Source organism: Lissotriton helveticus, chromosome 7 (genome assembly GCF_964261635.1).
Source record: "Lissotriton helveticus chromosome 7, aLisHel1.1, whole genome shotgun sequence".
Taxonomy (NCBI): Eukaryota; Metazoa; Chordata; class Amphibia; order Caudata; family Salamandridae; genus Lissotriton; species Lissotriton helveticus.
The window spans coordinates 405,589,027-406,165,742 of record NC_136068.1 but is presented as its reverse complement, the minus strand read 5'-3'; the positions used below and the strand labels follow the sequence as shown (position 1 = coordinate 406,165,742).

Here is a 576,716-nt window from a genome sequence, read left to right as displayed (position 1 = left end):
GCGAGCATTGAGGCAGGGACTCCAGCGTCCAGGAGTCCCTGCGCGCCCAACCAGTCACACCTGGGCTGCTCTCCCCGCTGGCCACGCCCCCCGCCTACGGAGTCAAAAGCGGAACCATCACTTGACTTCCTGGGACCCTTTACGGATTTGTTGAAGCCCCTTTGCGGACCCTGAAACTCGGAGGGAGGACCGTGCACTCCTGCACCTGAGGACACCGACACCGTTAGCACCTCGCCGGACCCGCTTCGCGGGTCCCGCAGCGCTGCTGAGATTGACTCTGGGAGCTGTTTGTGGGAGTTGAGAGGAGCGCGGGGCAGGTGAGCGAGCTAGCGGGGCTGCGAGCATTGAGGCAGGGACTCCAGCGTCCAGGAGTCCCTGCGCGCCCAACCAGTCACACCTGGGCTGCTCTCCCCGCTGGCCACGCCCCCCGCCTACGGAGTCAAAAGCGGAACCATCACTTGACTTCCTGGGACCCTTTACGGATTTGTTGAAGCCCCTTTGCGGACCCTGAAACTCGGAGGGAGGACCGTGCACTCCTGCACCTGAGGACACCGACACCGTTAGCACCTCGCCGGACCCGCTTCGCGGGTCCCGCAGCGCTGCTGACATTGACTCTGGGAGCTGTTTGTGGGAGTTGAGAGGAGCGCGGGGCAGGTGAGCGAGCTAGCGGGGCTGCGAGCATTGAGGCAGGGACTCCAGCGTCCAGGAGTCCCTGCGCGCCCAACCAGTCACACCTGGGCTGCTCTCCCCGCTGGCCACGCCCCCCGCCTACGGAGTCAAAAGCGGAACCATCACTTGACTTCCTGGGACCCTTTACGGATTTGTTGAAGCCCCTTTGCGGACCCTGAAACTCGGAGGGAGGACCGTGCACTCCTGCACCTGAGGACACCGACACCGTTAGCACCTCGCCGGACCCGCTTCGCGGGTCCCGCAGCGCTGCTGACATTGACTCTGGGAGCTGTTTGTGGGAGTTGAGAGGAGCGCGGGGCAGGTGAGCGAGCTAGCGGGGCTGCGAGCATTGAGGCAGGGACTCCAGCGTCCAGGAGTCCCTGCGCGCCCAACCAGTCACACCTGGGCTGCTCTCCCCGCTGGCCACGCCCCCCGCCTACGGAGTCAAAAGCGGAACCATCACTTGACTTCCTGGGACCCTTTACGGATTTGTTGAAGCCCCTTTGCGGACCCTGAAACTCGGAGGGAGGACCGTGCACTCCTGCACCTGAGGACACCGACACCGTTAGCACCTTGACTCTGGGAGCTGTTTGTGGGAGTTGAGAGGAGCGCGGGGCAGGTGAGCGAGCTAGCGGGGCTGCGAGCATTGAGGCAGGGACTCCAGCGTCCAGGAGTCCCTGCGCGCCCAACCAGTCACACCTGGGCTGCTCTCCCCGCTGGCCACACCCCCCTGTCCGCCGACCAATCACGAACAGTAACAGGGCATAAGGCAGAGCACTATTCCCGCTCCGCGGGAGCGAGCGGGAGCGCGCCGGGAGAAGCCCGGGACAAGGGCGGGACCGTTTGAGGCCGTTCGAGGCCTAAGAGGACTGGCCTGGCCCACCCCCCTTGGTTTGCACTTTTTGACTTCGGCCCTGCCTTCTGATATCAGTGAGTACGCCACCAGATTTACATCTGCCATAGATCATGTGTACCAGGGGGAGCCGTAGTAAGACCGCACTGGGCCTGACCAAGCCAAATGGCACCCTGGATGACTTTCTAGTAAAGACAAATTTGGCAATAGACGCCGAAATTACCAAAATACAGAATAGGGTTTCTATTGAGCTGGACGCTGCGCGCAGGCTCTCCCAAACATTTGCTAACTCTAAAAAATCATCTTTGGGACACATTGCGTCCGCTGCATCCCCCAAACAGGCTGCACACCCCCTCCCTTTGCTAGTACATGCCGACATTCATCATTCCTATCCTTCTTCCTCTTCACCCCCATTAGATTCCTCTTTTATTTTTACACCCATGTCCCCTAAACCCACTGAGAATAATTTTTCTACTGCACAGGAAAAGCCTATCATTATGCGGGATATCCCTGCCCCCTCATTTTCGGTAGCAAAAAGTAAACACCTACATCGTCAAACCACGAAAAGGAAGACCTTAGCTAAACTTGCCTATAACCGCAAGAAAGCAAAAATTGCTAGGCATCAGTTCTTCAATTCTAGAAGAACTCTGCCCAAATTAGGGGACCTTAAACAAACCTCACTTGCAGTTTTCCAGCAAATAGGGGGGGAGAGTGATCCTACCTATCTTAACACCACTTCTGTTCCGGTTGTAGAGAATTATGCTGTCTCTGGTGACAACTTAACATCGGGAGGCCAGAACGATCCGGGGAGGGATATGGGCAAGGCGGGTGAGGATGAACATTTTCTCAAAACAGTCTGGGTTACTCTGAAACAACTTCTGTCACCTTTTGAATTAAGACTGTCACGTATTGAGACTCACCTGCTTGAAATGGATAAAACTTTAGTTTCCTTGGCCACGCTTAGCCTAAAACAGCTGGAAGCTACATACCCCCAGATTACCGAGGGTCTCCCACAGGCGAGAAAAGATGGCTCCCAACCCGTATCAGCCTCAAATGCTGGCATTCAATCGGTACTAGTGCCTAACGGGGCACTCCCAGCTCCCAAAATTCTCCCCTCTCCTTTGCCCTCCCTACCACTCAAACCTATTCCAATTCCTAAACCCCGGAAAATCCCAAACGTCCTTGTTTCTTTGCCATCAAGTTCAGCAAATCCTGATACAAAATCACCCCTAATAAAAGTGCAGCCCAAAAATTCTTCTAGAAACGATCAAAATGTCACCAAGCCTATTATTCCCCTTTTACAGCGTACACTTGACCAACATCCAAATAAACAAAATTTTCGTGGGGGCTACATTGACCTCCCTCCCGATGCTGGGCCCTATGTTGCCATTTTGGCTGGGGTACCCACACTTGCCCCTGACACCGTGGAAACCCAGTGGTCCTTAAAGAACAAAGTGATCCACTGGCTAAATGCCAACAGGCAGCATCCACATACCACCACAAGCAGGGTCTTAATGGTTAGGCGAGTTCCATGGGTGGGACGCACTAATAAAACCATATCAGGAGACTGTATTGTGGTGTCATTTGCAGACCCCCATACAGCCCACCTTATTACCACATGGGATACACATGCGATGCACCATTCGATTGTGACTAAACCCCTTACCTTTTTCTACCCTCCTAAACAGATAGTGGAGCGTTCTGGTGGCTGGTCCATAGCCCACAATCACAGAGGGAAGGGGATCGGGCAGGGATGGCAAACCAATAATAATTGGTGGGAAGGCGCACCCACTATGAACAGGTTTGAATGCCTAGATCAGGTGGATTGACTGGAAATGCTTGAGCTTTCACCCCGGTCGAGCACTTTAAATCTTTCAACCAAGACCAGCAACACTGACAATTACCCAACTGTAAATAAAAATAAAAATCATAATTCCCGGGGTGCAGAAGAACTATGCCCAGTCCACCGTCCCCTTGCTGTGTGCGCCACACAACATCTAGAGACGGTACACTCCGTAGCCTCGACTGACGCAAAGGGAAATCTTGACCAACCACTGCAGAAAAACAGCGACTCAAACCATTCACTGCTATCTTGGAATGTAGCAGGCCTGGGTAATAAGATCACCCATAAACCCTGGTTGGAGATTATACAGAAGCATGGCGTTTTATGCCTGCAAGAAACTTGGCTTGTTGTGGAAAGTCATATTCTGGGGTATCGAACATTTCATTCACCCGCTGTTCCCTCTCCCCAGGGCCGAAACAAAGGGGGCCTGTGCATATATATATCGAACGTGGGAGACATAAAGGTATATGACTTCCATTCCCACCAATACTTTCAAATTCTTTCATTTAAATGGGGCACCACACAAAAGGTGATATTGGTAAATTTTTATAATAATATGCCAGTAAATGAAATGGAACAGACCTTGAATAAAATGTCACACCACATTCATAAAGTGAGAGATCAAAACATGGGGGACCACTTAGTGTTATGGGTGGGAGACTTTAACTGTGCCATCTGCCCATTTTCCGAGTCAGGTTTGTGCGGCCTTACGGATCGTGAGGAGGATGGCCCTTTCCATTTCTCACACACTAAGTTGGGGTCCCTCCTCAACAGCATTATCTTCTCTTTTGATCTCACTTTTATTAATCAGGCTTGTTCCCCCCCAGTTCCCTTTGCCCCAACATATAATGGCAGAGGCTGTGAAACCATAATTGATTTTGCACTAGCATCCCCCATCAATCCCAATTTTATAACTTTCTGGGAGATTGGGGACGATCCAATGAGCGATCATTATCCAATTTCTTTTGGGGTAATGATCACAGAGGAGAAAGCAAAGGAATCTAGTGGGCCGCTGTATCCACTGGAGGTCACTTTAACACAAATAAACGGCTATGTGATAAAGTGGGAGAAAATGAATCCTTTAACCTTCTTCCATAGCCTCATATCATCTTGCTTTACAGACATACTTGTCTGTTTAGAAGAGGATATGGATCCAAAGGCGATTATGGCAGCTTTCGCTAACATTCAGCGTTACATCAAAGACACGCTAACGAGGAGCCATAAAAAGAACGAGAAACACACACGTGGGTGGTTCGATTCTAGCTGCACAGCTGCCCTGAAGAAATTGAAGAAAGTTCTAAAGGCGACTCCAAAAGACAGGGTGCACATCTCCAAGGCCAGACGAGAGTATAAAAGGGAAATTAATCACCGCAAGGCCACAATGAAAAGGGAGGCCTGGGAAGCTCTGGGGGAAGCCGCAAGTAATAAGGATGCTAACCTCTTTTGGAAAGTTATAAGATCGGTATATAACACAAAAGCGAGCGAAAACTCCATAGATGTAGCAATCACGGCAGACCTCTGGGTAGAACATTATGGCAAACTTTATTCCAATAGCCAGGGGGTTACTCAGATCCAACAAAATGAACCCTTATCCTTGAATAACACATTTTATGATCACCAGTCAATTGACCCCCTAGTATCCCCCTATCCATTTGACTTGGTTTTTACTGCACTAGAAGTGGAAAATGCCATCAGGGAAAGCCCATCAGGGAAAGCTCCTGGCCCTGACTTCACCCCTGTGGATGTTTACAAAACAAACCTCGATTTTTGGGCCCCCCTCTTAACTAATGTTTTAAATATGGGAAACAAATGTGGCTTAATTAACACCTGGTCAGATGCAATTGTAGTGCCCATTTTTAAAAAGGGGAATAGGGACGATCCTGCTTGCTACCGTCCCATATCTTTATTGGACGGTCTTATGAAAATCGCAGGAAGGATCGTCCTTAAGAGAATTCAATACTGGGAGACAGAGAAAAAGGTTATTTCCGAAACCCAATATGGGTTCCGTAAGGGAATGGGTACCCAGGAACAATGCCTTAACCTGTCCCTATTGATCTCCAAATATACCGAGGCCAAAAAAGGGGACCTGTTTGTTACTTTTGTTGACCTCAGTACAGCATTCGATTGCGTGGACCATCTTCAGCTCTGGTCAACATTGGAACTTATCGGGGTGGATCCCACTATTATCATATTTATAAAAGAACTATATAGAGATGCCGGAGCTAGAGTGAGGTTCGGGTCCCAGGGTCAATGCACACAGAAATTTCCCATAAATAGAGGGGTTAGGCAAGGTTGCATACTTGCGCCACTCTTATTCTGTTTCTATATAAACTCTATTGCAGAGCACTTAATAAATATTCCGAGTGACTATCCAGCAATTAATGGTAGGCCTGTACCCATTCTTTTATATGCCGATGACGCGGCAATCATGTCTAGAACGAAGGTAGGGTTGCAGAGAGCAGTAACTGAATTCTCTTTCTATATGGGGAAGCGAAATTTGAAAATGAACATTTCTAAAACCTTCACCATGGCATGCACCCAAAAATATAAAAGGCCACAATGTTCGATATATTTGGACGAGCAAAGAATTGAGTGCACAGACACCTTTTGCTACCTAGGTGTCGTCTTTGATAGAAAAGGAGGTTGGAAACATGCAGTATCTGCCAGGAAACTTGCCTTTAGTCGCGCCATTGGGGCCCTGCGAACTTTCGCAGTAAAAATTGGGGGAAAACCAACTGCTGAGATGTTACAGATCTATCAAGCTAAGTGTATAGCGACAGTCACCTATGGAGCAGGCCTATGGGGCTTTGAAAACGTGTCCTCACTACAAACCTGTGAAAATCTTTTTATCCGTTATTTATTAGGTGTGAGCAAATCCACTTCGACTTTTTCCACCCACATTGAGACTGGCATCAAATACCTTAGCGACACTATAAAGTTATCACTGTGTTTGCTATGGCACAAAATCTGGACCACTATGGAATGCCAACTTAATAGAGAACTCATTATGGACTGTAAAAACTTGGATGGTGCACCCAAAATCAAGTGGTTACGACATGTCCAGCTGATGTTCTCTGAAATTGGTCACCCTGAATATTATGACACTCCAGAGTCCTTAGAAAACTTGTCCAGGCCAGCTCTTAAAAAACTTTTAATTATACAACTGGAAAGTGCCAGATGGAATATCGAGAAACATAAGAGTTCTACCCTCCTGTATCAAAAAATAACCCCTATTGAAGGTTTACAAAAGTATCTCAGGACCGAAACTACACCGTATCCACGTATGCTTCTTACAAGGCTGCGTTTAGGTACCTTCTTCCGAATGGTCACCCTTCCAAAATACAACGATTGGACTTTGGCGAATTTACTTTGCCCATGTGATGACCATTCTTCGCAAAGTAACATTCATATAATGTTCTTTTGTAAATTTTACTCTGCCCCGAGGAAATTAATCCTCTTACCCCTTCTTAAATCATGGGGCATAAGAACATGTAAATCTGCCTATTTGAAGTTACTAATGCTAGATGAGGTACATGTAATCTTTGTTGTTTCTCGCTTTTTAATGTCAGTGATAAAATACAGGAATTCGATGGTGTAAGTCTAACATGTTTAGATTCGCTAGAACTTCTTTAAACTTGAGACTTTTCGAGTACATGTTCATTGCTGACCTCTTATACATGGAAAATGTTTTACAGATTCTTTATAAATTTTTCCAAATTTTTTTTTAAAGTGGAAACCGTTTTAAAAATGTATGATATTAACTGTCTTGTATGCTTTTATGATTTCTTATGTAAATCGAATAAAGCTAAATTTGATTTGATTTGATTTGAAGTAAGGTATTTTATTGTCTGATTAATACAGTGCTTAATTTGTAACAAACTAAGTGCCGGGACCCTTGTCGGAAGGAAACTGCAGCCTGTACCACCCATACCCTGCTAGAGCTTTCAATGACAGTACCAACATAACACCTAACCATCGCACCTCTGCAAGTGTGACACTTCAGACTATTTCAGGCCACACAAAGCTATAATAATGTCATCAGAGTTTAGTCTTAATCATTTTCAGTAAGAAACATGTTTGCTATGCTCATCTCGAAATTAAAAGGACAACACCACCATGTTGTTGACTGTCAATAGAGCAGGTGCTGACAAGTAAGTGCTGGTGCTGAGCACCGGAAACCATGGGCACAAATTAAGCACTGGATTAATACAAATAATTACAACAGTGTGCACTTTCAATACATGTCATTCAGTAAAACTTTTGGTAAAAACAAATATAGTCCAGAATGTGCAACGGAACCTGTCCCATTATTATTTTTTTTAAAAGACAAAAATTGGCACATAATATATCCATTTTACATGGTTGTTACTACTACATTAACTTAAAAAAACAGCATTAAAATCCCAAAATATAATTTGTACTGTACATAATTGCTATTCTGACATGAACCATAAAGCACTATGAAAACATACTAGAATCCAATTAAAAAACAATATGCATTAGAATTAATCAAATATTAAAGAAGAGTCAATGTTATCCTAAGCTACAAATAAAAAACGGATTGCATCAAAGTGCCTAGTGCTTGTATAAAATGTGTGACACATTATTATCAAAACAAGCATCCTCATAGACTGCCAAAGAAATACAATAATCAAAGAACCTCAGTACCGAAGGACTGTATATTTCAACAGACATAGGAGGCTTTGCAACCTATTCAAACAGAGTAAAAAGCATTATGTAAAAGTGGCAGGTGCATTTAAATAAAAATGTATCAAAGTGCCAAGAGATTGCATAGAATGGGTTTCCATTGGTGTTAGAACAAGCACCTTCATAGACTTCCAACACTATACAATTACCAAAAGCTGTAGGACTAAAGGATTGTATATGTCAGCATACATAGGGTGGTTTGCAACCTGCTGAAACAGGGCCAATAGTATGATGTAAGAGTGCCAAGTGCATTATGATAAAAATGTAGATTGTAGGGGTGGGTTTCACTCTACTCAAACGAGGGCGGGGAAATAGTGTAGAAAAAGGTATTGTGCTTGTTGTATGGATATAAACGTTCTTTCAACTGTAATCAGAGACTTTCAAAATTAACAATCAATAGAATTAAAGCTCCTGATATAATACCATGAGACCCTGCCCACATTGAGGGAGAAGAATAATTTTCAATCCACTCAAGCAAGACAGGAAAATGGTATCAAAGTATCAAGTGTTTATGGCAAAGATGTAAACATATATATATAAGTACTGATCGGGAACCAAAACCCTTTTGCATTGGTCAATGCTTGATTTCCTTGATTTGATCAATTTTGCCACACTGACATCCATCATGCGAAAGCAGACCACACGTTAGCAATTGCGGATTTCCTTTGCAGTAGGTTGCTAAGAGAAAAGATGAATTTTCAGCGTCTATGCATTTTATACACTATTGAATTACACATCAGATTCAAAGAGCAGCTAATGCAGATCATCTTATCGACCAATGATCTTTCAAGAGCATGAAACGTGGAGGAAGATCCCTGGGTGTATAATGCCATAGACATTGGCAGGGGCGTACCTAGAGCTTGTGGCACCCGGGGCTTGCCCTCAGATTGCCGCCCCTTGGGGGGGGAGGGTGCTGGGGAAAAATGCCGGTGAGCACTTGAAAGATGTCTGAGTCTCCGAGGAGAGACACGTAGTATTGCTGCTAACAGCTACCTCGATCATGCAACTTACATGCACATACATGACACGGTCAAAGGCTAGACAGGTGAATACACCGGTGACTGGCAGTACAAAAGAGAACACACAGACTGCATGATCTATCTGGGGACTAAGAAAAACCACATGTGACATCCATCAGAGAGCTGTATGAACAATTACCCCTCAGCACAAAGCAAACTGCACATACATGACACTGTTAAGGGATCCATCATCTACAGCTGACATTAAATGACCATACATCATAGTCCCCCCATTAAAGCAGTGGGGACCTGCACAAACGTGATGTGCTCTGAGGACCTAAAACCAACTTAACAGTGTCGAAGCCTGTGTTTCTTTATCTTTCAAAAACAGCAAATTAATTATTATCACAGGGACTGACTCACTGTGTGCCCTTAGAACTAAACACAGCACAAAGGGGTTAGCCAGCTCCACCTTGCCAACACAGACTGGATACACAGCCCACTCTGGTGGCCCAAAGGCAACAACCAGGGGTCGCGCCCTGTCATTACTTATAAGCAGCAGCAACCAACTCCCTGGGAATGAAAAGACGTGTGTTCTTGGGACACAAAACCAGCTTGTAATAAAGCATCTCTCCTTCAGGGCAGACTCAGCACAAAGAACACATAAGGTTAATATGACTTTATTCTTAGGTCTTGTAATAATATAAAAAATATTGTTTTAATTTGCAGCCTCTCTTAATGCACATCAAAATTACAACAAAAATTCAAAATGATGTATAGGAAAGTAAATGAAAACACCATGTTGAATTTTCAAGTAAAACTTAAATCCAAAATTCTAAACTGTTATTTTTATTGCTTTTCTATTAGCAAAATCATCAATGACATCATCAAAGTCTAGTTCATCACTCAGTTGCTGTTCTGTAGATAGTATGGCAAGATTTCTTAAACGTAAGGCACTCATTGTAGATCTTAGATAATTCTTAATCAATTTCAATTTAGAAAAACTCCTTTCACAACTAGCAACACTTACAGCAATTGTAAGGAAAATTTGCAGTGGTATTACAATATTTGGAACGGAGTTCTCAAGACTGTATGTTAGCATAAACTGCAAAAGTTCAAGGGGACTGTCCTTCCATGTCTCTGTTTTGTGTTGCATGGCAGCAACAGAAATAAAACTCTGAAGTCTTTTTCTCTCGACCAGGAACTCTTCCTTGTTAATGTCATCATGATAATGATTTAGTTGACATTCGTATTTATCATCCAAAAGATTTGATGGAGTAAGGAAAGCATATTTTTCAGCAAGAACATGAAGTTGTTGAAATCTTGTGGTGATTTTTTGGATCACTCTGTCCAGTGAAGAAAACATTTCTCTCCTCAACTCAGTTTCGAATGACAATTCAGCACCTCATGATTCTTCACCTGGCATTAGTTTCTTCTTTCTACACCGACGATCCATGACTATCCCAAGATCATCACAAATTTCTTTGGCGTAAGTTACTGATTTGTTAACTAATTCACACCTATTTTCAGTTAGAAATGATTTTAAAGCATTGAGCTTTATGTCACATTGTTGTATATTCAATCCTTTGGTTTGGAGGTAGACCTGAATGTCGTTAATTTCTACAAGGACAGCTTCCCACAGTCCAAGAATGCACAGGAAGGAAAAAGATTGTAAAGCAACAAGCAGCACACCAGCATCTGACCTGGTAACTCTATTTTCTTCTACACCAGTTAAACGTTCTACAGCACTTAAGATTTTTGAGTAATTCTTTTTTACAACACTCACAGCATCTCCACGTGCACTCCACCGAGTTTCTATTACACGCTTGACACTCTGACCAGTGACTGAAGTCAGAATATCCTAGCAATGGGTCGAGGAAGAAAAAAACGTGAACAAACGCTCCACAGTTCCAAAAAAGGTAACAGAATTCACAGAACAAAAGTTGCATGTAAACCAGCCAAATTCAGTGAGTGATTTGTACATACAACAAATTCTGCTTTTCCATTAATTTCTCTGATGCGTCTTTGAACGCCAGTATGTTGACCAGCCATCACAGCAGCATTATCACATGCCTGTCCTCTACAATTTTGAATATCAATTCCGTTGCTTTCTAATTTCTGCAAAATCATAGTTGAAATATTCTCAGCGGTTTCACCTTTAGTTTCAATGAAATCGACAAATGATTCCACAACCATCACTTTATTTCCATTGATCATAACGTAGCGTAAAACTTGGCTCATCTGATCCTTATGAGAAATATCAGGGGTGCTGTCGAACATCATAGAAAAATACTTTGCTTCTTTCACTTGCTCGATAACTTTGCTTCTTACTTTTTCTCCCAATATTTCTATAAACTCATTCTAAATAGTAGTAGACATATTTGATTTAGCATACTTTTTTCCCAGCTTAATTCTTACAGTATGCTCACGTAGCACTGGATCGTATTTTGCCAACAAATGAACTAATTCTCGAAAATGTCCTCTATTTCCTGTTGATTCAGGTTCATCATCAGTCTTGCAATGAATTCCTTCTCGGGGACCCCGTAAAGCCAAATTTTGTTTAGCTAGGAATCTAATGATATCCAACAATCTTGAAAGTATCTCCCTCCACTTCTTTACTTCGTTTTCAACTTGTTCTTGTGCCTTTTTATCAATTGTAGCTCCACATCAGATTCTAATTTTCAACTCCTTCCATTGTGTGAAACATCGAACATGGGCAACACTAGATTCATGATCGAAGATTCTGGGATTCAGTTTCCACAACGTGTTGAATCCATCTGCAGAATCAAAATTCGAATGACTTCTGTCAGCAAATAGTCTACAACAAAAGCAGGAAAGACCTTTCTTGGAAGGAGAGTACACCAACCATGACCTCAACATTTTTTCATTATTTGGCAGAGTTTGAAAAAACTACTCGCGTGTAAGTTTTCTGGTTCGTCCTTTGATCAAAGCACCCTCGCGAATGACTTCACCAAAATCAGAATCTAGATGTTGAACCACAGACGCCCTTTGTTGTACCAGCAAGATATGTGTGTCATCTTTAATCTTACTTGGCCAAAGACCAACATCTTTTAAGTCAACAGCTGGAATTTGTTGTCCATCAGACCCCTTATCACTTGTTGAAGTTGAAGGATCACTTGACTTTGATAATGGATTTACTTCAAAATCAGAAACTGCTTGAGTAACAGTAGTAGTGCTAGTAGTTTCTGCTTCAGTAACAGTAGTACTAGTACTTTCTGTTTCACCAAATCAGAATATAGATGTTGAACCACAGACGACCCTTGTTGTACCAGCAAGATACGTGTGTCATCTTTAATCTTCTTACTTGGCCGAAGACCAACATCTTTTAAGTCAACAGCTGGAATTTGTTGTCCATCAGACCCCTTATCACTTGTTGAAGTTGAAGGATCACTTGACTTTGATGATGGATTGATTTCAAAATCAGAAACTGCTTCAGTAACAGTAGTAGTACTAGTAGTTTCTGCTTCAGTAACAGTAATAGTAGTAGTACTAGTATTTCTGTTTCGTGACTAAGGTATTTCAGTAGTGAACCATCATACTTTTTTAATTCTTCCTCTCTAGACTTTTTCTTTTTTCTAAAGGCTGCACCACTTTCTTTTATTTGCTTCATCTTTAAGCTTGAAAGAATAAGAAAAAGATATTCATAATAAAAAGAATAACGGATAAATACATCCAATTTCAAAATGTTAGCTTGTAGTCTCCTCCATTTCAATTGCAATAAAATAAAGTGAGACAAGAAGGGCATGCGACTCCTAAACCTTGTAACTCTCACTGTCTTGTTATCTGACACAGCCTGTACATTGAGTACCATACAGAGGGGGGCGTCACATCACGTACCAGCTCTCAGAGTGCGGCTCAGTTAAGGGGCCATTAGGCCTCCTTTTGATTGAGTGGCCTGGAACATCACACTTAAATGGAAATACAATGGAGACAAAAGCATACAGCTGGTTATCTCTTCACAGGTACTTAAGAGGCATGCTTTTGACTTTGTTAGGCCCCTTTATGTAAGTGCATGTACTGAAAGTATCTCAGATGTGTTGGTCTGTCCCAGTATTTTCACACAATTTAAATAGTACTATTTTACTTTCTTTTATAACGCTACACATCCCAATGCAGAGTGTCAGAGCAATTTTAATAACACATACAGATGATTAAAAATAAATCATGCAAGCGTGTAAATCAGTGAACAAGATGTGTTGTTGCATGGGTCAGTGAGGGTTAAAAGTAGTAACAGTCACGTATCCTACATAGCTCACTGTGCTATATTAAAAGGCTTACGATTTATAAACTGCAAGTAACAAAAGGATCTGACTGTGTTAAAAACAGTAACCTTACCTAGCTACATTAAAACAAAATATGTCACCTGCATATTACATGATGTGCTTTGCAGACACATTAACCTTCTATACTACTTCGAGTCAGATCTGAGACTACACAAAACAGAAATTTCTCCAAGAAATACTTTAACCTCCAGGGTTATCTCACCAATTGTTATTCCCTGATAGTTACTGGGCACCTCTGAAGCAGATGCCTTGGCCCTATACAAATATTAGGAAATGCAGGCTTTGTAACCAATTAAGCATAAAAGATCTACTAACATGCTTCTCCTTGTTGCCACTTTCTTTGTGGCAGGGTTTTAAAAAAAATTTAAAATTAGTTGAGGCCTAGAAGTTGCATTGGGATTGCGCCACACCCCAAAGCAAAATCCAGTTTGTTAAATCTCATAATGGGCTTACATGCACTCATGATATACCTAATAAAAACAATGTGTGTGTAATTACACCCATTTGAGCAGTCAGCAATGTTCTTGGAAATTCATATGTCCTGAGGTCATGTGTCAGTGGCTCAGCCACGGATATTTAACATCCATACCGGGCATCAGAGCAAATGGACAAAAGAGCCAAGGGCGATAGCGATGACACATGAACCCCTCAAAAAAATTGACAAGGCACCTCCCTACACAGCGCTTCTGGAAATCTTCACTCATACAGAATCGGCCACAAGCTATAGAGAATAATCAGGCACCTATGCAACATTATGGATGTTATCTCAGCTCCTGATGTCTTTCAGGGCCTCTTTAACCCCTTCCATGCTCATGACAAGGTCAGCTCGTCATGCAGTACACTGGAGCTGTGCTAATGACGAGCTGACCTTGTCATGAATAATGGGAAAATAAAATATCCAGCACAGGAGAAAAATCTCCATAGCATTGAAGGTGTTAAGGTCTGGAGTCAGGCACATCTAGCTTGAATCCAAGTTAGGAGCCTTGCAGTCATCCTAAGAGGCCCTCCATCATTCTTGCCTTACATTGGCTAAGATGAGCAGACTGCTGCATTCCTTAAACTCACACTGTTATGTTGCTCGATAGCTGCAATTGGTGGGAGTGTGGTAGTGCAAGCCGCAGCAAACGCATACAGGCACAGCACAATTGAGGCCACACGACTGCATACAGAAATGCATACAAGACCATTTTGCAAGTAATAACACAAAAATGCACAACCAGAACTGTACACCGTTGCAGGTATCCACAATTTGGGCATAAGAATGCACTCTTTCTCCTTCAAATACATTCTGGGTAAAGCCACTAATGAATGAATGCAAGTGAATTTTTAAAAATAATCCCTAAAGGATTTTATTAATGCAGTAGTTGATGTAGAGCTTTTAAATCCAGATGGCGGCTTTTAGAAAATATGTATGTGTGCAAAAGCAAAATGTGTTAGGATAGAAGAACTCTGCCACCTATGCTAACTCAATGCAGATCGAAAAGGGAGCATGTCGAGTTAGGCCTTTGACTTAGATATGGGTGAATTGCATATATGCTTGGACCCTGCTCCATAAAAATCACTGAGAACACGTGAGCATCTTATATTTTCACAAATGCATGGGCACCACAGGTTTCATATATTATAGATGTGAGTTACATAAGTGCAAAGATGTTAATATGTGTAATCTTAAAGCGTACTACTCCCTTAATTCTTTGTGTACTTGACGTCCTATAGTTGGCACTAAGAATAATATGTTTATGAGGGATATTTCAGTTTCAGCTTTTGCTTCCAGGCTAGAAAAGAAACCGCTGCAGGCTGTGATTAAGTCAGATCTATCAAGCTAAATGTATCTCTGCAGTCACATATGGAAGTGATATATGTGGGGATATATCGATAGTTCTGTGTTGCAGAGAGTAGAAAAAATTATGTCAAATGTTGTCTTTTGAGTGTTCTTCAATGTACTCCTGGGTATACTGTACATCAAGAAGTACCACTTAACTATTTGACACACTAGCGCTCCAACCCCTTTTAGGGTAGATTTGGTTAAGGCTCGAGACACAATTATATCAGGAGATTCTACAGAACTGTTTATCACTTAATGCGCAGTAAATACTTTGTCTAAATGCCCCAAAAAGTATTTTTCCCGGGCGTGGCAGGTGCCTTGTGCGAGTTCCTGGACGGCGCCTTATAACTTCCACCATCATAGCCCCACCACCCTGGTATGTCTGCCCCCATCTGGACTCGACTCTGACCAACTCTCTCTCACCTTATATTATTTTATAGTCGCGCAGCGAGCCGCCAGCCCGCAGCCACAGACAGTAAAGCAACAGAGCCAGGCAAGAAGAATGGTGGTCTCCATACTCCTCGACACGACGGGAGGGGCGGTGAGCGCGCAGCGCGTAATGCGTCACACTGGCTGGCTGGCTATGGTGTGGCGGCGAGAGGGCTGGCCCAAAATGTTACAGGGCCATCATTGGTTGCGGCTGTGCGCACCGCGCACGCTACCACTGATTGACGGCCCTGTGAGAGAGGCTGGGAGGTGGGGGCCCCCCAACAACGGTCGGGTTTACTACTGAGTTGATGATTGATTCGATTTCGAACCGACATTTATTCAATTGCACGGCATGCATCGAGGTATTAAGATATCAAGATATGCCCTGCATGCAACCCCCATTGTCTGTGTGTGCTTAGTGCTAAATAAAAATTCAGATGGGAGATGGCTGTGAGTGTAACCGACGGGTTTATCAAAGTGTCAGTGTGGTGATGATAACATGATGTGTTTTATGACTGTGTGTGTAAAGCGCCACCGCCCTACAGTCACAGGCCGCCGCGGCCGCAACGGGCCTGGACCGGGCCTCGGCCTCCAGTCAGTCAGTGCCAGCCGGCACGCGCGGCCGCGGCCGCCTCAGCCGCCTCAAAAAAGGTGCCGCCTGGGGCCGCCCCCCGCTCCCCCCTAGCTACGCAACCATCCTCGGCTCTAACTTGAGGTCTGAACAGAGCCACAAGCGAATCGAGAAACCTTTGAATATGGAGCTATTTTGAGTCACTTTCGATTGAGCTCCGTTCATGACAGGGGTCAGGACTGAGGATTATTGGGCACAGATACTCACCCACCTATCTCGTTTGTTACCTTCCACATTCTGCCCCTGTCGGTGTATTTTTGTCTGCACTCTGAGTGCTCTGAAGTAATCAAAAGGAAAAATGTATAGCTGTACCACTAATTAAATAAGTAAAGGTTATTAATAGCAATAGTTTGGCCAACAAAGGCTTTGCGTTTGCAATAAAGTTTGGATCCTACACGAAACGATGCCACTAAAAGACAGAATGCAGGTTGCCCAACTGCACAAAGTCTTGACAGCCGGAAACAGTCAGACACCAGACCCAAACCTAATCCATACAATCAGTCAGGTTTAGATCTCGGCATATGGTTTGTTAAAAAGGTGGTTCTATTTCAAGGAGAATGCGAGAAGACAAATCCACAAAAGTCATTTTCCCTGCAACCCAGTGAAGCACCTTGCTCAGTTTGTTAGACTTGTTGTCACTCACAAGCCCCCAGGGGCCGCAGCAATTACGAAACCCCATGACTGAGCAGCTCCCAGAGACCCTGTTCCAGCATGGCGTCAGAGAGCGGAACCCGGGAGATTACAGCTGGGGGATGGCGTGCACCAGGGGGGACCCAGGGGGAGCTGGCGCAAGCTGGTCTCCCCCTGAGTTGATTTGTGCAAGGAGCAGGCCACTAGGTGCGGGGATTAGGTCCGGGCTAGAGAGGCACGCGGGGCGAGAAAGTATATATAGGGCCCTGACAGGGCGGTAAAGACTCTGTGTCATTGGGAGGCTGGAGGTGGAGGATTTCAATTTTGTCTTCAAATATTAGCGCACACTTACTGGGTCCCTGGCCGTCGGCATGGCGGAGTCTGCGGAAGTGAGGAAGGCCATCCGGGGGCTCCGAGCCATGGGTAGAGAAGACCTTCTGCAGCTCAGAGTCCACGAAGAAGCGCGGGCAGGGCTCGGGCACTCCTCTCGGAAGGCCGCTCGAGGAGTGGCGAAGGCGGTAGCTGCCTGCTTGTCTCCCCGGCCCGAGGACGACTAGGAATGCTCCGCTGCTATGCCGAGGGGCGCGGAACACGGTGAGGCGGCGCCGGCAGTGGAGCATTTTGAGCCCCCGCTGCGGCCCCCAGTACCGAGCACGTATGTGATGCTGCTCGCATGGTGGCTGGGAGGCATGTGGCACTGGGTGGGAGACAAGGGCGGTCTTTGGGGTGGGGTCTTAAGTCGCGAGGCAGAGTTATGGCCTGGGCAGCCCTGCGAGACAAACTTGGCATGCGAGGGAGGCGGGGGAGGAGCGCTGACGTGCCGGCAGCTTCCCCAGACAGGCTGCAAGTACTCAATGGCGAGAATTTAGTACAGCAGAATGAAGTTCAGTGGCCAGGGGGAACCCAATTAATTACTGTGCAAGGGCAGCCTTTTATCCTGAGCCCAGCTCCTTCGTTGCACTGCGTCTTTCATGCAGATGTGAACCTGGAGGTCCCAGTGGTTGGGTCAGCGGGTAGGTTGGTGCAGAGTGGTGGGACTATGTCCCCAGCTGTGGTTGCGGTGAGGCAGGCACCTAACAGTGCAGAGTTGGTGGTGCAGACTGGTGTTAGGGGACCGGGGGATGTTCTGCGGTTGCCATTAAGGTCACAGCAATTAAAAGAGCGAGATGCGGCATACCAGGCGGCACGGCAGTCAGTCGGTCCAGCTTTGGTGATGGGTTCCCAAGGAGTGCTTTCTGGTGACACCCCCCAGATAGGCCATTGGGTGTGTGTGGGTGAAGGTGGAGAGGCCGTGACAGCGGCGGGCGACACAGTGGGGGTTTCGCTGGGTTTTTGGATGCAAAGAAGGCAGGTCTGAGCAGCTTGAGGGGCAAGGTCCCTGTTTTGTCTCTAAAGAAGGCGTCTGGCAAGAGGAAGCTGCGGGCTGAGCACGCTGCAGCTCAGTCAGGGGGGCTGTTGCAAATACAGAGATCTGGAGCGGATTTCCTTTCCGCATGAGGCAAAACACCAGCGCAAAAGGATTTGCAATGGCAATTTTATGATGGTGGGTGCGGTTGGGGAAGGGGAAATGCCAGGGGGAAGTGGGGATTATGTTGGTTGTGGGGACGCACTGATTTTTGAAGCAGACAGCGATGAGCTGGAGGAGGGTAAAGTGAGAGAGGGGGATTGTGGGGATGGTGGAGCATCTGTTTTGGCTCCGGTTGTGGAGAAGAGGGGTGTTCCGGGGAAAACCAGTGTGTTTAGTATTTTGCAGATGTCAAGTGCGGACCGAGCAATTGCAAAGGACTCCTCAGCTGTCACTGGACATCATGATGACCCCCTGGATTTTCACAAGAGAGCTTCACAGTTGCCTGGAGGTAAGGCTGGATGGTGGTCTGTGTGGCAACAAGGGGGTCCTTCGCAAACCTCTACCAGGTCTATTGGCATTGGGGGGGATACGTTTTCGGATCAGGATGGTCAAGGGCCTTTACAGGAGGAGGTTCGGGGGGGTGGTATCGCGGAACAAGTTGGGCAGAGTCATAAGGAATGGGAACCGGAAAAAAAGGAGACAGTGGAAGAGGATAAAAATATACACATGCCATTAGGTTCCCATTTGACGGACAAAACCAGGAGCAGAATTTGGCGGCATGAATTTGTTGATGTTTTTAAATTGTTACATCGTGACATTCAGGCCAAAGAAGGGTCTAAAGAGGAGGAGTTGGAGTTAGCCAGACGACCTAGAGTCCCTAAAACAATTGAGAACTGGACATCTGCTTTTCTTATATACGCTAGTATATACCATGAAAAAACACCAGGATATAGCGGTTGCCATGTTTAAGTATATATGGACATTATCAGAAAGGCTCAGAGCTACTTTGGGGGTTTTGCTTGGTTCTCATATGACGAGGAATTTCGAGCTCGTATGAGTGCTTTTAATGATAGGCCTTGGGGTGATGAGGACTCGGAGTTATGACTGCAATGCATGGCGTCATCTCAGCCGCCTGCTACTACTCACACGGCAAGTGGGTTGCCAGTATCTTACCGGCCCTTTCAATATCGTGCCGCCCAGCCTGGGGCGGGGTTTGGCGGCAGGGGACAGACAGCAGTTTTTGGGGCCTGTTGGAATTTCAACAGAGGTTTTTGCAGTAGGCAGTTCTGTAGATACAGGCACGAATGCTCTCGTTGTGGAGGCAGACATCCTCTCACACAATATTTTCCAGGCCAGAAATTCGGTGATCAGGGACGGGGACAGAGGGGGAGAGGCCAGCCCCTCCTGTTTGTTCCAAAGGGCTCATACACCTATTGGGTTGGAGGTCTTGGAGCAGTGGTTGGCAGCGTATCCAGATACTGAAGCTGCAAATAGACTGTTTTGGGGTTTCAAAGATGGATTTAAGATCGGTTACCGAGGTCCCCGTCAGAGACGGTGGTCGGACAACTTAGAGTCCGCTAAAGAACTCCCTCAGATTGTTCAACAGAAGTTATGGGCTGAAGTCAAAGCAGGCAGGGTGGCTGGTCTTTTTGTTAGTTGGTCAATGCCAGACTTGATTGTGTCGCCTCTGGGGGTGGTACCAAAAAAGAAGGTTGGGGAGTTCAGCTTGATACACCACCTGTCTTGGTCCGAAGGCTCCTCTATTAATGACTTAATTGCATCTGAAGATTCTAGTGTTTCTTACGCATCGGTGGATGATGCATGGAGGTTGGTAAGATCAGCGAGTAGAGCAGCTCAATTGGCAAACAGCGATATGCAGTCTGCGTTTAGGCTTTTGCCCATCCATCCTTCTGATTTTGATCTGTTGGGTATGCGCTTCCAGGGAGCTTTTTATGTGAATAAAGTTTTGCCCATGGGGTGTTCGGTGTCCTTTGCGCTCTTTGAAACATTCAGCACCTTCCTACAGTGGCATTTTACATACATTAGTGTTCACGAGCTCATCTGTCACTTTTTGGACGATTTCTTGTTTATTCGTGTTCAGAATTCAGGGCAGTGTCAAAAAGCGCTTCACATTTTCCAAAACATGACTCGGGAGCTTGGTGTGCCTTTGGCACATGACAAAACTGAAGGTCCTAGTACCACATTGACCTTTTTGGGGATAGAGATAGACACTTTGGAAATGGTGGCGAGATTGCCAGCGGACAAGGTTCAGGACATTTCCGCCTTTTTGTCCTCAGTGTTGGAGGAGCGTAAACTGGAGCTCCGGAAGGTGCAGAAACTTTAGGGATACCTGAATTTTGCCTGTAGAGTGGTCAGAGCTGGGAGAACATTCTGTAGGAGGCTTGGAATGTCATCGTCTGGGGCCTCTCTCCCACACCATAGAGTGCACATTTCAACAGCAATCAGGGCGGATCTGTTCATTTGGCTTTCCTTTCTCAAGGACTTTAATGGAGTATCTTTGTTTTTTGCAGACGAAGATATGATTTGGCAAGTGCAGGTATACACTGATGCTACTGGTGCGAAAGGCTTTGGTATTTTCTGGGAGGGGCGGTGGTGCGCAGAGACTTGGCCATTGCATTGGCGGAGGCAGGGTCGCAGCATCGCCTTTCAAGAGCTGTTTCCGCTCCTGGTTGTATTGTATGTTTGGGGCAAGGAATTCCAGAACAGTTCTGTTTCATGTTGACAACCTGGCGGTGGTAGAGTTGATTAACAAGCAAAAGTCCAGGGAATTGCAAGTGTTGGGATTGTTACGTGCTTTCATGCTCAAGTGTCTACAGTTGAACATTATTTTTAAAGCAAGGCATATTCCTGGTGTAAATAATTGTATAGCAGATGCTCTGTCTTGTTTTCAGTGGGAGGAATTCCGCAGGCTGGCTCCTGGGGCAGAGCACAACAAGACTCAGATCCCACAGTGCGTCTGGGCATGGGGGAATGAGAATTGTGAATTTGGTAGAGCAATCAGTGGCAGAATCCACCAGAAGAAGCTATCAAGAAGCCTGGAACAGGTTCTTGAGTTATGGTAACAGGTTTCTTACACATGGGAGGGTGATTGAAGAGGAGCAGTTTTTGTTGAATTTCGTTAAGCACCTGATAGATAAAGGTCTTTCGCACACTACTATATCTGGCAAATTGGCTGGCATTTCTTTTTATGGGCAGTTACAGTGGGGTAGGGATCCGGTGGGAGGCGTCTTAGTGAGGAGGGTCCTTAAGGGGTTGGGTAGAGAACAGGCTGATTCCAAGCAGTTGCGAAAGCCCGTGTCTTTTGAGTTGCTGCAAAGGATGCTGTTGCAGCTTCCCTCTTGCTGCTATGATGAGTTTGAGTGTGGAAAGTTTAGGTTATGTTTTTGTGCCTGTTTTTTGGGGCGTTTAGGGCCTCTGAGCTACTAGATTTAAGGAATGGGGTAGGATTACACAGTAATTAAGTTTTTGTTGAAGGCCACGGGCTATGACTTTGGTTGAGGGCTTCTAAGACTGACCAATTAGGCAGGGGGAAATGGGTTTTCTTGAATAAGAGTGATATGGAACTTTGTTGTCCTGTCAGGGGGTTCTTCTTTTTTCACACCTGGGTACATATTTTGTCATGCACAGGGGAGACCGATTTTAGTTGCTCAGTTGTTGGCAGTGTTGAGGAAGGTGAGAATCCATTGCATTTTGGAACGCACTTCTTTCGCATTGGAGCGGCTACGGAAGCTGCAAGATTGGGATGGTCTTGGTCAGCCATACGCAGGATTGGGAGGTGGAAGTCCGGATGTTGTGAAAAGTATGTGAGGAAATGATCTCAGCACTTCTGTTTCCCTTGCTAATATTTGTTTCTTTATCTAGGTTCGATTGACAGGCTTACACACTTTAAGAGGACAACTTGGATAGTAGGACATTCCTTCGTTAAATGGGCTGCTGTTTATTATGCTGAGCAACACATTTGTGGGAGATCGCTTGGACTCACCAGTGTTAACCATGAGGTGATATGGAATGGAAAAGGGGTAATGGGTTGTGGGGGTTTGTTCCCAGTTTTGTCTATGATGTGTTCTAGGGGGGGCCCTCTGGATTTGCTGATCATTTACCTTGGAGAGAACGATCTAGTTGATTTATCTGGCCTGACTCTGATCAAACTAATGAAATTGTATCTGTATGTCATCAAAGACAAGTGGGTGAGCACCACGGTGGTTTGGACAGAATTCATCCCGCGGCTGCATTGGAGAGGAGCACGAAGCCATGCAGCTTTGGAAAAGGCGAGAAGAAAACTTAATAGAGCTATGCGTCTCTTCTGTGGGGGTATGGGGGTCATTGTTTTATCTCACCCTAATATACAGAGTACTCAGGGGCATCTTTTTCGTACGGATGGGTTCCACCTGTCTCAAATGGGGCAAGCATTTTATTTACTGGAATTGCGGGATTTGATCGCACAGATTTGGGAAGAAAATGTATGGTGCTCTAACACGAGGAATTGAAGGTTCTCCTTTGGTCGGACAGGAAAATTCTGTTAGGTTTTACTGGTTGGCGGAATTTCTGGAGGGTGAGCAGCCTGGAGCGGGTTTGCCCATCCTCAAAGGGGGGGAGGTGGGGTACACAGCGAAAGGAAATGAGGGGGATCTCAACAGGAGTCAGTTCCTTTCTGGGTTTGGTTGGGTTAACTTTGTTGGCGTTTAGGTTTTGTAGGCAGGCAAAATTGGGTTTGGGATTTGCTTTATCTGACAAATGGCAAGATGTTTTTGGAAAGAATATTTACTTTGCACCTGTCTTAATAAAGTGGTCTTTCTTGCTAATAAAAAATGTGTGGACAGTGAGTTATTGCGCGAGGGGCGCGCTCGAGGGACTTCAAAGTCTGTGAATGGATCAAAAGCATATGGGGCGGCCCCTGGCCCGGGCTCTGCTGCCTACCTTTCTGTCTACCTTCAGGCACATTGTTCTGCGAGGCCGGCAGCGGCCCATTCGCTCACGATAAGAGATCTGATCGTACTTGAGGGAGCACAAAGGTAGCAGATGGGGACCACGTACCCTACAGTTATTGTAGAGTAGAAAGCACAATTTCAAACTTTAAAAAAAGACTTCTGCATCCACACAGTTAAACAGTGATGCAGTTTTTAATCGCTATTGTGCCATCAGAAACAGTGGTAAGAATAGTTTATTTCGTGTGCGTGTTTTTTTTTGCATTTTTATATAGCTCAAACTCAACGCAAAGGTTTTGGAGTGCTTTACATCAGCTTCAGTTAGGTGCCTGGAGAATTTGTGACGTCACTGTATACATACAGTAAACTTTCATTTATGTGGCTAACATTAGTACATTGCAGCTAATCTCACACATATCTATATTTGCTTTAACTTCCTTTAGATTAGTAATTAATTGAGTTGATGCCTTTAAAATGCAGCAAGCCTGCTCAGTACCCGTCTGGTAAGTGTTGTATCCAGACCCAGTAAAACAACCAGCTATGTTTACAAGTGATAACACATATTTTTGTTAAGGGTTCCTGGTCATCCAAGGAGGGCCCCCATTGTTCATTTCATGGATTCGTTCATAGTAGTTTTGTATCTGAAGTGATGTGTCTGTGGTGGGGAAAGGGAGAGGCAGGCGTAGAATTCCTCCTAGAACCTGTGAACGGTCTTGGTGGGTGAGGTTTAGGATAAGTTATTCTCACCATATGCTTAAGAGGGGAGTGTATATGTTATATGAAATTAACAAATAAGTTAAGACCCGCCACCAGCTCTCATCATCTTCCCAGCACAAATGCTGAATTAAAAACTCATTGCCAAATTCTCAAAACATGCAGGAGGGGAAAACGTTCATGACGTGCATGAACCCAAATGGGTAAAGTTGCATTAAATGCATGAACCCAAGTGGGGAAAGCGCACTGCACGTTTGAGCCCAAATTAAAATTACACATATTCAAAATGGGCTGTGGGTGTGCAACCCACAAATGCCAAGGGTCAAAATGTGCAATTGGGGGTGATGCAAAAAAAAGTGAATAAGATGAATATCTTGCTACATTCCTTATTATAAGGGGTGAAGCAAAAATGTGGGCCTGGGCACAACTCATTACCTTGCACAATTCCTGCTGAGTGCAGGGCAGTGCCTACTCGGTGGTGGGGGAAGAAAAGGCACACCCTGGAATCCACTGCACATGGCTTATACGTGCAGTGGAAGACTGTAGTATACATACTGACCTCTAAATATGTGGGTAGATATATAGTGAAGTCAAGAAATGCTTCATTCTATTATAAAATGTAACCATAAAAGTTGAAAAACAAAAATAATTTAAGTACAAGTTATACAAAAAGAAATGTGTCACTTTATGCTGCATAATTTATTTCCTTGTCACATAATTTTGTCATCCTGCCACATAATTTGGTGCTCCCCTGCCGCATAATGCCAATGGCCTGGCCCTGGGTATACGTCAAAGGTTAAACCAAATTGCATTAACTATAGAGAGGAAAACACACGGAAGGAGCCACAGTGCGTTCTACGCACACAGATGCTAAACGAACATAGAGCAATGTTTCTGAAAAGTTTAAGAAAAGATAACACTGTTTCATTTCCTGTTTGTTTTGCAAATTTGGTCACGATCTACAAATCCTCTATAAAACGTGTCTTCTCTTCACTCGTGCTCAGCCTCCATACTTACTGCGCAATAATCGGGCATGTATAGGCGCTGAGTTCTCTACCTCTGATGGTTTATTACTCTATAGCACCGCCTGCTGCCCAACAATGTGAAATTCGGGGATGTAATTCCAGCAAAAGGCTAAAATGCATATTACTTGGCCTGCTTTCTTCGGCTTACTAGGTGGGTCACATGTTAAACGAGCATTGGCCGTGCGGCAGTGCAAGTGGCAGCAGGGTGAGGAGGCATGAGCGATTCCCTTTCGGGAGCGTGCGACCATATGGCGCCACCATATGGCGCCGCCCGCTCCCGAAAGGAAATCGCCAAGATGTGCACACATTGCAATGCAACGCGTGCACGTTTTTGCCCCCAAAGCTATGGCGATGGCTACGGGTCTCTGTCCTATGCAACGCATGTGCGTTGCGTAGGTCGAGACCTTAAAAGGGTTCAGTTCTTGTAGGTGAGGTAGTGGCGTGAGGCTTGAGCTACCGCCTTTCGAGCCTGAAAAACAGGTTCAAACCTAATGCCAGCTCAACATCTTGTGATTCAAAAAATTACTATTTACTTGTGAAATGTTAAAGGTGCTCATGTAAAGCGCTTCAAGTTTGCGCTATATAAAACTGAAAAACAAGTCACTTTAACATCCAGTGATTCAAAAACTGACTATGTACTTGTGTAATGTAACTGGGGCTCATGTAAAGCACTCCAAGTTTGCGCTATATAAAACTGAAACACAAGTCACTTCAACATCCTGTGATGCAAAAACAGACTATGTGCTGGTGTAATATAACTGGTGCTCATGTAAATCGATTCAAGTTTGCGCTATATAGAAACTAAAAAATTAGTCACTTTGAAGTTACATCAAAAGCAGTGATGGGTGCTATAAGTAGAGTTACGTTTTTTTCCCCCCACCCCATGGGTAAAAATGGAGAGCCGGATAGGGACCCATTTCGACACCTGTTTTTAAAAAGTGCCGGTGATGAGCACTGGCAAGACCCGGCCCACTTAAAGCCCTGCAGACCTCTGACAATCACCATCATATAGTCACATGTTATGAAGCGCTAGGGAATATCTGGTGGCAAATCAGCATAGAGCTATTCTCTGCCATCACAGCTACACCATTTTCATCCTCCCGCTTCCCTTCATCAAATTCTGTGTATAGGAATCACATTTCACCTCCACCAATTATTCAAAATCTAACACTTTAACCTTCAAGAAAGCTGTTACGGTCATAAGTGAACAAAAAACACAAGTCACTGCAACATTCACTATATGCTGATTTAAAGTTGTAATAGGGTGCAAAGAGAGAAATTTTACAACACATGGATTTTACTTTTCACAGCATAGGTCTGGGGCAGAGGCGTAGCTTCGGGGAGAGGGGTATTTGGGGTGTTACACAGTACTAATGTATTTATTGTTGCTGCAGCCGGTTTATTGTTTCTAAATTTTCTTTGTTTTACCAACCCTAAGAATCCCTCATCCATTGGATCTTTTTGTCTGCTGAGAAGTGTAAAGGGGAGAAACACCTTGCCAATCACAATTTTATTAATGACCAAATCTATTTAATTCTAAAGAACTACTGACCACTAGAGTAAAGTTTTGAAAGTTTATTACAAAGCCAAAAACAACTGAATGTACAAGCACCTCAGCAAGAGGTTAAGAAAATAAACTGGCACTAATACAAACATAATCCTACGTTGAAATCTCATCCGACTCAAAATAATAATGAGGGTTATTTCTAAAAGCATCAGGCAAACAATAACAGTCCCTACTTGAAGAGTTGACTGCATCGGATCAAAGAAAGAAAAGTTATTAGTCTATTCCTACACTAACACTAAAGTGATATCCCTACTTAACAGCATTCCCAGGCAAGAGAAAAGGTGTCAGCAGTGAAGACTTCCAAAGAAGTACACTCACTTCAAATAGGTAAGTAGCCAAAGCTACAGAGCTCATTCTAAAATGCTCCTTCTCGCTTCCCTCCTGTCTCCCCTCTGCTATTCTACCTCCCTTCCCTCGGGGCACTGTCCTTAATACAAAATCCCAAAACAGCAGGGCATGCCCTTCGCACACCCCTTCAGACAGGTCTTCTCCCAGTATTTTTCCACCGAAACTCTGACTTTATCCACAGACCGTTAGGATGACCTTGGGACCCAGGCACCTTCTCTGCTTAAAGTATCTTCTCCACATTCCAAAGTACTCCACTGGCACCTTCCCCTACCATCCTAGCTCCAAAAACAAAAGGGTTATTCTGCCTAACAAGACATGTGTCCGTGCACCAGAAACCCTGTGAGAAAATCGACCTTGCACGCACACAAATTCTACAGTCAGCATTTGACTAAGAAAAAGAGCCTTTCCAAGAAAAATACATTTTCGGTCTACAGTATTCAGCTAACATAAAAAATCAAAAATAGGCCTTCTCCTGAATGTATATGTGATCAGACCTTTACACATTTAAATAGGCAGTTCTAAGGTTACCTTATGAACATCACATTTCATAGTCATTTAAAGCATTACATTTCATTAATAAGCAAAACTACACATGCAGACTTTAATATGGTGCACATTTAATCCTAATGCATCGTTTTATACGTAAACTAATACTATCTACAGCATCTAAAACAAACTTTTCATTAAACTCTACTTTGGTCTACATAAACTACATGGTTATATTTCTAATCCCTCTCTTATATGAGGTTTTAGTACTACACTTCTAATGATCACACGTTAATACAGTCCTCTAAATATGCGGGTGCTGACTATCAGTGATTATGATGCACCACTACAAATTCAGAATGACATGGCGCTCTATCATTTTCTCGTAAATTGTTAGTACAGGTGCTTTCAGTTGAATATAGTGAGGTATCTTTTGGATATCACCAGGAATTTATACACAAACACTGACATAAAAAAACGTATACACTCTTTGCTTTGAAAGTCTTAAAAATGTAAGTTATTTTTCTAAATATTTTCTTTTCCCCCACTTAGCACCCATACCAATCCACATTTGTCTTCCTTTCCACCCACTTCCCCATAAGCCCCTCTCATGCACCCTGCTTGTCGTATAATGTAGCTTAGCATTTTATACCAGCCTGATTGTTGGGAAATGTTATGCTCACACATCCCCAATCTTACTGACTAATCTACGCTCCTAGTCTAGGGATGGAAACGTCTGTTACCCTTTTGCATCTTTGCCAGAGGAGCAAGGGGGGCACAGCCTCTCCAGTTTACAGCCAGCTAGATTGGGGCTCGACGGCCCAGCATTCTAAGTGCCACTAGTTAGGAAGCCAAGAAGGCGAGGGCACTTGGCTGCTGTGGTTTCAGAAACAGGTTCAGGAAGGGGCTTCCGGCTTTTCCATCAACAAAAGTTGGTGCAGATGCTGTCATCTTCAGGCATGGTCCTAGCCAGCAGCCACCTTCACACAGATGAGGCCCTTACCTCCTCCAGATGTCAGAGATGGTCTTTTTAGAGCGAACCCCCACATGCATCAAGCATTTTTGTAGTCGCAAACGGTGCGATTCCTTAAAATCGGCCGTTTGCGAATGCAAAAGTGCTTTTTGGGATGCATGAAGCAATTTTAGAATTCGTAACATGTTTGCGAGTTCTAAAATTGCGGGTGCTTTTAAGAAGTCGCAGATGTGCGATTTCTTAAAAGCAATGCATCATTAAATTTAAAACTGTAAATTCGCAATTAGGGTGCCAAATTTACCGAGTGGTTGAACCACTCGGTAAATTTGGAAAAAGTGTTTAAAAAGCTGAAAATGGTTTTTTTTCAACATTCAAGTTTCACACACACATGTCCTTAGGACATGTGTGTGTGAAACATGATGCACAAAATACATTTCAGGGGTGCATGGGGGGGTCCTTTGGACCCCCCCCTGCACCCATGAAATTTTCTAAGTGCCACTCGCAATTTGCATTGACTCCTATGGGCCTTTTGGCCCATAGGAATCAATGGGAATTGTGAAAATTACCTTAAGAATTCGGTATTTATTTGGGATTCGGTAAAAATTGCGATTTTTACCGAATCACAAATGAATACCGAAAATAATGATGCATAGCATTTTGCACTTCTTAATTTGCGATTCATTATTTTTCGCAAATTAAGAAGTGCAAAATGTCACAATGATGCATGTGGGGGTTAGTGTATTGGAAATAAAACTGATCTACTCTGTTCAGGACTGAATCACCGTCCCTCACCTGCGGAAGAAAGTGTTAATACACCGCCATTCATTCATTTTATTTTTTAACTTTTATACCACACAAAGCAGGCCCAAAGGGCATCACAGCATTGCATAAGAAGCAGGAAAAGTACAGTAAGAAACAAGAAAAGCACAACAGGCATTCTGTAAGGTCGCTCCGATGAGAGGAAATCCAGGTTTTTGAGGTACTGAGAAGGACTTGTAGGCACTGTCACTCAGTTTTAATATATATGGGGATTACCAGACATAGCTTCCTTCTGGTTTGCAGGTTTTGTGGAGGCTCCATACAGGGTGAAATATGATGAAATAATTGGAAGAAGACGAGGTGTAGCATATGAAGGATGCTTTATTAATCAGATGATAGGTATCAAGGGAGGACCCCACCAGGAGCAGCTCACTTGCTGCTCAGCCCGTCTCCAACTGATCCTCACACTCACATTTAGGCATTCCAACTCTACATTCTCACACACACCAACATTCTACTAACATTCTAGCAGCATGACCCACAAGATCTACAACTAGTCCACTACATCACCTTCCCCCTTTTAAACAGAAACAAAAGAATTCTGAAAGTGCAGTAACAAAATGAATCAACATAGGGGTAAAATTGCTAACACAGAATGTGAAGGAAAAGAAACATGCAATAATTTGTAAAAGAAAATACACTGCATTAAGCAAAAGACATAGTATGCAATTCATAAGCATATAACAAAGACTGAGTGAGAAAAACTATATATTAAGAAGGGTGTAAACTGCACCCTGTAGAACTATAAAATAAGTTCAACGTGACAAGGCAAGGTGTGGAATCATGTACCTGAACCAAAGGAATAAAACCACGCACTGTCACATAATTACATAAGCCATAGAATCTACACACAGCGGATAGATAAATCCAGTAAATTAAAAAAATAAGTAGAGACACAGCAGGTAATTTCTGCATGTTCAAGTGAATATCACAAAGTGACCTATCCACGTGGAAGTGGATATTTAAATAACGTACATTAATAATTTATGTGACATTTCTAGTATAAGAGAAATGATATAGGCAATGAATGCGTACCATGAAAATTCTGTTACTGACTGAATTTAGAAGGCTATTCGGGGAGAGGTGTGGCGCCGCGGCCAGGGCGACTGACTCCGGAATCTGGGGACCATGGTTCGATCCCCGGCTCCGGCGGCAGGTTAGCCCAGCACTATGTGACTCTGGGCAATAGCTTGCTTAATCTTCCCGACGGCCCCCAGCGCCTAGAGACCCTTACGGGTGATTGTGCGCTTTACAAATGTGGACTTTACTTTACTTTATTTATACATACACCTAAACTAATGAAAATTCCCATTAGGAAATTTGTACAGATTAACTAGCTAAGAGAAGAAAATACACTTTATGAACCAGTGTATACATCAATAATCACACTGCAGGCAACAATCTATACTTACATTAGGCACAAAACTGTGTAGGGAGAAATCAGTGTAAAAACGTGTGCGCATCACCGAGACTGAAGCATAAAAACAAGTGAATAGAGCCCAGCTCTAATACACAACTACCCTAAAATAACAGTCTAAACTTAGAGCATTGATAACATCTAGATTGGCCAAATCAATAATATAAAGCTCTCTTTAAATGCATTCTCCGTGAGCAAAACACTCAATTAATGTATGAGTAAAAGATAGTATAGAACACAGTGTATATAACAAAGAACGCATGATTTAAAATAAAGACTGTAGTACACTTCCTATTAAATACCAATTCTCAAACACATTACATTTCTAGATAAATACTAGCATAAATCATCACAAGCATATTAAATGATTATTCTTAAAACAGTTAAAAGTGACAATGTATGTGAAGAAAGAATGACGAAGCTTCAAAGCTTGGTGTTGTTGTAAGTGCAACATAGCAGAATGTATATTTTTTTTTAAATAAGGAACCTACAAAGCTTGGTGTTGCTGTAAGCGCAACACAGGCAAATGCATTTTTTTTTCTTTTTTTAATAAGGAAGCTACAAAGCTTGGTGTTGCTGTAAGCGCAACACAGGCAAATTAATTTTTTTGTTTTAAAAACCACACGTTATAATAACAAGAATTACCACCCTTTCTCTTTCTTTTTAAAAAAAAACTATGACACAGCAAAGAAAACAGAATAACCGCCGGTGAGCGAACCTTCTCACCCGAGATCTTTGACAATGAAGAAGATCCATGCAAAGGATTACGAAAGTTCTGTGGACAAATCTTCCCTGCAGGTACTTTTAGCAGCTCTCGCAATGTGTAGCCTGCTGAGACTGCTAAGTTCTTTCGTTGTGCCAGAGAGGCAATGAGTTTTAAATAAGATGTGAGTTCCATCTGGACCCGTACAATTCTCACAAATAAAGTGGACTCCACTATTGGGGTTTCCTTTCAAAATGCCCAAAGGTAATTAGGTGACATTCGATATTTACCAAATGGCGGTACGGAAATAATCGACAGGGTCGTGTGGCTCACGGCCGGAGCGTGCACTTGCAGACTCCCACAACGTCATAGGAGTGGTGAACCTCCAGAGGTGGATTGCGCAGAGACTCTTTTGACGTAGGCAGATCATGCGACGGAGACTCGAGGTAAGACTGTACCTCGAGGACAATTCAAATGTCGCATGATTTACGCCTGTACCTGCTAAATATTCCCACAGCGCTGAGAATGAGCCCATCTTTAATATTAAAAACCCAAGTATGAATTGAAGCACAGTCTGACCTGTATTAGACGGCAGTGACTTCCCAAACCGCTTGTCACCGAGCTTGTAATCCGGGGCTCCGCAATAACACCTCACCATGGACAGGTCACGAAAATGAAGAAAAATGACGAATAAACCTTTGTATAGAGCAAAGCGAAGTACTTGGTGCTCACGCTGACAAACGGAGTAATTCCCAATTGAAATCTGACAAAACGTGGAAATTATTTTCATACCTGGCCGTCCTCTATGACAGTTGAACACTCCTTAGAGCACCGGATATCCTTATCTGATGGATTCTCTCACGCACCGATCGATACTCGAGTCCTGACACACTTCAGCGGGCGACAGATGATGGTCACTGGTGGGGTCCCTGGTGTCAGGTTCTTAATTACGTAGGTTACTATTTCAAGATAGATGCTTTACCTTAGTTAACTTCAGTTTATTGTTCAGTTTTCTGCTCAGCATAGGCAGGTTCCTCCGGATCGTCGCCAAATGAAATATGATGAAATAATTGGAAGAAGACGAGGTGTAGCATATGAAGGATGATTTATTAATCAGATGATAGGTATCAAGGGGGGACCCCACCAGGAGCAGCTCACTTGCTGCTCAGCCCGTCTCCAACTGATCCTCACACTCACACTCAGGCATTCCAACTCTACATTCTCACGCGCACCAACATTCTACTAACATTCTACTTATGGCTGAGCAGCAAGACCTACAACTAGTCCACTACACAGGGACAATCTATTTTTGTTGACAAGGTGGCAGGCTGCGCTATGGTGGACTGCTGTATAGATCAGACGGGACGTTTCGGAAACAAACTGTCTGGCAGCTAGCACGGGGTGAGAGAAGCTGGGGAGAACGTTATGAAAATTAGTCAAGCAGCTGCATGTTGCACTACTTTAGCGGGCCTGTGAGAAGAGTGGGGCATTGGACAAACTGGATAGAACCAAAGCCTGAACAGCTGTGCACAGGCACTGCACTGGAATCACATGTTTTTATTAGTAACAGGAGTTTGTAGCGGACAGTAAACCACAACATGGTTTTATTGTTGAGGTCACACCTGCTGTGCAGATTAAATGCTAGAGATTTAACGTTCGAGGCACCTGCTGGAGCAAGTACTTTGGCCAAAAAAGCATTTACCCAGGTTTAGTTGTAAGAACAAGAGCAGGACAAGAAGAGTAGGAAATTGCTTTTTCTTTGGTTGAGCCTCAGCTAGTCCAGTTATGAATATGTATGAGGTAGTCATGTAGATGATGGGTTCCTTTTTCCATAGTCCATTTTAGATACAGTTACGTGTAATCTTAATATTGGTCAATAGCAATATTGAAGCTTCTCAACAACTCTTCCAGAGGATACATGTGTGTGTGAAAAACAACTACAGGGCGAGGCAAGAAACCTGTGGCACCCATGTCCTCAAGATTAAGAACTGGTAATAATCAGAGTTTGCTTAAATTCTTGCTTTCAAAGGTTCCAGCTAATTTGGTAGGGATTTAATAGCATTTTGGATTCCATAGCAACAGACTTACCTCTTGGGCGTTGGACCTTGCAGATGAGCAATTCGGGCACAGTTGAAGATTTTTCTTAATATCATATTAGTTTCAAATACTTATTGTGGTAATGCTCAAACTAAACAAATACATGGAATGCTGCATGTCCCTTTTAATGCAGAGATTGTTCAGTCTGAGTTGTTAATCTTTTCTGCATTGGCTATAAAATCAACATTTGTAAACCTATCCCAAAGCATACATTCATTTGCAGAGAGGACAGCAGAACACTTCTTGTTTGTCAACTCTTATGTTAAGTTGGCATAAAACCTTTAAGTATCCTGGGACACGTGGCTTGTATGTACGGATTCTGTTTGCATGTAATTATGCAGCAAAGGATTGAAAAACAATACCAATAATTCCACATCTTTAACAGTGTGTTTTTTTAAAGCTTTACCCTGAAAACATGAAAGAAAGCTTCCACAGGAGAAGATCCATGCATAGGTGCATTCTGTTTACAGGTATATACATTGTGTTGTGTGTTACAAATTTACATCCTACAGCCTTTCACACTCCGTATCCCAGAAAGACTGTCACATATTTGACCTCACTTTTCCTTTCGCAGAATGAAAAAAGGTTGTAAACTCCAATCCCCATTTTAAAAAAACACACAAGGAGCAATTTGTCAGAAGACATAGCTTAACATCTGACCTCTTTCACTAAAGCCCGGCAAATCTGACAAGATAAATACAGAATTGAAAGGCATGACCCATAAAAATATGTTGGGTCGGGACCAACATTTTTGGGAAACACTGCTGTAGGTCAAAGGGGAAAAAAGGAAATGTGGGCTCTGGCACTCACCTACCATTATTCAAGACACATTTGATCTCTGAAGGATATCGGCAGGAATGGGTGGTACGAAGGTACCTGGCTACATACACTTAACTGCCTAATAGAAGTTGCCAGAGTATCCATAAACTCTGTTGCTGCAGTAATATAGATTATATTGCATTGGGTCTAAACTATGAAGATGCAATATTGTACAAAGGCATGTTCAGCTACTTTCAGCCTGGTGCAAAACAGAGCATCCAGAGTGCAGCAGAATATTTACTCTGCCTTCGTCAGCTCACAGAAGGAGCTGATGTTCCTGCGGATCACCAAAGGGAGACGACCTACTAAGGACCTTGCCTTCTGCAGCTGAACCAATTTCTCTGAAACACTCACTACTTCATTTCAATGTATAAGTCAACTACATCAGTGATGTTCAGAAGACAAGTCTGTTTTAGATTTACCAAAAAAGAGATGTGAGTGCTAACCCAGAATACTGGACATTTCTTTGGTTTCAATAACAGGCCGTTCTCAAAGATCTACATGCCCATTAAAAAAAGGGTTATGAAGGGCAACAATTTCACTCTGGTCAGCTCCTGTCTTGAACGTTTCAGGATGATTCGTTGAACAGGCCGAGAAAAAAGGGGGGCCCAAAATGCATTTTCTCCTTGTTAATTTTCATAGGAAAGTTTAGACAAAGCTACAGCCCGAACTTCTAAACGGAATTACACCAAATTTGGTAAAAAGGTAGGCCTGGTTTCAGAAAGCATTCTTTTTGTAAAATGGTGTAAATCCATTTAGTAGTTCCTGAGGAATTAAAAAAATATTGATACTTGGTGACCAAGGAGGATTTGCGAACTCTCCCGAGCACGAGATTAATTTTGTTTGCTTTCAACACTCCAAACCAAGACGTGTCGGTTTTACCGAGAAAAAAAAGAGATTAAAATGGTTATAAAAAAAGGGGGCAGAGTAGAAACACCCTGACCCCCTAGGCCAGGTCAGGGGATCCACAGGGACCCACAGAGCCTTATAAAAAAGCATTTTTATTTTAGAAAGCAGCAGGATTTGCACTGGGTGAGTGAATCCCGCCACCTCCTCGGGGCTTTGTTGATAATGCATGGGGGGACGCGCCCCCAACCACCCGGGGGGCGCCACCTCCCTGGGGCTTGATGAAAAAAAGGGTGAGTGGGCTCCTCCACCTCTTGCTGCCCCGGGGCCGGCCCCCTCCCTGAGGCTCTAATTTAAATAGGGTGGGAGTGCCTTGTGGGCCACCCGCAGCCCTGGGGACTGCCACCTCTCGGGGACTTGTTGAAAAAATGCTTGTGGGGCTCCTCCCCCCATGCTTTCCCAGGGACTACCACCTCCCCGGGGCATCAGTTTACTTATGTGTGGAGGCCTTGTGGCCCCCCAAGCCTCGGGGCTCAAACAAAAATAAAGAAGTGGGGGAGCTTCTGCTCCCCCCCACAATGCCCTGGGAGCCACTCCTCCCCGGGCCTTTCAGTAAATTAAACACAGGTGTCCGTAGCGGCCACCCTCGTGGGGCCCTCAATGGCCCTTGGGACCACCACCCCCCAGGGCCAGCTCCAGCAATGTCCCGGGGTGCCTACCCCCGGGGACATTGCAGTTTGCAATGACAGGACAGGAGCAATACTCCTGTCCTGTCGTTGCACACTCAGCTTTGCTTCATGGAAGCAAGAGCAGGAAACCTTCTCTCACTTCCACAAAGCAAAGCAGAATTGCTTTGGACAAGGGGATCTGCATATCAACAGCACCCCTTGTCCAAAAGCAATGCCCGATCCCACAGGAGGTGTGGAGCCGGCTGGGACCACGTGGGCATTGGGGCTCTCCCGCGGTCCCCAACCTAAGGCCAGGTACACTGCTGGTGGGACGATGAGGTCCTCTTGTGTCCTGAGGACCTCAGGACTGAAGTAGACTTCCTCCCCTGAGCAGCAGTGGGCCAAGAGGCATGTTTGCATCATGGTGTAAAAAGGGGGTGTGGCCTCAGATCGCTCTCAGCAATTCAGTTGTAAGGAGCTTACTATTGATAACAGGAGGGCTTGTTGGCCCCCAGGAACCCTCAGGAGGCAAGGGGACTTCGTCCCCCAACCAAGAGCGTGCCAGGAGGTGCGTTTGTGGAGTGCTTGTGCAAGGGGGTGTAGCCTGTGTCCATCTCTCAGCAATTCCACTATCTGCGGATTATTTGAGGTGTCAGGTAGGCTAGTTGGCCCCTAAGGACACCTAGCATCGCAGGGGATTTCATCCCCCAACCAAGAGCACACCAGGGAGCGTGTTTGCAGAGGTGCGGAAAGGGGGCATGGCCTGCTATGACAAATTAGCAATCCTGCTTTGTGGGACTTACTGGAGGTAATAGGAGGGGTAGTTGGCCCCCAAGGTTGTTCTTGGGGGCTAACTACCTCTCCTGTTACCTCCACTAAGTACCACACAGTGGGATTGCTAAGAGGTGTTCGGAAGCCATGCTCACCTTTCTCTACCACCCTGCGAACATGCCTCCTTGGGCAGTACTGGTTGGAGGATGAAGTCCACTTCACTCCTGAGGGACTTTGGGGGCCAAGAAGCCCTCCTAGTACCTCCTGTTAGTTATACGGAGTGGAATTCCTAAGTGCTGATCGGTGGCCCAGCCCCCTTTCTCCACCACTCTGCAAACACGACTACTGGTTAAAAAAGCATTTGCAATTTAATAGGTTTCACATTTGCTAGAGTTAGAGCTATAGGTGTTGTAAATGTAAAAGAGTTTTACTACTGTTTCTTGGAGTGGAGTGGATGTAGGTTGTGTGAAGTGGAATTATGTGGTATGATGTGCAGTGAAATTAAGTGGATAGAGTTTGACTTTGATGTGGATAGAAGGTATGTGGTATTTAGTGTATAGGAATTATGTAGCGCAGTGGACTAATGCATCCACTGTAGGGTCCTGTGTTCAACCTCATGGTCACAGGCTCTAATCTCGGCAGGTCCCCTCAGCCTTTCATCCATCTGAGGTCGATAAAATGAGTACCATTGAGTTGGCTAACAATATACATCTGTTTTTCAGCGCCTTGAGACCTTCCGGTGATACGTGCGTTTTACAAATGTACATGTTATGTTATGTTAGAGTGGGATTATGTGCTATGGAGTGTAATTATGTGGTATGGTAGTCTGTGTTGTGGAGTGGTAACATAAACTCAATGAGATAAAAAAAGAAGGAACCAATGAGGATCACTCCTGGACCTAGTCAGAGGTATGAGTAGGGCCGCTCGAATTATGCAAGTGTTTGGCTGCACTGATTTTCATACAGTTATACATTTTCCGTATTCGCCACATAATACATCATCTGCTGCTTAATCTGCAGATTTGAACAAAAAACACTCTTGCTTCTTTCTGCACCAATCTTGCCTCTTTCTGCATTTCTGTTGCTTCTTTCTGCACCTTTCTTTTTTTCTGTACTTCTTTTGCCTCTTTCTGCTCATTTGTTCCACTTTCTGCACCTCTCGTGCCTCTTTCTGTACCTCACTTGCTTCTTCCTGTATCCATCTTGCCTCTTTCTGAACCCTTCTTCCCTCTTTCCGTACTTCTCCTGCTTCATTCTGCACCCCTGTTCCCTCTTTCTGTACATCTCCTGCCTGTTCCTGCACCTTTCTTGCATCTTTCTACACTTCTGTAGCCTCTTTGTGGACCTATGTTCTTTCTTTTTGCACCCCTTGTGCCTCTTTCTGCACCACTCTTCCCTCTTTCTGCACCTCTGTTGCTTCTTTCTGCACTTCTCTTGCTTCCTTCTGCACCTCTGTTGCTTCTTTCTGTACCCCTCTTGCCTCTTTATGCACCCCTCTTTCCTCTTTCCACATCTCTCTTGCCTCAGTCTGCCCACCTGTTCCTTCTTTCTGAAACCCATTTGCCTGTTTCTGCAACTCTCTTGCCTCTTTCTGCAGTTCTCTTGCATCCTTCTACACCTCCCTTGCCTCTTTCTCCACTTCCTTTGCCTGTTTTTACATCTCTCTTGCCTCTTTCTGCACCTCTCTTGCCTCTTTCTGCACCCCTCTTTCCTCTTTCTGCACTCCTCTCCCCTATTTCTGCACCATTATTTCCTCTTTCTGTAGTTCTGTTGCTTGTTGTATGACTTTATTCGATATAAAATATCATAAAAGTATGTACAATCCAATTCCATCACTTTAAGAACAAACCCAATTTTAAAAATCAGTACCAAAATTCCCATACAACCAATATAGGTAAAAATCACATCTTAAAAATATCACTATACATAAATAGTATATAAAAACAATAAAATGCAGGCAAGTTTGACCCCATTGCTGTCCCCATCGTTTACAAAGGGGGCCTAGCTCATATTAGTGGATGACATTATTGTTATCCCTCAGCAACTTGCTTCTGGTTAGCCACGCACAATCCAATTATTTAGCTACCCCACAGATTACACTAAGGGAGGATGTGTCCGTTTTTAAGATGCGCAACTCCTCCCTATAGTTTCTGGCTCCCAAATTAGAAAAAAACGGTTTCAGCCATTTCCTTCTCGCATATCTGTACGCATGACAGGCAAAGAGAAAGTGGGGAATGGATTCTGAGGGAGCTGGACAGCCAGGGCACAAAGGAAATTTCGCTGTGTGCTGTTTCCACCCTGCTATGAATTAGTTAAGAGGGAGAGTTCCAAATCTCAGCCTCAGATAAAGTGACCTTTCTCTTGGGGATTGAATTAGATAGGTTTATGGTCTGAAAACTGATCTGACAAAGTGCCCCCTTCGCTTGGACCCACGCCCAATAAGCTTCCTTAACTAATTGTTTTGACGGCAGGGTCTGGCTTTCCCATGCCTCAGCAAGTCCGATGTCAAAAACAAGCTGTTTAAGCCTGTAGATCCAGCTGATCTTTTTATCTTTGTCTAGCTTAATAAGCTCACAAAGGGCAGTGGCATAGCTTATCAATTCTGAGGTCCTTCTCAGGCGCACCCAGAATAGTAAAGGTCCGAGCCTTGCAATATCTTTGATTGAATGCTTCCCATAGTCTTGGCGGAGCGGTATCAATGGGGTGGAAGGAGGAAGGGAGACCAGACCTCGATGGAATTTATTCTCTGATCTCACTAGGTCCATGGTGTTCTCGAATCCTCATAGTTCCGCCCCGTATAGGGCCGACGGTAGGGCTTTGCCCTCATACACCACAAGGGCCGGGGCTACTGGTCTGCAGGAAGAAAGTTGCTGGTATCTTAGAATTGCCCCCGAAACCTTTTTGTGGTTAAGCAGCATTTTTATCAAGTGTGAATTCCACTTCATCGAGCTGTTGACCCGAATGCCCAGTTCTAATGGGGTACCATTCAACTTGATGCAATGCCTGAACCGTTTAGATGGTGACGATGCCATTAGCTTAGTTTTAGATGTATTAATGCATAAGCCCCATGAGTCACAGAACTGGCTAAACCGATCTAGGAGTTTTTGCAGGCCCATCTGGCTTTTAGAAATCAGGAGGGTGTCGTCGGTGAAGAGCAGGGTGAGGGATTTCTCGCCTGCCAGGGTTGGGGCATCGGCTGGGTCCTCCCTCAAATGGTCTACCACCCCATTAACGAAGAGGGAGAGCAAAGTTGGGGCCAATACTCAACCCTGGCGTACCCCCCCTTTCCACCGCCTCCCTTTCTGTCAACTGGCCCTGACTGCCCCACCTAATTCTGGCATAGTTCCCCTCATGGAAGCATTTAATGAAGCCCAGGATCAGGGGGGATACCCAGATCCAGTAGGACCTGCCAGAGCTTGGCACGAGGGACCAGGTCAAAGGCAGTCTTTAGATAAATAAATATCAAATAAAGACTGCCTTTCCCAATGATTACAGATTTCCTATAAATCATATAGAATCTGAAAACCTGGTCCATCGTGCCATCCCCCTGTCTGAACCCTGCCTGAAAATGTGACAGGACATTTTCGTCGTCCATCCAGGACCTCATCCTCATAAGGAGAACCCTGATAACCACATTCTGTACTACATCGATTAAGCTAATCGGTCTGTAGTTGGCAGGATCCTCCCTATTCCCCTTCTTGTAGATGGTCACAACCTTGGCACCCTTCCAGGAGTCGGGAACAGCATGTCCTCTACCAATGAGGTTCATCACGAGCAGAATAAATTGTGCCCAGAGCTTTGGATAATACAACAGTAAATCGCCAGGGAGGCCATCGGGACCCGCCTCCTTTCCTGGCGCTATGCTTGCTATGGCCAGTGTACTTCATTAATCCCAAATGTTTCAGCTGGTACAAGTGCCCTATCGGTGGGTGATGGCAACCCAGACCCAGGATGCAGATTCTCTTTGTCCCCACAATAGAGACCAAAGAAGTGGTCATACCACTGGAGCCCTGTAATATGGTTTGTTAGCGGGTCCATTCCCCTCCGAGAGCTTTTATTAATTAGCTCCCAGAACACAGTTGAGTCATTCAGCTGTGCGGCAGATTTAAGATCTTGCCAGTGGGATCCTCCCAGGTGCGCTTAGCTAGCTCTATTGTTCTAGCTTAGTCCTTCCTAGCTAATCTTTTTTTTACGGGATCTTTTGCCCGGAGAGCTATAGATAGTAACTCTCTCGTTCCTCGGCATGTAGTTGAATACCACGGATTAGATGGTGGCGGGGTTAGGCCTTCTGTTCTCTGTAGTCTTTGATGGTAAAAAACTCTCCTAGCCTTGCTATTGTATTTTGGTAAATCCTTGCAAACTCGGAATCCTGCATGTCCAGACAGGTGGTGTTGAGTAGGTCATATTCGATGATCTTTTGCTCAATAAGGTTTCTTATGGTAGATAGTTTTTCCTCCTGATTAGAAACCTTGTGCCACTTAAGGCGTCAGTTGCAATTGGACGGTACTACCTTCTTTGTTGACAGCGCTGAAGCGTTAACTGTCACAATGGATGTAGTATCCCACTTGCGAATGATCGCATGGACAAGGGGTTGTGGTCACTGTCCAAAGTGGATTTAACCTCCATACCAAGAAGGTCTGCCCATAACTGTGTGTCCAACAGGATGTAATCAATCCGTGAGGGGGAGCTAATCCTATTGAATGTGTTCGCCTTGCTGGGATCAGAGCGCGTCCTGTCATTTGCAGCTCTTAGATTGTACTCTAGGGTCAGGGCGTTAATTTGTATAGCCTGGGGGGTCCACTTCTTTATTGGCGCTATGTTTAATATTGGAATAGCCCATTTATTGTCTTCTTCTCCAATACCCAAAATATCTTCTCCACTCAATGGTTCAAAAGTGCAGTTAAAATCTTCTGCTACAATGATACTAGAGGTGGGGGGTATAGGACAGTTCAAGCTTTAAAGCGGTTATGATTGATGATGATTGGGCCCCTGGAGACCCCCTCACATATACATTAAAAACCCCCATAGGGGCAGCATTTTTCCCCCTCTTATTGTCAAATACAGAATATCCTGAGATGGGGAATTATGTTTAGTGATGGACCAGTTTAGTGCAATATTGATCCAGATGTGGAGACCCCCCTTGCCTGAACTAATCGCCGGGACACAATATGTGGAATATCCTGACTTATGCAGGGGCTCCAAGCTCCATGTCTTCTGGAATAGGCACATGTCATATTTGCCAATAAACTCATTCCACTCCGGAAGAGCCCGTTTTTTTTTTAACCCTGCTATGTTCCAGGAGAGGAAGTGAATCACCCCTGTATTTGATACAATTGGCCGGATATCACTGACCCCCACAGGCGCAATCAAGTCAGTATTGCCTATTTTATTGTCCCTTGCATCTCCTACTTCTGTTGCTTCTTTCTGCACTTCTCTTCCCTCGTTATGCATCCCTCTTGTCTCCTTCTGCACCTCTGTTGGTTCTTTCTGCACTGCTCTTGCTTCTTTCTGCACCTCTCTTGCAAATTTCTGCACCCTTATTGCCTCTTTCTGCACCCCTCTTCCCTCTTTTTGTACCTCTCTTGCCTCAATCTACACCCCTCTTCCCTCTTTCTGTATCTCTTTTGGCTGTTTGTGCAACTCTCTTGCTTCTTTCTGAACTTCTCTCGCCTCTTTCTGTACTCTAATGGGAAGTGCAAGCTGTCAAGTTTAAATTTCTGTGTGCTCTCGTGACTGAGGTATATGTCTACTTGTATATGTATTCTTACATGTATTATGCATCTGCAGATGGTAGCTTAAAAAGCGGGTAACTTCTCCTATAGGTGATCAAATCTTCTCAGTTCTGCTCTGTCATTCGGTTGGACAGGAATACATGTCTTATGTATATATGTGTTAAAGAGCCCCTCAAATATACTATTGAATATCCATGTGCCCTGTATTGTAAGCAGAAAGTAATGCATACACAAACTGTTTGTATTTTTAATTTCATTTAACATGTCACTAGGTAAAAGCATAGCCACGCATGCATACCTTCATGAACTTGGTCAGACATACAACAGTGATATGCTTAGGATTGCTTTTTTATATTTCATAGGCCTAACATTCTGAGCAGTCGATTAATAGTGAATCTTCAAGAGAAAAGTGAGGTTTAAGATATCTTCAGAGAAGGATTTGTGCTTAGGGTACTTTGTTTGAGTCGGTTGTAAGGTACAGTCAAAGTAGGCTTCTTTCTGCACCTCTGTTGGTTATTCCTGCACATTTCTTGCTTCTGTCTGCACCTTTCTCCCTCTTGCTGGACTTCTGTTGCCTCTTTCTGCATTTCTCTTGATTCTTTCTGCACATTTCTTCTTCTTTCTGTACCTCTCTTGCCTCTTTCTACACTTCTCTTGCTCCTGTCTGTGCACTTCTTCCTCTTTCTGCACAAGTCCTACCTATGTAGGCATAGTTAGACATTAGCATTTAAAAACCTTAGAAATTCATTGAAAAAAATAGAGGTTTCCGGGACGTTATAGTTGGGGATTAGCATTTAAAAACGTAGAAATTCACTGAAAAAAGCACAGGTTTCAGGAACATTATAGTTAGACATTTCACTCTTACAAAACTACAGAAACTTGGCTGTAATAGTTAGTTGGGCTAACTATAATTCGTGCCCCCCAATGCACTGCTGATGACATCACATATTACATCACTCATGACATGATCATTGACATCACTGATGACATCTCAAATGACATCACTGATGATGGTGCAGGGACATCATATCAACTCAAAGATATCGACTTACACAAATATCGTGGCAAAAATATTGTGGGTCAAGTATATCGACAGACAAAATATTGTAGTCAAAAATATCGACATTGGGTAAGTACTATCGATGTAAAAAATATTGAAGTGTTTAATATCATTTGCAAAAATATAGATGTCAAAAATATTGATGTTTTTAATTAATGTTATGTGTTCTAGTATATTTTATATGTGTGTGATGCATGTGTTTTTTGTATAAGAATTGTTTATATTTTTATTATGTGTTTAAATTTTAGCAGTTATTACATTTTTTATGTTTTAATTTTGTGTTTTTAGTTCTGCAGCGGGTTGTGGGTTTATAGGGGAATAAGATAGGAAGTAATTTAAGTATATGATATTTATTGATTATTTTTAATACTTATTATTATTTTTTATTTCAATTTTGCGTTTTTAGTACCGTAGCGGGTTTTGGGTTTATAGGGGATTAGGGTGGGAAGTAGTTTACTCATAGTAAATGTATAGAATATATGTATTTATTAATAATTGTTGAATTGAGATGTTATAGTGTTAAATGAGTAAATTATGTTTTAATTAATTATGTAATAATTACTTGTTAATTAATTTGTATCAATCAATGGGCAATTAATTATGTTAATTGTGTAATTATTTTAGGTGTGTTGTGGTATTTATAGGTAAACATTTTGGAAAGGGTGGGAAAGGAAATTATTTTTAATTGGTGACTTAATAATTAGTTAGTTATTTTAAATGAATTAATCATTAATTAATGATGGTAATTGGATAATTAATTTTAGGTGTGTATTATGGTGTTTACAGGTGTAAATGGTGGTAAGGGTAGGAACCAATTTATTTTTAATCAATGAATTAATAATTAGTTGTTAATTATTTTAAATGAATGAATTAATAATTAATTATGGTAATTGGGTAATTAGTTTCAGGTGTATGTTGTGGTGTTTACGGGTATAAATGGTGGGAAGGGTGGAAAGTAATCTATTTTTAGTTGATGAATTAATAATTAGTTGTCATTATTAAAAATTAATTAATTAGTAATTAAATATGGTAATTGTGAAAGTCATTTTTGGTGTGTGTAGGTCATATTATAGTGCTAAAGAATGTGTATTAAATTAATGTTTATTAGTTATTTGTATTAATAATAATGTTTAAAATCATTATTAATTATGTTATTTATAGAAATCAATTCAAATAAAAATGTTGGAGTTTTTATTATTGGTGTGGTGTTAGAGGGTAGGAAAAAAAATACATTTATGTTCTTCAGAAAAATGTTGTTTGTTAATATTTTTTTCTTTTAAATAAATATTGTTTATAAATGTATTTATTAATTTATTTTAGATAATAGTTGTACCATTTTGTCATATGTAATTAATATATTTGATGTTAATGTTTAATATGTGTTCTGATCTGTTTTAAATGTTGTTTATTTATTTTTAAGATTTTTTTTTCAAATGTTTAAATGATAATATTAATTTTTGTATCTCTGCTATCCAACACTATCCTTACTGTTGCACTCACTGGAGTGGGAATACTAATTTTTACCCCTCTGCCACCCAGCACTTTCCCTACAGTTGCACTTATTGGTGTGGGAATAGTATTTTTTTCTCCTCTGCCATACAGCACTTTCCCTACTATTGCACTTATTGGACTGGGAATAACCATTTTTACCCCTTCGCTACCCAGCACTTTCCCTTCTGTTGCACTCACTGGAGTTGGAATAGCAAACTTTACTCCTCTGCTATCCAGGACCTTCCCCACTGTTGCACTCACTAGAGTAGGAATAGTAAGTTTTACCCCTCCACCATCCAGCACTTTCCCTACTATTGCACTCACTGGAGTGGGAATAGTAATTTTTACCCTTCCGCCATCCAGCACTTTCCCTACTGTTGCCCTCACAGGAGTGGGAATAGTAATGTTTACTTCTCCACTATCCAACACTTTTCCTACTGTTGCACTCACTGGAGTAGGAATATTCATTTTTCCCCTCTGCTATCCAATACTTTCCTTACTGTTGCACTCACAGGAGTTGCAATAATATTTCTTATCCCTCTGCTATCCAGCACTTTCCCTACTGTTGAACTCACCGAGTGGGAACAGTAATTTTTATCCCTCCGCTAACCAACACTTTCCCTACTATTGCACTAATTGGAGTGGTAATATTAATTTTTACCCCTCCGCAATCCATCACTTTCCCTACTGTTGCACTCACTGGAGTGGGTATAGTAATTTTTACCCTTCCACCATCCAGCACTTTCCCTACTGATGCCTTCACTGGAGTGGGAATAGTAATTTTTACTTCTCCACTATCAAACACTTTCCCTACTGTTGCACTCACTGGAGTAGGAATATTCATTTTTATCCCTCCGCTATCCAATACTTTCCTTACTGTTGCACTCACTGGAGTCGGAATAGTATTTCTTATCCCTCTGCTATCCAGCACTTTCCCTACTGTTGAACTGACCAGAGTGGGAATAATAATTTTTACCCCTCCGCTATCCAATACTTTCTCTACTGTTGCACTCAACCGAGTGGGAATAATATTTTTTATTCCCCTGCTATCTAACAATTTCTCTACAATTGTATTTATTGTATTGCAAAATGTACGTTTTGATTTTTTTAATAGTCAAATGTTTGAATTAATTTTTTATTTTAGATTATTGATATATGTATATATTTAATTTTTATACAATTTAAAAGTTTCAAAATTAAATAAAGATAATAATTAATAAAGACATTTAAGTAAATATATGTATATGTGTAAGTTATTATGTTTGTATAGTTATATTATTTTTAATTAAGTTTATTTGTTATATTTAGTTAAAATGTATATTAAATGTTATTTATCTTGTTAAAAATTATTATAATATTTAATACATTTAATATATTTTATGTTATATATATCTTTTAGTCAATATTTTGTACATCTATATTTTTTACGCGGATGTTTTTGAGTTGATAATTTTGTACCTACCTGTTTAATCGATATTTTGTCAGTAATCCACTGATTACATCATCCTCGTAATATCTAATGCACCTCCTCACACCATAATATAACCTTTCATACACCCACTCTAAAATACAAATTACCATTCTCAAAACCATAGACACATCAATACCAGTTATTACATACCCACTCAATGATTCATAGGTCTACACACATCCACTCACTCACAGACACAGTCACTACACAAAGTCATTCAACAATACAGTCTCTGATATTTGCATTCATATACCTATACATATACCCATACAGACACTCACATACTGCCACTCATCCACAGAGATACTCACACACCTACAGCCCCATTAGTATGGCGGGCGGAAACGGGACCACCCGCTGAGGGTGCGGCAGTCCCGCACTCTGGATTAGGATGCGCCCGCCACAGTGGCGGGCGCATTTGCAACATTGCAGCGGGCGGTGCAGAGAGCACCACTCGCTGTAATGCCACAAAGGCAGGTTGTGCATTTCAGACACGTTTAATCTCTCACTTAAACAGTCACGCACCCACAAAATCATCCATTCAGACACTCATACCACCACTCATTCTTCAATACACCTTTGAGTATCTATATTTAACATTCTTAAACTTTTTAAAAAACACCCAATCTGAGGATGATGTCATCAGTGATATCATTTGAGATGTCATCAGTGATGTCATGAGTGATGTCACCGACCATGTCATTAGTGATGTAATATGTGACATCATCAGCAGTGCACTGCGGGGGCTTGAGTTATAGTTATAACTATAACGTCCCTGAAACCAGTGTTTTTTTCAGTGAATTTCTAGGGTTTTTTACATGCTAATTTCTAACAATGTATATATATATATATATATATATATATATATATGTGTATATATATATATATATATATATATATATGTATATATATATATATATATATATATGTATATATATATATATATATATGTATATATATATATATATTCACTGAAAAAACCATAGGTTATACACCATATATAGTTAGGAATTAGCATTTAAAAAACCTTATTTTACTCACACAAAACCATTGAAATTCCATATATAGTTAGTTGTACTAACTATATATCGCGCACCCGCAATCCACTGCTGATGATGTCACATATTACATCATTCATGACATGGTCAGTGACATCACTGATGACATCACTGATGACATCTCAAATGACATCACTGATGACATCACTGATGACATCTCAAATTACATCACTGATGACATCACTGATGGCATCTCAAATGACATCACTGATGACATCACTGATGACATCTCAAATGACATCACTGATGACATCACTTATGACGTCATCCAGTGACTGTATAATTCTGTAAAGTTAAAATATGTCTTACATATTTAAGAATTAGTGGATGTATAAATGTCTGGATGAAGGATTTATTAGGTGCATGACTGACTGTATGAGTGAGTGGTTAAATGTGTCTCACTGAGTGCATGGGTTAGTGACTAAACTGTCTCAATTTGTGCATCATTATGTTTGTTGTTCTATAAACTGCTGCATGTGTTGATCATTAGCTATATGATTAACTATATGCGTTATTGATTGGTTGCCTACGTATTTGTATGGGAGACTGAGAGTGTGTATGGGTGGCTGGGAGGTGTATGACTCTGTGCATAGATGTGTGAGCAGTTGATTCACTAGATGTATGGGTTCAAAAGTGCATGTGGAAACAGCTGTATGGGCGGTTGACTGTGTGCATGAGTGTATGGGTGAGTGAATGGATATCTCAGTGCTACATGTAAAAGTAAGTACATATGTAAAACACAGTACATGTGAGAGTTGACATATATAAATAACTGTGCATAAGAGCCAGTGAATGTGTGAGTGGCTGTATGGATCATTGTGAACTTGTATCAGGGATTGTATAAGAGAGTAAATATGTGTTAGTATATCTTTGAATAAGTAAGGTGTGTATAACTGTATAGTTGAGAAAATGGATGTGTGATTGATTCTTTGCATGACTGACTAGGTGTGTGTGTAACTCTATGGATGAGTGACAGTCTGTGAGTGTCTGTTTACACTTACTGTATCTAAGGTTATATTAGAGTCTGAAGAGCTTCATCGTATTATCACATGAATGATGTCATCAGTGATGTCATCAGTAATGTCAAATGAGATGTCATCAGTGATGTCATCAGTGATGTCATTTGAGATGTCATCAGTGATGTCATCAGTGATGTCATTTGAGATGTCATCAGTGATGTCATCAGTGATGTCATTTGAGATGTCATCAGTGATGTCATCAGTGATGTCATTTGAGATGTCATCAGTGATGTCATCAGTGATGTCACTGACCATGTCATGAATGATGTAATATGTGACATCATCAGCAGTGGATTGCGGGTGCGCGATATATAGTTAGTACAACTAACTATATATGGAATTTCAATGGTTTTGTGTGAGTAAAATAAGGTTTTTCAAATGCTAATTCCTAACTATATATGGTGTATAACCTATGGTTTTTTCAGTGAATTTTCAAGGTTTTGTAAATGCTAATTCCTAACTATATATGGTCTATAACCTATGGTTTTTTCAGTGAATTTCATTGGTTTTTTAAAAGCTAATATCTACAGAAGTAAAATGTATTCTTCTTTAAATCCAAAAATATATTTTATATGTTTATTAATAATTTTTTTTTTATATTTTTTTTGTTTCGCTCCCGGTCCGCTAACCGGGAAGCTTCCCGTTAGCTCAATTCGATTCCGCGATCCGGTCCGCGAACCGGTAACAAATCAACATAGTGACGGTATTGCGTTGCCGCGTAATGCGTCTTATGACGTACTGCGTTAGCGCACCCGGAAGTGCCCCGGGGCGCGGACCGAGGCGCGAAACGCAACTCCCCGGAAGCGATCCGCGGCGCGAAAGCGCGACGTATCGCGTTGCCGCGAAATGCGTCTTGTGACGTATCGCGTTAGCGCACCCGGAAGTGTCCCGGGGCGCGGACCGAGGCGCGAAGCGCAGCGAACCGGAAGCTAACCGGGGAGCGTTCCGCAGCGCGTAACATGAAAGTTAGAGGTCATGTGACTTGTTAATAAAGCTTTTCATTGGTTCATTTCACTTTTAGTTTCATAATTATGGAAGGCTAGGTCAGGTGACCTAAAAATAACACTTTTCATTGGTTGAGAAGTATTGTTTTTTCCAAATGATGAAAACCACTCCTTCTTTCCTCACTCTGACTTTCATTATTGTGAGAGGAAGACCTATTTTGCTTCTTGGAAGACCTATTTTGATTGTATGAAAATGGCTTCACTGATTGCTTCAGCTGGTGCACCCCCACCACCACCTCCACCTCCTCATGGGAAGAGAGGACCACCTCCCCAGGTGGTTACCAACACTGAGGAGGAAGATGAAGAGATGGATGAGGAGGGAGAACAACCACAATTTCTTGAAGAGTTGCCCCGGGTTTCAAGAAAGAAACCCAGTTTCATCTGGCAGTTTTTTTCCATCCCTCGTGGCCAAAAAAAGGTCAATGCCAGGTACGCAACATGCCTCATATGCAAGGAACAATTGTCCAGAGGGACGGACAAAAAATACAGCTACGGTAATCATACCATGCATAGGCACATGACGAGGAAACATCCCTTAAATTACAGCCGGGCGGAATTAAGGGATATGATGGACAATCCTCGACCAACTCCTGTGACGAGACCAGCAACATCGGTTTCTTTATCACCAGAGGAGGCACGGGAAACTGTGCCAAATATCCAACCCAATTTTGGGAACATGATACACTTATGTATGCGCTGTCGTGCATTATTAGCTTGTGGCAACATGAGCATCAATGCACTGAACCTGGCGTATGAACACCATGATTGCCCTAACCGCCCCCAGTAATTTTTTTTTGCTCCTGTTGAGCCCTTTTCAACGCCTGTTTTTTGTTGTTTCCCCCCCCCAAAAAAACCAAAAAAAATATAAAATCGTTCAAAAAATACAAAAAAAACAAAAAATGTTCAAAAAATACAAAAAAAATATAAAACAACAAAAATATTAAAAAAAAAGTTCTTTTCAGAACTACCTTCCCTTTCCAAAAAAATTGCTACAATGTTTAGCACTCTGGCAAGCTCTCTTTCTTTTGGTTCGCTCCCGGGTTAGCTTCCCGGTACGCGGACCGGGAGCTAACCAAAAAAAATTTTTTTTTTTTTAAAAAGAGTAAGTATAAGGAAAGTAAACAGAGAGTGATGTTTCAAGAAAGACAGCTATAGGGAGTAAAGAAGAGATACTGTTTAATAGATCTATTTACCAAAGAACAGACAGAAGAGGGTATAATTGTGAAAAACAAAACAGATAACGAAGTGAAAGAAAAACAAGCATTGGCATAGCCAATAGGTATCGACTTTGGGACCTTCTAAGTATTTAGTTATGCAGCATAATATCCTTGGTGCAGCAACATCAACTGTTGCATGGCTAAACACGTATAAGGTCCCAAAGGCGAGACCTATTGTCTATGCCAATGCTTGTTTCTTAAGTAGAATTGCAATACGTATGGCTCTTCCATGTAAAAAAATCTTATCTTGTGCTCTAAAGATTGCTAAAGTCTCGACAGAGAACAGGCTAGATTGTAAGTAGGGTAAATTGCGCTTGGTGATCTGTTTGAGGGAGCGTCTGCTTTGCCTGGTGTCTTTGGAGAGCAATTTTGATTGTTATACTGGACAATATAGCCCTAATATAAATAACATAGGGGCATATTATCAACATAGGCAATAAAAGTTTTGCAGCTTTTATCGGCAGAAATGTGTCGCTAAAGCTGCTTTTGCGGCAGAAAACTGCCGCTAAAGCCGCTTTTGCACCAGTTTTCTGCCAATAAAAAGAGCAATAATTTTATTGGCTGCATTCATAATATGCCCCTTAGTGTGCTTCAACTACACAGAGAAAGCATTATGAACAAATAGTGATACAGTGATCAGTCAAAGACACTAAGAGTAATAGAGACGGAGTGAGTGAACAAGAGTGAGGAACTATGAGAAGAGAGGGACTGAGAAAAAGAGTGGAAGGAGTTGAGTAAGTAGGTAATAGAGAAAGGAATGAGGGAAGTAGCAAAGGCAGGAAACTGAGGATTAAAGAAATGAAGCAGTGGAACTAATAGTAGTTCAATGTGATAGAAATGTAACGAAAAGAGTACAAAATACTTACCTTATAATTGTCGTTAAATTCCTCACTTTTTATTTTTATACTTTCAATCTGTGAAAGAGAGAACAAACATTTGAAAAATATAAAAACATGTATTAAAAAATTACAAAAGACAAGGGCAAAGATTGAAGGACAAACAGTTTTTCAATAACTTTGACACTTACAGAAGCTACACAGTCCTAAAGATATACATTTTAAACTAACACTATCTTGATGCAGATGAAGTGAGGCCTATCTTAAAACATGGTGCATCTTTTGCATTGCTGTTGTCTCAGAAAAGTGTCGCAAGACACTAAAATTTAAAATAATTGCTTCAGGATGCCAATAAGATGTCTACTATCCAGAGTTTTGTTTCAGGTGAGGCCTACTCAGGGTTGCAGATGAAATTTCGAGTTGTTGAAGAGAATAGAGGACATAATACATGTGAAGGTCTACCAATGAAGTGAGTCATGTCCACTGCAATCTTCAACAAAGTCCAAACCTCCTATGTTTCCCTGGACAGACCTAAACTTGATCTGCACAATGTGATTCGTAATGATAGGAAACACACATGATGTAATTGAAATACATGCAATTTATTTTGCTCATTTCACAATCACATCACTTGTGTTTCCTTTGCTTAGGTATCTCATTGTGCAGATGTAGTCTAGCATATCAAAGAATACGCAGAAGTGCAGCACTGCATGCAACAACTTTGACACTTACAGAAGCCTCACCTTCTCCATGCCTCCTACACAGTTCTACATATACATCATAAATGCAAACAGTACAGAATTAATTATACATGTTAAATGGTTTATTTTTGCTGTTCTCAGAATGTATCAAAATTCACTAAAAACAGTGACTTGAAGGTATTCATCATGTAACAGCGGGGAAAAAAAAACACAATCAAAATGATTGTGTTTAAAAAACCCATACAACATCAGAAATCAAAAATCAGAACTCCTTAAAGTTAACTTACTTTCCATGACGTCCAAGGATGTCCTATGAATAGCTTACACTCTTTTGTGCTGTTATTACTTTCAGCCCGCCACTTTCTGAAAGAAAATCTCCATCGTTTTTAAAAACATGTTACATACAATAAATGACTTCTTGCTCTCTACCACAAGATTCCACAAGGCCAAATCTTGTCAGAGCCATGTATAACTCTTGGATTTCTTGTTAGCCAATCCCATCATTTGGCATTCCCGCAACTTTCAGAATTAAAATGTTGAAGATCATTTTCACAATCCTGGAATAGTAATATCTTCCCCTTCTTGCTCAGTCATGTTCTACATTTCCTATGACACTGATACTGCTTAATATGAAGCAGACTTACATTACCTCTATGACTACAACAATTATTTAATTCTCTACATCACTTTTAATCACAAAGCAATGTAAAACAGTAGACAGCATTGCAGACTTACATTCCCTCTACTCCATGTTTTGATTGGCTGCTTCAATTAGCTTATAAAAAGAAACAGTTTTTCTGAACTCATTCAAAGTGCACATATATCTCCATGATGTCCAGTCCTATGATTAGAAGTTGTGTCTCTGAACTACACTTATCCTCAAGGCCAAATTGTGTAGGAGCCATTAGAACTTCTTGAAATTCCACAGAGCACATCCCGAGATTATTTCCCTAAAATTTTGGTTTTAAAAACACCAGGTAAGAGTTTTTAAGGTCATACGGCAATTTTTTTTTGAAAATTAAAACAGAATCATTGCAGAATGACCAGCCATTTCTAGACTTTAAATAAGCTGTGTAATGTCCTGATGATATTGAAGGGCCGTCATGATATATAATTGCTGTAGTTACAAAAGTCCTTCCTGATATTGACAACTGCGAAGCTACAAATTTTTTTATTAAAGTTGTCAATTTTGTTCCATCAGGCCTACATCGTTGGAACATTAAAATGACGTACTGGCCATATGTTCGTATAAATAATGTGGACATCATTTCAGATTTACATTGGCTACACTCCATGTTGTGATTAGCAGCTTTTACTAGCTTATTAAAGGAGACTGATTTACTGTCTGGCAAAGTTAAATATATAAATCTTTCTGAGTCTACACTAGTAGTACTTGATATCATACAGTTCTCGCAGTCATGCTGCCATTGATAAGAAAGCCCAAACAGCTGATCTACATCTACACCTTCAGCATGTAATACATCAAGCATATACATTAAAAACTCCTGACAATCTTGCTGAATATTTTGAGAGAATTGTGTTTGGCCTGAACATCTGTCTAACAGATTTCGAATTTCAGACACACTTTCTATGTTTCTTCTATCAGTGGTACATTTCTCTAACACAGAATTTAACAAACCGCAAAATCTTTGATCAGAATTGACCACAATCTCTTCTTTTACATTTTTTAGAGAAAACAAAACATTAATTACTACATTAGCATAGCAGTTGACACCAGAACTGTTTTCAAACTGAAAACCAACAACATCTTCAACAGAATCCTTTTTGTTTCTGCTTGTAATTTTAGGTTCATTCACTTTTTGTCTTTTTGCTATAACCTCCCCAGTATTGTTCTCATTTCTTCGTTTCCGGCCTACCAGACGTTTCTCAAACAAAGGAAACTGAGGCAAATGTGGCGCATACTCTCTTCTTAACCTATTGTATTCCTTAACACAATCTAGATCTGCACAAATGTTTGTGACATCACACTCAATCAAGTACAATCCCGATAAAGTTCTAACTCGTGACAATGCCACATATGCCATACCCTCCTTGAACACAGAACTGCCAATATTCACCAATGCACTGTCTACACTTAAACCTTGCGATTTATGGATTGTCACCGCATATGCCAAGCAAACTGGAAACTGCTTACGGCGAACATATAAGTCTTTTACAAGCAAAAATCTAGCAGAACAACGAGCAATTAGCTGTACTTCCTCAATGCCATCAAATTTAATTTTTAAAAATTCAATTCCATCTCTATTTCTGTATTTCACAAAATCAACAACATTACCCATTGATCCATTTACCAGACCTCTTTCAACATGTAAATTCCTTCTTAAAATTATACGGCAGTTCAAGCACACATTCAGAGTCTTTTCAAAACCTGCAGTTTTAGATATACTCTTCTCTAATGAATCCAATTTTGTTTTCAGATTCTCAGACAAAATAATTGTTGATCCCATATGCTCTACTCTATCAATAGCTTCCAGTTTCACAATCTCTTCCTTTTCTAAATGCAACATTTTGTTGTTAAATTTGGCACATTCTGCAAGAGTTGGCATCAAACATATTCCAGATTTCTTTTCAGTAATTTTCTGAAAAATATTCTCAGGCACAACATCTTGTTCTGGATATAAATTTGACAGTAATCGTGCATGTAAAGCTTCTTTCCCATGCTCGGTCACTTTTCCAATTCTAACATCTTGTAGAATAGTCTTGTAAACTTCATCCTTCGCCTGACGCATATTTTCATGCAGTTCAGCATAATTGAAGTTTAACCATATATTGACGTTGCCAATGCTGCCTAGGCACTTCCTGGTATCTTCATGCGTGAGCATTTTGAACACAGGTTGCCCTTTCACTGGTGTCAGCTGCAAAAGATCTCCGAAAACAATGATGTGTTTGCCACCAAATAACACATCATACTCTGTTTTGAGAACTTCTTGCATCCTCAAATGCACAAAGGCAAGCATGACATTGGAAACCATGCTTACTTCGTCAATGATAAGAAGTTTCATTTTCCTCAAGATTCTTGAAACTTCAAAACAAGCATCTCCAGATAGCTTGTGATATTCTAATTTGTTGTCATGCTCCACTGGCAGCATCAGTAAACGATGTAAAGTAATCCCTTTAATATTATGTGCTGCCAGTCCAGTTGGAGCAGTGACAACACAAGACAGCGATGACTCTGTCTTTTCCTGCAAATAGCATGAAATTGCTTTAATGAGGAAACTTTTTCCAGTTCCCGCTTCTCCACTCACGTACAGTCGGACAGGCTTCAACGACGTACATGAGCACTCTTTCTTATCATGACTTAATCCATGATCAATTTGCATGGTAACTTCGTCATATATTTTCCTCTGCTCAACGTTGAGTTGCCTTTCCAACTCTTCTAAGTTAACCGCATCCTCTTGAGCATGTGCCATGGCTCTTTCCACTTCATTCATAGCAGTGGCAGCTTCATTTTCGATAAGAGGTCCTCCTAGTGGATCCTGACTCAATGAAGCAGAACTCTGACTGTCCTGAGAACTGTCTCTGGCAATCTCGGCTGCAATTGTTGCTTCCTGCTCAATTTCCGCATTCAACATTTCTACATATTTGGGAAAAGCAGGACATTCTATGGTCTCCTTGGCGGCATTGAAAGAGTCTTCGTAACAGAGGAAATCTCCAAGCAGTTCCTCTTCTGCACGCCAAGGCTTGAAAAGTTGCAAAAGTGCTAAATAGAAAAACTCCTTTTTTTCAGGAGATTCGCCACTCAATTTTCGATGGTTTATCAAGTGGCATTTTCTTTGCTTGACCAGACATCCCTCACTTCCTATTACAGCATACACTCCTTTCTCAGTATCTTCTTTGATGTTCCTCTTGAATATGTAATTTTGCAGAACCTCATACAGACAAACATTCTCGAGGTGACTGCTTCGATTTGGATAATATGTATCCAACATGTTTGTCTTCAAAATGTCGGTACTGTTTGGCTCCTTTTCCGCCAAATACTCAATTTCCCGCACAGGTTTGAGAACTCGATTACGCGTTGCAGCAAGACCAAGACTCGCCCAAACGATACTCCTGGACTTGGCATAGAGACTTGCTGAAGACAACCGGTCAGAACATTCGTACGCTCCGATTTCTCGATGCGACAACATCTTCAGACTGAAACTGTACAACTTCTTGCTGAGGCTCTTTTCATGGGAAATGTCCTCCCACATATCCTTCAATTCTGTCTTCTCTTTTTTGGTGATGTAAGACGTCACATACCGAGCCACAGCCATACAGTTATCAGCCACAAACTGTATATCCATGTTAGCATTCCACATGGACAAAATCACCGGGTTGTAGTCGTTGATGTACTTGGACTCTTCGTTCCTCTTCAAATTGTATGTGTTTTTAGGTGATTTCTTCATCACATTGTGTCGCAGCGAAGACATCAAACTGTTTACTCTTCCTTTAGAAATCACCGGTCGTGGAAAGCCGAAACGACATTTGGTGTAGAACTTGTCTTTGTTTCGGAATTTACGTCGGCAGTACTTTCCACATCGATGGCTTTGGAAACGCAGAACTTTTTCTCTTAGGCTTTTCTTCTCCTTTGCGTTTGGAACAGCACACGTAGAATACTGTTGGATGAAACTCATCACTGAGTCTTCTGGATCCGTTCCAAATTTAGGTGCATCCTTGATCCACAGCAACATATGTATATGAGGAGCACCTCTTGCTTGGTACTCCTTTCTCCAGAAGAAATCCAACACCTCTCCAAGAGGTGGATTCTTCTTATTCATGATGAAAGACATCATAGCTTCAAATCTATGATTGAAGTACCTACATACATTGACTGGATCCAAAGAGCACAGTTCTCCGGGTGTCTTGAATTCGATGTTATCTACGTTAGCATTTGCCTCTCGTAGAAATTCAAGTAAGTCTTCCCAGCCATACTCGGCACAGCTCAGAGTGAGGAACCATGTGGGAGTACCTAAGTTCCTCAGCATACATTTTAAATCACCATGACGACGGTACCAGTACTCATTAGTACCACGCTGACACGCCATGAGATTAATCAGGTGAGAATCCAAAATACTATCTTGGACATTGACTTTATCCATAAAGTCACTTGCCGAGATGTTTTGCATGTGTATACCACTTTTCAAGATGTGGTTCACTGCATATGACAGTCCAGACAGATCGCTTTCAAACAGGAGATGAAACAAATAGGGAATGCATTGTCGAAACCTAGCATCTCCTGCATACAATCGCAAAGTCCGGTATTCAGAAGCAGGAATTTGATGAGGTCGCTCATCATATCTTCCTCCCTGACCTGTTGGAAAAAGCTGTGGGAAACACCGAGCTTCCAAACTTTCCTCCCAAACACTAATGGGACTCCCTTTGGCTTGTTTCATTTGAAACAACTCAATAGCATTCCCCATGACTTCCTTGGAATGCAAAGGATGAACACTATAATGTTCATATATTTCTTCACTAGTAGAGGTTTCTACTTTCTCAATTTGACCAGCACACAAATCGCTATCCTCTTCCTCACTTACTTCCTCTTCTGCAACATATACATTCTTATAGTATTTATTATTTTTTTTCAAATACAATGTTGCCTTTTTAACTTTCCTAACATCTACTAAATCTTGCCATATTTTCTTATTCTTTGTCGGAACCCCATTAACTAAGATAACCAGAGGTTCCTCTTCCACTTTTTCTACTCCAATTGTGTTAATGTTTTTCTTGAAATCTAGAGGCAAATAAACAACTCTTCCCTTTAATCCTCTCTGTAAATCTGATGGAGGCAATTTCCCTGTCTTTGGCTCCATTCTTACAATAGCCTGAAAGGGATGGATACTTTGAATCAAAATAGATTCATAAGTATTTAAGTCCTTCAATTCAGAAGGAATCTCAACCAATTCCAGATTATTATGAACTGCTCTAGCAGGCATCTGGTTTTGTTTTAATTTGTTACAACAATAAGTACACACACGTTGATCCAATCCCAAATCAAAACAATTTTCTACCATCAAGTATGTTGCAAAATCCTTCCATTCACTATTATTTTCCCTTTCACTTTTTGCATATAAATCCACTAACTTAGTCTGATTCTTATAATAAGTGCGTCGACAACACACACAAGTGAAATTAGGCCTCTCACTTGATTTCACCTCAAACGTCGCAATTTCCCTCTGGAAATTATCTGTACTGGAAACCTGTACACTATCTTCCACATGACCCTCTACTTCTTGCTCAATTTCAACATTCTCCTCTTTACTTCCAAAGTAACAAAACTCAATTTCTTCACACATATTCTTCACATCTATTTCAGAACCATGCAAAAGAGCAGCGCATAATTGTTTCAGCATAATTGCTGGACTCTTAGCATAATACAACATTCTAACTAATTTCCTCACTTTGTTATGATGCACTGCTAGCATCCTGAAATGATGAAAAACACTCTGGCATACTCTCCTGGAAAGACAAGCCAGTGAATGACCATGCAAACCTGTCACTTCTCTTACTCTGCAAGGATCTAATTCTTGCAACAACATCATTTTCTGCTTCAAACTTTTTTTGTTAAATGACCGTACAAAATCACAAAGCAAATTGATGGAATCCTGTCGCACACTGCAAATACTACTACACTTCCAGGTGTACACAGGACCCTTAGCACGTCTTCCTAAAACCTCATTACCTAACACCTCTTCTGCCTCTGTTGTCACAAGTTTTTCTTTTTCAACTGGACAACCATCTTTCACTTCATAAGCACGACCACTGGTGTCAACTGCATGCACCAAATCATTATCCTGGAAATAACTCTCCTCATTAAAAAATGCCTCAGAGCTTGAACTATGCATCCATTCTCCAGAAAAAACTTCACAAAAATTACTACGATTAACTATTCTCTTCCATCTACTATTTCTTTTGAAATCAAAAATTGCCTTGTTTAGCTTCCTAATTCTATTGATTGTCAAAATAAATAACTTACGTTTAATTTCAAATGCCTGATCAATAACTTTCTCAACTATTTTTTTTCTCTTATAAAAAACTAGTTTCTGTTGACCTTTCTTAATATTTTTTAACAAATTGCCAATTATCCTGTTGCGGAACATTCGTTTACGAATCTCCCTAAACTGTTGTTTCCTTCTACTATCATGCACAGATTTATCTCTTGCTCTAGCAGTAACATTTTTCATTGTCCTTTTCTTTCCATTTGATTTCCTTCTCGTGTTATGGACTGAAACATTTTCTGTAGTAATATTTTTTTTATTACAAATATTTCTTATGAAATATTTAGAGCTCTTACCCGGTGCTTTCTTCGTGGCTTGAGAAATCTTTTTGTTAGAGGACTGCTGGGTTTTTGTTTTCACCTGCTGTCTTTGACGTTTTGCAGCCTTAATCTGTCTTTGTATTGTAGGCATGGTAAAATCTTGAAATGATCTGCAGTTGAATCTGAGGAAAAATATAATAAAAAATGTTAATAAACATTATTACCAAACAGTAAATCAGTAACAGTGATCAAAAACTTAACACACTACTTGACATTTTAATTTGAAGATTTTTTAGTCATTGGCAATCTTACAATACAAAAATACCAGAAAAGAATCTATGCTATTTTATATGTGAATCTGATCTAATTTTATGAACATATTTTAATATTTTATTGAAGACACTACACATAACCTGTTTTTGAAGGTGTCTTTATTTTTAAATTAAACGGTTTACCTTTTTACTTTTTATTAATTATAAATTTTAAAAATAAATGTTTATATTTCCAAAGGCTCAAGCAGGTCAGCTTCCCATCCTATATCATATAGTTCGGACAAATCTGCATCCTCATCACGCTCTTCTTCATCCTCAGGATTTAAATCATCCAAAGGATCAACATCCACTGATGTTTCAATTACAAGTTCAATGATGAGGTCAAAATCAACTGATTGCAGATTGTCGCTCATGTTGAGGTTGTCTTTATCTTTAAAGAAAGATAACAACAATGAGATGTTGCAGAGTAAGAGACAAATCTCAGAGATTATATTAGTAAAATTGTTTAACAAGATTAACATTTAGCAGCTATTATTTAGCCATGTCCAGCAATGCTGAGCAGGTGAAGCCTATGTCTAATTATTCACTGAACAGGACTCATCTCTTCTTAACCTTGGATAAGCCTCACCGACTCTGTGTCCCCTGCACATACTTAAATGTAAAGGGGCAGATTTATATTAAATGGCACATCCCCAGGCATGCACCAGTTAACGTGCACCACTGCTCTGCCACCCATGGTGTGCCGCATTTGCAATCAGATAGGAGAAAGCTGCGTCAAAACCCTGCGCCTGCTTGAAGCTGGCATAGGTCTTGACGCAGCATTGTGGAGATGCGGCACCCCTGAGCCTTGCTGGAGCTGCATCGCACTTGCAATACAACTCCAGCAATGCGCCACCTTTACGGCACATATGCGTCACGCATCTGTGCCATTTTTGCCCCATGCTGCGCCGCATTGTAAATGCAGCACACCATGGGTGGCGGAACAGCGGCGCAGGATGACTGTCACATCCCTGGTGATGCGCCAGTCATCATAAATGTATCCCTAAGCTTCTTATCTTGTTAGAGATGAACTGCCATATGTATCATCAAAATATTTTACATTTCCTAAATAGCGAATTTTAAGGAATAAATAGCGATTCTTTACCATTCTTAATTTGCGATGAGCAAATTGCTAATTGCAAGTTACCCATTCATTTCCATGGGCTAGGAGGCTCATAGGAATGAAGGTTTAATTTGCGATTACCATTTTGCTCATCACAAATTAGGAATTTTTCCAAGGGTGAAGGGGTGTCTCAAGAACACCCTGCTGCACCCCTGAAAAAGAAAATTGGGGGCATATGGCACACATACATGCCCTAAGGGCATGTGTTGGCGTCATATAGCACCTTTTGTTTTTTTGAAAAAAAGCTTTTTGAAAAGAATTCACAAATTACCACCAATTTACCACAATAGTTTCCAAATCCTTAATGTCATTTTTTACATATTTTTTGTTTGATACATTGCATTTAAGGAATCACAAAATTTGCAAATCCTTCAGTGCAATTGCAAAATAAGGAATAGCAAATTTTGCTACTCCTTATTTTGCATCAAACTTGTTTGATACATACCATTTGTCTAATTAACATTAACAAAGGCTGAAATTCGTAGAATTTTGATCTTTGCAAATGCTAATTACCTTCATACATATGGCCCCAAGTGAGGCCTGTCTTGCGGCATGGTGCATCTTTTGCATCACTGCTGCTTGGGTTTTATGTGGTACGTTTTTTTTACACCATGACATATCTGCCTAAATGCATCAATTTGTAATGTTGTCGCCTCATAGCAAATCTTTTGCACCACCGCTGCATCATAAAAGTGACGCACAGTGGCACAAAAGAGGCATACACCTATCATAAATCTGTCCCTACCATTTTAAATGATTAATCCAGGATGACAATAAAGTGTGTCCTATCCAGAGGTTTGTTTAAGGTGAGGCCTACTCAGGATTGCAGATTAAAGTTACGCTTGATGAAGAATACAGAGGAGATAATACATGTAAAGGCCTACCAATGAAGTAAGTAATGTGCACTTTATTGCGCTAGTCATCATAAATGTATCCCTAAGCTTCTTATCTTGTTACAGATGAACCACCATATGTACCATCAAACTATTTTGCATTTCCTAAATAGCAAATTTTAAGGAATAAATAGCAATTCTTTACTATTCCTAATTTGCAATGAGCAAATTGCTAATTGCAAATTAACCATTCATTTCCATGGGCTAGGAGGCTCATAGGAATGAAGGTTGCAATTTGTGATTAGCAATTAGCTCATCACAAAATAGGATTTTTTTCAAGCGTGCAGGGGTATCTCAAGAACACCCTGCTGCACCCCTGAAAAAGAAATTTGGGGTCATATGGCGCACATAAATTTTAACAACATTCCTTTACCTCAACAACGATTTTCAAATCATAACTTCAAAACACTACACATGGGAAAATTACTTAAATTGTCCTTAAGACACATAAAAGCGTTTTTTGATTGGCTTTCCTGCATGGTAGGGTCACTTTTAACATGGCTATGTAACACAAACATTCAAAATCTAAATTTTCCATGCACATGTGGGAGCATATTTACAAGCAATTTGCGCCACAGAGAAAGGTCTTACACTAAAATGAGAAAAATAACATCAGGGACAGTCAATTGCCTTATAAAGAAGCATACACCATTATGTCCTTGTCATGATTTTAAAAACAATTCCTTTTCCCCAAAAACGTTTTTCAAATCATAATTTCTAAACACTGCACATGGGAAAATGACTTAAAATGTCATTAAAGCACATGAAAGCGTTTTTTGATTGCCTTTCGAGCATGGTTGGGTCACTTTTAACATGGCTATGTAACACAAAAATTCAAAATCAAAATTTTCCATGCACACGTGGAAGCATATTTACAAGCAATTTGCGCCACAGAGAAAGGTCTTACACTAAAATGAGAAAAATAACATCAGGGACAGTCAATTGCCTTATAAAGAAGCATACACCATTATGTCCTTGTCATGATTTTAAAAACAATTCCTTTTCCCCAAAAACGATTTTCAAATCATAATTTCTAAAAACTGCACATGGGAAAATGACTTAAAATGTCCTTAAGACACATAAATGCGTTTTTTGATTGGCTTCCCTGCATGGTAGGGTCACTTTTAACATGGCTATGTAACACAAACATTCAAACTCTAAATTTTCCATGCACATGTGGGAGCATATTTACAAGCAATTTGCGCCACAGAGAAAGGTCTTACACTAAAATGAGAAAAATAACATCAAGGACAGTCAATAGCCTTATAAAGAAGTATACACCATTATCTCCTTGTCATGATTTTAAAAACAATTCCTTTTCCCCAAAAACGATTTTCAAATCATAATTTCTAAACACTGCACATGGGAAAATGACTTAAAATGTCAATAAAACACATGAAAGCAATTTTTGATTGCCTTTCCAGCATGGTTGGGTCACTTTTAACATGGCTATGTAACACAAACATTCAAAATCAAAATTTTCCATACACGTGAGAGCATATTTACAAGCAATTTGCGCCACATAAATCATAATTTTCTCCTTAAAACACACTATTCTCTATCTAAAGTAAAGAAATATTTTCTCACCTTAGCAAATACTTTGAGTTTGAAAACAGTCTCAGAAACACACCAATTTGTCTGCAGCAGAGCAAAAGGTATGCACTCCAGAGTCTGTAGCTATGAAAAGCACAGAAATGCTGTAATTCTTCACACATATCTCTCATGTCACCCAATCAAAAGTCTTCCCTCACTTTTTTCAAATGAAAACCCATCCCCCCTCTGCCCTTTCTGCTTTATCTGCATGGCAACCACCTCCTGGAAGAACTCTGTTGTTTGCAAGTTCACACAACAATGTTGCAATTGAACTCTGAACTCTCAGTGCACCTGCATATCCAGTGCATTCTTTCATTTAATGACTTTTTATTGACCACTCAAAATACATCTTTCAAAGAACACATCCGTGCACCCTAACTTTTTGTTTTCAGCAATCAAAATCCACCAATCACTGTTACTGCTTCATGAACACAGAAACTCCACAGTTTTTTTCATTTCAAACTCTCATTTTTTCAACTGCCATTTCATTGCCACACTTCATCTGACTGCAGGAGAACCTTCTCTCACCATGTTTTCTGTCTGGATTGTTGGTCATAGTTATATTCACTGGGCTCAAAGGTACGTTGAAAGCAGGAATTTACCTAACCTCAATTTACAAGATGTGGAAATTAAGTGGTTTGGCCACAGAGGATTAAAATGTCACCAATTGATACCATTGGTGAAAACCTTTATGCATTTGCCCAAACCTGACCTGTTAATTGTGCACTGTGGAGGTAATGACTTGGGCACTTTGACTGGGGTAGGTCTGGAAATGCTTTTAAAGGACACCTTTGAGCAATTGATGGCACTTTTTCCTCAGACTGCCTTGGTATATTCAAATATATGCCAAAGACAGAAATGGAGGTGGTCAAACCAATTTTGTCCACAAATTGAGAAATCGAGGAAGCATGTAAACAAATCTGTTTCAGCTTACATGAGAGACCATGGAATGGGCTCCCTGTACAACAATAACTTGCGTTACTACATGCAAGATATCTACAGAGGAGATGGAGTTCACTTCTCAGATGAGGGCAACAGAATTTTCACTCTGAATTTAAGAATGTGCATTGGTACCTACTTATAAGTACCTAAATGTACCATAAACCCAAAAGCTCTTCTCAGAGCTACCCTACATCTGATCACTCACAATTATTATTTAACTCTAACATTTTTCACTAATTTTCAACAAAATACGCTACCGGGGCCGCTACCCGGTACGCGAACCGGGAGCTAACCTCGCGAAATTTTTTTTGAAAATGTTTTTTTTTCGCACATATAAGCCTCCTCAGCCACCCTCAGAAAACCTAGGGGGTCAAGATAACTCTACCGTGCCCCCTTCTACCCATTCTGAACATTATTTGCCCTCCATCTTGTATCTTAATTCGACCGAAACACAAAATGGTGGACTCCTGGAACGCTTAAGGTCCGCGAACCGGGGCGCTCAACGGTTCGCGTACCGGGTCGCTCCCTGGGAAGCGCACCATCAAAAAAGGTGGGAAAGTAGTTCACACAAAAGCCACTTGAGACAATTTCACCAAATATAGATTAGCTCATACTACATACCAATCCCTACCATTTTCACAAATTTGATTGGAATTCCATTTAGCCATTTAGCCTGTAGACCTCTCTAAATTCCGTGAGGTAAATTACTTCACAAAACACATCTGAAGTGTTGGAATTGACAACCAATTAAAATGTTACTTTCATTTTCTACTTTTTTTACCTGACATTTGATTGGTTATGTACCCGAATATATATAAAGGAAGAGAAGGAAACACAGCCATTTTGACTACTACTTCCTGGTGTACATTTCAATAGGATTTTCATTAATAACTTCAACTTCTTTTTAAAGGTAAGTTGTTATTTTTAAAACTGAAGTATATTGTGCACTTTAAGTTAATATGGCAAACTTTTTCTGTTAGTTATATACTATCCCTCTGTAGTACTTATAAATTTAGATACAATTTTTTATATTCCTACTTCCACTCTGATACTATACACTGCCCAAAGATAAATTCACTGTTAAAAACTGCCTATCTAAAATTAATCCCAACAGTGCCCTACCTCTACTAATATATATTTTTTTTATGCAAATTTCAGGGAAAATGGAAAGCGAACAAAAAATTTCATTTGAAATTGTCCTTCCAGAGTCCAACACAGAAATCATTGATCCAAATGAGATTGAATTTATGGATGAAACTTGGGACCAAGAACTACTGCAATGTGTACAAGCAGTAGATAACCTCCTTGCAAATGAGGACATTTTACAACCTCAGAGACTACAATGTATATTCCATGATAATTTTGAAATTTCTGACAATGAAATGTTAGAAAGTTTAATAAATTATGAAACACAATAAAAAATGCTTAAAAAATAAAAAAAAATAAAAAATAATCAACAAAACCAACAATCAATTAACATACAGCATTTGAAAAGTCTATCATTCATTTTTCATTGCAGTACGCTGCACAGAACGCTTCCCGGTTCGCGTACCGGGCGCTACCCACGCAAAAAAACAAAAATTTTTTTTTATTTTTTTTTGCCCCGCGGGGCCCTTTTAAAGCCTCCACATTAAACCTAAGGGGTCAGGAAGGATCTACTATGCCCCCTTATGGTTATTTCCCCCTTTGTTTTGGCCTCCTCTTGTCTCTCAATCCTACCGAGAGACAAGATGGCGGCCGCTCCGGACTGTTTGGAATGTTTACAGACGCCGGATAACCAATCAGCTTCGCTACGCGAAGTTTTGGTACGCGCCCCGGTCCGCGAACCGGGAGCTGCCCAGTCCGCTGTTACAGATATATATCTTTTTTTAAATGTTAATTTCTCAAAATCCACTGGAGCACATATATTGAGACCTACAAAAGGCACATCGGGCTACCAGTCTCTACAATTTTGCCAAGTTTCGTGCAAATCCATTCAGCCGTTCGGGCTAAAAGTGCGACAGACCGCCCTATGGAAAACTCAATGTTAAAAACACGTTTTGGGACCCCCCTTTTTTCTCGGCCCCCCCTGGACGAACCCCCCCCAAATTTCCAGGGGCTGCTCAGAAACAAAATGTTCCATTTTCCTGAAAATTTCAGCCAATTCCGTCCACAAACGCCAAAGTTATTAGACATAGAATTTTCAAAAAACCCATAGGGAAAAAATCCTAACTATATATACCTACTGGCGACCGCCAGTAGGTAATATATATATCAATGCAGTTTCTCCCACCTTGGAAAAAGCAGAGGCCACACCGGAGACACTGTTGGAAGCGCTTTATTTGAAAAACCGGCAAGATGCATTTCGGCCAAGTGTGGCCTTCCTCAGTTGCCATTGAATGTTGAACTGGAGAACACAGTCACGCGTTTAAAATCACCCTGCCACCTTCCCATTGGTGATTGGTCGCCACACCCCCTTGTAGAGTTACAACACGGCTTGTAGTTCATGCACACTACAGACCCCAGGATGCATTTCCAGGTAAGTGTTGAATGCGGTGTGTCCATGTGGATTTCACGAAATTGTGGCAGGTTCACGGCATGACAGGCAGTCAATGTCCAGTAATAGAAATCATTAAGTGCTTCCTCCGGTCTCCGAACGTTCCAGCCCCTCAAAGCACTTTTCAGACGGGCGTGGGTAGAAATGACATGCAGATTTCCACCATCGTGAAGTCACGATCCACATTTGCGGCAGCCCTGTAATCCAAATGTGAAGAGGGGCGAGCACCGGGCTGTTGCAATACCTTGCAGTAATGAGAAAACCGCCGAAGCAGGAACCAGTTGACTCCCGGGCCACTTTGTAGAACGGAACCTCTGCAGCGCGTTACTGGAAACCGCGCAATAATATCAATGCAGTTTCTCCCACCTTGGAAAAAGCAGAGGCCACACCAGAGACACTGTTGGAAGCGCTTTATTTGAAAAACCGGCAAGATGCATTTCGGCCAAGTGTGGCCTTCCTCAGTTGCCATTGAATGTTGAACTGGAGAACACAGTCACGCGTTTAAAATCACCCTGCCACCTTCCCATTGGTGATGGGTCACCACACCCCCTTGTAGAGTTACAACACGGCTTGTAGTTCATGCACACTACAGACCCCAGGATGCATTTCCAGGTAAGTGTGTATATATATATATATATATATATATATATATATATATAAAGGTTAGGCTCATATTTCACTCATACAAAACCAGTGAATTTCAGCAGTTATAGTTTGCTGAGCGAACTATAACTTGATCCCTCACAATGAAATGGTTATGACCTCACATACTACATCACTCATGACATGGTCAGTGACATCACTGATGACATCTCAAATGACATCACTGATTACATCATCCAGTAACTGTGAGTGTCTTCAAAAAGCTTTTTAGTGTTTTATTACCTACTGGCGGTCGCCTGTAGGTAGTTATAGTTAGGACCTACTTTCCATAGGTAATCCACAACATTCTATTTGGAATAACTTTGGCGCTGGTGGACGAATCTTCATGAATTTCTCCCCAAAAAAATGGCCTGCTTGGCTCCGCTCCTTCCCTGAAAGTTTGGGGGTGATTTGTCAAGTAGGGGCAGAGAAAAAAGGGGCGTCCCAAAATTTGTTTTTTCCAATGCAATTTTCCATAGGGACCCTTAGCCAGGGCTACAGCCTGAACGACTCAACGGAATTACACCAAATTTGACAGAGAGGTAGAGTTCGGTTCGCAGATTGTGTTTTTTGTTAAATGGTGTAAATCCGTTCAGTAGTTCCTGAGAAAATCAAAAGTAAAATCATAGTGATATCTAGAGACGAAGTACTGTACGCGTACAGAAATCGTACAATTATGAGCACAAGCTGAATGCTGATTGGTTGTCAACTGTCTGTCAACACTCCAAACCAGGAAGTGTTGGCAGCCATATTGTGCCTCCGAGGCACAAGAAAACAGAAAAAGAAACACGAAAAACACGAAAAGGGGGCAGGGTAGAAACACCCTGACCCCCTAGGCCTGCTTAGGGGGTCCCACAAGGACCTCCAAGGCCCCAAAAAAATATGTTTTTTTTAAAAAGAATCACGGGGTACCCTGCCGATCCCCCCAAAAAAATTAAGGCACCACTCTGCAAACGCGCCCCCTGGCGCCTTTGCAGAGGGGGAATAATTCCCCTTGAATACTGGGGGTCCCTGGGGGCCAAGTAGCCCACCAGGTACCTCCAGTATGCGTCAGGGGGTGCCTTGCAGAGACGTGTAAAGAGGCCACGCCCTTTCTTACATCTCTCTGCAACGCAGCCCCCTAGCGCATACTGGAGGTTCCTGGTGGGCTAGTTGGCCCCCAGGGACCCCCAGTATTGAAGGGGAATTAGTTCCCCCTCTGCAAGAGACGTGTAAAGAGGCCACGTCCCTTTTTATACCTCTCTGCAAGACAGCCCCCTGGTGCATACTAAAGGTTCCTGACCCCCTAGGCCTGCTCAGGGGGTCCCACAAGGACCCCCAAGGCCCCCAAAAAAAATGTTGTTTTTAAAAAAAAACAAATTAAGAAACAACGGAGTTTGGTCCTGGGTCTAAAGGGCAGCTGGACCTAACATAACTAGTAAACAAAGAAATGGCTGGCCCTTACAATACTTTTTCTCTCAAATTGGTGAGAAAACAAACAATGAAAAATCTTCTGTTTGTTGGGCTTACTTTATTTAAACCCATTTTAGATTTTGAATCATTTTTATCTATTTTTTCATGAGCAAGAAAAACACTTTACACAAAAACATTTACAATATTTACAACTATCATACAACTCACATATATACAAATATTCAAATAAATCCACATTTATATACAAACTTCGTTTACATGAAAACAATGGCAATTGTATAACCACAAATAATTATTCTTTGTGAAAAAACTCAAACCACTGTAATGCCCAAAAAGGTCAAAGAACAAGCAAGGCAACACAAAATTAGATTATACTCTTTTCAATTAGTTTAAAATGATCATTAATCAACTCAAGGAGTAATGAATTGTGGTGCCTATTTGCCGTCTGCCGACGCGTTTCGAATCTGGAAAAAATTCACAGATTCTCCTCAGGGCTCTGTCAATGTAGTAATCTATGAAAAATAAAGGAAGTTCGTTTTAATGGCTAAAAATTACACTTTAGGATCCCCTGTATTAGCTAGAAGTCACTATTTAGATTACCTTCACAGTCGTGTGGCAAGGTCCCGCCCTTCGATAAGTTCAGGTAAAGGTGGGGGCCATGGGCTTTTGATTTTTGCAGAAATTTCTGTGTGTAGGAAAAATGCTTGATGGTTACTAGACCATCGACTAAAGTACAGTTCAAGTGTCTCTAGAACCAAGGCTTAACTTGTCATACCTTTAAACGTTGTAGCAACAACGCTACCGGTGTTTGCACCCTGCAGTTATCCTGCTCGCGGAGCGATGCCGATAGATCTGTAACGCACAAATATACATTGTGCTTACTACTCATTGGATACAGGTTTTACGTTAGGCTTTTTAACATTTGAATTATAAATTCTACCGTGGAACGGGGCATACCTGTGGGGCGAGCGAAGTTTTATTCACTGGTCACATTCTCGTTAGTTAGAATCCCAACGCTGCCGTGGTCTTTACTGTGCGGGGAGCAAGCTGTAGGCTCTTCAGCGGCGTTTAGAGGGGCGTATTACAGTCGCGCTGAATTAAAAAGATGAAATTAAGAGGAGTGATTAAATTACGGGAAATCATTTAAGGCGGCATATTGTTTGCCATTAGCTCGAGCCTTCGTTGAGGAACTTACTACGGCGATCAGGGACAGCCAGGTGGTTCTCGATTCTAAGGCTTTGTTAGAGAAAATAGACAAGGAGATACAGTCTTTTAAAGACAATACTATTAACAACAAGACAGCCCAGTACGAAAGGGACTCAAAATCCTTCACAAGGATGATGTCATCAGTGATGTCATTTGAGATGTCATCAGTGATGTCATGAGTGATGTCACTGACCATGTCATGAGTGATGTAATATGTGACGTCATCAGCAGTGCATTGCGGTCGCTCAAGTTATAGTTAGCTGAACTAACTATAACGGGGGAATTTAAATGGTTTTGTATGAGTGAAATGCCCAGCTAACTATAACATGTGTGAAACCTATGTTTTTTTCAATGAATTTCTAAGGTTTTTTAAATCCTAATTCCTAACTATAACGTGGGTGAAACCTATGGTTTTTCAGTGAATTTCTAAGGTTTTTTTAAATGCTAATTCCTAACTATAACGTGGCTGAAACCTATGGTCTTTTCAGTAAATTTCAAAGGTTTTGTAAATGATAATTTTTAAATGTATAAATTGTTATATTTTTTAATACTAATTTACTACATTGTTTTAAAGCATTTATTTTTAGATATTTTATTTTTTAAATTACATTACATATTTTAATATAAATTGGAAAAAAATTTTTTTAAAAATATTGAAATTGTATTTTTTTTTTATTTTATATTTTTTCAATTTATATAAATTTTAGATAGCAGGCAATGTTAGCCTATGGAAGGATATTCAAGTTACTAAGTATTGTTAGAATTACTTTTCAGGATCAGTAGTGGTCTTAAAGATGCAGCACTGAGTTCTTTCCTGATAAAAGGTAAGTGAATCTGAATTCGTAGTTCGGCTGATTTTAGAGGAATTTTTTAATTTCCAAAACTCCACACTTAAAAAAACTTCCAAGTGAAACCAGTTAATGTAAGCCTATGAAAGTAAATTCAAGTTACTGTAACTACGATTAGAATTACTTTTCAGGATCAGTATTGGGCTGAAAGATGCAGCACTGAGGTCTCTCCTAATAACAGGTGAGTAAATCAGAATTCGTAGTTCGGCTGATTTTACAGGAATATTTGTACATTTCAAAAATAGACACTTAGAAACTTTTCTGGTGAAAACCACACAATAGATTCCTATGGAAGGAAATACAAGTTACTGGTAAGTACGCTGAGATTTACCTTTCAGGGTATGTACTGGGCTCAAAGATGCAGCACTGACGTCTCTCGTGATAACAGGTGAGTAAATCGGAATTCGTAGTTCCGCTAATTTTAGAGGAATATTGTGCTCAATAATGAAGGAAGGGGGCGGGGCCTGAGGTGACATGTGTGCAAACACGCCCAGTGGCGCATTTTAGGTTGGGGAATTAATTCCTCTTCAATCCTGAGGTCCCCTGTGAGAAAACTAGCCTACCAGGTACCTCCAGTATGCGCCAGGAGGTACTCGCTAATACATGTATTCACTAAGATACACTTAATAAGTCAGTTATACAATGAAATTTACAAAGAAAACATCCATTTAGACACTTATTTACCTATTTATTCTTCCATCGACCTTTAGATATACATGTATAAAAATATTTATTTTTCAGAAAGACACACATTCAGTGGATGATGTCATTTGAGATGTTATCAGTGATGTCATGAGTGATGTCACTGACCATGTCATGGGTGATGTTATATGTGACGTCATCAGCAGTACATTGTGGGCGCGCAAGTTATAGTTAGCTGAGCTAACTATAACGGAGGAGACGGAGGAATTTCAAAGGTTTTGTATGAGAGAAATGTTCAGCTAACTATAACGTGTGAAAACTAGGGTTTTTTCAATGAATTTGCATGTTTTTTTAAATGCTAATTCCTAACTATAACGTGTGTGAAACCTATGGTTTTTTTTCAATGAATTTGCAAGGTTTTTTAAATGCTAATTCCTAACTATAACGTGTGTGAAACCTAGGGTTTATTCAGTGAATTTCAAAGGTTTTGTAAATGATAAGTTATAAATGTATTAATTATTATGTCTTTCTTTTTACACTAATTCCTTATATTTGTAATATAAATATTTATATGTATTTAATTTTGTAGATTATATTTTATATTCTTATTGTAAAATAATAACAAAACTAAATTGCAAAGAAATTTTTTGATTAATTATTACTTGACTTCGGTTGCAAATATAACACAACTCCAGCAATGCTCTGCTATGCTCACAAAGCTGTATCAATCCTTACACCTGCTTCAAGCATGTGCAAAGTTTTGACGCAGCATATGCTCAAAAGTGACTGAATGAAATATTATACATTTCACTCAGTCAATTCAATTCAATTCATATAGCTTTATTCGGTGCATAAAAAATGACCATAAAAGCACATAAACAATACATAGGATAACACATTTTGCAGAATTTAACAGGAAATTCTAACATAAAGTGTAAAACAACATACTTTTCCTGGATTTAATTGATTGATTTAAAAAGGTAGCAGTAAAAAAACATATATCTGGAGATTGAATGTTAAAAATTAATTACATTGCATCATTGATGGTACGTAGGCCATATTTGGAAAACCCTTATACAGTTTACATATCAATAAAAAGTGCAAGGTGCTCCGCTTTGATAGACCATCACATGGACAAGGTCCGGTGGGAAAGTTTTTAAGGTGGGGCCATGCCACCAAATGGTGCACCAACCCGAACCTAAGTCTAATGAGTACAAATCTGTGGGATGGTCATGGGCAATATGGCTATTATAAAACAGAGTGGAAGACAGAACCCCGGTCTTTGTTAACCGCCTCCTCACTCTATGTGCTAAGAAAGTAAACTTCAGCTCACTTTTGGGTATTGCAGTAGCAGCACGTGGATTGGCCATGATATTTATATCAAAGATTTCCAAGAAACAGTAAACAATGTATTTTAACCAGGGAATTTTTTAATAATTGTCTAAGGCGAAACAGTCCTCTATAACAGATCTGTTGAAAGCTGTCTCTTCCTTTGGCCAGATGGAACTGTGATGTATTCCTATAGGTTCTGTATCGATCCCCCTATTCCTGACCCTATTCTGGTTAACAAACTAACAAGTTAACTAGCAGCCATCCCATGAGGCAGAAAACCCCCATGATGCAGCAACCGTTATCTGATAAAGCCACACTACGGCACAGGAACATGTTATCTGATTAGGTCATAACGCTTGCCATCTAATTAGACAAGCGATATTCCTCCAGCCCCTGATAAGGCATACGGAGTTCTCAAAACAAATCAAACCTATGACAGACCTGGGAAAAACCCTGCGGCCATTGTTTTGATTTCACCGAGAACTTCAGCAAAAGAATGTGCTAACGACCTGGTCGTATGACATCTTTATTGACGTATCTATGTCCATCCTTACGTCAATCTCGGCACCTTAAAGGTATAAATATTACCAATATTGCCCTATGCAAAGACACGCGGTGGTGACGAGAACGGAGCAGCCAGACTTGCCGAAGCCCAGAGCAGAGCAGACCCCGCTGGCGCAGCCCCGCCTTCCTGACGCGCTGAGAACGAGAAGCCGTTTTTCTCCTGCCGAGAAATCCAGCACCGGCGCTTCCGGGTAGCCCTCGCAGGCAGCCTGGAATATCGAGACCAGAGACGAGAGATACCATCCCTCATCCATCCTAGATTCCAGGTACAGAACTGAATAACCCCTCGCAGAGAATTCTTTAGTCAGTCACTTGGCAAAACAAACTTAACTTAAACTGTAACTTTCTATTCCCGCCCACGTATTAGGCTTAGGTCAGGTACACGGGGTAGGCATAGTTAGAAACACCAGTTGAGTACGATTAGTCAAATGTATACGTGTATGTAATTCATTTTATTCATTTTAAACCATCTTATGGCTTAGAAACCATATCAATGTTTTTACAGTATTATTTTATACTTCTGCTTTTAATGTATGCACTTTACTTAACCATAAGTATTGCAATAATATCGATCCATTTCTCTTGTATGAGAAAAGAGACTGATCAATAAATAACTTCTTTTATTGAACACGCCCGTCTCTTCCTTTTCTCTACAATCTGATGAGACTAAGAATGCACGTACTGACTGAGTAAAATAAATTGCCTTTTGTTCACACGACTCTCGAGATACACTCTTGATTAGGGGAGAGCAAAGTTGTCATGTTCTATGGTTGTCAGAAACTAAATCCCTTCTTGTCTATCCAGGGAGGTTCAACTCCTCCTTGCCTATTCGAGAAAGTTTCTAGTGAACTCTGAGCTAGCTGGCAAACCCAAAACTTTAAGTCTAATATCGACAGTAGTAGACCTAGTTAACGTCTGGTCTAGGCCTATACTATTGAAGGTATTATTCCAATGCACAGAGCCTATTGGGATAATAGGAACTACACTACATGGCGCCCAACGCGTTTGGAAGGGCGATAAACCAAACCATAAGAGGCCTCAGGGATAACAAATCTATCAGGTAGTTAATCCTCAGTTCTCAATGAATCAGCTCAGTTGGTGCGAAGGTAGGTAAACAGACGAGCATTTTCAAAAAAAGGTTTTCCTCCTCTGCAAACTATAATCACAGCAGTATCCCTAAACTCCCGCCCCATACAGTGCAATTGACACACACCTGGCTTAATAAATCTGGAGCATATCCCTGGTACGTCTGTCTCCGATCTTAGCCACGAATCTAAAAACCCCATGAGCATTTTTAGCCATTTTGTTATGAACGTTGGTAAATTCGTTAAACCAATTTCTATCTTTTGAGAAGGTTATTCCCAAATAACAAAATTTGTCAACATGTTGCACTTTTTTGCCGTCAATAAAAAAAGGCATTAGACAGCTTTCTTTGGGCCCCACAGGTCATGGTATGCATTTTTCCTTTGTTGATGACAAGTTTCCTGTCCTTAATAAAAACAGAGAATTTGTCCATCAAACGTTGTAAACCAAGAAAACAGAGGGCGGAGCCAGGTCGGCGACCAAGATGGTCGACCTGGCTCCCGGCTCCGTCGACCTTCTCCCCCTGCTGTGGGTTCCAGTCGTCGAAGCGGCGCTGTCGACACTTTCTTGGATGGCGGAAGGGGACCCGACCCGCTTTGAGTGACTTTGGTGGCTCTCCGAGCTCCGGAGACGGAGATATGCCCCCCCGGCCGGGGTGGCCTGCGCGAGTCCCGTAGCCTGGTCCTCGCGTGCTATTGTTGCTGGAGCGAGAGGAATGATGACGGCCGGAGGGACCCAGAGCATGCCGGTCACCCGCCGAGGCGTTTTACCCCGCTCTGGATGCGCCCCTAACTTTCGCTGCTGCGAGTTGTTTCCCACTGCCGAATGGAGGGCCCCCCCCACGCCCCCCTTTGATAGCTGCCCTGCGGAATAAGAACATGCGATGCCGCCCTTTGTCCCCCTGATGTGGCTCGAGTGACTCGCGTACAACTGTCTGTCCCTATATTCCTGGGGATCGGAGCAGGTTGATGTGTGCTGGTTTGGCATTGCCTGTGGGCACTGGGGGACAAGGAGGAGACCAGCGGTGGGGGAATGGAGGTGGCTGCCACATCGTGTGCGACCGGGGAGACGCTCGGACAACACCTAAGATGGCGGCTTGATGTGAGCCCCGGCGGCACTTCTGACATGGACCCGCTTGGAATCATCATCCCCGGGGAGCAGTACCAACCCGTAAAGATTGCGACGCACACCTCAACCAGAGCGCGCGGATCGGATGCCCCCCCCTGTGTACTGGTAACGTACAGTATGGATTGGGTTTCTATGGTGATCAGACCCTGGCACGCGTGGAAGTATGGGAGAGCCTGCTCCCGACGCTTTTTCATGTGACTTTGGTTTGGTGACTCTCTCTGCGCACTTCTGGTAAAACCTGAATGGGTGTCTCTACACGACCCTACCTGTTTTAGACAAGTGGAAAATGTACGTGGGATTCTTTGGTCGTTTCGAAGTGACTCGTCGCCGTGGTGCCTGGCCCATGGATTCGAGGGGAGGTCGGAGACTCCGTCGGGAGTGATGTTGTGGCGTCTCAACTGTTGCACCCCCCTTTTTCCGATGGCTGATGTCGTCATGTAACTTAGCCGAGTGACCTGCTGACACTTTCTGAACTGGACTTAATTTTGCTGCTCGGGGAATGGTCGTGGGTTGTGGATAGTTTTGGAGTGTGTTGTTCCTGGTATGGTCTGCTGATCACTGCCTTCCCCCGGACAAACCTGTCTTTTGCACTGTTGACACTCTGATTGTTTGACTTTACATTCGTACTGACTGTGCCGCGCCTCAGGTTACGGCTGGGTGGGTCTGGATCCTGAAAATGGTGGTCGTTCTCTTTGCTTTCTGACGGGGGGGGCCTTTATAGAGGGTGGGTGACTGGGTGAACTGATGTGGTAATCGCTGTCCTGTCTCGGTTGGTGCCCTGGAAATTTTGTAACGGCGCCGCTATAATTGCAAGCTGAGCACTTGGGGGGGGGACCTAGACTGGAGACCCCTCATTATATTCTTTTCCTTTCTGCCTTCTCTCTCTTCTATATTTCGGGTTCTTCATGGGGCGACAGGCACACTGCTAAGGGGGAGGCCGTAGCCGTAGGCAGGGGTGCGGGGATAGGGGAGGGGTATTCTTGTTTTTCACCTTTTTCTGTTTCTAGGGCCTCTTTTTTTCTTTTGTCTTTCTCGGCTTTCCTTTATTTTCTTCTTCTTTTTCTGGGAATCGAGTAATAGGTTGCTCTATGTATGTTCTCTAGGCTCAAATTACAAGGGTAGATGTCTTTCTGGAGCTTTACGCTACGGCGGGCTCATACTGTGTTGGTGGGCGAATTGTTTGCTTATCGTTTATCCTGATTGCTGCGCGTTAGCGCCCACGTCCTGCCTACAGCTGTCCTGCTTGTAAATATCCTGTTTATGTTAACCATCTGCCTTAATATTGCTCGATTGTGTGACACCAGATCCTTTTCTTTTTTATAATTATAAAAGAAACCTCTTTAATCCTGGTATTATCCTGCTACACGCAAAGTCCTGTACCGCATTGGGGCGTTTTGGGGGTGCAGATTGTTGCGTTCCTATGGCATGATTGATTGCTTTCTACGTTGTTTTACATAATGGCCGGCCGTGAGGGTTGTAGGCCCACGAATGTAACTGCTTTAAGTACCAATAAAGGTTTTGAAAAAAAAAAAAACGTTGTAAACCAATGGGGGTTCGTGATAGTAGCACGGCATCGTCCGCATATAACAACACCGGCACTATAACCCCATTAACCTTGGGGGCATCAGCATTAATGGTTTTTAAAACTGCATCAATTTAATTAATAAATAGCGTTAAAAGCAGGGGGGCAAGGACACAACCTTGTCTGATGCCTCTATTAACACTAAATTTGGAGGTACATTCTCCTTTGACTCCATAGCGCACGCTTGTTTGCAATTTTTCATATAACCTTGCCAGAAAAAAGATTAAGCCCTCCGGTGCCCCAAGCTGTAACAGGGTTGGCCATAGGATGGAATGATCCACCAGATCAAAAGCACTGGTTAAATCTGCAAAGCAGCGATAAAGTGAACCATGTTTGGCCTGGGTATACTTCCCGATCAGTAGTTCTAAATTAATACACTGATCGAGTGTACCCCGCCCTTTCCGCAATCCATACTGGCTATCGGCCAAAATCCCCTCACTCTCCACCCACTCTTCCAATCTAACCAAAATTACTCTACTCATGATCTTAACTGAGGAGTCTAAAAGAGAGATGGGGCGACAGTTTTTAACGTCGGACCTGTTGCCCTTCTTATGTATCTGGATTATAATTGACTCACCCCAGGTCAAGGGGGCCTCGGTACGAACAGCTGCGTTAAAAACAATAGCTAAAATAGGGCTCCACAGCTCCGGGGCTGCTTTGTAGACGTCAATGGGTACCCCATCTGGCCCCAGGGCCTTCCCCCCCTTGCTTGCAAAGATACCTAGTTCAACCTCAGGGACAGTACTGTCCAAAGGCACAATCGGCCAGTTGCTAGGGTTGGCTTCATAGTGATTATCAGATTAACAAAATCATTGAAAAGTGGGAAACCCACCCCTCGCTAGAGACATTTGAGGTAAGCTGCGGGATAGATTCCTCTTTGAGGAAAGGGGAGTTGACTGTAGCCCAGAAAAGGGCACAATTAGACAGTTCAGCGGCTAGATTTAAAGTTTCCCATGCCTGCTGCTGCAGCTCTCCTTTCCTACGTTTCAAAGCAGATTTATAATCTGATCTCAATTTAATGATTAATTTTGCATCCCTAGGTCTTAACGTCAATGCAAGCTTTAATTCCGTTAAGAATGAGGTACAGGTGTGATCGAACCAACCCGGTCCGTGTTTAGATTGTGGCCTATCAGGTCTAGTAAATCTGGCATCTATGCATTTGTTAATACCATTAAAAGCATCTAAAACCCGGTCTGGCTCATTAATAATATTTAGGATAAGGGTAATATCTACAAGACACTCTTTCACAATAGAGCTCAATATTTCATCAGATTTTTCCCCTTTCCATCTCAGTCTTACTTCATTAGGTCTATGAGGTTCGATATTCGTCACTGATCTCCCTGGACAGACAGGCCTACCTCCCCAAATTATAATTTCTAGAATGATACAATCATGATCGCTCAGGGAGGAGACTTCTATCCTAGGGGCCAAACAGTAAGGGACAATATTGGAAGAAACTATTACATGGTCTATGATTGAACTAGTGTACCGGTTCTTAAATGTAGGGACAATCTGGCCATTTTCATCTTTTGAATAATTTAGGATTTCAAGGTCATGATCACCCATGAATTTGTTAAGTGTTTCTCCGTAACTGTTATGGCAAAAATGCAGATCATCCAGACCCGCGTTATTTAAAACCCCACAGACGTTTTGGGTTGATATTTCACAGATCGGGATGTTAAAATCACCTACCCAGATAAAATAAATAAAAACATTTGATTCTGCAATCAGATTATCAATAGCAACAGCCAGGTCCTTCACAACTTGCATCCTAGTATTGCCAAAAATATTGTTATAGAATTTAAGAAGGATAACATTACGGCCATGTATCTCATGCAACCAAAGGATCTGTACATGAGCACCCACAGTCAAATACCTTTTAACAATTATAGGCTGATTGATAGAAACCAAGATTAAAAGTCCACCTTTGGCCCTACCTGACATAGAACCCTGTGCTGGTAAGTTATATGAAACATATCCCTCATAGTTAACAAAGTCTATACACCACGTTTCCTGAAAAAACAGACAATGTCATAGAGGTTAATCAAATTCATCCAGCCAAGGACATCGCCCTTAGAGTTTAACCCGGCGATATTCCAGCTTACGATAGTTAAGCCATTTTTCCCCCCAATCCCAATACTATCTGAGGTGGGCATTTCATGTTGAACATCCCCTGCATTTTAATCATCATTTAGCATTTCCCTATCGGCTACTTCTACACTCGGGTAAACCTTAGGTAGTGGCCTGGGGTCCACAGATTGTTCTCCTACTTCATCACCCTTGCAGGCTGTAATCACCTCAGGGTTGGAACAACAAACTTGGGTAGGTCAATCGTTAGCATCTAGAGTGCTTAAGGCTTGGTAACGATTTAACACTGGTACCTCAAATGCGGGACGTAAATTGGTATGTTTATTATGGGTGGATAGGCCTCCTCTTTCTATGTTAGCGGGTCTATTAATGATGTGACTATAGAAAAAACCAAGTGGGCGAGGACAAATACCCTTCTCAGAATATGGCAATGAAGCCGCTCTTAACAAGGTAGTTGCAGCATGTTGGGGATGTTTTAAATTAATTAACACAATCACCACCGCTGCTCTTTCGAGAGTTGCCAATGCAATTAACCCTCCTAGTTGTAAGAATCTGGTCAGAATAATTCATAGGGAACCCACATTGGTTATTGAGCCAGAAAACTGTTTTATTTTTAAGGGAATCATGTGATTCCTGCTGATTCTGGTTAAAATGTTGTTCACACGGTGGCACATTTGTTAAAACGACCACATATGGCTCTTGAAAGTGTTTCCGGCCTCCGCTAGAAGCTGACGGGGAAAGATGGCGGCCGGCTGCGGAGACCGGTCGGGAGCTCCGTGCCTGAGCTAACGGAATGAATTTGCACGAGGAGGGCGCTTCTGCTGCTGAGAAGTTGTTGAAGGCTGAAGGATAAGAGTCGAAATGACTCGCTAGCCAATTCACGACAAAAAAGCCCCGAGTTTTTTTTTTATATATCATGGTTCTGGGATATGCATAAATTTCTCATGCACGTTAACTGAAAAAAAATCTCTGACTCTCTTAGAGGAGCTGCGCACGCTACTCACAACTCACCTTTTTTACACGGTGTAAGTTGTTTTTGAGTGGCGAGTTTTCCTGTTACTCTACTCCTTCAGTTTTCAGTCCCCGGTCCTCTGTCTACCCATGGTGATTCCCCTCGGCGTCCAAGCCCCCGCCCTCGCTGCTGATGCAGAGGCAGACGCGGAGGCACTGAGCTCTCGTACTTCGAGGGCGTTTAACTGCATCGATGAATCGGTGCTCTACACAGGAGCAGACGCCAGTATGTGGGAGGCAGCAGTACACGCTCGGCAAAACTGCAGGAGAGCGGTAAGCCAATTCTCAATCTTTGTTAGAGGTAAGGCGAGGGAGGTTGAACTGCTCAGAAGTCAGGCTCGACTTCTTGGGGACTACGACAGCTTTGAAGTCCGGGGGAATAAGAGGCTCAAGGCGCATTTGCCCTGCTCAGAGTCCTTAACTAAACTGTATTGGTCCCAGCTGAATAATATATTACATCAGGCTGACACTCTTAATCTGAGAATCCTGAGCAGACTAAGTAGTCCTGATCAACTTATTTTGGTGGATTACCCGGCAGGTCTCCTGGAAGACAAAACATCATTAGCACACCCCTTCTATTTTCAGGGCCAATATACTATCAAAGGGAGGCTTGTTGGACTAAAAGTGGAGAGGGAGGAAGAAAGCTCAGATAACGTTTCATCACCCTCTGAATCTTTAGTGCAGACCTGGGCCTCGCCTAGTTCCCATAGTTCCCATAGAACAGGTAAAATTGATACCAAAGGGGGCAAAGCACTTACACCGGACCCTGAACCTGAACCTGTACCTGAACTGCAGGAACAATCCTCTTATTGTCTAAGGAACAGGCAATTTCTTAAGAAAACAACTCTTTCAGTCCTTAAACCGCCTGTAATCCCACGTGTTACAAAGAGAGTTTCGCGGAAGGCACTGAAAATACAAAAAGGGAAACCACTAAATAAAAAGGGTCCGATAGAAGGGAAGCTGGAACTAGGCGATAAAAACTCCAAAATAAAAATTACACCCTCTCTGAGGTCCTATTTCAAAGTACAGGAGAAGGCACAATCTAAACTCGCGATGGAAAGCTCTCCCCTATCAGTATTAACTGATGTCTTATTGAATGACCCGAATGACCCGAATGACGCTAGCAACTCCCTGGCAGAGGTCCCTAGGAGAGAGCAAGAAAATCAGGAGCATGAAGGCACTTTGAACCCAGCCTTAGCTCAGGACCTAACTCCGAGACTATCCCTCGGCCAGAGCTTGAGTCCAACACTAAATACATCTTTGGACTCTTCTGAATCCGTATCTGTGCCTGCTCTTAGTAGTCCAGCCTTGTTCTCCTCTTCAATTTCAGAAAACACCGTAACTATCTCTGTTCCTATTTCTGAACCTAATACCTACTCTAAATCTGTAAACTCCCAGACCGAATCTAAAAACAGTATGGAGGTCTTAATGGAAAGGATGTTTGAGGAGATGACATCCAGATTTAAAATATCAGAGGAAAATCAAATCAAATTACATGATAGATTTGAATCCTTGGACTCAAAACTTCTAGAGTTAAATGAGAGAGTCTCCACAGTGGAGGCAGAGGCTGTGGGCCTGACTAAGAGAGTTGAAGTAACAGAACGGAGTATTACAGACTTGAAGGCAAAGGACAAAAACATAGAGGAAAAACTTGAGTCACTAGAAAACCAGTCCAGAAGGTCCAATTTGAGATTTCTTAATGTCCCGGAAGGACGGTAAGGGCCAGATATAAAGAAATGTATATTATCGCTAATAGAAGAACACTTCCCATGGAGTAAAACCCTAGACCTGGAAAACGATATTCAGCGGGTACATCGTGATCCTTTCGGGAAACCTAAAGAAAGAAAGAACCCAAGAAAGATTCTGGTGAATTTCAGGTCATACAATATTAAAGAGAGGATTCTGAGCGAAGCTTTAAAAAGTGGGGCATATACCAGAGATGACTGGTTTTTTAGGATTAGATCTGACATTGCGAAAGTGACCAAAGATAGGCAATGGGAACTAGGCCAAAAAATGCCCGAACTAAAATCTCTCGGGGCAACAGTACAAATGAAATTCCCAGCCTCACTCAGGATTATGTGGAGGAATAAGATGTACAATATCAAAGATCCTCTAGAAGTTGACTCTCTTTTAGTGCTGATACGTGATCAAATTCAAATACAATCCCATTCCTAGTTTGAAAACACCTACACACACTTTAAACTCTCAAAAATTATGCAGCAGAACTTTGTAACAGTGATAGCAGTAGGAACCTCAAAATAGCTCTTTTTATGAACCAGGCACGGGGTTCAAAGTGGGCTATAAATAAGGCCCAAAGGAAAGGGAGGCTTTATCAGGGAGGGAGCGTGTCTCCCCGTGCCTTCTTCTTTCTTTTTTTTTTGTTTATTGTATATAACCACAACCACAACCACAATTGGTTCTTTGTTTTCTTAAGAAGGGAGGGGGGGAGCACACGGGGGATGGGAGCAAAGTAGGGAAAAATATTTTAAAAAGTCCTCATCTTAAAAGAAAGGAGATAATCAGGACCCAGTGGGTTAAAAATGGAATCCACCCACTTAACAGACAGAGATGGGAAGGAACCTAAAGAATATAAAAATAACTTCTTGGAATGTTAATGGGTTAAGAACTAAGAGCAGGAGACGGAAAATCTTTGAATATCTAAAATCTATTGATAGCGAAATTTTAATCTTACAAGAGACACACTTACTTAAAAAAGAATGGAAGGAGATAATTAAAACGCTTCACTGGGTCGATGATTATGTATGTACTGACCAACAGTGCATTATAAAAGGGGTGGTCATCCTCATGAAAAAATCTTTGAAAGCGAGAATCTTAACATCTGAGACAGACTCTAAGGGGAGATGGGCCCAAGCTAGGATTAGTATACTTAACAACACTTTTATTTTAGCAGGGTACTACGGACCTAATACAGACGATCCTACCCCACTACAATCTTTATACACCCAACTGATCTCGGTAAATTTTCCTGTGATTTTGGGCAGTGATTTTAACATCATTCTAGATCCCAAAACAGATCAAAACCCTAGAGGAAAACAGGATAGCCTGCCAAAAATGAGAGAGTGGTTGGGAGCATATAAAAGAGACTTAAGCCTTACTGACGTATGGAAAGAGAAGGGCATCAAACAGGACAGGTACACCTTTAATAATAAAAAGCTTGGTGTACAATCGAGAATTGATTATTTCTTAATAGATCAGGGGCTAGTAGAAAAAATTGATAATGTGATTCACCTTCCCGCGCACCTCTCAGACCATTCGGCTGTCCAAGTGACACTAAAAATAACTAGCGATATAACGATTCCGAGATGGACACTGGATCGCTCAGCCCTCCTAGATCCTGTAGTAATTGAACAACTTATACAGGAGACTGACCTATATTTCCAGGTCAATAATGGGAGTGCCTTACCCCAAACAGTCTGGGAGGCATATAAGGGGCAAGATATGTAGCCTAACTATATATAAATCAAGGGAGGCAAAAAAAGAGATTCAGAGAATAGAAGAGAATATAAAAACACTGGATCGACAGATCGTGATAGATACATCATCCCCGAGATGCCAAGACATAATTAAGGAAAGGCTTAAACTGAAGGAAAATTCATCGACAGTACTAGAAGGTAAAATCAAGGAAAGATGGGAAAGTAGTAACCTTGACAATTATGAACATGGAGAGGGTTGTGGAAAAATGCTAGTGTGGAAGCTTAAAACAGATCAAGCTAGAAATAAAATAAACAGTATAAATCCAACAGACAGTTCTCAAAATGGGTCTGTAGAAAAAGTAATAAAGGAAGAATTTTCTGTCTTCTTTTCCAACCTCTATACGGAGGACTGTAATCCTAAAATTGAGGAAATACCCACCAAATTTCTAGACGCACAGAACATCCCAGTTCTAACCCCTGAAGAAAAAGAAATTTTAAACAGCGAAATAAAAATAGAGGAGGTAGATCAAGCTATAAAGAAACTAAAAAGAGGTAAAGCAGCAGGTCCTGATGCCCTTCCAAATGAATTTTACATAAGGCTAAAAGACATCCTGGCTCCCCAATTAACAGTGCTATTTAATAAGATTTTTATAAATAACAATAAAATCCCTGAGTCATGGATTGATGCAACCATCTCTGTCATTTTGAAATCAGGTAAAAACCCGAAAAGATATGAATCTTACCGCCCAATATCCATCTTAAATTGTGATTATAAGATCTTCACCCAAATTTTGGCAAAAAGACTAGGGAAAATCGCGATGTCTCTAATAAATTCTAACCAGAAGGGCTTCGTGGCAGGAAGACACCTTCAAGACCTCACACAAGAGTTGATCGGGGCAATTGACATCGCCATCGTAGAGAAAATCCCATTATCAATAATCACGATTGACGTTGCCAAAGCGTTTGACAGAGTTAATTGGTGTTACTTAAGTGAGGTATTAAAGAAGTTTAAGTTGGGGGATAACATTGTGAAAGCTGTAAAAACATCTACAACTCTCCTAGAGCTAAAATCCTAATCAATGGCAACCTAACAAACAATATCTTAATAGGTAGAGGAACACGCCAAGGGTGTCCCCTCTCCCCTTTGCTTTTCAACTTCTATATTGAGCCGATTGCAGAATGTCTTAGGAATCTCCCCTCAATCTCCCCATTTTGTTATCAAGGGTGGCATAAGAAAGTAGCGCTCTATGCAGACGATCTCATGATCTTTACTTCAGATCTAGAAGAGGCTCTTAAAACAACAGAAGAGACCCTAACATATTTTGGGAGGATATCTGGATACCAGATAAATCAAACTAAAACTGAAATTATAAGCTGGAATGAAAATGTTGTCTCCCTTTTTTGTAAAGAAAAAATAAGGTACTTGGGTATCGACTTAGTAAAAGATATTGACAGAATAACCCAAATAAACTTCCACAGGGTAGAGCTTGAAGTAAAAAAGCTCTTGAAAGTATGGGGGGGTTTGCCTTTAACATTCTTGGGTAAATCTAACATCATAAAAATGGCAATTTTGCCAAAATTCACCTTTATATTTAACGCTATCCTGCTCGAATTCAATAGAGAAAAGATAACAAAGATGCAGGGTGATTTATCCAGTTTTATATGGTCTTCAAAGAAACCAAGAATTGCTTGGCACAAACTAAGGAGAAATAAAGAGCAGGGAGGTATAGCTAGTCCAGACCTCCTAGAATACTGCAGAGCCTTCCAATTTAAAAGTTGTAGAGTGTTGTTGGGCCCTTACGAAAATTATCCACTATTCCTACAAAATCTAACGAACAACACCAGCCACTTTTTGTATAAATTCGGCCACCCGAAGTTCTTCAAAAAAATTAAATTGAAGGTCCTGAAATCAGCTGCTAGATTGTGGTATTGCGTGAGATCTACAGTAGATATCCCCTTCTATAGCGATAAGGCCCCGATTTGGGATTCCCAGACGACACCAGACAGCCTTAAGGAGAGTTTAGCGATCCCTTTAATATCTGCCGGAATAACAGAATGGGGACAGCTCCTGTTTCAAAATAAACTTCTTGAATGGGAAATATTATCTCAATGTACAAACTCTACTCTTTCGAAATGCAAATATTACCAGCTATTGAGTTGGAGCAAGACCCTCAAAGAAACTAGGAAAGGTAACATCTCCCTGGAAATAAAGATGCAGGCGAGAAATCCATTTTTGAAAGAAACATCCTTTTGGTACTGGGCCTCTATTTCGGCTGGGGAGGATGATTTCCGAATTCCAGAAAGGACCTGGGGAACAGACCTGCCGACGCTGGATACAAGCAACTTATGGCAAGTATCTATGAACAAATGCTGGTCGATTGTAACGTCTGCTGCTCTCAAAAGAAATAATTTGCTCACTATACACAGAGCCTACTGGACTCCGAAAAGGTTATCCAAAATGAACGGAGCCTCAGTGAAGAGCTGTCCAAAATGCGCCTTACAGATGGCTGATGACCTGCATATGTTTTGGCGATGTCCCAGTCTGGATAATTTCTGGAAAGATGTGGGTAATACCTTAGAAGGGGTATTGGGAAGACAACTTTCTGTAAGTATGAACTTAGTTATTTTTGGGGTAACCAATATAAATGTAATAAGCCCCTTGTCTAGAGCTCAAGAGAATTTAATTTTCATTCTGATTCTTTTGGCAAGGAGAGAGATCTGTGTAAAATGGATAAATCCAGCTCCATCGACCCATAACGAATGGCTGGCGTCAATCTTGAAAGTGTATAACCTTGATAAAAATAAGAAGCTTAGCTCTAAAAAATATAAATTCTGGGACATTTGGGAAGAGTTTCATAAAGGGTGATTTAAAATTTTAAATTGTGATGTGTATATATAGGGTATACTATATTGTGGATGTAATATATCTGGATTCTTCATTATACTTCGCTGTAATGTCCAATGATTACGCTACCGCAACAATATCAAGGAAGGCTTGTAAGAGAAGCCATAATGGCTAGCTCATCCCAAATCCGATACAAGGATCCTTCTTCTTACAAGTATATGGAGTTATGAGGTTCCCTCTCTCAGAGTTGCCCGAAGTTGAGAAGGGTCCCTGAAACTTTCCTTACTTTAAACTGTTGCGTAATGAGGACAAAAAAAAAAAAGAAACGACCACATATGGGACACAATCCGGGGGTAGGTTAATGCTATGGCTTCTCTTGACTTCTTTCAACGTCGCCCCACTCTCAGGTTCCACTACTACCCGTTTCTTCTGAGATCCAGTCGATTGGAGATTAGGCTGGCCTGATTCTATCACATTCTTCTCCCCACTACAATCGACGGCTGGGTTCGATATACCAGGAGCAACATTACTGGCCCTGTGTCCTTCACCCTCATCCCTAGGTCTCTTCGCCCATTCAATATGGGCAGATAATCGATCCCCTAACCTAGAGACCTCATTGGAGATTAAATCTAGTTTTTCAGTTAGGGGTTTAATTAAATTTTCTATTTTGGCACCCATAATAGTTACTAACCGTTCAAACTGGTCAGAATTTATTTTAACTGTACTTGGATTTACCATTGACTCATCTCCACCTAATATACTTTTTGGGGGTGATTTAACTCCTTTTTATTATAATTTCCTCCACGCTTAGGGGCCTATTAGGATGGCGTACGGACCTGCGTCCGTCCGCCCCCCCCGAGTTGGAGGGACCGTCCGCAGGGGCAGCGGCGGTCCCTCCAGTGCAATTAGGATGTGACCGCCACCCTGGCGGTCACATCCTGTATCTTTAAAAAAGGTTAAAAAAGCTCATGCACACGCGGGCGCGCGGTGCCTGCCTCTTTGTGCATGTAAATGCTGGGGGGTACTATAGGTATCCCCCCCATGTGCACCCCTCACCCCCCGACACCCTGGGGGCCCGCAACGGGCCCCCAAACGCCAAAGACCACATGCTTTTCCAAGGCGGAAAACCCGCCATAGAAAAGCATGTTTCCCCATTCATCGTAATATGGCTGGCGGTGTCTGATAGACACCGCCACCATATTAGAGCTTTTCCGCCGCGGGACCGCGGCGGAAAAGCGGCGGTCGGTCTCCCCGTCCGCAGATGACCCCCCTGCCATCCTAATCTGGCGGGGGGTCTTTTCTCTCACCGCAGCGGTGAATCCGCATCCTCCAGGCCGGCGGTGGCTTCCGCCGGCCCGGAGGATGCGGATTCTCCGCAATCCTAAACGGGCCCTTAGTTTGGGTTTTTCTACAGCCCCTTCTTGTTCTTGGGACTGGGGACCTCTGTGTAGGACTATTAGAAATATCAACCAATGTGGCAGATGTTACTGGCAATTGGATTTGTGCCTCAGGAGTGGTACCAACTAAGTTGATTGATTCCCTACTATTATCTAAGGGTGGTACTACCAGAGGAGTCGAGGGCATAGTTGACAGATTGCCCAGACCCAGCGATAATCGGCACTCTGTTTTATCAATTTCAGTGTTTATTTTATTCACTGCCTTTACCAAATAATTGTCGAGCGTGGCACTAGCCAGCTCAAGAGTGGTTTTATTTCCTTTCCGTTTAGACATATTTACAGTGGGCGGCTAACTATAAAATATCTTAGATGTACAGATGCTAAATATGAGTGAAAGAAGGATAAAACTAAAAATATAAACCAGGGTTCCTCATTGACAAAACAGCAATACAATGATAATAAATAAAAAGGGGAAAACACAAAGTTATATCATCCCCTCCAAACAAACATTTATGGCATTTGCGAGTCTCACTTCAAGATTGTTAGGGGTCCTAGAGTTCGTAAGCCAAAGGGTCCGGCCCAGCCCAGCCACATCCAGCCCCGGACGGCCACAGACGGCCCGCCCTTTGCCCGGGCTTAGCTCGGCGCGGCCCGCGCACGGTCCCGCGACGCGGGGGTTCTGCTTGATTTTTAGCGCCTCCGGGCGCAGGATGGGCGGTGACAACTTCCGCCGTGTGTGCTCCCGGGACCTGTAGTCCCCCCTCCTCCCTGCGTCCGTGCTGGTGACAGGAAGCTGCGGTGGCGGGAGAGAGACCGGCAAAAGGAGACCGGCAGCGAGTTAAAGGCGTCTGGCGTGCAGGTATGAAAGCAATGCCCCCTTCAAGGTCCGTGAAGCACTCAGTCACTTTTAGGAGGCATTGCTGCACCCCCTTCTGCACAGGAAAGCCTCTTGTGGCGCAGGGCTTTACAATGTAATGCACCCTCCAGATGCGTCACATTGTTAATAGCACACACAATGGCACATCTTTTGCACCACCACTGTGTCACAAAAGTGACGCAACAGCTGTGTAAAAGAGGCACAAGAGGATTGTAAATTCGCCCCTAACACATACAAATTCACCCAGGCAGTTTCACCAGCAGCGCAAATTGAAGCATAGACTTCTAACATATTTATGTACATATGTTACATTCAAGTGCTTCGCACATACTACAGTATACTATAGGTAAACACTTTATAGATTTATGCTGTAGCACTTCCTTATAGCTCTGCACTTTCACATTCTTCATACACTAGTAATATATTCATTCATTCATTTATGAACTATACATTCATTCTGACAAACTTTTACACACTAACATAGAAATATAGTTCTTTCTTTGACCAGTGAAGGTAGTTCTAAAAAGAACTGTTTTTTCTGTTTTGTATTTTTTTTGTGTTTTCTCAACAAATTCCAAGCGGAACAAAAGAATGAAAAAAAGAACAACTAATGTCGAGGACAGCAATGATCCTGTATCCTGCGTTTTATCAGGTCGATAGACTGTTCCCCATAACACAAAAGTTTATTGCAATAAATGCAAAGAAATTTAACTTTAGCAAAGTCAGAATCAATATGTGGGTGTGGACTGCTTGCTGAAAATACTGCCTCAGATGATGTGCTAGGTGTAGCAGCAGGTGGGTTCTCATGCAACCTCCGTCTTTCAGCTTGAGCAAAGTTCTTGGGGTGCAAGTTCTTCACGTGTCGCACCATATTTGCTGTGCCAAAGGAGTATTTTTTACATGGATCACCCCTTGAAAGAGTTGTTTGGCAAATTTTACAGGTTACTTTTGCAGCATTAACCTTTTTTTGACATTCTGGAAAAGTGAAAAACTTCCAAATTAGAGCTTCTTTCCTCTTCTTTGGAGCTTCTTCAGGAATTAAATCTCCCTCTGAAGAACTGCTGGAAGATGACTCAGTTGCTCTTATTATGGTGACCTTCCTTCTATTTCAGAAGATTCTCACAACAAATGCTTCTTCTTAGAAAGTCAAATTCGAATAATTATAATAGGACGGAACTTTCAACACTCGCAATAGGAAAAGTTACGAACCAATCAAATCTCTACTTTTAAAGTCACATGACTTTGCCTACGCTTATGGTGCGCTTGCGCAGCTCTTTCAATACGAGTACGCATGATCTTCTACCACGATTTGTGTAATTCTTTTTAAAACTAATATAGGATTATTAAAAGTATTAAAAAAATATCATAGTTATCCCAATTGTCTGCCCTTAGTATCTACATTAAATACATACATGTTTTAAACCAAGTAGAAACATTGCCCCCTTTCGCTTACAGAACGCCGTACATGACGTCACACCGAAGCTTTAATGCGACGCGTAACGTCAAAGCATATTCGTACATTATGCGCGGGTACACGCTGAGTATGATAAGCAGTGCAAACTATGGTGCGATCACCCTCTCAGTGACAAATCAGAGCTCAGGGCACGCTAAGAAGAATGATTAGAAGTGCTGACTCATTGCAGATCCGATTCTGGGCCTGCCTCTGCGTACATTATAACACCGCCCCATCTCTCTCTGTTGTTAATTGTTGGTGCACACACTCATACTTGCACATGCGCGGTGCACACCAGCCCACACTACCCACATGCCACATCACATGCTTGGAAACCAATACATTAGCCAATGTGATGTCCCCCAGGGCCATCATTCTTATAGACTGCAAAAACTCTACCAATGACGGCCCTGGGCTTGGTTTGGTCAGCTCCCGCGGTTCCATTATATAATGCGGGCACTGACGTGAGCACGCTCTCTTTTGCCTGCCTCTGCTGCGATGACGGACAGACTGTCGAAAACACCCCAGACTCAGCAAAACCGCAGTCTTTCAAGACACAACAAAAGACGACAGAAACAAAGGTAAGAGAAGACGTCACAACATCAGCCTCCACTGTAAATTGTATATGCATAATACTATTTTATTATCCTTCATATGGCTTTCCTACTCCTCAATGGTTTTAAATTGTATGCACATAATTGAAATATTTCTTTATAAGTCAGGAGGTCCTATACACCTCTAATCTTAAAAATTGTGCGTGCATAAATCTTGGTGTCGTATTTCTGTACTACCATTCCTGTCGGGAATGGCGTCCTCAGTTGCACACTGCACAATAAATTTCCTTTATACTTCGTACTTTCAAGTGAAGCGTTTATTAAATCATTCAATTATTTCTTTCCATCATTTTTTTCGAAATTTCATTTGTTCAAATATCCAAATTATAATTGGCCCAATGCATTTATTATTCTAAGAATCTAATATACGCTTTTTCAGGTCGAATTTGAGTTCCTGTTCAAAAGGACAGTATAAAGTGCTCTAAAAGTGGACAGTGTTGGAAGGTATGATCTTTTGCTTAATTAATGATGAAATACGATGCATTCTACGAACGAAGAAACAATTGTGTACATTATCAATTTGTTTTTCGATTTCATAAAATGTCGTTAATGATTTAGTATATTCACGTGCCATAAAGCCTCATGTAACACAAATTCAAAGTGTTTGTGAAAATATGGACACATAAAGTTTTTTGCAATAATATCTCAGTTTGAAAGCTAACGAAATGCATCAATGAATATATGACAGTTGTGCTTATTTTCTTTGACAGTGAATTAACGCCTCTGACGAAGGGCATAATGCCCGAAATGCATTGGGCCAATTATAATTTGGACATTTGAACAAATGAAATTTCGAAAAAAATGATGGAAAGAAATAATTGAATGATTTAATAAACGCTTCACTTGAAAGTACGAAGTATAAAGGAAATTTATTGTGCAGTGTGCAACTGAGGACGCCATTCCCGACAGGAATGGCGCTACCATATGTACAGTAAGCCTCCAAGGTTCAGAAGGAGGAACTCATTTAGCACCTAACTACATTGAAAGTTAACATTTCACCACAAAAACAAGCACGAGTGCGACGGTTCACTGTTCTATTCTGTTTGTATTTCTGTACTACGCCACGTGCTTAGGCCTCTATTATTATTAATTGTGCGTCCATGATAGTATTTTTTTTCTGCGTCACGAGGCCATCCCAGGCCTTTAGTAACTTATTGATCTTCCTTTATTTGCTGGAGATGCAACAGTCTTAACTACGGAATATTAAGAACCCAAATTAAAATTCACTTTTTATAGTAGTTACGCAACTCAGTTTACGATGACTAATCAAAACGTTCTTTTGTTTCCTTCAGCAAACATCCTTCAGAAGCAACCACGGCCTATCGAGCAACAGCAATGGAATTCTCTGCAACTTATTGAATATACTTTGACGTATAGAGGCAGAGTTTAAGTCGAATGGTGAACTCCGGTGGCCGCACTCTTTATACACGGTAAGCACAGCAGCCTAGATCTACAAAGCCTTCATAGCAATGCATTAGAAATAAGTCGCCATGACGGGAGTCAGTAACGCAGTAGGTACTTCCATATAGACACCACTTGAACGAGGCAATATAACAAGTAAAATGTACCAGGTACACTGCACTCATAAAACTGTAGTGCAACTTTTATTTATGAAAGGAGAGAGGGCCATATTATCAAACCTTGACAACAGAATTATCGCCACTTTATCAGCAGGAAAGTGGCGATAATGGGTTTGATAATATACTCTATGGAATTCCAATCGAAGCTCAGGTTAGATGTGAAGGACATCTGACATAAGCTTTGAATGAAATTCCATAGAGCATATTATCAAACCCATTATCGCCACTTTAGCGACACTTTCCTGCCGATAAAGTGGCAATTATTTTTGTCGTCCAAGCTTGATATTATGGCCCAGAGTGCGTAGTGTACAGCAGCTTCTCTGTAAAATGTATAATCACCTCCAAGCAGTGACAACAGATAGGTTACAACATTCTGACAAACAGATCATCAACCTTATTACGCCACTTTTGAGTCACTTTTAACATGGGTAAAGTGATGCAAGGAGCTAGTAAATCTACCTCTGGTACAACAAAAAATCTCAACTCCAGACTCTGCGACACAGTTTTAATGTTTTCTCTCTCACTCACTCTCTGTGACATCATTTCTCTATCTCTCTTAAACTTAGACACTGCTGTCTACTTGGACATGTAGAAGATCAGCCCACCTGAAGTTGTCCATCCCAGTGGCTGCAGTGTTTGGCCGCAAGCTTTATACAACGGTAAGCACAGAGGCTTAGATCTACAATTCCTTCATAGGAATGCATTAGAAATAAGTTGCCATAACAGGCGTCAGTAACGCAGTAGGTACTTCCATATAGACACCACTTGAACGCGGCAATTTAACAAGTAAAATGTACCAGGTACACTGCACTCGTAAAACTGTAGTGTAACTTTCATTTATGAAAGGAGAGAGGGCCATATTATAAAACCCTGGCAACAGAATTATCGCCACTTTATCGGCAGGAAAGTGTCGATAATGGGTTTGATAATATACTCCATGGAATTCCAATCAAAGCTCATGTTAGATGTGAAGGACATCTGACATGAGCTTCGATTGGAATTCCATAGAGCATATTATCAAACCCATTAGCTCCACTTTAGTGACATTTTCCTGCCGATAAAGTGGCAATTATTTTTGTCGTCCAAGCTTGATATTATGGCCCAGAGTGCGTAGTGTACAGCAGCTTCTCTGTAAAATGTATAATTACCTCCGAGCAGTGACAACAGATAGGTTACAACAGTCTGACAAACAGATCATCAACCTTATTACGCCACTTTTGAGTCACTTTTAACATGGGTAAAGTGATGCAAGGAGCTAGTAAATCTACCTCTGGTTCAAAAAAAATCTCAACGCCAGACTCTCCGACACAGTTTTAATGTTTTCTCTCTCACTCACTCTCTCTGACATCATTTCTCTAGCTCTCTTAAACTTACACACTGCTGTCTACTTGGACATGTAGAAGATCAGCCCACCTGAAGTTGTCCATCCCAGTGGCTGCAGTGTTTGGCTGCAAGCTTTATACAACGGTAAGCACAGAGGCCTAGATCTACAAATCCTTCATAGGAATGCATTAGAAATAAGTTGCCATAACAGGCGTCAGTAACGCAGTAGGTACTTCCATATAGACACCACTTGAACGCGGCAATTTAACAAGTAAAATTTACCAGGTACACTGCATTCGTAAAACTGTAGTGTAACTTTTATTTATGAAAGGAGAGAGGGCCATAATATAAAACCTTGGCAACAGTATTATCGCCACTTTATCGCCAGGTAAGTGGCGATAATGGGTTTGATAATACACTCTATGGAATTCCAATCGAAGCTCATGTTAGATGTGAAGGACATCTGACATTAGCTTCGATTGGAATTCCATAGAGCATATTATCAAACCCATTATCGCCACTTTAGCGGCACTTTCCTGCCGATAAAGTGGCAATAATTTTTGTCGCCAAAGGCTTTATATTATGGCCCAGAGTGCGTAGTGTACAGCAGCTTCTCTGTAAAATGTATAATTACCTTCGAGCAGTGACAACAGATAGGTTACAACAATCTGACAAACAGATCAACAACCTTATTACGCCACTTTTGAGTCACTTTTAACATGGGTAAAATGATGCAAGGAGCTAGTAAATCTACCTCTGGTTCAACAAAAAATCTCAACTCTAGACTCTGCGACACAGTTTTAATGTTTTCTCTCTCACTCACGCTCTGTGACATCATTTATCTATCTCTCTTAAACTTAGACACTGCTGTCTACTTGGACGTGTAGAAGATCAGCCCACCTGAAGTTGTCCATCCCAGTGGCTGCAGTGTTTGGCCGCAAGCTTTAAACAACGGTAAGCACAGAGGCCTAGATCTACAAATCCTTCATAAGAATGCATTAGAAATAAGTCGCCATAACGGGCGTCAGTAACGCAGTAGGTACTTCCATATAGACACCACTTGAACGCGGCACTATAACAGAACAGGAATATAGGAGTCACACTGCACACGTAAAACTGTAGAGTTACCACAACTTGTAATGCTTCAGCTCATTTACTCACATCTACATAATTCTAAACTCTCATTTTCTTTTTTCTTTTGCAGATTACCAATCGGACACCTTTTGGAATCCATTTCACAATTTCTTTATAACATTGTTTAACTTATTTTGCCAGTTCTAATATAGTTAAAATTGAGTTTCGTTTATATTTATTGTTTAATAAAAGTTATTTGAGTTTCGTTTATATTTATTGTTTAATAAAAGTTTTTTGAAAAAACGACATACTTCTTTTATTTTGTGGGGGAGGGGTATGACGATCCACAATAAAAATAATGTTGAAATACTATAGTAAGATATTCAAGACTAGGATTGAAAACTACTGAGTTCTAACTAACTGATATAATAAATACAACGGTTAGAAACTACTAAAATGGCGGTGGACGGAGTACGTAATCAACGTTTGGCGCCTCAGCACTACCTTTCAAATAAATATATAAAAAATATGACTATTAATACTGTACAAAAGTACAGCACCGGATGAATCGCACGAACCGGGAAAAGAAAGCGACAGATTTACTAACTGATATAAAGAAAGGTTTGCTTGTTGAACTTGAAGAAAAAAACGTGAACTTAGAAACAACGCTGAGCATGCGAAGAGAGTACAACTGCTACACCAAAAAAAAGGAAAGCTTTACATACAAAAGGTGATACATTATCGCTGCTTTTATCGACAGGAAACTGCCGATAAAGCAGCGATAATGTGCTTGATAATAGACCCATTGCTCTTTTTTTTGACCAGTAAACTTAGATGCATATTATCAAGGACCGGTGTTAAAATTATCGCAGTTTTATTGGCAAGAAACTGCTGATAAAACGGCGATAATGAGCTTCATAATACGGCCTTGTTATTTCCCATAGAACTCCATGTTAGCACCAGAACATAGGCTTCTATGGGAATTAACAAGGACGTACTATCAAGCCCACCCTCCCAACATTAATAAAAAACTCCAGACAATGCAGATACCCGGAGCTGGAAGGTAATTTTACATATCACTGCCCCAGAAAGGTGGCGTTCCCTGCGACGTGTACGGGGAGAGTGAGAGAGAGCTCAAAACATATATATTTTTTTAAAACCAGAGGGGTGCCGCTCCCTGAGACTGCGGGGAGGAGGTCCGTAAACCCCCCCCTCCCACATACTTCAAAATAAAACCTGAGGAGTGCCATTCCCCAGTGCTCGGGGCCCCTTACAAGCCCCCATTATGCATACTAACATTCTACTTTGACTTACATTAGAATGCTACACAGTGCAAATGACTTTACAGCACGGGTACTCAAAGTACAGCCCGTGGGCCGCCAGCGCCCTGCAAGCCTGCCTTGGTGGCCCGCGGACCTTAGAGACATCGTACTGGTTCTTTTTTTAAAGGTCAACAAACAAGCACCGCCGGTTGCAGAAGTGCGGAATCCGAGAGAATGCTCTGTGGGGGCAGGGCGATTCCAGCCAAAGTCAGAGTATTATTCTGAGTTTTGTATAGCGCCTGGTTACCTATTAGGCATCCCAGCGCTTACCAGAACATAACACTACTTAAAGAATGAAGGGATTAAACAGAAAACAGAAAGGTTTTTAAAAGTTTTCGAAACCGAAGCAGGCTAGCTTCCGAGCGCAGTTGTAGGGGCAACGAGTGGAGCTGCAGGGGCCTAAGAAGAGGTGAACAAAGCCTCATTAACATTTAAATGGTCTTTTAAAGACCTGCGAAGTACTGGGGTGAGGCTGTGTGTGTGCCCAGGAGGCTGTGTCAGCCCGAGCAGACACACACAGGGGGGGGTGGGGGAGGACAGCAGGGACTGAGAGCCCGGTGAGGTGGGAGGGCAGAGCAGGGAGTGAGAGCCCGGGTGAGGTGGGAGGGCAGAGCAGGGAGTGAGAGCCCGGGTGAGGTGTGAGGGCAGCAGGGAGTGAGAGCCCGGTGAGGTGGGAGGGCAGCAGGGAGTGAGAGCCCGGTGAGGTGGGAGGGCAAAGCAGGGAGTGAGAGTCCAGGTGAGGTGGGAGGGCAGCAGGGAGTGAGAGCCCAGTGAGGTGGGAGGGCAGCAGGGAGTGAGCGCCCAGAGGATGTGAGATGGCAGCAGGGAGTGAGAGCCCGGGTGAGGTGGGAGCGCAGCTGGGAGTGAGAGCCCGGGAGAGGTGGGAGGGCAGCAGGGAGTGAGAGCCCGGGTGAGGTGGGAGGGCAGCAGGGAGTGAGAGCCCAGGTGAGTTGGGAGGGCAGCAGGGAGTGAGAGCCCAGGTGAGGTGGGAGGGCAGAGCAGGGAGTGAGAGTCCAGGTGAGGTGGGAGGGCAGCAGGGAGTGAGCGCCCAGAGGAGGTGGGATGGCAGCAGGGAGTGAGAGCCCGGGTGAGGTGGGAGGGCAGCTGGGAGTGAGAGCCCGGGAGAGGTGGGAGGGCAGCTGGGAGTGAGAGCCCGGGAGAGGTGGGATGGCAGCAGGGAGTGAGAGCCCGGGTGAGGTGGGAGGGCAGCAGGGAGTGAGAGCTCGGGTGAGGTGGGAGGGCAGCAGGGAGTGAGAGCTGGATTAGGTGATGGAGGGCAGCAGGGAGTGAGAGCCCGGTGAGGTGGGAGGACAGCAGGGAGTGAGAGCCCAGTGAGGTGGGAGGGCATCAGGGAGTGAGAGCCCGGTGAGGTGGGAGGGCAGCAGGGAGTGAGAGCCCAGATGAGGGCAGGACGGAGTGAGTGCTCGAATGAGGGCAACAGGGAGTGAGAGCCCGGGTGAGGTGGAAGGGCAGCAGGGAGTGAGAGCCTGGTGAGGTGGGAGGGCAGCAGGGAGTGAGAGCCCAGGTGAAGTGGGAGGGCAGCAGGGAGTGAGAGCCGGGTGAGTTGACGGAGGGCAGCAAGTAGTGAGAGCCGGTTGAGGTGACGGAGGTCAGCAGGTAGTGAGAGCCGGGGGAGGTGACGGAGGGCAGCATGGAGTGAGAGCCGGGTGAGGTGACAGAGGGTAGCAGGGAGTGAGAGCCGGGTGAGGAGAGACAGATAGAGATAGAGACAGATAAAGACATATAGAGACAGAGACAGATAGAGGCAGAGATAGATAGAGACAGAGGCAGACTGAGCTTGATAGGGTCAGAGACAGGGACAGACAGAGACAGATAGAGGCAGAGACAGACATTGGTAGAGACAGACAGCGATAGACAGACAGAGAGAGAGACAGACAGAGAGAGAGAGACAGAGAGAGAGAAACAGAGAGCGAAAAACAGAGAGAGAGCCAGAGATAGAGACAGAGATAGCGGCAGGGACAGATTGAGACAGAGACAGATAGAGGCAGAGACAGCCAGAGATAGAGACAAAGAGAGATATAGGTAGAGACAGAGACAGGGACAGAAAGAGACAGATAGAGGCAGAGACAGGCAGAGACAGAGAGACGGAGAGGGAGACAGAGGGAGGGAGACAGAGACAGGGACAGACAGAGACAAATAGAGGCAGGGACCGGAACAGTAAGATAGAGGCAGAGTGACAGAGAGACTGAGAGGGAGACAGAGGGAGACAGGGAGGGAGGGGGAGGGAGACAGAGGGAGAGAGAGAGAGGGAGACAGAGGGAGGGAGAGAGAGAGAGGGACACAGAGTGAGAGAGAGAGTGAGACCAAGAGAGAGAGAGAGAGAGAGGGATACAGAGAGAGGGAGACTGAAGGTGACAGACAGAGGGAGACAGAGGGTGACAGACAGAGGGAGACAGACAGAGGGAGGGAGACAGAAGGAGGGAGACAGAGTGCGGGAGACAGACAGAGGGAGGGAGACAGACAGAGGGATGGAGACAGACAGAGGGAGGGAGACAGACAGAGGGAGGGAGACAGACAGAGGGAGGGAGACAGAGGGAGGGAGAGAGACAGGCGAGGGAGGGAGAGAGTCAGAGGGAGGGAGACAGAGGGAGGGAGGGAGACAGACGGAGGGAGGGAGGGAGGGAGACAGACGGTGGGAGGGAGACAGAGGGAGGGAGGGAGACAGAGGGAGTTAGGGAGATAGAGAGAGGGAGACAGATAGAGGGAGGGAGACAGAGGGAGATGGAGAGGGAGACAGAGGAAGGGAGACAGAGGGAGACGAAGAGAGGGAAACAGAGGTTAACATAGGGTAACAGACAGAGGGTGACAGACAGAGGGGGACAGAGGGAGGGAGGGAGATAAAGGGAGAGGGAGACAGAGAGAGAGGGAGCCAGAGAGAAGGAGACAGAGAGCGGGAGACAGAGATAGGGAGACAGAGTGAGGGAGACAGAGATAGGGAGACAGAGCGAGGGAGACAGAGAGAGGGAAACAGAGAGAGGGAAACAGAGGGTGACAGACAGAGGGAGACAGAGGGTGACAGAGGGAGGGAGATAGACAGAGGGAGGGAGACAGACAGAGGGAGGGAGATAGACGGAGGGAGACAGACAGACGGAGGGAGACAGACAGCGGGAGGGAGACAGACAGAGAGAGGGAGCCAGATGGAGGGAAGGAGACAGAGGGAGGGAGGGAGGGAGTCAGTCAGAGGAAGGGAGGGAGACAGAGGGAGGGAGGGAGACAGAGAGAAGGAGACACAGGGAAGGAGACAGAGGGAGAGAGGGAGGGAGACAGAGGGGGGAGAGGGAGGGAGATAGAGGCAGGGAGACAGAGGAAAGGAGACAGAGGGAAGGAAACAGAGGGAGAGAGGGAGGGAAACAGAGGGAGAGAGGGAGGGAGACGGAGGGATGGAGGGAGACAGAGGGAGGCAGACAGAGGGAGACAGAGGGAGGCAGACAGAGGGAGACAGACAGAGGTGGACAGAGGGAGACAGACAGAGGGAGGGAGGGAGACAGACAGAAGGAGACAGACAGAGGGAGACAGAGAGAGGGAGGGATGGAGACAGAGAGAGACAGAGGGAGACAGAGTGAGTGAGACAGAGACAAGGAGGGAGCGAGAGAGAGAGACAGAGGGAGGGAGACAGAGACAGAGAGAGAGAGAGAGAGAGAGGGAGCGAGAGAGAGAGACAGAGGGAGGGAGACAGAGACAGAGAGAGAGAGAGAGAGAGAGAGAGAGAGAGAGGGAGAGAGAGAGAGAGAGAAAGAGAGAGAGAGAGAGAGAGAGAGAGAGAGATGTGTGTGTATGCCGGGTCTGTTGGCTCAGTGGATGAAGGCGTCCGCTGCAAGGGCCTGTGTTCAACTTCATGGTCACAGTTTCTTTGTCTAGCCACCCCCCCCACTGACCCTGCCTCCACCAGTGCTTCCCCCGGCCAGAAACCACACTGTAAATTTGGCCCCCGAGAGAAAGTTTGTGAGTACCCATGCTTTACAGCAATGAGCTCAGGGTTTCATCCACTAGTCTTGAGATCGGTAGGGGTAAGTATTTTGCTTCTCACTCCCTATCTTGAATAAACGCAAACTAACACTACTTCCACAGGTATACTACAGCGCCCAGAGCACATCAATTTACAACAATGAGCTCACAATTTAGGCTCACGGTTTAATCCCCGAGTCTTCACACCAGTAGGGGTGAGTAGTTCGCTTTCCACTCCCTATATACTATAAATGCATACTAACACTACTTACACACTTATACTACAGCGGCTAGTATCCTACAGCACCCAGAGCCCATCACTTTACAGCAATCAGCTCGGTTTGATCCCTGAGCCTTCACACCGGTAGGCATGAGTACTTTGCTTCCCACTTTCGTATAGTATAAACGCACGGTGCCGGTCAGTAGTTCTCTTCCCACTTCCTGTATGGTATAAACACCTACTAACACTACTTGCACACTTATTCTACAGATCCCAGAGCCCATACTTTTACAGCAATCACCTTAGTTTCATCCCCAAGTCTTCACACCGATAGGCGTAACTACTTCGCTTCCCGCTTCCGGTATACTATCAACACACCGTAGAGGTCAGTAGTTCGCTTCCCACTCCCTGTCTGGTATAAACGCCCACTAACACTACTTGCACATGTGCACTACAAAGACCAGACCACATTACTTTACCACAATGACCTCACGGTTTAGGCTCTCAGTTTCATACCCGAGGGTAGCACCATATCGTATCAGCACCATGTCACTCTGAGCAACACCGCACTTTCAGACCGGTAACAGTGACTACTTTGCTTCCCAGTCCCCCACAAAGCTTACAGTGCTCCTAACCTCCTTTCCTACTTTCTTTGCCTTTTTTTTCCGTACTCACTTCAACAGAATCACAAAATGGTGGCCAACACTTCCTAGTTGTAACACCATCACAGCCAATAAGCAGCAAGCTCCTGCTCATAACGCCTCAGCCAATCAGTTGGCAGAATTCCCAAATATCGATATCTGTAAATTTTGATATTTCTCAAAAACTACCAAATGGATTTACACAAAATAAACAAAAGTTTGCTTTCTACACCAAGACCCTTCTCCCTGCCAAATCTGGGGTAATTCCGTTCACCCGTTCGACCTGCAGCCTTGTCTAAACTTTCCTACGGAAATTAACATGGAGAAAACACGTTTTGGGACCCCCCTTTTATCTCGGCCCACCCTTGACGAATCACCCCAAACTTTCAACATAGGAGCTGATATGAATAAAGAATCAGTTTTCTAAATTTCATGAAGATGCATCAAATGACGCCATAGTTATAAGCAATACAAAAAAAATTCTTCCTATGGAAACTCGGTCCTGACTCTATAACTACCTACTGGCAACCACCAGTAGGTAATAAAGAGCAAATTAGAATAGTTCCTTGATTCTTTTAGCTTTCAAAACTTTTCTCTATTACTGTCTTTCTAATTTTCCATATAAACAATGTTTTCAATATTCAGGTACACATACAAGTGAGAAATGCAACATATTCTATCAACACACTTTCTAGAACATTCTACAGCACGTGGAGGTTTAAAGTTCATCAATTTTTTTAAACCTAATGATATTTGTTTGCAACATTTTCGCGAATATTTAATGGCACGTGCAGGTTAAAAGTTCATGATTGTTTTAAGTAGAACACTGCATTCCAAATGCAAGTAGCAGGTGTGGTTGAGTTGATAAAATTATATCCTATATTATGTACTCCACGTTCAAACTGCTTTTTCTTAACCAATCACAAAGATGCTTATCCACAAAATGAATGTGCACCCTACTTTTAAAAAACAATGCTTTTCATCTCCCAATCAGGTACCGTTTTGTATGCGAAAAGAAACTAGTTCCTCATCTTTAAACATATCTCTTATTCTATGAAGGAAATGCATGAGCTACACACATCTCTCCATACCTTCTAGCCATACCTTCAAAATGCTAGTGTGGATCGTAGGACATAGCTATGTTTTCTGCTGCAAGAGGTATGCAGAACAGAGACGTATTGACTTAGACCTAGGTTTACAAAATGCGGACATTAAATGGTTTGGACAGAGAGGATTGAAGTGGCACCAATTTTTGCCTTTGGTTAAAACCTGTTTGCATCTCCAACACCCTGACCTCATGATTGTGCACTGTGGTGGAAACGACCTAGGGACATTGACTGGGGTAGATTTGGATATGCTTATGAAGGACACCTTTGGACAATTGATGTTACTTTTGCCTCAAACTGTCTTTGTATATTCCAATATATGCCAAAGACAGAAGTGAAAATGGTGCAAACAATTTTGTCCTCACATCAAAAAATCTCAGAAGAAAGTCAACAAAGCTGTGTCTGCATACCTCAGAGACCATGAAATGGGCTCCATCTACAACAGCAACAAAAGTTTTGATATGGCGGATATATGCAGAAGTGATGGAGTACACTTCACAGATCAGGGAAACCGAGTTTTCCTGAATAACTTGAAGCTGTGCATCCGCACTTATATGTAGCTCCAACTAATGAACACAAGGGATCTTTTCAGAGCCACCCTATAACTTACAACTTAGGCCTGCTATTTTAGGGCCAGATAATGGCAACTCCTGGACCCTTGCCAAAATGTATTCTCCACACAGCTGTGGCGCAGCGGGCACACCATCTCACTTTGCAGCACAGACCTCTTGCATTGATCCCCGGTTCTACTAACCCATAAGGGTGAGTAGTTGGCACTTTACAAATACTGCATTGATTAACCTTCACACTCCCTATACAATATCACCTAAGCACCATATACAAGTTGAACATGTGTGGCACAGCAGCGCCTAGAGCACATGAATCCACAGCATAGCACACACAGTTTAGGCTCACGCTTTCATCCCGAGTCCGGCAGCAGCTCAATTTAAACGCCTGACACTCTACGCAATACCTCACAAATGTTACGTACCCCAGGACTTTCAGGCCGGAACGGATCAGTTGTTCATCCTAGTAGGTATAAACACATGCTGACACTACTTCCACAGGTGTAGTGCAGTGGCCATGGCACATGACTTCACATCATAAGACACACAATTTGAGCTCACGCTTTAATCCCCGAGTCCCGCACCAGCTCACCTTAGCAGCAACGGACACTAGGCAATACCTCACTTAATTTCCGTAACCCACTACTTTCACACCAGTAGGGGTGAATACTTCGCTTCGCACCCCCTCTATAGCACACCCTAAACACCCCACAGAGGTTACAGTGCTCCTACCCTCCTATTTCCCACTTTTTTAGTCCTTTTTTCCCCTTACTCGCTTCAACGGAATCACAAAATGGCGGCCAAAACTTCGTAGTTGCAACCGCTTGCACCGCTCGCAGCCAATAAGCAACAAGCTCGTGCTCGTAACACCTCAGCCAATCAGATGGCAGAATTCCCAAATATTGATATCTGTAAATTTCGATATTTCTCAAAAACTACTGAACGGATTTATACCAAATAAACAAAAGCGTGCTTTCTTGACCAAGACCCTTCTCCCTGCCAAATTTGAGATAATTCCGTTCACCCATTCGACCTGTAGCCTTGTCTAAAGTTTCCTATAGAAAATAACATTGTCGAAAACACGTTTTGGGACCCCCCCTTTTTCTCAGCCCCCCCTTGACGAATCACCCCCAAACCTTTAACATAGGAGCTGATATCAACAAAGAATTAGTTCTGAAAAGTTTGCGAAGATTCGTTAATCAGTGCCAAAGTTATTGGGAATAGAATATTGCGATTTTCCTATGGTAACTAGGCCCTAACTATAACTAACTCCTGGCGATTGCCAGTAGGTTATATATTTATATATTAAAAAACATATATATATATATATATTTTCACGAGCGATCCTGTCGCAGAGGCAGATACACAGATACTAACAGAAATGGAAATGGCAACCAACAAACAATTAATAAATCAAAATTCTGCCCCATCTTAAATCCTGGGAACAAAATTGACACCTTCTATGACCTTGTGTTGGCAGATCTAGAGGAAATGACACAAACCGAAAACAACAAGAAAGAAAATTTATCTAAAGCAGAACGTGTGGCATTGAAAACTCTTAAAGACAACAATTCCATTGAGATCAAACCAGCCGACAAGGGTGGTAACATCGTGATCATGCAAAGAGAGGATTATGTGGAAGAGGCTATGCGACAACTAGGTGAAAACAAAAACTACACTTGCATAACCAATGACCCAACGTTGGAACTTAAAACAGAATTGGCAACAAAATTACAGAATTGGAAACGGATGGGACTAATAACAGAGGAGGAAAGAAGATTTCTAATGGTGGAACATCCCATCACACCAACCATATATTTTCTTCCCAAGGTCCACAAAACCCTCAATAAGCCGCCAGGAAGACCGATCATTTCAAGTTGTGGCAGTCTATATGAACACATATCAGAATACGTTGATCATTTCCTTGCCCCGATAGTACCAACTCTCAGTTCCTACATCAAGGACACCGGGGACTTTCTGCGTATCTTACAGGACACCCAATGGCAACCTACGTACATGCTCGTGACCATCGATGTCATTTCATTGTACACATCGATAGAACACGAAACAGGTATCAAAGCAGTACAATACTTTGTGATGCAACAACCAATCACAGAAAGAGAACATTCCAAGATGCTTATAGACATGATCAGAACGTGTCTATATAACAATGTTTTCCTTTTTAATAGGAAAGTATACAGGCAAAAGTGCGGTACCGCAATGGGAGTTTCCTTCTCTCCAAGCTATGCGAACCTCATGATGGGGTGGTGGGAGAGGAGCATAGCTTGGAGAGAAGAAAACGACCACCACATGGGCAATGTAGCGTTATGGCTACGCTACATTGACGATCTCTTTCTGCTATGGAAAGGAACGAAATCTGAATTCTTGATCTTCTTTGATGAACTGAACAACAACGAGGTCGGCTTAAAATTCACCTATAATATAAGCAGCAAGGAAGTGGAATTCCTGGATACGAGAGTATATGTTCAAGACAACCAAATACATACTACAACCTTCAGGAAGAAGACAGCCACAAATAGTATCCTGCACGGACAAAGTTTCCACCCTGAAACCCTAAAGAAAAGCATTCCATATGGTGAATTACTAAGAATGCGGAGAAATTGTTCAGAAGAAAAAGAAATGGAGAAAAACTTCAAAGACACCAAGAAGAGATTCGAACAACGCGGTTATAAACACCGAGACATTCACCAGGGAGAAATTAAAGCCAGGACAAAAACCAGAGCAGAAACACTGTTACCCAAACCATCAAGTACCACCCTGGGCAAAGAACTAACTAAGGCCGAGCCCCCAAGAATGATCGTCACTTACAGCAAGGAATGTTACAAAATCCGCAAAATACTAAACAAGTACTGGCATCTAATACAGAAAGACCCTGATATAGGTAAAAACATTGGAGATAGACCTTCAATAACCTACAGAAGACCTCCAAACCTAGCCAACCATTTGGTGCACAGCCATTATGAAGAGAGGAAACAGATCGACTGGCTCACCGAGAAAAAGAAAGGCTTCACCAGATGCAGTACCTGCAAAGCATGTAAGATAGGAAAAAACATGAAAATAATCAATGATCCTAAAGGCAAGACTTTTACCATAAGAGAACACATTACATGCGAAACAAGTTTTGTGGTGTACATGCTACAATGTTACTGTGGAAAACAATACATCGGCAGTACCACGTGCACCCTAAAGAAAAGAATGTTGGAGCACATTCGCGCAATTCAGAACAAAGATTCCACGTATGCCATGGCCAAACATCTAACGACCCATACAAACAAAACGTGGAAAGATACTCATTTCTTCGGTTTGACCACAGTAAAACAACATGAACGTGGTGGCAACAGGAAGCAAAACCTAAGAAGATTGGAATCAAGATTAATAATGCGCTTCAAAACGAGACAGCCGATGGGATTGAACGAAAATGAGGAACTTTATTTCCACCTTTGAAAAATGTAAAATGAAAAAAGAAAAAATGCTGTTCTTTGTAAATTGCTAAAAAGGATATCTCAAAAACTAACAAACTCACTAGCCATTGGTAAATAACCACTGGAAAGAATCTCCTGCTTTCTCAAACTAATGCATATGCACATGAAAGTGTCTGAAGATATGGCAGTGTGAAGGGCACTCAGCCCGAGTAAACAGGACATGACTGCACAGCCGGATGGATGACCTCATGGCTTCAACAAGAAGGACAATTCAATCATATGTGCAGTCCACCACACTGCCAAGACACTCTGTCCTCGTGCCAAAAGGTTGAATGAAGGGCACTTAGCCCACAATCCAAACGCATAATAACGCAAATAATGCAAAAAATGTAAAAAGTGTAAATAACAATGCATAAAGAATGCCAAACTGCGTGTCCCATAATGCACCAGGATTAGCATTACAAGCTATATAATTGGAAGTGAAGTAGGACAACTGTTAACACTGCCGTGAAAAGGAACCATCTGGTTCGAAACGCGTAGGCTTGCACAGTGTCTAAATAAAACCTTTATTCCAAAGTGCAGGAGTGCTGGTCTTCTTTTCGTAAAAAATATATATATATATATATAGCCAGGTCTCTGCTTAAATCGGTTTTGACCACAGGAATCACGGACCACCACGCAGCATTACCAGTGTCACAGGTAAGTTTATTATCCTTTTTACAGGTTTTCTTTGGCACTTTCTTTGGCACGACGCGTTTCGGGCAGGAGCTGCCCTTGATCACATAGCGAACATGCAGTGATGGTCACCTTTAAATAGCAGAACACTCTTTTCTCATTCGTGGAATCACCACGTGACCCAATCATAAATAGTGAAGAAATACTATGGAAAAATGTGCTCTATGTCGACTGGGTTAAAGCACTATTTATCTGTGACTGAGACGCAAATTCAGGCACATCAAGGCATATCAAAAAATTATTATATATGCCAGTAACTATTTACATTATTTCCGCATGAATGCGTGGAATTGTGCAAATAAGCAAGCAGCAATAAATTACATCATAATAAAGCACTTTCTGCACACATAATTTGACATAAATAACATATTAACTTACACAAATATGTTAAAATCACTGTAATAAAACCCAGTATAAAAATCTCCATATATAAAAAAATGTCTATATGATAATAAATAAACATTTCTATGTTACATGTACAAAAATATACGTCGGTTTGTGTGCAAATATTGCTGTTTAATTGTGCAAAGGGATTAGCCTGCATGAATGCAGAACCCATAGTGCAAATGATGCTGCCTCCCTGAGGTCTATTCTAGATGTTACTGTGGTATTGTATGTGCAGCTGCTATCATCCCAAAAATAAAGTGCTAGTGCTAGGATAATTTGTGGGTTTCGGATCAGCCCTGCTCTCGGGATTAACCAACTTCTCTTCAATTATCCATATGTCGCAACAACCCTAGTCTAAAAAGTGCTGAGTGTTTAATAGTGCAAAAAATAGTGCTAGACAGGTGATGTTAAAAACATGTGAGTGAATGCAGTAAAATAGCAGCATATATTATAAACCTTCATTTTAAACTGATGTTCATAATTCATAGGTTTATCACTGTAATTTACTGTAATGCCCATGCACAGACAGAGTTGCGTAATTATGTTGAAAAATGGAATATTTTACAGAAAGGTGTGTATATCCTCTCTGTCGTTAAGGCCATTCGGAGACTTGCTGTTCAGATTTAGAATGTATCTTGTTTCTAATTGTCTCAATGCTTTATCTCTATCCCCGCCTCTTTTCTGTACCGGTGCCATGTCAATAACAAAGTAGGATAAACAGTTAACATCTCTGTTATGACTGGTCTTAAAGTGTCTGGCTACCGGGTAGGCGGGGTCGCAGTTGATGATGGCACGGATGTGTTGTAGTATCCGCATGTATACTGGGTTCTTGGTGCTACCTACGTATCTGAGCCCGCAGGTACAAGTAATATATATAACGGCTCCAATCATTCCTCTCTTCAGAAAACGATAACGCACTCGCGGGGGTTATGTTTACAGCAATTCTTTATTCGGCTTCAGACAAGAAAGAAAACAGACGCGTTTCAGACCTAAAGTCCTTCGTCAGTGTTTGCATTCACCGTGCATCCCAACACATTATATACAATTCACTTCCTGTTAAATGAAAAGGAATGATGGACAATTCATTTCATATCCTAACGGGCAGCCATTACTAAGTGGGTTATATTCTTCACACAATAACATATTCGTAATGTGTTATTACCCCTATGTTATACTACTGCCGGTTTCACTAGATTTAAGTAAGTTTAATCTCGCTGTGTATAAGCATATCATCGGCATCTCTGTTGCCCTATTTACAGATATTTACAATATATTACATTACAAAAGATTCGAACACCATGTTAGACAGTGCGATCATCGCCTAGTTGCACAGGGAGTTTAATGATTCCTGTCATTATTTGTCAACACATGAATTATCCCAAGTCGGTGAAAATTGATGTGATCTCGCCGTGTATCGGCACATCACCGACTAGTGCAACTTTGGCAAGATCGCAGTCTAAAAGAGCCAACACCTTGTGACATAATTTATCATAATTAACACGTTCAACTCTCATGATTCTTCCAATAACCTATACTAAATTATACTCTCATAATTTAGCCATGAATCGGCTCTTGTAAATTCATAATTATCCCCAGTTCCACATTTGAATCAATCTCAGTGTATCAACACCTGAACCTGATTATATCCAATACTCCGATAATCATAAACCCAACAGTCTAAGATTTTAGGTCATGTGGATGGGTATGAAATAAGAGAGAAATATAAGCAAACCTTATATACATATCTAGATAAAAGGAGATTCATGTAACAAGAGGAGAAAAAAGAGAGAACAGAAGAATATAGGGGAGACAGAAAAAGAGGAGGTAAGGATAGAGTGCAACGAAGAAGAGAATAAGTCAGTTATCAGGACAGTATATCTGCAAGGAATATAGTTCTTATTTCATAAAATCCTACTTGCAGACATCAATTCAAATAGCCTCCACCTACAGTCTAGTTATCTTCCCAAGTGTACACCAAGTTCCTCTCCAATGTTAAGCCCACCCGGTTGTTTGGTCTGCATGTCAATTATATGACGCGACTCTAATCTGCGTAGGCGTATTAATCTGTCCCCCCCCTCTGGGATTTGATGGTACGTGGTCCAATCCAAAGTATTGGAGTAACTCTCGGTTACTATGGTGCGCTTGGGCAAAATGCCTGGCCACAGGATAAGACACATCCTTGTTCATTATGGCCCGTTGGTGTTCCAACACTCGCATCTTCACACCATTGATCGTACTCCCTATATACTTAAGGCCACAGGGACATATAAGACAATACACCACATAGGATGTTGTGCAGGTGATAAAGTGCTTAATCTTTTTGGGTTGGACTAGGCCTGGAATTGAATAGGAAAGCACCCTCCGGCTGTTTTCACATGCACGGCATTTACCACAAGGGAAAAACCCCGCCATGTCCCTCAATGTGCCCTGTCCAGTTGTTTTAGTTTGTGCAAGGTGACTATGTACTACCATATCTTTTATAGATCTTGATTTTCGAAAGGTGATAAGCGGTCTATTAGGGACATCACATCCGATCACTGGATCCGTGCGTAGTATGTGCCAACTTTTTGAGAGCATACCTCTCAGGGCATTAGCCCCATCTGAAAATGTTGTGATCATCCTAAATTTGTTCACATTTTCAGAATCTTCTGTTCTTTTTTGGTTACATACAAGGAGTTGTTGTCTGGGAATCCTTATCACTTTTTTAAGGGTTCGATCTAGCATGTCTTGATCATATCCTCTCATGCGGAACCTCTGCACGCTCTCATTTGCTGCTGTCATGAAATCAATATCACGGGAGCAGTTCCTTTTAAGCCTCAGTAATTCACCATATGGTATACTTTTCACTAGGCTGGGTGGATGGCTACTTTCAGCATGAAGTATGCTGTTCCCTGCCGTTGGTTTTCTATAAAGGGCAGTCTGTAATTTGTCCTCACTCACAAAAACTCTTAAATCCAAGTAGTGTACTTCTTTGCTGCTGATATCAGCAGTAAATTTCAAATGTAGATCGTTTCTATTTAGGTCCACAATGAAATCATTGGCTTCTGTGGAGGAGCCCCTCCACACCACGAACAAGTCGTCAATGTAACGACGCCACATCACAATATTCTCTGCCCATTTACTGTTTTCTCCGGCAAAGGCCACCTGCTCCTCCCACCAGCCCACGAAAAGATTTGCGCAGCTGGGGGCGAAGCAGGTTCCCATCGCCGTCCCTGAGGTTTGTTTAAAGAATGTGCTTTGGAACAAAAAGATGTTATTTTGTAAACAGAACTCTAGCATCTCAATCAACATTGTACCATGCTCTCGATATTTGCCTGGTCTCGTATCAAGAAAATATTTAACAGCCTCAAACCCATTATCGTGCTGTATGCAAGTGTACAGGCTAGTAATGTCTAGAGTAATGAGCAAAAAGGAGTTGTCCCATGTGATGTGTTCGATCTGTTCAATGAAATGTTTCGTGTCTCTGACATACGATTTTAAATCCACTACAAATTGCCAGGAAAGAGTCAATATAAATCGATAGGTTCTCCGTCAATCCACCCTTGGATGACACAATAGGTCGTCCCGGACGATTTACCAAGTCTTTGTGAACTTTAGGCAGTTGGTAGAAAGTAGGAGTTATGGGCTCAGGGTTGCGTAAAAACAGGAATTCGTTCATGTCCAGCATGGATTTGTTCCGCCATTTAGTCAGAAGATCATGATATAATTTTCTGCTGCGCTCATATTCTTCTTCATTGGTGACAAGATAATTGTCCAGGTCTTCCAATTGTCGAAGGGATTCTTGGCAATATTGGTCTCTGGATAGCAGAACAATGTTCCCCCCTTTATCAGAGGGCTTTAAAACGATCTTTTCGTTCTTCTGAATGTTGTCTAAGGCGGACACTTGTTCCTTAGTCAGGTTATTTTTACTTTTCCAGTTCCTTCTTTTATTGGCATTAGTCCTAAATTTGACTAAATCCTGTATTACGGCCTCTGAGAAAGTGTCTATAGCGTCGTATGGCATTTGAGGGTTAAACTGTGAAGGAGCTCGAAAGTTCGTTGGGGTTGATTGTTGTTCAATACTAGTTTGAATCCCCATTGTTTGGGTTTGTTCTTCCCTAAGTTCTTCCAATACTTGAACTGAATTTAAGTCTTTCACAGTTAACACATCAGTAATTTGTACAGTTGCTCTTTTCTGCAATTTCCGAGAATCCACGACACTAGGTTTGGTTTTGTGAAATTTGTGCAGTTTCATTTTCCTAACTAGTTTAAACAGGTCAATCCTGGTTTGTGTGAATTCCAGTTGGTCACTCGGGCAGAAGGTGAGGCCCAATTGCAAGGTGGTTTTCTCAACCTCCGTTAGATTCTGGCTAGTTAGATTAATGATAGTCAAATTTTCACTGGAATCTACCACCTGTTGCCCTTCTTGCGGGTATTGTAATTCACCACCTTGCCTCTTCCTCTTCCTCTGCCAGCCGCCCCTCCGGGTTTGTCGTCGTCTTCTGGGGGTTTGGTCTTTCCCCCTCTCAGCCATGTCTTTTGGATGAGGTTGAACTCCAAGTGAAAAGGGTTCTTCCGTATTTGACTTGTGGTTCCTAATTCCTCATCTCCAGAAGGTTCCTCATCTGTGACACTTGATTCAGAGGTTGCTGCTTCGACTACTGGCTCTGTGACCTGTTTTTTGTTTTTGTTTTTCATGGCCGCTCTTACGCCATCATACTTCTTAGAGAATGTTAGTATTCTTCCCTGAGCGTAATCACGCTCATCCCACTCATTTCTCCTGTTTCCTCGATCTTATTTTCAGCTCGTACTTCATCAGCCTCTTTTTCATATCCTCTCTCAGTTGTTGTACCTTAATTTGATCCTCTTCCTTCGAAAGCTCTCTCTCCAGGGAGGCAATTTCTTCAAGGGCTTTCGTTCGGTCACTCCAGGCAAATTTTACGAGGAGGTCCAGCATTGCTTTACAAGATGCTGCTGTCAACTCTGCCCATTGCTCCAGTAACATGGGATCCGGGTTTTCATAAGCCGGAACAGTGTATATTCTGAGCCCTCTAGGGACTCTATCAACATCCATGTAATTCTGTAGCGAGGTGGCCTCCCACCATTTTCTAATCTCTTTTTCGCTACATCGCTCCAATTTGTTGAGTAACGTTACGAGGGTGTTATGAGACTTCGTCCCTTCACCCCCCTGATCAGGTGTAACCCGTACAGTGGGTGTTCTCTTCTTAAAAATGTCCAATGCCACCTCACGGCGGTCCGTTTCATCACACATCTTGTCAGTTACTTTGTGCCGACGCGGGAAACCTCACCGCGCTTTGGTTAACATAACCCCCTCGCCCTGCTTGGCTGTCAGTCAGTTTGCAAATGCTGATAGACTGTCTTTTCACAGTTATTAAATGTCTCAGGACCAATAATATTGGCCGGCGACTTTAATATAGTGTTGGATCCTGTTCTGGACAAGTCTTCCAATAATAGATCTCTGGTCCTGTCTAAGACTAGATCCTTTTTACTGGATGCTATGAGGCAATATGGTTTTATTGATATCTGGCGACAAAGGTCGGGCCAACAACAAGGGGTTTCTTTTCGAAATCTCAAATATCATCACAAGTCAAGGATAGACTTTATTTTAATAACTCAACGACTGGCTGATTCGGTCAATACAATAGACTATCTTCCGTCCCATCTCTCTGACCATTCGGCGATTAAATTGGAATTAAGTCTTCGCTCTAAGAAATCATCGAATACATGGTCTTTTGATCGTTCCTTCCTCACCAATGACGAAGATATTTTATATCTCAAATTGGAGACACAGAATTTTTTCCTTTCAAATAATGGCTCAGCTTCACACAGAACTATCTGGGACTCTTATAAGGCCACCTTAAGAGGGCTTATAACTGCTAAAGTTGCCTATCGTAGGAAAAGTTACAATGGAAAAATGTCCTCGATTGAAGCAGAAATGGCTCGTGTCCAACACGATATTGATATCAACAGCATAGCCTCAGGGTCCACTTTAGATTCTCTTTTAAATCAACTCCTGATTCTAAGAGGAGACCTTGCATCAACCTTAAACCTGAGAGTTCAACAAAGATGGGAAGCCAGTAAGCTGGCCCATTTTGAATATAGCGAAGGGGCGGGTAGATTACTGGCTTGGAAAACCAAAGTAGATCAGGTCCGGAACAATATAGTATCCATAAAAGTAGGAGATAACATCTTCTCCACAGATGATGAAATTAGGACAGCTTTTAGGGAATTCTTCCAAGAGATATATCAGGAAGATAAGGTTATTCCATCTGAGGACATTAAGAGCTGGTTGAATAACATCACTTTACCCTCTTTTTCTCTGGAGCAATCACAATATTTGGATAAGCCCATCACAGAAGAAGAGGTGAGATCAGCCATTAGGAAGGGTAAGAAAGGGAATTATATAAAATCTTGGAATCGGAAATTGTTCCCTTCCTCACGATTTTGTTCAATCAAATTCTTGTAGAAGGCGTATCCCCTCCATCATCATGGGATAATGCCTCAATTACCCTCATTTTAAAACCTGGTAAACCTAAAGAGGCTTGTGGCTCTTACAGGCCAATTTCCATTTTGAATGTGGATTATAAAATCTTTACCACAGTTTTATCAACTAGACTGGCCTCTATCGCCCCTTTGGTTCTTCATACGGATCAAAAGGGTTTTTTGAAAGGGAGACAACTTTACGAACTAACTTATGACCTGATTGGAGCCATAGATATCGCAACAACAACAAATAACCTACCATTGGCCGCCCTTACGCTGGACGCGACCAAGGCTTTCGACAGGGTTAATTGGGGATACCTGTCGGAGGCCTTGGCTAAGTTTGGTGTGGGGGAGAGGTTCCGTACGGCAATAGGTCTCGTCTATGGTAATCCATCTGCCTGTCTCCTCATTAATGGTGACCTGTCGAGCCCTTTTTCTATCTCTAGGGGCACCCGGCAGGGGTGCCCGCTCTCTCCCTTGCTCTTTGATTTCTACATTGAGCCCTTTGCTCAACATCTAAGGGAGGAGATTGCCATTAAACCATTTTGCTATCAAGGCTGGATGAGAAAGGTAGCTTTATATGCCGATGACGTGCTTATATTAACATCCGAGGTCTCCACTGCTCTTCCGGCAATTTTGAAACTAGCTAACACATTCGGACAAATCTCGGGCTATGAGATTAATGCCGCGAAGACGGAAATGCTTATATGGAACGATGAGAATGCTGTAACCGAGTTGCAAGTAGGCAATTCATTGCGATATCTAGGCTTGACGATAGTCAAGGATATCAATAAACTTGTCCATGTAAATCTATCTTCAGTTCTTAAAGAGTGCCGTAAGCTTCTACAATCATGGTCACATTTGCCCCTTTCATTACTTGGCAGAGTTAATCTCATAAAAATGTCCATCCTTCCTAAAATTTCTTTTTTATTTAACACTATTCCTTTATATTTTGATCATGCTATCTTAACTAAATTCCAATCCAACATTTCATCCTTTATTTGGAATAACCATCTTCCACGTATCGCCTGGAAAAAATTAAGACGGCGACGTGACAAGGGTGGATTAGCGGCACCAGATCTAAAAATGTATGCATGGGCCTTTCAATTGTCCCATTCACGAATGTTGCTGAAGGTCCCTTTGGGTTCTGGGGTAGGCCATATGTATGCGGCTATGCTGGATGGGGAAAAAATCAATCGTTCTGGTTTTCTTTTTAAGTTTGGTAACCCTAAGTTTTTTAAAAAGATTAAACTGAAGATTCTACAAGGTCTGGCTAAAACTTGGGCTGAAGTCACGAAAGTTATAAATCTAAATTATTTTTGTGAAAAAACACCGTTGTGGGGGCTGCCTGAAAATCCTACCTGGCTCGACGATACCTTAGCCATCCCCCTCAGACGGGCAGGTCTTGAAGTCTGGGGAGACCTCTTCTTCGAGGGGAATTTACTTTCATGGGAACATTTGCAAGCTAAGGTCGGCCCTAATCTTTCAAGATTTAAATACCTACAGATTTATAGTTGGACCGTGGCCTATAAAATCTCCACCGCCAACAAGAACAAAGCTAAACTTGGAGGGCACAGTCAACTTGTTTCTGATCTGGTAGTCTGCGAGCCAGCAAAAAAAGAAGTATCTAAATGGTATAATCTTATTTTGGTGGAGTCGGATGGGGACTTTATTCTACCGGAGTCAACATGGGGCTCAGTTTTGATGAACTACAACCTACAAAATCTTTGGATAACTTCTTTTGAACTTCTGTGGAAGATTGTTAAACCATCTTGGCTTCGCAGAAACCACATCTTTACCCTCTATAGGGCATATTACTCCCCTCTCAGGTTATCTAAGTTTGTAGGAGGAGAGCTAGTGTCCTGTGCTAGATGTGGATTGACTGCTGCATCAGACACACATATGTTTTTTGAATGCCCACTATTAACTACATACTGGGAGGACATCAGAAACTATCTTACAGAATCACTGGGTAGCCCGGTTACCATAGATCTGCCTTTAGTGATATTTGGGGTATCTGAAGGTCTACAAAACCCAGCTAAGTGTCTAGTATTCTATGCTATGCTGCTCGCAAGAAGGGAGATATGCAGAAAATGGAAAGACTCTTCACCCCCTACATTTAGGGATTGGCAACTCTCAGTCTTGCAGACCTCCCGTATGGATTTGGCTAGATCTGGCAATCATAGCAAAAGGGCGTTTTGGTATCTGCTTTCTTGGCTCCATTGATCCATCCGGGTTTTTATTTTTATTTTTTTTATTTTTTTTTTTTTCCCGGGTCCTATGATTGATCTCCTATGGTACTTAAATATTTTGTGCCTATGGAACAGCCGCTAACCGGTTCATGCCCGGCCCCATTTGGCTGCTAAATTACCCCAAGGTTTGCCACAAAATGGTAAATCACTGACCTCGTGCCTACTGGGAATACAGATGACAGCTGAGGGAAAATGGCCCCTAGAAGACTCGTTTCCCTTCCAGTTTACAAGATAAACTGAGACAGCTGTTTTTGGAAATTCCTTTTGGCACTTAGTCTATATGGTGGTTATGAGGACAAAAAAAAAAAAAAAAAAAAAAAAAAGCAAATGCTGATAGAAGGTAAAGGAGACTCACGTTTTATCAGTCGCTCTCGTCGCGACCCGTGTTGCGTATCTCCTCTCTGGTTGTGCTTTGCGATGCCCCGGTACACGGTAATTTCCAGCTCCTGAGTGTACCAAAACTCCTGAGGCACTCACGGGCGGGTGTCGTTGCGCGTCGGTACCAACGCGTTAAATATAATGGCTCCAATCGTTCCTCTCTTCAGAAAACGATAACGCACTCGCGGGGGTTATGTTTACAGCAATTCTTTATTCGGCTTCAGACAAGAAAGAAAACAGACGCGTTTCAGACCTAAAGTCCTTCGTCAGTGTTTGCATTCACCGTGCTTCCCAACACATTATATACAATTCACTTCCTGTTAAATGAAAAGGAATGATGGACAATTCATTTCATATCCTAACGGGCAGCCATTACTAAGTGGGTTATATTCTTCACACAATAACATATTGGTAATGTGTTATTACCCCTATGTTATACTACTGCCGGTTTCACTAGATTTAAGTAAGTTTAATCTCGCTGTGTATCAGCATATCATCTGCATCTCTGTTGCCCTATTTACAGATATTTACAATATATTACATTACAAAAGATTCGAACACCATGTTAGACAGTGCGATCATCGCCTAGTTGCACAGGGAGTTTAATGATTCCTGTCATTATTTGTCAACACATGAATTAGTCCCAAGTCGGTGAATATAAATATATATATATTCACTGAAAAAACCATGTCATCAGTGATGTCATGAGTGATGTCACTGACCATGTCATGAGTGATGTAATATGTGACGTCATCAGCAGTGCATTGCGGTCGCGCGAGTTATAGTTAGCTGAACTAACTATAACGGGGGAATTTCAAAGGTTTTGTATGAGTGAAATGTCCAGCTAACTATAACATGGGTGAAACCTATGTTTTTTTCAGTGAATTTGCAAGGTTTTTTAAATGCTAAATCCTAACTATAACGTGGCTGAAACCGATGGTTTTTAAGTGAATTTGCAAGGTTTTTTAAATGCTAATTCCTAACTATGACGTGGCTGAAACCTATGTTTTTTTCAGTGAATTTGCAAGGTTTTTTAAATGCTAATTCCTAACTATAACGTGTGTGAAAACCTATGGTTTTTTATGTGAATATAAATTTATATAAATGTAATATATATACATAGTCAATTAACACAACGACTCTTTTTAGAGCCCACCAACATCTAAAAACTCACACTTGTAATTAAACTGTATTTTTTTTTCTATTTTTTTCTGACGTGCGCGCACCTTGCAGGTTTTTTTTTAAATACATTTTTTTTTTGCCCTTGTCGCTCCTTTAGGGACTCCCTGAGAAAGTCTAGGGGGTCAGGTAGTCTCGACCCTGCCCCCTTTTCACGTTATGCACTTTTGTTTTTGGCTCTGTTTTGCTTCAGAAACACAAAATGGCGGCTAAGGGATGTGAGCACCGTGCGCGCACCTCGCAAATTAAAAAAAAAAAAAAAAAAAAAATTGGGCCTTTGGGGTTCTTTAGGGACCCCCTCAGAAGGCCTAGGGGGTCAGGGAGTCTCTACCTTGCCCCCTTTTCACATTATTCACTTTTGTTTTTGGCCCTGTTTTGCTTCAGAAACACAAAATGGTGCACCGTGCGCGCACCTCGCGATTTTTTTTGAAAAAAAAAAAATTTGGGGCTGTCGGGGTCTTTAAGAGACCCCCTGACAAAACCTAGGGGGTCAGGGAGTCTGTTCCTTGCCTCCTTTTTACGTTTTGAAACTTTCATAAAAATCGAGTAAAACGTCATTTTGGAACGCCGTGCGCGCTCCATGCGTGCACGTCACGTCATGTGACTCTAAACAACACTTTTCATTGGTTAATAGTAGTTTTTATTCTATAATCTTTAAAAACCCCACCCACTTCCCTCACTATTTGTTTTATTTTGGTGGGAGAAGGAGCCTTTTGCAGGTGTTATCAGAAACATCACCAGGATGGCAGAGAGAGAAGATTCATCTTCATCTGATTCCCACCAGGAATATCGCCTACCAGCAAAGAAGGGGAAATCTTCATTCATTTGGAAGTTTTTCAAATTTCTAGAAGGGCAAAAAAAGTGAATGCCCCAACGGTGAAATGTACTCTTTGTGGCACTATCCTCTCGAGGGGAAACCCTCTTAAAAAATATTCTTTTTCCATCCACACTATGATTAGGCACGTTAAAAATGTGCACCCTGTACAGTATGCCCGAGCTGCAACAAGAGATTTGGCCTCACAGATTCTACCACCTGTGGCCAGCACTTCATCAGCTCCACCAGCATCACCACCTACTGCAGAAATGGACATAAGACCATATTTGGGATCCATGTACATGCGCTGCAACAAGTGCTTTGAAATCAATGTGGTTGGAGAGCAGAGCCTCAGTCTCATTGAGAGGAGGAGGATTCAGGACCATCAATGCTCTGAAAGGAGATAATTTTAATTTTATTTCTTATTTCTTTTGTTTCTGTTGAACAGTTTCCATGTTCCAGTTCCCGAATCTTGTTTGACAAAAAAAGAAAAAAAATATAAAACTTTCAAAAAAGAAAAAAAATATATAAAACAACACTCACTTCTCCAAAAAGAGCTGTATTTCTAACACAACGTGTCATTATTATTTTGAATGAAAGTGTAGTGTATAAATGAATGACTGAAATGACTGAGTGAAGGGGAGGAAGGGACTGAGGGAATGAGTGAGGAAAGGGGAGTATGGTGAGTAAGGAAAGATGAGTCAAAGAGTGAGTAAGAGAAAACAACTAAGGGTAGGGGAGTGAAAAAGTAAGTGAAGAGCACCAAGGAAAAGAGAGTAAGGAAGGGAGAGAGACAAAAGGAGAGCGGGGGCGGAGACAGGGAAGGAGTGTAAGGGACAGAGAGAGGAAAATACAGTAGGGTAAGGGGAGTGAAGGTAACAGAAGTGGAGTGATGGTGAGGGAAGAGGTATCAGGATAATAAAAGAGATGTAAGTGAAAGTGAGAAGTGGGAGGTGAGTAAAAGAAAAATTGAGTGAGGGAATGGAGGGACTTAGGAAAGCGTAGAGAGGAAAGGGGACTGATGATTTAAATGAGTGAAGGAGAGTTATGGAGAGTAAGGGAAACAGTGGAAAAGACAAGAGAGGTAAGATACAGACAGGAGGAAAGGCGAGTGAGACACAGCGAAAGAGGGACACAAAAATGTAGAGAAGATGAGTGAGAGAGTAAAGGAATGGGAGTTAGCAAAAGGAAATGAGGAAAGGGAAATAAGGGAAGGGGATTGACGGATGGAGTAAGCAAAAGAGATTGAGGGGGACTGAGGGAATGGGAGCAGGACAAAAGGAAATGGTAGTGATGCCCAGAGAGGACAATATGAACTGGGAGAAGAGGAGTGACATTGAGTGAAGAGCAGTGACAGTGAGGAAAGGGATATAAGAGTAAGGAGAGAAAGGTGATAAAAAGAACCATATTAAGAGAAAGGAAACAGAAGTATGTGAGAGGCAAGTATTTATAGAAAGACAAAAAACAAAAGGTAAAATAGTGAAGAGAGACAGAGACGGTGAAGAAGACAAACAGAAGGAGACTGAGGGAGTGTGAAGGAGTAAAACACTTACAGTTACTAAAACAGAAGAAGAGACTTAGACACAGAGTAGGGAAAGGGGAGTGAAGGAGGGAATAAAGGAAGGAAAGTGAGTAAAAGGGAGTGAATGAGTGACACAAGTGGAGTGACTTAAGGTCAGTGAGGAATGATGTAATACAAAGAGAGTAAAGGGGGAGTGAGAAAAGATTCAACGATACAGGAACACAATGTAGTGATTGAGGAAAATAGGAAAGAGAATTGAAAGACAGACTTTAGCATCTAACTCAGATATGGAGGTTTTTGAGGAGCAGCCACATACTAAAAACACCAAGGTGTCCTTTATCTGGAAGTCTTCCACCTTTCTAGAGGGGCACCAGAAAGTAAATGCACCAAAGTTCACCTGCAAAATCTGAGGTAGTGTCCTATCTAGAGCACACCAAAAGAAACACTACACTTTTACCATACTCCGATTGATTACACACGTAAAAAATGTAAACATGTACATTCTAACGATTATGCAAGGGCATCTACCCAAACCCTTGCAGTAAACCCTCCAGTTGCTGTTCCCAGTACTTCATCTACAGTAGCATCCCCTTCTTCGACTGCTGTGAATATGTGACCACTTTTCGCCAATGTCCACCTCCAATGCAACTTGTGCGATGATATTCTTTGTTATCTGTAAAGTAAGAAGCAGTAAAGCAGTTACAGTGAGTAAGACAGAGGTAGACAGAGAGAAAAAAAGAATTAAAAAAGTGAGTGAGACACTAAATGAAACTGAGTAAGTGAGATGGAGTAAGGGTGTAATGAAAGAGGAATAAAGGAAGGAAAGTGAGGGGGAAAAAAGGGGGAAAGAATAAGTGAAGTAGAGTAAGTGACATGGAGTGAGGGAGTGAGAAAAAGGGAGTGAGGCAAGGTGACTAAGGGAGAACTACTAAGTGAATGAAAGGCAGTAACGCTGAAGAAAGGGGTATGAGGGTGACGAAAGACAAAGAGAAAGAAGGAACAAGATTAAGAGAGAAGAAAGAGGACTGAGGGATAAAGTAGGAGTGAAAGAAACAGAAACAGAAAGACAGGAAGGGTGAGGGAGAGAAAGAGAGAGAGAGAGTAACAGAGAAAGATACGGAGAGCAAGTGTCTGAGAGGGAGTAAGGCGGTTAGACTGAGTGAGATAGAGGGAGAGAGGAAAAATAGAAAATAGAAAATAGAAAAGGAGTAAACAGTAGTGAAAAGAGAGGAAAACAGTAAATGACACAAACAAAAGAATAATGACGGGGTGTGAAGGAGTAAATCAGTTACAGTAACTAAGACAGAAAAACACATTTAGAAACAGATGGAGGAAAGGTAAGTGAGGGAAAGAATAAAAGAAGAGAATTGAGCAAAAGGGAGTGAGGGAGTAAAAGAAATGGAGTAAGTGTAGGTCAGTGCGGGTTAATGTTCTGGATAGAGGGTAAGGGGGGAGTGAGAATAGACTAAATGACACTGTAATACAAAGGTAGTGATGTAGGAACATAGGAAAGAGAAATGAGAGACAGACAGGGTAAACAGGGAGTTGGACAAGGTGAGTAACAGAAAAGAGAGAGTACTGATAGTCACAGAAAGATTATAAAAGTGACTGAAGGGCAATAATTAGAATAAGAAAAGAAGAGTAAGATGACTAGAGAAAGAAGAGTAAGAGAGAGATTAATGAAGAGGAAAGACAGAAACACAAGTAACAGAGTGAAGAAAAACAGTTTTCTGTTTGTCATACTTTCCTTATAAATAATGACAACTTAATAAAATTATTTTGCATAAATATAGTATCTGTGGAAGACAAGAAAAAAATAAGTTACAATATATTATTCATAATACAAAACAAAGTACAAGTAAAAAAACAGAAAGGGAAAGAAAGGAAGGGTGAGGGACAAACACAGAGGAAGAAAGGAACTAAGTAATGTACTAAAAGGAGTGAGAAACTAAAGGAATGAGAGTTACCAAAAGGGATTGAGGAAACAAGGTTAAGGGAAGGGAATTGACGGATGGAGTACGTGAAAGAGTGTGAGGAAGAGTAAGGGAATAGGTGCAGGAGAAATGGAATGAGAGTGATGCAGAGAGAAGAGAACATGAAGTGGAGGAACAAGACTCAGATTGAATGAAGGGCAAGGATAGTGAGGGAAGGGATATCACAGTGAGGGAAGGGGAGTGATGGAAAAAGAAGCATATTAAGAGAAAGGAAAAAGAAATAAGTGAGAGAGAAGAATGTATGGAAAGAGAGAGAAAACAAAAGGAAGACTGGAGGACAAAGAGAGAGACAGTAAACGAGAGAAACAGAGGGAGAGTGACGGACTGTGAAGTAGTAAATCAGTTATACTGACTGACACAGAGGAACAGACTTAGACACGAATGGAGAAAAGGGCAGTGAGCGAAAGGGAGTGAGGAAGCGAAAGAAGTGGAGTGAGTGAAGGTCACTCAGTGATCATATGAAGGAAAGAGAGTAAGGGGACAGTGACAAGAAACTGATCGATACAGCAAGACAAGGGTAGTGAAAGAGAAAAATAGGAAAGAGAAGTGAGGAACAGACAGAGGAAAGAGGGAGATGGACAAAATGAGTGAGGGTGAAAGAAGAGTACTGATGGTGAGACAAGAACAGTAAACATGAATGAAGGGGAGTAAGTAGAATGAGGGAACAAGAGTAACATGAGGAAAGGTAAAGAAGTAAGAGAGTCAGTGAAGAAAGGATAGAGAGAAATAGAAGTAAGAAAGTAATGAAAAAATATTTTTTATTTGTTGTACTTACCTAAATATAATATCTGTGGAAGAGAAGAAACAATTGAGTTATAATATATTTTCACAATACAAAATACAAAATAATTTGTACAATATGTTATATATTTTATTTTGCTGTTCTCAGAATATATTGAATTTCACTCAAAACATTGAGTTCAATACAACTCATCATATGACGGTGGGCAAAAATAAACGCAATCAAAAAGATTGTGTTTAAAAAACCCATTCAACATTTTCATTCACAATATAACAATTAGAAAAAACATATCTTAAATGTCTTTTTCAAACCGCAATTTCTTACCTAAGTAAACAATCTCAACAACAATAACAAAGTAACAAAACATTACTACTTCTTTCTTATACACTCTAAATAAACTAATATCCAAAAATATGCTAACAAAATGTACCCGAAATAGTCATTTGTTTGTGATACTATTCCTCATGGCCAAATAGTATCTGCGAAATCCTTAGTTTGGTACTTACTTAATAGTACTCTTAAGCATCCATCTCCCGACCTTCTGAAACAAAAGCACCCACATCTTTTGGTCCATCTAACAATGGTTATACCTCCACCCAATAGTATTTATCATAAACATAGAACCTTAAACAAATAGCATGCTATCAAAACCTCAACATCATCTGGTATGCTGATCACACTCTGCTCATCCTTTATTTCACCAAGGAGCTGTATACCTTTAAAAGAAATCACCCTGACTTACAAAGTAATTCTCAGCAGTAGATTAACCTTTTTTTACAGCACTAATCTTCCTAGGCCAATTGTTTTCCCTAAAATTTGGGTTCCAAAAACACTAGGTAAGAATTTTGTAAGTCAAAAGGCAAACGTTGTTTAAAAGTCAATTGAGTGCCATTACAATGAGTCCAGCCTTTTGCACATTTTAAGTAAGCTGTATAATGTCCAGATGTTGTAGAAGAACCATCCTGGAAAATAATAGCTACAGTTACAAAAGTTCTTCCTGAAATTGATATTTGAGAAGTGACACATTTTTTAATTAAAGTTGTCAATTTTGTTCCATCAGGTCTGCATCGCTGTAGCATTAAAATTACATACTGTCCATATCTTTGTATAAATAATGTTGATAACATTTCTGAGTTGCATTGGGTACAGACCATGTTTTGATTTGCTTCTCTAACCAGATTATTAAAAGTCACTGATTTGCATTCTGGTAATGTCAAATATATAAATCTTTCTGTGTCTATTTGAGTACTACTTGAAAATGAACAATTATCACAATCATGTTGCCATTTATAAGATACACTGAAAATATTTTCAATATCTAAACCTTCATCTTGCAATACAACAAGCATATACATAAGAAATTCCTGACAATCTTGCTGAATATTCTGCGAAAATTGATTTACTCCAGAACATATGTCTAAAACATTTTGAATATCAGAAACACTTTCTATTTTTGTTTTATCACTCCTACATTTCTCAAAGACAGAATTCAACAAACAACAAAATCTTTGATCCCGATTATCAACAATCTGTTGCTGTAAACTTTGAAGAAAAAAAACAACATTAACCACTACATTAGCATAGCAGTTGACACCAGAACGGTTTTCAAACAACAACCTCTTCAATACTATCCTTTTTCTTTTTCTTTGCAATTACTGGTTCATCTACTTTTTTTCTTTTCTCTACAACCTCACAACAATTTTTCTCCAATCTTCTTTTTTGACCTACCACAACCTTTTCAAATAAAGGATATTGAGGTAAATTTGGAGCATATTCTCTTCCTAACCTATTATTCTCTTTCACACAATTTAGATCTGCACTAATCTTTGTTTAATCAAAATCAATCAAATATAATCCAGATAAAGTTCTGACTCGAGATAAAGCAACATATGCCATACCTTCCTTGAACACAGTACTTTCAATATTCACCAAAGCACTATCTACACTTAAACCTTGAGATTTGTGAATAGTCCCTGCATATGCCAAACAAACAGGAAACTGTTTTCGGCGTACATATAAATCTTTTACAAGCAAAAATCGAGTAGAACAATGGCACAATTGTTGAACTTCTTCAATTTCATCAAATTTGATTTTCATAATTTCAATCTTATCTCTATTTGGGTAATTCACAAAATCAACAACATGACCCATTGCTGGGGGAAGATGGCGGCCGACTGAAACGCTCGGTCGCGAGCTCCGACAAGGCTCCAGGTGAATCGGACAGAAAATGCTTTTCTCGGATGTAAAACTAGCTGAAAACATGATGTTTTGAATGCCGTAATGGAGTAACGGAGTAACTAGCAAGAGACTCAACACGCTCACAGAAATAACACTGCAGAAAAAAAAAGAGAAGCCCTTTCCTGTAGACATCGAGATAGAGCCCTGCTACCTGATCGGCGTGGTCGCGGACTTGAGAGCGGCAGTAGAATAGACTCGGCAGCAGCAGCGGTAGTGTACCTCAGGTCCGCGCTGTTTGTGCCTTTCATGTCGGCGTTTGCGGGACTGTCTCAAGGCTTAACGAGAAGAAGCACCTGAGTGCTGCATGACGGGGTCGGTCGCGGTTGTGGAGCGGCGGAATCCGGTTCCGGCGGTCGATTCCTCAGGCAGCGACGGACTGTGGGAGAGAGCGCGGGAGGCTGCCCAGAGCTACAGGAGGAAACTCTGCAAGGTTGGATTCCTCTTCCGGGGTAAGAGCGGCAGAGAGCGCAATACTGCTGTGTGCGACTGTGTAGACAGGGTAGGAAGTACGAAAGAATTGGTAAGAGCCCCACAAAATAATAATCACAGGGTCCCCAGCACGGAGGATCTGGAAAGCTAGAGGAGTTCAATTTTTTTCAATCACAGTTCCTCTTTAGGAGATAAATGTAAAATGACACCTTGTGAGAGTGCCATAAACATAAACATAAAACCGTCGCTAACTCCCTGCTGGATGAGTGAAAGGAGAGGCGAAAATCTCCTCTGTAAGGAAGTATTGGAAGAAGAGGGACAGACACACAATGAGCAACAGAGAGGAAAAGAGGCAGAAGTAGAAAAAGACTTACCACAAAATTCAGGAGAAACCGATAACAATTACTTTACTTTATTGTTGGAAAAAGATAAAAGTGTCAAAAACAAAAAAGAAAAAACCCACCACACTTCAACTATTCCACAGGATCCAAAACGAGGAAGGTACAAGGAGCAGGAGAGGCTTTTTTCTCTGTGCTAGAGAAATCAGAAGAGGGAGGAGTAAGGTCAGCATACTGCCTCAGGAATCAAAACTTAAGCAAACAGAGCCTTCTCTAGCCTACAAAAAAAAGTGTATGACCCCAAGAAGCACAAAGAAAAGCGGGAAAAACCCCCCACGTCTAGAGGAATTAACGGAGAATATAAAAAGCAGAGGGTCTAGGAAAAATAAAGATCAGAAAATTAAGATCACACCATCACTAAGATCATACTTTAAGGTGCAACAAGTGGTACAAGCAAGGGGAAGCGGTTACTGTCTAGCAAATAACATGACTGACGCAACAAACATAACAAACATAGCAAACACAGCTTCCATGCAATTTCCGGCATCAATATCAGAAAATCAGTGCACCAGTCTAATTTCCGAGGAAGAAGTGGAAGAGTTTGTAGACAAGGAAATATCGGCAAGAGCGGATATGCAGTCACCTCCTACCCTAGCCCCAAACACAAATGTGACCTCCCCATTGAAACAATCTACATTACTAAACCAGTTACCGCTACCAGTACACTCACCACAAGCAAGTTTAATGACCACACCGCCACTCGAAAGTAATCAAGAAATTGATCAAGAGATTCAAGAGGATGAGCCAGAACAAGAACATATGGAGCAGATAGATAAAAATAAGATAGAAAATATTCTGGAAGTGTGTCTGGATAAAATGATGGAAAAAATAATGGGAGAAATGAGAGAAAAATGTTCAATCTCAGAAGGAAACCAGAACAAAATACAAGAAGTCGTCGAAAATCTAGATCAGAAACTAAATGATCTAGGGGTCAGAGTCACAGTGGTCGAAAATTAGCTTGGCTCTTTAAGCAGAAAAGTAGATACAAATCAAAGAGAGATAAGACATCTAAAAGATAACGAGAAAATCATCAAGGAGAAACTAGAATCTTTGGAAAACCAAGGGAGAAGAAATAACATTCGTGTACTGAATGTCCCTGAAAACTCAGAGGGATCTGATATTAAGTCTTATGTAATATCTCTTCTAGAAGAATTTCTCCCCTGGACGAAAGACTGTGACTTGGCAGCAGACATCCAACGAGTTCATAGAGATCCATTCAGAAAGAGTAAAGAGAGAAAAACTCCGAGAAAAATCCTGGTAAACTTCAGAACATATTCTCTAAAAGAAAAAATACTGAATGAGGGTCTAAAAATTGGAAATTTGAATAAAATCAATTGGTCATTTCGTATACGATCAGACATTTGTAAAACTACACAAGACAGGCAATGGGAGCTGGGGCAGTATATGCAGGAGCTGAAAGATTTGGGAGCAAATGTACAAATGAAATTCCCCGCCTCCTTAAGAATAATGTGGCGAAATAAAATGCATAACCTAAAGGAGTCAAAAGAGGTGGAAAACCTTATCCAACTAATAAAAGATCAAATCGAGATAGACAAACGAAATAAGGAATAATACAGCAATGAAGGAGTAGAAGGAACCAACTCCTTGTACTAAAATGGCAAGAAGGAACTAGGAAAATTTGAGAGACAAAGATACATACATATATATGTATAAACTTAAAAAGAGACAGAACATTAATAGTAGGGCAAATCACCGAGAAGCACTTACGTAATAAAAAACAAAAGAATGAAACACCTGGAGAGTCGGAGCAGAAAAAAGCGTGAACTAACACCTGAAAGAAGGAAAAAGGGAGGCTTCCCCAGGGGGGGAATCACAAGTGACACTTAAACGCAAAATGCAACTTTGTAAATACACACGGGTGGGGAGCAAGGTAGGGGAAAAAGAAAAAAAAAATCCTCAAAGTTGGAAGACAAAAGGATTAGTAAGGGAGTTAATGGCTGCCTTAATCGAAAACAACAACTTAAGATGACCAAAGAGAAATCAATAAAAATTCTAACATGGAATGTTAATGGGCTCAGAACCCCGTCAAGAAGAAGAAGGATTGGGGAATACCTGAAAGAAACAGAAAGTGAAATAATTATTCTTCAAGAAACACATCTAATAACTGCAGAGTGGTCTCAACTGGTAAAAAACCTGAATTGGATTGGATCAAGTATACATACAACACAAGAGTGTAACATAAAGGGAGTAGCTATCATCATAAAAAAATCCCTTAATGCTAAAATAGAATCTAATGAAGTAGATAGTAATGGCAGATGGGCAATTGCTAAAGTCAGAATTGAAGACCGCATCCTCACAATTGTGGGATATTATGGTTCAAACAGGGACGACCCTGCGCCCCTTAAAAAACTATATTCTGAACTTCTAACATACCCAACCCCGATTGTTATGGGAGGTGATTTCAATATTATAGAGGACCCTAAAATAGATAGAAAGCCTCCAACAAAACAATGGAATCTACCGAAAATGAGGGAATGGCTAGGGATCTACAAAAAAGACTTATCTCTGGAAGACATGTGGAAGTTAAAAGGTGTAAAAAACTACCTGTACACCTACCATAACAAAAAATTAAGACACAAATCCAGAATAGATTTCTTTTTAATGAGCAAATCTCTGCGAGATAATGTTAAAAGCATTGAACACTTACCTGCACACTTATCAGACCACTCAGCGGTTCAGCTAAATATAACACTTCCACACCCGCATCTGGCAAACAGGTGGACAGTTGACCGTTCAATCCTCAGAGACGAACAATGTGTGGAGCAACTCATAACAACCTCCCGACAGTATTTTGAAGATAACGATGTTGGTACATCAAAAAGAGTAATGTGGGATGCATATAAAGCGGTAATAAGAGGTAAACTGCTCAGCCAGGGAGCGTGCAAACATAAAATAAAAAAATTGGATATTAAGAAGTTGGAACTAGAAATTAAAGAAGCAGAACTACAGCTAGAGTGTGATATAACTCAAGAACTAAGGGAAAACCTAGAAGAGAAGCATCACACTTTAAAAGAGAATCTGACAAATTACTTGGAGAATATAGTTAAAGAAAAATGGGAGAACAGCAAATTAGCAAATCATGAATATGGAGAAGGTTGCGGGAAAATGCTAGCGTGGAATATGAAAACGGATCGGACTAGAAATAATATACTAAGCATCTACACCCAAGACCAATCAACTATTTGCTCAGATGATGTTTCAATAAGGGAAGAATTTTCCAAATTTTTCACCTCTATATACAAAGAAGATACAAATCCATCAGATGAAGACATCGAGAATTATCTAGAAAGTATTCCCCTCCAAAGCCTGACAGAGGAAGAAATGAATTTCTTGAACACCGAAATAACACCAGAAGAAGTAAGAAACGCCATATGTAACCTAAAGAGAGGAAAAGCAGCGGGGCCAGATGCGCTACCTAATGAATTTTATATTGCCTTGAAAGAAACACTAATTGAACACCTAACAGAAATAATGAATAAGACTTACCAGGGACACGAAATGATACCAGATTCATGGAATGATGCGACGATTAGCGTCCTATTAAAACCAGGAAAAAATCCAAAGAATTGCACATCGTACAGGCCAATATCACTCCTCAATTGTGACTATAAGCTGTTTATGAATGTAATAGCCAAAAGATTATCAAAGGTTATGGCTAAATTAATCGACCCGGACCAAAAGGGTTTCATAAAGGGCAGGCAAATTCAGGAACTTATGCACGAATTAGTGTCAACAATCGATGTGGCAGTATGTGAAAAGTTACCTTTAACGATTGTCACATACGATGCTGCCAAAGCTTTTGACCGTGTTAATTGGGCCTTTCTAAATAAAATCATAGAAAAAACTAAATTAGGGACCAATTTTAGCCACATGGTAAAAGAAATATACACTAAACCAAGAGCGAAGATAGCGGTTAATGGGAACCTAACGGATAATATCGAGATTCAGAGAGGCACAAGACAAGGTTGCCCCCTGTCGCCGCTACTTTTTAATTTATATATTGAACCCTTGGCCTGCTCTATTAGAAATCAACCACTCATAACACCTTTTAGATACCAAAATTGGACAAAGAAAGTGGCGCTCTACGCTGATGATCTGATGGTATTGACTGATAACTATATTTCCTCTAAATTAGTGATTGAGGATGTAATGATTAAATTTGGTAAGGTTTCAGGCTATTTGATAAATGATGATAAAACAGAGATAATGAGCTGGAACACTAACTTAAATCCATCTCTTTTAAAGGATAAAATGAAATATTTGGGCATCACGATAACGCAAGATCTTGGAAAATTATCGGAAACAAACTTAAATATAGTGGTGAAAGAAATGAAAAGACTCCTTAAAATCTGGTCGGGTCTTCCACTAAGCTTCTTAGGCAAATCCAACATAATAAAAATGTCAATTTTATTTATTCATTTCTTGTATTTGTAGAGCGCAACACTCATCCCGTGGGATATCACGGCGCTGTAAGAAAAAGGAGACTGCTGAGACAGTGCTGGGAAGTTAGTTTTCGGGAAAGAGTTGGGTTTTTAATTTTTTGCGGAATTGGAGGAGGTCTGTGGTGTGTCTGAGGTCCGCCGGTAACTCATTCCATCTTTTAGCCGCTAAATATGAGAAGGCGCGTCCACCTGTCCTTGCCTTGTAAATGCGCTTGGGTTTCGCCAGGGCTGAGTTGTTGGATCTTAGATTCCTGTTAGGGATGTAAAATTCGATTTTCCCTTGAAGGATGGTAGGGCCCGTTTTGTGGAGGGCTCTGTGCGCGTGACAGAGTAGTTTGAAGGTGGCCCTCTGACGCATTGGTAGCCAGTGAAGTTTTTTAAGGCATGCGGAAGCCGAGTCTCGCTAGCCTTTGTTACAGACCAGTTTAGCCGCCTGGTTTTGTAGGACCTGTAGACGGGAGAACAGTTGCTCGTTCATCCCTTCGAACAGGGCATTACCGTAATCCAGGCGGCTGACCAGGAGGGCCTGGGTAATTGTGCGTCGACAATCCAGAGGTATCCAGGAGAAAATTTTTGCTAGGAGTTTGAGAATTGCGAAACCTTTGCCCCAGAGTATGCGTATGTGGTCCTTCATGGACAGAGCGTCATCCATCATGATACCAAGGTTTCTGGCGTACTGTTTCGGGATGGGGGCTGATCCCAGAGACAGTGGCCACCACGTGTCATTCCATGAGAGTTTGGCTCCTCCGAACAGTAGTATCTCCGATTTCCCGGCATTTAGTTTTAGGCAATGGTTACGCATCCATTCTGCCATTTCGGAGAGGCAACTGTGAAGTTTTTTCTTCGTTGTTTCCGACCCTTCCTCCATTGTCACCATCAGCTGTGTGTCATCGGCATAAGAACATATGCCGATGCCCCACTTTCTTCCAATGTCGGCCAGAGATGAAACATTGACATTAAAGAGAGTGGGGCTTAGTGAGGCCCCTTGTGGGACCCCACAGCTGATGGGACAGGGTTTAGAATGGAATTGATCCATGTGCACTGCTTGGGTGCGATTGCTAAGGAATGATTTAATCCATCTTAGCGCAGAGGATTGCACTCCTTTGCTCAGGAGGATGTTTAGTAGGCAGTCGTGTGATACCGTGTCAAACGCTGCTGACAGGTCTAGCAGTATCAAAGCCACAGATCCCCCTTGATCTGTGATGCATCTGACACTGTCCGACACTGCCAGCAACGTTGCTTCGGTGCTATTGTTGGCTCTAAAGCCGGTCTGGGTGGGGTCCAGAAGTGAGTTGTCTTCCAGGTATCTGGATAGTTGTAAATTAACCATTTTCTCCAAAGCCTTGGAGAGGTAAGGGAGCTTGGAAATTGGCCTGTAGTTCTCCGGGTTAAGGATGTCGGATCCGGCTTTTTTCAGGAGGGGGGTTACAGATGCGTGTTTCCAAATTTCTGGGAAGGACGCGGTGGTGAGGGACTGGTTAAAAAGTTTGGTGATGAAAGGACAAAGTGTCGGTGCAATTTCGGAGAACACAAAATGGGGACATGGGTCTGCGGGAGAGCCGGATTTGATTGTCTTTAAAACTGATAATACCTCGTTTTCAGAAAATGGTTGAAAGTTAGTTAGACGTGGGGAGTTGCCTGCATCTGAATGGACATTGTCTTTGTCTGATGTTGGCAAATTTTCATCGGGGTTGCCGGGCAGGGAAGGGGAAAGTGAGGGAGTGAAGGTAGAGTAGATTTTGTTAATCTTCTCGGAAAAGAAGGTGCTAATACGTTCACAGGCCTCAGTTGAGGGGGTGAGGGTTTGTGAGGTACTGGATGGATTACTAAGCTCCTTTACAATTTTGAATAATTCTTTTGTGGAGTTGTGGTTTTCATGGATTCGTTTCGTGAAGAATGCTTTTTTCGCATCTCGAATGGCAAGAATGTATTCTTTCCGCTTGGTGACATAATTTGCTCTAGTTTCTGAGTTTTTAGTTTGTCTCCATCGATGTTCAGATTTTTGGCATTCCTTTTTAAGGCTTTTGAGGAGAGGGGTATACCATTTTTCTCTAGTAGTTGTTTTTTTCCTTAATTCCCGCAGGGGTGCTAGTTTGTTTAGCGTTTGGCGAATTCCGGTTTCTAGCAGAGTGACGTTATTACAGATGGGGGAGTCATCCTGCAAAGTGACGTCTATCTCCAGAAAGTGATTTTGAAAGTTGGAGTCATTGATTAGTCTCCAAGCTCTGTTGGTGGTGGGGAGGGTGGGTCTGGATTTCGCGGGTTTACCGAGAAGTTTAAGAGAGAAAGATAGCATGGAGTGGTCAGACCAGGACAGGGGGAGGATTTCCTTCATGGTAATCAACTCCATATTAGTAAAGAGGAGATCCAAGGTGTGTCCTGCTGAGTGCGTGGGGCCCTCGACCAGCTGCTTGAGTTGCAAGATTTCCATGTCATACTTTAGCTGTGACGATCCAGGGGCATGAGTATTTTCATAGTGAACATTGAAGTCACCAATGACCATGTAATTTTTATGTTTCAGGCAGGATGGAAGCAGTTGGTTCAGTAGTTTAGTGCCGATGCTAGCTTGTTGTCCTGGTAGATTATAGACAACAGCACCGGCTAATATGATAAGGTTCTCTACGAGAATTTTAAATGGTAGTATCTCATGTTCGGGGTAGGCGGTTATCGTCTCCGTGAGGCATGTTAGGTGGTCTCTGAAAATCACCGCGACTCCGCCTCCTTTCTTTTTACTTTGTCTGTTTTGTGTGATTATTTTGTATTCAGGTGGGAGTGCGTTGGCCAGGTCTGGAGCACTGGCGTCGGATAACCATGTTTCGGTAATAAAAATCAAGTCAGGGTCAATCCTTCCCAAATTCACTTATCTATTTAACAACATTCCGTTAGAATTCAAAACAAAAGCCTTAAAAAAAATACAAGGAGAAATATCTAGCTTTATTTGGTCAGCAAAAAGCACAAGAATCTCATGGAACAAACTTAGGAGAAAAAAGGAACAGGGAGGAATAGCAAGCCCTGACATATATGAATACTACAGATCCTTCCAATTTAAAAATTTTAGAACCCTGTTACAGGCTCATCAAGCCTATCCAAGTTACCTACAACATCTAACAAAAGGTGATGATCATTTCCTCTACAAATTTGGTCACCCAAAATGTTTCAAAAAGGTAAAACTAAAGGTTTTGAATAATGCCGTTAAGATTTGGAACCAGATAAGAATTGCCACAAAGATCCCGTATTACAGTAGTATGGCTCCAATATGGAATTCGCCAGGCACCCCAGAATGTTTAAAGGACTCACTATCAAGCCCACTCAAACAATCTGGAATTGAAAAATGGGGACAACTCCTAATTGAAAATGCTTTAATATCATGGGAACATTTGCAAGTAATAACAGACCGAAAAATCTCAAAGTTCAAATATTATCAACTGAATAGTTGGGCAAATACCATCCCGAAAGGAGCAACAGATCCGAAAAACTTAGAAATAGAAATGACGAATGAAACGGTATAAAAAAAGAAGTATCAAAATGGTATTGGTCTCTAATTGAATCCGGCGAAGAAGATTTTACTATCCCTGAAAAAATATGGAGGAAAGATCTATCAAACGAAGCTTTGGATCTAAGTCAAATCTGGAAAAAATCAGCAGAGAAAGTTTGGCTGTGTGTACAGTCTGCAGCCTTAAAAAGGAACCATCTCTTCTCTATACATAGAGCGTATTGGACACCCAAAAAATTATCAAAATTTAAAGGCGCGGCAGTAAAATCATGCAGTAAATGTGGCGAAGAAAAAGTGGATGATATTCACATGTTTGGCGGCTGCTCAGCGCTTACGCAATACTGGCAAGAGATTGGTAAGACATTAACTGCAATACTGGCAACACCGATAACTGTGAGTATTCTTTTAATTATTTTTGGGATACACTACAATATTGAATCAAATCAGATTAAGCTAAACAAACACCAAGAAAATGTATTGTTCGTTATGATCCTATTAGCACGTAGAGAGATTTGTATTAACTGGATAAAACCGGCACCACCAACTCACGAGAATTGGTTAAATGCAGTAATAAGAACTGGCAATCTGGATAGAAAAGGGAAACAACTCAAAAGAATGAAATATTGGGAGATTTTGGAAAAATATATCACCTCCAGATAACAAACCAATACTCTCCTAGTCTGAGGTTTTCTTTGGCTTCCTTTACTTTTTCTTTTTTCTTTTTTCCTTTCTTTTTGATTCCAATGATTAAGTGGAACAATATTCCTGGCATGACTTGAAGTCTGTCGAACACTCCAAGGGTCAGATGTCTCCAGAAACAAGGAATTATTGAGCAAGATAAAGGTGTATGGAAGGAAATTGACTGATAGAAACTAAGATAATGAGAAAATTCCCCTTGTATTCATCGATAGACGATCAGGGGCAGTTTGGAGATATAATTGGCGAGACACTGTCAGTCTCCCAGACACCTTTCCTTTTGCATAAACCGCAATATGAGGATTTAAAAATTTAAAAAAAAAAAAAAAAAACATGACCCATTGCTCCGTTTACTAAACCTCTTTCCACATCTAAATTACGTCGTGAAATGATCCGACCATTTAAACATACATTTAGATTCTTTCTAAACCAGCTGTTTTAGATACTGACTTTTCTAAAGAATCTAATTTTGACTTCATCTTTTCTGACAAAATAATGGTAGATCCCTCATGCTCTATTTTATCAATAGCTTCCAATTTTATAATTTCTTGATTTTCTAATGTCAACATTTTTTCATTGAAGATTCCACATTCTTGCAGAGTTGGCATCACGCATATTACTGATTGTTTTTCTGCAATTTTTCTATATATATTCTCTGCACCAACAGTTTCCTTTGGAAACAAATTAGAAAATAATCATGCCTGTAGAGCTTCTTTGCCATGTTGACTTACTTTTCCAATCCTTATATCTTCAAGAATACTTTTATAAACAGCATCCTTTGCCTGTCGCATATTTTGAGTCAGTTCTGTGTATTATAAATATAACCATATATTAACATTTCCAATGCTTCCCAGGCACTTTCTGGTATCTTCATGTGTAACAGTTTTAAACACTGGTTGTCCTTTCACAGGTGTTAGCGGTAGTAGATCTCCAAAAAAGATGATGTGTTTTCCTCCAAATAACACATCACACTCTGTTTTAAGAATGTGTTGCATTCTTAAATGCACAAAGGCAAGCATTAAATTTGATACCATGCTTACCTCATCAATAATAAGAAGTTTCATTTTTTTTAGAACTCTGGACACTTCACAACAACCTTCTCCAGATAGCTTGTGGTATTCTAATTTATTTTCATGCTCTACTGGCAGCATCAACAAACAATGTAATGTAATCCCTTTAATGTTATGCGCTGCCAACCCAGTTGGAGCGGTAACAACACAAGAGAGTGATGCTTCTGTTCTTTTTTGAAGATAAGATGCAATTCCTTTAATTAGAAAACTTTTTCCAGTTCCTGCTTGTCCACTCACATACAGTCGGACAGGTTGAAATGACGTACATGAGCACTCTTTTTTCTCATGAAGTAAACCATGCTCAATCTGCTCAGTCACTTCATCATATATTTGTTTCTGTTGAACATTTAGTTGTTTTTCCAATTCTTCTAAGTATATTACATCCTCCTGAGCTTGTTGCATTGCTCTTTCCACCTCATCCATGGCAGTGGCTGCCTCATTTTGGATAATTGGTCCTCCTAGTGGATCCTAACTCAACGAAGCAGAACTTTGAATGTCTTGAGAACGGTCTCTACCAATCTCTGCTGCAATTGTAGCTTCTTGCTGTATTTCCTCGTTCAACATTTCTAGATAATTAATGAAAACAGGGCATTCTATTGTATTTTTGGTTGCGTTGAACGAATCTTCATAACTGAGAAAATCTCCAAGTAGTTCCTCTTCTGTATGCCATGGTTTAAAGAGTTGCAAAAGAGCTAAATAGTAATATTCCCTTTTGTCAAGAGTTTCGCAACTCAGTTTTCGATGATTAATCAAATGTCCTTTTCTTTGTTTCACCAGACATCCTTCAGATCCAATTACAGCATATACTCCTTTATTAATATCTTCTGAAATATTCCTCTTAAATATATAGCTTTGCAGTACTTCATAGAGACAAACGTTCTCAAGATAATTACTTCTACTTGGATAGTATGTATCCAACATATTTGTTTTCAAAATATCTGTACTGTTTGGCTCTTTCTCTGCTAAATACTCAATTTCTTGTGCAGATTTCAAAACTCGGTTTCGTGTTCTTGCAAGTCCTAAACTCACCCAAATAATTGTTCTAGATTTAGCATATAGACTTGCAGATGATAAGCGATCTGAACATTGATATGCTCCAATTTCTATATGAGACAACATCTTCAAACTGTAGCTGTACAATTTCTTACTTCGGCTCTTTTCATGAGAAATTTCCTCCCACATTTCCTTTAGTTCTGTCTTCTCAGATTTTTTAATGTAAGATGTCACATATCGAGCCACAGCAATAGAGTTGTCTGCAACATACTGGATATCCATGTTAGCATTCCACATTGACAATATGACTGGGTTATAGTCATTTATGTATTTTGACTCTTCATTTCTCCTTAAGTTGTAGATATTTTTCAGTGATTTTCTTGTCACAGTATGTCGTAAAGATGACATAAAATTGTTCACTCTTCCTTTCGATGTTACTGGACGTGGAAATGCAAAACGACATTTTGTGTAGAACTTATCCTTAGATTTGTATTTTCGACGACAGTATTTTCCACAACGATGGGTTTGAAATCGTAACACTTGTTGTCTTAAATTCTTTTCTTCTGTACTTTTTTGTACAGCACATGTAGCATATTGTTCAATAAAACTCATCACTGTCTCATCTGAATCTGTTCCGAATTTGGGGGCATCTTTGATCCATAGCAGCATATGTATGTGAGGAGCACTTCTTGCTTGATACTCCATTCTCCAAAAGAAATCCAGAACCTCTCCCAAAGGCGGATTTTTTTTTGTTTGTTATAAAAGACATCATAGCTTCAAATCTATGATTGAAATACCTGCATACATTAACTGGATCCAAAGAGCACAATTCTCCAGGTGTCTTGTATTCTATATTTTCTATGTTTGCATTTGCCTCTCAAAGAAATTGAAGTAAATCTTCCCAAGCATACTCAGCACAGCTTAGAGTAAGGAACCATGTAGGAGTTCCTAAGTTTCTTAACATACATTTCAATTCCCCATGACGACGGTACCAATACTCGTTAGTACCACGCTGACATGCCATCAGATTAATTAGCTGAGATTCCAAAACAGTGTCATTCTGTTGGACTTTATTCATAAAGTCCCTTGCCGAAACATTCTGCTGATGTACTCCACTTTTTAGTATGTGGTTCACTGCATAAGAAAGTCCAGACAAATCACTCTCAAACAGAAGGTGAAACAAATATGGAATACATTGACAAAACCTTGGACCTTCTGCATATAATCTTGATGTCCGGTATTCAGATGCTGGTATCTGCACAGGTCGGTCATCATATCGTCCACCTTGTCCTGTTGGAAATAACTGAGGAAAACAACGAGCTTCCGAGCTTTCTTCCCATACACTAATGGGACTTCCTTTTGCTTCTTTCATTTGGAATAACTCAATAGCATTCCCCATTACTTCTTTGGAATGCAGTGGATGAACACTGTAATGTTCGTAGATTTGTTCACTTCTGGACACATTTTCAATTTGTCCAGCTGACAAATCACTGTACTCCTCTACAGTTGTTTCCTCTTCTTCTACATATACATTTTTGTAGTATTGATTGTTTTTTACCAAATACAACGTTGCCTTTTTGACTTTCCTAACATCCACTAATTCTTGCCAGATTTTCTTACTCTTTGTAGGAACGCCATTAACTAGAATAACTACATGTTCCTCTTCCACATTTTCTACACCAATTGTTTCAGTATTTTTCTTTATATTTAGAGGTAAATATACAACTCTTCCCTTTAAACCTCTCAATAAATCTGAAGAAGGCAATTTCCCTGTCTTAGTCTCCATACGAACAATAGCCTGAAATGGATGCACACATTGAATCAGAATAGACTCATAAGTATTTAAATCCATCAGTTCACAAGGAATATTTACCAACTCAAGATTATTATGTACAGCTCTAGCTGGCATTTTGTTTTCATTTAATTTTTTATAACAATATTTACAAATACGTTGATCAGAACCCAAATCAAAACAATTCTCTACCAACAAATAAGTTGCAAATTCCTTCCACTCATTATTATTCTCCTTTTCACTTTTTAAATATAGATCAACTAACCTGGTCTGATTTTTATAATGAATTCTTCTACAACAAATGCAAGAAAAATTGGGCCTTTCTCCTGAAGTGACCTTAAACCTTGTAATTTCTTGGTCAAAATTCTCTATACCAAAATTTTGAACATTTTCATCCACATTTCCTTCTATTACTGTATCAGTTTCTGCACTGCCCTCTTTTTTTAGAAAAATAACTAACCTCAATTTCTTCACAAATGTTCTTTACATCTAATACAGATACATGTAAAAGAGCACTGTTTAACTGTTTCAGCTTAAGTGCTGGACTTTTTGCATAATACAACCTTCTCACTAATTTCCTCACTTCAGTATGATGCACTGCTAACATTCTGAAATGGTGAAAAACACTCTGACATACTTTTTTAGAAAGACAAGACAGTGAATGACCTTGCAAACCTGTTTTTTCTCTCACTAGGCAGGAGTCTAATTCTTGCAACATCTTAAACTTCTGTTTAATACTTTTCTTACTATTCTTACGTAAGAAATTACGGAAAAAATCAATTGAATCCTGCCGTACACTACAAATACTACTACAATTCCAAGTGTACACTGTAGCCTTAGGACGTCTCCCTAAAACTTCATCAGCTAACACCTCTTCTGCATTTCTTGGTACAATTTTCTCTTTTTCAATCGGACAACCGTCCTTCACCTCATATGCTCGACCACTGGTGTCAACTCCATGCAACAAAATATTAATCTGAAAATAACTCTCTTCGTTAAAAAATGGCTCAGAACTTGAACTATGCTTCCATTCTCCAGAAAAACATTACAAAATTAGTTCTATTAAGTAGTCTTTTCCACGTAATTTTCACTTTCAAAACATTAATTGCCTTGACTAGTGTACGAAGTCTATTGATTACTAAAATATATAATTTCTTTTTTAACTCTAACGCCTCATCCACAATACCTTCGATGAATTTTTTTTGCTTATAAAAAGCAGTTTTCCTTTTACAAATTTTTCCACTTTTAAATAAATTTAAGATAATTCTATTATAAATCATTCTCTTCCTTATTTCAACAAATTGACTCCTTCGTCCATTACAAAAGATGTTCTCATTGCCACACACCTTTCCACCTTCTTTTCTCTCTAATACTTTTCTTTTCGTTGTTTTTGAAGATATATTCATCTTTGCCACATTATCCGCATTTTTTGTCCTTACAGTAAATTTCCTTAGAAAATCATTGGTTGTCTTACCAGGAGCATTCTTCTTTTTCTCTGTACAATGTTGTCTGGATGCATCTTGTGTGGTCTTGGAAAAGTAAGCCTTTTAATACTTTCTTCTCTTCACCTCTTTACTAGGCATCTTGATTTTCTTTAGTCTTTTCTTTAAATCTATTGTGAAGTAAAAGAAACATGTTATAGACCACTACTAACATACTACATAGCAATTACAACAACTACATGATGTAAACAATGATTCACTTCATAATAAAGTTGAAGGTACAGCAACAGTGTCTGCGCAAAGTAGCAAATCATATAGTCTCTGCCTGCAGCCCTGCACCATCTATCCTGCGTGTGTACCAGGTCTATGTGTGCTTGCACTATCTGTGTCTCTGCATGAACCATCTCACCCTCTCTCTACAACATCTTTTCTGTGACTACAACATCTGTTCCTCTACCTGCAGCCCTGCACCATCTATCCTCTGTGTGTACCATCTCTGTGTCTGCTTCCACAATCTGTGTCTTGGCCTGTACCATTTATCCTCTGTGTGTACCATCTCTGTGTCTGCTTCCACTATCTGTGTCTCTGCCTGCACCATCTCTCTTCCGTGTGTACCATCTCTGTGTCTGCTCCTACTATCTGTATCTCTGCCTGCACCATCTATTCTCTGTGTGTACCATCTCTATGTCTGCTTCCACTATCTGTGTCTCTGCCTGCACCATCTATTCTCTGTGTGTACCATCTCTGTGTCTGCTTCCACTATCTCTCCCTCTGCCTGCACCATCTATCCTCTGTGTGTACCATCTCTGTGTCTGCTTCCACTATCTGTGTCTGTGCCTGCACCATCTGTTCTCTGTGTGTACCATCTCTGTGTATGCTTCCACTATCTGTGTTTCTGCCTGCACCATCTATCCTCTGTGTGTACCATCTCTGTGTCTGCTTCCACTATCAGTGTCTCTTCCTGCACCATCTATTCTCTGTGTGTACCATCTATGTGTCTGCGCCCATTATCTGTGTCTCTGCCTGCACCATCTATTCTCTGTGTGTACCATCTCTGTGTCTGCTTCCACTGTCTGTGCCTCTGCCTGCACCATCTATTCTCTGTATATACCATCTCTGTGTCTGCTTCCACTATCAGTGTCTCTGCCTGCACCATCTCTCTTCTGTGTGTACCATCTCTGTGTCTGCTCCCACTATCTGGGTCTCTGCCTGCACCATCTATCCTCTATCTGTTCCATCTCTCTGTCTGCTTCCACTAGCTGTCCCTCTGCCTGAAACCCTATACCATCTATTCTCTGTGTGTACCATGTCTGTGTCTGCTTCCACTATCTCTCTCTCTGCCTGCAGCCCTATACCATCTATTCTCTGTGTGTACCATCTCTGTGTCTGCTTCCACTATCTGTCCCTCTGCCTGCAGTCCTATACCATCTATTCTCTGTGTGTACCATCTCTGTATCTGCTTCCAATATCTGTGTCTCTGCCTGCACCATCTCTCTTCTGTGTGTACCATCTCTGTGTCTGCTCCTACTATCTGTATCTCTGCCTGCACCATCTATCCTCTGTGTATAACATCTCTGTGTCTGCTTCCACTATCTGTGTCTCTACCTGAACCATCTATCCTCTCTGTGTACCATCTCTGTGTCTGCTTCCACTATCTGTGTCTGTGTCTGCACCATCTATTCTCTGTGTGTACCATCTCTGTGTCTGCTTCCACTATCTGTGTCTCTGCCTGCACCATCTATCCTCTGTGTGTACCATCTCTGTGTCTGCTTCCACTATCTGTGTCTCTGCCTGCACCATCTATTCTCTGTGTGTACCATCTCTGTGTCTGCTTCCACGATCTGTGTCTCTGCCTGCTCCATCTATTCTCTGTGTGTACCATCTCTGTGTCTGCTTCCACTATATGTGCCTCTGCCTGCACCATCTATTCTCTGTATATACCATCTCTGTGTCTGCTTCCACTATCTGTGCCTCTGCCTGTACCATCTATCCTCTGTGTGTACCATCTCAGTATCTTGTTCCACTATCTGTGTCTCTGCCTGCCCCATCTCTCTTCTGTGTGTACCATCTCTATGTCTGCTTCCACTATCTCTCCCTCTGCCTGCACCATCTATCCTCTGTGTGTACCATCTCTGTGTCTGCTTCCACTATCTGTGTCTCTGCCTGCACCATCTCTCTTCTGTGTGTACCATCTCTGTGTCTGCTCCCACTATCTGTGTCTCTGCCTGCACCATCTATCCTCTATCTGTACCATCTCTGTGTCTGCTTTCACTAGCTGTCCCTCTGCCTGCAGCCTATACCATCTATTATCTTTGTCTACCATCTCTGTGTATGCTTCCACTATCTGTCCCTCTGCCTACAGTCCTATACCATCTATTCTCTGTGTGTACCATCTCTGTGTCTGCTTCCACTATCTGTGTCTCTGCCTGCACCATCTCTCTTCCGTGTGTACCATCTCTGTGTCTACTCCCACTATCTGTGTCTCTGCCTGCACCATCTATCATCTTTGTGTAACATCTCTGTGTCTGCTTCCACTATCTATGTCTCTGCCTGCAGCCTATACCATCTATTATCTTTGTCTACCATCTCTGTGTATGCTTCCACTATCTGTCCCTCTGCCTACAGTCCTATACCATCTATTCTCTGTGTGTACCATCTCTGTGTCTGCTTCCACTATCTGTGTCTCTGCCTGCACCATCTCTCTTCCGTGTGTACCATCTCTGTGTCTGCTCCTACTATCTGTATCTCTACATGCACCATCTCTCTTTTGTATGTACCATCTCTGTGTCTACTCCCACTATCTGTGTCTCTGCCTGCACCATCTATCATCTTTGTGTAACATCTCTGTGTCTGCTTCCACTATCTATGTCTCTGCCTGCACCATCTATCCTCTGTGTGTACCATCTCTGTGTCTGCTTCCACTATCTGTGTCTGTGCCTGCACCATCTATTCTCTGTGTGTACCATCTCTGTGTCTGCTTCCACTATCTGTGTCTCTGCCTGCACATTCTATCCTCTGTGTGTACCATCTCTGTATCTGCTTCCACTATCTGTGTCTCTGCCTGCACCATCTATTCTCTGTGTATACCATCTCTGTGTCTGCTTTCACTATCCGTGTCTCTGCCTGCACCATCTTTTCTCTGTGTGTACCATCTCTGTGTCTGCTTCCACTGTCTGTGCCTCTGCCTGCACCATCTATTCTCTGTATATACCATCTCTATGTCTGCTTCCACTATCTGTGTCTCTGCCTGCACCATCTCTCTTTTGTATGTACCATCTCCGTTTCTGCTCCCACTATCTGTGTCTCTGCCTGCACAATATATCCTCTATGTGTAACATCTCTGTGTCTGCTTCCACTATCTATGTCTCTGCCTGCACCATCTATCCTCTGTGTGTACCATCTCTGTGTCTGCTTCCACTATCTGTGTCTGTGCCTGCACCATCTGTTCTCTGTGTGTACCATCTCTGTGTATGCTTCTACTATCTGTGTTTCTGCCTGCACCATCTATCCTCTGTGTGTACCATCTCTGTGTCTGCTTCCACTATCAGTGTCTCTTCCTGCACCATCTATTCTCTGTGTGTACCATCTATGTGTCTGTGTCCATTATCTGTGTCTCTGCCTGCACCATCTATTCTCTGTGTGTACCATCTCTGTGTCTGCTTCCACTGTCTGTGCCTCTGCCTGCACCATCTATTCTCTGTATATACCATCTCTGTGTCTGCTTCCACTATCTGTGCCTCTGCCTGCATCATCTATCCTCTGTGTGTACCATCTCTGTGTCTGCTTCCACTATCTGTGTCTCTGCCTGCACCATCTATTCTCTGTGTGTACCATCTCTGTGTCTGCTTCCACTATCTGTGTCTCTGCCTGCACCATCTATTCTCTGAGTGTACTATCTCTATGTCTGCTTCCACTATCTCTCCCTCTGCCTGCACCATCTATCCTCTGTGTGTACCATCTCTGTGTCTGCTTCCACTATCTGTGTCTCTGCCTGCACCACCTCTCTTCTGTGTGTACCATCTCTGTCTGCTCCCACTATCTTTGTCTCTGCCTGCACCATCTATCCTCTGTGTGTACCATCTCTGTGTCTGGTTCCATTATCTGTGTCTCTGCCTGCAACATCTATTCTCTGTGTGAACCATCTCTATGTCTGCTTCCACTATCTGTGTCTCTGCCTGCACCATCTCTCTTTTGTGTGTACCATCTCTGTGTCTGCTCGAACTATCTGTGTCTTTGCCTGTACCATCTATCCTCTGTGTGTAACATCTCTGTGTCTGTTTCCGCTATCTATGTCTCTGCCTGCACCATCTCTCTTCTGTGTGTACCATCTCTGTGTCTGCTCCCACTATCTATGTCTCTGCCAGCACCATCTATCCTCTGTGTGTACCATCTCTGGGTCTGGTTCCACTATCTGTGTCTCTGCCTGCACATCTCTCTTCTGTGTGTACCATCTCTGTGTCTGCTCCCACTATCTATGTCTCTGCCTGCACATCTATTCTCTGTGTGAACCATCTCTATGTCTGCTTCCACTATCTGTGTCTCTGTCTGCACCATCTCTCTTTTGTATGTACCATCTATGTGTCTGCTCCCACTATCTGTGTCTCTGCCTGCACCATCTATCCTCTGTGTGTAACATCTCTGTGTCTGCTTCCACTATCTATGTCTCTGCCTGCACCATCTATCCTCTGTGTGTACCATCTCTGTGTCCACTTCCACTATCTGTGTCTCTGCCTGCACCATCTAGTCTCTGTGTGTACCATCTCTGTGTCTGCTAAACCTAACTCATTTCATAAATACATTTCAAATATGAACCATTAGTTTTTTGCAAGCATTTCATCCAAACATGAGACCCAATACAGGAACAAAAAGTCCCAACATGCTTGTAAATCTGCCCATAGTGAATACAACATTCTATAATTTACACAGACACTCTGTGTGATCCTGGACAAAACGTTTAAAACCAAACTGTTTACCAAAACACATTTACCAGACGAAAATGTTTAGGAGACAGAACACAGCCTATCTATTTCAGCAGTACAATACGGTGCAGAAACTTGAGTCATTTTGAAAATACATTTCCAATTTGCAGCATTACTTTTTGCCAGCATTACATCCAAACAAAAGACAAAATATTTTCATGAAATAAAACAGTATAACCAGAGAGAGGTAGACTGTGAGAAGAGACAGGGGAGATTATAGTAAAAGGTGCAAATATAATTCTTTAATTTACACAAACACTCTGTGTGATCCTGGACAAAAAGTTTAAAACCAAACTTTTTACAAAACACATTTACCACACTAAAACGATTAAGAGACAGAACACATCCTATCTATTTCAGCGCTACAATACAGTGCAGAAACCTGAGTAATTTTCAAAATACATTTCCAATTTGCAGCATTACTTTTTTGCCAGCATTACATCCAAACATGAGACTCACACTGTGACCTTAGACACATAACAGAAATCCTTGCAATTCAGTCAAATAATTACTACAGTGAAAGTGGGGGGGAAGAGGATCTTCCTAGTAGTGTTCTATAACGAGAGCAAAGGTGAAGAAGACAAAAAGTGAGAGACAATGAGAGCGAAAAAATAAACAAAAGAAATTAAATCATATGGTCAGAGAGAATTACAAAAACAGGAGTAAAGGAAAGGGATAATGACAGTGAAGAAAAAAAAGGGTAAGGAAAGGAGAGTGAGAGAAAAAAACATATTAGGAAAAAGGCAAAAAGTGGGGGGCGTGGCTAAGCGCGCGATGGCGACAGTCGCTCTAGAGTAGAGCTCCGGGCCGAGCTCCCCTTCCCCGGGCTGCTTCTCCGCCATTTCTCCGTAAAGCCGAATGAAACTGCGAGTGGAGCATTGTCCAGCTGCCGCGCACCCACTGACCAATTTTTGAACGGAGGGTCCAACCCAGTGAGCACCGGCCTCTCCTGGAGACGTCCGGCGGGGCTCCCTGCCAGCTGCCTGGCGGAGACGACAACGCGAGGCCGTGGTCTGCTCTGCTGAGCAGGCCCACACATGCGGCCTACTCGCTGCTAGATTGCCACCTGCGGGGCCGGCGGATTCGTCATCAGCTGCCCAGAGATGACATCACCGGGAAGCAGCGGGTGAGTGTGCACCATCACTGCTGTGAGCGCCCGGCGTGGAGGCAGATGGTACGAGCTGCGGAGCCACCACTTGGGCACGGGCCACCGAGACCGGTGTCGGTGGGGCCCCCCAGAAACATCACCAGGGACGTGCAGATACATCCGCGACACTGGGGGAGCGGGGCGTACCCCGCCCGGAATCGCCCAACAGCTGAATACACGTGGCGAATACCCACAGTCCCCGCAACAGAGACCGTTACACCAGGGGCCCCGCTGGTAACCTGAGACGAGCGTGAATGCCCACATTGAGAAGCCGCCTGAAAGAGCGCCACTACGAGGGAGAGGCGTGATAATTGCTGACAACGAAGCCGCCTGGGGCCGGTCACCACGAGCCCCCCCTCCGGGCATGTTCTAGCCAACAATAGGAGGTGTTAACAAGTATGAGCGCCCACTGAGAGACTGTGACTGCTGAGAGCATACGGGGTGCTGGTAGGAGGCATTGGAACTGGTAGGGCACGAAACACCAAGCACCAAGCCATTCCTGAAACAGCTAGGAGCCCGACCCCCCCTCACCCCTGAAGAGCCCTAGGGAGACACTGCTGGGGGCAAGGCTGGGGATCTCGCTGACACTCGACGGTTTGCTGCCATACGGCCGGTTACCTGCCATAAACACGTGCACTCTCAGAGTTGTTACTTGGCGCCTACTGCGTAATACTGCCGCGCCAGCCTGCTTTGCGACACGACACAGACGACATGTGGGACTTCGGCTGCCAAGCCGCGCTGGGGCCGGCGTGAGCAACACTATGCCGCTGAACTCGGACACCACCAACACCGCGACCCAGAAGTCACCTTTCCCTCCTGAGAACCGGGCTGGACAGATAGCCTGGTAACCCTGCACATGTCCGGTGGGGTAAGGACTCGCACTGGTACTGGAGGGGCACCGCCGAAAGGGAAGACTGACAAATCGCTAAAGAGATGGCTACCGACCAGGTAACCGCGAGACTGGATAGCGTGCTCGCCGCCATGGAACGCCTGGAGCAGTCGCTCCAATTGACCAGAACATCCCTGGAATCCAAAATAGACAGCGTCGCCATAGATCTCACCCACCTGAGAGACGACCACAAGAAGCTGGCTGATCGAACCAAGACTCTAGAGGGAACTGTGACTGAACTCAAGCCCAGAGTCACCCAAACGGATAAACAAGTACAGGACCTCCTGAACCGAGTAGAGTTCCTGGAAGACCGCGCTGAGGATGCGGAAGGGCGGGCAAGGCGCAACAACACCAGGCTTATGGGGGTCCCGGATAAATGGGAGGGCAATAATCCTGCCCAACGTGTGGAAGACTGGCTCAGAGACATGCTACCAGAAGGCACGCTCTCGCCCTATTTCGTGGTGGAACGGGCACACAGGGTACCCACGAGACCACTCACCACGGGCTCTAACCCAAGGCCGCTGCTTTTCAAGATACTGAACTACCGTGACAGGGACACAATCCTGAGAGAAACTAGACGCCTCGGGGAGATACGTATAGATAATGCTACCGTGATGTTCTCCCCGGACTACACTATCCAGGTGCAACGTCAAAGGCACTCTTTCTTGGAGGTGAAGCGGAGACTCCGCACGGCAGGCCTCAAATATTCCTTCCTCTTTCCCGCGAAGCTGAGAGTGGTGGCATGGGACAAGACCTACTTCTTTAATAATCCTGAAGAAGTGAGCGAATGGCTTGACAGCGGTTCCGTACACGGCACCCAGGCAGACACAGAGCTACGAGGCGAGACCACGGACACGTGGACCGAGGCGTCGTCGCAGGAACGGAGATCAACAGAACCGCCGTCCAGAGGAAGCGTCACGCCACTCCCCGCCAGCAGACCAAATCCTACAGGAACAGCAGGATGCACTCCGGAGGGTCTCCCAGCTGAGCAACTCACCAACATCGGACGACATACAAGCCGCCAGCCCGCGGATAGTTCCAAGTGATGATGAAGCTATTTACGGAATACCAGACTCCCAGTTATCCGTAGACCTACCGGATTTCACACCACAGACAGCTGACCAGATTCATTGAAGCCACGCAAGTGGCTCTACCGAACCCTTCTGTGACGACGGGGGCGGAGTTGGGGACCGGATAGACACTGAGACATTGTGAGCGCTGGACATCGCCTGAGGTGTCTCCTGCCACTCCGGAGTTCGACCGAGTGAACTTGGCGCAGTGAGTACTCCCTCAGTCACATAGATACTGAGAAGGTAAGGTGATGGTGGGAACGTGCTGCTGTCCTTCCCCCTCTCTCCCCCCTGCCCGCTGTCCCAAACACACAGGGACCTTACTATGACAGCGACTTGGGTAATGAAATCTGCTTTACTTTCCCCTTCCGTGAATGGCCGGCCTGAGGCCCCGAAACAGGAAGCGGCGCTATACCCCCGCGCACTGACTCTGGCTGCATAATATACGTGCCATATGGCCCGGGGGAAGACCAAAGACTTCCTTCCTCACTTGCATTTGTAAGCCGACGAGACTGCGGCTAGCACACGTTACCCCCTAGACTTGAATATTGTTTCTTTGCCTCTTTGGTGTGTTTGGACGGCAACATGTTGCGACGCCGACCTTTTGGTATTTGTTACTGTTTTGTATTGTTTGGATTTTATGACTCTTATCCCGCCCTCACCCTCGGGGAATTGCCTAGAATGTTCCTCCATGTGCCAAGGCCTGTGTCTGATCTGGGTTGGGGGAAGGGGCCGGGGGTCCTGTGGAGGGTCTCGCCTGGGGGGCGGGGGATGGGTGGAGGGGGTGCTTCTTGCCAAAGTGTTAAATATGGCTGAAATCAAGATATGTACGTGGAATGTCAGAGGCATGCACACACTGTTGAGGCGCTACCAAATCTACTCTTATCTGAAACGACACAAATTTCACATAGCACTGTTGCAAGAGACACACCAAAACAGGGCAGAAGTACACACACTGCGCCGCAGATGGCGCGGACAGCTTTACGCCACGGAGTACTCTTCCTTTGCTCACGGGACACTCATGTGGAGAAGTGTGGCTCAGGGGTTAGAGGCGGCAGACCCGGAAGCTGAGATCGGTCCTGGACCAGGGTTCAATTCCCCGCCTCGGCGGGTCTTGGGCTAAAATTCCACGGACTCGATAATTCTCGCCCTGGTGCCTCCTCGACTCACGGGTTCACACTCTGCGACTCTGGGCAATAGCTTGCTTAATCTCCACAACGGCCCCTCGCGGCGGGATGCCTGACTTTCACCTTGTGGATACCCTGCTATCTCACAGGGGAATATCAGGAAGGGTTCCCTAAGCAAGCACTGGGAAACCCACTGCGGGTAGCTGTGCGCTATATAAGCTCAACTACATTTACACATTTACATTTACATGTGGATCCGCCCGGGCACCCCATGGGCGGTCATAGATACACAGATAGACACAGAGGGTAGATACGTGATGGCTAGAGGCCGACTTGATGGATACCCTGTTGTACTTGCCTCTTTGTACTCCCCCAACACTGATCAGGGCAAATTTTTTGATGGCCTCTCAATGAAGCTGGCGTCCTGGCATGGAATCCCGTGGATTCTTGGGGGCGACTACAACTGTGTCCTGGATGTAGATCTGGACAGATCTACCGCGCCTCCGCCAATGCACCGACGCACACCACCACGAAAACCCTCCTCAACTGGGCCAGGCAATGGGATCTTCATGATGCGTGGAGAGCCCGCAACCCTACCACACGAACATATTCCTACTGGTCAGGTGCACATGCCCTACATGTGCGCTTAGACCGATACATGATCACCACAGATCTTCTCCCGCTGGTCAAGGACACGCAGTATATGGGCCGCACACATTCAGATCATAACCCCCCACACACTGGCGATTGCTTGGGAACATCCCCACCCACCTATTCCCACCTGGCGCCTCCAGCCAGACCTCCTACTAGATGCGACCTTCCGTGACTCCCTACTCACACAGATGGCACAATACTTTGAGCGCAATGCCGGCACGGCATCCTCCCCCAGACTGAATGGGACGCATTTAAGGTAGTGATCCGGGGACTCTGTCTAGGCACACAGGGGAGCATGCGGCGACAACTTGAATGCGACCTGACCCGACTGGAGACTGACCTGCTAGAAATGTGGAGGGAGATGCAGGTGATCGCGTAACGGTGGCCACAGCAGAACATGGTCGCCTCCTGGAACGCTTACGCAATATCAACTTCGCGGCACACTCTGCCCGCACGCACCGGCAGGGTGATAGACCTGGCAAGCTGTTGACCTGGCTGATTGCACGGGAGGACCGCTCAACCCCCATTTCAGCAATACAGACAGAGGGAGGTAGATTGCTTCACACCCAGCGTCAAATACATGAGGCGTTTACTGGTCACTACTCGAGGTTATATCGCTCCCGACTGGGTATCCCGCTGCCTGACATAGCCGAGTATCTCTCACCCCTGCAGTTGCCCACTCTAACGGCTGCACAACAAGACGACCTCGGAGCACCGCTGGACCCCGAGGAACTCCGCGACACCATATTCAATCTCTCAAATGGCAAGTCTCCGGGACCGGATGGCTTGCCAGCCGAATTCTACAAGGCCGCCTCGGACATTCTTATTCCCCACCTGGTGAAAATGTACACTGCAGCCACAGACGACTTTTCTCTGCCCCCGACGCTTAATGAGACTACCCTCATATCTCTGCTCAAACCTGACAGAGATAGCGAGCGGATGGGATCCTACCGCCCCATAGCCCTCCTCAACACAGACTATAAAATCCTCGCCTCTACACTTGCCCGAAGTCTAGCCCCCATAGTACCCACCCTAATACATCACAACCAGAACGGGTTCGTCCCAACACGCCACACGTCCCATAACATCCGCCGTCTATTCCGCATACAGGAGTACGCCACACGTTATTGGCCGCGCGCCGGGTGCCTTGTGCTGGACTTGGAGAAAGCATTTGACTCGGTGGAGTGGCCGTACCTGCGGGCAGTCAGGGACAAATTTGAGCTGGGGGACGACTACGAGACTATGGTTGGCCTCTTGTACCGCAGACCCACAGTCCGCATCCGAACTGGGACACTGCTTTCTGACCCGGTTTGTGTACAGAGGGGCACCAGGCAGGGCTGCCCTCTGTCGCCCTTGCTGTTTTCTTTAGCTGTAGAACCCCTAGCCGCGATACTCAGGTCACGAGGAGCGGAGTGGGGTATACCGATGGCGATGGCCTTCATGCAGTGTCATTATATGCAGACGATCTCCTCCTTTATGTCAAAGACCTGAGTGATGTTCCGGCGTCCATCACTGACATTTTCTGCACCTTTGAGGTAATGTCGGATTTGAAAGTCAATTGGGCCAAATCAGGGGCCTATTCCTTTGACCCAGATACACCCGAGAGTGAGATACGAATCGGCGGCGAAAGACTACAGTGGTATCCCACGACATTCAGATACCTGGGAATTCACATTTACCGTAACCCTGTAGATATATTGGAGGGGAACCTGATGAGAGCGATCGCTTCCATTCGATCGCAAGTTGGATTCTGGAAAACTCTACTGCTGAACGATCCCAGCCGAGTAGCCCTGACGAAAATGATAGTTCTGCCGAGACTGCAGTACTACTTTGCCAATATTCCATCCTATGTCCCCAACCGGGTGTTGCGAGACCTTGAAGTCCTACTACGCGATCTGATCTGGAATAAAGGTCGACCGCGCATTGCGCTGACGAAGCTATATATGCCTACCGAAGCGGGGGGACTAGCTGTTCCCAACATGGAGCTGTATTATCTGGCGGCGCAAATGCAGTGGGTGTCAGGATGGCTGGGTGGCAAGAACATGGGAGACACCGCCACGGACACCGCTGTCTGGTCCCAGTTGCAGATCCAAGTGCTGTTTCACCCACTGACCCGGACTCCCCGCCCCTCGCAGCTATATCTTGCGGTAGCGCGCAGATGTTTCCTGCGCTGCCTGCGCCTCACCCGGATAACAGTGCCATATGCCCCGATACTCCCCCTACTGGGCACCCCGACTGCGACGGGGTTGCTGACGGTTGCGAAGCTTGACAGCTGGACCACTGCGGGAGTGGAAACGCTGGGGGACCTGTACTCCGATGGCGCCCTCCTCCCCTTTGCCAGACTCGTGCAGGATACATCTCTCCCAGCTGGACAGTTCCTATTGCACGCGTCCCTCATCCACACGCTGACTGCCGCCTGGGGTGACATGTCTGAAGAATTGCCCATACATCATTTTATACAATACCTCCACGTTATGAGCAATGGCACACACATAATTCACTGGCTAGCACAAGCTCTCCTCCTTCACATTCATCCTGCCACCGTGCAGCTGAGAGCAAAATGGGCGACAGACAGGGGGAGGGATTGGACAGATAAGGAGTGGGCGATGGTCCTGGTTGGTCCAGTTAACGTCCCACGCAACCCTCGCTTCAAAATTATACAACTCTACATACTACACCGCGCATACCTCACTCCGGACAAAATAAACAGATATTTTTCGGTCACGGACACCGCCTGCAGCCGCTGCTCCTTGGTGGGAGCTGACCGCCTCCATATGCTCTGGCTCTGCCCACCCTTCAACACTACTGGGATGGGGTGACTGCGCTGCTTACGCATAGCACTAAAGAACACGTGCTGAGGACCTGGGAGGCCTGCATACTGGGACTGTATAAACGCACAAAGCTGAACAAAGTCCAGGCCCGATACTGGGATCTTGGACTGATCACGGCCAAACAACTGCTCACCAAGCGGTGGAAGGCCGATACACCTCCACACATGAGACACTGGAGCCTATCCCTCACAAATTGGGCGCGAGCTGAGAGCAAAGTCCTGCGGCGAGAAGAAACGGCAGGCCTCAGGAAATTCCCAATCGCACAACAATGGGATGATATCCTCCAATCCTTTCAACAGAAATGTGTAGACCAAGGGATCACGTGAAGAGATATATGCTTTTCCCCCGTACCCCTCCCTATGGTGGACAACATGAGAAACGTCTACACCCAACAGTCTTCCCGACTCATATGACTTTCCTTTTCCCCCCTCCCCAGCGCCCACGCGCCATTACATCCCTACATGCGCCACGCTGATCGCTGCCTGCACGATTCCCACGTCCCGATGAACTCATGCTGCATGCCTAGCTGTCCCACAATGCTGTGTACATCGCCCCCCCAGGCATATGTCCCCGCACATCCAACTATTATCGGGAGTCCTGCCAAGGGCTGCCACACGAGCTGTACTTAAACACCACACTTGGCACGCCCTTGTGGAGGTGATCCCTCCTGGTATACTTAGCCTGCAGGCGGACCACACATTATGATCTCCGGCCTACCCGCACACTCGACCGCTACTGACACAATGGCATTACACTTCCCTCCCTGGACACATGGCTATATCTACCCGCACTCCCCCTCCCTTTAAAGTGTACTTCCCATGTTATTGTTTTGAAGGTTACTGGCGCATTGGTCCTGCGTCCCGCTTTTTACCAGGTTCTTTGAAGTTAGTTACTGTACACACTGCACCATGGGGCCTTTGAGAGTAGCAGCCATAGCTGAGGTGATCCTGGCTGAAATCCAATACAGACATTCACCGCTCCCATTAGGAAGGATAAGCTGTGTAGGAACTCGCTCACAGGCACACCTAGGATGCTGCGCAGCCTCATCTTCTACTACCAATGCCCCGCGCCCTTTTGGAGGGCAGACCTAGCTGACACTTTTCCACGAGACGCGCATGTGTAAGAACGGGTCACTATCCATCTGACGAAGTTGATGAGTGCTATAATAACTCTGTACTTACAGGTTCACATGAAAAAGAGAAAAACTCACAGACCTATACCTCAACATAATTAAATGTTTGGATGATTATGCAGTGCTAAAATGGACCTATTCACGCCGCCGAACCTCAGGTTTGTCGGCCTTAAGGCTGTGTTCCTCTACTCATCACTCTACAGTTACAGATATACGAGGCTGGCCCTGGTGGGTTGTAAGCCAAATGCTGTGTATAATGCATGTTGAATAATAAAGGTCTTTAAGTAGAAAAAAAAAAAAAAGAAAAAGGCAAAAGGTGTAAGTAAAACAGAAGGATTTATAGAGAAACAGGAGAAGGAAAAAGAACACTGTTGGACAGAAAGGAAGACAGTGAGAGACAGTGAAAGAGCGGGAGAGTGAGTAACTTCCACATTGCAACTCATTTTTATTATTAACTTAAAATACACAACATATATTCCCTCACAAATTAATAACTCACCTTTAAAAATGCTTTTGAAGATTGAGAACAGTGCCAAAAACACACCAGATCTTCTTCAGCAAATCTCTGAAATGTACCCCAGACACTGCAACCACAAATTGCCCTGATACCCAATGAAATTTCTTCCCACACAAATTCAAAACCAAACTAACATTTTAATTGGTTGTACATTTCAACACTTTCAAAGTCACATAATGTTCAACCTTCCCCTACTGCTCTCTCTGCCTCTTACCATGGCAACTCTCCATAGAACACCTATCTGAACTCAAAAGGTTAAACGTTCATCTCTCAATGTTGCAAACCAAACAGGCAAGTGTGTTTGACTTCTCAATATTCCAGCTTATCCTGTGCAATGTTCTTTTCAGTAACTTTTTCTAAACCAATAGTATTATTACTTTAAAGAAACAGTAGGATGCACCCTAGTTTTCAATCTTAAATTATCAGAAACCACCAATCATTTCTTCTTTTTTAAGTGCACTGAATCTCAACCACATTTTTTTCTAAACTCCTACTTTCAAACTGCCATTTCATTTCCACAACCCATCTGAGTACAACCACATCTGCCTTCAAGATGCTGAACGTCTGGATAGTAGGACATAGCTATGTTTTCTGGAGTGAAAGGTATGTAGCAAATAGATCCTTTCACAACCTTGATTTACCAAATGTGGATATTATGTGGATTGGCCAGAGAGGATTGAGATGTAACCAATTGATGCCATTGGTAAAATCCTTTATGCATCTACCACACCCTGACCTCATAATTGTGCACTGTGGTGGCAATGACCTGGGCACTTTGACTGGGGTAGGTCTGGAAATGCTTCTAAAGGACACCTTTGGGCAATTGATGTCACTTTTTCCAAAAACTGCCTTGGTATATTCTAATATATGCCAAAGGCAAAAATGGAACTGGTCCAAACAATTTTGTCCACAGATTGAGAAAGCAAGAAAACATGTGAATAAGTCTGTTTCTGCTTTCCTCAGAGACTATGGTATGGGTTCTATATACCACAACAACTTGCGTTACAACATGCAAGGCATCTATAGGAGAGATGGTGTACATTTTACAGATGAGGGGAATAGAGACTTCATTTTAAACTTTAGACTCTGCATCGGTACATACCTGTAGGTACAAAAAAACACCCAATGAACACAACACCTCTTTTTAGAGCCATCCAACATCTAAACACTCAAACTTAATATTTAACTGTATTTTTTTTCAGTTTTCTTTCTGGCGTGTGCGCACGTTGCGCGCACCTCGCGATTTTTTTTAAAAAGAAAAATTTTTTTTTGTCCTTCGGGGTCATTCAGGGACCACCTCAGTAGGCCTAGGGGGTCAGGAACACTCTACCCTGCCCCCTTTTCATGTTCTCCACTTTTATTTGTCACTCTGTTTTAAAACTACACAAAATGGCGGCTATGGGGTGCGAGCACCGTGCGCGCACCTCGCGTTTTTTTTTTTAAATAATGTTTTTTTTGCCCTTTGAAGGCCTTCAGGGAGTCTCTTCCCTGCTTCCTTTTCATGTTTTACGAAAATCGGGTAAAATGTCATTCATTTGCGATGCGTGCGCGCACGTCAAGACATGTGACTTGAAAACAGTCATGTGACTCTAAAACAAAACTTTTGATTGGTTATTAGTAGTTTCTTTTCCAGAATCTTCAAAAAACCCACCCACTTTCCTCACTATTTCTTTCACTTTCTTGGAAGAAACACCTTTACTGCTGTGTTCCTCCTTTGGACTTTGTTTTTTGTTTCTGAATTGAAAAGATGGCAGACAGACAACAGCATTCCTCCTCCTCTGACTCAGATGTGCAGCAACACCAGCCACCTGCCAAGAAGTCAAAGGACTCTGCTCCTAATATCCGGCCACTTTTCAAGGAAGTGCATCTCCGTTGTAACAAATGCTATGAAGTACTTTGCTACGGAGAGCAAAGTCTGAATTTAATGGAGCTGAAAATTCGCAACCACCAATGCTCCCGGCAATAATTTTCTTCATTTAATTTTTTTTTGTTCCTTTTGAGCACTTTATGGTTAACTTTTTTTTTGTTAAAAAAACAAAAAAAATATAAAATTGATAAATAACTCCCAAAAAACTACAAAACGAAAAAAGACAATAAACTGTTCTTTTCAGAACTCACTTCACTTCTCCATGAAGAGCTATATCTTTTATACACTGTGTCATACTTTTTTTGAATTAATGAGTAGAGTATAAATGAATGACTGCCATGACTGAGTGTAGGGGAGGAAGGGACTAATAGAATGAGTGTGGAAAGGGTAGTATGGTGAGTGAGGAAAGGGGAATCAAAGAGTGACTGAAAAAAGGGACTACGGGTAGGGAATAAAGGTAAGGAGATTGTAAGAGTAAGGGAATGGCAGTAAGGAAAAGAGAGTGAGGGAGGGGGTGAGAGAGAAGGGGAGCAGGGGACGGAGACAGGAAAGGGGAGTTAGATTGAGAGGAAGAAGTAGAGCAGGGTAAAGGGGGTTGAAGTAAGAGAACTGCAGTGATGGTGAGAGAAGAGGTATGAGGATAAGAAAAGAAGGGTAAGGTAAAGTGAGAGATGGGGAGTGAGGGAGAGATAAGTGGAGTGAAGGGATGAAGGGAATTAGGAAACTGGAGTGAAAGAAGGGGGGTAAGGATTTCAATTAGGGAAGGAGAGTGAGGGACAGTGAGTGAAAGAATGCGAAAAAAAGAAAGGCTGTGACATAAAGACAGGAAGAAGTGTAGTGGGGAAAGGGGAGTGACTATAAGTAAAGGATAATAACAGTTAGGGAAGGGGTATAAAGATGAGGGAAGGAGAATGACAGAAAAGGTTAAAAATGAACACAGAGGAGAAAGTGAGTGTTGGAGAGAGAAGGAGTGGTAGAAACAGAGACGTTAAGGAAATCAAGGGTAAAGGACACAGAGGGAAAGAGATAGAGAGCAAGGAACACTGTGATCTTAGACACATGAAAGTATGCCTTGCAATTCAGAAAAATAATTATTGCAGTGAAAGAGAGCCTTGCTGGGAGTACTGTTTTCGGTTTTAGGACAGAGCAGTGGTGTTAAGGGAGTTTTGGGGCTCAAGGTGGAGATGAGAATGTATAAATGAGAATTCACTCACATCATTACTACATGCTACAGAGACACTTGGTAAGCAATTTCTTCAGCTCTCCCAGGCCTGACTCAAACCATGACTACATGCTTTGCATTAATTGTAAACACATAAACTAAACAAATTATTCTACCACCATTTTGTGAAATAAAGTCTGATTCACACTGTGATCTTAGACTGAACTGGGGTGGCAGAGTGGACTAAAGAACGGTGATGGATCAAACCCAGATCTTTTGACTGGGTGTGAGTGTTTGATTGGTTCAGATGCTTCGTCCATTACCACCCCCTTTTGTACCACTTAGTTGAATAAAAACAGAAAAATGTTGCACTCTATAGTGTAAGACTCAATTTTTACCGCAGTCACTTGGCTACTAGCTCAACGATTACAATTAAAGAAGAACAGTTTCTCAAATAATTTTTAATTTTTAAATATAAATTTATTTTTCAGAATTTTCAAAATCTAATAGCACTTCCAACATTATTTGGTCTGGAATTTCTTTGTCCAAAATCTCCAGACATGATTCCTCGAATTCATACATGTCCAACACTTCAAAAAATTCATGGTCCATTGACTCGTCAAAAACATCACTTATAGTATGTCCTCCAACGATTTCCTCTTCTTCAATGTTGCTGTCAGTAAAAGGATTATTCAAATCTTCAAGGAGACTCTCTGAAATTTCAAACGTTACTTCCAATGTTTTCTCAATTTGCTCCATTTCCTTTTTTTTAAAAATGTGTTGTAATAGCTTGCAAAAAAAACTTTAATTTCTCGTTTTTCGTAATAGATAATATAAAACTAGCTTTTTCACCAATTTTATTCTTTCAAATTATTATACAGAAACTTTTCTCAAGTACTTTATATGATTATATCACTTAAATTTGTTTATAAGAATTTATACTTATAAAATGACCTGACTGACTTTGTGAGTACATGTATTCCATATTTTCAAACACATCAACCAAGCAAATTATTCTGTCAGAATTTTCCTGAAATTATTACTAAATGCTAGTGAAAGAGTTTCTATGGCACTTATAGTGAATTGAGGGAAGAGATATGAAGGTGAGGAAAGGAGAGTGAGAAAAAAAAGCATATTAAGAGAAAAGAAAAAGGAGTAAGTGAAACAGAAGGATTTTTTTTTAAAAAGAGAGGAAGGAAAAAGAACAATGTTGGAGAGAAAGGGAGACAGTGAGAGAGAGAGAAAAAGAGGGAGAGTGAGAAACTTCCACATTAGAAAACATTTTTCTTATTAACTTAAATTATACAACATAGTTGCCCTTATAATTTAACTACTTACCTTTTAAAATACGGCTGAAGATTTAGTACAGTGTGAATCACACAACAGATATTGTAAACTAAAAATCTCTCAAATGTACCTCAGACACTGCAATCACAAAATGGCCGTGATTTCCTGTCATTTTTCACACATAACTCCATACATAACCAATCAAATTTCTTCCCACACAAATACTAAACCAAACTAACATTTTAATTGGTTGTACATTTCAAAACTTTCAAACTCACATAATGCTCAACCTACCCCCAGTGATCTCTCTGCCTCTTACAATGGTAACTCTCCATGGAACACCTATCTAAACTCAAAAGGTTAAAAGTTCATCACTCAATGTTGCAAACCAAACAGCAAGTGTGTTTGACTACTCAATATACCAGCTTATCCTGTCCAATGTTCTTTTCAATGACTTTTTCTAAACCAATAGTATTATTCCTTTTTAAAAACAGTACTATGCACCCTAGTTTTCAATGTTCAATTATCAGAAACCACCAATCATTTTATTTTTTCCAGTGCACTGAATCTCATCCACATTTTTTTCTAAACTCCTATTTTTAAAACACAACTGTTCTTTTTAGAGACAACCAACATCTAAACACTGAAACTTGTTTTTTTTGGCTTTTTTCCGAATGACGAAATGGCGGCCAAAAGGGTGCGAGCACCGGGAGCGCACCTCGCGATTTTGTTGAAAAATAAAAAATGTTTTTTTTGGCCCTTCGGGGTCCTTTAGGGACGCCCTGAGAAGGCCTAGGGGGTCAGGGAGTCTCTACCTTGCCCCCTTTTCACATTATCCACTTTTGTTTTTGGCTCTGTTTTGCTTCAGAAACACAAAATGGAGGCTAACGGGTGCGAGCACCGTGCGCGCACCCCGCGATTTTTTTGAAACAAAACACATTTTGGACCTTCGGGGTCCTTTAGGGACCCCCTGGGAAGGCCTAGGAGGTCAGGGAGACTCCACCCTGGCCCCTTTTCTTGTTTCCTAATTTTTTTTAGGCTCCCTTCTGCCTCGAAAACAAGATGGCGGCCAACACTTCCTGATTTCTACTGATTCGAATGTTGACAGACATCCAACAGCAAATCAAAATTCCACTCGCGCACGGGAAGGTGCACGCACGGGTGTGCGCAAGAGTGCGCGCACAGTGCACGCTTATAGATATATACATTTTTTCAAATATTATTTTCTCAAAAACTGCTGGAAGAATTTACGGCGTAGCAGTCCCTACCCTTTTGCCTAGTTTGGTGTAATTCCGTTCAGCCGTTCGGGCTGTAGCCGTGTCTAATCGTCCTTTGGAAAATAACATGGGGAAAACACGTTTTGGGACCCCCCCTTTTTTCTCAGCCCCCACTTGACAAATCCCCCCAAAAAATTCAAGGAAGGAGCGGAGCGGGCCATCTTCTTTGAGAAATTCGCAAAGATTCATCAACCGGCGCCAACGTTTTTCCCAATAGAATGTTGCGGCTTTCCTATGGAAACTAGGTCCTAACTATAACTACTTACTGGCGACCGCCAGTAGGTAATATATATATATATATCACCTACTGGCGGTCGCCAGTAGGTAGTTATAGTTAGGACCTAGCTACCATAGGAAATCCGCAACATTCTATTGGGAATAACTTTGGCGCCGGTTGAGGAATTTGCGTGTAATTTTCCAAAATTTAGGCCAGCTCCGCTCCCCTCCTTCCCTGCAAGTTTTGGGGGGATTCGTGAAGTGGGGGCAGAGAAAAAAGGGGGTCTCAAAACATGTTTTCCCCATGTTAATTTCCATAGGACGAATTTACAAAGCTACAGCCCGAACCGCTGAACAGAATTACGCCAAACTTTGCAAAATTGTAGGGACTGGTACGCAGAAGTGCCTTTGCTATATTTGGTGAAAATTGCTCCAGTGGTTTTTTCGAAAATTAACTTCAAAAACACATATATATCTATAGGCGCGCTCCGAGCGCTCACCGGTACGCGTACCGGGGAGCGCACCCGGCGCGCTACGGGAGTGCGCGAGCGGAAAGCTGATTGGTTGTCGGATGTCTGTCAACATTCTAAACAGTCCGGAGAGTCCGCCATCTTGTGTCTCAGTAGAATCGAGACACAAGAGGTGAAAATAAAAAGGGGGAAATGATTAAAAGGGGGCAGAGTAGACACCCCCTGACCCCCTAGGTTTTCTGAGGGGGGTCTAGAAGGACCCTGAAGGGCAAAAAAACTATTTATTTATTTTTTAAATTTTCGCGGGGTAAGCGCTGAGTGTGTTCCCATGTACGCTCACCGGTACGCGCACCCTGAGCGCACCACGGGGAAAAAGAGTGTAAAAAATGTGAGTAAAAAAATAATTTAGAGTGCTTAGAGGTAGGGTAGCTCTGAAAAGAGCTATTGTGTTATGTGGGTGTTTTTTGTACCTACAAGTAGGTACCAATGCAGAGTCTCAAATTCAAGAGGAAGACTCTATTCCCCTCATCTGTAAAATGTACACCATCTCTCCTATAGATGCCTTGCATGTTGTAACGCAAGTTGTTGTGGTAAATGGAACCCATACCATAGTCTCTGAGGAAAGCAGAAACAGATTTATTCACATGTTTCCTTGCTTTCTCAATCTGTGGACAAAATTGGTTGGACCAGTTCCATTTTTGCCTTTGCCATATATTAGAAAATACCAAGGCAGTTTTTGGAAAAAGTGACATCAATTGCCCAAAAATGTCCTTTAAAAGCATTTCCAGACCTACCCCAGTCAAAGTGCCCAGGTCATTGCCACCACAGTGCACAATTATGAGGTCAGGGTGTGGTAGATGCATAAAGGATTTTATCAATGATATCAATTGGTGACTTCTTAATCCTCTCTGTCCAATCCACACAATGTCCACATTTGGTAAATCAAGGTTGTAAATACCTCTGTTACTTGCAAATTTTTCACTCCAGTAGACAAAGCTATGACCCACTAACCAGACTTTTGGCATCTTGAAGGTAGATGTGCTTGTATTCAGATGAGTTGTGGAAATTAAATGGCAGTTTGAAATTATGAAAAAAAGTGGTTGAGATTCAGTGCACTTGAAAAACAAGAAATGATTGGTGCTTTCTTAAAATTCACCACTGAAAATTAGGGTGCATGCTCTTTTTTTTTGAAAGAGGTCATTTTAATGGTTGAGAAAAAGTCATTGAAAGAAACATTGCACATGATTAGCTAGTACATTGAGAGGTCAAACACCTTTGTGGATTCTTTTGCAACATACTATGATGAACTTTTCAACTGTGTGCTGGGTTAGGTGGGAGTTACCTTGGTAAGAGGGTGAATGAGCACTGGGGGGAAGGGTAAATATTATGTGAGTTTCAAAGTGTTGAAATGTACAACCAATTAAAATGTGCAGTTTGGTTTTGAATTTGTGTGGGAAGAATTTTGATTATTTATGTACAAGAATATGGGTCTGAAATAAGAGGGAATCTGTGCCATTATTCTGAGGCTGCAGTGACAGAAGCATTATTCAGAGATTCTGCTTAAGAAAATCTGGTGTGTGTGACTGACACTGTTCTACATCTTCCAAAGCATTTTTAAAGGTGAGTAATGATTCTTTTAATAAAGATAGACTGCTGTTTGTGCTTCTTTATTCTTGCATTGCGTGTCATGTTTTTTTGTAATGCTGTTTAAAAATTGAATGGTGCATATTGGAAATGTATTTTGGAAATGAGTTAGGTTTCTGCTTTGTTTTGTAGTAGTCATTTAAATGGGCTGTGCTTTGTGTCAAAAACGATTTACTATGGAAAATGTTTTCTGGTAAAATTTCTGGCTTTTAAATTTTGGTCAAGGATCACACTGAGTGTCTGTTTGAAATAAGGAATTACATTTTCACATTTTTCAATAATGTCACCTGTGCCTTCTAACAGTTTGCCTCTCTTAGCTTGAAAGGTACTCTGTGCCTGTGTCTCATGTCACTTTGCACTTGCATAATCTATGTTTTTCTGTGTGTCATTTCTCTCTTTGTGTGTCTGTCATGACATGTGTCTCGTGTGCCTAAGATCACACTGTGAGTCAACCTTGATTTTAAATGGATCTGGGTGAATAATTTGCATAGTTGATGTGTTTAAAAATATGGAAATACATGTTTTCTTAAAGTCAGTTATGCTTTAGCATATGTACTAGTAGGGAATCTTAGGCAGCATGTCTGTTAGGCCTCTTACTTAACAAATAGGCTCTAAGCTGTGCAATCAAGAGCCAGGGTATGCAGTTGAAATGAAAAAGGAATGTTATGTCTTGCTTATATATATGTGGTCTGTTTTTGCCAGTAGAGACAGTGAAATAGTATGAGCAGAGACACACATACTGCATGCAGAAACAGACATGGTAGATTACATGTAACATCCTGGTCATGTGCCTAAGATCACACTGTGAGTCAAGCTCGATTTTAAATGGATCTGGGTGAATAATTTGCTTAGTTGATGTGTTTAAAAATATGGAAATACATGTTTTCTTAAAGTCAGTTAGGCTTTAGCATATGTACTAGTAGGGAATCTTAGGCAGCATGTCGGTTAAGCCTCTCACTTCACAAATAGGCTCTAAGCTGTGCAATGAAGATCCAGGGTGTGCCATTGAAATGAAAAAGGAATGTTATGTCTTGCTTATATATATGTGGTCTCTTTTTTTGCCAGTAGAGACAGTGAAATAGTATGAGCAGAGACACACATATTGCATGAAGAGACAGACATGGTAGATTACATGTAACATCCTGGTCATGTGCCTAAGATCACACTGTGAGTCAAACTTGATTTTAAATGGATCTGGTTGAATAATTTGCTTAGGGGATGTGTTTAAAAATATGGAAATACATGTTTTCTTAAAGTCAGTGAGGCTTTAGCATATGTACTAGTAGGGAATCTTAGGCAGCATGTCTGTTAGGCCTCTTACTACACAAGTAGGCTCTAAGCTGTGCAATGCAGATCCAGAGTGTGCCGTTGAAATGAAAAAGGAATGTTATTTCTTGCTTATATATATATATGTGGTCTGTTTTTTGCCAGTAGAGACAGTGAAATAGTATGAGCAGAGACACACATACTGCATGCAGAGACAGACATGGTAGATTACATGTAACATCCTGGTCATGTGCCTAAGATCAGACTGTGAGTCAAGCTTGATTTTAAATGGATCTGGGTGAATAATTTACTTAGTTGATGTGATTAAAAATATGGAAATACATGTTTTCTTAAAGCCAGTTAGGCTTTAGCATATGTACTAGTAGGGAATCTTAGGCAGCATGTCTGTTAGGCCTCTTACTTCACAAGTAGGCTCTAAGCTGTGCAATCATGATCCAGGGTGTGCCACACTGTGAGTCAAGCTCGATTTTAAATGGATCTGGGTGAATAATTTGATGAGAGTTAGAGAGATGGAAACTGTGAGCAGACACAGGTGACATTATTGAAAAATTTGAAAAAATAATTCCTTATTTCATACAGACACTCAATGTGATCCTTGTCAAAAATGTTAAAGACACCCAAACAGGCAAATGATACATAAAAAAGAGAGAGAGATGGGGCAGGCACAGAGTGAGATGACACACAGGAACAGAGTGAGGTGAGACACAGGCACAGAGTACCCTTTTAGCTTAGAGATGCAAACTGTGAGCAGACACAGGTGACATTATTGAAAAATGTGAAAATATAATTCCTTATTTCATATAGAGACTCAGTGTGATCCTTGTCAAAAATGTTAAAGCCATACTTTTTACCATGAAACATTTACCAGAGTGAGATGAGACACACGCAAAGAGAGAAATGACACACACAAAGAGAGATAGATGGGGCAGGCACAGAGTGAGATGAGACACAGGCACAGAGTGAGAAGAGACACCGGTACAGAGTGACATAAGACACAGGGAAAGGGTGAGATGGTGCAGGCAGAGAGTAAGATTAATAATGAAACTGTACTTCACTGTTACTGTGACACAGTTGCTGTGGTATAAAGTAACTTATGTTGTAAACTAGTGTTTATATCATTTACTTATTGTAATTGCTATGTAGTATGTTTGTAATGGTCTATAATATGTAAATTTTTCATTACCACAGATTATAATCATCTATAGAAAGATAAAAGAATATGCCGTCAAAGGAAAGACGTCAAAAGAAATATTAACAGGATTTAAGGTTCAAGAAAACAGAAATACAAGACTCATCCAAAACAAAATCTTCAGTGAAAAAAAATAATGCTCCTGGTAAGCAAACTAAGGATTTTTTCAGGAAGTTATTGAAATGTCAAAAAAAAGATGTTGTTTCAAAGAAGAATAAGCCATCTCTAAGTAGAAAGAAGAAACTGTGCCCCTCAAAAAATGTTAGACCTGTAGAAGGAGATGATATTGTCTATAGCAATAGAAGGAGAAATCAATTTATTGAAATTCGTAGATGAATGTTTTATAACAGAATAGTTTCAAATTTATTAAAAAATGTAAAGAGGTATCAAAAAAAGACTGCTTTTTACAAGAAAAAAAAAGCATAGTGAAGATTGTGGATGAAGCATTTAAAGTGAAAAATAAATTATATAGTTTAGTAATCAATAGAATTCATACACTAGATAAGGTAATCAATGTGTAAGTGGAAAAGAGTAATTAATCGGACTAATTTTTGTGATGTTTTTTATGGAGAATGGAAGCATAGTTCAAGTTGTGAGACATTTTTTAATAAATAAAGTTACTTTCAGGATAATGATTCGGTGCATGCAGTTGACACCAGTGGTCGAGCTTATGAGGTGAAGGACGGTTGTCCGGTTGAAAAAGAAAAGATTGTACCTAGAAATACAGAAGAGGTGTTAGCTGATGAAGTTTTAGGATGATGTCCTAAGGCTCCAGTGTATACTTGGAATTGTAGTAGTATTTGTAGTGTGCGACAGGATTCAATTGATTTGTTTCGCAGTTTCTTACGGACATATGCTAAGAAAAGTCTAAAACAAAAAATGAAAATTTGGCAAGAGTTAGATCCTAGTAGAGTGAGAAAAAAACAGGTTTGCATGGGCATTCACTGGCTTGTCTTTCAAGAAAAGTATGTCAGAGTGTTTTTCACCATTTTAGGATGTTAGCAGTGCATCATAATAAAATGAGGAGATTAGTGAGAAGGTTGTATTATGCAAAAAGTCCAGCACTTAAGCTAAAACAGTTAAACAGTACTCTTTTGCATGGAACTGAATTAGATGTGAAGAACATTTGTGAAGAAATTGAGTTTTGTTACTTTGGTGAAAAAGAGGACAGTGCAGAAACTGATACAGTAATAGAAGGTAATGTGGAAGAGAATTTAGAGATTTTAAGTATAGAAAAATTTGAACATGAAATTACAAAGTTTAAGGTGAATTCAAGTGAAAGGCCTAATTTTACTTGTGTGTGTTGTCGACAAACTCATTATAAGAATCAGACTAGATTAGTTGATTTATATGTCAAAAGTGAAATGGAAAATAATAATGAGTGGAAGGATTTTGCAACTTATTTGTTGGTAGAAAATTGTTTTGATTTGGGTTCTGATCAACGTATTTGTAAATATTGTTATAATAAATTAAATGAAAACAGAATGCCAGCTAGAGCTGTTCATAATAATCTGGAGTTGGTAGACATTCCTTCTGAATTGATGGATTTAAATACCTATGAGTCTATTCTGATTCAATGTGTGCATCCTTTTCAGGCTATTGTTCGCATGGAGCCTAAGACAGGGAAATTGCCTCCTTCAGATTTACAGAGAGGATTAAAGGGAAGAGTTGTTTATTTGCCTCTAGATTTTAAGAAAAATATTGATACAATTGGTGTAGAAAAAGTAGAAGAGGAACCTCTGGTTATTCTAGTTAATGGTGTTCCGACAAAGAGTAAGATAATCTGGCAAGAATTAGTGAATGTTAGAAAAGTCAAAAAGGCAACGTTGTATTTGGTAAAAAATAATCACTACTACAAAAATGTATATGTAGGAGAAGAGGAAACCCCTGTAGAAGAGGACAGTGATTTCTCAGCTGGGCAAATTGAAAAAGTTGATGTCTCTAGAAGTGAAGAAATTTATGAACATTATAGTGTTCATCAATTGCATTCGAAAGAAGTAATGGGGAATGCTATTGACTTGTTTCAAATGAAAGAAGCAAAAGGAAGTCCCATTAGTGTATGGGAAGAAAGTTTGGAAGCTCGTTGTTTTCCACAGTTATTTCCAACAGGTCAAGGTGGACGATATGACGACCGACCTGTTCAAATTCCTGCATCTGAATACCGGACTTTAAGATTATATGCAGAAGATCCAAGGTTTCGTCAATGCATTCCATATTTGTTCCATCTACTGTTTGAGAGTGACTTGTCTGGACTTTCCTATGCAGTGAACCATATACTGAAAAGTGGAGTACATCTACAAGATGTTTCGGCAAGGGACTTTTTGGATAAAGTGAAACTGCAAGACAGTGTTTTGGAATCTCAGCTAATTAATCTTATGGCATGTCAGCGTGGTACTAACGAGTATTGGTACCGTCGTCATGGGGAATTGAAATGTATGCTAAGAAACTGAGGAACTCCTACACGTTCCTCACTCTTAGCTGTGCTGAGTATGCTTGGGAAGACTTACTTGAATTTCTACAAGAGGCAAATAAAAACATTGAAAATATTGAATACAAGACACCTGGATAACTGTGCTCTTTGGATCCAGTTAATGTATGCAGGTATTTCAATCATAGGTTTGAAGCTATGATGTCTTTTATTACAAACAAAAAAAATCCTCCACTTGGAGAGGTTTTGGATTTCTTTTGGAGAAAGGAGTATCAAGCAAGAGGTGCTCCTCACATACATATGTTGCTATGGATTAAAGATGCACCAAAATTTGGAACAGATTCAGATGAGAAAGTGATGAGTTTCATTGAGCAGTATTCTACCTGTACTGTTCCGAAAAGTACAGAAGAAAACAATTTAAGACATCAAGTTTTATGCTATCAAACCAATAGTTCTGGGAATACTGTCGTCAAAAATACAAATCCAAGGACAAGTTCTACACAAAATGTGGTTTTTCATTTCCACGTCCAGTAACATCGAAAGGAAGAGTGAACAATTTTATGTCTTCTCTGCGACATACTGTGACAAGAAAATCACCTAAAAATACATACAACCTAAGAAGAAATGAAGAATCGAAATACATAAATTACTACAACCCAGTCATTTTGTCCATGTGGAATGCTAACATGGATATTCAATATGTTGCTGACAACTCTATTGCTGTGTCTCGATATGTGACGTCTTACATCACAAAATCAGAAAAGACGGAACTGAAGGAAATGTGGGAGGAAATTTCACATGAAAAGAGTCTAAGCAAGAAATTATACAGTTGCAGTCTGAAGATGTTGTTGCATCGAGAAATTGGAGCATATGAATGTTCTGATCGGTTATCATCAGCAAGTCTATATGCCAAGTCTAGAACCATCATTTGGGTGAGTCTAGGTCTTGCTGCAACACGAAACCGAGTTTTGAAATCTGTACAAGAAATAGAGTATTTGGCGGAGAAAGAACCAAACAGTACAGATATTTTGAAGACAAACATGTTGGATAAATACTATCCAAATAGAAGTAGTCATCTTGAGAACATTTGTCTGTATGAAGTTCTGCAAACCTATACTTTTAAGAGGAACGTCACAGAAGATATCAATGAAGGTGTATATGCTGTAATTGGATGTGAAGGCTGTCTGGTGAAACAAAGAAAAGGCCATTTGATTAATCATCGAAAATTGAGTTGTGAATCTCCAAACAAAACAGAATTTTATTACTTAGCTCTTTTGCAACTCTTTAAGCCTTGGCGTACAGAAGAGGAACTACTTGGAGATTTTCTTACTTATGAAGATTTGTTCAATGCAACCAAGGATACCATAGAATGTCCTGTTTTTTTTCAAATTATCTGCAAATGTTGAACGAGGAAATACAGCAAGAAGCTACAATTGCAGCAGAGATTGCTAGAGACAGTTCTCAAAACAGTCAGAGTTCTGCTTCATTGAGTCAGGATCCACTAGGAGGACCAATTATACAAAATGATGCTGCCACTGCCATGGATGAAGTTGAAAGAGCCATGGAACAAGCTCACGAGGATGTAGTTAACTTAGAAGATTTGGAAAAAGAACTAAACGTTGAGCAGAGACAAATATATGACGAAGTCACAGAACAGATTGAGCATGGTTTATCTCATGAGAAAAAAGAGTGCTCATGTACATCATTTATACCTGTCCGACTGTACGTGAGTGGAGAAGCAGAAACTGGAAAAAGTTTTCTGATTAAAGCAATTGCAACTTATCTGCAGAAAAGAACGGAGTCATCGCTGTCTTGTGTTTTTACCACTCCAACTGGGTTGGCAGCACATAACATTAAAGGGATTACTTTACATCGCTTATTGATGCTGCCAGTAAAGCATGATAATAAATTACAATACCACAAGCTATCTGGAGAAGCTTGTTGTGAAGTTTCCCGAGTCTTGAAGAAAATGAAACTTCTTATCATTGATGAGGTAAGCATGGTATCAAATGTAATGCTTGCTTTTGTGCATTTAAGAATGCAAGAAATTCTTAAAACAGAGTATGATGTGTTATTTGGAGGCAAACACATAATTGTTTTTGGAGATCTACTGCAGCTAACTCCAGTGAAAGGACAACCAGTGTTTAAAATGCTTACACATGAAGATACAAGGAAGTGCCTAGGAAGCATTGGAAGTGTTAACATATGGTTACATTTCAAATATGCAGAACTGCTACAAAATATGCCACAGGCAAAGGATGAAGATTATAAAAAGATTCTACAAGATGTAAGAATTGGAAAAGTAAGTGAGCATGGGAAAGCAGCTTTACATGCACGATTAATTTCAAATTTGTTTCCAAACGAAAACATTCTCCCAGAGAATATTTTTAAGAAAATTCCTAAAAACAAATCTGTCATATGCTACATGCCAACTCTGCAAGAATGTTCAATCTTCAACAACAAAATGTTAAAGTTGGAAAATCAAGAGATTGTGAAACTGGAAGCTATTGATAAAATAGAGCATGAAGGAGCAACTATTATTTTGTTAGAAAAGTTGAAATCAAAATTGGATTCTTTAGAGAAGACAATATCTAAAACTGCTGATTTGGAAAAGACTCTGTATGCATCTTTAAAGTGTCGTATAATTTTACGACATAATTTACATGTGGAAAGAGGTTTAGTAAATGGAGCAATGGGTCATGTTGTTGATTTTGTGAATTACCGAAATAGAGATGGAATTAAATTTATAAAAATTAAATTTGATGGTATTGAAGAAGTACAACAAATCAGTTGTTGTTCTGCCCGATTTTTGCTTGTGAAAGATTTATATGTCCGCAGAAAACAGTTTCCTATTTCTTTGACATATGTGGTGACTATTCATAAATCTCAAGGTTTAAGTGTAGATAGTGCTTTGGTGAATATTGGAAGTTCTGTGTTTAAGGAGGGTATGGCATAAGTTGCTTTATCTCGAGTCAGAACTTTATCTGGATTGCACTTGATTGATTTTGATGAGACAAAGATTAATGCAGATCTAAATTGTGTAAAAGAATATAATAGGTTAAGAAGAGAGTATGCTTCAAATTTACCTCAATATCCTCTATTTGAAAAGCGTGTGGTAGGCCGAAAAAGAAGAAATGAGAAAAATTGTAGTGAAGTTGTAGCAAAAAGAAAAAAAGTAGATGAATCAGTGTGAGAAGTTGGCCTAATAGGTGATGTTTCCAATTCTGGAACCACCTGGTATCAGACCAAACAATCCCTTATGGTGTCTGGTTGTAAGTCAACCTTATTAGACAAGCTATCCTAGGGGTAGCATGGACTATGCAGCCTAAAGGCTTAACTTAAGAGGTCGTGTTAAGCGAGCTGTTTTACCACATACAATCCTGTAATATCAAATGAAAGGACACCACACAAGTATATATTATAAAAATATATGTATTTATTACTAAAAACAATCCCCAGTATTCTTTATGAATAAAGGGGCACAAGCGTTAAATCAAAAGCACAGTATAACATACAAAGTTGCACAAATATGGATGAGGGCGAGGGGCCACTCAGACCATATACTAAAAAAATGGTATAAGAGAGACCATTCGATCAGTGGTTAGGCCTAGGGCCTAGGGAATCGCTGGGAGCAGTCGGGACAAGCAATGCTGAAGTCGGGAAAAGCCCGCGGGATTCGGGTGCAGTGCAGAAAGTGCACACATGCATCAATGTTAACCAATGGTGCGTAAAAGTTACACAAATAGAGTTTAAGGACACTTCCGCTGAACCTAGAGGAACAAAACTTAAGACACAGACCCTAGAGGTGTGTACCAGTGTGGGAACACCGGCGTTGCAATGTTACCTCACCCACAGGAAGTGGGTGCACAGGGTCGAAGTTGAGTCGGGTTTCGTCACGCAGGCTCTTGGTGCTTGAAGCTGAAAGGGCTGCAGGCGGGGTGAAAGAGAAGTGTCCGGTGGAGTCCAAGGGTGGACTCAAGTCGAAAAGTACCTGAAAGCAGAGGGGACAGAGTCTGGGTCACTCAGCAGTGACCAGGGTGGAACCAGGACGGAACCAGGCAATGTCGGGCGCAATCAGGTGGTTGTCGAGGGGCTTCTCTCCGCTGTCACGTGGGCTCTTGGGCATCTACGACATCCAGGAGCGGGTCACGATCTGTACCACGCAGGCTCTCGCCGACGGCGCTGTCGGCTTCAAGATTGGAGCAAACAACACTTGGCAAAAGCAATCCAGGCGGAACCGGAAGATTGCTTCTCACTCAAACCAGGAGGGTCAGAGTGGGGGATCCTTTTCAGAGGAGCTGGTGCAAATCTGGAGCAACCAGAATCGCAAGTCGAATTTCAGGTTTCTCCGGCACAGGGGCCACTAGCCGGCTGGCAAGCGACCGGGCCAACGCGTTGAGCCAAAAGTAGCAGAAGGGCCCCACGCAGCACTCGGTGAGTGTAGAGGGGTGAGCTTCGGTGCAAGAGTGGCTCAGGGTTGGGGCTTCTCATACCCCGGTGTACAGCTTCGAGGATCACTCGTGGGCTGCACGGTCAGCGTCTCGTGGTCTTTTCAAGATGGCGTGCCCCACGCTTCCGGTCGCGTCCACGGGTCTCAGCTCTGCAGGGACTGTGGATCGGGCTGTTAGAAGGCAGGCAAGCTTGATCTCGTCGATCTCTGTCGCTCGAGTTCCGGCGGGAACTGCAACAAAGCAGACTTCGATGGCTGGATGGTGCCTGTTTGTCACTCCTTGACCACAAGGGAGATTCTTCAGTCTTCTACATCGAGTAGGATGTCGAAGGGTCCAGAGTTTCGTTTCTTATGTTTCATCAGGGTAATCTGAAGTGCATTGGCACTGCTCCCATTCTTATACCAATCTAGGGGGCTGGATTACCTGCTAGGTCCCCTCCTATGGGTGGGACCCAGGAAGTGGGTGGATACACCCCCTTCCTTTGATCCATGCCGCGCTGGCACGAGGGCTGGAGTGCCCCAGAAGCGTTTTGGCCGGATTAAGCAAGGGGCTGCCTTGTGCGCCCCCAGCACTGTCTGGTTTCTTTCAAACCTCCCTGCTACAATACACTATCTCCTGTCTCGGGAGGTGTAACACCTCCCTGCGACAGGAAACCCTTTGTCCAGGCCCCCTTGGCTGAGTTTCGGTCAGCTGCAGGGGGTCAGACCTGTGTCTGTGGCAGAAGCATCCATCTTGTGGATCTGAGGCTCTTTTAAAATTAACCGCATTTCAGTAAAGTAACATATCTTCTCCCTCTAGAGGGGTGGAATGCTATCCCCATCGCCAGAACTGGCGAGGGGATAGTATTCCAAATTGTATGACACCTTACACGACATGTTTTGATAAAGCCAAACCAAAGTTGCTATATAACCGCGAGGATTATAATGCACTTAAGAGTATATGGTATGGCATTATCCTGAAACAGCTTAGGGAGTTGTTCCCGACAGCTGCAGACAGGCTCAGCTCATGCTAGAGCTCCATCTCACATTAAACCACGCACTCTGCCTCCAGGATTGATGAGGCCTTCCATAGGAGTGGCTCACAGGTTTATATGTGTCCAGATATAGGTTTAGATATAGGTATACTATATCTAAGTAAGGGGTGATTACACCACCTTACCCCAGCTGAGTGATCAACCAGTTGTGTCAATATAAGAACCAGCCAGGGTGGCAAAAGATATGCTGCAGCCCCTGGTAGGCCTTGGTGGCCCCTATGCCCTGGGCACCTATAGTGCATTATACAGGGGCTGACAAGGAGTCCATTTCCAATTGTGGTATGTGCCTATAGCACATGTATCATTAATTTAGTGAGAGAACAGCAGGCTGGGGGTCTGATCAGCAGGCCCAGAGCCTCAGTAGTCAAAAACCGGTGAAGCAAAAAGCAAAAATTTGAGGTGACCATAGGATAGCAGACCCTACTCTCCTACACAACCCCCCCCCCCCAAACGCAGGGACATTAAACTAACCTTGACCAGATAAGTCTACATGTTCTAAGTGGAAGTACCTGGAGAGACCATCTGCATTACCATGGTCAGTCCCTGGGCGGTGCTCCACTGTAAAGTCCATCCCCTGTAGGGAAATGGACCACCTGAGCAGTTTGGGATTTTCACCCTTCATCTGATTTAGCCACAAGAGGGGCTTATGGTCTGTCTGAACAAGGAAGTGAGTTCCAAACAAGTAGGACCTCAACTTCTTCAGGGCCCAAACCACAGCAAAGGCCTCCCTCTCAATAGCTGACCAACATTTCTCCCTGTGGGTCAGCCTTCTGCTAATAAAAGCAATGGGCTGGTCTTGACCATCTTGATTAAGTTGTGAAAGCACAGCTCCCACCCCCAACTCAGAAGCATCTGTCTGTACAATGAACTGTTTGGAGTAGTCAGGACTCTTCAGGATAGGTGCAGAGCACATGGCCTTCTTCAGGTCATCAAATGCCTTTTGACAGCTAACTGTCCACTGAACCTTTTTTGGCATCTTCTTGGATGTCAAGTCATTTAATGGTGTCACAATGGACCCATAGTTTTTCACAAACTTTCTGTAATACCCAGTCAGGCCCAATAAGGCTCTGACTTGTGTCTGGGTAACTGGAGGAGCCCAGTCCTGTATGGTCTGGATTTTGCTCTCCAGTGGTTGAACCTGACCCCCACCTACTAGGTGGCCCAGGTACACAACCTTACTCTGCCCTATCTGGCACTTAGTAGCCTTGATAGTCAGGCCTGCCTTTTGCAGGGCCTCCAGAACCTTCTTCAGGTGGATCAGGTGATCCTCCCAGGTGGAGCTAAAGACAGCAATATCATCTAGATATGCTGCACAAAAGTCATCCAGCCCAGCAAGGACTTGATTCACCAACCTTTGGAAGGTGGCAGGTGCATTCTTCAAACCAAAGGGCATCACCACAAACTGATAATGTCCACTGGGGGTAGAGAATGCTGTCTTGGCTTTTGACTCCTCAGCGAGTCTGATTTGCCAGTAGCCAGCTGTCAAATCAAATGTGCTCAGAAACTTGGCAGAAGCCAATCTGTCAATGAGCTCATCTGCTCTTGGAATGGGATGTGCATCTGTCCTAGTGACAGCATTGAGACCTCTGTATTCCACACAAAACCTCATTTCTCTCTTTCCATCTTGGGTATGAGGTTTTGGCACAAGGACTACTGGGCTGGCCCATGGGCTCTCTGATGGCTCAATCACTCCAAGCTCCAACATCTTTTGCACCTCAGCCTTGATGCAATCCCTGACATGGTCAGGTTGCCTGTAGATCTTATTCTTGACAGGCAGACTGTAACCAGTGTCCACCTCATGGGTGCACCAGTTAGTCTGGCTGGGTGTGAGTGAAAACAAATGTCTGTGGGCTTGCAGAACTTGTCTGCAGTCCATCTGTTGCTGGTCAGTGAGGCTGCCTGTCAACTGAACCATCATCAGGGTTCTGAGAAAGCAGGTCTGGGAGAGGGTCACTCTCTTCCTCCTGTTCCCCATCTGTGGCCATGAGCAAGCTCATGTCCTCCCTGTCCACAAATGCTTTCAAACGATTCACATGGAGCACCCTGTGGGGGCTCCTAGGGGTTCCAAAGTCAACCAAGTAGGTGACTTCTCCCTTTTTCTCATTGATAGGGTAGGGTCCAGTCCATTTGTCCTGGAGTGCTGCTGGGGCCACTGGCTCCAGCACCCACACCTTCTGTCCTGGCAGGAACTCAACCAGAACAGCCTTTTGGTCATGCCAAGCTTTCTGTAATTCTTGACTGGCCTCCAGGTTTTTGGATGCTCTCTCCATATACTAAGCCATCCTGGAGCAGAGACCAAGTACATAGTCCACTACATCTAGCTTAGGCTTTTTGAGAGGTAACTCCCATCCTTCCTTCACCAAACATAATGGACCCCTCACAGGGTGGCCAAACAAAAGTTCAAAAGGGCTGTAGCCAACCCCCTTCTGTGGGACCTCTCTGTAAGCAAAGAGCAAGCAGGGTAAAAGAATGTCCCATTTCCGCCTAAGCTTCTCTGGTAATCCTTTTATCATTCCCTTCAGGGTCTTGTTGAATCTCTCCACAAGCCCATTGCACTGTGGGTGATAGGGTGTGGTAAACTTGTAGTTTACTCCACATTCCTTCCACATTGCTTTCAAATAACTAGACATGAAGTTAGTACCTCTGTCTGATAATACCTCCTTTGGAAAGCCCACTCTTGAGAAAACTGCAATGAGGGCTTTTGCCACCACAGGGGCTGTGGTGGTCCTCAGGGGAATAGCTTCTGGATACCTGGTGGCATGATCCACTACCACCAGTATAAATCTGTTTCCAGATGCTGTTTGAGGATCCATGGGACCCACAATATCTATTCCAACTCTTTCAAAGGGTACCCCCACCACAGGTAGTGGTATGAGGGGGGCCTTTGTTGTGCCACCTGACTTACCACTGGCTTGGCAAGTGACACAGGAGCGACAAAACTCCTTGACATTTTCTGACATATGAGGCCAGTGAAAGTATGAAACAAGCCTGTCCCACGTTTTGTTCTGGCCTAACTGTCCTGCAAGGGGAATATCATGGGCCAAGGTGAGAAGGAAACCCCTAAACTTCAGAGGTATAACCAACCTCCTGGCTGTACCAGGCTTGGGGTCTCTAGCCTCTGAGTAAAGGAGTCCATCATCCCAATACACAGTATGGGTACCTTGGGCATCCCCAGCAGCCTCAGCAGCAGCCTGCTGTCTGAGGGGTTCAAGTGAAGGGCAATCTAATTGAGCCTGCCTCAGGTCTGCCCTTGAGGGTCCCCCTGTCCCCAGAAACTCAACCTGGTCAGGTTCAAGCTCCTCAGAGACAGTCTCCTCTTGGACTGCAGAATCAGTTTCCTGTGAAACCTGATCCTCAACCTGGGGCAAGGTGGAAGGCTCAGCCTTTCCTCTCTTGCTCCTTCTCTTGGGTTGTGGTTGGTCTATTGTTCCAAGATCCACCACTGGTTCAGGAAGGCACTTCTTAGCCTGAGTCCTTGTCACTGCAAGGACATGTGCTGAAATCCCTAGCAGTTCTGCATGAGTCCTGTACTCCACTTCTGACCAAACTGAGCTTTCAAGATCATTGCCTAACAGACAGTCTACTGGGAGGTCTGCACTCACAACAACTTTCTTTAGGCCATCTACCCCTCCCCAGGAGAAGTTCACAACTGCCACACTATGGGAAGTAGTGGAGTTGCTTGCATTGGTCACTAGGTAACTTTCAACTAGTACAATCTGTCCAGGGTCCACAAAGTCAGGTGTCACCATTGTGACACTGGCACATGTGTCCCTGTAGGCCTGAGCCAGTTTCTCATTGATTAAAGGCGTCTGCCTATATTTGCCCAGGTTACTGGGACTCACTGTAGTGGACAAAGCTAAGTCCACATCATATAGGAGAACTGCTTGAGTAGGGATTCTGACTAGGCCAGATCCTACTTCAGTACCCAGGGTTACCCTACTACACCCTTTGGCTGTGTTCCACCACTGCTTACTGAACTAGGGGGTGCAGGTGCTTTAGGAGCTGCAGTGGTGGGGACTGGATGTTTCTTGGTGCATTCACTGCCCCAGTGTGAAACTGATTTGCAGGTATTACACCAAGGTTTCTTTGGGCCATCATTCTTCTTTTTCTTGTTTCCATTTTGGGAACCACCCTCCTTATTACTATTTTGGGGGCCTGAAGACTTCTGGTCTTTTTCTTTATCTCTCTGATTTCCACCCTTCTGGTCTGTTTTCTTCTGGTCACCACCTTGGTTCTGGGGTTTCTGCTTAATCCTTGTTCTGACCCATTTGTCTGCCTTCTTTCCCAATTCTTGGGGAGAGGTCAGATCAGAGTCAATAAGGTATTGATGCAACAGCTGGTTTGTACAGTTATTAAGGATCTGTTCTCTCATGATAAGATTGTACAATCCTGTATAGTCTGAAACTTTACTTCCCTGCAACCAACCCTCCAGAGCCTTAGTGGCACAATCAACAAAATCAGTCCAGTCTTGAGTCTGTGCTTTTTGGGTGTCTCTGAACAACAACCTGTATTGCTCAGTGGTTAGGCCAAACCCTTCAATAAGAGCACTCTTCAAGACAGAGTAGTTTTTGGCATCCTCAGGTCTAACTGTGAGGAGCCTATCTCTCCCTTTCTCAGAAAAGGAGTACCATAAAATTGCAGCCCACTGTTCCTGAGGAACCTGCTGTACCATGCAGGCTCTCTCAAGAGCAGTCATCCATTTGTGGATGTCATCCCCTTCCTTGTAGGGGGCCACAATTTTTGTCAGGTTTCTATTATCATAGTTCCTGTCTTTTTCTCTAGGAATATTGCTGCCACCAATGGCATCTAAGCCACTTAACTTTTGTTCTCTTGCCAAGGCAAGTCTAGCTTGGGCCAGGGCTACCTCCTCCCTCTCTATTTGGAGTTTGACAGCCATCATCCTGGCCTTATGCTCTATCTTCTGAGAGGCAGTCATACCTCTCTGAGATTCTCTTGAGGCACTAGAAATATGAGAGTCCCCTGAGGGAGATCTCACTCTTCTGTTGCCTGGGAGAATGATCTGTTGGGATCTGGGGAGGTGCTGGCCCTCTCCATTCCCCAGTAGGTTTAAGTTGGCCTGGTTAAGCCTGGCAACTACAACCTGGTTAACCCCTAACTCCTGATCTTCAGGTTCTTCTAAGTCTGAACCTTCCTCCTCCTCTTCCTCCTCTTCTTCTTCTTCCTCCTCTGGAGTGGTATCAGTTACAGAGGGGTTCACTCCATCTCCTGACTCTAAGGGAACTGCATTCACCTTTTCTAAGTCATCCTGTTCTAGAATGGCTATCAGGGAAGGACTGGTGGGACTTCTGCCCCTTTTTAACCCTCTTGATATGCACAAGGCAACCAAGTCTTTGTGGGTTAGTTTGTCATAACTGGAAGTTGCCTTGGTAAGGTCAACTGTCACAGGAGCAGACCCTGAGGCTTTTCCTGTGTCAGACATGACTCTAGTGTGGTGTAAGTGATGCACCTACCTACACTAAGTGTTTCCCTACTGTACCTTGCTAGTGAGTTGTAGTCAGGGTGTGCTAATCCCTTTAATCTACAACTACTAAGTTCAGTAGAACTTAAATATGCTAAGCTTTTGATTTATATGTACCTAAGGTACTTGATGTGATCTTTCAATTTGATAAAAGATTGTAATGGTAAAACAACAGCAAGCTCAAATCCGCACCGCTGCTCACCAATGTGAGAAGTTGGCCTGATAGGTGATGTTTCCAATTCTGGAACCACCTGGTATCAGACGAAACAATCCCTTATGGTGTCTGGTTGTAAGTCGACCTTATTAGACAAGCTATCCTAGGGGTAGCATGGACTAAGCAGCCTAAAGTCTTAACTTATGAGGTCGTGTTAAGCGAGCTGTTTTACCACATACAATCCTGTAATATCAAATGAAAGGACACCACACAAGTATATATTATAAAAATATATGTATTTATTACTAAAAACAATCCCCAGTATTCCTTATGAATAAAGGGGCACAAGCGTTAAATCAAAAGCACAGTATAACATACAAAGTTGCACAAATATGGATGAGGGCGAGGGGCCACTCAGACCATATACTAAAAAAATGGTATAAGAGAGACCATTCGATCAGTGGTTAGGCCTAGGGCCTAGGGAATCGCTGGGAGCAGTCGGGACAAGCAATGCTGAAGCCGGGAAAAGCCCGCGGGATTCGGGTGCAGTGCAGAAAGTGCACGCATGCATCAATGTTAACCAATGGTGCGTAAAAGTTACACAAATAGAGTTTAAGGACACTTCCGCTGAACCTAGAGGAACAAAACGTAAAACACAGACCCTAGAGGTGTGTACCAGTGTGGGAACACCGGCGTTGCAATGTTACCTCACCCACAGGAAGTGGGTGCACAGGGTCGAAGTTGAGTCGGGTTTCGTCACGAAGGCTCTTGGTGTTTGTAGCTGAAAGGGCTGCAGGCGGGGTGAAAGAGAAGTGTCCGGTGGAGTCCAAGGGTGGACTCAAGTCGAAAAGTACCTGAAAGCAGAGGGGACAGAGTCTGGGTCACTCAGCAGTGACCAGGGTGGAACCAGGACGGAACCAGGCAATGTCGGGCGCAATCAGGTGGTTGTCGAGGAGCTTCTCTCTGATGTCACGTGGGCTCTGGGGCATCTACGACGTCCAGGAGCGGGTCACGATCTGTCCAACGCAGGCTCTCACCGTCGGCGCTGTCGGCTTCAAGATTAGAGCAACAACACTTGGCAAAAGCAATCCACGCCGAACCGGGAGATTGCTTCTCACTCGCACCAGGAGGGTCAGAGTGGGGGCTCCTTTTCAGGAGAGCTGGTGCAAATCTGGAGCAACCAGAATCGCAAGTCGAATTTCAAGTTTCGTTGGCACAGGGGCCACTAGCCGGCTGGCAAGTGACCGGGCCAACGCGTTGAGCCAAAAGTAGCAGAAGGGCCCCATGCAGCACTCTGTGAGTGTAGAGGGGTGGGCTTTGGTGCAAGAGTGGCTCAGGGTTGGGGCTTCTCAAACCCCGGTGTACAGCTTTGAGGATCACTCGTGGGCTGCACGGTCAGCGTCTCGTGGTCTTTTCAAGATGGCGTGCCCCACGCTTCTGGTCGCCTCCACGGGTCTCAGCTTTGCAGGGACTGTGGATCGGGCTGTTAGAAGGCAGGCAAGCTTGATCTCGTCAATCTCTGTTGCTCGAGTTCCGGAGGGAACTGCAACAAAGCAGACGTCGATGGCTGGATGGTGCCTGTTTGCACAGGGTGGTCACTCCTTGACCACAAGGGAGATTCTTCAGTCTTCGACTTTGAGTAGGATGTCGAAGGGTCCAGAGTTTTGTTTCTTATGTTTCATCAGGATAATCTGAAGTGCATTGGCACTGCTCCCATTCTTATACCAATCTAGGGGGCTGGATTACCTGCTAGGTCCCCTCCTATGGGTGGGACCCAGGAAGTGGGTGAATACACCCCCTTCCTTTGATCCAGGCCGCGCTGGCACGAGGGCTGGAGTGCCCCAGAACCGGTTTGGCCGGAATAATGCAATGGGCTGCCTTGTGCGCCCCCAGCACTGTCTGGTTTCTTTCAAACCTCCCTGCTACAATCCACTATCTCCTGTCTGGGGAGGTGTAACACCTCCCTGCGACAGGAAACCCTTTGTCCAGGCCCCCTTGGCTGAGTTTCGGTCAGCTGCAGGGGGTCAGACCTGTGTCTGTGGCAGAAGCATCCATCTTGTGGATCTGAGGCTCTTTTAAAATTAACCGCATTTCAGTAAAGTAACATGTCTTCTCCCTCTAGAGGGGTGGAATGCTATCCCCGTCGCCAGAAGTGGCGAGGGGATGGTATTCCAAATCGTATGACACCTTACACGACATGTTTTGATAAAGCCAAACCAAAGTTGCTATATAACCGCGAGGATTATAATGCACTTAAGAGTATATGGTATGGCATTATCCTGAAACAGCTTAGGGAGTTGTTCCCGACAGCTGCAGACAGGCTCAGCTCATGCTAGAGCTCCATCTCACATTAAACCACGCACTCTGCCTCCAGGATTGATGAGGCCTTCCATAGGAGTGGCTCACAGGTTTATATGTGTCCAGATATAGGTTTAGATATAGGTATACTATATCTAAGTAAGGGGTGATTACACCACCTTACCCCAGCTGAGTGATCAGCCAGTTGTGTCAATTTAAGAACCAGCCAGGGGTGGCAAAAGATATGCTGCAGCCCCTGGTAGGCCTTGGTGGCCCCTATGCTCTGGGCACCTATACTGCATTATACAGGGGCTGATAAGGAGTCCATTTCCAATTGTGGTATGTGCCTATAGCACATGTATCATTAATTTAGTGAGAGAACAGCAGGCTGAGGGTCTGATCAGCAGGCCCACAGCCTCAGTAGTCGAAAACCAGTGAAGCAAAAAGCAACAATTTGGGGTGACCATAGGATAGCAGACCCTACTCTCCTACAACCAGTAATTGTAAGCAGAAAGGAAAATGATTCAGTTAAAGATGTTGTTGGATTTCAGTTTGAAAATAGTTCTGGTGTCAACTGCTATGCTAATGTAGTGGTTAATGTTATTTTTTTTCTCCAAACTGTACAAGAACAGATTGCTGAAAATCGTGATCAAAGATTTTGTTGTTTGTTGAATTCTGTGTTTGAGAAATGTAGCAGTGATAGAACAAAAATACAAAGTGTTTCTGAAATTCAAAATGTTTTAGACATATGTTCTGGTCTAAATCAATTTTCACAGAATATTCAGCAAGATTGTCAGGAATTTCTAATGTATATGCTTGTTGTATTGCAAGATGAAGGTGTAGATGTAGAAAATCTTTTTGGCCTTTCTTATAAATGGCAGCATGACTGCGACAATTGCTCCTTTTCAAGTAGTACTACAATAGACACTGAAAGATTTATATATTTGACTTTACCAGATTGCAAATCAGTGTCTTTTAATAATCTAGTTAGAGAAGCAAATCAAAACATGGTCTGTACTCAATGTAAATCTGCAATGCTATCAACATTATTTATACAAAGATGTGGACAGTATGTAATTTTAATGTTCCAACGATGTAGACCTGATGGAACTAAATTGACAACTTTAATTAAATATGTTGTGGCTTCTCAATTATCAATTTCAGGAAGAACCTTTGCAACTGCAGCAATTATTTACCATGATGGTCCTTCAACAACATCAGGACATTACGCAGCTTATTTAAAATGTCAAAAAGGCTGGAGTAATTGTAATGATACTCAATTGACTTTCAAACAAGGTTTGCCTTCTGACTTACAAAATTCTTACCTAGTGTTCTTACAACCGAAATTTTAGGGAAGGTAATTGGCCTATGAAGATTGGAGCAGTTAATAAAACTTAGTTTGCTGTTCAAAATTACTTTCCGAGTGAGAGTGATCAAGATAATAAAAAACATGTAGTTCTCATAGAGGTAGTATAAGTGTATCACGTAGTGTGTGAAGTGAGTATTGTAGGAAATATTAATCAAAAGTAAGCCAGAGGTGGAAATAAAACTATTGTTTCATAATGTAAAAGATGTTGGAGCTTTTCTTTCAGAAACTCGGGTAAATGGGAGATTAAGAATACTCTTGAGTAATTTCCAAAGAAAAGGACTTTCCATATACTATTTGGCCTCGTGGAAAAGTACGTGGATCAAAAGTGAGTTAAGATATGTTTTTTCTAAATTTTACATTATTTATTGAAACGCACTATGGGTTTTTTAAACACAACCATTTTGATTGTGTTTTTTTTTTTGCCCGCTATCATATGATGAGTAGTATTGAAGTCACTGTTTTAAGTGAAATTCAATATATTCTGAGAACAGCAAAAATAAACCGTATAACATGTTGTACAAATTATTTTGTATTTTGTATTATCAAATATATATTATTCTCCCCTTGTCTTATGCTTACTCACTTTTTCCACCATCTATCACTCCTCTTAACTCACCCTCACTGGCCTTCTCTCACTCTCCCTCACCTCCCTTCCCTTATTCCACTTCCCTCACTTATCCTCATTCCCCATTCCTTCACTGCCCTTTCCCTCTCTCCCATCCACCACTTTCCAGCTGTCAGTCACTCTACTACACTCCCCCTCCCCTTCTTTCCTTTCTTTGCTCCGTCAATAATTCCCCTTCTCTCACTCACCTTACTCCACTCCACTCACTCCTTCTCTCACTCCCTCTGTCCTCTCACATCCTCAATCCCCTTCCCTCACTCCCTCTCTCTTAGCCTCACTCTCTCAGTCCCCTCACTCTCTCACTCCTCTTCCATCACGCTCCCTCCCTATAACACAACCACACTCCCTCACTTACCTTTCTTTGCTCAGTCGTTTTCTCTCACTCTTTCCTTCACTACCTCTATGTCCTCACTCCCTCAGTCCCCTTGTCTTACAATCACTCACCTTTATCCACCCTCTATCACTCCTCTTTCCTCAACCTCACTGCCCTTCTCTCAGTCTACTTCACCCCCGTTCCCTTACTCCACTTCCTTCAGTTATTTTCATTCCACATGTTTACTGCCCTTTCCCTAACTCCCCTCCCACACTCAACTTCTTTCAGTCTCCCTTCTTCACTTCCCTTCCCCTTCCCTTCCCCTCTTTCCTTCCTTCGCTCCCTCACTCATTCTTCTTCCTTTACTCACCTTACTCAAGTTCTCTCACTCCTTAAGTCACTCCCTCTGTCCTCTCACTTCCTCAGCCCCCTTGTAGTACTTAAAATTCTGGACCCGTATTATGACGATTTTTATATCAGAAGACCGAGAATGACTAGTACACCATGTACAAGCATTTTCGTCATATTCGAGTGACGGTTTCACCTCGAAATCGTAGTTTTCGTCCTGAACCCTCGGGTTCCATTTTGTGTACGGCAGCCATTTTGTGAGTTGCCCTCACATAGGCCAAACACGATTCTGAAGGACACGTACACCTTTCCTGAACTCTCTGCGACCTGGGCAAGCTGACTCCACTGCCCAAGGCCAAACCTGTTCGGTCAGTTCCTCTCCCAGTGGCCGAACGAGATAGCATCAAGGCACAACATGCCATAAACCTTTCATCGCACACAAACCACGCCTAATCTCACACACACCTGTCTCTGTACCTTACTCTATGACTTGCTTTACGAGGAGGAGGTGCCCGTTTTTATTGGGGGTCCGTCGATATCTGATGAAACTACTGGGCCTTGCCGGATAATTTATTGTGGGCTGAACAAACTGAAATATGGTCTTGTCATCATGACTCTGCTTTTCCTTTGTAGTGAAAACATGTGAATGGTCAACTGAAATGCGAAGAATGTTTGCCCAAAGCGTAATATTTTGTATAAAAAGAGAAGGCTGGCTTTGTAAGATTGAGCAGTCTCCTGAGAATATACACCGTGTTGTACTTCTAGGATGCCTGTTACTTGGTTGCAGCCAATAAATTCGATCTTTGACTTCACCTAGAAGACTCTGACTTTCTGTGGTCTAATCAGGAAGAATCCGAAGTCTTAGGTTGTACCCTGACACCACTGGGTTCCGAAAAGCCCAGTACTTCAGCTGGCGCCCAACGTAGGGCGATACCAGCGGTACCGGTCCAAGCCAGAAGTTCGTGAGGAGCTTCGTGTGAAAATTCTGGAGGAAGGCCGCCACTTCATCGACCCCTGCATGTCGACGTGGTCCGAAAGTCTTTGCTGCGAGGTTCCCCGCTTCCCGACGGCTACGAAGGACTGCTGCCCTGGCTATCGCCCTGATTTGGACCCTTGATGTTTGGTAGAGCGAAACGATAGACGAGTCTTCTGGTGACGTCATCGATACCTCAGTTAAGTATAAGTGGAGCGCCTTAGTTTGGTTCTTAGTTTGGGTATCCCCTTGGGATCTTTGATTTGGAACTTGCAAGTACCAAAGCCGAGGGACTCGTGTATTCACGAGACTATCGTATTCGATAATCCTTTGAAGTTTGAAGCTAGACTAGAGAGCGAAGATACCTGGTCTTAGCAGACTTGGAAACTTGTTTTGTTGTGGTAGTAATAGGGATTCCCGATTGGAGGACTCGTGTCCGGTTCCTCCGATTGGAACTCCAACTTATGAATTGTATGTGAAACATGGAGTAGGCCCCATCACATATAATGAAGTGTGGATCCGATACACCAGAAAGGATGGTGTTTTAAAATGGCCCCAATACGGTAGCTTTGACACGGAAATCTTAGATAACCTCGAAGTTAAACTGTTCAAGAAGAAAGCCCGGCCGGCGATGTTTGACTCTTTCCGCCTATGGCGTAAGGAAGCCAAACAGAAGGAAATTAAATTAGCGAAGAAAAATAAGAGAGAAAGGGGTATCTCGATAATGCAAGCTGCTATGCAGTTCAAAGATAACGAAGAAGAACAGATGAGCGAGCAGTTGCACAGGCAACGTAAAATGGTGATTGATAAATGTTATCCAGTTTTGCCGCCTCTTCAGCAAGATGCAGCAAAAGACCTTGAAAAAGATCCCCTAATGTCGCATTTGTTGAGTTTGCCACCCCCTTATGCGCAGAGTGCTACAGCACCTCCGCAACCTTTAGCTGCACAACCTTTTGTTGTATTGCCTCCTGCTCCTCCACAACCACCAGCTGCTCTTCAGTTGGTTCCTGTTCCTCCGGTGCAGCCTCATCAGGGGCCACCGGCTTTGACATCTGCTCTTCCCTTATTTCCTACAACTTTGACCACTATAATGACTACCACTCCTGGTACTCCTCCTGACACTGCCTCTGCGTCTGCCTTGCCTCACTCTGCTTTTCCGCCTGCCCTTTCATCGACTTCTCCTTCTGTTCGACAGAGAGTGGCTAGTACTGTCACTAGTCTTCTATATCCTCTCTTTGGTGCAACAAGTGTAACCCCTGCCTCTGGGCGTAAGCAGTTACGTAGTCAACTGCCTGATTCTAGGGAAAAGGAAACGTTGAATTATTTGGCACATAAATGGGTTACTGATCCGATAACATATGAGCTAGAATCTGTTATGGATGTCTTTCATCAGTGGGAAGCATCGAAGCAGAGGTACGTTTTTGAGAAAATGTGTACTTTCCTTTGCGAGGATTTAGAGGAGAATGATTTGGAGCCCAATCCGCCTGAGTTGTGCCGTGTACGGTTCGAGTTTGGGAAAGGCGCAATTGTGGGTTCAGATGTTAAGAAAGCAATTGCGACATTGTTGTCACTAAGGACTGAAGGTGTTTCTCGGTCATTGTTTGAGTCTGATTCCTCTGTTAAAAAGAAGGTGAGACAATATCCCATGAGAGAAGTTCCCCCACAATGGAGGGAAGGGGACCTAGCAGCTAACCCACCTATTCAGCCACACTTTCAGCGTGTCTGGGTACACGTTCCATGGAAGCGCGCTGAAGTATTTGCCCTTAAGCAGACATTGCCTGATCCCCGTAAAAATCCTGCAGTCTATTACAAGGAACTGTCACAGACTGCAGGCTCCTGCATTATGAATTTAGCCGACATAGACATTTTGTTTGGGAATGTTGTTCCACAGCCTTTATGGGGAAAGATTTGTCATGCAGATCATGATCAGGAGTTAGGTGACTCATGGGCTAATATCAGTGCTACAAATGACCGACAAGTGGGTGGTGCTAAACCAGAGCCTTTAGTAGTAGAACTCCCTGGTAGGATCATTAATTACATGAAAACTTTAATGCCTGCGATGCGTGTGAATTGGGATAAATTGTCTGCGTGTAAGCAGAAGAAAGATGAAACGGTGTCTGATTTCTTCACCAGGTTTGAAGAAACGTTTGTCGACCACAGTGGTCAAGATATGAGTACAGAAGGTGGTCAACGGTTGTTCGTCGATAAATTTGTGCATAAATTGCTTCCCGAGTTATGTAAGAAGTTAAAGGATTCAGAGAGTTCTTGGGCCGTTTCCTCTTCAGCACAAATACTGGCTACTGCACAGTACTACGAAAATAGGGATAAAGATGAGAAAGATAGAGCAGAGAAGAAAACTAAAGAGTTAAAAACGAAGGTTCTGTTACAGCAAGCGTATCCGCCACGTGGTGGTCAAAATAGTGGTGGTCAGATTAACTATCAGAATAACTATCTGCAGCCTCAACAGTTTCAGAGGAACTCGCAAAGAGTCGAGTATACTCAACCACGTGTCCCTGTAGGTCCCAATCAGTGTTCGTATTGTAAGGAAGAGGGTCATTTTAAGTATAGTTGCCCTATTTTGTTACAGCGTGGAAATGGTGTTTCTGGCTCAAGAAGTCGAGGTGTTCAGCAAGCTCCCAGAGGTAGAGGACGTGGAAATTTCCCCCAGAAAGCACGTTCCTTTCCGCCTCAGAATTCAATGAATAGTTTTGATCAGCAGAATAACGCGTCTGGTAGGACGGCTCAGTACTATGCTGATGACTACTATGCAGAAGATGAGCATATGGAAGGTAATGATTGCTAGGACAGCCGTAGACAAAGAGAGGGAGTTGTTTCAGTTCCAGTAGATCAGAGTGGACCTTATGTTGAGGTGATTACATCAGGTGTGTCAGAACATTTTCTGTTGGATACTGGTGCTACAAAGAGTTCTATTATGCACTCAAAACTCCCTGGCGCACCTTTGTCTGGCGAAACAAATGTATCAGTAGGTCTTTCTGGCGCCCCACTTAGAAACCCGATTTCTAACCCTTTGTCCCTTTCTGTTGGACCTTGTGAATTCGAAGCACCCCTTATTTTAACGACAGGTTGTGGTGAAAACTTGTTAGGATTGGATCTGTTAAAAAGATTGTATGCAACTTTGTACTGTTCTCCTTCGGGAGTACAACTTACACTGGGTAAGAAAGTGGTTTCTCCAATGTATTTGTCAAAGTATAAACTTCCGACAGAATTGTCGTTTCTACCTAATATTCTTTGGGCTACTGGTCCTAATAATGTAGGTCGTTTGGAAATACCGCCATATGTTGTAACATTGAAAGCCAATGTTAAAATGCAACGCATTCCCCAATACAAAATTTCTAGTGAAGGTGAGAAAGCTTTGCTAGCGATCATTTATGATCTGATTGAAAAAGATGTGATTGAAGAGACAAGAGGCAACGTTTGCAATAGTCCTGTTCTGCCTGTATTGAAGCGTACTGACCCTTCCCAGCCAGCTGTTTACAGATTCGTGATTGATCTTAGAGAGGTGAATAAAATAGTTGTGCCACAATTTCCAGTTGTTCCCGATATCACTGCCCTATTAACTATGATTCCAGCTTCCGCGACCGGGTTTTCGGTGATTGACTTGAAGAATGCTTTCTTCAGCATCCCGTTAGCTGAGGAGAGTAGGGATATTTTCGGCTTCAGTTTAGGAGGTCGACGCTTCCGCTTCAAACGCGCTCCCCAGGGCTACTGTGAAAGCCCATCGATATATAGTCAGGCTTTAAAAACACAGCTTGATACGATTGTTTTACCTGATGGCGCTACCCTCATTCAGTATGTAGATGATTTGCTTGTTGCTGCAGATACTGAGGAAATCTGTAAAGAAGCCACGTTGTCATTGTTGCGTCATTTGTGTGATTTGCATCACAAAGTGTCTCTCTCAAAATTGCAATATTGTCGACAAGAAGTGACCTACTTAGGTCATCTCTTATCGAAGGAGGGAAGAAAACTGACCCCAGAAAGAATTCAGGCAATAGCGAAGTTGAGTGTGCCAAGAACACAGAGAGAAGTGCGTGCTTTCTTGGGCATTACATCATATTGCAGGCAATGGATACCAAATTTTTCCTTGCTGGCCAAACTTTTGGTGGCATTAACTTGTAAAGATACACCGAATCCCGTCCCATGGTCTGAAGAGTGTCAGAAAAGTTTTTCTGAATTGCGCAGCGCATTACGTTCGGCTCCTGTGTTGGGTACCCCCGACTACAGTAGGACCTTTACATTGTATGTCCATGAGAAAGAAGGTTTTGCATTGTCAGTGTTGACACAGTTGTTTGGAGACAAGCAGCGTCCATGCGCGTATTTTTCGTCGACTTTGGACCCGGTAGCTAAAGCATTGCCAAGTTGCTTGAGAGCCACAGCACCAGCAGCTGTTTCTATTCGGCAGTCTGCTGGTTTAGTGATGAATAATACATTGATTGTGATGGTTCCACATGCAGTGGACACGTTGTTAAACAGGACCAAGACACAGCACTTAACTAGTGCTCGATTGTCAGGTTACGAGTTGACATTGTTAGCGAGTCATGTGCACATAAAAAGATGCAACACGCTAAACCCAGCTACATTGTTGCCAATTGTAACAGAGTTAGATGCTTCTGAACAGCATGATTGTTTTCTCAGAACGGAAGAAGAAACGAAAGGGAGAATAGACCTCCAAGATACTCCTCTTGTAAAGTGTGATGGTACCTTATGGGTGGATGGTTCATGCTTCAAGCTTCCAAATGGTGATACGACTGCAGCATATGCTGTCACGACTTTGCATACGATTGTTGAAGCTGCACGTATCCCACATAATTCAGCTCAAGCAGCAGAGTTGATTGCACTTACACAAGCCTGTGTGTTGTCGAAAGGAATGAAAGTGACCATATATACCGACAGCCAGTATGCATTTGGTGTGGCTCACAGTTTTGGACGATTGTGGAAAGAACGTGGGTTCCTGACTTCGCATGGAGCCAAGATTCAGCATGGTCAGTTGGTGAATGAGCTTCTTGAGTCACTTACTTTGCCCTTGCAAGTTGCGATTGTGAAATGCAGTGCACATAAGAAGGTGACTGATGATGTTGGTCGTGGAAATGCATTTGCTGACGGAATCGCAAAAGAAACAGCAAGGAATGTGATGAGTCGAATGTATGTTGCAGGCCCTGCAAGATGGGTTGGTGACGTTGGAATGTGTGAAGACACGATAGAGAGTGTGAAATCGATTCAAGCTGAAGCTACAGAGAAAGAGTTGAGTGTGTGGAGAGAAAGTACAGGTAAAATGGATGCCAATGGTTGTTGGGTTGAATTGGCAGAGCATCAGAGATGGTTGCTACCCGATGCGTATGTGCTTGCTGTGGTTACAATGGCTCATGGAATGGCTCACATCAGTGTGAAAGGGATTTGTAAGTTGTTGGCTCCAGTATGGCAAAATGCTGGAATTCCGAAATGTGCAGAGAATGTGGTCAAGAATTGCATGGTGTGTTTGAAATACAATCCTGGTAGGGGAACCCCAACTCCAGCTGGTCATTTTGCGCCTCCTACGTATCCGTTCGAGGTTTTGCAGCTAGATTTCATCCACATGGAAAGGTGCAACAATTTAAAATACGTACTCGTTGTTGTTTGTGCCTTTTCGAGATGGATAGAAGCATATCTGCTAAAAGACAACACTGCCTTATCCACAGCTAAAGCCCTTGTGAAAGAGTTCTTCCCAAAATTTGGAATGCCAAGAATGGTCTGGAGTGACAATGGGAGTGAATTTGTGGGACGAGTGGTGAAGAAAGTATGCGAAGGGCTAGGCATCCATCAGAAATTTCACGCTGCAAATCACCCCCAATCAGCTGGACTAGTAGAATGCTATAATGGCACGCTAAAACTTAAACTGGCCAAAATTCAAGCGAGCTCTGGTCTTAAATGGCCAGACGCTCTGCCTTTAGCACTCCTATCAACAAGAATGACTGTGCATTCACGAGTGGGACTTAGTCCATATGAGATAGTTTTCGGCCGCCCGGCCAACATATGGGGAGTGCCAAGGCCCACAAAATTCAGTGAAATCGAACACCCTGTTTTGCTTGACTATTTGTACGAATTGACGGCTAAATTGCGTGTTTTACACCAACAGGTTCACGATACTCTGCCTCAAGCCTCTGAAGCTCCAGGTCATCACATGGATCCTGGATCCTGGGTGCTGGTGAAAAATTTTCAGCGCACAAAGAATGACCAGCCCAGGTGGACCAGCCCTCACCTAGTACTTCTCTCAACAAGATCAGCCGTTCGAGTAGAAGGAAAGAAGCACTGGATCCACGGTGTACATTGTAAGAGGGTGCCTTTGCCTCTGCCGTACGTCCGGTGGGTCCAGGAGGGTGTCGCTGACTCAGAGACTGAAACTGTGCCTCGTTTTTCACCTTTCAGTGATGCACGTATAAAAGGAACAATTTCCGAACAAGAAAGTGACAATCTCTTGCAAGAAACTGTGCCACCGTCAATTCGATTGGACACTACAGAACCTGAACTCCTTTTCCGAGACCAGACAATACCTGGAAAACAAAGATATAATCTGAGGCCGAGAACTATGAACTAATAAAAAAATATTTCTTTTCTATTGCTATTTTTGAAAGTGCAGCTCTCTCATGTGAGAAACTTTTTTATTTTTGTTTTTCGAACCACCATCCGGGTTCCGCTGTAGTGTCGCGGTTGCCAAAAGTCTTTGGGGTGCAGCTGAAGACGTTAGGTCGACAGTTCTGGTTGGTCTAAGGGAGTTGCCCTGGACTGACAGAAGCATTCCTTAGCATAGAACACCCTACCATCGCGAGCAGCATTTTAGAGAGGATGGAGTTTTTCGAGATGGAGAGACCTGCCGACACAATGAACGCAAAAGACAGAATATGTAAAATAATGACCAAGAAACGATTTTTGATAATATGCATTTTTATGTTGTTCAGTATAATGATGTTTTTGATAGGATATGTTTTATTCTCTTTTCGAGTGACATTTGCACCCACTACATCGCCCATACCTCATCCTTCTACTGTTTCCTCACATTCTTTTCAACCTCTTCCTGAACCCAGAATCCGCTAGGAGATTAGAGTTTATTAATAACTCCTTTGTTCAGTTTTACACCAACACCAACTAGTAATGAACACAACTAACTGTTGGGTTTGTGGTCTTATGCCTCACACAACGGATAAAGGTATTCCCTATCTGGTCCTGCCATTCAGCCACAATGGTTCTGTGTGGGCATACAGAACAATGTTCATCTACGCACATGAAGTCTACCCCCTACGTTCTGTAACAGACAATCCTAAGAATAGTGCTCTAATTAAGGGTATAGTAGACATGATTAAGGAAGATATTTCCTACGAGACTATCCCTAGAGATGAGACACTAGCATACATAGGATGGAATGTGACCGGATATTGAGCTACTCTGAGTGAGAAACAGCAAGCTAAGAGATCTTCCCCGAACTGGATTGTACCCCATCAGGGTCACCTGTGTCTGCAAGGTACTGGCAAGAATCCCAGAGCTCAGTTAGGGGAAAGTATCTGTACTGAAACGTATGTTTTTGCGTCCCAGACTTCCCCTTCATTTTTAGCAGCTAAGGGTACCTATTTCATCTGCCATGATAGAGCCTACACATGGTTGCCCCCTGACTTTTCGGGCACATGTTTTGTTTCGTTCCTGCTGCCTCCCACCTACACAGCTGCGGCAGATTACCACAAGACAAGGCTAGTTAGAGGTGTCTTCAGTAAAGAAGACACAGAAGGACAAGAATTTGGGGACTTTGTAAAGGGTTTTCTGCCGTTCTGGGGACCGATGGCTAACAGCAGGAACATAAGGCAATTGACAAGGGTGGTTGAATCCACCGTAGTTGAAACTGCCGGTGCCCTTAGTAACTTGACTGCTGAGCTCCAGTCGGATCGTCTCATGACCCTTCAGAACAGGGTCGTGTTAGACGTCATACTTGCAGACCGAGGTGGGGTATGTAAATTGATCCAATCAAGTTGCTGTGTTTTCATTCCAGAAAACGCTCCAACAGTGTACCAGGCCATCTCCAAACTGCATAAGATTTCCGAATCTATTCATGTGGATAAAGGAGATTGGTCGTTGATGGGATGGTTCTGGGAACTGATATCCGCCTGGGGATGGAAAATTCTGATGGTCATTGGGATGATCTTAGCCATTCTTTTCCTGTTCTGTCTGTGCATACAGTGTGCTCCTGCACTATGTGGCCTCTGTGCTACATCATGTGTAAGGAAACCTGTATCAAGGCGGTGCGTCCATTGGGGCGTAGGGGCGTAGCCCCACCAGCCACATGGACCACCGTCGCCGGCGCTGCCTCAAATGCATTTCAAATAAATCCCGCAATCCTTCCATTTTAATTAAATTAGAATCCGCCAGCCGCCACGGGCAATCAGGGACACACCCGGCGATTTCAGAGTGCGCAGGGGGGTGTGGCCTGCTGCAGCTTGAGTGACAGACAGTCCACACACTCAGGCTGCAGCAGACCATAGTATGCGCAAGTACAATGTGGGGCTGAAACTAGCCCGAGCGTGCGCGAACTGTAGTTTCCAATAGAGAGAGGGACCAGGGGGTGCTGGTTTAGCCAGCCACAGCCCCCGGGGTTTAGAAAGGGCGACAGGGCGAGTACTAAATGTGCCCCAGCGCCAGGATTGGCTGGTCCATCGAGCAGCAGGGCAGGCAATCCATTATTGGATGCCGCTCGTGGGGGTGGCACACTGCCGCCTCAGCAGCACTGTAATGGCCAATCACTGTGTGACTTCATGTGAAGCCATGCAGTGATTGGCCATTTCTCCGGGATGCGCGCGCTGCTGTGTGTGACGTCGGTCTGTAGCCTGGTCCCTGGAGCTCGCCACCTTGTGCGCAGCAGAGACAGCTATTACGGATCCTTCCCTGGGCCGGGGATTCTAATTCTAGCAAGCAAGCAGAGAAACACAAAGTCAAGTAAGTTCAGTTGGCCATGGTAAGAAGTGGGTCAGGACTGGAGTCAGTGGATTCAGGACTCAGTCAGAGATAAGCTTGGCGAGGAGGCGGGCCTGGCGGGGAGCTTTTCAAGTAAAGTTCAAGGTGTGCGAATAATCATGATAGATCGATGCACTGCAGTAAAATAAAAAATGCATTCTTTGTACTTTGTTCCTCTTGCTCCGTTAAACTTATTACGAGTCACAGCCACCAAGAAAGCCGGTAGCTAACACAGGCCCGGTCGCGCAGGCCGCAGCTTCACGAGCTGTGCAGAGGGCGGGCCGGAGCGGCCGGGCCTGGATGTAAATAGCGTCCTTGAACCCCAACCCCTGCGGGGACATGGGCGGCCACTACCCCAGTGACCGTTTTCTGGGTATGTATTTGCCTCCCAGTGTGTGTAAGGCAGCAGGGGATTAACTAAACTCTGGGCGGGGCAGCCATTTATTGGTGTCTCTTCTAGGTTCTTCGTGGAATCGTGGCCTGGCTGGCAACAACTGAACCTCATGCAGGCCGGTCATGCTATTGGGGAGCAGTGAATCTGAGTGTGTGGACTTTTGGGCTTCTGTCTCCTAGGCCCTTTCCACCCGGTGTGCGAGGCTGTGGGCCAGGCCCCGCCACCCGGATATGTCTTTTTCTCTCTGCCAGTGGGGGCACTACCAATAGCCTCCTCTCCCAGGGGGCGTGCAGGAGGGTACTTCACCAGGCATTCAACCGACTGTGAGAGTAGTGCACCCTCTGTGAACAGAGCAGTGGGACGACTAGGCGCTAAGATTCAATCAATGGCGTGCACATGAAAGCCGTTGCAGGGGTTTGACTTGCGACTGCCGTGTCTGATGGCAGTGAGGAAGCCGATGACAATTAATGAGCTGCACTAACTGGCAGCCAAAGTGCATGCAGTGTTGTCCTCGCAGGGCTGTGAGGCAGCGCCTCTCATGTGGTGGTGTGCAGGGCAGCACAGGACTGTCCTGTCGCTATATGTGCAGGCTGTGGGAGACCTCTTTACACAAAGGGCATGCGGCCGTGTGTTGTTGGCGAGCGTGGGAAGTAAGTGATGAATAGCTATTCAGATCGGGGCACCACTTTGACTGTGAATATGAAAGCAAGGCCCCACCCTTGGCATGCAGCGTTGCATACGCCACACTGATTTTCGCAAGTTTGACTCAAACTGGCAGAAATCTGGGGGCAGGCCGCCCGGCCCGTGTTTGACTGTGGACTAAGTAATGGAGCTGCGAGCTGGCAGGGTGGAATCAAATTACATCCATCAACGGTTGCCGTAAAAACTCTACGTAACATTCCTATGCAAAAATGTTATTCCCTCTCCCACTCTGCATATAGCCTATTTTTCGACTCTGCTAATTTTGAAATCTTACTAGACTCATAGGAATTGTAATTGTTCCTTCGTGCCACGTTCAATGAGTCTTGTATAGAATAGTAAAAAAAAGCCGTTTCCAGAAACCATTACCCTTATTTGTGTGTATATATTATTCTCTGCTTGCCTTATGCACTGTTTGTAAAGCGCGTCATGTCACGAGAAAACCGCTAATATGTCAGTGTAACCAGCCTTAAGTTCTCACTGCTACTCCTGTGAGGTGAATGGAACTGCATCCTCGCCTTCCCTTGACAGGATTTGTTTTTTGGTGAAGATTGAAAAAAAAATCTTCTAACTGAAGATAAGGACTGTGCTTATGCTTGTCTCCACTCATTTATCTGTAATAGCTCCCTACTGGTGGCATGGTGTGATCTAATAATAAACAGAGCCTGCCACTTCAGAAGTCATACGATATTGGATAATGGTTTTAGCGAAAAAAGAACAAAATACCTGCGTCCTACTTTATTAGCAATTTTTTTTGCAGTGGTGAAAATGGACCGTAAACCATTGGCTTTTGCAATTTTAATGGATGAAAAAATCACAGCCAACGTAGCTTGATCTAAAAAGAAAGTGTGCTCGCCCGTCCTGAATCCACTAATGCCAGTTTGTGCATTTATCAAGGAAATGAATGAATCGTTCAGTTTTGCCAAAGCTGATTCACGGTGTGCCTCTAAGAGATCGGTCAGACTACATGTAGGTGACACGTGGGTGGGTTGTTCTTAGGATCCAGGGCTCAGAGATTCCTTTGAACTTCATGTTGTGTGAAAAATGTCCACAATGCACAAAACACGCGCCTTAGGCCCCCACGTGAGTCCTATGTACCTCCCGGACAGAAACCATGCTTCTGGCCGATTGTGACATGACCAAGAATGTGGGAACAGCGGATTCTGGTAATCCAGCTCCAGGCATTCCACCAGCTAAAACGAAATCGCGGTTGGCCAAAAAAGTTGGAATTACCGAGTTAGCAGCAATCAGGAGCACGTTTTATCCCAATCGTCCTGATTTTCACTGTTTTCATTACTAAGCACAGGCGCACAGACGTTTCAAAGAACTGCAGTCTTTTAACATTAAAAGACTTGCTTGTTTGTTTTAGAGGCTGGCACTTTTTCTGATGCTAGCAAAATCAAAATCAAGCAGGTGTAAGAAATATTCTTCTTTTCTTTCTAAAATGACATACTCTAGAGAGCTCTAACAGCCTGCCTTCCGAAGACAGCCTGCAAACTCTTTGACAACCAAAATCAGGCCTACTTGCAGGAACCTGTCAATGTAGCCCCATCCATCTCAATTTGTCTTTCACAAATGTAGGAGGCGGAAAGAGTAATTAAGGCTCCCTTTTCAGTGTGCAGGCCATTAATAAGTGATACCATCTCTTTAGTCACCTACAGCCTTTTCTGTCCTTACCTAATCTGTTATGGTTTTCTCCTAGCAGATAGCTGAGATGTTTAAATGTTTTGATTAGACAATAAGACTAATTGATGTAAACATGAGCAGGCCCTATTTTGGGTCTATTAGTATATGGAGAAACACCTCTATAAAAATATAGAAGAACAGGGTTATTTGTTATTATTATTATTGTTATATATTTGTTATTCAAGATTAGGTTTACTGGAAATTCATGTGGAGAAATTATTCTACTTCTTCTACTCTTAGAGCTGAGATTTTCATGAGTCTTATAGTCTGAATTCAGCAGCGTAATAGGACGGAATATATGAAGCTCTGTGGTTATACTGAATAAGCAGCTACCTATGTTATGCCATGTATTAATGTAATAACTGCACTTTCACAATTGCTTTATTAACCTTCCTGCTTTCTCAAATTTGCTTGAAAATGCACGATTTTTCTTCTTTTTTTTCAAAATTTTCTTGGGGGCGGGGGGGGGTCGGGCTCGCTCGATCGCTACGGTGCTGTATGCAAATCACTTTGCGCCCCACCACTTTCAAATGTCACCCACCGCCCCTGGAGCTAAGTAATAGGATGATGCTACAGCAACATCTCAATGACTTTATGAATATAGACCTGGACTCAGATTAGTGTGAATATAGGTTATTGCCTATGTAAGGGCAAAAGGAGGGTTTGTAGTACTTAAAATTCTGGACCCGTGTTATAAACATCATCGTATCATGACGATTTTTATATCAGAAGACCGAGAATGACTAGTACACCATGTACAAGCATTTTCGTCATATTCGAGTGACGGTTTCACCTCGAAATCGTAGTGTAAGCGTTTCTCTCCCTGATGCTTAATTAACCCTTTCAAACAGTCATTGACAGTAGCAATATCAGCTTTTTATTTCAGCGTTTAACAAGATAAATCTCTCATAGAAACTCAGTAGCAGTTCAACAAAACATATCGGGTATGGTCGCTAGAGTTCAGGGAAGCAGTTCTCGGATTCTCTTGTCTCGGGCTTACTCTTCCTTGCAAGTCACTTGTATCGACGTTCCCAAAAGGCAAACAGAAAGACACTACCGTCACAAACTGTATAGGTTCTTAAGGCTCTATGCATGCACCCGTCACCAAGATTCTGGGACACCGAGGTTAGGGACTTCCTAACTTGGATGAAAGGTCGGGGAACCAGGTCTACCGGGGAGTGAAGAAAAGAGTGTTCGCATGCAGCGTGCACAACTTTATTTATGCCACAAGCCCAACAGTCCTGTGCCCTCCAACCTCCTCCTCCACCTTTCTCCCCACGTCACTTGCCTGGGGCTACGGTCCCTGGTGACCGTAGCATTGGGTATCGCGGTGTCCTGTTGCTCGGTGGGACAGCCGGATATGAGCGCGGTGTGTGTTGGGGAAACCTCCCGTGGGACAGCTCCGCCGCTCCGTCGAGTCGTCGACACCGTGCTTTCTCCGTCTCTGGTCTTTACTCCGATGTCACGAACTTCCTTGTCCGGTCTTTGGTCCTGCGTAGTTCCAGCCTCCCCTCTGCCGTCGTCCGTCGCAGCTGTGTCTCCTCCGGGTCTCCAATCACCAGACGGCCCCCACCTGAACCAACGGTTCCCTTTTAACTCCTGTTCGGGCTTCTTTTCCTCTCGTGCGCCATAGGCTAGACCGCTGGATGTCTCTCGTTGAAGTGGGCCACTGGACACCATCTTGAAGTGTTCATTAACCTGGGTGATAGGGTACTCTCTATCACACGTAGTTTTCGTCCTGAACCCTCGGGTTCCATTTTGTGTACGGCAGCCATTTTGTGAGTTGCCCTCACATAGGCCAAACACGATTCTGAAGGACACGTACACCTTTCCTGAACTCTCCGCGACCTGGGCAAGCTGACTCCACTGCCCAATGCCAAACCTGTTTGGTCAGTTCCTCTCCCAGTGGCCGAACGAGATAGCATCAAGGCACAACATGCCATAAACCTTTCATCGCACACAAACCCCGCCTAATCTCACATACACCTGTCTCTGTACCTTACTTTATGACTTGCTTTACGAGAAGGAGGTGCCCGTTTTTATTAGGGGTCCGTCGATATCTGATGAAACTACTGGGCCTTGCCGGATAATTTATTGTGGGCTGAACAAACTGAAATATGGGCTTGTCATCATGACTCTGCTTTTTCTGTGTAGTGAAAACATGTGAATGGTCAACTGAAATGCGAAGAATGTTTGCCTAAAGCGTAATATTTTGTATAAAAAGAGAAGGCTGGCTTTGTAAGATTGAGCAGTCTCCTGAGAATATACACCGTGTTGTACTTCTAGGACGCTTGTTACTTGGTTGCAGCCAATAAATTCGATCTTTAACTTCACCTAGAAGACTCTGAGTTTCTGTGGTCTAATCAGGAAGAATCCGAAGTCTTAGGGTGTACCCTGACACCACTGGGTTCCGAAAAACCCAGTACTTCAGCCTTCCCTCAGTCCTTCTCTATTAGCTTTACTTTCTCTGTCCCTTCAGTCTCTCACTTCTGTTTTGTCTTGCTCACTCCCTATAACTCACCCACACTCCCTCACTTACCTTTCTTTGCTCTCTCACTCAGTCCCTTTCTGTCACTTTCTTTCACTACCTCTATGTCCTCACTCCTTCACTCCCCTTGTCTCATGCTCACTTGCCTTTATCCTCCCTCTGTCTTCCCTCTTTCCTCAACCTCACTGCCCTTCACTCACCCTCCCTCACCCTTGTTCCCTTACTCCGGTTCCCTCAGTTATCCTCATTCATCATCCTTAACTCCCCTTCCTCTTTCTCTCCTCAAGCACTCACCTTTTCCCAGTCCCTTTGCTTCACTTCTCTTACCCTTCTTTCCTTCCTTTGCTCCCTCAGTCGTTCCCCTTCCCTCACTCACCTAACTCCCCTTTACTCACTCTTTTTCTCACCCCCTCTGTTCTCTCATATTCTCACTTGTCTTCCCTCACTCCCTCTCTGTTACCCTCACTCCCATTGTCCCCTCATTGTCTTACGACCCTACATTCAACCTCACTCACCTTCCATCCCTCAATGTCATGAATCCACCGTCACTCACTCCTGCTTCCCTGTCACTCACTCCGCTTTCTTTACACCACTTTCTTTCTTTAGTTTTCCTAATGCACATTCCTTTAGTATCTTACTCACTTTCACTTCATTTCTCTCTCGTTCTCTGGTTCTCTGTCACTGAATGTATCCATGTCATTATCCTCTTAGTAATTTGCTCTCCCTCTATTTCTTTTTCACTCTCTCTGACCTTCACCATTCCTTTGTTTTCCTTTCTGAGTCCTTCACTCCTACTTTATCTCTCACTATCCTTTTAGGACTTTTAATCTCCTGCTTTGTCTCTTGTATTATGAAATATATATTATAAATATTATAACTTACTTTTTTTTCTCTTTCACAGATATTACATTTACTGAAAATATGTAATTAAGTTTACATTACTTATAAGGTAAGTTTGACATACAAACTTTAGTTTCTCAACACTCTTTTCCTTAACCTCACTACTCTTCTCTCACCCACCCACACCCCGTTCCCTTACTGCGCTTCCCTCACTTATTCTCAATCCCCATGTTTACTCCCCTTTTCCTCACTCCCCTCCCACACTCACCTTCTTTCAGACCTTCTCCTTCACTTCCCTTCCCCTCTCTTCCCTTCCTTCGCTCCTTCACTCTTTTCCTTTCTCTTACTCTCTTTACTCCACTTCACTAACTCCTTCTCTTACTCTCTCTGTCCTCTTACTTCTACACTCCCTGTCCCTCATTCTCTCTCTGTTAGCCTCATTCTCTCCGTCCTCTTAGTCTCTCACTCCTCTTCTGTCACGCTCACTCCCTATAACTCAGCCACACTCCCACACTCACTTTCTTTCAGATCTCCTGTTTTACTTCCCTTCCTCTCTCTTCCCTTCCTTCGCTCTTTCACTCTTTTCCCTTCCATTACTCTCCTTACTCCACTTCACTAACTCATTCTCTCACTCCCTCTGTCCTCTCACATCCTCACTCCCCTTCCTCACTCCCTCTCTCTTAGCCTCACTCTCTCGGTCCCCTCACTCTCTCACTCCTCTTCCATCACGCTCACTCCCTATAACTCACCCACACTCCTCACTTACCTTTCTTTGCTCCCTTACTCAGTCCTTTTCTCTCACTCTTTCCTTCACTACCTCTATGTCCTCACTCCCTCAGTCCCCTTGTCTTACAATCACTCGCCTTTATCCACCCTCTATCACTCCTCTTTCCTCAACCTCACTGCCGTTCTTTCACTCCCGTTCTCTTAGTCTAGTTCCCTCACTACCCCTCATTCCCTATCTTTCTCTCCCTTTCCCTTTACTTTCATCCCCCACTCACCTTCTCTCAGTACCTACGCTTACTCCCTATAACTCACCTACACTCCTTCACTTATCTTTCTATGCTCCCTCACTCAGTCCTCTTCTCTCACTCTTTCCTTCACTCCCTCTGTCTCCTCACTCCCTCACTTCCCTTGTCTCATGCTCACTTGCCTTTATCCACCCTCTATCACCACTCTTTCCTCAACCTCACTGCTCTTCTCTTACCCTTCCTCACCCCCGTTCCCTTACTCCGCTTTCCTCACTTATCCTCATTCCACATGTTCACTCCCCTTCCCCTCACTCACCTCCCACACTCACCTTCTTTCAGTCCCCCTACTTCACTTCCCTTCCCCTCTCGTCCCTTCCTTTGCTCCCTCACTCATTTTCCTTTCCTCTCTCACTGTACTCCACTTCACTCACTCCTTTAGAATATATAAAGAATATAGCTCTTTTTGGAGAATTGGAGGTAGTTCTAAAAAGAACTGTTTTTTTTCTTCTTTTTTCGTTTATTTTTTTTCTTTACTTTTTCCGAACGTTTTTACATTTTTTTGGTATTTTTTTCAGAACAAAATCAAAAATAGGGAATGCCAAACTGCTCAACAGGAGCAAAAAAAAGGGGAAAAATTAGGCTGGGGAGGGCAGCGGTGTTCTTCCCTTTTTCGAACAATTAGTAGGATACTCTGCTCCCCATAACAAAGCAGTTTGTCACAATGCTTACACCTAATTGTAATGTCAGAAAAAACAGGCTGAACATTAGGTATCATCTCTACTGGTCTTCCTCTCATGAATGATGTAGGGCCTCCGGTGGAAGTCAAGGGGCCATCTCTCGGTGCATTCCATGCCAGGTCCCTGACACTCTCCCGGGCATAATTCTCGGGGTGCCTTCTTTGCACATGTCTTATCATGGTGGAGTTCCCAAAACTATATTTTTTTCTGGGGTCCCTCCGTGAAAGAATTGTATGGCATATCTTGCACTCCACCTTTGGAGCATTTACCTTCTTCTCTCCTGGAATGCTAAAAAAGCTTCCAAATGAAGTGCTTCTTCACTTTTGGCTGAGGAGGGTCCTCATGGAGAAACTCATCAGAGTCACTGCTGCTTGGTGCTCTTGCAGCCATTCTTTCCAAATAATTGTAGAGGAGAAAAAGGGAATAGGTCTTGCTCTCTCCAAAGTGAAAGAGGTAGTGAAGGAAATGGGTGGGGTTTTCATTAGTTGTAAAAAAAACTGTTAACAACCAATGAAAAGTGTTATTTTAAGGTCACATGACTTGACGCGCTTAGGCTACTCGCACCGGAGCGCTTCCGGGGGCGCTTACGCGGCACGGACGTAGGCGATTCCGGGGGCGCTTACACAGCGCGCCTGAATGACGTTTTGTTAGATTTTAGGAAATGCGTTTAAAGTTAAAATACGATTATTTATAACCAAAAATACTACTTTTATAAGTCATCAGTGATGTCATTTGAGATGTCATCAGTGATGTCATCAGTGATGTAATTTGAGATGTCATCAGTGATGTCACTGACCATGTCATGAATGATGTAATATGTGACATCATCAGCAGTGGATTGCGGTCGCACGAGTTATAGTGAGTCCAACTAACTATAACGTGGGAATTTCAATGGTTTTGTATGAGTAAAATGTGCAGCTAACTATAACTGGTGTGAAACCTATGATTTTTTTCAGTGAATATATCAGTACAGGGCAAGATACTATATCTGTGATACACGCCCTATACCTGAAGCAACACACCACTGGCGCTGAAGAAGGCTCAAACTACTGCCGAAATGCATCCGCCTATAGTAGGTGGTGGAAATGCTCTCCTTACCTATGTGATGGAATAAAGGTGTTTCCTCGTGTTCCCCTGCTGTGGCCTCGCACTTTGTCTTCAGAGGAGGTGGGAACTGGATATACGGCGCGATTTCCAGTGTGGTGCATACGAGGCCCCCGTTTCATCAAGCAGACTCTGGCTCACTGGTCTCTACTTTGGTGGAACTTTGGAGCGGATCCGGAATACCGGAATGACCAGAGCCCACCTGTCAGCCCGGGACGAGATGAGGCGGTGTTAAGGCCAATCTGCTTCACGTTGGGCGAGGAATGATCGCCATCCTTGCCCCCGCCTATTTTGAAGCCCGGACACTTTCAGGTTGAAACGGTTGGGGACTAGAGGGGATATCGTGTCCCAGAAGCATGAGGCATGGAGAGTCGACACCTTCGTAGTGCCAACCTGCCCTGCGCAGCATCGCCCAGATCAGATCTTCAATAACAGTGCATGATGGGACTGGTAGTCACAGAACATGGAGTGACTGACCAGCGATGTCTACAATAGGCATTCACCGCTTGGGGGGCGGAGCGGCGCACGACCAATCAGTACAGGGCAAGATACTATATCTGTGATACACGCCCTATACCTGAAGCAACACACCACTGGCGCTGAAGAAGGCTCAAACTACTGCCGAAATGCATCCGCCGATAGTGGGTGGTGGAAATGCTCTCCTTACCTATGTGATGGAGTAAAGGTGTTTCCTCGTGTTCCCCTGCTGTGGCCTAGCACTTTGTCTTCGGAGGAGGTGGGAACTGGATATACGGCGCGATTTCCAGTGTCTCACATACGAGGCCCCCGTTTCATCAAGCAGGCTCTGGCTCACTGGTCTCTACCTTGGTGGAACTTTGGAGCGGATCCGGGATACCGGAATGACCAGAGCCCACCTGTCAGCCCGGGACGAGATGAGGCGGTGTTGAGGCCAATCTGCTTCACGTTGGGTGAGGAATGATCGCCATCCTTGCCCCCGCTTATTTTGAAGGCCGGACACTTTCAGGTTGAAACGGTTGGGGACTAGAGGGGATATCGTGTCCCAGAAGCATGAGGCATGGAGAGTCGACACCTTCGTAGCGCCAACCTGCCCTGCGCAACATCGCCCAGATCAGATCTTCAATAAGAGTGCATACTGGGACTGGTAGTCACAGAACATGGAGTGACTGACCAGCGATGTCTACGATAGGCATTCACCGTTTGGGGGGCGGAACGGCACACGACCAATCAGTACAGGGCAAGATACTATATCTGTGATACACGCCGTATACCTGAAGCAACACACCACTGGCGCTGAAGAAGGCTCAAACTACTGCTGAAATGCATCCGCCGATAGAGGGTGGTGGAAATTCTCTCCTTACCTATGTGATGGAATAAAGGTGTTTCCTCGTGTTCCTCTGCTGTGGCCTCGCACTTTGTCTTCGGAGGATGTGGGAACTGGATATACGGTCCGATTTCCAGTGTCGCGCATACGAGGCCCCCGTTTTATCAAGCAGGCTCTGGCTCACTGGTCTCCACTTTGGTGGAACTTTGGAGCGGATCCGGGATACCGGAATGACCAGAGCCCACCTGTCAGCCCGGGACGAGATGAGGTGGTGTTGAGGCCAATCTGCTTTACCTTGGGCGAGGAATGATCGCCATCCTTGCCCCCGCTTATTTTGAAGCCCGGACACTTTCAGGTGGAAACGGTTGGGGACTAGAGGGGATATCGTGTCCCAGAAGCATGAGGCATGGAGAGTCGACACCTTCGTAGCGCCAACCTGCCCTGCGCAGCATCGCCCAGATCAGATCTTCAATAACAGTGCATGCTGGGACTGGTAGTCACAGAACATGGAGTGACTGACCAGCGATGTCTACGATAGGCATTCACCGTTTGGGGGGCGGAGCGGCGCACGACCAATCAGTGCAGGGCAAGATACTATATCTGTGATACACGCCCTATACCTGAAGCAACACACCACTGGCGCTGAAGAAGGCTCAAACTACTGCCGAAATGCATCCGCCGATTTTGGGTGGTGGAAATGCTCTCCTTACCTATGTGATGGAATAAAGGTGTTTCCTCGTGTTCCCCTGCTGTGGCCTCGCACTTTGTCTTCGGGGGAGGTGGGAACTGGATATACGGCACAATTTCCAGTGTCGCACATATGAGGCCCCCGTTTCATCAAGCAGGCTCTGGCTCACTGGTCTCTACTTTGGTGGAACTTTGGAGCAGATCCGGGATACCGGAATGACCAGAGCCCACCTGTCAGCCCGGGACGAGATGAGGCGGTGTTGAGGCGAATCTGCTTCACGTTGGGCGAGGAATGATCGCCATCCTTGCCCCCGCCTATTTTGAAGCCCGGACACTTTCAGGTTGAAACGGTTGGGGACTAGAGGGGATATCGTGTCCCAGAAGCAAGAGGCATGGAGAGTCGACACCTTCGTAGCGCCAACCCGCCCTGCGCAGCATCGCCCAGATCAGATGTTCAATAACAGTGCATGCTGGGACAGGTATTCACAGAACATGGAGTGACTGACCAGCGATGTCGACGATAGGCATTCACCGTTTGGGGGGCGGAGCGGCGCACGACCAATCAGTACAGGGCAAGAGACTATATCTGTGATACACGACCTATACTTGAAGCAACACACCACTGGCGCTGAAAAAGGCTCAAACTACTGCCGAAATGCATCCGCCGATAGTGGGTGGTGGAAATGCTCTCCTTACCTATGTGATGGAATAAAGGAGTTTCCTTGTGTGACCCTGCTGAGGCCTCGCACTTTCTCTTCGGAGGAGGTGGGAACTGGATATACGGCGCGATTTCCAGTGTCGCTCATACGGGGCCCCCGTTTCATTAAGCAGGCTCTGGCTCACTGGTCTCTACTTTGGTGGAACTTTGGAGCGGATCCGGGATACCCAAATGACCAGAGCCCACCTGTCAGCCCGGGACGAGATGAGGCGGTGTTGAGGCCAATCTGCTTCACGTTGGGCGAGGAATGATCGCCATCCTTGCCCCTGCTTCTTTTGAAGCCCGGACACTTTCAGGTTAAAATGGTTGGGGACTAGAGGGGATATCGTGTCCCAGAAGCATGAGGCATGGAGAGTCGACACCTTCATAGCGCCAACCTGCCCTGCGCAGCATCGCCCAGATCAGATCTTCAATAACAGTGCATGCTGGGACTGGTAGTCACAGAACATGGAGTGACTGACCAGCGATGTCTACGATAGGCATTCACCGTTTGGGGGGCGGAGCGGCGCACGACCAATCAGTACAGGGCAAGATACTATATCTGTGATACACGCCCTATACCTGAAGCAACACACCACTGGAACTGAAGAAGGCTCAAACTACTGCCGAAATGCATCCGCCGATAGTGGGTGGTGGAAATGCTCTCCTTACCTATGTGATGGAATAAAGGTGTTTCCTCATGTTCCCCTGCTGTGGCCTCGCACTTTGTCTTCGGAGGAGGTGGGAACTGGATATACGGCGCGATTTCCAGTGCCGCGCATACGAGGCCCCCCTTTCACCAAGCAGGCTCTAGCTCACTGGTCTCTACTTTGGTGGAACTTTGGAGCGGATCCGGGATACCGGAATGACCAGAGCCCACCTGTCAGCCCGGGACGAGATGAGGCTGTGTTGAGGCCAATCTGCTTCACGTTGGGCGAGGAATGATCGCCATCCTTGCCCCCGCTTATTGTGAAGCCCGGACACTTGCAGGTTGAAACGGTTGGGGACTAGAGGGGATATCGTGTCCCAGAAGCATGAGGCATGGAGAGTCGACACCTTCGTAGCGCCAACCCGCCCTGTGCAGCATCGCCCAGATCAGATGTTCAATAACAGTGCATGCTGGGACTGGTAGTCACAGAACATGGAGTGACTGACCAGCGATGTCTACGATAGGCATTCACCGTTTGGGGGGCAGAGCGGCGCACGACCAATCAGTACAGGGCAAGATACTATATCTGTGATACACGCCCTATACCTGAAGCAACACACCACTGGCGCTGAAGAAGGCTCAAACTACTGCCGAAATGTATCCGCCGATAGTGGGTGGTGGAAATGCTCTCCTTACCTATGTGATGGAATAAAGGTGTTTCCTCGTGCTCCCCTGCTGTGGCCTCGCACTTTGTCTTCGGAGGAGGTGGGAACTGGATATATATATATATACATCGTGATCAAGGGAGCTTGACTCCCAAAACGCGTTGATGTAAACTTGTCTTTTATTAACAAAAACTGATATATTGTATATATATATATATATATATATGTATATACATATATATATATATGCAGTTCCACAACCTTCGCAAAAGCGCCGGGACACCAGGACAACGGTGCAATCCAGGGGCAAAGTTAACCCTGTGTCTAGATTCAGGCTCACAGCGCGTAGCCACAGCTACGCAAATGCACTCTCCTCGATAGAAAAAAGATCACTTCCAATCCTTTTTGCGCAATCCAATATTATTTATTTCATCAGATGCAGCATCGTGAAATTAAACATGGAAAACAACCCCAACGCGTTTCGGCGATACCTTCGCTTTGGTCACGGGTAATTCATTGCCAGTGTACAAACATTAAATAAAGTCTCACGTGATTAGTGCTCAAAATAAACAAAATACTCAGGACCCATTTATCGCGGCCAGCTTTGGGTGGAGTATTAACCTTCCATCTATCCAGCCCATTACAGTCTATAGTTGAGACCATTCATTTCATGAAGTTAGAGGCAGGGAAGTAAATGCAAATTAATGGTAATAACCAAATTAATTTCATCTCACATTTTTGACTGATACAGTTAATATCAATTTAAACAGTAGCGTTGGGCAACAATCCATTAGTATAGACCCAATTATATCTATTCAAGAGATCCATTAATAAACCTGAAACGCTCAAGCGAGCAACATTAGGTTCTCATTATAAGTAGATTTGTCATGACAAAAGTTTATCAGTTGTAAACTCCCAAGTGGGATATTGTAATGTTTTGTCCACACGGTATCCAATAGTCAACACCCACGTGAGATTTCTTTGTGTGCATCTTAGTACCTCCATTACCTAAAACACAAAAGAATGGGCCGTTCAGAACTTCTGTATTCCATTTGTCGTACTATAAACTGTAACTTGGATATGAGTCATAAAAGAAATTTTTTGTGAAAAAAGAGTGAGACAACAAAATTAAACTTAAAATCAGCAGAAAACACGTAGTTGACTTTGGGCTTCATCAGAATTTACCAAAATGGTAGCATATTTGAATCCTGACCAGATATTTCAGAGACATAAATAACCATTAGACATCATATCATACAGTTCCTAATATTGGGCTCTTAATCCCCCAAATGAAATTTCATTTCTTCTTCAGAGTTAAGACCTCTAGGCATCAGAGTGTCTAATTCAAGAATGTATCTGTTCTCCATCTGTCTTAATTTGCGAATTCTATCACCTCCTCTTTTCATGACAGGAAGTTTGTCAATCACGAAGAACTTCAACAAGTTTCTATTACTCTTGTGTAGCTCCTCGAAGTGACGGGCAATTGGAGAAGTTTGGTCTCTGTTGTCAATTGATCTCATGTGTTCCAGGACACGTTTTTTTGCTGGGAACATCGTGCTCCCACGTATTTCCTGGAACACGGGCATATCAACACATATACACAATACTCTGATAAGCATGTGAGATGTTTGTTAATGGTCTTCTCCACAGCTTCTATAGGGAAAAAAACCTTCTTGATGTTGTTGCTATACCTGCACGCCTAGCATTTCATGCAGGTATAAAACCCTTGGATATCATTGGTTTTAGTTGTGTTGATACTCACATCATTCCTGCTCAGTTTGTCCTTCAAAGAGTGAGCCTTTCTATAAGTCATGTTAGGGTTGTCACCCAAAACATCACCCAAAGTAGGCTCAGTCTTGAGGACATTCCAATGACGTTTGAGACTCCTTTGTACTTGCCAAGATCTGGAGTGATACGTAGATATAAATCTTATCACCTTACTGGTAGTTACAGGTTTTGAATCATCTTTTGCAACCAATAAGGAAGAGTGACTGATTCCACTGGCTTTATTCAATGCTGCCTCTATGACAGAGGATTGATATCCCCTTTCAGAGAAGCGTTCCTTCATACACTCACTTTCAATCTGAAACTCCTGATCTGTACTACAGTTCCTCCGAGCCCGGAGGAACTCACCAAAGGGAATACTTCTTATCAAGGCTTTCGGGTGTCCACTCTCCGCGTGCAACAAGGTATTACCCGCAGTTTCTTTGCGGTATAAGCTGGTTGAAAGATTTCCACCAGATACCTTGACACGTAGATCTAGAAACACCATGGTTTCTGTATTCATTTGACCCTCCAAGATTATATTCTGATCATTTCTGTTTAAATCATCAATAAAGCCCACTGCCTCTTGTTGTGAGCCTTCCCAGATAATGAATAGGTCATCGATGTAACGCAGCCATAGTTTCACATGGCTGCGATACATCTGGTGGGTCATCTCAACTTGCTGCTCCCAGCTCGCCATAAATAAATTAGCAAAGCTGGGAGCAAAACAAGTTCCCATCGCCGTACCTTGTCTTTGCCTGTAATGCTTCTCATTAAAGACAAAGAAATTGTTTTCCAGACAAAATCTCATCATCTGGATGATCATTTCCGTATGGCTGAGGTATGAGATAGATCTGGAGCTCAACAATTTACGACATGCCTTAATGCCATCTTCATGCCTAATCGATGTATAAAGACTGCACACATCAAGAGAAATAAGTATGTAGTTGTCATGCCATACAAAATCAGTGAGTTTGTTTATGCAATCTCTGCTATCTTTCAGGTAGGAGGGAACTTTCTCCACAAAAGGTCTTAGAAAGAAATCAATATATCTCGATGTGTTCTCTAAGAGAGAACCAATCGAAGATACTATTGGCCTGCCCGGGGGATTGCTGGAATTCTTGTGGAGTTTAGGCAATAAGTATAGCACTGCTATTTTTGGGTTTTGGGTTCAATAAAAAGGAGTACTCATCCCATTCAATGATACCACTTAAACGCCAACCATTCAGCATCTCATGGTAAGTGCTATTACTCTTTTCAATTGTCTGTAGGGAAGAGACTTCATAGCACTCTTCAATGTTCAATTGTCTCATACCCTCTTTGATATAGTCTTCCACATTCATTAAAACCACATTGCCCCCTTTGTCAGATTGGCGTATGACAATTGAAGAGTCACATTCCAGTGACTTAACAGCTAGTCTTTCTTGTTTACTTAAATTGTCATTAGACCAATGTTTTTGCCTGGCCAGATTCTTAAGATCATTAATGACCAAAGTTTCGAAAGTATCAATACTGCAAGCAGGCAATGTAGGATTGAATGTAGATTTTGGCTTAAATGGATTCGGACAATTCAGATCTATTTTGTAGCCCAGAGATATTGCATCATTTGGAGTATTAGCCAGTGTACCAAACTCCAAGTCTTGCATTGCAATTAGAGTTGCAACCTCATCAATGGTCTCACGTGCTGGTTCAATGTTTAAGACACTCACAGCCGTATTCTGAGCAGGAATGATGTGAGTATCAACACAACTAAAACCAATGATATCCAAGGGTTTTATACCTGCATGAAATGAAATGCAAGGCGTGCAGGTATAGCAATAACATCAAGAAGGTTTTTTTCCCAATAGAAGCTGTGGAGAAAACCATTAACAAACATCTCACATGCTTATCAGAGTATTGTGTATATGTGTTGATATGCCCGTGTTCCAGGAAATACGTGGGGAGTACAATGTTCCAAGCAAAAAAACGTGTCCTGGAACACATGAGATCAATTGACAACAGAGACCAAACTTCTCCAATTGCCCGTCACTTCGAGGAGCTACACAAGAGTAATAGAAACTTGTTGAAGTTCTTCGTGATTGACAAACTTCCTGTCATGAAAAGAGGAGGTGATAGAATTCGCAAGTTAAGACAGATGGAGAACAGATACATTCTTGAATTAGACACTCTGATGCCTAGAGGTCTTAACTCTGAAGAAGAAATGAAATGGCATTTGGGGGATTAAGAGCCCAATATTAGGAACTGTATGATATGATGTCTAATGGTTATTTATGTCTCTGAAATACCTGGTCAGGATTCAAATATGCTACCATTTTGGTAAATTCTGATGAAACCCAAAGTCAACTACGTGTTTTCTGCTGATTTTAAGTTTAATTTTGTTGTCTCACTCTTTTTTCACTAAAAATTTCTTTTATGACTCATATCCAAGTTACAGTTTATAGTACGACAAATGGAATACAGAAGTTCTGAACGGCCCATTCTTTTGTGTTTTAGGTAATGGAGGTACTAAGATGCACAGAAAGAAATCTCACGTGGGTGTTGACTATTGGATGCCGTGTGGACAAAACATTACAATATCCCACTTGGGAGTTTACAACTGATAAACTTTTGTCATGACAAATCTACTTATAATGAGAACCTAATGTTGCTCACTTGAGCGTTTCAGGTTTATTAATGGATCTCTTGAATTGATATAATTGGGTCTATACTAATGGATTGTTGCCCGACGCTACTGTTTAAATTGATATTAACTGTATCAGTCAAAAATGTGAGATGAAATTAATTTGGTTATTACCATTAATTTGCATTTACTTCCCTGCCTCTAACTTCATGAAATGAATGGTATTAACTATAGACTGTAATGGGCTGGATAGATGGAAGGTTAATACTCCACTCAAAGATGGCCGCGATAAATGGGTCCTGAGTATTTTGTTTATTTTGAGCACTAATCACGTGAGACTTTATTTAATGTTTGTACACTGGCAATGAATTACCCGTGACCAAAGCGAAGGTATCGTCGAAACGCGTTGGGGTTGTTTTCCGTGTTTAATTTCACGATGCTGCATCTGATGAAATAAATAATATTGGATTGCGCAAAAAGGATTGGAAGTGATCTTTTTTCTATCGAGGAGAGTGCATTTGCGTAGCTGTGGCTACGCGCTGTGAGCCTGAATATATATATATATATATATATATATATATATATATATACATTACCTACTGGCGGTCGCCAGTAGGTAGTTATAGTTAGGATTTATTTCCATAGGGAAATCGCAACATTCTATTTGGAATAACTTTGGCGCCGGTTGAGGAATCAGCCTGAATTTTTAAGCAACTTTGCCTCGCGGCTCTCCGCTCCTTCCCTGACAGTTTGGGGGGGATTCGTCAAGCAGGGGCCGAGATAAAAGGAGGGTCCCAAAATGTGTTTTCCCCATGTTAATTTCCATAGGGCGGTCTGTTTCACTTTTAGCTCGAATGGCTGAATGGATTTGCACCAAACTTGGCAAAATTGTAGGGACTGGTAGCCCGATGTGCCTTTGCTATGTCTCAAGATATGTGCTCCAGAGGATTTTGAGTAATTTAGGTTAAAAAAAGTGTACATATCTATAGCCGCGCCCCGCTACGCGCACCGGGGAGCGCTCCGGGTGCGCTACGCGACTTGCGCATGGAAAGCTAATTGGCTCTCGGGTGTCTGTAAACATTCGAAACAGTCCGCAGCGGCCGCCATCTTGTGTCTCGGTAGGATCGAGACACTAGAGGTGGCAAAAAACAAAGGGGGAAATGACCAAAAGGGGGCAGGGTAGACCCCCCCTGACCCCCTAGGTTTGATGTGGGGGCCATAAAAAAGTTTCGCGAGACAACATATATATTTTTTTTCTTCGATTTTCGCGGGGGGAGCGCCCGGTACGCGCACCGGGGAGCGTACCGGGGAGCGTACCACGGGGAAAACCCAGTGAAACAGGAAAATAATAATTGAAAGTGATTAGAGGTAGGGTAGCTCTGTATAGAGTTGTTGTGTTGTTTGGGTGTTTAAAGTACCAACATGTCTTAAAATTAATGTACACCATTTCCGATGTAGATATCCTGCATGTTGTTACAGAAGTTATTGTGGTATATGGAATCCATATCATAGTCTGTCAGGAAAGCAGAAAGAACATGGAGGCAGGAGATGAAAAAGAGATGTCAAATACACATTCGAGATAATATAGTGGGAGAAGGGAAGTATCTATGAGCAAAATTACTATGTAACACAAAAAAGTTGCACAGTATACTATAAGTCTGACTTTACATTATACTCAATTTGGTACTAGTTTAAGAATTACATATATAAATGAATAATGTCTCAAACAATTTTAGAATTATTAAATATACATTTATTTTTCAGATTCTTTTTCCAAACTAAACATAACTTCTATCATTTGACTGTCAGAAATGTCCTCATTTTGAATGAACATAACTTCTATCATTTGACTGTCAGAAATGTCCTCATTTTGAATGAGCAAATCCACAGATTCTACACATTGTAGAAGTTCATGGTCCCGTGATTCATCCATGAATTCCAAGTCATTGGGTTCAATGATTTCTTCATTGTTCGTCTCTAGGACAATTTCAAAGGAAACGTTTTGTTCTCCTTCCATTTTCGTGCTGAAATTTGCATTAAAAAAAAAAAATCAGTAGAGATAGGGCACTGTTGGGTTTAAGTTCAGACAGGTAGTTTGGATTTTTTAACAGTGAATTTATCTTTGGGTAGTGTATGGTATCAGACTGGAAGTAGAAATATAAAAAAGTGTATGTGATGAAGCCTAAGTAAATTCATAATTATACAAGACAAGCCTAAATCCATCCATAACTATAACAGAGAAGTCTATCTAAATCTATAACTATTACAGAGGGATAGTATAAAACTATCAGAAAAAGTTTTCCAAATTAACTTAAAGTGCACAACATACTTCAGTTTTCAAAATAACAACTTACCTTTCAAAAAGCAGTTTAAGTTCTCAGTGAAAATTTTCTTGAAATGTACTTCAGGAGGTAGTAGTCAAAATGGCTGGGTTTCCCTCTCTTTCTTTATATATATTCATGTACATAACCAATCAAATGTCAGGAAAAAAAAGTAGAAAATGAAAGTAACATTTTAATTGGTTGTCAATTCTAACACTTCAGATGTGTTTTTGTGAAGTAATTTACCTCAGGATATTTAGAGAGGTCTACAGGCTAAATGGCTCAATGGAATTCCACCAAATTTAGGAAAATGGTAGGGACTGGTATGTAGTATGAGCTATTCTATATTTGGTGAAAGTGTCTCCAGTGGTTTTTATGTAAATTGACTTTTAACATTTCTTGGGAGCGCTTCCCGGTGCGCGCCCCGGTACGCGTACCGGGAGCGCTACGGGAGTCCTCCATTTTGTGTTTCGGTAGATTTGAGTCAGAAAATGGCGGACAAACAACGTTGGGAATGGGTATAAGGGGGCACGTTAGGCACTCCCTGACCCAATAGGTTTTCTGAGGGGGTCTTAGGAGGCCCATATAGGCCCAAAAAAATAATTTGTTTTTTTTAATTTTCGCGGGGGGAGCGCCCGGCACGCGCACCGGGGAGCGTACCTGGAAGCGTACTTTGGTGAAAAATAGTGAAAAAAGTTAGAAAAAGATAATCATTTGGAGTGATCAGAGGTAGGGTAGCCCTGAAAAGAGCTTTTGGGTTCTGTGGCTGATTTAGGTACCTACAAGTAGGTACCAATGCACAGTCTTAAATTTAGGAGGAATATTCTATTCCCTTCATCTGAGAAGTGCACACCATCTTCTGTGTAAATATCTTGCATGCTGTAACGCAAGTTATTGTTGTATATTGAACCCATTCCATAGTCTCTCATGTAAGCAGAAACAGATTTATTCACATGTTTCCGTGCTTTCTCAAATTGTGGACAAAATTGGTTGGACCACTTCCATTTCTGTCTTTGGCATATATTGGAATATATCAAGGCAGTTTGTGGAAAAAGTGACATCAAATGATCAAAGGTGTCCTTTAAAAGCATTTCCCGACCTACCCCAGTCAAAGTGCCCAAGTCATTTCCTCCACAGTGCACAATTAAGAGGTCAGGGTGTGGCAAATGCAAAAAGGTTTTCACCAATGGAATCAATTGGTGACATCTTAATCCTCTCTGGCCAATCCATTTGATATAATAATCTAGTTAAAGCAGCGGATCACAATATGGTGTGTACCCAATGTAAGTCTACAATGCTGTCCACATTATTTCTTCAAAATTATGGTCAGTATGTCATTTTAATGTTCCAACGATGTAGACCTGATGGAACGAAATTGACAACTACTATTAAAAATTTCGTGGCTTCTCAGTTATCGATATCAGGAAGAACCTTTGCAACTGTAGCTATTATTTTTCATGATGGTCCTTCTACAACATCAGGGCATTAAACATGCTATTTAAAAAGTTCTAAAGGTTGGACCCAATGTAACGACACTCATTTGACTTTCAAACAACGTTTGCCTTTTGGCTTTAAAAATTCATACCTAGTGTTTTTACAGCCAAAATTTAGGTAAAGGTAATTGGCCTATGAAGACGGGAGCAGTTAATAAGGGTTATTTTGCTGTTTAAAAATATATTCTGAGTAAAAGTGATCCAGGCAATATAAAAAATTTACTTGTCATATAGGTACTGTAAGTGGATCTCATAGTAAGTGATATTAGTATTATACAAAATGATGAACATGAGGGAGTGAGAGATGGTTTTACAAATACTTAAATATTGTGTAAATGTTGTAGAGCCTTTCTTTCAGAACGTCGGGAAAAAGTTCATTTCAGAGTGCCTTAGAATTAATTTGAAAATATACTCATACATCTGACACTATCTGGCCAAATGGAAAGGTGCAGGAATGAGTAAAGAGTCATGACTGAAAAAAAGGAGTATATGAAAATATTGAAAATATTTCAGATGTTCTTGGAGCTTTTCTTGTAGAAAGTCGATGAAATTGATTTTTAAGTGAACAGCAAAGTACTTTGCAACGAGAAAAGGACCTCATGATACAGTATTTGGCCTCAAGGAAAAGTAAGTCAATCAAAGATTAGCGTACATTTGTCATTTGTCAGTATTTAAGTTTTTTTTTAAAACACAATCTTTTAGATTGTGTTTTTTTCCCCCGCTGTCATATGATGAGTAATTTGAACTCACTGGTTTAAGTGAAATTCAATATATTCTGAGAACAGCAAAAATAAACTATGTAACATGTTGTACAAGTTATTTTATACTTTGGATTGTGTAAATTAAATTGTATTCCCATTCTCTGACACTTACTTTCCTTTTTCCATCCTCTTTCAGCTCTTTTTACTCACTTATAAACGTCTTTCTCTCACTCTCTGTAACCCCCATTCCCTTACTCCACTTCTTTGACAACCCCTCATTCTCATTTCAACTGTGTGCATCCCCTCTCTCCCTTGCATAACTTTTCAGCTTTCAGTCTCTCTGCTTTACTTCTCTTTTCCGTATTTTCCTCCTTTGCTCTTTTAGTAATTCCTGTTTACGCACTCAGCAGTATTATTGCACTCTATCACTATAAATCACCCACTCTCCCTCGCTTATCTTTGTTTGCTCTTTACTTTTGACCTCTTCTCTCTATTTTTCGTTCGCTACTTCTATGTCCTCAGAGCCTCACTCTACTTGTGTTATGTTCACTTGTGTTTATCTACCTTCTATCACTTCTTTTACAACAACTTCACTGCTCCTCTCTCATCGTTATTCATCCCATTTCTTTTACTCTGGTTCCATTACTATCCCTCATTTCCTTTCTTTCAATGTCCTTCTCTTTACTTTCATCACCAAATTATTTTCTCTCAGTACCACTGTTTTAGTCGTCTTCTCCTCTCTTTCCTTCTTTTTGCTCACTTACTCATTTCCTTTTCTTACTCATTGTACTCCACCTCACTCAGTTTTTCGCTTAATGTGTCTACCTTATAACTTCCTCAGTCCATTTCCCTCAATCGTTGTATATTATCCTGTCTCCCTTCATCCTTTCACTCTATGACTGTTCTTCACTTACTCTCAGTTATCTTCTATTCCTCATTCTTCTAAATGCATCCTTAATTAGACTGTTTTCTGTCTCAGTCATTATCTTTTTACTTACTTCTGTTTCCTGATTTAGTTTTGCTAACTCACATTGTTTCAGTATCTTTCTTACCTTCAGTTCATTTCTCTGTTCTTCTCTCTCTTTTTGTCAGTGAATCTATATGCCTTACTCTTTGTAATTTGCTCTCCTTCTATTTCTTTTTCTCTCTTTTTTTCCTTCTACCTTAGTTTATTTCCCTTTCTGTGTCCTTCACTCTAACTTTATTTCTAAATAGAGCGTTATGATTTTTAACCTCTTCATTTGTTTCTTTTAATTTAAAATACATATTTTACTAATCATAACTTATTTTTTCTTCTCTCTTTCACAGATACAAAGTGTAGTAGAAAAAATTAATTAAGGTTACATTTATTATATGGTAAGTATGAATAAAAAAATGTAGTTTGTCATCACCCTTTGCTTTAAGGTCACTAACATTTTCTCAATCTACCTCACTCCTGTGTCTTTACTCTGCTTCCCTCACTTATTCTTATTCTACATGTTTACTCCCCTTTCCCTATTTCCCCTCTCATATTCAACTTCTTTCAATCCCTATTCTTTACTTCACTTACCCTCTGTTCCCTTCCTTTGCTTCTTCCCTCATTCTCTTTATCTTAATTATTTACCTTACTCCTACACATACACCTCACCCCCCTCCCAACACATACACACACCTGTAACATACACCACACACACACCTCATACACACAAAAAATCCTCCCACACACACTCCTCAAACACACACACACATACATCGAACACATATACACCCCACACTCATACACTTCTCACACATATTTCACACACCCTCACCTCCACCCTCATCGAAACACTCCACACAACCACACCCACAGACACACCTTACACACCCACACCCCGACCTACACCCACTGACTCCCTATAAGTCACACACACTGCATTACTTATCTTTCTTTGCTGTTTTACTCAAGCCCATTCAGGTACTGTTTCCTTTACTCTCTTTGTCCTCTCTCTTTGTCACTCCCCATGTGTTATCCTAATTCAATTTTTCTCCCTCTTTCACTCCTCTTTACTTATACTACCTGGTCTTTTCTCACTTTCCCTCATCGTTCTTCATTTATCGTGGTTCCGCCACTACCCTTCATTCTCCATTTTTTACTGTCCTTTCTTTTTCTTTTAACAGCCAATCACAGTCTCACACTATCTCTACTTTAGTGTTCTTCCTCTCTCTTCCTTTCTTTCGCTCCTTTAGTCATTTTACTTTTCTCACTTTCATCCAATTACACCTTCTCTATTTTTTACTATGTAATAAACAATCCCTCTGTGGTCATCTTGTAGCTCTTTTTCTCTTAACATAACTCTCTTTGTGTCCTTCCCTCATGCTAACTGCTTCATTAAATTAATTTTTTTCTTTTTTGGCGGGGGGGGCGCGCCCCGGTACGTGTACCGTAAGGACAAAAAATTGACAGAGATCCTTTAAAAATATAGGTTTAATTTTATAAATGAAATGAAGTTATAAAAAAACTGTTTTTTAATGTTTTTTGAACATTTTGTACTTTTTTTTGCTTTTCAAAACAGTTTTATATTTTTTTTGTATTTTTATGGGAAGAAACAAAGAGAAAGGGAATTGAAAATGGCTCAACTGGAGCAAAAAACAAAAAACGGAAAAAATTACTTCTTTTTTTTGGGGCAAATGTGATTCTCACCAGCAAGGACGATCAGCTTTACGCTCTTTTCACCATAGGTGATGAGCTTGCCACATTCAGTACAAGTGATTTTAAAATTACCAAATTGTGGCTGAATGCAAGGCATCATCTCCGTTGTTTCTGGTCCCGATTGACTGGGTTGCTTTCTTTTGGAGCTGGTCCTTGAACACTGGGGGAGGTGACTGGCCAGTTCCCTGATCTCTGCTCGAGAATAGTTATTAGGATGCTTCCGGGTCATATGCCGATCATGGTATTATTACCAAATGAATATTTTTTATCTAGATTGCCCCTTGAGAGTTCTGCACCACAGATTCGACATGTTACCTTGGCCGCATTAACTTTTTTCTTGCCCTCTGGAAGAGAAAAAAACTCCCATACAATGTGTTCTTTTGGCTTGTATGGGGTATTTTGTTCAGGCAGCCATCTGTTCCTTTCCTCCTCTTCCTATTCCTCCTCCTCCTCTTCTTCACCACCAATGTATTGTTGTGGTGGTCCTCTTGGTGGTGGTGGTGGTGGTGGTGGTGGTGCAGATGCTCCAGCTGTTGCTGCTACAGTAGCCATTTCAAAGTTCAAAAGAATTGTCTCTGTAGATGAAACAGGTCTTCCTCAGTCAAAGGACAAAGTCAGAGTAAGGAAGAATGGTGGGGTTTTTTATCATTTGGAAAAGAAACTGTGCTGAACCAATCAGAAGTGTTATTTTCAGGTCACAAGACCCAGGCTTTACTCATTTGGAAACCAAAACTGTTCTGCACCAATAGAAAGTGTTATTTTCAGGTCACAAGACCCAGGCTGGTCACAAAACCCAGGCTATACTCATTTGGAAACCAAAACTGTTCTGCACCAAAAGAAAGTGTTATTTTAAGGTCACATGACCCGACGCGCTTACGCTACGCGCCCCGGGCGTGCCCGTAGTCGCGTCGTGGGGCGTGCCCGTAGTCGCGCCCGCGGGTGCGTAGCGTAAGCGCGTCAGGACATTCCGCGATCGTATGCGATCGCGTGCTTTTGGTTGCGATTACGCTGTGCGTCATATTACGCATCACGCGTCTACGCGATACGTCACGATGTTGTTTTCGTTCGCGGGAATAGCGCTCCCGGGACGCTCCCCGGGACGCGCCCCAGGGTGCGCCGTAATATTGCGCTTACCCGTGCGTTCACCGGTACGCGCCCCGGGAGCGCCCCAGGGTAAAAATAAAAAAAAATAACTATTACATAATTATACAATATAAAAATCGTTATAAAAACATATTACTTTCCATACCTATAGAGATTTGCTATTAAAAAACCATTGAAATTCACTGAAAAAACCATAGGTTTCACACCAGTTATAGTTAGGAATTAGCATTTAAAAAACCTATGAAATTCACTGAAAAAAACATAGGTTTCACACCAGTTATAGTTAGGAATTAGCATTTAAAAAACCTATTAAATTCACTGAAAAAACCATAGGTTTCACACCAGTTATAGTTAGCTGGAAATTTTACTCGCATAAAACCATTGAAATTCCCACGTTATAGTTAGTTGGACTCACTATAAGTTGCGAGTGCAAGGCACTGCTGATGACGTCGCATATTACATCACTCATGACATGGTCAGTGACATTTTTTATTTATTTATGAAGTTTGTAGAGCGCACAGCTACCCCCGGAGGGGTGTCCCGGCGCTAGAACCTGAGCCTCGAGAGGAGAAGAGAAGGGAGGAAATCAGCAGTTGTGGGGATCAAAGTCCGGAAAATAGCCAAGTTTTAAGTCTAGCCCGAAAGATGGATTCAGAAGGGCAGAATCTGAGATCGATAGGTAGACCGTTCCATAGTTTGGCAGAGATAACACTGAACCCTCTGCCGCCCATTCTAGCGAGTCTAAAGCGGGGAGAGATCAGGAGGCGGAGGTTGTTGGATCTCAGGGATCTGATGGAGTGAGATATTGACACTCGCTTTTTAAGGTAATTGGGTCCAAGATCGTTGATAGCTCGATAGGCAAGGGTAAGGATCTTGAACTGGATGCGGCTGGCAATGGGAAGCCAGTGAAGCTCCTTGCGATAGGCGGTGACTGACTGACGGAAAGGGATATTTCCAATCAGTCTGGCAGCCGCGTTCTGGACAATCTGACGACGGTCTATCAGATACTGAGGAGCACCAGCGTAAAGACTGTTGGCGTAGTCCAAGTGAGACGTAATGAGAGCCTGGGTTACTGTTCGGCGGGAGTCCAGGGGGAGATAGGGAAGTATCTTTTTGATCATGCGCAGCTTCAGGAAGCAGGCGGATGTAACTTTGTTAACTTGAGCTTTGCATGAAAGAGAGTCGTCGAACTGAAATCCCAGGTTGCGGGCAGAGTGGACGGGGGAGGGAGCGGGATCAAGTGCCGTAGGCCACCACCGTGAGGAGGGGATGGGATTTTTCTGGTTAAAAAACAGCACCTCTGTCTTATCCGCATTGAGTCTTAGATGATTGTTGGTCATCCAGACACTGATGCTGTCAAGACACTGGCGGAAGTTGGAGACATCACTCATGACATCACTGATGACACCATCCTTGTGACAGAGTGACAGACCTCCTTTCACTGTAATGTAACCCTTGAAACACATATTCAAAAATAGAAACTAAAAATTTTAAAAAAATGGAGATACCCATATCAGTTACAACAACCAATTCAGTAATTCCACCATCTATATACACATCCACTCATTCACAAACAGTTCTATATAGTCACTCATACATATACTCACTCATCATATGTAGTGATACACCTATACATCCTATTACACACCGACAGTCATCCAAAAGTTACTCACACATGCAAATAAACAATTGAACATCCATTTATTTGCATATGCAGCTATACACACACTACCACCTTACTTCTAAGAAAACATACACATATTTACTCTGTTAAACAATCACTTATAGAAAAACATAGTTATTTAAACAGGAACTCTTACAATTCCTCACTCTCACATATACTCACTTACATACATCAATATTCACATATACTAGATTAAAACATATGTAGTTACTGATAAAGACACTAGTGAGACAGTCATTCACTCACTAACACACACATATACACACTCATCCACCCATACAGTCCTGCACATATGCTGTCTTCAAAACACATACAAACAGTGAGTCAGTCATTCATGCATCTATGTGCTAAGTAATACCCCCACCAAACCATACAGACACTCATACTGATACTAAAAAAACATCTATTAACCCATATACACACACATGTAGCTACTCAGCAACCCATGCAGCCACTTATACACAAAGTGAAACACTAATACATATATTTAAATATGTAAACATTATTATCTAATATATGTATTCACTAAGATACACTTAATAAACCAGTTAACCAATCAATTTTATTTTAAAAAAAATCCATGTAAACACTTATTTAAATATTTATTCTTCCATCAACTTTTACATATACATATATAACACATATTTATTTCTCGGAAAGACACACATTCACTGGATGGTGTCATCAGTGATGTCATGAGTGATGTCACTGACCATGTCATGAGTGATGTAATATGTGACGTCATCAGCAGTGCATTGCACGCGCATGTTATAGTGAGTCCAACTAACTATAACGTGGGAATTTCAATGGTTAAAATTTCCAGTTAACTATAACTGGTGTGAAACCTATGGTTTTTTCAGTGAATATATATATATACAAATTGACTGAAAAAAACATAGGTTTCAGGCCTTATATAGTTAGGAACTAGCATTTAAAAAACCTTTGAAATTCACTGAAAAAAACCATAGGTTTCAGGAGTTATATAGTTAGGAATTAGCTTTTAAAAAACCTTTGAAATTCACTCAAAAAACTATAAGTTTTAGTGGTGTTATAGTTAGCTGGACATTTTACTCATACAAAACCATTGAAATTGCTCCTATATATATTTCGCGCACCCGCAATCCACTGCTGATGATGTCACATATTAGATCATTCATGACATGGTCAGTGACATCACTGATGACATCTCAAATGACATCACTGATGACATCACTGATGACATCATCCAGTGAATGTGGTTTGCTTCGTTATTTAAATATGCATTATATATATAGCAATTTGCATTGAAGAATAAGTGGATATATATATAAATAAATATTTGGATGGAGGATTTAGTAGCAGTGTAATTGACTGCTTACTTGACCAATTTATAATGTCTCACTAAATATAGTGGATAGTGACTAAACTGTGTGAATATCTGTATCACTTTGTCAGTTGTTGTGTAAACTGATTCTACAGTTGGTTACTAGCTATGTGAAAGTCTATATTAGTTATTGATTAGTTAACTGAGTATTTGTATGGGAGTGTGAAAGTGTGTGTGGTTCGGTGGGGGGTGTGTGACTGTCCAAAGATGTGTGAATAGCTGATTCAGTAGATATATGAAGTTAAAACTACATGTTCTAACAGTTGTTTGGGTGAGTGAATATCTTTATGGGTGTGGTGATGAGCAAATATATTTCTCAATGTTACAGGTCCAACAAACTAGAAAACTAAAAGGCAGTGTATGTTTCAGTTGTTGTATATAAATAAGTATACATAAGACACAATGATTGTGTGAGTGACTGTATGGATAACTGTATACTTGTAATAATGATTTTATAATTCACTAAGTATGACTTACTATCTAAATGAATAGAAGAAGTGGTGTTTGTATAAGTGTTTTGCTAAGTAAATATGTAAGTATGATCCATTGTTTGCATAAGTGAGTAGGATGACTTCATATGTGAATAGGATGCGTGCTGTTGTTTAATGTCGATATAGATGTATAAGTATTTTTGATAGTGTTCTATTGTTCATTGACAGCATGTATGAGTAAATCCATAGGTAAGTGATTAGATGTGTGTATACATCTATGAATCACTGAGTGGATTTTTAGATACTTGTATTGCTGTGACAATGGATTTAAATATGATACTCTGTATTTTACAAAGAGTGATGAAAAATTGTAATAGTGTATGAAAAGGTGTATGTGATTGTCACGTGGATGATGTCATCAGTGATATCATAAGTGATGTCATTTGAGATGTCATCAGTGATGTCACTGACCATGTCATGAATGATCTAATATGTGACATCATCAGCAGTGGATGGCGGGTGCGCGAAATATAGTTAGTACAACTAACTATATAGGAGCAATTTCAATGGTTTTGTATGAGTAAAATGTCCAGCTAACTATAACACCACTAAAAGTTATAGTTTTTTGAGTGAATTTCAAAGGTTTTTTAAAAGCTAATTCCTAACTATATAACTCCTGAAACCTATGTTTTTTTCAGTGAATTTCAAAGGTTTTTTAAATGCTAATTCCTAACTATATAAGGCCTGAAACCTATGGTTTTTTCAGTGAATTTGCAAGGTTTTTTAAATGCTAATTCCTAACTACATAAGGCCTGAAACCTATGTTTTTTTCAGTGAATTTCAAAGGTTTTTTAAAAGCTAATTCCTAACTATATAACTCCTGAAACCTATGGTTTTTTCAGTGAATTCGCAAGGTTTTTTAAATGCTAATTCCTAACTATATAAGGCCTGAAACCTATGGTTTTTTCATTGAATTCGCAAGGTTTTTTAAATTCTAATTCTATTAGCGGATAATGTTTTTTTATATTAAAACGTTTTTTAAATCTCAAATGCCTGCTTTGCTAACAGAGTTTTTAAGCACAGGCTCTTTTGTCTCTGGTGGCCATCTTGGGAGACTGCATATCAGATTTTATTTAAAGAAATATAATAGTATTGGAGAAGTCACTCAAAATGTGCCCTAATTTTTCTTTCTTCAGCACTAATCATAATTTCTATGGCAAAATGAACCCCCTCATTTTGTTCCTTTGCAAATTAAATGTTCTAAGTGTTAACACTTTATTCCAATCAAGATGACTTCAGGTGTGCCATACTTTTGTCATAAGTAAGACTGTTAGCGCTCTAGTTGTTCTTTAGAACACTCTGGGACATTCTGTCATTGGGCTATAGTTGGGCTACATCTGGCTGATATTTGGGCTACATTTGTTTTTTTTGTCTCTGGTGGCCATCTTTGGACTACATTGGGCTACATTGGGCTACATTGGGCTACATTGGGCTACATTTGGGTTCTAACATATATATAGCCCAATGTAGCCCAATATATATTTTTCAAAGTTAATTTTCGTAAAAACCACTGGAGCACATATCTTGAGACATAGCAAAGGCACATTGGGCTACCAGTCCCTACAATTTTGCCAAGTTTGGTGGAAAACCATTCAGCCGTTCGGGCTAAAAGTGAGTCCAACCGCCCTATGGAAATTAACATGGGGAAAACACTTTTTGGACCCCCCTTTTATCTCGGCCCCGCCTGACGAATCCCCCCCAAACATTAAGGGAAGGACCGGAGCGCCGCAAGGCAAAGTTAAGGAACATATCAGGAAGATTCCTCAACCGGCGCCAAAGTTATTCCCAATAGAATGTTGCGATTTCCCTATGGAAAACAATCCTAACTATATATACCTACTGGCTATCGCCAGTAGGTAATATATATATATATATGTAGGTATATATAGTTAGGATTTTTTTCCTATGGGATTTTTGAAAATTCTATGTCGAATAACTTTGGCGTTTGAGGACAGAATTGGCTGAAATTTTCAGGAAAATGGAACATTGTGTTTCTGAGCAGCCCCTTAAAATTTGGGGGGGTTTCGTCAAGGGGGGGCCGAGAAAAAAGGGGGGTCCCAAAACATGTTTTTCCCATGCAATTTTCCATAGGGCGGTTGGCCTCACTTTTAGCCTGAACGACTGAATGGATTTACACCAAACTTGGCAAAATTGTAGGGACTGGTAGCCCGATGTGCCTTTGCTGTGTCTCAAGATATAGGCTCCAGTGGTTTTTACGAAAATTAACTTTGAAAATTATATATTGGGCTACATTGGGCTATATATATGTTGGAGCCCAAATGTAGCCCAATGTAGCCCAAAGATGGCCACCAGAGACAAAAAAAACAAATGTAGCCCAAATATCAGCCAGATGTAGCCCAACTATAGCCCAATGACAGAATGTCCCAGAGTGTTCTAAAGAACAACTAGAGTGCTAACAGTCCTACTTATTACAAAGGTATGGCACACCTGAAGCCATCTTGATTGGAATAAAGTGGTAACTCTTAAAACATTTAATTTAAAAAGGAACAAAATGAGGGGGTTCATTTTGCCATAGAAAGTATGATTAGCGAATATATGACGAAATCCCGCATACCATCAGTCCGCAAAAAAAATCCTGCATGTACTATTAAGCCGCAAATTAAAATAACGAAAACTTTTAGAACGAATATGCCTTTAGCATACACTAAACAACTAAACTACCCTAAACCCTAAAACACTACCCCCAGCATGACCCTACACTACACAAACAGTACAACACTACCCTAAACCCTAAAACACTACCCCCAGCATGACCCTACACTACACAAACACTACAACACTACCCTAAACCCTAAAACACTACCCCCAGCATGACCCTACACTACGCAAACACTACAACACTACCCAAAACCCTAAAACACTACACCCCAGCATGACCCTACACTACGCAAACACTACAACACTACCCTAAACCCTAAAACACTACCCCCAGCATGACCCTACACTACACAAACACTACAACACAACCCTAAACCCTAAAACACTACCCCCAGCATGACCCTACACTACGCAAACACTACAACACTACCCTAAATCCTAAAACACTACCCCCAGCATGACCCTACACTACGCAAACACTACAACACTACTCAAAACCCTAAAACACTACACCCCAGCATGACCCTACACTACGCAAACACTACAACACTACCCTAAACCCTAAAACACTACCCCCAGCATGACCCTACACTACGCAAACACTACAACACTACCCTAAACCCTAAAACACTACCCCCAGCATGACCCTACACTACGCAAACACTACAACACTACCCTAAACCCTAAAACACTACCCCCAGCATGACCCTACACTACGCAAACACTACAACACTACCCTAAACCCTAAAACACTACCCCCAGCATGACCCTACACTACGCAAACACTACAACACTACCCTAAACCCTAAAACACTACCCCCAGCATGACCCTACACTACGCAAACACTACAAAACTACCCAAAACCCTAAAACACTACCCCCAGCATGACCCTACACTACGCAAACACTACAACACTACCCAAAACCCTAAAACACTACCCCCCAGCATGACCCTACACTACGCAAACACTACAACACTACCCAAAACCCTAAAACACTACCCCCAGCATGACCCTACACTACGCAAACACTACAACACTACCCAAAACCCTAAAACACTACCCCCAGCATGACCCTACACTACGCAAACACTACAACACTACCCAAAACCCTAAAACACTACACCCCAGTATGACCGTACACTACTCAAACACTACAACACTACCTAAAACCCTAAAACACTACCCCCAGCATGACCCTACACTACACAAACACTACAACACTACCCAAAACCCTAAAACACTACCCCCAGCATGACCCTACACTACGCAAACACTACAACACTACCCTAAACCCTAAAATACTACACCACAGCATGACCCTACACTACGCAAACACTACAACACTACCCAAAACCCTAAAACACTACCCCCAGCATGACCCTACACTACGCAAACACTACAACACTATCCTAAACCCTAAAACACTACGCCCAGCATGACCCTACACTACGCAAACACTACAACACTACCCTAAACCCTAAAACACTAGCCCCAGCATGACCCTACACTACGCAAACACTACAACACAACCCTAAACCCTAAAACACTACCCCCAGCATGACCCTACACTACGCAAACACTACAACACTACCCTAAACCCTAAAACACTACCCTCAGCATGACCCTACACTTCGCAAACACTACAACACAATCCTAAACCCTAAAACACTACCCCCAGCATGACCCTACACTAAACAACCACCACAACTCTACACTACACTAACACAACACTACACTACACAACACTACACTACACTACACAATCACTAACCCACGAAAAAATTAACACAAACCCACTTACCTCTCTCGTCATCGTGGTTTTCACAACGCAAATGCGTTTACCATACATGCCTTTAAAACGTAATTCTTTGTAAAGGCATGCGCGATAAATGCACATGCGTTTTGAAAAAATGCGGGATAATGGTATGCGAGGTCAATGACCTTGCGGGATAATGGTATGCGGACTGAAAGTCTGCGGGATAAAAAATGCGGGAAAATGGCTGCAAACCATGATTAGCAGCAGACTTCCCTGGTGAGCACTAGCTTTACTACAGTGATCTAATGAGCAACTAGAGTGCTAACATTCAGAATTCATGGCAAATGTGTGACACATCTGAATGCCTTCTTGATAGAACCAAAGTAAACAAGCATTGAAAATGCAATAGATCTCGCCCTCGTTTAAGTTAAAGCCATTCTGTTTGTAATGAGGTGGCTTTTTAGCTTTGCTTTTATTAGTGTTTTTAAAACTTTCATGTAAATAACATGCATATGTATGCATATATGTATATGTATGCATGCATTTATATTTATATAGATATGCAGATTATATATGTTTATATATGTATATTACCTACTGGCGATAGCCAGTGGGTATATATAGTTACGATTTTTTCTCTATGGGATTTCTGAAAATTCTATGTCTAATAACTTTGGCGTTTGTGGACGGAATTGGCTGAAATTTTCAGGAAAATGGCACATTTTGTTTCTGAGCAGCCCCTAAAAAATTGGGGGGGTTTCATCAAGGGGGGGCCGAGAAAAAAGGGGGGTCCCAAAACGCGTTTTTCCCATTCATTTTTCCATAGGGCGGTTGGACTCACTTTTAGCTCGAACGGCTGAATAGATTTACATGAAACTTGGCAAAATTGTAGATATGGTTTGCCCGACGTGCCTTTGCTATGTCTCAATATATGTGCTCCAGTGGATTTTGAGAAATTAACGTTAAAAAAAATATATATATCTGTGACAGCGCTCCGGTTAGCGCCCCGGTTCGCGTACCTGACGCGTAACGGAACTTCGCGAAGCGAAGCTGATTGGCTCTCCGGTGTCTGTCAACATTCTAAACAGTCCGGAGCGGCCGCCATCTTGTCTCTCGGTACGATCGAGAGACAAGATGTGGTGAAAAACGAAGGGGGAAATGAAGGAAAGGGGGCAAGGTAGACCACTCCTGACCCCCTAGGATTGATGAGGGGGATATTAAAGTGCCCCGTGGGGCAAAAAATAAAAAACAATTTTTTTTTGCGATTTTACGCCGTAGAGGCGCGTCCCGGTACGCGAACCGGGCAGCTCACCGGGCAGCTAACCGGGCAGCTAACCGGCAGCGTAGCTGTCAACATTGTAAACAGTCCGGAGCGGCCGCCATCTTGTCTCTCGGTAGGTTCGAGAGACAAGATGTGGTGAAAAAAGAAGGGGAAATGAAGGAAAGGGGGCAAGGTAAACCCCTTCTGACCCCCTAGGATTGATGAGGGGGATATTAAAGTCCCCCGCGATTTTTCGCGGTAGAGGCGCTTTCCGGTACGCGAACCGGGCAGCTAACCGGCAGCGTAACGGGAGTCCGCCATCTTGTGTTTTTGGAGCGTCCGGTTCGCGTACCGGGTAGCGTCCCGGTAAGCGTAACAAGGGGAAAACCAAGAGAAACAGTAAAAAAAAAATTAAGGGAATAGATTTCCAGCGAACTTGGCAAAATTGTAGGGACTGTTTGTTTGATGTGCCTTTGCAAGGCCTCAAGATATGTGCACGTGTGGATTTTGTCTAATTAAGGTTAAAAAAAATATATATATCTGTAAGCGTGCTCCGGCACGCTTACGTTACGGGTTTTGTTTGCGCTGCAGAGCCGATACGTCACGGTTATGCGACGCGTCATGAGGCGTCTCACGTGGCTACGTGATACGTCACATAATAAAGAATATATTTTACAGCTATAGATATTAGCTTTTAAAAAACCAATGAAATTCACTGAAAAAACCATAGGTTATAGACCATATATAGTTAGGAATTTGCATTTACAAAACCTTGAAAATTCACTGAAAAAACCATAGGTTAGAGACCATATATAGTTAGCTGGACATTTTATTGACATAAAACCAATGAAATTCCATATATAGTTAGTTTCACTAACTATATATCGCGCACACGCAATCCACTGCTGATGATGTCACATATTACATCATTCATGACATGGTCAGTGACATCACTGATGACATCACTGATGACATCTCAAATGACATCTCAAATGACATCACTGATGACATGATGACACACCAATACCAGTTACTACATACGCACTCACTGATTCCTACGTCTACACACACATTCACTCATTCACCCATACAATCACTCATACATACAGTCACTCATTATTACAACACTATCATATGCACTCATACACCTATGCAGACACTCACACACTGCCACTCATCCATGGAGTTACTCACACACCTAGTCAGTCCTGTAAAGAATCAATCACACTTCCATTTCCTCATCTATACAGTTAAACACAGAACACCATACTTCAGTGACATCACTGATGACATCACTGATGACATCTCAAATGACATCACTGATGACATCTCAAATGACATCACTGATGACATCATGACACACCAATACCAGTTACTACATACGCACTCACTGATTCCTACGTCTACACACACATTCACTCATTCACCCATACAATCACTCATACATACAGTCACTCATTATTACAACACTATCATATGCACTCATACACCTAGTCAGTCCTGTGAAGAATCAATCACACTTCGATTTCCTCATCTATACAGTTAAACACAGAACACCATACTTTTCACACATATGCTAACACATACTTACTCTCTTATACAATCACTGATACAAGTACACATTGATATGCACAGAGTCACACACCTCCCAGCCAGCCACACACACACTCAGTCTTCCATACATCCACTCATTCTTCAATATGTAAAACATATTTAAACTTTACAAAAACACACAGACACTAGATGATGTCATCAGTGATGTCATTTGAGATGTCATCAGTGATGTCATCAGTGATGTCATTTGAGATGTCATCAGTGATGTCATCAGTGATGTCACTGACCATGTCATGAATGATGTAATATGTGACATCATCAGCAGTGGATTGCGGGTGCGCGATATATAGTTAGTGCAACTAACTATATATGGAATTTCATTTGTTTTATGTCAATAAAATGTCCAGCTAACTATATATGGTCTCTAACCTATGGTTTTTTCAGTGAATTTTCAAGGTTTTGTAAATGCAAATTCCTAACTATATATGGTCTATAACCTATGGTTTTTTCAGTGAATATATATATATATATATATATATATATATATATAGCAGTATCTCCAGTCATTGAAATATATTGTGCTAGAGGACTGGGGGCTGCGCTGTACAGCACAAAGGTGTGAACAGAGAAAAGATTCATGAGATTACTGTGGCCCAAAGTGTTCCTCTAACTTCACTATGCTTTGATGTAGGTCTAAAGAACATAGCATATACTGCCAACTTAAAACATCTATACTTGGTGACACTTTGGTCTAGTAATCAACTAGTATCATATAAGAGTGCATTCAGAGACCTGAAAGAAATGGATACAAATTGTATATGATCAAGGTTCAACTATTAATCCTTGGGTTACAAGCTGGACGTGCAGGAGCTACAGGATAGTCCTGAATACATTCCCAAGGAAGCAGTGAAATCAGTTTAACTGAGATACTGGCATTTTGTCCATAAGAGATGGTATTGGGAGTCTAAAAAGTAAGCCTGACCAAGTTGTTCCTTGATCACAAAAATGTGCTACGGTTTGAAATGTTTATGGAGTTTTTTTTGATCCACCTAAAGCAAGAACACTGTATTTGAAATGTAGGATACCAGTCAACACTGTGCAACAAATGCTGTGCATCCACTGAAAGATTGGATTTTTGTTTAATCTACAAAGTTGCATCTGCTGTTCTTTTGTCCCACGTATTCCCATGTCAGAAGAAAATTCATATTTTTTATTTGTCTGAATGTAAGCCTAGCACACAACATGAAATTGCACTAAGAATCCTGAAAACAGACAATAACGAATTGACAGTCTTTGCGGTGTGCACGTTCTTACAGTCTGACTGGAGTCTAAGACACAGTCTGAGCCAGAAAACCTGGGGCTTTATGATGTTTTACTTTTGCAATGAATTGACTGTGTTTATATTTTTAGATGACTATTTCATAATGGAAGATACCTTTAATGTATTTGTAATATTTATGCAATACGTTCATTAAATTTACTCCCCAGAACTAAACATTATTACTAGTGCTTAGTACCATTTCTTAATAAATATTCTTGTTAGATGACAATACCCTCTGTGACTAAAAGACTGGCTAAAAATAACATTTTGTGACACAGTGTTCATTTAGAATAATTTGTGGCAAAACCAGTTCTCCACTATAAATATAGGCTTTAATATCTCATTATTCTGGACATTAAGAGATTTTGCTTCAGGATATGGCTGGCCTATGATCAAAAACATTTAATAATTCTTAAAGTAATTGCTATTTTGTATTGGGAAAGACTAGGTATGTTTACACACGACATTTTCTCAATACTTAAAGCTGGACACCCGAATAGATTTATGGAGGCTTCCTTCATCTTCAATGTTAATATACTTGAGGTGTTCACTTCAGGTTGTACATCAACTTGGCTGTAGGTTAATCCATGTATCTGTGACATTTTTTAATGAGGTTTATGCAGGGGTGTGGCTGCTGGAGGATGCGCTTAATCTCAACCTCTTTTCTGAACCGGTTTAGGGTGGTTTAAGAGTCTCCAGCCTTCATTAGGGGATTTATTTTTTAGGAGTCATAGACATTTGACAAGATCATGAATTCCATTAGCAACCTCTCACTAAGCTGCTAAGAGTGAACACAAAACAAAATGTACATCATGGCAGAAGGTTTCCTTGCTACTATCTTAAATCAAGAAAAACACATTTTTATATGGAACAGAACAGAACAGAATATCAAATGAATGTGCTTTTCAAAAACTCATGAGATCAAAAACATTCAAATTGTCAATCAATAATAGTATACTATACCAGAAACTCTCTGTGACCTTTGTTGCAAGCTATGTACTTTGCATGTTTGTGGGAAATGTTGTTACATTACTCTGCCTAGTACTAAAGTAAGTGAGTCAGCAGACATAGATTCAAGTATGCAATACTATTACAAGATTTCTAATAGGTTTAGCTGAAAATTGTGTGATTGTTTATATTTGTGTTTAATATAAATCTGAATCAAATGTAAATCTGTATAACACTGAAAGTCTACACTACTGTACAATTTTCCAATACTTTACTAGTTTTGTGAGATATTCATCACTAAACATTTATCAATTGCTACAGATTTTCTATTAATTACTGACATATTGTTTGAAGATTTAAAAGTAACCAATTAGTAAGAAATCTATAGATAGTTTATCGAAACCAGAGGATGAGCACTCGGCTTACCAGGTTCATAGGATAGAACAGATAGTTGGACTCAATAGTGTATTTAGTTACAGAAACGGAAGGATATTCTGTAAATTGAATTAAGATGTTCCTATGTTCCTTAGTTAGAGTGAATGTACTGATTTGGATTATTTTGATGTTCAATGTGCAGCCATACAAACCAAGTGGACTATACAGTAGACAATCTATCTTAAGTATGGTCATAATTGTGCCCATTTTTATAAACATGTTCTTCAAGGATCTGTTTGGCTCTCCTTGATGTTGAATGGGAGTAGAAGCACCCTGCTTTGAGCCTATATACATACACCCTACGGGCTGGACTTTGCCAGCTCCCTGTGATATCTCCTCCTCCCTCCCATCCCCCACAATCCAATTTCAGTATTGAGCACTGGTGAGTTGCAGTAGACCCCTCCATCCATCAGGTTAGTATGTGTGCTTGAACTCCTCAACCAGCATGCAACAAAGAAGCAGGGAAAATACACTGTGTCAGGAGTGGCTTTAACTGGCTACACTGATCCCACACTGATCAGACAGTTGGCCATCACAGTGTACACTAGGGTTTATTTTCAGAATCTGTCCTTAGCCTTCTTAAATTAAATGCAAAGTTTGTAAAAAAATGACACAATACAGATCACTGTAGAGTATGTCAATCAGTAGCAGGAGCATTGAGGATGATTGGCAGCACCTTGAGAGAGGCTTCCAACAGGTACCCCATGGCTGCAGACCAATAGGATTTTCAGGCAACAGGGCACCTCCTGGCCCATTTCTGATACATTTGGCTCTGTCAGGATAGAAGAAAGAGAGCAGGGTGAGTTAGCATGTCGCTCGTGAAGGAACCTGTACATCACAACACAATGTTCTCATCACAAGCAAGGATTAGTATAATTTGTAACGGAGGCACCAGGTTTATTATTGGTCAGTTTTGCATGCAAGTCCATTGAATGATAACTCAAGCCACAGATGGAGTGAAACTGTAACATCTGAAGGGAGGAGTGGCGTGATCGGGATATGACACAGGAGGAGAGAACTCTTGTCAAGTGAGAGGTGAGAGGCTAGAAAAAGAATCAAAGGGATGGAACATATGATACAGAAGTCAGTAAGTGGGCATGTAAAAGTGAGTTCACAGGGGTGCACGTGAAGTAAATTTAAAACAGATGTCTGTTCATGTGAACATGATTCTGAAGTATCCACCTGTGCTCTTTCAGTTAATCAGTAACAGAAATCAATGAGTTTTCTTAGACGCATCAGAAAGACACATCCTGTGGATTGCAAAACTCATTTCATTTACAGCGCTTTAGATTTTATTTTCTTGTGAATGTCTGGGGTAAAAGAAGGCATGTCTAGGGTAAGGGTGGGCGTAGTTCGCGAAGTAGCACTGTTCGCACTGTGCAAGATGCATTTTCAATGATTGCACAGTGCAAACAAGCATCCGGCACTGTGCAATCATTGAAAACGGCATCTGAAAGAGACACGTTAGTGATAGATTCCTTACCTTAGAATATCCCCACGCGTCAGACTGGATCCGGAATTTTTTTGCGTAGAAGAACCCCTGCGCGTCGGTAGGCGTCGTCTGCGGCTCCGCGTTCGTCATCGGCATCGTGGGCACCGTGATGACATCGTCGGAGTACTTAGACGCCGCCTCCGCGTGCTGACGTCAGTTCTTCTTTTTTCCGCGCCAGCAGCGCAGATCCGGAAAAAGTGGTACCGTAGTCACTTTTTGACTAAACTTTTTTGATCTTTTGATCATTCTTTGGTGCCGGTAGGGATGCCAGGTTTTAAGCCCTGTGAGGATTGCGACCAGCTGATGTCGATCACCGACCCTCTCCATCGGTGTCTCCACTGTCTCGGTGTCGACCACGACAACAAGACCTGTTCCGACTGCCGGGCCCTGACTTCGAAGGCTAGGCGGGAGCGGTGCCGCAAGCGACTCAAACTCCGGCAGTCGGCCCCGCACCGAAAACGGTCCCGGTCCGCACGGAGGTCGAGGGACCGGTCGCTGGAGAGGAACCACCGGAGCTCCGGGAGTCGACATCACTCCTCAGGGTCGAAGTCGTCAGGTAAGCACAAGAAGTCGAAGAGACGTCATCGCTCTTACGACTCCCACCGACGCTGGCGCGACGTGGCCGGGGGTTCAGGTGACTCCACCCACGCGGCTCCGTCAGAGTAGCAGGCGCCGTGTCCGGCCCCATACCCTCTGGTCCCTGGGCCTCGCGCGACGCTGGAGGAGATCAAGCAGTTCCTCATGGCCATGAGGTCCCTCACTCCTCCGACGGGCTCCGCGCGCCTTCGGGCCCAGTGGACCCGTCTGGGGGTCCTAGCGGGTCGGGGGCTTCGGCTCCAACGATGCCGGCGCCTTCGGGCCCGGCGCCGCAGGCCCCCGCTGGATCCGGTTCCGGATGCGGGTCGGACTTAACGACCTCCCGGGCACCAGTCCCTCAGGTGTCACCCCCGGCGTCGTCCTCGGGCGGCGCCGTCCCCGATGCCTCCCTCGACCCGGTTCCGGTGCCGGAGCGGCGCCGCTGGGCGCCACTTCAGACGCCGTTCGGAGAGTTCACTTTCCATGAACCGGCCCCATCATTTGCTATCCCTGAGTACCAGGAGATGGGTGATGAGGAGTATTGGGAGGGGTCTGAGGACCCTCTGACATGTGAGTGTCAGTCCCAGGAGGACTGGACAGGTGAACTTGCGGAGGCCAGTGGTATAGACACTTCTCCGGACACTGGCTTTGTCTCACCTCCTACCGTGGCTACGGAGGAGGGGGCAACCTACAGTGTGGTGTTGATGAGGGCAGCCAAGGCCTTGGGCCTTGAGCTACCCGTCGCGCCGTGAGGACTAACCTCCTCAGTGAGGTCCTTAAGCCGCAGTCATGCTCAGCCGAGCCACTGCTGCCGTTTAACGAGGCCTTAACCGACGTTCTTTTGGGCACTTGGTCCAGGCCCGCTACAGGTTCGCCTGTAGATAGGAACGTGGCCAGACGCCACCGCCCAGCCCAGGGCGACCCTTGTTTCCTGTCCACCCACCCCACCCCTGAGAGCCTAGTGATCCAGGCCTCAAACTCCCAGACCGCATTCCCGTCTGCGCCGCCTGACAGGGAATCCAAGAGGTACAAGCAATACGGCAAAAAGGTATTCTCATCCCTGAGCCTGGGACTGCGGTCTTCCAATACCGCGTGCGTCTTGGGCCATTACACCCACTCACAGTGGGATACGGTCGCGGATGTGCTGCCAGAATGACCGTTCGAGGTACGGGCTAAACTCGGCCAAGCCCTTGTGGAAGGCCGAGATGCGGCGCGTTATTCTATTCGGTGTGGACTGGATAACACCGACTCTCTGGGCAGAGCGATGGCAACGACGGTGGCGATTCATCGCCACGCCTGGTTGAGGTCCGCCAACTTCTCGGCCGATGTCCAGTATACTCTCATGGACATGCCGTTTGATGGCCGTCGCCTTTTTGGCGACAAGGCAGACCATGCGCTTGAGCGCATTAAGGACTCCAGGGCTACGGCCAAGTCCTTGGGCCTCTCGGCCCGCGCCAGCAATCGGCTGCCTTTCACTCCTTTCGTGACCACGGAAGGGGTGCACCCGCACGTGCTGCCAGCCACGCTCCGCAGGGTAATACCCAACACGGTGGCGGCCGTGGAAACCGCCGTGGAGGCGGTCGGGGACAACGGCAAGGTCAGGCCACACCTTCCCCTGCAGCATCCGCCTCAAAACCCTCCTAGTCCATGCTTTTAGGCCCATGTGACGCCAGTGGGGGGCAGGGTTCACCATCACCTCCTCCACTGGCGCACTGTCACATCGGACAGGTGGGTGCTGCAAATCGTCCGAAGGGGCTACTCCCTCCCCTTCGAGGCAACCCCATGTCACCGCAGAACCACCGCGTATCGGGGGATCATTTGCGGCTTCTGCGGGAGGAAGTTATGGCCCTCTTGGCCAAGGGGGCCATCGAGCGCGTTCCTGGGCCAGAAGTAGGGTGTGGTCGCTACTCCCACTACTTTCTGGTACCCAAGAAGGGCAAAGGGGGCTTACGCCCTATCTTGGACCTAAGGAACGTCACCAGCTTCTTCCGGAAGGAGAAGTTAAAAATGCTGACACTGGCTCAGGTCTTAGCTGCCCTGGACCCAGGAGACTGAATGGTAGCATTGGACTTGCAGGACACTTATTTCCACATCCCGGTCCTGCCGGCCCACCGGCGCTACCTGCAGTTCACGGTTGGCCACAAGCACTTTCAGTATATCGTGCTCCCCTTCAGCCTTACAAGTGCCCCATGGGTGTTCACAAAGGTGATGGCGGTGGTCGCAGCTCATCTGCGCATTTTAGGGGTTTCAGTCTTCCCCTACCTCGACGACTGGTTGTTGAAGGCGGGCTCGCCCCATACAGTTGTCAGCCACCTCCAGACTACGGCAGATCTCCTGCACCAGCTGGGGTTCTCCATCAATGTGCCAAAGTCACACCTGTGGCCCCTCAGAAGCTCCTCTTCATCGGAGCGGTTCTCGACTCGGGGCAGTTTCGGGTTTATCCTCCCGAACAGCGGTTCGGGACATTCAGGCTCTGATTCCACTCTTTCGGCCTTTGTCCCGGGTCTCGGTCAGGTTGACGCTGCGGCTTCTGGGGCTGATGGCCTCTTGCATCCTTCTGGGGCATCACGCCCGGTGGCGGATGCGGGCTCTGCAGTGGGACCTGAAGTTACAGTGGGCCCAGCATCAGGGCAACCTATCCGACCATGTCCTGATCTCGGAGGGCACTGCGAGACAGCTGCAGTGGTGGCTCACGGACCGCGATTGGGTCAGCGGCAGATCCGTCTCCCTTCCCCAACCGGAGCACTTGGTTGTGACGGACGCGTCCCTACAGGGCTGGGGAGGCCACATGGGAGAGGCGGAGATCAGAGGCCTCTGGTCTCCGGCGGAGGCCCGGCTCCACATCAACCTTTTGGAGTTGCGGGCGATTCGTCTAGCACTGAAGGCATTCCTCCCCTCTGTCCGGGGGAGTGTAGTGCAGGTGTTCGCGGACAACACCACCGCCATGTGGTACTGCAACAAACAGGGCAGGGTGGGGTCGTGGACCCTTTGCCATGAGGCTCTGCACCTCTGGCAGTGGCTGGAACGCCAGGGCGTGACCCTGGTGGCTCAACACCTGGCAGGTTATCTGAACGCCAGGGCGGACGAGCTCAGCCGTCGGTGCATGATGGATCACGAATGGCGTCTGAACTCGGACGTGGCGCAAGGCCTCTTTCAGCAATGGGGAGAGCCTTGGTTAGATCTATTCGCCACCGAAGAGAACGCGCAATGTCATCAGTTCTGCGCATTCAAATTTCCAAGCCGGCACTCGCTCGGAGATGCTTTTCGTCGCGAGTGGAGTTGCGGTCTGTTGTACGCCTTTCCGCCTATACCACTTCTGCCCAGAGTGCTGAAGAAGATCAAGAGCGACAGGGCCCAAGTCATCCTTGTGGCTCCGGACTGGGCACAAAGGTACTGGTATCCAGAGCTACTCAGTATGTCAGTCGATCCCCCGGTTCGTCTGCCTCTTCGGGAGGACCTTCTGTCGCAGCAGCAGGGGACGGTCCTCCACCCGAACCTGTCCAGTCTCCACCTCCATGCTTGGAGATTGAGCAGCAACAGTTGAGGCCATTCGACTTGCCTCCTGAAGTCTGTAATGTCATTCTGGCAGCCAGGCGTCCCTCCACAAAGTCGGTATACGCCTGCAGGTGGAACAGATTTGTGGCATGGTGCACAGCAAAGGCTGTGGATCCTCTTGCTGCCCGTCTCTCTGAGGTTCTTCTTTTTCTTCTTTCTCTTGCCCAGCAGGACTCTGCTCTGGGCACTATCAAGGGCTACCTTTCTTCCCTTTCAGCCTTTCTGAGGCTGCCTGATCAACCTTCTTTGTTCAAGTCCCCTATTGTAAATAGATTTCTAAAGGGCATCACGCACACGTTCCCTCCTGTTCCATTTGTGATGCCTCAGTGGGACTTGAACCTTGTTCTTACATTTCTGATGTGCGCTCTCTTTGAGCCACTTCACAACTGTCCTCTCCGCCTTCTTACTCTGAAGACTGCTTTCCTGGTTGCCATCATCTCTGCCAGGAGAGTGAGTGAGCTCCAGTCCCTTTCTTGTACTCCTCCTTTCCTTTTTGTCCATCCGGACAAGGTTGTGTTGCGTACTAAGCCATCTTTCCTGCCCAAGGTTGTCACAGCCTTCCACATCGGGCAGTCCATTACCTTGCCAACCTTCTTTCCGCCACCGCATCCCTCTAAAGAGGAAGAGCGGCTCCACCGTCTGGACCCAAAACGTGCGCTCTCATTCTACTTGGATCGCACACGCCAGTTCTGGGTGGATGACCAACTCTTTGTTGGTTACGTGGGCGCTAAGGGGAAAGCGGTTCACAAGAGGACCACCTCGCGGTGGATCATCTTGTGTATCCAGGCATGTTACTCTTTGGCTAAGAAGGAGCCCCCTGTTGGATTGCGGGCTCATTCCACCCAAGCCACGGCGACTACAACTGCCCTGGGCCGGGTAGTGCCCTTGCAAGACATCTGTCAGGCAGCTACGTGGGCATCACTGCACACGTTTGCAAGACACTACTGCCTGGACAGCCAAGTCCGGAGGGATGGCTTCTTTGGCCGTTCTGTCCTCCAGGACTTTCTGGTGTGATTATTGGTTCGCAGACCCACCACCGGGGTTGGTATTGCTGGGGTATCTATTCTAAGGTAAGGAATCTATCACTAACGTGTCTCTTTCAGATGCACAAGTTACTACTTGTGTAACGATATATCTCTAAGAGACATTAGTTAGTGATAGATTCCTTACCGACCCGCCCATCCTCCCCGTACTGCGAACCGATATCTAGGGTTAGGGTTACCCCCTTTCAGGGCCCTAGTTTCAATGGCACCAGGGTTGGTTTTTAACATGGCTCAGCGCTTCTGGCGCGGAAAAGCTGTGTCTAAGAACTGACGTCAGCACGCGGAGGCGGCGTCTAAGTACTCCGACGACGTCATCACGGCGCCCACGACGCTGACGACGGACGCGGAGCCGCAGACGACGCCTACCGACGCGCAAGGGTACTGCTACGCAAAAAAATTCCGGATCCAGTCTGACGCCTGGGGATATTCTAAGGCAGAGGTCTTCAAACTTTTTTATGCCAAGACCCCCTTGTAAAACCTTTTTAGGCGTAAGGACCCCCTTCCGACAAAAGTTTCTAGGAACTGGTACTCCTCATCATCAACTTTTGACAACCATAAATGCGCCTGTTAGACCTCATCACATCCCTCCATCATTCATCCACCCACACTTTCACACATCCATCCATCCACCCTTTCATCCTTCCATCCATCCTTCATCCATCCACCCTTTCATCCTTCCATCCATACATCCATCCTTTACCCATCCACCCTTCCATCCATCCACCCATCATTCATCCACCCACCTTTTCACTCATCCATCTATCATTCATCCATGCAACCTTTTATCCATTCATACATCCATCCACCCTTTCATCCTCCCATTCATACATCCATCCTTCATCCATCCACCCTTTCATCCTCCCATCCATACATCCATCCTTCATCCATCCACCCTTTCATACATCCATCCACCCTTTCATCCATACATACATCCACCCACCCTTTCATCCATCCACCCATCATTCATCCACCCACCTTTTCACTCATCCATCCATCATTCATCCATGCAACCTTTTATCCATTCATACATCCATCCACCCTTTCATCCTCCCATCCATCCATCCTTCATCCATCCACCCTTTCATCCTCCCATCCATACATCCATCCTTCATCCATCCACCCTTTCATCCTCCCTTCCATACATCCATCCTTCATCCATCCACCCTTTCATCCATACATACATCCACCCACCCTTTCATCCATCCACCCATCATTCATCCCCCCACCTTTTCACACATCCATCCATGCATCATTCATCCATGCAACCTTTTATCCATCCATACATCCATCCACCCTTTCATCCATACATCCTTCATACGTCCACCCTTTCATCCTCCCATCCATACATCTATCCTTCACCAATCTATCCTTCATCCATCCACCCTTTCATTCTTCCATCCATACATCCATCATTCATCCACCCACACTTTCACACATCCATCCATCCACCCTTTCATCCTTCCATCCATACATCCATCCTTTACCCATCCACCCTTCCATCCATCCACCCATCATTCATCCACCCACCTTTTCACCCATCCATCCATCATTCATCCATGCAACCTTTTATCCATTCATACATACATCCACTTTCATCCGTCCATCCATACATCCATCAATCATCCATCCACCCTTTCATCCATCCATTCACCTATCATTCATCCACCCATCTTTTTACACATCCATCAATCCATCATTCATCCATCCACCCGTTCATCCATCCATCCTTCATCTCTCAGTGGTAACAATGAGCAGGCAATACGAGTCTCGTAGTTAACTGCCAAGCGTCTGCTTTCTGGGCCCTGTTGCTTTCTTGAACAAATTGTGCACTTTAAACGCCGCTTGGTGCTGGGTTTAGACTAGCAGGCTTCTAAGCGCATTCGCTCTGTACCTTTAAATACATCGATGCACATTGAGTCTGGGTGATGAGAGCAGGGTCGCACAGTGTGCTCAATTTGGCAAATGAGGATTAGAACCCTGAACTCTTGATGCCCTTGTCTGCAAATAGATACCTACATGAATATCTCGCTAAAACCAGCAAAGGCAAATGTCACCCAAAAAAGGCCTTGCCGGATCAGCTATGCAAAAAGTGCTTCAACTACTTTTTAATAGCCACGCACTCCTTTATTTAGCACCTGCTGTGCTTTCCTGAGGCAAATGTCAATAATTTTTGAGTGCAATCCTGTCCTGTTTGTAAGTGCTTCCAATACTAGTAGATAGAACAATCGTGGCGCAGGCAGATAGAAATGTGTCCAGGAACACACAGCTGTTTTGCAAATGGAGGATCTGGGATTACATGCAGGCCAAGTTGTGCAGAAGGCGCCATTACTACAAGAGGGCTACTTCCCTTTACAGGAAAAATGCAAAGCAAATACCGTCAGCTGCAATTGATGATTGCCACTAGAATAAAACAACGCGTATTACAGAAAAAGGAAACTCACTCCCTGCAGAAATCCACTCTGGAAGGTAAAATTACCACTGACTGTAAGCACATTTCCATTGCCAATATCCACCATCGAAAAAGATAGGCCGGAAAAAGAAGGACTGTACCACTCAAACTAAGAACAGTTGTGAAGCAGTTTTCTAACAGGTAAAATCGACTAAAAGCTTCCAAAATAAGAAATGTAAGTTGCACGGGCAAATAAACACTCATCTAATGATGCAAGAGAATTTTGTCTTGCAAAGGCCTTTTTCTTCCCTCAAATAAAAGTGTATTGTTGGTTTGGAAGTAGTTTTACCAAGAATAAATGTTATCATCACAATTATACACATATACATGCTCTTTGTTGTCTTCTCCAAAATGGAGACATTGGTACTCATAGTGTTTTCGAAAGTATCTGGAGCACCCAAAAAAGGCCGACAAGGAGCAGATATTTTAAATACAGGATGCATGAGAGGGAATGGCATCCAGGGGTTCTGATGACATCATAGCAATCCATGCCTTCAAATGCTACAGGAACAATAACAAATGGCAAACAGTAAGAAAACCTTGTGGCTGGGTGGTTCAGGCCTGTGACTTCCATTTGATTTTCACCTCGGAGAGAACGGCCCCCTCCAACCCCCAAGCCCCACTCGCATTTTCCTTTGTGGACACAGTACATTAACAAGCGTGCTGGACTCAATTAAGCTGGTACTTGACCCCCCCACAGCAAGACCCATCCCCCTTCATCAGCTGGTGAGGAGTGTGCATAATAAGTTTGCTTCTCAGAGCAGTGCCCAGTGCGAGGCTCTGTCTGGGACAACGGCCTCGAGCTGATGCCATTCAACAATCCTTGCGTGCAGACAATAAGGCTGGGGAATGCGCGACCCCCTGCCCATGACGCCACGGCCCCCCTGGGGGTCGCGCCCCACAGATTGAAGACCGCTGTTCTAAGGTAAGGAATCTATCACTAACTAATGTCTCTTACAGATATATCGTTACACAAGTAGTAACTTGTGCATCTTGCACAGTGTGAGCTGTAGTTTTCTGGCACTCGAGTAGATTTTTACTCGAACGGCAGCTTTCTCAACGCGAACTGGTATTTTCTAACCGCGAGCGGTCGCGAGCATGCCCGACCACTCGCAATGAGAAACCTGACCTCCCCGGGTTGAGAGTCTCGCCGGAATGTCAATATGCTTGCTCGCGGTCGCGAACATGGCATTGAGGACCGCGAACAAGCAAAAAATTACCGCTGCACTACGCTACGCTGCGCTAAGCGTGTTCGCACTGTGCTACGTGCAGCTCGCGTAGTGCGAAATTGCGCAAACTTCGCAAACTACACGAGCGTAGTGCTTCGCCCAGGGTTAGTCTAGGAAAGAGAAGACAATACTGGTACTACTTCATGTTGTTAATATCCTTATTTTCAGACAAACTTTATATGATCATTAATACCTGCCTAAAAAGGGCTCCTTTGTCTCCCTTCCACCAGTATGTTCACTTATTCATACAATGTTGCTACTCACCATGGGAGCGTCTCCAATTCCGCCGAAATATGCACAGACATGTAGCTGCCAGCAGAAAGAAAAGTGCAACAAATAAAATCCACGAAGGTATGAGGGATGGACTCTCCACCTTGGCGTCTCTCACAAATGCTGCAGTAGGAAAGGAGAATCTCATCATGCTTGGCATAAGGTTTAATGAATGTTCATGCCACAAACAGGAAACCTCAGTCATAGATACCAATCTCCTTTGAAGAGATAGAAATCACACCACAAACATGAAAAGAATTACCGTTATGGAAATCAGCCTATAGACATGCAAATCACACCACATGAAAGAAAAGAAATAGACCATAGAAACCTTAACACATACATACAAACCCCAACCCAAACGTGGAAATTATTCATGGTACATTTTTGCATAGAAACAACACCATAATGATTAAGAATAACACTTGTAAATAAATATATCAAACAACAAAAGAGTTTAGGTACCACAGACAAACAGGTTAATCAAATCACCAATAAAGAAATCATACTTGCACATTGGAACTTAGGCTACAAAGAAGGATAACATACCACAAATAAAAAAACATGCTAAAACAGTAAAATCGCAACCACAAAGAAGAAAACTATAACCACTTAACAAAGATTGACAAGACCACATAAATAGCAAGATCATGTAACAAATACAACATAGGCATCCCACAAATAAAAAGACTGTCCAATATGACAAACATTAACCTGGAAACAATGATAAAACATAGTTATAACACATAAAACAAATGATTCAATTCAATTCAATACCACTTTATTCGATTAATAAAAATCATAAAAGTCGCAATGCAGAAAAGGAGGGATTACATTAACCCCTTCCATGCTCATGACGGAACGGTTCCGTCATCAGCGTCGGTGCTCCGGTGCTGATGACGGAACATTTCCGTCATGAGTCAATTTGATTTATGACCCTTCAGCACTGCAGCGAAATTCGTGCAGCACTGAAGGGGTTAATACGCATAAAAGAGTTAAAAAAATATATATATACATGTGCAATTTTTGTTTTTCTTTAAAAAGATATATTTCATTTGACGTAATAAATGTACAGGAACAATATCAGTTAGTCTATCATGTTCAGTTTTTTACAACGAATGGAAGCCACTATAACATTTGCCACTCCATACATGATTACTGGAGATTCCATTAACTGCAAATAAAGTAGCGCTAGTTTAACTTGCAGGAATCCCTTTTCCTTTAACAATGGAACAATAAACTTTCTTCTGGCTGATCTATACAAAGGACAAAAAAACATGAAATGACTAGAATCCTGCAGTGAAAAGCCATCACACCTACAGGGGGGGCATCCACTGGGTTACACCATGTTTTGCAATCAGTTAAAGGTCTATGCAACTGATTAAATCTAAACTTTGTCAAAACCCAACGATGAAACGGAATTGTTACTATCGTAAGATATGGTTGGATAGACAAAGTCGAGATCTATAAGTAATGCCCCCTAACCATAGGTTTTCTTACTTGTTCCTTCTCTCGCTTCTGCTCTCTAATTTTAATAAAATTTACTTTAATCCATTTTAAGTCTGCTTTTACCAGGGTCTCAGGATTTGTAAAGATTTCTGGTCGTCCCATGTCCTTAGTGATTGTTTTAATGTAAGATAGCCACTGGATGTCCCTGGCTTTCTCTAGGCTCATGCAATCCCGCAATATAAGGTGGTTCAATGAGAGGTTGGGGTTCAGCCAGATTTTTATCCATAATAGGATGGGTGCCATATTAATCATATCAACAATGTAACCCATACCTAGCTCCTGGTGGATTGAAAAGGTGGCTGAAGATTGGGGTAGGCCAAGGAGGGCACGGAGAAATTTGTTTTCCTCATTTTGGATTAGCTCCGAATTTTTTTAACCCCATATTGCAGCCCCATATCTGGCAATGGCGATTGTTTTTGCTCTATAGATGGCCAGGATTGCTTCGCAAGGTTTCCCTCCTAACCACTTTGCAAAACCTAAAATTGCAGCAGAAGATCTTCTAACAGAGTTAACTTTAGACTTAATTTGGGGGACCCAAGCACCTCTGTCATCAAATACTACACCCAAATATGTAAAAACCTTAACTCCTGAGATCACATTACCATTACAGTGGAAGTTGTTTGTACTATACTTTCTAGCTCCAACTGTCATCACATGTGATTTTCCCACATTGACCACTAGATCCAAAGACTTCATAAACTCACCAAAGGAGTTTAATAGCCTTTGTAGACCCAGAGGTGTCCGAGCTAAAAGAACGGTATCGTCCGCGTACAGGAGTACAGGTGTCGGCGTCCCTCCCATACGCGGTATATCAAGCGTGGCCTTCCCCAGCGATTCTTCCAGAGAGGTTATAGACAATGTGAGTAAAATTGGGGCAAGTATACATCCTTGGCGTACCCCTATCCCTGACTTAAATCTTGCAGAGCATTTACCCTCCTGGGTCATTCTAATTGAGGCATATAGATTTTTATGTAATTCTGCCAGGAAATACACAAGCTCCTTGTCGAGGCCCAGGTCCAATAGTATTGTCCACAACCTTGACCTATTAACTAGGTCAAAGGCTGTGGACAAATCCATGAACCCCAAATAGACCGAGCCTCTCGAGGCAACTGTGTTCTTATTTATTATTAGGTGCAAGTTAAGGCACTGGTCTTCGGTCCCTCTACCTGCCCTAAACCCATATTGATCATTAGAAAGGAGGTCTTTCTTTGAAACCCAGCCATCTAGTTTTGCCAAAATGACTTTCCCTAAAATTTTGAAGGACGAGTCTAAAAGAGATATGGGCCTGTAGCATCTAGGGTCCCCTCTTTGCCCCTTTTTAAATACAGGGATAATTGTTGAGCATGACCATGCTGCAGGGAACCCAGAGCTTACTGCCGAATTAAAAACATTTGTTAGAAGTTGGGCCCAATATCTAGGGTTTTCTTTATACAAGTCCGCAGGGACACCATCGGGCCCAGAAGCCTTACCTCCGGATGTGGTCATGATGGCCTTCTCTACCTCCTCAACCGAAAAACAAATTTGTGGCCCCGATTGGTTAATTGGGACAGCCTCAAAAGGTTCTAGAACCAGGTCACTACCATATATAGATTTAAAATGGCCTAATCAATCCTCCTCTGCAAAGCTGACTACTAGCATACAATTTTCTACGCCAGAGAACAGAGGGGTATTAACAATGGCCCAGAACCTAGAGCTATCTCTCATTGTCGCCTTATCCATTAGGGCTTCCCATGCCTCCCTTTTTAGTTCATATTTGCGCGCTTGCACTATAGCTTTATATTCTTTACTTAATCGTGCAACCTGATGCTTATCCCTGGGTGTTTTTTTAAGGGCCTCCAAAAGCATTCTATGTGCTCTTGAGCAGTTACTGTCAAACCACCCCTTGACAAGGGTCTTATTTTGAGGGGATTTTACCATAAGTTCCTTGTCCACTAGGCGACAGATGGCTTCAAATGAGGAGGTTACTTCCCCCCCCTGGCTGGATGGGTCCTGACAGATACTTAATTCTTTTCCAGCCTTTTGATTGATAATATTCGCAAAATCTTCAGGAATGACTTTGCTCCACTTTAGTCTCCTCCCTTGATCTTTGGTTTTAAGGGTGGTTACTGCTCCTATGTTGGTAGGTTTATTAAGAAAGTTATTGCTGTTGTCTAATTCTAGGACTACTGGGTTGTGATAGCTGAAAACTGATACAACAGCATTATAGAAGATCACGTGACTTAATAATCCCGGGGAAATAAATATATAGTCTATAATTGATTCAGATTCCCTCGCAGAATACGTTACAACACGTTCTTTATTATCGTGAAATCCTGGTTTATACAGGTCAACCTTTGAAATAAGTTCCTCCAACGCCTCCCCTTTAGAGCTATGTTCAAAGTGTTGAACTACTGAATATGCAGGGCCCTCCAGATCTTGGTATTGACATTTCAGATTACACAAATGAATATTAAAATCCCCCATTAATATGTAATGGACGAAAGTGGTTTGATTTTCTTTGTATCCATTTAAAAAAGTTCCTAGTGAGCAAAGATGCTCATTTGATTGCCCATCTAGGATAGAATTATAGAAATTAATTATCAAAAGTTTAGCATTATCTTTTCTAGTTAATTCCACTATTAAATAGTTATCAGAAGCGGTGTCTAGCTTTTTGACGGTCCCAGCTATGTTAACTGATAACAGGAATATAAGACCCCCTTTATCTCTCCCTGCTGGCGAGCTACATGCTGTGACAAAATATGAGGAATATCCAGTCACTCAGAAATTACACCCCCTATCCCAGGTCTCCTGTAAAGCTATAATATCATATTGCTTTAAAAAATTGAGCCAATTGGCATCTTCTCTTTTGGAACGTAGCCCTGCGATATTCCAGCTCAGTAATTTTACCTTCACCTCCCTCCCCCCCCCTGACAGATGTTTCTTTATTGTCATTTATTTGGGACCTACTCTGGGGCCAACCAGTCAGTCTATTTCTCCCACCTGGGACAGAGGGGAGAAACGGTTCTGAAGGACCAGGGCCTCCGAATTCTTACGGCTAAGGTCGCTAGGTGTCTTTGGACGTAGACCTGTTTTTATGGTGGCCCAGCTATACGTTTGCGTTCTACCAGGGTAGGGAGGTGAGATGTGTATTGGGTGCTTCGGGTTAGCTGTATTCCTGGCCTAGAAAGGCCTCCCTCCCATAGTACCTGGTCCAGTATCTGGGTAGAAAAAGCCCAATGGTTGTGCTCGAATCCCTTGGTCCTGGGTGTCTAATTGTGAGGCATCCCAAAAGTGACGAAGTGCCTCATTCGGTTTAGCAAAATTAACTATGAGACAATCTCCTTTTTTAGTTTTTTTCGTTCAGCCCAACCATCTCACCCGTCTCCCAGTTAGTATACTACGCGATATATTCTTTTCCCCTGAGCAGTTTTCATCACACCAAGTCTTAATGTTTTCCAGCAGGGACTCAGGTGATTCCCTCTCACCATCAGCAAGGGGAGGAATGTTAACCATAATAGCAACATACGGGGTAACCTCCGGGGGCAGATGTGCATTTAAAAGAGAGGTTGTAGCGCAACACTGTTATCAAACCACGACAAAATAAATACTGCAGTTTTCTCTAAAATTAACAGAAATGTTAAACTTGAAACTCATGATTTTGGAGTGTTCTGAGATAGATTCTTTAATAATGGATCTGTGCAATTACCAATTTCTTTTTACCTTTACCATTCTTTAGTCAAATGAAAGATCTAGATGCATGTATTATTGATAGGAACTAAATCCAAATCAAGACATAGAGACAAATATTTTAAGCAACGTTAGGTTATTATTTTAGATTCTTTACACATGAATAAAGGAGAGTTGAAAATAAACCAATTGCAAAAAAACTATTGCAACACTGATGGTCAATACAAAACTGAGGATATGTTGCAAAGCCTGATACAAATGGGCAATTAGAGTCTGTTCATTAATTTAGTGAATTATTTTCCAGAGATACAAATCTTTAATAGAGTATCTTTTTTCAAACGGAGAGCAACATAGACTCAAAACAATGTAAGAAATCCACACTATTAGTCTGTCCTATGGAAGACTTAGATCTGTTAAAATCTTCAGTTAACATCAAAGAAATCTCTTCCAAGGACAGTCTTCCCCAACAGAAAAAACAGAAGACCAGGACCTAATCTTCAAAAAACATCATCTCTCTTTTTCTTCTTTAATTTTGAAGTCTTCATGTTGTATATATAGAGAACTGTGAGTTTGGGAAAGAGTCAGAGCATTGCCACCTTGCTTCAATGCTCATGGTTAGGTCTGAGGGCCTGATTTTGATCTTACGCGAATCGTTCCCATTGTCACTTTTTCAAAGATATTCCTGCCGCCGACTTGGCGGTCCCTATTTAGATGTTGACTACTGCATAGACCAAAGAACGCTGCAGTCCCACCGTAAACACCAGGAAATCTTGACCGCATCAATGGTGGAATAGGCAAAAGCTGCTGTCAGAGGGAGTTCCGCCAGTTTCTCCACCGGGCCAATCATGATGTGCTTTCCAGTCAACTTAACTGTGGCGGTCAAACCTCCACAGCTGAGTTGGCGGAATGGAAGGGATTTAAGCCTGAATCTCAACTTTCCTTACTTTCACACTTCCTATTTCACCACAGATCCGATCTGCCAGGTCCTGCCATTGCAGCTGTTGTTTCATGACAAGCAAATTCAACACCTTAGTGGATGCAATCGAAGGTAAGTCAAACTCTTACCTGTTATCCATTGACTTATCCGTCAGCATTTGCATAGGACTCGTGCATTTAGAAATTCCTGCCATATTTCTACATGTGGGAGTATTGCTTCCAAGTTTTTCAAGGGGTCGGCTCTATGCTATGATCCATGTGCGACCAGTATGACAGTCACAAGCTGGAAACATTAATCCTATGGCTGAATTTTGTATGAGGCGTTTGGTGTATTCATGACATCACGGTCCTTCCTCTCAACATGTTGCACCTTTGGAGAGTGCATCAGCATATGACCCTGCAGCATGAGAGTATGGGGTCATATACAACCTAATGCATCAATGCTTGGACAAATGTAGGCCAATAGCTCTTAAGAGATTTTCCAGAACACTACTATAAGACCTCACATCATTAGATATTGGTCTCCTTTAATGATTGCCTAAAAAAAGAATGGGCTTGAGTGAAATGGAGATGAAAGTGAGGTATTCTACGTTAATATTTTGAAGTGACTGGTTTAATCTTTTGTACATCACTGAGCTATTCCTTAGGGAAAGAGATGTGGAGTTTGTGCACTTTCAGGGCTAGTATGTTACAGTCATTTAATCTGGAACACAGAGATAAGTAAGGGGCATGGGCCTGAAGCATTCCAGGCAGCTCCTGTCACTAGTGGCGTATCAAGGATGCTCCATACCTAGTGCAAGCGAGAGACATGAGGCCCACTAGTTTTGAAGCGATAGATAAGCCTCATTGGGCTGCAAAGGGCCCCTCTGCATTCCTGGTGCCTCTGCGGCTGCTGTGGGACTGATAGCTATGATCCTGTTAAATAGCCTAACAGAAGGAGAAGCCATTAAAAAGTGTTTGCCCTGTTTTCCTTTTAGGGTAAATGAGGAGCAGAATGCCCACTACTCCACAATGGAAAAAATGGTCCACAATAAAAGAAGGGGTGGGGGCAAGCATAACAGGTGTTCTGTCCCCATGGGGGTTATAAGGAGATTCATTGCATTCTGCTCTCGGGGCTGCAGCAAATACATTTTAGGAAAACAAAAACTATGGAGCGTGAGCTGGACGCCCTGGTATTGGGCCAATTTCCCAACCCTATAGCCCCAACAGGCTTTCTACCTTCCTAGGATGCTTAATCTATTAAATCCCCACATTTGAAAAAATTGGGCACCCACAGGAGTCCAGGGTGGTGTGCCTTACAAGGGTACCACAATGTTTTCCTACCCACAATGCCCTCCAAACCTCAAACCTTGCCGAAAATCACACATTTTCCTCATATTACTATTTACAAAATTCCTACCACTCAATGTTCCAACACTTCTCTCTATAGAAATGCTGCCCCACTCGTATGACTTGGTCTGGTGTCCACGACACAAATGGTCCAAAATGCAGCGTGGATACATAAGCATTAGGGGTAAATATACTGTTTCTTTATGGGCTTGGCTGCCACCCAGGGAAACCTACCTTTGACGAGCAGCCTGATAAAGGAAGACTTACCTGAAATCTCATCTTGAAGTGGGCTGTCTGCAACACATGTAAAAGAAAGAAAAAAAACAGGTCAAAACACTAAAAAGACTTTTGCTGCACCTCCCACAGAACCTCCCAGTACTAGAAGAACAGACAGGAATGGACAGAGAGTAAGGACATTGAAAGAGAGGGGTGTGGCCAGAAGAGGAAAACGATGAGTAACAAGAAGGAAAGGGGGAGCATAAGAGTGAGACGTGAGAGAAGACCACTAGCTGGAGAGGAACGGTCGGAGCAGGGATCCTGGGTCATAGAGAGGAGATATTGTCAAAACAAACGCCGAAATACCTCTTGAAGCATACCCTTTCAGTGAGGCTCTCGGTCCATCCACACACCTTGAGGAGCATGGCTAGCACAGGTGAGTGCTCAATTCACAGGATGGCGGGCACAGGGGTAAAAACGAGGGTCCACAGAAAATGTAATCGCTGAGTAGTTCAATAGCAGAAAGGACAGAGAGGTTCTGATTTACTAAATGTAGAATATAAGGAGGAATAGGTAGAATACAAATAGTATTAAGATAAATAGAGGGTTTGATTAAGTTTGTTTTGGGCAACCATGCCTTGTTAAGGTAAAAGATCCAACTAGGTCAATGAAAGAAGATTAGATGAAGTTCAGAGGAAAGTTATACCAAAATAAAAATTAAAAGAATAGTTATGAAAAGCTCCTCATGTCACAGAAATCCTAATCAGTTTATTAAATAAAAAGTCCCTAAAAAACAAAAGACAGAGTAGGATAATACCAGGAATAATAAAGAAGAAAAATAGGAAATACATTTAATTCAATATACTTACCTGTATTCATTATATTCTTTCAAGAGGGACTCCAGATGGGATACCACTGTACCTGGGAAGCTAAAGATACATGAAAACATTAAGAAGATGGAGAAACCTCACAATTCCTTTATAAAAGCAGTTATATTTGTTAAAAGGGTATAAAGGACCTAGGGCCAGATGTAGGTAACTTACATTTACGATTCCTTAATAGCGAATATTACCAATTCGTTAAGGAATCGGTAAATGCAATGTAGGTAGGAATCGCTAAAATATTAGCGATTCCTTAACATTCCTTAATAACGAATCGGTAATACCGATTCGTTATTAAGGAATCCCTAGCCATTCATTCCTATGGGCCAGGAGGCCCATAGGAATGACTGGGAAGACATTCACTATTAGCGATTCGGTATTACTGAATCGTTAATTGCGGGAGGTATTTCAAGGGTGCCAGGGAGTAAATGTAAATGTAAATGTAAATGTAAATAGTTGTCCAAAGGACACCCTATTGCACCCCTGAAATGTGCATGTGTGCCACATGGCACACACAAAAAAGCGTTTTTTTGTAAGTAAATAGCGATTCCTTAAGGCTGAGGTGCACTGCTTTAAGTGCTACCTACATTGCATTTAAGGAGTCGGCATTACTGATTCCTTAAATGCAAGAGCAATAAGGAATCGGTATTAAGGAATTAGTATTTACTGATTCCTTATTTACCGATTCTTTACCTACATCGCACATGGCTAAATACCGGTCGGTAACACTGAAATTTACAGAATTTCGGTGTTACCGACCAGTATTTAGCCACCTACATCTGGCCTCTAGTCTTTAAAAGGACCTAACTCTTAAAAAAGCAAAATAAAACAGGACAAACCAAAATCTGAGAATTCAGTTTTGCCTTACTTATAACGATAATCTGCCACACTACCAAACCTCAAATTGTCTGAAAACTGAAAGACTTAGGTGGCATTCCTTGCTTAGATCCCACCATGTTTTCCTACCCACAATGCCCTGCAAACCTCAAACTTTGCCTAAACTCATGCATTCTCCTCACATTTCTGTGAGAGAAACTTCCAGAATCTACAGGGCTACACAAACTTCCCACCACACAGCATTCCTACACTTCTCCCAATAAAAACTACCAATTTGTGAGGCTCAGCTGAACGCTCACAATACAAAAGCCCTCAAAAAGCAATGTGGAGACATCAGCAATAAGAGTACTTAGCTGTGCTATTTGGTCCCTGAATCAATTGCCACCCAGGGAAACCTACCAAACCCCTAATTATCTTTAAACGAGACACCTGAGGGAGTGATGTGCTTTGCATGGATCCCACTATGTTTCTCTACTCACTAGACCCTGCAAACATCAAACTTTGCCATAAATCACACATTTTCCTCACATTTCTGTGACCTAAACTTACTGAATCTGTAGGAAGCCATGACATTCCTACCATTCCACATTCCCACATTTGTCTTGATACAAAACACTACCTCAATGGTGTGACTGAACCTAATGCCTGCAAAAAGATTGGATCAAACCAGGGACAATGTGAGTCCTTCCAATTTTCCCAATCGTTCAGGTTCTTTTTCATTCTAGCTTTTTTTTTTTTGTCAATCGTTTTCTGTTTTTCTCTTCCTCTTTCCTTTCCCCTTTCATGTTTTTAATCTCTTTAGGTCAAAGTCTGATGAGGGGAAAAATAGGAACTAAACACCAAAAATGAGGGCTGGTTGGGCCCACTGAAACCATCAGCTCAAATTAAACAGTGACTGCATTCTTCTCTGAGGCACCTTATGGTGGCTGATCATTTTCCACCATTACTGTTAGAAGCAGGAGCTCACTACCACAAAAGCGGTGATCATTCTCCTATCTTCTCAGCTTCTGACAATGTCAGAAAACATCTTTTTCAGTAGACCATATTTCTTTGAGGAGTGTTGCATTGCTTTTCTGTTTTGCCCCAGGATCAGCCGTGGCCGCTGCAGGTAAGAGCGGTGGGGCCATGCGAGGGGATTTTGAGAGACAACCAGGAGTGAAAATTAGTAATTAATTAAAATAAGTAATTAATTTTCCCTCGTGGTCTTCTCTCGAAATCCCCCCTCACCTGGACCGACCGCTCTTACCTGCAGAGTTCGCTGTCGCCCAGGTTTCTCTATGAATAACTGATGTAATAAATAAAATAAATAACAAGTGGCACTCTAGTGCTTAAACTAACTCACTTTGGCTTATAAGCATGGAATAGCTTTGCTCACATTTATACTATACTCACAGTATTCTCTCTTTAAGTCCATAAAATGTGTGGTCAGAGATCAAATAGTATTATGCCAACTGTTTTTTCTTTCCTGTACTAATTTTCATGGTATTTGTGTTAATGCCTTTTTACAAAAAAAAAACTATTCTGGACTTTGTTGCTTTATTGACCGTGTAAGGCATATTTTATATACCTGGAATCTTAGCTTCTTTTCCACTAGAGCGTGCACCACTGCCTAATTCAAGGAGTAACCAAGCCTCCACTGCACTAGATCATATTCATACCCCACTCCCTAACTCAAAATCTGTCAACCTCCTTTGGACATTCAATCAAGAAATATCTAACTGGGGGCGTGGCCAAGATGGCGTCGGAGTAGGACGCTCTTTCTGTGCTCCTCCGGCGCCGATCCTTAATAGCAGCTAATAGCTTGTGTCACCGGCTCGGATCGGCCACCGGACGGTTGGCGGTGGTCTGCGGAGTGGTGCGGAGAGGTCCGGTGCCGCCGGCAGAGCGCTGCGCCGCACATAGAGGCGGGAAGTGCGGAGGGGTTGTGCGGCCTTGAAATCCCCGACCTCGCGTGTCCTGGAGGCCGGCCGGAAGTTCGGGACTGCCGCGTCGGAGGAGGGGGCTCGCCGCCACCCGCCCGAGGTCCCCAGGGACGCCAGCTGCTTGGTGCAAGCCGCGTGAGCGGCGGAGGGAGGCGCTGCCTGCCAGTGGTCGCCGGAGGTGTTATCGGGCTGGAGGTGAAGAGGGGCCTGATCTAGGAGAAGCGCGGAGGCCCAGGAGAGCCGGCCCGGAGGGGTGGTGGAGGCCCCAGGCGCATCCCAGAGGCTGCATTCACCTGGGACACGCAGTTGGGCCCAGCATCGGCGCGTGGAGCTGAGCACCGGCCCAGAGGGGAAGAGTGGCTGACGGCCGACGATCCGAGCAGGGCGAGCGCAGTCAAGGCAGGCTCGGCTTCCTACGCTGCGGAGGGGTCCTGGGATTTGCATCCGGCGCCGGTCTGGATGGTATATGGGCCCGGGGGACTGCCGCCAGCTTGCTGTGCCCGGACATCAAGAGGGGTCATGAGGCTTCGACTGTGCGGGCCCCGGTCATGAGCTGTGGACTGGTGCAGGACTAGAGGTGCAGTTGGGTGTGCGTGCCTGGTGGTCTGGAGGCGATCTGGATGGGGAGCGTGGCGCCGCCATTTTGCCTGGCTCGCCTGGCCGTTTGAGTGCGTAGCGTTTGCGCCTGGATTTCTGGTGTCTGAGTTGCCCCACCGCACCATTTCTCAGGGGCTTGCCATAGCTGACTAGGGGCCCCTTGCTCCTTGGTTCTTGCGCATTCCTGCCGCCTGGAGTCTCAGCGCCGGGGGGTCTCTGGGAGCCTCTGGCCTGGAGCAGAGTGGTGGACACCGAGTTGGGCTGCCCTACGGGGCCGACTACTACGCCTGCAAGCCCGGATCCAGGTACCGCTTGGCTTTGGTGGTGACTGGTGGAACATCCGCCCTGGTGAAGGGTGCCCGGCATTATGGCTAACCAGGCCCGCAAGGGGCGTGTGGGGAAGGACGGCGCAGCTAAATCTTCACAGCAACCGGCTTCCCCGGGTACCAGTGGGCCGCCAAGAATGTCCGATGACGAGGCCCCGGCCACCAAGGCATTTATGACCGAACTTTTTGCTTCCATCAAGGAGGACATCTCCGAGCTGCGGGCGCAACTGGCCTCTGATCTCCGGGAAGTACGGAGAGATGTTGATGGGATTGGTGAAAGAGTGGCGACTCTAGAGGACCATGATTTGAGCACGGCCAATGATGTTCACTTACTCCAACAGGACGTCCTTCGTCTCACGGAACAAAACTTGGACCTGCAGGCACACACGGAAGACCTGGAGAACCGTTCCCGTCGGAATAACATCCGCATTAAAGCGGTGCCTTAGGATGGCGAGGCGGGAGACCTGCGAGGCTATGTGAAGGAACTGTTTCTGCAGATCTTGGACGAAGACGATATGAAGGATATCCAGATGGATAGAGTCCATCGCGTTGGTTTGCCCAGGAGAGGGGGGGGCCGCCCCCAGACATCCTTGTCTGTGTTCATGACTTTCAAGTGAAGGAGCGCATCCTCCGTAAAGCCAGGGCCATCACTTCGCTGCAATTTCGGGACCATCGTCCTCAGCTCTTTCAGGACCTAGCAGCTTCTACGCTCCAAAAAAGGAGGGATTTTCGGCCGGTGACTTCCCTGCTGCGGGAACGCAACATCGCATATTCTTGGGGGCACCACTTCAGGATCATCTTCAGGTGGCAGAACCGACTGGTGCAGATACGCTCCCTCCAGGAGGCGAAGGAGCTCTTGGGTTTGGATGATGTTGCCCCGTCCCAAGGGTCGAATGCATCCCCATCTCGGCGGCGCCGTCGATCCTCCTCATGGCACAGAGTGGGGTCTTCTCCAGCTCGAGGGCGCCCGGACCGCAGTTCCAGCCAGCAGGAGAGGGGGAGCGCAGTGGCTTCAGTAGTTTCAGCAACGATGCCGGCGTCACAGGCCAGCTCTGGAGCGGCATAACGGTGACTTGATTAATGCGGATCGGCGCTGGAGGGGGCATAGACCCCCCCCCGGTCTGGGTGAATGGATGTACTTTTGGAGAAGACTCCCCAGACCGTGACCTTGGGAGGAACCGAGATGGTCTCCCTACCCTGTCCCCGGAGTGGTCGGAGCTCCGCGAACTGTGGACCACTGGGACTGATGAGTATTATCTTCAATGTTTCTGTTCTGTTTACAATATCACTGTTCCTTTTTCCTTCAGGGGGGGGATGGAATGTTGGGGGGGCTGGGGTGGGAAATGTTGGTGGCGACTGGAGCGATTCGTGGCACGTACGGTGGGTCTGGAGAGGTGTGAGAGTGGCGTGTGGGGAGTGGGCTGCGGCACTGGAAGGTCTACGGGAGGCGGTGGGTCAGGCTGGTGAGGCGCGGGAGGGATCCTTGGGTCACCTGTCACTGTTACTTTTGCATGGAAGATGGTTGACTGTGGGGTGGGGGGCCCCAATGCTGTCTATGGAGACTTTTGGTTTATGGGAACATCATGCCGGTTAGTATAGGGACATGGAATGTTAAAGGCCTGAACTCGCCACAGAAGAGGCAGAAGGTGTGGAAGTATGTGACTGATCATCAGTTGGATGTGGTGGGGCTCCAGGAGACCCACCTAGCGCGTAAGGACGAGCTGCGCCTTCGACATAAGGCATTTCCCATTATCTATAGGTCTTCGGCGCCCACGAAGCATAGGGGGGTGGCTCTCCTATTTCGCTCTACGCTGCACTTCCAGCCCCATGATGTCTGTAGTGATAAGGATGGACGCTGGCTGATGGTGAAGGGGCTTGTCCGAGGGAGACTCTGTACTTTTGTGGTGGTATACATCCCCAACGCTGGTCAAAATCAGTTTTTGCAAGGAGTGTTGCAACGTGTGGGTGACTTTGCGGAAGGGAACCTGTTCCTCCTGGGGGACTTTAACCTGGTGTGGGATGCGAATGTGGATAGCTCTGGGACCCGTAGGGTACATACAGGGGTGTTTTCTCCCTCCTCACAGCAGTTGGTGGGTGAACTGGGTCTGGTTGACGGCTGGCGTTTCTTCCACTCTACCTCCCGAGATTACACTTTTTTTTCGCATGTCCATCAGTCTTACTCCCGATTGGACCACATTTTTATTAGCCAGGCACTTAAAGGTGATGTCCTTGACTCCGTCATTCTTCCACTCTCGGTCTCTGACCATGGTCTCCTGGTGCTTAGCCTCCGGTGGTCCTCACCTGGTGATGGGCAGCGGAAATGGTACTTCCCGGCCTCGGTGGTGCGGGACGATGTCTCTAGTAAGGCGCTGCGTAAGGCCATCAAGGACTTTCTCGAGCTGAACCCAGTGTCGGACACCTCGGTCTCCAACACTTGGGACGCATTGAAGGCGTCCATCAGGGGCACTTGCTTGGGCCTCAATGCAAATCTTAATAAAGCGCGGCGCAAAGATAGGGAAGCTCTGGAGACTGAATTGGCAGTCCTTGAGCAGGCTCACAAGCTCAACCCTTCTAGAGTTACCCTCCGGCCTTTGACCGCAATTCGTGGGAAATTGAGGGCCCACTACAATAACAGGGCCGAATTGACGCTATTGAGGTTAGGCAGGCAGTCTTATTCTTGCGGTAACAAGGTGGGAAGACATTTGGCACGGCAGCTGCGGGATAGGCGGGAGCGTGAGTATATCGGGGGGATTCGGGACGCTGAGGGGGGGCTGCATCATCGGGACGAGGAGAAGGCGACCGTTTTTGGCCGTTTTTACGAAGATCTTTATGCTGGAGACGAGCTGGATGCGGAGTCTCAGAAGCAGTATCTGCAGAGCTTGCCCCTTCCCCAGGTATCCAAGGAGTGGAATGAGGTCCTGGAGGCACCAATTACCCGGGATGAGGTACTCGGGGCTATTAAGAACCTGAAACTGCATAAGGCCCCTGGACCGGACGGATATACTGCCGTCTTCTATAAAACGTTCGCCTCTGAACTTTGTGACTTCCTGGTGTCCCTTTTTAACGACATGGCTGAGACCGGCTCTTCGAAGGGTTCCCTTGCCGAGGCGGTTATAACGGTCCTGCCGAAGCCGGGGAAGGACCCCACACAGTGTGCCTCGTTTCGCCCCATAGCGCTCCTTAACCTGGATGCGAAATTATATTCGACAATCCTGGCGCATAGACTGCAGGATCTGTTACCAGCGATCATACACCCTGACCAATCCGGGTTTATCAAGGGGCGCCAGACGCACGAAAATACGCGCAGAGTGGTACATCTCATTGAAAAGGCGGACAGGTTTCGCATTCCGGCGGTCCTGGTGGGGTTGGATGCCGAAAAGGCATTCGACCGTGTGGACTGGCGCTTCCTGTTTCATACGATGACTGCTTTTGGCTTTTCGGCAAGGTTCATTACCATGGTGAAGGCCAACTTCTGCAGTCCTAGATCTCGAGTGGGAATCAATGGCCACTTGTCTTTATTCTTCCCGCATACCAGAGGCAGGTTGTCCCCTTTCCCCTCTCCTGTTCGCGCTGAGCATTGAGCCCCTGGCGGTGGCGGTGAGGGAACATGAGGGCATACGGGGCATTCCGTTCACGGGAGAGCAGCACAAAATCACGCTCTTCGCGGACGACGTACTTCTTTCCATTGCGGACCCAGAACGCTCGCTGCCTTGTGTTAGGGAGACCTTGCTGAACTATGAAGAGGTGGCAGGCTTCAAGGTTAACTACAGCAAGTCGTATGTCCTGAATCTTACTTTATCGCCAACGGACACGGAACGCGTGCGCACTCTGACGCCCTTAGCCTGGGCTGCTGACTCGATTGTCTACCTGGGGGTTCACTTGACTCCTACTGTGGGCAAACTATTCGCGGCTAATTTCCCCTCCTTGTTGGCAAAGACTCGAGCCGAATTGGACAAATGGAAACCTAAATTTCTATCCTGGCTGGGTAGGATCCATGCTGTGAAGATGGTTCTCCTTCCCAAATATTTGTACTTATTTCAGGCCCTGCCCATCTCTTTGGATGGCGACTTTTTTCGGCGTCTTAGGACGCAGATCTTGCGATTTGTGTGGCAGGGGGGCCGAGCACGCTTGTCCTTTGCGTTACTCCGTAGGCCGAGGTCCGAGGGCGGGGTGGGACTTCCTGACTTCCAGCTTTATTACAAGGCGGCACAACTGAGAATTTTGGTAGAGTGGTCGCAGCAAACGTCGGAGAAGCATTGGCTGCATATGGACCGGAGTGTGGCGGGGAGGTCGGTTTGGGACTTGGCTTGGAAGCCTAGGAAGGACTGCCCCTTAAATGCATATATAAGTACACCTACGGGTACTGTCCTGAAGGTATGGGACACCCTTGTTGGGGACGAACGTTGGACTACGTTCCCCTCACCCTTCACGCCCTTGCACTTCAACCCAGCCTTCCCGCCGGCTCAGCGGGAGGGGGCCTTCGATGCGTGGAGGGAGGGGGGTTGTAGGGCTCTGACTCACCTGTTCCATGGTCAGGCTCCCCTCACTTTTGCAAACTGCGTGAGGGACTATGGGGTTCCCCCGAATGACCAATATCGTCATGCACAACTGCTCCATTGGGCCACGTCACCGGGGGTACTGGAGGCGGCCACGAGACCGCCCTCCCCATTTGAGGCCTTCCTGCTTCGGACATCTGTAATGAAGGGGGTCATTTCCTTCCTGTATCAGCTCCTGCTTAAGTCGGCGGTCTCGCCTAGGCCTAGGTATATGGAACAGTGGGAAGAGATGCTGGGGAGGGTTGTCTCAGACACTGAATGGACAGCATTATGGCGGGATATCTCGAAGTTTAATCACTCGCTTCACCTCAGGGAAGCCCACCTTAAGACTCTTATGCAATGGTATTTATGCCCGACCAGGCTACATCGCTTTTACCCGGCCACTTCCGATAAATGTTGGAGGGGTTGCGGGTTTCTTGGGGACTTTCGCCACATCTGGTGGGACTGTCCAGTGATTCGGCCCTATTGGGAAGAGATTCTCTCGCACATTAGGGAACTGCTGCAGTATCCCATTGAGGACTCGATGGCCTCTGTTCTACTAGGCCTCCGAGAGCCCGGCCTAGAGCATCAGACCAGAGCAGATAAGAAGATTTTGTGGCTTTGCCTGGGTGCTGCCAAGCTTACACTGGCAGCTGCCTGGAAACAAAAGGAGGCACCGGCAATTTCGCTGTGGCACGCACGACTGTGGAAACTTCTGAGTTTGGAGAGAATGGCGGACATTTTCCTTGGTAATTTTAAGAACTTCCAATTCCAGTGGGGTCCATTGGTGAATTTCCTGTCTAAAGGCTTACCATCCGCTGTCTGTCCCGCGTCCTTGAGGTCACTTCATTTATTTCAGATCTAATTTTGTTGCCGGAAGGAGTTTTGGTTTGAATGAGTCGCCACCATGGGGGGAGGGAATGGGTGGGGGGGGGGGGGAGTTCTGTTTATCGGTTTATGGTTCACCGAGGTGCATGGCAAAGATATCTGGCCTGATTCTTTGGTTCTGCCGGCCTATGGACATGTCAGCTCGGCTCTGTGTTGCACTTGTTGAGAGACTGCCGCCATGGGCGCGTGCCGGGAACTTACTTTGCCTATGTTATTACGAATTTGATGCTCTGCTTTTTTGTTTTGCTCACAGGCGGGCCTTTCCCGAGAGGACTTGTTTCGCACCTTGGTGAACTTCATGTGTGTAATGTTCTTTTGAAACTGAAAATAAAAATTTTATAAAAAAAAAAGAAATATCTAACTGGTGTTGATAGCCTAGTTTGCTCCATGTGCTCTCCTATCTTTACACCTGCTCTTCAAACCTTACCTTGCGTCGTACTTCCATCCGTCTCCTGCCCCATACTACATCTTCATCTCACCTTCCTCTCTATTTCTTCACCTTTTTACACAGTGTAGCATCTCATTCACTCGACACTTCAGTCTTTAATCTCATCCTGTCATTCGCCACTAGCTATCCCACAATCAATTTCCTGCAACTTGTCTAACAAACCACACACATCTAACTTTCTTCTTCCACCCGCAGGCTCATCGCCACATTGTCTGTCACACTAGATGTAAAAGCTTCAATATCTTTATACACGACTGAACATGTATCTACTGTATGCCACTCTACTTTACTGCTCAACCCTGCACTGCATTTGCCAAATCTTCCACCCTCATCAGAAACTCTGAAGAGACTATCGGCATGATTTAATTAGTGATTGAAAATGTACTGCTTTGCAACAGGGATAGAGCACCCTTTGCACAAACCTGATTTACAGACAGGTCTTCGGTATGCGGATGCGGATGGCAGAGACTACTCTGTCTCTGCCGCCTACATACCCCTCTGACTGCCCAAAAGAGTAAGGGATGTCAGAGGTTTGGCCACTTGTTTGCCCATCTGATTTTGAGTGGGCAGATAGATAACCAGTTTTTACTTTTAAAAACCTTTTAATTAGCTCCAAGCCATGAGATAACACTTCCATGGCAAAGGGGTCATTGCACTTTTACCTAAAAAAAACAAAATTATGCTTTGGGATTTTGTTTTGAAAGTAAAAGAAGAAACTAAATGTGTGCTGTGCAGCACAGTCATGTTGATTGGGCCGCAAGGCATGCTTTCATTGCATTTCCAGGAACCACCATGACAGCAAGAGATATTTGCTGGTCCGTTATGGGGGTTGTGGGGAGTAAATTACTCCGCTATGGCGACAGTACTAACACCATTCACTAACACTTAAATCAGACCCTTTTATTCTCTCCTATCCATTATAATGACCACCCCCTGAATAACACTGCACTGTATTCTTTACCTTCTAAACCATCATGTACCCATTCTAACCCTTACAAATTTGTATCCCATGTCCTTGGCCAACCTGGTAAAACCTGTGATTCACCTCACACTTTGACTCTACTGACATCATCATCACACAATTTTTATTCAGATTTTCATTAATTCATAAAAGAATTAAAGTTGAGCACATTACATCTCAAATCTAGATTTTGCATTCTATTTAAAACATTGCTGGGTAAATACTATAATTCATTAAAATATTCCTACACAAACATTACTAGTGCCTTCATCATTTAACATCCTAAATATTTTAGTCTATAGTTTCAACATTTCATGCTTTGGACTACGATTTATAACCCCGACTAATTTAAAATATCCCAGTTTACTTAACTTCAGGACTCTAGCTTAGATAGTATTGTGGTCACGTAACGTATTATCCCAATAAGACCTGTTCATATCTCTTTCTAAATGCTAGAATCTTCCTAAAAAAGTTAAAAACTGCCTAAGAAACATCTTCATTTCCCAGGCACTGTAATAACACAGACCTTCCAGGGGGATTCTAGAATTCCGTTTTCGTAAAATAGGTATTAAAAGAGCCCGCCATGGGGCCTTGTATAAAGAGCAGAACAGAAGCAAATGAGATGTATTTTGTGCAGATGATTGATCACATCTACATGGTGGTAGATCGCAGGACCAACAGTTTTGAATAGGGAAGACTACACAAAAAAAGATGATCATGCAAAATCTAAAAAGAGATAGATACTGCCTACAGACAGGGTTGGTCACCCAGATCAGATAAGGTTCTATATAATTTGTTGTCACCAGTGGAACATATCTTACCAGTGCTGGCATGCTTTGTGCTTTCCTTAGCCTTCTATTAGTACAATAACTGAAAAAGTTAAATTTTTCTATATCTTTTGTGTTTGCTGCAACAGTGGGCGTATTTTCAAACAACTCTTTTATGCCCAACGATTAAAAAGGCTTCTTTAGATAAAGCAAACCGGTGGCCGTCATCCACCCTTGTTAGATCGAAGCACTCTGATATGCAAGCACACACCAAAGAGGCCTCAGGAATAGACCATGCCTTAATCCTTAACAATAAGGAAGAGAGGTTTAGAGAATCCATTAACTATGGGAGGCCAAGCTCTACATGGCATAATATATTTGCTGTGCATTGGGGAACCTGTAATAGTCTTCTCAGGACAGAGTTTTCCACTTTTTGTAAAAGCTCTACATTAGTATATCCTACCAGGCCGGCACGGTATGATCCTGCTGAAGACACATTTTGTTTCATAGAGCTGGATAATATCTCCTTAATATGTTGTTGCCCTAGTTTCTGAGTGAATCTATACATGGTTATGACATTACTTTTTTTCCATTAACACATTTTATTGAATTTTAAGCAGAATCATTAAGAACATTTTGACACACACTTAAATCATCAACGGAATACACATGGCACATTCTTAAGGAATTGGCATTTGCTTGAAACAATTCATTATTGCAAAACAGCAACAGCAGCATTCCTACCACTTGCAGTCAGAATCACATATTTACTGGCCTAACAATGACACCCACACTCGGCTCTGTGTATGGGTAAAGCCCCTGGCCTCATAGACTGTTTTTACCTGTTGTACGCACCAGTCCACTCCCTGCAACACTGGGAAAGAGTGGAAGGGGAAGGGAACCTCCATTGGGTGGCAATGTCTCTTCTGGCAACCATAAGGGCCGTCCCCAGAAATGATCGGTCAGCCCCCTGAACACTCGAGGACACCCAAAAGAAGCATCAAAGGAGAAAGGGGGACCTCCCAACCAAGCACCTCAGACAACTTCCCCACCACAGCAGTCTAAAACTGTTGAAAATGTGGGGCATAGCCAAATTATTTGAAAAAAATCGGCTTGAGATGCACCACAGCAAAAACATTAAAGTTCGGGAAGCAGTCCCGCTCGATGAAGCCTAAGGGGGGTGAAATAGGCAGAATGAAAATAGTAAGTCTAAATCAATCGTAATCTGGAGGAAGTCGTGATCACCGTTGGTGCAATTAGCACATTGCTTCAGTCATCATCCTCAAGAGGTCCCACACAATTCTCCCATCGGGCTTTGAGAGGATCCAGGATGCCCGGAGTATTAACAATCAATGTACGATAAATGTGAGAGATTCCACCCTTGCCCAAATTGTCCATCAAAAGCTTAGTCTCCATAGGAGTGAATCAATCTGTGAGAGATGTGTGTAGATCATGTCTTAATTGAAGGAATTTGTAAAACTGTGTACGGGACATTGCGTATGTAGCTTGAAGTTGATGGTAGGAGAGCATATGTGTTCCTGACCAAACATGCCCCCGTTGGGAGATTCCAATAAGGTCCCATCTTCCAAAGACCTTTAGGGACGCCACTTGTCGCAGCCAGGTACTATGCCAGTGAGGTGTTTGCCGCGTGAGTGTGGCATCCCATAGAGGAAGTCGTAAGAAAGCTTGCCAAGCTTGTAGAGCCACCCTAGTCACTGTGGGTGTAGAAACAGGAATGGGTGAGCCATAGAGCATGGATAATATTTGGGGGAAACCCATCAAGGCCAGCTCCAAACAATAAGCAGGATTCGACCATCCTCCGTTAAACCAATCATGAATGACCAGGAGATGTGACACTAAATAGTAGAGATAGAGATTGGCCATCCTAAACCCACCATCATAGGGGCCTTGTTGGCAATGTGTGAGTGCAAGACGGACCCTGGAGCTGTGCCAGAGGAAGGAGATTGCTACCCCATCCAGATTCCGAACCCACTTCTGCGGGTTCAGGAGTGACAAATTTTGAAAGGTGTAAAGAAATCAAGGTACTATCATCATTTTATAAAGGGTGATATGGCCCATGACATTCAAAGGACGTGATTGCCACTTAACAAGGTAAGCTTTGGCTGTCTGCATCAGGGGTTCCAAATTAAGAGACAAAGCAAGATCCGAATGTAGAGCAAGCACAATGCCTAGATACTTGAAGCTAAGACGGTGGATGGGTATATTATCTTGCCAGTAATAGCTCTCCTGGGAAGGGGACCAAGGATACCAGGATTGATTAAGAGGGACTGACCCAAAGGCCTGATGCCTCCTCAAAGCAGCACAGGAGATTGAGACAGAGGGGTCCACTTGTTGCGTCTACGTATAGAGCAATGTGGTCTTCATGGCCGTTGCTCCATCTCCACCCATTTGTCCGTGCATCTACTCGCATGAGCTGTTCCAAGGGCTCAACCATACAGAGAGCGAATGGGAGTAGGGACAGGGGACAACCCTGCCTAGTCCCTCTGCTGATAGGGAAAATGTGGGAAAGGTCTCCATTGATCTGCACTCCCGCAGTTGGATCGGAATACAGGGCCTGGACCATTCCACAAAATCGGTGCCCAAGCCTGGCCCGTGCTGGTACTAGTCAAAGGTAGCCCCAGTCCACCGTATCAAATGCTTTTTCAAAACCAATAAAAAGCAAAACCAGGTCTGAAATAAAAGATGACAGCTGGCCAGGGCCACATGAAGCTGGTGAAGACAATGTCAGGTACTACAAGTTGGCATGAATCTGCATTGATCAGGATGTATCAATGTTGGTAGGACCTGTTTGAGTCAGGTAGCCAGCAGGGTCACAAAGATCTTCAATTAATTAGGGATATTGGAACATATTCAGCACATGATGGGATGGAGGTTGTGTTTTGGGAATTACCATGGTCGTGGCAGTATCAGTCTTCGCAGGAAAGGCACAAACTTTACTCACTTCCTCATAGTGGGCTAATAGATAGGGGGTCAGGATGTCTCTGAAAGCCATGTAATATTCCGCAAGGAAGCCATCTGGATGGGATTATTCCCGGGCATCACCACTGATGAAGCAGTCTGTACTATTTCAGCTGAAAAGTGCTGATTCAGACCTCGAGTCTCTTTCTCAAAGAGGTGCTGGAGGGGAACATCTAGAATTGTAAGGAATTGCACAGAGTAGGTCTCGTCTCTCCTAGGAGGGCCGTGTATAAATGATGATAGTAGCGGGTGAATGCTTGAGTAATCTCAGGGATGGACTGGAAGAGAACACTATGATCTTTGACGATCTCGGGCACAATTCTATTCTCCTGCTGGTGGGAGACCAGTCAGTACAGAAGTTTCACATTTTTGTCTCCCCATCCATAAACCATGGTAGTGGGGATGGGCCAAAGGTGTTTGGCAGCTACTAGGGATTAAACATGAATTTCTTCATAAAGAAGGGGCAACTTTTGGGGGGTATCTCCACCAGGGTCTGTCTCAAGTGTTCTCTCTAGGTGGAGGCCACACACCTCCACCTGCGTAATGTAAAGAGATCTGGTGTGTTTCTGTACACGGATTTGCCCCTTTGGCAAACCCTTGTCTTACTGAAGGCCCATAGAGTGCAAATAGTGCCTTTGTTATTGTGGAAATACTTTTGTAGTTCCTTACTAAAGGCCTGAACATATGTTTTATCTTGTGAATACCAGGCATTAAGACACCACATGGGTCATGGGCCTTCCCTAGGGAAACTGAGGTGGAGAAGGATGGGAGTATGGTCAGAAATACCAGGAGCAAGAATCTGGATGTGAGAAATTGTACAACAATCAGGGGTGGGTAGGAAGACAAGGTCCATACGTGAATGAGAATGATGTGTAGCTGATGTATGCGTGTATTGGCAGCATCCTGGGTGCCAAATCCTCTAAGTGTCACAGAGCCCGAAGGCGGTAACCCAATCATAGAGGCAACCGGCACCAGAACACAGAGATGAGGAAGGGAATCTAGAGGCATCAAATTATGGGATGGGAACCGCGTTGAAGTCCCCCCTATTACTGTTAATCTTGATGGGAGATCTAGGAGGGCCTTAGTCAGATCATGCAGAAAGATGCTATGTACGGCAGAATGAGCATAAACACTCACTAGATGAATAGTCTCATCCTCAAGCATCCCAGTAGTTGGGAGGAAGAAGCCATGAGAGTCACAGACCTCACGAGAGACCAAGAGGGGAAAGGAACACGACAACATAATGGCTCCTCTGCGGGACACATGAGTGTATCCAGCAAGAAAAACCCTGCTGTACCCCCCACCCACCAGGAAGGGACAATAATTACACAAGAGGTGAGTCTCTTGAAGCAAGAGAACTGCAGAATGGTAAAGGTGGGCAAAGGACAGGGTGTGGTGCGTTTCACTTGGTCCAGTAGACCATTAAAATTCCGGGATATAATGTGAAATGATGCCATCAGGGGAAAATGACGTATCATGAGGTGCAACAGAGAAGAGGGGATGCATCCAGGGTCTCTTGGCAGCATGAACAGCCGATCTTGTGAGGTCAGATATAGTTGGTTGTGACACTGGGCTGCAGGACAGATGTATGTCAAGCAGCACCAACAGCAGGGGTGAGTCACTCTTGTCAGGTATATATTTAGGCCCACTGGAGATCCGGGCCAAGAGATGGGCCACCGGCAGGGAGGCGTGAAGACCAGCACGAGGCCCCACCAAAGCAGTCTGTATTTAAGCGTCACCACGACTCATCAATGTGTGCCAGGGGCAGCAATGGCCAAGGTGGCAAGAACCCCCAAGCGTGACAGTGGGCTAACACACAGCAGCGGGGGCCAGCAATCCATGCCAGTGAATGCAAAAGGTTGAGGTAACCAGAGGGGGGTGGGGACTGCCACGCAGCCCTAGCAACCAGTGCAGGCAGCTTGTCACAAGTCACATTCCCCAGTCACTCTAGGGATAAATGAAGTAGAGCCTGGGGCTCTGCTGCACCGCTGACTCCCCCCACTGCCACTCCAGCCCAAATCACCACACTAACCAAATGTCCAGCAGTCCAGTAGGATCAAAGGTGCAGAGGTTGAGGGGGAGACCGCACCTCAGGCGCAGCTCCCGGATTGAAGGCAGTCCAGGTGGCTGGCCCACTGCAGAAAAGGCAGATGTCCAAAAGTCTGGGGGCTATTTGCGCTGAAGCTCCTAATGTTGGCCCAGGACTCGGGCACTTCAGGGTCAGTCTTTAGGCCAGGGCGCCCCGTCATCAAGGCCCCCCTGGCCACGGGATCCGATCCAGCGGTGCCTCAAGGACGCACCACACAACCAGGACCCCCCTAGGCGACTCCACAATCCTCTGAGAGCTCCGGGAGTGACATAGCTCTCAGTGCCGAAGGCCGCTGCTCCAGCGATACACAGTACACACAGTCATCAGTGGCCAGGACCAGGTCCCAAACATCAGCCTGTAAGCCCAACCACCGGCACTACACCTCCTTAGCTCTGCACATTCAGGGGATGGGGGCCCAATTGCAGCGTCCACATCGCCCCACCTCAGCAAAAGTTGAGCCCGGGCCTCCCACTCTGAAGGGCCCACACGCCAGGCAGCGGCATTTCTGCAGCCCACGCAGTCCAGCTGCCCGACAGCGGCGCAGCAAGATGTTCTGCTGCCCCTGGTCGCTTCTGCATCATCGCTCCATATTAGGGGTCGGTGGCACCGATGAGAAGGGTCTTGATGCAGAGTTAGTTGTCGGATACACGTCAGATTAGAGGGGATCTATATGGAGCTCTGTCAATGAGCGTCCGCCATGTTGGCCGTCCTCACTTTTAACTGAACATTACTTTTAAAACAGTTTGCCCTAACAGTTAAAAGGTATTTCCAAGCCCAAAAATAGGTGAAAAAAATTCCTAATTAGTTCACATTTTGAACTTTTCTCTAGTACTGCACTTTCCATCGAATTAGTTTTAGTTTTCGTATTTCGTGGCCCAAATATCACTACAAAGGATTTTCCATAGTTAATTTTAAGATCCAATGTAGACATATAGGTTACAAAACTATCCAATAATATTTGCATGCTGTTCGCCATTCGTGCAATTAGGCCCTCTTTGAATTGGTTCCTGGCGCGTTCTGTGCCTTCGGTCTCTTGCTCCCCTGTTGGAAAGGAGGTGCGGGGATGCCGGTGACCGCTGGACTAGCCTTGCCATATGGGGGTGCAGTGGTCCCCGCCGCAGTGACTTCTCTGCCGCCTCTGCTCTTCTTACTGGTGGGCGGGCACGAGGTGAGGATCAGCAGCTCCAGACTTTCTGCGGTGCACTGGTAGTGGGCCGGCTCGTCTTGGTGTTTGGCTCCTTCTCCCCCCACTACATCCTGTGGCTCATGGCAAGTGCTGGACCGGCCTTGGCTATTGTATGTACTGGGGGCATTGTACACTGAGGCTGCTGCAAGCACTGTTATATTTGCTGGAGGCCGCACTGGAGAGAGGGGATCGCACCTGAGACTGTGTGGCCTGATAGACGGCGGCTTGCGCCTGGCGGTCTGTGGCACTAAGAACCCTTCCTGTGCCTGCTGTTCCTCCGCCCAGCTGTATTAATTTACCTGCACCCGGAGACTGGGGTCCACTGGCAGGTTTACTTGCTTAACCCTTTACTGCACCTCTACTAGGGCACGTTGTTGGACCCAGGCGACTCTAGTGGTGCCAGAGAGAGGCCTTTCAAATCTTGGGAACCCTAAATGCCAACCATGTCTTCACAGAGCACCACAAAGAAGGGCCACTCGCTAAAGGGGCTCTTCACCAAAACTGTGATGAACAGACATCTGAAACCGCAGTATCGGCGCCATCCACTCGCGGTGCCTTGGCGGAGGAGATGGACCAGGGAGAAGCACCCATAACCAAGGCCTTTTCGGAGCATTTATTTGGTACCCTTTGGGATGACTTCACAAACCTCAAGCAAGTGCAATGTGGAGGATATACGCCAGAGAGTGGCCTCATTGGAGCAGGGACAAGCGGCTAAGAAGAAGGAACTGGATGGCCATCGTCTGGAATTGTTGGACCTACTTGATCAGAATCTGGAACTACGCTATCAACTTGAAGACCTTGAGATCAGGTTCTGCCATTCCAACATACATATTAAGGGAGTTCTTCTGCAGGCAGTCTAAGGCAACCTTGAGGACTTTGTTGTTTGTCTGTTTAACCATATGGAACCCTCAGTAGGGGAACAAGAGATTGTCCTGGATGATAGGTACCGGGCAGGTCGACCCACCAATGCACCAGGTCAACCTCAGGATATACCTACTTGTCTACAATATTACTGCCAAAAGGAAACCATTATGGCTGTAGATTGTGACTAGACCATCATTGAGCTTGAAGGTTTTTGGCTGTGGCTTTACCAAGATCTCTCTATGCTTATGCTGCAGTGGCGGAGGGCTCTTCGACCTCTGACAGTCTTTCTCCAGGATCAGAACATTAGATATAAGTGAGGCTCCCTATTCTGCCTTCAATTTGTATGGCAGGATAGAGTGTGCGTGATTTGCACTCTCAAAGATGCCCCGCCCTTCCCAGACATGCCGATTTTTCAACCGCATACTCAAGCCACCTTGCCGTCCAAGAGCCCAATGACTGCTGGACCTGACTTCTGGCGCTTTACCAAATGCAGAAAGAAACTCATGAATAAGCCCTCGAGGAATATAGTCGTAGAGAACGTGCCCGGCTGCCTAAGCAACTGCAGCAGATGGATGATGCCACAGGGAGGATGGTGACTGATGATTCCCATTTGACTTGGTGCCTGTTTAAACCGCACAAGAAGGGTCTCCCTGTTTGGTTCTTGAGGACAGTCTTCACCAGGCCAGCGGCTACCCACTACGCCTGCAGTCTGCAGCTTTGATGGCGGAGCTCTGCTACTGAGTGATCACTCATACAGTGTTCTCACCCACTCAGCAGGAGATGTTTGCAACTCTATGTTTTCCTACCCCTACTTATGTGTTCTCACTCCACTTCTTTTCTTCTCTCTCTCTCCTGCTCCAGGTACCTTTTAGGATATACACTACTCAATCTGGCATAATCCTGACATGAATACGCTGCGCATTGTACCGTCACTCACATACATATTGTGATATCCGTCCTTAGACAAAAACGTATGGGGCCTTAATGCACCAGTTAAGTGTTTAGCCCTCCTTTCATTCCTTAGGGACACTAGATGAGATATCTGTCTGTTCGGCACACCAAGCTCACACCCAAATTAGAAACCAGAGTCAAGGAAATGGAGGTTTCTTACACCCAGTCAGGCTCAATGGCAGTTCTCCGTCAATTGAAGGCAGCAAGGAAACAATTATGGGCACTGGATATGGGGAGTGCAGAGTATGCATTGCTCAGGGTAAAACAGTAATACTACGCTCGGGACAATAAAGCGGGGCACATGTTCACACAACATCTCAGAATGCAAGCAGATTACCAGAGAATCACTAAACTACAAGGGATCCGAAAGTTCCCCATGATCTCAAGATGAGGATATTGCTCAAGACTTTGAGGTCCTCTATGCCCCTCTCTATGCAGCGGATTCCCTCTTGAAGTCTGATGCTGTAACCTACCTGTCCCAGGTCCCCCCTTCCACAATCCCACTAGTCATATTCACTGCCCCTGACAGCGACATTACATTACAGGAGGTCTTGGCAGCCATTCAACGTTTACAACCTTGTAAGACCCCTGGCCCAGATGGCTATGGCACTGAACTTTATAAAGCCTTTTGTACACAGCTAGCCCCCATATTGGCCCAACATTTTAACTCATTTAGTGTGAATGGGGGACTACCAGAGGCAATATGACTAGTGACCATTACTGTGATTCCCAAGGGAGGCAAGGATCCCAAATGCAGCGCATCCTACCAACTAAATCCCCCTTTTGAATGTAGACGCAAAAATGTTCACAAGCATTCTGCCCCGCAGACTAGCTCCATATGTCCAGAGGCTGTTTGACCCTGATCAAGCCAGGTTTGTGCCAGAGCAAGGGTGAAGCGATAACGCCAAACAGCTGTTGGACCCGGCCTCATGGCGTGGTCCTACCCCTCCCGCATGGCAGGCCCAGGACGACATCAGCCTTCCTCCGGACCTCGGGCGGCCCCTTCTGCCCGACCCTGCACGCCCCAACACCACAGATCCGGCTACCATCCCGGATCCCCGTCATCGGCCTGACCCCAGCGTAGGCCCATCACGACCTAAGCACGAGGCCGTGCCCGACTCCATCTTGGGCCCACCACGTCACGACCACGTGGCCTCGGCCCCAGCGAAGCCCAGACATCGAGGCACCAAGATCCACCCAGGTGGTCGAGTGGCCACTCGACAGATCCCGGAGGGAGAGGAGTTTCGATGGCCCTCCAGCCGTCCCCGGACGCCTGGTATCGATCGCCCTCCGGCCTCCCTGGGCGCTGGCTCCACCCCCCTGCTGGGTGTCTGGACACCGTCATCCCGGCCCCTCTGACCCCCAGGCGCGAGGGTCCGGACTTCAAAGACCTCCAGACCTATATCTGGGCCAGCCCTGGATCAGGTCTTCAGTTGTATCCTGGACTGGAAGCCCTGCTGACGCTGTCACGGCCGACACCAGACAAACTCATCCTTCCTGTAACCTGAACCATCGAAGAGCCTGCTGGCGCTGCCGCGGCCTACCTTGCTGAACCATCTGAGAGCCTGCTGGCGCTGCCGCGGCCTACCTTGATGAACCATCTGAGAGCCTGCTGGCGCTGCCGCGGCCTACCTTGCTGAACCATCGGAGAGCCTGCTGGCGCTGCCGCGGCCTACCTTGCTGAACCCTCTTGTTAGCCTGCTGGCGCTGCCGCGGCTCGACCCGCTCGGAACCCCCCAGCTCGAGGATTGAGAGCTGCGCGCAGGGTATCCCTTCCTCCGCCCAGAGTAAGACAGTCCCGCTACCTTACCCCCCTTTACGAGACTTTCCAGATCCCTCGATCTGCGTGTACATACTGCCAAGAACCAGCAACCGTTTACTACTTATAAAGTTTGAGAACTTGACCTCCTGTGTGGTGTCCGTGTGTAGTGTTGTGATTACTCTGCTGTACGATCCTAGGAGAGGACCCTCAGTCAGGAGGCCCCTCGGTAAACGCTCGGCTACTTCTCGACGGAGGGGTGGACCTAGGGGTGGTCAGTCAGACATCTTCTGTCTCCCCCGGGTCGCCTTTCTAACAGTGGTGGCAGCGGTGGGATCCGAGCCCACGCGGATCGTACATAGAGTGATTCACTCGCTACCCAGAAAAACCCACTGCGACCATGAGCACAGAATTCCAGAAGGAGAAGATGGAAGAATACAGTCACAAGGAGCTGAAGCAATTCTGCAAAGATCTAGGCATCGCTACCACTGGCTTAAGCACCAAAGAAGATTTCAAATCGGCCCTGCAGGCCTGGGTGGACGCCGGTAAGGCGCCACCTCCGAGGGAAGATAACCCGGGCCCGAACGGAGGCCCGGAGGCCCAGCCGAACCCAGCGGGAGAAAGCCCCGCAAACCCAAACACGGGCCTCTCCCACGAAGACGCCCGAGAACGAGAGAGGAACCAGCTCCACGAGTTGGAGCTTGCTCGACTCAAACAAGAAGGAGAGATCCAACTGGCAGAAAGGAAGCTAGCCCTCGAGCAGCTACGGCTAGAAGGAGACCTAGAAGAAAAGCGAAGACAATGAGACCTCGAGGAGAAGAAACTCCTGCTCGAGCACGAGCGCGTCCTCAAAGAACTAGAATTCAAAGCCAAGGCAAACGAGACTGCCACCTCCGGGGGTAAGACCTCACCTCCCCCGGTGGACACGAAGGTGCACATACTCAAGGATGTCGTCAAAGAGTACTATAAGAACGACGACATCCAGCAGTGGTTCAAAGCTTACGAGGTCGCCATGGCCGCCCATCGAGTACCCCTCAAGGACTGGGGCGCCGGCCTGTGGGGGAAGTTTATCAACGAAGGGAGAGACGCCTTGCTGGAGCTCCCTGATACCGAGAGGACCTCGTACGAGCACATGAAGACCGCCCTCCTCACTCGCTATGGACTCACCCCCGAGATGTACCGGCAGCGATTCCGAGACTGTAAAAAAATCCCCGGTACCACGTGGGTGGAATACGTGAACTATTACAGTAGAGCCTTCGAGGGGTGGACTCGGGGCTGCCAGGTCACCACCTACCAGCAGTTGGTCGACCTCATTCTATGGGAACACCTGTCCAATAACTGTTTCATCGAACTCCGGCAGCACCTCCTCGACAGCAAATTGACTGAGCCACGAAAACTCGCTGTCGAGGCAGACCGATGGGCCAGCACCCGAGTTCCCCGGAACACGATGGGAGATTACGGCCGGGGGTCCCCGGGAAACCACCGACCACGAGGTGGCGGAGTAGGCCAGAGCCGGGGTCGAGATGCCCCCCAGGGGTCATCCCCTACCTCCACGTCGCCACCCCTGGGCCGGAGAGGGGGCCCCCCAGCCAGGCCGGGGCCCCGCCCGAACGTTACGTGCCACAGATGCCAGCGACAGGGTCATTATGCAAATGACCCCCTCTGCCCGATGAACCAGCGACCCGGCACCACCGGGCCCCCAGCCCGCCAGATCGCGGCAGCTGCCCTAGGTGAAGAAAGAAGTGAGGAAGAAGACGACGACCACGAGCAGGCCGAGTGGGAGCCCGCCGCCATGACCTTAGCCTGCCTGGGTGCTCAAGACATGATCCCCCGAGGGCCGATCCCCGGCAACACCCAGAAGTACCGCCAGTGGGTCACCATCAATGGTCGCCGGACCGAAGCCCTCCGTGACACTGGGGCCAGCGTGACAGCGGTCCGCTGCCATCTGGTGACCCCGGAACAGATCCTTCCCAACGTCCTGTGCCCAGTCCGATCCGCAGATAACTCCGAAACTTTGTGTCAGATGGCCCGCATCCCCTTCGAGTGGGGGGGAGTGTCGGGCGTGCTGAAAGTGACTGTCCGCTACGATGCCCCCGTGGATTGCCTCCTTGGGAACGACCTGGAAAGTTCCCCATGGGCTGGCGTCGAGAGGAGAGAGTATCTGGGGATGCTAGGCCTTCCCGAGTGGGTCTGTGCGACCACCCGCTCCATGTCCGCCCGAGCCTCCGCCCCAGCGGGGGAAGCTCCAACGGAGGAGCCAGAATGGCCCGCACCTCCGCCATCCGTCGTCCCCGAGGAGGCCGGCCCCGAGCCCGGCCCCCAAGGGCCCGACCAAGAAGATCTCACCGAGCTCAACCACCTCCCAGAACTCGCTCAATGGCGCCAAGAAGGTGGCCCCACCCGCGAACAGTTCCGGCAGGAACAGAAAACCTGCCCCTCCCTCGAGGGGATGCGACAGCAAGCCGCTACGCAAGCCGCTGGAGACCCCGCGGGGTCCCACTGGGTCTACTGGGACAACGACCTCCTTTACAGTGAGCAGAAGATTGCCGAGCTAGGGGCCGGCCGGGTGCTGGTTGTACCCCTCCGGTTCAGAGACTTCCTCCTGAACTTAGCACATGATGTGCCCCTCGCCGGGCACCTGGGGCAGGACAAAACTTACAGCCGCCTGGTGACCCATTTCTACTGGCCAAAAATGCGCACTGATATCCAGAACCACTGCAGGACCTGCCCGACCTGTCAAGCCAGCGGGAAGAGCGGGGGGAAAGTCAAAGCCCCGCTCCAGCCGTTCCCTGTGGTAACCACCCCCTTTGAGCGAGTGGGAATAGACATCGTAGGGCCCCTGGACCCTCGCACCTCGCAGGGGCACCGCTTCATCCTCGTCCTGGTGGACCACGCCACCCGCTATCCTGAGGCCATCCCTCTCCGAACCATCACGGCCCCCGTGGTGGGCCGAGCCCTCGTGAGCATCTTCTCCCGAGTCGGCTTCCCCCGAGAAGTCGTGAGTGATCGGGGGTCCAACTTCATCTCGAAGCATATGCGGTCCCTATGGCAACAGTGCGGGGTCGCATATAAGTTCACCACCCTGTATCATCCCCAGGGAAATGGGCTCGTGGAACGCTTTAACAGGACGCTGAAGGGAATGATCAAGGGCCTCGAAGAGCCCCTCCGGCGCAAATGGGATGTCCTGCTGCCCTGCCTCCTGTTCGCCTACCGCGAGGTACCCCAGAAATCCCTGGGGTTCAGCCCATTCGAACTCTTGTACGGACACCCAGTTCGAGGCCCCCTTAGCCTGGTCAAGGAAGGCTGTGAGACAGCAGTTCGAGATGCCCCACCGGATGTCTACCGGTACCTCCTGACACTCCGCAATCAGACTCGGAAGTTCAGGGAACTTGCCGAGGCCAACCTGGAGGCCAGCCAAGAGGACATGAAACGCTGGTATGACCAGAACGCCTCGTCCATCGAGTTCGAGCCGGGCCAGCAAGTCTGGGTCATGTCCCCGGTTGAGCCGTGTGCCCTCCAGGACAAATGGACGGGGCCCTTCAAGGTGGTGGAGCGCAAGAGCCCCGTCACCTACCTGGTAGACATGGAATCCCCCAGGAACCCCCTCCGGGTTCTACACGCTAACCGGCTCAAGCCGCACTTTGCACGCACTGAACTAAGTCTGCTGCTGGCGACCGATGACGGAGCGGAAGACGACTCCGAGCCACTCCCAGATCTCCTCAGCACCACCGAAAAAGACGGCTCCTTCGAAGGGGTCCGGCTCTCCTCTACCCTGACCCCAGAGCAGCAACAAGACTGCCGGAAGCTGCTGGGGCAGTTTGCGGACCTGTTTTCCCTCACGCCGGGGGTCACCCGGTGGTGTATCCACGATGTAGACACCGGAGACAGCCCCCCTGTGAAACAACGAGCTTTTCGAGTGCCCGACCGGGTTCGGGCCTGCATCCAATCCGAGGTGGCCAAGATGTTGGCCCTGGGGGTGGTCGAGCCTCCCAACAGTCCCTGGGCCAGTCCCGTTGTCCTGGTCCCGAAAGCCGCCGCCCCCGGAACAGCGCCCGAGCTCCGGTTCTGTGTTGATTACCGGGGACTGAATGCCGTCACCAGGACCGACGCACATCCCATCCCCAGGGCGGATGAACTGATCGATCGCCTAGGGGCCGCCAGATACCTCAGCACCTTCGATCTCACGGCGGGGTATTGGCAGATCGGCCTCACCCCTGGCGCACAAGAGCGATCGGCCTTCTCGACGCCAGATGGCCACTATCACTTCAAAGTGATGCCCTTCGGCATGAAAAATGCGCCGGCCACCTTCCAGAGGCTAGTGAATCAGGTGCTGGCCGGACTAGAAGAATACAGCGCCGCCTATCTCGATGACATTGCGGTTTACAGCCTTCACTGGAATGAGCACATGTCCCACCTCTGGGAGGTCCAGACGGCCCTCCGGCGGGCCGGACTAACAATCAAAGCCAGCAAATGCCAGATAGGCCAAGGGTCCGTGACCTATCTAGGACACCAAGTAGGGAGCGGTCAAGTAGCTCCCCTCCAACCAAAGGTAGACGCCATCCGGGCCTGGGAGCCCCCGGTAACCCAGACCGCCGTCCGAGCCTTCCTGGGGCTCACCGGATACTATCGGCGGTTTATAAAAGACTACGGGAGCATTGTGGGGCCCCTCACCGAACTGACCTCAAAGAAATTACCCCAGAAGGTGCACTGGACCCCTGCGTGCCAAACAGCCTTTGAGACTTTAAAGATTGCCATGTGCACTGCCCCTGTGCTCCAGGCCCCCGACTACAGCAGAGAGTTTGTAGTCCAAACAGACGCCTCGGAGCACGGCATCGGGGCGGTCTTGTCACAAGTTAACCCCGAAGGAATCGACCGGCCTGTGGCCTTCATCCGCCGCCGCCTCCTGGCAAGAGAACAACGGTGGAGCACCATCGAGAGGGAAGCCTTTGCCGTGGTGTGGGCCCTCAAGAAGCTCCGGCCCTACCTCTTCGGCACCCACTTCCGAGTCCAGACCGACCACCGGCCCCTGCGGTGGTTGATGCAGATGCGTGGAGAAAACCCGAAACTGCTACGCTGGTCCATTTCTCTGCAGGGGATGGACTTCACTGTGGAGCATCGCCCTGGCAACGACCACGCCAATGCCGACGGCCTGTCCAGATCCCACCGCCTCGGCGAGGAGAATCCCCAAGAAAGTGGGTGACTCTCCCCTGCCTTCAGCTGGGGGGGACGCGTGTTGGACCCGGCCTCACGGCGTGGTCCTACCCCTCCCGCATGGCAGGCCCAGGACGACATCAGCCTTCCTCCGGACCTCGGGCGGCCCCTTCTGCCCGACCCTGCACGCCCCAACACCACAGATCCGGCTACCATCCCGGATCCCCGTCATCGGCCTGACCCCAGCGTAGGCCCATCACGACCTAAGCACGAGGCCGTGCCCGACTCCATCTTGGGCCCACCACGTCACGACCACGTGGCCTCGGCCCCAGCGAAGCCCAGACATCGAGGCACCAAGATCCACCCAGGTGGTCGAGTGGCCACTCGACAGATCCCGGAGAGGAGTTTCGATGGCCCTCCAGCCGTCCCCGGACGCCTGGTATCGATCGCCCTCCGACCTCCCTGGGCGCTGGCTCCACCCCCCTGCTGGGTGTCTGGACACCGTCATCCCGGCCCCTCTGACCCCCAGGCGCGAGGGTCCGGACTTCAAAGACCTCCAGACCTATATCTGGGCCAGCCCTGGATCAGGTCTTCAGTTGTATCCTGGACTGGAAGCCCTGCTGACGCTGTCACGGCCGACACCAGACGAACTCATCCTTCCTGTAACCTGAACCATCGAAGAGCCTGCTGGCGCTGCCGCGGCCTACCTTGCTGAACCATCTGAGAGCCTGCTGGCGCTGCCGCGGCCTACCTTGCTAAACCATCTGAGAGCCTGCTGGCGCTGCCGCGGCCTACCTTGCTGAACCATCTGAGAGCCTGCTGGCGCTGCCGCGGCCTACCTTGCTGAACCATCTGAGAGCCTGCTGGCGCTGCCGCGGCCTACCTTGCTGAACCATCGGAGAGCCTGCTGGCGCTGCCGCGGCCTACCTTGCTGAACCCTCTTGTTAGCCTGCTGGCGCTGCCGCGGCTCGACCCGCTCGGAACCCCCCAGCTCGAGGATTGAGAGCTGCGCGCAGGGTATCCCTTCCTCCGCCCAGAGTAAGACAGTCCCGCTACCTTACCCCCCTTTACGAGACTTTCCAGATCCCTCGATCTGCGTGTACATACTGCCAAGAACCAGCAACCGTTTACTACTTATAAAGTTTGAGAACTTGACCTCCTGTGTGGTGTCCGTGTGTAGTGTTGTGATTACTCTGCTGTACGATCCTAGGAGAGGACCCTCAGTCAGGAGGCCCCTCGGTAAACGCTCGGCTACTTCTCGACGGAGGGGTGGACCTAGGGGTGGTCAGTCAGACATCTTCTGTCTCCCCCGGGTCGCCTTTCTAACAACAGCTGTGCCACTTATTGGATAAGGTGCGATGTATGCAGGTGCTGGCCCTTCTGCTATTGATCGATACCGAAAAGGCATTTGATTGGGTCCACTGGCCCTACCTAGACTTAGTTCTGGAGGGTATGGACTCCGGCCCCCAACTTCACCAATAGGTTTATTGCTGCAACACCACCCACAAAGCCAGGGTGCAAGTGAATAGGGTGTTGTCCGAACCATTCACCATTACCTGTGGGACCAGGCAGGGATGTCTCCTTTCGCCTTTGCTTTTTTCACTGTACATGGAGCCTTTTGCAAAGCGGATCTGTGGCAACACCCACATTTCAGGCATCGAAATGGGTGGAAGGGAACATAAATCATGCTATATGCATATGATGCCCTTCTGGCACTAACAAACCCAGATGCTACCTTAGAGGCCGTGATGGTGGAATTCGCTGCATTTGGTGGAGCATTCAGGTTCAAAACTAATCTGCAAAAATCTTCAACTCTTAATTTAAAAATTCCCGACCTAGCGGGGGCCCGTCTTATCTCCTGGTTTTTCTTTTGGTGGGTGGACCAAGGATTAGTATACCTAGGTATACAGATCCATTCCACACTCCCATCCACAGCCGCCGATAACTACGGAAAACTCCTAGCAATTACGAGATCCGACCTTACAAAATGTTAGGAGCAATGGTCTTTCCAGGCTGGGTTGAGTGGCAGCGGTCAAGATGATGGTTTTGTAGACAAGTTACAATCCCTTATTTGGGTCTTTATTTGGGAGGGCAAGCATGTCAGGAATCAGGATGGCCTGAGCCACACCTATCGTATGCCATCGGCCAGAGGTCTGGTAGTTCAGAATCTGAGATGCTACTATCAAGCTTCACAGCTACACTATACGGTGGAATGGTCCTGCCTTACACTGAAAAGCATTGGTGTTTTATTGACCAGGCTGTCATGGTCAGACTCATTTGGAAAGTGCCCTGGCTCCTGAAACCCCACAGAAGAACTGGGTTTATGTCTCACCAGTGGTGCGAGACACGGTTAGGGTTTGGGACAGAGTGCAGCTGAAAGTAGGCCTATCTACTCCCTTGTCCCTGCAGACACCATTGATAGGTAACCTGGACTTCCCACCAGCTGCAAAGGGGTCGTCGTTCGTGGTTTGGCAGGAGGCCAACTATAAGCGAATAGGGGACATGTTTGACGTGGATGGCCTTATGGACTTTTCAATACTCCAGTCAGCTTATAACCTCCCCAACACAGCCTGCTGTAAATACTTGAAAGTCGAGCACTGGGTGAGGCAGCCCTGGCTTTATCCACATGCCAGACGGGTGCTCATGCCCTTGTTATGGCTGCCCCAAACTGGAACTTTGTGGGAAGGGGTTCTGGAAGCAATAAACACCTTTTTCACCACTGATATTCCCAGATTTCCCAGCTATGTGCTTCTGGATCTCCCTAATCTGCTCATCTACCCATTGAAATCCTGTGGAGGTAAAGTAATTGCTTTGGCACTGGAGTCAGCTAAATAAGTTCTCCTTTCCAGATGGGGTATTGAGGTATTACCGACGCACCTAGACAGGCTGCACAAGATGTGGGAAATATTGGGAATGGAAAAGTTAACAGCAGTTGCTCCACACCGCCTCCCTCTGTTTGACAAAATGTCGCAACCTTGTCTTCAATATCTCTCTGCGGAATACCATGAATTGTCATGCACACGCTATCTGCGGATACTCCGCTTAGCCTCGTCAGGTGACACAGCTTCACACTGAGTCTCCTGGGATGGCTAATTTGTACTTTCTTGCCAGTGCAGGCTCTAAATGGTATAGTTCCCTCCATCTCTACACTCTGTACCCTCCATTCTCCTCAAATATCTTTGCTTCCTCTGATCCCCCATCCTAAGTAAAATACATGCTTTGCAATTCAAAGCACCACTACCGGTCTGTAGATGTAGGTGGGTAGTTTCTGTATCTCCTGTTTTTCAAATGAAAATACCAAAACAGATGTTAGAAATGGGGGTCTCTAATTTGCAGGTTGTTACCCTGTCCAAGTAGGGACCCTTCTTCCTGGTCGCGATAAGGGGAAATACTGCCAAAATGCTCACCCCCTTGATAGCTTTTCAAAAAGGGGGGTGGTGATGGACAGAGTATCTGAATTAAGCAGAACACTCCTACCCAGTCAAAAGATCAGGGCTTGATCCATCACCGTTTTTTAGCTCACTGCACCATCCCAGTTCAGAACCTGGCTACATGCAAATTAGTCTGGCCCTGGCCCTGGCCCAGTGCATCATGGGAACAGGGCAGACCAAACTACCAAGCCAATTCTTTACTGGAAAGGAAACAAGCTTCCGGGGACCGGTTTCTGGCATTGCAGCCGTCTTCGGCCCGGCTTGCTTAAATCCTGATGGTGCAGTGAGCAAGGGACTCACATCTGAGCATACCCTTCCACACTTGTGGTGGCTAAAACGATTCAAAAAGGGGGGTGGTGATGGACAGAGTATCTGAATTAAGCAGAACACTCCTACCCAGTCAAAAGATCAGGGCTTGATCCATCACCGTTTTTTAGCTCACTGCACCATCCCAGTTCAGAACCTGGCTACATGCAAATTAGTCTGGCCCTGGCCCAGTGCATCATGGGAACAGGGCAGACCAAACTACCAAGCCAATTCTTTACTGGAAAGGAAACAAGCTTCTGGGGACCGGTTTCTGGCATTGCAGCCGTCTTCTGCCCGGCTTGCTTGAATCCTGATGGTGCAGTGAGCAAGGGACTCACATCTGAGCATACCCTTCCACACTTGTGGTGGCTAAAACGATTCAAAAAGGGGGGTGGTGATGGACAGAGTATCTGAATTAAGCAGAACACTCCTACCCAGTCAAAAGATCAGGGCTTGATCCATCACCGTTTTTTAGCTCACTGCACCATCCCAGTTCAGAACCTGGCTACATGCAAATTAGTCTGGCCCTGGCCCAGTGCATCATGGGAACAGGGCAGACCAAACTACCAAGCCAATTCTTTACTGGAAAGGAAACAAGCTTCCGGGGACCGGTTTCTGGCATTGCAGCCGTCTTCGGCCCGGCTTGCTTGAATCCTGATGGTGCAGTGAGCAAGGGACTCACATCTGAGCATACCCTTCCACACTTGTGGTGGCTAAAACTATTCAAAAAGGGGGGTGGTGATGGACAGAGTATCTGAATTAAGCAGAACACTCCTACCCAGTCAAAAGATCAGGGCTTGATCCATCACCGTTTTTTAGCTCACTGCACCATCCCAGTTCAGAACCTGGCTACATGCAAATTAGTCTGGCCCTGGCCCAGTGCATCATGGGAACAGGGCAGACCAAACTACCAAGCCAATTCTTTACTGGAAAGGAAACAAGCTTCCGGGGACCAGTTTCTGGCATTGCAGCCGTCTTCGGCCCGGCTTGCTTGAATCCTGATGGTGCAGTGAGCAAGGGACTCACATCTGAGCATACCCTTCCACACTTGTGGTGGCTTAAACGATTCAAAAAGGGGGGTGGTGATGGACAGAGTATCTGAATTAAGCAGAACACTCCTACCCAGTCAAAAGATCAGGGCTTGATCCATCACCGTTTTTTAGCTCACTGCACCATCCCAGTTCAGAACCTGGCTACATGCAAATTAGTCTGGCCCTGGCCCAGTGCATCATGGGAACAGGGCAGACCAAACTACCAAGCCAATTCTTTACTGGAAAGGAAACAAGCTTCCGGGGACCGGTTTCTGGCATTGCAGCCGTCTTCGGCCCGGCTTGCTTGAATCCTGATGGTGCAGTGAGCAAGGGACTCACATCTGAGCATACCCGATTCAAAAAGGGGGGTGGTGATGGACAGAGTATCTGAATTAAGCAGAACACTCCTACCCAGTCAAAAGATCAGGGCTTGATCCATCACTGTTTTTGCTCACTGCACCATCAGGATTCAAGCAAGCCGGGCCGAAGACGGCTGTAATGCCAGAAACCGGTCCCCGGAAGCTTGTTTCCTTTCCAGTGAAGAATTGGCTTGGTAGTTTGGTCTGCCCTGTTCCCATGATGCACTGGGCCAGGGACAGACTAATTTGCATATAGCCAGGTTCTGAACTGGGATGGTGCAGTGAGCTAAAAAACGGTGATGGATCAAGCCCTGATCTGTTGACTGGGTAGGAGTGTTCTGATTAACTCAGATACTCTGTCCATCACCACCCCCTTTTTGAAATATTTTGGCCACCACAAGTGTGGAAGGGTATGCTCAGACATGAGTCCCTTGCTCACTGCACCATCAGGATTCAAGCAAGCCGGGCCGAAGACGGCTGTAATGCCAGAAACCGGTCCCCGGAAGCTTGTTTCCTTTCCAGTGAAGAATTGGCTTGGTAGTTTGGTCTGCCCTGTTCCCATGATGCACTGGGCCAGGGCCAGACTAATTTGCATATAGCCAGGTTCTGAACTGGGATGGTGCAGTGAGCTAAAAAAACGGTGATGGATCAAGCCCTGATCTGTTGACTGGGTAGGAGTGTTCTGATTAACTCAGATACTCTGCCCATCACCACCCCCTTTTTGAAATATTTTGGCCACCACAAGTGTGGAAGGGTATGCTCAGACATGAGTCCCTTGCTCACTGCACCATCAGGATTCAAGCAAGCTGGGCCGAAGACGGCTGTAATGCCAGAAACCGGTCCCCGGAAGCTTGTTTCCTTTCCAGTGAAGAATTGGCTTGGTAGTTTGGTCTGCCTTGTTCCCATGATGCACTGGGCCAGGGACAGACTAATTTGCATATAGCCAGGTTCTGAACTGGGATGGTGCAGTGCGCTAAAAAACGGTGATGGATCAAGCCCTGATCTGTTGACTGGGTAGGAGTGTTCTGATTCACTCAGATACTCTGTCCATCACCACCCCCTTTTTGAAATATTTTGGCCACCAGAAGTGTGGAAGGGTATGCTCAGACATGAGTCCCTTGCTCACTGCACCATCAGGATTCAAGTAAGCCGGGCCGAAGATGGCTGTAATGCCAGAAACCGGTCCCCGGAAGCTTGTTTCCTTTCCAGTGAAGAATTGGCTTGGTAGTTTGGTCTGCCCTGTTCCCATGATGCACTGGGCCAGGGACAGACTAATTTGCATATAGCCAGGTTCTGAACTGGGATGGTGCAGTGAGCTAAAAAACTGTGAAGGATCAACCCCTGATCTGTTGACTGGGTAGGAGTGTTCTGATTAACTCAGATACTCTGTCCATCACCACCCCCTTTTTGAAATATTTTGGCCACCACAAGTGTGGAAGGGTATGCTCAGACATGAGTCCCTTGCTCACTGCACCATCAGGATTCAAGCAAGCCGGGCCGAAGACGGCTGTAATGCCAGAAACCGGTCCCCGGAAGCTTGTTTCCTTTCCAGTGAAGAATTGGCTTGGTAGTTTGGTCTGCCCTGTTCCCATGATGCACTGGGCCAGGGACAGACTAATTTGCATATAGCCAGGTTCTGAACTGGGATGGTGCAGTGAGCTAAAAAACGGTGATGGATCAAGCCCTGATCTGTTGACTGGGTAGGAGTGTTCTGATTAACTCAGATACTCTGTCCATCACCACCCCCTTTTTGAAATATTTTGGCCACCACAAGTGTGGAAGGGTATGCTCAGACATGAGTCCCTTGCTCACTGCACCATCAGGATTCAAGCAAGCCGGGCCGAAGACGGCTGTAATGCCAGAAACCGGTCCCCGGAAGCTTGTTTCCTTTCCAGTGAAGAATTGGCTTGGTAGTTTGGTCTGCCCTGTTCCCATGATGCACTGGGCCAGGGACAGACTAATTTGCATATAGCCAAGTTCTGAACTGGGATGGTGCAGTGAGCTAAAAAACGGTGATGGATCAAGCCCTGAACTGTTGACTGGGTAGGAGTGTTCTGATTAACTCAGATACTCTGTCCATCACCACCCCCTTTTTGAAATATTTTGGCCACCACAAGTGTGGAAGGGTATATTCAGACATGAGTCCCTTGCTCACTGCACCATCAGGATTCAAGCAAGCCGGGCCGAAGACGGCTGTAATGCCAGAAACCGGTCCCCGGAAGCTTGTTTCCTTTCCAGTGAAGAATTGGCTTGGTAGTTTGACCTGCCCTGTTCCCATGATGCACTGGGCCAGGGACAGACTAATTTGCATATAGCCAGGTTCTGAACTGGGATGTTGCAGTGAGCTAAAAAACGGTGATGGATCAAGCCCTGATCTGTTGACTAGGTAGGAGTGTTCTGATTAACTCAGATACTCTGTCCATCACCACCCCCTTTTTGAAATATTTTGGCCACCACAAGTGTGGAAGGGTATGCTCAGACATGAGTCCCTTGCTCACTGCACCATCAGGATTCAAGCAAGCCGGGCCGAAAACGGCTGTAATGCCAGAAACCGGTCCCCGGAAGCTTGTTTCCTTTCCAGTGAAGAATTGGCTTGGTAGTTTGGTCTGCCCTGTTCCCATGATACACTGGGCCAGGGACAGACTAATTTGCATATAGCCAGGTTCTGAACTGGGATAGTGCAGTAAGCTAAAAAACGGTGATGGATCAAGCCCTGATCTGTTGACTGGGTAGGAGTGTTCTGATTAACTCAGATACTCTGTCCATCACCACCCCCTTTTTGAAATATTTTGGCCACCACAAGTGTGGAAGGGTATGCTCAGACATGAGTCCCTTGCTCACTGCACCATCAGGATTCAAGCAAGCCGGGCCGAAGACGGCTGTAATGCCAGAAACCGGTCCCCGGAAGCTTGTTTCCTTTCCAGTGAAGAATTGGCTTGGTAGTTTGGTCTGCCCTGTTCCCATGATGCACTGGGCCAGGGACAGACTAATTTGCATATAGCCAGGTTCTGAACTGGGATGGTGCAGTGAGCTAAAAAACGGTGATGGATCAATCCCTGATCTGTTGACTGGGTAGGAGTGTTCTGATTAACACAGATACTCTGTCCATCACCACCCCCTTTTTGAAATATTTCGGCCACCCCTTGATAGCTTGGCACGAGCAGTCAGGCTTATCTCAGAGGCTGTGATTAGAGCATTTGCAGATAACCAACAGTAATACAGTGAAAATACTACAAAAGGACACCACACCAGTTTTAGAAAATTATCCAATATTTTATCTGTACAAACAAGACAAACAAACGATTAAAAAAACCATACAGTTTTCAAAAATATCAGTAATCAAAAATAAACTTAAAATACAGTTCTCTGAAGTCATAAACAACAAATCCAAACAGTTCTTGTTATACTCAGCGCCGCGGGCCAGCTATGGTGTCCGGAGGACCCGGAAAACAGTACCTTTAGAAATGCAGTATGTCAGTGACCTCAAGATGAGCTCTGAAGAGCCAGCATCAGTAGGCGTTGGTTCTGGAGGTCGGTGCATGATTTGTCGTGCATTGCAGATCGAACTCTTCGCAGCTGAAGTCGGGAGCACCGGCGTCTGCAGACGTCATTGCTGCGATGCAAAGTGCAGTGGTACAGCATGTAGTACCCTCAGGTCGAGAGGCAGGCAGAGGCTCGGTGACGGTCGTCCAGTGGCGTTGGTGAGACCAGGGCTGCAGTGCAAAGCATTGCGGTGCCCGTCACGGGGCCGGCAGGTCATCGTGCAAGCAGCGTTGTCGTTGCTAAAGCACTGTTGGTGGTTGACAAACTAGAGCCGATGACACCAGCGTCGGTAGGCCAAGTCTTTGGTGCGGGCTGAGGGCGGTGCATCGTATAAGTTACTAGCCATGCCCTCAAACCACAGTGCAAGCAGCAGCATTGATGACGGCGTGGAGCGGTTCCATCGAGGATACCATGGCGCAGCATGAAGTGAGGCTGTGAGAAGTGCGGTGCCCACAGATCATGGTGCAAGCTGCCACTAGCTGGTGGCGGCGGGGTGGGACCAGGGTTGTGGTGCGAAATGTGCCCGTGCCCTCTATGGTTCCTTCGGGACATGGAGCCAGCAGCTGCGTCGTTGACGGAGTTGGGTTACTTTTTCTTCTGTTGCAGCACAAAACACCCAGTTCCCAGTGCTGGTATCAAATGACCTTGATGTATTTGCTGGTCCTGAGGCTACTTGAACAGGGGGCAAGCTATTCCTCAAGCCTTTAGAGAAACTCAAACAAAGGAGTTGCAGAAAGTTCAGACAAGTCCTTTCTCTGCCCATGACAGAAGCAGCCACTGCAGGCCAACACAGCAAAGGACGCAGCAAAGTGGTAGTTCCTCCTCACAGCTTCAACAGCTCTTCGTCTTGGTAGGCTCCTTGGTCCAAAATTCTGGGGTCTACCACATTTCCCTTTGTTCTCTTGCTGCAGAGAGTATCTGTTCTTAGTCCAAACCAGTTCTGTCCTCTCTGGCCCAGCTTCGTGGCAGGAGGTGGAGACAGCATTGTGTAAGGAAGACCAGGCCTGTTCAGTTTCAAGGAAATCTCCTCCCACTACTCTAAATGCAGCCCAGGTCTATTGAGCCCATCCCTGAGTCATCCAGGAAAGGCAGGACACACCTCAATCCCCCAGTAGCTGTCTACAGTGAATGCACATCCCCAGCCCTTGTCAACCCAGAGCCAAACAGTCAATCCACATCCCAGCAGAGGCATACCAGAGGATTAAGGGGAAGAAAATGCCTACTATCTGAAAGTGGTATTTTCAAACAAACAATTTAAAAACGATTTTTACTAAAAGATGTATTTTTAAACTATGATTTCAGGCATTCTAAACTCCATTCTCCTATCTTGTCGCAATGGAAAGTTATACTTGTTAGATGTTACAAAGTTTCTCTCATTCTATCCTGTGGGACAGATAGCCTTTTAATAGGGAAAACCAAATTACACTGTATTTCACTAAAAACATGTCACATACATCAGTATCTGTTCTACCTTTCACGCACACTGCACTCTGCCTATGGGGGTACCCTGGGTCTCCCTGAGGGGTGCCTTATATGTAAGAAAAGGGAAGTTTATAGGCCTTTCAAGGGGGTACACTTGCCAAGTCGACATGGCAGACACAAAGTGCACACAGACACTTAAGTGGCAGTTCTGGGATACCTTTACAGAGCTACTCATGTGGGTATAAGTTAGCAATCTACCTACAAACATTCGGAACATCAATAGGTAGTACCTTTGCCTCAAGTGTGGCAGGTCTCTACGTGTTTGGGTTGAGACCAAATATGTCCTACATGATGACACCCCCTTTAGAGAGAACATACAACTCTGGAAATGCTATATTGTCTACATCCTAGTGGTATGGAAAGGGATTAACAGGTGTGTTTCTCAACCTTAAATTCAAGCACACACACAGCAAAGAAGCCATCACATTCCTTGATGTCAGTATATATGAGGAGAATGGAAAACTGGGAACCAAAACCCACAGACAAAAACACAGTGTTAGAATTTGACTGCCTTCATCCAAGGGCCCTCCAACAAAACCACAATATGGCCAATTTCTCTGACTTAGAAGGAATTGAACAAAGAAAACTGGCTTCATCATACAAGCAAAAGCCCTAAAAGGTAAATTTCATGATTGTAATTACCCTGAAAACATCAAAATAAAAACCTTTAAGCGGGCAATCAATCAAAACAGAGAAAGACTACTGAAATCAGTAATAAGTAATCAGAAATGACAATACCAATCCCCTTACATGTGTGACAACATAGAGATTATCTCCAGTGAAGTAAAGAAAATCGTCAACAAGCATTGGCAGGTCATACATTCTACCAACTTGAAGAAGGAGAAACCGCTTTTCTAATTCAAAAAAGCTAGGAGTATAAAATATACCCTAGTGAAAACCAGACCCTGTACAACAACCAATGATGTAAGAGCAACTGTACGGAATCTGTGGGACTACCAAAAGTAACATGCCACTACGCCTGGGGCAATTGCAGTGTTTGCCACCTGACAAGGACAACAAAGACCTTAGAACTCAAACTAGGAATGACTACGGCATTAAGTAAACATACCAATTGTAACTCAATGAATGTAGTCTATCTGATCAGATGTACCTGCGGTCTTAAATACTTGGGTATGAGCACAAGGAAAATTAAAACCCGGATTAATAAAAACCAGAGCAACATCAGGTGCAAAAGAAAACCAACCAAACTGACAGAGTAGTTTTTTAACTCAAGGACACACACCTGAAGACATGATCTAGGTCATTATTTAACAGTTAGAGAACGGAGCCAATTTTAACACCACATTTCACCATCACATGCACTGTCACAAATCACAAAAAACCAACTCCGCTTTGAGCAGGCGTCATAGCACACCCTGGAAGCATTTGGCGACCAGGGTGGGAACCCAATGATAAAGCATGTCACCATCTAGGTTAGATAGTGAGGGTTCTTTAAAAACGCCTTAGCCTTAAATATTATGAGGAAACCTGTCCTTCTAATGACAATAGAGTAGGTACGAAACTTGTTCTTTTTTGGATATATTAGGTATAGAGTATCTCCATAAGGAAATATAGTATGAGACAATCCATGAAGACAAACAAGTTTGCACCATTTATGTAACTGTTGGTAATTCACAAAGAGAAGAAAATTGACCAATTGAAAATCTGTCTGCTGCCACAATCATCCACACATGTATCCTTCCGAAGGCGATGATACATTATAATCTGTAGAAATCATCTGCCAAGGTTTAAGAGCCACTGGCAATGATTAATAAAGTACACATTTATGCTGGCCATAAATAGATCCAGCAAGAAACGTATCTAGACCATCAGATGGGAGTGTTGATTACCAAAAATTCTTGTAATACTAAATTCAAAGTAGTCTTAACTCCTCTATGAGCAGACATATCTGATCCATGACACATATTTATAATATCCAACTGTAATTTCTTCTTTGGTAGAAAAATAGCATTTTGTCTCAAATACACTTCTTTTCTCCAAACTAGATGGGTCTTTAGATGCACATTTTTGCAGTGCCTTTGGATCCATCTGTTCGTGAGCCATATTGACTTTGCCTAAGGAAGACGGAACTCTTTCCACAACACAAGTGGGAATTAAAGGCTCATTATAAGTAAGTGATAAGAACAGGAAAAAGCATGCACTAACGCATTCTTTGTAACAGGAATATAAGTAATGGTAAAATCACACTGTGCAAAGATAAATTCAGGTCCAGTTTGACATCTATTTCTGCATTGAAAATTGTTCAACCACTGCAAATTGTGAAGATTACTTTGTATTTCAAATGGTTGTCTAATGCCCAACAGTATGTCTGATTCAGTAAATGCCATCTTCATGACTAAGAGGTCTTGGTACTCTGTAGTTCTGTTTATGAGATAGAAAGAAGACAGGGCATTCTTATCCATCAATGTCTATATATACATATATATATATATATATATATATATATATATATATATATATATATATATATATATATATATATATATATAGGTTTTAGGAATGTTATAGTTAACTGGACATTTCACTCATACAACACCATTAAAATTCCTCCGTTATAGTTAGTTGTACTAACTGTAACTCTCACGTCCGCAATCCACTGGTGATGATGTCACATATTACATCATTCATGACATGGTTAGTGACATCACTGATGACATCACTGATGAGAACTCAAATGACATCACTGATGACATCACTGATGACATCATCCAGTGAATGTGGTTTGGTTCCATATTTAAATATGTATTATATATATAGCAATCTGCATTGAAGAATGAGTGGATGTATAAGTGTCTAGAAAGACGATTTAGTAGCAGTATGATTTACTTAACTAATTTACAGTGTTTCACTAAATATATTGGATAGTGACTAAACTGTGTGAATATCTGTATTACTTTCTCAGTTGTTGTGTAAACTGCTGCACCAGTTAGTTACTAGCTACGTGAAAGTCTATATTAGTTATTGGTTAGTTAACTGATTATTTGTATGGGAGAGTGAATCTGTGTGTTGTTCGGTGGGGGGTTTGTGACTGCCCAAAGATGTGTCAATAGTTGTTTCAGTAGGTATATGATGCTAAGACTACATGTTATAATACTTGTTTGGGTGAGTGAATATGTATATGGATGTGCTGATGAGCAAATATATCTCTCAATGGTACATGTCCAACAAACTAGAATAATAAAAGGCAGTGTATGTGACATTTGTGGTTTATAAATAAGTATACATAAGACTCAGTGATTGCATGAGTGACTGTATGGATAACTGTATACTTGTAATAGTGATTTTATAACACACTATATATAAGTTACTATCTATATGATTAAATGAAGTAATCTATAGATAATTGATTATATGTTTGTGTAGATCTAAGAATAACTGAGTGGGGTTTTAGATACTTGTATTAGTGTGTCAATGGATTCAAATATGGTACTCTATATTTTACAGTGAGTGATGAAAGATTATAGTAGTGTATGATGAGGTGTATCTGATTGTCACGTGGATGATGTCATCAGTGATGTCATCAGTGATGTAATTTGAGATGTCATCAGTGATGTCACTTACCATGTCATGAATGATGTAATATGTGACATCATCACCAGTGGATTGCGGGCGCGAGAGTTACAGTTAGTACAACTAACTATAAAGGAGGAATTTCATTGGTTTTGTATGAGTGAAATGTCCAGCTAACTATAACATTCCTAACAAAAATGGTTTTTTCAGTGAATTTCTAAGGTTTTTTAAATGCTAATTCCTAACTATAACCTGCCTGAAACCTTTGGTTTTTTCAGTGAATTTCAAAGGTTTTTTAAATGATAATTCCTAACTATAACCTGCTTGAAACCTATGGTTTTTTTCAGTGAATTTCAAAGGTTTTTTAAAAGACAATTTCTACTTATTATGTTGACCACTTCCACATATTTTCAACCAGAAACCAAATCTGCAATGCTACGTAAAAAATCAGACAATAGTTCCTTCCTACTACCTCAAAAGCAGCGCAAAACATTACTACAGACCTTTCCAAAAATGTATATATCCTCAACAGTACACTAACTCAATCTACAGAGATGTGGCAACCAAGTATGTATAAGGGAAAGAACTCGAACATCAACAATAATGTACACAACCCTAAGACTACCGGAGAAATACTATACACAATCCACTATAGAAATCAAAAACTTTTCAGTGTGTACATATACCATTGATACGTGTAGTGTACTGAATAGTGGACGCAACCATATTATCTCAGACGCTAGCAAATATTTTGGTCATGTAGCTGTGTTCACCCCCCTCCTTTGAAACAGAAGCAGAGTGGGCTAGTCCAACGTAAACAACGTCAACGTAAGACTGTAAACAATTAGTCTACGTCTTGGGTGTGGTTCACTTCTGCAAAGAGAACAGAATGCGCCGCAGCGAAGGTCCGCACCCTGCCACGTGGCTGCCACCATGACCGTGTGCTTCGTTGATACAGGCCGATTGCGAACTCAACTCCACAGCACCGCAGACTTATATCTGTATCGACTAGTGGTTTCCATCGACTCTGCGGACAGCAGGGTTCAGAACTTAAATTCAACTTTGGATCTAAATTTGTCTTCAGTATCTGTGCTGAGAAGTGCCTACAATCTATTCTGCGGTCAGTAGAGTGGACAACTTGATTCCAGTTGAATTCAGCTTTGCATCAACACTACGGACAGCATTGAATCCAGCCTTGCTTTATTTAAGGCAGAGACAATTGTACTGTGTCCTCAGATTCTGTGACAAAATAGCATGCTTCGATCTTTGTGTCAACTATTGCCTTAAATCTACACTGCGTACAACAGGGTTTACAACTTGCATTCAGCTTTCCATCTACACTATGGACAGCATTCAACATATCCTTGATTTATGTAAGGCAAAGATTATTTTCCTATAGGATGCCACCAAAAACATTCCTCAATGACTGTAGTGAGTTCTGTTTTCAAATGCACACTGCGATCAAAAGAGTTTACCGCTTGATACCAGTGGCGTATAAGCACTACAGACAGCATTAAATTCAGCCTCGATTTATTTAAAGCAGAGAAAAAAATAGTTCTGTTGCACTGCTAGTATTTGCAAGCACCTTCACTAGCTGCATCATGTGAACTATAATAACAAACAATCTACAAGTTTGCGCCAAAATGTACCTCCTCTACCAGCAATACCAAGTACCTCTGGGGTATCACCCTCAACATCGCCACCAGACATACGTCCCCAATTTGTGAAAGTTACAATGCACTGCGTGAAGAGGAATTGTGTAATTTGTCATGAGAAACAATCAGTACACCTAGTTTTCACAGCAATTGATACCATTGATGCTAGTTTTTTTTCCCCCTTCAAAGTTCATATACTCCAGTATGCAACAGGGAATGATTTCATTGCAGCCCGTTCAGACCACGCATCATCGTAGGGTGAGGAAACGATAAACACCAGACGTACCACTAACTCAGTACACCGTGCGTAATAGCCACGTGCCCTTGTTAAAGCAAAATTCAATAGTCAAAACACATTTTTACCAGTGCGGTCTGCTGGGCCACGCATCATCGCAGGCTCCACACAAACCGCCCCTACCTCAGTGCACCACAACTCATAAACACTTTACGACAGAATCTTCTGTGTATTATTTGACATACAATGCTCCTACCTTTGTACAGCAAAAGTCACAAACCATTTATGATTAATTATCTGTATATGTTATCATGATTACTATTCTACTTGTTACCAACAACAACATAATAAAATGGAGTCGAGCACACGTGCCCGTACCCACTCCAACTATCTAACTGTGTCTGTGTATTTATTGTGTTTGTAAATTGCTGCTCCTCCGCCCTACCATATTATATTGTGATATAAATAGCGTATGCAACCATCTTACCTCTGACAGTAAGTGTGGGCCATTCCTCCTTTTTTTAGCATATTTATATAGCGCAAAATCAACTCAAAACGAATAAATTTTCAGGCACACATACATTATGTCATTACTCTACAATAACAGGATGTGGACGCAACTCTGAGGCTCGAACACTAATTTCCAGCACCAAGTTCTACAGTGTACCTGAATAACCACATACGTATATATATATTAACTGCCCTTCATGTGCCAAAAACTGCAACTTAAACCTTTCACAGCCCTGTATTACTACACCTACAACACTCCACTGAATGTATAACAAAGATTCATAATCTTAGAAATGTGTCATGTCAACCATCTTTTATGTATGCAACTATGAACGAATATAGAGTCAGTGATACTCCGTACCTTACATGTTGGCCAAGTTGTGGGACTTTACAGCTATAATGACACTTTTCTTTTTAAGACCCGGATGACGTCAGCACTTCAAAACGGACACCTGAATCACTTGATTTCTCATATAGCTCACGACGGGACCGTGCCCATAGCTCGGGAATCATGGTTCAGAGCCTCGCGCAGCACTGGCATACGTCAGGCCAGCCCATTCCACTTACGCTACCAGAAAAACATAACAACAAAACATTGCCCAGATATAATTGTAGTGATTTCTTACTTGCAGGTCTAGTTGTCAGAACTGTACACACACACTCCCTCATGGCTGGTATACACCCACACCACACCCATCCACCACATCCGTCACTACACACGTGACTGTGCCAATAAAAAAGACGAAGATGTACAAAAAACGTAATATTAACCCTGGATCCTCTACAAGACCAAAAAGGAACGCAAACTAAAACAAAACACTGTATACCAGATTTACAACCACCTTGCACCACTTTCGTATCCAAGCCCCCCTACAAAATTAGAAGTGTGGGGGCCTCAACAACCCCCCTCAAGCCCCGGGAACCAAACCCCCCGGAAATTTGTGTATTGTGAGAGAAAGACTGCGTGACCCTATGCCTAGAGCACTCGAAAGCCCTGGACACCCCAACACCCGACGGCCAGTTCATGCAGTGTCCCGGGGTGCCTACCGCCGAGACACTGCTGTTTGCTTTGAGAGAGCGGGAATCTCACAGCTCCCGCCCTCCCATAACAGACTTAGTTTGCATTTTGAAAGACAGAGCAGAGAAATATGTTCTCACTTTCAAAATAAAAAGCACATTGCATTTCCACATACAAGTTAGCATCTCCCCTTGCGGAAATGCAATGCCGACTCCCAAAGAACGCGGAAAGCCGGCGGCACCGTGGGGGCATTGTAGCTCCCCTCATGGTCACCAACATTTGTTAGAAGACCCAGGGCATAGGGTCCCCGTAGATATTAGAAATTACTAATAGGGGCTATTTTGTACGGCAAAATTACAAGTCTGGTGTGCACCCGCTGGATGCACGACTCATAATCTGAATGGTGCGCGACTCCAGCGCCTTTGATGCACAACTTGTACGCGTTTGGGACTCGGCATTACTTTTCTACATCACGAGCTACTAACATACAACTCCCCATGTGGAAAAGCACTCTGATTTTTATTTTGAAAGAGAGAACAGATTTCCTTGCTATGGAAGGGTGGGATGGACAACCCGGGCCATTGCAGGAACCGGCCCTCCCACAATACATGAAGCCCCGGGGAGCGTGGTCCCCGGGGCTTTGGAGACCTTACAGCCCCCCTCCCTAGCCATACTTTTTTTTGTAGCCCCAGTAAGTACCGGGGCCCTCAAATATTCCAGTAGGGGAGCCACGTAGTCCCCCTCCCACAATACATAAACCCCTGACGGGTGATGGTCCCAGCGGCTTTCAGGACCTTCAACCCCTCCCCCCATCATTTTTTTTCTTTTTAGCCCCGGGCATTGACGATCCCCGAGGCTGGGGTTCCCCTCTTATCCCCACATAAAATTTCATAATTTTGCCCCAGGGATTTAATCCCCCGGAGACAAATTATTAAAAAAAAAACCTCCTTTTTATTTTATTTATTTTACGGCACAGTCCACGCACCCTACACGCAACTCGTTGTTTTTAAAAAAAAAAAGTGGGCCCTGAGGGTCTACAGGGTAAAATTATTTCTACCCTACCCCCTTTCTCCGTTTTGAACACATATTCCACTGACTTACTCAGCCTCGCTTCTACCGAGGCACAAAATGACTGCCAACAGTTTCTAGTTTCGAATGTTGACAACCACTTGACAGCCAATTAGCATTCAGCGTGTGATCGGAAGGGTGCGCTTATGGTATGATGACAATGCGCGCAGTATCCGTATTCATTTTTTTATGGGAAGAGAGCCGCGTGGCCCCCCTCCCGTGGCCAATTCTGGGCAACGGGGTCCCCATCCCCTGGGGCATGGGCAATTATTTTTTTTGTTTTTTATGGAGGAGGACTGCATAGCCCCCCTCCTGAGGCCTATTTAAGGCCCCGGAAAGCCCATTCCCCGGGGCCGGCCTTTTTTAAAATTTATTTTTGTTAATGGGGAGGGAGCCGCGTGGCCCTCCTCTCGCGCCACTTGTAGCCCCAGGGAGCCCATCCCCCGGGGCTGTCCCTAACCGTTGGGGACCGTGGGGGGGGTCTCCCATCCCCCCAGGGTACCGCCGGCTCCCCGCCTCCTGCGGAAGCTGGTGCTCTATCGATATCCGTACCCCATCTGTGTGTGTACCCCCTAGGAGTTACGTTCACTTTGAGTATGCATGTTTGTGGTAGCGCCTGCGTGTTAATGTTGTACATGCGCACAATACCTCCCACCATCTGGCCATGTACCCCTAACATATTTCATTTTATATGCGCATGCTCAATTACAACATGCTCAATCACAGCTCTCACACCCAGTGACATCATGCTCAACCAATCATCGTTCTGCAAAGCATTTATAACCTTCCAACTTTCCCGAACTTTTCCTATTCCGCAGTCACAGCCCTTGATAGTGTTCGTATCCACTTCTTCGTAGGTGAGCACTTTTTTTAAGGATAATTAAGCTAATTAATCTGAACAATCTTTAAGTACCGCGTAAATGCAAATTTTTGTTCGATTTGGCAATGTTGTTTTTAAGCATGCTTTCCTGCTTTTTTTATATTGTTAAAGTTGACTTTGTAACCTCTGTTTCTGTGCAAATCACTTAATCCTGCCGCGTTTCTTTAATTTGCCAAGCGCCACGTGGCCATTCCCACAGCAGTGTGCTACGTGCTGTTCAAGTTAATGCGATGTACTTTTTCTCGTGTAAGGAGTGCGTCATGTGCCCCATGCATTGCAAAAGTAATGTTTACGGCAATAGTGTATTTTAGCACAGTTTCCAGCTCTTATACATCGAATAACTTGCCTTGGTAGCCAATGTTTCTGGGCAAATCACTTAATCCTGCCGCTTTTCCTTTTTTAAGTAGTGCGCCACGTGTTGCTTCCTCCCCATGCACTGCACATGTAATCGAATTTGAATTTGAATTTGAATTTAAAAACATTTATTGAGCGCACTTTTACCGAGCGGTTTCTTGGCGCTTTACAGATTACGACCGGCAACAGCAGCAAGAGGGGGCTAGGCAGCGAAAGCTTGGGAAAAAAAGAAAGGTTTTGAGGTTCTTACGGAACTCGATGTAAGAAGGTGAAGTGCGGAGTCGCACAGGGAGAGAGTTCCAGAAAGCTGGGGCAAGGACCGCAAATTTTGCTCCTCCAGCTTTCTTCTTTTTGAAACGGGGAGTGATCAGGAGTGCCATATGGGTGGAACGGAGTTCTCTACCCAGCAGGTCGGGCTTGATGGCTGAGAATATAAACTCAGGAGCGGTGCCCATCCTGGCCTGAAAGGTGAGGCAGCCAAGTTTGAATAAGGCTCGCTCTCTCACAGGCAGCCAGTGTAGTGCCTGCAACAGAGGAGTAACACGGTGAAATTTGGGCAGGCCATGGATCAGGCGAGCAGCCTGATTCTGCACTAGTTGCAGGCGGTGGATGGCGTAGGCAGGCGCGCCATTATAGATTATGTTACCATAATCAAGGCGCGAGAGCACCATTGCCATCACGATGACTTTTAATGAAGGGAGGGAGAAGAAGCGGGAGATCTTCCTGATTGTCTTGAGGGAAAAGAAACAGGAGGACACCACTGAACTAACTTGGGAGTGAACCGAAAGTTGTGAGTTGAGGAGAATCCCAAGAGTTTTGACTTTGGGGACAGGGAGTGGGGAAACACCAAGTGATGGAGGCCAGTAGGAAGGAGACCAGGGACTGCAACCACCTCCGGTCAAGACCAGCTCTGTCTTGTCCGGGTTGAGTTTGAGGTGGTTGCAGTTCATCCAGTCCTGAATGAACAGCATAACTGTTTGAACATTCTGGGCGGATGAGGGGGAATGGGAGAGGTTGAAAATTAGCTGGAGGTCATCGGCGTAATTGAACACCGTGACCTCGAGCTGCTGCAACATAAAAATGAGGGGGTAGATGTATAAATTAAACAGAAGAGGGGAAAGTGAAGAACCCTGGGGAACACCACACTCCACCTTACAGGAGGCAGCAGTGAAGCCGGCAAGGTGGACCGCCTGAGTCCTCTCGCTCAGAAAAGACTCGAGCCATGAGAAGGCTAGGCCCTCTATGCCCGCCGCCCTGACACGGGTGAGAAGGGTGGAGTGGTCCACCGTGTCAAAAGCGGCGGACAAATCTAAGAGGATGAGGGCTTGCGAAAGGTTGGTGTCGATGCCCTCACGTAGCCCATCCATCACTGAGATCACCACCTTCTCCGTGGAGTGGAGGGGCCGAAAGCCCGCCTGACAAGGGGAGAGGCAGTGATTTGCTTCCACGTGAGTGCTCAGGGTGCTGGTGACATGAGTTTCTAAAACCTTTCCCAAATAAGGCAGAAGAGAAATGGGACGATAGTTGGAAGAGGATGAGGGATCGGCGCCAGCCTTTTTTAGAATTGGGATGACAACCGCGGATTTATGAAGACTAGGAACAACGCCATTACTAAGTGAATCATTAAGAAGTGTGAGGGGCGGGATGGGACAAGCTAGAAAGATTTCTCTGAGGATGTGAGCGGGACCAAAATCCAAGGGGGAGCCCGATTTCACCCGTTGGAGCAGTGGGAGGAGTGTGTCTTTGGTCAAGAGGGGAATACTGGTTAATTTGGGGACAGTGGAAGGGGGGGAGGGATTAATGAATGTAGATGATGAGAGAGGGATGTTGGTTTTAATCTTTGCGACCTTCTCAATGAAAAACTCATTGAGCGAGTCGCAAAGAAATTGGGAAGGGGGAATCACAGCCGTAGCTCTGTCAGATGAGGCCAGTTCATGCACTGTGGCAAAGATTTCTTTTGACTGGGACTCCGCTGCCAGTATCCTGTTAGAATAAAACTCTGTTTTGGCATCAAGGATGCCTTTTTTGTAAATCTGAAGAACAGATAGGTAGGTGGTTTTTAGCACAGGACAGTACGCTCTTCTCCACGCTCGCTCGGCTCTCCGTGCAGCCAATTTCTTCACCTTAAGATCTGAGGTGAACCATTGGTTGGCTGCATGGGCCCGCTTGACCGTAATTCGTCTCAGGGGAGCGAATTCGTCGCCCGCTTGGGTCAGCCAGTTGTTGATGGTGGTCAGCTGAGCTGGGGCTGCAAGATCTGAGAGGTCAGGGCTGGTTTTAGCCAAAGACGAGCAAAGAGACGGCATATCGGCTTTGCCCCATTTCCTGATCCAGATGTTTTTAGGGAGCAGGGGTTTAGCCTCAGGGGCTAGGGCAAGGGAGAATTAAATGAACGAATGGTCTGACCAGGGGCAGGGAGAAATGATGGGGGGTGTTGTGGGGATATTCAGAGTCCAAATCTGGTCCAGCGTGTGACCCTGTATGTGAGTAGAACTATGAATGTGAGGTGTAAAATTAAGGCTGATCATAAGATCAGTGAACTCCTTAGAAAGGGAGCTTTCAGCAGGATCGTTTGGCCAGAAGTTGAGGTCCCCTAGGACTAACACTGACGAGTTGTTTATCGCCAGTGTAGCCAGGAGGTCTTGGAGGCTGGAGACAAAGGAAGGAGTGGAATGGGGGGGGGGCGGTAGATGAGAACAGAGGTCAGGGGTATCTGGTAGGAGGTCGAACGTGTCACCAGGTAATCTACTTCTGGAATGGGGGGGAAAGGTAATCGATTGGCCAATGTTGTATTTTAGCACACTCTCCATGTTTTTTAATAAAGTTAAACTTGATTTCTTAACCTTTGTTCTGTACAAATCACTTAATCCTGCCACGTTTCTTTAATTTGCCAAGCGCCACGTGGCCGTTCCCGCACCAGTGTGCTACGTGCTGTTCAAGTTAATGTGTGGTATATAAATAAATAATACCGGATCTAGGTTTTACTGGACATAGTAATAACAGATAGCTCAATAAATAAGAGTCAAGATTCGAGGTAGTAGGAGTTTGCAGGTTTAATACAGCATAAAGGACAGGAACAGGACAACCTGCACAGGAATAGGATGACAGGGCCCTGCAGGGGGGACAGGGAATGAGCGCGCTGACTTTAATAACAATACACAAGCATATATACTAAAACAGTTGCATTGCAATACATATGATAGGCGGAGCAGTGGGTGTGGTCAATAGCAGTCGCGAAAGATAAGGGTGAAAGTAGGTGTAACAGGAGGCGTATACATAGACATGTGATGTAAACGTAACAGAATATGTCATAAATGGGGCGGAAACATGGAGGCGGCTACCTGAGGAGCCGGGACCTCTAACCTAATGGTGCGCGCAAACTGACAATGACGTGTTACTAGGAGAAGCTGGGGGCTATGAACTCTGCGCTAGGAGTAGAGATTGAAGTCTGGAGAGTCAGGGCGACATGTACCTAAACCCTATCTAGTATCTAATGTTTAGAGGACATGTTGATATAAACTAAGAGTCAGGAGGGGAGAGGCTAACAGACTCTAAGACTGGAGCATGCATTATTCTACATGTAGTGCGTGATGAAGAATATTAAATGACCATTAATACAGTATTTCTCTTACATGGAGACGTAAAGGCTAGACAATGACGGAAACTATTGATGCGATTCAGTAGCTTAGGAATGCAGAGAAGGAGGGCTGAACTGATAACTAGAATCATAACATATTCTTGGCAGACTCGTAGGCAGAGCCAGGCCGAGCCGGGCACTGTGAGGCAGGAAGTAAGTGAAGGGTCGAGGATACAGGTGGGGGCTGTATCGCTCCTCAGCGAGGGTTCAGGAGACAGGAGCTGAATCTGGTGTCCAGGCCCATTTGAGGCCTAGAAACGGGGACTTTACAATGAAATAACGTGCACACTGAGAAACGTGGCAACGTAACTTTACATAGGCCTGATATTCGTAGCTTTCACGAGAACTGGAAACTGGCATACTAGAGATGGACACAACTGTAATTGTGTCTTTAGTCGAACATGGGGAATACATATGCATATTAATCATACACACATAACATAAGATGGGGGACACGTAGGGACACAGAACATGGCAAAATTTACTTTTCCACATTCCCTCCTTGTCACTACGTTTCCATCAGGAAACATCAATATTCATGATACCATCTATCATTTCATACAGTATCATTTGCTCGTCTCGAATTTTCTTGGAACTGGATTTAGAACGGGACTTAGGACTAGGAATACAAGAGGTAGCACAAATGCCACAAATCGCAGGGCCACATTGTATACAGAGGCAGCAACTGAATATGATCGCTACTGCAATACCCAGAAATGACAATACTTTCCATCCCCAGGCGGAAATTATATTCCAGAACCAACCGGACCATGTCCAGGTGCCTGGATCTTGGTGTAACATATGGGCAATATTATGGAGTCTGGTAATAGCTGAATAAACAGACGGCGCGTTATTTGGAATGAAAATGCAGCAACTAGATCCGATGACTCTACAGGCCCCGCCCCTATCGGCCAGTATGACGTCAAGGACGAGACGATTCTGGAGCACGACAATTCTCATAAAGGATTGCTCCTCGGTTAAGTTACCTAGAGCAGAAGTAGTCTCAATCACTACTGCTTCGAGGGTTCTGGTTAATCTACGTATCAGTTTACTATTCACAACAGTACCTAAATAGGGGAAGACACCTTTATTGATATCTATATATTGTTCTAGAGCAGTTTCAGTATAATCGACAATCGGGAGGTCTCTCTTGTGTCTAGTATGTACTAGGTGGGAATTCCTATGGTAGTCAGGTGGGGCTAGAAAAACTGGTGGCAGTAGGAAGGCAATGTAACAGGTTCCCTCCCAATCGAGGGGCAGACGGACATATGCGGTCTGACCACAAACAAAATAAGAATGACGTGAAGCTTTAAAAATAGATTTCCCACTGTCACTATACTTGACGATAGTAGTACAATCACTATGTCCTACATGTACGGAACCATTATTTCGGACACATAATTCGCCTTTAACTGGTAGTACCGATATAGTAGGTAGGTCTGGAGTAGAATCAGACTGAACATTCAGGACCATGAAATTCGAAGAATAATTACCTAAATTATAAACTTCATTTTCTAGATCTAACCCTGTTCTGTGGGGAAGACCTTGCTTGTCTGGAAAACATGTACTGTTAAGAAAAGACATATCTGTTGAGGATGACGTTAACGTGGACCATGCTCCACACGAACCATTATGTGAAAATGGATAAGGAAAGAGTGGCAGAACTCCCTTCGGTGTCTGGAAAGGGGGGAGTCGACCACACACCCAACAATTAGTGGCATTGCTGGTCTGGTGTGAATAATGTAACATGCGGATAAAAGAATTATTTCGCATAGCGAGACGATATGAGAGTTCATGAGGAGGCAGATCACTAAACGTGTGTTCTACTGTAGCATTAGCAGACTTATTTACATGAGAAACTGGAAAATACAAATAAAATGCATAACCTGTGCAGGTAATCATAAGGCTGAAAAACAATATGAAACTTAGAAAAACGATACATCGGATTGAGTTTTGACTAACTCTCTCACTATGGGGGTCTATTTTATACATGTCAGAAACCGGTCTAACCGTTTCACCTAGGGGAGGACTTAGACAATCAAACTGGCTGACTTATTTTACTAGACCTTAATTTGAGCTTATACTCCTGTTGCGGAGTTTTCTCTAACAGGGAGGGTTCAGTATCATTGTCTTTTGCGGGACAGTCCTTAAGAATAGTACTTTGGCAGTCTTTAAGATCCTCGGAAATGTTCTTTGAAACAGGCTTTAGTCCAAAAAATCTTTTCACATGTGACAGGTGGACCCAGCCCTTCCTGCCTTCCAGCTTGACGGCAGTACGGGTGGCCAGGAGGACCTGTCGGGGTTCCTTCCAGCGAGGCTCCAGCGGACTTGAACGATCAAAATTCCGGACAAGAACCATGCATCCGGGAACGATGTCATGCGGTGCCACCTCGGTATTGTCTGGAAATGCGGCAGCAACCTGTGAACGACAAGAGTGTAGGGCAGACATCAAGGAAGCTAGGTAATCTGTCAGCATATTACTTGAAACATCGGTAATACTTCGGGGTCTAGGTGTACCCCACATATTAGGGGGGCGGCCGAATACGACCTCATACGGGGACAGACCTGATCTGGAATGTGCGACCATGCGCATATAGAACAAAGCGACTGGCAGAGCTACTAGCCAGTCTACACCTTTCTCTTTACAAATCTTGGCAATACGGATTTTCAGGGTCTGATTATGTCTCTCTACGAGACCGGCTGCTTCAGGATGGCGTACACAATGGAACTTCCACTGGTACCCTAACAACAGGGAAATGTGTTTCATAAGCTCGGATGAGAATGGCTGGCGGTTATCAGAATATACGACTCTAGGGAGTCCATAACGGGGGAAGAATTCACGAACCAACTGCTTGGCAGTGGTCGCGGCTGTGTAATCTGGGACTGGATATGCTTCTGTCCACCTGGACAAAGCGCATACAACTACAAGGACATACTTGAAACCTCGACATCGCTCCATCTGAATATAATCCATTTGGAGGACTTCAAAAGGGTGGTCAGGGGGCTGGAAACCACCTTGTTCCACCGGGACACTTTTACCTGGATTAAACTGGCAACATATCATACAGGTACGGACTTTCTGCTTGGCTGCAGCTCGTAAATGCTTGTTGAACCAAATGTTCTGGATACTGTCTAACATAGCTTTTTCTCCTAAATGTGCTGGACTATGTGCGGTATTGATAATGACTTGAACCATGGAGTCGGGGAGAAACCATGTGGCTCTACCCTTTGTTACCCATCCCTGATCTGTCTGGACCCCTCCTTGTTCGGACCATTTCTTGATTTCATCGGGAGTAGCATGTAACTGGATATCTATGACATCTTGAGTAGGGTCCTTAACTGTCATACATGTAGTCTGATCTGGAGTATGTGTCTGTGTCGGGTTAACTGAAATGTCTGGAGTCTGTGCTGTAAGCTTGGCTGTGCGATCTGCTAGATCATTACCTTGAGAAATAATGTCAGTAACTTTCGTATGTGCTTTGCACTTCATGATAGCAATAGATGTCGGTAAATGTATGGCATCTAACAGAGCTTGAATAAGGAGACCATGCTGAATCTTGGTTCCATGAGAAGTCATGAAACCTCTCTCCTGCCAGAGCACTCCAAAGTCGTGTACGACTCCAAATGCGTAGCGTGAATCTGTGTAAACATTAACTTTCAAGTTCTTAGCATATATGCAGGCTTGGGTCAGAGCAACTAGCTCTGCTGCTTGAGCAGACAGGGTGTCAATACGGTGTGTTTCAATAACTTCAGTGTCAGTAGTCACTGCATACGCGGCCACTAGTTCTCCTGTACTCGTTCTCAGACATGAACCATCCACATAAAGTGTCAGGTCGGGATATGGTAATGGAATATCTGTCAGATCTTGTCTTGGCTTAGTCATAATGTTAACTACTTCCACACAGTCGTGTGTGGCAGGATTTGAATTAACTGATGGTAACAGTGTAGCAGGATTTAGAACGTTGCAGCGTCTGATTTCTATGTGTGGCTGGAACAGTGTCAATTCATAACCTGTTAAACGTGCAATTGTCAAGTGCTGAGTTTGTGTTCGGTTTAAAAGAACTTCCACGGAGTGTGGAACTTGTACTGTCAAGGAGTGTCCTAACACTATGGAATCACTTTGTCTGATAGCTAGTGCTGTGGCTGCAACTGACTTGAGGCACGCAGGCAGAGCCTGGGCTACAGGATCTAATGTGCTTGAAAAATAAGCACAGGGCTTGTATTGTCCTGCTTGATCTTGTGTGAGAACAGATAATGCTGTACCTTCACGTTCTGTGACGAAAAGTGTAAAAGGCTTACTGTAGTTCGGTGTAGCTAGAACTGGAGCTTGGCATAAAGCTTTCTTTAACTCATTGAAACTAAGTGTATGTTCAGATGTCCAAGGGAGGACAGTCGATACGGCTGCCTCCTGTGTCGTTAACTGTATCAGTGGTTTAGCTAGAAATGCATACTGAGGAATCCATTGTCTGCAATAAGAAGTAAGGCCGATAAAAGCACGTACCTCCTTCTGTGTCTTGGGCTGAGGAAGACTCGCTATTAACTGGATACGGTCTGGTGTCAACTGCCTACCCCACTTGGACAGTAAGTGGCCTAAGTAGATCACTTGCTGTACACAGAATTGAAGCTTCGAAGGGGACACCTTGTGCCCCATCTCGGCGAGAAAATACAAGACTGTAAGTGATGCTCGCTCGCAAGCACGTTCAGAACGGGCTGTGATCAGTAGATCATCGACATACTGGAGCAGGGCAGTGTCAGTTGGCATGTGAATGTTGTCTAGTTGTCTCTTAAGTGCTTGACTGTAAATGCTAGGACTTTCTGTGAAACCTTGAGGAGCTCGTGTGAACATATAGCTCCTTCCATTTAAACAAAATCCGAAAAGAAACTGGCTGTCTGGATGAATGGGGACACTGAAAAACGCGTTCTTGAGGTCTATGACTGTAAAAAATGAGGCTTCGGAATCAATGGCTGTCAATAGGGAAGAGATATCTGGGACAACTGGGTACTGGGGAATAATACATTTATTAAGTTCTCGTAGGTCAATCACTAATCGATATACTGGGGGTGCATTTGGATCAGTACGTTTCATGACTGGAATGATCGGAGAATTACATACATTGGAGTCAGTTTCTACAACTACTCCTTGAGCCATGAGCTCGTCAATAATTTTGGATAAGGCTGCTACAGCCTCAGGTGGCAATCTGTACTGTCTGATTCGTGGTAACACTACACCTGGTTTGAGAGTCACACGATGGGGTGTGATTTGCATGAAACCTACGTCAGTTGGACCTTGCGCCCATAGATGCTGCGGAACATTGGACAATCTCGGATCAAAATCTCGTAATACATAGTGACCCTTGAAGTCACGTAAGAACAGTCGTATTCCCTCTGGGGAACAGCAAATAACTGCACCTAATTCTTTCAGTGTCTTAATGCCTAACAAATTTTCTGGACACGACTTTGTAAGTAACAGATCAGTAGTGCGGGACAATGGACCTACTTCTAGAGTAACTGGTTTAGATATCTCGTTTACAATAGGCTTTCCTGAAAATCCAAGGGAAACATTTCTAGAGCCTGAGAGCGGAGCCCCTGGAACTTCGGCGTGACTGATGGTGGTCCTACTTGCCCCTGTATCAATCAGAAACTTTCTGTCTTTCCCTAGTACTTGACTATGAACATAGGGACCCTCTTGATCTACAGGTATCTCGATGAGAGGCAAGCCTACCTCCCTCTCTAGGCTGTTTCATGAATACGGTTGATACTCTGGATACTCGGACTGTGCATACTGATACATCTGCTGTGTAACATGCTGTGTTGCAGCAATAGGCTGCGGTACTGGAACTGTCTGTTGTGCATTCTGTGGCTGAGAAGTCTGTGAAACTTGTTCTTGTCTAGGCGGACGTGGTCTTTCTTTAGTCTTACCGGTAGCTATGTTGTGTTTCAGAACTGCACACTCGTTTATATAATGACCTGGCTGTTTACAATAATTGCATGTCCCTTTAACGGGAACTGCAGGATGACTTGCTTGATTCGGACCCCTCTTCTGACTGTCTTGAGGAACAGATTGTGCAACTAGTACTTTCATTTTCGTGTCTTTCATACGTTTTCTTTCGTGATCTTGCTCTTCTCTGATTCTATTCTGGTGGTACTGAAGCATCTGTAACATCTGGGACGGGGTATTAGCTTGCCAGGTACTTTCGACTTTCAGAACTCGATTCTTAACTTGTGGACTTGAATTCTCGACTAATTTAGTAACAAAAAGATGAGGGTATGACTCGCTACTTGTCTTGAGGCCACTGTTTATAATAAAACACTTTTCAAATCTAGAATAAAAATCACTAGTGTCTTCGTCTTGTTTCTGTTTACAGGCTGAGATTGCATCCCAGTCTTCCTTTTTAGTGGCTAATAATCTTGGCAAAACTTGAATTAACAGCTCTGGTAATTCTTTACATTTCTCTCCAAGACCGGTACCTGGTACTCGTATCTTATCTTCAGCTTCTAGAACTGCCCAATCGATCTTTTTCTCTCCCACCTCCCATTCTTTTTCCTTGAGTTTTTCATATACCCCTGCGGGCAACAGGACCTTTAGCATTTTAATAATATCTGGATACGTGTATTCTCCCATACGGAGCATGTCTTTTAATTCTCGGTGGAACCCTGCTGGATCTTTGTCGTGACAAGGAATTAATTTCTTCATCTCTAAGAGTTCCATCTTTGTAATCGGGGTGTAAACAAACACTCGTTGCATTTCACCATCTGTTGTCCTAACTGGGTGTACTTCTCGTAACGGATTCTGTCTGTCTATGTAAAAGGGTTTACTTTCTGGGGGTGAGACATGAACAAAATGCGGGTTCAGAAACGTTCTATATTTGTGACGCTGTTCTAGAATGACACTAATTAAATCGGTACCTAAACCTTTCCATCTATACTGGAGTAACTCGTTCAGGACATCGTGTAACGGACCTGGATCAGAATGTTGACCCTCATACAGAGTAATGAGGTGCTGGATCATATACATACCCACCAGTCGTTGCTCGGCTGGGGGCAATTTCAGAAACATTTGTGCCACTATTTCATCTGGAAAAGTGGTAGAATCAGTAATCCATCGGACTGCTGATCGGACTAGTTCTTGTTCATGCATAGTACTTAATTCACTGTAACCGATTCGTGATTTCAGAATATGATCGGTAGCTTGAAATACTTGTTCTAGAGAACCTTGTTCTGGTGCTGGATGATGAAAAACTGACTTGTGTTCTAGGCGTAAATGGCGGTCTGGAAATCTAGATTTTCCTACATACGCTATTCTAGTGGGATTCTCGTCGTCTACCTCTTCAGTAGAAGAGTCATTCTCTTTCTTGGGCTCGTTCTAAAGATTCTCTACTTAATTCTGACTTTCTGATTTCTTTTTCGGTTCTCTTATGAGATTCTTTGCGCCATAACTCGATGGCATCTTTCTGTGACTGTCTGGCTTTCTTTTTCCATAATGCTTCTTCTACTCGCATGATGCACTCGGCATCCCATGTGCCTGATACAGGCCATCTATACTTTTCCTCTAACTGTTTGGTATACTCTACCCATAAATCTAGATATAATATGGCGCTTATGCCATGCTTTTGATACATAAAATGACCTGGACTGTCCCTAGGCGGGACAGGAACTGCTGCTTCTAGCAGACCTTTTCTGGTTTTTAGCTGACGTAGTTTAGAAAATAAGGGCATGACTGAACTGTAACCTAGACACAATACGCAATTACAATACACAATGAACACGATAAATACTCCACATTCATACCACGACATTACAATACATGAAAAACATTTAAAATAACAGTTCGAACAGAATACTACCTGGAATACTGGAAACAGAATACATGAATTTTCTCGAGAAACAGAACTGACTAGAACAGAAACTAGATGTACTGCTAAAACAGTACGAAACTCACCGGTCTCATAAAGAGACACGTTAGGACCCGCATCCACCAAAGTGGACACTTCGTTTTGGGTCTGTGTACCACCAACCCACGGACCAGAGTCAATTAGATTGACCCTGTCTAGATACTACCCCAGCAATGGTACTCACCGGGCAGCAAGAACGGAAGGCCTCGGACTGGACTGGACTGCTTCGACGCCGGACGGACGAACTTCGGACTTCAGTTACGGGTGGGCCTCCGGATACCTCGGACCTTGGACTCTCGGCTTGGGCTCTGGTCGGGACTCGCCGCGTTCCTCCACCGCCTCGTCTGGATGCTGGACCGCCACCTCCGTCTCCTCCGTGGGCCTGAGGGATACTTGAAGCAGAAATATCTGCCGGTGCGCAGAAGAGTTCCGTCACGGCTGCAGAGGGTCAGGGGGCCGGCGTGGCTTCACCGGCGCGTGGGGAAAGGGCAAGTCCCTGTTCGGGCGCCATTATGTGGTATATAAATAAATAATACCGGATCTAGGTTTTACTGGACATAGTAATAACAGATAGCTCAATAAATAAGAGTCAAGATTCGAGGTAGTAGGAGTTTGCAGGTTTAATACAGCATAAAGGACAGGAACAGGACAACCTGCACAGGAATAGGATGACAGGGCCCTGCAGGGGGGACAGGGAATGAGCGCGCTGACTTTAATAACAATACACAAGCATATATACTAAAACAGTTGCATTGCAATACATATGATAGGCGGAGCAGTGGGTGTGGTCAATAGCAGTCGCGAAAGATAAGGGTGAAAGTAGGTGTAACAGGAGGCGTATACATAGACATGTGATGTAAACGTAACAGAATATGTCATAAATGGGGCGGAAACATGGAGGCGGCTACCTGAGGAGCCGGGACCTCTAACCTAATGGTGCGCGCAAACTGACAATGACGTGTTACTAGGAGAAGCTGGGGGCTATGAACTCTGCGCTAGGAGTAGAGACTGAAGTCTGGAGAGTCAGGGCGACATGTACCTAAACCCTATCTAGTATCTAATGTTTAGAGGACATGTTGATATAAACTAAGAGTCAGGAGGGGAGAGGCTAACAGACTCTAAGACTGGAGCATGCATTATTCTACATGTAGTGCGTGATGAAGAATATTAAATGACCATTAATACAGTATTTCTCTTACATGGAGACGTAAAGGCTAGACAATGACGGAAACTATTGATGCGATTCAGTAGCTTAGGAATGCAGAGAAGGAGGGCTGAACTGATAACTAGAATCATAACATATTCTTGGCAGACTCGTAGGCAGAGCCAGGCCGAGCCGGGCACTGTGAGGCAGGAAGTAAGTGAAGGGTCGAGGATACAGGTGGGGGCTGTATCGCTCCTCAGCGAGGGTTCAGGAGACAGGAGCTGAATCTGGTGTCCAGGCCCATTTGAGGCCTAGAAACGGGGACTTTACAATGAAATAACGTGCACACTGAGAAACGTGGCAACGTAACTTTACATAGGCCTGATATTCGTAGCTTTCACGAGAACTGGAAACTGGCATACTAGAGATGGACACAACTGTAATTGTGTCTTTAGTCGAACATGGGGAATACATATGCATATTAATCATACACACATAACATAAGATGGGGGACACGTAGGGACACAGAACATGGCAAAATTTACTTTTCCACAAATGCGATATAGTTTTTCTCGTGTAAGTAGTGCGTCACGTGCCCCATGCATTGCAAAAGTAATCTTTTCGGCAATAGTGTATTTTAGCATGGTTTCCAGCTCTTATACGTTGAATAACTTGCCTTGGTAGCTGATGTTTCTGGGCAAATCACTTAATCCTGCCTATGCCCTGACTAGAATGGACAGAATTGGGCAAAGAGGTGGTGGTTTAGGAATATTGCATAGGGCCTCTTCCAAATGCCGCTTTGACTTCCTTTCTATCCCCTCTGACTCCTTCGAGGCTATGCACTTCTCTATAAATTCCACCTCCACAGTCTCATTCTCAGGTATCCTATGTTATAGGCCCCCGGGTCCCAGAACCTCATTTACTCAGGACCTGATGAATCTATTGGAACCCTTCATTGATAGGCCTAACTTCACCCTTCTAGGTGATTTTAATTTTCATTTAGAGAATGAAGGTTCCAGAGACACCACTCCCTTGGTGGATACACAGGCCGCATGCGGTTTGACCCAGCTGTGGGCAGCTCCACTCATTTAGCAGGCCACACTCTTGATGGTATTTTCTCTAATGACATCAGACTGAAGACAGGAACCCCGATTCCCCTGGCCTGGTCAGACCACTTGGCAGTGCCTTTCGAGCTGAATATCCCTTATACCATCTCGTCTCTTCCAGACTCGAAGAAATGGGAAGTTAGAAGAAACCTTAGGGAGATTAACAACGAATCCCTTGCCCCTTTCATGAATAAACTTAGATCTTTCTCAACGAAGGACGTCAACGCTGAAGCAGTGGACCTGTCTAGTACCATTTCTGGAGCTGTAGGCATCTTAGCCCCCGCCAAGCAACATTACTCCGCTCGAAAGAGTCCCTCTATGCCCTGGTTCTCCGACCGTCTCAGGTTGTTGAGGCAGGGTTGTAGAAAACAGGAAAGGAAATGGCATGCCCATCCTGACCCCTCTGGAAAGACACAACATAAATGTCTCTCAAAAGCATATAAGTTAGCGATAATGGAGGAGAAAAAGGCCTACTATGCTAAATTGACCCTAAAATCATCCAGTGATCTTTTTAAGATCATTGGTTCCCTCTCCGCACCTAAGACCATGGATCCCATAGTGGAAACCCAGGATCTCTGTGACAACATCTCTACATTTTTCCATTCTAAAATCTTTGACATTTATCAATCTCTGGAACTCCTTAATGCAGAGTTGGATGCCAGCTCCCCTCCGTCTTCTCTTCACGTGACTGACCCTCGGGCTGCGAAGCCTGGGCCTATTCTTCTTGATTTCCCCTTGCTCACCTCAGATGGGATAAACTGCCTCCTCGATAACATCAAATCAGGCTCCCCTTTGGACTCGTGTCCGTTAAAAACCCTGAAGGCCTGCAGGGAGGTGGTTATCCCCCCCCTTCTTGAGGTGATGAACTTAGCTATCACAGAGGGAATTTTTCCCCTCCCCTGGAAAATGGCGGTGGTTAAACCGCTCTTGAAGAAGGCCTCTTTGGACCCCGGGGTCCTGAAAAACGTTCGCCCAATTTCCCTGCTGCCGGCCCCTGCCAAGATTCTGGAGGCTCACCTTAACTGTCATCTTACCGCCTTTCTAGATGGCTCCAACCTCCTGGATATCTCGCAACATGGCTTTCGAAGTGCCCACAGCACAGAATCTGCCCTTACTGTTGCTATTAATAACATCCACACTAAGGTCGACAGGGGCCATACCACTCTACTGGCTCTTCTCGACCTTACGGCAGCCTTCGACACCCTGTCTCCCTCGGTCTTGGTTTCCAGGCTGAGGGAGATAGGGGTTGGAGGTTCGGCTCTCAGCCTCTTGGCCTCTTTTCTCCATCAAAGGGAACAAAGAGTCAAGTTGGGCGAGTTTCTGTCCCCGTCCAAGCCTGTGCAATGTGGGGTCCCCCAGCGTTCTTCTTTAAGTCCCTTACTGTTTAATATCTATGTAACCCCACTTGCCAGGGTTGTGAGATCCTTTGGGTTTGAGGTGTTGTCATACGCTGACGACACTCAAATTATGGTCTCTCTCACCCAGTCGGTGAATGACTCTGCTTTGAAGTTTAGATCTTGCATGAAAGCAGTCTCCAAATGGATCATCCGGAACTTTTTAAAACTCAACGGGGAAAAGACGGAGGTCCTGATTGTTGGGGGCAATCAGGATATCTGGTCGAATGACTGGTGGCCGGCCTCTCTTGGGGACTGTCCCGTTCCCTCACACTCGGCCAGAAATCTAGGGGTCCTGATAGATACCTCCCTTTACTTTGACCTTCAGGTCAGTAGGACGGTGTCCACCTGCTGTGGTATCATCAGGATCCTCAGAAAGATTGCATCCTACCTCTCTCCTGCTGCCCGGAAGCAAGCCACAGTTGCTCTTGTCTCTTTGAGACTGGACTATTGTAATTCTTTGTGCGGGGGCATGAATAAGAGCTCTGTTCATCGTCTCCAGATGGTGCAGAACGCCGCAGCCAGGATTGTTTTGGATCTCCCGCGGCTTTCTTCGGTATCTCTGGCCCGGAAAAACCTCCACTGGCTCCCTGTCCAGTCTAGGATATCCTTCAAACTTCTCTGCCTTGCTCATGGGGCCTTTTATGGTTCGGGAGCTGAAGGCATCAGGTCCCTTCTTCAGCCCTATACCCCCGGGAGAGTCCTCCGCTCCTCCTCATAAAATCTTCTTCTTGCTCCCAGATTTGCAAAGGTTAGATGGGGAGGTAGAGCCTTTTCTACTCTGGCGCCCAAGCTCTGGAATTCCCTTCCTCCGGAACTGGCAGGACAACCCTCTCCGGCGCTTTTTCGTAAACAACTAAAAACCTGGCTCTTTTCAGAGGCGTATTCGTAGATCTTGGACCCGGTGCTATGAGACTGTCTGTTTGTTTGTCCATCTTGTTATGGCCAGCGCCTTGATGCCCTTGGGCTAAGTTGCGCGATATAAGTTCCCCCTCATTCAAGTAGTGCGCCACGTGTTGCTTCCTCCCCATGTACTGCACATGTAATCGATTGGTCAATGTTGTATTTTTATCACGCTCTCCATGTTTTTTAATAACGTTAAACTTGATTTGCCCCCTGTTCTAGCTCATTATACAGATGTCTCAACCATGGGACGTACTGGTCGCCACAAGCTGTTTATTCCTGCCCATGCAATATACCAGGTGGTGGTCAACAACTTGACACACCAGATCCACTGACTGCTCTCCATATGCTATCAGCCAAAAATTGCAATGGACTTACTGGAGTTATCAGGTTTGACTTTAACATTTCATGATAGAAAATCATTTGTGTATTTCGTGTGTTTGCAGACACATAACTGTGCTGTTGTCGTGTTTTAGTAGAATTAGTTGGCATTCTAGTATCATCAAAACAAAAAAAAAGCATGTCCTCACGATTTTATTGGCCAAATATGTCATTTGAAATTCTACAATGTGTGAGTTATAATTTTTCTTGCTTTTATAAATATTTTTATAAAATGTAAATCTCCGTTGTGATAGTCTTATAGACGTTTGTTTCTGAAACCCATATGTTTCTCATTTAAATGCTTGTTACACGTTTTCAGCCTGCACTTGAGATACAAAGTGAAAATGTTGTTTTGAATTTTTTTGTTTGAAGACATGTCTTTCAATTTTCCTTGATGTTTATTTCTCAATTTATAGATCATAGAAGTACAAAAAGAGTATTATCAGATCAAGGCTAGGAGTTTGTGAATGACCAATCTCGGCCTTACGTTTGTATAATGCAATACTATTTCCTATTTTGCTTGCCAAATATAATTATACCTATTTCTTTTAGGTTAATTGAGAGTTATCTAAGCTTTTACAATTAGAACGTTCCTTAAGTGCAACCTATCACCCACAGACAAATGATTTAGATGAGCATACTAATATATAAGCTGTACACCTTCAGAGAAGGAGAGTTAGTACTTCTGACAAAATTCAAGCGAACAACAAGAGAAGGAGGCATTTTGGAGCATAGGTTTACTGGACCGTACCGTATTGCCGATATGCAAGAAATGCTTGTAAAATTAGTCAATAATGCTAGCAAAATGCCTTTACGTACAACTTATAATCTCGACATGTTGAATGAAAGCGAAATATTTAACATAACCATTCGTATATCTCTAAAAGGTTTTCTTACAGATATTGAAGCGGCCCGAATATGACCAATGGCACTTAGTGCTAGAATCTAACCAAAGATAACAGAACAGCTACAATTGTGGTGTTTTTTGCATGCTGGTAATGATACTTCCAAAAACATTAATCTATTGAAGATACATTACTTTATGTTATTTTATGTTAATAACTGTTTTCGTTAGAATAGTTGTAAATAGGAAAGAGTGCCCATCGAAAGCATATTGGTATTCGCATATGATTTTGTCTAACCACTAGTATGGTCCTAACGCAGTTGGTTTAAAACCTCTGATGATTGCTTTTCAACCCCAATCCTATTGAGAACAATCGTTTTTATGTACAATAAAATTAAGCTTGGACATTTGTACAACATATACATTTTTTACTCTTTTTTCAGTTTGCAGCTAATTGCCGAGATTGAAGAAAGTGTATCCTCCTATTCTAGCTCATTACAACGATGTCTCAAACATGGAACGTACTAGTTGTGAGAAGCTCAATGAAAATTGCAATGGACCTAATGGAGTCATCAGGTTTGACTTTAACATTTTATGATAGAAAATGTATAATACCCTAGTGGTGTCATAAACTTCAGATTACTTGGTACTTTCTTTTGTCTTTCAGGTTTTTTTTAATAAAAAGGCACAGCTTAAAATTTGAACATAGTATAGTAAGATATTTCCATTATATTTGTTAATTTAAAATTATGTTTCTTATCCTGCCATTACAATACAATGTACTCGATCGGTAAACCCCTGAAAACATGTAGAAAATATTGCAAACTAGGAACTACAATTTTTACCATTACTGTTATGATGCGCTAATGTACTTCTTTTTTACATTTAGAGTCTTTCTCTACTGTATGGAGCTAAAAAGATTCATAAATTTTTAACGGATAACGTTAAGGTAAATACTCTCAATATGACTAGTCGACAAAGTTAAAAAGTAACGGATATAAGTACTTGAGGGGTTTTTGGTGGCAGATAATCTCCAATTCACACTTGTACGGATGGGTCTGATACCGGGTGGATTTCTGTATAACTAATGCATGATTAGGTATTAGGTTTGCATACAGAGCTCCCAACCTTTTTACTTTCTCTCTTAAAGTGTTCCAAATTGGGGATGAATATTAGGCTGTGCAGTAGAGGTTGACGGTGTTGCTCCACTGGTACTTGGGATTTCTCATGAAGCAGGAGGAGCCTCTCTCAATCTCCTTAACTCTTCCCTTGCAAAGTTGACAGCATGCTTGATCTGCAAGTGCTTCCGCATACTTGCAGTTCCACACCAGTACTTTTTATTGGGGTCTCCTCTTGAAAGTCTTGCATATGCGGCAAGTAATTTTTTTTGCATTCACCTTTTTTAAGACTTGTGGAAATTAATTTCAAAACATTCAATATTGTGGTAACGCACACAGCCAGACAAGAATGAACACTGCAACTTAAGTGCATTACAGAAAGGTAGCAAGTATGAAATGAGATGATTGGTTATAAGGATGGCATACAGAACTCGCATATAAAATGATTTCCCAGCCTTCTTACTTTTTCTCTTGAAGGCTTGATAAGATCTTTCCAAGAGAATTTGAAAGGAGAAAGTAGGAGATCAAGAACAGAGGTAGGACGTTATATCTCAAAGTGCAAAAATGGATAAAAAGGGTGGACCAAAGTCTGCATGTACAATGGCCAGTGGAATCGTTTTGAGACCGGGTACACTGAAGGTCAAGTGAAGAAATTTGATTGATAATGCATAGCAAAGGTGGTGGCAACAACGTGGAGGAAGGTCCATGGGTTGTGGAGGCTGGGTTTGTAAATCTGCTCCATCTATAACTTTCTCACAGTTTTAATGTTGTTTTCTCTATCTTTCTCTCTCTCACTCTCTCTCACATCGTTTCTCTTTCTCTTTTAAAGTTATGGACCCTGTTGTCCACTCTGACATGTAGAACCAAAGCTGAGTTGAAGTAGTGAACTCTGTTGGTCACAGTGTTTACACAAAGTAAGCAGAGCGGTCTAGATATACAATACCTCCGAATAAATGCATTAGAAATAAAAGAGCTTATTTACAAACCCCTTGCACCACTTTTGTGTCACTTTCAACATGAGAAAAGTAACACAAAAGTGGCGCAAGAGTTTTGTAAATAAGCCCCAAAGAATATTGTCCTGCATAATGACTTGATCTCTCATCTAATTCTGTCTCATCTCGGAATCATTTTAAAGACCTGTTGATCTGTAATGTAAATATGATGCAGTAGGCACTTCTATACAGACACCGCTTGAAAGCAAGCCTATAAGACAAGTGAAATGTATCAGGCACACAGCACACGTAAAAAAAAAGTTAATATTGTCAAGTGTTACTTTGGCTTGTAATGTTTCACCTCATTTAGTCACATCGATCTAATTTTAAACACTAGTTTTCTTTTTTGTTTTGCAGATTACCTACCATACTTCTATTGGAGTCCATATCACATGTTGTTTATTATATTGTTTTGTTAAAGTTATGTTTCTAGTTATTTATTGTATTGTTATCTTTAAGTTACGTTTCCAGTTAATTATTGTTTTAATAAAAGTTTATAGAAAAAAGTATATACGTCTTTTTTTGGGGGGTAGCGGTATATATGGGGTTTATGAACTGTTACTATAGTAACAGGTAGAAAGCCGTTTGGGGGTAGGGTTGAAGGGTACTGGCTGTATAGAAACCGTTATGGATCCTCTACATGACAGAAAGGAAAGCAAAGTAAAACAGAACACTGTGTACCAGATTTACAACCCCCCTGCACCACTTTCGCGTCCAACCCCGCCTACAAAATTAGAAGTGTGTGGGCCTCAATGACCGCCCTCAAGTCCCGGGAACCTCCACCTTCGGGAATTTGTGTATTACGGGAGGCAGACTGCGTGGTCCTCCCCCTGGTCCCCTCGAGGGCCATGGGTACTGCCACGCCCGATGGCCGGCTCCAGCAGTGTCCCGGGGTGCCTACCCCCGGGACACTGCTGTTTGCTTTGACAGGGCGGGACTCTCACGACTCCCGCCCTCCCATATCAAACTATTTTTCTTTTTTATTTTGTTTATTTCCATTTCAAACATAGGGGTCGATTAGGATGGCGGACGGACAAAGTCCGTCCGCCATCCTGTCTGGGGCAGGGACCGTCCGCCACAAGGGCGGAAATACTGTGCCCCGAAATATGATGCACCCGCCACAGTGGCGGGTGCATCCCGCATTTTTAACATTGCGGCCGACGGTGCTGAAAAGAGGCTGGCGGTGTCTGGAAGACACCGCCAGCCATATGAACCCTTTCTCGCCCCGGCCGCAAGGCGACCGGGGCGGAAAAGCAGCGGATGGTGTTTCTGTCCGCCGCAGTCGTCCCCGCCATTGTAATATGGCGGTAGGAAATTGGTGGCGGACGGGCACAGATGGCGGACGGATCGCCGCCGCCTGCATGGCGGTGGCGATCCGTCCGCCCTCCTAATCGGCCCCTTAGTTTGCATTTTGAAAGACAGAGCAGTGAAATCTGTTCTCAATTTCAAAATCCAAAGCACATTGCATTTCCACATACAAATTAGCATCTCCCCATGCGAAAAAGCAGTGCTGGCTCCCGAAGAACGCAAAAGTTCATCACACAATGTTGCTAAATAAAACAGCAAGTGTGCTTGACTTCTCAATATACCAACTTATCCTACGGAATGTTATTTTCAATCACGTTCTGATAACCAATAAGAATCATGCTTTTAAACAACAGAAACATGCACCCTAGTTTTCAGTGTAGAATGTTGTCAAACAACCTATCATTTCTTTTCTGTTTTTCAACACTGCATGTTATCCACCATTTTAGAAAAATCTTACTTTTCAAACTGCCATTTCATTTACAGAGACCATCTGAGTGCATCGATACCTCCTTTCAAGATGCTTAGAGTGTGAATTGTGGGACACAACTATATTTTCTTGAGCCAAAGAGACTATAGAATCGGGTCCATTTACCACAACAATCTGCATTTCAATATGCATGGCATCTATAGGAGAGATGCTGTACATTTTACAGATGAAGGAAACAGAGTCTTCTTCATGAACTTTAGACTCTGCATTGGTACTTACTTGTAGGTACTAAAATCTCTCAATAAACACAAGGGCTCTTTTTAGAGCCACCCAAGATGTAAACACATAAGCTTGATGTATATCTCAAAAATACATCCTTTGTTTTTTTCGGCGGCGAAATGCGTGGATCCTACGCGCATCCCGTGACTTAAAAAAAAAATGTATTATTATTTTCCTACTGTTATTGCCCTACGGGTCCTTATGGGACCCCCTGAGCAGGCCAAGGGGGTCAGGGTGTGTCTACCCTGCCCCTGTTCACGTTTGCACACATATTTCACAGACTTCTTCACCCTCGCGTCTACCGAGGAACAAAATGGCTGCCAACAGTTCCTGGTTTCGAATGTTTACAACCGCTTGACAACCAATTAGAATTGAGCACGTGATCGGGACGGTGCGCTTATGCTACGATGCAGATCCACCGCGCCCATAGATATATAAATGACTTTAACACTAATTTTCTCAGAAACTACTGTACAGATTGACACCATATGAGCAAAAGGCACAAGTCGGAACTGAGAACTACCTCTCTGCCAAATTTGGTGTAATTCCGTTCAGCCGTTCGGGATGTAGACGTGTCTTAAGGTCCTATGGGAAATTGCTTGGGGAAAACACAAAGGAGCGGAACTGAGCTGGCCAAAAGTTTGGAAAATTTCAAGAAGATTCATCAATCAACGCCAAAGTTATTGGCAATAGAATGATGCGGTTTTCCTATGGATAATAGGTCCTAACTATAACTACATACTGGCGACCAGTAGGTTATATATATATACATATAAATATACTTATATATATATATATATATATATATATACACACGGCTATAACAAGGATGCTCCAGCTGCTCTTTCTGAGGCATATATTTTCACAATAACATTAATTGAAGTTTCAGGATGAGACAATTTGGTGCTTGAGTTGTTTAGGTGTATTATAAGCTCCCCCAATTGTATTCTTCCAAACTCTCTTAATATTTTCCTTTTCAAAACTGGAGTAATGCCATCAGTTATCTCTGCAAAATTCTTCATGAATTGATAGTGAAGGCTTAGTATCTCTGAAGAAACTTTGACCCAGATGTATCAAGCTAAATTGCCTTCGCAAACGCTGAAATTCACAGAATTTTACAATTTAGCTGTGTGCTATGTAGTTAGGCAAATACCTACTCGCAAAATAAGGAATTTCAAAAATTGTGATTCCTTATTTCGTGCAAGCATTTAGAGAATCGCAATTTGCTATTCCCATAATGCTATGCTAGTAGGCATCACAAATTGTGATATTGCCTTAAGGAATCGCAAATTACCACCAACTTTAAGTTGGTGGTAATTTGTGATTTCCTTTAAAAAAGTACTTTCTGCTTTATTCAAAGTGCCATGTCGCACACATACATGCCCTTAGGGCATGTATGTGCGCCACATGTGCACACATGCACATTTCAGGGGTGCAACAGGTTGTCCTTTTGGAGCCCTTGCGCCATTGAAATTGCACGCGCAATTCCCATTTATTCCTATGGGCATCTTGGCCCATAGGAATGAATGGGAAGCCATTCCGTAATTGCGACTTGCAATTTGCATGTCGCAATTAAGGAATGCGAGGGAATTGCAATAACATTGCTAATTTTTATCTACATAATATTTTGCGATTCTCAAATAGCGATTCTCTAAAATCGCTATTTAAGAATCGCAAATGTATTCTTTGATACATATGCCACTTTGAGTCTTTTTAACGTTAATAGATGGGGGCCAATCCAGAATAACTGACATTTTTGGGGGGTCTGTGGAAGGGACAAAGGCATTCAATCTAAATCCATGGTACTAAATTTCTTCGTACTGAAACTCACGCTTCTCAGATTTACAATTCAAATGATACTGCTGAAGGCTAGACAACACTGAATTAATACTTACTTGATATCCCACAGGAACCTTTGAAAATACTAGAATAGCATTCAAATCATGCAATACAAACTTATGTAAGATATCAGAGAACATTATATTCATAAAACGTTGAAAGATGAGCGGAGCATTGCCCAGTCCAATGTTGTGATCTGCAATGAGGACTTGAATTTACCTTTCGGTGGTCGGCGTACAAGCAAACATAACACTGTGACCCCAAGAGTATTATATTTATTCCAAGGTCGGAAAGGTTAATGGTAGACTGAATAGGCTGGTGCTGCTTAGCAACTGTCTTGGCATCTCTGGAGTTTCTTTTCTTTGAGTCTTTATTTTCAGATCTTACTACACTCCCCCTGACGCCATTGTGGTTCCTTTCAAGATACAAAATGCTTGGTGGATGTCTGCTGACTGTTTTAATAGTTTGGATTCAAATGTTACTCTGTCCCAAATTCTAGATATGGTTACTAAGGAGTTGATTTAAAATTTGGTGGACAGAGTACTTGGTTGCAGATCTGTCCCTGTCCATCAACCTCTGCCTCATTTAGAGACAGGCGAACCGTAAGTACCTGTTGGCTCTGTCACCTCTGACAACAGAGATGTTCCTCTGACAGCCAAATGGAGTAAGAGCTGTTTGAGGAAGGGCATAAGACTACGTGGGAGGATAGTGTGATGTGCTTTGTTTTCTGACTGTCACCGTCAGGATCAACCTAGAGAGGAAAGAAAGAAAAACAAGCATTGGCATAGGGTATACAACGGTAACCACGCATTTTTTACAACGCTGTACCGTTACCACGCTACTTTTACCACGCAAGTCGTTACCACGACTTGCGCTGGGGGGCGCTCCAGGATAGTAAATAGATTAATTTACTATCCAACTCCTTTCCCTAGAGTCCACGGGGACTGGAGTTGGAATAGTAAATTAAAAAATGTACTATCCAGCGCCCCTCCACGCAAGTCGTTGTAACGACTTGCGTGGTAAAAGTAGCGTTGTAACGGTACGCGTTGTAAAAGTACGCGTGGTACCGTCATATATCCTTGGCATAGCTAATAGGTCTCGCCTTTGGGACCTTAAAAGTGTTTAGCCATACAACAGTTGATGTTGTTGCACCAAGGATATTGTGCTGGATCACCAAACACTTATAAGGTCCAAACCTCAGAAATTGCTTAGGCTGGGGGTCCCTGACTTCCAATAAAGACTCATTGGGGCCCCTGAATTCAAGTGATGATTCAATGGGGAGTCCATATGTCTATTAATGCTCAAAACGTATTAAAAGCAAGTAAATGTTGCGGGAAACTAGTTACAACCCCTCCACCATTATGCTGTTCCCGTTTAGCTGCGGTGGCTGCGAGGTGATAATGAGAAAACTGCTCTTCTTCTAATGTCTCGGGTGCAGGGATTTATATTTGACTCTATGGTCACAAGTTCAAATCCACTCACCCTTTCATCCTTCTGAGGTCCATAATACGAGAACCATTGAGCTGGGTACCAATAAACATCTGGTAAATAGGGACATTAAAACCCAATTAGTGAAGGTGCACTTTACAAAAGACACGTGTTGTATTAAAACAGCTCATGCCTCATTACGCTCAAATTCCACCTGTGCGCTGCCCTTTGCGACAAGAAAGACAATCAAAATAAGCCATTCAGACGTGGAGCTGTATTTTGAAACTTGCACGAAATAAAAGAAAAGAAACGCTTAACCTGGCCATATGACCTTGAACTAAAGCTTTCCGAATAATAATGTGAACATTTAACTTCATTCTCTTTATAGTTACTAAAATCGGATAAAACCAATGTTCAGTATTGTAGCCACGTACTTCTGGCAATAATCGTACCATTAAGTTTATTAAGGATGACATATTCAGTATGGAAAAGCTCTTGTGGTTCCTAAACGCCACTACAAACATTTAATTCAAGCCATCACTATGCATTTGTCATTCGAGAGTAGGGGAGGCGGCCATCTTGCCTGAACACACATTCATTTAAAAGCTCTGCCATTTTTCACATTCATGGGAAGCGCTACTCATAGGCAGAGCGGGGTGTGAGGTGCCATACACTACAGGCTCTGACAGGAAGGCTTGACAGTCCGAAAAGTAATTAGAATAAAAGCTTCAATGGTACCAGTGGCTAAAGATTTACAGAAAATTTCGAAGGCACACATGATTAAAACTGCAAGGCGACCGCCTATTAATTTGCATCAACATGCAACATGCGTTCCAAGGTGACTCTTGTGTGTAGGACGAACAACCTTACATGCTGTGGGGGAGTCTGTGTTTACCTCACTGCAGATTACCTTTTTGTGGTGGTTAGGAGAGAGTAACAAGCGCTGGTCACATGCTGCACTAGGCACAAAAATAAACAAAAAAACACATGAGTGGTGCGCGCCGCGCGCGCTGCACTAACTAACAAGCAGCAGCTGTTTTCAGGAGTGGTGCGTACGGGCACGTGCAGTCTTCACTTTTCAAGCACTGCACTTGTGCTTGTGGCGCGCCGCTGTTCACTACCGCAAGGTGGATGCCGCCAAAAGCACGCGTGTGTGCTTGAAAATTAGCAGAGCGATGGCTAAAGGCCCTCCTAAGCAGCTCATGCGCGCCCCGTAGGCGAGACCTAAAAATACTGGGCTGGCTAACAAGTTACGGAGTTTTGTGGCTGTTTCTGGAGACAGGTTAAATCTGTGTGCTTCCAGGCACTGGAGAGATTTGTGTGGTCTGAGAGTGCAGATCCCAAAGTGATCCCAGGTGCGCACGATTCCTGAAAGTGTAAAACGACTCCGGGCTGTTTGCAGAGTTGTACACCATGATTTCTGCTGAGCACCTGCCATCCAAGAGCAGCGAGCATTAAATGAAATGAGGCAATAATTGCATTTAACCGCTTGCAAACCATGAGGCTTCACAACTCGGTATTTTGCGCTCAATTATTGAGGCATTGTATAAACCTTGCATTTTTAAACGGTCCATAGAGCTGTAGAAAGCAAATGCTAAACATTTTCTCAGGTAGCCAGGCCCTGAGCGGGGGCCAGTTTACCTTGTGGTGGAAGGGCATTCATTGACAAGCTCAGTGCGAACTCTCAGTCATCCAAACTAGAGGTGCAGGCCTGGGGCGACCGCCTACAACAGAGAATTCAGCTGCCAAGACTAAGAAGACCCCAGACGGACTTAGTCATCGAAAACTTCTTTGCGATCTTGTGGCCAGTCCTGTGTTGCAGGCTCTCTCAAGATGAGGGTGGGAACTGGTCTCTCTGCATGTATGTGCTGGAATTCGCAAGAAGTGCACATAATGGATTGAGTTATGGAATTTGGAATCCCTTTACTACAGGGAGGGGAGGGGCCAGTCGATACAGGCAGCCCATCCCCTCGAACTGGCTGTGCTAATTAGCCTTTTGTTCATTATTAATGGAGGAAGAGAGAGCACAGGTTGCTGCCACTGGTTGTGACGAAGCACTTTGTGACACAGTTCAACGCACAGCTTAATCTGATCAGCTGTGCAAGCTCTGCCAGGTGTAACCCTTTTGCTTGACAATCTCAGGCATTGTGGTAATGTGGGGACATTGCCAAAAATGCATTATTCTAATGCGCAATGCGTGGCACTTAGCAGGGCTGCCACACTGGTGCACATCACAACAAAAACACATTGCCAATGGCTCTTATATAGGCAAGACTGTAGGAGAGTGGGGTCTGCTTCCTATGGTCACCCCCACTTTTTGCTGTGAATTTCTGTTTTTTCGACTTTAGACTGGCCCTGCTAATCAAGCCCACCGCCTAGCTGTTCTCTCTCTAAATTGATACCATGTACTTTAGGTACATACCAGATTGGGTATTGGGTCACCTCTGTGAGTCCCTGTATAGTGTAGCATAGGTACCCAGGGCATAGATGCATCCAAGGCATACCAGGGGCTGAAGCATGTATTATGCCAACCTGGCTGGCCCTACAAATTGACACCACAGGCCTGTTCACACAGCCTGGGTAAGGTGGTGTAATCACCCCTTACTTAGATATAGTATATATATATCTACCTTATATATAGACAAATAGTAACCTATAAGTCACTCCTATGGCAGGCCTTAACAATCCTGGAGGCAACTGGCTTGTTTTTATGTGAGAGGGTGCCCTACCATGAGCTGAGCCCCTCTGCAGCTTTTGGAACCATCTCCTTTTAGCTGTTCTATGATATAGCCATACCATATACTCTTAAGTGCATTATAATCCTCGCGATTAACGCTAACTTTGGTTTGGCTTTATCAAAACATGTTGTGTCAGGTGTCAAACACTTTGGAATACTAACCCCCCCCTACCGCCAGTCCTGGTGGCGGGGGTAGCATTCCATCCTTCTAGAGGGAGAAGACATGTAGTTACTGGGTTACCCGGTGTAACGGGAAAGGGGGGTCCGTAGGAATGAGACAGACATCACAGCCTTGTAGACCCAGTCTCATGCCTTCCCCGTCTATTTCTCCACAGTGTCCCCCGCCTATTCAAGCTCCATGCATTATACCGGCACCAGACTCGGAGCCCTGTTACTTTAACTGGGCGGAGTTGGCGGGGATTCCAGCCCCATTCGCTGACGTCACTGGAGAAGACGACTTGAAAGCCTGGACGCCCATTGGAGGATCGTGCGAGTCACCGGCGCGGAGTGAAGCTGAAGCGGAGGAGGAGACTGCGTTTGCGGAGTTGAGAAGCACGGAGCAAGAACTCCAGCGGAGTCCGAGGACAGCGATCCTGAGCGGGAGACGAGAGGAGCCAGGAGGCCAACGGACACACGCACCGCCCAGTCGCTCTTCAGGAGAAGAGTGGCTTACCCAGGTACGAGCACGTATAGCAGGCTAGGCGGGGAGAAGAGTGTGAAGCGATCCCCTCACCGTACTCCCTCTCCCGAGCACACATCTTCCCCTCCTGTACACCGCCTTCACCGTGTGCTTCTGTACATATCGCACTGTGTGCCTCCATCACTCCCTTCCCCTTTTTACGTTAGTAAAGAGTGCATTTCCTGACTGTACCTTTCGTTTTTCTTTTGGGGCCTTGCATTGTGAGGAGCCAACCTGGAGAGACGATGTCGGTCCCCAAAAAGCTGTCCCCTGCCAGACGACGAACCAGAATCCTCTCTGCCTTATTACCGCCCCAGTCCGAGACGATGGAAACTTTTGTTAAGTTTGAATAAAACACCTGAACACAAAGAACCTGTGTCCTTGCCTTCATCCATCCCGCTCACACCCGGTTAAAGTTAAACAGAGTCTCAGCATCACAAAATGGATGCTGCTGCCACAGACTCGAGTTTGACCTCCTGGTGCTGGACGAAACTCCGGCAGGGGAGGCCTGGACAATAGGTTTCCTGACCAGGGAGGTGCCAGCACCTCCCCGGACAGGGTTTTGTGTATTGGGGCAGGGAGGGCTGCATCAGCAGATGCTTTTCCAGACACTGCCTGGGGAACAGAAGGTGCTCCATGCCAAGCCCGGTTCATAACCAGTTGCTGGGGCACTCCAGCCCCGCTCTGGTGCGAAACTGGACAAAGGGAAAGGGGTGTAACCACCCCCTTCCCAGTTCCACCCATAGGAGGGACCTGCCAGGTAGTCCAGCCCCTATTCTTAGTATAAGTATAGGAGCTGTGTCCCTAGGACTTTAGATTACCCTGGACGAATCTTTGCAAGACATATCCTGGACCTTCGACATTGCATTTCGACTGGAAGACAGAAGACATCTCCCTTGTGGTCAAGGAGTCTCCACCCTGTGCAATCAGGCACCACCAGTAACTTGCCAGTCTGCATTGTCGAGGCTCCTGCCAGAACTCGAAGACTCTGCGACTCAGGATGTGGACTTCCAGAGATCTCTGACCCTGCTCGACAATCCCAGCAAAGCTGAGACACATGGCGGACACAAGAGACGTGGGACCAGAACTCCTGGTCATCCTGCATTTTGATAACTGCATCGACTCCCGAGGTAACTCGTAGTTGTGCATTGCGGTACGAGAAGCCCCAGACCCGAGCACCATTTGCACTGAAGCTCAGCCCTCCACACTCCAAGAGTGTGACGTGGTGCCCGCTCTTGCATTTCAGCTTGATGCGTCTTCCCGGTTCCTAGTCCGTTGGCTAGTGAGCCCCTGGAGGACCCCATCTTGAATCTAACTTGCTTTCCTGGTTGCTCCAGGCTTGCTCCAGCTTCTCTACAAAGAAGAAGCCCCACAGACCTTGCTGGTCTGCACCGAAGCCAATCTTCATCTCCTACATGGATTGCATTTGCCAAGGATTGTTGAGTCAAATCCGGATACCGACACCGCAGTCAAGTAGATCCTTTGTGAGACAGCTCGAATCCAGCTCCTGGTTGTCGTCAACACCTCCTGGACCTCGTGGCTGCAGAGACAAACTTCACCTCTTCACCTGAGATCAACGCAACATCGCCTGGTTCCTTCCTGGTTCCTTCCTGGGCACTGGCTAGTAACCCAGACTCTGTCCCCTCTACTTTCAGGTTCTTCAGATCTTGGATCCACCTTTGGATCCACCCGGACTCTTTTCCTCAGGTCGCCTGCAGCACGTCTTTGCAGATCTCCATAGAAAACGACAACGAAACCCGACACCAAAAGGCAGCTATGCACCCGGCTTCCCTGGGTGAGGTAACACGAGTACTCTGGTGCTCCCGTGGGTCTTGACTCTCGAAGTGTCCTAGTCTAAAGGGGTTTTGTCGTAGTCCATCCGGAAGTTCCCTAAAACAGTAACTTTGTAACTTCTTCGTTTCCCATGGAAAGTCAATGGTAACTCGAGGCTGTATTTAGACACTGCACGCGTCTCCCGTGGGCCTCCTACTTCCTAACCTTTTGTTGTTTAGTGTAGCCCCAGTGATTCCCTAGGCCCTAGGCCTACTTTCCATTCCAGACGTGGTTCTTATACCACTATTTTAGTATATGGTTTGTGAGGCCCCTTGGGCAAAACGTATACTGTGCAACTTATCGTATGCTAATTAAGTAACCGGTATTGTACTTTTACGTCTGACCTCATAAAGAGTGCAGAGGGGTTGTGTTTAGAATAAATACATATATATTTGATATATACCTTGTGTGATGTCCTTTCATTTGGTATTCAAGGGATTATAATTGGTAAAACAACTTGCTTCACATGCTCTCTGAAATCTTAGCCTGATGACTGCTGGTCCATGCTACCACTAGGATAGCTTTCTATAAGGTTGACTTTACAACCACCATCAATAAGGGTCGATTAGACTGGTGCAAGGTGCCCACTAGAACTAGTGGACATCATATGCCAGGCTAAACAATAACACAGCAAAGGTAGCAGTGGTTTTGACAATCGCACTTACAATTCAACATAGAATGTCTAGATTGCAATAGTTATTTTACAAGTACATTTGTTATCTTATAGTTCTGGTGCCCCTCAAGGTAACATTGACATCCCACTACCATGGATGTTGGATCAACGGGAGTTCCAAAGGACTCGTCGTTAAGTGCTTCTACAACTGATTGTAACTCGGCATTCCAATTATTTGATATCAAAAGCATATGCTATTTGGGGGGGAAATTCCCAGTCCTGACCCTGTTAGGGTGCCTGACTAATTGTTTCAGATTAGAGCAATACCTCTATACTTGTACAGAAAGAGAACATCAAAACATTACGTTTGTTTTGACCTTTAAAGTGTATGCTAAATAAACTTCATCCTAATACAATTCTTGATGGTAACAAAATACAATGTATAGATTTTAGAGGACATCAATGAGTTTATAGATTTTCTCTAAATCCTTCACTTGAGTCCCGAAGAGCTGAAGCAAGCAGCCGACACGTGTTTCGTTACTGGATGTAACTTCATCAAGGCTTAAGCGTCCTGTCACTTGGGAACTTGAGTAAATTATCGTGAAGATTCCCGATTCGGAGCGAGTTCTTAGACCTGATTTGTAATGAACTTGTCGTTTTTCTGGCCAAATAAGAATGCCCCCGATTTAAGGTGGATACAATTCTTTTGATTTTAAAACATTTTGGATTTTTCTATCGATATTTCTTCTCTCGTACACACCAGAGTAGAACGCCCATGAGCTACCTCTTGCGCGGGTGCGCTGCAAATTCCGGGACATATCATAGCCCCATTCTACGACGACAAATCGGTTAATGCAGCACTGCGCTCCACTCATAGAACCCGTTGTACTCTTATCTCATGTGGCTTTAAAGAAAAAAACAGGCTGCTTTACCTAACAGGATTACCCAAGGAAAGAGTTTCATAAAACTAAACTTGGAGAAAGAAATATCGATCGAAAAATCCCAAAAAATGTTTAATAAAAAGAATTGTATCCACCTTAAATCGGGGGCATTCTTATTTGACCAGAAAAACGACAAGTTCATTACAAATCAGGTCTAAGAACTTGCTCCGAATCGGGAATCTTCACGATATTTTACTCAAGTTCCCAAGTGACAGGACGCTTAAGCCTTGATGAAGTTACATCCAGTAACGAAACATGTGTCGGCTGCTTGCTTCAGCTCTTCAGGATACAAGTGAAGGATTTAGAGAAAATCTATAAACTCCTCTAAAATCTATACATTGTATTTTGTTACCATCAAGAATTGTATTAGGATGAAGTTTATTTAGCATACACATTAAAAGTACAAAACAAGCGTAATGTTTTGATGTTCTCTTTCTGTACAAGTATAGAGGTATTGCTCTAATCTGAAACAATTAGTCAGGGCACCCTAACAGGGTCAGGACTGGGAATTTCCCCCCCAAATAGCATATGCTTGTGATATCAAATTATTGGAGTGCCGAGGTACAATCAATTGTATATGCCAGGCTAACTTCTCACAAAGACCTATTGGCTTTGCCAATGCTTGTTACACCTACTCCCAGCCAGAATATGACCGACATAAGATGTTAGTGATGGCCTGTTACAGAGTGCCTGACTGCCTCTCTTTTTTTCCCCACTAAAAACAAGCAGTGTTATCAGCATGATGCTTCGCTTGGCCAGTGCCTGGCACCTCCCTTGGAATCTGTTAAGGCACCCCGAGTTTGAAGACCTCTCTTCTAGTTTATTGCATGGAACTCTTCTTTGTATTTCCAAGGAAATGTAAATGTGTGAAAGCTTGAGAGCAGAAGACGGTTAAATATTTATTGTAGCAAGTTTCATATGGTAATTTACAAAATACCAATAGGAAACAGTACTATTAATACAATAAACAGAAAATAGGTGCCATTGTAGGTCAGACCGTGTTAAGCACAAACTTCACAACCGAGAACAGCAGGGCAAAACACAGGTCCCAGATTTCCTTTACTGTGTCAGAAATGTTTTAAATGTGCCCTGTGTTTGAGGAATGTTAACCCAGGTGTTTAAAAAATACATACTTAACTGGGCGCCACCTACATCTAATATCTTTGTATCAGTGTTCTTTGGCCGCTTGTAAATAACATAAAAATGGTTACAGTTTGAGGTAAACTTGCTATGATAACAAGTTTTTAATCAGCTGTGCTGTTTTCCACACTTCAGGGCGGATTACAGCCATCCTCCGTTGAGGTGATAATGAGAAATTGCCATACATAAGTCCCATAATAAAAGAGATTTTAGCTAGATAACCTGGGGGGGTGGGTATTCACGCCAGACATGGGTCTGCCTGGGGTCTCTCTAAAGCTGCCCCCTTACCCTGTACAGTGCACAGCGGCGTCTGCTGCATCTGATGGTATTCGGCTGTTGGGCTTTGTACATACGTGTGGGTCATGAGGCTGTATGTGACCTGTAACCTACACAGGTGTCTGTTTCTAAGAGTTGTTTAATGATGTCTTCTTGTGCTGCGTGAATGGCTGTGTCTCTTGCTGGTTTGTGGGAATTGATTTGTGTGTGTGTCTGCGTGTCCCCAGTTGTGATAAGTAACTTGACACACAGCGATGACTTGTTAGTCCACAAAGCACGCGTCCCTTCATGCTGGGTTTCTTCCATGGAAAAAAGGTTTGGGAAAGCATTTGCGAAGAGGTTTTTTTCTCCACACAAAACACCCACGCTCACTACCCCTCACCCTCAACCCACCTTCCAAAAAAAACCACTATCCTCCCTACCCGCAATGGAGTACGTTAGCCTACTGACCTATTCTTTTAATTATTTTCCAGGCAGGCTGATACGCCCCATCACACAGCAGGTGTCGTGGCCAGAGGCTATTAATGTGCCCTTCGGGAAGTTTCCTAGGGTTGGCGCGTCTTTTCGCCCTTCAGTGGTCGCTGTTGACCTTTGCAAGTGCTGGGATGGGGGTGAATGGCTCTGAACATGCCCTGCTCACACTCCTATTCGAGCGGTATTCATTTAAACACAGTAATGGCCCCCTCAGCGCGTGCTTTGTCATGGAAGTGGCCGCCCCATCCACCACCCTGCTGAAGTGCCCCTGGGAGCCTATGCACCTGGTGACTGTCAGAGAGATGTGCATTTTAGAGCTGTCAGTGAAACCCACTCTACGAGGCTGCAGTCCAGTGCAACCATCACTCTTGAGCGAGACCCGAGTAAAATACAGGGCTGCCAGCGAGTGCACTCGTCACCAGTGAGATACAGGTCAACAAGCTAGTGACACCCTCTTTGGTGAGCAAGACTGCAACAATTTACAGGACGGCCAGACAGTGCAATCATTTCAGTGTGACACAAAAAAAAAAGAAAACACACGAGTGGTGAGCGCTGCACGTGCTGCACTAATTAACAAGCAGCAGCTGTTTTCAGGAGTGGTGTGTGCGTGCACGTGCAGTCTTCACTTTTTAAGCACTGCACTTGTGCTTGTGGCGCGCCGCTGCTCGCTCCCGCAAGGTGGATGCCGCCACAAGCACGAGTGTGTGCTTGAAAATGAGCAGAGCCACGGCTAAAGGCCCTCCTATGCAGCACATGTGCGCTGCGTAGGCGAAACCTAAAATTAATTACCTTCTACAGTGTAGTGGTCATTTATTTCTTTTTTCAAAACAAACTCCCACTTTGAGAGTTTGTTTTTGAAAAACAAATTATTAAGGTTTGCTGGGTGGCCATCAAAACTGTCAGCAGCCATCCACCACACTTTTAGAACCTTGAAAGGACTTGCCATGACGGCATAGTGGTGGATTAAGATCTGAAAATAAAGCCATGAAGAAAAGAAAGTGGTGTCATGCAAAAGACTGAAAATAAGGAAGCAAGTCAAGTACTATTGCCGTCAGATCATATAAATACAGGTCCTTGGGCCTTTCTATCTCCCTTATGACATTCTCAGTTCCACTTGCATACCTATTCACAAGCAACACCCATCTTACCACTACCAGCTTCCAAGAGAATTTAGACTGGATCCAAATAAAATGGGCCCATTCCTTGATCAAGGTCAACTGAATATTTGATGTACACCAATGGCATTTCCAGATGACCAAATATAGTAGCATTTGTTCTGTCACATTTAAGCAGGAATGCATCAAATTGGAGTTTTTCACCTTTAAAGGGAAATGATTAATGGAATATGTTTCCACATTTTGTAAGCAAATGCGGAAGTTGTTTCAGAGAAAGTTGTATGCCCTTTATTTGGCTAGAGAAGTTGTACGTGTGTTTATGTGCCATATGGATTTATTGCGTAATATTACCACATTATTAATTAGGTTGGTGAGCCTGGTTTGCCGGAGGAGAAAATAGCATAATTGGTTTATTGAGGGCTACAGAGTGAATTGCAGTATGTCTTGGCACAAATGGCAAACCGTTCTACTAAGGCTCTCATTATAAGTTGAAAGAAACATTAAGTTATGTCTGGTCACTCCTATCTACCACTACATATCATCAGGTCATACCTGCCGATATTTACTGGGGAAATACGCCCAGTAAATACCAGGACATGCAGATTTTGATGTGGTAAGCACTAATATTTACATGTTATGCCCCATTTTAAGGAATGAATTAATTGTATATTGCTCAGATCACGTTATTAATAACATACCCCACTGTATTGTTATTTATCAAGTGGCGATAAATAACATACCTAATATCAAACCACTCGTAATGATGGCCCAAGTGGGCAGGGCTTATAGATGTAGCTGTGCAAACTGATTATCGTTAACTTGAATGTCATTTAGAGAAAACATAATTTGAGATTAAGCTGTTAGTAATACTTCAAAAGCCAGAAGATGGCAGAGTGTCAGACTCTTCTGAACCTGTGCAATTTGACAGCAGTAAATGGCTCGTTTCAAGGGAAGGTTAAACGATGCACGCATACATGCCCGGTTACTCACCGGTAATATCCATTACTCCGAGTCCTGGTCTCCCCGTCCCATTCCTGACAAGTGAGCAGCTAGTCTGCTCTACAGAAACCCCTACCTAGCTGAGCTGTTTGCACTTCCCCCTAGGATGACGTCACCATCACGGGACTACAAAGGGGGAAGTGCACCAAGAAACTTCCTGATAATACCAAAGAAACCAGAACGAAAACCAGACAATCACCCAAAGAAAACCCAAACCAGGGAGGGAGGGAAGGGCTCAGGAATGGGACGGGGAGACCAGGACTCGGAGTAATGGATATTACCGCTGAGTAACCGGGCATTACCTCCTCGTCCTGTCTCCCCATCCCATTCCTGACAAGTGAGCCCATACCCAAGCACACGGTGATTGTAAGAAAAAAACAGACCAAACAGTTTGAGAAAAAACAGGTCCAGTTTTAATCAACAGAAAAAGTACAGATCACAAATCATGTACCGCAGAAAGGACACTAGCCCCAAAAGCAGCAGAGGCCGCCATCCCCAACCGAAGCCGATAATGGGCAACAAACGTTTGGGGAGAAGCCCACGTGGCAGCATTGCAAATGTCCCTCAAAGAGGCCCCCTTGAACATGGCCCAGGAGGAAGACACGCTCCAGTCGATCGACCCTGAACAGAAGAAGGCAGAGGACAGTGGGCAGAATCGTAAGCAGAAACCACAGCACCCCTGACCCAACGGGACAAGGTGGACAAAGAAGGCCGAAGCCCCGGCCCCGAGAGGCTATAGGTGACAAACAGGGAATCCACCTTACGGAAACCAGACGTACGCTCCAAGTAGATGCAGAGAGCCCTCCGCACATCCAACGAATGGAGGAGCACCTCCTCAGGAGAGGCAGGAGCCGGAAAAAACACCGGGAGAACAATATCCTCCTGACAGTGAAAAGAAGACACCACCTTAGGAAGAAAGAACTGACTCGGACGGAGAATGACCTTATCATCGCAAAAGCGCAAGAAGGGGGGGGGAAGCCATCAGCACCCCAATCTCACCAACCCTACGCCCAGAAGTAATGGCCAACAGGAAAATAACCTTAGCAGAAAGGAACTTCAGGGCCACGGAGTCCAAAGGTTCGAAAGGAGGACCCGTCAAAGCCCGGAGAACCAAGGGAAGATCCCAAGGAGGCACAGGAGAACGAGAGACAGATGCTGAAGCAAGAAACTCCGTAGAAGGCGAGCCACCAACGGGGAGACAGAGGAAACAGAGGAACCCCGAAAAGCAAGAATGGCAGCCCACTGGGCCCGCAGGGAAGAAAGCGCAAGCCCCAAGACGAAACCATCCTGCAAGAAGTCCAAAACCTTCACGGCCTCACAGGAGGCAGAAGAGAGACCCCTCCCAAGGCACCAGGAGGAGAAATTCTTCCAGTGACGGCCATACGACTTCAAGGTGGAATGACGCCGAGAAAGCTGAAGGCATCGGGCAACCTCAACCGAGCAACCCAGACCCAGCAAACTCAACCTCTCAATTGCCAAACCCCCAGCCGGAGGCGACGCAGGGAGGCAACTCCGAGAAGAGGAGCCCGCAGCAGAGAGGGAGACAGGGGAAACCGCCAATGCGGGCAAACAGAAAAGGTCAGCAGAAGGGGGAACCAAGACTGCCGAGACCATTCCGGAACCACCAGGAGAACCTCCGCCCGATCTAAACGAATCTTCCGGAGGACCCTCGGAATTAAGGCAAACAGAGGGAAGGCAAACAGCAGACCCCTCGACCAAGGAATCGAGAAAGCATCGGTAGCCCATGCCAACGGAGAGGGAACTATGCTGCAAAACCGAGGGAGAAGGGCGGACTCCTCAAAGGCGAAAAGATCCAGCCAAGGAAGGCGGAACCGGAGGACAATCAGATCGAACAGATCCGGAGACAGACAGAGGGACACCGAGGAGGGGAACACCCTGCTCAAAGAATCCGCAGGCCCATTCTCCTTCCCTGGAAGATAGACCGCCGTCAGAGACAGGAGACACGACTCGGCCCAAAGGCCAATCTCCCGGGAGAGGAGAAACAGAGCACGACACATGCCCCCCTGGTGATTCACATAAGAACGAACCACCTGATTGTCCATCTGCACAAAGACCGCCGACCCCGAAGGAGAGGAGCGAACCAAAGAAGAGCCAACCAAACCGCTCTCAACTCCTTCCAGTTCGAGGACTGGAGGGATTCGAAACTGGACCACCGACCCTGAGCCTTGGAGGCACCCAGAACTGCACCCCACCCCAAAGCACTGGCATCCGTGGACAACACGACCACAGACTGAGGAGGAAGGAGATCGAACCCCCGGGAAAGAGAGAGAGGGGACAACCACCACTGGAGATCCGCCCGAATCCCCGGAGTGACAGGGATCAGAGTCTCGTAGTCCAAGGATGCAGGATCCCAGTGCGACAGGACATGATGCAACAGGGGGTACAAATGTAGCCTGGACCAAGGAAGGAGATGCAGAGTGGACGCCATCTCCCCCTGACTCCGCAAACAGAGACGGGCAGACAGCGGGGACTGGGACAGAAGCCAGGAAAGGTGACGAAACAAAGTCAACTGGCGTTCCTGCGAGAGAAAAACCATGTCCATGTCCATGCGGAAGAGAGCCCCCAGGAACTTCAGGGACTGGGAGGGCACCAGGGAGGACTTCCTGTGGTTGATAAGGAACCCAAAGGAACCCAGCAGAAGACACACCTGGTCTACATCCGACAGAGCCTGTGAAAAAGAAGGAGAGACAATCAACCAGTCATCCAAATAAGGAAACACCAGCAGACCCCTGGAATGAAGGATACCCACCAGAGGGGCCAAGAGCTAGGTGAACACCCTGGGCGCCGACGACAGGCCGAAAGGGAGCTCCCGGAACTGATAGTGAAGGGCCCCCACAGCAAAACGGAGAAACCGCTGGTCCTCCGGATGGACAGGAACGTGCAGATACGCATCCATCAGATCCAGGGACGCCAGGAAGCCACCTGGAAGAACCAGAGGCAGGATGGACTGGAGAGTCACCATCTTGAAAGGACGATGGAGAACGAAGCGATTGACCCGCTTCAGATCCAAAACAGGACGAAGATCCGACGTGTTTTTCTTGGAGACCAGAAAGAGAATTGAATAGCAACCCTGGCCCCTTTCCAGCGGAGGAACCGCCACAATAGCCCTTTTCTCCAACAGGAGCTGCACACCTGCCAACAAAGCATCTCTTCGCAGAGGAAGACGGGGCAGGGGAGTCCGAACAAAACCCGGAGGAGGAGGAGAGGAAAACTCGACCCAGCAACCCTCCGAAACAGTCTGAACGGCCCAAGGTAATCTGGAACCTACAACCACTAGGCGCGGAAGGACTGGAGGCGACCACCAACCGGCAAAGGCAGACAGTCATTGAGAAGAGGAGGAAGCGGGGGTGGCAACACCGGCAGCGGCCCGGGGCTTGGCACTTCCAGGGGCCCCCCGGCCACGACCCCTGCCACGAAAGGGCTGAGAGGCGCCACGAGCAGGAGGCCCAAAAGCGCGACGGTAACCAAACCCACGACCCCGAGAAGGGGGGCGGACAGGAGCCACCAGCTTGCGGTTCTCAGCAGACTGCTTGACCATACCCTCCAGCTGAGGACCGAACACCTTGAAACCTTCAAAGGGCAACTTAAGGAGGACCGACTTCTGGGAAGAGTCCGCCTTCCAGGAACGCATCCAAATATGACGACGGGCAGCAATGGAAGCTCCAGAAGCAGCCGCCGCCGCCCCCAAATTGTCGAAGGAAAGATCCGACAGGTAACACACCTGTAACTCCATCAGAGAAAGAAGAGGTGTGGCATCCTCGCCGTCGTTCAGCAGAACCGACAGGGACTGGAAATCCTTAAGGAGCGACTGAACCATATAGTTAGAATACGCAGTCGCCCGGACAGAAAAATTGGAAGCAGCATAGGAACGCTTCACCGCCCCTTCAACACGTTTATCCACAGCGTCCGCAGGAAGGGCGTCCTCAGAAACGACCAAACCCTGAGAGGAAAGGCCAGCCATCAAATTGTCAACTTTCACAGCCTGAGGGAACTCAGCAGCAAAACCCTCAAGAGGGTAACGCCTGGACAGGAAACGAGGAAAAGTTGACTTGTCCACCTCCTTCCATTCGTGAGACAGCACATTGCGCACCGCCCCATGCAAAGGAAAAGAGTCCGGAGCAGGCTGGACATACTGCGTAAAAAAGTCATCCTCCAAAACAGCATCCGCAGGAGGAGAGAAGCCCAAATTGGACCGCACATGGGTGAAAAGTTCAGCGAGCTCAGCACCCTGAACAAAACGACCACGGACACCCTCATCATCATCAGGACCAACGCCATCCTCAGGAGCAGCCTGCGGATCCAAAGAAACACGAGGTAACTTGGGAGGAGGCCCAGCCGCATCCCGAGCCAGGAAAGCAGCAGCCACAGCCTCATTTATAAGCAGGCGCAGGGCATCCAGAGGGGCCGCAGAAGAAGAAGCTTCAGAAGCCATGAGACAACCAAAGACAGAGTGCACTACAGCCAAGTCCAAAAAAGCCAAAACGGGCAAAGACAAGGACAAAAAACAGCCCTGAAGGACCCCATATAAAGGCCCCAGGACCCGAGCACCCGGGGGCGGAGGAAAATGTGGGCCGGCATAAAAAGCCCAGCCGGCCGCCAAAATCGCCCCCAAAAGCACAAGAACACAAGCGCTCCCCATCACAAGCTCCACAAAGCCCCAGCCCGCTAATGCAGGGCGAAAACGGGACCGGAGACCACCCAGGAACGGCCGCTGAAGCAGGCCAACACACCCGGTGTGTGAAAGTGATCGGAGACGGCCGCTTACGCGAACCGCGTCTAATCCAAATGCCCGAATACAGAGGCAGCGCGAGGGAAAGAAAATATGAAACAAAGGCGTCCGCTAAAGCAGGCCGCCGTACAAACAGCACAAATAACAACAGGGGAACTTACCCATAACCAGGCAACCCCAAACAGCACAGCCAGGCAGACCGGAACGTAGAGTGCAGAAAAAAAAGAACAGGATGTTTCTTGGTGCACTTCCCCCTTTGTAGTCACGTGATGGTGACGTCATCCTAGGGGGAAGTGCAAACAGCTCAGCTAGGTAGGGGTTTCTGTAGAGCAGACTAGCTGCTCACTTGTCAGGAATGGGACGGGGAGACAGGACGAGGAGGTAATTGTGTATGTACTGTGGCAGGGAAAGTCATTGAGCGAAAGACTGTCAGAGGTAACTAGCTCTATCGAAGATCGAGTGTTGGTAACATCACAGATAGAAAAACAATAGTTAGTGAAAACGTGATTCCCCAAGAATGAAATCAGATGCCTTGTTTATGAGAAACATTTCAGTGGGTTCCAAAATGGGGAGTGAATTCCATGCAGCCTCCAATGTTGATTGAACCAATTCAAATGACTTTGTGGGATGGTCAAGAAAAGATGGAGTGTTATGACTGCGGCCCAAGGTCCTTGAAGTGTCCCCAGCAACAGCTGAAGTGGACGGTGCCCCGGAGAAATTTGACAGAGCAACGTCTGAAGCCAAGTGTGGAGTGCCAAGAAGCATCCATGCACTGGAGGAAGAAGCCCCCTCGTGGTTGAAGTGCAAGAGGAAACTTACATGTTCCTGACAAAACTGCACCAGTATGAGGACTGCTGAAGAACAGGGTGGCACGTTGCTTGTTTGGTTGGTGGATTTTAGCTGGCATGGAGGAAGAACACAAGCCATTAGAGCGCCAGGACCATGAGCACCATGTCTCAGATGCAGCCTCCTCTTTACTGGTGCTGGAACCACTGCTACTGACCTGCTAGGAGGGCGCCTTCAATGAGACAGCCAAACATGCCAGCAGCTGCCTCAGGAAAAGCAGCATCAAACCGCTAGGGGGTCATGCCAGAGTCACATCACTAGCGATGCATGCCCCTGCTGAAAATGACATCAGTAGGTGAGCCCTGCTCAGAAAGAGCTACACAAGCCTGGCACTGAACCCAGTCAATGTGGGGAAAGAGTGATGGACTGGTACTATCGAGTGTCTGTGAGTAAAATAAGCTGCAGGGGCTCCTCATAGTGCCAAAGAGATTCCACTTCACAGGAGAAAGGGCCAATGTGCTTTATCACCATAGAATGTTCCCAAGGATATTGTGGCTACTACTCCCATTAGTACTTGTTAGAAATGCCCTCTGGTAATTAGTTGTGTGAGTAGTAATAAAGAGTTCTTTTTATAAACCAAAGTAGCACCTGGGCAGTAATTTATTGACAGCTATTTGATGCTTGTTGAGTGCTGGGTTTCTAAACTCACACCACCACCCTATGTAAGCCTTGGCCTGTTCGACTTTGTTACCCTGAGAGTTGAGTACTGAAAAGGTGTACTTGGTGATCAGTTTTGGGACCAATAATAGGTTTAAGCCCCAGGACACCACTGGGAAATTACTCTAATTCCTGCAAACTGGGCCCAGTAAGCCCTGGTCGCAATAAAATAGGTATGCACTTCCTTGATAACTATCTTGCTTCATAACATTGGTAATGTAAAATGTTTACAAAACTAGATCTCAGAGGTGCATACCCATTAGTAAGAGTTCAAGAGGATGTTATGGTATGTTACAATTTCTTATAAAGCACACATACACTGATTGGTTTCTTGGCGCTGACCTAGTATATTGCTGAAGCCCCATGTGTTTGGTTGGGTGCAGAGTCTTAGCTATAAGCTTGGGTGAATAGCTAAGTCTTAAGAAGCCTGCTGAATCTAGAGAATTCAGTGCAGGTTCTGATGTCCATGGGAAGAGTATTCCAGAAGCTGGGTGCCAGTACTGCAAACCTAAAACCACCTATTAGTTTCCGTTTATAGGAAGGAATAGTTAGGAGGTTCTTGTGAGCGGAGCGCAAGCTCCCGGAAGGTATATATTTTTTAACAAGTCTTGATGTGAATTTTGGGCTAGCACCATGCTGGGCCTTGAAAATAAGGCAACCACCTTAAAATGCACATCTTTGTGGTATAGGAAGCCAGTGTAACTTTCTCATAGTGGGGGAGATATGTTCCCATCTGAGTTGCTGAGATATCAGTCTGGCTGCCTGATTCTGCACCATCTGCAGTCTTTTAGTGAGATATAGGGGGATGGCGAAGTATAGAGTTGGCATAATCTAGGTGTGATATCACCATGGCTAGGACCACCTGGATCAGAGCTTCCCGGGTAAGAAGTCTGCTGATCTTCCTTAGCTGAAAGAAACAGGTGGAAGCTACTGATCCTATCTACAATTTCATAGTGAGATCACTATTGATGATCACCCCCAGACTTTTGGCTGAGGAAGAAGGAATAGGGGGGCAGCCTAGTTCACTTGGACAAAAATGAGTATTCCAAGGGTTCAGGGGATCACCTATCAAGATCACTTCAGTTTTATCTGGATTTAGTTTTAGCTGGTTATTATTCATCCAGTCACTGATGTGTAGAATCAATGCCTGGAATTCAGATATCGATTTTGGTGAATTATCGACAGAGAACACCAGTTGTAGATCATTTGCATAGTTATACGTGCACACCTTCCTGTTTTTCAGGGACCGAAGTAGGGGAAGAAGGTAAGGATTAAATAAGTGAGGGGACAATGAGGAGCCCTGAGGTACTCCACATGTTGTTGCCATTTTTGGTGCAGAAAACTTGGAAAGCCTTACTAACTTTTCAGGAGAAGCGTGGCTCAGTGGTTAGAGGCGGCAGACCCGGAAGCTGAGATCGACCGTGGACCAGGGTTCAATTCCCCGCCTCGGCGGGTCTCTGGCTCAAAAAATTCCACGGACTCGACAATTCTCGCTCTGGTGCCTACTCAACTCACGGGGTCACACTCTGCGACTCTGGGCAATAGCTTGCTTAATCTCCACTACGGCCCCTCGCGGCGGGATGCCTGGCTTTCACCTTGTGGACACCCTGCCGGGGTTTCTCACAGGGGAATACCAGGACGGGTTCCCTAAGCAAGCGCTGGGACGCTTACGGGCAGCTGTGCGCTTTACAAGTCCAGCACATTTACATTTACATTTACATGAGGCCACTGGCTGAGGTCGTCCGTCCATTCGGGGTTAAGATCATCTCTTATGCTGGTGGTCTCACTGGCGCAGGAGGCCAACCGGCTTGCGCCAGGCGGGCTTAGAGAATGCCTAGAAGAGGTGAAGACCTGGATGTCTTCATCATCCCTCAAGTTGAACGGGGATAAAACGGAGCTGATGCTCCTAGCCCCCCCAGATCTCTGCCTCCCCGCCTCTTTGTGGCCCTCGTGTCTGGGTCTCCCTCCAACTCCCAAAGACAATATCAAGAGCCTCGGAGTGTGGATGGACAGATCCCTATCTTTCAACGTTCAGGCCACAAAACTTTCAGCCACCTGTTTTGGCATCATGAGGATGTTAAAGAAAATCTTCCCCCTCCTTCCCATGGAAGCCAAACAGGTGGCTATACAGGGGCTAATACAATCACGCCTTGATTTTAACAATGTGCTCTATCTCGGCGCCCCAGAGTACACCCTGCGCAGGCTGCAGACAGTGCAGAACTGCGCAGCCCGCTTACTGCTTGAGATCCCCCGCAGACAATCAGTGAGGGCCGGACTGGTCAGCCTTCATTGGCTACCGGTTCGCCAGAGAATTCTTTTTAAGGCAATGTGTATAGCCCATCAAGCTTTCTGGGACACAGGCCCGAGCATTTCCCGCGACCTACTCACTCACTACACCCCCAACAGAAGTCTTCGCTCCAGCCAGTCCTTTCTAGCAGTGGCTCCTAGAATAAAAAGATCCAGATCTGGCGGCAGGACGTTCGCCCACAATGCCTCCAGGACCTGGAATACTCTGCCACTGCATCTCAGAGCCAATCCCAATCTCTCTGTGTTTCGCAAGCAGCTCAAGACCTTCCTTTTTAACTTACCCCTTTAACTTCAGCTAACCCTCCCTTACAGCTCTCAGATAGGTTCTGGTTATTTTTTTTGTTAGCGCTTGGACGCCTCAGGGCAGCAATTCGCGCTCTACAAATCCACATCTAATCTAATCTAATCTAACTGGGTGCGCTCCTCAAGAAATGACTCAATCCAGCTGGACGCTGCTCCCTTAAGGGCAGCAGCACTGACACGGTCGATCAAGATACCATGATCGACCGTGTTGAATGCCGCGGACAGATCAAACAACACCAAGGCCTGATGGGAACCCTTATCGGCTTCCTCTCGAAGTGTGTCCAGTACAGTAAGTATTACTGCCTCGGTTGAATGGGCTGGGCAAAACCCCGCCTGGTTTGGATCAAGGTAGTCAGACTGCTCAATGAAAGCACAGAGGCATGTGGCCACATGAGATTCCAATATTTTGGCCAAATAGGGAAGCAGGGAGATGGGCCGGGAATTGGTCAAAATCCCAGGATCCGTACCTGGTTTTTTTAGCAGAGGGACGGCCGTTGCTTCTTTGAAAGCTCTCGAGACACAGCCCTGTAATAGGGAATCATTAAGAAGTGCCAAGGCGGGTCCGGGGAAGATAGTAAAAACTTCTTTTAAAATGTGGAGCGGGCAACTGCCAGTAGGTGATCCCGACTTTACTTTGGACAGAAGATCCAGAAAAGTCTGATTACCTATTGCTGAGAACTGTTCAAGAGAACAAAAACTTTCCAGCATTGGGGATAATCCCTCAGGAGCAGGGCAGAAAGGAATACTAGCTCTTAATGTAGCAATTGCATCAATAAAAAATGAATTAAGAGAGTTACAAAATGCTTGACAGGGTGTAGATTTTAATGTAACTCAGGGTTGGATAGTTCGTTCACGATGGAGAATATTTATTTAGTTCTGTTGGTAGAGTTCAGGATTTTTGAGGAGAAGTAAACAGCCTTAGCTGAAGAAATTGACTTTTTATACTCTTTAAATTGTATCAAATAGCTCTCTTTTTTATCTAGGGAATAGCTAATTCTCCATTTTCTTTTGGATTGGCGAAGTGCTAGTTTTTGGGGTTTTAAGTCAGGAGAGAACCATCTTTGTGCCTCATGATGTCTTGCCGATCGTATTGTTCTGAATGGAGCATGTTCATTGCTGGCCGCTGTAAGCCATGCTGTGAGGTTTTCCTCACTTGAATTAATTGACGCCTGGTGGGTTGGGACTGTATTTGCTAATGTGGCATAGAGATGAGTTCTGTTGATATTATTCCAATTTCTAACCACTGATCTATTTATACTTGGAGGTTTTACCATAATAATGTCCTTAATAGTGAACTGAATTAAGAAGTGATTGGACCATATCCAGGGAGAGACAGTCAGTGCGGACACTGTGGTGTTAGCTGCCCACATCTGATCCAGTGTGTGTCCCTTGTTGTGTGTGGCCGTGGTTATTTGCTGAGTAAAGTTTAGCCCACTAAGGAGGTCATGCAGTTCTTTGGCATGGGGTCCACCCTGTGTATCGTTAGCCCAATAGTTAAAATCACCAATCAGCAGAATTTGTGCATGGTTGGTAATTAGATGAGCTAACTTTTCAGCCAGGGAATGGGGAAACAGGGACATATTCTTGGGTGGGTGTATAGTAGCACACAAATTAAAGGGGCGAGACCAATTCCAACTCGAGGACTAAATTGTCTACCAAAGGTAGGTCAAGTGGGTTTAGGCTTGTGAATTTTAAATCTTGACTAACAATGGCCGCTATTCCACCACCTATTTTTCCTAGTGTCCGATTTGCCCTGTAAAATATAGTAGTTGTTAGGGAGAGCTGCTAGAATGTCTGGGGCTGAATGCTGTGACAGCCAAGTCTCCGTTAGGAATAGGATGTCAGGGTGGCTTGAGTCAAGTAGATTGAATATGTCAAGCTGGTGTTTCACCAAGGAACGAGTATTGAGGTAGAAGATATTTAGTTTGGATTCAGTGTGTTTGGTCTGATTTTGAGTGATAAACAAATTTAGGAAAGTGGAATATAGTTCTTGGACCTGAACAACATACACAGTATAATATAAATGCACCCTGTCAGATTCAATATAAACATAAATATGTTTGTATATTGTTTATTTGTAGTTTATATTCTTCATATGGAACTATGAATGTCTATAGAAATTCAGAAATTAAATTTTTACAGAGAATGTATGACATTGACACTTTTTCTGATTATATTGCCTAATACATATCTTAACACTGTGCTATAATATTATTTCTTTTTTACATAGTGTTTACTATAATCAAAAATAGATACAAATTCTTAATTCATTGGATAGAAAAAGATATTAAACAAATAGAAAAAACATTCAATGAAAACACAGCTTTAAAGATTTTTAGATCCTACGCACGTTTTGGCTGTATGCCTTCATCAGGAAGCCATATCAGAACCTAAACAGGGTATAAATAACCAAAATACATGTCAGTGTTGTACAACGGTCCTAATTACATAATTACACCCCCATACAGAAGGGGGACATCTACAGTATTTTTAATACATTTGCATAACCATTAAAACCACTAGTCATGATATATCGCAATTATGTTAAAACCTAACCATTCAACCCAAAAGGTTTGTGACCATTAACTCCGTCACCCAAAAACCGTCACCAAGTGTAAACTCTATTACAAAGCTGGAGGATAAACCACTCTTTATATATCCAACCGTCAAGCAGAAAAATAATTTAATAAAAGAAGTTTTGAAAGAAGAGAGAAGAAAAAGAAGGATGAAAAAGAAAGAAGTGACTGGATATGTCTCCACTACCACTACCCATCGTGAGATGAATAGATGGAAACTGAGCGGGCAAGATGTTACCTTATCATAAATATAGGATGCTCTAATGTTGAAGTTGAGCAGACAGTATCGCCCCAATACCAGCGATATGTAATAAAGACTAGGAGGGATATAAGAACACAGATGCTTTTATAATTACTTAAATTAAGGACAACTTGAGTATGGGCCTAAATGTAACATATTTACCTTTTTCATACAATATACCGGACCAGAATAATGTTTTTTTTAGGAATGGAGAGAAAGTAGTTGATCAAAGAAAATCACTCGGTACGCCATCAAAAGTAAACCTATCCAGGCTCTGCAGCTACAATGGAATGTGACAAAAATATAGTAAGGGAAGGCACTTACAGTAGAAGCACCATATACACATAATATTGGTACCTCAGTTGCCTGTCTTCACCTGCAAACTGTGTCATTGGATGTCCATACAGAATAATGTATTATTACTCTGTGTTCAAAAAGAGAATTTAAATATGGGGATATAATCCCAAATATATTAAAGCCTAAAATAAAGGTTTATATGAGATTATGTTACATTTAGGTCCATGCTCAAGTTGTCCTTAATTTAAGTAATTATAAAATAATACATATCGCTGGTATAGGGGCGATACTGTCTGCTCAACTTCAACATTAGAGCATCCTACATTTATGATAAGGTAACATCTTGCCCGCTCAGTTTCCATCTATTCATCTCACGATGGGTAGTGGTAGTGGAGACATATCCAGTCACTTCTTTCTTTTTCATCCTTCTTTTTCTTCTCTCTTCTTTCAAAACTTCTTTTATTAAATTATTTTTGTGCATGACGGTTGGATATATAACGAGTGGTTTATCCTCCAGCTTTGTAATAGAGTTTACTCTTGGTGACGGTTTTTGGGTGACGTAGATAAATGGTCACAAACCTTTTGGGTTGAATGGTTAGGTTTTAACATAATTGTGATATATCATGACTAGTGGTTTTAATGGTTATGTGAAAGTATTGAAAACACTGTAGATGACCCCCTACCCTATGGGGGCGTAATTATGTAAATAGGACCGTTGTACAACACTGACATGTATTTTGGTTATTTACACCCTGTTTAGGTTCTGATGAACCATGCACAAGGCTTCCTGATGAAGGCATACAGCCGAAACGCGCATAGGATCTAAAAATCTTTAAAGCCGTGCTATCATTGAATGTTTTTTCTATTTTTTGAATATCTTTTTCTATCCAATGAATTAAGAATTTGTATCTATTTTTCATTATATTAAACACTATGTAAACAAGAAATAATATTATAGCACAGTGTTAAGACTTGTATTAGGCAATAGAATCACAAAAAGTGTAAATGTCATACATTCTCTGTAAAATGTGAATTTCTGAATTTCTATAGACATTCAGTGTTCCATATGAAGAATATAAACTACAAATAATCAATATACAAAAAATATTTATGTTTATATTGAATGTGACAGGGTGCATCCATAGTATACTGTGTATGTTGTTCAGGTCCAGGAACTATATTCCACTTTCCTAAATCTGTTTTTCTTACAACTGATTTACTTGCCTGATTTAGAAAAATTAGTCAGGGGTACCCTTATCTTTACAAATACTGATTTTGAGTGATGCCTGTGGCATGGGGGGAGATGGTAATTTCAGGAAAGGAGGCCCTTACTTCCATAATCCCTTGTTTAATTAGTCCGATATTAGTAAGGGGATTAAGAGGGTAATTACCAGAGGACAGGAGTTTTAGTTCTTGTGGGAAATTAGAGATAAATTTGGCATAATGACTGGTCCCGTCCGGGCGCAGACAGACTTGCTTTTGGCACGCCACTGGCGCGCCCGCTGCGCGCGTCCGCTGTGCTCCCACTCCGCCTCCCGCCCTCCGTGATGGGACACTCCTAATGGGTGTCAACCAAGTGAGTAGATCGGTGCCAAAAAAGGCCGAGGCAACCGATAACTGAAAGGTGATGTGAGTTTTTAAAAGAACAATTCAGATTCAAAGTGACATTCAATTTTTAAAAGGTGACATTCAATTTTTAAAACAATCTTAAGCCAAAAGCAACGGGCAGCAGCGCTATCCCAATGCGCCCGCGCCCGTGTTCCGGCCGGCATCAAGTAGCCGAGCTCCGCCTTAACTCCGCCTCCCGCCCTCCGTGATAGGACACTCCTAATGGATGTCAACCAGAAAATGAGTAGATCAGTGTCAAAAACGACAGAGGTAACCGATAACTAAAAGGTGATGTGAGTTTTTAAAAGAACAATTCAGATTCAAAATGACATTCAATTTTTTAAAGGCGACATTCAATTTTTAAAACAATCTTAAGCCAAAAGCAACGGGCAGAGCGCTATCCTGGTGCGGCTGACTAAGGATGACAAATAAAAAACTGTGTGACTCATAAAATTCCGTTTGTTTGGATATCAAGCGATGACTTTCAGATTCTTCAATGCTCCTACAGCTTTTCAATAGTTCATCAATGAGGTTTTGAGAGGATATTTTATACAGTTTATCTAGATGGAATTCTGGTATATTCAGTTCTTAGGTGACAAACCTACTACACATTAAGGCAGTCTAACCACGGTTCAGAGATCCCTATAGATTTTTGCTAAATTTGTCAAGTGTATTTTTCATGCCATTTTTGTGCAGTTTCTGGGTTACGTAATTACGCCTGTGGACATTAGGATGGATGAAATGAAAGTGTTAAGCATTATTCAGAGGACAACAACAAGCTCAAAGGAGAATATAACATTTTTGGGCCAAATTTTCATAAAAGGTTAATTGATGAGTTGCACACACAACAGATGGATTACAGGAGAAGCTGGCTTTCTCCTGGAAATGTGAAACTTTAGTAATAGAAACCAATGCAATGTACTCTCATGAATTTCTCCAGTCTCACATACCAATCACTGAACCCACAAGGTATTGAAGTGTCACTTCGAACTGGGAGAAACCAGTGACACTTCCTTCACATGTTCCAAGATTCCAAAACTATGCATGTTCACAGTACTCTGTATAAAAGAAAATGTTCAACTGATCAAGCCAATCTCTTTTAAGGGATCTCCCACTGACCCATGCCTCTCAAAATTCAAAACATTTTCTTAGCTTTGTCTCATTTCATTCAAGCCACATCAATCAATTACACTTTAACTGTAGAGTTCTCAAATAAACAAAACATTTCATGCACTAAGCCAATACTTATAAAGCAACGACTTAATGAATTTGAGACAGCAAACAACACACCAATAGTGAATGGGCCAATTCTGACAAAAATAATTGAAAACGTAGCCTTGACACAAATCTCTGGTTTGCTCAAACAAATACGCCTCCTCTCTGACAAACAGATTGTTTTTCATCCTGGAAGAACCACCAAATCACTGTTAATTGCAATCTGGGATGACCTCAACAATATGTAAGGTTTCAATGGCGTGTCTGCTCTCATTTTTCTCAACCAATCATTAACATTTGACAATAGAATCCAAGGCACTGTTCTAGTATGTATTTCGAGTTTCTTGCAGAAAGGGTAGAAAACTCTGTCCTTTTTCTGTTCTGTGGGCCATCATTTACTGACTGGGTAGATGCACCCTAAGGCCATCGGTGCTGGAACGGGAGGTGCGGGGGTGCTACAGTACCCCCAACATAACCATGCTGGAGTTCCGAAGGTGAATGAACAATAAAGATACCTTTAGAGATTGTTTTATCATGTCACATTTGCTGTGCGTTCAATCACAGAGGTCAAATGTTCGGCTATGTCTTTAGAAAAATTGCTGCTTATTCTTAACATGGAAAATTGTGATTACTTTTCTTTCTCTGACTACAAACAAAGGGGATTTTGAAAGTGTAACTATGTGAAGATCTTGCCTGTGATATAATCAGATCAAAACAAATCAAGACACATTACTTGGTGATGCGCAAATATGGCAAATATTCAAAGAAACCCTATTTCGAAACATTATCGTAGGTGCACTATGTAATTTGGTCAGTAAAACTGCATGCCAGTGCAAAATTTGCGGCCATTTCTTTTGAACATGTGCTGTCTGTAAATGACAGCATGCTACCATCCCACACCATGCGTTAGTAATATATTTTCGACTGTGTGTTCCAAAATGCACCACCAGCAACAATCCACACCCATACCACTCTCCTGTTGAATAGGCATGGCTCATTTACTATACTTATTATTAGCATGATATTTGGATTTTTCTCAATCCGTGTGATTTCATTGGGGCAACCTTGATGACAGCACTCCCATTCTGCGATACAAAAGGGGATGATGGACGAGCGTTTGAACAAATCAAACACTCACCCACAGTCACCTGATCTGGGTTTAATCCACCACCATTCTTTAGTTCACTCAGCCACCCCAGTTCAGACCTGGCTATATGCAAATCAGTCTGACCCTGTGCCTCGTGGGAACAGTCCAGCCCGAACTGCCAAGCCATGTCTTCCCTGGACCGGAAACAAGCATCCTGGGACCGGTTTCGGATTCATAATCCTCATCAGCCAGGCTATCTTGAATCCAGTGGCCAAGTGAACAAGGGACTCACGTCTGAGCATACCCTGCCACACTTAGGGCGAACAAAGCGATACAAAAGGGGATGATGGACGGAGCGTTTGAACAAATCAAACACTCACCCCCAGTCAACTGATCTGGGTTTAATCCATCACCATTCTTTAGTTTACTCAGACACCCCAGTTCAGACATGGCTATATGCAAATCAGTCTGACCCTGTGCCTCGTGGGAACAGTCCAGCCCGAACTGCCAAGCCATGTCTTCCCTGGACTGGAAACAAGCCTCCTGGGACCGGTTTCGGATTCATAATCCTCATCCGCCAGGCTATCTTGAATCCAGTGGCCAAGTGAACAAGGGACTCACGTCTGAGCATACCCTGCCACACTTAGGGCGAACAAAGCGATACAAAAGGGGATGATGGATGGAGCGTTTGAACAAATCAAACACTCACCCCCAGTCACCTGATCTGGGTTTAATCCATCACCATTCTTTAGTTCACTCAGCCACCCCAGTTCAGACATGGCTATATGCAAATCAGTCTGACCCTGTGCCTCGTGGGAACAGTCCGGCCCGAACTGCCAAGCCATGTCTTCCCTGGACCGGAAACAAGCATCCTGGGACCGGTTTCGGATTCATAATCCTCATCAGCCAGGCTATCTTGAATCCAGTGGCCAAGTGAACAAGGGACTCACGTCTGAGCATACCCTGCCACACTTAGGGCGAACAAAGCGATACAAAAGGGGATGATGGACGGAGCGTTTGAACAAATCAAACACTCACCCCCAGTCAACTGATCTGGGTTTAATCCATCACCATTCTTTAGTTCACTCAGCCACCCCAGTTCAGACATGGCTATATGCAAATCAGTCTGACCCTGTGCCTCGTGGGAACAGTCTAGCCTGAACTGCCAAGCCATGTCTTCCCTGGACCGGAAACAAGCATCCTGGGACCGGTTTCGGATTCATAATCCTCATCAGCCAGGCTATCTTGAATCCAGTGGCCAAGTGAACAAGGGACTCACGTCTGAGCATACCCTGCCACACTTAGGGCGAACAAAGCGATACAAAAGGGGATGATGGACGGAGCGTTTGAACAAATCGAACACTCACCCCCAGTCAACTGATCTGGGTTTAATCCATCACCATTCTTTAGTTCACTCAGCCACCCCAGTTCAGACATGGCTATATGCAAATCAGTCTGACCCTGTGCCTCGTGGGAACAGTCCAGCCCGAACTGCCAAGCCATGTCTTCCCTGGACTGGAAACAAGCCTCCTGGGACCGGTTTCGGATTCATAATCCTCATCAGCCAGGCTATCTTGAATCCAGTGGCCAAGTGAACAAGGGACTCACGTCTGAGCATACCCTGCCACACTTAGGGCGAACAAAGCGATTCAAAAGGGGATGATGGACGGAGCGTTTGAACAAATCAAACACTCACCCCCAGTCAACTGATCTGGGTTTAATCCATCACCATTCTTTAGTTCACTCAGCTACCCCAGTTCAGTCATGGCTATATGCAAATCAGTCTAACCCTGTGCCTCGTGGGAACAGTCCAGCCCGAACTGCCAAGCCATGTCTTCCCTGGACCGGAAACAAGCATCCTGGGACCGGTTTCGGATTCATAATCCTCATCAGCCAGGCTATCTTGAATCCAGTGGCCAAGTGAACAAGGGACTCACGTCTGAGCATACCCTGCCACACTTAGGGCGAACAAAGCGATACAAAAGGGGATGATGGATGGAGCGTTTGAACAAATCAAACACTCACCCCCAGTCAACTGATCTGGGTTTAATCCATCACCATTCTTTAGTTCACTCAGCCACCCCAGTTCAGACATGGCTATATGCAAATCAGTCTGACCCTGTGCCTCGTGGGAACAGTCTAGCCTGAACTGCCAAGCCATGTCTTCCCTGGACCGGAAACAAGCATCCTGGGACCGGTTTCGGATTCATAATCTTCATCAGCCAGGCTATCTTGAATCCAGTGGCCAAGTGAACAAGGGACTCACGTCTGAGCATACCCTGCCACACTTAGGGCGAACAAAGCGACACAAAGGGGATGATGGACGGAGCGTTTGAACAAATCAAACACTCACCCCCAGTCAACTGATCTGGGTTTAATCCATCACCATTCTTTAGTTCACTCAGCCACCCCAGTTCAGACATGGCTATATGCAAATCAGTCTGACCCTGTGCCTCGTGGGAACAGTCCAGCCCGAACTGCCAAGCCATGTCTTCCCTGGACCGGAAACAAGCATCCTGGGACCGGTTTCGGATTCATAATGCTCATCAGCCAGGCTATCTTGAATCCAGTGGCCAAGTGAACAAGGGACTCACGTCTGAGCATACCCTGCCACACTTAGGGCGAACAAAGCGATACAAAAGGGGATGATGGACGGAGCGTTTGAACAAATCAAACACTCACCCCCAGTCAACTGATCTGGGTTTAATCATTCACCATTCTTTAGTTCACTCAGCCACCCCAGTTCAGACATGGCTATATGCAAATCAGTCTGACCCTGTGCCTCGTGGGAACAGTCTAGCCTGAACTGCCAAGCCATGTCTTCCCTGGACCGGAAACAAGCATCCTGGGACCGGTTTCGGATTCATAATCCTCATCAGCCAGGCTATCTTGAATCCAGTGGCCAAGTGAACAAGGGACTCACGTCTGAGCATACCCTGCCACACTTAGGGCGAACAAAGCGATACAAAAGGGGATGATGGACGGAGCGTTTGAACAAATCAAACACTCACCCCCAGTCAACTGATCTGGGTTTAATCCATCACCATTCTTTAGTTCACTCAGCCACCCCAGTTCAGACATGGCTATATGCAAATCAGTCTGACCCTGTGCCTGGTGGGAACAGTCCAGCCCAAACTGCCAAGCCATGTCTTCCCTGGACCGGAAAACAAGCATCCTGGGACCGGTTTCGGATTCATAATCCTCATCAGCCAAGCTATCTTGAATCCAGTGGCCAAGTGAACAAGGGACTCACGTCTGAGCATACCCTGCCACACTTAGGGCGAACAAAGCGACACAAAGGGGATGATGGACGGAGCGTTTGAACAAATCAAACACTCACCCCCAGTCAACTGATCTGGGTTTAATCCATCACCATTCTTTAGTTCACTCAGCCACCCCAGTTCAGACATGGGTATATGCAAATCAGTCTGACCCTGTGCCTCGTGGGAACAGTCTAGCCCGAACTGCCAAGCCATGTCTTCCCTGGACCGGAAACAAGCATCCTGGGACCGGTTTCGGATTCATAATCCTCATCAGCCAGGCTATCTTGAATCCAGTTGCCAAGTGAACAAGGGACTCACGTCTGAGCATACCCTGCCACACTTAGGGCGAACAAAGCGATACAAAAGGGGATGATGGATGGAGCGTTTGAACAAATCAAACACTCACACCCAGTCAACTGATCTGGGTTTAATCCATCACCATTATTTAGTTCACTCAGCCACCCCAGTTCAGACATGGCTATATGCAAATCAGTCTGACCCTGTGCCTCGTGGGAACAGTCCAGCCCGAACTGCCAAGCCATGTCTTCCCTGGACCGGAAACAAGCATCCTGGGACCGGTTTCGGATTCATAATCCTCATCAGCCAAGCTATCTTGAATCCAGTGGCCAAGTGAACAAGGGACTCACGTCTGAGCATACCCTGCCACACTTAGGGCGAACAAAGCGATACAAAAGGGGATGATGGACGGAGCGTTTGAACAAATCAAACACTCACCCCCAGTCAACTGATCTGGGTTTAATCCATCACCATTCTTTAGTTCACTCAGCCACCCCAGTTCAGACATGGCTATATGCAAATCAGTCTGACCCTGTGCCTGGTGGGAACAGTCCAGCCCGAACTGCCAAGCCATGTCTTCCCTGGACCGGAAACAAGCATCCTGGGACCGGTTTCGGATTCATAATCCTCATCAGCCAGGCTATCTTGAATCCAGTGGACAAGTGAACAAGGGATTCACGTCTGAGCATACTCTGTCACACTTAGGGCGAACAAAGCGATACAAAAGGGGATGATGGACGGAGCGTTTGAACAAATCAAACACTCACCCCCAGTCAACTGATCTGGGTTTAATCCATCACCATTCTTTAGTTCACTCAGCCACCCCAGTTCAGACATGGCTATATGCAAATCAGTCTGACCCTGTGCCTCGTGGGAACAGTCCAGCCCGAACTGCCAAGCCATGTCTTCCCTGGACCGGAAACAAGCATCCTGGGACCGGTTTCGGATTCATAATCCTCATCAGCCAGGCTATCTTCAATCCAGTGGCCAAGTGAACAAGGGACTCACGTCTGAGCATACCCTGCCACACTTAGGGCGAACAAAGCGATACAAAAGGGGATGATGGACGGAGCGTTTGAACAAATCAAACACTCACCCCCAGTCAACTGATATGGGTTTAATCCATCACCATTCTTTAGTTCACTCAGCCACCCCAGTTCAGACATGGCTATATGCAAATCAGTCTGACCCTGTGCCTCGTGGGAACAGTCCAGCCCGAACTGCCAAGCCATGTCTTCCCTGGACCGGAAACAAGCATCCTGGGACCGGTTTCGGATTCATAATCCTCATCAGCCAGGCTATCTTGAATCCAGTGGCCAAGTGAACAAGGGACTCACGTCTGAGCATACCCTGCCACACTTAGGGCGAACAAAGCGATACAAAAGGGGATGATGGACGGAGCGTTTGAACAAATCAAACACTCACCCCCAGTCAACTGATCTGGGTTTAATCCATCACCATTCTTTAGTTCACTCTGCCACCCCAGTTCAGACATGGCTATATGCAAATCAGTCTGACCCTGTGCCTCGTGGGAACAGTCCAGCCCGAACTGCCAAGCCATGTCTTCCCTGGACCGGAAACAAGCATCCTGGGACCGGTTTCGGATTCATAATCCTCATCAGTCAGGCTATCTTGAATCCAGTGGCCAAGTGAACAAGGGACTCACGTCTGAGCACACCCTGCCACACTTAGGGCGAACAAAGCGATACAAAAGGGGATGATGGACGGAGCGTTTGAACAAATCAAACACTCACCCCCAGTCAACTAATCTGGGTTTAATCCATCACCATTCTTTAGTTCACTCAGCCACCCCAGTTCAGACATGGCTATATGCAAATCAGTCTGACCCTGTGCCTCGTGGGAACAGTCCAGCCCGAACTGCCAAGCCATGTCTTCCCTGGACCGGAAACAAGCATCCTGGGACCGGTTTCGGATTCATAATCCTCATCAGCCAGGCTAACTTGAATCCAGTGGCCAAGTGAACAAGGGACTCACGTCTGAGCATAGCCTGCCACACTTAGAGCGAACAAAGCGATACAAAAGGGGATGATGGATGGAGCGTTTGAACAAATCAAACACTCACCACCAGTCAACTGATCTGGGTTTAATCCATCACCATTCTTTAGTTCACTCAGCCACCCCAGTTCAGACATGGCTATATGCAAATCAGTCTGACCCTGTGCCTGGTGGGAACAGTCCAGCCCAAACTGCCAAGCCATGTCTTCCCTGGACCGGTTAACAAGCATCCTGGGACCGGTTTCGGATTCATAATCCTCATCAGCCAAGCTATCTTGAATCCAGTGGCCAAGTGAACAAGGGACTCACGTCTGAGCATACCCTGCCACACTTAGGGCGAACAAAGCGACACAAAGGGGATGATGGACGGAGCGTTTGAACAAATCAAACACTCACCCCCAGTCAACTGATCTGGGTTTAATCCATCACCATTCTTTAGTTCACTCAGCCACCCCAGTTCAGACATGGGTATATGCAAATCAGTCTGACCCTGTGCCTTGTGGGAACAGTCTAGCCCGAACTGCCAAGCCATGTCTTCCCTGGACCGGAAACAAGCATCCTGGGACCGGTTTCGGATTCATAATCCTCATCAGCCAGGCTATCTTGAATCCAGTGGCCAAGTGAACAAGGGACTCACGTCTGAGCATACCCTGCCACACTTAGGGCGAACAAAGCGATACAAAAGGGGATGATGGATGGAGCGTTTGAACAAATCAAACACTCACACCCAATCAACTGATCTGGGTTTAATCCATCACCATTCTTTAGTTCACTCAGCCACCCCAGTTCAGACATGGCTATATGCAAATCAGTCTGACCCTGTGCCTCGTGGGAACAGTCCAGCCCGAACTGCCAAGCCATGTCTTCCCTGGACCGGAAACAAGCATCCTGGGACCGGTTTCGGATTCATAATCCTCATCAGCCAGGCTATCTTGAATCCAGTGGCCAAGTGAACAAGGGACTCACGTCTGAGCATACCCTGCCACACTTAGGGCGAACAAAACGATACAAAAGGGGATGATGGACGGAGCGTTTGAACAAATCAAACACTCACCCCCAGTCAACTGATCTGGGTTTAATCCATCACCATTCTTTAGTTCACTCAGCCACCCCAGTTCAGACATGGCTATATGCAAATCAGTCTGACCCTGTGCCTCGTGGGAACAGTCCAGCCCGAACTGCCAAGCCATGTCTTCCCTGGACCGGAAACAAGCATCCTGGGACCGGTTTCGGATTCATAATCCTCATCAGCCAGGCTATCTTGAATCCAGTGGCCAAGTGAACAAGGGACTCACGTCTGAGCATACCCTGCCACACTTAGGGCGAACAAAGCGATACAAAAGGGGATGATGGACGGAGCGTTTGAACAAATCAAACACTCACCCCCAGTCAACTGATCTGGGTTTAATCCATCACCATTCTTTAGTTCACTCTGCCACCCCAGTTCAGACATGGCTATATGCAAATCAGTCTGACCCTGTGCCTCGTGGGAACAGTCCAGCCCGAACTGCCAAGCCATGTCTTCCCTGGACCGGAAACAAGCATCCTGGGACCGGTTTCGGATTCATAATCCTCATCAATCAGGCTATCTTGAATCCAGTGGCCAAGTGAACAAGGGACTCACGTCTGAGCATACCCTGCCACACTTAGGGCGAACAAAGCGATACAAAAGGGGATGATGGACGGAGCGTTTGAACAAATCAAACACTCACCCCCAGTCAACTAATCTGGGTTTAATCCATCACCATTCTTTAGTTCACTCAGCCACCCCAGTTCAGACATGGCTATATGCAAATCAGTCTGACCCTGTGCCTCGTGGGAACAGTCCAGCCCGAACTGCCAAGCCATGTCTTCCCTGGACCGGAAACAAGCATCCTGGGACCGGTTTCGGATTCATAATCCTCATCAGCCAGGCTATCTTGAATCCAGTGGCCAAGTGAACAAGGGACTCACGTCTGAGCATAGCCTGCCACACTTAGAGCGAACAAAGCGATACAAAAGGGGATGATGGATGGAGCGTTTGAACAAATCAAACACTCACCCCCAGTCAACTGATCTGGGTTTAATCCATCACCATTCTTTAGTTCACTCAGCCACCCCAGTTCAGACATGGCTATATGCAAATCAGTCTGACCCTGTGCCTGGTGGGAACAGTCCAGCCCAAACTGCCAAGCCATGTCTTCCCTGGACCGGAAAACAAGCATCCTGGGACCGGTTTCGGATTCATAATCCTCATCAGCCAAGCTATCTTGAATCCAGTGGCCAAGTGAACAAGGGACTCACGTCTGAGCATACCCTGCCACACTTAGGGCGAACAAAGCGACACAAAGGGGATGATGGACGGAGCGTTTGAACAAATCAAACACTCACCCCCAGTCAACTGATCTGGGTTTAATCCATCACCATTCTTTAGTTCACTCAGCCACCCCAGTTCAGACATGGGTATATGCAAATCAGTCTGACCCTGTGCCTTGTGGGAACAGTCTAGCCCGAACTGCCAAGCCATGTCTTCCCTGGACCGGAAACAAGCATCCTGGGACCGGTTTCGGATTCATAATCCTCATCAGCCAGGCTATCTTGAATCCAGTGGCCAAGTGAACAAGGGACTCACGTCTGAGCATACCCTGCCACACTTAGGGCGAACAAAGCGATACAAAAGGGGATGATGGATGGAGCGTTTGAACAAATCAAACACTCACACCCAGTCAACTGTTCTGGGTTTAATCCATCACCATTCTTTAGTTCACTCAGCCACCCCAGTTCAGACATGGCTATATGCAAATCAGTCTGACCCTGTGCCTCGTGGGAACAGTCCAGCCCGAACTGCCAAGCCATGTCTTCCCTGGACCGGAAACAAGCATCCTGGGACCGGTTTCGGATTCATAATCCTCATCAGCCAGGCTATCTTGAATCCAGTGGCCAAGTGAACAAGGGACTCACGTCTGAGCATACCCTGCCACACTTAGGGCGAACAAAGCGATACAAAAGGGGATGATGGACGGAGCGTTTGAACAAATCAAACACTCACCCCCAGTCAACTGATCTGGGTTTAATCCATCACCATTCTTTAGTTCACTCAGCCACCCCAGTTCAGACATGGCTATATGCAAATCAGTCTGACCCTGTGCCTCGTGGGAACAGTCTAGCCTGAACTGCCAAGCCATGTCTTCCCTGGACCGGAAACAAGCATCCTGGGACCGGTTTCGGATTCATAATCCTCATCAGCCAGGCTATCTTGAATCCAGTGGCCAAGTGAACAAGGGACTCACGTCTGAGCATACCCTGCCACACTTAGGGCGAACAAAGCGATACAAAAGGGGATGATGGACGGAGCATTTGAACAAATCAAACACTCACCCCCAGTCAACTGATCTGGGTTTAATCCATCACCATTCTTTAGTTCACTCAGCCACCCCAGTTCAGACATGGCTATATGCAAATCAGTCTGACCCTGTGCCTGGTGGGAACAGTCCAGCCCAAACTGCCAAGCCATGTCTTCCCTGGACCGGAAAACAAGCATCCTGGGACCGGTTTCGGATTCATAATCCTCATCAGCCAAGCTATCTTGAATCCAGTGGCCAAGTGAACAAGGGACTCACGTCTGAGCATACCCTGCCACACTTAGGGCGAACAAAGCGACACAAAGGGGATGATGGACGGAGCGTTTGAACAAATCAAACACTCACCCCCAGTCAACTGATCTGGGTTTAATCCATCACCATTCTTTAGTTCACTCAGCCACCCCAGTTCAGACATGGGTATATGCAAATCAGTCTGACCCTGTGCCTCGTAGGAACAGTCTAGCCCGAACTGCCAAGCCATGTCTTCCCTGGACCGGAAACAAGCATCCTGGGACCGGTTTCGGATTCATAATCCTCATCAGCCAGGCTATCTTGAATCCAGTGGCCAAGTGAACAAGGGACTCACGTCTGAGCATACCCTGCCACACTTAGGGCGAACAAAGCGATACAAAAGGGGATGATGGATGGAGCGTTTGAACAAATCAAACACTCACACCCAATCAACTGATCTGGGTTTAATCCATCACCATTCTTTAGTTCACTCAGCCACCCCAGTTCAGACATGGCTATATGCAAATCAGTCTGACCCTGTGCCTCGTGGGAACAGTCCAGCCCGAACTGCCAAGCCATGTCTTCCCTGGACCGGAAACAAGCATCCTGGGACCGGTTTCGGATTCATAATCCTCATCAGCCAGGCTATCTTGAATCCAGTGGCCAAGTGAACAAGGGACTCACGTCTGAGCATACCCTGCCACACTTAGGGCGAACAAAACGATACAAAAGGGGATGATGGACGGAGCGTTTGAACAAATCAAACACTCACCCCCAGTCAACTGATCTGGGTTTAATCCATCACCATTCTTTAGTTCACTCAGCCACCCCAGTTCAGACATGGCTATATGCAAATCAGTCTGACCCTGTGCCTCGTGGGAACAGTCCAGCCCGAACTGCCAAGCCATGTCTTCCCTGGACCGGAAACAAGCATCCTGGGACCGGTTTCGGATTCATAATCCTCATCAGCCAGGCTATCTTGAATCCAGTGGCCAAGTGAACAAGGGACTCACGTCTGAGCATACCCTGCCACACTTAGGGCGAACAAAGCGATACAAAAGGGGATGATGGACGGAGCGTTTGAACAAATCAAACACTCACCCCCAGTCAACTGATCTGGGTTTAATCCATCACCATTCTTTAGTTCACTCTGCCACCCCAGTTCAGACATGGCTATATGCAAATCAGTCTGACCCTGTGCCTCGTGGGAACAGTCCAGCCCGAACTGCCAAGCCATGTCTTCCCTGGACCGGAAACAAGCATCCTGGGACCGGTTTCGGATTCATAATCCTCATCAATCAGGCTATCTTGAATCCAGTGGCCAAGTGAACAAGGGACTCACGTCTGAGCATACCCTGCCACACTTAGGGCGAACAAAGCGATACAAAAGGGGATGATGGACGGAGCGTTTGAACAAATCAAACACTCACCCCCAGTCAACTAATCTGGGTTTAATCCATCACCATTCTTTAGTTCACTCAGCCACCCCAGTTCAGACATGGCTATATGCAAATCAGTCTGACCCTGTGCCTCGTGGGAACAGTCCAGCCCGAACTGCCAAGCCATGTCTTCCCTGGACCGGAAACAAGCATCCTGGGACCGGTTTCGGATTCATAATCCTCATCAGCCAGGCTATCTTGAATCCAGTGGCCAAGTGAACAAGGGACTCACGTCTGAGCATAGCCTGCCACACTTAGAGCGAACAAAGCGATACAAAAGGGGATGATGGATGGAGCGTTTGAACAAATCAAACACTCACCCCCAGTCAACTGATCTGGGTTTAATCCATCACCATTCTTTAGTTCACTCAGCCACCCCAGTTCAGACATGGCTATATGCAAATCAGTCTGACCCTGTGCCTGGTGGGAACAGTCCAGCCCAAACTGCCAAGCCATGTCTTCCCTGGACCGGAAAACAAGCATCCTGGGACCGGTTTCGGATTCATAATCCTCATCAGCCAAGCTATCTTGAATCCAGTGGCCAAGTGAACAAGGGACTCACGTCTGAGCATACCCTGCCACACTTAGGGCGAACAAAGCGACACAAAGGGGATGATAGACGGAGCGTTTGAACAAATCAAACACTCACCCCCAGTCAACTGATCTGGGTTTAATCCATCACCATTCTTTAGTTCACTCAGCCACCCCAGTTCAGACATGGGTATATGCAAATCAGTCTGACCCTGTGCCTTGTGGGAACAGTCTAGCCCGAACTGCCAAGCCATGTCTTCCCTGGACCGGAAACAAGCATCCTGGGACCGGTTTCGGATTCATAATCCTCATCAGCCAGGCTATCTTGAATCCAGTGGCCAAGTGAACAAGGGACTCACGTCTGAGCATACCCTGCCACACTTAGGGCGAACAAAGCGATACAAAAGGGGATGATGGATGGAGCGTTTGAACAAATCAAACACTCACACCCAGTCAACTGATCTGGGTTTAATCCATCACCATTCTTTAGTTCACTCAGCCACCCCAGTTCAGACATGGCTATATGCAAATCAGTCTGACCCTGTGCCTCGTGGGAACAGTCCAGCCCGAACTGCCTAGCCATGTCTTCCCTGGACCGGAAACAAGCATCCTGGGACCGGTTTCGGATTCATAATCCTCATCAGCCAGGCTATCTTGAATCCAGTGGCCAAGTGAACAAGGGACTCACGTCTGAGCATACCCTGCCACACTTAGGGCGAACAAAGCGATACAAAAGGGGATGATGGACGGAGCGTTTGAACAAATCAAACACTCACCCCCAGTCAACTGATCTGGGTTTAATCCATCACCATTCTTTAGTTCACTCAGCCACCCCAGTTCAGACATGGCTATATGCAAATCAGTCTGACCCTGTGCCTCGTGGGAACAGTCTAGCCTGAACTGCCAAGCCATGTCTTCCCTGGACCGGAAACAAGCATCCTGGGACCGGTTTCGGATTCATAATCCTCATCAGCCAGGCTATCTTGAATCCAGTGGCCAAGTGAACAAGGGACTCACGTCTGAGCATACCCTGCCACACTTAGGGCGAACAAAGCGATACAAAAGGGGATGATGGACGGAGCGTTTGAACAAATCAAACACTCACCCCCAGTCAACTGATCTGGGTTTAATCCATCACCATTCTTTAGTTCACTCAGCCACCCCAGTTCAGACATGGCTATATGCAAATCAGTCTGACCCTGTGCCTGGTGGGAACAGTCCAGCCCAAACTGCCAAACCATGTCTTCCCTGGACCGGAAACAAGCATCCTGGGACCGGTTTCGGATTCATAATCCTCATCAGCCAGGCTATCTTGAATCCAGTGGCCAAGTGAACAAGGGACTCACGTCTGAGCATACCCTGCCACACTTAGGGCGAACAAAGCGATACAAAAGGGGATGATGGACGGAGCGTTTGAACAAATCAAACACTCACCCCCAGTCAACTGATCTGGGTTTAATCCATCACCATTCTTTAGTTCACTCTGCCACCCCAGTTCAGACATGGCTATATGCAAATCAGTCTGACCCTGTGCCTCGTGGGAACAGTCCAGCCCGAACTGCCAAGCCATGTCTTCCCTGGACCGGAAACAAGCATCCTGGGACCGGTTTCGGATTCATAATCCTCATCAATCAGGCTATCTTGAATCCAGTGGCCAAGTGAACAAGGGACTCACGTCTGAGCATACCCTGCCACACTTAGGGCGAACAAAGCGATACAAAAGGGGATGATGGACGGAGCGTTTGAACAAATCAAACACTCACCCCCAGTCAACTAATCTGGGTTTAATCCATCACCATTCTTTAGTTCACTCAGCCACCCCAGTTCAGACATGGCTATATGCAAATCAGTCTGACCCTGTGCCTCGTGGGAACAGTCCAGCCCGAACTGCCAAGCCATGTCTTCCCTGGACCGGAAACAAGCATCCTGGGACCGGTTTCGGATTCATAATCCTCATCAGCCAGGCTATCTTGAATCCAGTGGCCAAGTGAACAAGGGACTCACGTCTGAGCATAGCCTGCCACACTTAGAGCGAACAAAGCGATACAAAAGGGGATGATGGATGGAGCGTTTGAACAAATCAAACACTCACCCCCAGTCAACTGATCTGGGTTTAATCCATCACCATTCTTTAGTTCACTCAGCCACCCCAGTTCAGACATGGCTATATGCAAATCAGTCTGACCCTGTGCCTGGTGGGAACAGTCCAGCCCAAACTGCCAAGCCATGTCTTCCCTGGACCGGAAAACAAGCATCCTGGGACCGGTTTCGGATTCATAATCCTCATCAGCCAAGCTATCTTGAATCCAGTGGCCAAGTGAACAAGGGACTCACGTCTGAGCATACCCTGCCACACTTAGGGCGAACAAAGCGACACAAAGGGGATGATGGACGGAGCGTTTGAACAAATCAAACACTCACCCCCAGTCAACTGATCTGGGTTTAATCCATCACCATTCTTTAGTTCACTCAGCCACCCCAGTTCAGACATGGGTATATGCAAATCAGTCTGACCCTGTGCCTTGTGGGAACAGTCTAGCCCGAACTGCCAAGCCATGTCTTCCCCGGACCGGAAACAAGCATCCTGGGACCGGTTTCGGATTCATAATCCTCATCAGCCAGGCTATCTTGAATCCAGTGGCCAAGTGAACAAGGGACTCACGTCTGAGCATACCCTGCCACACTTAGGGCGAACAAAGCGATACAAAAGGGGATGATGGATGGAGCGTTTGAACAAATCAAACACTCACACCCAGTCAACTGATCTGGGTTTAATCCATCACCATTCTTTAGTTCACTCAGCCACCCCAGTTCAGACATGGCTATATGCAAATCAGTCTGACCCTGTGCCTCGTGGGAACAGTCCAGCCCGAACTGCCTAGCCATGTCTTCCCTGGACCGGAAACAAGCATCCTGGGACCGGTTTCGGATTCATAATCCTCATCAGCCAGGCTATCTTGAATCCAGTGGCCAAGTGAACAAGGGACTCACGTCTGAGCATACCCTGCCACACTTAGGGCGAACAAAGCGATACAAAAGGGGATGATGGACGGAGCGTTTGAACAAATCAAACACTCACCCCCAGTCAACTGATCTGGGTTTAATCCATCACCATTCTTTAGTTCACTCAGCCACCCCAGTTCAGACATGGCTATATGCAAATCAGTCTGACCCTGTGCCTCGTGGGAACAGTCTAGCCTGAACTGCCAAGCCATGTCTTCCCTGGACCGGAAACAAGCATCCTGGGACCGGTTTCGGATTCATAATCCTCATCAGCCAGGCTATCTTGAATCCAGTGGCCAAGTGAACAAGGGACTCACGTCTGAGCATACCCTGCCACACTTAGGGCGAACAAAGCGATACAAAAGGGGATGATGGACGGAGCGTTTGAACAAATCAAACACTCACCCCCAGTCAACTGATCTGGGTTTAATCCATCACCATTCTTTAGTTCACTCAGCCACCCCAGTTCAGACATGGCTATATGCAAATCAGTCTGACCCTGTGCCTGGTGGGAACAGTCCAGCCCAAACTGCCAAGCCATGTCTTCCCTGGACCGGAAAACAAGCATCCTGGGACCGGTTTCGGATTCATAATCCTCATCAGCCAAGCTATCTTGAATCCAGTGGCCAAGTGAACAAGGGACTCACGTCTGAGCATACCCTGCCACACTTAGGGCGAACAAAGCGACACAAAGGGGATGATGGACGGAGCGTTTGAACAAATCAAACACTCACCCCCAGTCAACTGATCTGGGTTTAATCCATCACCATTCTTTAGTTCACTCAGCCACCCCAGTTCAGACATGGGTATATGCAAATCAGTCTGACCCTGTGCCTCGTAGGAACAGTCTAGCCCGAACTGCCAAGCCATGTCTTCCCTGGACCGGAAACAAGCATCCTGGGACCGGTTTCGGATTCATAATCCTCATCAGCCAGGCTATCTTGAATCCAGTGGCCAAGTGAACAAGGGACTCACGTCTGAGCATACCCTGCCACACTTAGGGCGAACAAAGCGATACAAAAGGGGATGATGGATGGAGCGTTTGAACAAATCAAACACTCACACCCAGTCAACTGATCTGGGTTTAATCCATCACCATTCTTTAGTTCACTCAGCCACCCCAGTTCAGACATGGCTATATGCAAATCAGTCTGACCCTGTGCCTCGTGGGAACAGTCCAGCCCGAACTGCCAAGCCATGTCTTCCCTGGACCGGAAACAAGCATCCTGGGACCGGTTTCGGATTCATAATCCTCATCAGCCAAGCTATCTTGAATCCAGTGGCCAAGTGAACAAGGGACTCACGTCTGAGCATACCCTGCCACACTTAGGGCGAACAAAGCGATACAAAAGGGGATGATGGACGGAGCGTTTGAACAAATCAAACACTCACCCCCAGTCAACTGATCTGGGTTTAATCCATCACCATTCTTTAGTTCACTCAGCCACCCCAGTTCAGACATTGCTATATGCAAATCAGTCTGACCCTGTGCCTGGTGGGAACAGTCCAGCCCGAACTGCCAAGCCATGTCTTCCCTGGACCGGAAACAAGCATTCTGGGACCGGTTTCGGATTCATAATCCTCATCAGCCAGGCTATCTTGAATCCAGTGGACAAGTGAACAAGGGACTCACGTCTGAGCATACTCTGCCACACTTAGGGCGAACAAAGCGACACAAAAGGGGATGATGGACGGAGCGTTTGAACAAATCAAACACTCACCCCCAGTCAACTGATCTGGGTTTAATCCATCACCATTCTTTAGTTCACTCAGCCACCCCAGTTCAGACATGGCTATATGCAAATCAGTCTGACCCTGTGCCTCGTGGGAACAGTCCAGCCCGAACTGCCAAGCCATGTCTTCCCTGGACCGGAAACAAGCATCCTGGGACCGGTTTCGGATTCATAATCCTCATCAGCCAGGCTATCTTCAATCCAGTGGCCAAGTGAACAAGGGACTCACGTCTGAGCATACCCTGCCACACTTAGGGCGAACAAAGCGATACAAAAGGGGATGATGGACGGAGCGTTTGAACAAATCAAACACTCACCCCCAGTCAACTGATATGGGTTTAATCCATCACCATTCTTTAGTTCACTCAGCCACCCCAGTTCAGACATGGCTATATGCAAATCAGTCTGACCCTGTGCCTCGTGGGAACAGTCCAGCCCGAACTGCCAAGCCATGTCTTCCCTGGACCGGAAACAAGCATCCTGGGACCGGTTTCGGATTCATAATCCTCATCAGCCAGGCTATCTTGAATCCAGTGGCCAAGTGAACAAGGGACTCACGTCTGAGCATACCCTGCCACACTTAGGGCGAACAAAGCGATACAAAAGGGGATGATGGACGGAGCGTTTGAACAAATCAAACACTCACCCCCAGTCAACTGATCTGGGTTTAATCCATCACCATTCTTTAGTTCACTCTGCCACCCCAGTTCAGACATGGCTATATGCAAATCAGTCTGACCCTGTGCCTCGTGGGAACAGTCCAGCCCGAACTGCCAAGCCATGTCTTCCCTGGACCGGAAACAAGCATCCTGGGACCGGTTTCGGATTCATAATCCTCATCAGTCAGGCTATCTTGAATCCAGTGGCCAAGTGAACAAGGGACTCACGTCTGAGCATACCCTGCCACACTTAGGGCGAACAAAGCGATACAAAAGGGGATGATGGACGGAGCGTTTGAACAAATCAAACACTCACCCCCAGTCAACTAATCTGGGTTTAATCCATCACCATTCTTTAGTTCACTCAGCCACCCCAGTTCAGACATGGCTATATGCAAATCAGTCTGACCCTGTGCCTCGTGGGAACAGTCCAGCCCGAACTGCCAAGCCATGTCTTCCCTGGACCGGAAACAAGCATCCTGGGACCGGTTTCGGATTCATAATCCTCATCAGCCAGGCTATCTTGAATCCAGTGGCCAAGTGAACAAGGGACTCACGTCTGAGCATAGCCTGCCACACTTAGAGCGAACAAAGCGATACAAAAGGGGATGATGGATGGAGCGTTTGAACAAATCAAACACTCACCCCCAGTCAACTGATCTGGGTTTAATCCATCACCATTCTTTAGTTCACTCAGCCACCCCAGTTCAGACATGGCTATATGCAAATCAGTCTGACCCTGTGCCTCGTGGGAACAGTCCAGCCCGAACTGCCAAGCCATGTCTTCCCTGGACCAGAAACAAGCATCCTGGGACCGGTTTCGGATTCATAATCCTCATCAGCCAGGCTATCTTGAATCCAGTGGCCAAGTGAACAAGGGACTCACGTCTGAGCATACCCTGCCACACTTAGGGCGAACAAAGCGATACAAAAGGGGATGATGGACGGAGCGTTTGAACAAATCAAACACTCACCCCCCAGTCAACTGATCTGGGTTTAATCCATCACCATTCTTTAGTTCACTCAGCCACCCCAGTTCAGACATGGCTATATGCAAATCAGTCTGACCCTGTGCCTCGTGGGAACAGTCCAGCCCGAACTGCCAAGCCATGTCTTCCCTGTTTCTGCAACACTGCCCAAGGCACACGATCGCCAACTTGCTTTTTAGGTCTCAGCTGGACAGCGCATGCGCTGCCTCAAAGTGAGATGTTGTATTGACGATGTGGGCTTCAGGCCACTCATAGGCTTCCCATTAGCTGGCTCTATTGTCGCTTTCATATTCTTTCTCCCCATTTGTCAATGGCATGCATGTGTCACACCTCTTCCTGTGTTTAGCCCTTCCTGAGAGCATGGGCCAAGTACTACTATCCATCCACTGCTGCAATTTTAGAAACTTTTTTAGAAACTACTTTTTTCTTTGTTTTTGAGCGATTCACACGTGTGCTTTTGTTTTCACTTGTTTCTAGCTTGGTTTCTGTAAACAAGCCTGTAAATCTTGTTCTTATCTCGTCACATTAGTTGTGCATTCAAAGACCGAAGTCAAATGTCAGACACAATTTTCTGAGGGCACCTGTTTACTTTTCTTTCCCTGACTACAAAGTGAAAGGATTTTTAAGTTAATGTCCTGGTGTTGCTTGTTTAATATTCTGCCGCCAGAGGTTTGGAGGACTTGTGCCTGGCCTTGGTGCTAAAGCACTGTGTGCAATTAAAGCAAGTGCCTTTCTCTGACAGGAGCCTGAGTGTATTTAGCAGATTTCATTGTCCAAGGCGGGCGTTTCTAAGCAAGAGTAATTAGCCAGATTCAATCTCTCTCTCAGTCTTGTACTCCCCCACCCCTTCCCTCGCATCACCTACTGCTCTCTATTTATGTGTGTTTGTGTGTATATTTAACAGAGTACATCACTGGGTCTACGTGGCATGCAGGCCGCACAGTCATGACGATTGTCTGTCTTTAAGGTTCCAGACTGGAATCAACCACTTTTCATTTGCAGCCATTCGTTTGGAGCCTCTTTGTCTGTTTATGCCATTATGTCTTATGCACCCGCAGTCAATGTACACTGTGGTGTGATAGTGTCTGTCCTCACCACCTGATCCTTTACTTTGGTCCCTTCAGTTCAGTTGGCCTTTTCCTTAGCTCAGACAAACAGTAACTACATTCTTCTAGCTGAATTCTCAGCAAGAATTTCATTTCATGGGTGCATGACTGTATCTGCAGTATCTGCAGGAGTATTTGTGGGATCTCACGGTGTGCTTGTCCACATGTTCTTGGTGTGGGGCTTACTGAACAGGGCAAGTAACCTTTCCTTTCTGCTGTGGAGCCTTGCCAGCTGGGCAGTTGACCCATGCTTTCTGGCGTGGGGCTTTAGGAAAAGGGCAAGTATCCTGCCCATTTTGCTGCATCAACTTTACTGAGTCGTTCATGCCTTTCATCTTCACTGCTATCCAAGGCTGTTCTCCTTCTGAGGATCATATAGTGGGCACCGATTTGAGTCTGTTCGAGCCGACTGCTAGCTGAACTGAGGTCTCCCAAGGAGGGGAGCAACGTCGAGGACTCTGAGGCTTGCCTGGGTCAGCTGCATCTGTGGGGGCAAAGCGAGCACGCCGCACGGGACTCCAGGATCCAGGAGTTCGTGCGAGACTCCACCTGTGCGGAGGTCCACCCACACACACCGGCCCCTACTTAACTTCTTGCCGGATCCGCTGGCGCGGGTCCCGCTTCGCTGTTCGAGCCGACTGCTAGCTGAACTGCGATCTTCCAAGGAGGGGAGCAACGTCGAGGGCTCTGAGGCTGTGCCTGGGTCAGCTGCATCTGTGGGGGCAAAGCGAGCATGCCGCACGGGACTCCAGGAACCAGGAGTCCGTGCAAGACTCCACCTGTGCGGAGGTCCGCCCACACACACCGGCCCTTATAACACCATTCTGCTCACGCAACGCGGGACGCAATCGCGGGACGGAGCCAGATGAAGGGCGGACAGTCTGTGACAGTCCGGGACAGAACGGGGCAGGGCAGGGCCGCTGACTTTGGTTGTTGTTACGTGGACATTGCTTGTTTGGACGTTGTTGCAGAGTCTTCTGAAACGTACATGTGAGATTTTAATTTATTGTTTGTATTCACGACTGTTTTTAAGTTTTGAGGGAAAGAGTTGTAGTAAGCCCACTAGTAGCGTAGTTCTGGAATCAAGTTGTGTCAATTGTGAATCGGTCGTTTGAGGACCTAGATAATAATCATGTCTAAAGTAAAAACTGTTAAAAACCCTCCCGGTTCAGCCACACTGGATAATTATCTTGTTAAGGTGGTTGATAAAATTAACAAAGATCGTCGATTGTCGTTGGGAAGGGGGAGCCCTACAGCCTCACAACCTACTTCGCCTATACCATCTATTTCCCTGTCTATCCCGCCATTGGATGTTAGTTGTAATCACAACCATTTCGAAAATTTACCTATGGTGGTACCTACCGAATTAGATATTAATCAGGCTACACCGGACGTTCCCCATGATTCTCCAGTTCAATGCTCCCCGGTGCCTAGAGTACAGAGAGTACTTAGATCAAGCAGAAACATTAGTAGGAACATACAATCCAAACGGGGGGGGGAGAATAGAAATAAAAAAAGAGTAGATTCGCCACCTAATAATGTTGTCTGTGATTCTGACCCAATACCTAACAATACCCCGGTCAAAATAGATACTGAGCAACTAGATTTTCTGATTGGTATTATAGATAGTAAGATTGACAAGATAGTTAAACCTCTATTGGACAAACTCGATTTAATCACAGTGGAAGTGGTTAGATTAGGAGGCCTTCTGGGACCTTATTTGGATTTAAGTACTGGAACCCAAGTAGTAGATAAGGGCCAAGGAGTGAACAATGAGACATCTAAGGCACGCACTCAGGGATCTTGTGCAGCAGTTCCACCAGCAACTAAACCCCCGCAAACAGTATGTAGAGATACATCAATTATAATAGCCCCAGAGAAAAAGCCGGGGCCAATTGAAGGGAAGACTAAACGTTTTGTTAATTCACAGCCTGATCTACCACCAGACTGTGCACCGTATGTGGCAGTCCTAACAAACGTCCCACCAGAAAGAGTAACCGGGCACCTAAACAACCCAGAATCTCATGAATCATTGAAGAATAAAACTGTGTCATGGCTTAATCGAGAGTGTGGTTTCCCAGTGCCATTATCAGACCAGATCTTAACTACCAGAAGAACTAACTGGATAGGCAGTTCACATAAGAATATTAGTGGCGATTGTATTATTGTAAATTTTCGAAGCCCACATCTTGCCACCACTGCATTGTTAAGAGCTACTTCCCTACCTTATCACGATCAGGGAATTACACTTCGACCACTGGGATATTTCTATAAGCATTTAAGCCATGAGCCCGTCAATGATCTTACAAGGGGTAGAGGTAGAGGTTTTAACACGTCCACTGGCTACGAGGTTGCCACATCTAACCGATTCCAACTTTTGAGTGGTCAAGACCTTAATGACTGACTGGAATCTGACCTGTCCCTTTCTCTACTTGGGGCCGGGGCGGGGGATGAAATAGCAGTAAACATAGCTAATGTAGGTGAAAGTGACAAATTTAGTACCTCATCCAGCCTTGGGGTCGCTAATGGCGACCGCAGTGATTGCATGTAGGTAGAGGTAGAGCAGCGGGCAATTTCACCTCCCACGAGCAAATTGCCCGGGATTGACATAATAAGCCAACCCACTATTAGGTTCGATGAAGCCACTGGATCACCGTCATGTTTAATCGCTAGCTGGAATATCGCAGGTTTAGCATCAAGGGATGATTTCCTGGGTTGGCCCGGGTTTGTCAATACCTTTGAAATAATATGTTTCCAGGAAACATGGTGTATAGGCCTAACTAGCTATAACGGTTTTGTCTCGTACCATCTACCCGCTATGGCTTCTCCTTCTGGTAGAGCCAAGGGAGGGCTCTTGGTATTGATCTCTGTCAAACTTCCTCTCACTGTGAAAAAACACTTACTGGTTGGGGCTCATTCCCAGATTGTATGGCTTTATCAGGCGCATGGTAGAAATATTTTATTAATTAATTTTTATAATAATATTTTCGACAGCTCAAGGCACCTGGTGGTAACTGCTCTTGAGAGTGCCCTGGACGACAAAACTAGGGGATCTAATGTTGTCTTTGATTTTATTTGGGCAGGGGATTTCAATACTGCTGTTTGTCCCCTCTCCAATCAAAAGGTCTGTGGGATTACGAACCATTTTGGGGATGTTGAGCTTCATTTCCCACACAATCAATATGGGGAGTCTCTGAATAAACTCCTGGCATCCCATGATATGGAAATTTTGGCCAACGCAAAGAACGATTTAGGTGATACTATCCCCACGTTTACGGGTAGGAACGCAAATACTGTAATTGACTTTATTTTCATGTCCTCCAACCTTATTCCTTGGTGTAAGGCCCCTAAGGTCGTGGATAATTTACTTAGCGATCATAACTGTATCATCATTGAGGCCTCCCTATGGAAAGAAACACTTGTACCTAGTTCAGGTGTTATTGTTAATATCGAACCACATAGACCGAATGGAACTAGAATTGGATGGAAGGGGGACAAAGCTGAAATTACGTCCAATTCAATTGTTAAAAGCTGTTTAGTAGAAATCACTGCTATTCTTGAGAGTGTCGATGTTAATGCTGTTACTGTCCTTAATTTTATCAATATTAATTCTATTATTGACAGCAAATTTACTAAATCTGCCAAGGGCAAATCAGACCATCGAAGGGGGTGGTTCGATCATGCTTCCAAAATTGCGTTAAAGGAGTTAAAAGAGGCATTGGCAGTTAAACCAAGAGTCATAAGTGTGGTCATCCAGGCGGCAGTAAAGCGCAGGAAGAATGAGCTACATAAAGAGGCCTGGGATAAACTCACACAGGTTGCTGAAACTTCTAACTGCTCTTTATTTTGGGCAACAATCAACGGTCCATTTCTTAAAGATGATATAGTGCCTGAATTGACCTCTAATGTTGACAGGGAAACATGGTTGACACACTTTTCAATAATCTTTGACTCTGATAGACCGTTGGGTGTTTATGTTTATGTTGATTGTTGGTCTATTGTCCCGTTGAATATTACTATCACTGAGGTCATGGATATTATTAGCTCCAGTAACGGGGGGAAGGCTCAAGGCCCCGATGGGGTCGCTTTCGACGTGTATAAACTAGTCTCTGAGTTATGGGGCCCACTGTTAGCCAACGTTTTTAACGCTGCTCTGTGTAAGGGTGTTCCGCCAACTTGGGAGGAATCTATCATAATACCAATTTACAAGAAAGGAGATAGGGGGGACGTGAAGAATTATCGCCCCATCTCCTTATTAGATTCCTCTGTGAAGATAATGAGCAGGGTGTTATTAATTAGGTTGGAAGAATGGGCTTCATCAAATGGCATTCTTGCAAATAGCCAATACGGCTTTAGAAAGGGGCGAGGGACTATAGAACAATGTCTAAATCTCGAACTTCTGATAGGAAAGTACACTCAGGCTAAGACGGGCTCTCTTTATCTCTGCTTTGCAGATCTGAGTAGTGCCTTCGACATGGTGGACCATGCCATCCTTTGGGCTAAATTGCTAGAAATGGGGGCACCCGAGGGTATCGTCTATTTTTTGGCCTGACTTTATGTCAATCTGCGCACTAGTGTACGACATGGTCCCAGTGGGGAGTGTACTAATAAGTTCAAGATTGGACGAGGTATAAGGCAAGGGTGCGTTCTCGCCCCATTGCTTTTCACCCTTTTCATTAACGAAGTTGATATCGTTTTAAAAACGATTGTGGCAGATGCTCCAAAAGCCAATAATCTCGGCGTCCCGGTTTTACTTTACGCGGACGACGCCGTGTTACTGTCCAGGACCCCTATAGGTCTTCAACATTTGATGGATAGGTTTTCGCTTTTTATAAAGGACAGGAAATTGGTGATTAACAAGTCCAAAACCTATACCATGGAATGTGGAACAAGGCGTGGGAAACCCCATTCGTATTTTATTGATGGACATAAGGTCCAACAAGTGGACAACCTTAGCTATCTTGGCATAACTTTCTCAAAGAACTGTAGCTGGGCCAGTGAGCTCATTAACATTCGTGCCAAGATGGCGAAAAGTGCCCATGGGGTTTTTAAATTTGCCACTAAACTAGGGGACAAACGGACTAAAGACATGTTAAAGATCTATCAAGCGAGATGTCTTTCCATTGCCCTCTATGGTGCCGGGGCCTGGGGTTTTGCTACAGCTGGGAGCTTACAAGTAGAGGAAAATCATTTTTTAAAGAAACTCTTGTGCCTGCCCACTTCAGCTTCTAATGACCTGGTTCACCGAGAGCTCGGTATTCAACATCTGTCCGATCTGATCTCCCTAAGACCATTAATGTTATGGCGCGCGATCTGGATGAAAGAAGAGAGCTCTCTAAATAGAGCCATTATTGACGATTGCCTCTCTGTTGACAATTACTTTAAGATTCCTTGGATCAAATACATTATTGATAGCTACCAAGAGATCTATGGTTTTAACATTAAAGTGGACAGACTAGCTGCCTCCGATTTGCCTAAAACTGTAATGAAGAATGTTTTCCTGACATACAAGTCAGAGAGGCGGCTAAGCAATAGTGTTAATCTTTCCACTTGTGTGTTTCATGCTAGATTTAATGAGAGTGTGGGTTACCAACTATATTTAAGCCAAGTGACCAGAGCGTCTCATCGGTTTGTTCTAACCAGGTTGAGGTTCGGGATTGTGCACAACTTGGTGGCCTTTCCTCTAAATAATAAGCATCCAGCTGGTCCGTGTCTTTGTGACAACGTTACCACACAAAGCACTCTGCACTTTTTACTGCTATGTAAACTTTATGGAAATTTTCGCATAGCTTATCTAAAACCCTTATTTGTTAAGTTTGGTGTTAGCACTGTATATGATTCCATGAAGTTGCTTTTTAACATGTACCACCCCGATGTCTGTTTTTTTACTGCCACATTCCTCCTTAAAGCAATCAAGGCAAGGAAAAGCATGGTTTTTTAATTATTTATTCTGTTCTTGTAAATCTCTACCATGATTTTTTTTAATGAAATACTGTTATGAAATTTTATGTGCTTTTATAGACATTGCCTTTTTTGTTCCGAATAAAGCCTTATGAAACTTGAGGAGGGGCCCCCTGCAAAGTACATGGAAGGTGTCCCTCATTGTCCTCGTCAGTCAAGAGCTCTCAGGCCAGCGACCTGCCATACTGCAGGGGCTCACCCCAGCCATAAAAAAGGATTCTGGTTCCTCTATTGGTCACATCCGCCCTTTCATCAGGCGATTTACATACATCAGTAAATACTGCTGCTGCGCCCTCCAGCAAAGTTACATAACACTGCCTCCAGCTGGCCCACCCAACACATCCTCCTACTTGATGACCCATCTTCAAGCGAAGCCTGCTCAGTTGACCACCTCCAAACACAGACCACTGCCTTCGTGCCTGCTACTAACGCAGCCATTAACTCTACTCTCACCCCTACGAAACCCACAGTTATGCTTTTCCCCCCGCCTTTAAAACCACACCTCGATGTCACTGCAAACTCGTGACCGCTGCCCACTGCTCCCCTGTCCACCACCGACAGAAAGACTGATGGCCGGTCCCCATCTAACCATTGCCTACCAATAAAGACAGAGCCTTTCAGCTGCTGCCCTCCCCAATGCCACTGTAGTAGTTTAATACATGTTAAACAATCTCTTTAACTGACCACCCCAAAAAAGTTCTTCCTGCTAGCCTCTACAGCATCAAAGCCGTTCCTGCTACTTTTCATCCTCTGCATGATGCACACAATAATATTAAATGTACAAAGGGTCCGATTTTTGTTTCCTCATGCCAACATTAATTTACACTATGTATACCACTAAACCAAACCTCCCGTCAAAGGCAAACCTCATCACATATGTAGCACCAGTCAGCAAGTACCACAAGGACAAACACCAGAGAGAATGCGCAATTCATGTAGTTAAACCTATAGTGACAACGTAGCATTTCCCCACCCACTATCAGCCCAGCAAAGTCTGCAACTGCAAAGTAGCCATTTCCACTTCCTTTCAATGGCAGCTCCTGATACATATACCTATGACTTCTGGGTGGCATCTACCACAGAGCAGAGCACTTTTTTTCCCCTAAGACTGATAGAATACTGTCGGTGAACGCTTCTCTTCCACCTTCCTTACTAATAACTAATAAAGGATAACGAAAAAAATATATAGTTCTTTTGTATGCAAATAGCGCATCAAGCATTTGCTGCCCACAGTCCTCACCAGATCCACGTGTATCAATATTATGCTATCGCACCATCCTGTCAACCCTATTATTATCTGGAGATGTTTTTAATCCCTTCCGTGAACTGGGAAAAGCAATACCTTGCACGAAAACAAGTCCCTTTAAAACCTTTGCTACTTTTACAGGCTCACAAAGCACCTACTTGTTTTACTAACTGTTGTTGTAAAGCAAACAGGTAACTCATTCTAGGATTGGAATTACTGCTTAGAAGTATGGAAGTTAATACTGAGACGTAGGGTGATTTTTTGCATGTCTGCCAGACACTAGTTCTTCCCTGCATGTGCACACAATGCAACAATACAATTCAGCTTAACAAATTGTTCAGAAATGCACCAGAAGGTAAAGAAACAGCCCATATTATTTTTACAAACAAAAATAGACAAATGTCCACTTTATACCCCATGACATAAAAGCCTTAGTGTGCACAGCTTGTCCAAATTCACGCCACCTAATTCAGCCCCACCAAGTATTATGCATCTGGTATTAGACTAACGCATTTCAGTGTGGTGATCCACTTTACCGTACTGAAAATTCAAAATCACGCATAACAGGCATTGCACCTCCTCGGGTACCAGTGCTGCTAATCAATGTTGGTGTAGCATTATTTCCATGTGGCAGCCGTCTGTTTTCTGGTGCTTTCCCTTTCTCCTAAACGTGATGCAGTAAATTTCGTTATGCAGTACAGCTGCCTGTGTGGTTTCTATACCCACAACATTTTGCCGTATTTCCGTAGTATGTCCATAAAGTTATGTCTCGTGAGGGTTTGTTGCTGGCGTGCGCCATGCACCGGCAGCCCTACGATGTCAGTTGCTTCGAGTGCGACATCTGCAAAGACTGGTTTCTGATGGGAGCTAGCGGCTTGAGAAGGGCCCCGGAGCTCTGGAGTGGGTGATAGTGTGAGTCGGGATAACCTCCGCCTCTCTGTGGGGAGCGATGTGCAAAAACGGCCGCTCTGCATGTAGGAGCGGGATCTAAGATTCCAACACGATGACACCACAATTTCATTGCTGTTTTGTTGTTGGGGTAATGGAAATAACGATGAGTAAGTATTAAAGGAATAACATGCGGGAGTCTGTTTCCAGGCTGATTCCTACCTGTTTTCATCAAAAAATTTCACATAGCGTTAATAGCAGATATACCGGAATGAAAAACAAAAACATTAACTGTAAAGGTCCCATACCTCCTGTGACCTATGTGTATTGATAACTCTTACCTGTGTCAGAGTGTTGATTTCTTCAGATGCAAGATAGATATATAGCTGCACTGATTAGGGGTGTTACATTGAGCAATTGCTAAATGTGTGACAATGGTTTCCGAAAGCGTTACTGTACCAGGTGACATTGTATTGATACCGCACAATACACTCTCGGAGTGCATAGACATAACCTCACCTCCCCTTATTGCCCTGAATTATTGCTCCTCAGAGGGTTAGCGCCTCCAGTCATCTCTCGTAGTTCCACCTGTTACTGTGGTCAGTCACCTGGCAGCCATCCAACGCCTGTTGGCCCTCCCCTGTTCCTCAATGCTCCTCCTTTGACTAGAGTCCATCAAGAGGCATGCTCTAACAGTCTAGTATATTGCCTCATCCAGCCTCTCAAGTTCGGGCCTCTGGCTACTGGTCGCAGGCCCGTGAGGCTCAATTTACACACACACAGAGGAGGCCTCAGACCCCCCTCCGTCCAGCAGGTGTTGTATTAATGCACCTACAGACCTTGCTCCGCAGACAAGCTGATTGCGCAGAGGGTCTAGGTGCCTACCGTGGCGCAGGGAGCTGTGGCCTAACTCCAGTCTGGGAGCATCATAGGCACCACTGCACATACTGCTTCAGGCTCGGATCTCCCTTCCTCACACTCCTGGCTAACTGGATGAAACACTTCAGTCCAGGGCAGTCTGGACCACATAGTCCTAAAACACGTTAGATCCCAGTTGCACAGACAGAAGATCACTGAGGAGGCACTAGAGGATAGGTTACTGGGTCTTACTGTGGTTTTAGCATCCCAGAAACGGACTGATTACACATAGATGAAAACAGCTCTTTTTGGAAGGTTTAATCTGACCACAGATTAGCATTTAAAAAAAACTTTGCAGCATTTCTACGCAGAGTAACCAGACATCCTGGGAGGCCTGATTGGACCTTGAATGCACTGCCACTTTTAAAGTGCTGGAATACGTGTAACCATGCATAGGCAAACCTCTGATTTCTGCAGAGAACATCCTATGTATTAATTTATAGGGTCAGCCGGAGAAGTTCCGTGCAGGCTGCTTTAGAGAGAGAGAGGCTTGCTTTAGAGCAAATCTCTCTCTCACAGCTCTATACCGAAGAGCTGAGGAGGCCCCCTTCACCTACTGAAGACTAGGGGCCCCCCAGCACCGCGGGGGCTGTGGGGGTGTTTGTTATGCTCCTGTTGGTGAGCCGTTAGATTGGACTCTGCCCACGTGGCACTTCCTTGTCTCAGCGACGGACGGTCTATCGTGCAGCTTCCGCTTTAGAAATCACAACTGCCCTGATGGTGATAGTGAGCTGCGAAAGTTAGTATTTTAAAAGTGTATCTTTTCTAGATAAGTGCTTCTTCAATCACTCGGGCAGTTTCAGTTGCATCAGTGGTTCCTCAATCCAATATTTTTTGTTAAACAAACTCTGCGTGCTGGCTCCTGTTCCTGCGCCTGGATGAGAGGGGAACCCACGACTGGTGCGTGCACGCGGGATAATTATCTTTTTCGTCCGATCTTTGTCTTTTTCAGGATTGGTTCAGTCAGCGTTGTTTGATGTTCCACAGGTTTAGGCATGGAAGCTAGACAGTATGATGCGGATATTTGTTTTGAACACTCTTTCCTTCCTCTTTCCTCTCCCCTCCCCAGTATTCACCATCCCCACCCTTGCCAATTTGTGTGGATGTAATATTGGGGCGACTTGAGGGGTTATCTAATTGAGCAATTCAACCCAGAGCACCTACCATATATGTGCCCTATTAGTGACTAGTTACAAATAATGGGTATAACCCAGAAGCGTCACTGGGACCTCGGTAGTTGCCAGTACAGAAGAAAATGGTCCCAGTAGAACACAATTGAGGGAGAACAGTTCTTTTATAGCAGCATGCATTAAATTATTTGCAAAGAAAGATTCTGCTCAATTTTATTTATTCATATTGAATACACAAGGAAATGTACAAAATCCAGCAAACATCTGGAGGGTATATACAAAAGTGCCCCAAACAAGAAAAAAGAGAAAGGGGGAATTTGGTGTGCAAAAGTGAAGGTTCAATGGGAAAGGAAAGGAAGTGACAATATATATATCCGCAATATTATTTACAAAGAAGCCTGTCCAGCCTGACAAATGGCTAAAGGACTAATATTAAGTCATTGTGTTAAGTTTTTCCAGAAAAAGGGCAAACCCGGAATCACTGGGACCTGGGTACTAGACGGTATCTATTAAAGTGGTCCCAGTGTTTTACTGGGTTTCACATGGAGGGGAAGAAAGAACTGTTTTGTTTAAAAAACACATAAATCATTAAACAATATGAGAAAGGAAACAATAATGTTCAACCAAAGTTATTTAATCGCATTGGGAATGCATTGTTATGAACAGTTATAAGAAAAACCTAACAAGGTATCACATTGAAATGTGTGGTGTCCAGGGGGGGGAAGGAGGGGGTGAAAGAAAGTTGTTAGGTAGTAAGTGATGGGAGAGAAAGTTTTGTGATGGTGACAAACATATCACATACAGTTTTGGTGTACATTGGTCATATACCAGATAGTCAAAGTCCACAATATATATACATATTTGCCATATAACATATGAAATCACAGTTTATTTATCACTGTCGATTCGGTATTGGCAGATGCTGTAAAGTCGACGTTTCGACCCCTATATTCGTAGGTATCTAGAACCTTACTACCGGGGTCTTCCTCAGGACTGGTGTGAAGTGAAGGGGGCTGGGAACACCTAAAAAGGAAACGAGGGACGGTGTGTGAGTACCTGACATGTAGCTAAAAAGGGAACAAAATTCCAGGAGTTTGGGTAAAGTTAAATAATATTTCCAAGAGTGTAGCAGCAGAGGGGGAAGATAATTCTCACAGGTCAGTTGTTGAGAACGAGGGCTCCGTGGCTCTCCAGGGTATATAGAGTTGGTAGGAATGAGGCGTCACCTGGATAATAAATGTGACAGTCAGCCTAAATGAAATAGGCATCGGATTCGTTCCAAAATGGTGGAAACGCTACACACTTACTGCATGAGTGTGTGCGGCACGCAGTGTTCCAATCTGTCATGAGGGTTCCTTCACAAAGGGAACTGATCCCAAAAGTTAACGGTGAAACCACCTGGGCCTGAATCAATCAAAGGCAGTGATGGGGAATCAATCTGAGGAGGGTAAAAGAAACAGGAACCAGCTAAAAAACCAAGTCATGGTAGAACTCATCCGCACCAGACTACACGGCTATTTGCTCACAAAATATCTACATGCCAACATTATCCCTGTAGGTCTACAGATCAAAAATGAGCCGGCCATCTTCGTAGATGTGCCAAAATTTAGAGAGGGGTTCAGTTTTGTGGCCAATAACGCATCTCGCCACTGGATGGTCCTAGGGGTTGAGACAGCGGCCGAACAAGTCAGATCACTGACCCGTGAGTTCGCAGCATTGAGACAAGAAATTGCAGGAGACACTGCACTTTCCAAGGCCAAGGAGGCACTTGAGAACCTGGGAAAAAGACTGAAGGGCTACTATAAGCAGGATACACGGGGGGATTCACTGGAAGAGGCAGAGGAGGCTTCAGGGGAAGAAGAAATTACACCACCTTTTCCGATTCATCCATTAGCTCCGATAGCGACACTGACCAACAAGCCAAAGGCCAAAGCTATGGTTATCGGGACAACTGGTATCCACCCCAAAGTTACCTGCCTTTTTTAGGCGAGGGCCAATGGAGACCGCCCAGAGGACGAGGCACGAACTGGCAAAGGGGACCACCGAGGGGTCAACAATCCAATTACCCATGAGGACGGGGTACAGGACCCAAGCAGGTCCACTTCCAGCCGGAGAGTCACGGAGAAATCTCCACTCGCAGGAAGATCTACAGATGGTAGGCCTCGAAAACAACGCACTGGAGTCCCAGAACAACAATCCAGTTATGAACATCTCTTCATACGAGCTAAGTGAGGATGAGAAAAAAGTATTATCCAAAGGATTAGGTTTTGTGCCTACCAATCAGGCCAATGTCTTTAATATGAAAACGGAACTCTATGCTTTCTTCTGGAAGATCGGCCTAAAATATTTCTTTACAAACTCCAACACCAACCCAAAGAAGTCGCTGACCGGATTAAGAATTCCGTCTACATTCTTTCCACTCACCTATGCCATGTCCAACACTATATTAGCATATGAGAACATGGTGGCAAAAGATGTCTTCAAAATACTTGACACTTATAAACATAGTGTCCAAAACATTACCAAACTTGAAAGGTCAGCCCTTGTGAGTCTTAAGAATAATAACGATATTGTGATCAAAGCGGCGGACAAGGGCGGAGCCATTGTCATCCAGGATACCACAGCCTACAAAATGGAAATCCAAACACAATTGCAAGATGGCATTAGCTATGCCCGACTACGAACAGACCCTTCTAAAGACTTGGCCACAGAAATTCTGACTCTTACCTCCGAGGCCTTAGAACTGGGATTTCTAGGGTAAATTGGAGTTTGAATACTTGAATCAACTACACCCACGCCTACCAACGATTTTATTTCACACACACCACTTTTTTCCACCCCGTGGACACCACACATTTCAATGTGATACCTTGTTAGGGTTTTCTTATAACTGTTCATAAAAATGCATTCCCAATGTGATTAAATAACATTGGTTGAATATTATTGTTTACTTTCTCATATTGTTTAATGATTTATGTGTTTTTTAAACAAAACAATTCTTTCTTCTCCTCCATGTGAAAGCCATTAAAACATTGAGACCACTTTAATAGATACCGATTGTGTTAAGTTTGGCGCAGTGAAAAAGCACTGCTGTCCACACTGGCAATAGAAGAAAACAAAGTCGATGTTTTGACCTCAGGGAAAATGTAGGTAGTCCCTTATCCTTACAGAGGGGTCTTCCTCAGGAATGAACGGAGGCACCTTGCTACCCAGTTGGATACAAAACGAGGGCAAAATCAATGCGGGACCATCCCTGTCGTACCGTTTCTCAGTGATTAAGTCATGCTGTGATAGGGCATTAATACATTTGTGGTCTCCTACAAGAGGCATAGGTCAACCCAGCAGAAATATAATGTGCTTATTTTTTTATCATTGTTAGCAATATCATAATGACATAGTACATACATTGGGAAAAATATTAAACCCCAAATTAAACAAAACAAGTAGAAAAGACAAAAGAGATACTAACTGTTCATTCATATATTACATACTTAATATGAATTGAACTCTGATTTATAGAGCGTGGCTAATCACCCGTGACTGTCCCAAGGCGTTGTCCTTAAGGCATGGGGATATTGAGTGATTTGTCCAGAATTACAGGATGTTGAGCTGACTGCCGAGACTCAAACCTGGATCCCCAAGTCCCAAGTCAGCAGATCTGGCCGTTACGCCACATAATATCTGATTAATTTACAACAATCATGTTCACTTAAAGGGACCAATTCTAATCCCATATCAGTACTATATATTTTCATAAATACCTTTGTGAATTGGCCAGATTCTTTGGAATTAAGACAAATATGAAAAATTGTTTTCGATCTTTAAAAAGGATCCCACCACAACACTTATTTAGGGTTAGCCTAAAATACATTCATGAATATGTGAAGTAGTACTCCTGTACTAACTCATAAATGAGTGCGTAATACAATTTGGTCAAATAAAGTGTTACCATATAGTGCAATGGCATGTAGAGTTTGATTAGAAACGAACTGATTGTAAGTGTTCATCAGTACTACTATGTGATAGACTCCTAGTGGTCAAACATCCCATCACAAAGAAGATGGAGCATTAATTACTATGAATGTGCATAACACAGACAATGATGTTTGCAGCAGTTTTAAACAAGATCCTTTATACAATGGGTTAGAATAAGTGTTTTAATATGGTACAAGACCTTTCTCAACTCATTTCTCACTAGAAAATTTTCTTTAAAAGAAAACAAGGAAATGTAACCAATTTCCATGAAAGGGTAACAAAAGTGTCCTGAACATGCTAACAAAAACCTTTAAAGTGCATTTCCAAAATCCATATTTGGCAGCAGACACTCTGTCATCAACAACACACAAGGGGCACTGATTAACTCTACTGAAAATCATAAAGGGCCTCCAGTGGCTGTACAATGTTTGGAGTCCATTGAGGACAAATAAAGCTTGCCAAACCAAAAAACAGAAGAAAGGCAGCACTGCCTGTCCAAGACACATGTGAAATTATTGGGCCATATCTAGAATATGGCATACTTTATCCCACTTCACCCTAAACCTATTCTCCAGTGATTAATCTTCTTGTTTCACCCTCAAAAATAAGCATGAGCTGAAGAGATTTAGGAGTCCTATTTTCATTTCTTTGAATAGTTACTGCATACATTTGGTTGCCAGGAAAGTATGGGAGAACCAACTTTAGAATTCCCTACCTCTTTCTGGCAACTGCAGACAGATAAATGACCAGAACACTGGAGAAAGACAAACAATCTCATTCTGAAACCTGTGCAATACTAGGTGCAGAATATTTAGCCACCCTTTCAGGTTTTGTAACTCAGAAAAGGGGATAACGGGCTAATAACGGGGACTTCAACAGAGGTGGCTCCTCGACAAGGGCGGAGGAGCATCGCCCCACTGCTTTCTCGCAGTGCGAGAAAAGCAAAACATAAAATGGTAATAATGAAAAGGTATTACCATTTATGTGTGTTTTGCACATTGCGGGCGGGTGGGAGGGCTGCTCTGCTCTTTGAGCAGGGCAGGGGCGGAGTGGTTTGCCCACTCCTGAGTGAGCAAAGACTGTTTGGTCGACCCTCTCGGGCATCCCAAACCAGTGGTGCGCACTCTGCCCTTCTCCATGCAGGCTGCATTGCAGCCTGCATGGAGAATATGGCCACCGCATTAGCCCCTAGCTGGCGGCGTCCGGACCAGTCCCAACGTTGCTTGCAACATTGTGAATGGCTTTGGGGAGGGAGCCTGGCTGCCTGCTTCCTGTTCCTGTCGGAGGCAGGAGAGCAGGAGCCGAGAAGACGCGGACCTAGCGGAAAGGTGAGTTTACTTTTATTATTATTGTTTTATTATTACTCCACGATCCCCCCTGCGATCCCCCCTGCAAATCCCCCCGCAAATCCCCCCGCAACCACTATCGCCCGCCCCCCACGGATGAGCAATGCCAGCTGATACTAGTCTTTAATCTATCTAAAGCACCCTAATTGACATGATTCTGCCCAGTGGCGTAACTAGATCTGAACTTCGGTGGTGGGGCAGAGTGATGGATGGTAACAGGTCAACCAATGGAGTCGGGGCTAAATCTTCAAACAATTGGGCAGAGCTATCTTTACAGCCAGTACGAGATAACTGAGTGATAATGATCAAGCCTTTTATGATTACAACAAAAATGTTTTAGTGAATGATTTGACAATGTTTATAGGCCACTGACAGCGATCTTCCAAAAGGGAATGAGTGATTTGTCTACTAAAGATTAGTTCCAACAGAGGCACTTTTGCAAAGTTAGTTCAAGATGACAACCCCTTTTGACAATTTTCCCCCAAATCCCTTCTATAAAATGACAATGACCTCATAAAATATTTTTAATTCCATCATCAGAAAGACACTCCTGCCTGACTGCTTACTAAAGGTACATTTCAGTCCACACATCAGTACATATGCTTGTTTGATGCTACACACATAAACAGGTCTCAGAATGTTGAGAGTATTAAGATAATGAGGCTGATTTGAAGATGTGTGACTGACAAGTCTCACTTTTGATTTCTAATGTATCTTACATTCCTACAGCGACTAAAAAGGTGAGTGCCAATCAGTTGACAATATTACTGTCTATTAATTAGTCAAGTCAAGTCAAAATATATGTTTATTGTGACCTTAGTCTTTAAACAATACAGTGGGCATAACACCAGATGGAGTATGCGTCATAAAATCATGCACTTATTATTTTTAAAAACTTGTCCGTTAAAAATACCATACACACCATTATCAAAAATACAAAAGAATATAAAAATATTAAAACCTATACACATTCTTATCACTCCAGGAATTCATTCCGCTAAAAACCATACAGTACTACAAGTTATTCTTTGGCCCTCAGCGCTCTCAGGTCCTCCTTTAAAAATTTCCCGAGGGCTATTACAATATCCATGTAGGGGATTTCAGTTAGGAGGCTGGCCGCCTGTAGCCTTGTTTTTACCTCATATTTTATAAATACTGGGCGCAGCCAAATTTTTCTATGATCTACGGGTACCGCACAGTCTAACAAGAAATGCATCAGATCACCTTTGGTTCCCAAATTACACCTACAGTAACCTTCCTGATCTAACATTCTTATATTAAGGTCTCTGTTTATTACCCATGGGTTGATACCAATTCGAAGCCTCAAGATCTCTTGCCTGTAGCCACGATTGGGTAATCTGTCGAGGTATGGGAACCAGTTTTCCTGGGACCACGCATTTAACATATGCGCCACAGATTTTTTCTTTGTTAGGTAACCTATATCAGTTGATTTCGAGACCTCTTTCCCCCTTTGCTTCAGATCGCCTTTAGAGATAAGGATTTGATATGAACTCAGATCCAAATCGATCTCAAGTGAGTTGCAGATTCCCTTCAATTTTTCCCTACTGGACTTTGCCCATTTTAACTCGCTTTTCTGAATTTCTTTGCGACACCAATATGCTACTTTTTTACTTTCGGGGTCTTCTAATCTCTTCCAGAATCTGATCACGGCCATCTGGGTTAATATCACCCAGGACTTTGTACCTATTTCATTTCTGATGGCTTGTATCATTGCAGATTGAGGAAGAGATAGGAGCCTTTTTATGCAGTTTCCCTCTATCATGTCCCAAGATCCCTTACCGCTCAAATAAAGGATCTCTGCGCCATATAAAACTTGCGGGGGGATCATTGCATCAAAGGCTCTAAGCATTGGTCGGTGTGACATCTCGCCATAGTCCCCATTGAACCTTTTTAGGCCACATATGGAGGAGAGTGCCTTAGCTTTTTGCGTTTCCAGGTGGGTATTCCAGTTTAAGGTCCTGTCAAACCAGATACCCAAATATCGGTACTCATTTACTGACTCTAGTTTGAGGTCCCCTATGAACCAACTAAATCTGCTTGGCTTTTTCCCAAAGCATAGGGTTTTAGTTTTATCCAGATTGATGGTTAAGAATTTGTTGACGCAGTAGGTATTGAAGGCATTTAGCTTCCTTTGGAGGCCTCTCTCAGTCTGGTCTACTATCACCAGGTCATCCGCGTACAATAGGCAGGGTATCTTGTTCCCGTCCATTTTGGGGCTGGCACTGCCCTCCACCTCAAGGTATGCCGGGAGATCTGACAGAAAAATCGAAAAAAGCTGGGGGGCCAGCACACATCCCTGTCTTAGCCCATTGGCGATGGGTATTTTGGGAGTTAGGGAGCCCCCAGTATCTTTAATTACTTGCCCCCAATTTTCCCTATGGAGTTCTGTTATTATAGTAAGGAGGTCTTTTGGGATGTTTAGCCTCTTTAATGTATCCCATAGGCTGGCCCGATCCACAGAGTCAAAGGCTGCTTTGAAGTCGACGAAACAACAGCATAGCTTGCCGTTTTGTTCCGTCGACTTCCTCGCCATCGCCCATAGGGCAAACCCGTGGTCTATTGTCGAGTGGCCCGGTCTAAAACCACCCTGTTCTATGGGAATTATTTGGCACGCCTCAACCCATGTATTCAGTTGTTTTAGGACAATTTTAGAGAATACTTTCTCTCCAATATCTAGGAGGTTAATCAGCCGATAATTAATTACTTTGTCAGGAATCAGTTTCTAAATTAAAATACTTGCTGTTAGCACTCCACATCGGAGGTTTTCATGTGAGATGACTAAGCTACAGCCATGCTAGAAGCCAACAGGCTAAAGAGCTGGTGAAAAAGGTACCTGCCATGAAATACATTTTCAGTGAATGATGTTCAAGCATCCAAAGGATAGACATATTATTAATTCAAGCGCTGGAACACATAGAATGTGTTTGATGGGCAATGTCCTACTGAGGTCACTCCAACAGAAATAGTAAATAGTGTCTCTTAATATCATATGTTTTAGTACTTACTATACTTTCTCAGACTTTCTCAAACTCACTCCGCCTACTTTGGAGCATGTACGCACCAGCCCTTACTTTGCTGGGAGGAAGCAGGGTCTGGGGAGCATAGATGCCTAGTGCACTGAGGCTGTCTTCTGCCTCCTTCTCGCCTCCACGCCTTCTATCTACAGCCCTCGCTGGCACTCTGCTGCCTAGGCCAAGGCTCAGCTGCGTAGCCAAGAATCAGTGCTCGATTTCTGGCATCAGTACTGCGTCAGAGTCAGCAGTCTCGACAGAGCCTCTCATTCCTGTTCCTGTAACTATGATTTCAATTCTGTTCTGAAATCCCCAGCACATTAAGTGGCAAATACATTACAATATCAAAGTTGTTTTGTAATTCTACACAGGCAACAAGCATTTTAAAATGCTATAGTTAAGAATGTATTCATATCTTCCTTAAGACGGACCATATACCCTCGGAATAGAAAAGGCAACCTTGATGGGGAAACAACCTTTACACATAGCTTGAACTATGCTGTGCCTTAACAGGGTGGTCCGAACCACGGATGCATCTTTACAACGCATTCCTTTACCATGCAAATCGTCACAACGACTTCCCTTAAGGAAAGTGTTGTTGGATTGATGTTGCACTTTTAAGTCCAACACTTTCCCAACTGTTACACAGACTGGAGTTGGAATAGTAATTATATTATTACAACTCCAGCGCTTTCCCTAAAGCAAGCCGTTGTAACCACTTGCGTGGTAAGGGAATGCATTGTAAAGACACATTTGTTGTTCGAACCGTGTTATTAATGCAGGCATAAGTAAACCTTTCGTTGTTCCAATATAGAACCGTATTCAAAGTTGTTATTTCAATGTACCCATGCTTTTGCATTGGTAATCTGTTTTACACAATATCAGACCTATGCTTCTTTTGGCAGACCCCGGCTTAGCTTGACAGCAGAATAAGGTTTCAAAAGGCATTTTGATGTCACGCTACAATAGTTTGAAGAGACAGAAACAGCAATGACATGCTTAAATAGAGTGCAGGTGTACTGCCTTCGCATAGGCATGATCCAAGAAAAAATGTACACGATGCATACGTTAAAGCAAATTCTACATCTGCCTTATAATGCACTCCGAGTAACTGATTATAGAGCTGTTTGCTTTAGGAAGCAAAGGTATGCCTCTGGCCAGATATACATTATATTTCACACTTTACATAGCTGAGCTATCTCTCAGTCTATCCATAGCTCCTTTCTGTGCAGTGCCGTGGCTGACGTGGAAACGTGACGTGACGCTGAATGCCGGACCCAGAACGCCCTGACGCTAGACGAGGCGAGACGAGGCGAGCAAGTGAGAACGAGACACAAGCTAAACCTGCCATAGTAAATCGGAACTGCCAGCCAGAGAATAAGGCGGTGTCAAATGCAGTAGAAAGAAGTAACCACGCTCAGCCAGGCAGCACAAAAGGAAGGTAAGTGGCAACAGATTTAAAAAAAAAAAAAAAATCTCATTTTTGGACTTGTATTTGAGCCGTAAAGACATAGGAAGTATAAGAAGAAGAAGAAGGGCGGGAGGAAAGTCAAAGTGGGCTGATAAATTCGCAGTCGAATATTGAAAGGCCATTCTGTTTGGCCTGGGCAACCTCAACGGAACAGGCAAGAATCTTGGAAATGGCACCACGGAAGGCAAAACCAAGGGAAATATGCTTAGACCAAGTGGAAAAAGCTGACGAGTTCGAAGTGACACCAGTCGCAGAAGGGCCCGAAGACACTGGCGTAACGAAAAGTGAGGGGGTCTCCCTGCACAGTACTTAGGGGGGCCCCCTCCGGGCTCAATCAGGAGCTCTCCCGGCCAGAGTTCAGTGCCGAGGGGGCGCCTTGGAGCTAGGGGCCCCCCCCGCATTGCATGGGCTGCGGGGGCCTGTGTTACGCCCCTGCCCGAAGAGGCGGTAGCGAATTCCCCTGTGTTAAATGATAAAAGGGAGAGGAAAAAAATCACTAAGAAATCCACCACTGGCAATAAACTACAAGGCTGCGAGAAAGATGGCGGATTAGTGTCTGAATCAATAAAGGACTTTGTGGGGAAGCATTTTAAGAGAACACTCACACCAGGGAAAGGCGAAGCCCAAGCCCAAGAGACTAATAAGGAGGTACTAAGTGTAGAGGAGGTCGTTGAGATTGTTGATTCCTCCCTTACACAAAGTGACCTAAGTCACAGGATCCTGCCTATTGAACCAAGACTTTCATCTTCTCCGCGGATCTTTTCCTGGTTGAGGGCTGAGGAAGGAAGGTTCTGTAGAGATTGGGTCCAAAGATTTGGGGGACTGCTCTAATATGTCAAATTCTGCGGCACAAACTATATTCGACAGAAGCTTGGATCATGTAGAAAATCAAAGCCCAAAACCTTTAGACTCCCTAAATGAAATATTACGGAATGGCACGTTGGGCTTGGATATTACAACTTCATCCTCAGCCTCTATGCTGGACATAATGCTGATGCTACAAAAAATGCTGCAAGGCATGTTAGAGGTCTCTGTATTGAATAATACCCTGTTAAATAATCATGAAACACAGTTTAAGAGTATGATAGAAGAACTACAGGGGATAAGAGGACAGATGCCTACAATGGTTAGGACAGTACACGACCCCCTAATAGATGGCCATACTGAAGGGATCTTAGAGCCAACAGTGGATAGTGATCACCAGAATGATGTCTACATCTCTAGATGGCCAATGTTGGTAAGGTGGCTGGGAGATTCTTCTTGGTTAAGACATCAGAACTTCAGGTACTCCCATAAAAGCTTATCTCATGTACAGGGAAGACAGAAGGCCTTAAGCAAAGAGAAGGGCAAGGAAAAGCAGGCTGACAATATCTAAAGATAACGATACGCGGAAAAATAATAAAAGAGAAAGAAGGGAAATAGGGAGACAATCCGCCCCTGTAGGAGCTGTCGTCGATGTAGAAAGGAAAAGGGCACCACGAAAAGATATGCGTAAACCCCCTAGAGAGGTGGAGAGCTCCAAAATCATTAGTAACAAGCAGGGAGGGAAAGTATCCCTTAGAAGCTTAGTAGATGGAGGAAGTATAGTGGACATTCCCCCTAGAAAAAAAGAACAAGAGGGAAGAAGAGATTTGCATTTAAAAACCTCAGACAAAAACAATAACAATAAAATTTGAATCTACTTTAAACCCAATGATCAAGCGATTGGAAGGAAAAAACAAAGAAAGTTAGTTCCACTAAATCGTTCCCGTCTCTTATTTGCGTTTGCAAAATGCCCTACCCTAAAAGAAATTGGTACAAAGGATTTGAGACAGGTAGGGTTTTGCAGTGACATCGATGGTGCTGAATATACAAAGGTCCTAGTCTACTCAGGGCTTGTTAAAGCAGCAATCCAGAAAGCTGAAAAAGAAATCTTAAAAGAGGGTATAAGGATAATTTCGGAAGGAGAGGTAGATGTAGGGGAACAGCGAGAGGGAGGCTTTCTGAAGTTTCATGCAGGGTTGGGGGAAAGGCAAGTGAGGTGGGTAACTGGGGGTCGGGGTGAGAAGTCGAATATTACCATAGCTGTACAGAACTCAAAGCCAAATAAAGACTGGGGTAACTGGGGCTTGGATAATAGCACTTGCTCATGGGGACTGAATGAGTCAGGGTGTCTCAGTGAGATCGAGACCTTGCACTGGCTCCCTATAAGGGAGCGGGCCTTGTTTAAACTTGGCTGCCTTACCTACCAAGCCAGAGCAGGCACTGCTCCCAAGTTTATTTGTTCACTCATTAAGCCATACTGTCCAGGCAGAGAACTCCGCTCGGCCCACTTAGCCCTCCTTACCATCCCTCGCTTTAAAAAGCAGAGGGCGGGCGGAGTGAGATTCGCTGTCCTGGCTCCAACATTTTGGAACTCCCTCCCGATTGCTCTGCGCACCTCACTTTCCTACCCCCTTTTTCGGAAATCTCTCAAAACTTTTTTGTTCAGCCAAGCCTACCCCTAAAATTCCTTACTGCTGCCCCCACTGATCATCACTAGCGCCATGAAACCGTTGGGTATGCGAGCGCTGTATAAATGTTTTTAAATTCAAATAAATTCAAATCGACTAGGTTACCGAGTTGCCACATAGCCTGAAATTAATCTCATGGAATATAAATGGGTTGGGAGGAATAATAAAGGTGGATAGTTTAAACCAGGCTGCAAAGTATGTTGACATAATTTGCTTACAGGAGACATGGCTGTGCGGCAACACCCAGGTGGTTGAAGGGTTCGTTCAATTTCACAATCCAGCTAGTAAAAAGAAAAAATTTGGACACCCCTCGGGGGGGTATTATGACCCTAGCCTCAACTAGGTTTGTGAAAGAGACCAAACTAATTAGCTCACTATGTAAATGGCTGTTGGTTTGTAAGGTATGTCATCCAGGCGCGGAAGGGAAGGATGCCCATTTGATTATCATAAATGTATATATTCAATGGGGCTCTCAAAAATAATATTATTTAGAACTAGGGCTCTTTAAAAAGGATATAACTGTGGTGGGCGATCTCTGGAAGAGGGGGGAGTGGTGGAATTTGCCCATCTCCAAAAGCAATATGAGTTGTCACAAACGGAGAAGTTTAGATACCTACAAATTAAGCATGCGCTACAATAAGCTATACTGACGGGCACTGTCCTACAGGACTCGTCGCCTCTTGAAGACAGACTCCTAACCGAACACATGCAGGAGAGAGCAACCTCCCTCATGTATCGAAAACTCATAAATTACCTTCCAGACGTGACTGCGACCTTAAAACAACACTGGTCGGAGGAGGTGGGCCCTTTCGAAGAAACTGAATGGCAGGAGGCCCTCGCCTCACCCAGGGAGACCGCTATCCCCTCCAGATTGAAATTGATACAACTAAAAATACTACACGCACATACTACACTAGAACGATTTTATACAGGATAGGAAGAGCCACACATAAATTCTGCTTACGTGAATGTGGGGAGGAGGGAACGTTTTTCCACACCATATGGGAATGCAGGTACATGACGACCTACTGGACGGCAGTGATGCACACGATTTCCCAGACCATAGACATCTCCTTACTCCCGGAACCTCGCCGCTGCCTGTTAAATGTATGGGAACCCAATGACCTGAACCATCGCCAACAAGACTGGGTAATGCTGGGCATGTTAATAGCAAAACGTAATATCGCCAGGCTCTGGGGCTCGGCAACATCGCCGACGCTTCGAGATTGGTGTAGGGATGTGGATGAGGCGATGGTGGCTGAAAAGGCGGTCTACATCCACCGCGGCTGCCCAAGAAAGTGGGGCAGAATATGGGGGGCATGGAACGCATTCAGAGGTAATATTTGTGAACCGCCATGTGTCACTGAGGAAGGTGAAGATTCGGATTAGTGGAACTTGGTCAAGATAAGCCAAGTGAGGTGATATTGTACTCAGAATATTATGTTTGAGATTTATGAAACGAAACTGGATGTATTTATGTTGTACCCGCTAACAGTACCTACATATCTGTTGTAACAAACTCATGCACAGCTGTCATGTTTACAATGTTAACTGAAAATAAAAACAATAAAAAAAAAAAAAAGGATATAACTGACCTAATAGAAACGTACGGGAAGGATACATTGGTGATAATGGGAGACTTTAACCATAAATTCAATTTTGGAAGCATAGATTACTGGTTTGAGGACATGTTGAGTGCCTACAATATAGGATCAGCAGAATTCCCGCTGTGTCTAACCTCTAAGCAGGATGAAGCCCTTGGGAAGTTCTTGGGTTCGAAGGGATTAATATGCTTAAATGGCAGGAAGGACACTGACCGTCCAGCAGCACAGACCTTTAGAGTAGGAAATCAACAATGTCCTATAGATTACATTTTTATCCAGGCCTGGAACAATGTACTAATAAAAAAATTCCAGGTAATTAAGCGCAGGGACAGCGATCATAATGCCTTGTTTTGTGAAGTTGTAGGCGGGACAATAAGTACATGTGAAAGGGTGATCCCCCAAAACGTGGAATACCCTAAGCGTCTGACTACAAAACTGACGGTAGAGTATGTTGGAAAATTGGCATGCTTTCAACAAAACGTATTGAAGGATAGTACTGAAGGGCATCAGGTAGCATGGCATGAGGATATAATAGTAAAGGCAGTGCAGTGCCTTAGAGTGTATTTAAAAGATAAGAATCAGGCCAAGGTAAAAACTCAGCCAAGCAAAGGAAAGCCCAGATGGTTCAACCCAGAATGTCAGATCGAAAAAAGCGCTATCCGGAAAATAGAGCGACACCAGAGCAATAGTTATGATCCTGGGAATTTGGAGTTCCTACTCAGTTTGAAGAAAGAATACAAGTCTTTAGTAAGGAAGCAGAAAAGGATTTTTAAAGAAGAATGTTGGGCAAATCTTTTAGAGACATTTGAAAATAAAAATATAAAGGGGTTCTGGAGGCTGATACAGGATGCCGCGGGAAGGACACCGGGAACTATGAGCTGTGTTGTGGAAGAAGCGACTTGGGTAGATTACTTAAGTAATTTATATAAAGCAAGAAGGACCTCGGAAATAGAGAATAATAAATCAACTTGGACAGGGTGTGCAGAAGGGTTAAAATTAGATTTCACCGTAGAGAAAGTAAAAGAAACGATTAAGAAGTTGAACTTATCACGTGCAGCAGATCCCGATAATCTTCCTGCCGTCTTAATCAAAATTCAGATAGATTGGTGGGCAGGATTTTTATCTCATACGTTTGTAGCAATTCTGGACTCGGGCCTCTTCCCCAAATCTTGGAGGGGCCATAATTAGACCCGTGCAAAAAAAGGGGGAAAAAAGTACCCAAAGAATTATAGGTTTATTAACCTACTGGACATTGGAGAAAAGGTCTTCTCAAAAATAATCCTTGGTAGATTAAAGGAGTGGGCGGAGCGGCAGTCAATAGTTCCAATAGAGCAGGGTGGCTTTAAGGAAGGACACTACTGTTGATCATTGCTTCGCATTGTGGGCCGTTGCGAGGAAGTCCGTGGAGCAGCAGGGCAAATTGTTTTGCTGCTTCATGGACTTTCGCGCAGCTTTTGATTTGGTGGATAGGGACTGTCTGTGGGAGACATTGAGAAATTATGAGGCCCCTGCCGATCTTTTGTTGGTAATCCAGGAATTGCACAGCCAAAATTGGGCACAGGTAATCAAAGATACCTCTGGCGGCCTTACTCCGGAGATAGCGATAAACAATGGACTGAGGCAAGGCTGCGTTCTGGCCCCGCTTCTATTTGCCATATTTTTGGCAGACTTGCCTCTGCGCTTGGGTATAGCCAGAGGCGCAAGCCCAAAAATAAATGGTAGGCACCTGTCTTGTTTGCTGTATGCGGACGACCTTGTAATAATGGACCAAACAGAGGTGGGTCTCCAGAGGAAGTTAAATGTATTTAATGAATATTGCATAGCAAAACGTCTTATAGTAAACATGGACAAAACAAAAATGTTGTGCTTCGGGAATAAGAGTACGAAGTTTAGTTGGTACTTGGGCCAAATCAAACTGGATATTGTAAGTGAATATAAATACCTTGGAATATGGTTTACAAGGTCCCTGAAGTGGGGCACCCATTTGGAGGCACAGAAATTAAAAGCACATTTAGTGGTATGTGGACTGAAGAGATTCAATCATAGTTATGGCGATATGTCTCATAAACCTCTATTGGCAGCCTTTAAGGCTATGATCCCCCGCAACTCCAATATGGGGCGGAAGTACTCTGCATTGATGGGAAAAGCTCCTGTGATAAAGAGGAGGGGAAATGTTTAAAATCCTTACTGTCCCTCCCTAGCTCAGCAATGATAAAGATTGTTAGATTGGAATTAGGCCTAACTTCATGGAATGTCCAGGTGCAGTTGAGACTCCTCAGATTCTGGATTTGATTGGGGCTGGGGGAAGTTACAAAGGTGTCACAATGGTGCATGAAAGAAATTCAGACCAGTGAATTAAAATGGGCCAAGGCAACAAGAAGTAAACTCCTAGCCATATGTGACCACTTGAAGGTGAACATTGACCCAATGACACTCCAAATCAATGTAATAAAGAGTGTACTTAAAGTGCAGGGTAAAGAAATTTCTAGGGAAATAGACCAAGAGTATCTGAGAAAGAAAGACTCCGTAAAATTCATGAGTACAGGCTGGGAGAAAGACTTAAGCTTTCCATACTTAGGGGCACATTATGATGGAGGATTTTCCGCATCCTCCTGGCCGGCGGAAGCCACCGCCGGCCCGGCAGATGCGGAAAATCCTCTGCGGACCCACCAAAGACCCACTGCCACATTAGGATGGCTGGTGGGTCCTGGTTTCAGTCCGCCGCTTTTCCGCTGCGGTTGGCTTACAACTGCGGCGGAAAAGCTCTAACATGGCTGGCGGTGTCTATCAGACACCGCCAGCCATATTAGGATGGTGTAAAATTTATGCTTTTCCACGGCGGCTTTTCCGCCGTGGAAAAGCATACGGACCTTCACTTCGGGGGCCCGTTGCGGGCCCCCTGGGTGAAGGGGGGGTGGGGGTTGCACATGGGGGGTACCTATGGTACCCCCCTGCATTTGCGTGAACAAAGCAGCAGGCACCGCGCGGTGCCTGCCGCTTTGTGCACGCAAATGCAGGGCATGCATTTTTAACATTGCGGCGGGTGCAGCTTGAAGCTGCACCCGCCGCAATGTTAAAGATAGAGGATGTGACCGCCACCCTGGCGGTCACATCCTAATTGCACTGGAGGGACCGCCGCGGCCCCTGCGGACGGTCCCTCCTCCTCTAGGGTGGCGGACAGACGCAACCGCCATCCTAATGAGCCCCTTAGATTTATTCCCTAACCGTTGGTTAAGAATGGAAGTGCTTAAGTTAAGAATAGGTATTAACCCAATCATTATAAATAGTGCAATAAAAGCAGTTTTAATGTATCCAGATGGTAAATGTGTTTGTAAGTTAGGAATGAAATGTAATATTTTGCACATTTTATTGGATTGTTTTATATTTTTAAATTTACGTAAACAGTTTCTTCGCCCGATATTTTTAAAATATGATGTCAAGGAGCACTCACAAGCACGGGGGCTCTTAGTCGATATGGAAAATTTAGATATTGCGATCGGGAAATTTATGCAGGGCATTAATAAGTTCCCTGACTGGCTGGAGGCTTAAAAGTAGCAAATAGCTTTTTAATCCAAATGAATTGTGTTTTAAACTGTTATAAATGTGTTTTTAGGATAATATGACTTTTTTATTGTTAAGAATATAAATTTGTGATATGTAGATTGTATATAATGAACAGTGGTTTATAGATCAAATGGTCTAAATAAACTTTATTTTTGACTTGACTTGACTATCCATAGGTCAGGCATCAGCCATCTGACTTATCCTTCAGTTGAAAATGCTCCATCGCCAAGGCCAAGAGCCACAACCCAAAATGTCTGCTCTATTTCTTCTATTATAAAGTGCAAATAACGTCCTGAGATACCTTGGTGTTGAGCTGACTAACATCAGAGAAGATCTGAAGATAATCTATAAAACAGCTAAACTTTAGATAAACATAGAAAGGTCCTCTAATCTGTGCAGGCCAAAACGAAGTGCAATCCAAACAGAGAAAGCAACATAAGAGAAGGCACGTGACCCCCCCTATGTCCCCTGCCCCAGTGAGCTTTTCAAAATCGAATAACTGATAGCTTGTGTAAAAATGCAAAATAAAGGTATTGCTTAGATTGAAAAGCATGCACAGAAGCAGAATGGGGCCCACTTCATCAGAGGCATTGTGGGCAAAGCAGATCATCGTATAATGGATCCTTCCTGAAACCGGCAACCTGTGCACCTTACAGCGAGTCTTAGGGAACGTACATAACTTCTTTAAATGAATCACAAGTCTCACTGCCACATTCTGAATGCATTGAAGCTTTTAAGTAGCTGACTCAGGAAGTCTAATGTTTTTAAGCACTGGCATAGTTCACCCTAAAAACGATGGTAACATTATCACCACAAGCTTTCAAGTGGCAAAGAATAAAAAAAAGTGTTTTATTTGAGATCCTCATTTGGAGGTAACAGGGCAACATGTGCAACCACAGGACGAGGCAGGTGGGAATGCCATAATTGTAATCTTGTCTGACGTCATTCAGTAGAGCAACAGGGGCAGCCTCAGTGCCTAAACCAGGCCACATACTAGCCCGGCTACCATCTAGTAATTGCGCTCTTCAAGATATTAAAAAAGTCTGTGAGCCAGAACTTCTCACCAATTTTAGTGACTGCTAGCTAAAGAAAGGTGAGCCTATAATCAGCTTCTGTCTCATGGTTCAAGTATAACTTCTTGAATGGGGTTTGACAACACCGTTCTTCTATCCACTAGGGACCGTGCAGCTGAAAACAGGTGTTATGTATGAAAGTAAAATCAGGAGAAACAATCGAAGACAAAGATTTTAGAGTACTGACTGGACAAAGGTTGTTTGAGGATTCTGACTTTAGGGAGGGGAGGGGAGTAAGGAGGAAACCTGCTCCTCTTCCTTCATCCTGGGAGAGTTGTGAGAGTAGTGATAAAAAATAGGTGAGGGCTTGTAATCATTCTACATGAGATAGGATCAAACCAGAATCTAGTCAAGACATTCATGAATGGCCTTGATCATCTCGTAGACAGAAAAGAGGCCAAATTGTCACAAACACCTTGGGAAGGGGGAACAGTCATTTTGACATAAGGCAGATTGGTGAGGTTTAAGACTCCCTGGAAAAAAGCGCTGTATAAGTTTAAGGGCTGAGAAATACAAATTGAAATAAAAGAGATCTTAGATGCAGTAATTTATAAAGCATGAGTTGTTGACATTTATGTGATGCGTTCATTGTCTGATTTGTGTGTAGATATAAATTTGGGTTTTGCTAAATACAAATGATTAATATTTTTAACATACAAAGGTTGAGGTGTTGCAGCCCTTGTTCTCTTACCCAGACCTCAATCGGCTATGCCAAACCACCTCCAGCCTATATACTGTCTAAAGAGAAATGCTCGTCTGTTTATCATATCATTTGTGGTGTGTTCTTTAGTACTGTGGACAGCATGCTGGCAGTTTCAAGGCACCAGGAGCAAAGGCATAGGTGAAATTAAAGGTCTCATTTAGAGTTTGGCAGAGCGGTAGCACCACCATAACTCTGTGTACTTCCGCCATGATAAACTGGCTGGCCCCTCACTCTATTTAGAGTTGGTGGAAGGACCAAGTTTACACTGGTGAAGCTTAATCTGACTCTGCTGGTGTAAACTTCTGACCTGGTGGCCCATCTGCTAAGGAGCCACCAAGTCATAATGATGGTCGTCCCATCCTATTGTGGGCTTAAATACCACCACTCATTCTGTAAGCCTGATGCATGGTGGATACATGCAGGGAACATGTAGAATGCCCCCAACATGCAGTGAGAAAACATCTGTAGGGAGGCCACCTGCTTTTTTGTATTGAGAGTATATTTTTAATACAAAAAGGGTACAAAGTGGGTACTTTAAAAATGGTGCCCACCTTCGCAAGACTGCAGTGCTCTGAGGGGGGTGTGGATGCCCTGACTGCATCCACAGCACATAAATCCGGGACAGGCAGGTAGAGATCTCTAAATAGGGTGGATGGTCCACTATCTGAATGCAGAGGCTACAGGTTTATCCCCCTAGCAGATCTGCTGACTGTCCATCAGGATTTAAATGCCGCCCATAGCATGTTTTTCAAAATTATAGTAGGCAGGGCATTTGACATATCAGGCAATTCTGGTGGTCATTGTGGTCCATATCTATGTATGATTCTGATAATCTATTCAGGTATCCTCTATGATGTTATCATAGTGCAAGAGAGAGCAAAGACAGAATTCCTGACTACAGGAAAATGGATAGAACAGATGGCTCGCTTAACTCTCCAGCCCCACACACACACATACACAACCAACACATCCCAAAGCCCTCGTTTCTGTTCATACGGAATTGCACTTTCAGAACAAAGTTGGAGTTGGAGTTTTATTAAAGGCTAAACTGAAGGCAGAAATATGGGCAAGCTAGGTTGTCTTGGTGTCCCACACCGAGATAAATATATTGTAAACTATGTCCCGATGTGGGTATCATCATCAAATAAGCATAAAGACAGATTTGGAAACAAATGCCATGGTTCTAAGTTATGTTGAATTTGGGCGATAATCAGTGCACACTGTAATTGCTGCTACCCCGGTATTTATTGGGCAACATAACTAACTTCACCTACATTGCCAATCTCAGGATGAATCATAACATTTGGAATCTGTGTTCACCACACTGTTTACTGCATGTTTTGCATTTATGTTATTTGATCTCGATACATTTCCTCTAGGTTTTACTGGTGACATCTGTCAGCAAAAAATGGCAGAATGTGGTAGTTGATGAACCACTCAGAATTCTGATTGGTGTGCAAACATCTATTTGCATATAGACTAAAATGTTAAACACAACTTTGAATCATGGCCTAGATAAAGTATATATGTTTACAGAAGGCTCTGTATAGGTTTTCTCAATAGAGATTTGCCTAAATCCGTATTGCCAATATTATGGCCTCGCAGTTCTGTAGGGTTTGAGGTGTGTTGTACTTCATAGTAGTTGAATTTATAGAGTGCTTTATACTCTTAATGAGGACCAGAATTGCATTTGCAGAGAAGTAAAGCATATCAATGTCCGTCATGCGCCAGAGGTAGAACAGTAAGTGCTTGTCATGGGGTCTAATATTGAAGTCGTGCTCCAAGAGCTATGTTTTGTTGCTATGCTTCTGTGTGAATATGAAGAGACGATGAGTGAGAGAGTGGCTTCTTGCGCATTTACTTCTAATTGCAGTGCTTAATTTGTAAAATATGAAGTGCAGGTGCTCAAATGTTTTTAGGAGGCCACACCCACTTCTCTAAGCTCCACCCACTTTCACCAGTGGATCCACCCACTTACTCTAGTTACTCCACCCCCGTGCTTAATTTGTAAATAAAAATAAGTGACAGGGCCTTTTTCGGGAGATCACAACAGCCTGCACCACCCCTTACCCCTGCCAACGCTGCCAACGAAGAATAGAGCACCTTTAAAGAGAGAGAAAATGAAAAGAAGTGGAGCGAGGTGCAGAAAGAGGAATGAGGGAAATTAAACAACCTTGCCACTGGGCTGCGCCGACAGGCCCCCAGAAATCCTCAAGGCTCCTGCACTTAAAATCTTACAAAATAAGCATTGAACACAATGCACCTCATTCGTATGCAGATGCAAAATATGGCACCCACGTGCAGCTCCTATACCAATGCACCTCAACAGTAAACTTGCTTTACTCTGCTAATAAAAGCATAGAACTCCCACAGTTAATCCATTGCAGAATCGAACGGTAAAGAAACATAACAGTGATGAATAAAGACAGCTCCTAATATCATTTTTCATGCGTTTCATTTTTTCATAACTTATTCTTGTATTCAGCCTCTCTCCTAACCCATAGACTGCAGTGCAAAGTGAGATCGCTTTTGACAATAACTTTCACCAATATTCCTTTTCGTTTACAGACCCAAAATGTTAAACGTTCTTGATGGCTGCAGAAGTAGTCACCAATTAAAATCATAATTGTAGTTCTCCGAGCACTCAATATTATCAAAAAGAAAGTCTTTATGTAGTTTAGATAAACCACAATCTTTTCCCAATTTATCAAGATTCATACATTCCTTAACATGTCTACTCATGCTAAGCATAAGACATAACGTAGGGGCAGTGGGTTCAACAGTGTTATTCTTGAGATAAAGATGTAACCTACTTTTCGTGGAGTACTAGATTCATGTACTCAATCAAAAAACCTTTTTTCTTTCAATCACTCTCTTTTTCAATAGAGCACGCAATGTTAGAGAGAATGTAGTAAGTATTAAACATAAAACAGAGATATAGGCACCAACATTGTCAATTACAGTTTTCACTTCCACTATTCAAAAAGTCTTCCTTTAATTACCAAGATAGAACTCATACTCATGATCTACATTAAGTCCACATTCTACGGCCTTCAGTCTAATCAACCAGAGTACTTCTCGTTTCCTCAGTGCTAGTACTCTGTTTCCTCCTCGTAGGTCAGGTTTTATGTGGTCAATTCCATGGTAGGAGAAAATGTGTTGATCCTTAGTTTCAAAATTCTGAATTAAATGCGATGCAATCGGATACCTTGTGTCACCATTCTTCAACGCTCTATAGTGTTCAGCAATTCTGTCTCTGAGCCTTCTCTTGGTACTCCCTACGTAGATTTTACCACATGTACAAGCAATCACATAAATCACGTATGTTGTATCGCAGTTAATGAACATGCCAATTGTATATTTGCCAGAATTATTATATTCAAAACTCAGTACCTTTTTCATTGCCCATCTACAAGATATACATCTACCGCATTTGTAGAATCCCTTAAAACTGTTCAACCAGTCCGTTTTACTCTGTTTAGTCGGGTAACTGGGACTTAGCATGTTCTTAAGAGTAGTTCCTCTCCTAAATGTCACACTAGGTCTATCATAAATGTATGGTTTCAAATCATCATCTATACACAGCAGAACTACAATTATTGTTTGGACCTAGGTTTGCCTTGGGGACTGTGGTAACCAGCCCCCCACCTCTTCTTGAGCACCTATTTGATAATCTGTTTTTGTTACATAAACCTTGATATTTGCTGTGCGCTCCTAATAGCCGTTACCAATCTTCGCTGTTATAATTTATGGTGAGAGAGCTGCCGCTGAGGTTTGATAATGAATAGAGACAAAGAGGCTGAGACACTGTTTGGGAACCTGGCTGCGGGAGGGACCATCAAGAAAGCAATTGGCCCCCCAGCTAGCACTAAGAAAGAAGGTTTAAGAGCCAAATTCGTAAAACTAGAATTGTTAAAACGTACTGAGTTGAACAAGTGGTGGGATGCTGCCACCCTAAAACAATATTTGATATTGAATAGGATTCCTCGTGGTTTAAGATCACATATAATACCAACGTATGAGGACTTGGAACCAGATTTATATGATAGGTGGGAAAAAGAACTGAATGACAGTTCACGCAATCTTATACAGATTCTCATTGACAATGCGGAAAGGAAGATAGTGAAGTTACTTGTAGAGATTAGCAAAATTGAGGATGAAATAAAGGAGATGAACCTACCTGAACTTACTGTTAAGAACTATTTGGTTTTAGATGAGAAATTGAATGATCTACAGATGGAGATTAAGAAAAGGAAAGCACATAAACTTAAAAGAGACGAGAAAGATTATAGTACAGGACGGGTCTATACCTTTGCAAGGAGATTTGATTATCTGGTTAAAAAAGCACCCTCAAATACAAGGAGTGGTGGCACCCCTGTTGTAAGTGATACTGATGCATCTTCAGTGTTATCGAGCAGTGAAAATGGAGATGCACCAGAGATTGTCCCGACTACAGAGAATACTAAATTTTTTTGGGGAGGTCCAGAGATTAAGGAAGGGGAATCGGGACCTAGAGATGAGAAACAGAGATACACAAGCAAAAAGACAAGGAGAGGCAGTAGGGGGGGTAGGAGATCCAGGCGCAAGGATAAGGAGCCTGAGATCATGGAAGGAATGACAATGAATGATGAACCCATTTCATGTGACATAGAAGTGATCAACTTATCTTCTTGTGAATTATCTGAGAATATGGTTACTGTTTTAAAAAAAGGTTTGGGTTTTTGTCCGGCAACGAATTTGGACTGGTGTATGACCAAAATAGATCTCTTTAAATTTGTTAGAAACCTTAAAATTAAGAAACACTTTGCCAATGTACCTGCAAAAGATAAGCAAACTTCTAATAAAGTTTTGAGTGAAATTACTATACAAGAACTAAAAGATACTCAACTTCTTTTATCACTTACTGAAAGGGAAGACGATCCGGTTACAATGCAAACACTCATTGAAGATCTTGAAATATCAAGATTTGAGAGGGAAGGGAGTGGATTAAAAGTAAAATCCAAATGGACCCCACAATTGATTCCAGGGAACACCATCGATACATTTTTTAAGATGGTCTGCGCAGATATAGATAAAATAGTTGATGTATCCAAATGTAGGGATACTAGGGTATCTCGTGATAATCTTACACTTGGTGAAAGAGAAGCCTTACGTGACCTTATGAATAATAAGGCTATAACGATACGAAATGCAGACAAGGGTGGGAATATAGTTGTACTAAACACTACTGACTATAATGATGAAGTCCACTCTCAACTTAATAATGTTTTGTTCTATGAGAAGTTGATTATCAACCCCATTCCTGACATTACTGCTAAAATTAACAATGAAGTTAGATTATGGTATGACCAAACACTATTAGACCATGACGAATACCTTTACCTTAAGCTTAACACACCTAGATCACCGTGTTTATACACTCTCCCTAAAGTCCACAAATGCCGAGACAAGCCGCCAGGACGGCCTATTGTCTCAGGCATTGGTGGCCCGACGGAGAGATTATCTGAATTTATTGACTGTTTTTTGAGACAATATGTCTATAATTTACCATCTTTTATAGAAGACACTAAGCATATACTGAATCTACTTGAAGACATCACTTGGGAAGATGGTATGCTATTAGTTACACTTGATGTGGTATCTCTTTATACCATCATTGATCACGACATGGGCATACGTGCCTTGGACCACTTTCTCAGTGTAAGACCAGCTGAAATGTTTGATCACACCCAAATGCTACTACATATGACTAAGTTGGTACTGGAAAATAATGTGTTTTTGTTTGACGGCCACTGGTACAGACAACGACTTGGGACGGCGATGGGTTCCAGATTTGCTCCGTCTTTTGCCAACCTGTTCATGGGTTGGTTCGAGGCGGAGCGAATCTGGGGCCCTGAGGGAACTGAATGGACGCCATATATACATTACTGGGGTCGTTTTATTGACGATTGTTTGATGATATGGACGGGGACGGTAGAGAAACTTAAAGGTTTCTTTGACTACCTGAATGATAACACGTATAACTTGAGATTTACGACTACTTATGATAAGCAGAAAATCACTTTCTTGGATGTAGAGTTACATGTGGAGGGAACAAAGATCCATAGTCGAATGTACCGTAAACCTACAAGTTGTAACTCAATCTTACATGCTGAGAGCTGTCACCCTAACTATCAAAAAAGAGCCATACCATATGGGGAACTAATTAGAGCTCGACGTAACTGCTCAACGAATAGAGATTTTGAGCTTAATATAGCAGATATGACATCTAGATTCCTTAATCGAGGATATAGACAGGATGTGATTTCCAAGGCTGTATCAAGAGTGAAGAAGGTGAAAAGACAAACTACATTAATAAGAGACAGTAAGGATGGTAGAACAACTGACCAGAAAGTAAGAGTAATAACCAACTATGGAACTGACAGCTCTAAATTATTTTCTATTCTAAACAGACATTGGCACCTGCTGTGTATAGATGATGATTTGAAACCATACATTTATGATAGACCTAGTGTGACATTTAGGAGAGGAACTACTCTTAAGAACATGCTAAGTCCCAGTTACCCGACTAAACAGAGTAAAACGGACTGGTTGAACAGTTTTAAGGGATTCTACAAATGCGGTAGATGTATATCTTGTAGATGGGCAATGAAAAAGGTACTGAGTTTTGAATATAATAATTCTGGCAAATATACAATTGGCATGTTCATTAACTGCGATACAACATACGTGATTTATGTGATTGCTTGTACATGTGGTAAAATCTACGTAGGGAGTACCAAGAGAAGGCTCAGAGACAGAATTGCTGAACACTATAGAGCGTTGAAGAATGGTGACACAAGGTATCCGATTGCATCGCATTTAATTCAGAATTTTGAAACTAAGGATCAACACATTTTCTCCTACCATGGAATTGACCACATAAAACCTGACCTACGAGGAGGAAACAGAGTACTAGCACTGAGGAAACGAGAAGTACTCTGGTTGATTAGACTGAAGGCCGTAGAATGTGGACTTAATGTAGATCATGAGTATGAGTTCTATCTTGGTAATTAAAGGAAGACTTTTTGAATAGTGGAAGTGAAAACTGTAATTGACAATGTTGGTGCCTATATCTCTGTTTTATGTTTAATACTTACTACATTCTCTCTAACATTGCGTGCTCTATTGAAAAAGAGAGTGATTGAAAGAAAAAAGGTTTTTTGATTGAGTACATGAATCTAGTACTCCACGAAAAGTAGGTTACATCTTTATCTCAAGAATAACACTGTTGAACCCACTGCCCCTACGTTATGTCTTATGCTTAGCATGAGTAGACATGTTAAGGAATGTATGAATCTTGATAAATTGGGAAAAGATTGTGGTTTATCTAAACTACATAAAGACTTTCTTTTTGATAATATTGAGTGCTCGGAGAACTACAATTATTGTTTGGACCTAGGTTTGCCTTGGGGACTGTGGTAACCAGCCCCCCACCTCTTCTTGAGCACCTATTTGATAATCTGTTTTTGTTACATAAACCTTGATATTTGCTGTGCGCTCCTAATAGCCGTTACCAATCTTCGCTGTTACCAATTAAAATCAGTGCGGCTCATTAAGACTAAGAATATAACTCAATTCGGATAATAATAAAATTAGAGGTAAATATCTGGTCAAAGGGTCAAAACTATACCTCTGATCAAATGCACAGTGCTGCTGTTAATGGGACATGATTATTTTTTACGGACCTTTCCATTATTGCGGTGTCAGGATGGCAGATGCTCCCAACTGGAGCAGGGCTCTCTTTTGCTGCTGAGGACATAGTACAGAGGACGGGCAAAGTTTAACCAAAGTTTTAGCCATAAAAGAAATCTGTAAGCGGTATGTATGGGGAATTATGTTTTACCCCCCACTAGTGGCTGGCCGTGCTAAATAAAACGAACTTGAACACGTTAATAAAAAAAAAGTGAAGGCGTGCGTGTCTAATCTGCTTGCCTTTGTGTCATCAGGGCTACGCTAGTCTACGTCGGGAGGGTCGGCAAGAGCCAGCTAATTAGTGGTGTCCAGCAGATGCATGAAACCGACTCGGACCTCGCCCGCCCACAGCAATGCCGGCCACTGGGCATGATACAGGCTGCCTCATACAGGCAGGTGTGTGTGTTCAAGGCAATCGGCCATGGTCCAGTTAGCCTCCAGTTGCGCACGCCTTCCAGACACTGTCCTGGTCTGGTTAGCAGTTTGCTGTGGACGGTGGTTACTGGGGCGTGGCGGCAGTGGCGCGAGTGGTCATTTGTCGAAATCTGCGCACGCTGCACGTTCAGCGGCCCCTACCCCCTATCAGAACAGTCAGAACCTAAATCCAGCCCGCCCCTGGCGCCCCAATAAAATCAGTGTGTGTGCCAGTGTACTGGTCCCACGGCCCGCGCCCGCCCACCATCTTCAAGCAACGAGCAAGGCGCGCCGCGCACGCACACTCACAGTGACTCTGAGTGCAGTGACTGTGTGCAGTTCACGCACACAGTCCACTCACTGTTGTGTGGATTAAGAATTTAAGAACTAAGAAGTAACCAAGAAGAAGGGCTGCGGCAGCCATGATAATCACAAGCGCGCGCGCCACCAATAGTTTATTCTCTCTTGGACGGCACCGAGCGCGGTGCGCGGCAGGCAGGCAGGCAGCTAATTAAGAAGAGAAGTTGTGTTAGTAATTGATGGGCAGAAGTGTGAGAGTGCAGTATATCCTATGTGTCAAGTATTTTGTGTGCAGATATGGCTGAAACTGCTGAAACTGTGTCAGAACTTATGGGTGTAAGAGATAAGTGTAAAGCTGGCCCAGCTGCATAAGCCAATAACTGCCACCTATGTTGTGGTCTGTATATATACAGTTTGCTTCATATAGAATATGTGGCTACGAAGTGTAAAAAGATGACAGGAGCTACCCTTGGGAGGTGGAAAATCGGGGATTAAGGCAGTTATGAGAGTGCATCTAACCAACCCCAAAACTGCCTCAGTGCTAAAGGCATTCACTGGTATCAGAAAAGTGGACAGGCTTTGGAGGGCTACCACATTAATTAGAACCACTGCTAAATCCTGATGACAGAAAAAAAAATCTTTGATTCTCTGTCCTTGACTAAAAGTGTGGTGAAGTACCCCCGGCTGTATATGTGTGGATGTGGTGTGATGTGATGACTGGGCCCCACCCATGTTAAGATATTCCCAGGAGGCACTTAGTAGTCCACCATGGCTCTGGGGATCTGGGTTCGAGTCTCGGTAACAACGCCAAAACCTCCTGTAATTCTGGGTAAATCACTTAATCTCCCCGTGCCTAAAAATGAATGTGTGTCCGTCCTCATGTAACGTAACTGGTGCTATGTAAAGCGCTCTGATACCTGATTCGGTTCGGGTCTATGTAAAACTCTGCAAAAAAAAATTACAGGTTGCATGATACCGAACAGGTGCAAATTCCACAACAGTAATTACCAGTAGAGTGCAGTAACAACCCACCTGTACTGTGCAATCAAGAGTTAACCCCACAAAATGGGAAATTACAGTGCAGACCTGGATTTATCAGGCAGTAGTCAGCCTATTATTTTCTTTTCTGTGGGGTGTAACACGCACATTTAGCAACTGCCCTGAGAAGGTGGTAAAAGTGTGCAGGGGACTGTTTCAAGGTGGGGATGGTAGGAGTGGATGGGGAGAAGGAGTGAAGAACGCTGGCTGGTTGTGGGGAGCATCCAGTGCTTTCCTTATGCCTTCTCTGAGGTTTATGTTTAGGTCATTGAAGGGGTCTGGGTTACAATGCAACCTTTCCTAACAGTAATTTTAACTGCTGGGTTTTCCGGACACTAAAATCAGAATTGTTGTTCCTGCGCTCAGTAACTCTTGGTGCAGGAACACTGGACCTCCTACAATTGTGCAGAAAGGGAATTCTGCTCTGCGGAGTTCTCAAACGGGGCTCATGTCTTTTATCAGGACCTTTCAAGAGAGTTGTCTAGGTAGAGGGAGCGCAACACTATGAGGTACAAGAAGCAATGATAAAACAAACAAACAAAGCTTCCTCTACTCATAAACAGCTTTTGGATGACCTCAGTGGTTGCAGTGAGCCAGATCTATTGATAAAAATGCTCCCACAGAACACCACACCTGGGGTTCTCTCCATCTCTAGTCATGGAATGTTAATGGTGTCCTAGACCGGCTTAGGCGTACGGCAGTCCTGAGCTACGGGCAACGTTTTTATATTAACATCCTCATGCTTCAAGAAACACACCTCCTGGGTAATTGTTGCCCCTTCCTGGCTCACTACGGGTACAACAGAGTATGGCATTCTGGCTTCTCTAAGGGCTCCCGTGGGGTGGCCATCCTAATGAAACGCACTCTGCCCTTTGTCCTTTACCAGGTGACCCATGATCCTCAGGGCACATTTGTGGCAATTTGTGGCTCCCTGGCTGGCTCCCCCCTCAATCTCGTCTCCATGTATTCTCCCCCTTCGATGCTCGCACCCACACTTACACATACTGCTGCCCTGATGAATACTCTCCCTCTAGGCACCACCGTTGTTGGCAGTGATTTTAATGCAATCTCCTTCCCGGCCTTAGACACAACGGGTCCTCCCTCCACTTCCCAAACGGCGCAAGCAAAACAGCTAAGGAACTGGTCCGAGTCGTTGGGCCTCTGTGATATGTGGCGCACGTGGCACCCTCGCACCACTCATTTTACTCACACATTTGCGGCCCACCACACACAGGCGTGCATAGATGCAATCTTTGTCCACGCTACTGACTGTTCTGCAATTGTAGACACCCTCATCCTGCCTAGAGGAATTTCCGACTACTTCCTGGTGCTCCTTAGTACAGGGGCTCCCCCTGCCTCAGCCCGCCAAACATGGAGGATGAACGCATGGTTCCTCCAAGACAAGGAATTCTAAAAGGTGGTAGGGACAGAACTCGAACAGTATTTTTTTTACCAATGAGGTCTCCGTGTCCTCCCCGGACACACTGTGGGAAGCCGGGAAGGTGACCATACAAGGCATGGCGAAGGGGCAGCTTAAGAAACAGAGACAGGCACAGCTGCGGGAAATTACCCTGAGGGAAGCGCAGGCGTTTCACTTGGAGCAATCACTCTCCCTATCCGAGAACACCACCCAGGGTCGACAGCTCGCTCATCTCGGGGCCGAAATTAGGCAGCTATCCCTAGATGCGGCCAAGCTCCTATGGAGGTCGTCGGTAGCGAGAGTATATGGCTGGGGAGAAATAAACGGTACGATCTTGCACAGGTTAGCCACTTATCCCAGGGCGAATCATATAATTTCTGAGGTGGTAGACGAACAGGGTACGGTGCACAGTGCCCCATTGGCGATGGCCCACACAATTGGCGCTTACTACTGGAGTTCATACACAGCACAAACCCCCGACCTGCCGCTCCACGTTCTCCTTGACTGTAGTAACGTGCGTCTCCCTTGATTGGAGACAGCCGCCCAGAAAGATCTGGACCGCCCGATCTCTAGGAAAGAGATTGAGGAAGTGATTTCCCTCACCTCCTTGGGTAAGACCCCAGGACCAGATGGCCTTCCCCAAGATTATTATGCATTGTACCGCAACACTCTAGTGCCTCACCTGGCTGGCCTATATCAGGAAGCTATGGAAAAAACAGACATTGCCACCTCCCAAAATCTCAGCCCCCCTCCCGTCCCTGTGCCGACGATTGTCCCATCTCCCTCCTCAATACGGAGATCAAGTTGTATGCCTTGCTGGTCCACCCGGATCAATGCAGCTTTATGCCCGAACGTACCAACCGCCATTGCCTACGGAGGTTACAGCTGGCTCTTGCCCATCGACACTAGCTCACCCCCTACTTAACTCTTCTCCTCATAGACTTTGAAAAAGCCTTCGAGTTGGTGGACTGGTCATATCTACAGGATGTGTTGACCGAGATTGGATTTTGACCCCAGTTTAGGGCTCTGGTCTAAGTGCTTTATACATAGCCGTGCGCGTGTGTGCTGGCCAACGCCGCACTGTCAGAAGCCTTTTCCATTGCTAGGGGCACAAGGAAGGGATGCCCCCTCTCACCCTTGCTGTTTGCCCTGGCGATGGAGCCCTTGGCGTCCCTGGTGAGGGCTGAAGTCCGCATTAGGGGCTGGGAATGGCCAAATACTGAAACAGACAAGATCGCATATATGCGGACGATTTCTTACTCTTTCTGGCCGATCCCGCCTCCTCTGGACTGTATTGCCTCCGAATTTTGCAGGCATTTGGGCAAGCCTCAGGTCTTCGATTGAAGACAGGCAAATCGGTGCTGGTCCCGCTCCACCTATCGAGGGACTGCTATGACTGGCAGTCCACCATACCGCTTCAGCGCAACTCTTAAGTATTTAGGGATATGGTTCACCCCGCTGCCCGATTTAGGCTGGTCCCTCAATGTCACCCCACTGGTTAGAAAGGTCAAAGAAGACCTTCAAAAATGGAAGACATTACCCTTAAACCCCCTGAGTAGGGTTGCTTAAAATGATGATCCTCCCCATGTTTCTTTACATCCTTCAGAATACCCCCTTCTGCTTTCCCAGGACCTGGTTTAGGGAACCGGACAGCCTAGTGACAAATTCCTCTGGGGCGGGGAGAGGGTGCGCCTGGCCCTGTCCACTTGCCGAATCCCCTCCTTTGATGGGGTATGGGGATGACACATCTGTACCTTTACTTTTTAGCAGCACGTCTTTTGGTGGTCCATGATTGGTTCAATGGGGGATGGTCTGACCCGGCCTATCGGCTGGAGTTATGCAAGCTGGGGATACCCAAAGTCCAGGCTATGATGTATGGGGAGCCTATCCGGTCCCAACTTCCAGATGTGACGTGGTCCGTGTTGCTGGCCTGGCAGACATCACTACGATACACTGGCTGGACGCGTAAGTTGACTCAATGTACACCCCTCTGGCATGGGGCTTGGCTCTGAGAGGTCTGTGGACTGCAGGAGTTTAAAGCTTGGGATCTTATCGGCATCACGCAGCTGGGGGACGTGTGGGCTAGGGCCACATGCTCTCCTTCCAAGACATGCAAGCCCGCTATTCCCTACATCCCACCCAATTGTATACATATTTACAGCTACAACATGCCCTCCAGACGCACATCACCAACGACACTAGGCTCTCGGAATACAGCCCTAGTGAAGCACAGACTATGTTAGGAGACCTGGGTAAGGGGGGCATCTCCCGCATATACCGTACTTTAGTCAATAACACTCCCACCTCACTTGATAAGTTGAGGGATCAATGGATAGAGTGGGTGGGCCCCATGGACAAAGTGGACTGGCGTGACGCCCTCATGGCACCCAAGACAATCACCGCCTCCGCCAAACTTAGGCCCGGGCGCGTCATGCACAAGGTTGGCCAGACCCCGGTTTATTTTCTTCACGTGGTCTGGTCGTGTTCCAACCTGGAGAGATTTTAGGGGCCATTGAAGAAGAGCTCACAGAGGTCATAGGATGGGAGGTTCCCCACGACCCATGCCATTCACTACTAGGGATCACGGATGGTCCACAAATGACAAGATCTTTTTCATAACAGCCATGATTGTAGCCAAGCGCGACATAGCGGCGGCATGGAAATGTCCAGACCCGCCGGACCTGGGGAGGTGGCGCAAAGGGGTAGACTGGTGCGCAACCCAAGAAAAAGCCTTGTAGGTGTCAAAAGGGTGCCCTAAGAAATTTCGTAGGGTGTGGGGTAAATGGCTAGGCACTGTGGAAGATTCTGAGTGATTTTCTTTCTCGCTTTGCTGGTGAATATCTCATGGGGTGTGGAACTGTGGGGTACAATGTTCTCATGGATTTAATGGATCTATTGTCCTCCGCCGTGTTTTTGCGGATTTGCTTTTTAAGTTCTAAAACCAATAAAATTGAATATAAAAAACAATGCTCCCACAGTTCCCATACTTTTTGTTACATACAACCATTCCAGATCATATATTAGAGATCTTCCAGATGGCTCTGGCTGAATGGGAAGGGAGGGGGGTCTCCTGTTCAGTGAGGCCAAAGAAAAGGCAGACAGCAAAAGAAGAAACAAGTCTTTTCACCAGAGTGCCTGCCACCTGAAAAAATGTAAATGTGTGTAATTCATTTATGTTGAGATTGGACCTCTGTGCAGGGTCACTCCTTAACTTTTTGCTTTCACGCCTCTTATTTTCTGAATTTGTCTTGATACTATTAGGATTCCCTGCACTTTACACTGCTAACAGGTGCTAAATTGCTTGTGCTCTCTCCTTTACTCATGGTAAAATTGATTACACCCAATTGGCACCTATAATGTACTTGTAAGTCCCTGGGAAAATGGTGCTACAGGTATCAAGGCACTGTAAACTAAATGCTACTAGGTGGGCTGTTTATTGTACCACCCACTTAAGTAGCCCTTTAAAACATGTCTCAGGCGTGCCTTTGCATCCTGTAGTGTAGTTTTAGAATGCAAATTCGACCTGGCAAAATAACACTTTTGCCAGCCCTAAACCTTCCTTTTTAATATATATAAATCCTCCTAGGGTAGGTCAGAAACAGCCCTTAGGGCAGGGTGCATTGTATTTAAAAAGTAAGATATGTGTTTTTAAGTTTTACATGTCTCTGTAGATAAAAACACCCACATTTATTTTTTCCTACTCTGACATCTACCTCACCCTTAAGATAACATTGGGTTATCGTATTACATTTAATAAGTGCTAACTTTTGATTGGAAACAGTGAGAAATATCATATTTGGTCTTAAAAAATTGTAACTTAAAATCCTCTTTAATGGTAAAGTCGGATTGTAAGTCACAATTCTGAAAATTCCACTTTTACAAAGTTGGCATTTTCTTGTCCTAACCATTTCTTGCCTGCAGCCTTTGCCCTGGGTCACACAGTTGGGGATTGGGTATTCATCCCAGACAGTGGGACTGGGTGTTGGTGGGAAAGGCTAGCCTGCCAGGATGAGTGGGGCTGAGCTGTATCCTGTTCAACTTACATTTCAAAGGGTTGACTCCAGCACATTTACAAAGGAAGTTGACACAGGTCTTTTGTCACCCTAGACTACTTGGGGCATTGGCAGAGGAAGGAAGGAACTTTGCAGAATCATATGTGGGGGTAGCCTAGATGTTTTCCCCACTAAAAAGGCTGACACCAGGTAGAAATATTGGACACTCAGACAAAGTCTTCAGTACACTCCTGGGTCTATGGAGGACTTCAGAAGTGCTACCCCACTGTTAGAGGCATTCTTGCACTTCAGAGTGCTGCCCTGCACCTTGAGCCTACCTTGATGCTTGAACTCAGGACAAGCAGACTGACTCCAAGGGCATGTTGGCTGGCCTCCTTTGGGAGCTACAGAGACAATTTGGAGGAGCCCTATCTCTAGATCTTCGGAGCCGGTAGCGCCTGCACTCAGAGGAGGGATTACAAGGACGGGGCGATCAAAAGTTGGCACCCCTGCGGAGCTGGAGCCGCTGGGAGAAGGTAATGGAGGTAGGAGTGGTGCAGAGACTGGGCCTGCCAGAGGGAGCGCCCGCCGCCTTTCGACTAAAGGGCCGGGGGCTCCCCGGCGTTCAGTGGAGCTGGCCTTGTGTGCTCAGGATCTTTCCGGGCCACATCCACGGTGTCAGGGCGGACAGCGGAGCAACAGGAACTTTGCCCTGTGTGAGTGATGACCTGCGACGGGCCCTGGGGGGACGCCTGGCCTGGTGGCCACCTCAGAGGTTCTGAGGTGCCATTTTCTGCACGTCGCGCCGGGGAAGGCCAACGGCGCGTGACACCATAGACTGTCTCCCCTGGCTTGGCGGGGTCCTCGGCGGCCATAGCAGGAGCCGAAGGCGCTTGGACACCGGTGGGAGCCGATGTGAAGGACTGCATCAGGGACTGTGGGGCGCGTCTCATCGGGGACTCGCCCCGGTGGTGACCGCCATGTTGCCCGAGACGACCAGTAAGACCCTGTGGGTAGACAACATGGAGCGAGGTGCATGGCTTTTGGGAGGAGCTGTGGGTCTGGTGGGGGTTCCAGGGAGCAAGCACCCCCACTGTCCTGTACAGCGCTGCGCCCCCGCGTGATTGGTACCATCGACTTGGGCTTTGCTGGGGCCTATGGAACTGGCATGAGGCGGGAAGAAAGATAGAGGGTGATGGTGTCACAGGGGCCTTGCAGTGGCATCCCCCTGACCTGACCTGCAGCGGCATGCCTGAACAGTGGACATATAGCGAGGGGGGAGTGTGGAGGGCAGGACCTCTGGCTGCTGGTCTGCCCATCTGTGCCCCCATTTTTGGACTCTGCTCCCTGCCGCGTCATAAGGCATATAGGCTTTGCCCCTGCCACAGCCCTGGGCTAATGTGTTGAAGAAGTGAGTGAGAGGACATTGGGGGGCCCCGGACGGCAGGCGGTCCTACTGTGGTGTTTTCCCGGGGGGCTCTGGTGGGGCTGGCATCCGGCGATCTCACCTGAGGCATTTGTGTACTTATCTGTTTGTGGGCTGTGGGGGGCAGTTGAACTGCATGCATCATCTTGCCCTGGGAGCGAGGTCACAGGACGTACACGCACTTGGGCCCTTAGTAGGTGATCCCCACTACGGCACACTATCTGTGTGGTCTCTGGGCGCCCCGATCAGATATCACCTCGACAGCACACTGAGCACTGTACGATGGGTTGGAGGGAGTGGCTGTGAGAGGTTGGCCCTGGGTGTGTGTGGGCAGAAGCATAGGGCTCCTTGCCCCTGAGGCTCTTGCCCCCTGCTTAAGTACTGGGATAGCTGCGTAGATCTCATATCGTTCCTGACTCTGACCTTATTGGTATCCATCGATCTGCGAGACGAGACGGTGCTCCGCTCTAGGGGGCGGGGAGCCTTGTCGGGACTATACAAGCCAGAAGGGATCAGACTCCTCTCGTCAGACGGACGCTGTAAGGTCGCTGCTAATCCTGAGGCAGCCGGACCTAAATCTTCGCCAATATTGTGAGGCGAGTGCATTTGGTACCCGAGTGCAATCTCGTGCAACCCTACGATCTCCCCTGGTCCTTGCAGTTGGCCTTTCTGAGGCGCTTTACCACCTTAGAGGATGACACACACCAAAGCGGGGAAAGACCCGACAGTGGCCCCCAAAGACAACCCCGTAGCTGACGGGAGGGGACTTGCCACCTGTTACACAAGCTTTGATGGCCACATTCCTGACAGAGCTCAAATCGGAGACCAGCTTTCTCCGGACTGAGGTCCACTCCTGTGTCTGGGAGCTTCGAAAGGAGGTAACGAATCTTAGAGAACGCGTTGACGGGTTTGAAAAGACAGTGGATGCCTGAACTGAGGATCAGGTACAACTATGGCAGCGCCTGGCGACCTTGGAAGAGCAGCACATAGAGTTACAACTGAAACAGGAGGACCTGGAAAATCGGAGCCGCCGGAATAACCTCCGCATCTGGGGGTTCCTCTCGGGGCAGAGCGGAAGGACATTATGACTAACGTGGCACAGCTTCTGCATGAAATATGGGGGGACCTTGATGCGTCTTCGCCGGCCCTGGACTTGGCTTATCGGGTTTCAGGCCCCGCGGGCAGGCCGGGCATCCTCCCGGACATCCTAACTAGGGTCTATTTCTTTATGGAAAAGGAGGCTATATTCAGGGCGGCGCGTGCCAAGCCGGACCTCGTCTACGGTGGAAACAAGATACAAATCTTTCAAGATCTTGCACCCAATACCTTGTGAAGACGTCGGGCTTTCAAACCCGTGACAGACAAGTTGTTGCGTAGCCCTGCGAGCACTTCTGACGTTTCCTCCAAGCTGCAAACTCCCAACTCCCTCAGGATTAAGTCAACGCAGTCAGGAAATCAACACTGACTGATTTAACTTTCCCCGAAGGGAAAGGGGAAGTGGACCGAGAAAACAAACATACAACAAATAAAGAAATGTTGTCTTCGGTAATTGTTTTCTCTTGGTTGTGCTCCAGGCCGTCAACTGTCTACTTGGTATGAGCTACTGGTTCAACATAGTTCCTGAAGTTAAAAGATTAACCATCAATACACCAATAACTTACTAAATTACCTCCTTAATGCAGTGATGATCTTAAAAGCTCAATTACTGACCATAGACTCTTGCGGCCTTAGTTCACACACTCTTATATCAGTATTATTCAGCGTCACTCTCTTGACCCTTAAAAATAAGATTGATGTCAAAAAACATGACCTCTCTTAAAAAAAAAAACAGTGCGTTAGTTATTTAACTGGTTAGTGAACTTAACAGAATTCTTCATGCAAAAACTCGTACCTGAAGTCTTCTGTAATCTCTTCTAAATATGGGTATCTGCAGTAGGATGATAAGAAGGAAAGAACACCCCTCCACCACTACTTTGCAAGTTGCTCAAGGTTAAAACCAGCAATCAATATTTAACAGTTTTGTTTCTTTTTTGTTCATACATTAAAACTCTCACTTAATTTACACTGAAGCTTATGGTACCACCTATTGAACAATTGTCTCCTTAACTTTGCCAAGGTTTGTTTACTTCTTAGGTAAGAGTCTCAAGTCTCTTGGCTTTCTACTAAGTCCCAGGCGCATACCTTATATTCTCTAGTGTCTTGTCTTGACTTTGCCAAGGTTTGATGACTAGCCAAGAACTATGCGCCTTCTAAAAACATTTGTTTGCTGAGTTGTTGTTAGAATTAAATCTAAACATAAATATCAAGTATTAACAAGAAATTAAACAAAATCTTACTGTCCCTTTTAAATTGTCTGAGGAGACAGGAGTCTCGAACTGCCTGCAGGCACCAGGGAAAGGGAATGCGTTATCTCAGCACACTTGCCGGTAGAAAGCGGAGCTTCGTTTTTAAGAGCCTCCGCGCTGACTAAATGATGTCTGATGCTCTGAACTGCTTGCAGGCGCCAGGGGGAGAAGGAGATGCGCAGTCACCGTCGCGCTGCCCAGAAAGGAAACGGAGCTTCGTTTTCCTAGAAGCCTCCGTGTTTACAACAGCTGACCTGGGACTTGGAGCGCAAGCAGACGCACGGGAAAGGTGGAGCGCTGTCCCAGCTGAGACGTCCGCCGAGGGAAAACGGAGTCTCCTTGTCAGGAAAGGGCAGGCGGAACAATGCGACGGAGAGCAAGAAATCAATTAGCTGAAGCTCAAAGCTTAAGAGCTTAACCAAAGTCCCGGAAAGAGACCTCTAAGGACTGTTACAGCTGAGCGCTGCCAGAAGTACCCGTCAGGGAAAACAACTAGAGACGAAGCACTGACAGTTGGGAAAGGCATCTATTTATAGATGCTCCCCTGTCACGAGCCAGCCACGAGGAGTTGCGCGAGCCCTACCCTCAAGGGGCTTACAATCTACACTTCTTTACACAGAAAGCTTTTTAACAGCTTAATAAAACAACAAACATTGTTAAAACCAAATTTAACTCCCAAGTTTCATTCCAAATAGATTTACTGGTTAACCCTTTGTTTAAAAATAAATATTAAATAATTTTTGAAAATCAGTTTTCACAATACTTAAAATTTCACAAATAGCCCTTAAACAACCTGAATTACACAAGACGACCTGTAACACCCCTAACAGTTCCTCCCCCCAAAGGTCGTCTTACAGGACGAGGTTTATCAGGATGTAAAGCATGAAAAGACCTGACAATTCTAGGAGCATGAACATTCCTTTCAGGCTCCCAAGATCGTTCCGAAGGATCATACCCCTTCCAATCAACCAAATAAAATAAGGTACCCCGAATTCTCTTTGAATCCAAAATTGCTTTTACCTCATACTCAACATGATCACCTATAACCACAGGCGGGGGTGGATTATCAGGTCGAGTAGATGGTTCAAAAGGTTTCAAAAGAGATACATGAAATACAGGATGAATAGTATATTCATCAGGCAAAATTAACCTTAAAGACACAGGATTCAGAACTTTCTCAATTTGAAAAGGCCCAATAAATCTAGGTTTCAACTTCCTGGGACCCTCCAACTGAATATTCCTTGTAGACAGCCAAACCCACTGACCTTCCACGTAAATAGGTGAAGATCTACGATGAGAATCAGCATTTCTTTTCATAGATATTTTGCTTTTAATCCATTGTTTTCTAGCCTTTTCCTGAATATTCAACAATTCTGTCAATCTATCAGACACAGCAGGCATGAATTGCTGGTCCTCTGGTAAAAGAATAGGAAGAGATCTGGGATGTTGACCAGTGAGAAAATAAAAAGGGGAACAACCCAAAGCAGAATGGGTGGTGTTATTATAGGAAAATTCAGCCCAGGGCAAAACTTCATCCCAATGACCAGAGGAATTAGCTAATAAACATCGTAACCCCTGTTCAACATGCTGATTAACTCTTTCAGTTTGACCATCAGTTTGTGGGTGGAAAGAAGAAGACAAGGCCAACTCAATTCCCAGTTGTTTGCATAATTGTGACCAAAATTTTGATATAAATTGAGGGCCTCTGTCGGAAATAATCTTAGAAGGAAGACCATGAAGCTTAACGATGTTTGATAAAAACACAGTACTAAATTCAACAGCTGTGGGAATTTTATGTAATGGAATAAAATGTCCCATTTTTGACAACAAATCAACTACCACCAAAACAGTAGTAAAACCATTAGATTTAGGAAGATCAGTAATAAAATCTAAACTGATGGTATGCCAAGGCTGAGGAGGAATCGTCATTGGACGAAGTAAACCCATAGGAACTGCATGTAAAGCTTTTTGTCTTGAACAAACTGGACAAGATTTTACAAATAGCTGAATTGCAAGAATCATTTTTTCCCACCAAAAATGACGCTGACATAGATCTAATGTTTTATTAATGCCAGGATGCGCCGCAATAGCCAAGTCATGATTCCAATGCATAACTTCATCTTGCAATTTTTTAGTGGGAACAAATAATTTATTATCATGAAAAAATAAACCTTCTCTGACTGAATTTCCTTTTTGAGATAACCATACTTGAGTGTTAAATTTTTTTAATTCTACTTTCACAGACTCTAAAAAACTTTCAGAATGAATTTCAGCAGCTATTTTTTCCTTAGGTAAAATGCTTGGTGGTTCATTTACAAAATTAGAATCTTTCTGACAAACTAACCGTGACAGAGTATCAGACAGCAACTGCTTATTCCCTGGCCGATAGGTTATCAAGAAATCAAATTCACTAAAAAACTGTAACCACCTCATCTGTCTAGGAGTGAAGGCCTTCACAGTGGAGTAAAACTGTAAATTTTTGTGATCAGAAAATACTGTGATAGTATGTTTAGCACCTAAAAGATGATGTCGCCATTCCTGAAACACATCTTTAATAGCTAAAAGTTCCCGTTCAGCGATAGTATAATTCTGCTCAGCTACTAAAAGTTTTCTAGAAAAGAAAGCAACCGGGTGTAAATGACCAGAATTTGAATCCTTTTGAAGCAACACACCACCAATAGCAGTCTGAGAAGCATCAGCCTCGACGAAAAAAGGCCTATCAGGATCCGGATGAACTAAAATCGGTGCTGAAGTAAAAGCCTTTTTTAACAAGGAAAAGGCTTGATCTGCTTCTTCTGTCCAAGAAAATTTTCTCCCTTTTTTCAATAATTGAGTAATAGGAGTAACGATTTCAGAAAATTTTGAAATAAATCGTCTATAAAAATTAGCAAAACCCAAAATTCTCTGTGTATCCTTAATAGTAGCTGGAATTGGCCAGGTTATAATCGCTTCTACCTTTTTAGGGTCCATATGAATACCTTCTGGAGATAAACAATAACCCAGGAATTCCACCTTGGAAGCATTAAATACACATTTTTCAAATTTAGCAAACAGGGAATGATCTCTTAACCTCTGTAAAACAGCTTGAACATGTCGCACATGTTCCTCAGAATTTTTTGAATAAATTAAGATGTCATCAATATAAACTATACAACAGACATCCAATAAATCATGTAGAACCTCATTAATAAAATACTGAAAGGCAGCAGGGGCGTTGCAGAGACCAAATGGCATGACCGTATACTCAAAAAGACCAAATTTCGTACGAAAGGCGGTCTTCCACTCATCACCCTCTTTAACTCTAATCAGGTGATAAGCACCTCTCAGATCGAGTTTGGTGTAAATGCTGGAACCCTTGATTTGATTAAGAAGTACAGGAATTAATGGTAACGGGTATCTGTTTTTAATTGTTGCTTTGTTAACAGCTCTGTAATCGATACAAGCTCTCAAATCTCCAGACTTCTTAGCTACAAAGAAGAGCGGAGACGAGACGGGAGAAGTGGAGTGCCGAATAAAACCTAACTCTAAAAGCTCATCTAAATATTTTCTCAAATAATCATTTTCAGGCTCCGTTAAAGCATATATCCTGCTACAAGGTAGAACAGCTCCTGGAACCAGATCTATTCTACAATCATAGACTCTATGAGGTGGGAGTTTAGTTGCTTCAACTGGATCAAAAACATTAGCAAAATTCTTATACTCAATAGGGAGACTACTAATTTCCGCATTAAGAGTAGCACAAAAAAGCGGCATTACCGGATCCCTTGTCTCTTGATAGCAATGTAACTTGCAAAATGAAGACTCTAGGGTAACAGTTCTTTTAATCCAGTCTATCCTGGGATTATGTAATTCCAACCAAGGAATGCCCAAAATGACTCCAAAAGTCGGCGCATCAATTAGATCAAAGACTACCTTTTCCGTATGACCATTATCTGCCACTAAAGTCAATGGTTCGGTGTTAAATCTAATCATTCCAGAAGATAAAACCGAACCATCAACAGCCCTCACAGGCTCTGGTTCTTTCTTGGCAATGAATTTTAAATTCAATTTCTCAGCAAAACCAATATCAAAAAAATTTCCAGTGGCCCCAGAATCCAATAAAACAGGAATACTATGTCTCTGAAGTGTAGTTAGAATAAAAACCATCCGAATAGTGAAATGTTTAGGAATATGTGTAGTAATATTAGTAACAAACTGAGAGATCTTAGACGAAGAATTTCTCAAGGAAACGACCTCGGCTTTCCTCGAGAATTTTAGTTTTCCGACGGATTTATCACAGAAGTTTCAATTGCTAAGACCTTTTTCTTAGTAGGTTTAACAGTACAATCTTTAGCAAAATGTCCAGACTTGCCACAATACAAACACAAATTACCCTTTCGTCTACGTTCCTTTTCTTCAGGAGTTAATGGCCCCTTAAACCCACCCGATAAAACAGGTTCAGCTAAAGTACTCTTGACATCTGATTCTTTTTTCTCCACTCTAAAAGAACTTCTTGTCCTTTCGTTCTTACGTTCACCCAACCTGTGATCGAGCTTCACCACCAGATCCTGAAACTCTTTAAAATCTTCAGGTAAATTAACTATGTGTGCCAAAGAATCTTTCAATTCGTCTCTTAAACCTCTATAAAATAAAGAAATTCTTTTTTCTTCTGGCCAATGAGTTTCAGTCAGAAGTCTATTGAAAGTAGTTATATAGGAGATGAGCTCCTTTGTCCCTTGACGAAGACTCAACAACTCATTATCAGATGCCTGAACCAAGGTATGTTTTGCAAACAAATTGGACATGGCTAACTTAAAATTCTGCAAATTATGAAGTAGCGGATCATTATTATCAACCAAGGGCATTGCCCAATTTGCAGCTACCCCTCCAAGATAAGAAATTATAAATGCTACCTTAGAAGAATCTGAAGAAAAAATTTGGGGTTTACACATGAAATGCAATTGACACTGACTAAAGAAGGTTGCAAACCTACTGTTATCCCCAGAAAACCTTTCTGGATTTGCCAACGGAACAGGTGTAGGAGTAACTACAGTGACCTGAACAGGTTGCCCTTCTAACTGATCTCCCAAGGAATGCGACTGACGAGCGTCAGTTCCAAATCTTGTAGGCGCTAGGACTGGTCTTTTCTCCTTAGAAGGATCCCTCCAGATTGAAAACTCTGCTTTAGTTTTTTCCAATTCCTGGCGGAGCGATAGATTTTCCAATCGCAAATTCTCCATTTCCCCAGTCATCTTTTGCACTAACTGCGACAACTGTGAAACATCCATGAGGGCGAGTTTGCAGACTCTGAAGGAAACGTTTTTAAATTTTGAGGCTTCGTCTTCTGTTGCGTAGCCCTGCGAGCACTTCTGACGTTTCCTCCAAGCTGCAAACTCCCAACTCCCTCAGGATTAAGTCAACGCAGTCAGGAAATCAACACTGACTGATTTAACTTTCCCCGAAGGGAAAGGGGAAGTGGACCGAGAAAACAAACATACAACAAATAAAGAAATGTTGTCTTCGGTAATTGTTTTCTCTTGGTTGTGCTCCAGGCCGTCAACTGTCTACTTGGTATGAGCTACTGGTTCAACATAGTTCCTGAAGTTAAAAGATTAACCATCAATACACCAATAACTTACTAAATTACCTCCTTAATGCAGTGATGATCTTAAAAGCTCAATTACTGACCATAGACTCTTGCGGCCTTAGTTCACACACTCTTATATCAGTATTATTCAGCGTCACTCTCTTGACCCTTAAAAATAAGATTGATGTCAAAAAACATGACCTCTCTTAAAAAAAAAAACAGTGCGTTAGTTATTTAACTGGTTAGTGAACTTAACAGAATTCTTCATGCAAAAACTCGTACCTGAAGTCTTCTGTAATCTCTTCTAAATATGGGTATCTGCAGTAGGATGATAAGAAGGAAAGAAAACCCCTCCACCACTACTTTGCAAGTTGCTCAAGGTTAAAACCAGCAATCAATATTTAACAGTTTTGTTTCTTTTTTGTTCATACATTAAAACTCTCACTTAATTTACACTGAAGCTTATGGTACCACCTATTGAACAATTGTCTCCTTAACTTTGCCAAGGTTTGTTTACTTCTTAGGTAAGAGTCTCAAGTCTCTTGGCTTTCTACTAAGTCCCAGGCGCATACCTTATATTCTCTAGTGTCTTGTCTTGACTTTGCCAAGGTTTGATGACTAGCCAAGAACTATGCGCCTTCTAAAAACATTTGTTTGCTGAGTTGTTGTTAGAATTAAATCTAAACATAAATATCAAGTATTAACAAGAAATTAAACAAAATCTTACTGTCCCTTTTAAATTGTCTGAGGAGACAGGAGTCTCGAACTGCCTGCAGGCACCAGGGAAAGGGAATGCGTTATCTCAGCACACTTGCCGGTAGAAAGCGGAGCTTCGTTTTTAAGAGCCTCCGCGCTGACTAAATGATGTCTGATGCTCTGAACTGCTTGCAGGCGCCAGGGGGAGAAGGAGATGCGCAGTCACCGTCGCGCTGCCCAGAAAGGAAACGGAGCTTCGTTTTCCTAGAAGCCTCCGTGTTTACAACAGCTGACCTGGGACTTGGAGCGCAAGCAGACGCACGGGAAAGGTGGAGCGCTGTCCCAGCTGAGACGTCCGCCGAGGGAAAACGGAGTCTCCTTGTCAGGAAAGGGCAGGCGGAACAATGCGACGGAGAGCAAGAAATCAATTAGCTGAAGCTCAAAGCTTAAGAGCTTAACCAAAGTCCCGGAAAGAGACCTCTAAGGACTGTTACAGCTGAGCGCTGCCAGAAGTACCCGTCAGGGAAAACAACTAGAGACGAAGCACTGACAGTTGGGAAAGGCATCTATTTATAGATGCTCCCCTGTCACGAGCCAGCCACGAGGAGTTGCGCGAGCCCTACCCTCAAGGGGCTTACAATCTACACTTCTTTACACAGAAAGCTTTTTAACAGCTTAATAAAACAACAAACATTGTTAAAACCAAATTTAACTCCCAAGTTTCATTCCAAATAGATTTACTGGTTAACCCTTTGTTTAAAAATAAATATTAAATAATTTTTGAAAATCAGTTTTCACAATACTTAAAATTTCACAAATAGCCCTTAAACAACCTGAATTACACAAGACGACCTGTAACACCCCTAACACAAGTTGCGGAGCATGGCTATTTCCTATCAGTGGGGCCACCCATTTGCCCTCATTTTTCAGTGGGACTGCAAGCGTCGGGTGGTACGGTCCTATAAGGAAGCGGTGCAACTACTCCTCCTCTTGTCGACGCAGCCTGCCAGTCCCACGCTTCTACCGCCTCTCACACGAGCACCTGCCACACCATCCTGCTCTACAGTGCACCATCACAGAAGCTCACTATATCCTGACGACCAATCAACCTCGCAAGATATCATACAACACACCAAGTCCCTGGAAGGGGAACAGTCGGCAGCAAGCTCGCGATCTTCGCCTCCTTGATGGACTGAACGTTGGGACCGGTGTTTGCTCTAAGGTGTTGTTCGTACCCCAGTTCCCTAACTGCAGTGTTGCTGGTGCCGGAACTCCCATCTGGATAACTTCGGGAGCTACTGATGACCCACCCCCTATCTGTTCTTGGGAGAGTGACATCTCTGGGTTCACCCGGGCACTGTGGTGTAGGCTGACCCGTGACTGGAACAGAACAACTGTGGCCAGGTTGGCCAATGTTGATTCTTTGTTTTTTGCTTCTACATATCTCTCCTTCTCTTTTCTTCTTTTCCTACTTGTTTTCTTCTTCTGACTGCAGCGTGAGGGGGACCTACATTCGACAATGCCCTTGCATTCTTTCCCCCCTATCCTAGCTTACTCTCTATGGTGGCATGATGGACTAATATGGGTCTGGACTCAAATATGGCTGTTCCCCGCACCTTAAAGATTATATCCCTCAATGTTAAGGGGCTTAACTCTCCCAACAAATGGCAACAAACATGGTGTTACCTCTTACAACACAATCCTAACATTATCCTCCTTCAGGAAACCCACCTTTTCAAAACAGACACTCCTTGCATGGCGCACCCTAAATATCCTCTCAAATTCTGGACTACGGCGCCCACTAAATGGCCGGAGTGGCTATTCTTTGCAGAGCTGATATCAGGCAGGAGGAATCCAAGGCCTTCCGTAGTTCAGATGGCCGCTTCGTCAGGGCAGGAATTCCGAATGGACAACACTCCTTCACATTGTGTAATGTGTATGCACCTAACCGAATGCAGGACTCCTACCACTGGACGACTTTGAGGTAACATGTGCCACAGGATGATTCTGCATTGATCTTGGAGGGGGACTTCAACTTGGCATGGGACCCTGAGAAGGACCGAAGTGAAGCCTCCTTGCACAGGACAGGGGCTATGTCTTCTGCGCTTAGAAGACAAATAGCGAATATTGGTCTGCTGAACTCCTGGCGCCACCACTCCCATGAGGGGCGGGATTTTTCATATTATTTGCACGTCCACCGTTCATACTCGCGCATTGATTATATTTTTATCTCTCACGCCCTGATAAAGGATACGCTGGCAGTCTCTATGTCCGCCATATCGCTCTCCGACCATGCCCATGTTGAACGTCTCCTGCAGGATCTGGTTGCTTGTCCCACCCACACTCCGCAGTGGCGCCTGCCGCCACACATCCTGCGGGACCCAGACGACGTGGAGAGCATACGGACTGCCATTGACTCCTACTTTGCGAGTAACGATCTCCCTGAAACACCCTTCCCGGTAGTGTGGGATGCCTTTAAGGCTACCATCCTCTGCCATATCATCTCCCTGTCGATTGCACGGGCACGTGAGGTTCATCTTTTAGAGGATAACCTCACCAAAGATATTAAACACTGGGAAAGGCAGGATCAGGAACGCCCCACACTCGCATGTAAGCAACAGCTTGCAAATCTTAGGGGGCAACTCTGCTCACTCCACACCAATAAGGCTGAGAGGACCCTGTTAGCACTAAAACAACTGCACTTTAAGGGGGGATAAGTTGGGCAGACTATTGGCAAAGCGCTTGCGAGCACGCACCGCAAAAGCTCACATAGCCAACATTCAGCTCCCTGATGGGGAGAGAGCTACCACAGAAAGGGCCAAGCGTTAGGCTTTTCGGACTTATTACTCTGCCCTTTATATGGTGGAAGAGCCGTCCCAAGACTGGATCAGTGATCTTCTAGGCCTTGGGTACTCACAAACTTTCTCTCTGAGCCAAATTTATAGTCTGGTTTGTGACCAAGGGCCGCACAGGTGGGGGCGGGGTCAGTGTGGGAGGGGGCGGGGCTAGAGCAACAAAAAAAACTGTGACCATGAGGTCACCCTCCTCCCTCCCTCTGTCTGTCACCCTCTGTCTCCCTCCCTCTCCCTTTGTCTGTCTCCCTCCCTCTCCCTTTCTCTGTCTCCCTCCTTCTTGCTCTCTTTGTCTCCCTCCCTCTCCATTTCTCTGTCTCCCTCCCTCTCCCTCTCATTGTTTCCCTCTGTCTGTCTCCCTCCCTCTCCCTCTCTTTGTCTCCCTCTCTTTGTCTCCCTTCCTCTGTCTCCCTCCTCCCTCTGCCTCCCTCCTCCCTCTGTCTGTTGCCCTCTCTCTGTCTCCATCTGTATGTCTCCCTCCCTCTGTTGGTCTCCCTCTGTCTGTCTCCCTCCCTCTGTCTGTCTAACTCCCTGTCTCCCTCTGTCACCCTCTCCCTCCCTCTGTCTGTCTCCCTCCCTCTGTTTGTCTCCGTCTGTCTCCCTCCCTCTGTCTGTCTCCCTCCCTCTGTCTGTCTCCGTCTGAATCCCTCCCTCTGTCTCCCTCCCTCTCCCTTTCTCTATCTCCGTCTGTCTCCTTTTCCCTCCCTCCCTCGCTCTCCCTCTGTCTGCCTCCCTTTCCCTCCCTCCTTTCTTTCCCTCCCTCGCTCTCCCTCTGTCTGCCTCCCTTTCCCTCCCTCCCTTGCTCTCCTTCCCTCTCCCTCCCTTTCCCTCCCTTCCTCGCTCTCCCGCCCCCTCCCTTTCCCTCGCTCCCTGTCTCCCTCCCTCCACCTCCCTCCCTCGCTCTCCCTCTGTCTGCCTCCGTTTCCCTCCCTCCCTCGCTCTCCCTCTGTCTGCCTCCCTTTCCCTCCCTCCCTCGCTCTCCCTCTGTCTGCCTCCCTTTCCCTCCCTCGCTCTCCTCTCTCTGCCTCCCTTTCCCTCCCCCGGTCTCCCTCCCTCTCCCTCTCTTTCCCTCCCTCCCTCGCTCTCCGTCTGTCTGTGTCTGCCTCCCTTTCCCTCCCTTCCTCGCTCTCCCTCTGTCTGCCTCCCGTTCCCTCCCTCCCTCACTCTCCCTCCCTCTCCCCCGCTCTCCCTCTGTCTGCCTCCCTTTCCCTCCCTCACTCGCTCCCCCTCTCTCTGCCTCCCTTTTCCTCCCTCCCTCGCTCTCCCTCTGTCTGCCTCCCTTTCCCTGCCTCCCTCACTATCCCTCCCTCTCCCTCCCTTTCCCTCCCTCCCTCGCTCTCCCTTTGTCTGTGTCTGCCTCCCTTTCACTCCCTCCCTCTCCCTCTGTCTGCCTCCCTTTCCCTCCCTCGCTCTCTCTCCCTCTCCCTCCCTTTCCCTCTCTCCCTCGCTCTCCCTCTGTCTGCCTCCCTTTCCCTCCATCCCTCGCTCTCCCTCTCCCTCCCTCCCTCCCTCCCTTTCCCTCCCTCCCTTGCTCTCCCTCTGTCTGTGTCCGCCTCCCTTTCCCTCCCTCCCTCGCTCTGTCTCACTCTGCCTCTCTTTCCCTCGCTCCCTCGCTCTCCCTCCCTTTCCCTCCCTCCCTCGCTCTCCCTCCCTCTCCCTCCCTCTCCCTCCCTCCCTTGCCCTCCCTCTGTCTGCCTCCCTTTCCCTCCCTCGCTCTCCCTCCCTCCCTCTCCCTCCCTTTTCCTCCCTCCCTCCCTCGCTCTCCCTCTGTCTGTGTCTGCCTCCCTTTCCCTCCCTCCCTCGCTCTCCCTCTATCTGCCTCCCTTTCCCTCCCTTCCTCGCTCTCCCTCCCTTTCCCTCCCTCCCTCGCTCTCCCTCCCTCTCCCTCCCTTTCCCTCCCTCCCTTGCCCTACCTCTGTCTGCCTCCCTTCCCCTCACTCGCTCTCCCTCCCTCCCTCTCCCTCCCTCGCTTTCCCTCTGTCTGTGTCTGCCTCCCTTTCCCTCCCTCCCTCGCTCTCCCTCTGTCTGCCTCCCTTTCCCTCCCTCTGTCTGCCTCCCTTCCCCTCCATCCCTCTGTCTCCCTCCCTGATGAGAAACAGGCTGTTGAAGACATAGAGGAAATGGCGCAACAATACAGCAACAGAGGATATCCAGACAAAGTACTATCTGAGGCAAAACTGAAAGTTTCATCAAAAACTCGAGAAGCCTTACTGGAAAAGGTGCAAAAATCATCATCAAGAAGAGAAGTTTGTGTTTTGAAGCAATCTACACTTACACCGAAGATCAAAAAATGTATACTGAGAAGATGGGAGCTCATTGAGCAGGAAGAAGATTTTAGAACAGTATTCTTTGGAACTCCAATTTTTGCACTGTCAAGATCAAAGAACCTTAAGGAACTGCTGAAACATAAAGGAATGAAGCCAATTCAGGAGAAGGCAAAAGGGATGCGTAAGTGTTTCAACTGCGGTCATTGTGGAAATGTATTGATGGGAGACACATTTGCACATCCACACACAGGCAAACAGATTAAGCTCAGACATACCTCTGATTGTAACACGAGTTCAGTGATATATGCAATCAAGTGTCCGTGTGGCCTAGTGTATGTGGGCCGCACCACAAGGAAAATTAAGGTTAGGATCACTGAACACAAGTCAAACATAAGGCTTGGTAATGAGAAATCTAGTCTGGCGCAACATTGGAGAGAGAGGCAGCACACCATTCCCCAACTAAGATACACTGTACTGGAGCAGGTATTGGTCGAACCCCATGTGGATCCCAATGTAAGAATCGCACAAAGAGAAACTTTCTGGATGAGGCATTTGAACACCGTTAAGCCTGGGGGGCTGAATGATAAAATTGAATTTGCGTGTTACCTGTGAATGTATAATATTCGAATGTATAAATATAAATGTGCAAATATGTACCTGTGGTAATAAATGAGTTGTTAATACAGGATTGGGCTTTGGTAAAGCGCTACCAACGTTTGTGCACATGACATTATTATCATTATTATTATTTTTTCCTTTATTTTTTCCTTCGTTTTTTAAATATGTTTCTGTAGGCTTACTGATTGGTTTTTATACCATTTTCAGATAATTGATACTCTGACTGCGTAATACTCCAACTAGTTTACTTGGGACATCTGTTATGTCCGTGGATCAGTTAGGTGGTTTTTAAATAAAGTTTCCTGGTGATATTGATAGTCCTCTTTCTATGCACATCACGGGGTGTGCGAGTCCGCTGTAGAACACGTAAATAATATAGGATCCGTGACAGATGCACCAACATATATCTAATATATTTTGTTAGAAGAAGGTGCGGTTATATTACTCTGTCGATATTTGATCTTTTAAATATTACACGTTTGGGACATTACGAGCAAGGAGGGTGGGGCACTAGTCCCACGGTGATGACGGGTGTTTAAATACATCCCGTCATGCAACGCCGATGTTCGGCGAATTTTGTAGACACCAGAGCAGATGAAGAAAACAGGGTCTGCCTAGCAGATATCGTTATAAGGTAAGATGAAAGGCGTATGAGAGGATGAGTTGCAGTTAGGATGTCGGTTAAAGCACATGGAGTAAGGGTTGTGTTTTGTTCTGCAGACGGTGCAGCTGATACAGTACAAGGTCCATGTGGCGTGCGGTGACATTAGGAAGTAAGTAGCTGGTGTTTATCAGGTTATAGAGACTTTGGGCAAATTTACATTTCTGGATACATTTATGTTTATTCGTTTTTTGTTTCAGAAACAGTTTTTCAGTAACGGAGCTTTGGGTACAACTACTCAGTACCCTAGTGGAGAGTACGTTATTTTACTCATTTTTATTAGCATTTACATTTATGTCACGTGTTAACATAGCGTATAAGTTGGGTGCACTTGTCTAAAACCTAATGGCATGTATAGGGTATACCACAGTACACAGTATCACTTTAATGTTTGAGGTGCTGGTTAGCTTGGTTATAGTTGCATAGTAAATTATCTGTAGTGTGTTCACACACAGCATGTGACGCATGAGCACAAATTTAAGATTGAAGATAATACTCGAGAAACATGTCATGTTATGTTATGTTGTCTTACATGGTATATTTCTCTTATACAGTAATTCCCCTGACGAAGATGCTCAGGCATCGAAATGCATTGGGAGTCGCCGCAAGTTCTGATAGAATTGCTGTCTCACATTTGTATGATGTTGACAATTTGTCTTGAAGAAGTGCATTATATTTTCAATGAAAATTAATTGTAAATATGTTTGCAAAACGTTAAAAAAAAGTGATAAATCATGAACAATCAAATACTCTGGGAAAACAACAGTAAAAATTAGATGGTTAGGAACATGACAATTGTTTATTTTTGTTCATTGAAGTTTTGATGATACATGTGACTTATTGAAGGTTTAATTACACATGCATACCAGGTTTATTAAAAGCAGTGGTTAAACAATTTTGGCACCTGAGCCAATTCGAACAGTGCATTCCTGCACGGGACATAGTGGTGTCTGATTGTGCAGTTATTATAGGAACCTGACAGGGGTTAGTCAGGTAGCAGGTCTGCACCGATAACTAAAATTCATTGAAGTTTTTTAAAATAAGAATTGTGGTGTGCGGGTTACACAAATATATTTTTTCCCTTTCCCTCCCTCCCTCACTCTCCCTCCCTTTCCCTCCCTCCCTCGCTCTCCCTCTGTCTGCCTCCCTTTCCCCCCTCACTCTCCCTCCCTCTCCCTCCCTTTCCCTCCCTCCCTCCCTCGCTCTCCCTCTCTCTGCCTCCCTTTCCCTCTCTCCCTCCCTCTCCCCCTCTCTGCCTCCCTTTCCCTCTCTCCCTCCCTCTCCCTCTCTCTCCCTTTCCCTCCCTCCCTCGCTCTCCCTCTGTCTGCGTCTGCCTCCCTTTCCCTCGCTTCCTCGCTCTCCCTCTGTCTGCCTCCCTTTTCCTCCCTTGCTCTTCCTTCCTCTCCCTCCCTTTCCCCCTCTCCTTCCCTCTCCCTGTGTCTGCCTCCCTTTCCCTCCATCCCTCACTCTCCCTCTCTCTCCCTCCCTTTCCCTCCCTCCCTTGCTCTCCCTCTGTCTGTGTCTGCCTCCCTTTCCCTCCCTCCCTCCCTCTCTCTCACTCTGCTTCTCTTTCCCTTGCTCCATCGCTCTCCCTCCCTTTCCCTCCCTCCCACGCTCTCCCTCCCTCTCCCTCCCTTTCCCTCCCTCCCTTGCTCTCCCTCTCCCTCCCTCCCTTTCCCTCCCTCCCTTGCTCTCCCTCTGTCTGTGTCTGCCTCCCTTTCCCTCCCTCGCTCTCCCTCTGTCTGCCTCCCTTCCCCTCCATCCCTCTGTCTCCCTCCCTCTACCTTCCTCTGTCACCCTCTTCATCACACCCTGCCTGTGTGTGCCCGGGCTGAGACAGCTTCCGGGCACACACACACACACAGCCGCACCCAAGCACTTCACAGGTCTTTAAAAGACCATTTCTATGTTAATGAGGCGTTTGTATTTCACCTCTTAGCACCCCTGCAGCTCCACTCTGACTATCTCTGGAATGGCCGGGCCCCCACAGAGCAGCAGAGTCTCGGCGTGCAGCGTTTGCAGACACTCCTACATTTTTATTGTCTGCAAGGTCAGCGGGCCGCCCAGGAAGGCTTGCCGGGCCGCTAGCAGCCCGCGGGCCGTACTATGAGTACCTGTGTTCTAGGCCAATGCTCCTGGACCCCACTGCATCTCCATCACGCAGAACAGCTGGAGAAACCCCTCACTACGGAGGAACTGGCGACGGCACTAAAGGACCTTCCCCCAGGGAAATCACTGGTACCTGATGGCCATCCTCTGGTCTTCTATCACCTGTTTCTGATGCAGCTTCAACCTCACCTCTAGAGGCTGTACAACTCTTTCTCTGCAACGGAAGGGCCAACGCCCTCCATGGGCATGGCCGAAATAGCCCTTATACCCAAACCGGGGAAAGACCCTACGATGTGTGCATCCTATCGCCCCATAGCGTTGTTAAATACGGACCTTAAAATTTATACCAAGATGCTGGCAAAATGCCTGGATCCCCACATGCCTGGCCTTGTGGAGCCGGACCAGGTCGGCTTCATTCGAGGCCAGCAAGTAGCGTAGAATCGCACACCTTGTGGGAAAGGCGCAACACTGGAAGATACCAGCATGCCTTCTATTGCTTGATGCGGAGAAGGCGTTCGACCGGCTGGACTGGTCATTCCTCTGGGCAGTGCTGCAAAATATTGGACTGGGTCAGAACATAATTGCTATGATCATGGCCCCGTATCTTTCCCCGCAGGCCAGGGTACGGGTTAATGGATAGCTTACGGACCCCTTCCCCATTTACAGAGGTACGTGGCAGGGTTGCCCCCGTCTCCTCTGCTGTTCGCCCTCGTTGTAGAACCTCTTGCAGTGCTGATTAGGCAAGCGGCAGATATACATGGCCTTTCCCTTGGAGGATGGCAGAATAAGGTGGCGCTTTTCGCGGATAACCTCATTCTTACGCTGTCGCAGCCACATATATCTCTCCATTCCCTACTGCAGTCCTCTGAGCGGGCGTCAGGCCTCAAAATTAACCACGGAAAGTCATGGGCTCTGAATCTCAGAATCCCTGAAGACGAGATACCAGTTCTTAAAGCGCTTGCCCCCTATCAATGGGCTGCTAATCATATTCTGTATCTAGGACTCCAGTAGACTCCCTCCCTTGACACGTGGACCCAAATAAATTGGCGGGAATGCAAAAAGACAGTTTTGGGGGATCTACGGGGATGGAAGTATCTGACTCTTTCCTGGTTGGGTCGTCTCAACGTTATAAAAATTACGATACTTCCAAAAGTACTGTATTTGTTCCAATGCTTCCCACCCCTATCCCGCAACATCAGATTCAGAGCCTGCAACGGGATCTCACAAGCTTAATATGGGGCGGGCGTAGACCGCGCTTCTCCCACAATGTCCTCATGCTCCAGTGGGACAGGGGAGGATTGGCATGCCCCAACCTCCTAGAGTACTATTGGGCAGCCCATCTCCATGTTGTCTCGGAGTGGACAACGACTGTGAGGGAAAAGATCTGGCTGCATATGGATAGGTCTGTAACAGGGCGAACCATTTGGGATCTCGTTTGGCTACATCGGACTTCGCGCGCTCGCAGCGCCTATATCGCAGTGCCTACGAAGACGGTGCTGGATGTGTGGGATAAAGTGGCCCTACGCAAGGGACTTTCCCCTCCCCCAACACCCCCATTGCGGGCAACCCGCTCTTCCCCCAATTGTTTCATTCCCATGCGTTTTCAAAATGGCAGAAAGACGGTTGCAGAACAATCTGTGATCTCTATGAAGGGGCGCGGTCAAAACGTTTGCGCAATGCAGAGAGGAGTTCCAAATACAGGCAGACGCAGCGCTCCAATATGCACAGTTGCAACATTGGCTATCCTCGACTGAGATGCAGCAGGCATAAAATGTTCCCTGCAACCTCTCCGTTGTGCTGGAGATATTCCAAAGGGTCTGGAGACTTCATTCACATTTGGTGGGCGTGTCCTCTTTTGACCCCGCTTTGGAAGGAAGTACTTAGTCACATAAAGGGGGTGCTGGGCTTCCCGCTGCCTGAATCTACAGCCACGATCCTTTTAGGCCTTAAACCCACCAACTTAAAAGCACTCACCCGTAGCGATTGGTACATAGCCCTGCACATGCTCAGAGCTGCCAAGCAACTCATAGCGTTATATTGCAAGAAAACTAAGACCCCCCCCAATAGCTGCCTGGTTTGAGCGCCTATGGCATGTAATGACTATGGAACTTCTATGGAACTTCTCACAGCACGACTGCAGTCTCGAGACACCCGCTTTACCACCGTTTGGAAGCCACTAGTCACATATCTTTGTAAAGAAGAACATGCACGTTACCTCCCCTCCGAACTCAGGGCCTTACGCTTATTTGAGGATGCATTGATCCCGACTGACCCAAACAGATTACTTCCACAGTCACGCTAACTCTGCCCTCAACCCCACATGGTACACACTCGGACTCTTGGTCTAGCTAGTATATAGTATTGATTCCTCTGGCCTTCCCACCCGGTCGCCCGCGCACCTCCCTGCACTGTTGTTACTGTATGATTTCTCTGACGTGAGGACCCTCCTTCCCCCTACTTTATCGTCTCTTCTCTGACATTTTTACGTCTACTCTTCACTGTAACTTTCCTGTAGGTCTCTAGCCTAAGCTCCTCTGTTTCTCCTTCTAATATGGTATAAAGTTTGCTTTTCAGGGGTCTTGAATTTGCCCATGATTGTATTTTACTGCTATGCTTCATGTGTCACCCGGCCGGCCCATTACGGGTTGTAGGCAACATGCTGTGTCTCAAATGCTCATCTAAGCCTCCCCAACTGTGGTAAATAAATAATTAAATACCTGTTCTATTTTTCGGAATAATTAATCAACAGATAGCTCAATAAATAAGAGTCAGGATTCGAGGTATCTTGAGTTTGCAGGTTTTAATACAGCATAAAGGACAGCAACAGGACAACCTGCACGGGAATAGGATGGCAGGGCCCGGCAGCTGCCGGGGGCAGGATCTGGGAGCATAAGGGGTAACTTTAAATAACAGTGCACAATATTTATAGTTAAACAATTGCATTACAGTTAATACAGTAGGCGTAGCAGTGGGCGGAGTTCGTAGCAGTCGCGAAAGATAAGGCTGAAGTGGGTGTAACAAGAGGCGTGTACATAGACATGTGATGTAAACGTAACAGAATATGTCATAAATGGGGCGGAAACATGGAGGGGGCTACCTAAGGAGCCGGGACCTCTGACCTAGTGGTGCGCGCAAGCTGGCAATGACGTGTTACTAGGGAAAAACTGGGGGCTATGACTTCTGTGCTAGAAGAAGAGACTAATAGTCTGGAGAGTCAGAGCGACATGTACCTAAGCATATCTAGTATCTGATGTTTAGAGAACATGTTGATAGAATCCAAAAGTTATCAGGGTAAAGGCTAACAGACTCTAAGACTGGTGCATGCATTATTCTACATGTAGTGCGTGTTGAGGAATATTAAATGACCATTAATACAGTATTTCTCTTACATGGAGACGTAAAGGCTAGACCATGACGGAAACTATTGATGCGATTCAGTAGCTTAGGAATGCAGAGAAGGAGAGCTGGACTGATAACTAGAATCATAACATACTCTTGGCAGGCTAAGAGGCAGAGCCAGGCCGAGCCGGGCACTGTGAGGCAGGAAGTAAGTGAAGGGTCAGGGATACAGGTGGGGGCTGTATCGCTCCTCAGCGAGGGTTCAGGAGACAGGAGCTGAATCTGAGTCCGGGCCCTTTTGAGGCCTAGAAACGGGGACTTTTACTGAATTAACGTGCACACTGTGAAACATGGCAACGTAACTTTACATAGGCTTAATACTCGTAGCTTTCACGAGAACTGGAAACTGGCATACTAGAGTTGGACACAACTGTAATTGCGTCTTTAATCGGTCATAAGGGAATACATATGCATATTAATCATGCACACATAACATAAGATGGGGAACACGTAGGGACACAGAACATGGCAAAATTTACTTTTCCACATTCCCTCCTTGTCACTACGTTTCCATCAGGAAACATCAATATTCATGATACCATCTATCATTTCATACAGTATCATTTGCTCGTCTCGAATTGTCTTGGAACGGGACTTAGGACTAGGACTGGGAATACAGGATGTAGCACAAATGCCGCAAATCGCAGGGCCACATTGTATACAGAGGCAGCAACTGAAAATAATCATTACTGCTATACCTAGGAATGACAATACTTTCCACCCCCAGGCGGAAATTATACTCCAGAGCCAACCAGACCATGTCCAGGTGCCTGGATTCTGGTGTAACTGATGGGCAATTTTATGAAGTCTGGTTATAGCTGAATAAACAGACGGCGCGTTATTAGGAATGAAAATGCAGCAACTAGATCCGATGACTCTACATGCTCCTCCTCTATCGGCCAGTATGACGTCAAGAACGAGACGGTTTTGGAGCACGACAAATCTCATAGCAGATTGCTCTTCGGTTAAGTTACCTAGAGCAGAGGCAGTCTCATTCACTACTGCTTCAAGGGTTCTGGTTAATCTACGTATTAGCTTACTATTCTGGATAGGTCCTATAAAGAAAAAGAAACCTCTATTGAAATCTGTATATTGTTCTAGAGCAGTTTCAGTTTGATCGACAATTGGGGACTCGATCTCCCTTCTATGTCTAATGTGTACTAGATGTGTGTTTCTGTGATAATCGGATGGGGCTAGGAAAACTGGTGGCAATAGGAAGGCAATGTAACATGTTCCATCCCAATCGAGGGGCAGACGAACATATGCGGTCTGACCACAAATAAAATAAGAATGACGTGAAGCTTTGAAAACAGATTTCCCACTGTCACTATACTCGACAATAGTAATACAATCACTATGTCCTACATGTGCGGAACCATTCTTTCGGACACATAATTCGCCTTTGACTGGTAGTACTGAAATAGCAGGTAAGTCTGGAGTAGGATCAGACTGAACATTCAGGACCATAAAATTCGAAGAATAATTACCCAAATTATAAACTTCATTTTCTAGATCTAACCCTGTTCTATGGGGAAGACCTTGTTTGTCTGGAAAACATGTACTGTTCAGAAGGGACATATCAGTTGAGGATGACGTTAACGTGGACCATGCTCCACACGAACCATTATGTGAAAATGGATAAGGAAAGAGTGGCAGAACTCCCTTCGGTGTCTGGAAAGGGGGGAGTCGACCACACACCCAACAATTAGTGGCATTGCTGGTCTGGTGTGAATAGTGTAACATACGGATAAATGTATTATTTCTCATAGCAAGACGATAGGATAGCTCGTGAGGAGGCAGATCACTAAATGTGTGCTCTACTGTAGCATTAGAAAACTTATTTACATGAGAAATTGGAAAACATAAATGCAATGCATAACTTGTGCAGGTAACCATCAAACTCAAAAATAGAAGAAAACATAAAATAACGATACATCTGATAGAGTTTTGACTAACTCTCTCACTATGGGGGTCTATCTCATACATGTCAGAAACCTGTCTAACCGTTTCACCCGAGGGGGACTTAGACAATTAAACTGGCTGACTTATTTTACTAGACCGGAGCTTCTTTTTATACTCCTGCTGCGGAGTTTCCTCTAACAGGGGAGGCTTGGAATCAAAGTTTGTAGCGGGACAGTCCTTGAGAATAGGGCAGTTTTTAGAATTCTGGCAGTCCTTTGAAAATGTTCTCGGCAAACTATTTCTTCCGAAGTCCATGAAATTTCTTGACGTGGGACAGGTGCACCCAGCCTTTGCGGCCTTCCAACTTCACGGCCGTACGGGTGGTCAGAAGGACTAACTTCGGCTCCTTCCAGCGAGGCTCCAGCGGACTTGAACGATCGAAATCCCTGATTAAGACCAGGTCTCCGGGAAGGACCTCGTGCGGTTTGACTTCAGTATTGTCTGGAAATGCAGCGGCAACCTGTGAACGACAAGAGTGTAGGGCAGACATCAAGGAAGCTAGGTAATCTGTCAGCATATTACTGGAAACATCTGTAATACTTCGGGGTCTAGGTGTACCCCACATGTTCGGGGGGCGGCCGAATACGACCTCATAAGGGGACAGACCTGATCTGGAATGTGCGACCATGCGCATATAGAATAGGGCGACTGGCAGAGCTACTAGCCAGTCTACACCTTTCTCTTTACAAACTTTGGCGATGCGGATTTTTAGGGTCTGGTTATGTCTCTCTACGAGACCTGCTGCTTCAGGATGGCGCACACAATGAAACTTCCACTGGTACCCCAACAGAAGGGACACATGCTTCATTAACTCAGATGAGAATGGCTGGCCGTTGTCTGAATACACGACCCTAGGGAGTCCATAACGAGGGAAAAATTCACGAACCAGCTGCTTGGCAGTGGTCGCGGCTGTGTAATCTGGAACTGGATATGCCTCTGTCCACCTGGACAAAGCGCATACAACTACAAGGACATACTTGAAACCTCGACATCGCTCCATCTGAATATAATCCATCTGGAGGACTTCAAAAGGGTGGTCAGGGGGCTGGAATCCACCTTGTTCCACCGGGACACTTTTACCTGGATTGAACTGGCAACATATCATACAGGTACGGACTTTCTGCTTGGCTGCAGCTCGTAAATGCTTGTTGAACCAAAGGTTCTGGATACTGTCTAACATAGCTTTTTCTCCTAAATGTGCAGGACTATGTGCGGTATTAATAATGACTTGAACCATTGAGTCGGGGAGAAACCATGTGGCTTTTCCCTTTGTCAACCATCCCTGATCTGTCTGGACCCCTCCTTGTTCGGACCATTTCTTGATTTCATCAGGAGTAGCATGTAACTGTATGTCTATGATATCTTGAGTGGGGTCCTTAACTGTCATACATGTAGTCAGATCTGGAGTGTGTGTCAGTGTCATGTTAACTGGAGTGTCTGGAGTCTGAGCTGTGAGCTTGGCTGTTCGATCTGCTAGATCATTACCTTGGGAAATAATGTCAGTAACTTTCGTATGTGCTTTGCACTTAATGATAGCGATAGCTGTCGGTAAATGTATTGCTTCTAACAGAGCTTGAATGAGGAGACCATGCTGAATCTTGGTTCCATGAGAAGTCATAAAACCTCTTTCTTGCCAGAGCACTCCAAAGTCGTGTACGACTCCGAATGCATAACGTGAATCTGTGTAAATATTAACTTTCAGGTTCTTGGCACGTATGCAGGCTTGGGTCAGAGCGACTAGCTCTGCTGCTTGAGCGGACAGGGTGTCAATACGGTGTGTCTCTATAACTTCAGTGTCAGTAGTCACTGCATACGCGGCTACTAGTTCTCCTGTACTGGTTCTCATACATGAACCATCCACATAAAGTGTCAGGTCGGGATCTGGTAATGGAATATCTGTCAGGTCTTGTCTTGGCTTTGTCATGGTGTTAACTACTTCCACACAGTCATGTGTGGCAGGATTTGAAGTAACTGACGGTAACAGTGTAGCTGGATTTAGAATGTTGCAGCGTCTGATTTCTATGTGTGGCTGGAACAGTGTCAATTCATAACCTGTTAAACGTGCAATTGTCAAGTGCTGAGTCTGTGTTCGGTTTAAAAGAACTTCCACGGAGTGTGGAACTTGTACTGTCAGGGAATGTCCTAATACTATGGAATCACTTTGTCTGATAGCTAGAGCTGTGGCTGCAACTGACTTGAGGCACGCAGGCAGAGCCTGGGCTACAGGATCTAGTGTGCTCGAAAAATAAGCACAGGGCTTGTATTGTCCTGCTTGATCTTGTGTAAGAACAGATAATGCTGTACCTTCACGTTCTGTGACAAAAAGTGTAAAAGGCTTACTGTAGTTCGGTGTTGCTAGAACAGGAGCTTGGCATAAGGCTTTCTTTAATTCATTAAAAGCAAGTGTATGTTCAGATGTCCAAGGGAGGACAGTCGATACGGCTGCCTCCTGTGTCGTTAACTGTATCAGTGGCTTGGCTAGAAATGCATACTGAGGAATCCATTGCCTGCAATAAGAAGTGAGGCCGATAAAAGCTCGTACCTCCTTCTGGGTCTTGGGCTGAGGAAGACTCGCTATTAACTGGATACGGTCAGGTGTCAACTGCCTACCCCTCTTGGACAGTAAGTGGCCTAAATAGATCACTTGCTGGACACAGAATTGAAGCTTCGAAGGGGACACCTTGTGCCCCATCTCAGCTAGGAAATACAGGACTGTAAGTGACGCACGCTCGCAGTCACGTTCAGAACGGGCTGTGATCAGTAGATCATCGACATACTGGAGCAGGGCAGTGTCAGTTGGCATGTGAATATTGTCTGGTTGTCTCTTAAGTGCTTGACTGTAAACACTAGGACTTTCTGTGAAACCTTGAGGAGCTCGTGTGAATTTATAGCTCCTTCCATTTAAACAAAAACCGAAAAGGTATTGGCTATCTGGATGAATCGGAACACTGAAAAATGCGTTCTTGAGGTCTATTACGGTGAAAAATGTAGCTTCAGAATCAATAGCTGTCAATAGAGATGAAATATCTGGGACTACTGGATATTGGGGTATGATACATTTATTAAGTTCTCGAAGGTCAATCACTAATCGATATACTGGTGGTGCATTTGGATCAGTACGTTTCATGACTGGAATGATAGGAGAATTACATACATTGGAGTCAGTTTCTACAACTACTCCTTGAGCAATGAGCTCGTCAATAATTTTGGATAAGGCTGCTACAGCCTCAGGTGGCAGTCTGTACTGTCTGATTCGTGGCAGGACTATACCTTGCTTGAGAGTCACACGATGGGGTGTGATTTGCATAAAACCTACATCAGTTGGACCTTGCGCCCATAAATGCTGCGGAACATTAGACAATCTTGGATCAAAATCTCGTAATACATAGTGACCTTTAAAATCCCTTAAAAACATACGTATTCCTTCTGGAGAACAGCAAATAACTGCACCTAATTCTTTCAGTGTTTTAATGCCTAACAAATTTTCTGGACATGACTTCGTAAGCAATAAATCAGTAGTTCGGGACAATGGACCTACTTCTAGAGTAACTGGTTTGGAAATCTCGTTAACGATTGGCTTTCCTGAAAATCCAAGGGAAACATTTCTAGAGCCTGAGAGCGGAGCCCCTGGAACCTCGTCATGACTGATGGTAGTCCTACTTGCCCCTGTATCAATCAAAAATTTTCTGTCTTTCCCTAATACTTGACTATGCACATGAGGACCCTCTTGATCTACAGGAATCTCGATGAGAGGCAAGCCTACCTCCCTCTCTAGGCTGTTTCATGAGTACTGTTGATACTCTGGATACTCTGTCTGGGCATACTGGTACATCTGCTGTGTAACATGCTGTGTTGCAGCTATAGGCTGCGGTGCTGGAACTGTCTGTTGTGCATTCTGTGGTGGCTGAGAAGTCTGTGAAACCTGTTCTTGTCTAGGCGGACGTGGTCTTTCTTTAGTCTTACCAGTGGCTATATTGTGTTTCAGAACTGCACACTCGTTTATAAAATGACCTGGCTGTTTACAATAATTGCATGTCCCTTTAACGGGAACTGCAGGATGACTATGTATATGACTGGCTTGATTCGGACCCCTCTTCTGACTGTCTTGAGGAACAGATTGTGCAACTAATACTTTCATTTTCGTGTCTTTCATACGTTTTCTTTCATGATCTTGCTCTTCTCTGATTCTATTCTGGTGATACTGGAGCATCTGAAGCATTTGGGACGGAGTATTAGCTTGCCAGGTACTTTCGACTTTCAAAACTCGATTTTTAACCTGTGGACTTGAATTCTCGACTAGTTTAGTAACAAAAAGATGAGGGTATGACTCACTACTCGTCTTCAAACCACTGTTAATACTAAAACATTTCTCGAATCTAGAATAAAAATCACTAGTATCCTCGTCTTGTTTCTGTTTACAGGCTGAGATTGCATCCCAGTCCTCCTTTTTCGTGGCTAATAACCTAGGCAAAACTTGTATTAACAGTTCGGGCAATTCTTTACATTTCTCTCCTAGACCGGTACCTGGTACACGTGTATTTTCTTCAGCTTCTAGAGCTGCCCAATCTATCTTTTTCTCTCCCACCTCCCATTCTTTTTCCTTGAGTTTCTCGTATACCCCTGCGGGCAACAGGACTTTTAACATTTTAATAATATCTGGATACGTGTATTCTCCCATACGGAGCATGTCTTTTAATTCTCGATGGAACCCTGCTGGATCTTTGTCGTGACAGGGAATTAATTTCTTCATCTCTAAGAGTTCCATCTTTGTGATGGGGGTGTAAACAAACACTCGTTGCATTTCACCACCCTCTGTCCTAACTGGGTGTACTTCCCGTAATGGATGCTGTCTATCTATGTAAAATGGTTTACTTTCTGGAGGTGAGACGTGAACAAAATGCGGGTTCAGAAACGTTCTATATTTGTGGCGTTGTTCTAGAATGACACTAATTAAATCGGTACCTAAACCTTTCCATTTATACTGGAGTAACTCGTTCAGAATATCATGTAACGGGCCTGGATCGGAATGTTGACCCTCATACAATGTAATGAGGTGCTGGATCATATACATACCCACCAGTCGCTGCTCGGCTGGGGGCAATTTCAGAAACATTTGTGCCACTATTTCGTCTGGAAAAGTGGTAGAATCAGTAGCCCATCGGACTGCTGATCGGGCTAGTTCTTGTTCATGCATGGTACTAAGTTCACTATAACCGATTCGTGATTTCAGAATGTGATCGGTAGCTTGAAATACTTGCTCTAGAGAACCTTGTTCTGGTGCTGGAGGAGGAACAGTTTTCTTGTAGTCTAGACGTGAATGTCGGTCGGAAAGTCTAGTTCTACCTACATACGCTATTCTGGAAGGATTCTCGTCGTCTATCTCTTCAGTAGAAGAGTCATTTTCTTTCTCGCTTACTTGTGCTGTTTTGCGTTGTTCGTGTAACCTTATTATTTCTTTACGAATTTTCTTGTACATACTTTCTATACTACTGATTGTCCTGTGTTTACCCTCGGCTATATTATCACTCCACCTTGTCAGAACTCTCATTTCGGTCGGATCTTTAGTCGGGGAATCTTGTTCCCTTATTAAACAATTGATCAGAAACTTTAATAACATAAGCTGGGTTTCAGATTTCCTGAGAGACATGACTTCACCGATACTTTCTGGATCTTTTCCTGTACGGATGAAACGATACATTCTGTCTAGATCTTCTTTCATATTCGGTAGGGTGTCCAAATACTCGGTCACCCGTCTTACACGCAAGGAATATATAACCATATTATTCTCGCCTGGGACTGGATCATAACAGCATTCAGTAAGAGCTTGCCTGATTTCTGCAACGGACTGATGTTTGGGCGTACGCTGTAACGCACGTTCATGTAAATCGGCTAATATTACACGTTTCTGTGGCGGCGGGGTACCAGGAGGACCTCCTCCCGCGGCCCCTAAACTGGAATCGTCGACTGATACTCTTCGTGCTGGCAGAGTGATCAATGTAGCGGGTACTTGTAATGTAGGCTGGACCGGGGGTACCGTAACAGGTGCTGTAACAGGTGCCCCGGTGACTGGAGGAGCAGGAATTACATTATTTACAGGAGCTGGCGGAACAGGGTTTGCATATTCTGGGACTGTGTCGTCCAAATAGGACGAGAGAAAAATATCGGCTGCGGTCGGTTTGTGACGTAGCTTGGTCGGAACTAAGGGTGGCGGAAAATTACTGGATGCCTCCGGGGTTGCTTTTGGCAAGCCCTCGGCAAGAAGAGGGTACATACCCTTAATGAGGGCATTTCTCTGTCTGTCTGACTGTTCGGCTTGAACTCGTTCACCTACTTCGATTAATTCCCTTTCCTGGGCTCTTTCTGAGGATTCTCTACTTAATTCTGACTTTCTGATTTCTTTTTCGGTTCTTTTATGAGATTCTTTGCGCCATAACTCGATGGCATCTTTCTGTGACTGTCTGGCTTTCTCTTTCCATAATGCTTCTTCTACTCGCATGATGCACTCGGCATCCCATGTGCCTGATACAGGCCATCTATATTTCTCTTCTAGATCTTTAGTATACTCGACCCATAAGTCTAGATATAATATGGCACTTATGCCATGCTTATGATACATAAAATGACCTGGACTGTCCCTAGGCGGGACAGGAACTGCTTCCTCGAGCAGACCTTTCTTAGTTCTTAACTGACGTAATTTTGAGAACAGAGGCATGACGTAAACTGGGATCTAGACACAATACAATACACGATGAACACAATAATGACTGGGGAAATAACTCATTCATACCACGACATTGAAAACACATTGAAATGACATTTAAAATAACAGTTCGGACAGAAACATTACCTGGAATACTTGAGAACAAAAACACATGAATTTCTCGAGAACAGAACTTACTAGAATTACTAGATGCATTGCTGAAACAGTACGAAACATACCGGTCTCATAAAGAGACACGTCAGGACCCGCATCCACCTAGGTGGACACTTCGTTTTGGATTTGCGTACCCAAACCCACGGACCAGAGACAAATTAATTGACCCTGTCTAGATACTACCCCAGCAACGGTACTCACCGGGCAGCAAGAACGGAAGGCCTCGGACTGGACTGGACTGCTACGACGACGGACTACGAACTTCGGACTTCAGTTACGGGTGGGCCTCCGGATACCTCGGACCTTGGACTCTCGGCTTGGGCTCTGGTCGGGACTCGCCGCGTTCCTCCACCGCCTCGTCTGGATGCTGGACCGCAACCTCCGTCTCCTCCGTGGGCCTGAGGGATACTTGAAGCAGAAATATCTGCACGTGCACGGTATGGTTCCGTCACGGCTGCAGAGGATCAGGGGGCCTGCGTGGCTTCTCCGGCGCGTGGGGAAAGGGCAAGTCCCTATTCGGGCGCCATTATGTGGTAAATAAATAATTAAATACCTGTTCTATTTTTCGGAATAATTAATCAACAGATAGCTCAATAAATAAGAGTCAGGATTCGAGGTATCTTGAGTTTGCAGGTTTTAATACAGCATAAAGGACAGCAACAGGACAACCTGCACGGGAATAGGATGGCAGGGCCCGGCAGCTGCCGGGGGCAGGATCTGGGAGCATAAGGGGTAACTTTAAATAACAGTGCACAATATTTATAGTTAAACAATTGCATTACAGTTAATACAGTAGGCGTAGCAGTGGGCGGAGTTGGTAGCAGTCGCGAAAGATAAGGCTGAAGTGGGTGTAACAAGAGGCGTGTACATAGACATGTGATGTAAACGTAACAGAATATGTCATAAATGGGGCGGAAACATGGAGGGGGCTACCTAAGGAGCCGGGACCTCTGACCTAGTGGTGCGCGCAAGCTGGCAATGACGTGTTACTAGGGAAAAACTGGGGGCTATGACTTCTGTGCTAGAAGAAGAGACTAATAGTCTGGAGAGTCAGAGCGACATGTACCTAAGCATATCTAGTATCTGATGTTTAGAGAACATGTTGATAGAATCCAAAAGTTATCAGGGTAAAGGCTAACAGACTCTAAGACTGGTGCATGCATTATTCTACATGTAGTGCGTGTTGAGGAATATTAAATGACCATTAATACAGTATTTCTCTTACATGGAGACGTAAAGGCTAGACCATGACGGAAACTATTGATGCGATTCAGTAGCTTAGGAATGCAGAGAAGGAGAGCTGGACTGATAACTAGAATCATAACATACTCTTGGCAGGCTCAGAGGCAGAGCCAGGCCGAGCCGGGCACTGTGAGGCAGGAAGTAAGTGAAGGGTCAGGGATACAGGTGGGGGCTGTATCGCTCCTCAGCGAGGGTTCAGGAGACAGGAGCTGAATCTGAGTCCGGGCCCTTTTGAGGCTTAGAAACGGGGACTTTTACTGAATTAACGTGCACACTGTGAAACATGGCAACGTAACTTTACATAGGCTTAATACTCGTAGCTTTCACGAGAACTGGAAACTGGCATACTAGAGTTGGACACAACTGTAATTGCGTCGTTAATCGGTCATAAGGGAATACATATGCATATTAATCATGCACACATAACATAAGATGGGGAACACGTAGGGACACAGAACATGGCAAAATTTACTTTTCCACACAACTCCCCCTGAGGCCCCTTTAGAACTACGTCGCCGGCCCTGTGTAGGGTTGTAGGCTTGACACTGTGTACACTTAGACCCTTCTGTTGTTCTTTCTATTGAAAAATAAAAACAGACTTACAAAAAGAAGAAAAGAAAGAAAGCCAAGACGAGGCCCAATCCACCCCTTGTAGCTGAACCTCATCCCATCACAGTTGGCCTCAACTTTTGACTTTGCCCCGGTTTCATTCCATAAAATACCAGTGGTTGACGCTTTGATCTTTTAAGAACTCATTTTCACTAAAAACTTAAAAATATGTAACTCTGATTCTGCTGATTGAATTTTATTTGTTTTGGTGTCATTTTATTCGGTAAATGTTACTCTACTTTTAAAAACTTAGTGTGGTGTTTTTCCTCTTTGTTGTTTTCCCTTTATTACTGTTTGTGAACTGCATAAATACTTGCACAGTGCCTTTAAGTTAAGCTTGATTGCTTTTGTGCCAATATACCAGAGGTTAGGTGACTTTTGTGGTTCACCCTGACAAAGATTGTGGTTGTTGCTTGAGATAATAAAATCTAAAGGCTGCTTGTGGTCAGTATATGACTTACACTAAAGGGGTAATTTTAAGCTTCACAATGACAAAGAGTTTTGTTTTTGAGATGTAATGAAAGGGTGTCATAAGTTGAATTCTAGAGGGCATCCTTCTAATTGCAACCTATAAAAAAACCTTTGAACTAAGTGTAGTCTGATTGTGTATTACTAAACTTTTCGCAATTGTTTTATCTTAAACACTAAAGACCTGATTATGAGTTTAGCGGTACAGTGCCGGGTCCATCCCGCTGCAGAGCCGCAAAACATGTGCTTAGGCCACCCACCAGATTATGAGTATTTCTCATGTCCGGCTGGCTTTTTTCTGACGTTCCGACAGTGATGCCTCATAAAATGGGCACCACAATGGGAGTGCACAAAATAGTTCCTGCACAGCATGCATGACTGTAAAGTCCAGGCCTTGTAGGAACTGGTGTGCATGCACACAGGGGAGCACATGTTGTGAGGCACCTTTGCTCTAAGCCACAGTTTTTATGGAGGAGGAACCGCCATGAAAACAATGCTGAAGTGTAAACTTTTTTATTATTTTTTTTTTAGCTTGTGAATATACATTTTTGTGTTGTATTTCTTTATTGCATATTCAAACAATTTAACATAGAAAATTAAGTAAGGTTATATATACACTGGTCTGGGTTACATACACATGATCGGTACAAACGTGTGACGTGCCAAAATAAAGTTTTGACACATTAATCTTACGGGTAACAATCATCCACTGCAATCTACAAATTAGGGTAATAACGGGGAGAGGGAAGGGTAGGGGGGACCCCATAAACAGAAACAAGGGGGGTGTATGTATGTGCATGCCTGCACAGGCATGTTTGCTTGCCTCCTTCCCAACTGGGCTGGGTGTGAAATACCACCCTCTCTAGGCACGCGCCAGCCTACCCTTAACCCCCCACATTGTTTATAGAAGAATGTGTCTTGCTTTGTTACCACCTCATTTCCTCTTGAGGGACGGACCAAGAAACCAGTACAGGAGGGACGTGGGGGGAAGAGAAGGTCGACGATAAGTCCTGGCATTAGGACCCTGACATATTATGAGTCTGTTGGAGGTTTGACAGTGTGGCAATCAAGCCCGGTGGCCACACTGTAGCACAATAATGGTTGTGTGGGTATGAGTGTGAGTGTGGGTGTGCCAGAGGGGGGAAAGGTATGGGATTTGATTTGATTTGATTTGATTTTGGGTTTTATAGAGCGCATAGCTACCCTAGGGCATCCCAGCGCTAGTGACCACTGTCCTGTGGGGTAAGGAAACAAGAGGGAAGGGCTCAGGGGAAGAGTAGGGTCTTTAGTTGTTTCCTGAACCTGAGGTGATTGTGTTCTTGCCTGAGGGAGAGAGGAAGGGCATTCCATAGTCTGGGGGCGTTGTACGAGAATAGGCGACCGCCTGTTCTGGACTTCCTGATTCTGGGAACGTTTGCAAGGGAAAGGGAGTTTGATCTTAATTGTCTACTAGACTGTTGTTTTGTCACAAGTGGCCTAAAGAGAGGTGGGAGCAGGAGGCAAAGGGGGGAGAAAGGAAACAAGGGAACATCACCCTATAAAGCTGATAGTAACAATGGCAGTGAACATGAGAGTAGTAAGAGTAATAGTAATATTAGCAGTGTTGTATAGCTGTAGGTTAAACAGAAGGTCAGCCAACTGACCCTTGGAGTCATTTATAAAGTCCTGGGATCAAGGCAAGCAGGTCCAGTTTTCCTTCAGGTTCTTTAGACAGCAAGACATTCTTTTGTTTCTTCACAGGTCCAGGAGTGTTCTGAGGAGAGATCTGCTGGACCCAGATGTATGCCCAGTGCCAACCTATGGGAGTTGGGCAAGCTTTTTGTAGCACCCTAAACCAGTTCTGGCCAGTTCTTTCTGTCTCATTGGGTATTAAACTAGCTTGACTAGAGAGACAAAAGTGAAACAAGTTTAGGTGTGAGATTCATCTTCCAGTGGCAGGGTAGGCAACCTTTCCAGCTCAGGAAGGGGTTGGACAGGGCCCTCAGGCCATCCAAGCAAGGGAGAAGGCTTCCTTCTTACACCCACAGACTTTTATCCTCTGTCTGGGAGCAATACACATCCCATCACAGGGGAGCCATCAGGGATGATATCTGGACATAGATAAGAAGCCTTTTGATTTTAGGCAGGAAAATGACAACTTTTTAAAAAGTATATTTTCCCAAAAAGTAATATAAAATCAGCTTTTTCCATCAAGTTGGATTTTAAATGACCATTCAAATAAGGTCTTGACATTTTTTTCTACCTAGTCCGAAGCTGAATTCAGCACGTATTAAATGTAATAGTGTAAACCAGTGTTGACCTCTGGGAGAGCATAGCTTGCCATAGTAAAAAGGGCCTTTCGAGTTTGTTTGTTTTTAACTGTTTTTATTGCTTTATATACCAACCTGCACTTGTACATTAACAGTAAGCGAACCACAATACAGTCCCCAATATGGTTTAGGGTAAGCTGCACACACAGTATGTACATAGGCATGGTCCCCAATATTGCATATGCCCTTGAGGGTGTCGAGAATCAATCCTGCTCTCTCCTGATCTGGCCTATCAGCACGAGTGTCTCCCATCCTCAAGGGTGCCACAGGGTTGTTGGGGCTCCCAGACTAGGCCATAGAACTCTCTATGGCCCCCCATATCTTTCCAAATTTCCAAGGGCAGCCCCTTAGTTTATATACTACTCATTCTGCCTCCATACAGTGGGTCATACCTATCATGCATAGTTCCTTAGTCAGGGCTCCCCACTCACGAGCAATGGAAATTGTTTTATTTATTTATTTATTTACTTAACTCCGTACCTCCGTATGCCGGTGTTTACTACCCCTACCCTGCCCCTCCCCCGCCCCGCATCACTCCCTCGGTGAGCCGCCACTGAGCTGGGGACATTCTCATATCGTATGGAAGAAGGAGCCCACCATGTCTCTGCATCTCAGGCAGCTAGGAGACTGTAGCCCACCCATCTTGAATAGCTTACTCCTATTGTGCTAAACCCTATGTAAGATTTTTAATTGGATGAACCTCAGGCTTGCTTTAATGGGGGCCTCGCATAGGTGCATCAAAGCTGCTTTCCAGTCTAGGTCTTCCATCAGCCTCCACCCGAGCTCTGAGATTTCATATGTTGTTCAGTCAATTATTTATAAGTGTAGGGTGCGTGTATGAAATTGCCTTGCTGGTCATCCCCTCCAGCAATATTCGGCTTTCGTTAGGGCTACTACTCACCAAAGTGTTCATGTTTATGGATTCTGGTTTGGAGGCGTGTTTTACTTGTAAGTATCTGAAAATCTGGCAGAGGTCTAGATTGTATTCGCCTTCTACATATCAGAATGTCTTCATTCCTTCCCCTCTGACTCTGGGACAGTGTTCGTGCCCAGTTATGTAGTGGCAGATGTGCAAGGGAGTCATTGCAGGTGCCTGAAGGTACGCAGGCAGTGGTGGATGAGGTGAGTCCGCCCTGGGTGGTAGGAGAGGGGGCGCCTGAGGAGAGGGTTTCCAGGATTACTTAGCATGACATTTGAACTGTTTGTCCTGGGGAGGGCAGGTATGATCAGTGATCTATGTTTCAACGTTGGTTGATCAGGTTTTTGGGCAAAGTTCTTGGCAAGTTGCTGAGGTACTGGGTATGCTGGGTAGGCACATATTGACAAATCATACGAATGGGAGGATGATTTGGGATATTTACCTGAAAGTCTGGGGACTAGGTTCCTATGTTAAGAGGTAAACAAAGAGTCCTCTCCTTCTTGAAGCACCACAGGGTAAACGTTGCCTGTCTCCAAAAGACACAACTCACAGATAAAGAGATTGATAAATTGACCAAAAAGTAGATGGGGCACTTGTTTCATGCCTTGTATTCTCTTACACCAGGGGGGTAGGGTTTGGCTGGCCCCTGGGACACTGTTGGTGACCAGTTATGTGGTGGCAGATGTTCAAGGGGGGTAAATGTTTCTGCAGGGTAGGCTTGATGGGAGGGCTTTCTCATTGCTTAATATATATGCGCCTAATGTTGATGACCCCCACTTTTACTTCAAGCTCCAGGGTCTGATGCGTTCGGATATTGATGGCCCGCTCATTTGGTTGGGAGATTTCAATTGTGTGTTGGACTGGGAGAGGGATACGCATCCACCCAATGCTGACATGAAGCTAAGAATGACGGCGTTGTTGCATGAGGTGATGTTTAATTTGGGGATGTTGGATGTTTGGAGGGCTTGTAGACCATTGGACAGTGTCTTTACCTGTCCTTCACTTACCCACTGCACTTTCAGTAGGCTTGATAAGGAGCTGGCTGCTGGATGTTCGGTTGCGTACCTGCCAACAGTGCTGCACTTGGCCCATTTTTGTCGGATCATTCACCATTGCTCAGTAAGATGGACTGGGGTAGGTACACAGACTCGGAATTGGCCATGTCTTTTCGGATGTGGTGGGCAAAAATATGCTGCTGTAGTCTTTAACGGACTATTTGCAGGTTAATTGGGGCTCGAGCAGTGCCTGTGCAGTCGAATAGGATGCCATAAAAGCTGTGATGAGAAGGCAGTGCCTGGGTTTTACCTACGGGGGTACAGGCGGTTGCTGCAAGAGTTGCCCACAGAGGAAGAAGAACTGGCAAGCTTGCAGAGGCCAGACCTGACTAAACGGGAGCATCAACAGGATGAGTTGGCGCAGAGGAGTATTGCGGAAAAGTGAGATAGTCTATATGCATATATACTTACACAGCACAGGCACTGCTTACATTCAGTGGTTGATAAGTCGAGTAGGTTGCTGGCTTTCCAATTTTGAAGTGAAAGTGCCCCCCGTGATTTATCTGATATAACCGGCAAAGCTGTGGCAACTTCATGGGTGGAGGTGTGGCGGCCTTTCAGCGACACTTGGAGGGGTGAATAAGGGGGGCACTCATAGCTCAGTGAATAAGCTTTGAGTTTTACTGGGCCCTATCGATCTGCCTCAGCTAGGCACTGTGGCAGCTGGGGAATTGGATGCGGAAGTTACGCTGGAGAAGCTTAGGGCACCTCAGGAATTGATACCTAAGAAGAAGGCCCCTGGCAGGGGAGACGGATTCCCAGCAGATTTTATCAGGGATTTACAGCGTCACTGGCTCCGATCTTATTAGAGGTCTTCTTGGAAGCCAAGGAGAAAGAGCTACTCCCACCTAGTATGAGTAAAGGCCTTATATGCATGCTGCCTAATCCGGGGGAACGCTTCAGAACCTACAACGTACCGATCGCTTACAATGATAAACACGGATATCAGAATTCTGTGTAAGCTCTTGGCTTCACATCTGAGACTGAGTATGCCTGACTTAGTTTATGGAGACTAGTGTGGGTCTATTTCACGCTGCAGCATGACATTGATTCTGAGGTGCCTTCTTCATGTGCTCCAAGAGTTTGAAGACAGCCAGGAGGACATAGAATTGGCCTTAATTGATATTAAAAATGCATATGCTATAGTGGACTGGGTGTGTCTTTTGAAGGTTATGAGAGTCAATGGGTCTCATTTTAGAGTGTCATGGAGCTACTGAATATCTTTATACCGTGTTAAGTTAGCATAGACTCATTAGAAGTTTAAACGCCATTTTTCCTTTTTGCAACTTCTGCACACGACACTTAATTGTTGATTTAGCTTTCAACCTAGTAGTTCGTTGTGGTTTACATGAGAATAATATGTTATTACTCTGATATCAGCTTTGCTTAATAAACTATGTCTGTACAGAGAGTGCTGAAGTTTCAGGAACAACACGATACAGATTTGTTATGAGGTCTGATCTTCACGGCTTCATAGACATAACACAAGTGCAGCTTCTGCCAACTTTGGGCTCGAGACTGGTTTTATATTGCTTAGTTTGAGGCACAATAACACACTTGATGCGGTTCACATGAAGAGAGAGCTGGTGTATGCTCATGTGATTCCTTCATGCTAGGAAACTAAGGTATGGGCCCGCCCTATTCCAACCCAAAGAGACCTTCTTAGCAAATAATATAATATGTGTGTTAGGGAGGGTGAGATATAAGTGTTGTTAACTCTTATTCATTTACAGCATGTTAACATGCTGTCACCATTCGCTTTTTATGGATTAGTAACTATGCTGGTAATTTTGCTACTGATAATATGTTTGCTTGTATTATCTAAGATACTGCGCCTGAGAAGACTGCATTGGTAAATAAACATTTCAAATGCACCTGTGTTCTTCTTTACTCCTTGTTCTGGTTTGTAATGATAGTAACGAAAGAGTGTTCATGAGTTCCACGTATCCTGAGGTAAGTTCATGTTCTGGTTTGTCTAAACATTGGGAGTTTGATAAGACCAATGAGACACTGTAGCTAGCTCGGTAAGGGGTTTGTTGGGTACTAAGGTGAGTTTTGGGTCACCCTAATTCGCCGAGGTTCCAATCCTCTGTGCACAGTTCTGTGTGAGAACAGAAACCCTGCGACAAGAGTATAGATTAGACTGCTATACATTGGGCCTGGAGCAAGGGTGAGGGTGGGATATAGAATGCAGTACTCAATGGGGATGTCCACTCTCGCCTCTCTTGCTCGCCCTGGCGCTGGAAGCATTCGCTGTTGCATGAGTGAGGGATAGAGATGAGTCACTCTAGGCACATCATATCACTCTACGCTGATGATACTTTGTTTAACCTTAGGGATCCTGGGACGTCGTTGGGGGTTTTCCTAGAGTTGCTGCTTGAGTTTTGTGAGGTGTTCAGCCTCAACATTAACAAAAGAAAGCCCTTAGTGTTTACACTGGTGGCACTGGCTTGAGTGCCCAGGGAATGGTTCCCAGACTTGGAGATGAGATGGAAGACAGAGAAGTTAACTCACCAATTAAAGCACAAAGATTTTAGCCAGGATCTTAACCTCACTGGGAAATTGACCTGTACAAGGCACACAGGTTGCCAGGTTTCCTCACCTTGGGAATCACAACAATTGTTGCAATGGTTAGGTCAGGTGACAATTCACCTACTACCCGGGTCCTGTTAAACCTGGCCACGACATGGGGGTCTCACAATTGACAGGGTTCGCTTACAGAACTTCGCTGGTATTTTGATGGGTCCTAGAGTTTGTCCTGGCTACATTAGCCCTACCCCCTCTGAAACTTCCTCAAGATAGAGCTCATGTTCCACACATTGTCTGTCCTCTGTATCTAATGTCGTAAGCGGCTGTTACTCAAGGATGGCAATTGAATTTTCTCTTAAGCGCAGCGTATCACAGCATACAGGGACTGGTAGCACTGAGTGAGCGTCTCCACTATATCTTATCCATGGCAATACCGGACCCATCTTTCTGCTTGAGCTCTCCCACCCACAGCGGGCAAGGAAACTGAATCTTTCTTTTCAGCAAAGTAAAGGAAATATGTTTCTATGCAGCTCCTTCATAGCTTCACCATCTTGGAGCTCCCAGCTATTTAGTCACCAGCTACCCCTCTGCTCTCTAACTTTAACTCCCAGTATTACCATGAGAGGGGCATGATCCGAAATTATTTTCTACAAGTATTCAACATCTATTTTATAAGAGCATTCCACCGTCAGCACAAATACATAGCCCAGCCAGGAGAAAGAATACTTCCTGATTGAGGGATATTTAGCTCTTCAACATCCAGAAGATCCTTTGTATATGTAAATTGCACCAGCAGGGATGAGCTTTCAGCAAGGGTTGCATTTGGGGAAGACCTGCCTAGCGTCCGGTCCATTAGATTGTTAAAGTCCAACCTATTATGTAAATTTCAGCAGAAGATTCGAGGAGCTAGGGCCCTAGTGTGTCTAATAATGACTTTTGGAGTCTAGGTGGCACATGCATGCTAATGACGAGCATCGATTTATGACCTCTAGAGACCAGGACCCTGAGAATCTTCCCAACAGGTCCACACGTTTTCTAAGTTTGGACAGTATTATTTTGTCAGGATTGCAACTCCTCACGACCCTTTTGCATATCTGCCATGCCCTAGGGTCACATATTGACCCCTGTGTAGGCAGGCAGAATGGTTTCCAGTCAGGTATATTTCTTGCAGTAGTACCTGGTCTGGGGCTTGTTGTCTAATGTATGGTGTAGCTGCTCCTCTTTGGAGTTTACTATTCAGGTCCATGTCATCGGGGCATGCGCCCAATGAGCTAGTGTAATGGTTGTCCAATGTCTTGTGTCAGCTACAGTGCTCCCTCCCCTCAAGGATTTCTCAATATCAAGTCAAGTGTACTGTGGACAACTAACTTCACGCTGTCTCATGGGACAGTTCTCCACTGTCTCATGACAGCTATGTTGGAGATACCATCTCAGGGAGAACCCAGCAATGGTACAATCGGCGTATTGAACAAATTCAAACCTTAAACTCCCCAACCAAAGGACGCAAGTCGCAGCCTCCCACCAAACTCTCCCCACCCCATCGCTTCTGAAAATGCAGTATCTGTTTCCTTATAACTCAACTACCCTCAACATGTCTCAAAACAGATTGATGGTTGTCCACCCTCTTCCTATACCCTAACTATAAACGTAAAATGTCGTGAGATCCCTGTGCGTCCTTCGAAGTCTGGATTCAGCAGTATCACTGTAGAACAGCCCCCAAGTCACCCTTAGTGCTTTGTCGCACTGTACATCTGCAGTACGGCCCTTTATGCTGTTCCAGGGGGCTACAAAACAGTTTGGTTATCTCAGCCTTTGATGTATTGACAGCAGTGGTGAAGCCCAGTCGCCTCCAGGGTCATCTCACTGGTGGACAAAGCGGAACTAGCAGTGCAGGAGAGCTTTTACTCATATAATGATGAGTCTCTTTTCCTGCCTGCACCTCGCTTATTGGGTACTGATGTGGTCCATCTGCCTAGTCTGTGACAGCTGGGCCTGGAAGGAGGGACTACCCTGAAGGAGTCTACTTCTCAGGCGAGTCGGCCAACAACACCAGCTTCCAACAGAGGTCTCTTTCCTGTCCACCATCACGCTTCCTTCACGTCTTCAAAGAAGTCTGTTTTCTCCTAATACATTAACTTAAGTCTTGCCAGTTAGGGGAGCATATATTTAATCTGCTTAGCTCGTAATGTAACTTTCACTGCAGCAAATATTAAGTCTCTGCTGTGGGACTTTCACTGTGTAGTCCGGGATGATCATTACTTTAATCGAAGTCAGCAGCAATGTTTGCCTGGTTCAGGCCATCTTGAGGATAGTGTCCTTGTCTGCATAGTTGAGCAGTCAAAGGATGACCAGTCTGGGAGGAGCTCCAAGTGGTGGCTGAGGGGCAAGAGACTTGTGGGCCTTCTCTATAATGAAACAGGAGGAAAGTAAATTTTTCAGGACCCAGGATAAAAACTACATATTGAAGAACTGTTTGATTGCGATACTTTCATACCTTCTGAAATTCCCACCATGCGCAAATTACTGCAACAGGATCAGCCCTCCACCTCTTCTGCTTGTCTTTCAAATTGGAGAACGACTTCCTAAAGATTTGTGAAACCAGCCTTCAAACAGCGTTGTTCATCTTCAGCCTAGGAAACCTGGATCTCCACCTCCATCATGTGGTCTGTCACCTTGCAGAGGTCTTAGCATAGTAGGGAGAACTCCACCCCACACTCCATCTATTCACCCATTTAGGGCCTCTCTTATATCACATATAGTCTGTAATATGGCCGCTGAAGTGATCAGTCCTCTTCTGCTGAAGCCGATTCACTGTGGCCCCCTTGGTCATGGGTGTATCCAACAGATAGATGCTTGGTGAACTAGTCAATTGTCCCCCAAGTGGCATTTGACACCCTTCCACCTTCACCATCTTGCGTAGTGTATTGTATATACTCCATGCCAGGTATTAAGTCTCACCTCAGAGTCACAGAAGGTAAGCTGGGTCCAACGAACAAGTGTGTCAAATTGTTGTGTCTCCCTCTTGGTGGGGAGGGGAGAGGGAAGGGAAAGAAAAGAAAAGCCTTCATCAACCACCTCTTGTCAGTTTGGGGCGAGACAGCAAGATTGACAGCTCCACAACCTTGGTGTCCAACTGATTTCCAAGTTTGACCTAGTGGAGGCATGGGCCACCCTCCTCGTGGAATTACAGCCTCTCACTAATGCACACAATTGGCTCTGCCGACAGGGGTCTGTGCTGCCCAGTCCAGGTCTACCTTTTTTAGCCAGAGTTTAAGTTACTCTGCAGGGAGCTAATGCTCAAGAGTTCCACCATGTCTTACTCATGGTGGCTCCTCAACTGAGGGGTAAATGGCTCCTCAACCCCTCTTGAACAGTGTCTAGCAGAGTCTGAATCATGGTCTTTGTGCTATTCTAGGTGCTGTGTCCGCTGCCAAGTCTTATCAGCATCACGGCCCAGCACCCTGCTATGTCCCGCCTGGCAACGGAGTTCTTCCACCACTGCAGTTAGGGACTCTGGTACCAGGCAACTCAGGTTGTCCCATGCCCCGCATTTGTGACCCACCTCACCTCCCTGTGACTGGGAGGGTCATGAGTGGCCCAGCCAGCATCGTGCAGGAGGGCTCCTTAGCTGACAGCTTCCTCCTGCACCAAAACCTAACCTCACTTAGAGTGTGGCCTACACTCCACCCGCATCCTCGGTCTATGATGTCCGGCCCAACAGTCTTTCCAGCTCTTGAGGTGTTCTCCAACACTGGATTTTGCATGCTAGAGCTCCCCGGCCCTAGGGTGGCTTTGGTGGTCCGACTGAGGCAGATGGACTGTGTGAGAAAGTGCCATCTTTCTTGCCTTGGTATGCTCCCACTTTTTTCTGAACTGCTGATGTGCTTGACTGAGTGTACCCTGGGTCCCTGCCTATCAGGTACCCAGGGCCTGTGTCCCTTCCCTAAAAAGAAAAGCTATGCTGAAACAAAATACCCAATTGGCACCTATGGCCATCTGTCAGCTCCCAGTAAAATGGTACCCTAGGTATCCAGGGCATGGTGACCAGAGGAGACCCCTGAGGGCTGCAGCACTTATTGTGCCACCCTCAGGGGCCCTGTACCCTGGCACCCACACCCTGCCTTTGCAGGCTGAGTGCCTAAGTACAGAACTAAAACAAGAGTCAACATGGCATACATCCCTGTGTGCCATGCCCACAGAACCCACTGCCCTGGCTTACTTCAGTCACCCCTCTAGCTGGGTGCCCTATGCCAGAGGTGAGGGCACAGGGGCATGAGCCCTGTGCCCCTACAGTACCGAGGGCCATTCCTGGGCACTGTAAGTGCAATGATGCCATTTAAGAGTATATGGTGCTAGGAGGTTGTGATTACGAACTCCAAAGCACCATAATGGCTACACTGAAGACTGACAAGTTTGGTACCAAACTTCTAAGCACATTAAATATGCACCTATGCAAGTGTGGGATTTAATGTAAAATGCACGAGAGGGCATCATAGAGATGCCCTCCAAAACCCGAACCTACAAACCACGTCTGAGCTGAGTGGCTGCAGAGGCTGCCACACAGCAGACATGTTGCTAGACCCCTGGGTGGAGAGTCCCGCCCTCTCCTAGGCCTGCAACAATGCACATCCTGGGCGAGGTGATGTGTCTCCTCCCCCAGGATGGACAGGGGGAAGCTTCAAAGGCATACCGCCTCTGAGAGCTTCTTCAGACCATTTGCTGTACCAAGCAACTGGCCACCCATCCTTCTACCCCCACTCTGGTGGAAAGACTGGCGGGAAAAACTACGTCAGGAAGGAGGGTGTCCCAACCTTTGCCAACCCCACCCCTCAGGTGGAGGAGGCGAGGTGAAGCACGACCCCGGGCTCCTGCCATCTTGTAGATGGGGAGCCCTGCCCAATCCCAGCTAGGCTCCTGCCCCCCTCCCACAGGAGAGGAGCAGGCTAGGGGGTGTCCTTACCCCAGGACAGGGACCCATTGGTCCCTGCCCTTGCCCTACCTGTAACGCCCCTAAATTTAGTATTTAGGGGCTCCCTGAACCTTCCTTCCTCAGATCCCGATATCAAAAGAAGAAAGAAGATCGAGAAGAAGAAGACCCACTGCGCAGCTGCTAACAACGGGACAACAACAACTGACTTGGGCCAGGCCCTACCGGCCTGCTGATCCTGGAACCTGCTCCTCCCTAAACCCGGCGACCTCCGCAGACAGCAACCTTGGGACACACAGAGGACATGCCTGCCTTGACCCTCTCGAAGATTGGGACTCCCATCAGCAGAGGCTCTGCTGCAACACCCCACCTGGTGCTCACCAGGAAGCTCCGGACCACCCCACTCTGCACCTGCCGAGCCCGGGCCGGGCCAACCCAAACCAAGACCACAAGGACGTACCCCCGGCGACTGGCACCTGAAGTCCAGTGCCCAAAGACCCTCCTCGACGAACCAGCCGACGCCTGCAGACTCAGACCCAGGGGCCATTCCAACCGCAACCAGCCGAGGGTAAACTTTTCCGACCCCCAAAGACACCCCTGCACCCGGCGCCCCGCGGCCCCCTGTGCCTCCCTTTGGGGTACCTACCTGTGCTCCATCATCCCAACTTACCTCTCGAAGTGCTGGTAGCCCCTGGAGATTCAGCGTCGCCGAGCCTGCAGCCTTTGTTCCTCTTTCAAGATCCTCATTGGATAACATTGAGCGCCTGGTGGCTCAAAAGCACCCTGCACCCAGCCGCCCGAGTGCCGCTGGCTGTGGCCTCTTTGACCTATCCTACTTCCCCCCCTTGCCCAGAGCAAGTGACCAGGAGCCCAGCTCCCAGAGCCGCGTGGCCTTCTAGCCAGCAGAAACCAACCGAAGGCCCCCTTTCCCTCATTGGATAACATTGGGCCTACCTACCTCTGCACCCGGCCACCCCTGTGCCGTTGGGACTGAACTAACTGTACTCACCTGATGGTGGGGGACCCCTAAGTCTACGCCCAGACCCCTAACTTCACCAACCAAGTAATCACCTGGAAACCGGTAATTTACTTACCTGCCATTGGATAACATTGACCCCTTTTGACTCAAAAAGAAGTTTTGAAAACTGAAAATATTCCTATAAAATCAGCAAAAGTCCGAATTTGAAAATACTCACCTGTGATCAGGAGTGAAGCCAGTACTGTACCTTTCAGCCCAGTACTGAACGGCCAAAGTAATCCCTAGCAGGTTTACTAGTAACCTGTATTTTCTCCAAAGGAACCCATTGTTTGCTTTTCTATGAAATTTCTTCTGTCTACTATTGAAAACTGCAAATATTCTGTAAAAATCGTACAAAATACTGAAACGCAATTACCTACCTGTTTTGAGTTAAGCCCCCAGTGCTGGCCCTAGGACACTAGTGCTGGGTTACAAAAGTAACGCGATCGTACTTTACCTGTAACCTGAATTTCCTCCCATTGGATAACATTGTCAGAATCACCTTGAAAAGTTTCTAAGTGTGAACTTTTAAAACAGCTTTATATTCAGGAAAATTCATCACAGTAACTAAAACGTTTTTGCTAATCTGGTTTCAGCTTAGACCCCAGGACTGAATCTAAGATCTAGTCCTGGAACTACCAAAGTAATCCATAAAGTAATCAACTGTACTTTCCTATGAAAAACTCATTGAGGCCAATGCTACAGTGTGTTTCAGAACTCTATTGCTGATTAGCTATCCTGTAATTATTGTGTGTACAAACGTATTGCTCCTCTGCAGAGTATTTACATGAGAGTACTCGTACCTTGAAAAGTATATTTTGATAACTGTTGGTTCTAAAAATAAAGCAACTATATCTGTGGATATAAAAACAAATGGCCTGGAGTTCAGTCTTTGAGTGTGTGAAACCTTTTGCTGACTGAGTGTGTACAACAAGTGCTTTACACTGTCCTCTGGTACTGCCTTACTGCTCGACCAAGCTACCATTTTGGAGAGTAAGATCAGTTCTGACTTTAACCTCTGTTATACCTCTGGGTGGGTGGACTCTATACACACTGTACTTCCTTCTAGTCCAGTATATATAGAGCCACTTTCTCACATTGGTGGCAGCGGTGGGATACAAATTTGCATTTGTTGGACTACTTGGTTATCATCTGATCACACGACAGAACTCATAAATTGCCTTTAGAATTCTGAAATTGGTCTTTTCCAAAAATACTAAAAATCTGATAGGGCCTTGCTTAAGTCCCATTAGAATTTTGTGAAAATAAAAGTCACTACAAGCTAGGGTAGAGGGTTAGAACTATCAGGTTAAAATGTCTCAACAGAACCCAGCTGTTAGTGAAGATAATACAAACATGGTGGAGGAACTCGACCTCACACCTTACTTGCATCTGGACTTCAAGGAATTGAAGGCCTTATGAAAAGTAAAGAAAATAACTGTAGGTCTGCATCCAACCAAAAAAAAGCTCCAAGAGCTCCTGGCTGAGTATGCAAAAGACCACCCCTCTGAGCAGGGTGACACCCAGCCAGAGGAAGAAGGAGCGGATGAGGAGTATGACATTGATAATCCCCCCATCATTCCTAGGGAGGAGGGGGTCCCTGTACCCCTGACTCCAAGAATCAGCCTCTGGGAGCCTAGGAACCACACAGGTGGACTAGTCCCCAGGGAACACATTGGGGAAAGCCCCAGTGAAGAGGACAACTTCCTAGCAAAGTTGGCCAAGAGATTAGACCTAGAGACCAGGCTCCTGGCTCTAGAAAAAGAAAGAAAATCGATGGGCCTAGCCCCCATCTCTGGTGGCAGCAATACCAATAACAAGGATAGAGAGCAATCTTATGATCCTAAAATCCCCAAAGGGATTGTCCCTAACTTTGAGGAAGGTGATGACATCACCAAGTGGTTCACAACCTTTGAGAGGGCTTGTGTTATCAGACAGCTAAAGAAACCTCTCTGGGGGGCACTTCTGTGGGAACGGTTCTCTGGTAACTGCAGAGACAGACTTCTGACCCTCTCCGGGCCAGATGCAGAGTCCTATGATCTCATGAAGAAGACTCTGATTGAGGGATTTGGACTCACTACTGAGGAGTACAGAATTAGGTTCAGGGGGGCTCACAAAACCCAGACCCAATCCTGGATAGATTTTTTAGACTACTCAGTAAAGACACTGGATGGTTGATTAACTGGACACAATGTGCATGACTTTATTGGACTGTTTAATTTGTTTATGAAGGAACACATTTTGAGTAATTGCACAAATGAAAAGTTACATCAGCATTTGGTAGACCTAGGTCTAATTTCTCCCCAAGAATTGGGAAAGAAGGCAGACCACTGGGTCAAGACTAGGGTGACAAGGACAATACATCCTTAACTGAGTCTCATGTGTTACAGGAATGGAAGCATGCAATGGTTGTCCCTCTCCTAAAGAAGGCAGGAGCCGATGTGTCCAACCTCGCCAACTTCAGACCCATATCCTTGTTGCCTGTTCTCTCAAAAGTGCTGGAAAGGCATGTTAACACTCAGTTAAACCATCTTGTGGAAAGCTCAGGATTTTTACATTCATCCCAGTCCGGCTTTCGAGTGCATCATCCCACCGAGACCGCACTCCTTGGGGTGACGGAGAGTTTGCGGCACGGTATCGACCGCGGGGAGACATCTGCACTCATCCTTTTGGATTTGAGTGCGGCGTTCGATACCGTGTCCCATTCCATCCTTTTGAATTCTCTCCGGTCCCTGGGAGTAGATGGTCCTGCGTTAGCCTGGATTGCCTCCTTTCTAACTGAGCGCACTTTCCAGGTTTTCTCAACGAAAGCCGTATCTGCCACTCGTTCATCAGCGTATGGCGTTCCCCAGGGGTCCATACTCAGCCCCTTACTTTTTAACATCTATGTTAGACCCCTGGCCACCATCGTGGAGGACGCTGGGCTGACTATATTTTCATACGCCGACGACACCCAGATTGTTTTCTCCCTTTCCAGCAGTGAGTGCAACAGTGTATCGATCTTGAAGGTCGGATTGTCACGTGTAGTTGAGTGGATGCAGAGGCATCTCCTCAAGTTAAACGGTGACAAGACCGAGATCGTCATTTTGGGGAAGAATAAAGATCTTTGGGGCCCGCAACACTGGCCCAGCGACATGGGACCCCTCCCCCAGCCGGCCTCTGTGGTTCGCAACCTCGGATTTCTTGTAGACGACAAACTCTCTATGAGGCAGCAGGCCACTAAGGTGGCCGCCATCTGTTTTGCCACCTTGAGATGGCTCCAGAAAATCCTAAGGATGCTGCCCCATGCCACCAGGAGAACCGTTGTCCAGGCGTTAGTAACTTCTCGCCTGGACTATGGAAATGTCCTCTATCTCGGTGCCGACGCCTCTACCATCAACAAACTCCAGGTAGTACAAAATTCGTCGGCCCGACTTCTCTGTAACATTCCAAGGAGATCTTCGGCCTCACAGGCTCTTCGTGATCTACACTGGCTTAGGGTCCCAAGCCGTATTAAATTTAAAGCCCTGTGTTATCTTTTTAAAATTAAGCAGGGCTCGGCCCCAAAATATCTACAGAGTCTTGTCCTACCTTACATACCCAGTCGCACATTAAGATCTTCTGCAAATGGCGATTTTGTTGTTCCAAGATTCAAACTTGTAAAGATGGGGGGGTCGGTCCTTCTCCCATCTAGGCCCCAAATCCTGGATGAAACAGTGGAGACAGAGTATGATTGTTGAGGGTCTGTTTCCCATGATGCCCGCAGGTAACCCTTCGGCGGGAGAGAAAAAGACAGAAAAGAGTAAGCATTGGGGAGCCCCTGGGGAGTCAGACGATGAATTTTTAGATGACATTTTTACGAGAAGTCCGCCACCTTATAATGAGGGAGCCCGACCTTCCAGTGCAGGAGAAATTGCCCAACGTCCATCTATTAAGGAGGAGGATAGATCCCTATGTAGGGGGGGAGGGGGCCAGGTATTGCCATATTACGAGAAGCCCGAACCCCCAGAAGTGAGGACTATATATCCTAGAATGCCCGTGAGCCCGGAAGAAAAATATTCCCGTGAAAAGCTCTTTTTCCCCAGACCTCTTTATGAAAATGAAGAAAAGCCAGTAAGTTCAGGAGTGCCCTTTTTGCAGCCTCCATATGGGGAGGAGCGCAGGTCGTTCAGCACAGGAACTTTGTTCCCGAAACCAAATTATGGTGGGGGACCGAGTGAAACGCATCCTACTGCCCCGAGTTTTACGCCTCAACTGACCCCACAGATAGTGCCTGAACGAACATTAGGAAGAATACTGGAAGAGAGGGAGCAAGAAGTCCTAGCTAGACAGTGATCAGAAATAATTCAGAAAATCTCCCAGTTAAATACCAGTCCTGAAGCTTTGACTATTCCGGTAACAATCGGACCAGTGGTTCCGTTGTACGGGAACAGTCAAGGAAGTCTAAACCCTCTGGTTATGAACCCAGTGATGCCCCCACAGCCGAGGCAAGAGCCCCTACTGATAGACGATCAGTCCAGTGAGTGTGAGTCTGAAGTTGCGTTCTAGGACCTACCCAACAAACAGACCGGAAAGGGAATGCCGAAGCGGCAGAACCCTTTTGATGCGAAAGAAATTAAATTAGAATCAACGTCAGGTACTAGGAGTGTGTCTCTGGTAACTCCGGAAGAAATTGAAAATTGGAGTCGTGAATTAGAGAAACAGGCTCCGCAAACGAAACCTTTAGACCTCTACAAGCTGAGGGTAGAAATAGAGGAATTAATGGCAGGAAATGTGGGATTAGACAGATTGAATACTTATTCGGAAGAAGAATTGCTGTTTATGTGTAAAAGCCTTACCCGGAGTACTAGAGTGCTCCACGAGAAACTGACAGACACCGCAGCCAGTATGGGGATAGATATTTCCAGATCCAAGCCCTTGCAGAAACCATACCGAGCGGAGTTCTCAGACAAAGATTTAGAGAACTTGAATGTGTCAGGAAGGAAGTTGCAGATTAAAGAGTTACTTGCAGTTTTGCAAAAATGGGGAGACGTGGAAAGATGGAAAACGAGGTGGGCACGAAAGAAAGATGATGCCCGATCCAGACAAGCAACCCCTGAGTTCCCTCTGAGAGAAGTAGATAAGCCCGAAACGTTATGCCCCATGCGGGAAGTACCGGGTGGGAGATATGTGCACGTTCCATGGTCCAGACAGGATATTGTGTCCTTTACTAACGATTTTCCGAAACTGCGCGAGAAGCCGGTTGAATGGTACCGGCAAGTGGAAAGGTTCGTAAAGGTGCAGAAATGCCTGTGGAAAGACCTGGATGGGTTTTTCGACATTGTGGTCCCGGTCGATCTATGGACCGAGTGTAAAATAGCCATAGACTGGCCTAGTGAGGAGTACACAAGAGATAAAGAAACAGGGGAGCCATCGAAAGAAGTGATGAGAAAATATGAACAAGTAATTCAGCATCTGAAACTAAAGGTGCCAGCTAAGGAAACTGATTGGACCAGGATAGATAGAACAACGCAGGAAAGAGAGGAGACAGTGCACTCCTATTATGAAAGGCTGTTGCAGGTGTTTAAAACATACAGTGGTATAGATAACATCGAGATGAAGGATATGACGCACTTTATTTACAGGTTTGTAAACGGTTTAAGACCTGAAATTTGTCAGTGGATAAAAGATAACAAAATCTGTTGGCACTCCAAAAAGGTAGACGAGGTCCTGCGGTACGCAAAGTACTGCGAGGACGAGATGGCAGAAAAGAAAAAGGCTCTCAAGGAAAAGGTGATGTGGGCTCAGGTGAAGCTCGCAGAACAGCAGGAAAAGCAGTTGAGTAACATGGTCAAAAATGCTAAGAACGAAGGTCCTGGGGGAGGGGGAGGAGGTAAGCCCCGGCCCAAAATGAGCAGGGAAGAGGCTATGAAGAAATTTCCCTGCCATCAGTGCGGCGAAATTGGACACTGGCGCAACGAGTGTCCTTATTTGCCTGACGATAACCCCAAAACACCTGATTTAACTCCACAGACGCAGAAAGAAAGACCAAGAAAGACTCAACCACAGGTAAAAACAGTTCAGGTGCCCCGAGCACCGAAGCAAGTATACAGGGGAAAACAGGCAGAGGGTGATGAGATAGAAGTTTGGGAAAGCGGTGAGAACAGAAATGCAGCAACTTCGCAGTATTTTCTGAACGATACCTTCCTTTGTGATGACCAGTACTGACGGGGCCTGAGAGGGGAGGACGAGGAGTGCGTACTTGGCGCCTCCTTGCCGGTAGACCAGTCCGGACCATACATTGAGGGAAAGGTTGACGGAAATGATGTCACCTTTCTGTTGGACACTGGCGCTACCCGTTCTACTGTGAGAACAGTGGACGTTCCAAACCTACCCCTCTCGGGAGAAGCAATCCAAGTAGTGGGTGTATCTAATCAATTGATTAGTACTCCTGTTACCAAGCCCATGGAGATCTCAATTGGAAACTTTAAGGAAATGCATAGATTTGTCGTTTGTGACACCAGTCCAGTAAACGTACTGGGACGTGATTTGCTGTGCAAAATGAACTGCACCATCTTTTGCACACCAAAGGGTGTTGAAATTCAGACCCCAGATGAAGACGGCATTTATAAGTTAATGCTGGTCCGCCCTGACTCGGAAATTAAACGAATGACCATGCAGGATTTACCCAAAAAACTCCAAGAAGCAGTGAAGCCAGAGGTGTGGGACTTTACTGGGAAAGATGTAGGGTTAATGAAAAACGTGGACCCCATACAGATAGCAATAAAGGACAATGCTGTATACCCCAATACTAAACCCTACAGAATGAATGCAGAAGTGAAAGCTGGTGTTACTGTGGAAATACAGAAATTGCTAGAAGGGAACATCATACAGGAGGTAATGAGTAGCCCATGTAACTCCCCGATTATGGGCATTAAGAAACCTAGTGGCAAGTACAGAGTAGTGCAGGATCTACGAAAAGTTAACAAAATAGTAGTTCCCTGTTGCCCTATTGTCCCGAACCCAGCAGTGATTCTGTATCAGATTCCCTGGGATGCTGAGTGGTTCACCGTGATAGACCTGTGTCATGCATTCTTTTCCATTCCCTTGCATCCAGATAGCAAATTTCTTTTCTCATTTGCCTTCAATGGTCACGTGTACTGCTGGAACCGGGTCCCTCAAGGGTATACAGAGAGCCCCTCTATCTTTAATCAAATCTTGAAAAAATGTTTGGAAACTTTGGTCTTACCTGGGAATTCTGTCTTGGTGCAATACATAGACGACCTCTTGGTGGCGTCTAAAAGTCATAAGGATTGTGTGATTGACACCATTGCCCTACTGAATCATTTGTGTGAGAAGGGACACAAAGTGGCCCCTGACAAATTACAGTTCTGTGCAAATTCAGTGAAATATCTGGGGCACCAGATAGAAAAAGGTGTCCGAAAAGTGACATCCGAAAGGGTGAGAATAATTCAAAAGATGCAGTTACCCCGTACTCAGAAAGAAATCAGAATGTTCCTGGGTGTGATAGGATACTGCAGGCAGTGGATTCTGGGATTTGCAGTCCTGGCCAGGCCCTTGATAAAAATGACCAAGAGGGGAGCACCCGATATTGTAGAATGGAATGATGAAAGCTTAACAGCCTTCACAAAACTGCGAGATTGTCTGTGTACAGCCCCTGCATTGGGAATGCCAGACTATTCCAAAGAATTTGCCCTGTTCTGTGACACTCGTGATAATTGCGCGTTGTCTGTCCTAACTCAAGAACATGGCACAACGAGAAGGCCTGTGGCATATTTCTCTGCCACCCTGGATCCAGTGGCTGCTGGATTACCAGGTTGTCTGAAAGCAGTAGCTGCTACCTGCGCAAGTTTAGAGCAGAGTGAGTCCATTGTCATGGGACATCCGGTAACTGTGTATGTTCCACATGGAGTGGTAATTTTGCTGACCAGAACAAAAACTCAGTATCTCACCCCTAGTCGGCTGACTAAATACGAGAGGATTCTTGTGGGTGCTGCAAATGTAAACATTGTTCGGTGCAGTATTCTGAACCCAGCCACCTTACTCCCCGACCCAAAAGACATGGAAGGGGGGGTGGATGATGAACATGATTGTATTGATCTAACGGAATTCAACACCAAGCCACGCCCAGACATAAAAGAAGTGCCATTGCCTGTGCATGATAAATAACTATTTGTGGATGGTTCATGCCTAAGACATGAACAAGGAGGCCTGAGTGCTGCCTATGCGGTAGTCTCCTTAGAGAAAATTGAGGAAGCAGGTTATCTATATCACATAAAGTCTGCACAGGTAGCCGAATTGATTGCTATGATAAAAGCTTGCCAAATTGGGAAAAACCTACGTATAACAGTGTATACTGACAGTCAGTACTGTTATGGGGTTGTGCATGACTTTGGCCAATTGTGGCTACAGAGGGAGTTCCTGACTTCATCAGGCACCCCTATTCGAAATGGAAAGGTGGTACAAGACCTTTAAGAGGCAATCCAGTTACCAAAGGAACTGGCAGTGGTGAAATGTGTTGCTCATAAGAAGAGCATGGACAAAGTATCACTGGGAAACGATTATGCTGATCGAGTGGCCCAATGGTGCGCCAGAGATCGGTATATCGTAAATCCAAAACGAGGGGGGCCAGGAACCAGCTGCCAACTTCAGGTGTTTGAAGAAGTGCCCACATAGGATGAAGTGAAAGAGTGGCAGCAGGCGGCACCTTGGCAAGAAAGAGAGAAGTGGAAGGACGATGGGTGTCGACCAAGGCGTGTGGATGGTGTCATCTTAGGTCCAACTGGTATGCCTGTGTTACCTAGACACTTACTTAGCACAATGGCGAGGTTGATACATGAAGGGTCACACATTGGTAGGGATGCCATGATTCTAGTGTTCCAACAGACTTGGTACAGTAAAAAGTTCAGGAAAGTAGCAGAATCCCTCTGCCAGAGGTGCCTGTCATGTCAAAAGATGAACCCAGGGAAGAAAACTTTGGTGGAACTGGGAAAAATTGTGAGGTCCGGGGGTCCCTTTGTAAGAATACAGGTTGACTTCATCACCATGCCCCGTTGTGAAGGGAAACGATATGTCCTTGTCATGGTCTGTTTATTTTCCAAGTGGGTGGAAGCTTTCCCTACTCCCCAAAATGACGCAAAGACAGTAGCTAAGTGTTTACTAAAAGAACTGATACCTAGGTTCGGGGTGCCAGTCACTATTGAATCAGATCAAGGCTCACATTTTCAGAATGCAGTGATCGACGAACTCTGTAAGGCCTTTGGAATCTCCCAAAAGCTTCACTGTGCCTACCGTCCAGAGGCTTCTGGAGTAGTGGAACAAATAAATGGAACTATCAAAAACAGACTGGCAAAACTGTGTGATGCATCTAAATTGACCTGGGTGAAGGCCCTGCCCCTGGTCCTGATGGGACTGAGAAGTGTTCCTGATCGCAAAACAGGCCTAAGTCCCCATGAAATCATTATGGGAAGAGTGATGAGACAAGCATGGGTACCAGGAAGCAAACTGTTGAGTATTACTGATGATTTGGTGCTTGAATACTGCAAGAGATTGGGTGACCAAGTGCGTTCTATCTCTCGCCAGATCGGAGAAGACGCCATCCTCAATCCAACGACTCCTCTCCACAAACTGGTCCCAGGGGACTGGGTGAAGATAAAGAAGCATACTCGGAAGAGCTGCCTGGAGCCAAGGTGGGGAGAAAAACGTCAGGTGATCCTGGTAACTACCACAGCAGTAAAGTGTGCAGGAGTTCCACGCTGGGTACACGCCAGCCACACCCAGAAGGTATTACCAGACGAGGAGCCTGAAGCAGAAGGGCGTCCATCAGAGGACTCTGCAGGAGCCAGACCGGAAGTAGCTAACGACGTACAGCCCAGTACCAGTCGAGCTGCAGAATCAGCAGACGTTGGCCCAAGAATAGTTGATGACGAACTACCAAGAGTCCAGCCTGCTGAAGGGGTCCAAGAAACTGAGCCAGAAGTAGCTGAAGACGAGCTGCCAAGCATATGGCCAGAAGAATGGATTCCATTGATTGATCTCACTGAAGACCCTATACGAACAAGTGAGAGACTTTGGGAAGGTAGAGAGTGGACTAGTCAGGAAAAGCAAGGCACAGGCGAAGAACCTCAGAATCTTGAGATTCACATCAAAACTGAGGAAGGAGAAGGTCAGACAGGGACAGAGCACGTGATTGATACAGAACAAGTGAATGATACTGAACAAGTGCCCGATACTGAACAAGTGAAGGATACAGAGCAAGTGATCGATACTCCTCCACTGACTCCTGATATCGGGAAGGGACAGACTAGATATAGTGTAATAGTTCGAGCAGAAGAAAATCAAGAGATCGAAGTGCTTGAACAGGATCAGATAGTACCAGAAGAAAGTGTTCAGGAACCAGAAACAGAGACTTTTGAAAAACAAAACCAAAACTGTCCTGAACAAGGCCAGATCAGTAACCAGGCAGAAGAAATAAGTGCGAGCCCTGGAATTAGTCAGATAGAAGGGGAATAAACTGAAACTAAATTGCCAACAGTTAATGAGAACAAAAGGGCAAGAGAAGGAAACGAAGTCCAAGTACCAACGAAAAGACTTAAGAAAAGAAAGCATCTTGAGCCTAAATTCGTAAAGAAATTGAGACTAAGGATAAAAACAGTAGAAGAAAAACGTGCAGAAGAAAGGAGAAGTGCACGCATAGCTAAGCAACAAGAAGATACCTTCAACCGAAGGAGTGATCGAATAAAGAAACAAAACAAAAGGTACAAGTCACCTGAATGGACACTAGTGTTGGAAGAACTTGAAGATCTTGATATAACTGACGTAAGCGACGGAGAGCCCGTCCCTGAGTACTCTGACGAAGAAGAAGAAGAGCCACCGTGAATTTGCACAAAGTAAGCTACTCGTGTAAAGTCACAAAGAGGGGTCGAGAAACTTCTTCTGAAGCCGAAATGTCTGATTCAAACGTGAATGGTAGACCTAGTTGCAGCCGTTGCAAAACATGCTGCAAGGTATGTGTATGTAGTATAGTTGTCCTGATATTAATCTGGATAGGACTAACAATTTTCATTCCCTTTGCTGTAAGTAAAGATACTAACATTGTCCCTACTGAAATTGTAAATACTGACAGTGAGGAGCTGACAACACAGAGTGTAGTAAGACATGAGAGAGCACTGAGACAAACAAAACAAGACTTAGAAGCATCAGATGAGGGAGGACTACATTATCACGGAGTTAAGAACAAGACACACTTAAATGTTTTCGCAAACTTGTTAATACACTATGTAGAGACTATGGAAATTGAAGATTGCTATGTCTGCATGAAGCTACCTACTTCTGTAGCTGAAGGCGTGACATACCATCACTTGCCGCTGACATATGGAATCTCCTGTAGCATTTTAGCTAGTTTATTTTACAAAAGAGGACCGTTACAGTACTATTACTCTAACAATGACGTGATCTTTTCTGAACTTCCTATACGTGGGAACTTGAATCCTGTACATACCAGAAGTGACGTGATACGATATATGGGAGACTACTTTCTGACTATAGGTAACATTGACATAGCGGACGCACACAGAGATAACTTGACTTGTTCTTTGCGTGAGCAGGAAAAGATGTTCCTGAACATGGCAGAGAAAAGGAGAATTAAAATACAAAAGAAGGCTAATGACGAAAGTCAGAAAAGGCCAAGATGGGCAGAGAACATGGAAGGCACCTCATCTGGTGGGGCGGGTCCTGTTCTGTTGCTGGATTTTGAAAAGAAAGGCAAGCTATGTCTTCACCGCGAGAAGACTTGCTATTTTTAATAACATTTTCATTGGTTCCAGTGAATGCGAACATAATTACAAGGTAATTGGAGGTTGGGGTTTCAAAAATGGGTCAGAGCCTGTGTTTCCTGGAATTTATTATATTTGTGAGGACAAGGCTTATTTCAAATTGCCGGATCACTGGTATGGAAGTTGCTATTTTGGCATTGTCTTCCCGAAAATATACCATGTGAATGGAGTTGCTGGAAGCAATGAAAATACTAATGGCTTAGTGCGTAGTAAAAGAGAAAGTGTAGGTGAAATAATGGGTAGTATTTTCAGTGCACTGATACCTGGAGTGGGAGTGGTTCTGAACACTCACAGAATTTGCAAATTGTCTACTATAGTGGATGTGTTGTCTACTGACACAGCTCATGGATTTCTGCTGGTCAATACCGAAATGGTTGCGATCAGATCAATGGTTTTGCAGAATCGACTTGCTCTTGACACCCTATTAGCAAAGGAGGGCGGAGTCTGCCGGATGTTGAAGGCGCAACATTGTTGCACTTATATTCCGGACAAAAGTGTGTAGCTTAAAAGATATGTGAAAAACATTACTAATTTGGAAAAGGAACTTAAACCACTCGAGGTTGATAGTGCCTGGAAGAGACTGGTAGATGGTCTCTCAAATGTAGGTCATTGGCTTGCTAGCTTAGGTAAAAGCTTATTGTTCAAGGTACTGATGCCAATTGGAATTATAGGTCTCATCCTATTTTTCATCTTTGTCTGTTGCAAATGTCGCAAGCACACCAGAAAACATCAAGTGAATGCTAGAGGAATGAAACGAAGTGTGGATGAGATCGAATTGGAGGAAGTGAATGATCAGATATACAAAAAGGTGAAGACTTCTCACCCTACCAAAACTGAAAGAGAAAAGTTGGAACGCTTGCTGGAAGAGATAGAATTGTATAAAGTGTGAAAGAAAGTTGGCATCTGGTTCCATTATATTTTGTGATGATAGTAAATATCATCAAAGAGGGGATTGATGAAGCAAAGCTTCGCATATTTTGCGACTTGCTGTAATCATGAACCTCGTTTATGTATAACAAGGTAATAAGTGTACGTCTTACTAATGTTTATTTTATGTTTAAACGAGGTTTCCAGACGCTTGCCTATGTGTTTTACTAAAATAATTTACTCGAGTCATTTAAAATGTCTGCCGCTTGTATTTAGTTACTGCGCATGCGTCAGCCACACTCACGTGTCCTGACGCGTCTGCAGAGTTGGAGGGAAAATTATGCGCATGTGTAATACATAGCTTGGCCCATAATGTGGTACTGCTCGTGCCACTGCTCTTGTCACCGTTTTTATGTAGCTAACATTTAGACTGCATAAGTATATTTTATGATGATAAGTTGAAAGTACAACCCTGTGATGTGATTTCATAATGCTATTTCTATGTATTAATTTGTTCTCGCTTACTTTTCATGTACCGCGGGGAATGGGGGTCTGACTGAACTGAGAGCCATTTGGGAGGGTGCTTGTGCGCAGACTCGCCGAACGTCATCTCGGCATTGAATAGCTGCCAAAGAAGGTTGATACCAGAAGCAAGCCTGGGAAAGCAGCACCTTCGCCCGCAACGTCACGATATTGTTCTAATATGTTGCAAAAATGTATTCTTTGCCTGTATTCTGCGCAGTTTTCTCATGGGAACCCCAATCTTGCTAGGCGGTACCCAAATATGATAATGAAGCATCTAAATAGCATGTTATGATTGGTGTGTTACCCAAATCCTACCTTAGGACCAATCCAAATTGAGGGATTCTGACACTTTGCAACATTGGGGGGTGGTACACCGTCCCAAAAGAGTATATCTACCCTGGGTTCACCTAGGGAATTTGTCCGACTTGTCTGGTTTAGCTGACCTGTCACTGACCCATCGTACTCAATAGGTGACTAAAGATACAGAGAGCTGCGGAGCACTCTGTCCGAATTTGACCATAGACTAAGGTTTTACTGAACCTTAAAGTGCTGGCGAAGCACTTTGCTGGGAGTTCGCTGACCCAATCGGGGTCTTGATCGATAGCTGCAGAGAGGGTGGAGCGCAGGCGTTGCTTCCAAACTGCGGGTGCGGTCCTGTCCTGAGCGGTCCTGTCCTGAGGGTTTGCTGGCCTGTCCTGAGGGTCCTGTCCTGATTCCTATTCCGAGGGTATCCTGTCCTGTTTTGGGTGTCCATTCTGCACTTGCTGTCCTTTGAGGGGTATCCTTCCTTGAGGGTTTCCTGTCTTTAACTGACCCGTGGCCAGGGTTTGGTTTCCACACCAGTCTAGGTAAATACTGCTCTAAGTTCTTTTAAACTTGCACCTTTCTATCGTTCTGACTTTTGCTTAAATAAAGATACACCTTTGCATATGGATGATTTTTCCATGCTTTTGCCGCAACTCTTGAAACGTAAAGTCATTTGCATATTTTCTTGATATGTTCCCATGTTACCCTACCTTTTAGAAATCATATTTTGCATTGCAGTTTGTCATTTTCTGATTTGGTCTAGAACGGCCTTACTTAAACTGTCTCAAGAATTGTTGCCTTGAATGCATAGCATATTTTCTTTGCATCTCACATTTGCATTTTAAATGATTACCCTGTCCTTATTTCTCTATAGTTACATAATTTACATTATCTTGGTTATTGATTGCCTTATTCTTGTGTATCTTATGCATGAAGAAAACGAATTTTAGATAAAGCTTTTGAAACTTCCAGTTGTCCGTGGTCATTTTACAACAGTATTGAATGTCATTTGAAATTGCATTTGCTGCCTTTCCTTTTACAGCTAGGCCCCTGATCCGTTGAGGTCATAGGTACCCGTGTCGGTGGATGGTAAGTCGGGTACACTGAGTAATAACGGTAGGGAACACACAATTGGTAGTAGCCCGTGAAGTCGCCCTGTCAATGAGTAGTGTGAATTGAAAGTATATGGGCCCTGAAGCCGGAAACGGCGAAATCATTGGCCGGGTGACCTCGCGCGCTCTATCAGAACGCGCTACCTATCGCCCTGAAATCAGAGACTGACTTATTTTGCTTTCTGAAAAAACTTAAGACCCTACTCTTCCAATAGATTTATCCTGTCGCTCTAGCTGGTTCATTGTATTGTTGTTGTGTCTTCTCTTTCTACTTTTGTCTATCCCTGGCGCCGGGAAACCCACTGCGAGTAGCTGTTGCGCATTATAAGTTCAAATAAATAAATAAGGACAGCCACTGGGGGTGACCAAAAGAAGGTGGTCACAAACCCCCCCCCCAGGGGAAAGGTGGTGAGAATCCCCAAGATAAAAAGTCTGAGTCTTCCAAAGGGCCCCAAAAACCTGTTCAGGTGGGTGGGTCCCAATCTACTCCCTAAGTACCTTAGCCCTGTAGGGGAAAAAACTTTGATCCTAACAAGGCCTATTGTAACAACTGTAAGAAGTTGGGACATTTAACTGTAGACAAAAACTGCCCCTAGTCTGCTTGGGGAATATGGAGGTTGCCAGTGTGGCTGGGTGGCCAACCAACTGTAACAAATATATGTAATACCCCTCCATCAATGGAACTAGAGTAGAAGCCCTGAGGGATACAGGTGCCAGCATCACTATGGTAAGGGAAAAGCTGGTTTCCCCAGAGCAATTCTGGAAAATGGTTGATGATAAAGTATCCCAACCTTACCGAAAGCACAGCAATACTATTGTCTCAACTCCTATTCTTATTTTAAAGAATTTTACTTTGCGCTTTTGAAAATTGTTTTCATGAAATTTTCATATTTATTAAAGAATTTTCATTAGGTCTTTTTTGATTACTATTCAGGTTCAAATCATAACTCATTACATTCCAATATAATTTTCAACATTACATTGAAGCATTCATTGGTATTGTTATTCATACAAGTATCGTTAACATTTTTCGGCGATTGTTGAAACGGTTGGCCCGATGCATTTCAGGACCGATGTCCCTTGTTCAGGGGCCTCTGTAAAAAATTGTTGAACATGTATGAATAATGCGTCATGTTCAATTTCATTTTACAATTTAAACATGCATTAGCCACTTTTTACTGTTGAGTATACCACCGTAGTTCGGCCATAATTCAAATTTACATTGCTTCATGCACTGAAGTGATAATGCGTCTTTACATCTAAATGAACTCAATAGGCTCGTAGTTGACAAACTGTGAGTGCACATTGCATGATTCTATTCTTGCACATTTATTCATGTCTATAGTACCTGTATGATGTTTACAACTATAACGGTGAACCGTTGCTGGTTTAATCTGTAAATACTCGGGGATGCTTAATGCTACAAAGTGTAGTTGGGGAGAGGTGTGGCGCCGCGGCCAGGGCGACTGACGCTGGAATCTGGGGACCACGGTTCGATCCCCGGCTCCGGCGGCAGGGTAGCCCAGCACCATGTGACTCTGGGCAATAGCTCGCTTAATCTTCCCGACGGTATACAACCTTTACCACGCAACTTTTACCACGACCTACCTTTACCACGCAACTTTTACAACGCAGGACCCTTTACCACGCATACCATTACAACGCAGGTATTTACAACGCAGTTACCTTTACAACGCATACCATTACAACGTAAGTATTGGTAAGTATATTATTTTATTTAAAATATTTTAGGTTTGGGTTTTGGGTAAATGGGTATTTTTAGGGTTCAGGGTCAGTTTTCAGTTTTTGGGTAAAGGGGTATTTTCAGGGTTCAGGGTCAGTTTTCAGTTTTGGGTAAAGGGGTATTTTTAGGGTTCAGGGTCAGTTTTCAGTTTTTGGGTAAAGGGGTATTTTTAGGGTTCAGGGTCAGTTTTCAGTTTTTGGGGTACAGGGTATTTTTAGGGTTCAGGGTCAGTTTTCAGTTTTTGGGTAAAGGGGTATTTTTAGGGTTCAGGGTCAGTTTTCAGTTTTGGGTAAAGGGGTATTTTTAGGGTTCAGGGTCAGTTTTCAGTTTTTGGGTAAAGGGGTATTTTTAGGGTTCAGGGTCAGTTTTCACTTTTTGGGGTACAGGGGTATTTTTAGGGTTCAGGGCTGGGTTTGGGTTTTGGAGTACAGGGGTATTTTTAGGTTTCAGGGTTGGGTTTGGGTTTTGGGGTACAGGGGTATTTTTAGGTTTCAGGGCTGGGTTTGGGTTTTGGGGTACAGGGGTATTTTTAACATATATATTTAAAAATTAATAAATAAATAATAATATAAATAATTAAAATATTAAATATTAAAATAATAATTTATTAATTAAAAAAAATATTATTAATAATTATATTATTTTACCATATTATTTACTTACCTATACTTACGTTGTAATGGTATGCGTTGTAATAGTACCTGCGTTGTAGTGTATTGCGTTGTAAAGGTATTCGTGGTAAAGGGTCCTGCGTTGTAAAAAATGCGTGGTAATGGTCTGCGTGGTAAAAGAACGCGTGGTAACGTCATATATCCCTTCCCGACGGCCCCCAGCGCCTAGAGACCCTTACGGGTGATTGTGCGCTTTACAAATGTGGACTTTACTTTACTTTACTTTAGTTGAAGACGCCTAGCAACAGACGATGAGTCCATATTCTACAGTGTTTAGACTATTGTGGTATATAAATAAATAATACCGGATCTAGGTTTTACTGGACATAGTAATAACAGATAGCTCAATAAATAAGAGTCAAGATTCGAGGTAGTAGGAGTTTGCAGGTTTAATACAGCATAAAGGACAGGAACAGGACAACCTGCACAGGAATAGGATGGCAGAGCCCGGCAGCTGCCGGGGCTGGATCTGGGATGAGCGCGCTAACTTTAATAACAATACACAAGCATATATACTAAAACAGTTGCAATTGCAATACATACAATAGGCGGAGCAGTGGGTGTGGTCAATAGCAGTCGCGAAAGATAAGGGTGAAAGTGGGTGTAACAAGAGGCGTATACATAGACATGTGATGTAAACGTAACAGAATATGTCATAAATGGGGCGGAAACATGGAGGGGGCTACCTAAGGAGCCGGGACCTCTAACCTAATGGTGCGCGCAAACTAACAATGACGTGTTACTAGGAGAAGCTGGGGGCTATGACTTCTGCGCTAGGAGCAGAGACTGGAGTCTGGAGAGTCAGGGCGACATGTACCTAACATTATCTAGTATCTGATGTTTAGAGAACATGTTGATAGAATCCAAAAGTTATCGGGGTAAAGGCTAACAGATTCTAAGACCGGTGCATGCATTATTCTACATGTAGTGCGTGTTGAAGAATATTAAGTGATCATAGATACAGTATTTCTCTTACATGGAGACGTAAAGGCTAGACTGTGACAGAAACTATTGATGCGATTCAGTAGCTTAGGAATGCAGAGAAGGAGGGCTGGACTGATAACTAGAATCATAACATACTCTTGGCAGACTCAGAGGCAGAGCCAGGCTGAGCCGGGCACTGTGAGGCAGGAAGTAAGTGAAGGGTCAGGAACACAGGTGGGGGCTGTATCGCTCCTCAGCGAGGGCTCAGGAGACAGGAGCTGAATCTGGTGTCCGGGCCCTTTTGAGGCCTAGAAACGGGGACTTTTCAATGAAATAACGTGCACACTGGGAAACGTGGCAACGTAACTTTACATAGGCCTAATACTCGTAGCTTTCACGAGAACTGGAAACTGGCATACTAGAGATGGACACAACTATAATTGCGTCTTTAATCGAACATGGGGAATACATATGCATATTAATCATGCACACATAACATAGGATGGGGGACACGTAGGGACACAGAACATGGCAAAATTTACTTTTCCACATTCCCTCCTTGTCACTACGTTTCCATCAGGAAACATCAATATTCATGATACCATCTATCATTTCATACAGTATCATTTGCTCGTCTCGAATTTTCTTGGAACGGGATTTAGAGCGGGACTTGGGACTAGGAATACAAGAGGTAGCACAAATGCCGCAAATCGCGGGGCACCATTGTATACAGAGGCAGCAACTGAATATGATCGCTACTGCAATACCTAGAAAGGACAAGACTTTCCATCCCCAAGCGGAAATTATATTCCAGAACCAACCGGACCATGTCCAGGTGCCTGGATCTTGGTGTAACATATGGGCAATTTTATGGAGTCTGGTTATAGCTGAATAAACAGACGGCGCGTTATTTGGAATGAAAATGCAGCAACTAGATCCGATGACTCTACATGCCCCGCCCCTATCGGCCAGTATGACGTCAAGGACGAGACGATTTTGGAGCACGACAAATCTCATAGCAGATTGCTCTTCAGTTAAGTTACCTAGAGCGGAAGTAGTCTCATTCACTACTGCTTCAAGGGTTCTGGTTAGCCTACGTATTAACTTACTATTCTGAACAGGACCTATGAAGAAAAAGAAACCTTTATTGAAGTCTTGATACTGTTCTAAGGCAGTTTCAGTTTGATCGACAATTGGGGACTCGATCTCCCTTCTATGTCTAACGTGTACTAGATGTGTGTTTCTGTGATAATCAGATGGGGCTAGAAAAACTGGTGGCAGTAGGAAGGCAATGTAACATGTTCCATCCCAATCTAGGGGCAGACGTACATATGCGGTCTGACCACAAACAAAATAAGAATGACGTGAAGCTTTGAAAGTAGATTTCCCACTGTCACTATACTCGACAATAGTAGTACAATCACTATGTCCTACATGTGCGGAACCATTCTTTCTGACACATAATTCGCCTTTAACGGGTAGAACTGAAATAGCAGGTAAATCTGGAGTAGTCTCGGACTGAACATTCAAAACCATGAAATTCGAAGAATAATTACCTAAATTATAAACTTCATTTTTTAGATCTAACCCTGTTCTGTGGGGGAAAGACCTTCCTTGTCTGGGAAACATGTTCTATTCAGAAGGGACATTTCATTGGAGGATGACGTTAACGTGGACCATGCTCCACACGAACCATTATGTGAAAATGGATAAGGAAAGAGTGGCAGAACTCCCTTTGGTGTCTGGAAAGGGGGGAGTCGACCACACACCCAACAATTAGTGGCATTGCTGGTCTGGTGTGAATAATGTAACATGCGGATAAAGGAGTTATTACGCATAGCAAGATGGTAAGATAGTTCATGAGGAGGCAGATCACTAAACGTGTGCTCTACCATAACATTAGAAGACTTATTTACATGAGAAACTGGAAAATACAAATAAAATGCATAACCTGTGCAGGTAGTCATAAGGCTGAAAAACAATATGAAACTTAGGAAAACGATACATCGGATTGAGTTTTGACTAACTCTCTCACTATGGGGGTCTATTTTATACATGTCAGAAACCGGTCTAACCGTTTCACCTAGGGGAGGACTTAGACAATCAAACTGGCTGACTTATTTTACTAGACCTTAATTTTAGCTTATACTCCTGTTGCGGAGTTTTCTCTAACAGGGAGGGATTAGTATCATTGTCTTTTGCGGGACAGTCCTTAAGAATAGTACTTTGGCAGTCTTTAAAATCCTCGGAAATGTTCTTAGAAACAGGCTTTAGTCCGTAAAAAAATTTCACATGAGACAGATGGACCCAGCCCTTCCTGCCTTCCAGCTTGACGGCAGTACGGGTGGCCAAGAGGACCTGTCTTGGCTCCTTCCAGCGAGGCTCCAGCGGACTTGAACGATCAAAGTTTCTTACAAGAACCAAACTTCCGGGAACGATTTCATGCGGTGCCACCTCGGTATTGTCTGGAAATGCGGCGGCAACCTGTGAACGACAAGAGTGTAGGGCAGACATCAAGGAAGCTAGGTAATCTGTCAGCATATTACTTGAAACATCTGTAATACTTCGAGGTCTAGGTGTACCCCACATATTAGGGGGCCGGCCGAATACGACCTCGTACGGGGACAGACCTGATCTGGAATGTGCGACCATGCGCATGTAAAATAAAGCGACTGGCAGAGCTACTAACCAATCTACACCTTTCTCTTTACATATTTTAGCAATACGGATTTTCAGGGTCTGGTTATGTCTCTCTACGAGACCGGCTGCTTCTGGATGGCGTACACAATGGAACTTCCACTGGTACCCTAACAACAGGGAAACATGTTTCATCAACTCAGATGAGAATGGCTGGCCGTTATCAGAATATACGACTCTAGGGAGTCCATAACGGGGGAAGAACTCACGAACCAACTGCTTGGCAGTGGTCGCGGCTGTGTAATCTGGGACTGGATATGCTTCCGTCCACCTGGACAAAGCGCATACAACTACAAGGACATACTTGAAACCTCGACATCGCTCCATCTGAATATAATCCATTTGGAGGACTTCAAAAGGGTGGTCAGGGGGCTGGAATCCACCTTGTTCCACCGGGACACTTTTACCTGGATTAAACTGGCAACATATCATACAGGTACGGACTTTCTGCTTGGCTGCAGCTCGTAAATGCTTGTTGAACCAAATGTTCTGGATACTGTCTAACATAGCTTTTTCTCCTAAGTGTGCTGGACTATGTGCGGTGTTGATAATGACTTGAACCATAGAGTCGGGGAGAAACCATGTGGCTCTACCCTGCGTTACCCATCCCTGATCTGTCTGGACCCCTCCTTGTTCGGACCATTTCTTGATTTCATCGGGAGTAGCATGTAACTGGATATCTATGACATCTTGAGTAGGGTCTTTAACTGTCATACAGATAGTCGGATCTGGAGTAGGTGTCTGTGTCGGATTAACTGGCATGTCTGGAGTCTGTGCTGTAAGCTTGGCTGTGCGATCTGCTAGATCATTACCTTGGGAAATGATGTCAGTAACTTTAGTGTGTGCTTTGCACTTCATAATAGCAATAGATGTCGGTAAATGGATTGCATCTAACAGAGCTTGAATAAGGAGACCATGCTGAATCTTGGTTCCGTGAGAAGTCATGAAACCTCTCTCCTGCCAGAGCACTCCGAAGTCGTGTACAACTCCAAATGCGTAGCGTGAATCTGTGTAAACATTAACTTTCAGGTTCTTGGCGTGTATGCAGGCTTGTGTCAGAGCAACTAGCTCTGCTGCTTGAGCAGACAGGGTGTCAATACGGTGTGTTTCAATAACTTCAGTGTCAGTAGTCACTGCATACGCGGCTACTAGTTCTCCTGTACTTGTTCTCATACATGAACCATCCACATAAAGTGTCAGGTCGGGATCTGGTAATGGAATATCTGTCAGATCTTGTCTTGGCTTAGTCATAGTATTAACTACTTCCACACAGTCGTGTGTGGCAGGATTTGAATTAACTGATGGTAACAGTGTAGCAGGATTTAAAACATTGCAGCGTCTGATTTCTATGTGTGGCTGGAACAGTGTCAGTTCATAACCTGTTAAACGTGCAATTGTCAAGTGCTGAGTCTGGGTTCGGTTTAAAAGAACTTCCACAGAGTGTGGAACTTGTACTGTCAAGGAATGTCCTAATACTATGGAATCACTTTGTCTGATAGCTAGTGCTGTGGCTGCAACTGACTTGAGGCACGCAGGCAGAGCCTGGGCTACTGGATCTAGTGTGCTAGAAAAATAAGCACAGGGCTTGTATTGTCCTGCTTGATCTTGTGTGAGAACAGATAATGCTGTACCATCACGTTCTGTGACAAAAAGTGTAAAAGGCTTACTGTAGTTCAGTGTAGCTAGAACAGGTGCTTGACATAAAGCTTTCTTTAACTCATTGAAACTAAGTGTATGTTCAGATGTCCAAGGGAGGACAGTCGATACGGCTGCCTCCTGTGTCGTTAACTGTATCAGTGGTTTAGCTAGAAATGCATACTGAGGAATCCATTGTCTGCAATAAGAAGTAAGGCCGATAAAAGCACGTACCTCCTTCTGTGTCTTGGGCTGAGGAAGACTCGCTATTAACTGGATACGGTCTGGTGTCAACTGCCTACCCCACTTGGACAGTAAGTGGCCTAAGTAGATCACTTGCTGGACACAGAATTGAAGCTTCGAAGGGGACACCTTGTGCCCCATCTCGGCAAGAAAATACAAGACTGTAAGTGATGCTCGCTCGCAAGCACGTTCAGAACGGGCTGTGATCAGTAGATCATCGACATACTGGAGCAGGGCAGTGTCTGTTGGCATGTGAATATTGTCTAGTTGTCTCTTAAGTGCTTGACTGTAAATACTAGGACTTTCTGTGAAACCTTGAGGAGCTCGTGTGAACATATAGCTTCTTCCATTTAAACAAAATCCGAAAAGAAACTGGCTGTCTGGATGAATGGGGACACTGAAAAACGCGTTCTTGAGGTCTATGACTGTGAAAAATGTTGCCTCAGAATCAATGGCTGTCAATAGGGAAGAAATATCTGGGACAACTGGGTACTGGGGAATAATACATTTATTGAGTTCTCGTAGGTCAATCACTAATCGATATACTGGGGTTGCATTTGGATCAGTACGTTTCATGACTGGAATGATCGGAGAATTACATACATTGGAGTCAGTTTCTACAACTACTCCTTGAGCGATGAGCTCGTCAATAATTTTGGATAAGGCTGCTACAGCCTCAGGTGGCAATCTGTACTGTCTGATTCGTGGTAACACTACACCTGGTTTGAGAGTCACACGATGGGGTGTGATTTGCATATAACCTACATCAGTTGGACCTTGCGCCCATAGATGCTGCGGAACATTAGACAATCTCGGATCAAAATCTCGTAATACATAGTGACCCTTGAAGTCACGTAGAAACAGGCGTATTCCTTCTGGGGAGCAGCAAATAACTGCACCTAATTCTTTCAGTGTCTTAATGCCTAACAAATTTTCTGGACATGACTTCGTAAGTAATAGATCAGTAGTACGGGACAATGGACCTACGTCTAGAGTAACTGGCTTAGATATCTCGTTTACAATAGGCTTTCCTGAAAATCCAAGGGAAACATTTCTAGAGCCTGAGAGCGGAGCCCCTGGAACTTCGGCGTGACTGATGGTGGTCCTACTTGCCCCTGTATCAATCAGAAACTTTCTGTCTTTCCCTAGTACCTGACTATGAACATAGGGACCTTCTTGATCTACAGGAATCTCGATGAGAGGCAAGCCTACCTCCCTCTCTAGGCTGTTTCATGAATACTGTTGATACTCTGGATACTCTGTCTGTGCATACTGGTACATCTGCTGTGTAACATGCTGTGTTGCAGCAATAGGCTGCGGTGCTGTAACTGTCTGTTGTGTATTCTGTGGCTGAGAAGTCTGTGAAACTTGTTCTTGTCTAGGCGGACGTGGTCTTTCTTTAGTTTTACCAGTAGCTATATTGTGTTTCAGAACTGCACACTCGTTTATGAAATGACCTGGCTGTTTACAGTAATTACAGGTCCCTTTAACGGGAGCTGCAGGATGACTGGCTTGATTCGGACCCCTCTTCTGACTGTCTTGTGGAACAGATTGTGCAACTAGTACTTTCATTTTCGTGTCTTTCATACGTTTTCTCTCGTGTTCTTGCTCTTCTCTGATTCTATTCTGGTGGTACTGGAGCATCTGTAACATCTGGGACGGGGTACTAGCTTGCCATGTACTTTCGACCTTCAAAACTCGATTCTTAACTTGTGGACTAGAATTCTCAACTAATTTAGTAACAAAAAGATGAGGGTACGACTCGCTACTCGTCTTCAAGCCACTGTTTATAATAAAGCATTTCTCGAATCTAGAATAAAAATCACTAGTATCTTCATCTTGTTTCTGTTTACAGGCTGAGATTGCATCCCAGTCTTCCTTTTTAGTGGCTAACAATCTGGGCAAAACTTGTATTAACAATTCAGGTAATTCTTTACATTTCTCTCCAAGACCGGTACCTGGTACTCGTATCTTATCTTCAGCTTCTAGAACTGCCCAATCGATCTTTTTCTCTCCCACCTCCCAATCTTTTTCCTTGAGTTTCTCGTATACCCCTGCGGGCAACAGGACCTTTAACATTTTAATAATATCTGGATATGTGTATTCTCCCATACGGAGCATGTCCTTTAATTCTCGATGGAACCCTGCTGGATCTTTGTCATGACAGGGAATTAATTTCTTCATCTCTAAGAGTTCCATCTTTGTAATCGGGGTGTAAACAAATACTCGTTGCATTTCACCATCTGCTGTCCTGACTGGGTGTACTTCTCGTAACGGATTCTGTCTATCTATGTAAAAGGGTTTACTTTCTGGAGGTGAGACATGAACAAAATGCGGGTTCAAAAACATACTATATTTGTGGCGCTGTTCTAAAATGACACTAATTAAATCGGTACCTAAACCTTTCCATCTATACTGGAGTAACTCGTTCAGGACATCGTGTAACGGACCTGGATCGGAATGCTGACCCTCATACAGTGTAATGAGGTGCTGGATCATATACATACCCACCAGTCGCTGCTCGGCTGGGGGCAATTTCAGAAACATTTGTGCCACTATTTCGTCTGGAAAAGTGGTAGAATCAGTAATCCATCGGACTGCTGATCGGACTAGTTCTTGTTCATGCATAGTACTTAACTCACTATAACCGATTCGTGATTTCAGAATATGATCGGTAGCTTGAAATACTTGTTCTAGAGAACCTTGTTCTGGTGCTGGATGATGAAAAACTGACTTGTGTTCTAGGCGTAAATGGCGGTCTGGAAATCTAGATTTTCCTACATATGCTATTCTGGCGGGATTCTCGTCGTCTACCTCTTCAGTAGAAGAGTCATTCTCTTTCTCGCTTACTTGTGCTGCTTTACGTTGTTCGTGTAACTTTATTATTTCCTTACGAATTCTCTTGTACATACTCTCTATAGTACTGATAGTTCTGTGCTTACCCTCGGCTATATTATCACTCCACCTTGTCAGGATTCTCATTTCGCTCGGATCTTTGGACGGATAATCTTGTTCCCTTATTAAACAATTAATCAGAAACTTTAATAGCATGAGCTGGATCTCAGCTTTCCTTTGAGACATGGCTTCGCCAATACTTTCTGGACCATCCCCTGTACGGATGAAACGATATATTCTGTCTAGATCTTCTTTCATATCTGGTAGGGTGTCCAAATACCTGGTCACCCGTCTTACACGGATGGAACATATAACTGTACTATCATCACCTGCGACTGGATCATAGCGGCATTCAGTAAGAGCTCGTCGGATATCTGCAACGGACTTATATTTGGGCGTACGCTGTAACGCACATTCATGTAACTCGACTAACGTTAAACGTTGGTGTGGTGGCGGGGTACCAGGAGGACCTCCTCCTGCGGCCCCTAAACTGGAATCGTTGACCGATACTCTTCGTGCTGGCAGAGTGGCGGGAAATTGTAATGTAGGCTGGACCGGGGGTACCGTAGCAGGTACTCCGGTGTCTGGAGGAGCAGGAATGGCATGATTTACAGGGACTGCCGGAACAGGATTTGCATATTCTGGGACTGTGTCGTCCAAGTAGGACGAGATGAAAATATCAGCTGCAGTCGGTTTGTGACGTAGCTTGGTCGGAACTAATGATGGCGGAAAATTACTGGATGCCTCCGGGGTCGCTTTTGGCAAGCCCTCGGCAAGAAGAGGATACATACCCTTAATGAGGGCATGCCTCTGTCTGTCTGACTGTTCGGTTTTAACTCGTTCACCTATCTCGATTAATTCCCTTTCTTGGGCTCGTTCTAAGGATTCTCTACTTAATTCTGACTTCCTGATTTCTTTTTCGGTTCTTTTATGAGATTCTTTGCGCCATAACTCGATGGCATCTTTCTGTGACTGTCTGGCTTTCTTTTTCCATAATGCTTCTTCTACTCGCATGATGCACTCGGCATCCCATGTACCCGATACGGGCCATCTATACTTTTCTTCTAACTGTTTGGTATACTCTACCCATAAATCTAGATATAATATGGCACTTATGCCATGCTTCTGATACATAAAATGACCTGGACTGTCCCTAGGCGGGACAGGAACTGCTTCTTCTAACAGACCTTTTCTAGTTCTTAACTGACGTAGTTTGGAAAATAACGGCATGACTGAACTGTAATCTAGACACAATACAATACACAATGAACACAATAATTACACCACTCTCATACCACGACATTAAAATACATGAAGAACATTTAAAATAACAGTTCGGACAGAATACTACCTGGAATACGGAAAACAGAATACATGAATTTTCTTGAGAACAGAACTGACTAGAACAGAAACTAGATGCACTGCTGAAACAGTACGAAACTTACCGGTCTCATAAAGAGACACGTCAGGACCCGCATCCACCAGAGTGGACACTTCGTTTTGGGATCTGTGTACCACCAAACCCCACGGACCAGAGACAATTAGATTGACCCTGTCTAGATACTACCCTAGCAACGGTACTCACCGGGCAGCAAGAACGGAAGGCCTCGGACTGGACTGGACTGCTTCGACGCCGGACGGACGAACTTCGGACTTCTGTTACGGGTGGGCCTCCGGATACCTCGGACCTTGGACTCTCGGCTTGGGCTCTGGTCGGGACTCGCCGCGTTCCTCCACCGCCTCGTCTGGATGCTGGACCGCAACCTCCGTCTCCTCCGTGGGCCTGAGGGATACTTGAAGCAGAAATATCTGCACGTGCACGGTATGGTTCCGTCACGGCTGCAGAGGGTCAGGGGGCATACGTGGCTTCACCGGCGCGTGGGGAAAGGGCAAGTCCCTATTCGGGCGCCATTATGTGGTATATAAATAAATAATACCGGATCTAGGTTTTACTGGACATAGTAATAACAGATAGCTCAATAAATAAGAGTCAAGATTCGAGGTAGTAGGAGTTTGCAGGTTTAATACAGCATAAAGGACAGGAACAGGACAACCTGCACAGGAATAGGATGGCAGAGCCCGGCAGCTGCCGGGGCTGGATCTGGGATGAGCGCGCTAACTTTAATAACAAAACACAAGCATATATACTAAAACAGTTGCAATTGCAATACATACAATAGGCGGAGCAGTGGGTGTGGTCAATAGCAGTCGCGAAAGATAAGGGTGAAAGTGGGTGTAACAAGAGGCGTATACATAGACATGTGATGTAAACGTAACAGAATATGTCATAAATGGGGCGGAAACATGGAGGGGGCTACCTAAGGAGCCGGGACCTCTAACCTAATGGTGCGCGCAAACTAACAATGACGTGTTACTAGGAGAAGCTGGGGGCTATGACTTCTGCACTAGGAGCAGAGACTGGAGACTGGAGAGTCAGGGCGACATGTACCTAACATTATCTAGTATCTGATGTTTAGAGAACATGTTGATAGAATCCAAAAGTTATCGGGGTAAAGGCTAACAGATTCTAAGACCGGTGCATGCATTATTCTACATGTAGTGCGTGTTGAAGAATATTAAGTGATCATAGATACAGTATTTCTCTTACATGGAGACGTAAAGGCTAGACTGTGACAGAAACTATTGATGCGATTCAGTAGCTTAGGAATGCAGAGAAGGAGGGCTGGACTGATAACTAGAATCATAACATACTCTTGGCAGACTCAGAGGCAGAGCCAGGCTGAGCCTGGCACTGTGAGGCAGGAAGTAAGTGAAGGGTCAGGAACACAGGTGGGGGCTGTATCGCTCCTCAGCGAGGGCTCAGGAGACAGGAGCTGAATCTGGTGTCCGGGCCCTTTTGAGGCCTAGAAACGGGGACTTTTCAATGAAATAACGTGCACACTGGGAAACGTGGCAACGTAACTTTACATAGGCCTAATACTCGTAGCTTTCACGAGAACTGGAAACTGGCATACTAGAGATGGACACAACTATAATTGCGTCTTTAATCGAACATGGGGAATACATATGCATATTAATCATGCACACATAACATAGGATGGGGGACACGTAGGGACACAGAACATGGCAAAATTTACTTTTCCACATTATAATGCCAAATGAAACACTCACGCATTGAATATGTTCAGATCCTCTGATTATCGAAATCAAAAGGTGATCGAAAAATAATGCGAATCTACAAATAAAAAGGAATTAAAACTGTTATGGCTGGTCTGACGTAAAAACGTCGTGAGTTGCTATGCCTTAATAGGTGAGCATGCAGTGCATCATAAGAAGAGGTACCTTTTACACATGAGGCTCAAACGTAATCTGGAAAAAAGTAAAATGTAAATTTGAATTATGGCCGAACTACGGTGGTATACTCAACAGTAAAAAGTGGCTAATGCATGTTTAAATTGTAAAATGAAATTGAACATGACGCATTATTCATACATGTTCACCAATTTTTTACAGAGGCCCCTGAAGAAGGGACATCGGTCCTGAAAAATGCATCTGGCCAACCGTTTCAACAATCGCCGAAAAATGTTAACGATACTTGTATGAATAAAAATGCATCAGCCTATCTTGATGATATTGCTGTCTTTAGCTCCACCTGGCAGGATCACCTGATCCACCTTGGGAAGGTTCTACAAGCCCTGCAATCTGCAGGACTGACTATAAAGGCATCCAAATGCCAGATAGGGCAGGGCACTGTGGTGTACCTGGGCCAAATTGTTGGTGGAGGGCGGGTCCAACCCTTACAGCCCAAGATCCAGAGCATCCTGGACTGGGCAGCTCCAACCACAAAGACTCAAGTCAGGGCATTCCTCGGCTTGACTGGATATTACAGGAACTTTGTGAAATGATATGGGTCTATTGCAACTCCCCTCATAGAACTCACCTCCAATAAAATGCCCAAGAAAGTGAACTGGACTGATAGCTGCCAAAAGGCTTTTGACACCCTGAAAGAAGCAATGTGCTCTGGACCCATTCTAAAAGCCCCAGACTACTCCAAGCAGTTCATAGTGAAGACTGGTGCCTCAGAGCTGGGGATAGGAGCAGTCCGCTCCCAGATCAATGAGGAAGGCTAAGACCAACCTCTTGCTTTTATAAGCAGGAGGCTACTCCCCAGAGAGCAGTGTTGGAGTGCCATTGAGAGGGAGGCATTTGCTGTGGTTTGGTCCCTGAAGAAGCTGAGGCCCTACCTGTTTGGGACTCACTTCCTGGTTCAAACTGACCACAGACCTCTCAGATGGCTATTGCAGATGAAAGGGGAAAATCCAAAACTACTGAGATGATCCATCTCCTTACAGGGTATGGACTTTGAAGTGGAACACCGACCAAGGACTGCCCTTGCCAATGCAGATGTATGTATGTATGTATGTTTGGATTTATATAGCGCTTATAACCCAGGGGTCTCTAAGCGCTTTGCCTTGGGAACCCGTCCTGGCTTTTCCCTGTGAGATAGCCCCTACAGGGCATCCCCAAGGTGAAAGCCAGGCATCCCGCCGCGGGGGGCCGTTGTGGAGATTAAGCAAGCTTAATGCCCAGAGTTGCAGAGTGTGAACCCATGATTAGGTCAGGCACCGAAGCGAGAATTATCGAGGCCGTGGACATTTGAGCTCGAGACCCTACCGCGTCGGGAATTGAACCCTGGTCCCGGGTCTGACCTCTGCTTCAGGGTCTGCCTGCTCTAACCAGTGAGCCACACTTTCCAGGTTCTTCCAATTAGATAATGAAGACTCCCCAGGGCAAGGTTAGTCTCATCACCTTTCGTTTGGGGGGGGGGGGTTGTAGGAAGGTGGATACCTGACTATGGTTACCCCAGATTTTTTGCCTTGTGTTTAGCTTGTTTTCTGACTTAGTTGGCCTGGGATCCTGCTAATCAGGGCCCCAGGCTATCTGCTCTCTCTATAAAATGGACTCCATGTACCTTAGGTACATACCTAATTGGATATTGGGTCACCTTATGAGCCCCTGTATAGTGTACTATAGGATACCCAGGACATAGGTGCATCCAAGGCCTAGCTGGGGCTGCAGCATATCTTTTGCCACCCCTGGCTGGCCATCCAAACTGATACAACTGGCTGATCACTCAGCTGGGGCAAAGTCGTGTAATCACCCCTTGCTTAGATATAGTATTCCTATGTCTAACCCTATATCTGGACACATATACACCTATAAGTCACTCCTATGGCAGGCCTTAACAATCCTGAAGGCAGAGTGCTTGGTTTTATGTGAGATGGTGCTCTAGCATGAGCTGAGCCTGTCTGCAGCTTTCGGAACCATGTCTTTATAGCTGTTCTAGGATATTGCCATACCATATACTCTTAAGTGCATTATGTACCTCGCGGTCAGATGCTAACTTTGGTTTGGCTTTATCAAAACATGTCGTGTACGGTGTCATACGCTTTGGAATACTACCCCCTCGCCAATTCTGGTGACGGGGGTAGCATTCCACCTTTCTAGAGGGAGAAGACATGTTATTTCCATTAATCCCGGTTAAAGTTAACCAGAGCCTCAGCATCACAAAATGGATGCTGCTGCCACAGACACAAGTCTGACCTCCTGCTGCTGGGAGTCCTTCCAGCGAGGGAGGCTTGGACAATAGGTTTCCTGTCACAGGGAGGTGCTAGCACCACCCCAGACAGGCTATAGCGTATTGGGGCAGGGAGGGCTGAATGAAAGGAGACACTGCCTGGGGCACACAAGGTGTCCCATGCATAGGCCAGTTCAAACCGGTGCTGGGGCACTCCAGCCGCAGTTCTGGCGTGAAACTGGACAAAGGGAAAGGGGTGTAACCACCCCCTTCCTGGGTCCCACCCATAGGAGGGACCTAGCAGGTAATCCAGCCCCTAGATTTGGTATATAGGTAGGAGCTGAGTCCCAAGACTTTAGATTAATCCTGACTGAAACTCTGATACGAAACTCTGGACCTTCGACATCCTACTCGACGTAGAAGACTGAAGAATCTCCCTTGTGGTCAAGGAGTGACCACCCTGTGCAAGCAGGCACCATCAAGGGCTCAACGGTTTGCTTTGTCATTGCTCCGGCCAAAGCTTGAACACAGAGCCTGACAAGACCCGGACTTCCAGACTTCCTACAGCCCGATCCACAGCCACAGCAAATCTGAGACCCGTGGAGGCGACACGAGACGTGGGACCAGCCATCTTGGAAAGCCAGCGAATTGCTTTCCGTGCAACTTCTGAGGCACCCTCGAAGTTGTGCAATGGGGATTGGAAAGCCCCGACCCGAGCACCAACTGCAGCGAAGATCACCTCTCCACACTCACCGAGTGCTGCGTAGGGCCCTTTTGCATTTTCCTGCTCGACGCGTCTGTCCGGTCACTTGCCCGTTGGCTAGTGGCCTCTGCGACGACGAAACCTTGAATTTCCAATACTGGTCTGGTTGCTCCAGACTGGCCCTTGCTCCCCTGAAAAGGAGCAGCCCATCAGACCGTGCTGGTCTTATCCAGAAGCGGTATATTGAACAAGGGAACCCGTATTAGGTAGCAAAGGACCTCGGGTGATTAGTCATTTTGTAAGGAACAGTGGTCCTTGGCTTAGAGAATACAAATAGTAGAATTGCAAACATAGACTTAAATAAGTACTATGGCGTAGTTTTCCAATGCCCAGCCGGAAAAGGAACTATTTATTTACAAAATTGTTGAAAAATTTCAAAATACGTGAGACAAGAATCAAACAAACTGGGCACAAGCCTGTACCAAGTTGAAACAAACAAACAATCAAGGGAAAGAATAAGGATAGTTAAAGAACAGGCAAAAGAGTGTTGGAGCGAATGGCGGCTTGCTTTACAATTCAATCTTGTGCAAGCTCAAACCAACAGTCACTGCAATGATTATATAAAAATGAGGCATGCAGTACTATTAAAACAGTCGACAAACGTTTCGATCCCTAGCTCCTAATTTATACTGGGATCATCCTCAGGACAATTGTAAAGAAACTATTGCCTGAAACATTAGTGGCCTTTAATGATTCGGCGGACCCTTAGGTCGCGGGTTCGTGCAATTAAGTGTCAGGGCTTCAGCCGACCCGAGCCCGAATCGGCTTCTGAGAGCCTGTAGAGCCTGTAGAAAGCTAATGCGGGCCAGAAAATCGTAGCAAGACACCCGAGACCGAGCCCAATACACGCTCCATTCAAGGATCAACTTGACGTGGACTGCTTCATCTACGCAGCCGCGCTCTAACTTTAACTCCTACGATTTTCTGGCCCGCATTAGCTTTCTACAGGCTCTACAGGCTCTCAGAAGCCCTGACACTTAATTGCACGAACCCGCGACCTAAGGGTCTGCCGAATCATTGAAGGCCACTAATGTTTCAGGCAATAGTTTCTTTACAATTGTCCTGAGGATGATCCCAGTATAAATTAGGAGCTAGGGATCGAAACGTTCGTCGACTGTTTTAATAGTACTGCATGCCTCATTTTTATATAATTATTGCAGTGACTGTTGGTTTGAGCTTGCACAAGATTGAATTGTAAAGCAAGCCGCCATTCGCTCCAACACTCTTTTGCCTGTTCTTTAACTATCCTTATTCTTTCCCTTGATTGTTTGTTTGTTTCAACTTGTTACAGGCTTGTGCCCAGTTTGTTTGATTCTTGTCTCACGTATTTTGAAATTTTTCAACAATTTTGTAAATAAATAGTTCCTTGTCCGGCTGGGCATTGGAAAACTACGCCATAGTACTTATTTAAGTCTATGTTTGCAATTCTACTATTTGTATTCTCTAAGCCAAGGACCACTGTTCCTTACAAAAGGTCTTATCCAGAAGCCATCTTCGATTACTGCGTGGGTTGCATTTGCCAAGGCCTGTTGATTCCGTATCAAGAACCGACACCGCCAACAGCGAGAGCCTTCGATGGACAGTCCGTGCCCAGCTCCTGGTCATCGTCGACACCTCCTGGTCCACGTGGCAGCGGAGACAAGCTCCTCGACATCACCTGATTGCTTCGCGACATCGCCTGGTTCCATCCTGGTCACTGGCTAGTGACCCAGACTCTGTCCCCTCTGCTTTCAGGTACTCTTCATCCTCGATCCACCCTTGGATCCAACTGTACTCTTCTCTCCTGGTCGCCTGCAGCATCTTTTCTCCAAGACTCCATAGAACTCCACGACGAAACCCAACACACTTTGGGACCTATGCACCCGCTACCTGTGGGTGAGGTAACGCGAGTACTGCGGTGCTCCTGTGAAGATTAACCCTCCTAGTGTCCTAGTTTCAAGTGGTTAGTTTCTAGTCCAGTCGGAAGACTCCTAAACCTTTAACTTTCTAACTTTACGCACCTATTGACTTCTATGTGTGCACAGGTGTGCATTTAGACACTGCACCCGCATCCCGTGGGCCTCCTGCTTCCTAACAACTGTTAGTCCAGTGTAGTCCCAGCGATTACCAAGGCCCTAGTCCTTACCATTGTTCGTGACGTGGTTCTTATACCACTATTTTAGTATATGGTTTAGCGGGCCACCAGGGCCTATCCATATTTGTGCAACTTGTGTATGTTATATTAAGTTACTTGTTATGCGCTTGTGCTTCTGTGCTCATAAAGAGTTCAGAGGGTTGTTTTAGAAATAAATACATATATATTTTGAATATATAACCTGTGTGGTGTCCTTTCATTTGGTATTAAAAGGTTTGCATGTGGCAAAACAGCTGGCTTCACATGCCATCTTGAGTTTAGCCTAAGACTGCTTTTGTCCATGCTACCCCTAGGATAGCTGGTCTATAAGGTTGACTTTACAACCATCACCATAAGGGTTGTTTGGACTGGTGCAAGTTGCTCACTAGAATAGTGTACATCATATACCAGGTCAACTTCTCACAGGGGTTGTGTGAGAAAGTGCAATCTTTCTTGCCTTGGTATGCCACCACTTTTTTCTGACCTGCTGATGTGCTTGACTGAGTGTGCCCTGGGTCCCTGCCAATCAGGTACCCAGGGCCTGTGTTCCTTCCCTAAAAATAAAAGCTATGCTGAAACAAAATACCCAATTGGCACCTATGGCCACCTGTCAGCCACCAGTAAAATGGTAGGTACCCAGGGCATGGTGACCAGAGGAGACCCCTGAGGGCTGCAGTACTTATTGTGCCACCCTCAGGGGCCCTGTACCCTGGCACCCACACCCTGACTTTGCAGGCTGAGTGCCTAAGTACAGAACTAAAACAAGAGTCGCCATGGCACACATCCCTGTGTGCCATGCCCACAGAACCCACTGCCCTGGCATACTTCAGTCACCCCTCTAGCTGGGTGCCCTATGCCAGAGGTGAGGGCACAAGGGCATGAGCCCTGTGCCCCTACAGTACCCAGGGCCATTCCTGGGCACTGTAAGTGCAGTGATGCCATTTAAGAGTATATGGTGCTGGGAGGTTGTCATTACGAACTCCACAGCACCATAATGGCTACACTGAAGACTGGCAAGTTTGGTACCAAACTTCTCAGCACATTAAACCCGCACTGATGCCAGTGTGGGATTTAATGTAAAATGCACGATGAAACCGAACCTACAATCCACGTCTGGGCTGAGTGGCTGCAGAGGCTGCCACACAGCAGACATGTTGCTGCACCCCTGGGTGGAGAGCACACCGCTCTCCTGGGCCTGCAACAATGCACATCCTCGGCGACGTGATGTGTCTCCTCCCCCAGGATGGACAGGGGGAAGCTTCAAAGGCATACCGCCTCTGAGAGCTTCTCCAGACCATTTGCTGTACCCAGCAACTGGCCCCCACCCGTTCTACCCCCACTTTGGCGGGAAGACTGGCGGGAAAAACTACATCAGGAAGGAGGGTGTGCCAACCTTTGCCAACCCCACCCCTCAAGTGGAGGAGGCGAGGTGAAGCACGACCCCGGGCTCCGGCCATCCTGTAGATGGGGAGCCCAATCCTAGCTAGGGTCCTGCCCCCCTCCCACAGGAGAGGAGCAGGCTAGGGGGTGTCCTCACCCCAGGACAGGGACCCATTGGTCCCTGCCCTTGCCCTACCTGTAACACCCCTAAATTTAGCATTTAGGGGCTCCCTGAACCTTCCTTCCTCAGATCCCAATATCAAAAGAAGAAAGAATATCGAGAAGAAGACCCGCCGTGCAGCTGCTAACAACAGGACAACAACAACTGACTTGGCCCCAGCCCTACCGGCCTGTTGATCCTGGAACCTGCTCCTGCCTAAACCCGGCGACCTCTGCGGACAGCAACCTTGGGACACCCAGAGGACCTGCCCGCCTTGACCTTCTCGAAGATTGGAACTCTCATCAGCAGAGGCTCTGCTGCAACACCCCACCTGGTGGGTGCTCACCAGGAAGCTCCAGACCCGCCCACTCTGCACCAGCCGAGCCTGGGCCGGGCCAACCCAAACCAAGACCACGAGGACGTCCCCTCGGTGACTGGGACCCGAAGTCCAGTGCCCAAAGACCCTCCTCGACGAACCAGCCGATGCCTGCAGACTCAGAACCAGGGGCCACCCCAACCGCGACCAGCCGAGGGTAAGCTTTTCTGACCCCCAAAGACACCCCTGCACCCGGCGCCCCGCGGCCCCCTGTGCCTCCCTTTGGGGTACCTACCTGTGCTCCATCATCCCAACTTACCTCTCGAAATGCTGGTCGCCCCTGGAGAGTCACCGTCCCCGAGCCTGCAGCCTTTGTTCCTCTTTCAAGATCCTCATTGGATAACATTGAGCGCCAGACGGCTCAAAAGCACCCTGTACCCAGCCGTCCGAGTGCCGCTGGCTGTGGCCTCTTTGCCCTATCCTACTTTCCCCCTTGCCCAGAGCAAGTGACCAGGAGCCCAGCTCCCAGAGCCTTGTGGCCTGCTAGCCAGCAGCCACCAACCGAAGGCCCCCTTTCCCTCATTGGATAACATTGGGCTTACCTACCTCTGCACCCGGCCGTCCCTGTGCCGCTGGGACTGAACTAACTGTACTCACCTGACCCTGGGGGACCCCTGAGTCTACGGCCAGAACCCTAACTTCACCAACCAAGTACTCACCTGGAAACCGGTAATTTACTTACCTGCCATTGGATAACATTGACCCATTTTGACTCAAAAATTTTCTAAGTGTGAAGTTTTGAAAACGGAAAATATTCCTATAAAATCAGCCAAAGTCCGAATTCGAAAATACTCACCTGTGATCAGTAGAGAAGCCAGTACTGTACCTTTCAGCCCAGTACTGAACCGCCAAAGTAATCCCTAGCAGGTTTTCTAGTAACCTGTATTTTCTCTATAGGAACCCATTGTCTGCTTTTCTATGAAATTTCTTCTGTCTACTTTCGAAAATTGCAAATATTCTTAAAAATCGTACGAAATACTGAAAAGCAATTACCAACCTGTTTTGAGTTAAGCCCCCAGTGCTGGCCCTAGGAGACTAGTGCTGGGTTACAAAAGTGACGCGATCGTACTTTACCTGTAACCTTAATTTCCTCCCATTGGATAACATTGTCAGAATCACCTTGAAAAGTTTCAAAGTGTGAACTTTTAAAACAGCTTTATATTCAGGAAAATTCATCACAGAAACTAAAACATTTTTGCTAATCTGGTTTCAGCTTAGACCCCAGGACTGAATCTAAGATCTAGTCCTGGAACTACCAAAGTAATCCATAAAGTAATCAACTGTACTTTCCTATGAAAAACCCATTGAGCCCAATGCTAGAGTGTGTTCCAGAACTCTATTGCTGATTAACTATCCTGTAATTATTGTGTGTACAAACTTTTTGCTCCCCTGCAAAGTATTTACATGAGAGTACTCGTACCTTGAAAAGTATATTTTGATAACTGTTGGGTCTAAAAATAAAACAACTATACCTGTGGATATAAAAATAATTGGCCTGGAGTTCAGTCTTTGAGTGTGTGAATCCTTTTTGCTGACTGAGTGTGTACAAGTGCTTTACACTGTCCTCTGGTACTGCCTTACTGCTCGACCAAACTACCACTTTGGAGAGTAAGGTCAGTTCTGACTTTAACCTCTGTTATACCTCTGGGGTTGCTGGATTCTATACACACTGTTCTTCCTTCTAGTCCAGTATATAGAGAACCACTTTCTCACAGACTGTGACTCACACGGTAATGAGGGATGTGTGGGGTCTCAGGCAGGAGCCTTAAGGAAGCTCGACCGACATCTGGATGGCTCAGCCACGCCCCACCTTTGGAGGATTTCTACTGCTAGGACATGTAAAACATTAAATAAACATGTCCTGCCATATCTGCTTTTAAGGCCTACCTTAGGGGTGATTTATAAGTAATATAACTGAACATTTTAGGCCTTGTCAATGATTTCTTTTGCAAGGTCGAAATGGAAATGTAAAACTGCTCATCCAGGCTGCATTGGCAGGCCTAACGACATGTTTTACAAGGCTACAGGGTGGCACAATGATTACTGCAGCCCACTAGTAGCATTTAATTTACCGGCCAGTAGTACTGTATACTAAGGGGCAGATTTATGAAGCCCTTGCGCCACGTTTATGCCGCTGTTGCGTCACGCAAGGCGGCGTAAACGTGGTGCATCCCTACGAACGATTTACAACGTGACGCATCTAGGCAGATGCGTCACGTTGTAAAGCCCTGCGCCGCTTGAGGGCGTTCCGGCGCAGGGTGGGCGTTCCGGGGCAGGTGCGCCTCGCAAAAGTGGCTGAGTGAAATCTATGAGATTTCACTCAGTCACTTTCTGGCCAATGCTGCGTCAAAAGCCTGCGCCTGCTTGAAGCAGGCGTAGGTCTTGATGCAGCATTGTTGAGATGGGCACCACCGAGCCTTGCTGGAGCTGCGTCGCGCTTGCGACGCAACTCCAGCAATGCGCCACCTTAACGCCACAGATGCGTCACGCATCTGTGCCGTTTTTGCCCCATGGTGCGCCGCATTATAAATGCGGCGCACCATGGGTCGCGGAGCTGTGGCGCACTGTGGCGCACATTAACTGGCGCATCCCTTGGGATGCGCCAGTTAACATAAATCTGCCCCTTAGAGTAAATTAAATGTGCCAACTAGGCGTTCGCCAATTTTACTCCTTTTAACAAAGAGTACACAAGTGCTTTACCACAGGTTTGGAGGGGTAAAGTGTACAGAGCTTTACAGCTAAGAAAACTGGAAGGAAAAATCTGGGGAATACCAATCAGAAGATGGCCAATTTTAACAATATCCATAAGTATTCGAATGCAAGGATATAGTAGTGACTGGCACTCTCCTTGCTCAGAAAGTGGAGTCCTGAGGCCGGTAAAAAAATGCATGTCGGTCCCAGTAAAAAACTCACTGTAGTGCATTGAAGCTGTTATTCTACTGTCATATCGGTGTCTAGAGCCACTGCTGAGATGTTCTCTAAAACATATCTCCTCTGCTCTCCAGGGATGGCCACTTTTTCATTAACCTGGACCCCATACATATCCACGTATACAGCTGTGTGTTAGGCCGGTGCTCATCGCTGACACCATCGAGTGGCCCTTTACCCTGATATAGTGCCCTCACTCGCGCAATGGAGATAGGGTCAACCACCCTTACAAACTGTGCAGTCCCCTCGGCTCCCCCCCACAAAGGCAACTGACTCAACTTCTTGGGTAAGGACGTAGCAAATTTACTCCACATGAAACAAGGTGGTATAACCCACTGTAAACAAATGACATTACAGAATAAAAAATATTGCAAAATACACAGCAAACCTAAACACGCCATTTCACATATCCTATTTACATCCCCATTTGGGGGTAACATAGTAGAGAAAGACCAGGTGAGAAACTTTCACATCATACATTTCTGACATCGCCAGAGACCGCATAGCGCATTTGTCCCTGCCGGGGGGTCATGCCCCACATAATCACCGAGGTACCCGAGGTGGGCTAGAATGGTAGGGCCACAAGCAGGTCAGGCCTCCTTCCAACCAGCCTTACCCCTGAAAGGCTTCTACCAAATGAGGCGGCCAACTGGGCAACTTAGTGCCCTTAAGCAGGTGTCATTAAATGGCTATGATGGGCACCCATGTAGAGATATACTGGGTTGGGTGTGCAGCAAACATTCACTCCGGCTCCCACAGCACATTAGGGGGCAAAGAGGGGGTCGCTGGGGAGGAGCCCCACTTTTAAAGGGCTCTACTCTGCCCCCTCGCCTCTGTGGAATAACTCATGACCACTTCCGGTCATGATCCACTCCTTTGGTCCCCCACCCCTTCACAGTGGAGCGACTAATGACTCCAACCTACAAATGGCCGATGGACTCTTGGCCATTACAGTGTGCGGACACCTACCTCTGCACCTTCACTTTCACTTTGCAGTTATCTTATTTATTTATTTTATTTATAAAGTTTATATAGCGCAAACTTGATCCCGAAGGATATCAGAGCGCATTAGAAATTGAGGGAATGAGGTAACATCAGTACCAGAGTCAAATAGGGAATATACATAGGCAGTGCAAAAATTGTGCACAAGAAAAGACGAATAAAGCCCTTGGCTAGGTGTATAATGTGCTAGGCATTGAAACATAACGGCAAAGGGAGCAAATACAATAGAAAAATACCAGAGTGACATCCATTCTTGAAGTGTGTCCAATGCGCTAAGAGCTGACAATCGCTCTTCTTATGAAGGTAGGAATTTGTTCATGAGGAATCTTTTTGCTTCCAGCTTGAAAGCAACCTTGGAGGAGATTCTCCGGATTTCCGGTGGAAGAGAGTTCCAATTTTTTTTCGAGCAGATCCCGAGAGCACTCGTTGACAAGTTCTCTTTTTGCGGAAAATCTGGGGTTTCAGGAAGAAGGAATTAGCACTCCTTGACGGTCTCCCCCTCCGGATAGTTTTAACTTTTGCGCCAGGTAATTGGGGGTTTTGAAGTTGAGGGCTTTGTGCGATAGGCATGCAATCTTTAGTTGAATTCTAGCTTCGTAGGGCAGCCAGTTTAGAGATTTTAGGACCGGGGAGATGTGGGCATTTCGCTTGGTGCCCGTAATCAGTCTGGCCGCAGCGTTCAATGAAGCCTTTAGCGGAGACAAAGTGTATTTGGGGAGGCCGCATAGCATAGCACTGCCATAGTCAAGCCTCGGTAGAACAAGCGGTTGGACCACCTGCTTGAAGTCTGCTTGAGGTATAAAAGGTTTGAGGTTCCTGAGAGAGGTGGTTAGCTCCCTTGCTTATGTGGCTGATGTGGGTCTTCATATTCAGGTGTTTGTCCAATGTGATTCCTAGCAATTTAACTGAGTCAATAATGCGGGGGGAGCAGTTGAAGGCTGTGAGTTCATCCAGAGTTCAATATTAGGAGTGTGTTTCAGGGGAGAGATGAGGAGGAATTCTGTTTTAGTGGTGTTTAGCATCAGGTGGTTCTCAGTTAGCCAAGTTTGAGTAGTCAGTAGGGTGGAGTTGAGTGAAGTGATGTTGTCTGGGGAGGAGATTTTCAGGTACAGTTGGGTGTCGTCTGCATACACATGGAATCGAATGTCCAAGGATTTTAGTACATCAGCTAATGGTTCCAGAAACAAATTAAAGAGAATGGGAGATAAGGAGGATCCTTGTAGAACCCCATGGTGACTGGGGATGGTGGGAGAGAGAGTGGTTCACCTTAACTCTTTGGGATCTGTGCTGGAGGAAGGCCAAAAACCATTGCATCACCTGCCCATCCTTTGCTCCAGAATATCTAGGAGGTTGTCGTGATTGACAGTGTCAAAGGCAGAGGAAAGGTCGAGTAGGATAAGGAGGCAAGATTCATTTCTGTCAAGCATTATTAGGATGTCATCCATGACATGAGTGAGAGCTGATTCAGTGTTGTGCCTACTACGAAAGCCCAATTGGTGTTGGTCTAGGAGATGGAAGTTTTTGTTGTGTGCACATAATTGAGATTGGATGCATTTTTCCAAGAGTTTTCGCTTGTGTTGGATGCTGGAGATGGGGAGGAAGTTGTTAACATCTGTACTGTCTGCTGTAGGTTTCTTTTTAAATAGGTGTTACCTGGGCCTCTTTTAGACACTCTGGGATCGTACCCTGTGAGAGAGAAGCATTGACGATCTTTGTCCAGATGGGGGAGATAGAATCTTCAATTGCTTTGAAGAGGGTGGGTGATAAAGGGTCATTGAAGTGATTCGATGGATTGATACTCCGAAGGTCCTTATTGATTTCATTTCCGTTTAGGATGGTGAAGGTGTCCCAGGAAGCGTTGTGCTTGATACCTCTGCTAAGTGGAGCAGCCTTGTCTGGAGTGACCAGGGAGGGTGCAGGTTCGTTGGATGTTAATAGAGACCTCCTGGTTTCAAGATCAATGTTAATAAGTCTAGTTTTATCAGTAAAAAAGTCAGCCAAGTCAAAACATGAGGGAGGACTGACATCCGGATTTGATCGGTTGGGGGCTATGACAGATTGTTGTTTAACCAGTTTGAACAGTTTCTTGGGTCGATTGGCAGCTTGGTTAAGTTGGGATCTGAAAAATTAGGCCTTGGCTGTCTTGATTTGTTTGTTATAAGAGCTTCTAGCTGATCTAAGGTTTTTTAGATGGACAGCTGAAGGAGTGGATCTCCAGGAGCGCTCTAAGGCCCTAAGATTGCGACGCTCCGAATTTAGGTTGCTATTGAACCACGGTTTAGATATTTTTGAGGGTGCATTTTTTTGCTGGAGTGGAACAATATCGTCCATGATGCTAGAAATAGAAGAGTTATAGAAATCTGTAAGTGCATGTACTTCGACTAAGTCTCTTTGGAGAGAGTGGGCATGCTTACAGCGGGTTGCTGGGTCAGCTGTATTGATGTCTCTGAGGTCTCTTCTCCAGATCTTTGATTTAGTAGTTTGAGGTTTAATCTGAGATACCTCCAAGTTGACATGGAAGGGTGCCGCTCATTTGCTCGAACTCTCTTTGCCATTAAGGAGGATACTTTAACGCTGAACACGGAGGGCGTTCTTCAACTTTGATCCTGCACAGGAAAGGTCGTGCCGCTGGTGGGAGCTTCTCCGCAATCGGCGGACAGCCTGCACACTCCCAGCGTGCACTAGACCTTGAGGCTACCTGTTGGCTTCACCGGGGGACTGCGAGGACCAGCAGCCTCTACACCTAACAGCTGGTGCCTCTTCCCCCGGCGGCCACGCCCCCATCTGCCCTATTTACCTTTCGCGACACCCGCTTCGCGGGTGCCGCTCATTTGCTCGAACTCTCTTTGCCATTAAGGAGGATACTTTAACGCTGAACACGGAGGGCGTTCTTCAACTTTGATCCTGCACAGGAAAGGTCGTGCCGCTGGTGGGAGCTTCTCCGCAATCGGCGGACAGCCTGCACGCTCCCAGCGTGCACTAGACCTTGAGGCTACCTGTTGGCTTCACCGGGGGACTGCGAGGACCAGCAGCCTCTACACCTAACAGCTGGTGCCTCTTCCCCCGGCGGCCACGCCCCCCATCTGCCCTATTTACCTTTCGCGACACCCGCTTCGCGGGTGCCGCTCATTTGCTCGAACTCTCTTTGCCATTAAGGAGGATACTTTAACGCTGAACACGGAGGGCGTTCTTCAACTTTGATCCTGCACAGGAAAGGTTGTGCCGCTGGTGGGAGCTTCTCCGCAATCGGCGGACAGCCTGCACGCTCCCAGCGTGCACTAGACCTTGAGGGCCTCTACACCTAACAGCTGGTGCCTCTTCCCCCGGCGGCCATGCCCCCCATCTGCCCTATTTACCTTTCGCGACACCCGCTTCGCGGGTGCTGCTCATTTGCTCGAACTCTCTTTGCCATTAAGGAGGATACTTTAACGCTGAACACGGAGGGCGTTCTTCAACTTTGATCCTGCACAGGAAAGGTCGTGCCGCTGGTGGGAGCTTCTCCGCAATCGGCGGACAGCCTGCACGCTCCCAGCGTGCACTAGACCTTGAGGCTACCTGTTGGCTTCACCGGGGGACTGCGAGGACCAGCAGCCTCTACACCTAACAGCTGGTGCCTCTTCCCCCGGCGGCCACGCCCCCTATCTCGCTCACCATAAACTGTACGGACCTAAACGCAACGCGGGACGCGCGCGGGGAGAAGCGCGGGCGAAGCGTGGGCGAAGCCCGGGCCAAGGGCGGGCCCGTTTAAGCCCGATCAAGACCGGGCAGGACTGGACTGGGCCATCCTATTTCAGTTTTGCTTTTACATTCTGTCACTGGTTATACCTTTATCCAGGTCCCGATAATCTTGTTATTAGTTCTATTAGTCTCACTGTACTTTTGCACCTGTTACAATTTCTATTGTACCATGCCTCCGAGAACTACCAGAAACACCGTTAAGAAGCAGGCTCAAACTGCTGCCGAGGTTATTGGCCCTATAGACCAGTTCATAACTAAAGCAAACGACGCCATCGAGCAGGGTATTATTTTACTGGAACGGAGGGTCTCTCAGGACCTGATGATTGCCAGACGCTCTTCAATGGGCTTACTGGCCACTGCAAAAAAACCCCAGCGACCTGTTGAATTACCCCTTCCTGTGACAGCATATGCAGAGATGCACTGTCCCTCGTACAGTGGACCTATCAGCGTCCCTAGATCTTTCCGAATCCAATCTTTCTCTTGAAAAATCTCCAGCCATTTTTGTTACCCAAACAGATGATACCCCCTCCTTCTCTATAGATAGAGGTGTACGAGAAGGAGCAATCCCCAAAAAATCAAAGAAGAAGGCAACTACTAAGTCTCCCCATACCATCACTCCTCCCCCTGCAACTATCCCTGCTACTCCTTCCGTTCTTCATCCTTCCCTACAAATCCTTAACCCCACAACCCCCTACCAACTTCCTCCCCTATCAAGTGTACAAACATTGGATCCTATCTCGGCTAACCTGAATATTAGTTGTACCAGCTCCAGTAGCTATGACAGTGAAGGAGACATGGAAAACGGTAACCTTACAACTAACACATGCAGAAATGACAGCCTACTGCTTAGCAGAATTGGAGACTTATTTAAATCTTATTTAGAACCAATAGAAAAGGCTCTGCATACGGTTCAGTCCCAACTAACTCAACTGTCTTTAGGCCTAAACCCAAGTAAGGGAAATAAGAAGGATTCCAACTTGGCGCAAGGTAGACTCAGAACTCTTAACACAAACACACCAAAGCCTGCAACTTCTGCGCAGAATCCCAATATCAATAAACAAAAAGCCCCAGAGAAGCCTAATCAAAAACAACCATCAGCACCTACAACCAAGCCGCAACCACTCCTCAAATCCTCCAATCCTTTACCGCCTCACCCCGTAACCAATCCTAAGCCAACACCATCTACCCAATCAAACCCTCTTTCTTCCATTCCCATCCCCGTTGTTCCTACCCCTGCTCCCACCCATCCTAATAATTCTACTGGATTTAACACCATTCCGAAAATCCGAAAGAGAAGTAGGCCCCCTATCCACCTCCCACCCGAGGCATCCCCGTATGTAGTTATATTGACAGGTGTCCCGGAACTCTCCCCTAACCAGGACGAACCGGTCTGGTCACTAAAAAATAAAGTAATATACTGGTTGTCCAACAACAGACCTCTTCCAACCTTCATGGACAACAGAGTCACTATTGTGCGCAGACTGCCCTGGTTAGGAAACGAACCGAAAAACATCTTGGGCGACTGCGTTATAGTAAACTTTGCAGATCCTAATACAGTTGAGCATATCTGCTCCTGGGGTGATCATACCTCTACTGAAGGGATAGCTACTCATAATTTGTCGTATTTCTATCCCCCGACCACACGACGTAACGCTGGTCCTCCATGGTCCTGGACGAGGGTAGGGAACTGGGGTGGAAACAGAGACCGAGACCAGTGGTCAGGCTATGGTTTTAGTAACCCACCACCCGGCCACTTTAACAACTGGAGAGGACCACCATTATCCAATAGATATGACTGCTTGGATTTGGTTGACTGACCACCAACTCCATCTACCCTAGTCAACGGCCCTAACAATGCTCCGCTCAACCCCAAATCTATCTACAAGAGCACTCGGGCGGTTGGTTTCATTCTGCCATCCCTGTCTGATATCTATCCCGAGTCCTGTATCCCCCAGCAAACCTTGACTTCACAGTCGTCATTATCTATCTATCAGGATTCGTGTTTTACCCAGTCAACTACCTTAGTTGATTCACTTCTGAGTCAACAACTCACTACTCCTCAACCTTGCGATCCAAAACGTACCTCCTTCCCCCCCGTCCCAACTACCTAGTCCCTGCCCCGACCTCAACATTCCACTGTTGAACCACAGATTTCAAACCTTATTTCGCCATCAACCCAGGATCTTCCAGTCCTATATTGGAATGTAGCTGGCCTTAGATCCAAAATTCATCTGCAGTCTTGGCTAGATGTGATCAATAATTATAAATTAATTTGCCTTCAGGAAACCTGGGCAACTGTCCCTATTCACATCCAGGGCTTCAAAACATTTCATCTTCCGGCCTCACCGTCTGCTCATGGAAGACCCAAGGGTGGCTTAGCTATCTACATTTCCAATTTAATTCCATTCACGATCACGGAAGTCCCGCTAGTATCTCCAATCCTCCAAATCCTCAAATTAGTCCCAGACAACAGTTCCTGTTATTATTTCATTAATATGTATAATAATGCCACATCTGGTGACTGTGTAAAATCCTTGTCGGAAACTACTTCATATTTGCAAGATCAGAAAACAAGGAACCAGAAGCTACAATGTCATGTTGTGTGGGGCGGAGATTTTAATGTTTATTTGTGCAATACCTATAAAAAAGGTACTTGTGGGCTCCAAGACGAGCACGACGTCCCCCTGGCCCACTTTGCCCACAGTAGTATTGGAGACGCCTTAAACAATTGTGTTTTTGCTTTAGAACTTGAATATGCGAACGAACTAGTGAGTCCTGCTGTTGAGTTTAAGCCGACTTTTCACGGTAAAGGGTTTTCTACTATTATTGATTTTATCTTATGTTCTCAATCCTTAAATAATCGATTAAAACATTTTATAACTGGTACTGATCCCTCAAGTGACAACTACTCAAACAGCATTACTATAGTATTAAATACCCCATCCCCAGTCTGTTCGAAAACAAGCCTTTTAACGCAGCAATCTCTGGAGATGAGTAAAATCAATGGCTATACTGTTAAATGGTCAAAGATCAATCCCTCAGAGGTCACTAGCAAGATTATCCATAAAACCCTTCCCTTAATCTATCATTGCTTGGAGAAGTCTTCACCTCCCCAGTTGATCCTCTCAAGCTTTGTCAAAATCCTAGAAGCTATACGACAAGAGCTTACACGCCAACATAAGACTCTTGATAGGGACTCCAGAGGGTGGTTTGACTCTCACTGCCGTAAAGCCCTGCGTGCACTAAAAAGTGCTCTACACAAACAAGTCAGGGACATGCCCCTAATTGCCTCCCTAAGAAAAAACTATAAGATGGCACAAAAATCCCGTAAACGGGAAACAAAAAACAACCTTTGGGCCCAACTACATCAGAGCACATTAAGTAAAGACTGTACCCTGTTTTGGAGAACAGTTAAGGCCCCCTTTTTAGCTGATGCAACTGCTGTACGGCATCTAGATGTGGCAGTACCCGCTGATAAATGGGTAGCGCACTACTCACAGATCTTTGGGGACCCCACCTTAATAACCGAGGCCTCAAGATCAGAGGGGGCAGCTCCCACAAGCAACAATATCTACCCTATCGACCTCCACTTTGACCTAGAGGAGGTGACTGCTGCGCTGACCTCCTCAAAGACCGGTAAAGCGCCCGGCCCTGACGGGGTCCCATTAGACATCTTTGTGAGCAATATAGACCTCTGGTCCCCAATTGTTACGCAGGTCATGTCCGCAGTGACTCAGATTGGCCTTTTAGAATCCTGGTCCACTTCTGTGCTTCTACCCATATTTAAAAAAGGAGAACGCGACAACCCAGCCTGCTACAGGCCCATTTCCCTCTTGGATTCTCTGGGCAAGGTCGCCGGTAGACTAATTTTGGAGCGTCTCCGGGACTGGGCCTCGGAGAATAAGATCTTAACCGACTTACAGTTTGGATTCCAGGAGGGACTGGGCACTGTTGAACAGGCCTTAAATCTGACTCTGCTGATGGGTAAATATGCCTGGGCCAAAGGCGGTAATCTTTACCTAGTCTATGTGGACTTGAGTTCCGCATTCAACTGCGTAATTCATTCCAAGCTCTGGGAGATCTTGAGTAATCTGAGCATAGATCCTGCACTTCTGAATTTTCTCCGAGAGCTATAGTCGGACGCAAAAGCTTGCGTGAGATATGGCATCAAAGGGGAGCTTTCGGAATCATTTGACATTGCTAAAGGCGTTAGGCAGGGGTGCGTCCTTGCTCCATTCCTATTCAACATCTACACAAATGGGCTGGAGCAAGCGATGCTAGTTGACAGCAAAGATCTGCCCTGCATAAACACCCGCCCAATCCCTGCATTATTATATGCAGACGATTCTGTCATTTTAGCAAGGACACCCAATCAACTCCAGATCCAACTAAACAAATACTGCCAATTCATGCTCTCTCTTGGACTTAAAGTAAATAAGTCCAAGACTTTTGTTATGAACATTGGTAAGAAAGCCCAAAAATGTAAATCTCTTTTGATTGGGAAGACAAGGTTAGAAACTGCTAACACCTATCCATATCTAGGGATTCTTATTGATAAAGATTTGTCCTGGAAACCTGCCACTTCCAGCAAGAAACTGCAGTTTCAACGCACAACATCGGCGCTGACTTCATTTTCAAGGAAACTAGGCAAGCCCGCTCCTGCCGTAATCCTGAAGATTTACCAAGCCAAATGTATGAGCGTGGCTACCTATGGAGCTGGTGTATGGGGCTATATACCCGCTAGTGAGCTCCAAACTATTGAAAATGATTTTCTGAAGTACATACTAGCCCTCCCCCGAAGCGCTTCTACTTATGGCATCCATATAGAGCTCGGCTGGGAGTATCTATCTGACATCATTAAATACCAGCCGATCCTTCTTTGGCATCGCATATGGACCCAGGAGCAATGCCATCTCACTAGGTCACTAATATCTGATTGTCTTACACTGACCTATTGGAAAAAGATTCCCTGGCTGTTATATGTTTTTAAATTCTTGAATGATCTGAACTGCCCTGCATTTTTCACAGACCCTGCATCACTACTGGCCATACCAAGAAAAACTTTGAAAAAACTATGTGTCGCCCATTTATGCGATTTACGCTTGTGCTCAGAACTTGGTAAAAAGTCAAATGTTCATTTAACGATGATTCAATCCTCCTTTGGTATTCAACCTTATTTGTCTTTTTTTCTGTCTAACTACGAGAGATATGTTTTAACCAGATTTCGGTTTGATTTATTTTATCGTCTTGTCTCACTGCCTGTGCCCTCTGACTGGTCACGTGAATTACCTAGCTGTCCGTGTGATGGACATTCTCGCCAGTCTACTCTGCATGTAACTTTTTTCTGCAGTCTTTATGAGACCCCGCGTAAGCGCTGGCTGGTTACACTTCTTCGACAGTTAGGTTTGAGTAGATGTAGACCGGCGCTTTTGGCACTTCAGCACTAAGATACTCCGTTCATTGCCAAATCAGTAGCCTGCTACCTCAAAGCCTGTTTGAAAATTCATTCCCAAATATTGGCTACCACACCTTAAGACTCCATATCTGTTCAATCGACTACTGGGCTATTATATTTCTGTACAGAGTGTCAGTGCTTAGTTGAATCCGAATGATCCTTCAACGTCCTGATTTATAGTGTTATGCTTCCCTTAGTATTTATTGTGTAAATGAAAATTTTTATAAATTGTTGCAAATATTTGGTTTTAAATGTATTTTTTATGATTGTAAATTCAATCGAAATAAAGTTACTTTTGACTTTGACATGGAAGGAAATGACATGATGGTCAGACCAATCACAGGGTATGATGGAGTTCAAAGTGATAGAATGACCTTTGGAGATGATGAGGTCAAGAGTTTCCCCCTTCCTGTGGGTAGGTTGGTCACAATGTTGAACCAAATCTTGATCCTTCAAGAAGGAGTTTAAGCATGCTACAGCTTGGTCGTTAGGATTTGACCAATGAAGGTTAAAGTCTCCCAAGTAAATTTGGGGCTGCATTGAATCCACATTGTCAGCTGTGATTTCCATTAATTGTTCAATGAATGGTAGATTGTCGCCCGGAGGGTGATAGAATGTATGCAGTTTGCAAACTAGCTGCTTGTTACTGGAAATGTTGAGGCAAAGGTATTCGCAGGTTGATGGGGAAGAGGATTCTGAGAAGGAGATCGCAAGTGTCCTACAGGCTAGGCCGCCTCCTATTTTCGTAAATCTGTCCAGATGAATTATGTCATGGGAGGGGGGCACCAAGAGGTCTAGAATCGGAGTGGACGAGGGGGTGAGACAAGTTTCTGTGAGGATAATGATGTCTATCTCATTATGAAGTATGAGGTCGAAGATCTCAGAGGCATGTTTGTTGGCAGATCTGCAGTTGAGTAGTATGCATTTGAGTGTAGCCGGAATATGGGGGGCAGGAGGCTGATTGATGATCACTCTCTTGAGGTTGTCATTATTTATGACTCTGCGGTTGTGGTGGGGTTCTCTGTTCGGGTTAGAGTGAATTGTTTGAATTACTCCCTTTGTACTCGAGTTGGAGTCCGTGTTTGAGGAATAGGGCTTGAGGAGGCTATCAGTTTCAATGGACGCAGGCCCTGTCAACGAGCATCTGAGGGGAGAAGCTGTGTTATGAATAGGGACGGTAGAAGGGGAAGAGGGATGGTGATGGGGAGCTTTATCTGTGACACTGGCGGTGGTACTGGGCCAGTTTGGATGAGAGCAGAGGGGACTTAACAAGGGGAGATATTCAAGTGAGAGGGCTTTCAAAACGTCGAATTCTTTGGAGAGAAGGTGCAGTTGGTTGGAGATATCGTCCAATCGTGCCAGCACATCTGGGTGGTGGGAGAGGGGCGGAAGTTGAATGTGTAGATCCGGAGAAGGGGGAGGGAGTCTAGGTGTGTTAGACAGATCTGCGGCGGTAAAGGGGAAGTGGAGAGGTTTGGTCATTGAGTGTGGGAGGAGTTCCAGAAAGCCTTGACCGTAATGTAGATTGGGTGTGAGGATCTGGATAGAGGGGAGGGTGTCTATAAGTGATATAGGGGCATATGTAGGAAGCCGTTTGCGAATCTGCAAATTCCGGCGTTTGCGAATCGCAAACGGCGTTTTGGTATGTATGGGCCACATAGCAAAATAAGTAATCGCAAATATTGCGATTCCTTATTTTGCTGAAGCATTTAAGGAATCACAATTTTGCGATTCCTTAAATGCAATGTAGGGGTGCCTCGCAAATTGCGATTTTGGCTTACGGAATCGCAAAATACCACCTGCCCCAAGTAGATGGTATTTTGCGATTTCCTGTCAAAATACATTTTTATTTTAAATTCAAAGTGCCATGTGGCGCACAGACATGCCCTTAGGGCATGTATGTGCACCACATGTACTTACGGGCACATTCCAGGGGTGCAACAGGTGTTCTTTGGACACCCTGGCACCCTTGGAATTGCTATTCTCAAATTGCGATTTTCTCATAGAAAATCGCAATTTGAGAATGTATCCCCATTCATTCCTATGGGCCTCTTGGCCCATAGGAATGAATGGGACACTCATTCCTTAATTGTGATTCGTAATTTGCTAATCGCAATTAAGGAATTTTAGAGATTCGCAAAAAATTGCGATTTATCACCTACATTCCATTTTGCAATTCTCAAATAGCGATTCCTTAAAAATCGCTGAATGAGAATCGCAAAATGGAAATTACCTACATATGCCCCATAGACGTCAGAGTCGTTAGTAGGGGAGTCCCGTGTAATAGGTTGTTCATTGGTTCTTAGCGGTGTTCTGTAAAGTGATGGCCCAGGGATTGATAGTGGTGATAGAGTTAATGGCCTTGTATTATGTGGTTCAGGCAGATCACCGGTCGGCAAGGGCAATCGAAGGGAATTGGGGCAGGGGGAGGTAAATCTGAGGAGGAAGTGGGGGCGTCGCTTTGTAAGGTGCTTGAGGTGGTTAGATCTAATTCTTGTCATAAAGAATACAAGTTGTTCAACATAAAGTCTTTGATCTTCGGAAAGAGCTTGTCAAATTGCTCTAGGTTTCGATTGGAAGCTTGAATGAGAACGATCCTATTGTTGTAGATAGTAATGGTGAGATCTATTTTGTATATAGGAGAGGAAGTAGTGGAAAGACTAAAACCATGGGGAGTTTTCTGTATTTGTTTGCACCGAAGAAAGATAGGAGAGATTTCCTCCATTGGGCCCTTTTGTTCTTGAAGAAGATTAGGTCTGACATGATGTCGCCTTTAGAAATGCTGAAGTAAGTGTCTGATATAAGTGTTTCTGGGTTTCTTTTGATTAAGTTATGTTTGAATTTTTTTTATGCATTTTTAGAGAGGTATTGGGGATAGGTGATCTTATAGGCACTGAGGCCCACTTGAAAGAGTGAACCTTCGGTTGGGCTGGTTATGTTGGCCTCCATAGTGTACACCAATCGAGGAGCCAGTCGCTTCGGGTAGTTAGAAAGGGATCCGTTCACCCCACTTTGTCAGGTGGAAGAACACTAGAATGATTCCAAGACAGGAACTCGTCTCGCAGCTCACCTCCCTGCCCCAAAACTTCCTATAAAGAAACTCACCTTACAGGTAACCCTACCATGCCAGCGCATGCCTTTCCCTGCAGACACCAAACTCTGGAAATACCGTAAAACGTTTCATCCAATCCGTTAACAGCATTAGTGTAGAAGTTTTAACATCAACGACTCGAATTTGGCACATTGTCACGTCGCGATAAAGTTAGTTTGATCACATTAAGAATTAAAAAGGTAGACTGACCAGTTAGGTTATGTAAACAATAAAAAGTCATTAAAAAATCTAGCTCTGGCAAAGCCTATCATTTTGACTTTTGTATAAAGGGAAATGATCTCTCGGACTTCAGCAGAAACAGGTCAGGTGTCATTGGATGTGCTGTATGAGTGTGCGCCTTCCTCATACTGAGAAGGGCAACCTTTCCTCACACGCCTAGAAGTACGAAGTAGTCGTGAAAGCTTAAAGAGACACGCTCCGCATGACGTAGCTCGGTTTAAGGCGCTTGAAAGCTGTGGTTCATTAGGTGCCTCGATGCTACGAGACTAAACTGCGACCTTAAATGTTTAAGCTTTGGGGTCGCCATAAGTGTAAGGAACGTGCCCGACGAACTCAGCCTCGGAAAAGGCTGTAAGGCTGCCAGTTTGTGGCTCTACTGTCGTGTAAGCGAACGGGCGTGGTCACCGCAGGGAGCTCTAAAATAAGCATCCCATGCTTTCCCGTTATCGACCAACCGCCCCCTCTTCACACCAGCAACACAGGTGGTAGGTAAAGACATGTCCACCATCGCTGACTCCACCCCCTGCCCGCCGTAGTAAAAGACCCCCTCACCTGGCAGGAGCTTGATCCGTGGCTCTTCTGCAGCTCAGTTTCCTCGCGCTCACTTTCACTTTCACTTTCACTTTGCACCGTTGCCTGATAACAGCCTACTTGGTTAATTATAGCCGCACACAAACGCAGAGCAGGGCCCTAGAGAGTAGAAGCAACCTACGCACGTCACACAAGCCCATCAGAGGAAACCGAACTTCCCTCTTCTCTAACACATACGAGTGAGAAACAGGATGGCATCAGCACGGACTTCGCAGTGCTTTAAGTTTGCTTAAAAAGGTGGAGGGTCTTTAAAGGAGATGTGTGCTAGGAAGCACAATTAAGAATAATATTCGGGAAGCGTCTATAACTAAGAATATTTCCTTTTACATCGGACTTAGAGCCTCCCGTCCCTCTGGCCATGATCCTCCTAGCCTAGCACTCCCTCGTTGGAAATGTTACTCCAATAGAAGTGTGATGGTTAGCAGTTGTGTTGGTGCTGTCAAGGACAGCGCTGGCAGGGCAACGGGGGGAGGAAGCTGCAGTGGCCCACTGACGAGCCCTGGCACTCTTTTTTACATACTAAGCACTCTTTTTTACATACTAAGCACTGCCTGGGGGTTTTCCTCGCCCTGCTGCCTCCCTCTTCAGCCCACCCCCCATGTCAGCAAGATCCTGATCCCCCTGATGTTTGTCCTACTGGTATTTCTGTCCATGTTCTCTTGGTTCCTTCTTATGATCCTGCTTCTCCTTTTCTTCCTTTAGGTCAGAGCTTTCCAAACTGTGTGTCCCGACACAGTACTGTGTCGCCTGTAAATGGTGGGTGTGTCGCAGGATGACACCAGTATTAAGGGCACTTGGCACATAACCGCTGCTAATTAGGAAGCATTCCTTTGAAAGCCTGTCTCGGAGTCAGCCGCAGCAGCGCGGACTCCGAGACGCTCTGCTCTATGGGGGCCGGTCGATTCACAACAAAGCCCCATTAACAAGTAAACGGTCTTGGGCGTGGCCAAGCAGCATGGCCGACAGGACGTGAGCTCCACCAGCTCCGTCCCGAAGACCGTTAATATCCTGTCATTTCCCCTGCCCGGACCCTCTCGTCCCGGGGAAAGCGTGTCGGAGAGGCGATAAGAGTCCCGCCGAGCCCCTGTAACTGGAGGAACGGACCCGTGGTCGGTGTTCCGCCGCATCCTGCGGCCTGGCTGCTACTGTGGGCGGCGCCGGCGAGCCCTTTCACGCGGCACCGCGGCTTTGGCCTTCTCGCTGGACCGGACGGCGGTGGAAGGGAGCAGCGACCCCAGCCTGTGTGCGTAGCTGCTGCCCGCCGGCTGTCTGCTGTGGGATCCCCGGCCCGGGACCGGACAACTGCGGTGCCGGAGGACTGAGGCTCTACTGTGAGGCGGTGAGGAGGGGAGCGGGACGGGGGTGCCGGCCATCTTCCGTGGCCTCGCTGGGCTGGAGTGCGGAGGGGGCCCCCCATCTTTAACTGCTAGCGCTGCACGTCGGACGACGGAGCGCCTTCATTTGGGAGTGGGGGCTGAGGAACCACTCTGCACTGGCCCCCCTCTTCTGGCGCAGAGGTGCGTGTGGGGGCCCTGGTCTGCTGTAACCCTGCCGGGGTCCGACCATACTAAATTGGCACTCCTGTACCCCCTCCCGCTGGCCGGTATCCTGTGCCCTGAGGCAGATCGGGATCCCTGTCATCTGTGAGACGCCGGGGGAGCTCCCGGAGAGCTGTTGCTGGACCCGGCTGTCCGCCATTTTGGAGTTGGTCTTGGGCGGCATCCTTGGATTGGGGGCGGCCGATAGTGGAGTCCGTCTGTGCCTGCTCTGCCCTGCTCTCTGGTGGGGGTGGCCCCGTGCTGCTGCGCTCTGGTAGCACCTGACTTGTGACCTGCGTTGCCTCCTGTGATCTTGGTCTTGTGGACCCGGGCACTGCTTGCCTGTTTCCCTTCGGCGCTGTGGTGACGCCTACTCTACCCTGCTTGGGCGGCTTCGGGGAAGGCCCCATTGAGGACGTCGCTTTCTGGTGCAGCAGATATGGCGGGCCGGACTGGTCGTGGCCCTAAGGCCACCCAACCCAACACGATCACTCAGTACACTACCCCTCGTCTGCCGCCGCAGAGAATTACGCGCCAAACGGGCGCTGGAGATGGCGATGGGGTTGGGGAGTCGCCGGAGCCGTCCAGAGCGGAGCTTCTTAAAGCTATACAGGGTTCACACACTGCCCTAGAACGCCAGATCGAGACGGTGTCCGTGGATGTGAACCTTTTAAGGACTGACCTTCGCAAGGTGGCGGATAAAGTCTCGGACGCGGAGGGCAACATCACTCAACTGCAGGGGGAGGTGGCGTCCCTACAGAAGTCACTCTCTCAGCTTGCCTCTACTACCCGAGCATTGGAGAGACGCGCCGAGGATGCAGAAGGTAGGGCGCGTCGGAGTAACATACGTGTCCTGGGGGTCCCGGAGCGACTGGAGGCAGGGAACCCTGAACGATTCCTGGAGACCTGGATTCGGGAGCATCTCTGTCCGACTGGATTGTCCAGTGTCTTCATTGTGGAGCGGGCCCACAGGGCCCTGGTGCCCCCTCCGCGTCCTGGAGAGGCCCCTAGAGCCCTCATCGCAAAAATCCTCAACTACAAAGACCGAGACTGTATCCTTAAGGCGGCGAGAGAGTCGGGGCCCCACACGATTGAGAACAGCCGAATCTCCGTTTATCCCGACTATACCCAGCAGGTGCAGGAGCAAAGGAAATCCTACTTGGGGGTCAAACAGAAGTTGCGCGACATGCAGCTGCAATATATGCTTTTATACCCCGCTAAACTCAAGGTGCTCTCCCAGGGCCGGGCGCACTTCTTTGAGACGCCAGCAGAGGTATGGGAGTGGCTCGAGATCAGAGGAGATGATCTGCCCCCGGGTGAGAGAGGGGGATCGCGAGATGTGTGGGGGACCAGGCCGCAGAGACGACGGCGTGGCAGGAGGAATCGCCGTTCTGGATCCCGTGGTCCTCCTGAGACTCGGCCCACGGTGGGTCCGGACGGGGCCATCCAGATGGAGGCCTCGCCTGAAGGGGCTGAGACAAGTTTCCACGGTGCGGCTGCACCTGATGACATTTTGGTACCGGATACCCTACAGGAGACGTCGGTGGACGTAGACTCTGTGGCCCCGGTGGTCCCGGAAACTGCCTTGCAGACCCTGGACTTGGGATGATCCTTGGCCTGCCTGCATTGCCTCTGCTGTGCGACTGCTGTTATTGTATGGTTCCTTATGGCCCGGCAGCTCTTGGACCTCTGCTCGTTCGGAGTGGATGTTGCGAGTGTTTGTTCACTGATCAGGTACCCTGTACTTGGCGAATGGGTTGCATGTGCACCTAGTGATGGGGGTGGTGAGTGTGAGCTGCTCCTCCCGCGTTGCTGACTTGGGGGGGGGGGGAGAGGTGTCCGGGTTGTATACCGGATTCGTTGGGTCTTTCGGGGAGCTGGGAGGGGGGGTAGGTTGGGTTGTTCTGTTGTGTGTGAGTAGAGAGTGTTGAATGGGGTGGCTGTGCACGTCCTGGCACTGGCGGGGGAAGGGCGGGGTGGCGTTACTGGTTGTTGCTATCCTATTGCTCGTGGGTGGTGGGGTTTCGGGGGTTCCAGTCGAATTTTCGTGTGTTGGGGTTGTTGGGGGGCGGGGTCTGGGGTGTGCTAATGATGGCACTGGCATTTGGCGCATGTTGCTTCTGCTTGGCGGGGCGCTTGCTTTGAGCGATGCATTTTTGAACTTCTTTGTAGCATGGGCCTACTGGCGACAGCCTAGGCTGTGTGTATACTGCTGCCCGGCTGGGCGTGAATGGTGGTCATGGGGTTTAAATTCTTGACGTGGAATGTGCGTGGCCTGGGTACGTGCACTAAGAGACACAGGGTCCTCGCCTTCCTAAAACGCCATGGGATTTCAGTTGCTTGTTTACAGGAGACCCGCTTGGATGATGATGGTGCGCAGCGACTGGCCAAAAAATGGAGAGGCCAGCTATTCCACTCCTCCTACTCTACGTACGCTAGGGGAGTCCTAATCTGGGTGGCCCCTGGGGTTCCATGCGCTGTCCAATATATTGATGCGGATGTGGAAGGCAGGTACATATTGGCGAAACTCAGATTGGACGATAAGGTCCTTCTGGTCTTTAATACGTACGCGCCGAACGTTGATGACCCGGCATTTTTCTCCCAGATGCAGGACCTAGTGGCTCCTAGCCTGGACGCGCCCCTTCTTTGGTGCGGGGACTTTAACTGTGTGCTACATCATGAACTGGACCGTGATCCACCTCGGGCGGGAACTAAGCCCCGTATGACGGCGTGTCTGCGGGACGTGATGCAAAATATAGGGGCGATCGATGTTTGGCGCGCGTGTCACCCCACGCAGAAACTTTACACTTGTTATTCCCCAACCCATGGCACTCATAGTAGGCTGGATAGAGTGTTGGCGGCCAATCTCCCTTCCTCTCTCACGTTGACGGTCACGCACCAGGCCCGATACCTGTCGGATCATGCTCCGGTCACGTGCGTGGCGCAATGGCCTGACCGGATGGAACGTCCCCGCTTGTGGAGACTGCCTCCTGATCTCCTCCAAGATCAGGTGGCCCGGGATCATGTGGCAGCGACCCTCTCCGATTACCTGGAACTTAACTGGGCGGGGAGTGACTTGTCTTGCTCCACTAAGTGGGAGGCACTGAAGGCGGTCGTCCGTGGTGCGTGCATGGGCCTGACGTACGGGGTCAGGAAACAACTACTATCGGACTTACAGACTGCGGAGGCTGAGCTCTTGCGCGTCCAGGCCCGCCCTGACCCGGACGTCTCGGGTCAACGTGTGGAGGGCCTGGCCCTTGAGTCGATCCATGATATTCTCACGAGGCTCGATCGCTTTACGCTGGGCCAATATAGACAGAGACTGCATCGAGAGGGGGATAAATCTGGCCGCTTGTTGGCCTGGATACTTCGCCGGGAGTTCACAGCTGAGCGTATAGTAGCCCTGCGGGCGCCCAATGGTGATATGGTCCACTCAGAGGCTGCTGTACTCACAGTTCTGCGGGACCACCTGCGGGCTGTGTATGAGCCCGACCCAACTATATCTGAGGAGGTCTACCACCCCTACCTCGAGGACATTGGATTGCCGACCCTCCCAGAAGCGGCGGCAAAGGACCTTGATGTCAAACTGACGCTCGGTGAAATCTCTGCGGCGATTGCCGCCCTCCCACGAGCCAAAACCCCTGGCGGGGATGGATTCCCTGCAGAGTTTTATCATACATTCGGGCCCATCCTGGCCCCCCTCCTTTTGCAGGTTTACAATGAAGCCTTACGCACGGGTGACCTCCCGCCCACCTTGAATCAGGGTGAAGTTTGTATGATACTGAAGCCGGGGGGTGACAGCACAGACCCCGCTTCGTATCGTCCTATCACTTTGATTAACTCGGACGCGAAAATACTGACCAAGCTGTTGGCTAATCGCCTTGCCCCACATGTGGCTCAGCTCGTCCATCCAGACCAATGTGGCTTTGTCCCTGGTCGTAATACGGCAATGAACCTACGCCGCCTGAACCACGTATTGCACGAAGTCCGGGGGCGTGACACTCCCCATGTGCTGGTCTCCGTTGACCTGGCTAAGGCCTTTGATACAGTGCATTGGGGTTACCTCATGCATGTCCTTCTCAAGATGGGATTTGGACCCGGCTTTCGAGAATGGATACGGATCTTATATAGAACTCCCCGGGCCAAGGTGCGTCTGGGTTCGGCCCGCTCTGATGAGTGGACGTTGGGGAGGGGTACCCGACAGGGCTGCCCATTGTCCCCCCTTCTATTTGCCCTCGCAATTGAGCCCCTGGCCATATCAGCCCGTAAGGAGTTACATGAATGGGGTATTGTGGTGGGAGATACTACTAATGTCATCTCCCTTTACGCCGATGATGCGCTTTTCTACCTGACCTCTCCGGTGGAGGCCCTCCCCACTCTGTTGCGCCTCCTGGACCGCTTTGGTGCGGCCTCGGGCCTGCGCATAAATGTTACTAAGTCCCTGGTGTTCCCACTGACTCCTGATGATCTCGTCCCGATGACGGATTCTCACTGTGCGGGCCTCCGGTGTGAACGTTTGGCGTTCCGGTACCTGGGTATACAGGTGGCCGCTTCTGATGAGGCTCTCTTGACCCATAACATGGACAGGATTCTTGTGGCCCTCCGCAAGTCCGTTGTATTCTGGAACACGCTCCCTCTCTCCCTTATGGGCCGTCTAGCAGTTGCTAAGATGGTGATGCTCCCTAGAGTTCTGTATGTGCTGCAGAATACCCTCTGCCCGTTGCCCCCCCGGGTGTTTCGCACACTAAATTCGCTCCTTACATCTCTTCTCTGGGCGGGTGGTCGCAGCAGAGTTGCGTTGCGCACGGTGACGCAGTGTTGGGATGCGGGAGGCCTTGAGGCCCCGAGATTTGACTTATACTACTATGCTGCACAACTTCTCCCAGCGGCCAGATGGTTTGCTGACACTGAGAACTGGGAGTTGGCCTTGTTGGCGGGAGTGGCTTCGGACAGGGTGCTACAGCAAGCTCTCATGCAGGGCCGGGGCGCCGACGGTGCGCTGCCCTATGTCGTCAGGCATACGGCCCGCATTTGGCAGCGCTTCGTTGAACGCGTTTTGCGCCGTGCGCCATTCCATAGGGATCTCTCCCTTTGGATCCTGGCCCCAATACTCAAGATGGAGGCGAATATGTCTTTCCGAGAGTGGCGCGTGGGCGGTTGCGAGACACTTGCGGATCTCTATCCGGACGACTCGTTTGTGTCATTTGAGAGAGCAGCGGACTCATTTGGACTGCGTGAGGGCCAATACCTGCATTATGGATGTCTCCGGGATGTAGCCAGGACGACGTGGCCCCAATTCCCAGAGGCGCCCGAGCTCACTAATACCCTGGACATCATCTTGTCCTGTGGCAGAGGTAGGAGACTGATTTCCCTTCTTTACTCAGCGATGCGCAGGGACTCGACTCCCCCATTGATGCCTGCTTGGAGGGCTTGGGAGGCGGACCTGGGGATTGAGTTGGATCCGGCCCAGAGGAAGCGGATAGGGATGTTGACTCGTAAGGTCTCTTGTAATGCGCGTTTCAAATTGATACATTTTAACTTTCTCCATCGCACCTATATGACACCTGCCTCCCTCCACCGTATCTCCTCGGACAGGAGCCATACTTGCCCGAGGTGTAATGCTGAACGGGCGGGTTTCCTTCACCTGGCCTGGGAATGCCCCTTAGTACATGACTTTTGGGTCGAGGTGGTGGCGCACATTACCCGGATTACGCACCTTGCGATCCATCTGGAACCGATTCACTGTTTGCTGGCGCTAGTGCCAAAACCCAGGAAGAGGGGTCTGTCCTACAAATTACTGCAACTCCTGTTGGTTCTGGCGAGAAGGCGGGTGGCCATTACTTGGATGGGACAGAGGGCGCCTGAAATCTCCAGTTGGTTACGGGACGCTAGGGAATGGGCCTTAGCGGAGGAGTCACATATGCAGAGCTCACGAAGGGATGGGAAGCTCCAGGATGACTTACTCACTTGGAGGGCCATGTGTATCGAGGGGATGGAGGAGGTGGACTCTGACGCTACCAGCGCGGAGCTGTTTTCCTCCGCTTCCTCGGAGTCTGATGTTGCTGGGGAGGGTTCTGGGGTGTAGTGTCTTGAGGTGATGTAGCAGTACCCTGAGTCATGCCGATATTCCTTGTTGCGTACACTTGTTTGTCATTGTGATTACCATCGACCACGTTCTATTGTGAGGTTCGCTCTGAAATGGGCCCTTGCCTATATCTCCTTATGTGATTGCATCAATGCCACAAATGCCGTTCATGGGGTTCTTGTTCTTGTTCTGTTTTTGTTTGGACTGGTAGAGCATCATCTACGAAAATTGGCGAAGAAATTGATATTGCCCAGGGGATTCTGGGAGCACAAGAGCAAATCCCTTTTATTGTTTCGCAGGTTTCACGAGTTGCCGCCCTGCCTCCGGGATGTGGGCCGTATCTGGCTGTGTACCTCCTTTTGGATCTGACCTTCCTGGTCCGTATGTGTTAACTGCCTTGTTGCTTGTATGATTTGTGCCTCTTTATTTTACTCGCCGCCAAGAAATAAAGTTTAAAAAAAAAAAAAAACAAGTAAACGGTCTTTTAAAGACCTGCGAAGTACTCAGTGTGGCTGTGTGTGTGCCCGGGAAGCTGGGGTGAGGTAACAGAGGGTGACGGGCAGATGGAGGGAGACAGAGGGAGATAGAGGGAGGGAGAGAGGGAGACAGAGGGAGGGAGACAGAGGGACGGAGACAGAGGGACGGAGACAGAGGGACGGAGACAGAGGGAAGGATACAGAGGGAGACAGATAGAGGGAGACAGAGGGAGGCAGAGGGACGGAGACAGACAGAGCGAGGGAGACAGCGAGAGAGGGAAACTGTGGGAGACAGAGGGAGGGAGTCCGGGGTAGACAGAGAGAGGGAAAAGGAGACAGAGAGAGGGAGACAGATAGAGGGAGACAGAGGGACACAGACAGATGGACACAGACAGAGGGAGGGAGACAGAGGGAGGGAGACAGAGGGAGGGAGACAGAGGGATAGAGACAGGGAGAGGGAGACAGAGGGCGACAGACAGAGGGCGACAGATAGAGGGAGACAGACAGACAGAGGGAGGAGGGCGACAGAGGGAGGAGGGCGACAGAGGGAGGAGGGCGACAGAGGGAGGAGGGCGACAGAGGGAGGGCGACAGATAGAGGGAGACAGATGGAGGGAGACCGATAGAGGGTGACAGATGGAGGGAGACAGATTGAGGGAGACAGAGGGAGGAAAGTTTAGGTTCTCATTAACTTTCCCTAGGTCCTCCAGGTCTTGGCCCTCATACCCTCACGGAGGCCCACTCCAGGGCCTCCAGGAGTAGCCATAATGATGATTGTGCCTGCCCTGCCCCCTGGGCTTTAAGTGGGATGAAAAAAATGGGGCATCGCTCAAAGAGGAGTGGCCAATGTAATTAAGGACGTGGCTTAAAAACACATAAGCTACAAATCTGTTTTTAGCATGGTGTGCCGCCCGACTTGTATTTTGCTGTTTCTGTCATTGCATCCAGATATATGATACAAGTAACATCATGCCTACAACAAGTCAGTACTATTGGCTTTGTTAATGGTTGTTAGTTGCATAAGATAAATAAACAGCAACTATGGCTTGTATATAATATTGAACAAGCTTATACTTAAAGCCCCAGTGACACCACAACAATATTGCTGCTCCTGAGTTTCAAAAAGAGAAGGGAAATCCAGAGAGAAAATGGCTTTCTTCAAAGGATTTCCCTTCCCCTACAACGCTCACCTGTGCCTGCTGTCACTGCAGTCTGGAAAAAAATGGACCGCCTAGGCCAGGGCACAAAACAGAGCCCGAAAGAGACCCGTTTCGAAGCCCCCTTTAAAAAACTGCCGGTGCTCAGCACCAGTGAGACCCGGCCCACTTAAAGCCCTGCCTGCCCCCTCATTTGCTCCTCCTCATGTTCCTAGTTCACATCTGAGTAGTGATCCTCTTCCTCCGAGTCATCTGGTCTGCTAGCTCTTCTGATCCTAATTGTCATGGTCGTCCTTCTTTTGGTCTTCCTTGTTTCTGGGAGTCCTTCTCTTCTCCTCCCAGTCCTCGCCCTCCTAGTGGCCTTTCACTACCTGGATTTCCTTTTCATCCTCCTTGTTCATGTCCTCCCACTGGTTCCTCAGTTTGACACCTCATGTTCTTTGTCTTTCTCCTTTTCCCTAACTAAAGAGGACCAGTTGCAGACCTGGTTGCCTGCACAGTGAACCTATGCAGTGCAGAGATGCTGTGAGGGGCAACATTTGTTTTCAAGGTGGCTGGAGGTAGCAACTACAGTACTGAAGACAAACAGACAGCCACTCACAGCTTTAGATACACACCTTTCACCCTTAGAAATACTAGCAATCACGAATGGGAACACCTGCAGTGAAGTGGCCCTAAACAAGGAAGGGACCATCTCAAAACTGCATTAGCTGGATTGTGTTAAGTGTATCGTAATTTCATTTATATAGCGCTTTCTACCCCTGAGGAGGCTCCGAAACCTTCCGCAGCCCGTGCAGGTAACAGTGGTGGGGCCGCGTGTGGGGAATTTCGAGGGACGATACAGAGGGAAAATTAAATAAATGATTAATTTTTCCTCTGCATCATCCCTCGAAATCCCACCGTTGTTACCTGCACGAACCGCGGCTGTTCGAATCGCTTTTTCGGCGAGTAGCATGCTACTCCAGAACCCATGTAGGATTAGTGGTTAATTGGTATAGTGAAATATGAATGTAATTTGAGTTATGGATACGTTAGTCAGTTATTTGTATTGATAAGGATAGTGGAGGGATAAAAGAGGGAAAAAGTTTGCATTTATATAGCCCTTGATGGAGTGTTGAAGCACTTTTTTGGCAAGTAGCACGCTACTCCGGAAGCCATAAAAGATTAGTGGTAAATTAGTATAGTGTGATATGAAAGTAATTTGAGTGGTGGATATGTTAGTCAGTTATTTGGATTGAGAAGGATAGTGGATGGATAAAAGAGGGAAAAAGGTTTGCATTATATGGAGGCTCTAAGGCCAACCCACCCGTGAGTACCGGAGTACCCGTGTTACGAATCCCAGAGGAGCCGAGTGCATAGGGGTCAAGTGTTTTCGGAAACCTTCGTTGTTTTCAATGGAGAGCTACAAAGAAGTCCTGCTGCCAGGAGGGCAAAGAATGACCGGTGGAATCCAAGCCTGGATTCAAGGTGAGAAGAACCTGAAAGCAGAGGGGACAGAGTCTGGGTCACTTCAGGTGACCAGGGGCTTGGTAGTGGAATGCCCATCGATGTTGGGTGCTTCAGGGATGAAGAAGGGTTGCTTGACTCTGCAGCCACGGGGACCAGTAGACGTCGCGGACGACCAAAGTCCAGAGGTGACCTGTCCCACGAAGGATGAGGGGTCGATGTCCAGCTGGAGCAGCAAGAAGCCTTGGCAACTGCAACCCACGCGGTCAGAGGAAACAGGTTACGGTGTGGACCAGCAAGGTCCAGGGGACTCTCCAAGCAATGGAGAGTCAGGGCACGTCAGGGCATGTCTGGAGCAACCAGGTAAGCCCAAGAATTAGCAAGGTGACCCTTGGACAAGGGATCGCTAGGAGACCTCAAGCAAGTCTGCAAAGCACCAGACCACAGGACATTCGGAGAGTGGAGGCCGAAAGTCTTTGGTGCAAATACTGCTCGGGGTTGCAACTACATGGAGTCCAAAGCACAGGCTCAGGAATTGCCACTAAGCACATGCACTTGCAAAAGTAGGCGGTACTCAGGGGTTCGGGTTGCACGGTCCCCGCGAGGGATACCGTTCTCAGAATCGCTGAGAGGGCAGATTGACCTCAGGGACCTACCGGAACCCACCTCCTGTGTTGCTGAAATCTTCGGAGTCCTCAGGAGCTTGGGAGAAGCAAACCAGTTAGATGCGTTTAGGTGCATGCTTTTGCAGGGGAGTAACTCCTTTACCCCAAGGCAGATTCTTCAGTCGTCTAGCGTCATGCAGGCAGTCGAAGTACTTGGTTTCTTCTTAGCAGAACCTTGTCCAGGTAAAATCTAAAGTCCTGTAGCCAGGTAAACCACTTTATACCCTTGGAAAGGGGTTGTAAAGATTCTGTGGACCCTCCTAGGGGAGGGGCAGGACAGAGGGGTGGCTACACCCATGTCCTTTGTCCAGTTTCACGCCAGAGCAGAAGCAAATGGCTCTTGGAACTGGTTTGAGCTGGACTATGCACAGGGACACCAAATGTGCCTCCAGTACAGACTTTCTTGCACTCTAAGAGTGCACCCACCCAGCCCCAATACACTAAATCCTGTCTGTGAGACGGTTACACCTCCCTGTGGCAGGATCCCTATTGTCATGCCTTCCTCTGCGCGAGCTTGGCTCAGCAGCAGGAGAGCAGAATCGTGTCTGTGGTTGGGAGCATCCATTTTGTGCTGCCCAGGTCGACAAAGCTGGTACCGTGTATACCGGTTACCCACATATGTCCCTTCAGAAGGGTGGGATCATACCTCCCACACCAGTTACTGGCGTGAATGTATGATTCCAAGGTGTTTGACACCAAACACAACATGTTTCTAAGCAGCTGTTTTAAAGTTAGCATTTACAGCAAGGTTATAATGCACTTAAACATATATGTCTGGCTGCATCACAGACAACCCCGGAGAATGGTCTCCGAAGGCTGCAGAGGTGCTCTGCTCATGCAGGGGCACCCTCTCACGTAAAACTCAGTACCCTGCCTTCAGGATTGTTAAGGCCTGCCATTGGGGTGACAGATAGGTATTTAAGTGTAGTGATTTAAATAGGTATAGTAAACCCTCCTGTACCTGTTGGCTTGTGTGACTTAGCTCATCGGAGCTCATACAGTCCAGGGGACTGCAACGCCACGCCGCCCTGCCATAGTTGCAGTTTTCGTGATCCACGGGGGCAAGAACTCAACCTCCCAGCATCCCTTGCGTGACGCCAGGTTACCACGTCACCCAGTAAGCACCAGGAGGCGCTTAAAAACGACCAAGGGCTCTGCAGCACGGGTCCCTCCTGTACCTTTTGGTTTGTGTGACTTAGCTCGTTGGAGCTCATACAGTCCAGGGGACTGCAACGCCACACCACCCTGTCATAGTTGCGGTTTTCATGATCCTCGGGGGCAAGAACTCAACCTCCCAGCATCCCTTGCGTGACGCCAGGTTACCACGTCACCCAGTAAGCACCAGGAGGCGCTTAAAAACGACCAAGGGCTCCCGCAGCGCGATTCCCTTCTGTACCTGTTGGTTTGTGTGACTTAGCTCGTCGGAGCTCATACAGTCCAGTGGACTGCAACACCACGCCGCCCTGCCATAGTTGCCGTTTTCGTGATTCTCGGGGGCAAAAACTCAACCTCCCAGCATCCCTTGCGTGACGCCAGGTTACCGCGTCACCCAGTAAGCACCAGGAGGCGCTTAAAAACGACCAAGGGCTCCCTCAGCGCGGGACGCGCGTGGGCGCGCCTAGGCCAAAGGCGGGCCCGTCCGCGCCCGTCAGAGCCCTGAGGAGGTCGGGCAGGGCCACATCATTGACAAATGATACTTGACACTGTAAGCACATATTTGCTCAGTTTTAATTATCCGGTGTATTGTTTGCTACTTGTCTAGCATAGTGGCCATTTAACCATGAGTAAAAGAAAGATGGGGGAAGGGGTTGTGGGTACATTCGATGCTTTCCTAAGTCGAGCAGAATCGGTGCTGATGCATGAAATCCAGATTACTGAGCGTAGGCTCTCAATGGAACCAGTGTCTACCCAGGGCAGTTGTATGCCTCTAACACAGCCATCCCAAATATTGTTAGAAAATGATCTTGATCCTGGCAGTCAAAGAACATCACCGCTTCTGGCATGCAATGAGATAGTCCCAGCAACTACTGGACCTTCCCAAGACCAGGGAAGCCCCTTAAGTCCCGTAATGGTAAAAACCTGGGGTACGAAAGTCACAGGGGGTCCTGGGGGGGAACCACCTTCAAAGAAAATGAAAGGCCAAAGTATAGTAAAGAACAACCCCCCAGAAAAGAATCCAGTAGAGCTGCCATCTCTGGGCAGACAGGAGGTACTATTCCAGTTGTTAAACCGGCTGCAAACACAATATTGAATTATATAGGCACCTTTAGAGCAGGCCTCCGGAAATACCAGTATTGTACACCCATGTTCCCAGCTCAACATGGCGGAGTTGTGTTCCCTACTAAGAGAGCAAATAGCAGCAATTATAGACCCCTTACTCAAAAGACTGGATTCAGTCGACGATAGGCTAAAAAAGATTGAACAAAGTCTCACTAGTAATGACCAAAGGATTCCAGCTCAACCCATTGCACATATGATCATGGGGGTGTCTTGTAACATATCAAGGGTTGATAGTGGTATGCAACAGGCCAACCCTGGCAATGACCGTCTAAGCTCCGCACCAGGGCCATCTGTGTCAAGTACCAACCTTAATCCTCTCACAAGTCTAAGCAATGGCCCCCCAATTATGTTGTTGCAGCAGCGAGGGGTTGAAGGGAGAAGAAGGAGGCAGGAAGCGCAGGGTTCCGATGGTGATATCAATCCACACCCCAGCCTCCACCTTCCACCAGAGGCCACCCCATACACCGTGATTCTAGCAAACGTGCCTATGCTCCCCGTTGATACTCGGGAGCATCGGTCAACTCTTAAAAACAAGGCCCTCCACTTCCTGAGTAAAAGGACAGGTATTAGAGATCAGTTATTCGAGGAATTTAAGATGGTGCACCGTATTAACTGGATATGGCAATCACGCAAATCCATGGTAGGAGATTGTGTGGTACTTAGCTTTAGATCACCATTGTTGCTACACCACATCTTGGAAATAGGTGGTCACCACTCCCCTGCTGCAGATGATATCAAAATACTTCCCTTGGGGGTTTTTTATAACCTGTGGATAATGCCCAGGTCCATGGAACAGCGGGATCCCAAAAGGGCACTTAATCTGTCAGTCAACCCAGTTCCAACTAGCAATCGCTTTGATTTACTTTCTTCCCTCGAAGACATTGACTGACTGAGAAGGAGTGACAACCTACCACGGTCTCATCAAGAAGGGTTTAGGGCTGTTCTTCCCAAACTGTGCGCCGCGGCTCCCCGGTGCGCCGTAATGAGGTGCCAGGGGCGCCGCGGGCACACTGTGGGAAATTGCTACCAACAGCCCTCAGTCGTCCGTCATTCGGCGGGCTCGGCTTGGACAGGAGTGAGACACACACTTAACGTGTAACTGTGAGAGTGAGCGCACATAAGAAGGAGAGAGAGAGATCATTGGAAAATAAAAAGACAAAGGCACCAAGAGATAGGTAAGTGTGACAGAGAGGCAACGACACAGAAAACAGAGAGATCAGGACAAAAATAGGGAGTGCGAGAGAGAAAGTCTTCGAAGAGAATATAGAGCACTAATTTGTGGGGTTTTATATAGCGCGAACTTGACCCGAAGGCACAGAGCGCTTCACACATTTTACAGATTAAGGTAGACATAGAGATCAAAACAATGGCGGTACGTGAGCAAGACATAAGACGGCATGATTATCAGTATCAATATGTTTGTTATGCTGTGAGACAAGACTTAAAGATATGTTTAAGCATTGTGCTGACTCGTTTCCTGGGACAGAGAAAATCAAGTAAAATCTAAATAACTTTTAAACAATAAATGATAAACAATACATTAAATTGTACAAATACGTAGTTTTGCATACAATGCAGGTCATGAGAACGTGAACCTCAGTTTGGATCCTGATTTAAAATATAATAGGTAAAAAAAACTAGAATTGTGGACACCCAGGCACTGTGGAGGACATGAGCCTGTTTGTTAGAAGAGCACCTAGCTCTGTCCTGAAAGGGGGGCGCTGATGGGGGGGTCGTAAATCTGTAGGAAGGGAGGTCCATCGTGCTGGCAATGTCTGGGGGTGGGGGACTCTGTAATTACTGCTAATGGGCCCAGATGAGTGGTCACTCCTAAGGCTTAGGGGTCCCTTACCCTTTCTTACACAAGGTGATTCTGAACTAACGCAGGTGCAGCTGACCTTTGACTCTTGGTAGGTGACCTCAAACAGATTCTTGAAGTGCTTCTTTTTATGCCCTCTAGAGCTCGGCCCAGGACGAGGCCTATGCCCTGATGCAGCCACACTCTGCCAGCTCCACTGTTTCATGTAGGCACAATGCGCACCGCGGAACACACACAGCTTCATATATAGCGCTGTATAAAGCGCCTACGGGTTAAACGTCTTCAGAGGCTGTTATGAATTTATGGTGATGTGAAAAGCCTCTTGCGCCGTGCTCTTTGTAATTTTACTACGTCATCTGATTCAATGCTCCCCAAAAGCAGCACAAGGCACCCTACCAAGTATTTTTTTGCAGTTTTATATAGCGCAAACTCCATCCGAAGGCATCAGAGCACTTTACATTAGGACCAGTTGCGTTACAGACGGACACATTCATTTTAGGCACGGGGAGATTAAGTGATTTTCCCAGAATCACACGGTGTTGCGCATCCCTGCCGAGACTGCATTGAATCCACATTGTCAGCTATGATTTCCATTAATTGTTGAATGAACGGTAGATTGTCACCCGGAGAGTGATAGAATGTATGCAGTTTGCAAACCAGCTGCTTGTTACTGGAAATGTTGAAGCAAAGGTATTCACAGGTTGATGGGGAAGAGGATTCTGAGAGGGAGATCGCAAGTGTCCTTCTATGTAAACAGGCTAGGCCACATCCTATTTTCGTAACTCTGTCCAGATGAATTATGTCATGGGAGGGGGGCACCAAGAGGTCTAAAATCGGAGTGGACGAGGGGGTGAGACAAGTTTCTGTGAGGATAATTATGTCTATCTCATTATGATGTATGAGGTCGAAGATCTCAGAGCCATGTTTGTTGGCAGATCTGCAGTTGAGTAGTATGCATTTGAGTGTAGCCGGAATATGGGGGGAAGGAGGCTGATTGATGTTCACTCTCTTGAGGTTGTCATTATTTATTACTCTGCGGTTGTGGTGGGGTTCTCTGTTCGGGTTAGAGTGAATTGTTTGAATTACTCCCTTTGTACTCGAGTTGGAGTACGTGTTTGAGGACCAGGGCTTGAGGAGGTGTTGGACCTGGGCCTCTTGGCAGGGTCATCCCTAAACTTTTTGCCTTCCTCCAATACTCTCTCTGACCTGTTTTTGTTGGTTTAATGACTCTGGGCACTTTTACCACTGCTGCCCAGTGCTAAAGTGCATATGCTCTCCCTGTGAAAAGTATACATGTGATTGATGTCCATGATTGGCTCATTGGATTTACTGTCAGTCCCTAGTAAAGTGCACCAGGAGTGCCAGGGCTTGTGAATGCCAATACTGCTAGTGGGCCTGCAGCGCTGATTGCGCCACCCACAGAAGCAGCCTTAAAATGTGTCTAGGGTCTGCCATTGCAGAACCTGCGTGCAGTCTGGTACTGTCATGCTGGCTGGGCAAGTGCACACACTTGCCAGCCCCTAAACCTTCCCTTAACTTCATATTAGTCACCCCTATGGTAGGCCTGAGGGCAGGGTGCATTGTAAGTGTAAGGTAGGACATGCCCTGATGTGTGTGGCAAGTCCTAATAGTGAATTACTGCCAAATTCATTTTTCACTATTGTAAGGCTACCAGTTCCCTTCTAGGCCAGATGGGCTGCTGGAATTATTACACTCTATCATCCCAGCAGGCTCAGGGAACATGGTAGAAATTAATGTTTAGTATGCCTGAACTCAGAATAATAAAATACTTCTTTTAGTAAAGTTTATTTTAATATCCTGGGGTTGCAAATGCTACTTTTAGAAAGTTAGCATTTGCTTGTCTAACCATTTCAGCCCGCCTCTGCTCTTGTGTGTATCTGACTGTCTGAGTGGGTGAGTGACAGGGCTGGGAGTTGACAGGTTGTGAATAGCAGGATGACACCTTAGTGGGTGGTGGGAGTTTCCCCTGAATGATGCATCAGGCTGTGCTCTGCCTCCACAATGCTGGCTCCGCCCTCCTGGGGAGCGACTGATGACTCAGCCTGCACCTGGCCCAGGAAGGACCGAAGCTTGTCAACAAAGTGCTCAAGCTGCCCCTGTCCTCACAATGCCGGCTCCGCCCCCCTGGGGAGCGGCTGATGTGCCTGCCCTCACACTGAATGCAGAAGCAGAAGTACCCACCACAAGTGCTCAGGAGCTGAGAGCAGTTATGCAGAGGCCCCCCTGGCCAGTGAGAACAAAAGAAACTGTGTATAAAAGTAGGAGCCCTGCTCCTTGTAAATCAGAATCCTGTTTTACCACGAAGGACCTCTGCCCAACTAGAAGGAGAAGAGACGCTGGGAGGACTGGCCTGCTGCTTGCCTTGCTGAGAAAGGAGAGGAGAAGACTTACTGAGAAAAGACTTTGCTTCTTTGTGCTTTAAACATTCTCCAAGGGCTTGAATTGAGCTTGCCCCCTGATCTGGACCCCAGGACTAGTGGGTCCTTGGTGCTTTTGCTCGTCTTGACTTTCGAGCCGTGTGTGCTTCCCTGCTGGATCCAGACTGCGCCCCTCATCGCCCCTCCTAGGGCTGTGGCACTCGGGAGCTTGCCAGCCTCTGCCCTGTGAGAGCCTCGCTCCGACCGGAGTCGCTCTCTGCCCCCAGGCTTGGCTACCTGCTCCTCTGCCCCTTGCCTGCTACTGGAAGCCCTGAAGCGCTCTCCCCCCTCCTGCCGGAATTCCCTCCAAAGATTGTGATCCACGCCGGGTCGACAGCTGCACAGTCCGTGCCCTGTGACCCCGCTTCGCAATTCCCGAGGTTGGCCAGGCCGCGCCGCCCCCGCTGAGGAGACCCCCGCACCGTCGTGCCAAGGGTCGCGGGCCGCGCCTGCCTGTCTGCACACGCCCGCTGGCGTCAAGATCCAAGAGTGCCCCCATCGTTGGAGTCGCACAAGCCTGTGCCGACTCTGATCCAAGTGACTGAAGTGTTCTGCCAAGTCTCCCTCGGGCTCGGGGCCCGCAACGCTTTCCCTCCCTGCCCTCCAGCTGTTGCTCGACTGAGAGCTGAGCCGAGAAGTCCCCGAGTGCCCAGGAGCCCCCACGGGTGAGTCAGAGCTGAGTGCTCCGTCTGCACTCCCCGTCAGGAACCCCGAGGCTCCTCTCACCCCTCCCTGCTCCTCACTGCAGCCGGGAGCCCCCACCTCTGGGAAAGGCCGGGGGCTCCTCTCATCGCCTGCTTGCTGCTCTGCTCCGAGCTCAGCCCCCACCTCTGGAAAAGGCCCAGGGTTTGTGAAACCCCTCTCTGGTCTCCATTCCAAGCATACCGCGAGATGCGTGAGAGTTGGTAGGGGCTGAGTCAGTTTCCCCCTTGAAGGCAGGAGAGGCGCTGCGAGGCGCTCTGAAGGCCGGGGAGGGTCCCAAAGCCCCAGGACAGAGAGAGACTATCCTTTGAAAGGAAAGAACACTGAGAGAACTGTGAAATTAGGAGATTTATAACAAAAGCGCCTTAACAGAGAAATCTCCATTTTTGAACTGCAACTAAGGAGGAAAGGAACTATTTTCTTGAAGTGAAACCATTGAAGTATTTTTGAACAAACAACCATTGAAAGCTACAACTGAGAACCTTTGCCTATTTACAACCTGTGGTGCAACAAAAACGTTATTTGGTCTTGTGATAAGTCTGTTGAGTTACATATATATATTTTTACATAAAGAAGCGTATTTTTATATATTTACAGCCTGGTGTCCATTTGTGGGGGGATTGGTATATTTTACTGTGTGTGTGATTACAAATGCTTAACTAACTAACGCCTGAAGAATAGCCTTGGCTGCTCACGCCACGCACCTAGAGGGTGAGCAAGGGTAATTCTAAGGGGTCATCCTTTGCCCTGACTTGGAAGAGAGGGTCCCTGCTTGTCACAAGTGCATACTTGCGCCAACCAGAGACCCCCAATTCTAACATTGGACGCAGCGGTGAGGATTTGCGAATTTGCATTTGTAGTTGACATACAGTGAATTGCTGATCACCACATAGCGAGAGCAGACCTATAACGCGGCCACAGATTTCCATTTCTGTTTTATAATTTTGCTGGGAGATCTCCATGTGCTTTTGAAGACGTCATGCCTGGTCCAGTGAGGATGGAAAAGGCAGCAACCAGATGCCTGTCGCCAGAGGAGTTGGCAGACAGGGCAGCAGACAGGGCACATGCAATGGAGATGGCAAAGTTAGCTGGACAAATAGAATTGGAAATGCAAAAATTGGCAATGGAAGCGCAAACACGCCAAAGAGCTCACTACTTGAGGATGAGAGAACTTGATTTAGAGCTTGAAGCCAGGAGGGCTTCAGCCCAACATCCAGAGATTTGTGTAGCTGGCGGATTGAGCGTTGCTGAGTTGGAGGTGGAGTCCAGCTCAGCTGGTGGCAGCAACATTCAGGTATCTGGTGCTGACAGCATAGTGCGCCCACCTAGAGATATGGCACCTGACTTGGAGGGGGTTAACTTACACCAGGAGGTTCAAGGGCATGAGGTAGCTCCAGTAGTGCGCAGCGTCCCTGAAGGGAATAGGGTAGCTGGCGTAGGAGTTCATGGTCCTAGTGGTGGGAGGGATTCCCCCATGGTTGAGGTCCTGGTGGGTGAGTGTAAGGACCACCCAGAAGAGTGTGGGTTAAGTGACAGAGACAGTCCGCGACTGTCTGGCCAGTCTCAGGAGAATGGTGTGGAGTATGTGTGTGAGGCGCTGGATGAGGAGGTGAAGGATAGTTTGGTTAACCCTGCTAGGGGGCTGTGTGATCCAATTCTGGGAGAGCATACTTTAAGTCCCAGTTTTCCAGAGCTATGCCAACACCTGTTTGAGAGTGAGTTCTCTGACCCCAGGGAGCTCACATTGGAGGCAGACCTTGTGGTGGATTCCAGAGGGTCTGGAGAGGCATTGGGGTGTGATCCTGTGAGGAATGGCTCAGGTATCTTCCAGCCCAGAGTGGTGGAAGTGGCGCAGAGTAGCCCAGCTAGGTCCTGTAGTAGTGAGAGGGGTGTAGGGCCTCACGTCCTGTCCTTGAGGGGAAGGAGTGAGAATGGGTTTTGTCCCGGTAGTGCCCAACCTCAGTCTCAGAGCCTGGATAGTTCTTTAAGGGAACACCAGGTGGGGAGCCTAGGCTGTCCGGAGGAGTCACCCTCTGTGGGGGATCCCCCAGTGGCTAGAGAACGTGGAGCCTCTGTAAACAGAGGTCCAGTAGTTCTGGTATCTGGCAGTACCGCTCCAGTTGGGAGGGTGCAGAGGTCCAGATGGAGGGGCGAGAGGGGGAAAGAGTCCCCAGTGGAAGAACCAGTGGGTCAGGGGCCAGCCAGCAGGGCTGCGTCCCCAGTGAATGACCATGGGGACACCACTTCTGTCCTGGAGGATCTTCCCACACTGTCAGAGGGACAGAGGTTGGGAGATCTGCGCCAGGCAGACTGTCGCACGGCACATGAGCTATGTGCCACCCTCAGGGGGGGCATGCGTGCTCCCCGTGAAGTCCTGGTGCGCCAGGCAAGGGTTCAACTGCAGGGTTGGGTCCCTGAGTTGAAGAGCCAGGTTCAGGTGTTGTCTGACCTGGAGGGTGGGACCACTGTAATCAGTGTCCTGACCCATGTCACTTCTAGGGGTACCACTCCAGTGGAGAGTGGGCAGTACTCTGGAAGGGGGTGCAGAGGGAGGGAGTCCTTGCCTCTGACCCCAGTGCAGTTTAAGGGTTTAGACCCTAGGATAGAGGGCCAGGTGCAGGGTGTCCCCCCTGACCTGGTGCCCCAGTTGCAGGATAGCACCCCTGAACTGGTGGGCGAATTGTGCAGGTCACCTTCCTCAGGTGCCCTGACAATTCTGGAAGGGGGTACCACTCCAGGTGGGAGGGTACAGAGCCCCAAGGAGGAGGACCGGGTGTGGGAGAGCCAACCCCAGTCTTTTGTCCAGCCGCCAGGTACAGGCCTGGAGCTGGTGGGTCAGTGCCAGGATGTCATACCTGACCTGACAGGAGAGAGAGTGGATAAAGGGTGCCAAGCACCTGGGGCTACTGCCCCCCGCTCTCTGAGGCCACAGAGGTTTGAGAGCCCTGAGAGGCATGAGGCCTGGGTATCAGCCCTGACTACTGTCGGTGGCCACTGTGATTTGATGACTGTCTGTTGGGACACACCTGTGAGCAAGTTAAGGTTGGAGGCTGCACAGGTGGTGTCCACAGAGAAAGAGAAGGGTGCCCCATGGATTAGCTGGGTGAACTCTGAGAGTATGGACAGAGGATTTGAAATAGGTTCAGATTGGCGTAGAACTGGAATGTGCCCCTGCTGTTGCGGGCCAGGTCCAGGTTCTATCGCCCAAAGCAGGGAAGCCCATCACAGTGGTGATTGGTCTACCCTGCGTTTTGGCTGGAAGGGGGTTGTGTTGGACCTGGGCCTCTTGGCAGGGTCATCCCTAAACTTTTTGCCTTCCTCCAATACTCTCTCTGACCTGTTTTTGTTGGTTTAATGACTCTGGGCACTTTTACCACTGCTGCCCAGTGCTAAAGTGCATATGCTCTCCCTGTGAAAAGTATACATGTGATTGATGTCCATGATTGGCTCATTGGATTTACTGTCAGTCCCTAGTAAAGTGCACCAGGAGTGCCAGGGCTTGTGAATGCCAATACTGCTAGTGGGCCTGCAGCGCTGATTGCGCCACCCACAGAAGCAGCCTTAAAATGTGTCTAGGGTCTGCCATTGCAGAACCTGCGTGCAGTCTGGTACTGTCATGCTGGCTGGGCAAGTGCACACACTTGCCAGCCCCTAAACCTTCCCTTAACTTCATATTAGTCACCCCTATGGTAGGCCTGAGGGCAGGGTGCATTGTAAGTGTAAGGTAGGACATGCCCTGATGTGTGTGGCAAGTCCTAATAGTGAATTACTGCCAAATTCATTTTTCACTATTGTAAGGCTACCAGTTCCCTTCTAGGCCAGATGGGCTGCTGGAATTATTACACTCTATAATCCCAGCAGGCTCAGGGAACATGGTAGAAATTAATGTTTAGTATGCCTGAACTCAGAATAATAAAATACTTCTTTTAGTAAAGTTTATTTTAATATCCTGGGGTTGCAAATGCTACTTTTAGAAAGTTAGCATTTGCTTGTCTAACCATTTCAGCCCGCCTCTGCTCTTGTGTGTATCTGACTGTCTGAGTGGGTGAGTGACAGGGCTGGGAGTTGACAGGTTGTGAATAGCAGGATGACACCTTAGTGGGTGGTGGGAGTTTCCCCTGAATGATGCATCAGGCTGTGCTCTGCCTCCACAATGCTGGCTCCGCCCTCCTGGGGAGCGACTGATGACTCAGCCTGCACCTGGCCCAGGAAGGACCGAAGCTTGTCAACAAAGTGCTCAAGCTGCCCCTGTCCTCACAATGCCGGCTCCGCCCCCCTGGGGAGCGGCTGATGTGCCTGCCCTCACACTGAATGCAGAAGCAGAAGTACCCACCACAAGTGCTCAGGAGCTGAGAGCAGTTATGCAGAGGCCCCCCTGGCCAGTGAGAACAAAAGAAACTGTGTATAAAAGTAGGAGCCCTGCTCCTTGTAAATCAGAATCCTGTTTTACCACGAAGGACCTCTGCCCAACTAGAAGGAGAAGAGACGCTGGGAGGACTGGCCTGCTGCTTGCCTTGCTGAGAAAGGAGAGGAGAAGACTTACTGAGAAAAGACTTTGCTTCTTTGTGCTTTAAACATTCTCCAAGGGCTTGAATTGAGCTTGCCCCCTGATCTGGACCCCAGGACTAGTGGGTCCTTGGTGCTTTTGCTCGTCTTGACTTTCGAGCCGTGTGTGCTTCCCTGCTGGATCCAGACTGCGCCCCTCATCGCCCCTCCTAGGGCTGTGGCACTCGGGAGCTTGCCAGCCTCTGCCCTGTGAGAGCCTCGCTCCGACCGGAGTCGCTCTCTGCCCCCAGGCTTGGCTACCTGCTCCTCTGCCCCTTGCCTGCTACTGGAAGCCCTGAAGCGCTCTCCCCCCTCCTGCCGGAATTCCCTCCAAAGATTGTGATCCACGCCGGGTCGACAGCTGCACAGTCCGTGCCCTGTGACCCCGCTTCGCAATTCCCGAGGTTGGCCAGGCCGCGCCGCCCCCGCTGAGGAGACCCCCGCACCGTCGTGCCAAGGGTCGCGGGCCGCGCCTGCCTGTCTGCACACGCCCGCTGGCGTCAAGATCCAAGAGTGCCCCCATCGTTGGAGTCGCACAAGCCTGTGCCGACTCTGATCCAAGTGACTGAAGTGTTCTGCCAAGTCTCCCTCGGGCTCGGGGCCCGCAACGCTTTCCTTCCCTGCCCTCCAGCTGTTGCTCGACTGAGAGCTGAGCCGAGAAGTCCCCGAGTGCCCAGGAGCCCCCACGGGTGAGTCAGAGCTGAGTGCTCCGTCTGCACTCCCCGTCAGGAACCCCGAGGCTCCTCTCACCCCTCCCTGCTCCTCACTGCAGCCGGGAGCCCCCACCTCTGGGAAAGGCCGGGGGCTCCTCTCATCGCCTGCTTGCTGCTCTGCTCCGAGCTCAGCCCCCACCTCTGGAAAAGGCCCAGGGTTTGTGAAACCCCTCTCTGGTCTCCATTCCAAGCATACCGCGAGATGCGTGAGAGTTGGTAGGGGCTGAGTCAGTTTCCCCCTTGAAGGCAGGAGAGGCGCTGCGAGGCGCTCTGAAGGCCGGGGAGGGTCCCAAAGCCCCAGGACAGAGAGAGACTATCCTTTGAAAGGAAAGAACACTGAGAGAACTGTGAAATTAGGAGATTTATAACAAAAGCGCCTTAACAGAGAAATCTCCATTTTTGAACTGCAACTAAGGAGGAAAGGAACTATTTTCTTGAAGTGAAACCATTGAAGTATTTTTGAACAAACAACCATTGAAAGCTACAACTGAGAACCTTTGCCTATTTACAACCTGTGGTGCAACAAAAACGTTATTTGGTCTTGTGATAAGTCTGTTGAGTTACATATATATATTTTTACATAAAGAAGCGTATTTTTATATATTTACAGCCTGGTGTCCATTTGTGGGGGGATTGGTATATTTTACTGTGTGTGTGATTACAAATGCTTAACTAACTAACGCCTGAAGAATAGCCTTGGCTGCTCACGCCACGCACCTAGAGGGTGAGCAAGGGTAATTCTAAGGGGTCATCCTTTGCCCTGACTTGGAAGAGAGGGTCCCTGCTTGTCACAAGTGCATACTTGCGCCAACCAGAGACCCCCAATTCTAACAGGAGGCTATCAGTTTCAATGGACGCAGACCCTGTCAACGAGCATCTGAGGGGAGAAGCTGTGTTATAAAGAGAGACGTAGAAGGGGAAGAGGGATGGTCATGGGGAGCTTTATCTGTGACACTGGCGGTGGTACTGGGCCAGTTTGGATGAGAGCGGAGGGGACTTAATAAGGGGAGATATTCAAGTGAGAGGGCTTTCAAAACATTGAATTCTTTGGAGAGAAGGTGCAGTTGGTTGGAGATATCGTCCAATCGTGCCAGCACGTCTGGGTGGTGGGAGAGGGGCGGAAGTTGAGTGTGTAGATCCGGAGAAGGGGGAGGGAGTCTAGGTGTGTTAGAGAGATCTGCGGCGGTAAAGGGGCAGTGGATAGGTTTGGTCATTGAGTGTGGGAGGAGTTCCAGAAAGCCTTGACCGTAATGTAGATTGGGTATGAGGATCTGGAGACAGCGGAGGGTGTCTATAAGTGATATAGGGGCATATGTAGAAAGCCGTTTGCGATTCCCAAATGCTGGAATTCGGGTGGGCTGTGCTCATGACGGAATGGTTCCGTCACAGCCCGCTCGCCGCGCCTGCGCGGCGCATTTCATAAAGCGGGCGGGGCCGTGACGGAACCGTTCCGTCACAAGCACAGCTCACCCGCGAGCCGTGACGGAACGGTTCTGTCACCCGCGCAGGTGAGCCGCGCGCCCCCAGCGACCGTTAGCGCTGCGGCGGAATAGCCGCCGCAGCGAAGGTGTTAATTGCGATTCGCAATTTGCTAATCGCAATTAAGGAATTTTAGAGATTTATTACCTACATTCCATTTTGCAATTCTCAAATAGCGATTCCCTAAAAATCGCTATTTGAGAATCGCAAAATGGAAATTACCTACATATGCCCCATAGAGGTCAGAGTCGTTAGTAGGGGAGTCCCGTGTAATAGGTTGTTCATTTTTTCTTAGCGGTGTTCTGTAAAGTGATAGCCCGGGGATTGATAGTGGTGATAGAGTTAATGGCCTTGTATTATGTGGTTCAGGCAGATCATCGGTCGGCAAGGGCAATGGAAGGGAATTGGGGGAGGGGGAGGTAAATCTGAAGAGGAAGTGGGGGCGTCGCTTTTTAAAGTGCTTGAGGTGGTTAGATCTAAATCTTGTCATAAAGAATACAAGTTGTTCAACGTAGAGTCTTTGATCTTTGGAAAGACATTGGAGAACATTGTCAGAATCACCTTGAAAAGTTTCTAAGTGTGAACTTTTAAAACAGCTTTATATTCAGGAAAATTCATCACAGTAACTAAAACGTTTTTGCTAATCTGGTTTCAGCTTAGACTCCAGGACTGAATCTAAGATCTAGTCCTGGAACTACGAAAGTAATCCATAAAGTAATCAACTGTACTTTCCTATGAAAAACCCATTGAGCCCAATGCTAGAGTGTGTTTCAGAACTGTATTGCTGATAAGCTATCCTGTAATTATTGTGTGTACAAACTTATTGCCCCTCTGCAAAGTATTTACATGAGAGTACTCGTACCTTGAAAAGTATATTTTGATAACTGTTGGTTCTAAAAATAAAACAACTATATTTGTGGATATAAAAACAATTGGCCTGGAGTACAGTCTTTGAGTGTGTGAAACCTTTTGCTGACTGAGTGTGTACAACAAGTGCTTTACACTGTCCTCTGGTACAGCCTTACTGCTCGACCAAGCTACCACTTTGGAGAGTAAGGTCAGTTCTGACTTTAACCTCTGTTATACCTCTGGGGCAGGTGGACTCTATACACACTGTACTTCCTTCTAGTCCAGTATATTTAAAGCCACTTTCTCACAGACTGTGACTCACACGGTAATGAGGGAGGTGTGGGGTCTCAGGCAGGAGCCTTAAGGAAGCTCGATCGACATCTGGGTGGCTCAGCCATGCCCCACCTTTGGAGGATTTCTACTGCTAGGACATGTAAAACATTAAATAAACATGTCCTGCCATATGTGCTTTTTAGACCTACCTTAGGGGTGACTTATAAGTATTATAACTGAACATTTTAGGCCTTGTCAATGATTACTTTTGCAAGGTCGAAATGGAAATGTAAAACTGCGCATCCAGGCTGCATTGGCAGGCCTAGCGACATGTTTTACAAGGCTACAGGGTGGCACAATGATTACTGCAGCCCACTAGTAGCATTTAATTTATCGGCCAGTAGTACTGTATACTAAGGGTTTATGAGTAAATTAAATGTGCCAACTAGGCGTTCGCCAATTTTACTCCTTTTAACAAAGAGAACACAAGTGCTTTAACACAGGTTTGGAGGGGTAAAGTGTACAGAGCTTTACGGCTAAGAAATCTGGAAGGAAAAATCTGGGGAATACCAATCAGAAGAAGGCCAATTTTAACAATATCCGTAAGTATTTGAATGCAAGGATATAGTAGTGACTGGCACTCTCCTTGCTCAGAAAATGGAGGCCCGAGGTCGGTAAAAAAATGCCTGTCGGTCCCAGCAAAAAACTCACTGTAGTGCATTGAAGCTGTTATTCTACCGTCGTATCAGTGACTAGAGCCACTGCTGAGATGTTCTCTAAAACATATCTCCTCTGCTCTCCAGGGATGGCCACTTTTTCATTCTCCTGGACCCCATACATATCCACGTATATAGCTGTGTGACAGGCCGGTGCTCATCGCTGACTCCATCGAGTGTCCCGCCAGTCCTCAAGGGCACAGGCCTTTCCCCTGATATAGTGCGCTCACTCGTGCAATGGAGATAGGGTGAACCACCCTTACAAACTGTGCAGTCCCCTCGGCTCCCCCCCACAAAGGCAACTGACTCAACTTCTTGGGTAAGGACGTAGCAAATTTACTCCACATGAAACAAGGTGGTATAAACCACTGTAAACAAATGACATTACAGAATAGAAAATATTGCAAAATACACAGCAAACCTGAACACGGCATTTCACATAACCTATTTACATCCCCATTTGGGGGTAACATAGTAGAGAAAGACCAGGTGAGAAACTTTCACATCATACATTTCTGACATCGCCAGAGACCACAAAGCGCATTGGTCCCTGCCGGGGCATCCCATGATTCTTGGTCATGCCCCACATAATCTCCGAGGGACCCGAGGTAGGGCTAGAATGGTAGGGCCACCAGCAGGTCAGCCCTCCTTCCAACCAGCCTTACCCCTGAAAGGCTTCTACCGAATAAGGCGGCAAACTGGGCAACTTAGTGCCCTTAAGCATGTGTCATTACACAGCTATGATGGGCACCCATGTAGAGATATGCTGGGGTGGGTGGGTGACAAACATTCACTCCAGCTCCCACAGCACATTAGGGGGCAAAGAGGTGGTCACTGGGGAGTAGCCCCACTTTTAAAGGGCTCTACTCTGCCCCCTCGCCTCTGTCGAATAACTCATGACCACTTCCGGTCATGACCCACTTCTTTGGTCCGCCACCCCTCCACAGTGGAGCGACTAATGACGCCCACCTTCAAATGGACAATGGGTTCTTGGCCATTACAGTGTGCGGACACCTACCTCTGCACCTTCACTTTCACTTTGCAGTTATCTTATTTATTTATTTTATTTATAAAGTTTTATATAGCGCGAACTTCATCCCGAAGGATATCAGAGCGCTTTAGAAAGTGAGGGAATGAGGTAACATCAGTACGAGAGTCAAATAGGGAATATACATAGGTAATGCAAACATTGTGCACAAGAAAAGCCCAATAAAGGCCTTGGCTAGGCGTATAATGTGCTAGGCATTGAAAACATAACGGCAAAGGGAGCAAATACAATAGAAAAATACCAGAGTGACATCCATTCTTGAAGTGTGTCCGATGCGCTAAGAGCTGACAATAGCTCTTCTTATGAAGGTAGGAATTTGTTCATGAGGAATCTTTTTGCTTCCAGTTTGAAAGCAACCTTGGAGGAGATTCTCCGGATTTCCGGTGGAAGAGAGTTCCATATTTTTGGAGCAGATCCCGAAAACGCTCGTTGACAAGTTCTCTTTTTGTGGAAAATCTGGGGTTTCAGGAGGAAGGAATTAGCACTCCTGGACGGTCTCCCCCTCCGGATAGTTTTAACTTTTGCGCCAGGTAATTGGGGGTTTTGAAGTTGAGGGCTTTGTGCACTAAGAATGCATTCTTTAGTTGAATTCTAGCTTCGTAGGGCAGCCAGTTTATAGATTTTAGGACCGGGGAGATGTGGGCGTTTCGCTTGGTGCCCGTAATCAGTCTGGCTGCAGCGTTCAATGAAGCCTTTAGCGGAGCCAAAGTGTATTTCGGAAGGCCGCATAGCATAGCACTGCCAAAGTCAAGCCTCGGTAGAACAAGCGCTTGGACCACCTGCTTGAAGTCGGCTTGAGGTAAGAAATGTTGGAGGTTCCTGAGAGTTCTCAGAAGGTGGTTAGCTCCCTTGCTTATGTGGCTGATGTGGGTCTTCTTATTCAGGTGTTTGTCCAATGTGATTCCTAGCGATTTAGCTGAGTCAATAATGCGGGGGGAGCAGTTGAAGGCTGTGAGTTGGTTCATCCAGAGGTCAAAATTAGGAGTGTGTTTCGGGGGAGAGATGAGGAGGAATTCTGTTTTGGTGGTGTTTAGCATGAGGTGGTTCTCAGTTAGCCAAGTTTGAGTAGTCAGTAGGGTGGAGTTGAGTTAAGTGATGTTGTCTTGCTGAGGAGATTTTCAGGTAGAGTTGGGTGTCGTCTCCATACATATGGAATCGAATGTCCAAGGATTTTAGTACATCAGCTAATGGTTCCAGAAACAAATTAAAGAGAATGGGAGATAAGGAGGATCCTTGTGGAACCCCATGCTGACTGGGGATGGGTGGGAGAGAGAGTGGTTCGCCTTAACTCTTTGGGATCTGTGCTGGAGGAAGGCAAAAAACCATTGCAGCACCTGCCCATCCTTTGCTCCAGAATATCTAGGAGGTTGTCGTGATTGACAATGTCAAAGGCAGAGGAAAGGTCGAGTAGGATAAGGAAGCAAGATTCATTTCTGACAAGCATTATTAGGATGTCATCCATGACATGAGTGAGAGCCGATTCAGGGCTGTGCCTACTACGAAAGCCCGATTGGTGTTGGTCCAGGAGATGGAAGTTTTCAGGGGTGTGCACATAATTGAGATTGGATGCATTTTTCCAAGAGTTTGGATAGTGTTGGATGCTGGAGATGGGGAGGAAGTTGTTAACATCTGTACTGTCTGCTGTAGGTTTTTTAAAATAGGTGTTACCTGGGCCTCTTTTAGACAGTCTGGGATCGTACCCTGTGAGAGAGAAGCATTGACGATCTTTTTCCAGCTGGGGGAGATAGAATCTTTAATTGCTTCGAAGATGGTGGGTGATAAAGGGTCATTGAAGTGATTCGATGGGTTGATACTCCGAAGGACCTTATTGATTTCATTTTTGTTTAGGATGGTGAAGGTGTCCCAGGAAGCGTTGTGCTTGATATCTCTGCTAAGTGGAGCAGCCTTGTCTGGAGTGGCCAGGGAGGGTGCAGGTCCGTTGGATGTTAATAAAGACCTCCTGGTTTCCAGATCAATGTTAATAAGTCTAGTTTTCTCAGTAAAAAAGTCAGCCAAGTCAAAACATGAGGGAGGACTGACATACGGATTTGATCGGTTAAGGGCTATGACAGATTGTTGTTTAACCAGTTCGAACAGTTTCTTGGGTCGATTGACAGCTTGCTTGAGTTGGGATCTGAAATATTCCGCCGTGGCTGTCTTGATTTGTTTGTTATAAGTGCTTCTAGCTGATCTAAGGTTTTTTAGATGGACCGCTGAAGGAGTGGATCTCCAGGAGCTCTCTAAGGCCCTAAGATTGCGACGCTCCGAATTTCGGTTGCTATCGAACCAAGGTTTAGATATTTTTGAGGGTGCATTTTTTTGCTGAAGTGGAGCAATATCATCCATGATGCTAGAAATAGAAGAGTTATAGAAATCTGTAAGTGCAATGGACGCAGACCCTGTCAACGAGCATCTGAGGGGAGAAGCTGTGTTATAAAGAGAGACGTAGAAGGGGAAGAGGGATGGTCATGGGGAGCTTTATCTGTGACACTGGCGGTGGTACTGGGCCAGTTTGGATGAGAGCGGAGGGGACTTAATAAGGGGAGATATTTAAGTGAGAGGGCTTTCAAAACATTGAATTCTTTGGAGAGAAGGTGCAGTTGGTTGGAGATATCGTCCAATCGTGCCAGCACGTCTGGGTGGTGGGAGAGGGGCGGAAGTTGAGTGTGTAGATCCGGAGAAGGGGGAGGGAGTCTAGGTGTGTTAGAGAGATCTGCGGCGGTAAAGGGGCAGTGGATAGGTTTGGTCATTGAGTGTGGGAGGAGTTCCAGAAAGCCTTGACCGTAATGTAGATTGGGTATGAGGATCTGGAGAGAGCGGAGGGTGTCTATAAGTGATATAGGGGCATATGTAGAAAGCCGTTTGCGATTCCCAAATGCTGGAATTCGCAGAATTTTGGCATTTGCAAATCGCAAACGGTGTGTTGGTATGTATGGGCCACGTAGCAAAATAAGGAATCGCAAATATTGCGATTCCTTATTTTGCTGAAGCATTTAAGGAATCGCAATTTTGTGATTCATTAAATGCTATGTAGGTGTGCCTCGCAAATTGCGATTTTGGCTTAAGGAATCGCAAAATACCACCTATTCCAAGTAGATGGTATTTTGCGATTTCCTGTCAAAATGCATATTTTTTTTAATTCAAAGTGCCATGTGGCGCACAGACATGCCCTTAGGGCATGTATGTGCGCCACATGTACTTACGGGCACATTCCATGGGTGCAACAGGTGTCCTTTGGACACCCTGGCACCCTTGGAATTGCGATTCTCAAATTGCGATTTTCTCATAGAAAATCGCAATTTGAGATTGTATCCCCATTCATTCCTATGGGTCTCTTGGCCCATAGGAATGAATGGGACACTCATTCCTTAACTCTTTCGACGCTACTGACGGAACCGTTCCGTCACGCCCCTCGGGTGGGCTGTGCTCATGACGGAATGGTTCCATCACAGCCCGCTCGCCGCGCCTGCGCGGCGCATTTCATAAAGCGGGCGGGGCCGTGACGGAACCGTTCCGTCACAAGCACAGCTCACCCGCGAGCCGTGACGGAACGGTTCTGTCACCCGCGCAGGTGAGCCGCGCGCCCCCAGCGACCGTTAGCGCTGCGGCGGAATAGCCGCCGCAGCGAAGGTGTTAATTGCGATTCGCAATTTGCTAATCGCAATTAAGGAATTTTAGAGATTTATTACCTACATTCCATTTTGCAATTCTCAAATAGCGATTCCTTAAAAATCGCTATTTGAGAATCGCAAAATGGAAATTACCTACATATGCCCCATAGAGGTCAGAGTCGTTAGTAGGGGAGTCCCGTGTAATAGGTTGTTCATTTTTTCTTAGCGGTGTTCTGTAAAGTGATAGCCCGGGGATTGATAGTGGTGAAAGAGTTAATGGCCTTGTATTATGTGGTTCAGGCAGATCATCGGTCGGCAAGGGCAATGGAAGGGAATTGGGGGAGGGGGAGGTAAATCTGAAGAGGAAGTGGGGGCGTCGCTTTTTAAAGTGCTTGAGGTGGTTAGATCTAAATCTTGTCGTAAAGAATACAAGTTGTTCAACGTAGAGTCTTTGATCTTCGGAAAGAGCTTGTCAAATTGCTCTAGGTTTCGTTTGGAAGCTTGAATGAGAACAATCCCATTATTGTAGATAGTAATAGTGAGATCTATTTTGTATATAGGAGAGGAAGTAGTGGAAAGACTAAAACCATGGGGAGTTTTCTTTATTTGTTTGCACTGGAAGAAAGATAGGAGAGATTTCCTCCATTGGGCCCTTTTGTTCTTGAAGAAGATTAGGTCGGACATGATGTCGCCTTTAGAAATGTTGAAGTAAGTGTCTGATATAAGTGTTTCCGGGTTTCTTTTGATTAAGTTATGTTTGAATTTTTTTAATGCATTTTTAGAGAGGTATTGGGGATAGGTGATCTTATAGGCACTGTGGCCCACTTGAGAGAGTGAACCTTTGGTCGGGCTGGTTATGTTGGCCTCCATAGTGTACACCAATCGAGGAGCCAGTCGCTTCGGGTAGTTAGGAAGGGATCTGTTCACCCCACTTTGTCAAGTGGAAGAACACTAGAATGATTCCAAGACAGGAACTCCTCTTGCACCTCACCTCCCTGCTGCAAAACTTCCTTGTTAACCTATAAAGAAACTCACTTGACAGGTAACCCCACCATGCCAGCGCATGCCTTTCCCTGCAGACCCCAAACTCTGGAAATACCGTAATTCGTTTCATCCAATCCGTTAACAGCAAGCATTAGTGTTGAAGTTTTAACATCAACGACTCGAATTTGGCACATTGTCACGTCGGGATAAAGTTAGTTTGATCACATTAAGAATTAAAAAGGTAGACTGACCAGTTAGGTAATGTCAACAATAAAAAGTAATTCAAAAATCTAGCTCTGGCAAAGCCTATCATTTTGACTTTTGTATAAAGGGAAATTATCTCTCGGGCTTCAGTAGAAACACGTCAGGTGTCATTGGATGTGCTGTATGAGTGTGCACCTTCCTCATACTGAGAAGGGCAAACTTCCCTCACATGCCTAAAAGTACGAAGTAGTAGTCGTGAAAGCTTAAAGAGACACGCTCCGCATGACGTAGCTCGGTTTAAGGTGCTTGAAAGCTGTGGTTCATTAGGTGCCTCGATGCTACGGGACTAAACTGCGACCCTAAATGTTTAAGCTTTGGGGTCGCCATAAGTGTTAGGAACGTGCCCGACGAACTCAGCCTCGGAAAAGGCTGTAAGGCTGCCAGTTTGTGGCTCTACTGTCGTGTAAGCGAACGGGCGTGGTCACCGCAGGGAGCTCTAAAATAAGCATCCCATGTTTTCCCGTTATCGACCAACCGCCCCCTCTTCACACCAGCAACACAGGTGGTAGGTAAAGACATGTTTATCGCTGACTCCACCCCCTGCCCGCCGTAGTAAAAGACCCCCTCACCTGGCAGGAGCTTGATCCGTGGCTCTTCTGCAGCTCAGTTTCCTCGCCCTCACTTTCACTTTCACTTTGCACCGTTGCCTGATAACAGTCTACTTGGATAATTATAGCCGCACACAAACGCAGGGCAGGGCCCAAGAGAGCAGAAGCAACACACGCACGTCAAACAAGCCCATCAGAGGAAACCGAACTTCCCTCTTCTCTAACACATACGAGTAAGAAACAGGATGGCATCAGCACGGACTTCGCAGTGCTTTAAGTTTGCTTAAAAAGGTGGAGGGTCTTTAAAGGAGATGTGTGCTAGGAAGCACAATTAAGAATAATATTCGAGAAGCGTCTATAACTAAGAGCATGTCCTTTTACATCGGACTTAGAGCCTCCCGTCCCTCTGGCCATGATCCTCCTAGCCTAGCGCTCCCTCGTTGGAAATGTTACTCCAATAGAAGTGTGATGGTTAGCAGTTGTGTTGGTGCTGTCAAGGACAGCGCTGGCAGGGCAACGGGGGGAGGAAGCTGCAGTGGCCCACTGACGAGCCCTGGCACTCTTTTTTACATACTAAGCACTCTTTTTTACATACTAAGCACTGCCTGGGGGTTTTCCTCGCCCTGCTGCCTCCCTCTTCAGCCCACCCCCCATGTCAGCAAGATCCTGATCCCCCTGATGTTTGTCCTACTGGTATTTCTGTCCATGTTCTCTTGGTTCCTTCTTATGATCCTGCTTCTCCTTTTCTTCCTTTAGGTCAGAGCTTTCCAAACTGTGTGTCCCGACACAGTACTGTGTCGCCTGTAAACGGTGGGTGTGTCGCAGGATGACACCAGTATTAAGGGCACTTGGCACATAACCGCTGCTAATTAGGAAGCATTCCTTTGAAAGCCTGTCTCGGAGTCAGCCGCAGCAGCGCGGACTCCGAGACGCTCTGCTCTATGGGGCCGGTCGATTCACAACAAAGCCCCATTAACAAGTAAACGGTCTTTTAAAGACCTGCGAGGTACTCAGTGTGGCTGTGTGTGTGCCCGGGAAGCTGGGGTGAGGTGACAGAGGGTGACGGAGAGATGGAGGGAGACAGAGGGAGATAGAGGGAGGGAGAGAGGGAGACAGAGGGAGGGAGACAGAGGGACGGAGACAGAGGGACGGAGACAGAGGGAAGGATACAGAGGGAGACAGATAGAGGGAGACAGAGGGAGGCAGAGGGACGGAGACAGACAGAGGGAGGGAGACAGCGAGAGAGGGAAACTGTGGGAGACAGAGGGAGGGAGTCCGGGGTAGACAGAGGGAGGGAAAAGGAGACAGAGAGAGGGAGACAGATAGAGGGAGACAGAGGGACACAGACAGATGGACACAGACAGAGGGAGGGAGACAGAGGGAGGGAGACAGAGGGATAGAGACAGGGAGAGGGAGACAGAGGGCGACAGACAGAGGGCGACAGATAGAGGGAGACAGAAAGACAGAGGGAGGAGGGCGACAGAGGGAGGATGGCGACAGAGGGAGGAGGGCGACAGAGGGAGGGCGACAGATAGAGGGAGACAGATGGAGGGAGACCGATAGAGGGTGACAGATGGAGGGAGACAGATGGAGGGAGACAGAGGGAGGAAAGTTTAGGTTCTCATTAACTTTCCCTAAGTCCTCCGGGTCTTGGCCCTCATACCCTCACGGAGGCCCACTCCAGGGCCTCCAGGAGTAGCCATAATGATGATTGTGCCTGCCCTGCCCCCTGGGCTTTAAGTGGGATGAAAAAAATGGGGCATCGCTCAAAGAGGAGTGGCCAATGTAATTAAGGACGTGGCTTAAAAACACATAAGCTACAAATCTGTTTTTAGCATGGTGTGCCGCCCGACTTGTATTTTGCTGCTTCTGTCATTGCATCCAGATATATGATACAAGTAACATCATGCCTACAACAAGTCAGTACTATTGGCTTTGTTAATGGTTGTTAGTTGCATAAGATAAATAAGCAGCAACTATGGCTTGTATATAATATTGAACAAGCTTATACTTAAAGCCCCAGTGACACCACAACAATATTGCTGCTCCTGAGTTTCAAAAAGAGAAGGGAAATCCAGAGAGAAAATGGCTTTCTTCAAAGGATTTCCCTTCCCCTACAACGCTCACCTGTGCCTGCTGTCACTGCAGTCTGGAAAAAAATGGACCGCCTAGGCCAGGGCACAAAACAGAGCCCGAAAGAGACCCGTTTCGAAGCCCCCTTTAAAAAACTGCCGGTGCTCAGCACCAGTGAGACCCGGCCCACTTAAAGCCCTGCCTGCCCCCTCATTTGCTCCTCCTCATGTTCCTAGTTCACATCTGTGTAGTGATCCTCTTCCTCCGAGTCATCTGGTCTGCTAGCTCTTCTGATCCTAATTGTCATGGTCGTCCTTCTTTTGGTCTTCCTTGTTTCTGGTAGTCCTTCTCTTCTCCTCCCAGTCCTCGCCCTCCTAGTGGCCTTTCACTACCTGGATTTCCTTTTCATCCTCCTTGTTCAAGTCCTCCCACTGGTTCCTCAGTTTGACACCTCATGTTCTTTGTCTTTCTCCTTTTCCCTAACTAAAGAGGACCAGTTGCAGACCTGGTTGCCTGCACAGTGAACCTATGCAGTGCAGAGATGCTGTGAGGGGCAACATTTGTTTTCAAGGTGGCTGGAGGTAGCAACTACAGTACTGAAGACAAACAGACAGCCACTCACAGCTTTAGATACACACCTTTCACCCTTAGAAATACTAGCAATCACGAATGGGAACACCTGCAGTGAAGTGGCCCTAAACAAGGAAGAGACCATCTCAAAACTGCATTAGCTGGATTGTGTTAAGTGTATCGTAATTTCATTTATATAGCGCTTTCTACCCCTGAGGAGGCTCCGAAACCTTCCGCAGCCCGTGCAGGTAACAGTGGTGGGGCCGCGTGTGGGGGATTTCGAGGGACGATACAGAGGGAAAATTAAATAAATGATTAATTTTTCCTCTGCATCATCCCTCGAAATCCCCCCTAACGCGGCCCCACCGTTGTTACCTGCACGAACCGCGGCTGTTCGAATCGCTTTTTCTGCGAGTAGCATGCTACTCCAGAACCCATGTAGGATTAGTGGTTAATTGGTATAGTGAAATATGAATGTAATTTGAGTTATGGATACGTTAGTCAGTTATTTGTATTGATAAGGATAGTGGAGGGATAAAAGAGGGAAAAAGTTTGCATCTATATAGCCCTTGATGGAGTGTTGAAGCACTTTTTTGGCAAGTAGCACGCTACTCCGGAAGCCATAAAAGATTAGTGGTAAATTAGTATAGTGTAATATGAAAGTAATTTGAGTGGTGGATATGTTAGTCAGTTATTTGGATTGAGAAGGATAGTGGATGGATAAAAGAGGGAAAAAGGTTTGCATTATATGGAGGCTCTAAGGCCAACCCACCCGTGAGTACCGGAGTACCCGTGTTACGAATCCCAGAGGAGCCGGGTGCATAGGGGTCAAGTGTTTTCGGAAACCTTCGTTGTTTTCAATGGAGAGCTACAAAGAAGTCCTGCTGCCAGGAGGGCAAAGAATGACGGGTGGAATCCAAGCCTGGATTCAAGGTGAGAAGAACCTGAAAGCAGAGGGGACAGAGTCTGGGTCACTTCAGGTGACCAGGGGCTTGGTAGTGGAATGCCCATCGATGTTGGGTGCTTCAGGGATGAAGAAGGGTTGCTTGACTCTGCAGCCACGGGGACCAGTAGACGTCGCGGACGACCAAAGTCCAGAGGTGACCTGTCCCACGAAGGATGAGGGGTCGATGTCCAGCTGGAGCAGCAAGAAGCCTTGGCAACTGCAACCCACGCGGTCAGAGGAAACAGGTTACGGTGTGGACCAGCAAGGTCCAGGGGACTCTCCAAGCAATGGAGAGTCAGGGCACGTCAGGGCATGTCTGGAGCAACCAGGTAAGCCCAAGAATTAGCAAGGTGACCCTTGGACAAGGGATCGCTAGGAGACCTCAAGCAAGTCTGCAAAGCACCAGACCACAGGACATTCGGAGAGTGGAGGCCGAAAGTCTTTGGTGCAAATACTGCTCGGGGTTGCAACTACATGGAGTCCAAAGCACAGGCTCAGGAATTGCCACTAAGCACATGCACTTGCAAAAGTAGGCGGTACTCAGGGGTTCGGGTTGCACGGTCCCCGCGAGGGATACCGTTCTCAGAATCGCTGAGAGGGCAGATTGACCTCAGGGACCTACCGGAACCCACCTCCTGTGTTGCTGAAATCTTCGGAGTCCTCAGGAGCTTGGGAGAAGCAAACCAGTTAGATGCGTTTAGGTGCATGCTTTTGCAGGGGAGTAACTCCTTTACCCCAAGGCAGATTCTACAGTCGTCTAGCGTCATGCAGGCAGTCGAAGTACTTGGTTTCTTCTTAGCAGAACCTTGTCCAGGTAAAATCTAAAGTCCTGTAGCCAGGTAACCCACTTTATACCCTTGGAAAGGGGTTGTAAAGATTCTGTGGACCCTCCTAGGGGAGGGGCAGAACAGAGGGGTGGCTACACCCATGTCCTTTGTCCAGTTTCACGCCAGAGCAGAAGCAAATGGCTCTTGGAACTGGTTTGAGCTGGACTATGCACAGGGACACCAAATGTGCCTCCAGTACAGACTTTCTTGCACTCTAAGAGTGCACCCACCCAGCCCCAATACACTAAATCCTGTCTGTGAGACGGTTACACCTCCCTGTGGCAGGATCCCTATTGTCATGCTTTCCTCTGCGCAAGCTTGGCTCAGCAGCAGGAGAGCAGAATCATGTCTGTGGTTGGGAGCATCCATTTTGTGCTGCCCAGGTCGACAAAGCTGGTACCGTGTATACCGGTTACCCACATATGTCCCTTCAGAAGGGTGGGATCATACCTCCCACGCCAGTTACTGGCGTGAATGTATGATTCCAAGGTGTTTGACGCCAAACACAACATGTTTCTAAGCAGCTGTTTTAAAGTTAGCATTTACAGCAAGGTTATAATGCACTTAAACATATATGTCTGGCTGCATCACAGACAACCCCGGAGAATGGTCTCCGAAGGCTGCAGAGGTGCTCTGCTCATGCAGGGGCACCCTCGCACGTAAAACTCAGTACCCTGCCTTCAGGATTGTTAAGGCCTGCCATTGGGGTGACAGATAGGTATTTAAGTGTAGTGATTTAAATAGGTATAGTAAACCCTCCTGTACCTGTTGGCTTGTGTGACTTAGCTCATCGGAGCTCATACAGTCCAGGGGACTGCAACGCCACGCCGCCCTGCCATAGTTGCAGTTTTCGTGATCCACGGGGGCAAGAACTCAACCTCCCAGCATCCCTTGCGTGACGCCAGGTTACCGTGTCACCCAGTAAGCGCCAGGAGGCGCTTAAAAACGACCAAGGGCTCTGCAGCGCGGATCCCTCCTGTACCTTTTGGTTTGTGTGACTTAGCTCGTTGGAGCTCATACAGTCCAGGGGACTGCAACGCCACACCACCCTGTCATAGTTGCGGTTTTCATGATCCTCGGGGGCAAGAACTCAACCTCCCAGCATTCCTTGCGTGACGCCAGGTTACCGCGTCACCCAGTAAGCACCAGGAGGCGCTTAAAAACGACCAAGGGCTCCCGCAGCGCGATTCCCTTCTGTACCTGTTGGTTTGTGTGACTTAGCTCGTCGGAGCTCATACAGTCCAGTGGACTGCAACACCACGCCGCCCTGCCATAGTTGCCGTTTTCGGGATTCTCGGGGGCAAAAACTCAACCTCCCAGCATCCCTTGCGTGACGCCAGGTTACCGCGTCACCCAGTAAGCACCAGGAGGCGCTTAAAAACGACCAAGGGCTCCCTCAGCGCGGGACGCGCGTGGGCGCGCCTAGGCCAAAGGCGGGCCCGTCTGCGCCCGTCAGAGCCCTGAGGAGGTCGGGCAGGGCCACATCATTGACAAATGATACTTGACACTGTAAGCACATATTTGCTCAGTTTTAATTATCCGGTGTATTGTTTGCTACTTGTCTAGCATAGTGGCCATTTAACCATGAGTAAAAGAAAGATGGGGGAAGGGGTTGTGGGTACACTCGATGCTTTCCTAAGTCGAGCAGAATCGGTGCTGATGCATGAAATCCAGATTACTGAGCGTAGGCTCTCAATGGAACCAGTGTCTACCCAGGGCAGTTGTATGCCTCTAACACAGCCATCCCAAATATTGTTAGAAAATGATCTTGATCCTGGCAGTCAAAGAACATCACCGCTTCTGGCATGCAATGAGATAGTCCCAGCAACTCCTGGACCTTCCCAAGACCAGGGAAGCCCCTTAAGTCCCGTAATGGTAAAAACCTGGGGTACGAAAGTCACAGGGGGTCCTGGGGGGGAACCACCTTCAAAGAAAATGAAAGGCCAAAGTATAGTAAAGAACAACCCCCCAGAAAAGAATCCAGTAGAGCTGCCATCTCTGGGCAGACAGGAGGTACTATTCCAGTTGTTAAACCGGCTGCAAACACAATATTGAATTATATAGGGGCACCTTTAGAGCAGGCCTAAGGAAATACCAGTATTGTACACCCATGTTCCCAGCTCAACATGGCGGAGTTGTGTTCCCTACTAAGAGAGCAAATAGCAGCAATTATAGACCCCTTACTCAAAAGACTGGATTCAGTCGACGATAGGCTAAAAAAGATTGAACAAAGTCTCACTAGTAATGACCAAAGGATTCCAGCTCAACCCATTGCACATATGATCATGGGGGTGTCTTGTAACATATCAAGGGTTGATAGTGGTATGCAACAGGCCAACCCTGGCAATGACCGTCTAAGCTCCGCACCAGGGCCATCTGTGTCAAGTACCAACCTTAATCCTCTCACAAGTCTAAGCAATGGCCCCCCAATTATGTTGTTGCAGCAGCGAGGGGTTGAAGGGAGAAGAAGGAGGCAGGAAGCGCAGGGTTCCGATGGTGATATCAATCCACACCCCAGCCTCCACCTTCCACCAGAGGCCACCCCATACACCGTGATTCTAGCAAACGTGCCTATGCTCCCCGTTGATACTCGGGAGCATCGGTCAACTCTTAAAAACAAGGCCCTCCACTTCCTGAGTAAAAGGACAGGTATTAGAGATCAGTTATTCGAGGAATTTAAGATGGTGCACCGTATTAACTGGATATGGCAATCACGCAAATCCATGGTAGGAGATTGTGTGGTACTTAGCTTTAGATCACCATTGTTGCTACACCACATCTTGGAAATAGGTGGTCACCACTCCCCTGCTGCAGATGATATCAAAATACTTCCCTTGGGGGTTTTTTATAACCTGTGGATAATGCCCAGGTCCATGGAACAGCGGGATCCCAAAAGGGCACTTAATCTGTCAGTCAACCCAGTTCCAACTAGCAATCGCTTTGATTTACTTTCTTCCCTCGAAGACATTGACTGACTGAGAAGGAGTGACAACCTACCACGGTCTCATCAAGAAGGGTTTAGGGCTGTTGTTCCCAAACTGTGCGCCGCGGCTCCCCGGTGCGCCGTAATGAGGTGCCAGGGGCGCCGCGGGCACACTGTGGGAAATTGCTACCAACAGCCCTCAGTCATCCGTCATTCGGCGGGCTCGGCTTGGACAGGAGTGAGACACACACTTAACGTGTAACTGTGAGAGTGAGCGCACATAAGAAGGAGAGAGAGAGATCATTGGAAAATAAAAAGACAAAGGCACCAAGAGATAGGTAAGTGTGACAGAGAGGCAACGACACAGAAAACAGAGAGATCAGGACAAAAATAGGGAGTGCGAGAGAGAAAGTCTTCGAAGAGAATATAGAGCACTAATTTGTGGGGTTTTATATAGCGGGAACTTGACCCGAAGGCACAGAGCGCTTCACACATTTTACAGATTAAGGTAGACATAGAGATAAAAACAATGGCGGTACGTGAGCAAGACATAAGACGGCATGATTATCAGTATCAATATGTTTGTTATGCTGTGAGACAAGACTTAAAGATATGTTTAAGCATTGTGCTGACTCGTTTCCTGGGACAGAGAAAATCAAGTAAAATCTAAATAACTTTTAAACAATAAATGATAAACAATACATTAAATTGTACAAATACGTAGTTTTGCATACAATGCAGGTCATGAGAACGTGAACCTCAGTTTGGATCCTGATTTAAAATATAATAGGTAAAAAAAACTAGAATTGTGGACACCCAGGCACTGTGGAGGACATGAGCCTGTTTGTTAGAAGAGCACCTAGCTCTGTCCTGAAAGGGGGGCGCTGATGGGGGGGTCGTAAATCTGTAGGAAGGGAGGTCCATCGTGCTGGCAATGTCTGGGGGTGGGGGACTCTGTAATTACTGCTAATGGGCCCAGATGAGTGGTCACCCCTAAGGCTTAGGGGTCCCTTAGCCTTTCTTACACAAGGTGATTCTGAACTAACGCAGGTGCAGCTGACCTTTGACTCTTGGTAGGTGACCTCAAACAGATTCTTGAAGTGCTTCTTTTTATGCCCTCTAGAGCTCGGCCCAGGACGAGGCCTATGCCCTGATGCAGCCACACTCTGCCAGCTCCACTGTTTCATGTAGGCACAATGCGCACCGCGGAACACACACAGCTTCATATAGAGCGCTGTATAAAGCGCCTACGGGTTAAACGTCTTCAGAGGCTGTTATGAATTTATGGTGATGTGAAAAGCCTCTTGCGCCGTGCTCTTTGTAATTTTACTATGTCATCTGATTCAATGCTCCCCAAAAGCAGCACAAGGCACCCTACCAAGTATTTTTTTGCAGTTTTATATAGCGCAAACTCCATCCGAAGGCATCAGAGCACTTTACATTAGGACCAGTTGCGTTACAGACGGACACATTCATTTTAGGCACGGGGAGATTAAGTGATTTTCCCAGAATCACACGGTGTTGCGCATCCCTGCCGAGACTGCATTGAATCCACATTGTCGGCTATGATTTCCATTAATTGTTGAATGAACGGTAGATTGTCACCCGGAGAGTGATAGAATGTATGCAGTTTGCAAACCAGCTGCTTGTTACTGGAAATGTTGAAGCAAAGGTATTCACAGGTTGATGGGGAAGAGGATTCTGAGAGGGAGATCGCAAGTGTCCTTCTATGTAAACAGGCTAGGCCACATCCTATTTTCGTAACTCTGTCCAGATGAATTATGTCATGGGAGGGGGGCACCAAGAGGTCTAAAATCGGAGTGGACGAGGGGATGAGACAAGTTTCTGTGAGGATAATTATGTCTATCTCATTATGATGTATGAGGTCGAAGATCTCAGAGCCATGTTTGTTGGCAGATCTGCAGTTGAGTAGTATGCATTTGAGTGTAGCCGGAATATGGGGGGAAGGAGGCTGATTGATGTTCACTCTCTTGAGGTTGTCATTATTTATTACTCTGCGGTTGTGGTGGGGTTCTCTGTTCGGGTTAGAGTGAATTGTTTGAATTATTCCCTTTGTACTAGAGTTGGAGTACGTGTTTGAGGACCAGGGCTTGAGGAGGCTATCAGTTTCAATGGACGCAGACCCTGTCAACGAGCATCTGAGGGGAGAAGCTGTGTTATAAAGAGAGACGTAGAAGGGGAAGAGGGATGGTCATGGGGAGCTTTATCTGTGACACTGGCGGTGGTACTGGGCCAGTTTGGATGAGAGCGGAGGGGACTTAATAAGGGGAGATATTCAAGTGAGAGGGCTTTCAAAACATTGAATTCTTTGGAGAGAAGGTGCAGTTGGTTGGAGATATCGTCCAATCGTGCCAGCACGTCTGGGTGGTGGGAGAGGGGCGGAAGTTGAGTGTGTAGATCCGGAGAAGGGGGAGGGAGTCTAGGTGTGTTAGAGAGATCTGCGGCGGTAAAGGGGCAGTGGATAGGTTTGGTCATTGAGTGTGGGAGGAGTTCCAGAAAGCCTTGACCGTAATGTAGATTGGGTATGAGGATCTGGAGAGAGCGGAGGGTGTCTATAAGTGATATAGGGGCATATGTAGAAAGCCGTTTGCGATTCCCAAATGCTGGAATTCGCAGAATTTTGGCATTTGCAAATCGCAAATGGTGTGTTGGTATGTATGGGCCACGTAGCAAAATAAGGAATCGCAAATATTGCGATTCCTTATTTTGCTGAAGCATTTAAGGAATCGCAATTTTGTGATTCATTAAATGCTATGTAGGTGTGCCTCGCAAATTGCGATTTTGGCTTAAGGAATCGCAAAATACCACCTATTCCAAGTAGATGGTATTTTGCGATTTCCTGTCAAAATGCATATTTTTTTAAATTCAAAGTGCCATGTGGCGCACAGGGCATGTATGTGCGCCACATGTACTTACGGGCACATTCCATGGGTGCAACAGGTGTCCTTTGGACACCCTGGCACCCTTGGAATTGCGATTCTCAAATTGCGATTTTCTCATAGAAAATCGCAATTTGAGATTGTATCCCCATTCATTCCTATGGGCCTCTTGGCCCATAGGAATGAAAGGGACACTCATTCCTTAACTCTTTCGACGCTACTGACGGAACCGTTCCGTCACGCCCCTCGGGTGGGCTGTGCTCATGACGGAATGGTTCCGTCACAGCCCGCTCGCCGCGCCTGCGCGGCGCATTTCATAAAGCGGGCGGGGCCGTGACGGAACCGTTCCGTCACAAGCACAGCTCACCCGCGAGCCATGACGGAACGGTTCTGTCACCCGCGCAGGTGAGCCGCGCGCCCCCAGCGACCGTTAGCGCTGCGGCGGAATAGCCGCCGCAGCGAAGGTGTTAATTGCGATTCGCAATTTGCTAATCGCAATTAAGGAATTTTAGAGATTTATTACCTACATTCCATTTTGCAATTCTCAAATAGCGATTCCTTAAAAATCGCTATTTGAGAATCGCAAAATGGAAATTACCTACATATGCCCCATAGAGGTCAGAGTCGTTAGTAGGGGAGTCCCGTGTAATAGGTTGTTCATTTTTTCTTAGCGGTGTTCTGTAAAGTGATAGCCCGGGGATTGATAGTGGTGATAGAGTTAATGGCCTTGTATTATGTGGTTCACGCAGATCATCGGTCGGCAAGGGCAATGGAAGGGAATTGGGGGAGGGGGAGGTAAATCTGAAGAGGAAGTGGGGGCGTCGCTTTTTAAAGTGCTTGAGGTGGTTAGATCTAAATCTTGTCATAAAGAATACAAGTTGTTCAACGTAGAGTCTTTGATCTTTGGAAAGACATTGGAGAACATTGTCAGAATCACCTTGAAAAGTTTCTAAGTGTGAACTTTTAAAACAGCTTTATATTCAGGAAAATTCATCACAGTAACTAAAACGTTTTTGCTAATCTGGTTTCAGCTTAGACTCCAGGACTGAATCTAAGATCTAGTCCTGGAACTACGAAAGTAATCCATAAAGTAATCAACTGTACTTTCCTATGAAAAACCCATTGAGCCCAATGCTAGAGTGTGTTTCAGAACTGTATTGCTGATAAGCTATCCTGTAATTATTGTGTGTACAAACTTATTGCTCCTCTGCAAAGTATTTACATGAGAGTACTCGTACCTTGAAAAGTATATTTTGATAACTGTTGGTTCTAAAAATAAAACAACTATATTTGTGGATATAAAAACAATTGGCCTGGAGTACAGTCTTTGAGTGTGTGAAACCTTTTGCTGACTGAGTGTGTACAACAAGTGCTTTACACTGTCCTCTGGTACAGCCTTACTGCTCGACCAAGCTACCACTTTGTAGAGTAAGGTCAGTTCTGACTTTAACCTCTGTTATACCTCTGGGGCAGGTGGACTCTATACACACTGTACTTCCTTCTAGTCCAGTATATTTAAAGCCACTTTCTCACAGACTGTGACTCACACGGTAATGAGGGAGGTGTGGGGTCTCAGGCAGGAGCCTTAAGGAAGCTCGATCGACATCTGGGTGGCTCAGCCATGCCCCACCTTTGGAGGATTTCTACTGCTAGGACATGTAAAACATTAAATAAACATGTCCTGCCATATGTGCTTTTTAGACCTACCTTAGGGGTGACTTATAAGTATTATAACTGAACATTTTAGGCCTTGTCAATGATTACTTTTGCAAGGTCGAAATGGAAATGTAAAACTGCGCATCCAGGCTGCATTGGCAGGCCTAGCGACATGTTTTAAAAGGCTACAGGGTGGCACAATGATTACTGCAGCCCACTAGTAGCATTTAATTTATCGGCCAGTAGTACTGTATACTAAGGGTTTATGAGTAAATTAAATGTGCCAACTAGGCGTTCGCCAATTTTACTCCTTTTAACAAAGAGAACACAAGTGCTTTACCACAGGTTTGGAGGGGTAAAGTGTACAGAGCTTTACGGCTAAGAAAACTGGAAGGAAAAATCTGGGGAATACCAATCAGAAGAAGGCCAATTTTAACAATATCCGTAAGTATTTGAATGCAAGGATATAGTAGTGACTGGCACTCTCCTTGCTCAGAAAATGGAGGCCCGAGGTCGGTAAAAAAATGCCTGTCGGTCCCAGCAAAAAACTCACTGTAGTGCATTGAAGCTGTTATTCTACCGTCGTATCAGTGACTAGAGCCACTGCTGAGATGTTCTCTAAAACAGATCTCCTCTGCTCTCCAGGGATGGCCACTTTTTCCTTCTCCTGGACCCCATACATATCCACGTATATAGCTGTGTGACAGGCCGGTGCTCATCGCTGACTCCATCGAGTGTCCCGCCAGTCCTCAAGGGCACAGGCCTTTCCCCTGATATAGTGCGCTCACTCGTGCAATGGAGAGAGGGTCAACCACCCTTACAAACTGTGCAGTCCCCTCGGCTCCCCCCCACAAAGGCAACTGACTCAACTTCTTGGGTAAGGATGTAGCAAATTTACTCCACATGAAACAAGGTGGTATAAACCACTGTAAACAAATGACATTACAGAATAGAAAATATTGCAAAATACACAGCAAACCTGAACACGGCATTTCACATAACCTATTTACATCCCCATTTGGGGGTAACATAGTAGAGAAAGACCAGGTGAGAAACTTTCACATCATACATTTCTGACATCGCCAGAGACCGCAAAGCGCATTGGTCCCTGCCGGGGCATCCCATGATTCTTGGTCATGCCCCACATAATCTCCGAGGGACCCGAGGTAGGGCTAGAATGGTAGGGCCACCAGCAGGTCAGCCCTCCTTCCAACCAGCCTTACCCCTGAAAGGCTTCTACCGAATAAGGCGGCAAACTGGGCAACTTAGTGCCCTTAAGCATGTGTCATTACACAGCTATGATGGGCACCCATGTAAAGATATGCTGGGGTGGGTGGATGACAAACATTCACTCCAGCTCCCACAGCACATTAGGGGGCAAAGAGGTGGTCACTGGGGAGTAGCCCCACTTTTAAAGGGCTCTACTCTGCCCCCTCGCCTCTGTCGAATAACTCATGACCACTTCCGGTCATGACCCACTTCTTTGGTCCCCCACCCCTCCACAGTGGAGCGACTAATGACGCCCACCTTCAAATGGACAATGGGTTCTTGGCCATTACAGTGTGCGGACACCTACCTCTGCACCTTCACTTTCACTTTGCAGTTATCTTATTTATTTATTTTATTTATAAAGTTTTATATAGCGCGAACTTCATCCCGAAGGATATCAGAGCGCTTTAGAAAGTGAGGGAATGAGGTAACATCAGTACGAGAGTCAAATAGGGAATATACATAGGTAATGCAAACATTGTGCACAAGAAAAGCCCAATAAAGGCCTTGGCTAGGCGTATAATGTGCTAGGCATTGAAAACATAACGGCAAAGGGAGCAAATACAATAGAAAAATACCAGAGTGACATCCATTCTTGAAGTGTGTCCGATGCACTAAGAGCTGACAATAGCTCTTCTTATGAAGGTAGGAATTTGTTCATGAGGAATCTTTTTGCTTCCAGTTTGAAAGCAACCTTGGAGGAGATTCTCCGGATTTCCGGTGGAAGAGAGTTCCATATTTTTGGAGCAGATCCCGAAAACGCTCGTTGATAAGTTCTCTTTTTTTGGAAAATCTGGGGTTTCAGGAGGAAGGAATTAGCACTCCTGGACGGTCTCCCCCTCCGGATAGTTTTAACTTTTGCGCCAGGTAATTGGGGGTTTTGAAGTTGAGGGCTTTGTGCACTAAGAATGCATTCTTTAGTTGAATTCTAGCTTCGTAGGGCAGCCAGTTTATAGATTTTAGGACCGGGGAGATGTGGGCGTTTCGCTTGGTGCCCGTAATCAGTCTGGCTGCAGCGTTCAATGAAGCCTTTAGCGGAGCCAAAGTGTATTTGGGAAGGCCGCATAGCATAGCACTGCCATAGTCAAGCCTCGGTAGAACAAGCGCTTGGACCACCTGCTTGAAGTCGGCTTGAGGTAAGAAATGTTGGAGGTTCCTGAGAGTTCACAGAAGGTGGTTAGCTCCCTTGCTTATGTGGCTGATGTGGGTCTTCTTATTCAGGTGTTTGTCCAATGTGATTCCTAGCGATTTAGCTGAGTCAATAATGCGGGGGGAGCAGTTGAAGGCTGTGAGTTGGTTCATCCAGAGGTCAATATTAGGAGTGTGTTTCGGGGGAGAGATGAGGAGGAATTCTGTTTTGGTGGTGTTTAGCATGAGGTGGTTCTCAGTTAGCCAAGTTTGAGTAGTCAGTAGGGTGGAGTTGAGTTAAGTGATGTTGTCTGGGGAGGAGATTTTCAGGTAGAGTTGGGTGTCGTCTCCATACATATGGAATCGAATGTCCAAGGATTTTAGTACATCAGCTAATGGTTCCAGAAACAAATTAAAGAGAATGGGAGATAAGGAGGATCCTTGTGGAACCCCATGCTGACTGGGGATGGGTGGGAGAGAGAGTGGTTCGCCTTAACTCTTTGGGATCTGTGCTGGAGGAAGGCAAAAAACCATTGCAGCACCTGCCCATCCTTTGCTCCAGAATATCTAGGAGGTTGTCGTGATTGACAATGTCAAAGGCAGAGGAAAGGTCGAGTAGGATAAGGAAGCAAGATTCATTTCTGACAAGCATTATTAGGATGTCATCCATGACATGAGTGAGAGCCGATTCAGGGCTGTGCCTACTACGAAAGCCCGATTGGTGTTGGTCCAGGAGATGGAAGTTTTCAGGGGTGTGCACATAATTGAGATTGGATGCATTTTTCCAAGAGTTTGGATAGTGTTGGATGCTGGAGATGGGGAGGAAGTTGTTAACATCTGTACTGTCTGCTGTAGGTTTTTTAAAATAGGTGTTACCTGGGCCTCTTTTAGACAGTCTGGGATCGTACCCTTTGAGAGAGAAGCATTGACGATCTTTTTCCAGCTGGGGGAGATAGAATCTTTAATTGCTTCGAAGATGGTGGGTGATAAAGGGTCATTGAAGTGATTTGATGGGTTGATACTCCGAAGGACCTTATTGATTTCATTTTTGTTTAGGATGGTGAAGGTGTCCCAGGAAGCGTTGTGCTTGATATCTCTGCTAAGTGGAGCAGCCTTGTCTGGAGTGGCCAGGGAGGGTGCAGGTCCGTTGGATGTTAATAAAGACCTCCTGGTTTCCAGATCAATGTTAATAAGTCTAGTTTTCTCAGTAAAAAAGTCAGCCAAGTCAAAACATGAGGGAGGACTGACATACGGATTTGATCGGTTAAGGGCTATGACAGATTGTTGTTTAACCAGTTCGAACAGTTTCTTGGGTCGATTGACAGCTTGCTTGAGTTGGGATCTGAAATATTCCGCCGTGGCTGTCTTGATTTGTTTGTTATAAGTGCTTCTAGCTGATCTAAGGTTTTTTAGATGGACCGCTGAAGGAGTGGATCTCCAGGAGCGCTCTAAGGCCCTAAGATTGCGACGCTCCGAATTTCGGTTGCTATCGAACCAAGGTTTAGATATTTTTGAGGGTGCATTTTTTTGCTGAAGTGGAGCAATATCGTCCATGATGCTAGAAATAGAAGAGTTATAGGAATCTGTAAGTGCATGTACTTCGACTAAGTCTCTTTGGAGAGAGTGGGCACGCTTACAGCGGGTTGCTAGGTCAGCTGTGTTGATGTCTCTGAGGTCTCTTCTCCAGATCTTTGATTTAGTAGTTTGAGGTTTAATCTGAGATACCTCCAAGTTGATATGGAAGGAAATGACGTGATGGTCAGACCAATCGCAGGGTATGATGGAGTTGAAAGTGATAGAATGACCTTTGACGATGATGAGGTCAAGAGTTTCCCCCTTCCTGTGGGTAGGTTGGTCACAATGTTGAACCAAATCGTGATCCTTCAAGAAGGAGTTGAAGCATGCTACAGCTTGGTTGTTAGGATTTGACCACTGAAAGTTAAAGTCTCCCAAGTACATTTGGGGCTGCATTGAATCCACATTGTCAGCTATGATTTCCATTAATTGTTGAATGAACGGTAGATTGTCACCCGGAGGGTGATAGAATGTATGCAGTTTGCAAACCAGCTGCTTGTTACTGGAAATGTTGAGGCAAAGGTATTCACAGGTTGATGGGGAAGAGGATTCTGAGAGGGAGATCGCAAGTGTCCTTCTATGTAAACAGGCTAGGCCACATCCTATTTTCGTAACTCTGTCCAGATGAATTATGTCATGGGAGGGGGGCACCAAGAGGTCTAAAATCGGAGTGGACGAGGGGGTGTGCCAAGTTTCTGTGAGGATAATTATGTCTATCTCATTATGATGTTTGAGGTCGAAGATCTCAGAGCCATGTTTGTTGGCAGATCTGCAGTTGAGTAGTATGCATTTGAGTGTAGCCAGAATATGGGGGGAAGGAGGCTGATTGATGTTCACTCTCTTGAGGTTGTCATTATTTATTACTCTGCGGTTGTGGTGGGGTTTTCTGTTCGGGTTAGAGTGAATTGTTTGAATTATTCCCTTTGTACTCGAGTTGGAGTACGTGTTTGAGGACCAAGGCTTGAGGAGGCTATCAGTTTCAATGGACGCAGGCCCTGTCAACGAGCATCTGAGGGGAGAAGCTGTGTTATAAAGAGGGACGGTAGAAGGGGAAGAGGGATGGTCATGGGGAGCTTTATCTGTGACACTGGCGGTGGTACTGGGCCAGTTTGGATGAGAGTGGAGGGGACTTAACAAGGGGAGATATTCAAGTGAGAGGGCTTTCAAAACGTTGAATTCTTTGGAGAGAAGGTGCAGTTGGTTGGAGATATCGTCCAATCGTGCCAGCACGTCTGGGTGGTGGGAGAGGGGCGGAAGTTGAGTGTGTAGATCCGGAGAAGGGGGAGGGAGTCTAGGTGTGTTAGAGAGATCTGCGGCGGTAAAGGGGCAGTGGATAGGTTTGGTCATTGAGTGTGGGAGGAGTTCCAGAAAGCCTTGACCGTAATGTAGATTGGGTATGAGGATCTGGAGAGAGGAGAGGGTGTCTATAAGTGATATAGGGGCATATGTAGAAAGCCGTTTGCGATTCCCAAACGCTGGAATTCGCAGAATTTTGGCATTTGCAAATCGCAAACGGCGTGTTGGTATGTATGGGCCACGTAGCAAAATAAGGAATAACCGCCGCAGCGAAGGTGTTAATTGCAATTCGCAATTTGCTAATCGCAATTAAGGAATTTTAGAGATTTATTACCTACATTCCATTTTGCAATTCTCAAATAGCGATTCCTTAAAAATCGCTATTTGAGAATCGCAAAATGGAAATTACCTACATATGCCCCATAGAGGTCAGAGTCGTTAGATGGGGAGTCCCGTGTAATAGGTTGTTCATTTTTTCTTAGCGGTGTTCTGTAAAGTGATAGCCCGGGGATTGATAGTGGTGATAGAGTTAATGGCCTTGTATTATGTGGTTCAGGCAGATCATTGGTCGGCAAGGGCAATGGAAGGGAATTGGGGGAGGGGGAGGTAAATCTGAAGAGGAAGTGGGGGCGTCGCTTTTTAAAGTGCTTGAGGTGGTTAGATCTAAATCTTGTCGTAAAGAATACAAGTTGTTCAACGTAGAGTCTTTGATCTTCGGAAAGAGCTTGTCAAATTGCTCTAGGTTTCGTTTGGAAGCTTGAATGAGAACAATCCCATTATTGTAGATAGTAATAGTGAGATCTATTTTGTATATAGGAGAGGAAGTAGTGGAAAGACTAAAACCATGGGGAGTTTTCTTTATTTGTTTGCACTGGAAGAAAGATAGGAGAGATTTCCTCCATTGGGCCCTTTTGTTCTTGAAGAAGATTAGGTCTGACATGATGTCGCCTTTAGAAATGCTGAAGTAAGTGTCTGATATAAGTGTTTCTGGTTTTTTTTTTATTAAGTTATGTTTGATTTTTTTTAATGCATTTTTAGAGAGGTATTGGGGATAGGTGATCTTATAGGCACTGAGGCCCACTTGAAAGAGTGAACCTTCGGTCGGGCTGGTTATGTTGGCCTCCATAGTGTACACCAATCGAGGAGCCAGTCGCTTCGGGTAGTTAGGAAGGGATCCGTTCACCCCACTTTGTCAGGTGGAAGAACACTAGAATGATTCCAAGACAGGAACTCCTCTCGCAGCTCACCTCCCTGCCGCAAAACTTCCTATAAAGAAACTCACCTTACAGGTAACCCTACCATGCCAGCGCATGCCTTTCCCTGCAGACACCAAACTCTGGAAATACCGTAAAACGTTTCATCCAATCCGTTAACAGCATTAGTGTAGAAGTTTTAACATCAACGACTCGAATTTGGCACATTGTCACGTCGCGATAAAGTTAGTTTGATCACATTAAGAATTAAAAAGGTAGACTGACCAGTTAGGTTATGTAAACAATAAAAAGTCATTCAAAAATCTAGCTCTGGCAAAGCCTATCATTTTGACTTTTGTATAAAGGGAAATGATCTCTAGAGCTTCAGCAGAAACAGGTCAGGTGTCATTGGATGTGCTGTATGAGTGTGCGCCTTCCTCATACTGAGAAGGGCAAACTTCCCTCACACGCCTAAAAGTACGAAGTAGTAGTCGTGAAAGCTTAAAGAGACACGCTCCGCATGACGTAGCTCGGTTTAAGGCGCTTGAAAGCTGTGGTTCATTAGGTGCCTCGATGCTACGAGACTAAACTGCGACCTTAAATGTTTAAGCTTTGGGGTCGCCATAAGTGTAAGGAACGTGCCCGACGAACTCAGCCTCGGAAAAGGCTGTAAGGCTGCCAGTTTGTGGCTCTACTGTCGTGTAAGCGAACGGGCGTGGTCACCGCAGGGAGCTCTAAAATAAGCATCCCATGCTTTCCCGTTATCGACCAACCGCCCCCTCTTCACACCAGCAACACAGGTGGTAGGTAAAGACATGTCCACCATCGCTGACTCCACCCCCTGCCCGCCGTAGTAAAAGACCCCCTCACCTGGCAGGAGCTTGATCCGTGGCTCTTCTGCAGCTCAGTTTCCTCGCGCTCACTTTCACTTTCACTTTCACTTTGCACCGTTGCCTGATAACAGCCTACTTGGTTAATTATAGCCGCACACAAACGCAGAGCAGGGCCCTAGAGAGTAGAAGCAACCTACGCACGTCACACAAGCCCATCAGAGGAAACCGAACTTCCCTCTTCTCTAACACATACGAGTGAGAAACAGATGGCATCAGCACGGACTTCGCAGTGCTTTAAGTTTGCTTAAAAAGGTGGAGGGTCTTTAAAGGAGATGTGTGCTAGGAAGCACAATTAAGAATAATTTCGAGAAGCGTCTATAACTAAGAACATTTCCTTTTACATCGGATTTAGAGCCTCCCGTCCCTCTGGCCATGATCCTCCTAGCCTAGCACTCCCTCGTTGGAAATGTTACTCCAATAGAAGTGTGATGGTTAGCAGTTGTGTTGGTGCTGTCAAGGACAGCGCTGGCAGGGCAACGGGTGGAGGAAGCTGCAGTGGCCCACTGACGAGTGCCTAGCCCTGGCACTCTTTTTTACATACTAAGCACTGCCTGGGGGTTTTGCTCGCCCTGCTGCCTCCCTCTTCAGCCCACCCCCCATGTCAGCAAGATCCTGATCCCCCTGATGTTGGTCCTACTGGTATTTCTGTCCATTTTCTCTTGGTTATCCTGGTGGCCCTCCTTCTTATGATCCTGCTTCTCCTTTAGGTCAGAGCTTTCCAAACTGTGTGTCCCGACACATTACTGTGTCACCTGTAAATGGTGGGTGTGCCGCAGGATGACACCAGTATTAAGGGCACTTGGCACATAACCGCTGCTAATTAGGAGGCATTCCTTTGAAAGCCTGTCTCGGAGTCAGCCGCAGTAGCGCGGACTCCGAGACACTCTGCTCTAGGGGGCCCGGTCGATTCACAACAAAGCCCCATTAACAAGTGAACGGTCTTTTAAAGACCTGCGAAGTACTCAGTGTGACTGTGTGTGTGCCCGGGAAGCTGGGGTGAGGTGACAGAGGGTGACGGGCAGATGGAGGGAGACATTGGGAGATAGAGGGAGGGAGAGAGGGAGACAGAGGGAGGGAGACAGAGGGACGGAGACAGTGGGCGGAGACATAGGGAAGGAGACAGATAGAGGGAGACAGATAGAGGGAGACAGACAGAGGGAGGCAGAGGGAGGGAGACAGACAGAGGGAGGGAGACAGCGGGAGAGGGAAACTGTGGGAGACAGAGGGAGGGAGTCTGGGGTAGACAGAGGGAGGGAAAGGGAGACAGAGAGAGGGAGACAGATAGAGGGAGACAGAGGGACACAGACAGATGGGCACAGACAGAGGGAGGGAGACAGAGGGATAGAGACAGGGCGACAGACAGAGGGAGACAGACAGACAGAGGGAGGAGGGCGACAGAGGGAGGAGGGCGACAGAGGGAGGGCGACAGATAGAGGGAGACAGATGGAGGGAGACCGATAGAGGGTGACAGATGGAGGGAGACAGATGGAGGGAGACAGAGGGAGGAAAGTTTAGGTTCTCATTAACTTTCCCTAGGTCCTCCGGGTCTTGGCCCTCATACCCTCACGGGGGCCCACTCCAGGGCCTCCAGGAGTAGCCATAATGATGATTGTGTCTGCCCTGCCCCCTGGGCTTTAAGTGGGATGAAAAAAATGGGGCATCACTCAAAGAGGAGTGGCCAATGTAATTAAGGACGTGGCTTAAAAACACATAAGCTACAAATCTGTTTTTAGCATGGTGTGCGCCCGACTTGTGTTTTGCTGTTTCTGTCATTGCATCCAGATATATGATACAAGTAACATCATGCCTACAACAAGTCAGTACTATTGGCTTTGTTAATGGTTGTTAGTTGCATAAGATAAATAAGCAGCAACTATGGCTTGTATATAATATTGAACAAGCTTACACTTAAAGCCCCAGTGACACCACAACAATATTGCTGCTCCTGAGTTTCAGGAGCGAGAGGAGTTCAGGGGAGAGGAGTTGGCCTAACGGCTAGGGCGCTCGACCTCGGACCTGGGGATCTGGGTTTGAGTCTCGGTAACGACGCCAAAAACCTCCTGTGATTCTGGGCAAATCACTTAATCTCCCTGTGCCTAAAAAATGAAAGTAACTGGAAACGTAAAATGTAACGTAACTGGAAAAATATGTAAAGCGCTCTGATACCTGATTCGGTTCGGGTCTAGTTCGCGCTATATAAAACTCTGCAAAAAAAAAAAAGAGAAGGGAAATCCAGAGAGAAAATGGCTTTCTTCAAAGGATTTCCCTTCCCCTACACGCTCACCTGTGCCTGCTGTCACTGCAGTCCGGAAAAAAATAGACCGCCTTGGCCAGGGCACAAAACAGAGCCCGAAAGAGACCCGTTTCGAAGCCCCCTTTAAAAAACTGTAGTTGCTCAGCACCAGTGAGACCCGGCCCACTTAAAGCCCTGCTTGCCCCCTCATTTGCTCCTCCTCATGTTCCTAGTTCACATCTGAGTAGTGATCCTCTTCTTCCGAGTCATCTGGTCTGCTAGCTCTTCTGATTCTAATTGTCATGGTCGTCCTACTTTTGGTCTTCCTTGTTTCTGGTAGTCCTTCTCTTCTCCTCCCAGTCCTCGCCCTCCTAGTGGCCTTTCACTACCTGGATTTACTCTTCATCCTCCTTGTTCATGTCCTCCCACTGGTTCCTCAGTTTGACACTTCATGTTCTTTGTCTTTCTCCTTTTCCCTAACTAAAGAGGACCAGTTGCAGACCTGGTTGCCTGCACAGTGAACCTATGCAGTGCAGAGATGCTGTGAGGGGCAACATTTGTTTTCAAGGTGGCTGGAGGTAGCAACTACAGTACTGAAGACAAACAGACAGCCACTCACAGCTTTAGATACACACCTTTCACCCTTAGAAATACTAGCAATCACAAATGGGAACACCTGCAGTGAAGTGGCCCTAAACAAGGAAGGGACCATCTCAAAGCTGCATTAGCTGGATTGTGTTAAGTGTATCGTAATTTCATTTATATAGCGCTTTCTACCCCTGAGGAGGCTCCGAAACCTTCCGCAGTCCGTGCAGGTAACAGTGGTGGGGCCGCGTGTGGGGGATTTCGAGAGACGATACAGAGGGAAAATTAAATAAATGATTAATTTTTCCTCTGCATGATCCCTCGAAATCCCCCCTAACGCGGCCCCACCGTTGTTACCTGCACGAACCGCGGCTGTTCGAATCGCTTTTTCTGCGAGTAGCATGCTACTCCGGAACCCATGTAGGATTAGTGGTTAATTGGTATAGTGAAATATGAATGTAATTTGAGTTATGGATACGTTAGTCAGTTATTTGTATTGATAAGGATAGTGGAGGGATAAAAGAGGGAAAATGTTTGCATTTATATAGCCCTTGATGGAGTGTTGAAGCACTTTTTTGGCAAGAGGCACGCTACTCCGGAAGCCATAAAAGATTAGTGGTAAATTAGTATAGTGAAATATGAAAGTAATTTGAGTGGTGGATATGTTAGTCAGTTATTTGGATTGAGAAGGATAGTGGATGGACAAAAGAGGGAAAAAGGTTTGCATTATATGGAGGCTCTAAGGCCAACCCACCCGTGAGTACCGGAGTACCCGTGTTAACTATCCCAGAGGAGCCGGGTGCATAGGGGTCAAGTGTTTTCGGAAACCTTCGTTGTTTTCAATGGAGAGCTACAAAGAAGTCCTGCTGCCAGGAGGGCAAAAAATGACTGGTGGAATCCAAGCCTGGATTCAAGGTGAGAAGAACCTGAGAGCAGAGGGGACAGAGTCTGGGTCACTTTAGGTGACCAGGGGCTTGGTAGTGGATGCCCATCGATGTCGGGTGCTTCAGGGATGAAGAAGGTTTGCTTGACTCTGCAGCCACGAGGACCAGTAGACGTCGCGGATGACCAAAGTCCAGAGATGAGCTGTCCCACGAAGGATGAGGGGTCGATGTCCAGCTGGAGCAGCAAGAAGCCTTGGCAACTGCAACCCACGCGGTTACGGTGTGGACCAGCAAGGTCCAGGGGACTCTCCAAGCAATGGAGAGTCAGGGCACGTCAGGGAACGTCTGGAGCAACCAGGTAAGCCTAAGAATTAGCAAGGTGACCCTTGGACAAGGGATCGCTGGGAGACCTCAAGCAAGTCTGCAAAGCACCAGCCCACAGGACATTCGGAGAGTGGAGGCCGAAAGTCTTTGGTGCAAATACTGCTCGGGGTTGCAACTACATGGAGTCCAAAGCACAGGCTCAGGAATTGCCACTAAGCACATGCACTTGCAAAAGTAGGCGGTGCACAGGGGTTCGGGTTGCACGGTCCCCGCGAGGGATACTGGTCTCAGAACCGCTGAGAGGACAGATTGACCTCAGGGACCCACCGGAACCCACCTCCTGTGTTGCTGAAATCTTCAGAGTCCTCAGGAGCTTGGGAGAAGCAAACCGGTTAGATGCGTTTAGGTGCATGCTTTTGCAGGGGAGTATCTCCTTTACCCCAAGGCAGATTCTTCAGTCGTCTAGCGTCATGCAGGCAGTCGAAGTACTTGGTTTCTTCTTAGCAGAACCTTGTCCAGGTAAAATCTAAAGTCCTGTAGCCAGGTAACCCACTTTATACCCTTGGAAAGGGGTTGGAAAGATTCTGTGGACCCTCCTAGGGGAGGGGCAGGACAGAGGGGTGGCTACACCCATGTCCTTTGTCCAGTTTCACGCCAGAGCAGAAGCAAATGGCTCTTGGAACTGGTTTGAGCTGGACTATGCACAGGGACACCAAATGTGCCTCCAGTACAGACTTTCTTGCACTCTAAGAGTGCACCCACCCAGCCCCAATACACTAAATCCTGTCTGTGAGACGGTTACACCTCCCTGTGGCAGGATCCCTATTGTCATGCCTTCCTCTGCGCGAGCTTGGCTCAGCAGCAGGAGAGCAGAATCGTGTCTGTGGTTGGGAGCATCCATTTTGTGCTGCCCAGGTCGACAAAGCTGGTACCGTGTATACCGGTTACCCACATATGTCCCTTCAGAAGGGTGGGATCATGCCTCCCACGCCAGTTACTGGCGTGAAGGTATGATTCCAAGGTGTTTGACACCAAACACAACATGTTTCTAAGCAGCTGTTTTAAAGTTAGCATTTACAGCAAGGTTATAATGCACTTAAATATATATGTCTGGCTGCATCACAGACAACCCCGGAGAATGGTCTCCGAAGGCTGCAGAGGCGCTCTGCTCATGCAGGGGCACCCTCTCACGTAAAACTCAGTACCCTGCCTTCAGGATTGTTAAGGCCTGCCATTGGGGTGACAGATAGGTATTTAAGTGTAGTGATTTAAATAGGTATAGTAAACCCTCCTGTACCTGTTGGCTTGTGTGACTTAGCTCATCGGAGCTCATACAGTCTAGGGGACTGCAAAGCCACGCCGCCCTGCCATAGTTGCAGTTTTTGTGATCCTCGGGGGCAAGAACTCAACCTCCCACATCCCTTGCGTGACGCCAGGTTACCGTGTCACCCAGTAAGCGCCAGGAGGCACATAAAAACGACCAAGGGCTCTGCAGCGCGGGTCCCTCCTGTACCTTTTGGTTTGTGTGACTTAGCTCGTTGGAGCTCATACAGTCCAGGGGACTGCAACGCCACACCACCCTGTCATAGTTGCGGTTTTTGTGATCATCGGGGGCAAGAACTCAACCTCCCAGCATCCCTTGCATGACGCCAGGTTACCGCGTCACCCAGTAAGAGCCAGGAGGCGCTTGAAAACGACCAAGGGCTCCCGCAGCGCGGGACGCGCGTGGGCGCGCCCAGGCCAAGGGCCGGCCCGTCCACGCCCGTCAGAGCCCTGAGGAGGTCGGGCAGGGCCTCATCATTGACAAATGCTACTTGACACTGTAAGCACATATTTGCTCAGTTTTAACTATCCAGTGTATTGTTTGCTACTTGTCTAGCATAGTGGCCATTTAACCATGAGTAAAAGAAAGATGAGGGAAGTGGTTGTGGGTACACTCAATGCTTTCCTAAGTCGAGCAGAATTGGTGCTGATGCATGAAATCCAGATTACTGAGCGTAGGCTCTCAATGGAACCAGTGTCTACCCTGGGCAGTTGTATGCCTCTAACACAGCCATCCCAAATATTGTTAGAAAATGATCTTGATCCTGGCAGTCAAAGAACATCACCGCTCTGGCATGCAATGAGATAGTCCCAGCAACTCCTGGACCTTCCCAAGACCAGAGAAGCCCCTTAAGTCCCGTAATGGTAAAAACCTGGGGTAAGAAAGTCACAGGGGGGCCTGGGGGGGAACCACCTTCAAAGAAAATGAAAGGCCAAAGCATAGTAAAGAACAACCCCGTGCCCCCCAGAAAAGAATCCAGTAGAGCTGCCATCTCGGGGCAGACAGGAGGTACTATTCCAGTTGTTAAACCGGCTGCAAACACAATATTGAATTATATAGGCACCTTTAGAGCAGGCCTCCGGAAATACCAGCATTGTACACCCATGTTCCCAGCTCAACATGGTGGAGTTGTGTTCCTTACTAAGAGAGCAAATAGCAGCAATGATAGACCCCTTACTCAAAAGACTGGATTCAGTCGACGGTAGGCTAAAAAAGATTGAACAAAGTCTCACTAGTAATGACCAAAGGATTCCAGCTCAACCCATTGCACATAGGATCATGGGGGTATCTTGTAACATATCAAGGGTTGATAGTGGTATGCAACAGGCCAACCCGGCCAATGACCGTCTAAGCTCCGCACCAGGGCCATCTGTGTCAAGTACCAACCTTAATCCTCTCACAAGTCTAAGCAATGGCCCCCCAATTATGTTGTTGCAGCAGCGAGGGGTTGAAGGGAGAAGAAGGAGACAGGAAGCGCAGGGTTCCGATGGTGATATCAATCCACACCCCAGCCTCCACCTTCCACCAGAGGCCACCCCATACACCCTGATTCTAGCAAACGTGCCTATGCTCCCCATTGATACTCGGGAGTATTGGTCGACTCTTAAAAACAAGGCCCTCCACTTCCTGAGTAAAAGGACAGGTATTAGAGATCAGTTATTCGAGGAATTTAAGATGGTGCACCGTATTAACTGGATATGACAATCACGCAAATCAATGGTAGGAGGTTGTGTGGTACTTAGCTTTAGATCACCATTGTTGCTACACCACATCTTGGAAATAGGTGGTCACCACTCCCCTGCTGCAGATGATATCAAAATACTTCCCTTGGGCTTTTTTATAACCTGTGGATAATGCCCAGGTCCATGGAACAGTGGGATCCCAAAAGGGCACTTAATCCGTCAGTCAACCCAGTTTCAACTAGCAATCGCTTTGATTTACTTTCTTCCCTCGAAGACATTGACTGACTGAGAAGGAGTGACAACCTACCACGGTCTCATCAAGAAGGGTTTAGGGTTATAGGGGAGGTGGGTGGGATCCTGGGAGCCTCCCCCGGTGCCCCATTGTTGAGGCAGATCGCACACACATGCGATATACAGGTTAATGGCCTAAGGCACAGAGCCACAGGAGGCGAACCGCCCATACAATTTAGCACCCCGAGCTAGGTGTAGTGTCTATAGCCCCCGCTAGTTCAGGTGTATGTGCCTACCCCTCTTCAAGCGCTCAGAGTGAAGGCCCGCCAATGACAAATATCCCCATTGATAAGGAAGAACTTAATAGTATAGAGGAAGTGGGTATTAGTCGCCCAAAACTAGGCATGATCCTATCCTCTTGGAATATTGCAGGGATTTCAACTAAAGTTACGTCCACAGAATGGTCATCATTCATTGAGGAAACCGATGTTTGGTTATTTCAGGAGACATGGGCCATAGACAGTGTTTACCATCCAGGTTACCTAAATATTTCAAAAGCTGCACTAAGAGGTCTGAGGGGTAGACCAGTAGGTGGGCTGACCTGCTGGGTGAGACAATCTGAGGGGAAAAGGGTGGACGAGCTACCTATAGATAGCCCTGACATCATGGCCCTACGGGTTAGTTCCCCAAAAGGCCTCGACCGTACGATATTTAATGTTTACTCTCGGGGTCAGTTGGGTGGTAGGGGCTCTAGTGTTGTCACAATTCTCGAAAGTTATTTGGCAACTGTTGTAGTCACTAGTAATGTGATCATTGCTGGTGACTTCAACTGTTGCTTCGAACCCCTGGACCATAAGGATGGTAGGCTTAGTGAAGATGAGGATGTACTATGGGGTATTCCCCAATTAGACCTACAACCCATAAGAAAGTGGACTGAGGCCGCCTTACAAATGAAGGGCCTTTGCCTGGAAAGGGGTTTGAGGGCAGCGAACGGGAGGCTGCAGTCTGATAGGATGGGTGCAAATACCTTTGATAATGGTAGAAATAGGAGTCGTATAGACTACATTCTTATTAATGTTGAATTTTGGCCCACTGTACTAGACATGGTGGTTCGGAGGAGGCCGGAAAGCGACCATAATCCGTTGGTTTTAACAATCAATGATAGAAGCTTTTGATGCCCAATCCAGAGGGAAGGTGACTCTGTTATTGATGCAGTCACTGTTACCAATGACCTGAGAAGAGTTTGGTGGGCAAGGATTGCTATCAATGAGGGTGAACTAGCACAGATAAGGGACATGGTTTCGGGGTCACTGTCCAAACTGTCCGACTGTAAGTCTCAGGAGGTACTAAAAGATATTCTACCGGGTGTTCATGAAGAACTGTTTTAGAACCTGAAAAAGTTCTTCATTAAAAAAAGTTCATGTAGAAAGGATAGACATTTGAAGCCAAGCACTTGGTATAATAATGCATGTAGGAAGGCTTACAAAGCCCTGGTGAAGGCTATTAGATCTAGGGAACAGGGCAAAATCAAAGAGGCACGAGTAAAATATAAAGTAGCACAGAAACAGGCAAAGAGAAAGTGGGACGAAGAAAGATGGCAGAACCTGTTACTGGCTTGTAATGGGAGGAACATGACCCAATTCTGGAACCTGGTAAAATGGGGCAATGGTATGCAGTCTCAGATACCGATTAACCACGTTGACCCAGAAAAGTGGGTGATGTACTTTGAGGCTCAGTTCAGGTCTACAGATAGCAGCGTGGAGCTCCCCCAGCTCACTTTAAGTAACCAACGATTGAACTTTACTAGCATTGAGGTTGAGTCTGTGTTAAAAATAGCCCCGAGTGGTAGGGCCCCAGGGCCAGATTGTATTCCCGCAGACTTATTTAAAGATAAAGACCTATTGGTTCCATATCTAAAGTTTCTAGTAAATGCTATAGCAAATGGTGCCCCGCTTTCTGAAACCTGGTCTGGCGCTGAATTATTGCCGATCTACAAGAAGGGGGATCATTCTGAACCAGCAAATTATAGACCCATTAGTCTCATAGACGCGGTTCAGAAGATCGTAGCAAGACTAGTGCTTGGGAGAATACAGGGTTGGTTGGCCGATACCGACATCTTAACTCCACTCCAGGCAGGGTTTCGGTCGCACACAAGCACTCTTGACCAGGCTTTTAGGTGTGTCCTAATCTATTGGAAGGAGGTGGTTATGGGTTGGGGCATGCTTTTTGCTGCATTTGTGGATTTAAAATCAGCTGTTGATCTTGTTCCCCGGGTGAAACTGTGGAAGGCACTGCTGAAAATGGGGATGCCGCCTGGATTGGTGGCAATTTTGGTTAAATTTCACTAATCGATTTACGCTCAGGTTCGCTGGGGCAAACCGGGAGAGACCACAGAGAGGTTTAACATGTCCAAGGGGGTTTGACAAGGGTGCGTACTGGCTCCTATCTTGTTCTCACTATTTATAAACGAGGTAGTCCAGTACTTTTCAAACCACCCTACTGACGCACCAATGTTAGCTGGTATGAAAGTACCATTGCTCATGTTCGCGGACGACATCCTGCTTATATCCAAGACGAGACAGGGGCTGCAGGTGGCTCTGTCTCGTTTTGAGGTGTTTTGCCGTGAACATGAGCTAGTCGTTAATGTAGGGAAAACTAAGTTTATGGTGCTCCATAAGACCAAAACCATTAATGCCAGTGTCTACATGGGTGGGGCTCTGTTGGAGCAGACCAATGTGTTTTCCTACTTGGGTGTCACATTTAGTAGCAAACTAAGCTGGAAGCCCCAAACCGAGTTGCTGGCACTAAAACATGTATAGCTAGCCGGCGCCCTCATTAAGGAACACAGGCTCTCTCAAACCAAGCCTATTGCCCCCATACAAAAAATTTATACCACCAAAATTAGCCCATCAATATTGTATGGTGCCGAAACTATGGGGTTTCGGCAATCTATCCCCACTAGCTATAGCCCAAAACAAGTTTGTAAGAGCGATGGTCGGCCTTCCGTAATCTTTGCCCCTGTTACCGCTTGTCCTAGACTTGGGTTGCCACACCATTGAAGATGCAGCACGCTATAGACCCTTGGCATACTGGAGGCGACTCTGGATCACTCCGGAACTCTCCCTGTATGCCAAGGCATTACTGGAAGTGAGGAGCTTGAACCGATCACATATGATCCCATGGCTGAATAACATCAGGTCCCTACTGGCTGAAATGGGGATGAGTAATCTATGGGACAATGCGGAGGATATGGAATTTCATTCTAAAAATACCTATAGAGCAGCATATTGGGAAATGGTCCAAACCAAGAGATACTCTTCCCACATAAGGCAGTCACTGTCGAGGGATTTCCTCGACATTAAAGATGAGGCTGCTATGGAAGCCTATTGGGATCTCATTACTAAGCCACATGATCGGAAGCTCTACCACCAGTTCAGAATAGGCACACTGCCATTAAGATGCTTCACAAGTAAATGGAACCCTGCAAGGTGTGACATGTCTATATTCTGTCAGGACCATATTGAGAACATGGATCTTTTTCTATTTGCTTGTCCTGCATACCACCTGCCTAGGATGAAATGACTTAAACCAGTATGCACGTCTATGAATACAAGGTCGGCATTGGTTGCGAGCAGAATCTTAAAATCAGACACCACTGCCCTCATTGTGATCGGTGTGACTAAGTTTCTGAGTTTGGCATGGGCCATTCTCAATAAAAAAGCGGGGGGGGGGGGTAAAGTAGTACATAAAGTTTAGCCGGGCCCCACTTTATATGAGTCTGAGCTATGATCTGTACTGTTTTGTTACTATAAGGCAGATAATCTGTTCCTATTTTAAGTACCTGTTATTGAAACTATGCCTGCACAAAGTTTTTAACTATTTATATCATATTTTAAGATGCTGTTATATTATGTATATATATTCATTTAAAAACATATGATTATATTTGGAGTAAGAATTTTGTATAACATTTCCCATTTATATGATGTATTTTACATGAAGGAGTACTAGTTTTAAAATTGGATGAACTTGTCTTTTATGATGAATAATCGAAATAAAGACTTTATTGAATTGAATTGAATTGATATAGTAAACCTATATTTTAAGTAAGTGGTGCAAGCACCAGCTTACACAGTCTGCTGTAGCAGGCTGGTCATGTCATTTGGATAGCCTCTCAGGTGTGGCATAATACATGCTTCAGCCCATGGGAGGCCTCTGGGGCACCAATGCCCTGGGTACATGGTGTACTATATACTAAGGACTGATAAGGGTACCCCAGAATCCAATCTGGAGTTTACCTAAAGTACATGTATAGCAATTTATAGGAGAAATCAGATATACTGGGGTCCTGAATAGCAGGTTCCCAGTCAGAATAGGCCAAAAACAGTGTGACATCAGCAAAAAGTGGAGGTAACCATAAGAAGCAGATACTACTTTCCTTCACTCTACATCTAAGAATGAAAGATTTTTTGTATTATGTGACAAACTGAATTTAATATCCGGGCGGTGATTGTTAGGTCATTGATTGAATTCAATCAAGGATGTCTTGTTTCCCTCCCAAGTACACCAAATATCATCTATGTATCGATACCATTTAGTTACATGGTCAATGAAGGGATTGTTATTGTAGATGTATTTGTCTTCATATCTGGCATGTACAGCACCGCCATATCTGGGGCGAAGGGACCTTGAGAATATCCCAGCCACTCGAGCAGCCATGAGATTGAAGCCAGCATGCAAATGGAATGAAAGGAACTTCAAGAACTATTGTAGGCAAGTTTAACCAACAAACAAAAGGAATTACCAAGTCATAAGGTCGCTTTGACCTGGAGCGCGTTAATATTAAATGCAAAGCAAATAGACAACACTTTACAAGCGGTAGATTGTGTACCGAGCATACACGCCTTTATTGTTTTAGAAGCGTGGGTAATTAACTCTCTCCTAATAAATGCCTTTCAATTCACAGGCAAACATTGAAAGCAGGAAGGCTAAAGGCAAAGGCAGACAAACGGTGCTTTTTAATCTAAAGGTAAATGCAATTTGAAACACTGGTATTTTCCAAACTGTTTGTGTCACGTGTTTTACAGTCAGTGAATTTGCACTTGAATAATTCCACGCTGAACATCTGAACATGGCACATTACCCCTACAGGAATCTGCTTTCCCATAATTATCTTCTGTGACGATATTCAACAAAGGAGGATTCCATTCTGATACTACTAGAGGTATGAGACTTAACTTATGAAGCAATGTAGTTAAGTATTAGGGTCAGTCCATAATCAACATTCCTTAAACGAACACTAGTTTATTATATTTTTTACAGATAGGACCAACTCCAGGTCCTGAGGAGAACCCTTGGAATAATTAGAGGCTTGAAACGCGTTGACCCATGCCCTTGGTAAAGAACAGTCGCATCATTAGTGTCTGAGAGGGATCCAAAATTTTAGCTACTCTCTCCTTGACAACATTCATAATTTGCGACCCCGGGGCAATACACATTGGCAGGACACACTATATATAACATAAACTGAACAATTAGTCTAGTGTTTATGTGTTAATGAAGGACTGGTCAAAGAAATATTTGATGTTGTGTATGTATATCAATATGTTAGTAGGTCATTACAAATTGTTTGGTAATTCATTTTTGTCAACGGTGTAATGTTTGTTTGTATTTTATGTTTTCAAAACTAAGTGTTACCCTTGAGATATGCCTTAATGGAAAAAATATTTTGTTGAAAAAGAAAAAAAGAAAACTGAAATAAACCACAAGGGCTAATGAAATCAGAACATTGATACCTTTATTTTTCAATAAATCATAAATATGGCAACTAGATACCTTGTTAGTTTACACAATAGAATTGGTCCAATCTAGTTTGCGCAAGGATCCAAGCCTCCTTTGTATTAACTTGTTTAAAGCTAAAGCACAAAGATTCTGCCCGCCTTCTATTGATTTACTTTTGTAGCATTCGCGGCACGCCACGCTTTAGCTTCACATATTTAAAGCTAAAGGGGAGTATCGCAAATGCTACAAAAGTAAATAAATAGAAAAGAAAGGTGGGCAGCTGCCTTTACATCAATGATGGCATGCTTTCAAGAGACAATATCCGACCCGTACATTGCTTGTGGCGTGCCCGTCTTTTTTTCAATTCTTGCCATTTCAGTACGCAAAGAAGTGTGGATGCTCCCTTCACATTATGATCCGAACCATTAACAGAACCCTGTTGTAACACACCAATGCTTTCTCTGCAGATTTCTACTGAAGCTATTGCACTGCTGATTGAGGAACTTTATTGTCAGCTGTAGCAATTGTAAGCACAAGATACTGCCAGAGAAGATCTTGACTGCCAGAGGTGTTGCTGTATCACACTTTGTACTGAAAGTTGATATTGAGCCTGAATCTTGGAGAAGCCAATGCTGATGCAACACATGTTTGCCTTTCACAGGGAACATGGCCTCCCTAACTACTGATTATAACAGTGCTTGGCTGTCAGTGCTTATTTTGCATCATAATGAGTGGCCGTGCCCAAAGCGCAGCTAAGAAAGCTGCAGCCGCTGCTAATAAATGTCCCTTCGCCAAATACCAAGTCTCTGTAGTCCTGAAGCCACCTTATGCTCCTTTAATCCTCAGCTAGATGTTCCCTGCCCCTTTATTTCAATCTTGCAGGCTCCTGCATTCTCCCTTGTTGAGATTTTCCATCTACTCTTCCATCTTCTTTCCCATTTTGTGTTTTCTCCTCTTATGCTCTCATGGAATGGCTGACAAGTGAATAATAAGTGCCAGTGGGGCCCACTGGCCCCTAAAATGAGTGCTGGTGGGCCCACTTGCAACCACTGGGTCAAATTGAGCAATGCTGTCTGTAAACAAGTATACAGTGCTTAACCCCTTCAGCGCTGCGCGAATTTTCGCACTGTGCTGAAGGTTCTATTGAGCAGGCGGGGCCGTGCCGGAGCGGTTCTGTCATGCGCACAGCCCAACCGACGTTCACGACGGAACCGCTCCATCATGAGCGCCGAAGGGGTTAAATTCAC

General features: G+C 45.3%; 1 long non-coding RNA gene across 1 annotated transcript; it reads right to left on the bottom strand.

Moving 5' to 3' along the window:
• Positions 1-230,703: 230,703 nt before the first annotated feature.
• LOC144766790 (uncharacterized) lies at positions 230,704-509,604 on the bottom strand. The gene is made up of 5 exons (XR_013597930.1): positions 509,503-509,604; positions 250,913-250,972; positions 250,095-250,121; positions 242,382-242,510; positions 230,704-232,545 (listed from the first exon to the last, which is right to left on the bottom strand). It is a non-coding gene; the product is annotated as an uncharacterized LOC144766790 (long non-coding RNA).
• Between the last annotated feature and the right edge of the window lie 67,112 nt (positions 509,605-576,716).